General features: G+C 36.9%; 1 protein-coding gene across 4 annotated transcripts; it reads right to left on the bottom strand.

Moving 5' to 3' along the window:
- Positions 1–730: 730 nt before the first annotated feature.
- On the bottom strand, positions 731–383,667 carry LOC150080630 (nephrin-like). Of its 4 annotated transcripts, XM_090381105.1 has the most exons (24): positions 383,101–383,667; positions 265,135–265,269; positions 146,635–146,756; positions 126,133–126,190; positions 118,545–118,697; positions 115,067–115,228; positions 111,767–112,057; positions 106,205–106,416; positions 98,490–98,577; positions 89,507–89,643; positions 85,306–85,459; positions 77,141–77,199; positions 62,884–63,127; positions 59,632–59,931; positions 53,612–53,890; positions 53,165–53,473; positions 39,429–39,713; positions 32,762–32,941; positions 29,742–29,875; positions 23,607–23,694; positions 17,798–17,919; positions 9,476–9,608; positions 5,219–5,307; positions 731–932 (listed from the first exon to the last, which is right to left on the bottom strand). In XM_090381105.1, exons 1-23 carry the CDS (start codon positions 383,153–383,155, stop codon positions 5,243–5,245), a joined length of 3,765 nt encoding a protein of 1,254 aa, XP_090237231.1. In that variant the 5' UTR covers positions 383,156–383,667; the 3' UTR covers positions 731–932; positions 5,219–5,242. The 4 variants fall into 4 exon arrangements, with proteins under 4 accessions (XP_090237231.1, XP_090237232.1, XP_090237233.1 ...); XM_090381106.1 differs by lacking the exon at positions 39,429–39,713; XM_090381107.1 differs by lacking the exons at positions 731–932; positions 5,219–5,307; positions 17,798–17,919 and having other exon boundaries at positions 9,556–9,608.
- Positions 383,668–487,587: the final 103,920 nt, after the last annotated feature.

Below are 487,587 nucleotides of genomic sequence, written 5' to 3'. Positions count from 1 at the left end.
GTTCTACTTTGATGCGTTAGTTAATAATGGGTGTTATCACGTTGTCAGTTTTATAAAGCTGGTCATTTTATAGCTCAATGGCATCCAATGTCGCAAAGCATAACTCGTGGGAACTTGTATCGCGATAACACCGTGGACATCAACAGAACTCCGATCTTAACCTAAATAATATCTATAGGACGACTAGAATGTAAGATGCGGGTGTTCAAAATAATGCTCTCTGCATTTGTGAAATGGACTGCTACTTTCAAGGAAGAATGGAACCCCATGCTCCATTCGTCCTTGAAAGTTTTTTTTACCCATAAATTGGTAAAAGATCTTCCACAACCTATTCAAGCAGCCATGAAGACCTAATCATACATTAATTTCTCAATAAATGCATATTATGATCTAAACTACAGGTGTCCCATTACTTTTGATGTGGTAGAGTGTATATAATTAAAAACTATGAATCGCAGTGAATTTGGTCTGAGTGTGTTTGGTCTAAGGAATTCTTAATCCCCACCCCTGCTTACCGACCTGACTAAACATCCCTCAGATGGGAGCAAATCCAGTTCATGACAGCAGATCAGATTTTTGGTTTCTTTTTATTGTTTCATGTTCATAGTGCTCCTTCTTAATATCGACTGCTTCAAATAATCAACATTTATTTTCCTTGGAATTTCAAGTTTCTGAAAATGGTAGTGGTTTCGAGAAATTAAAAAAAAGAAAAAAAGTAAGAAAACAGTGAGCCAAGAAAGTAAAAATTTTTATGTACAATTATCTCAGATATAAAATATACATTAAAATATACTAGAATGTCTAGTAGTTGTATTTCTTTTTCTTCCACTCCTTTCTTCTTGCGCTTTTGTAAAAGTCAAAGCAATATATATACACATGACTCTTTTCGACTCTCCTTTTATCTTCGCGAGTAGGTCACAATGGGGACGGAACTGAAAAGGAAATTTCAAATATTATTCATATTTTTATGACGAAAATATTATACATTGGGATAAAATATATCATTTCATCTAAATGATGATAATTTTAATATAATTTAACTTGTAGTAAAAAAGATTAATTTAAGAAAAAGGATTAAGTCACTTTTATTGACATATCATATGAAAAATATACATTAAAAAGATTAAATAGTTCGGTTTAAAGGTTTCAACATAATTTTAGTGATATGAACTTTAATTATTTTATCGTTATTTCAGGTTTAAAGCTATTGACTGGAATTTTAATTATAACGAAAATTTAGTATTCGCAGGGACGAACTAAAATGTCGAAATTTCATTCAGAATAGTCCCATCATATCTATCACGCGAATTCAAGAGAGATGCAGCCATGTTCAAAGTAGTTTCCTTGAGCAACTCACTCCACATGACACCATTCTCTTCTGCTAACTGGAAGTATATCCGGTACCTCTTTATTAATATTGATTTTAGTGCCTGTGACGTACAAGTTGATCATTTAATTGAGGGAATGGACCCACCTTAAATTTTATCATCGTCGCTGAGGTCTGCCGGTGCTTTCTCCTTTTTTAAAGTAATCTTTTCGAAATGTATGTACTAGCGCCCTCGATGAACTCACTCGTAGAAACACCCACGGAAGCCAGTTTATGATAAATCTTTGAGAGTAATCGTTGTTGCCACAGATTTCAACCTTCTTTAAAGCGCTTGTGCCACTTGAGAATTGGAGATTTCTTCAAACAATCGATTCTATAAATCTCTAATACTTCTCTCAGTCTCTGTAGCAGCCATGCCACTTCGCACACAATTTTGAATAAAAAAAAAACGTTGCTTAGTCTCCAAATCTTCCAGATCAGCTCACTAAATGAATCATAACAGAAACTTAAGGTCACTAGGTAGCAAGCCGATATCAGAACTTGCAACTGTGCGTCAGCGTATCGCTGAATATACACTCTCCTGCCACCTACTGGCATTTCGCCTTTAGTAGTTGTACGGTGGCACTGCCCACCCAGCGAATTAGATGATCAGTTTGTGTAAATAGGGATATTCATTGCTGGACTTTCTTCGAAGATCCAAAATGTATCATTTTCAACAAATGTTTGACACCTTGGAATAGAAAGAAGTCAGATGAAACTTAATTGGAGTAACAGGGAGGATGTTCCATCGGAAGGATTGATTATCCGTAAGAAATTTTCTACTGAAAATGCAGTACGGGACGCATTGTTTGTGACTTCATTTGTTTGTATTAAACGATGCTGTTGTAGTAATAGAGTTTTTAGGAGCATCAGAGACTAAGGCCATATTGCTCCGTGCATATTGTCTGTAAGTTGTGTGTGTTCTGAGGTCGATTTTCTGTTTGCTGGATGAAAAACTCAAATTTCCGGGAGAAAAACCATGCTACTACTATTGCTTGAGACCTACTAACTCAGTCACTTTGTGAAAAATGCCGTTAAAAATTCTTCACGTCATAGACGTGACTCGGAATCTGGTCTTTTCCACCTGGTGTGGGGAGGACGGCGATTCTACCAACCCACGAGGGCTTGCTTTTTTTTTTTTTTTAATGCTCGTAATTGAATTTTCTCCTAAATATTAGTGTAATATGATCCATCGCTTTGTAGAAGGGTCTGCGCTGGTAGCATCGTGGTATCGTCACGGTCCTCCGTACACCGGGTAGAAAAGGCCCGGGTTTGAACCCGTCGATGACGCGAGGAACTTTTATGGGCCTTTTTCACTCCGTGGCTGAATTCGTCGATCTTAGGTGTAGATTAAAAAAAAAAAAAAAGGTAAACTCTATCCATTATCAACCCACTGCAGGATGGAAGCCTCCTCAACAATTAATGCTGAAAATGGACCATAATCTGCCACGCTGGTCCAGTGCGGGTTTGCAAATCGACTGTATTTAGCAGTCAGGGGCTTGAACCCCAGTCTACTCAAAGAGCGTGTGCTACTGTACTCCCGCTCCTGATCATTCGGTTACGGAGGCCTGAATAACAAGGTTTTTCCCCTGGAAAAACGGGGGGAAAACCTTGTTATTCAGGCCTTTTTCATCCAGCAAAGCAGTCAAATCGACCAGAGAACATATGCAATTTACAGACACAATACACATGGGTAGTTGAATTCTACGTGACCCTAATATAATATAATATTTTTAATATAATAAGCGCCTTGTAGAAGTAGAAAAAACAATTACAAATTTCGTATAAAATAAAAATAAAATGCACTGCTTCAGGACAAGGTTCTGCTGCATTATTTACAATAATTTTAAAAGAACTGGCACATGGTATGTAATGTGCTGTAAAACTGTGTTGCAGCTATATGATACCTCAGGGGATCACATCTGGTGAGTATGGGCTTGGAACACCCAGAGTCCTGAGTTGGATATCATAATTCTTCTCTTTCTTGGTGATTCTCTTCTACTTCTGACTCTTGTTTTCTCTCTTTCTCTCTCAGGGTAACTCAGAATTTTGTTTTTTTTTTGGCTGGCGCAGAAAAAGCCGCAGGCTTCCTTGCACCATAATAATAATAATAACATGTAATCCTCAATATTTTTGTGCCACGTTGGGTGCATTGTCGTAGCTTTGCCCTCTGCAGTTTTTAACATCACATCGATAGACCAATCATTTAATATGCTTAAAATTATTCTTTCTAAGTGTTATACATTGTGCTGTTTTATTAGTAGGAAACCAAAAAATCCTTTTTTAATATTGCCATTAGTTAAAACATACCTAATTATAAAAATTAATCGATCTGAGTGAATAATATAGAGCTTTGGCTTTCAGTGAACTGTTAGTAAAAAATAAAATTGCTTCCTTTATTTCTGATATTAAAATTTCTTTTGTTTTATTCACTATTAAATTTATAAAACCATCACAAAACTTGTAGGAAAGAAAATTTGTTCTACCAGCTCAACAATTAGCACCCATTTATAAATGATGCTTTAAAAATTCGTCAAATTAACTAAGATGTTCCAAGTAATTATCATTGCTATCTGTAAATGCTGAACCAAGCTTACTTAACAGTAGCAATGATTCTTTTCAAAAGATCTTGCCAGTAATTTTCTTTAGATTGAATTTGTTTCATTAATTCCGTATCAATATGCTTTTTAATCGAAAGCCTTTTCCTATATATACACATAGCTTGAATATGATTCTTGGAATGCTAATGGTCATTTCAAAGTCCTAGAGATATTTTTACAGTCACGAGTCATTTGTCAAATTATGCGTTAAATCTGAAAATAATTTACAAACAAAACACTACTGGTATCTGAAAAAGTTAACCATTCACGTTTTTCTTTAGTCCCAATAGTTTTCTTACAATAAAATGCAGATTCGTTAATATTTATGTAATATGTTCGATCACGTTCTGTATATGCTATTTTTAAATTTCATAAAATGTTTAGGTTTATTTATTAAAAAAAATATTCTATAAACTTTTCATTTATATTTATAGGCTACTTTGCAATGTCAGTGGTATACTTTTCAGGTGGTTCTTCATTTGTATACGACTGTGATGGATTACATTATATTTCTTGAAATTGGTTTTGTTCCGTTTGGTTTGCTTTTTCTCCGCTTTGATTCATAAAATATTTTTCTAATGTCATTTCTGGTTGTTATGCTTCATCAGTTTCTGTTTTTTCATCTTTAATTTCAGATGGTCGTAAAAAAAATAATAAAATGGAGTTCCTTTGAGTTTTCTGTTATTCTTTTTCTCTTCTTCCTGTTTTTCCGCTTAGCAGCTCCTGAATCATATCTTTGCATTACAGTATTTCAAAAGACATACAGTGCCATGTATACAATAAAATATTACCAATTGTATTATGAAATAAAAAATTTAAAAATTTTAAGCATATAACTTAAATATATAGTTCTATAACAACAACAATTTGTTATTTTTATGTTTCAGTTTAGAAAATGTTCTTTCCCCCACAGCAATTGATACCATAAGGCTAAAGTAAATGCCGAAAAGTATTAGGGTTTGGAAATGAACTTTCAAGGTTTCTTCAAACAAATATTTATAAATCTTGCACTAATCGGGTGCTTGCATTGTTTCTTCCTTCATAGTACATGGGATTTTTTTTTTTAAAGAAAATATGCAAGTTCTGTAGTTCTGCGGAAGACTCCAAGTCTGATTTTTAATTTTGCTGTAGTGCATCAACGGGTTGCTCAATTTATCGAAGGAATTTTCCAAAGCGCTCTCAGAACACCAAAAGAAGCATAAATTATAGTCATATATGACTATGAATTCCATTAGGATCTAATATGACTTACCGTATAAAATACTGCATACTGATGTCATGTATTGGAAATATTGATGAGCAATATAGACTGCGACTTCTTTGTGCTGCTGTATTCAACTGCTGAAAGTAACAGAGAAACAGAATTACATGAGTATATGAAGGAACTATAATATTTAGGAAAATTAAATAAATGCATCAGATAAATAATAGTCTGGCGTATAACAGTTATGATCATTCGAGTTTAGCTTTTTGTCAATAAGCATGCTTGCACCAAAATGAATAATTTTCTTCCATAAAAATATACGATCACTAACGATTTCAGTTGTCCGATTATAAGCAGATTCTTGGATTTTTTTTTTTTTTACTACTACCTGAAGTAGTAGTCGTAGAAGTAGTAGCAAAATGCAGTCACTTTATTTGCTAATGTTCATTTAATTTATAGCAAGAATAGCATTAGATATAAAATTTGTTCCGAGATCACACAAGAAATTCAGTTTCCTACATAGTGTTTCTTATGATTGCATCATGGAGCCGCTACCATTTCTGGTTTTATTAGTGGAAGTACTGATATCTATAGCATTCATTTTCTGCGGGTTTCGATCTTTATTTGCTGCCTATAAATAAAGAATAACTTAAAGGATGCCAAAAACTTTAAACTACTGGAAAACTTTGTCAGAGTTATGATCCTAGACATCGTAGAGTATAAAAGAGTCATTTAGTTCCGCCTTTGTTGGTTGCACATTTTTTAATTAAAGTGGTCCCAGCCAACCTATGGCAACCCCGCTGTCAGTTTTTTTTTATTTATTTTTATTAAAACCTCAAACACGAGAGATATTAGAATCTATAGTACTTCGTACCATGTTTGAGTTGGAGGTTGAGAAGACTAAAGAAGATATTTGTTGATATTAGACTTGAACACATAATTACATCAGTTACACATAATTTAGCAGTACTCTAATATACTCCCTCTCTTTGCCCAAGTACAGGGAGAGAAAAACCGCCATGACCAAAAAAGATAGATATGAAAAAACTGAGAATAATCAGATTACATAAAAAATAAATATATATAATTAAATTTCAGACACAGTCCAAACTTCAGCGCAAAGAGCTACATCTGTTCAGAGTCTGTTGGAAAGCTAGTAGCACAAGGAGCTGCCAAGAATAGAAAGAGGCATTTCATTTCTCAGCACAAGGAGCTGCTGAGAATAGAAATGCCAGCATAAGGAGCTGGAGTTGCAAATCCAAATGAGATGGAGTTGCAAATGAAAGCAAAGACTTTCAGAACGATTCCACGGAACTTTAGGTAATTCGGCACTATACCATACCGCATTGCCAATCCAAGGCTTCCAGATGCAGAAGAGTCTCCCGCCTAAGAAATAGTGCAGTTGCAAATGCTTGGAAAGTCAAGAAGTTCCCTTGTTTATCAACTAGAATCGTCTCGCAGCCTTCTGCTATAAGATTGAGATTACTCACCCGAGATACCAGTTCAATTCGTAGATCATTGTACTCCTCACAGATGTATATAATATGTTTCCACGATTCTCTTTCGTCACAATGGCAACTAGACCTTTTAGTGATTCCTAAATCGCGCAACTTTGCATTAATCGAACCATGACCAGTCAACAAGAACATAGCTTGTAAGTTTGGTGCAAACCATTTGAAATTTATCGAGGCTGCATTTCTTATATCTGGGTAAAATGTTTGTGTAGTCCGCCCTTTATAACAAACACTCCTGCCAGACTTTTACCAGAGCTCTCAGATTCTTGCCTTTTCCTTCCTGGGATCTGCCAAGATGTGATGTGTCAGCACAGTGACTATAGTCACCATTCTTCCCACACCGGGTGGAAAAGACCTGAGAATTCGAATTGCATCAATGACGCAAAAAATTTTTATGGGCATTTTTTCACAACGTGGCTGAATTAGTCAGTCTTAAGCAGGGGTTAGATGGTTTTTCTCCCGGAAACTCGGGTTTTTCGTCTAGCAAAAAGCAAATCGACCGCAGAACACGCAAAATTTATAGACATATTGTATATGACCCAATATGGCACAAGTTACTAATGCGCCGAAAACCCTACAACAACAACATTTGGTTCCTTCACTACAATAGCTTTATTCATATTCTTGAATCAGTTCAAAAACAAATAATAAAATAACTTTGGTTTAAACAAATTTCTACTCTCTTTCACTTTATCTGGATCAAGCTTTTGTGTTCCTTTACAGGAACTCTTATATTTTATATAAGAGTTTTATATTATATAAAATATATAATATTTTTTTATATTATATATTCTTCTTAAAATCATGACCTTAATATTTGATTGAACTGCATTGTTTTTAGAGGGTTCTATCCATTTTGCTGTTTGTGTCACTAGACAGAAAAAAATATTCAAGCTGAGAACAGCCCCGATAATGCTTTATCGTTACGTCATCAGTGCGCTAATCCGTTGTGCTAAGTGTGCTGAGGGGTAAAGGTCAAGAACTTTATTTAAGCTTTGTTACTATTAGCCATGTTTAGTCTCTAGAGCAAAGTTTCCGGCATCCCCTTCCCCCCATACTGCTCCTTAAACCCATTCACGGTACTAAGTACCATAGGTTTTGATACCTTTCGTGTTTGGGGTTTTCATAAAAAAAAAAAAAAAAAAAGTAGTAGTAGTGGTGCTTTTGTTCGTGTTATTTGTACTGTTGTGAATATTATAAACACGATATAACTTTTGTGTTTGCGATATTTTATCTTGTGATATTTCATCTCATAAAAGTGCTTTGAATAATGCCTGGAAAATGTTGTGTTCCTGGATGCCGTGGAAATTATAAAGGTGGTCCTAAAGTACACATCTTTGGCTTTCCGTTGAAGGATACTGTTTTAACGAACAAATGGTTGAAAGCTATACCAAAGGAAAGACTTTGTGCCATTTGAATATTCAAAGGTAAGTTTGCTAAAATAAGTTTGGATTTTCGGATACACTGAAGAAAAGTGCATACTTTGTTTAAGAATTTAGATGTTTAAGAAATCAAAAAATCTCAATACCAGTAAGATACGTAATGTCAGTTTTATATATTGAAACTTTGTGTAGATAAATACACGAAGTGTAATTAAATGCATTAATTAACTGGAACTTTCCATGAAGTTGAATAGTTTCAATCAGATTACTGACATCTTAGAACAGATAACAGTAATTACCAGCAGCATCGACGTTAATAATATTTTTGTTTTAAATGCTGCTTATAATTTACTGAATTCAATTGCGGGAGACATTAATAGCGAGAGAGCATCAGTGTTTAAATTCTTAAGCGAACAATTACGTTTGTAAGAATGTAAAAAGAATGCATACAGGTATTTCACTGAAGTATTAATATTTTCATCTTTGTTGTTTTCGATATCTCCATATGCCTACAAATTTCTGCAGCATTCTGCATTCCTACTTCTCCCTCATCCAAGTACTATTCGTCGGCTCTGCTCTTCTCTAAACGCAAAAATTCGGATGTATGCTAAACAGAAATTGGCCTTTTTAAATTCTCCAGAACGCAAAATTAGTTTAATGATCGAAGAAATTCATCTTAAACCTTATATTGGCAAAAATAGTCATTTTGGAGAAATAATTTTAAATTTGCTGATTAATACCATTATCAATGTTTTTCTCAACAATTTTTGTAAAAATAAAAATGATGTATTAAAAGCAACACATGAACTTAAACTTCAAACATTGAAAAATAATTTATGTTCAACTATAGTAATCAAATTATTAGATTTAATGAATAAATGTATACATTAGTTGGATTACAAATTATATGTAAAACATTTAAAATGTAATAAAATAGTTAACTATAAAATGTGTTGTCTTCATTTTTTCAGAAGGTTATGATTAAAAAAAAAATTATCACACTTAAAAGAAGAGGCCTACGAGCATATTTATAGTTGTGTCTGACAGGTGGTGCTTGGATGGGACGTGACCAACTATCAACCGAGGGGTGTTTGGATATTAATGGTAGGGCAGTGTATATCAAATATTAATAATAAAAACTTCTTATTAGTTATAATCTTCCCATTGTGCTCTGTTACATTTTCTGGTCTGACTCAGTGCTGCAGTACCTTTTAAAGAGGCATTAAGCGACCTTTCCATCTGAGTGACAAATCCACTATACTGAGAAGGTCGATCAAGGCATCTCGGTTAGAAACCACTGCGACGTAAATCAGTTTCTAGATACTGGAGTACCCCCCAAAATAGATCAAACCTTAGCACGTTAAATATTTGTATGAATTATGATTACTCTTTTGACGCTTACTGCTTACCATCTCCAAGACGTAACGACGTTCTTTCATGATAAACGCTACTGGGCGAATCCGAAGATACTGTAGAAGTTGAAAAGTATCTCGGACTTTCTGGTGTAGTTGATCTAGGCGTTGTCGATAAATCAGAAACATCCTGTGTGAAAGAAAAGACCAAATTTAATAATTTTATAAAGGTGAAACACTGCTACTTGTATATTATTTTAAAATCAGTTCAATTTATATTTTAAAAGGTGAAGCCATTTCAATTTAATATGAAGGGTGGTCAAAAAGTTATATATATGTATGTCAATGTCTTATGCAGTTTCCGAAATTTAATTTTTTATGTTGGTAGATGGTAGAAGAAGAAGAAGAAGAAGAATGAATATCCAGCAAATCGAGCATCGTTCAGTAATCAAGGCCAAAGAGGACAGAAATGCTAAAGAAATCAAAGAAAGAATGATTGGAGTGTTTCGGGAAGTATCGCCCAGTTATGCTACTGTTGTAAGATGGTCCGCACAGTTAAAAAGAGGACGGGAGTCAGTTGGGGATGATTCCAATCATCAAAAACAATTGTTTTTGATGGTCTGGTTGACCAACAGAAACACTCAGTTCTGAAACAGTTGGCATCGTTGAAGAAAAAATTTAGAAAACAGAAGAACTGGAGTGTCTGAACTTGGCAAAAGTACTTAACATTTCCTACGGAAGAATTTTAACAATCATACATGACCAATTGGGAATGTTCAAAGTTTATGTAAGATGGGTGCCCAGAAACCTTTCCATACATGAGTGCAGTCATCAAAAGAGAATTTAAAGTTAATTCCTGCTAGTCCACATCTATTTTTATCCAGTTTGATGACTGACTTTGATGAAACTTGACTACATTTTTTATGATCTGAATGCAATTAGATAGCGCAATGGAACACAAGAGGCTTTCAACCGGGAAAAAGTTTAAAAACAACCATCAGCTGGAAAACAGTTGGTTTCAATTTTCTGGGACAAAAGGATTATTGGTAATTGATTACCTTGCACCTAAAATCACAATAACAGAGGAACATTATTCCAGTAATTTGAGAAAAATACGAGGAAATTTCCTCTCTCTCTACTACATCTTATTTGTTCAGAAACCTCAAGTCTCATTTTCGTGGAATTCATTTTAAAAAGAATGAAGAGCTAAAAGCAGCTATGGAAGCCGGTTTAATGCCCAACCTGAAGGCCCTAGTGAGAGCACAAAAATCAAATCAAATTATTATATTAGGGCACCCATTATTTCTAATATATACCCATATATATACAGGGTGTTTCAGTTAAACGTTTCAGAACTTCTAAGAAGGGTAGGGTACATCCTGACAACTCGAAATCATATAGCAATGTGGGGTCGGAAATGCTTTCCTGAAGCGGTGTTGTACACAGAAGCACCATAAAGAAAAGAGACCGTAAGTGAGAAATCGTTTTAATAATACATGAAAAGAAGCAAAAGGTACATGGATTAAAGTAAGTGTTCGAAGTTTCTTCCACGGGCTACAATGCACGCCTCACATCTCCGACGCATGGACATCCGAACATTCTGGAATACTCCAGGCGAATTTCGAATTTCTTCGGCAACTACTGCGATTCTTGCAACCAGCTCCTCAGCATTGTCAACAGGGGTGTCATAAACTAGCGATTTCATATGACCCCAGAAATAAAAATCAAGACATGATAGGTCGGGTGACCGAGCAGGCCAACGCACGGGACCACCACGTCCCGTGCGTTGGCCTGCGAGATCACCTCATCGGACCTTACCTGTTACCGTGTCGTCTAACCGGACCTATCTACTTGATCTTTCTGCAGCAAGTATTGCCACAACTTTTGAGAGATGAACAGATTTCTGCATCGACGCAACAGACAATGTGGTTCCAACACGATGGAGCCCCTGCCCATTATAGCGGAGATGTTCGTAACTACCTGGATGTCACATTTGGTCAACAGTGGATCGGACGTGGTGGTCCCGTGCGTTGGCCTGCTCGGTCACCCGACCTATCATGTCTTGATTTTTATTTCTGGGGTCATATGAAATCGCTAGTTTATGACACCCCTGTTGACAATGCTGAGGAGCTGGTTGCAAGAATCGCAGTAGCTGCCGAAGAAATTCGAAATTCGCCTGGAGTATTCCAGAATGTTCGGATGTCCATGCGTCGGAGATGTGAGGCGTGCATTGAAGCCCGTGGAAGAAACTTCGAACACTTACTTTAATCCATGTACCTTTTGCTTCTTTTCATGTATTATTAAAACGATTTCTCACTTGCGGTCTCTTTTCTTTATGGTGCTTCTGTGTACAACACCGCTTCAGGAAAGCATTTCCGACCCCCACATTGCTATATGATTTCGAGTTGTCAGGATGTACCCTACCCCTCTTAGAAGTTCTGAAACGTTTAACTGAAACACCCTGTATATTTTGTTTGTAAGTTGTGTGTGTTCTCTGGTCGATTTGCCTGTTTTGCTGGACGAAAAAAACCCCAGTTTCTGGGGGGAAAACCTTTCTATCTACGCCTGAGACTGACTAACTGAGCCACGGAATGAAAAAAGCCCAATAAAGTTCTTCGCGTCATCGACGGGATTCGAACCCAGGCTTTTTCCACTCGGTGTGGGGAGGACGGTGACGATACTACTATGTTACACGCGCAGAGTGAGAAGCACAGTTGGTATAAGTACCGTCTTCCCCACAACAGGCGGAAGAGACTCGAGTTCGAATCTCGTGAAATGACACTAGGAATTTTCACGAGCCTTTTTCACATTGTGGCTGAGTTAGTCGGTCTCAGGCGACGGTAGCATTGTTTTTCTCCCGAAAACTCGGATTTTTCGCCTAGCAAACAGCAAATATGGACCACAGAAGAACACACTCACTTTACAAACATTTATATATATATACGGCACGATATGGCCTAAGTTCCTGATGCGTTTACAACCAAACCAGCATGCAGAATTTTTTTATTTTTTATTTTGAAGGGATAAAATCTTTGTAGATTAAATAATTTAAGTACCGTAGTGAAATAGGGGTGAATACATTGAAAAAGAAAAAAAAAAAAAAATTTGTGCCTGTCTTTGATAAAAATGTCAATCTTTTATAGAAATCCCATCTACTGCCACCCCTATGTAAGTGGAGTGGCATTAGATGGAATTCATTTTAGATAAGATGGGATTTCTAAAATATAGAAAAGGAGTACTTTTGTACCATTGCTAACTGTTGCATGTAATCTAGGGATCGGCGTACAGTGTGTAACATCACACTGTTAAGCCTGCCATCGCGGGGAAGGGGAATATGAGTCCGATGGTTAGTTTAGTATAGTTGGTAAAAAGTACGGGGGAGCACTCGAGAATCTCGATTTTACTTCTTTTATTTTAAACAGAGATTAAGAACTCGAACTCTTTATTCTGAAAGCGTATTTAAATTTTTATTATTTAAAACAGGCGCCTTCAGACATAGGTCATTTTATTGTGGGGATGGATTCAAAATTGAGCCGAAATTTTCGCTGTTTTTCTGTAAAAAAAGATGATGATTGGTATTGTTTTCTGTGCAATTATTTCATATTTCTCGCCGCATCACATTAGCCTACTTCTGCGCATGCTCATATTCATCCGTTAGCTGGCGTCCATAGAAGTTAGTAAGGAAATGGAGCACGATGTGGATTCAACTTTTTGATGAAAAAAAGCTCAAAACTGGCTGATGCTGACTGGGAGGGCCGGTCTTTAGGGAAGGAGTGGAGTTGGTGCAACACACCCGACCTCTCTTGAAAAAGTCCCCGAATTTCACCAAAGGTACTCAGCCGAAGCTAGGAGGACCAGGTTGGCTACAACATTAATTCTTGCATCCGGGCCCTGTGAGTTCTATGACCAGCCTGGCGACATGCAGTATAGAGAATGACGTGTAAAACTGTTTTGTTTGATAAAAAATTGTTTTGGAATATTTCCATATATTCGAGTGGTATGGTATTTTGGGGTCTAAAGGTAAAAAAAAAAAAAAGTAGTAGTGTTTATCATAAGGAATTGCATATTCTGAACGAAAAATAAAGTAATGAAAGAAATGTTTTAAATGGGAGGGGAATGTAACAGTATGGATTTGGGTATGAGCGATTAGTCTTGTCTTCATAGTTCGGCGTCCAGTATTAGAATGATTCATGACAGTCTATTTTGAAAGTGTGTGTGAGGTGGGGTGGTACATTCCAATATCTCAGAGAGTACCGTGAGTCCACATTTGAGAAAGAACGAATGCATCTTGGGTTTGCCGTATAGCTCGGTAATGTTTTTTTGTGGGAAAATAGAAAAGTGGGCTTTGGAATGAATAGAAGGCCATTCAGTATGTTACAATGATCAATTTATGCTCGAATGACCTAGATGAAAAAACAAAATATAGTTATAGTAGCAGTCTTGCATGACTAAGAAGATCCCCAATCTCTTGGTCAAGTAGTTTTTATTCTGATCCAAGCCCGTGATAGTTTCACCAGGAAAATTAAAGGATAACTCCGACGTCCAGATCGGCAATCACCAAACGGGGAAACTGTCCTCTGAAGTCATGCAAGTCCGGATCCAGAATTACAGCGGTGGTCACCGGTAAAGTCAGAAATGAGGGAATCGTCTTCGCTGAGAAACTGAGTAAGTTCTTTTGATTTTCACAGAAACACACTCTCTCACCGTAGGGGATAACAAAACCATGAGGGTGGGGGGGGTCAGTATTAAGGATGTCTCGAGATTGACTGAATAATAAGCCTATACTTTTGGAATTCTCTGAGAAATAACACATTAATTAGTTTTAGAATAACTAAAAGAAATTCTTAGTTTTCATTATCCCCTAATAATTTTGCATTTAAAATTTGCTCTAAGTAAGCTAAGCTACTTAAAGTAAGTTAGCGGTTAAGGTTTAATGCACTTGGGACTGAAGCAGAGATGGATGCTTATCGGAACATTAATCTTATTATTTTTATTTTTTTATTTTGAAATGGAGTAAAAAAAGTCTGTAAAAGAGAAGTTTGTGCTATAAGCAAAAAAGAATATCGAAATTAGAAACAAGCCTTCTGTTAGAAAAGGAACTCCCCATCCCAACACAAACACATACCTAAGATTTGGACAGAATGTATAATAGTCGCAAATTGCTGACTAGTATATTTATATTTCGTGAATATGTAATTTTTAAGTGATATTTGCTTTAATTATCTATTCTGGAAGGGCACTGATGTTGCCAAAGTATTGACAGGATTTTATGGTTATATAAATTGGCTTTGGAATATGGTTTGAGGTAAACTGGATGTGCAGTTTTAATTTAATTGACATGGTAGTTAAATGTTTCGTAAATCTGAAGGTTATAAGCAAATTTTCATTATTTTCTTATACCAAATATATATATATATATATATATATTTAATTTATTATCTGTGGGCGGTTTCAGAAAACTAATGGCAACTCTTCCGTGTAATATAAACAGAAAATTTATTGATATCGTTGTCAGTAACTATAGTCATTGAATTATTAAGTCTGTAGAGCTGTGGCTTCCACTAAGTTTTGTAACCTCACAGAAAGGAGGGGAAGGGATTTTTTGACCAGACCATGAAGTGGGATGAGACATGGATCGACAACTGAAATCCCAGATGTGCCTGAATTCGACTTTCTGGGACTCTGTGTAGATTTTTTGGAGTGCGGTGTAATAGTAAATTTCTAGTATTATTCTGGTCACCTGACAACGAAGATTAAGGTAGCGTTGAGAAAAAGGGTCCCGTAAAGGTCAACAAAGGTATTATCGTTCTTCAATGCTCGATCCCATAATGCTACCATCATAACGCTGTTGGATGGGAGATCCTTGACCCCCCCATAGTTTAAACACGTCTCCTACAGATTTCCATCCTTTTCGAACCGTTTAAACGAATTTTTGGGAGGACGAAAGTTTTTAACAGCAATGTTCTCCAGTGTTTACGCTCCCTCTCCCCTTGACGTCAAGAACCCTATGCTTCAGGGATTTTTTTTCCCACATATATGTGGGAGCTTGCATGAGTGTAGGAGAGAGTACGAGAAGACCGTAATATGAAACAGGTAAGATGATTTATTGAGACGCTATAATCAAAATTGTCAAATATGAACCCCTACTATTGTTTTATTTGACTTGGTGCGTTATAATAATATCGCTTGTTCTCTTAGGTGGCAAACATATACTGTAATACTTTGTTAATTCCGAAATTAATTAGTGCTTTTATTTAATTATCATGCTTTTTCTTATTAATTTGTAAACTAGCATTAAATTGAATCCCATTTTTACACACTTCTTCTTTAGAGATTTTTATATGCGCTGCTGGATTTATTCCATACTTAAGTAAAGAAATGGGGTTACATTTCAACTCAGTTATCGAAACACAGTTTTCCCATGTCAGATTTATAAAAAAATATAAAGAAATAGTTTTATAAAACTCGATGTGCTGCGTTTTAAAACTATATCTTACTGTCATGGGGAAGAAGAAAAAAAATAATTATATAAAAATCGATGTACTACATTATATTTTTCTGTCATGGGGAAGATATATTCCCTTCATTGAGATGGACAGACTTTGGGCTTTTTGCCCAGAGTCTGTCCATGGCTTGACTTTAGATATGACAATGTTTCCAAAATTATTCTTACTAATATCACCAAGGAGGTGAATCCATTATTCATTAAAAAGAAGTTAAGGCACCGCTATTACAGCTGTTTGAAATCCTTCTGGGCTCTCATCAGATTGTGGATAGCCTCAGTTAACAACTTTCTTTCGAAACTGTGAATGTGTGTGTCGAATTTAAACGAGCAGCAAAGTGGTGTTTGGGCAAAAAAAAAAAAAAAAACTTCCAACTGGAAACAACAAAAGTTATGTGAATACTAAAACTCCAGTTGTAGCTGGATAGGCCCATTGCAGTTTTTAAGTTAAGTTTTCAATCCGAAGTATTTCGCCAAACGCTTGGCTGCTCGTTTAGATTCGACGTTCATTCACTGTTTCGACAGAAAGTTGTTAATTGGAACTATCCACAATCTGATGAGGGTCCAGAGAGATTAGAAACAGTTGTAATAGTGGCGCTTTACATTTTTTTTAATGGATAACGGATAATGGATAATTTTAGGTTGACTGGTGGACAACGATGTCATATCTAAAGTCAAGCCAATGACAGACTGGGCAATAAGCGCAATGTACCAACTGGATTCTAAGCCGCAGTCTTTTGTGTATAATATCGTGTCCGGTAGATGAATGCACAGTGCGCGAATGACCCAATGAATGGATTTACCAAGGGTACGTTGAAAAGGGTCCCGGACCGCTTTAACTCGATCTGTGTTCACTGCCTGATTGTTGCTTCCTTTCTTCCTCAGCACAGAACTTGTTTCCAACAAGTTCTTTATGCCATTTCGCTATGCTATGACAGGTGGATTCTACCCCTGTTCCTGCCTGAATTTCTTCTGCACAATAACAGGAAACTTTAATTCAGCGAGCAAAAAGCAACATTGAACTTTCATTGCACGGTGAACGGCGCCATTTTGATACTTAGTCTCGCGCGTGCGCAACATAGTACGCATCATCAATTGTTCTTCTGGCTACGCAAATTTACTGGTTTTCTGTACCTAAAAAAAAAAAAAAAAGCCCTGTTATTATTGGTTTACCAAATACATATATATACAAGTTTTTTTTATCGATAGTAATTCTGCTGGACGGTCTCTCTGTTGCTAAACATAACATGGAATCTTCTTAATTTATCAGTATATATAGGCGTGTAATTTATTGATATACATAACATATATATATATGCAGTATATGATAAATGTGTTGGATGCATGACTTAATTGCAAATACACTGTTGCCAGAAATCGTTATTGAACAGTCGAAAAAAAATAATTTCCTTCAATAATTTCATTGATATTTTCATTGCTCAATTAGATTCCGTTGTGGAAGTTTATTATATATGGAAGTTGAATTGAATAGGTTTAAATTTTGTACCACGGCAACCAAGGTAATGATGCGTCAGTAATCGCGTCTATAAATTTCTTGTAGTCTTTTGATCGTTTTTTTTTTTCTTTTCTGGATGAAAAGCGGAGTTTCCGGCAGAGCAATTTTAACCACTGTGCTATATGTCACCTCTGAAAAAATGCAGTTGTCCAGTCATCTAAATGAGTTGTAAATATTTTATAATCTACAAACTATTTGTGTATCATTCTGATTATTAGTGATGGATCCACTGTACACTTCTGTTTGTATTAAAATAATAGAGAAACTAAACGAAATGACTTGCTATCTGTAATTATTAAAGAGAGAGAGAGAGAGATGCTCTGGCAACATATGGTTACCGAAAGAAAAAAAAAATACTTACTTTAGATTCCGGAAGGCACTGTCGATTCTCTTCCTTCCAGGTGTCTTGGCGCTCTATCTCTTCATATATCTTACACAGTTCAGGTGCTTCAATGTTGGCAGTTTCTTTTACGTGAATCTCTCCTGAAATATAGTAGACATGACATCTCTGTAGCCGCAAGCATAAAACCCTTTCTGCAAACTTCAGAAACTTTGAGAGAGAGAACATTTCCATAAAAATAAGAAAAAACACAGGGACAGACAAATATGTCTAAAGCTGAAACTTTACAAACTAAAGGAATACGGAGAACAGAAGGTCAGCTGTTTCCTCCTTCGTATTAGAGCATTTTTTTTTTTATTTTGCAAAATATGACAGCAAAATATACGTTTCAGTGACAGCCACAAAATGAAATTCTGTTCGTAACCAATTTTGTACATTCACAGATATCTTTCGAAAATAAGCCTGTATGCATATAATTTCTCCACGAGGAGAATGTTGATGCGTCGATAGTTCAATAACGAGCTTCAAGTTGGAGGATTTGTTAAAATATTTGAATTTATTATACGCGCAAGCTAGCTATTACATAGCCACACACCTCATAATGTGCACTGAAATGCTGTTATTTCCATATTCACTCTTTTCATGGTTGTTATTTTTGAATTTTATTAAACTAAGAAATTTTTAATTTGTTTGATATTTTTGCAGTTATCTATAAATTATTCTTAATACGATGCAATGCAAATGTGTTACCCCTTGTCAACTAGTGGAGTTTTATAAATATTTGCCAACTCTATTAACAGTAGTAATTTTATATGCAGAAGTATGAATATAAAATCGGAATTGATGAGTGTACATACAACTTGCAAATTAATGAAAAACATGGAAATCATGAAAAATATTATTACAAGGCAGTAATTGCTAGTTTTCATTATTTCAAAGTTATTCGTAAAAGCAGTGATTCTGTGATGTCAGCTGAAAATGGTAAATTACCGTTTCTACAAGTAGGTTTCTTCAATTAGGCTGAGGTGATGAAATAGATGGATGTGTCAAGGAAGGTGTTGACATTTTGGAAACAGTTCTCAGGAATGGGAACCATTGTCACAAGATCACAGGTCTCTGATAAGTCATCCCAAATTATTCTATCTATGCTTTGTGGATTATAAGAAAAACGTATTCACTAGAATGAAACACAAGAAGATAATGGAAACTATAATAACATTGAATTCTAAAAATTAAACGGTGTGTACAGTTTTCATTACCTACTGGTGCACAATTTACATTACAACTGTCTTTCAAACTATCAGGAGAACAAGAATGCGAAAGCTTAATGAACTGTACGTATACTAGCAGGTCAGCAGTCTTGTATTCTACTAACCTCCAAACACTACAACAGCTCTCAGTGAATGTTGTCTTTATATCAACTTTTAAGTGGCAATCTTCAGGTATTCACTATGTTCTCTTGCTAGATTCCAGCTGTTGTTTTTTTATATGATGTATGCTTATGATTTATTTACTCCTGACTATTGATTTTATATTCTTGATGACTACCAAGTACGAAGAAGAGTACTCTTGGTACTCTTCTTCGTAAGTTGTGGAGGCTTTCTGAATGTTCAGAGATAAAGACTTTCGGACATCTGATTTCTAGGATGTGTAAGCCATTTTTTAAGGACCCCATTTGTTTTTGAATAGCGACACTATTTTCCTGTGGATCTTAGCTGATCCACGAATAACTGCTAAAAACACGAACTGGTATTCTATGACCAAAGTAGTCAATTTGTCAACCAACCGAGTACTCAGAAATATTTAAAGAATGAAGTTTTTATTAATCACATTGAATATTCATGAGGTCTTTACGAGGCAAAAAGAAACCGGTCATTCACCTGCAAATTCTCTCTACGGATTGAAATTGTGGTTTGAAGAAACCAGATTTGTTGGCTTACCTCATTCGAACATCGGTCGTCAAAGTGAGACCTGCAGAGCTCAGAGGAGGCAATCATTGAAGGTATAATTTTTTTTTCTTGATGTAATTAACAAAATTATTGCGGTATCTGTCACCATAAATTGTACTTATATACAAATTTTCATTTGTGAATCTCTTAAAATATAAACGTTAGCCTGGTTTTTGCGATTGTTACCTTAATATTTTTCCATTTTTACAGTTTACTCAATATTATTTGAATAGAGTGGTTGACCAATAAGCTTATTAAGTGCAAGCGCAGAACACTTTTTTATATGGAAAAACGCAAGCTTGAACTTCCGTTCTACGTTACCACTGGGACTTGGCTGTGATAATAATTCGAAAAATGTGGTCGATACTGGAAGCCGCCCCTCTTTTTTCTTTTATGTTTTTGTCTGTTCTGCTAATTGAATTATCGCCTAAAATAAATTTTGCGACGTCGGATTTCTGCGAATTACGTGGAGCGCTTTAGGTTAAATTTAAACAGTGTTTAACCAGGAGCGAATAAATTTCCACAGCCTTTCGAACAACTGCTTGTGACCATCAAGGAGTATTAATTAGTGGGATTATGAAGCTATATGCTATTCTTTAAAGCACGACCATAAAAATCACGTTAGTAATTTTCAAAGAATTAAAACGCACATAAATGATAAGAAAAAACCTCTAAGGTAAATACTGTTCTAGAAGTCTTTGAACATTTCAAAGAAACAAGGAATTGGAATGTTAAAACCTAATTCTCAGATCCATTTAAAGTACGATAATTTATTTTTATATAAATGGAGTAACCATTTATATAAAAAGTTGTTCCATAACGAATGAAAATCTTTCTATAACAAAGAACTTGATTTTAAGAATATCTTTTTCACAGAAAATTTTAATATCTTGCGCAATTTATTCTAGAATTTTCTTCCTTCAGACTGATTATTATAGAAAAATTTCCATGGCGTTAACCATTTAAAAATGAGAAATCCCTCGTATATAATTACTGACCAATTAATCTTAGAGATCATCATAAAAAATTATGGAATAACTATGGTAAAACTTCTCTGCTTAAAGATATAGTATTTATATTCTAATAATCATAGTTCTGACCTGGGTCATTTGATCAGTGAATCGCAATTAAAAAGAGCTTCACAAAATATTAATGAAATCACAGAACCCGCTTGACCACAAAGAAGGAAAAGCAACAGAAATTCCAATTAAACATAGAAATACTAATAAATAAATAAAAGAATTCTCCAGACTTCTCAATAGTATAATGTACTGTATATAACACCGGTAAAATGGATGAGGAATTAATACCCCCATTATTGTGCCAATATCAAAGAAACCAGAAAATAGAAATTCCTGAAACATGCGATTCTAAGCCCATATAAATCATACAAAATATTAAAATATTGCATAAAAGAATGCATTAAAAGGTTAAAGGAGGAGTTCGAACTACTCTATTTGGATTTAGACCAGAAATTTCTAGTTAAGAAACCCTGTCTTGTTTGATTCACTTAACTAAAAAGGGCACTAAAATGGGTGAATTACAGAAAAATACTTTGACAGAATGAAACACGAGAAGGTAATGGAAACTGCATATATCTTCGTTTTTAATTCCAGTATGCATTTTTAATAGTTATGTCTTTTGAATTTTGATACAAAAGACAACTTTTAGGAATGCGTACTGGAATTAAAATAAGGTTGATAATCGATACAAATTCGGTGCAAATAAATAGGAGCAAGATAAAGAGGAGCTAGCGTTATGAGATAACATCTACAATATAACATCTTTTCTAAAGAAATAATTTAAGGAGGAGGAGGAATAAAGATTAATGAAGGGAAAATGAACAACCTAAGATACGGCAAGGACAAGGCAATCTGTTATTGACAAGGCAATAACAGATACATCAAGTAAATACTTACAGGAACTTGATAGTTGAAATAGAACGAAACATCGTGGGGTGATTGAATTCTCCATTAATGTTCACAATAACAAAAATGTACATAAGCAGCAGAAAAACAACATTGAATGCAAAAATGAACACATGCAATAAATGAAGAACTAGCTATCTTGGCAAGCATGCATTTTTATCCAAACAACAACCAAACCAAGGAAATAGAACCGCATTACAGCATGCCCATGTAAGATTTAATGAGATGAAAGGTATGTATATTACTTGAAAGAAAATCAAGCCTACAGCTCAGAATCTGACTACTGAAAAGCTACATATGGTCAATCCTAAATAAAAGGATGAAGGCGTAGTTCACTAGCAATGGAAAATTTGGAATCTCAGGGCCTTCCAAAGAAGAATAATTGTTCGTACGTGTTTATCAGGTGTTATAACAGACTAATTTGCTAAAGATTCTAACGACATCAATCATATGAATATGTCTCAAATGTTCAAAGAATAGTATCATTCAATAGTTTTTACCAAACAGAAAAAGTCGGAAAAAGATTCGTCGGACAAAAGCTACCCTCGTTCCGTCGCATTTCATTCGGCAACATTTGCGCATGCCACAGGTGACGGAATGAGGTGCTCTGTGTGGAGTCCGTTATCAAGTATAAATACGAAACGATGGAAGAATTAACGTTTTGCACTTATAATGTGGAAATATCATAACGTGTCAGTACCATGCGAAGAATTTTATGAAGAATGCGAGAAGTAGAAACCATATCACGGAAGCACTAATCTTGGACACCAACCGGAAATATGCTGTTTTGGTATCAGGAATGCAAAAGTTGTAAGCAGGAGGCAAATCATGTGGTGCAATGAGCCCGATTTAAGCTTTCCAACGTCAGCAGAACAGTGCACATACGGAGGAAATCACACGAGGTACGGGAGCCATCCTGTTGTGCACTGACAGTACGGTTTACCAAAGGAAATGGAATGGTGTGTAGCATATCTTCATGCTATACCCTTGGATCCCTGATCCCACCGGAGGGCACTATGAAAGCCAGAATATATCTATCCGAACATCAGGTATACTGGGTAACGTTACATGTTTACTCTTGTGGACAGAGGTACTTTCAAGATAGCAATGCAACTGTATCGCTCCAAATGCGAAAGACACAAAGCATCTACCCTGGTCAATCCTGTCTAGCATTCGTGCGATGAACAGCAAAAACCTCTGTCCATGTAACTCTAGAAACTGAGGACAGTTTTGTTACATGAATTGTCCAATATTCCTGGTATCCCTTTTCAACACCTTGTTGACTCCATGCCACGTCGTTTCGGAATAATGATTCATGGGTATAGAACACCTGTTAGGCCATAGTCCTAGTTCAGTGACCAAGTAGCGTATAACAAAGTAATCATAAAAAGTAATTAATCAATAAAAAGAACCCAACAACAGCGTATCTTATATATTCACTTCTCTTTTGATATATATATATCCACAGGAAATATTATAAGCACATCATAAGAGGAGAAAAATACAAAATACGCCGAATTGACCTTCGAGAATAAATTTAGTGACAAAAGACCTAGAGGAAGAAAAAGACACACATAGACGTGGATTAGAATAAGAAAATAAGACATCGTCCAGAAAATGCAGTTTTGTATTAAGTTAGAATATTATCAGTTAAATATATAGAACAAGAGCGAGTTATTTTCTTTCGTTTATATTTTTCTGGAAAGTGAAACCAGAACGGTGAGATAATTAAATTGATTAATATTATTAATATCTCACAAAGAAGAATAATCACGTAGATCCCTTCTTTCAATTAATTGGAAACTGGAACCGTTTTATGTAATTCTGATTAAAGCGACCAAGATAAATTTACTTCCCAAAGCATTTTTTAATCAACGGTTTTTTGAAATTAAGAAAAGGAATTTATATTTTCAAATAAGAAACGCAGTACAAAGGATGAGAATAAAGACTTACCTGAAGACGATTTTTTTGAATTTAGTTGTCGTGTTCTTCCATATTCATTTTCTTTTCTTTCTTCTAAATTTAGTTTTATTCGATCCAACTGTATGAAATATAGTGAAGCACTAAATATTTTCACCTTGAATTATGGTATGACATTTTGAAACTGTCGTTATTGTTTACATGAAAATAAATAAATAAACATCTTTTAGGAAACACACTTGGATCTACAAAATTCATCATCTGTTTTATTATTTGCAAAAAGGAACAAAAAATTAAGTCAATTGCGAAGAATATCTATAACTTACATAATAAGAAATTTTTATATAATCTTTAGCAGTTATTAAACAGTCCAAACTAGATTTCGACCAGGCTAAGAGTAGAAAACTTTTTTGTTGTCCAGTTGGTAGTCTAGCATTCTGGTCTTGCTCAAGTGATTGGATGCAACTTTTGCCCATCTGTTTTCCCACCTTTCTCTTATCTCTCAAAACTAGATGGTTCTATTGCCACTTCAGCTAATGATAAAGCTGACCTGCTAGCATCCGATTTTTCTCTTTTAATTCGTGTATTGATGATCTTGCTAAACCACCTCCTACCATTCCTAGTACACTCCATTCAGCGCCTCCTGTGGTCTTCCGTCAAAGGATGTTAGAAGGATTTTGAACAATCTTGATGCCAAGAAAGTGCCAGGTCCTTGATAGTATTTCTCCACTTGTTCTGAAAATCTGTGCTCCTGAACTTACTATTGTTCTGTGTCGCCTTTTTTCACTTTCTTATTCCAGTGGTATTTTCCCTTCTGCTTGGAAATTTTCTCATATCCAGCCATTTCCTAAAAAGGGTAACAAATCCCTCCCATCTAACATCCAATTATCGTCCAGTTGCACTTACTTTTAACTATTTCTAAAGTAATGGAGATAGAAACCGTTCACATTTCAAAGGCTTTTGAAATGCTTTTGAAATTTCAAGCAGTTACTCTTGACACTTCAAATGCTTTTGATCGTGTTTGGCATAAAGGTCTTCTAAACAAGCTTCCATATTATGGTTTGCCAACTTTTTTTTTTTTTTTTTTGTATTTTCTCTCTGACCGCTTACTGCTGGTAATGGTTGATGGCTCTCTGTCTTCTAACTTATTCTTCTTCACTAATGCATATATTCCCCAAGGTTCAGTTCTTTCTCCCACTCTTTTCCTTTTGTCCGTTAATTACCTTATTCCATTGACTGGAAATCCTATCCAAAGTTTTTCTGATGATAATACATTGCATTCCACCCTCCAGTTTGAGAAACCTCGCCCTGCACAAACTTCTCGAATATCCACTACCAATTCCTTAAATGCTGATCTCCAGGTAATTCTCCAGTGGGGCAAATATAATTTAGTTGATCTCAATCCTTCTAAAACTCAGTCCTGTCTTATATCTCGCAAAAGGGTATTTTTCTTCTTTTCTTATTTTCGACGACACTCAGATTTTTAGACAAGGTCACATATCTGTATTAGATACGAACCTGACTTCTGTCTCTTGGCATAAGCATATCACAAATATTACTTCTGCATCAAAAAACCCGGGTTTCTGTTTCGTTTTCGGCATTTCTTTTCTTCCAAAATTTTGTTCACTCTACGCAAATCTGCCCTACTATGGAGTATTGTTTCCACATCTGGGGCGGTGCTCCTAAAATCTCTCCCAGGCTTTTAGATTCCATTCAAAAGAGGGCAATTAGGTTAATTAATGACCCATCTCTAAGAAAGTCTCTCTACTCTGTTTCAGAGACGCTCTGTTTTTGCTACATGCCTTTTCTGTAGATACTTCCGTGGGCACTATTCTTCTGAATTGGCTTGTATAATTCCTCCTCTCTCTCTTCCAAACCAGTTCGAACACGTGTCGCACCCAATCAGCATTCTTTTACTGTCTAACTTCAAATTCACAAAACCAACTTTTCTTCTTTCTTGTTTATCTTCAACTTCCGTTTTCTGGAACAACTTCCCTTCATACATATTTCCTGAAAATACATCTGCAGAAGTTCAAATATCTTCTTTCATCATCCCAACCTTCAACCCCAAGCACGGTATTATAGGTTCTAATACTTTTCTTGCTTGGGGCTTTCATAAAAAAAAATAGTAATAAATAAAAAAAAATAAATGTACCTTCACTTCTGTTGTTGTAAATAGTGCCGTGTTACCTATCAAAATGACTTCAGGATTAATATTAATGCTACATTAATAATTTTTTCGGTGTTATGACTACCAAACCTGAAGGTTGGCACTGTGGATAAACCTCCTTTTCTTACCTGCCGTTAACGCTGGCCCCGTGTCCTGGTATGATGCTATAGTTATTCCTCACTCATGCGATTATTAATAGTATTTTAGTAACTATTTACTAAACAAATATAATAAAAAAATAAACATATTAATGGAGGAAACTGGACGCAAAAGATAATCATTTTCAGTGTATCGAATAATGTAAAAAGTACAACATCGCGATATCATATTGAATGCAATTTCTCGTGATCAACTTGCAGTATTACGTTGAATGTAACATCTCGTGTTTATCAATTCTTTCTATAGAAATTTCCAAAGGGATAATTTGAAAAGTAAATAATTTAAAAATCGTGGCAAGGAAACCTCAGTGTATTATGTGATTCGCATGTTTTACTGGATGAAAAACTTTTGCAGTAGTCGGAATAATCGCGGAACACTCGCTCACGACTAACTCAACTCGACTGCAAGAAAACGAGACAACCGAAATCAAGAAAACACCAGACTGTTCTAGGGTATGGAAAAGCAACTGTGGCAAACCTGCGTTATTTCAGGATGCGTGACTAAATACTAAAAGCCCCCAGAATTTAGTAGCTGCAACGTACAGAGTACTTCCTGACATATTCACAGAATAACATTTATTGTAATAATAAGAAAGTACTAATCAGTAATTGTTATTATTAGCATTATAATGAAAAACGATGCAATGAAATGGGCTCTTTTGTGCAGCTGAAAAAAAAAAGAAAAAAAAGGGAAAAATTCTCATTCACTCATGTCTTCCCCGTTGCGAAAAGTAATTATTCAATTCCGCTTTGAATTTTACCAATCTCTTTGCCTCAACCACAGGCAGTTTATTCCAATGGTGTTCAACATGCTGTCCGAAAGTAGTAATTTTTATGAAGGCTTCTTACCGTTATTCTCCAAAATTTTGCGTTTCCTGGTTCTACTCTCTCACCAGTGAAAATATACCTCACTCGTTCATTTTACTGATTACCTTCAGGGCATTACACAGGGTGATTCGCTACCAGTGCGACAAACTTGCAGGAGGTGTAGGGGGCACAAAGACGAATCGGAATCACATAGCATTGCAGGGTCCGAAATGCCTTCGTCAAGCGGTAGAGGACGTTGAACGGGAGGTCGCGTGAACAGCGATCCCGCTGGAAGTCAGCATTTGCGAACCGTTTCTGTTGAAGAAACCAAGTAGCAAAAGTCCTCCGGAGTGGATAATCAGCAGGCTCCAATGATTGGACGCGTTGCAGATGGTATGAACTCATTTGGTTTGTTGACAGTATCCTCCATACAGTGGATTGGGAAATACTCAATCGTTGGCCTATCGCTCGAGTACTCGTACTCGGATTGCCTTCTGCAAGACGAAGGACATTCTCCTCATTGTCTGGCGTCCTCTTCGTTCGCTCTCGATTCATGGTACTTCTCTAGAAACAACCAGTCTCACGTAACCTTCTGTGCACAAATAACATCCAGCCAATGGCGATCTTATGAGGGAAACATCTCATTGATACTAGAGGCCGACAGAAAGACTGCAGTAATCAAATTACAACCCAGTTCAATAGTGGTAGTCAAAGAGGCAAAATCGTATGATGAGGAGCACGCCTGTGCGGGAAACTTTCCTAGTACAAGCGCAGAGCGGCGCGCCCGTTGCAGTCCGCAGCTCCATACGCGAGGTGCATGTCGGCCAGTTCAACGTTTGAATACCCGTCCATCCTACTGCCTCGGGAACCGGTTCGCAAATGCCGACTTCCAGCGGGATCGCTGTTCACGCGACCACCCGTTCAACGTCCTCTACCGCATGACGAAGGCATTTCGGACCCTGCAATGCTATGTGATTCCGATTCGTCTTTGTGCCCCCTACACCTCCTGCAAGTTTGTCGCACTGGTAGTGAATCACCCTGTATACCATCAGTGCCCCAATACCCCTAAGATGTGTAGTTGTCAAACTTTGTGCCCTCGTGTATAGCACATTTGGTAGAATTGCGGTCCTCCCAACACCGGGTGAAAAAGATTTGAGTTCGAGTCCGTTGATGATGTGAGGATTTTTTATGGGTATTTTTCACGAAGTGGCTCAGTTAGTCGGTCTCAGGCAACTTGGCTTTTTTTCTAACCCGGAAACTTGGGTTTTTCATCCAGCAACAGAAAATCGACCAAAGAACACGCAATTTACAGACAGTATATATGGAGCAACATGGCCTTAGTCGCTGGTGTTCCTGAAACTCTACTACAATTATAACAACAACAACAACAACAACAACAACAGAGCCCTTATCAATTCACACATTTGACTATGGATCTCCAGTATGGGTCCTTCGGTCTCCAGCACTATGGGTTCTTGGAGTTATGCTGTTTTCGCCATATTATAATCCTCTTAGCAGCGTGAAACTGCAGAAACTGAGAGTTATCGGCTCCGGCAACATTTTTTGAATCCTTCACTGTCCAGTTTTGGTGTTTCCGAGTCCACCATAACTGTACCTTCTCGTTTTTTGCTGACAGGAGCGGAACCCGGTTCAGTCGTTGGCTGCGATACTCCATCCATGACAAGTTACGACGAGTTGTGTTTCCCGAAATGCCTCTTTGACTACCACTATTGAACTGGGTTGTAATTTGATTACTGCAGTCTTTCTGTCGGCCTCTAGTATCAATGAGATGTTTCCCTCATAAGATCGCCATTGGCTGGATGTTATTTGGTTATTGGAAATACCAATGCTTCTGGCACAGATTGCTATGTCATGTTCAAACTCACTGAATTGTACATATACGGTATTCCTGTTTATCTGCGCACCTAGTTTATATGAATGGTTCCGACAAGTAATGCAGTTATCGAAAGAGCGTTTCGTTCATGAAAAGTGCTTGGTGAGTGTAGTAAAGTGGCCGCTCAGCGTTTGTGTGTACTCATAACTGTATCATGGTGGTATCCTAGTACAGTACGTGCATGGTGTGAACAGAGTTGTAGTGCTTTGTGTTCATAGCAAAGGACTAAAGGAAATGCAGTGAAAAGAATGCACTGAAATTTTTTCCACAAGGAGTTTAATTTCGTTAATTAAATTCAGAATTAAAATTCGTATGAAATTGGTCAAAAGCACTAAACTCCATTCATACCATGCACGTGTAAGTATTTTATAGATCCTGTTATTACTTTCGACATGAGGTTTAGTTTGATATAACATCTGTGTCCTCCATTTCAAGATGGCTCCTCTCTGTTGGCAATCTAAGCAACACCATCACGTAAGTGATACTTACCGAAATATCTTTTAAAATACAGAAAGGACCATATGTCAGTTTACCGAGAAAAAATGTACAGTTTAAATCGTGAAGTCAATTTCATTCTCATATTAATTTTATTAATAATATAATATTATTTAAGTTTATTTCCTTTATCTACTATTGCAATAGAGAAATATATACGAGTATATATACACACACACGAACACATTTTTAAGTAAATTGTTCAACCTGTTTTCAGTAATTTACTTCTTGGTAATCTGAGATATGATCCACCCTAATATATCTACTGGCAAATAAATTTAACGATTCTCCGTGCTGCAGAAATCTGGGCCTCTGCTGCCTCATTCACTGTTCAGAGTCTGTAGGCTGACGAGCTGGATACTTAGTGGTCGATGTCACTAATTTAAAACATTCAGCTGATGGGTACTTTTTAATACCGTGTCTTCCAGTAATTCTCCTAAATGCTTTCGTTTTTTTTTTTTTTTTTTTTCATACTTATGGTGGTTTGATGACGCATAAGCTGCTTTATCTATAATGCAATTTCATACTTATCTTACAAACAAAATGTAAGATAAGTATGAACTTATACGTCTTTAACTTTAAAAATTTGAGAAATCCTAACTGAAAATTAACGATTTTTTAATAGAAATTAACTTATTAATTACCTGAAATTCTTGTAAGCTAATTTCTTCTCTATTTGGTAAAAACAAAGGCTTCATATCAGGACGGATGAATATTTTTCTTCCTAAACCATCTTCAGAAGCAGAAGGCATATCATGGTGTCTTCCTTCACCTGCACCTAATCGGAAATCAAAACATTTTTTAAATTTATGTTAATGTTATTACGAATAGCGTCTAACTGTATTAGCAATTTTCTACTGATAAATTTATTTATACAGCCAATGAAAGAAATTTTTGTGTAGATATTTATGCAAGAAAATTTTAGATTAAAGCCTCAAAATATTTATTGGTAAAGAAATAATTACTGCTGGCGAATTTGTTGGATTAACTTAGAGTTTCAGAAGCCCAATAATTTAAAAAAATTATAGAAGTGTATTTGTACACTTCTATAATTTTTTTAAAGTTTTTTTTTTAATATTTGTGGAACGTTAGAGGGAGCAACTAAGAACAACAAAAAAGGCACACCATTAGTAGTCACCAACCAGTTTCCCATTGCATATCTAAAATAAGACTTTTTTGTCAGGTTTTGTGGACAAGGCCTTTGGTTTCGGGCGAGGGTGGAATGTTTTTTTTTCCCTTTTTCATCCTGAAAAACAAGAAAAACAATGATCACAATTTACAGATGTGATGTAGTAGTAGTGGCATGTGATGCAAGAATGCAAGTGTATGAGCTTATGCAGCATCAGCCAAAAAAAAAAAAAAAAATCACACCATTCCCTCCAAATGCCTGTCCAGTTCCTCCTTAAATTTATTTAACCTATCAACTTCCACAACGACAGATGGAAGTTTGTTCCAGCAATTAACCACCCGCTGGCTAAAGGCAAATTTCCGCACATCTATTCTACATCTGTCCTTTCTTAATTTGAATTTATGCCCCCTTAGGTTCGTAATCTGAACAAGTGGAAGGATCCCATCAGAATTCAGCGTGCTCAACCCATTCAAGGCCTTATACACCTCAATCAGATCACCGCGCAGGTGCCTGGTCTCCAGCCACTGCAATTTGCAGAACTTAAGCCTCTCTTGGTAAGAGGATCCCTTCATTCCCCTCACCAATCTTGTTGCCCTTCTCTGTACACGCTCAAGCAAATCTACATCCTTCCTGAAATGAGGCCTCCAAACCTGTACACAGTACTCAAGGCGTGGCCTGACCATTGCCTTATACACAGGGACAATCACCTCCTTTTCCCTGCTAGCAAAATTCCTATATATCATTGACAAACCCCATGGCCTGCTCTGGCAGCCTGTCTGCGCTGCTCAGAAAATTTCATATCTGACTGCACAATTACTCCCAGGTCTTTTTCATTTTCTACTACCCTAAGTGTAATACCACACAGTTGGTATTTCTCTGGGGTTACTTCTACCCATATGCAGTACTTTGCATTTTTCAATGTTAAACTTCAGTTGCCACTTCTCAGCCCATCTGCCCAACTTTTCTAGATCCTGTTGCAGTAGCACATTGCCATTACTGTCATTAACAACCCTGCCAACCTTTGTATCATTTGAAAACTTCGACACTAAGCCTGATATACCTTCATCAATATCACTGATAAATATACAAAACAACAGTGGACTCAACACCGAACCCTGTTGGACTCCACTAATAACATTAGTCCACGAAGAGCAGCACCCATTGATTACCACCCTCTGTCTTCTCCCACTCAACCATCCTTTTATCCATTGTAATAAATAAATAAGATCTTTATTGTACAGTTCACCGGTACACGCAGGTACCACGACCATACAATACCCTTCACGGCACCATGCCAGAGGTTAACAAACGGCAGAGATAATAAAGAAATTGTAAAGATTAATTATAAGCAAATTATATAATAAAAAAAAAACAAAAAAAAACTTACCCTTAATACCATTCTGCTCCAATTTGTACAGTAGTCTTCCATGCGCGTGTGGCCATTTTGAAGTATAAAGAGAAAATTAACTTTCCAGCATGTATAGTTGTACGCTGCTGCCGAAATTCTTTAGTCTGTTCTGGAGATGACTAGATGGACTGATTCACTTGCTCCTCATCCTTATGTGCCCTGAACTTGCATTGGGGAGGAACTGGTTTACGTAGTCGAGGTGGTTTCTAATGTACCTTTCATAAGGAGAAAAACGTCATCTACATGTGGTTCCTGTGCATAGTTGAGTTGTAGAAATGCTAAGCCAGTAACCTTCAAGACATTGTTTCACTGTCATTGTGGCTTCGTACGCCTTTCCAGCATATGACCATCAGTGCAATCAGATACTCATTGAACACAGTTATACAGTTAGATTCCTGGCCAGTAGTTTCAAATACACTTATTCGTCACTTCATTCACTTTATCCGCTTACTCTCTTGTTCTGCAGCAATCATTCCCTATCTTAGTTATCGCCGGACCAGAACACTAGTGATAAAGGAAACAAGAAAATAACAAAATCCACACGAACGGGTATTTTTGCGTTGAACTACTTGGGTGCACTCGGAATGAGAAGAGAGAGAAATACTGACATCAGCTTTCATTTTAGAAACTTACACATGTGCATCAGCTTTGCAACAAAGGGAAGTTTATTCATGGGTAATATGATACGGTCAAAACCTGTCTGAAAGCCTATTTATGATTGCTAAAATTACATTGCCAATTAAGAACGCCCTCTGTGATAGTATAGTGGTTTTTCACTTGTCACTCCTTTGAAGGCGCCTCCGTAGCCAGGTGGGCAGGAGCAGCAGCGCGTAGCAGACGCTTCTTGATTAGACCGGGGTTCGAGCCCGTGCCCACCAAATACGGAGGATGCGGAAAGGTCAGGGAATGACCACCGCATATCTCCGGAGCAATATGGCCTTAGTTGCTAATGCTCCTAAAAACCAAAATAACAACAACAACACTCCTTTGAAGAGAGGTCTGGGTTCGATTCCTGCAAATGATAATACAGTGACTAGCAATACACCCCATAGCAAAATCCAGGTTGAGTTTTTTAAAATAAAAAAGCAGTCTACTTATGATAAAAAATTCAGGATATGGATATGTACCTTCAGGCGTTGTTCTATTCGATCTTCTTCGTACACAGAAGATGATGAAGAACAGATTGACAGTTACCAGTATGCATCCAACCACTGAAGCTGGAATCCACCAGATCTTTGACGCTAACTTTTTTGTGCCGCCGTCTTTCTCGACCAGATCTGTTGTTGGAGCATTTGGTAAAGTAACATCTGTAAAGAAACACCAAACAAATCATTTAGTTAGAGGTAACTTCATAAGTTTTGCAGTAGATTAAGGCATATTTTGAACGATAATTTCAAATAGTTTATTTCATCGCTATGTAGGTTTGGTTTGTATTGGGGTTTAGTGGCGCATGGACTACGTAGGTCATAATGCTCCACGATATGTAGGAAATATGGTTAGAAAGTACCAGCAGTGAATTTATAAGTAAGTTAAAATTGATCTTGCAGGTTGTTTGCTTTATTCTCATTCAAAGTAGTATGAGAACTGCTTAAGAGTTCTACATAAGGCCGCCGTAGCCTAGTGGTCAGGCGCGCGGGTGCATAAGTACACGTGCCTTGAGTGACCGGGGTTCAAGCCCGTGACTGCTGAATACGGTGCTGTTTCTTGTATTCTGTCTATCTTGTTAACTCCTCTGACTGTTTGGTCGTCCCGGAGTATAAACAGAAAATTTATTATTATAAAGCCATTCTCTTCGGCTATGAATGGAATCTTTTTGGCAATCGTTTCCTAATATCGATATTAGTTCCCTCGATGTATTAGACTTCCTCCAGCGGTAAAATTACCACTCCAGGAAGTCCAGTTTCAATATGAAATGGGAAAAGTGGTATACTGTATATTTTGTTTATCAGAATATTCTCCGGTAAATTACTTGAAAAGGGAAAGACCACACGCGTCCAAAGACCACTGGCGTCCAAAAGTTATATGCCAAGTTATTGCTTTGGGACTGGTGTCCAAAAACAGTAGCTTGACAAAAAAGGTACATTATGTTATGACGAACCAAAACTGAGTGAACTTATAGTAAAATACGCCTTTTCTGAGATACGTAAGTTAGCTCATGCATATCTGAAAATCAAAATGATTATCTAGCAAGGGGAGCTGGTGAGAGAATTTAAACTTATTCGAAGTTAGGCAACATTCAACTGACTTTCCTATTGTAAAATGAGAGCGTAGTATTAGGAGGTGGGATCTAGAGACTCAGGAGCCACTCCATTCGAAAAAAATGACATAAAGATATAGAGGAGAAAACCCGCTTTATTATAATATTTGAGCTGCTTTTGAAGGATAATTCTTTGATTCTGTTTTATTTCCTTTGTTAAAAATTCAAACTAAAAATTATTAAGCATGTTTTTTGGGTATTGTACCTGTATACTGAAAAATTAAATGCAAGAGTTGATCAAATATTATTATAAAGCAGTGTTTACAAAATATAAAAGGAATATTATCTCGTTCGCTATCGTAACGCATTGGTAATTGTCATGGAAGAATTACCAATTGGAGAGAAAACCACTTTACCCAAAGGAAAAGATTATTATTATGGTTATTCTAGGTTATTCTAATCGTTTTGATTGACTAGTTGTTGATAATACGACCAGAAACTATTTAAATTTTTTGATACGATACTCAGAATTTAAACGTTTATGATCTATTTTTCTTTTGGTTGGCATTCTTAGGAGTTTAAAATATTTGTAATCATTTCTATTTAAATACTTATTTTAGTATTAGTAATAGCCACATGGTGCAAGGAAGCCTATGGTTTATGCTGCACCAGCCAAAATAATAATAATAATAATAAATAAATAAATACCAATAATAATAAAATAACAAAAAAAATAAAATAAAATGATGGGAATAAAATAATAATAAGAAGAAAATAAATAATAATAAATAAGAGAAAAGGAAATGGACAACCTAAACGTTTCCCTTCTCCCGTAGGGAATTATCCAGCTGACCTTTGAATTTCCCCAAACTGCCAGTCTATACCACCCATGTACGTAACTAATTCCAGTAATTTATAACTCGCTGGTTAAAATAAAACTTCCTGCAATCCAGTCTAAACAACTCCCCCCGTAACTTGAAATTATGGCCCCTTGTTCTAGAGTCATTTATAACCGTGAAAATTTCGTCCTCATTCATTTTGCTTGTGCCTCTCAGAGCCTTAAACACCTCAATCAAGTCTCCTTTAAGGTGCCTAGTTTCCGAACTCTGCAACCCACATATTCGAAGTCTTTCCTCATATGGACGCCCTTTTGCCGATCTCACCAGGCGAGTTACCCGTCTTTGGACCCTTTCAAGGAGAACAATGTCTTTCTTTAGGTGCTGTCTCCATACCTGAACACAGCATTCCAAGTGTGGTATAACAATAGCCTTATCCAATGGGATTATGACATCCTTATCTGTACTAGCAATTGTTCGATACATCATCGATAGGACACCATGGTCCTTCCTTGCAACCTGTCTACAATGCTCAGAGAACTTAAAGTCTAACCGTATCGTAACACCCAAGTCCCTTTCCTCCACTACCTGCTTTAGTTCAACTCCGCCAAGCGAATAAGTTATTTTAGGGTTACTGTTCCCCAGGTGCAATACCTTACACTTTGCTGGATTAAAGCATAGCAGCCATTTTTCTGACCATCCCTGAAGTCTATCTACGTCATTCTGAAGAAGCTGCTTGGCGGCGATCATTAACAACTCTACCAATCTTTACATCATCTGCAAATTTAGACATCAAGCCCTCTATCCCTTCATCGATGTCATTTATGAAAATCAAAAACAACAGTGGTCCTAATACTGATCCTTGGGGAACCCCACTTCTTACATCAACCCAATCTGAGGAACAACAATTTATCACAACCCTCTGCCTCCTGCCCTGAAGCCATCCAGCTATCCATCTAAAGATTTTCCCTGCGATTCCAACCTGTTCCAGCTTATAAAGTAATCGCTCATGTGCGACTGAGTAAATTTTAAATTTTTTATGAATCTGTTTCTCTTTTGTAATCTGCTTGTGTTAGAATATCAAAGAGATATAAAGTTCTGCCGCATTTAGATCGAATTGTGGTGTTATAGCTGGCTTATATGACCTGCTAACAACAGGATAAAAATTTCATTTGTGGATTATGGAAACATTCCATTACAAAATGGAATTGTTATATTCCTATACAAAAATAGGAATAGCATATTAAAGACGCTGTCAGAGAAACACTGAAAATCTGAGTTGTAAATTATAGTTGATCATATAAAGCCTCTTAAATTATTATATGATAGTATAATAGTAAATACTAATTACCCATTTATTTTAATTGTTTTTTTTTTAAGGAAGCGAAAGAGAAACCTAATTTTCATTAAAATTTAAATAAAAAATTAAATTTAAACCAGTCTCTTGAAAAAGCAATTATAAAATCAACTATGCATTTAATTTTTGCAACTTAATAATATGAAGTTTATAGTTGCCGGAAACTGTCCATTGCATCAAGACTTAGCAAACGCCTGACTCCAAAACTTCTCAATCAGCACTCGGGTCTTTTCCGTCTGGTGTGGGGAGGATGGCGATTCTACCAACTATGCTACTCACAAAGGCGGTTACCAAGCTCATTGTCTTTTTTTAGATGAGACCTCCACACTTGGACACAGTATTCCAAGTAACATCTCCCCAACTGCCTTGAACAGTGGGATTATGACCTCCCTATCTCTACAGGATATTGTTCGATAAATCATCGATAGGACACAATGGCTTTCCTGGCTTGTTTACACTTCTCAGAAAACTTAATTTCTGCCCATATCGTAATTCCCAGATCTCTTTTTATCTCCACTTTTTTTAATTCGACCCCACCAAGTGTACAAGTTATTGTGGGGTTGCTATTTCCCAAGTGTAAGACCTTGAATTTTGCTGCGTTAAAACATAGCTGCCACTTTTCTGACCATTCTTGAAGCCTGTTCAAGTCATTTTGAAGGAGCGCTGCATTCTGCTAAACATTAACGACTATCACAAACTTTACGTCGTCTGCAAATTTTGACATCACGCCCTTTATCCCTTCGTCGATGTCGTTTATGAAAATCAGAAACAACAGTGGTCCAGGAACCGATCCGTGGGAAATCCCCACTTCTGACGTCGCACCAGTCTGAAGAATATCCATTAATCACAATTATCTGCCTTCTTCCTTGTAGCCATCCTGCGATCCATGTTAAAATCTTGCCAGTAATCCCAAAAGGTTCCTGCTTACGCAGTAACTTCTCATGGAGAACTGAGTCTGAGGGACTCTCGACTATGTCGAAATTTTTCGCGTACAAATAGAACGAGTACCAAATTTCTTGAGTTTTTTGTACCCGTTCTTTGTTGCATCATTGTTTCAAAAGACAAATAGGTTTCTTTAATTATGTAAAATTTTAAAAATAATTTTGTGCCATATCCTCTAAGATATTAAAGGGATTTATTGAATGTTGCTTAACACGAATAATACTATCTATAAGTGGAATATTATTTGTACAATTCCCAGGAAATTGTAATCCTCTTTTGTGTTGTTTTTATACAAATTCCATCTCAGAACAAAGTGGCCATTTTGTTATTTCTTGAAGAATGGGAAACTAAAACGGCTTAAAACTAACTAGTATCTTGATAAAATTGCCCAAATGGAAATTGCGATAGATAATTCCACTAACAGAAAAAGCATCGCGTTTCCATCGATTTTTTTTCCTACTACTCTGGAAACAGACAAATCATATTTATCCAATGATAGCAACTGACTTTTCTCGGTACTGTGGAGGGGAAGATTGAATCCTCGAAGTTCAATAAATTAATACAATTCCTGCTTCTAAATATTAGAAAAGAATGTAATATTTTGCTTTAAAAACAAATCTAGAAAAACTGCGATTAAAAGGCAATTTCAGTAGAGATATAGAATGTCTGCTGGTATTTCTTTTCATCATAAAAACATCCAAAATTTTAAATGGAATTTTGTTTTTTAAGTACTGAATTACTTGTTTTATAACTCTTGGTAGAATCAATTTTAGGGAACATTTTTCCATTTAAAGGTTATCGATAAATAAAGCAAGAATGGATTAAAATTCATCTGTAACTAGTTATTTAACTGATTTATTTTCCTATAAATAATGCAGGACACTCTGTAATGTACTTAATAAATTTTTATTTTTAAATACAGGATGCCCATAAAGTCCCAATCTGGAAAGGCTAACTTATAATTCTTTCAAAACTACAATAAGTGTAAATAGGCTATTTCTATCAATGTTAATATATATTAAGAATATAATTGACAGTGCATCAATCATCAGATGATTGCGTTCGAGTAAGAAAATTCAGCAGAACCAGAGAGATTTTTTATGATGATGTATTGCATGTAACTGTTAATAATCCACAAACCATTCTAACATTTAATTTCCTAGCTTCTAATAACAAGTTTATTCTAATAGTTAGGGAAACTAATTAGGCATTTGATGATCAATATAAGAAGACATTATTTGAAAAGAACCACAATATCATCCAGGTAAGAAATCAGTTATAACACCACCCACATAAGTTACTGCTCACGAAGTATACCAGCATCAAGAAAATGGTCAAAATAATCTATTTACATATTTCTATTGTATTCGCGCGTCATACACAGCTTGTGTTGTTGTTGTAAGAAATCACGAATAACATAATACGAGGGGGTATAAAAAGGTTCGTAGGAAGATGTCATCAGTAGGAAGATGCCGTTTTTAATATAAGTTGTCTACATATTCAATAACTAACATGTGAAATTTCATTCCTATAGGTGATTGTACACCAGAGGTGGATCCCTGAATCTGAGGAAGGACGCTATGGTTGACAAAGTGGAGTATCGAGCAGCGATCAAGTTCTTAAATTTTCAGGGCAAGAAAGCCCAGGAAATTGATGAAGAAATGAAAGCTGTGTATGGGCAGAATTGTCCCTCCTATGATACTGTAAAAAAGTGGAAACGGGAGTTCCAGTGCGGTCGTACAAGTGTCTTTGATGAGCCAAGAGAAGGAAGGCCATCAATATTCCCAGACAGTGAAACGGTTGCAAAGGTTGAGTAGCTGGTGCTGAGTTGACAGACGTATGACAATTAATTTCATTGAAAATGCAGTGGGAATTAGTTATGGGTCTGCCCACAGCATTTTACATGATCATCTGCACATGTCTAAGGTCTCCGCACAACGGGTTCCAAGATTGCTGACGCCTTTGCAGAAGCAATGTCGAATGCAATGTTCTCGCCAACTGTTGGATTTGTGTAATGCGGATGTTGAGAATTTTTTGATCCATTGGTGACTAATGACGAATGCTGGGTGTACCAGTATGATCTGGAGAGCAAAGACATGTCAAAGCAGTGGAAGCACACCTCCTCCCCACCATTCAATGAAGTGAAATCGTGGTTTCAGGAAAAAAGTGCGGAGTTCTATGATCAAGGCATTAAACAACTGATCCATAGATGCGAGAAATGTGTTACTATACATGGAGAGTACACAGAAAAGGATTAAAGTTCCTGTGAAGTTTCACCTTTCTAGGGCTATTATTTCTAGTAAGAGTACGAAAATTTTGATATCCCCTCGTATTAACTTACATTTTTTATAACAAATTAGAGGAATTATCATTCAAGAAACTATCACTTTAAAGGTTAGATTCTTCAAGAAATTAATTATTTCTCTATTGAAAATGCTTAAAAGCGAAATGAAGATAATTACCCTGTAGTTGAACATTCAGAACATTCGGACTGAAGCCACTCTCGCCTAAGACGTTTCTGGCAGATATGGAAAAAGCATATTCGGATGGCGTGTCAAGCCCAGACACGTTAAAAATGGCAGTGTTATTAGGGATGTTTATGTAGAAATAGTTTTCCGTTCCGGGCTTTTTGTAACGCAAAATAAATACCTGGGGGAATCCCCCATCGAAGGCAGGTATCCACGTTAGGAGAATACTATTGTGGGTGGTATTGAGCACCTTTAGACCATCAGGGATATCAGGAATACCTGGGAGAGAAAAAATGTGTTTCAATTAAAGTTATTTAATAATAGATACGAAGAGAAACTACCATTAAATAGTTGATTTTTCTTAAATTTTTGCCTCTGCGATCAGTGGTGGCTGGCTATAAAATGCCATTGAGCCGTTGCACTGGTACAGTAGCACCGAAAAATACAAGTAAATACCTTTTTAGTATTTATTACTGTTTATATTTAGTTTTTATTGTTGACTCGAATTTATTTTGTATTTATAAAGTTATAAATCGCCAAATGTTATATAGTTGTATTCATAAGTCAAGCACGAAGAGTCGTGCCACTTTATAATTGGCTCTCATTGCGGCTATGCAGCAAATAACCTAGGCTTGTGCATTGCAACGCTTTAGAGCGCTTCTATAGGGTCCGAAAGGTAGCAAAATTTGCTCCAGGTTTTTGTTTCGCTTGATTTACTAGTGTTCATTCGTTTTTTGAGTGTTTGTAAAAAAATATATACTTTCCGTCACTGTCATACAATAATAAACTTAATTTAAAGATTAGACAGACCTCTCTCGAATTGTGGAAAACATAGCAAATGTTCCAATAAGAAAAGAAATATCGTTACAGCCGAAATCACCAGCGGCTGCTGTAGGTCGCGACTAGACAGTGGTTACGATCGTTGTCTTTCCACACTAGTCAAAAGAGCGGAGTTCGACTCCTGTCTCAAAGAGTAAAACATTTATGGTTTTTCCCCCATGGACTTCCTCCACAAAAACTCCTAGACAAAACACATTGACTCCTAAATGACCTTATTTGTCTTGGCGCAAAATCAATCATCCAACCAACGTATATTTTTCAAACTTATTTTTGATACTGACAAAACTAGTAGAGTATATTTTGACATGGTTACATAAATTTTCAACGTTGTTACCAAGATTGTTCAGGCATTTTTACAAGGCGTTGTTGCCGTCTTTAGTAGCACAAATTTTCAAATTATTTTATTAGAGTCACCCAGAATTTCTTCTATATACCTATTTATGTAATGTGTTTGTAAATTGCTTGTATTCTCTGGTCGATTTGCCTGTTTTGCTGGACGAAAAATCTCAGTTTCTTGGGGGGGGGGACACCTCGTTGTCTACGCCTGAGACCGACTAACTCAGCCACGGAGTGAAAAAAAAAGTCCACTAAAGTTCCTAGCGTCATCGACGGGATTCGAACCCGTTCTTTTCCAGCCGGTGTGGGGAGGATGGTGACGATGCCATCGTGCTAACCCCGCACGTGAGTAGCACAGTTAGTATAATCACCGTACTTCCCTCACTGGGCAAGAAAAAACCTGAGTTCGAATTCCGTCGATGACAGGAGGAGTTTTTATGGCCCTTTTTCACAAAGTTAGTCGATCTTAGGCAAGGGTAGTATGTTTTTTCCCCTTCTGGAAACGCACGTTTTTCATCCAGCAAATCGCCCACAGAACATGCGCAATTTACCGACATATTATACAAATGTATATACGGCACAATATGGCCTAAGTTGCCGTTGCATTTAAATTCCTGTAACAACAATAACAACCCTGTATTGTTTTGAAATATTGGGATAAATGTCTGAACAATCTTTGGAGCTCAACATATACCAAGTGGTGAAGTTAAGCATCAAAGCAATTAAGGCTATAAAAGATAGAGATATCTTGTTCCTGTAATAGCGTGTATTCTTCATTTTGCCTGTTTGCAGAAGGAGGGATGAAAAACTGGGTCTCCTACTTCCACTCTTGGGTAAGACATTCCCTACCACGAAGCAGCTTTCAACAACTACATGCTGCATATCTAGAGAAATATCCACAATATACGCAAATATATACAGATGGATCGAAAACCGATACAAAAGTAGACGCGGCAGCAGTTTTCTCTGATACTACAATAACCCAAGTTCTCCCAACAGAATGTAGCATCTTCACAACTGAATTACAAGCAGTGAAGTTAGCAATAGACCAAATATGGCAGCAAAAGCTACCCTCATAGTCTGATATTCATAGATTCCCTCAGTGTAATGCAAGCAATACAATGCAACACAAGGAATTTCCATCCAAGTCTAAGACAAATCCCAGTCACCCAAAACAAACTCCTTAAAAGAAAACAAAATGTTACTTTTTGTTGAATTCCTGGACATGGGAATTAAAGGAACTGAACAAGCAGACTATGCAGCAAAAATGGCAATATTCACCCTTTCTTCAACCACCAAAGTACCATTACAGACTACAGATGTAGTATCAAAGTGAACAGCAAAGAATGAGCAAACTCATAATAAACTTTTTCAAATTAAACCAGTTTTAAAGCAGTGGAAATCCAGTAAAAGAGATATCCGAAAAGAAGAAGTAACCCCTGCCAGGTTACGGATAGGGCATACATACGTAACCAATTTCTATCTGCTTAAAGCAGAAGAACCACCTCAAATGCAGTCAGTGCCATATACAACAAATAGTTAAACATTTACTACTTAGATGGTCCAGCCTTTATAATCGAAAGAAAAATAGCTTTTAGGTCAGTAACTAAAATTCAAGATGCTCTAGCGTTGGAAAACATTTTAAGTGAAGAAAATAATATAAGCGAAGTTTTTCACTACCTAATATTAATAGGCTTCCTCTAGGCTTATATAATCAGATTTAAAACACAAAAATCACCGCAAGTCAATGAATTCATTTGAAAACCATCTCTTCATAAAGTCAGGTATTATTTAGATCTAAAATTTGAAAGAAACCAGACTAGGAAAGCAAAAGTAAGCGATGTGCATTATGGCCACAGAAGACGATGCGCCAACAACTAATAAATAACAACAACAACAATATACCATAATTTTGTTCAAAATTATGTGAAGTTCAAAACGAAATCTCTGGAAAAATATCCCAGTTCACCAGTACCAATTAACACTATTGTAACTACTCGATCACATAATCTGGTAGTGAAATGGTAGTTAAAGAATTAAAAATTTTAATTATTGATATTTGGTGGGTTGTGAAAATTTTGAATCGCCCTATATAAACTATAACAATATCCAGTTTGATTGACTTACTATAAACTCGATATCACAAACAGAATAAATGATCGGTGAAAATTTTGAAATTTATCAGAAATTATCTGCACCGTTGAGATTAATAAACTGACGGGAAGGCTTTCTTGAAGACAGAACAGCATTATGTTTATGACTAATACAAAACCCTTGCTTAATCCTTGGTACCTTTTGGACTACCAGGGAGCTACGCAAGGTGACCTGTACCACCGCATAATGATCGTAACCCCTGTACTACGGCAGTACAGGGGTTACGATCGCTCATGTTCCATGGAAAGGTTCGAGTTCAAGCGAGAAGAGTATAGTTTTTTTCTCTCACGGAAATCATAGTTTACTAATTCCGCAACAGGCAAAAATCACTCGTAGAATAATGCAATTTACAAGCACAGTATACCGAGGCTGCACGTCCTTAGTTGCCTTGGGAAGAACTGCAAAAAATCCAAAAAGTCCAACTAATGAAGATAAATTATTTTTAAGAAAGAAAAGCCATATTTATGGAATATAGTGATATGATCATTAGAGAGGTATTCTAAAAATTAAAATACGTATTATTTGTATGCAATGCAGACATTTCCTGATATCGTAATTCTCTCTGTCAAGGAAAATTTTGAATGAATAAACGCATAATGTAATTACCCTGGAATGTTCTTTGAAAGAAATCACACGAGTTACCCTTATTATAATTCATATTCAGGCATTATAAAGGGTGAGTGAAAACTTCCTGTGCACCTGTTGGAATAAGGCTATGGATTGGAGTGGAAGTAGTGAATGTACAGTTACAATAAGTATTGGTAATAGTCCCCACGGACGTGTAGACAAGCATCTACCCTTTTTGGCTTGTTGACGAAGACTCGTACCACTTCAGTGTAGGGGAAAACTTTATTAACCTTCTTGATTTTTTTCACTGAGAACATGAGGATTGTTTTGGTAGACTGGCGGGATTGCCCAAAGATGGCAGGGATTGCCAAATACAATAAATAAAAAAACAAAACAAAACCCAGCATCCTGTTGGATGTAGCCCCGGACAATTTCGCCCTCAGTTAAATGCGAAATGACGGATAAAGAGCGAATCATATCACGGTAACGCTCTGAGTTGGTAGCATCCTCAAAGAATATGGGACCGATTACTCTACTTTGTGGTATATATGCCCTCCTCCCCCACACCCCGATCTTTTGTTCATGCAGAGTGTTTCCTGAATGGCACACGGATTAACCATCTACCATACACTGCTGTTTTGAGGGTTATCGTACCCGGATAAATGGAACTACACCTCACTGCTTAAAGAGGCGATGTCCAGAATATCTTATCCATTAATTACAAGGAAATCCCGAAATAATCGGCAATATTGTACACTCTTCAAGTGGTCACGTTCTTGCAGTTGATGCACTGACGATATCTTGTATGGATGCAACTTCAAATGATTTTTTTTTTTTTTTTAGCTCTTTCCTTGTTGATTCGTATGAGACGCATGATTGTTGTGATGATTTGTGAACTAAATATTCTCTGACTTTTCATGATGAGAACCGAAATGTCCAGTACTTTGACTTCTGTTGAAACGATCGACCTGCCAGACTTCGGCGCGTCTGAACTGATCCGGTTTTCTTAAACTTGTTAATCAACAACCGCGCTATTGCAATGTGGAACATGAATTTCGGGATACATTTTCCCAACGTTCTGTTGTTTAATCTTCATTCATAGTTTAATGCCAATCTACAATATAATCTGAATCAGTACCTAACAACATTGTTTCTAATTTACTGAATATTTGTACTTATTTTAGTTAAGTGATACTAGTGAATATTGTATATTTATTTTAATTTTAATGATTTCAGTGAAAATCCATCATCGATTGTCAGAAGAATTTTTTATTTTTTTTCTCGACCATCATTCCGCTTGCTGAAATTGTCATAATGAAACACCCCCTCCCCAAACTGTAAAAAACAGGGCTCCCTTTTCTTTAGTGTTCCTGTCTCAATAGCTTGTTGGAAGATGTGCATATGAGGCGATTCTATCTTTGTGTGTAAAGTTGCTTCATATTCGTAGAATCGATAAACTGGCCTGTTGGTTGTGAACTGTTCTAACCTCTTACAGAGTCACTTGTGAGGAGCCTGTAACAAACTGAACTAATAATACGAACAACAGAACACAATATTTTGTTGTTAACTTAGATAATTCTATTAGAGCTTCAGATGTCACTTGAAAACACGATAAAAAATTATCTCTAACGGAGTTGAGGAAAGCTAATGACAAAAGAAAGTGTTATTTTATTTCTTTTTTTTAACTGCTGTTAAAGTTTAAAGGAACGAGAAGTTATTACTTTAGAACTTTCCTGGATATTTTTATAGCATGTGACCAGCGAAGTTGTGATAGCAGTACGTACAAATGTAATGGAAAATATGTTATGAAGGTTTTCTGTACTTGTTTCCAAAATTTAAGCAACAGTCACAAAACGGCGCAATATATCTTGGGAACCACCAGCGGAAATATTCGACCAAATAGATGGCATTTAATATATTGCATAGTTTGGTAAACAGAAAATAACAATTAATGGTAAAATGAAATAAATGCACATGCACACATCGAAGAGGACTTACTGGTGAAAAGTCAAGTCGTGGATGGAATGTCAGTATTTAATAGGGGATATGTTGTTCTCTGACTGCAACGTAGGACTGTCATTGATGTGCTGCATTCGTTAGTGCGCACCATTACCACTGTTGGTAATGATGCATACTAGTTCACGAACACTTATAAAACCTTGGGGCGATTATGGAAGTGGTTGGGGAGGACAGCAGTGCATATCTTAAGCATGTGATATGCGGATAATGGTGTTCATCTCCAGATAGTGATTATCCCAGTCTGGTACGATGCGTGTTTGGACACTATGATCCTGTAAGATGAAACCTTCCCCTCCCCGGTTGTATCTGCATGAGATCTGATATGCGGTCTAGGATGTCATCTCTATATCTGTACACTGCTTCTCTTCCTGTGCGCGCTCCTTTCAATGATGTTACGGGGGAAATTCTGTCTCCATAGCTCCCCCTTCAGATGACTACGTCTCGAAGCCCTCTAAAGAGAAAATATGGACACTGAAAAACATTGTACACTTTCTATTGGCCTCTCTCTCTATTGTGAAGTGGGGATGAAGGCAATATACACCATCAGTTGTCTTGAATTGTGGTCATCCTCGAGGAAACATCTTTCTTATGGTGCAGGCGGACGTATAAACGTCCCACTGGAAGCCATGAGGTCCGAATGTAGTCGAGATGGTATTGCTAACTTGCATTTTTGTGCCGACAGTCGAAGGTATCTATCTCCATTCAACAGTGTTTGCTCTAGGTCTGCTACCAATTCCTGATTCTTGAAAACTTCTTCGCAAGCAGATGCAACCATCTGCTTGCGACTAATGAGCCTGAAAGCCTTCCACTGGTGCTCTAGTCAACATTTCAGTCAGATGTAGTTGGTTCTTTGCTGATATTTTTAACCCACTGGAAACTCTGATGTGGTTGATTGGCATAGGAATAATTGTGCGGTTGCTTGATAGGTTATACTATACGTGCAGATTATGCTACAAAGTAGGTGTGTTGCTTAAGTTTTGGAAACCATACAGATTTTGAAATGTTTGTGAATTCCTGTATTATCGTAAATGATCAGTTAAGAATGATAATGTAGGGAGAAATTAAGAAATTTTAATGGAAGCCTACCTAAAACTTATTACAGCATTTTAAATATTATCGATTTATAAAAATAAATTAACTTTATGGAACTTTGGATTTTCAAATAACAGATGTGCAACATGGCTTCTACCACGGTATCATAAATCAATGATCCCTGTCATTCACGGGCTTTTGCCCATATCAGAACCTTGCATTGAAAGTGTAGAGCACGGTAGAAATGCAATTACATGCTAGCCATGAACGACTCGAAATCTTCCGGGTAATGCACCGCTTGAAAAATGGAGGAAATCTTATTGATATATTAAAAATGGGAGAGAATGTTTCTGTGAGAATTTAGGTGCGATTGCATTTGCAGGACAGATTTATCTTGTCCACAGTAATGTTTTTGAAGCCTTTTAAAGTTACTAATATTCCAGGATGTTCTTGGTACAATATTGAATCCTGATTTATGGCAAAGAGCAAAATCTAATCGTGAGAGGACGTCAAAATAACATAAAAGTCTATGCTAAAATTTATTACCAGTGTGTGCGACACTTACATGCTTTCCCAAATTTTTTTCACAATTTCCATGTCTGCTGTTTTGAATTAAGTTGATAAATTATTATTCTAAACAAATGTTAAACTAATTTCTTAATTTTGTAGCAATTAAAAAAAAGTTATGAAGTAGCAATTTTCCTTTTCACACCGAAAAAAATACAAAAAAAATTTTCTGTACAATTCAAATAAGGTTCATTAAATTCAGTTCAATCTCTTTAGTGAATTAGTGATACAAGTTTGTCTGCTTAATTATCCCATAAAACAAAAATGAACCTTTGTTGATCCCTCTCAACGAGGTTTTGGTATTGGCTTTAATGCAGTGCTTTATCAATGTGCTTTTTTTATATAATACGAGATAATATGTGATCTGTCTTGCTGTTGGGTAAATTGATTGGTTTAGAAGTTCATGAATCATTTTCTTGAACCAGTTGATACCGTACAAACAATAACGCTGGCTATGAAGATTATGAACGTGGGCATTTTTTCTAAAATAAATATCTAAAAGGATACCATTATCTTACAATTTTTTGCCTAGATTAATTAATCTAGGCAATTTTGTTTTCATAAACTCTATGTATTATATAATTAAGGACACTTTTTGACGTTTTTTGGATTCTTTTGAGACCAAATGGGGCTAGGTGAAGGGAGGAATCATTTAAGAAAGAATGATGGAAACCTTTATAATATAGGCAACATTAACCAACACAATGGTGCAATTTTGATACAGCATAGATAAATTACATCTGGCTATGTGGCACTAAAAGTTTTTTTTTTTTTTTTTAATACACATCACTCGTCTTTCCAGCTCTGTATTTCCCAACTACAAACGTATTGGTGCCCACACCATATTAGTTAAATCTATTTGCTCATTTAAAAAAACCTTTCGTAGCCACAAAAAACGAACTATTGTGTTAGTTAATGTGTAATATAGTATAAAAGTTTCCATTATTCTTATCTTAAATTAAGTTCACTTCTTCGCTTTGGTGGAGAACATGAATTATGAAGCTAATCTGAATCGTAAAATTATGCAGTGATGTAAATAATATAAAATATTTATGTTTAATATATACAAAATTATATTATTAAGTACCGCTTTCGTTATTAAATGATTCTCCCTTTCACCCATAATCCAATTTGGACTGAAGATAAGATTCGGTAAGAATCTTGAAACATCAAGTGAGGATATTGAGCTTGTAATAGATATAAGTATTAATAAAACATACTTTGTTTCTATTTCACGTGATAATAAGTGTCCTTAATTTTATATATATTTCTTATATATAATATGCATAGTTTAGTTTATCTTATGGATAGAAACCACGTAGCTCAATTCCCAAACTTATAAGATTTCTTCCATTCTGGCTTCACGATGCGGGACCGAACTGTGTCTTTTGATCTTAGCTAATCGATAAACTGTGTCAATAGTCCACATCGAATTCATTGTGACTAGTTCTTTAGAAAAAAAAATAGTTCTTGATGCATATAGCCCAATAGTTTGAATTATTTTTTAAGCGGAATTGATGAATATTGATGTTGTCAAATAATGGGAAAATAAATAGACAGAAAGTGTGTGTATACACAAAGCAACCCACAGATAACAATTTCACTCAAATCTATAAATGAAGAAGCTTTTCTTTGGTCGTAAACCTTATTTGAGGTCATAATTTTTGCATTGAAGTGTCAGTTTATTTAACTTTCTGTTCGGGCATTTCATTCGTTTTTCTGGCATAGATTCATGAGGCTTAATCGCTCAGCCATTCACTAAATGACAAATGCCTTTTCAAATATGTGATTTTATACCTCTTTGCTGCACCTGACAGCGCATTTGTATTCCAGTTACAAGAAATGAGATTTATCGAGACCAATGAAGAAAGATCTAATGTGGCAACCGTCGCGCTGAAAGATTTTATCCAATTATTTATATAATATGTATATTTAATATCTCGCAATTAGGTTAAAGTAACTAAAATAATTTAACTCTTAAATGTTTTTGAATATGATTTTAGGAAATATGTAAAACAATACTGAGATATATATATATATTTTTAAATTTGATTGATTTCCATGATAAGATGAAATCATATAAGAACCGAATATCACATTAATTTCACAAGATGAATGCATTTTCTCTTCTGTAATTTGTTTCATTTTTTTCTTCCAGTTTCTTACATCAGATAATTTTTCCTCATAAATGAACTGTCTGAGTGGTGATTTGAATGATTTTCCAATCACAAAAGTAATGTTTTGTTTGAGCTATTTATTAGGAATTTATTCTTATATTGAACGATGGCGTTGTAGCGGCCCTAATTTGCATATAGATTTGCTTTTAAAATGTATTTAATTTCTTATGGGTGAAAGTAAAAATTAATGAAGGTTTTTTAAAGTTGCGACCATCCTAGAAGAGAGAGAGAGAGCCCAAAAAGTCTAAGTGGGCTCATGAAACATTAGAGCATTGGTACACTTTAACAGTCCAAGAAAACATCACAAATCTATTCAAGTACAGCAAAGTAATGTATAGAGTTCGGTTTGTGAATTATATTGAAAAGAATCAAACCTTTACAAATGTATTTTGTCTTGGAAATTCATTGGAACGATGAAGATCTTTTACTGACACAAATTGCTTGGATTTGTATCCCTGGTACACAGTTATTCGAAATTTATGTTCAGCCTTATGTTTGGTATGGAAGTCTAGCCCCACCTCTCTGGCCATGAGTGAGATGAGACGAAAAATGTAAATATTCTCAAGTTACGGGAAGGAATCTGGATTGGTTTGGAGAAGCATATTATAAGATTAAACGACGAATTATAACATGGAATTGAGAATATGACTTGAACTTTCGGAGGATGCTGAGAAATTCTATCATCTTTCAAAGAATTATTTCAACGAATTTGTAATAAGTATCTTTTTATGCCCGTAGAATCCCCGTTAGTAGTACTGTGAATATAAGCACCATCCTCTTACATGGGATGGGAAACCCTTCTGAATTCTAATCAAGAGGAATTTTAAAGTGTTTTTTTTTTTTTTTTCTCACAACGTGGCTAAGTTAGTTGGCCTCAGTCGAGGGCCCCCCCCTTGGCTTTTACTCCCGAACACTAGTTTTTCGCCCAGCAAACCGACCGAAGAAGAACACACGCAATTACAGACATAATATACTGACACTTTATAGTTAATTGCTTGGTGCTTAACCCAACTTCACATGGGATCGTGTAATAATGACTCATCCACTTACAACTTCCTTCGCAAATGAAGGAAAAAGTAAAGATGCTTTATCCGGTTAAGGGAAAATGCCCTTAATCAATCAACTAAAAGCAAAGACATCAAACTTGTCCACTAATGATTAGAATTTCGAAATCGGATCGAAATTCATTTCGGGTGGAAACAAACATGTAGCTAGTCGGCATGACCTGTACTAGTGGAATGTATCGAAGAAAAACAGCTGAAAGAGCTGTAGTAATCCCCCCCCCCACCTTCTGTTCCAAACGTTAGTGCTTCGTGGCAGCTTAGGCGGTACGTACATTAGCGTTTGAAAAGGTTTGGATTCAATTTCCATCGACGACTGGAGGCATTTCTAAAGTCCTCTCAATCGATCAATCGAAGAGTAATTAGTCGATCTACACGTAGGGAATAAGGTTTTCCGTGAGAGTTTTCCGGTTTTTCAGCCCGCACAACATGCTAATCGGTTCGGAACACACACTTTTACCCACAAAATAACTAAGCGGATATGAGAGAGCAGCTCTGGTGTCTCTCATATCTCAAAGTAATGATTTTTCTTCTTTTTTTTTTATCCCAACGTTATGCATATAAATTTGTACAAGTAATTTTGTTAGGGCGAACTCCACTAATCATATCTGTTGCCTTTTACAAGGGGACACAGACCAAATAATCTTCCCAGAAATAAAGTTAGCATCCGTTACGTTTTGACATCGTAATGGGTGTTAGCTTTAATTCTTTGGATGTGGTCATCAGAATAAGAAACTAACCAATGAAAAGGTAAAAGGCCATTGTCGATCAATGAAATTCCATCGGAGTTCATCTCGATCAAGTCTCAGCTCAGATTTGAGCAAGTCGACCAAAGTAGCAAAGTGGAAGAGTTTGGATAGCTCAATGATTAATAATAACGACAACAAAAAAACTTACAATTGCAATATTCTGTAAATTTTAAATCGACGAATACGAACCGGATAGGGCATGCGTAGTAGGATAGACAGTAGTATTTGCAGTTGTTGTTTGGAGCATTAGGAACTAAGGCCATATTGCTCCGGCGATATGCGGTGGTCATTCCCTGACCTTTCCGCATCCTCCGTATTTGGTGGGCACGGGCTCGAACCCCGGTCTAATCAAGAAGCGTGTGCTACGCACTGCTGCTCCTGCCCACCTGGCTTCGGAGGCGCCATTTGCAGTTGTAAACAACGTAACGCCTGCTACTTTGTAATACCATATTTGAAGGGAACAAAGTATTTTATCGTCCCATTCTGTTCTTTGTGCCTGTTATTAAGCGTGCATTCCTTTTATATCACTCTTTTAACAAGTGTTGCAATCTACCTGTCATGTGACTTCTACAATTAATCAAGCTTTTCCATGAGATGAGGTGTCCGGATATACGTTGAAAGATAGTGTATATGTATACACAAACATTTTAAAAATTTGTACAAAATATTAATTCCATTCATAGGACAGTAAAAAGTTCTATTCAAAAGTATATGTACAGTGAGTGGCCAGTTTATTAGGTACACCGACCTACTCATGAGTCGCATCTTCTGTAGTCCTGAGAACAGCCTGAAGTTCGGGGCATGGGCTCCCCCCACACCAACATATTTCCTCCATCAGCTTGCACTCAGGGTAATGGAAAATAAAAAAGACCTGGGGTTAATTGTGCGGTGAAATATGAGGTTCTTTGCGCAGTGCAGACAGGCTGCCAGGACAGCTCATGTAATTTTGCTAGCAGGGATAATGAGGTGATTATTCCATTGTATAAGGCAGTGGTCAGGCCACATTGAGTACTGCATACAGGTCTGGAGGCCTCATTTTAGGCAGGATATAGAGCTGCTGGAGCTGATACGGAGGACAACAAGATTGGTGAAGGGAACAAAGGGTAGGGTGCACTTACGAAGAAAAGCTTCATTTCTGAAAATTGCGCAGAATATGGAGACTTGACACTTGCAAGTGATCTAATCGAGGTGTTTAAGGCCTGAATGTATGTTGATGCTGTATAAACTTGTTTTCATTTCCACTACTAATACTCTGTTCCTCGTCTTAGCTTTGAACAACTGCAACAATAATTCTCGGACCAAGCGACATTTTCCCTCAATATCCAGTGTATACTCACTATACCTGTAGCTGCTTGTTTTTAGCTGAAAGAGTGCGACTCAGTGAGATCATCTACAATTCTTCCCCATCCGTGACAGGATCTTGCGCATTGTGCTTTTCGATATATCCTCTCCCCTTTGTACATTACTGTTGCACTGCGCTGTCATTTGACGAATAGTCAAGGCGCCAGACCCTGTCGGTATCGAAGGCCAATATAGATGGGCTGAAAGTTGAATATAATCCTTACGGATGTTATAATATGAAGTTTAGTAGTGGCCTCTGTTAGATTGCACCATTCTTTTCACCTTCCATCAGCCTCTTAGATCAGTAAGATTTTTTCTCCGGCCAAAGGCCTGCTGTTGGCTGGATTTTTCTAGCCATTGGATCATCCTGGTACACTTGAACTGTTGTGCGTGGACATGCCATGACAGTGTTCTTCATACACGCACTGGACATCTGGCATCGACTATCACACTACGCTGAAAAGCCGTTTACGTGACCTCTTGGTGCATTCTCTCATTGAATTCCTTTCCATCTTCTTTGTTTTAAACGAATTGCAGCCGAAATATAGCAGGGTGGCAAAGTTGCATGCAGTTGCCCAACCCAACTGCAAATAGTTTTGACACACACACGCACACGCACGCTGTAATTTGTCGTGTGTCTAATTCAGCAGAATGATCTACATAAAGCGGATAGTCACTTATCCTTCCATGTGTGACTACTTGCTTTATGTATGTAGCCTGGTACGGACACGTGACAGAGGGGTGGATTCCGTTGATGATGAGGTGTTCCTAATAAGTGGCCGTACAGTGTACATTTTAAAAATTATGTATATATAAAAAATACATTGGTTATCAAAGATTAAGCTGATTTTGAAAAAAAAAAATCGATATAACCGAGAGTTCCTTACTTTTCTTGAGAAGGATCACGTCTCCATGGTCGACCCCAAAATAATTCTGTGCTGTGCAAGAATAACGACCGAAATCTTGATGTTCAACCTTTGTCAACGTGAGGAAACTTAGCCAGACCGTTCTGCTGTGACGACTGACGTTGACGTTATATTTGGGATCGTTAGCTTCTCCGACGATCATGGTATTGTTGAAAGTCCACGAGAAACTGACATTCCCTGTACCGTCCGCCCCACAGCTCAAGGTTATCGCATCTCCCAGTTCGGCTCCAGCTTTCTGTGGTGTTTTCTGCCGTAGTATGAATGGCCTGTCTAATACAAAGAGGATAGAAAGATGCTGTAAGATACGCCCTTTGTGTACCATGTCACATGTTCGATTATTTATTCGAAAAAAGAATAAAGAATAAAGGAAGGCATTTTTTATTTCAATATAGGTAGTTTTTGACTCACACATCACTCCTAGTTTTGCAGTGCCGACAGCAGCTTTTCCGATCCCGTTAAATGCTTCGCAGTGCAGGAGACCAGCGTCGTGTCTTGAAACGTTCCATAGTGTCAGAATCGACCGACCAAAGTCTGTGGAATCGTGGGTTTCACGCGCCACGGAGCTTTTCAACTTCCACGTTATCATGTTTTCCGCTAGCGGATTGGCATCAACAGTGCATTCAAAAGATGCGTTATCCCCTTCTTTCACAGCTACCGTACTGGTCAGATTAGCGATGCTGGCAGGATCTAGATGAAGAGAATAAATTTACCATTTTTAAATTAACTTAAAATGCCAAAAGACACAGCGGCTCTATGAATTTTCATGAAAGACTGAGTATACATATTAACAACTGCTTGAATTTAACATAATCTCCTCGTGATAATTTTCTAACTTGTCTTCTTTTAAACAAAAGTAGTTTGAAGACACTTCGAAGTACGTTAGTAAGCGGTAGTTTGAACATACTTCAAAGTTGTGGATGCATTTTAAGAAAACAAATACGAACTTGTTTTCGCTGGTCTAGATTTGCGATGGGCAAGTCTTAAAATTTAATTTTAAACGTTATTTAAAAATTGGGACACGATTTTTGAGTAACCTCATAGGCTTTTTAAACAAACCAACAGAATAAACGAAGAACAATAAAAAGAAATTAAACGAATATTTATTTTTAGCATATCATATAAGGTACGAAACAAATTTAAGAATCTGCAAAATAAATGGACAGAAAGAAATAGAGTACATTGACTTATACCTTTTGTGGAGGTCCTTATATAGTAACCAGTCCAATTAAATCAGAGTGAAAGAATACATGAATGATTTAAAATTTGGATTTTGAAAGATAAAAAAATTCAAAGATCTCCAAAATGCACTGATTGCCAAAAAATAGAAACTTTTTGCAGTTGACATCAACAGATAATTAAATATACGGTAATGCAAATGTGAGTAGTTACATGGTATGATCAAATAAATACTGTACGCTTTCTGGGGCTTCTCAGTCGATTTGGTCATGAGGCACAGGTGATCATTCAGATTTTCAGAATTGTTATTGTTGGAGCGCGTTTAGCAGGAGCCACAATTGAGAAAATGAAGGAAATCATTGGTATGTCGAAAGCAGCCATCTCAAAAGTATTTCATGACTGAAAAGACGAAAGGGGGAATGCGGCTCATAAAGGAAGAAGTGCAGGAGAAAGTCGGTACTCCAAGAATGAGACTTGAGGAATTTAAAGTTAATTGTGCGTCACAACAGAAGGTCCATTCATCAAAGATCCAGTGATAAGAAAAAGACAGAAGGTCGAGTGATACAAATTACTGAAAAATTCAATTCGGGTAAAAAATAGATCCATTTCCAACCAAAATGCGCGGCGTGAGTTGAGGAATTTGGGATTTAGTAATCTTGTGCCTATACGAAATAACTTCTTTCCGTATGAAATCGAAAGATTTGACTGAAATGGCGCCTCCAACTCCCAAGACTGGTTTGTGGAACAGTGGAAAAAGATCATGCGGTCTGAGAGTCTCGATTTACACTTTGTTTTGCACAAATAGTACGGTAAAAGTGTGGTCTGAATCTTGTGAAGCCGTACATCCAGGCTGTTTCGTGTTCACCAATCCAGCTGCTGGAGATGGCATCAAGGTGTGGGGTATGTTTTGTCGGTAGGAACTGGGTCCGTTCATACCGCCAGACGATCGTTTTACCTCCTATGAATATCTTTCTGTCGTATCGGACCAGCTTTGCCCTGCATTACTTCATTTTTACCCAGATTGCGATGAATTCTTTCAAGACGACAATGTAATTATTCACGGTGCAAAAATTGTCTGTGTAAATTGTTAGAGAAACATTCTCAAGACTTCCAACATTTACCCTGGCTGCCTAACTCTCTAGATCTGAATCCAATTGAGAATGTCTGGGACACGTCGGAAAAGCCAGTTCGTTATCGTGAGTCTCTGCCGATCGAAATACAGTAATTGACAAACCCTGATGGATTAATGGTTAAATCTGGAGCTAAACTCCCTCAGACACCTAGTCGAATCTTTGCCAAGACAGATGCTGGCTGTAATTCTGGTAAAAGGTGGCCCTACTATTTATTAAATAAATGTTAATAATTTTTTTTTGGCAAATGAGTGTATTTAGATAACAAATAATCATTATTTAAATCCTAAAACGCAGAGTTCTGTGTGCTATGATGAAGACAAAAAGAAGAATTAACTAAATATGGCTGTTTCACTAATGAATATAATGAACTGAAATTAAATATAAACAGGATTACAAATCGATCAGATGTGGTTTCATATTTTCAGATAAAAACCGACAAAACGTACTGACTATTTTTAAGATAAAATAGTCTTGCAGAGGCTACCCCTAAAAGAATAAAATAAACAACCCATATTATGCACAAAAAACATTATAATTCAATTATAATCTGATTTCATCGCCATTAAGAAAATTATGAAGTTCGAAAATCATACATTATACAAAGCGACCAAGAGAAAAGAATTGGTTTCCTAAAGAATACGGGGAAGATGGGGCCCTGAAAGGAAAGGAAAGGAAGATTAGTAGTCCCCTTAAACATCTCTTCACCTTACAAAGGAAGCTGGGAAAAATGTAAAAAAATTGCCAGTAATACAAATTGGTCTTATTAAGTTTCAAAATTGAAAACAAATTATTTAGAACAATTTGGACAAACAGGTGTTCTGCTTTTGTGGCACGTTTTCAACTCCTTGCATAGTTTGCAGCGTATAATTATTGAACGGAAAGTAAAAACCAAATAATTACAGCATTTTCAAGCAGAGAAATATGTAACTCTTGCAATTAAATTTGGTTGTAAAGGGGACAGACAGCACGCAGTTGTAAATAAGAGCTGGAAATGACAACGAGCGAATGTTATTCTAGTGGCAATGTCTCGAAACACTATTATTATGTAACAACCTACATTGCTGCCATTTTCCTTATTTTAAACGAATTACAGCCCGAAAGGAGGGTGGTAAAGTTACGTGCAGTTAAACCACACTGCAAATAAATAGTTTTGACATTGTATGCAAAATAAAGAAATAGCGCAAAATGTTAAATCGTTTGAAAATCATTAATATATTGTTTTATGTATTTATTTATGCATCTGAAACATTGGGCATTCGTAAGATATAATGTTTAGAATATTAAGGGATTAATTATTATTATTATTTAAAACTTTATTGAAGTATTTCACAAGCAACAATTATTATACATTAGGCTTGAAGGGTTATAATCAGCAATTCGTTGTAGAGCCAGTACGTTTGCTATTCATATTGTATTGCGTATTTTTTTATCGCTATGTTCAACACCTGTCAGTCTAATTATCTCTTGTTATTAAACATTTTGTTGAGGCAACGTGTTCAGTAAAGAAATCAAAACAGATCGATATTATGTTCGTACAGATTAATTGAAAACAAGAGCGCTTCTAAAGCATTCTAAGTAAAGTTTCTTCACTTTTCTGATACAAATACAAGGTACAAATTCAGATTTTAAATCTCTCTCACTCATAGAAAGATGTAGATTTTCGATCATGGATTGAAAATTAAGAATCTCTGGGTTCTTAATTTTCTTCACTTGATAGTTTAGCCCTTTCAAAAGCAAGCATAATAAGGCTTATCAGATATAAACTGCCAACTAATCAAGAGTTTTCTAGAATGTTTTCAAAAATGTTCATGAATAACATTCTCTTGGGGGTAAAGAAAACCCCTCCGCAATAATTAGACCAAGATAATTTTCGTAAGACAGAAAAGTATAGTTTGCAAATCAAAGCTATTTGAATAATGTAGAATGGGTTAATTAATTCTATGCATTTCTCGTCGAATATAAAGAACGTAAACTGCTCAGGAAGTACGCTAATTACAACTTTAGATTAGGAAATATAAGTGCAATGAAGCTCAATCTTTCCTACGTAAGTAATATTGTTAAATGTAAGAGAACGTCTCTTTATCTACAAAAAGGTATGAGAAGTTCTCTTATATTTAGCTAATTACAACGAACGCAGTATTAAAATTGCAGTGCTGACAAGACGCAATCTTGTACAAGAAACGTTGAAGCAATTACTACGTAATCAATCAGCGTTCACAGCGAATTACTTCTTTGCTTTCAATTAGGACCTTTCAATTTTATAACTGCTCACAGAGGGAACTATACAAAAGGATACAAAAATTGCAAACATTCAAGTCTCAGAACAGTGCGGAGGAGGTCTATTCCTGACATCGGAATCACTGGTTTGCAAAAGATTCATCGGCAGACTCGAGGGAACAATCGGGGATCTGGATGATGAGTTAATGAAAGATAAATACAAGGCAGAAAGTAGTTGAAAAGACACATGCACAATGACTTTATTCAGAAACGATACATTTTATTTCTTTACAAGAATTGTAAAGAAATAAAATGAAACCAACCACAGAGATTAATATTCTTGTCCTAGGAGGAATTTACTGACTTAAATTAACGACAGCCAGACAATTTAAACGAATTAAGTCAGAACTAAAATCATACAACTTAAATTAATCTTTATAAGCTAAATTTAGAGAAATAGTAAATAATTACTTTGAATTATTGGCGAGGAGGGTGGTGGAAAACGGAAGGAAAATGTCCATCTACTAGCGAGATTTTTTAAACGTGCAAGGTGAAAGGATCCTGTTATAAGCAGTTTTTTTAGAGTAGAAGTAAAAAACAAAAGATGATCTGTGCGTAGTACAAGGGATTAAAGATTCAGAAAGTAGCTGAGATAATTAATCCGATTAGGATAAGTTTATACAACATAAAAATGACAGAGTTGTCTGTCTTTCAAGTTGTAGAGGAATTTGTTATCTTGACAAAATGCGAGCTCCGATGACCTGGGTTTTACTTCTGCGAAACTCAAATTGGTTCCGGACTCGAATTAAAGCATGACTTATTATCTGTTTTAGCGGAATTTTAACTCTAGAAGACTGAAAAGGTATTTTTTACGCGTGACTACGTCCTCCTGTTTAGCCACCATAGGACTATTCGTTTACAGTTATTTAAGATCGAAATAACAGAAACAAAAGAAAAAATAATTAGATCAACAGGTGATAAGGAAGAACAGGCAATTAAAATTTCGAAGTCAGGTAGATTCTGGAATTTTTAGAACGGTCAACAAGACCTGTTAATCTTATTGAAAGAAAAAACGTATGTTTACTTACAGCTTTAATTCTTTGGCATAAGCATACGAGAAGTCGTTTCCTCTGTATCACAAGAGTTTTAAACACGCAATGATTTCATAATAGCTTTCTTGTGTTAAGATCACGGATATAAAAACAATCATCATCTGAGAATTCTAGTAACCTTCTTTAACATGTAGGCTATTGTAAATCTAGTTGGACTGGAATGCAAACAAGAAAATTATTGGGGATGAGGAGAACGAGAAGACACAGATATGGTGATCTCATAAGGCTACTTTCTATGGAAAATGATTTATATTTCCTTTAGCACCACTATTTTACGATAAGCAAAGATGGCCGAAACTTGTGGAGAAAACTTAATATGTTATTATTCTTACCATATTTAGCTTTTTCTTTCAGTTTTTACAATGATTTGATATTTTACATTCTATTTTATAATAATATAATATAAAATGTAGGTACATTGCTAATTATCAACTTGTTAATTCCATTTTCCTCTTATTAATGAACATATTGAAGTAATTGCAAGTGATATCTGTGTGGTCATAGATTGCAAAGGAGAATCTGATATTACATGTTCATAAAATCGAAAGATGAAACATTCCCTTCTGGGATATCACTCAGTAATCTTTGCATACGGACGATGCATTGATTTATTCGTTGCTGAATTTTAATGTACTTTGAAGCTGTGGTTAGCTTATTGGAGGTACGTGTTTAGCAAGGTCCGTGTGGAGATTCGATTCAATGCATTATGCTAAATAATACCAGGCATATATATATATTATATGGAGAATATTATATTTAGCCATTTGAGGATAAAATAAACATTCCTTACACAGAATGTTCAGATTGACGGTCGCATTCGAAATTCCTTCTTCATTTTCTGCATGGCAAGCGTACCATCCTGAATCCATTCGGGAGACGTTCTGGAGATGGAGGAGAGGGCCCGAACTAGTTACGGTAGTAGGAGGAGGAGAATTTGTCTGCTCTTTTGGCATGGAGATGAGATTGACGCCATCTTTGGACCACGTATACTGCTTTACTTCAGGGTAAGCTGTAGCAGACATGTTAATGATGTCATTTTCTCCCTCGGTGATATCAACCCGCATGTTGGTATTGAGAAATTCTGGCTTATCTGAAAAAGGAAAGAAAATGTGTGTGTGTGTGTATATATACATCAAACATATTACACTAGATAAATAATCAGATTTTTGAAGATAGCGTTGGAAATAAAGTTTATATTTAAATAAAATCAATCCAATGAGAATAAGTGAAAGTTGGAATGATTTTATTATTCCATATAAATATAGGATGGAGAACAACATGTAAAGCTATTTACACGACTTAATATCAAGAATTACGAGAAAAAAAGGGTTCAAAGAACTGTCGGGTTCGAATAAGCGCTAAGGCAACTCAACCAGGAATTGGTGCACTCATTTGATGTTTATTTAGAGTTTGCGAATAAAACTCTGGGAAGGGAGCCCATACCTCTGTCCGAAAGATTAACTTGGTCGCCACATGAAAAGAACTTAATAGAGTTCCAATGAGAAATACTTTACTTCGTTTAGCGGCGAGAATTGAATTCGATCCGGACTTTTCCACAAACAAAGTGGCGTAAATCAACTGTCACAGAGGATATGCTGTTTTGTGGAATGCAATTTTCCTTTTTTCTGAAATAATTTTTGATGAGATAGTTCCGACCGAGAGAACTTATTTAATTAAATAAGATATTTGGTGAATTATAACGGTGCATATTTTTTCTCTGACATATTCCAAGTGATAGTTTAATAGCTCTTTTAGGTATTATGCAAATATATAAAAATAAATGTTTCTCTTTTACAAAGAAGGGAGTATAACGCATTTTGATGCCATCTAAACCATCTCATAAGCAGAGAAATTTCTTTCGCTCTAATGGTACGTACTAGCTAAGGATAATTAACTTCAGATTAACAGCTGAAGTTAATTATCAGAATTCAGAGCTCTCCTTTATTATGATTTTAACAGAATCAGCAATAACTACTATCGCTGGCACAAGTCCACACAAACATATTCGTGAGCCTTAATTATTATTTCTCTTGCGCTAATTCCCTTATCAGTTACGTTGCAATACGTCTTTGTGTGGAATGTCTTCGTCAAATCATGTACTTTCACTTGATCTTTTAGTGATCAAGAAAGCAACAAAAATTGAAAGTTTATGGATAGTACTTCCGTCCAACAAGCTCGCCCCAATTTCTCGGAAGTTCAATAACGGTGAAAAGAAACAAGAAATTTTTGAAGTAAAAATGCCAACTTTCTGACATTGACAAAGGCATAGACAGTATCGAATGTAGTGGCCTCTGTTTCTTTTTCATTTCCTTCACGACGTAATAAGGTTGGATTGGTTCTTATTTTCTTCTTTTTCAATTTGATGTTATACTACACAGAGTTACTGATTTTCCTAGACCGTGCATGCAGACACACACACTCAGTGACTCTAATATTGAAGTCTGTTTTGTACTACTGATCTCTCTCTCTCTCTCTCTCTCTCTCTCACCTGAAGATGCCACTTCGACTTTGTCTATTGAATTTCAAGCCAACATTTTCTTCTTTTCGGCTTCAATCAACGCACAATATCTTCGGGTGGAGTTTATTTGCTCAAATCTATCATAATTCTATCTGCAAAAATTTTGTTTCCTTAAACTTATATAAAAAAGAGAAGTTAGTTTTATTTATCAGATTGTACCGCTGTTAAGAACAGACAAGCCTATCGTGATTAGGAAATACAATTGATTCTCTTTTTGGATATGGGCAAAAGAACCTTTATCTGCAGTACTCTGATTAGCAATACATAAAATTATTTCAAAGTGATTTATTTCAGAAACGTGGATATGCAGTATTTAATGTAATCACCTCCTGCTTTTACTTATCTATTCCAGCGATTAACATGCTTTTTGATCCTAAGATAAGAAAGTTCAGTAGCCAAGTACGCACGCCCTTGAAATTCAGTACTATCCTTGAACTTCTGCCCTTCACATACGTGTTTAAATAGTTCAAATATCTAAAAATCATAAGGGATAAGATCAGGACTGTTTAAGAGATATGATAAAATCTCAAATTTAAACTCCCAATTGTATTAAGTTTAAGGTTGGCAACTTGTGGGCGAGAATTGGTTTGCTGCAGGATAATTTACTTCTGCAGTACTCTTGGTTAATATTTGGCGGCTAATGTTCAATTTATTACAATTTTCATCCAAACTGATGAGTCGGTTTTCTGAATAAGCTCATCGACACTGGATTGTCTCAGATGTTGCTGCTTCAAACTATCAGAACAACGTTCATCGCTACACTTGAGTTGTACATATTTTTCGGTAATGGAAAAAAAGTCAGTCAATGTATCATTCACGCATTCTATAGCAATTGTACTTAGCTTAACTCTTCTAGATAGTAAAACTCGAATGACTGTTCACCGTTGGATGGCGGTGCAATCTGAAAGAGGAGCTGCCACTTTGAAAAGTGTGACTGTGAGAGTCAATATTGCTGAAACTGTAACTGTGCTAAGACAGTTTGTAAGGGTATCATTGGTTGTTAATTGACATCCTCCAGACACCGGGTTGAAAAGGTCAGGGTTCGAATCCCGTCATTGACGCGAGGAACTTTCATGGGCATTTGTCATCTGTGGCTGAGTTAGTCGGTCTCAGGCATAGATAGCAAGGTTCCCCACCAGAAATCTCTGGGGGGGGGGCTTGCTATTTGATATCGATATGCCAGCAAAACAGGCAAATTGGTCAGAGAACACGCAATTTATGGACATAATACATGGGTATTTGAGTTGGTTCTTGGGTGGCCCTAATATGAGAGTTTTTTTTTTTTTTTTTGTCATGCTAAGATATGCAGTAATAAGCATGTTCCAAAACTATTCATATTCATTTTAAAAATATGTTATATAACGGGCAAATCCAATTACTCTTTAAAGGCATGAAAATATAATTTATTTGTAGCATCCTGCATTCAGTCCCAGGGTTCTCTAGATGCCGTTGCAGAAAGAATGAGATTTTCAAAAAAAAAACAAAAGAAAACTCAGTTAATACGAAAATAAAAGTATAACTTACATCGCACCCTCAGTGTGATGTTACTCCTAGCGTAGGCCTGAAGCTCTTCATTCTTAGCCTGGCAGAGAAACAGCGATTTATCATCTGAGGAGGTCACGGGAAGTGACAACCGACTTCGTGTTGATATTCCTCCGTAAGTCGAACTAAGAGTTTCCTCTAAATGATCCCGAATGTATCCACCATTTTTCCACCATGTGATCCTCGAAAGAGGGTGGCTACTACCGCTTATACACACTAGCATAACCTGCAAGGCAAAAAGTCTGATGTTATCTAGCAACACCGAATTTTGAACAATTCTTTCATTCATGTAATTCTTGAGATAATCTAGAATTCATCACATAAGTTTCCCCCTCACTATCACAATAAATGAAGCTGGAATAAATTAATCTTTAAACGAATAAAAGAGGTGGAAAATCGGGTAGGTACTAGAAGACAGGGAATTGGCCGCCGATAACAGTAACATAATTTTAAGGGTACACTTCCTTTTTGTAATCAGTGGCATCATCAACGGAGACCGCAATTGGCAACAAGAGATCTCTAAATGACTGGTCATGTCATTGGAGAAAACCAATGACATGACCAATTCCAAGTTACTAAATAACCGCCATGTAGATCTGTCCATAAAATTACAGGAGTAGTTGTTAGTATATATTACCCAATGCAGAGCGTTCACCAGTGCTTTGCAATGATTCTTTAGAGAAGGTTTCATGGAATTCAGATAGTTTCTATAGAAAAATGCGTGTTGATTAATCTTTGGTTTTCTGATTTATAAAAGAATAACCATGAAAGAATAAACACTTAGAAAACGCTACCGTCCTCTGTTAATAATGGAATAGATGGTGTTATGGAAACCTTTGGATAGCACTTTGGGTAATTACTCTTCACAATTATCCACATATTTTTGGACTTCTAATAAACAGTAGCTTTTAATTACCTAAGTTGCGCTTTTTTAGTACCTAGACATTCATCGATTTCTCAACGGTCAAGCATTTATAATTAAATAAATGTACTTTATAAATGTCTCAGTATGTGTGGAAGCGAGCTTTATAGTGACTACGTATTTATCGATGGCTGAAATCCTGTATATATGTTTCATCTAAAATAAGGATTACACCAAACTTTTTATTACACACTCGGTATACTACCTGTGAAAGAAATTGTAGAGAATTATACATTTGTTTTGTAAAAAAATATTAGGCTTGTAGAATGCGAGCAGCTTATCTTTGAAAGAATGAAAGTTTTGGCATAAAGATATACAACTGGGATGAATTGAGCCATTTTCGCCGCTGTTTGAACGTCTATAGATTTTATTTCTTTTGTGAAAAAAAAGCAACATTAGTAAGTCACAGTTGGAACAAGATCTATATTTTCTGAAGACAGCAGTTAGCACTATTTGGAGTTCCAAAGAATCTTTATGTATTCACTAAAGATAGTCTTGATCTGGAATAAGAAATATACTCAATATTGCAGACAGCGATTCCAGCAATAAATTTGAGGAATGAAAGAATTTAGTGAGATTGCAAGTGGGAATGTTGTATCAAAGGCGAAAATATAAAATACTGTTTTTAATATAAAATGGAACAGGTGTAAAACATTGGAAAAATTAGAGAATGAACTTCAAGGAAAGTTTAAATTCTATAGTATAAAGCAAAGGACATTTGGTACAATACACGTTTAGGTATTCAGACCTAAACGTATTTGAGTAAAACGAGAAATTATATCGATTACAAATAATTTTCTTCTAAAGAACCGAACGATTTGTCCAGAAGAGAAGAATGAAGATTTGTGTTTGTCCACGCATCGAATAAGGAAAAGCCAAAAATTTGTTCAATAGGCCATGGAGAGTTAACATGGAGTTGAAGACGACGTGGGATTGAATCAGGTCTGTTATCGCAGCTCCAGTTTTGTTCAAATACCAACGAATATTGTTCTGAACTTTTCAGTACTAATGCAAAGTGATCGACACTTCATATATTCTTGTACAGAGGCTCCAGGCATACTGACCATTATTAATGTCATTTTAAACATAGACTGCAAAGATTGAGCCTACGTTTATTAGAGTTTATTGTAATTTTCAAGTAGTAATCAGTAGTAATGAGCACACAGCCAAATATCGCATTTGGTCCATGGAGTGATTGGATTGGCTCGCGACATTGCATAAAAATTTAAGATTCAGTATGAAATACGACAAAGGTTAAAAAACAAATAGAGCTAGTTGATTTGGGTCAGTGCCAAGATAATTCAGACCAAAACTCCCGGACTTTTACATACGGATGGTGTCAGTGCCAAGATAATTCAGACCAAAACTCCCGGACTTTTACATACGGATGGTGAGTGATAAATGCACTCAACTGTGAGGAGAAAAGGAAAAGAAAACACTAAATTAGGAAAAAAATGGAATTTAAATTTTGAATATAATGAATTTATTTACGTTCGAATTTTTTAAATTATATTCTCGAAACAAACAGAATGAATAACAAATGTTAGTATTATCACCATTTTTGTTTCAAACCTTGAAGAATAAGTGCGGAATTCTTTTAGGATTGGTTATTATTTTTATTATTTTTTAAGACATTACGCTGGAAATTCAACCAAATTATAAAGTCAATCTCTTTCTCTCTCTCTCTTTAGGAATATTTTATATCTTACGTTTACTTGAATGGACACATAATCCAAAACAGTTTAAAGAACAAATGGGCAGATAAAACTGAAATATTTTCCTTTTATACGGCCTAATTTTCGAAAGTATAATCATTTAGCAGTAATTTGTAGACGAAAAAAGTTTTAGTCAGAGGATTTCAGTGGAGAGTTTATGTCAAAGTCTCGATATATGTTACTATTTTGTACCAAAGCCCACCAGCAAGAGCAGGAGAGCTCACCAAAAATCTCTGAGGACATTGGGATTCTTCCCATTACGCCGACTAATGGTAAGTGCCGCAGCTGAGAGGCGGTAATTTGATACATCACCTTTGCTGAGAAAGAAGATCGGAAGCACAACGGCAATAGAACTCGCGCCTGGAAAGTTGCTGTATATCTGAGGAGGCTCTTTCTAAGTTGATCACGGGCCGTTAGTGCTTTATGTATCTTTGGCTACAATGATGCCATGCCGTATAATACAGACATCTATCTGGAATATCTGTAGGAGGGCGATGATACGATCTGCAGTGTCCCGTTGTCCAATTGATCAGCCCTTCATTCGAGATAAAAATGGAAGGACAATTTTGCAATGAATAACATCGATAAAACAAATGATGTCTGGTTTTATTCACTATATTTGAACAAATGTTTTAGTGTTTTTTAAATTTTAAAGCATGTGAAAAGATGGGTTGCATTTACAGAGAGAGAGGTATTATGTGCATAATATATATCCTATTTAATTTCATGAGTATCTTGGAGTGTCATTTCTTATTTATAGCTTTCGGTGAATCGTCAAATTAATTCTTAAGAATCGCATTAACGTTTTATTTGATTACAGAGCTCTCGTTACTATAAGATTCAAACATTTAATTCTTATTTAAAATATATTTTTCATACTTTGTTGCTTTCAAATTAGATTGTGTCTCTATTTGTCATTAACTTTATAATCATAAAAGGCTGACAGTTTTTAAACACACAATTTTTCTGTAATAATCATCCACGATTATGAAAACTTCGTTCTTTTCTGCAGTATTCATTCATTGACACGAAATAGAATTTAGCATTGTCTCTATAATGCATGATGTTTAAAGCGTAATACGTTATTTAGATTTTCAAGACCTGACTGAGTTGGAGTCCCGTCAATGACGTGAGGAATTTTGATGGGCCTTTTTCAACAACGTGGCTGAGTTAGTCGTTCTCAGGTGACGATAGTGGTTTTTTCTCCCGAAAACTTGGGTTTTTCGTCCAGCAAACAGAAAATCGACCACAGAACACACGCAATTTACAGACTGCATATACAGAGCAATATGGTCGTAGTCGCTAATGCTTCTAAAACCCAACTACAATAACAACATATTTAGATTTTCAAGGGTGTATTCAGTACTGAAGAGAGATTTTGAAAATATTATGCATTCACTAAATTTAAGAAAGCAATAGAGTTCAAGAGTGTGCCAAGTAATAATTCTCCTCTTTATTTATTATGATCGAAGAAATTTTATTTTAGAAGTAAACTGTGCTAATGCGTGCATCAATATTTCTTTTTTTTTTCCTGTTCGTGCATGGCAATTTCGAGAGCAGTTGCAGCACTTCCAGAAGATGGTAAGAAAGATGTGAAATTACTGGCTTAGTGCCATAAGTTAAGTGATGAGAATTTGTTTGCATTATAAAATAATGCTAATTGTCTAATAAGAATCCCAGAAGATTTTAAAATAAGGCAAATAGTAAAAACAATATATATTTTGACATTTTTTGCGTAATCATATTGTGCGTATCTGAAGAGAATTAAAGCAAATGCTTTAATTCTCTTCAAATAACTCTTTAACTCTTCAGATACGCACAATATGATAGGCTCTTGAAAATATGCCACAAAAACTCCTATAAAAATATATAGCCAGCATATTTACCTTAATTTTAAATATGTAATCAAATGAAATATTTTTTTCCACATTTTTACATACTGCTGTATTAGATTTAATTAGGGTTTTCATCCCGGAAACAGCAAACCGTCCACATAACACGAAATTTATCAATGCTGTAATAGTACATTGCTAATTTAACGTATTTTAATCTTTTTACACATTTGTTTTATAGTCTTAAATTCATGTTATAATTTCGTTAATAGCTACTATTGAATATATGTGAAAGAGAGTTTATATTTTGAGTCCTATAAAGTTGAATATGTCTGTGAACATATGTCTTGAAAAAAAACTGCATTTCCAAACATACGAGGGTTGTTCAATAAAGAATGATTTTTTTACAACATACATTTATTAATCATCTATATTTTAATGGTTCTTTTCAAAATATTTTCCATTTGGTGAAATGCACTTAATCCAACTTTTCTGTGGTTCTTCATAAACATGGTGGAAGCTATTTTTGACATGCGTTTGAGAATCGCCTCCGATGTTTTTACAACTTCTGACAACTGGAAAGGTTTTCCTCGCAGCTCCTTCTTTAACTTTAGAAATAAAAAAAAATCGCAGGGTGCAAGGTTAGGGCTGTAGGGTGGATGAGGAACACATTTGACATTAATGCTGGCTAAGTACTCAATGATAATATGAGCAATTTGAGGTCTCGTATTGTTGTGGTGAGTCATCACCCAACTGCACGCAGTTGGGTGATGACTCACCACATGGTGGGTTGATGACGTTGTGGTCGTTTGCGCCGAATGTGATCCGCAAAGTGTGCAGTACAATTCCGTGGTAAGGTTCTGTAACAGTCTTATGACGTGGCATAACATGCTGGTTAACCGTTCGACTATAACCTTTCCTGCAGAAACCACAACTTTTGCTTTTTTTTCGGTGTTGGCGATGATTTAGACTTCCATACAGAGCTTTGTTGCTTACTCTCTGGATCGAAATGATGAGGCCATGTCTCACCCACCGTAAGGCGTCTCCGTGGCCAGGTGGGAAGGAGCAGCAGTGCAGATTAGACCGGGGTTCGAGCCCGTCATCACCAAATACGGAGGATGCGGGAAGGTCAGGGAATGACCACCGCATATCCCGGAGTAATATGGCCTTAGTTGCTAATGCTCCTAAAAACAAAATAACAAACAAACAATCACCCACCGTTATCACCTTGTGCAGAGCCTCACCATCTTCAGTAACCAGCCTTTGAAGCTCCTGACAGACTTCCATGTGAGTAGTCTTAAAACCCAGTGTGCACAAAAAAGAGTCATATGCAAATGTCATGGAGAATACCGTGTGTGCTTCCTATTGATATTCTCAACATCTCTGCCAGTTGCCATGTTGTTATACGACGGTCTTCTCTCACGTTTACAGAAGCAATGTTTATGACTTCTGTGGTGACAGTAATGGCTGCAGCTCCAGGAGCCGCCGATTTTTTAATTGAATCACGTCCATCTTTAGACATTCTAAACCTGCAAGTTGTGCTATATGAAAGCGTAAATTAACCATAAGCCTCTTTTAATATTTCATATGCTTCAGCTGAAGTTTTCTTGGTTTTCTTGAGCTTTTAAATATTTATTTTTTGAAATAAATATTCAAAAGCGTATTCTGCAATAACAACAAGAAATAAATCCCGAGATATAGCAAGGTGCAATATCTCGGGACTTATTTCTTTAAGCTCATAATGAACAAATAAACTTGTGTCTGCAAAGGTATACTATCGTGTAAAATTTAAGTTTTAAAGGTTTGTGTTAAGCACATTAAAAGTGGACATATTCAAAAGAAAGATTAAACAAAATATTGTTTTCGGGTATTAAACTGAAGAGCAGGATATAAAACTTCACAGAACGAGAAAACCCTCTTTCATAAGTTACAAGATTTTATGAAACATAAAAACCTACGATCTATAAAAGTCATTGATAACTTATATCCGAAGTTTTAATATATTTCAACATTGGGACTGTAAATCCAGATGTTGGCGCCTAGTGAGAAGGTTCTTTTCCATTCAGAGAAATCTGTGAGAAAAGAAAATGTAGAACTGGCAAATGCCCAAAAATTGTTCTAAGAGTTTTCATTCGGAAGAAAAACAAAAATTGTAGTAAAACTGCCGATTTGAACTTGCTGGATACTTTCAAACTCCCGGCTTTCCAATTCTCTATTGTGCCTTATTTCATTTTTCTGCAGAGGCAAAAACGGCTCCAGTTACACACGTGATAAATAAAATATCTTACGAGTTGGCCAATATATTTTAATATAATGTCTTTCTTGAAGAAGACCATTCTAGAAGAAATGAAATTCAGGTGCTCTTGGTTTGTAGTTGTCAGTTACGTATAAATATCTGTCATTGCATGCAAATAAGAGACAGCAATCTAAACTACTTTGGACTATTAGTAGCGTAATAATTTCCTGAATACAATGGCAGAAGAAACAGCAGATGAAATTAAATAACCTGATGAGGAACGACTACTGGTGTAAAGATTAAAGCAAGCGTATCCAAAGAAGTAAGATAAAACTGAGAATAGCATGGTTAGAATACTATTCTAGTATCATATTATGGACGCCTAACAGACTGTCGTTTGCTTACATTACATGCAGGCTGATGAGCGCTGAAAATGCATTCATATGCATTTGGCATCCGTATAGGTATGAAATGAGCGATGTTATGAATGTGGACAAATATTGTGGAGTGAACTGTCGTTCGGTTTTTGCATGCTGCTATTCGTTGAAGGAGAGCAGGACTACCTTGAAAATGAGTGTTCTAGCTCCATGAAAATATTGAGACACGCATAGATATTTCAGTACAATCACCTCGGCCTTCAGCCTTTGCGACGAAAACTCCTGGATTTCTAATCCAATCGAAATGGAAGTAACTTTCATGGGTTTTTAATATTTTTTTTGTGCTGTGGCTGTTAGTCAGTTTCAGGCAAACTGACCAATATCTCGGTTGCATGGTTTTCCTCTCTCGTACAGTTGGTATTATAATCACCGTCCTTTTCACACTAGGTGGAAAAGACCCGTGTTCGAATCCCGTCAATGACGTAAGGAATTTTTATGGGCCTTTTTTACAACGTGTCTGAGGCGAGGTCTCAGGCGAGGGTAACATGGGTTTTTCGTCCATTAAACAACAAATCAACTATAGAACGCATGCAATTTACAGACAATATCTACGGCTCAATATGATCTAAGTTGTTGTTGTTGTTGTTCCTAAAATCCTACAACGGACCAGCATGGTTTTCCTCCCGGAAACTGTCTGTTCATCTAACAAACAGGCAAATCAGTCATGGAATAAATGTAATCTGTAGATATAATACATTGACACCTTATGGCCTTAGCTTGCCTAAGCAAAAAATAAAAATGACAGCAACTGCAGACATCGTTTTTAATATCTTTAAAATATTTTATATTTAAGATGAGTATTTTAGATTTTCAGTCTAGTTCGCTGTAATGGAACTCCAGTCTCTTTGGACCACTGAAACGACATCTGCCAGAACCAAAATTTTCAACAGTTAAAAATGGTTATAGGCAGCAGTGGTCGGGCTGCAGTTGCTTGACTGTAATTTTATTTATTTTTTTCAGCAGGTATCCATTCACTGGTTCACAATTTGAATAAGAACCAAAATGATGTCGATTATATAAACAAACAAAATAATGGTATGATGCTTCTATATCTGATTTTGTAGTTATTTCAAGTACCTCACGTGTTGTTTATACTTTTATATTCGTTTAAGGGTAGAAAAAAGAAACATTTCATCCATATCACATCCTTTAACGTCGTCGAGAGAGAGAGAGAGAGAGAGAATAAGTAAAGCTAGGTATTTCAATGGAGTCGCTTAAAATCTCATTACTTTCTCATCTATTATTAATCTATTAGACTCTAAGAAAAAAATGAATAAACAATACTTCCACCGATGAAATGAGATTTTCAATGATTAGGAAAGAAATCACGAAGGAAGTATTTGTGAAGTTTACGAAATTATAATTTTTCATCTTCTAAGAATTAAGGATTTGAATTTTTATGCATTCTGTGTAAGCAAAATTCTGAGAGGAAGTGAATCTGTTACGTTTCTGAATGATTAACTAAAGAGCCGCTTTTAATACAATTTGAAATTAAAGCGGATCAATACATGCGAATCTCAGCTAATGAATACTGTCTAACTTTAGAGAAATAAGTTAATGCTACTTCTGTGCACTTTAAGCTTATAATTTTCAACGTTACTGTATACAAATTTTACTGCCTTTGTATTTTTATTTACTTGTTATGTATATATTCAAAAAAATTATTGCAACAACAAACATAGACAGCGAATCACTCAGACCTCCTGGAACGGCCATCTTTATTGGATTTATAAATTGTAATGTTATACTTTTTTTTTAGACAAGACTGAAATCGGCAAAAAAAACAGAAAAAAAGGATTATTCAAAAAGAAGAAACACACCCAACGATATAACGGTTGATAATTGGTATAGATACCTTTTATTGCGTTGTTTTTGCTAATTTATATCAATGAATGAAAGTATTTGACTGTTTTATTTTACTGGAACGTAGAAAGTGAGAGTGGCAGTTTGCATACTTGAAGCCAGTTCTCAACCCGGTATTTATGATAACGTTGCAACAAAAAGAGAATGCAGCTGTGTAGCAAGGCTTTTTTAATAATAAATAATTATAAATTTGCTAAGGTCAATAGGAAATAGCATTGTTTTGAGAGAGTGAGTTTGGAACCGAAGCCATTCTTGTTTATTTGAACTACTTAGCACTCGTGGTAACAGCTACTATTACTCTCTCAGTCTGTTCTCTCTTGACTGGCACAGTGATTACAATCGATCTGTTCCACAAGTGGAAAAGACCTGAAACAAAATTACTTCATTTTCCCTCTTGGTATATACAGATTTTGAATAGATTTCCTGCCGAAAATTCTGGATTTTCATCCAGTAAAACAGACAAACTTGCCACAGAATAAACATGCAATTCACAGATTACATCTTTCTAATGCCTGTGAATTGTATGTTTCGCGACTTGCCTAGGCTGCATTGCTCAGCGAACAGTCCGGAATTTCAGCAGATTTAATGCTTCTTGATATACAGATTAAATGATACTTCTCTGTCTCTTCGCGCTTATACACAGTTAGTTTCACCCCTATTTTCAATCAGCTGAAAAAACAGAACCGGACGTTGATCATTGGTTCCGCTAAATGATATAATGCACACAAATCAGCATTTTCAGCCCGTTCATTCGCCTAACGTTTCCTGTAAGGTTTTAAGAGCATTAACAACTAAGGCCATATTGCTCCCTATACTGTCTGTAAATTACGTGTGATCTGTGATTGATTTTCTATTTGCTGGACGAAACACCCAAAACATTTCCGAGAGAAAAAATCATGCTACTCTCTCCTGACACCGACTAACTCAGCCACGTTATGAAAAGGTCCATAAAAATTCCTCATGTCATCGATTGGGAAGCCAACTCGGGTCTTTTCCACCCGGTGTGGGGAGGACGGCGATTCTACCAGGTGTGCTACTACGAGGACAACGTTTTCTCTAATGATAGAAACAAAATTACTCCATTTTCCCTCTTGATATATACAGATTTCTTTACTAGTAGGACGAAGCTTCTCTCTCTTAATATTAATGTTGTATAGTTTCCAGTTATGCGGAACAGCGTACAATTGCAAATAGATACAGTGCGTCTTTAATACGATAAATAGTGAAACATATATAGTCTATATAAACCAAAATTTATTGTCTAATTTCGTTAAATATTATATGAATTTCATCCTCTCTCGCGCTCTCTGTGGAGTTCGAAAACTCATCTATATATAGCCAAATTGCATAGAGGCAAAGGTTTTATTTAAATGTCTTCGTCATCTGCCTTTGGTGCCGCCTTGCGAACTGTGACAATTAAAATCTTCGATTTTCTTGCTTTTCAGAGGATAAGCGAAGTGTTAGAATCTTATTTGAATTCTGTGATTATTACTGAACATACGAAATTACACCAAAGGAATGTATCAGAATGGAATTTGGGTCTGCTCAGAGCATTAGATTTAAATACTGTAGTTTCAGTCAACTTAAATATTGAAGAAAATTTTTAGCATCAGTTGGACGAAATTCTTTACTCCATATAAAATTAGCGTAGCTGAGATAAACAAAAAAGTCCATTTACCTTAGAAGTTCAATGAGAATTCGAATACATTTAGTAGATTTACAATTCTTGAATTACACTTGATTAAAAGTACTAAGATTACTAAATGAAAAAGGGGGAATATTATTGAAGGAAATAAGATAAGGATAATCGTCTTATAATCAAAAACATATCAGAAAAACACAATTTCTAGAATCTTTATTCCAAAGGATAAGCGAACAAACAATTCATCACAGTTCTCATAGACACTCGTCACCATTTCGCTGAAGCCTCTGCGATAAGACAAAAAGCTGGAACAACGAACCAAATCTAATACCTTTGTTCAACGATATTCGGAAAGATGGATTTACTCAACCCAACAGGAAGAGGATAAAGTGCCATTACTTTCTTGCGATCCTTGTGTGAGATTACGTGGATGTGAGAGTCATTTAGGAAAAAAAAAGCCTGCAGCAATGATAAAATAGCGTCTTGACAAATCTATTTGTCGCAAAAAGGAACTATTTGAAGATAGGACCTTGTGCTCGTGACAATACGAAAATGTTGATAGCCATACAATGACTTTGCTATTTGATTGTGGAAACAGATGCTTAGAGGATATTTGTCTTTTTATATCATAAATGAATCATTAAACTTTTCACGTTGAACTGAATTATTTATATAAACTGCAATTTTAGATATAAAACAATGCGGTTATTTAGCTTATAAATTGCAGTGAATTTTTTAGCTAGGAACCGCAATAAAAAAGAAAAAAAATATATATATATACATGCAATGCACGTTGCTTATTGTGATCATGAATAATTATCATTTGTTTTAATGTTTTCACTTTAAGAAGCTCCGATAAGACGTATACTAATACATAGAAAAACAACGTTGGTTATAATCAGCGCTTCGGTTATTGTGGTTTACGCATGTGCAGTGGAAGTGATACGTAACGTCCCGATTTGCTCTTAAATTTCGACACGACCTTGCGTGCCTCACTTCTTTTGCTTCTTACAGTTCGTATGGTTGTCGGTGTCTTTACTATTTGAAATACAGCACCGCACCCCAGTACGAAACTTTACAGAAGTGACACCTGAGCTGCTTATAGGTTCGTAGGAGTTCAAATTTCAAAAATTCAGATCAATATTCAATATTATGGAACTTTTGAATTGAGTAGTGGATGCAGGAGACCAAACTATAGAATCGTAGAGGGCAACCGGAGATAGACCCTAGAATATATTGAGTTAAGAGGCTTGGACAATAAACTGGGGGTAAGTTATTTTTATACTCTCCAGAGGGTTGTAAAGTGGTGCGAAAAAATGAGTTATTCATCCCAGATGACTCTTAAATCTGACTGGTGGGTGACTCTGTTTAAAAGGAAGTTATTTCTAGGATGACTGTAATGTTGCGTTTTTCTCTTTGTTTGAAAAAGAGATTTAGGCCGACCTGCTAGAATTTAACTCTAAGTTTAAGGTGAGAAATCTGGCATGTGGCAGCTTGTGATATATGTAAAGCATCTTGGCTCTCTTTTGAGGCGACGACATCCCGAGGTCGTCTACATAAGAGATAAATTTCTTATGTAGCGACAAGGGCTGCCGTCAAAAGGGATGCAGAACACTTTCTTCGGGTACACCTTTTTGTGGTGTTGTTGACTAATGTGCTTGAGCTAGATTAAAAATAAGAGATCAATATCGTAACAGAATAGATTAGAGTTTTTGAAGCGCATTAGTCAACAACGTCTAAACAAAAAGACTGTTTTAAAATTAATATTATACAAAAGCAAGAAAATGCACTTTTCAATATTTTAGGGTGATATTTGTGGAAAGTCTGTAAGCTCAAGATTTATTCGCCTTTTCATCTGCCCTCGTGGGTAGCACTGTGATTATAATCATCAACTTCCCACACCGGCTGAAAAAGACCTAAGGAATTCGAATCTAGTCAATGACGCGAGAAATTTTTATAAGCTTTTTTCACAATGTGGCCGAATTAGCCGGTCTCAGTCGAGGGTTGCATGCCCTTACCCGGAAACTCAGTATTTTTTTTTTTCATCCAGAAATAGTAAACCGAATCGAAAATTACACGCAGTTACAGACACTGTATACTGACCCTTAGTTGCTATGGGGTATCATTATTTTGTGTCTGTTAGAGCTAAAGCTCAACAACTCCGTGTTGAATAATAATGAATTGAAACCGGGTCACTTTTTATGGTTTAAATGGTCCTTTGTGCTTGGCAGAGGAATTTATAATATATACATAATGTAAGAAACAAAAAAAATCAAGATTAAAATTAAGTTTTTGAGCTAAATAGCAGTTACTGTGCCTTTTTTTTGTCGAGGTAGAGATTAGTAATTTCGTAGTGCAATTTCTTTCTGTTACAAAGCTTCAAAGTATCTATATAAGATACATCTGATATGACTGAGATATGTATTCGTGGTGTTTTATAACATGTGGGCAGCACTTTCAGGATCGATTGAGGATCAGAAAACAATGAAAAGAGTTTAGATAAACGTGCATCTCATTCTGAACTGTTAGGGAGCTATGGCTGTTTGAATTAAAAAAAGTGGCTATAGAGTTTTCAACGGTAAAAAATAAATAAGAATAAGCAGACAGATAAAGTGTTTATTCATACTAGGTACATGTTTTATTATTCTTATTTATTTTTTACAACTAAAAGTGCCATAGTCATTTTATGACATTCAAACAGCATTGCTCTCTGTAACCATTCAGAATCAGATGTATGTTTATATAAACTTTCTTCGTTGCTTTCAGGTCTTGAATCGATCCCGAAAGTACGTTATTAAAAATGCGAAACTTTGTTAAGAAGAGCCGATGGTCCTGAAAATAATGGTTTGATTATCCACACAGCCATCTCTGCAAACAGTGGTCGAAATTTGACTTCGACAGGTGCAGGTAATATGTTTGCTGTTGTGTATATTTAGCTCTTCTGTGATAGAGCTGAATCTTAAAAGCCCAACACAACATTATCGAAGACTAAATGTCGTTTGTGGAAACTGTATGAAAAGTATCGCTCTGAGGAGACTGGTTGCACTTCACACTTTGGTCAGACAGTTAAGCTTGTGTTTAAAGAATTCTCGGAGAAGGGTACTTAACGAAGTGAATCGGGTTCTTGTTGTTTGGGACCATTAGTAGAATGCGTAGGGTTCTCATTGCGATGTATGAACTATCATTTTAGATAGTTCATTACTTGTACTGTGAAAATTCTATGGAAATGGATGCTGCAAATATAACCACAGGCTAGTAGGCTTGGGAAGAATGACGCTACAGATTATTTGGCAGAAAGGGTTGTGATCTGAGTCCCGAGGAATGCATTTGGGATGAGCTGGAATTGCAGAACGGAGCTGGGTCTTTTATAATTGATCAAAAATATTCCCAAGTATCATGGCTCCCAGTAACGTGACCCACACTACCATTCTCCTGAATTAGCGCGAGAATTCAATTAAAAAGGTGGGTGTTTTAAATAATTTTAAGAATTTAAAGTGCATTTCTATAATAAAAATCGGGAGACAGGGAAAGTAAAGGAGAAAATAAGAGAGTTTTATTTAAATTGCACTTGGTGCAAAAGTAGTTCACTTACCTCTTCTCCCGACTTCGGCTCACATGGTTGCACCGTAATTGTCACATTCACAGGGGGAACTGAAAGAAATGGTGTAATAAATATACTGTGGATGATATGATATTTAAATAGCGTATTACACTGATGAAAGCATTTAAACATGATTTACAGCAAATTACGATTGTGTATATGTTTAAAGAAATTCTTATAGCAAAGAATGACATGTATAAGAAAAATCTGCATAACAACGTGCAAATTAACTCTGCAGCGACGAATCACTCGTGTAATTTTTTGAAATAACACCCCATCTTTTCAATGCCTTTTCCAGGAGAATTCTAATTATGCATTAGCAGGACCGGCTTCATAAAGTTTATTGTTGATCCATTCTTCGTCAATGCAACTTTCCCAAATCTGTTGGTTGCAGAGCCTGTTGTAGCTCCGAAGGTGGAAAACGCAGTAGAATGTGGATGAAGTGCTTGGAGTACCAAAAACAGTACTTTCCTGAGTACATTCCAAAAAATGGGAAGAACCAGACAGCGAACGGCAGGCAACTAGAATGCGAATTTCTGTGATACAGGAAGACGCGTCATTTCAGATTATGAAATCGTCTTAGTCAAAAAGGGATTTATGCCCATCGGCAAATGCATTGCGTTCTATTAAAAGCACGTTAATATAGAATACGTTCCATACTCATTCGGAAATCATTCTTGTTCTAAATATTATGTTATAAAGCCTAAAAGTTTCGTTGTTTATATCTGTATTGTGTAGGCTAAAAAAACTGGAATAATTTGCGGGTAAAATCCTAATCCTACACAAAGATCGGCTAACAACAGCTGCCATTGAAGAGAAATTTAAATATTCTTCCAGTCATCGACGGGAATTGAAACCAGACATCTCCGAACGAGTAGTAGATGTGACACAAAACTTAAGTCTTTTTATGTCAACTTCTGTCTAAGGTGCAATAAGAAATAATTGCTGACAATGGCGCCACTCATGAAAGCGTCCATTGTTTGCAGTACATCTCATGTGGGACCTTGTGAAAGAACTGTAATTTTTCTTAACGACTTCAAAGCAATGCATAATAAAATGAGGCACGCGCCACCAATTATTCAAGAAGCATTCTTTTTCATTTAATAAAAGTAGAGGAGTTTTTCATTGAGGGAGCGCGCCGAATCTCGACTGGTTATTCGACATTTCATTTTATTATTTTTTTAAATAAAGAAAAAATGGCAGCCATAGCAATACTGTTCAAAGTTAACATTTTATATCATAAGCGTGTATCACATAACGCGATGAAAAAAAAGAATAGAGTTTGTGAATTATGAGGAACTTTTTTTTTGTGGGGAAGGGAGACGCCTTCAGCTTCTTTAAATATAGACTTGTTGCGAATTTTGTTCCACATGTCTACTCAGTATGTCATGTCATCATGGTTGATACAATCTTCCTTCTCTCCATGTGAACAATGATGTTTAAGTCATGTATAAAATATGAACAGTGGTAGGGTAGGCCCCGAGTTCCAAGCGATATTAGCGACCACAGCGCCTTTTCATAGTGATTAGCTAGTACGCTTAACTGTTAATACGTTTCTCCTGAGTTTTGCAAGTTCGATAACTCCTGAGTATTATAATTAAATAGATATATTCAAATACTATAACCCAGAAAGGAAAGCCACCTTTCTTTAATCCCACTTTTATTTTTAATTAATACTAACCCTCTTCTTCGCTTGGGTCACTAGGTGGTACCGCCTTGCCCCCACGTGGCGGGGCTGGTAACCTGGGAGAAAAAGACAATCTCCCATGGCCAAAAAAGAGTATATCATGAGTAAGTCAAACTCAGACTTGGCTGGGCTGCCAGACGCAACCCAAATATCTAAAAAGAAAGATGATTCCACAACAGGAACTGCAAATCGTCAAAAAACTTAGCCAGGGACCTACCCAATTCGAACTTTTTTGATCATCCACTCAACTGGTGAGAATGCAGTTGACAAACTTTCACCATTTAGAGTTCAAAAGGAATTGGAAAGTAGAGTTGGATCTCCGAAATCCGTAAAAAGATTCAGGTCAGGAGACATTCTCATTGAGACAGCTAATGCCAAATATTCTGAGCGACTTCTGAGAATTAATTTCTTTGCAGGACTACCAGTAACACCCCACATATCACTGAACACCTCTAAAGGAGTGATCTCAGACTGGGACTTACTAGATGTCTCTGAAGAGGAGATTCTAGAAGAACTCAAAGAACAAGGAGTTATTCATGTCAAGAGAATCTACACCAGAAAAGATGGCAATCTGATCCCTACCCGCAATCTGACCTTGACCTTTAATACACCGAATCGTCCATCATCCATTAAGGCCGGATATCTGTTATGCAATGTCAGACCATATATCCCAAACGGTGTTTCCGATGTCAGAAGTACGGACATTCCCAGAGAGCTTGCCGGGGGATACCTACTTGCGCAAAGTGTGGTTCAGTAGAAAACGATTGCGAGAACTGTAATGCTCCTCAACCAGTATGTCCGAACTGCAAAAAAGATCATCCCACTTATGCTAGAACGTGTGAGCGCTGGAAAAGTGAGAAACTTATTCAGAAATATAAAACCAACCTATCTTATCAAGAAGCAAAGAGAATCATCTCACCACCAAATCATGCAAACAAACCTACGTTTGCCCAAGCCACCAAACAATTTCAATCAACCTTATAGCAAACTGAACTAACAGAACCCCCAAAAGAGTCTTTCTCGAACGACGCAAAATCACTGTACAGTGCAACTCAAACCCAAGCATTCAATACGCCAATTTCCATACCACTCGAAAACCTCCACACCCCGGATCAAGGACGCAAAGGAAAACCTATCCTAACTTCTAGTCACCAACAAGATATGGACACTAAAGAAAAACCAGCAGATGACCCTGTCCTACAAATTTTTGTTGAAGAAGACATGGACACAGAAAGGCCTTCCTTCCCAAAAAAAGATAAAAACAAGAGTGAAAAACAAAAAACATCAGCAACACGAAAACGCTCGGAAAGTCTAACAAGAGATAAATAATGAACAGAATAATACAGTGCAATTGTCGTGGATTCCGTCTAATATCGATGACTTATACGATCTTATCTCTAAATATTCACCAATATGTCTGTGCCTTCAAGAGACGTATTTAAAACCCCAAAATACACCAAAACTGTTTCAGTATAATATTTTTAGAAAAGACACCCAATCAGAATATTGCACATGGTGGTGTAGCTGTTTTAACAAATCCACATATTCCTACCAAACAGGTCTTACTGAACTCTCCCCTCGAGGCAATAGCAGTCCGTGTTGCTGCTGACATCCATATAACAATCTGCTCCTTATGCATCCCACCAAGCTATACCTTCTAACAAAATGATCTAAATAATCCTATAGCTCAACTCGCCACACCTTTCCTCATTCTGGGAGACTTAAACGGTCATCACGCTTTATGGTGTAACAACAACAACATCAGTCAAAGAGGAAAACTAATTGAACAGTGCCTAGACAATAAAAACCTCCTTCTTCTAAATGACGGTTCACCCACATACGTTCACCTTCCTTCAGGAACAAGTACTGCAATAGACTTGTCTGTCTGTTCAGCAACCTTGTATCCTACTCTTAATTGGACGATAAACAATGATCTATTACATAGTGATCATTTCCCCATAACAATTGAATTACTAAATAAGCCCTCTCATCATCCTACTAAAATTCCATAGTGGCTCACTGATAAAGCAGATTGGCAGACCTATAAAAAATTAACTAAGCTTGACTCTGAAATAATCCAAAATTTCACAAGTGATGAAGCGGTTGACTATGTCACAAAAACGATATTACATGCAGCAGAAAAAAACATACCAAAATTCTCTTCAAAATTACCGATACACCCAAAAATATGGTGGAGTGATAAATGCCTTGTGGCTAAAAAAGAGCAAAGCTTGGAATATTTTTCGCCGGAGTTCAACTGCAGCCAATCTCATTCAAAATAAGCGCGCTAGAGCAAGAGCGAAATATGTTAGAAGCTGCAATAAAAAGGCTGCTTGGATCTGCTTCACTTCAACTATCAATCGCAACTCCTACACATAAAATTTGGAAGGCAATCAGAAAAACGAGTGGCAAATAACAAACGAAACCTCTGCCTATCACGGAATGGAGAGGGCAGAATGTAAATGATCTTGCTGGAATTGCCAATATACTAGGAGAAACCTTTTCCAAAACATCGGCAACAGAAAGTTATACACCGACCTTCAGAAGATTCAAAACAAGTTCAGAAAAAACAAAAGTTAAACTTTTCTTCAAAAGGAGATGAACAATACAACTTACCTTTTACCATCCACGAAATGCATAGAGCCTTGTCAACATCTAGACGCAGTGCTGTAGGACCAGATAATATTCATTATTCGATGATACTGGAACTAAGTACTGAATCATTAGTCACTTCATCTATTCAATATACTCTACCTGGAAGATAAATTCCCTAAACAATGGCATCATGCTACGGTCCTTATCTTCCCTAAACCGAGTAAAGACCTAACAAAGCTCACTTATTACAGATCTATCGCCTTGACCAGTTGAATTTGCAAAATACTTGAAAAGGTGGTGAACTGTCGACTGATCTGGTACCTTGAAATTTTCAATCTGCTACATTCTGCACAATTCAGTGTTCGATAAAACAGATCTACACTAGATATACTAGTAAGACTAGAGAATTCCATTCGGAATGCATTCCTCAGATCGGAACACCATGTATTGGTCTGCTTTGATAAGAGTAAGGCCTATGATTCCACGTGGAAGTATGAAATACTCCGTGAATTACATCGCCCTGGACTTCGGGGTGACCTCCGATTTTCATACAGAACTTCCTATACAAGCGTACATTCCAGGTTCGATTTAAAACCTCACTGTCCCAAGTATTCTCACAAGAAGAAGGAGTTCCTCAAGGCTCTGTACTTAGTGCTCCACTTTTTATAATTGCAATAAACACCATTGCTGAACAACTTCCAAACACGGTTGATAAGGCACTGTTTGTAAATGACCTTAGTATTTCTTGTCATGCGAAAAACGTGAACACTGTCGAGAGACAGTTACAAGGGGCAATAAATAAGATCAGTACATGGGAACAAACCAATGGTTTTCAACTTTGTCCTCAAAAAACGTTGTGCATCCATTTTTAACTTCACCAAATCCAGAACTACAACTGAATGGCCAACCAATAACAGTTCATCCCAGCATACGGTTCTTAGGAATCACTTTAGATCATAAACTCACCTTTCTAGAGCATATTAAAAGACTAAGAATATCCAGCCAACAAAAACTAAATATCATCCATATTCTCTCAGCAATAAAGTGGGGGGCGCCTCCGTAGACAGGTGGGTAGGAGCAACAGTGCGTAGTACATGCCTCTTGATTAGACCGGGGTTCGGGCCCGTGACCACCAAATACGGAGGATGCGGAAAGGTCAGGGAATGACCACCGCATATCCCGGAGCAATATGGCCTTAGTTGCTAATGCTCCTAAAAACCAAAAAATAAAAATAATATAAATAATAAAGTGGGGAGCTGATCGTCTTACCTTATTTTAGCTATACAGAGATCAAATAATAAGGTCAAAACTTGGATATGGATCACCAGTGTATAGCTCAGCAAAACCTAGTGTCCTTCGCTGGCTTGATCCTCTTCATCATGGCGCAATACGCATTGATCTAGGAGCATATCTCACGTCTCCAATACACAGTCTATATGCTGAAGTTCACGAACCCCTCTCTCTCTATCAGAAGGCATTATATTATGCTATGCATATAAAATTAGATCTATGCCTGAACAACCAAACTGGTAAATACTTTTCAACCCGCAACACAGCAGGTTATACCAAAACCGCCCTACTGCTAACCGACCGTTAGGTGTAAGAATAAGATATCTTTTAGAAGAACTTAATCTGACTTTTGATAATATTGCAAATACCCCTCTACTTCTCTTTGCTCCATTGAGCTTTACTCCACCTTCCTATGATTTGTTCCTTCATAAATGGGATAAATCTGCACTACATAAAGAAATTTCTTGCAATGTACCAAGCAATAGTGGAGCAGTTTCCAAAATTCGTTGTAGTTCATATAGATGGACAAAGAATGATGTCCACGTTGGAATCGCCGCAGTTTTTCCGAACACCACATTGGCCTATCGACTGTTACATGAGTTCAGTATATTTTCCGCCGAACTAATGGCAATTCAGGTTGCACTGAAGTATATTGAGTCCTCCAATACAACAGTATAATTTCCTCTGATTCTCTAAGTGCACTTCAAGCCCCGGAAAACAACATGAACATCAGCCACCCAGCCGTAAAAGAAATAACGAACTCTTTATATATCTTATCTGAGCTTGGAAGAATCATACATTTCTGTTGGGTCCCAGGACATATGGCAATTCCAGGAAATGAACTAGCGAACAATACCGCAAAAGCGGCTGACTTACCACCCGATGACAAGTGGACAGTTGCACATCAAGACTATAGACGAATAATCCAGAAAAAAAATGCATGTACCAGTGGCAGTTAATATGGCAAAACCAGCTTAAAAATAAGCTTCGAAGTATCAAGCCAAATCTTGAGCAATGGCCTTCAAGTTTCAGTCCAATTTGACAATAGGAGGTAATATTAGCTCGTCTGCGAATAGGTCACACTAATATTACCCCTGGTTATCTTTTAGGAGGGGAGATTCACCCTCAGTGTCATCACTGTAACACAGTGCTTCCTTGTGGACTGCACAAAATTCGCAACAGAATCTCTTCACTCCAGTAACAACAGAAGAACCTCTAACACTCACTTCACTTTTGGGCAATAAAACAAATGGCTCAAACATTTTTACCTTTCTCAAAGCGATCAATGTATACAACCTCCTTTAGCTAGTCAAAAACCAGTTTTCTGACTCGCGATCTGTAAAGAAATAGCATATATAGTACCATAGGTATTGCGCACTACGGCAATAGATGCCGATGAGCCAAAAACAATTTCCAAACAAACGCGTGCTAGGGTAAGTGAACATTTTATGATGTAAGATAAAGTGGCAAGTCTGATTTTATATATATAATGTATGGTAAAGTGTGCAGTCTGATTATTTATGTGTATATATGGCGGAAGTTGCAAAGAAACATTCTAAGGAACATATAAACAAGGTCATTCTTCGTATTGTTTGATTTGCTATTATAGCAAACTGAACATTGTGAAGAATTTTTTTGTGAAAACGTGTCTGTTTGTATCGTTTTTAAGTCTTCATTCTGCTATTATTGCTGAGTTCATTGATGATATTAAGATTTGAAACGGATCCCTAAAATGAATTTATTAGCTGCTTCACTGTTTGCTGTTAATTTAAAATCTAAAAAATCTCGGGAGACTCAGTGGTGAGTTTTAGGATAATTGTATCAATTTGGAAACGAAGAGTGATCGATTCACCTCCGACTGCTTTCTCTATGTGATCAATTGTACCATAAGAAGAGTTCATAAAAGTTGACCTAAATACACGCAAATCATTAGAGACGTAAAAGTGCCATACATCTACAGCCATAAACTGTTTGACAGACATTTCCGGTAGTTGTTTACGTTAAGTAACATGCAGTAATAACATGAAGTCATCATTCTTGATGAAGATATTGCTGGCCACCTTTGTGGTTGGGTTACCATGTGGGGAATGTCTTATTAGCAGACAAAGATATCTTTGCACCCACGCCCGAAGAGTCTAAATATCGTTGTTAACCGGGCATATTCTGTCATGGCAACTACTTTTAGCTGAATAATTACTGTCCTGGAAACAAACCTGTATAGGAGTGTTTTCAGAGTTTTTTTCTACTCTTTCTACTATCGTCTATTCTGCATGGTTGAAATAGTAAATGAATCTCACCGTCATCTAGTGAAATCCATGCTGAGGAGAACGATGGGTCAGAACTAAGTTATTATCTTTTTATCAAAATTGCTCAAGAACTATAGAAGAAGGTGCGAAACTCCTGAGTGATTTAACTTAGTTTTTAACATTTTTTAGCCATCGAGATCAATATTAATTACATTTTAACATGCTATTATGTTGACTCGTTGCTATTTCCAGCAATTAAAAATTTAATTATCCTCATATTTGTATTTTAAACTACTTAAAAGATAGAAACACAGAAGTTATGATGAATGGATACGTACAAAATACTGCAGTTCTAATGAATGCCACTAGAGGGGCCCACGTCGCGGAATTGTTAGCTTCGCAGCGATATACGGCTTTATTATCACTTGCTTCTACTCGTATAACTAATTCACTGGAAACCCCACTCCTGGTTGAAATTAAAGGCGTGCTGATCTGCAAGAAAAGCAAACAAAACAGTCTTAAGTAGTCCACACTTTTTGATTATTCTTCTGACATGGATAAAATATCTGAGAAATGAATTGACTCGTGTGTATCTACGAAGTAATTTGATGTTTATAACAAGTGGAATCAATAAAGAAATGGCGAAACTGTAGAGAAGGGTAATTGGATTCGCTTTTCTTTGGATAGCTGTTCAATTTGTTATTTAATAAGAATTGCATTTATGAGATTTCCTCTTTTTCCATCTCTATTTAAGGTGATTGAATATATTGTAGAAACCGAATGAAATTTAAAATATTCCAGGAAAGGCCACTTCTAAGGAAATTTAACTAGCATAACAGGACTATTTGAATTTATTCTCTTAGATTTAGCGGGATCATTCAGGAATTGTACCTTTGAGAATCCTCAGCTTACAGAAATTTTAAATTCAGTGGCATTCGATAATAAGCAATGATTTTTTTTCTTTGTAATGGCAAAAAAAAACTTAAAACGAATCTAATTTATTGAATCTTGAATCTCGAATTTCTAATTTAAAATATTTAAGTTCGATAGAAGCACCAAAACGATACAATATTAAGTGATCTTTTCAATATTAAGTGAGCTTAGAGGTTTCAAGGAAGCTCTAACTTACATTTCAAAGTACCTTTTTTAGTAAGATGACTATGCAGAATTACAGAGGAAGTCACATTACCCAATTGTGATTTGAACATTACATTAAAATTTCCTTTCTCTACAAGCAATTGGAATTTTGCCTTCCAAGAAGATTCTCTTTTGTTCTTGTGGATTGTTTTGGTTTTCTCTAGTCATTTAACTTGATGGAAACTTCAGTATATCATCTTGGTACTTTCTTCTTTTAGAAAGTTTTGGAAAAAACGTATGTGCGTGCTTCTGGACTAACATCATTATTGTTTCCTCTCATGTTTTTTTTAAAAACTATTTTTAGATTTGTAAGCTCCTTTTGAAAATCAGTACTGAAAAGAGTGGATTTTCCATTCCTCTTCTCACTAGTCCAACAAAATCAGTAGAAACGGTTTGTGATGAAACGTATATGACCTGTTTGTATAAATTTCAAATTTGTAGTTGACTTTTCGATCTTTATTTCTAGAGAAAATAACTTAGCAAAATGAGGCAGTTATGAAAGAAGGGTGATAGATAAAATGTCGCTGGAGATGATATAGTGGGAGAAACATTCTATAATTTTTACTAGGAACGGGTTTCAGGATATAATTAAAAGTCTTTGATAAAGCGCTAATGTGGGAAGAAGTCCATGAAACGCATCTAGATTTCTGTCGAAGAGGAGAGAGACAGTAGACAAAGCGTGAGCAGCTTTCAGTGATGGATTGTTGGAAATCCATAAGAGCAAAACAGTTCTCAGAAATAAAGAGATATGGGAAAAGAAAGCCAGTGTTAAGTTTACTTAGAGTGAATTTGTTGAGGAAGAGTATCTGATGTGAAATGACTACGGGCAACTGTTGGCCAGATACAATTATGTAATTTTTCATTTTATGGTGGGTTGAGATAGCTTTCAAAGTGCCACGCTTCATTTATATTTATATTGAATAGTATATTCATATTTAGAATTTTTAGAATATTCATATTTAGAATATTTATATTGAATAGTATAACTCTTAAATTCCATATAGGACCTTTGATTACCCTTAGAGAAGAAGCCAAGTCTCATGCATAACCATTTTCACGCAGAAATGTGGCGTGCTTTGTGGAAGACGGATTTTAGAAGCTGTGGCAACCATACTCTGACTAGTGATATTTCCATTGATTTTTCTATCGTCAGTAAAAAAAGTCTTGGCTCAATTTTCACATCAGTCGATGAAGGAAAAAAGTGAAATTTTCAGTAACCATTGTTATTTTTCATTTCTCATTTTTAAACTCAAAACGCTAAACATTAATGTTTTGTGTTTAAACTGCTAGTACTACTAGCAAGCCTGTTATGCAAATCTGCTGTTACTACTTTATTCAGTAATTATAGCGAAATAATAGAGACGTTTTAATCCTAGCATAGGATCTTCCTCAGTACCAGATATAAGTAATCAAGATAAAATGGACTTGGCTTTTCGAAGTTGAACGCTCCTTCTAATATTTTGGCCAAGTAGTATACATAGACAAGCCTCAGTATATTGTACGACCTCCATTTACCTGAATTGCAGCTTGAATTCGACTTTGCATGGATTCAACTGGTGGCCAACTTGTGTAATATAATTTCAGGCCATTAGTTAGTAATAATTCCTCTTGTTGCTTCAATGGTGTGGGTAAAGAAGTGTTTGCCCGTCTACTATGTTTTAAAGCTCCCCATAGAATTTAAAGTGGATTCAAGTCTGCAAGAGAGAAACAGATAAGTAATTACCTACTTTCATTGTCCCTCATTTTTTAGAATAGATCTAAAAGGATGAATAAGTTGTATTATCATTTTGAACGTAGCCATTTCCTTTATGATTTACGGGATTTTCATGGTTTGATAATTTTTTTTCAAATATGCAGCAGCCTTCTCTTGTCCTTTGACACACCACGGACTCAAGCCATGGTGTGTCAAAGGACACACCATGGACTCAAGCCATGTAATGAGAACAATCCAGGCATAATTATTCTCATCCCATAGTTTGTTTAGTAGGAACAACACATGACAGAACCATCACCGTATGCGATTGCCTCTATACTCAATCTTCCATCTGTACAAATGAGTGTAAATTTGGATTCATATGATCACAATACTTGTTTTTAATCCTCTATAGTCCAGTCGCGTCGATTCAAATACGTGAAGTTATTTTACGATTTTTTTTTATTGAAACGAGTGGTAGGGTTATTTATTTATTTATTCAAATAAACATATTACAGGTGGTACCCATTGAAATGTAAAATTTAACTACACATCTTAATACACCCATACATCTATCTTTATATGTCTATCAGAAGATCACCAGACTGGAGTTGTCTTATTGGTTTCGGTGAACCTGCAGCAGACAATGCATTTCTTCACAAGGAAAGATTTACATTTCATGAGTGAAAAAAATTTGTAGAGACTTTGGTCTACAATGGCAATCGAACCTTAGACCTTTTCCAAACTGGTGAAAGAGCAACATCAATTTACACCGTAACATAAGGTCACCATGCAACTACCAGATAACATATCAGAAGTTTCCACTGTGTCAACTCAAATTCTCCTCTAGATACTGGCAGTTTTCAAAACTTGAGTGGTTGTACGGTGGCGCTATTATTCCGCGAATTAAATGATCAATCTATGTACTTTAACCGGGCTTGGTTTACTACAAAAAAGGGTAAATCCACACATTTATAAGGAAATTACTTCTCACTTAGGACATATTTAGAATTTCACGGATTTAATTACTTTCTGGCACAGGTAATCAAAATCACCATATTTGAAAATTAATGTGTGCATAACGGTTCACACTTCAGCAAGTAATGTAACTGGTTATTGTTTTTTTTTTATTTAAATCCTGCATTTGTGTTTTATTGCTAACATTAAAAATTATTAATGACAATGCATTAGCTCAGAATCTTCGAATATTATGGATTAATTGTAATCGCCTGCCATTTTTAGGTATTTAATACTAAACATATCATAAAAGCGAACCCATACGTGCAATTTATTCGACTGTTATTTGATTATACGAAATCAGACCACAGGATTTGTAGTCATTATCGAATGCGGCGAATTAGAATATCTGTCGAATAAAACAAACGGTTCTCCAAATAACCAACCACCAACTCATTCATAATCAATATAAAATAATTAAATACCAATGTCAACTGGCGAAAGAATAATTCGCTTTAATACAGATGGAGTTTCTGATATATTTAAATACATTCAATTCACAAAATTTCAATTGACACAAATAAAAGCAACGTATCTAATGCTAAAACAATTGAGTTCGTAGATATATAACAAATAAAAAAAAGCTTTGGTCCAGATTAAGTTCTCTAAGCTGTAAACTTCGTAACTACACACTTATTTTGAAAGTCGTAAAGTGTAGCAAGATAGACAAATAAATCAGAAAATTCAATTACCTCTCTTTCATTCTTAAACCAGCGGAGTGTGGCTGGAGGATTTCCTCCGAGGGCGACACAATTAAACCGCTGAAGATCCCCTACTCTCAGCGGTGATCCTTCTTCGTAACCAATAATAGTGGGTAGATTGGGAGGATCTTTTGACAGAAACATTTGCAAGATAGAGTAACTGCTTGGAAACAATTTAAAATATAATCACTTTTTATTAAAAAAAAGTTCTAAAATGGAAACCGTGCAACACTATTAAAGCATGCAGTTATCTAGGAGAATGAACTTTGTGGTAGCTAAGTTCATTAAACATTCTTTAAACCATTAAAGCAGAAGATAATTTTGCCATCTAAAATAAAATACGGTGTGTGGAGGTTGGCACGACAAAGTAAGTCGATTTGGAAAGGAATCGAAAAGGAGAAACTGAATTAATGTTTCCTCTTTGCGATTTTACTGCATAATAAAGATTTCATCCAGTTTCCATTTAATGTCACAAGAAATAACCACTTTGTCTGTCATGGCATGCGCCTAAGGTCCACATCATTAAAGCGAACATCAAATATAGATGCGCAGTTCAATATTCTCCAATTACTTTTATTTTTAACTTTTCTGGAAGATCAAACGTTCTCGTCCTAGAAAATGAAGAAATTTGAAGAAAAGCACGAGCTGCAACTAGGCGCCATTAGGAGTCTAGTTGCTGGAAGCTAAAATGCTTGTGTAAAATGACTTTTAAGATCAATCCTTTTTTATATAAAATCAATTATTTCAAATATACATTATTTTAGAAAGCGAATTCCGAAATTGAAAGCTATTCATTTCACCATGTATGGTGTGGTTATTTTTTGTTAATAGAAACATTTCATTGTGCAGCATGTTTCGGACGTGGGCAGTTATTTCAGGAAGCAGAGGCTGGATTGCATCTGAAAATATGAAATCATTACGTAAACTAATTCGACTTTGGATTCTGAAAGGCAGAATACCTTTGTATATCATGCAACTGTAATTATGAGTAGCTGTATGGCAGCAGTGAACGATGATCACAGATCGTGCTAAGGATGATAATTTTCTTATTTTCAGAAAAGCTAATGGCCTTCACACACTGTGGACTCGTATTTGAAAAACAATTCCTTATTTATCACAACTGAAGCGAATGGGTTTCTTAAACAAACTCAAAGAAAAGAGTTATTATATTGTATAACTTGCTTATAGATAAATAAATAACAGTAAAATGTGAATTCTTGTATTAGTTTTGCGCATACCCGATTTATGTATGTATGTATGCGCAAAACCCTGTTTACTTCCAGTTGTCAAGACTACTGGATTAGGATTAAAATGGCAGACCCACTGCGATGAAGCATGGCGCACTATGGCCATAGATGCCGATGCGCCTAAAAAAATCCCAAAATTATTAAAAACTGGCAGTATAAACAGAAAGAAAGCTGTGTGTGTGTGTTCGAAACAGATCTCAGAACAGCATGGGGAAGGAAGGTACAAGAGTAAAGGAAAGTACCGCTACAGTATGTAGACACCTTTTCTCATCGGGATTAGTAGCACGTCGCCCAAGGAAAAAAACCACTTTGACGCAAAAAAATGAAAACCCAGCTTCTAAAGTGGGAAAAAGAGCATGCTAGTTGGTCTGAAGATCAGCAGAAATGTGTTTGTTATTTACTCTTATGAATCAAAATTCAGCTTGCGTGGTTCGGACTGCCAGCAGACTGTTAGACGAAGAAGAGGAGAAGAATTTCATCCTCACTGTATCGTCTCCACTGTGAAACATTTTGCATCTCAAATCATATGGAGCAGTAATTCACATTGAGGAGTTGGTCGTCTTGAATTTTTGAAGGGTACAGTGAGTGCCGAGGTTACAAGGACATTCTTGAAACAAAATTACTTCCTGCAATTCAGGAGTTGCCAATTGCATTTTTTTCAGGACGTCTCTGCTCCATGTCATAGAGCCAATAAAATTAACACTACTTCATAAAATTAGCAAACGTTTTATATTTATCAAACGTCACACTCTTGCTTATATAAAAATTTCTCAGTATTTACTGTATACAGGAGCAAAAATGGTTGAAGGATATTTCAATTCGCAAAATAACGTGGCCTGGGAACAGTCCAGACCTCAATCCAATTGGAAATTGTTGGAACAGAATGGGTGTTTCAGTAATGCAAAAGAAACCAAAAACACTTAGAGCTGCAAGAGACATTAATGCGTGTTTGGTACCACGAGATTTCCCAGGAATCCATTCAGAACTTTATCCAGTCGATGCCACGATGATGTGCAGCGGTCATCAAAGCAACGGGTGGGCCAACAAAATATTAGTGTGGTTTTTTGGTTATATAACTGCCTGCCGTCCTATTATGAGCAAAGTCATGGAAAAAAAAAAAAACACTGCTTTCTTAAATTTTTATAATTATATGAACCGTACGCAACATGATGTTATTTGGGAGAAAAAGTATTTATTTCATTGTTTATTTACCCACAAGGCATAAAAGTAAATTTTTCCAGTTACAGTAATAGTTTCATGTGTGTATTGTTAGCATTATACATTAGCAGTGGCAAAGGGTAAAAGAAAGCAGCATTAGCCAAAAAACATTCTCTCCAATAGTTTGTTTGTTCTTCCTTGAATTTATTTAAACTATCAACTTTCACAACAACAAGTGGAAGTTTGTTCCAGCAATCAACCACCAGCTGGCTAAAGGCAAACCTTCGCACATCTATTCTGTAAAAATCCTTCATCAATTTGAATTTGTGCCCTATCATATGTGTGATCTGGCCATGACGAAAAATTTCATCAGCATTGAGCTTTCCCATTCCAGTGAAAGCCTTAAACATCCCAATCAGATCACCTCACAGGTGCTTAGATTCCAAGCCTTTCTTGGAAAGAGCACCCCTTTTTTTTCCGATCACCAATCTTGCTGCCCTTCTACGTACTCGTTCCAACAGTTCTAAATCCCTCCTAAAATGAGGTCTCCAGACCTGTATGCAATACTCAAGGTGTGGTTTGATCATTGCCTTATATAAAGGGATAGTCACCTCCTTATTCCTGCTATTAAAATTCCTGTATATAATTGACAAGACCCCCATGATCTGCTGTGGCAGCCTGTCTGCATTGCTCATAAAACTTCATATCTGATTGTATAATTACTACCAGGTCATTTTCATTTTCTACCACCTTAAGTGCAGTACGTTACTCTGGGGTTACTGCCACCCATATGCAGTACTTCGCATTTATCAATGTTAAACTTCAATTGCCATTTCTCAGCTCATCTGCCTAACTTTTCTAGATCCTGTTGCAGTAGCATACTGTCACTACTGTTATTAACCACCCTCCCAACCTTTGTATCATCTGCAAACTTGGACATTAAGCCTGATATACCTTCATCAATACCATTGATAAATATAGAAAACAACAATGAACTCAGCACCGAACCCTGGGGGGGGGGATTCTACTAATAACATAAGTTTAGGAAGAACAATGTCCATTGATTACGACACTCTGTCTTCTCCAACTCAACTATCCCTTTATCCATAGCAGCAACTTGCCCTTAATGATACACTATCCCAATTTATACAGCAGTCGTCCATGTGCAACAGTATCAAAAGCTTTCTTGAAATCCAAGTATGTGATATCAAAATTATATTTTGCACCCAGTTTCTTTGTGATCACATCGTAGTATTCAGTCCAATTGATCGAACTTGATTTCTCCTTTACAAACCCATGTCGTGTCTGAAGTATAATTGCAACCTTGTTTAGATGATCCTGCATTACTTCTTTTATCATTGACTCTATTATTTTTCCTTGAACAGAAATTAAACTTACAGGTCTGTAATTACTTTTGTCACTCTTTGATCCCCCCCCACCCACTTTGTGAATTGGAGATAAACTTGCACATCTCCCGTCAGCGGTGGACTCTCCTGAATCCAAGGATGCTCTCATAATTATGGATAATGGCTGGTTTACTTCCTTCGCGGCCTCATTTAATATAATTGGGATAGATCCCATTCACCCGAGGTGTCTTTCTTATGTTTAACTTCAACAATTTCTCTTACACTTTTCTCTCAGTTATTACAAAATCTCACCTTCACTTCACTACAGAATTCCTCATGTGTGGATGTAGATGCAAAATAATCATTCAGTTTGTTAGCTACCTGGGTCGGGAACAATCGAACTATTGATATGAAATGGACCAATCTGATTGATCCCCTTCCTTCTAGAGTTTATATAGGCAAATAAATCTTTCTTGCTTTTCTGTGCATCCTTCGCCAAAGATTTCTCGTAATCTGCCTTCGCCTGACTAACCTCCTTTGTGACTTGATTACAGACTAGTCTGTATCGCCCGATAATTTATGTATCCCATTCACTTTTCTTCTCTGCCATGAGTTTCACCAGTTCATCTGGCATCCATTTAGGCCTATACCTTTATTTCCTAGTCGGTATGAAAAGTAATTCCATGAATGCTTCCCATTTAGAATTTGTTGATGTTAAAATCATCAGGTGGTCCCACTGTATAGAATTTGTAAATTGTTTGAGACCACTGTAACTACCTATTCGAAAGCAAGAACCCTCTCCTTTACCTTTGATGGTAGTTACTTCTTTAAGGCCTCCATAGCCGAGTGGTCAGGAGCGGGAGTGCAGTAGCACACGCTCTTTGAGTAGACCGGGGTTCAAGCCCCTGACTGCTGAATACAGTCGATCTGCCAACCCGCAATGGACCAGCGTGGCAGATTATGGTCCATTTCCCTCAGCATGAACTGTTGAGGAGGCTTCCATCCTGCAGTGGGTTGATAATGGCTGCACTTTACCTTTTTCCTTCTTTAAGTAAATCCCAAATCACGCTGTTTGTCTCGTTGTTTTTTGGTGCAAGGACTACCTAGGCCATATTGCACCTTTAAATCACGAAATTTACAGATAATATACACAGAGCAATATGGCCTTAGTCGCTGATGCTCCTAAACCCTGCTACAACAACAACAACAAGTTACTACGCGGAGTTTGGGGATACCCCGGTGCCGCTTGACACTGAACACTATGCCACTATGTCCAATCAGGACGTTGTAGGCACCACTGCAAACAGATTTTTCTGTTTTTCTCTGAAACAAGTAGCTTCCGAATGGGCAGGCGACTGCCAATGTCCAATTTTTACAATTCCCTGCCAATGGTGATGTTTGAAATAGAGCAGTTCTGGGCTTGGTTGAATTCAGGTGTTATTTGCTTCACATGGATGCCCAATTTTTCGTCCAGTCCATCTTTGAGTACGACGGCATCTCTTTTGAAGTATTATTTGTCTGCCACATTTACGCCTTTGAGATGGATCGAAGAATTTGAGATGCGCCGCGTTTCTTGAATCGTGGTTTCTGCTAAACGCGCACCCATGATAAGACCTTTTCCAAAGTCTGATATTTCAGACGTTTTTCACATTCTGGCTTCAGATTACTGTGGTCAAACAGCCTGTGCAATCTTTTATATTCAACAAGACAACACATCATCATCACCCCTCCTCATAGTTTTCTTTTCATCTATTTGCATTTCTTCTGTCTGTGACTGTCTTAATACAAGATTCGTATTTTTTGGCCAAATGTGTGTGTGTGTGTGTATGTCGAGTCATTATTGAATGAATTATTCGTAAACGAATGTAACGTTAATGTAACAAAAGTTACTATTCAAAGAATTACATAATTCGTAAAAATTAGTATAATTATTTTAAAGCTGTTATTTTAATGCTGGCCGCTAAAACGCTTAAAAAAAAATCTCGATTCCAGTAGCCTACAGTATATGCTGTATGTACAATGGTAGTGAGAGAGAGTTTTGTGGAATGACCTCAGTGTGGCATTACCGATAACAACAGATGCGTCTACGATGATACCTGATTACTTCGGTTTAAAAACACGCGGAGGGAGGGAGAGAGAGAGGGTTCTGTTATTGGTTTCTGAAAAGTAATCACGCAAGTAGGATTTAAGTTGTAAAGAAACTAATATATTTGATATCTTTCTACGGAAACGAATCAAAAGCAAGCTGAATCCTTAAAGCTGTACACCAATTTTCCATCAGCGATTTTTAAATAAATCAGAAATGAGTGATATTTTTAGATATTTTGTAAACATGTGGGCGACCTGAATCATCTTACATTAGGTACGGTTTGGATAATGTTACTGATCACTGTGCGGGATGAAAACATATTATAATATTCTTTGGGAAATGCAATAGATGGAAAAAAACCAGAAATCTTTCACAAAATTTTAAACAGCAAGGTTATTATTATTTTGAAAATATTAAAAATGAAAAAAATGAAAATATTATTGTTAGAAGAGGTTGTGTCACAAAGTCAGCTCTACGAAGGGGGAATCGCTGACCAAATGGAGGTCCAACTGCTAAATTAGATACAAAATATGCACGTTATGCAAATTAAAGCTGTTGCGAATCAAAGGGTATTTGAAGGGAAGAGCAAGATTGCAAGATTCCTTGTTGAGTTACTGCCAATGAGGCAGCGACTCAATTTCGTTTCAGCTGAACCAGTTTGGCTTCATTGTGATATGGAAGTCGTATACGAGTATGAAGGTTGTATTTTTGATGTATATTTATTCTTGTTATGCATTTCGGAAAAGCTTTAGTTGTAAGTCTAAGTGGAAGGTTATACTTAGGAATGTTTCGATAATGTTGTCCATTTAGCATTCATGGTCACTGTCTTTTTCAGTGGACTTAATTCTTTCACGTTGCAGTCTTGTTCATCTTTTCTTCACGCAGTGACTGTTAATCGGGCGACAGGAGGCCTTCATCCACAAATCTGTCAAATCGATCATAAAAATATATGTTCAATTTACAAATACGATAGGTGCCTCATTGACCTTAGTTTGCCTCAGCGGAAATCTTAAACAATCAAACCTCTTTGATCAGTTTCTTCGGTAATGTTCTACTTTCAAATTAACATCCTGTCTCAAAAAAGAGATCTTTCTACCTGGGCCCTAGAAAATTGTACTTTCTAGTAACTGTCAGAATTTTCCTATATAATCTAGGTTGGATTCGTTGGCAGCACAGTGCTTATAATCGTTGTTCTCCCCACACTCGCTGGGGGGAGGTGTGGGTTTGAATCTCGTCGACGACGCGAGGAATTTTTATTGACTTTTTTACTCCGTGGCTCAGTTAGTCGATCAGCAAGTACAGCAAGATTTTTATTCTCTCCCAGGAATTCAGCTTTTTCGTCCAACATAACATGAAAACCGACCAGAAAACATATGCAATTTATGGACATAACACATACGTGGGTAAGGTTGACCTCGAGTAACCCTAATACGACTCTTTTTCTTGTATAATATAGATTATTCATTCCGTGTAAAGTATGTCTTTCCTCCTATCAGCATGCTAAATGCTAAAATAGGCAGACACGATTCTAAGTTGAAGACAGTACTTGGAATTTCAATAATACTCTAGAAAGATTAAATAAAACTCAGTACAGGCTTGATTGCAAGTTTGATAAATAAGATCGATCGATTTATTCACGAACAGGGATAATTAGGTTACTAGAATTTACTTAAATTTTCCAAATATAATGTTTAATTGCCTTATTATTGCCATATTAGCATAGTAAATAGTGACTCGTGATATTATTATATTTAAACATAACTTATATGTCGAAATATTATATTTCGACATAAGTTATGTGCGAGATTTGTTCTTTATGTCTTTGTGATAGATATAAATGCCTTGCGATGCAAACAAACCACCCTTTGCGTTAGAGGCAGTTCTAGGCTGAACGTCTCTAGCCAATTCGAACCTAGGCTGGCTAAATATAGTTTGTTGAATGCTCAGTGAAGCATGTTTCCCTTTTATAAATTGCGTTTTCTTAAAAATTGTCGACATTTCATTATAGGAACGAGAAATCTCTCTTTGTGCTTAATATGTCTTTCCAAAATTTCAGAAAAACCTTTGGAGTAAGTGGTCCATATACGAGAGAAATTTCGAAAGGTTCCTGTATGGCATAGCCATTGTGATAATGGTTTGCGTGAGTGGCTTCCCGTTAGGTGTGTCACAGCTATCGATCGCACGTTGTATATAACTGGAAAGCACTCGAAGCCATTCTTTAATTGGTTGTGACACTCGCGGGGGAGATTTTCCTGACGAGTGGAACTTAATATGATTTTATTAGTCTGGACAGGATCAAGTCTCACGATCCATAGCTGAGAACTGAATGGACACATCTTTTCTCTACGCCTTTACAGTCGATATTAGCGTTGCAGCTAATGGGAGTTCGCTGGAATGAACAATATATAGTGACAGAATGGTATAGGAAATTCTGAAATTCCTCTCGTAGTATCCTTGAATATAAATCAAACAAAAAATAGCAGCCTAAGTGAACTAAAATAAAATATCTTATAATAATAAAACACATTATTCGAAACAGACCCGGAACGAACATGCTTGTTCAAGGATCTGTTCCGAATTAACAATCATTGCCGTAAGAGCTTCATCACACTGGGATACAGATCTCAAAATTGTTAAACATGTTCGAGCTTGTTTAGAAAGTTTAAAGAAAATATTTCTTTAAAGAGACTGATGGCAGGAATAGGCGTTTGGATTGGGGACTGGATTGGAAATATTACCTTAGGTGACATTTGCTGACAGGTCGTGATGATCGTAATATTTTGACAAAAAATAAACTTTTTGGGTTAAAAATTCTCTCCAGTAAACAGAATTAACAAAAAACCAGTATGATCATAAATTCGATAAGCGATAAAATAACACTACTTTAAACAACTGGAGTTCAGTACATCATAAATTTGTTGTTTTTCAGTTAAACCTTCAAAAGACTTTGGTGTATTCTAAATGACAGTTAACAACAGGCCATTTTCAATGCTTTTCACCCATCTGATCTCCCCTCTCCAACCAATATTTTTAATGGATATTGTACCGTTTAAGTTTTAAACATGCTGCATGCATGTGTTGGCACGGAGCATTCACTTTAAATCTATCTACGAGTTACTAAGTGGTTTACTTACAGACAACCCGTAAGGTATGTGTGTGTGATACTTTCCTCTGGACGGATGAATTCTCTGCAGAGCAGACAAAAGTCTTCAAGTCGGGCTCCTAGAAACAGCCAGAAGTCTGTAAATAGGATGAGCTCAAAGAACAGTACTGTTACAATAGCTATTGAAAATAAACACAAAGTCTATGTGAATACAGTATTTGAACATCCATAACAAGTAATACATTTCGATACATAACGCAAAATTTAAGTCTTTTATGATGAAACCAGAAATAAATACAATAATTTCATTTGATAATTTAGAAATAGTGAATAACAGAAACATATCTGTATGAATTAATTATTTGGGCCTACAACAGCCTTGGGTTAACGTGTGGGCACGAAGTTCACATCGGTTTGGAGACCGAACTTCTTCACAAATAGACTAACCTTACAGCTCGGCAATTAAAGTGTCGAAATAATTATTTGGTCTTTAGATGAAAAATATGATGGTAACTGGAATCTTTAGAAGCGCTTACAAAGTAATAACACCTATGAAAAGTTTAAATAAAAGTTCTATGATTCAAGTGGATTTAATCAGTTATTGGTATTGTCTCCAAGTATCTATGATAGGTAGCGAAAGCAGTGGTGTAACTATCAACAAGATCACTGTAATATTTGGAAATGGTATGTGGAGAAGAAATGCAAGATCATCTTTGGGAAAGAAGAATTAGAATAAATAAACATCGTGTTTTAGATTAATTTATAAATTTTATAAATTATTCCCGACTGGTAATTGGTCCTATAGAAAAACATTGCATTTTCATTGTTTTCACGAGAAATTCGCGTGACATCATCATTACAGAAATTTGTTACTTCATAGTTACTCATAATGGTCAATGTATTCTGAATAATACACGACCAATTTTAATAATATTCATTTCCAAACAACTTGAAAATAATCCATTCAACAAAAAATGTATTTTTGGTGATAGAAAATCTAGATATCTAGAAAATTATTAGCTATTTCATTTCACTCTTTTAGCAGGGTAATGGACACAGTTCTACAGTTCTCTGTTTCATTATTGTAATGCGATTTTATATCACGTTACGTATAAAAGTAAAATCCAACTTATGATGATTATCACTGTGCCTTCCAGTGATTCTATCTATGTACAATGGCCATTCTCTAAGGAGATTCTTTGACAGAGCCATAATCGATAACCAAGGGCTAAAAGCCATTATTATTATTTTTAAGATTTTACGCTTCTTTCTTTACGTTTAAGTAAAAGACGCAAGGAAAAGCATCTCAATTATCCAAACTGCTCGAGAGATTTCAAGTCAAATTGTTTAAGTATCTCCTTAAAATCAATGGGCATCTGTAATTTCACCGCTCGGATCATGAAGAGCAGTTAAGACATACTTTAATGCGACTGGGCAAACGAAGGATGTTATTTTGCCTTTAGTACTTACATAAGATATTAAACAGCAAAATAATTTTGTTATCATCTGTTAGCTTTTACGTTTCTCCAAAGATACTCTTCAATCCAAGACATTAAGTAGCAAATTGCATAGTCAAAACAACATTACTAAATATTTCACAAATAGAACTTGTAAGTAAACTGAAACTGGGCCTATTTATTGATGGATTATATATTATAATTAATAAATTCTTTGAAAACTGGCTTTTAATATAATTTAATAAAATAGACACGTGTCATACGCGGTATTGAATGTTTAATACACTTAAATAATGTGGCAACTCATTGTAAATAGATGGCAATCCATAATGACCATAAATTTATCAGAAAAACAGAGTATTTCTTAAGAGGGGGCGGTTAAAATATGAATAAATAAGACGAATATTTTTTTTATAAAATCTTATTGGCACTAAGGATCCTTGTTATAAACTCTGTAACTTCCCAAGATATTTTACCCCTCTATCTAAACATTTCTTCCGTCTTTCTGGCAATTTCCTAATGATTTCGAAGAAGTATGGATGTTGTTAGAACTGGAATTGCACGGTTTCTTTTATGGTCCGAACAATCGATAATCAGAAGGTATTAGTTTAAGGGGGTGGAGAAAGCACCATCCATTTTAGATCCCTCAGGGTGTTTATATCGCTGTATCTGTGCATAGCCAGGATATCGTTGGATTGTGACTTATTTTTGAAAATATTGTTCAATTTCCCTTATTCTTCAATAACTGCAACTGTAATCTACATTTATAGTCTTTTGCTCTGCAATAAAATCAATAAGGATGCACTTTTTGCTTCCTAGAAAACACTAACCTTTTGATCACGGAGTTCGTTTGTCATATTTTTAGGACTTTCATTGAAGGCTTTTCGCCACTTACGATTGCGATAAACATTCAGCGCCATACTGAGTTTTAAGTCTGATAAAGATTTAAACTGGTTCCACGTTTTCGTTCGACAAAAACATTAAAACAGTGCAACAGAAGCTGGCACTTCCTTTCCACAAATGGAGCTGAGTACTTATGAAACTAGTTCTGAGTACTTTTGAACCATCTTACTAAAACACAATAATCGCTTCCAGGGATATGTATAATCCATGGGACTAAATCTGACATTGTTCTTGAGAGATGCAGGCTAAAAACCAATGTCCATATTTAGGTAAAATTTTCTAGAACTGACAGGGATCGGATTACAGTAAGGCTAGCCAGAGCCATGAAAGAAGCAGAAGAAAGTGAATAGAAGTTGTACGCCAAGTTCCATGAATTAAGAAAAAAAACATTTTTTTCCACCTGCAGCATCCATATTCTGTTTTAGGCTGAGTAATCAGACCGAGTGATGATTTATGGACCCTAATAACTCCGTATACGGATCTCCATTTCTTCAAACACTACTGATTGTGGTGAAATTATTGAGTAGTGTTTGGAGGGATGTCTAGAATGAATCATGCCCCAGTGTTAGCATCTTCACCGTACGTACATTTTTCCACTACAGATCTGGGGCCTAGAGCGACTGACCTGTGTGCGTCTTCCCCCACCCCCGACGTCCCTGAATAATGAGATAAATACCTCGTATTAAGGTACAGCTTCCATTCTGCCTTTCAGTTTGATGAAGCGTTCGTCAATTTTCGCTTAACCTTATACACCATACAGATTACTCACGTTCATAGTTATAAGACTGATTGGCATAAAAATGCTTAAGATGTAACACTGTTTTCACTCGTATAGGTTAAGAGAAGTCAACAAGCAACGCATAACATAAATTTCTCATGAGGGACTATTTTCACACAGTGGTCGAGTCGATTGGTCGTGGTTGTATGCTTTTTTTCCTTCTTAAGGATATCTCGTCGGTTTTTCATCCTCCAAATGGGAACACCAACTAAATTACAGAATCATATACCAATGATTCGTGGTCTTAATTGTTTTTGTTGCAGTGCTTATTCTAAAAATGAAAAAAAGGTTCCTGAAGAGCAATTAATCCAACAACGATTTGATTAATAACACGATAGAGAAATTACTATATTTACAAGTAACAAGACCAAGACTCAATATAATAGCTTGTTTTCTTTTACAGAATTTTACTACAGATATTATTAAATAATTAAGGTTTTCACCAATATTTGAAAAGTCTGGATTTTTGCTGCAGTAGAACTGAAACGGTTACCAGAAGGATGACTGGTTTGGTTAGTTATTTCTAGTAGGGTGAAAATCCCATGTTGATGTGTGTCCTTCACTACATCGTGTTGACAAATTGCTTATTTTCAATGATGGTCAGTTTGTTTGTTTTCGGGAATCAACTGACTCTGCTGTGCTGTAAAAAAAAAAGAAAAAAAAAAAAGTTCTCGACCACCCTGGAGACTTGCAACCAGCGGGGCTCCAGAGTTGATAACTCTTTATTGAGAGAAAAACTCAAATTTGGGAGGTGAGAACAGATATTTTTATGGATGATATATACTACTCTGCCAAACATTCAGACATCATCAAGTTTAGAAAAACGCGTTTTAATGAAAAAAATTAATAAGGTTTTTGCCCTAATGATAGTATCAAACAGTCGTGAAGCGCTTTAGACCAGCTTTTGGTAATATGCAGCGGGAATATGCGTCTATTCCTTCAATGCAGTTTTAAGTTCAAGGGTAGAAGAAGATATTGATCGCGCTCTGATCCATTGTTCTAGTTTATCTGAAAGGTATTCGATCAGCTTCAGGCCTGGACTCTGGGCCAGGCTGATTCAAAACGTGCTTCGAGATGATATTACTGTTTTGCCATTATCGTTCTGGAACATGGGGAGACTCATTTACAAGAGCGTCCAGAGTTCTGTCATCACAGAATTCTCTATCTCATTGTACGTCCAAAGAGCTGCCAGAGTTTTCGCACCACAGAGTTTCCTGTCCCAATGTACGATTTGCCATTGGTGGTTTTAAACATCACTACCAACGGGTCGAGTCTAAATTATGAGACACCGCCTCCCAACTTCATGGTGGGCACAATGCATTGCGGTAGATGACGTTCCCCGGGGACGCTCGATCGTCTGATCTGAACACTGTGCACCTCGATTCATCGCTCCATAAGACCAGTTTCCGCTGTTCTACGGTCCCAGAACGATGGTCTGGGTACTGCTGCATGTGACGTCAGGAATTCATTGAAGTGATGAGCTTGAGAAAGCAGCTCTGCCATGAAAATCCATTCTGTGTACCAGTGGCGAAATTATAAATTCTGAGTTCTCCCGCAAGAATTTCGAAAGACCCATGATGTACAACAATCATACTTGATAAATCGTTCATACCCTTACTCTCCGACTTACACGATGATGAACATGGTGGTACGGCCGTTTCGCCACTGACATGTAGCTCCTTAAGGACGCATCTCTGAATATTCCTGTAGACATCTGAAGCTCCAATGTTAACATTTTCCATAGGTATCTCTCTCTCTCTCTCTGTTTGCTTTCACTCGTTTTTCAGAAATTGACGGTTCCTATCCATCAAACAATTGAATTGAGGCCTTCCTGATCTTTATGCACAACTACATTGCGTCATTTGTTTTTCACTCCATCAGCAACGGTTGACTTTGCGGCTGTTAGGCTGAACTTGTGGCTGTTAGGGCGCAGCGAAAAATTGCTGATATGGCATCCGATGATGAAGCCTGTTTGAAACAATGTAAACAGCTTTTCTCGACTCATTCTACTTGTTTCGATATCAATAAATGAAAAACAAAACATATCTGTGGTTTTAGCAGTACACATTTAAATCTGATTTTTCTTTGAAACATTTAATTGCCACTGTTCACATCATTGGAGGGCTGTTCTAACAGGATGATATTAAACTTCGAGAATAACACGTGGTTACGATCCTTACACGCAGTGTGAAAAACATTGTGTTCGAATCCCACCAAGACGGGAGGAATATATATGGTCTTTTGTGAATGTGGCTAAGTTAATCTGTCTTCGGGTGAGGTTTGCCATCTAACAAAATACGAATAACCAACCATAGAAAACACGGAGTTTACAGAGAGAATACACTGATTCCTCAAAGTCTTTGACGCAAAAACGAAACAATAACGGTTGCAGCAAACAGGATAGGTACTTTAAAATAAATAAATAATTTTAATTAAACGGAAGTGTTTTGTTTTATATTTCCGCTTTTGGCAAAATAATTCGCAAATCCTGGCAACTTCAATAGCGCGCAACGTTGAAAAGGTGCATCAAATTACGCAAGCGCCCTCTGATCCAACACAGAAATACACTGTATTTCTTAAATATTTAAAACCATTTTCTACTCTTGCCAGAATTCAGAATTATATTTATATTTCCTTATGATTTGAGAGTGTCTGTATCTAATTACACCATTTTCACTTTGTTATTCTTTTACATTTAAATTTCTCTGTCCACTTAATCCTTACAGTAGATTATTCCTCATTATTCGAGTAAAAACATGCCAGTGAATTTGAAATTTCTTCATTTTACTGGTACATAAGAGATGTTTTATTTATAACACGTTATAATATGTTATAAATAAAATAAAAATTCCATCATATCCTTTTCTAACACTGATGGACATTGTCCCTCAGTACTGGGATAAATGTGAGGAGGTTTGCCTTCAGTCAAGTTCCTTGAATAAATTCAAGGGATGGACTGTTGAGATGAGTAGTTTTTTTTCTTTATATGCTTGCTTTCTTGCATTATTTGTCATTATTCATATTAATGTGGTTGCAATCAGGAAGGGCATTTTTGGTGTAGTTCTACTGCTAAGATAACTTTAGACAGAGATATAAATATTAAAGAACTTAAGTTTCCGAGATGAGATTATATGCTATTTTAGAAATAATGGTAATGATATCTTAAAAGTATTTGGCACTGCTTTTACACATGCTCGTTGTACTAATACGTTTCTCTGGCTGCCATGACGTTGCAAATTGTTTACAGACTCCAATTTAAAGTTTCATTAAGTAGATATGCTGGAAGATTTGCTTCCTAAATTCTTTTATTTACGTCAATACTCTTGCACTGACCCATACAAGTATGGGTCAGTGCAAGAGTTCGAGACAGCAAGTCCTCAGTGGTCGTAGAAGACTTTGGTTGAGTTGCCTAATCGTATCTGTCTAATCGCCCACATAGCAGTAAATATCATGGTTTTGCAGAGGCGAAATGGCTTATAAAGGTTAGGCTTTCATCCCATGTCAGTTTAAGGTCAGTGTAGGGTGAAACTTTTTTTGAGAAGAATATCTCCTAGTCTACATCCTTAATTGTATTTTGGAAGTTTCAACGGCAATTTTTTTAGCGCAGAAAGGCTTCGAAAAAATTTCACCGGTCACAAAAAAGGAAACGAACTAAGATTTCCCTTTCTGAGCAAAGTAGGAATGCCCCTATTATGACATTCCGCTGGGCAAGGAATCTGTTATAATTTAATTTCCTGTGAGGAGATGTAAAGCGCAATAAGATATTACCTAATGTAAATTAGTGTTGATGTAAATCGGAAGTAAATATTTTTTTTTGTCACGTGATAACTACGAAGAGCAAAGAAATTTTTTTATGAAAAAAAAGCAAAGAAATATTACTTCTTTTGAGTCATCTATTAGGGGAAAAATACCAAAAAAAAATTGACACTATAACAAGGTTAGGTATGACTAAAGCGACTAAGGCTATGAGACATTAGTATATTGTATCTGTAATTGCGTGTATCCTTTGGTCAGTTTGCTGGACGAAAAGTCCGAGTTTCGGGGGGTGGGGAGGCTATGTAACGCTCGCTTGAAATCGATTGACTGAGCCAAGTTGAAAAGAGCGTCCATAAAAATTCATTGAGTTATTGACGAAATTTGCATTCACGTCTTTTCCACCCGGTATGGGAAGGACAGAGATTATACCAACTGTGCTACCCACAAGGGCTATTTTCAGCGTGCCGTTATATTGTGCTAAATTATTTAATTTAAATAGATCGGCAGGAAAAGAAAACATCGTATTTATGCACTAAATTTTATAAAAGTCTAATATTAATCCAATATTTACAGACAGGTCTGAAAATATCGGATTTATATTAGACGTTTATACGCTACATGAACAACGCTTTTCAAAATTCATGATATTTTTGAAATTATTGTCTTTTGAAGAATGATTGCATTTCACGTGAAGTAAAATTTTAGCGGCTCTTTTTGAGAATATATTTCACAGTTTGCTTTTTCGCTATCAGTTAGCTGTCAAGCTCGAAGTTTCGCAATGCGCATCCTACCGACATCACTGGAACACCTGTAGTAAGAAAAATAAAATAAATATATAAGTAAGTAAGTTACCTGCCTGGTGAGTGTGATGGTCAAGTTCGAGGAAGATATCCAGCCATCGGACATGGTGGTTGTTTTCTCCTCCTCTCCCGTCACAGGATTTCCATCGACCACCCACGTTAGCTGAGTTGCAGGATTACTAATATCGGCAGTGCATTGAAAGGTAACTGTCTCTCCTCTTCTGGCCTCCGTAGGTCCTAGAACTGTGACCCTGGAAGGAGCAACTGAAAAATAGATTGTCTGAGAAACTACTTTTTTACTGAAAGTTCATTGTAATATCTACTGGGATCTAGTTTCTTGATTACGAAGGAAGCGATATTTTGTATCATGCCCTTACTCCATATTACTTTCTAATTACGTATCCAATTTTTAACTATAAAATTATAATTACATACCCAAACTCTGAGCTCGTGTTGCAAATTTAAAATTAAAAACAAAGATCTCAATAAAAATAATTTGAAATCGCTCTGTAACACTAGAATATTCGCAGTAGTAGCTCTGCATAATTTGCATGGGTAAGCTCGTGATCGCGTATATAAAGTGGAGAGAAAACTGAGAAAGATCAGAGAATAGAACTGATTAAGATATAACTATAATTAAAAGCACTATTATCCCTCGATATTTACCTGTATGAAGTGCATCACGTTCCGAAACCTATATGGATCCCATCTCCTCAAGGGTTATGATGTCCAGGCAAGTAAGAAAAGGGAGAAGACGTCATAAGAGAATAATTGGTCAGTGAGTGAGAGACCACAAATGTTGAGACACATCCCTTTTTTTACTTGCCTAGCCATCCTAACCACCGGGAGGAGTTCAAATGTGATCAAAGGATCGGAATAGGTCCTGGAACGTGATGCCCTTCACACAGGCAAATATCGCAGAGTAACAGTGCTTTTTATTGTAGTTACATCTTAATAGAATTAACTCGTGTAAAGTCATGGTTAAGGGAAATACAATTGGTTCCTATGGACGATACTCCAGAAATATGAAGATTTACTCAATAAGGCAAGCAGAGTTCTCTAGCTCGTATACAAATCTCACACTAAATACGCATATAAACGGTTATCAGGATAGATGGCGTTCCCCATGGACTTGCATAGGTCAGTGCACCACTTGCATTCTCTATAGGATTTATTTTGGAGAATTTTCCAATTCATTTATCTTCTTGATTTCATTATCTTAAAAAAATAACCACTGAAGTGTGGCGCTGGCGACCATTTAAAGGATAATTGAATACAGAGACCGTGATCTACGCCTGTTATATCCTTGTATTGACAGATCTTCTGCGAAACGCTGGAGATTATTATGAATTACACCTGTCAAAACAGCAAGCCCTCACCTATAAATTGAATCCTTGTCTACTATCGGACAGTACAGCGGTCCATTGTCTGGTCCAGATGGTTAGGAGTCCATTGAATTTTTTACTTTCGTTTTGGTAGCATTAAATGGGATACACATGAGGCCCCTGGTAGGACGTGCTCATGAAATAGTCGAAGCACAGTAGAGTGTAGAGTGTGTTTAGTGTCAAACGGCACCAGGGGTTTCCCCCATCTCCGCGGGCTATACATTGTGGGTGTGAAACAGAACACTGTCAATGCCAGAGGTTTAAAAGTGTATGGATTTTGTACATGTGTAGTGTCGTGTACCGTTGTTTCTCTGGTCATTTAGCCGCTGGGCCCCTAATGGGACCCAACGTTGTCCACACTCTGCCTCGTGGAGGCAGACCAGGTACACCAGGTCCACACTCTGGCAGGTCCTGCCACCTAATTTCCTGAGATTTCAGTGGCAAGGACCTTAAAAAAAATAATAAAATAAATAATAAAAAAAATAAAAAAAATAAAAAATAAAAAAATAAATAAATAAAATAAAAATAATAATAATTAAAAAACAAAAAGTTATAGTTATGGGTCAGCCATAAGAAGTACTATTTATGCAAATAAATGTTAAGTTTTTGGGTGTAGGGCTCATGCAATTTAACAATGGTTCAGACACTAGTAATTATAATTAAAAGAGAGAGAGAGGGGTGGGAAGACTGGGGGAAAAGACAGAAATAAGGGGTCCATAGAGACGATGACCCCCAAATCAGTGGAGCAGGCCCATGCCCCACCAGAGGGAAGAGAGGGGCGGCGAGGGGAGGAGGAGGAGACCAGAAGTCACCTCCCCCTCCAGCCCGGGGAGTGGAGGCAAAGGGCCACGCAAGGGAGCGTGGCTTAAAAAAAAAAAAAAAAAAAAAGATTCTATAGAGTCCCAAAGGAAGGTCTTGTATCAGTCCAAGAATGGTTAGTTTAGTCGTGGTGCCTGTTCTTGATCCCTGTAGATAGCAATAAGTGTCCTCCTTCGGGTGAACAGTCCCTGGGCGAATTTTGTCAACTCCTTATACTCCTCTTGCGAGTCCAACAGGTTTGATTCCCTGTCGCGAGGGAAGTAAGTCAGCTTTGTCATCAGGAGGCCGCGGAGATCCTCATAATTTTCACAGTTGTATATTATGTGAGACCATGTCTCCACTTCCCCACAGACACAGCGGGGATCGTTTACTAATTTAAAACTGTTTAGTTTGGCATTCAGGGCCCCATGACCTGTTAAAAGATACGTAGTGTACAGTCCAGGGTGAAACCTAGATGGTGCTTTTGGGTATAATCTTCCGACATGAGGCAGAAATTTCCTCGTTATTTCCCCTTTTGTGGATTCTGACCACCTATCCTGCCAGACCTGCTGTAGGTGGGTGGCGAGTTTTGTTTTCTCTCTTTTTAGGTTTCCTGTAGGGTAAATGGAGTGGCCCAGGAAGGTGCAGGGAAGCCCTTTTGCGAGATGCTGCACCATGGCACAACGCACCACCTCGAGATCAAGGGGGAGTGCTCCCGCCAGAACCTGCAGAGCATGTGTACTCACAGTGCAGCAGGCCCGTGTAATAGAGAGGAGTATTGTCCGTTGGATGGAATCGAGTGTCCTTCTGTTAACTGCAGCAGTTGCTTTCTGGAACCAGATGGGTGACGCGTAAGTTATGGCTGGTATAAATGTTGTTTTGTAATACAGTCCCAAGGTGTGCCTCTTGAGTCCCCAATCCTCCCTTTTAGCTATTCTTGAGACGAGGGCAGAATATCTCCTTATTTTCTCTCGGATATGTTTCAAGTATGGGTTGAAAGATTGATTCTTGTTCAGTATGATTCCTAGATATTACATCTCACTCACTAGTTTGATAGTTGTATTTTCTACTTTAATATGCGGTGGTCTACAGAGATTTAATGTTCCTTTCAGTAGCATTGAGTAGGTTTTCCTCGGTGAGATCTTAAGAAAATGGACCTTCATCCAGTCTTGTAGAATTTGAATTGCTCGATTTGCCTGGGTTTCCAATTGAAGTCGATTGTCTGCGGCAACAGTCAGTATCAGGTCATCTGCAAATGCCTGTGAGTGGACTTCCCCCAAGTCGAAGGACAGAAACTCATCCAATACCATACTCCAGAGGAGTGGTCCCAGTACCGATCCCTGGGGGCTGCCCCCAGGGATCGGTACTGGGACCACTTCCCCCAAGTCGAAGGACAGAAACTCATCCAATACCACACTCCTCTGGAGTATGGTATTGGATGAGTTTCTGTCCTTCGACTTGGGGGAAGTCCACTCACAGGCATTTGCAGATGACCTGATACTGACTGTTGCCGCAGACAATCGACTTCAATTGGAAACCCAGGCAAATCGAGCAATTCAAATTCTACAAGACTGGATGAAGGTCCATTTTCTTAAGATCTCACCGAGGAAAACCTACTCAATGCTACTGAAAGGAACATTAAATCTCTGTAGACCACCGCATATTAAAGTAGAAAATACAACTATCAAACTAGTGAGTGAGATGTAATATCTAGGAATCATACTGGACAAGAATCAATCTTTCAACCCACACTTGAAACATATCCGAGAGAAAATAAGGAGATATTCTGCCCTCGTCTCAAGAATAGCTAAAAGGGATTGGGGACTCAAGAGGCACACCTTGGGACTGTATTACAAAACAACATTTATACCAGCCATAACTTAATGGGAGCAACACGTTCGTTTTTTTTTTCTTATGGTGAGTCTTGGTAAATTGAAGCATCTACATTAATGATTTATCATTGTGAACGGCTGTCTTCAATTGCACGATCTTTGATCTCCAGCATTTAATTGATTATGAACAAATTTTGAACACACACACACACACACCTGCTTTACGAGTAACACTGGCAACAAGAAAATAATTAAAAATTAATTTAAATGCGTCTCTGGCCATTGTCTGAGTCCTTATACGTTCGTTATTGCAATTACAAATGAAAAGATATATGTCAGACCAAAGTATTGATTTCTAGCTGGCTTCAAAAAGAGATATCTTGCACTATGAATTCTCAGTAGGTGTTTCTAATGAGAGATTTTATTAAGGACATATACTCGCATTTCAAGATGTTTTAATAATCATTCATTTAGAATAAAATTATACGTGTCGTTGAGGTTATATATTAGACTATAAGAGTAGCATTCTGATTTAAACTTCAGTTGGCGGAATGCACTCTCCTGACTTCTCAGAAGAAACAAATTTTCTGCATCTCAAAGTCGATTGTTCATGAGATGAAGTGTGCAGGAGGGGATCAGAGAGGTCCCGAAGCCGTTGTATCTGGACTCTCGATAGCCTAGTAAAGTACCCGATATGCTGTCTAAAATATATAGTGAAAAGTTTCTCCTCTTTCCTCCTTGTCTTCCAATGCCAGATGGACGGAGGGAAAAACAACACATCAGAGGAAACTTTCCAGGTTTCAATATATCAAACAATTTTCGAGTAATCTTTCAAGATAAATGGAACAGATAGTGCGAAATATGTTTGTAGATTTTAAAAGCTTGCTTCGTCTAAAAGAAAATCTTGATTATAATGGTAAACGAGAATTATAAATTTCTGTTTAGCGAATGATCAGGAACCATTTATTTTCCTGCTATTTCTACATTTAAACGTGTTTTTCCTTCTGAATTAATGCCATAATTCACTTATAGTATGGGACTCTTGTTAGCGCAAATCAATGTCACTTACTAATATATAATATTTATGAATTCTGCTCATTCCATTACTTCTTACCCACCCATAGAAGAGTGCATTAAATATCAATCTGACAGTATTATATCGTGCTTTATTTTTTAGTATTTATCAATAATTACCTCAACTATTACATTAATAATATATACCAATGGAAAACAAAGATTATGATTCCAAATATTAAATACCATAATTTAATCGAAGCTTCCCCCACATTAGTCAACAACGCTAAGTTTAAGTAAAAGAGATTAAGTCTGTAATATTTATTATAACCTGGAAAGAGTTTTATTTTTATAGTAAACAACTTTGCCTTTAATAATGACAGCTTTGTAGGAGAATTCATCAGACATCAAAAACATATCTGCACCATTCCAAACGCAGAAACACAGAAAACTTGCTTTATACGATAATTACGAGGGAGGTAAATTCCCAAATGTTATTTCACAAGCTCAAGCTCTGATCTTGACGATTATAATTCTTTATTTATCTAAAGGTTGAATTTATTTCATAATAAAGAGGATACTTACAGTATACTCGTAATTTAACCGTGGCCACCAGTGGTTCCCTAATCATAGAATTTAATGCTTCGCATCTGTAAAGGCCATTATTATCTGCAGCATCTACTATCACAGTGAGAGTATTGGTGGTCACATGACCTGTTACGGAATAAGTAGGATCGATCTGCACGTTTTTACGATACCAAATTACTTGCGGAGGTGGGTTGCCGCCTCTGGAAATACACCCTAGTGTTAAAGTGTCACCGGCAATAACAATATCCCCCTCATGATAGCCTTCAATCACAGGTGGGTCAGGAGGATCTGCAATAAGAGAACAAAAATAATCATTGCGAAACACACGGCGATCGTGATGGCGCAATTTATGTCTGCACGCCATTTGCGACCTGAAATTTGTTGCAACATCTAAAGAATTAAATACAGTACTCGTTTCATTTCCTTAATGTCAGATTTACGTGTGTTTCATCTCATTTCATTTTATTACCATTTAAAATAAATTTTACAAGTTTAAAAAATGAAAGAAACTATCCTTTTTTAAATGAAGGCAATAAACACGCATTTTGTAATTCTTTTAGCATTTCCTGAAAGTTTTCTGCCAGTACACTCCTTGAAGAAACTCTGCCCACCGAATTACTCTGTTGCTGGACAAACAAAGAGAGCATGAAGCACTTGGGTGTCAGCTATCATTGTGAATTCAACGATTCACCTATCATCGTGAATTCGAGAAAGAAGCGGTGCATTTGCGAACGACAGAAATGTAAAGTTATGTCAAGTAGCTTTGTTTCGTGCAGAGGTGAGTTCCGAGGGAACACAACGCCGTGATTTGAAATGCATTGTATCTCAACACAACGTTCTCAAAAGTACTCAATTTACATTCAGAAAGCATCTGATTGACCGTACTGTTTAGCCAGCATTCTGCATTCGAGTAGCAAGAATTCGTTGGCATTTTATTCGACCATTTGACCATACCAAGAGACAAAAACTTTCTTGTACATTATGAGAGTTTGTTAAACTGGAGAGAAAACGCGTACATAAGCTTCAACTCCCGTTAAGTGGATGCTCATTTCGTTATTAGTACAGACATGCTTCTTTTTAAATAAAATAGGAAGACGTAAAAATAAGAATTTGCACAGAAATAACCAAAATTTTCATTCTTTGTAGTAATCTGAAAGAGCAATGCTTTTACCGAAAGGACCATTGTCATTTCAGTAAAAGGACAAAATATGAACTGGCAGAAGGTCACTTCCAGTAAAGGAACTGAAAAGGTTCCTTCATCAGCGTATATTTAAAATGTACATACACGCAGTTTCAGCTGTTTTAAGCGTAGGTTGATAAAGGAAGGATTCATTTTAAGAGAAATTTCTCCTTTTGAATTTGTTTTTGGGTGAAGTTGGGATAATAGCTTTACTGGAATTTATTTATTTATTTCGGTAAAGTAATTTATTTATTATTGATCATAAGTTAGCTACGGCGAATGCAAGAGGAAGCGATCGGATGCTAAAATATAGATGCGGATCTAAAAATATGCACGTGGATCTGAGCCTCTACAGCGGACGGTAAAACGTACCAAGGTTGAAATGTTCCCTACTCTTTCTTGCATGTACAGGTATGGAATTTACAGCTCCAATAAAACAATCAATCGAAAAGCAGCATCCTGTAGAACGAGGCAGACTGTCTTACTGGTGGTATTGATGAGCACAATTGCGACTGTTGAGAAACCACTATGCGAAAGTGAAGCCACTATATGGGGCAACTTCCCAACGGACCTGATCATTGGACCATTTTGATTCAAAGTGAGAAGTGTGGTACAACTTATTTGCATCAGTTGGACGATAACTACCATGCACTGTGACCGTCGCATAGTACTGTACACTCTCCTTCAAAAAAGGAATCCTGACATACATGGGTTCTCACATCTGATGTTCCAGTTCATCCCATTGGTGTGTGTTCCATTAACTTCAAATGTGGACTCTGCGTTAGCCATTCCAATTTTTTTTCACATCCCACGACTCGAACAGCATCGACGGTATGTCATGGCGTTATGCGCTATCACTCTTCAATGAAAACCGAGGCTATGGAGTTTCGTACATATTGTATTCCACCTCAGCCGCTGTTTACGCCGTAAATGGTTGAAGTTTTGCAGAGATGTCCGGATGTCTTAGCTGATGAAATTGTCGTATTACCCTTTGGTCATGATCAGCGAGCTACCCTGATCTACCTGTGAGTTGCTCGACGGTGGTGGTGGTGCATTCACGTTTTCATTTTACGATAATCTAGACGATATTCAACCACGGATGTTGCAGGCTGTCAGCAATTGCACGAATCGACAAGCCGGCAGTGAGACATTCGACAATAACATCCCTCTAGAAATGGGGCAGCTCGATTGTATGTGCCATGACGAAAACAACTAACTTGTGTGGCTCACACACCTTTCTTCCGTATCTGTCTGGGTCATTTATTTATCCGGGAATGTCCAGTGGATTAGGAAAACAAAAGTTAGGACAAAATTTTAGAGGGTAGTGTACGTCCATCATTTATTCTTGAAGTACCATCACTACACAACTGGGACCATTGCATATCATAATCAATCTCTATGCAAATAATTTATGTACCTCATATATCGTAAATGAGGTGTCATTGGGGATATCTGAAAGTTTGTAGATGTTATGGAAATCCTTATACAATACCAGAGGCTCAAGATGGTATTCAATGGGAGGATTAGGACTGAAAAATGCTAAGAAAGTTTTAGCTTTATAAAATAAGTTTGTACTTAGTCTCTCTTTATAGTGATATCTTAAATTCGTTATTTTTATCTACTCTATCTTTTAGATATTATTGATGATTTAATAAAGTTAAAGCTTTCTTCTGAACTGTAAATTAATACTGAATGCGAGACTAAATCTTTAAAATCTACCAATAAAAAGATGAAAGCCAGCCCAGCTTTTCAAGGTGTACTGAATTATTTACTGGTATATCCAAGACGCAACAGGCTTTAAATAGCACGCCATCAAAAGGGAGTTTTCACAAAGGACGTTGTCCAGAGAGATATAATCTTGTATGTTCCGATTTTCATAAAATGAATCGCGCGTTTTTCGCAGTAATATATACATTTATTTTAAACCAAAATATAGTCATTATTTGGTTGTGCATACTTCGCAATTTTTATACGCACGTATTTAATTTCTCTCATATAAGTATTCACATAATTTCTTTGGACTATAAACAAACAAACATTGTACTAATATTAGAAACCGCCTGATCAGTAAATAACATTAATTTTACAGTGATTCCTCAAATTAAAAATATACTTACGAAGCACACTAAGGATGACAGTTGTCCTCCATCCTTTCTCCAGTGCTCGGTGTTGAGCTTCACAGGTGTATCGGGCCATATTATCATAAACAGTAGGATAAAGGATAAGGGTGCAGGAAGAAGTGTATTTCCAACCGTCAGCTACTGATTTTTGTAGAGGGGCTATTTTGAAAAAAAATAAAAATATATATTTTTTTTTTCAGTGGAGAAACGAAACGAAATACTATAGATAAAAAATTTACTCAATAAAGGATCACTATAATTTTATTTATTAGTACTTTTTACAGAGAAGCAATGAAAATGAGCATATTGACACAAGAGGTGTGTCAAAGGAAAATTGTGTGTAAGGGTAATGCAACTATATTGCCACCATATATCCATTCCTCCAATCAGCAACGGCAACAAACATAATATCCAATGATTCAGCTACAACGTACAGTATATGGACAACCTATGTAATATGTATGGAAAAAAAAATTGTCGAATTTCTATTGGCCCCATTTTTATGGAATTTGGAAGACTTCGACAAATCATTCTAAAAGATCCAGATATAAACTTTTATGAAGATTCATCCACTAGGACTCGAGTTATTGCATATGGACAGGCGGAAAAAGAAATGTTGTTGTTGGGTTTTAAGAACATCAGCAACTTAGGTTATATTGCGCCGTATATATCGTTTCTAAATTTATTATGTTCTGTGGTCTGCTTGCTGGACGAAATACTTGAGTTTCCGGGAGAAAAAAGCCATGCTACGCTCGCCTAATTCAGCCACGTTTTGAAATGACCAATTAAAATCCCTTCCGTCATTGACGTGACTCGAACCCTGGTCTTTTCCACACGGCATTGGGATGATGATGATTATACCAACTGTGCTAACAACTAGGGCGGAAAAAAAATAATAACTGCTGAATTCGTCTGAATTTAATGAAAGTTTTCATGGCCCGAAAAATCTTTCTAAAAGAGCCAAATATAAAATTATATGAACACACACACACCCCCCGGATTAATAAAATTGAAATGCATTTTGGGGAAACTTTTAGGCAAAATTTGATGGCTGCCATTTTTTCCGATATAAAAAAATGCGTGTTCACTTTTTTAAATTCATTTTTTATTTACCATATTTTCTTTGGATACTTAAGGAACAACAGAGCGAAGCACTTTCTCTCCCTCTTTTTCTCATTGCCGACACGTTTAAGAGTTAATTAAAAATTTTACAGCACATTTTCGAATTTAAAAGAAGTCTCTACTTAACCACCACCAGTACTTTTGCCTGAAGCACTCTCTTTAATCCTAGTTTCAATAGCTGATAGCCCAGCTTTTACTTCCTTTTATACTTCACTGTCATTGCTCATTATTAAAATCATGGTTGACAAGCTGATTTCTCTTAGTTTTTTTGAAAATTCAATTTCGTGACATAACTTTTGCTAGCTACACAAAGACGCAAGAAAGTGCTGATGAACTGAGTGGGACATTTCTGACTAAGCTGAAAAAAAGCCAGGATACAGGCTTAAAAAAGCCAGGCACATTTTGCCTTGGAGACCGTGTGTTTAAAACGCTCAAGTGCAAAATGCTGATCTATTGTTCAAAGTTTTACACGAGGCTCCTACAACATCTAATTATGCTGGAGCTCTTACTTCAGTACATGCGCAGAAAGTATTTTATTCTTTTAATTTGTAATGCACACGTATAAACGTAGGGACTTTTTTATTCGGCCATATTATTATGGAGTTTTCGGAGCAGTGGCTTTTTGCGTATAGGGCCCCCTAAATAATTAAAACGCTGTTGCATTGTGCGGATAACAACTTTGTCCATGTTCCTCTTTGTGAAATGGCTGCGATGTGATTTTTTGCGACTTTTATCTCAAATATCTTTTGTTTTTTAACAAAAAGTTTTACGTTTTCGTGAGACGTTGTTCATTTTTAATGATGATCCTTTGCTATTGTCAGGCTCAGCTCATTCAATGTCGTGTCCAAGAAAACATCCATTCTTCTTTGTCGCTTCGTTTTCAACCCTTTTATTTCCCTTCCAATTGCACTTTGTTCAGTGAAAGCATTCTTTTAGATGTCTTTTGTGTCTACTTTTATTTTTGCTGCTCATAAATCTCCATTTTTTTTCAGTTCTCATTCGTCTTATGTTTTACTTAGTAGAGGATAGAAAAATTCATTACTTTGACTTTTAATAATATCTGCAGAATAATTCCAATCGCCTTTTTTTAATTAATAAACAAAGGTGATTTAAGTGAAACCCTCACTTGGAGCTTTTCTACATCGTGCAATTATTAACACGCATTTCCATTCATTATGACGTCAAGAATTCATTCTTTTCAGATGGCGCTAGCTCATTTGCTGCAGCAAAGTTTCCGGTGAAGATTCTAATTTATTCTAAGTATATATAATTAAAGAAATAAATAATCAACATATTATAATCTTTCTCCTTATTTGATAAATTATTTTAATTAAAACTGACATTATCACATTGCAGCAGAGTTCGTTTACGAGGTGAAAAAATAACAAAACAAAAACGGGTTATTCATGGGTTACTATATGTAGATGAGTCGGTGACTCATCTAGACATAGTAACCTGTGAATAAACCGTTCATGCAGTTAGTCTTAAGTACCGCCTGTTGAATAGAAAGTGTTTTATGTTCATTCGCATTTTCAAACGAGTAATTGTACTAATCGGCAAATTTGCATCAAATTTTGCTTAAAAATTAGAGAAAAATGCAACTGAAGCATGCAAAAAAATAACTTTCGCAAGATGCCATGTGTTGTTGGAACACTTTTCGGTGGCCTCAAAGTTTAAAGACTGCTGGTTGTCTATCGAACTTGATCTCTCTCTCTCTGACTGCTCTTTAGCTTCAAAAACCAATGATTCAATCACTCATGTTAGTGATTTGGTCAGGAGTGACCGATGTTTAACTATCCTGAAGTTGCTAGTGAAATTAGTATTTCTTATTGGACTGCCAATCAATCTTAAGATTTGGAAATACAAAGTGTATTTGTGCTTGCATAATGACAAAGCCCTTGCATACCTTGAGCTTTCCATTCAAAAATTTCTTGCAAAGCATTCCTACACTGTGGTTCTCCTTCCTCCATACTCTCCGGATTTAGCTGCGTGTGATTTTTCCTCTGAAGCTTAACAACCCTTTGAACTGTCACAGATTTGCAATGACTGAGAAAACTTTTCAGAACGCGATACAGGAAGTATTAGTAACTCCAAATAAAGTTTATTTGAAATTCTTCTAGAAGTTGCAGAAGCGTTGGAGTTTGTGTTGGAATTCATCAAGGAGGAAGTAGAAGGAGAATCCTTCGAAGAGGTGGTAATGTTATCACTTCCCAAATATTAGTTAAATCCCAGAACTTTTTGAATCACACCTCGTATATCTGAATAAATCCGAGTTACACAGACATATAGCGCAACAAAGCCATTAAATATGGAGCTCGAAGATGAGATAAAAGGTTAGGAATTGTAACCTTACCTTGAATTAACTCAATGTCATTTCTGAGCCACTTGAGATGCGTCGCTGGTTTACTCCCAAAGGCCTTACAGTTAAGTAGCAACTTTTCTCCTTGCTTAATTTCGATGTCTCGGCCTGAAGGAAGGTCGTTAATTGCAAGCACTTGGGGTGGAACTGCAGGGATGGTAAGAGATAGGGAAGAGATTTAGCATTAATACAAAGACACATAATAGACAATATTGCTTTTATTTGTAGCTGAAAGTAAAGGTAAAGAATTAGACATGTTACCAAGTAAATCATTATATATATATATGCAAAAACTGTTTAGACTGCATCAGAAATATTCCAAAATACTAAATAAAGTATTGTAAGACTGGGAATATGCTGTAATATTGATTCAGAATTTCTTCCAATAATTTCTAAAGTATTTTGTAAAATACTACATATGAATTAAAACGCATGCGAATCGAATGTAAGTTACTGTTTTTACGTATAAGTTATAATCTTAAATAACGGACGTTATTTAAGACGTCACTGTTTACAAGGAATATAAACTTTATGTAAAGAAATATATATAATACAGGGATAGCAAGTTTCAGTTGAATATCCAACCATAGTGTATAAGTCACATCAGTGCATTATATTATAAGAAGATAACAAGCGGATCTTTGCAACGAATAGGAAACTAGAATATAAATATAAGAAAGATAAGCAAACAGGTAATTAAGCTTGAATTGGATCTTCTGTTTTAACAGCGGTGTCAAGGGATTCGTCTGGGCATTAATTTTGTAATCGCAGCACTCCATCTTTTAAAAATTCATTTTGTAAAAATGAATGCCTGTTATAACTCCCAAGGCGCGACTGATTGTATTCTTGTATTCCAACACCTATTGTTTTTCAATGACGTCACTGATGTTTATGGGTTATTATAAATTGTCCAATAAAATTTTGGAATTAAAAAAATCCTTCTTGAAGAGAAACATCAAGAGCAACCACTCTCGGAAAACTTTTAAGACGAATTACTTTTAAATGCAGTTTTAAAATCAGCGACAATCATGTGTAAGTGCTCCACGAGAGAGAGAGATTCAACTTAGTTCACAGAGGGATAAGCATCTAATGATATCGCACATAACTTGGTGATGCTTTCACTCCACTACTGATTATAGTAATTAGCGCTAATTTCTAAAAGCACTAATTAGGTTGCGATAAACTTATTTTTAAACTTGCTTGCATCAAGAAATGTCCTTTTTGAAAGTAGCAATATCAACGATTTTCATTTCTTCTCCAAAAGAAGCAACTTTTGGAGAAATAGTGGAACCCTTCTTCACAGCACTCCGACATCTTTTAAAAATTCATGCCTCCTCTGAGAGTAGGCAAAGAGATCCCCTTGCCACCTCCAAAAGGTTGCATGATACATTAAGATTATTGTGACTTGGGACTTAAGTCACCATGTAGGCATTAGAAATCTAAGTGCCTAGTTGCTTGTAATATGGAGTCACTTGAAAAATGAATGCAAAATCATGGATACGTAAAATAGCCAAAAATCATAATTTCAAGGAATATAGTTTTGCTCTTAAGTAGGATTTTTCTAGACCGATAAAAACATACAATATTATATATAAAACCACAAAAAAACTCCTAAAAACAATGATAACACAGTCCAAATTTAATTATGTAAAATAGATAGTGGGATTAAAACATTATTTTCCATATGACTGGATGTCATACCAGAGTTTTAAAAAAGTTACCATGTTTGCCCTTTCAGTTGCCCGTTTACAGAGAGATTTTAAGCAAGATATGAACGTCATGAAATATGACAGTACAGTTAAAAATAGCAAAAGCCAAACTCTGATTTCCTTTAAGGTATTATGTGACAAAAGGGCATTTTACATGCGAGATTTTGTCAACGATATAAACGTTTCTAGTAGAAAGATGAACTGTTGAATGAAAGTAAAAAGAAGGATATCGTACGAAAAATGCAATATAAAAACAATGCATTATGGTTAATTCTTCAATAATGGCTCTTAAATATTTAAAAATGATTACTATAACCGTGGTTAGAAGAATTATTATTATTGTAACTGGAGAATTATAAAAACGAGAACCAAACTTTTTTGTAAATTTGAAGCACTGTAAACCAAGAAACGTGCAATTTAAAATGACAGTAATAGTCAAAGATACTTCTTCATGCGGTAATTTAAGTTTTTATACTAGGTCATGAAGATAATTCTTATTTTTATTAATCTTTATTTAAAAAAAAACAACAAATATTACTTGTGAAACTGAAACATTTTTATGTAATGTAAAATCAATATTGAAGGATGTGGATGGAGTTTTTTTTTTATAAATATATAAAATTCGTTGAACATAATATTAATTCTTTACATACTATTTTCTTTTTTGGTCCGCGTGACATGCAAGTACACGGTATTTGCTAAGTTCTCTGAGTACAGGTTGAATTATTGGCTGCAACGTTTTAAAATATTGATGTTTTCAAACAGACTGTCAGTAAAGGTAACGCGTAATTTCTATTATTAATAACTTTTTTCCAACAAATCTCTTTATAATAAGAATCTGTAAAGGATGCACTCAATTGCCAAAATATTCGAAACCTTTAGCAGTTGGCTTCAACAGAAAATTAAATATACGTTATGTAAATATAAGTGGTCACATAGTACGATCACAAGTTCCTTGATATCATATAAATACTTAACGCATTCCTGGGACTTCTTATTTAATCCGGCCATGAGGAAGACAGGGATCTTTCCGATTTTCAAAAAGGTGTTATTGTCGGAGCATGTTTGAGAAAACAAAGAAATCACTGGTATGCCGAAAGCAGCCATCTTCAAAGTATAGAGTGAGTGAAAGACGAAAGGAGAGGAAGAAATGAGGCAAAAATTTGATACTCCAAGAGCTAAACTGCAGAAATTTAAAGAGAATTCTATGTCAGAATGGAAGGCCCAGAGTGCAACAAGTGACTAAAAAATTCTATTTAGACAAAAAAAAAGACCCAATTCCAACAGAATTATGCGGCGGAAGTTGATGAATCTGGGATCAATCTCGATCGCAGATCAATTTAGACTGTTTTGCCCCAGTGGTAGGTGAAAGCGTGATGTGAACATCATGAAGCAATGCATTCGACTGTCTCGTATCCACCACTCAATCGGCTGGAGGTGGTATGGGGGAATGGACTGGATCCGTTTGTACCGGTAAGAAGATCATTCTACCTCAATAAACATCTTTCTGTCGTATCGGATCAACTTCACCCTGCAATGCTTCATTTTTACCCGGATTGTAATTAATTCTTTCAAGACGGCAACGCAGCTATCCATCGTGAAAAAATTGTATCTGAATGGTTCGAGGAACATTTTCAAGATTACCTTGGACACCTAATTCTCCAGATCTGAACCCAAATGGGAATGACTGGGGTATGTTGGAAAGGGCATTTCGGTTTCCCAGTTCTCTGTTGATCACAATACAGTGGCTGACAAATATTCTGATGGAAGAATTGTAAAATCTGGAACTAGACTTCCTAGAGATACCTAATGGAACCTATGCTATGACGAGTACGGGCTGTAATTCTGGAAAAAAAGATGGCCCTACTAGATATTAAATAAAGGTTTCTAATTTTTGGCCAGTGAGTGTAAAATGATTTACATGTCTCCGCAGATTGGGTTAAAATGAATCAGAATTTTATCTGCATCAGTCACATTAAACTGATATACAAAATCAAAGGAAGAAAAATTTATTTGAATCACTCAAATTAAATTATAATTAAACTCATTTTTTTATATAAATAATCATAAAAATGAATACAGTTTTCTACCTTTGAAATTTTTGACTTTTATTGTACCAGCACGAATTTTTATGGGAACTGACGAAACAACCATGGCATTGAATTCAATCCTCTTTTCTAACCCATTCATAATTTGTTTGTCCTGTAGATGAAGTGGAGGTGCCAATAGATTGCAGCTCGATGCAGCTTTTTTTATCATTTTTGCTAGAATTCTGTTTTTGTGTTCTCTTTATAATGCTATTGTTAATGTTCTTGTTCTTGTTTACAAAAGTAAACAAGAACAATAACAACAAACAAAAACAAGAACAAAAATACTTTTGTTCTTGTTTTTGTTTACTATATGTGCTTATCTGCACGTTCATTGGTTATATACATTGCAGATGGTTGTAAATTTGTCATCTCAACGTCATCAGTGTTAGATCCTACATCTTGTGCCATGTGAACATTACTTTGACGCCACTGGACTTTACAGCTTGTAAGGTTCAATGGCTTCAAAGAGTGCAAACGTTTCATCTGAAATAATATAATTATGCAGTGGTCTGTTTCCAGCGCATTCAAAACCTCTAACACTGACTATTGAAATTTTGTACTGCATCAAATACTCCAAATCGAGATTTATCGAACGAGTAAGAGGACTGTTGTTTCACCCATGTGGAAGCTTCCTGATGCTAAAATGTTTTCGGTAGTTTAAACATTGAATGGTCAAGAGGTCGAGATCAGTTTAATTTTCTTGGCGGTATTTTATTCTGATAAAAAACCAAGTAATAGATATATAAATAAATAAATTTTCTGTTTATATTTCGAGACGACCAAAGGAGTTCACAAGAATATATGAAGCAACGTATTTAGTAGTTATGCGGGCTTCAACAACAGTCCATTCAGACACGAGTGCTTTATTTCACTCTCGTGCTAGACTATCATACACAATTCGGTGTATGAGACTATTCGCTGCATAACAATTTGAAAGATGAGGCATTTCGGTGAGTACGACAAAGCAAGACAGAAAATGCAAACTCTGCATTTCCATATTTTGCGATGACTTACAAAAATGTACCACGGACAGGTTGAATGTTGGGGAATCAGAAGAAACTTGTTCACACTTTAGGAAACACACCTGGAGGTACGTTTTTCTGGAGGCCAAAAGTAGAGATCATTAATGGGTGGTTAATGCTTCTCCTGATGTTCGTTTTGGAGTCTTGATCGCCTACAGAGGAAAGCATTTTTCTCAGGGCGTACGAAAAAACATTTTATACTACCTTCTTTATTTATTCAATTTGCGATTATATTACTCCTGGACAGCTAAATAATAGCAGGGCCAGACATTAAATGTTCTCATCTGATACAGATGCGGATGACCTGCATTATCTTACACGGTTTTTCATCCACGGTTCCATTTATATGAGTTTCTAAATGCATTAAATATGGAATATTTAATGCATTTAGGATTCAGTGTTCTATTCCTTCCTCGTTGAGCTAGCCACCATCTTTGAACAGCATTTAGCGACTGTCCATACTTTATACATGGCTACAATATTGATTATGTTGTCTATACTCATTTGTATTGACTTAAAACAAAAACTTTAGTTCAGAATTTAAATTCGTGCTAAATTCTCATAAAAACGTAACTTGAATAAATATTCAGCGTGATTTTGTGTTCCTACAGCAGCATTTTAAAAATAGGCAGTGATTCTCCAATCACCTTGTAGACTAGTAAAGCGGGGAGGGGACGGATGTCGAAATAATAAACGTGACTTCATTAAAAAACAAAAATAAATTTCTAAAAGCCGTCAAAGACTTCTAATTGAACAATCGCACTCCTATTTCCACCTACTTTAATCACTTTGTTTTTGTTTCCTCGAGGGGATGTTTCCAATGCGCAAAAACACATTTAAAACGAAGCATTAGATAAACTGGAAAAACACCAAACAAACGCAAGTCTCGCCAAGCTCTAGATTAGATTTTTTAAATTTACAACCAGAGCGATGTCTGTTACCTGGTTGGTTCTGGCTGCGCAAAACGAACTGGAAGCTGAGCTGAAAATGCAAACTTGAAAGCAATGCCATCCGAGAAATAAATATAAGGCAATTGTCAGCTACAATTTTCCACGTCTGGTCTGAAAGTAGTTCAGACGTGTAAGAGTGCAATCAATACTGTGCAGCATTTTACGACTTTTTTTTTAGAATTTAAAATTGGCAGTGCATGTATTTCTGTTGTAATTTTTTTGCACTTTATTGATCTGAATTCATTTTAAAAATATCCTGTATGCGTTGCAGTTTTTTGCTTCTCGCTAAACTATAAAGTACTTTAAAGCTATAATTGTAAATATAGGTAGAATATTTTGGCAGAACAAATAAACTGCAAATATAATTTAAAAGTATGTATTTCAGAAATTATTAGCAAATTTCTTAACGATATATTTGATCTTTAAATTATGCTTTATACGAGTGTTGTTTGAAGAGTAAGGTAATAGATACTTTTGGGGAGAAACGTCCCAATGGGGAAACGTCTCAAGAACAAGGGGCAGTTCTTGCTAAGCTCCTTTTTGACTGAACTGAAATAGCTACAATATTAAAACGTGAACAGTTTCTGCATGCTATATGTGGCAAGGACCCTATTCGGTGATGCTAATAACATTAAATTAATTGGTGTACTGGGACCTGATCGAATTTAAATTAATGCTTCTTAAGCGGGATCTCGTTGGTTAAACGGATATTACATTTCTCCAGGAAACCTATCACCAATCGTGGGATATTTTTGGTTTTATACTCAAAATTTATATTCATACTCAAAATTTAAATTTAAATTGCCACTATTGAAACTGCATATTGACGTTGAAAAGCATTTAGTGAATAAACAGACATCGTTATACCACGTAAAATTAATTTATGATATTTATCGAAATGTTTACGCCTCTAAATTTAAAATAAAATTCAATGTTGTAGTTCCGGTTAGCAGCGGTTGAAGCATACACTGAGATGGAAACATTTCAGTAAATATCTTAATTTCACGTGGTATAAGCGTGTATATTTTATTTTAATTGGTATCTGTTAGGATGAAAACCCACTTATCGTATCCTTTCCAGTTTAATACTTCCAAAATCACTAATGTATACGAAAGAGCCAATAGAAGCACGAATAGCCTAAATTTTCTATTTGATGTTCTCAAAGTTAGATAAATGAGATAGAAAAAAGCTTTAACATTTTTTAAAAATAAATCTTTGTGATGGAACCAATTTGTAGTAAAGTCTTTAGATCCCGTATCGTTATTTGTGCGTGAGAAAAATTTGAGTTTGCTGAAAACAGATAATCTATAACAAACTATAGTTAGTTTAGTTAATTTATTCTGTAAAATATTTGAAAAAGCAGCATTAAGAAAATTCTGGGAGATTATTTGCATGAACGGCCAACATCCACACAAATACAAAATACAAATAATACAAACTTTTCCTCCATCCAGTAAACAAAAACGAATGATCAGTCAGATTTATAAAACTACAGAAAATATTTACAGATTCCAATTTTCGATCAGGATTCGGTGACACCTTCCTGGTTATCATAAAGTTATAATTGTACCAGTTATACTACATAGTCTGTGAAGCGTAACAGTTTTCAATCAAATAGTCCCTTATATTACAACCATGAAAGAGACATCGTGCACTTTCTTCTTCAATATTATTTTCACAACCTGTCCTTTTACTAATAATTGCAAATACTAACAAATACTAATGACACTATAGATAACGATAGTCTAGGTATATTGAAGTGTACATTAACAAACACCACTGAATGGTAAAATAAATCAAATTATACTCACTGAGCAATATTAGTTGGGCAGCTGCACGAATGGGAGTTTGGTTGGGAGCAGGTCCAACCTAATAAAAGAGACGAGCTAAAATATCATTTATTTTACGAAAAAAATAAATAATTGCACTAAAATAAGCAAGCTCCAAATTACTTGCACATTAAAGGCGTAATGTTTCCAAAGCGAATATGTTCGTTTGAATTTTTTCATTTGAATTCATTCATACAAATGATGAAATAATAGACCACTGTGACTTAAAAAATGGAGCCATAAAGGAAGCGGACTGATTAGAAACTTCAGAAATGAAGAAGTAATTAGGAACCTTTCTTGTTTTCACAGAAATTAATTAACGCAGACATGTAGAAATTAATTTATTTAATTATGTTCCCCACTTTTGTAGTTATCTTGTAAAGATTAGAAAATTGCTGGCAGTTAATTTAATGAAACGAAAAAATAGTCTGACAACTTGATTAACCTGGTCTTAACTTGGCTACATACGATCTCAGCTAGTTAGACGCCAATATGGGTTTTGAATTTTATAACAGATTCTAAAAAATACTTGTGGAGAATGAAACAGAAAATAAATATTGCAGTGTATGCCTGGCTTAACGTTGGTCCTTGATTTTAATGAAGTTCCGTATCTAGATTCACTAGTTCAATTTAATGGTAGTTGCCTGATGTGTTGAAAGTCAAATCACATTTTTATCTCCAATTTGTTTATTAATTTTAAAATAGATATTCCATTTTATACTTTCAAAAGCGGTCCAGATTCGAATCCCATCGTTTTCAAAGGGAAAAAACATCTTCATATTAGTGTTACTAGGGAATGACCTCATATATCTATCCAGCTATCCATGTGGATCCTGTTCAAAAATTGGGTGTGTTTTCTGGTCGCCTTGCCTGTTTTGCTGGAAAAAAATCCCTAATTTTTTGGGGCGGGGGGAAACTTTGCTATCCTCTCCTGAAATCGACTGACTCTGCTATGGAGTGAAAAAAAGCTCATAACAATTTCTAGCATCTTGATTCGATTCGAACCTGGACCTTTTCCAACCGGTATGACCACTGTGTTACCTGCGAGGACATATTCCAAGGAAAATGAGCTCTTGCAAAATAATAAACCCACTTTAGAACATACCAAACACAGTGGTTCTTCAAGTTTCGAAATAATCCAACCCCAACGCTGATGATAAAATCTCCTTAAATAGCAATTGAATAGCATTCTTAAAGCAGAATAGAGTCACCGTCTTTAGTAAAACTTCTCCATTATGCATAATTGCCTTTTCATTTCTTTGGCATTATATTCTTTATTGTCCTTACAGCCCCAATTGTTAGTAGGCAAAATTATGCCCTAAACAGATTGAGTTAACTGAGGCATTAGCGCTTGAATGAAATATATTTATGCATCAAAGGAAAGTGCACTCAGAGTTTCCGAAAGAGTACAGACTAAAGGAATATACATTTGCATAATCAAATGTAAGGACAACACATTTTAAAATTCTTGACACAACTGAGTTTAAGTGGAATTATATTTACACATTAAAATGGAAACACAATTATGATATTTTATTCATGCAAGATAAAGTGCACCAATTTATACTTTCCCGGAAGTTTTAATGGAAAATATGTTATGTGCAAATATCTTCCTTCTATTTGTAGCCGTTTAGTCTCATTGTTAAAAGCATTTCATATTTTCACTGACCTGATGGCAATAAACATTTCACATTCCCTCATTTGTAAACGCAACAGTTTAATCACTATGTGGTGCTGGCTTTATTTTACATAAGTAATGCGACCTACTTTAGTTGTGTGCATTTGAGGCTGTGGGGACTGACTGAAGAGGGGACAGGATGGGTAGTAGTTTATCAACTTTATTAAATAATAATAGGACTTACTCGGCTATCTCACAAAACAATTTATTTTAGACCAAGTGTTTTGTTTTTAATATCATTGATCTTTCATACGTGACATGATTATCATAGGATTCTTTGACACCGCACTACGAATAAATTCCATTCCTTTGGAAAAGTATTATTGCCCTTTTTTAAGGTACCATATTACAAAAACAATATTTCTTGAAAACTGGTATTTATTCGTATTGCAATACATTGGTAACTCGAGAGGTATTATTCCTTTTTGTGATGCCGAGCTATAAAAGGACAATATTATTTCTTGAAAGAAAATGGCCCTTCCATTCGCCATAGTGGAGCAATGGTAATGTCTATATGAGACAGAGAGGTCGATGCCATTACGGAAAAACGTTTATTTTTCTAAAACAAGCTTCGTTTTATGAGGTCGAAGTATAAGAAAACTCCTACTGTTATTACAGTTGAAGTTTTTTTTATAGTTCTTTCATTTGTATGTTGAAAATTTCTTTATTTCAATGAAATCATGAATAGAGTGCAATTTAAAATATATCAGTATTATGACTTTTCCTTTCCAAAATATTTTATGACGATAAATTTCAGAACGTACGGATTTCGAAGGTTTTCGAACAATTTTGTAGGTTAGAAACGATGGGCAGGGAAGGAATTTCATTTTTGATGAAGAAATCTCTCGTGGGTGATGAAATCAAATGCGATATTGAAATGACACTGAGCAACACGTTATAAAATAGTTTATTGACCACTACGCTTTGCAGGTATTGCCATTCCTTAATTTGGACAGTTTATACAATAAACCAAGATAAGACTAGCAGAGTGAAAGAAAAAATATTGCTATTTAAATAACGAAATAAAACGAGTAATTTTTGTCCACACGACCTGATGTCATGCACGTATGCTCCTGCTCTTTCGCATCTGGACATCAGCCAACCTTCTAAGATAAATGTCATCACTTGTGTCAGTAGTTTCAACATGGAGTCTGGCCTTCACCTTGACCATGTGTCTGAGGACATTAAACCACATTACATCAAGTTTTGCGTTCTTGTTTGAAGTTCTTTTTGAAGTCGTGGATGAAATAGTCCTCTATCATATATTAATTAGTTTGTTATATTCAATGATTTCTGCAAATTTTAAATAACATTTCCGTCCAGTCTTTTTAATTGATTATGAATTTTGTTGCGTTACTGTTGAACTAGAATATGGTTGTGGAGTGGTAGCCAACGATCCAGTAATTTGTTTTGATTAAGCGGAATCAAAGAACTGATGTCAAATTTAATGAATGGTAGGTTTAACGAATTAGCAAAATTGATTAAAATTTCCAGTTCATCAAGGTGAGAATACAGTTTTCCTGAGTTTCCTTGAGGGTTTTTTAGCGAGTAACAAGGATATATGCTTGACACCAAACAATTAAGCTTGACTTATTAATTACATGACGAACTGTAGGTGGAATTCGTTTTAGTGAAGGTGATTCATAGCGAGGTGACAAACGCAATAACATTTTTGAATAAATGTAACTGATTAATATGTTGACAACTAACCTAATTAGGGACTGAAACTGAAAGGCACAGTAATAGCTTTGAAAAAGTCTTATTGATATTTCAAGCATTGACGATTGAAGGAAATATCTGACTCATGCATGATCTGGTGAGAGAAATTTGAAGGTAATTTTCTAAAATTCTTCATTTTAACTATAATGTCCAAGATTAATCTAAATAGTACACTGTCTAAGAAAATCAAATATTGCATTTAGTAATGTTCATTGAAATTCGTGATGTGGGTGAGAGGTTTCATGGTGTTTTGCTAACTTCTAGTTTAAATTATATTTATTATGTCAAGGAATATTATGATTTTATGCTCATCACGCTATGAGTTACAGTGCCACATCAATCTCTTCTATTGACAACACCAACATCTGTACACTTCCCCGAATTGTTTTAAATGTAATTTAAAGTGATATTTAAGTAGTATAAAGAATAATTTTTGCATTTTAACATAGACCAGAGAGAATTAGTTTTGTTTTCATGTGGAAAATTTCAGTTTGATTTAGCTGGAGGGATCCAAAGATTTAAGTGAAGCTCTGATTTATTTCATCTAGTAACTGTAACAACAAATGCTTCTGATCAAAGGTATACACTTTAATTATAACTGGAATCTCAGAAAAATATGCGCTGCAATGTTGGTCTCATAGTAATGGTAAGGGGTCTCTCTGTCTCTCTCTCTCAGTTAAAACAGTCAAAAGATAGTCTGATTTTTACAGGCTAATGTTAAAACTACTCACAAATTTTCTGTATGAGTTCATTTTTGCAAGTTTCTTTTGTTAGTACAAATTTCTAGTGTATGAAACAGAATTTTCTCTTTATAAATCAGCGTGCAGCGATGGAAATAATTTCATTCCATTTTCACTAGTTTGGACAATCTCGTGTTTTCTTTCCTTTTTTTTTTTTGACATTCATCGAGATTCAAGTAAGGTAATGGAACTAGTTTAAAAAAATAAAAACAATAGAATCCTTTGAAAAATTATGACAACAGCTCAGCATAGAGGAATGGGTAAATTTTTTTAAGGCTCATATTTTTCCCTTAAGCTTTCTGTTTTTCTATCTTCCGAAAGGAATGTCTTTGTGAACAGGAGGGTGGCCCATTTTCAGTAAAAAAAAAAATAAATAAATAAATAAACTGATCTGGAAAATTGCAGGTGGTTGAAATATATTTTGCATCGAATATACATTTCGATCATTCCTTCTGGAATGATCGGAAGAGCATGCAAATCAGCAGTCGGATGAGTTGCGCCGAGATATACAAATGATTAAAATACGGGCCCAATCGGGCCTCTTATTTTAACCATTTGATCCATGATCTTTTGAACTTCATGATCTCTGCTTTCGCAGCAAAAGCAGAAATCAGGGAGTTCAAAGCAACGTTTGTGTGGCTCAGTTAACAGGCTTTTGCTTCGCAAGAACTGTGCAAGGGTGCAAGGAGATTGTAGAGAATGCCGTGATGTTACTTTCAACACCAATATCAGCGCAACTCAGCGCCTTTGACAGAGGGCGGATTATCGGCCTTCGAGAGGTGGATGGCGCTTCCTTGTGTATTGGAACGTGTGGGCCGTGACAATGCCACAGTGCACATATTAGCAACAGTGATTGTGGGACGGTACGATTGCTCGTCGAATAGGTAGTGGAACACGAAGGAGGAATACATAACGGGATGATCATTATATCTATCGAGGTTTAGACCGCACCTGCAGCCACTCTGGCTACCATCCAACGAGCTGTAACATCAGCTGGCTCTAATCTCCATTACTCATCTAACCATTGCAAGCCGACTAGCAAAATGGAGCAACCGTGCATACCGGCCATTGCATCGATTATCCCAGCCCGCTGCCCGTCGTCAACAGTGTCTAGAACGGTGATGCGCACGGGGCCACCTTGGTTACAGAATGGCGTGGTCTTTACGATGAATCCCGCTTCTGCTTGGGGTCCGACGATCGCCACATACACGTGTAGCGACGGCGTGGTGGACGCAATGATCCTAGAGCTATTGTTGAATGCTATACTGCACGCCTTGTTGGCGTTATGGTACGGGAAAAAATCAGTTTTTATAGTCAGTCGTCGTTGGTGTTTGGAAATCTGACTGTCGCCGCTAGTTTATGGAATTTGTCGCTCTTCCCTTTTTACTTGGGTGTATAACGCCATTTTTCAGCAGGACAACGCCCGAACACGTACCGCAGGAATTATATCTCAGAGCTTACGTGATGTTGACATGCTATCTTGGCCAGCCAGGTCCTGGGATTTCTCTCCCATTGAGCACTTATGCGCCATCTACAGAACCTATCACAACTAGCACAAGCCACAGATGTTATCATTACTCCAAGTCTCTTTCTCTGCATTCCTGTTCCTTTGTGGTGCTACAGTTTCAATGCCACAGAGTGTATTTGCATTATGTTCCAACTTGGCATGTTTGCTTTTTCAGCTTCTTACTTAGGGCAACAAAGGAATACAATGGACTCAGAATAAATTTTATGTGACAGTAAAATGAACTTTAAGTAGATTTCGAACTATGAAAATAAAAAAAAAACTACAAAATTTCTTAATGGTATTTCTGCTGGATTGTTTTTTTATTAAATTCTCTGAACAGGCAAACAAAATAATTTAAAAAAAAGTTTTTACTTCTAAGTTTTTTTGCTTACTATTATAAAAATGGTTAATCCACTTAAGAAAAGTCTAATACTTCCCTCTTTCATTTCTTTAAAATTTAGCATTGAGCTTTGTGATTAAAAGTCCACAGCAGGTGCATATTAATTAAGATCTTCGATGCCTGAGATTAAAAGTTGTTATTTTTATGCTAGAAAAGTTAAAAAGTTATAGTTGCGAAATATGGTCTACTAATGTAGAACCGTTGTAGTTCAGGACATAAAAGTCTTTTATGTTAACGCGAAAATTCATTCCGAGTTACAAAAAAAGTTCAAGTAACAATTAATCGAATATTAGCTAAGTTTCACAGTTTTTCGAAATCATCGATTCTAATTTAGATTGAGAACAAAACAGTTAAGCTGTGCTTAACTGTTTTGTTCTCAATCTTATCTGTTAAACAAAAGATAAGATACGCGGCCCTCGTTGCTAGAATCACTCGCAGGTACTGGGGACTCAGCCGTACTACCCTGTCCCTCTACTACAAAGCTCTCTTCATCCCTGCCATCACATATGGCTCCCCTGTCTGGTACGTGAGGGTGGGACTAGAAGTGAATAAACGGATCCTCGAAACCATTCAGAGGACCATCCTCTTTACCATGTCGAGAGCAACTAGAAAGACTAGCACGGCTGTCCTCCAAGTCCTGACAGGGGTTCTCCCCCTGGACCTCGAGGCGCTACCCGCTGCGGTCTGCTCTACCATCTTGCCAGAAACACATCGGCTACAATGTAGGACCTCACCACTGACATCACTAATGACCGCAACTGTGAGAAGAGAAGAATCACCGACCACCTAGTCCAGATTTGGCAGAGGAGATGGAGCGACACAGAAAAAGGCGCAGTGATTAGAAGATTCCTCCTCACTGTCACCAAGCTGTACCCTAAGGCGCCAGCATGGTTTCACCCCGGTCGAAATACCACCTTCCTCTTTACAGGACACGGTCCGTTTAAAGCTAAGCTTCACCAACTTGGCATCATAGATAACGCGAACTATCCCTGTGGCAACCCGGAGTCCTGGAGACACTTAATGTTTGAGTGCGATCTGTATGATGACCTACGACTACGCCTAATAACGGCAATCCAATATATACCAGACAACCAAGAACCTAGACTGTTAGACACTCAAGAGGACTACAAGGCACTCAGTCAATATGCCCAGGATCTATTTTCTAGAAGGAAACAATCCAAAGGCAACCAGACTAGGACCGCAGAACTCAAACAAGTACGTGATATACAAAAAACTCACCATACCACAGAAAGACAAGACTTTAGGGTGATTTGGATGGCCTACTGGCGACTCAAAACTGCACTCCCTTGTGCGGCTTTGTTTTTTTTTTTTTCCCCTATTTCCCGGGGAGGGAGGGAGGAGAGTATTTGCTCTTCTCCCCTCCTTGTCTCCCCATATTTTCACTCTAGTGGAGCATGGGCATGCCCCACTGAAAATGGTGGGGTCACCTTCCTATCCAACCCCTCTTCTTCCTATTTCATCCCCCCAGTCTTCACGCTCCCCTCCCAACACTTTCTCCTGTACAGCGACTGCCCCACATGTCCAAATTTAAATCACATCAAATTTTGCCCGACCTTTTAGACTCTCTAGAAACAGTTCTTTTAGTGTAAAACCCCACGCAGCGCTTTTTAAATGCAGTTTTACTGAAACCAACAGCGATCCCTCCAACCTTTATTTTAGGTCCTAGTCACCGAAATCCCAGGAAAGTAAGTGGCAGGACCTGCCAGAGTATAATTAGTCTCTTGGTACACCCGGCTGCCGTCCCCGTCGCTAGGTATGGTAACGCCGGGTCCCACTAAGGGCCCGGCGGCCAACTGGCCGGATGAACAATGGGCACAACAAACTATATACCACATGACCCATACATTATTTTAAACCTCTGGCATAGACAGGGTACTGTCACTCGATACATAACACATACGCGGAGATGGAAGAAATCCCCGCAGCCGTCTGACCCTCAAAATACCTATACCTATCCACAGTTCAAGGTTCAGTGTTTTAGGAATTCCTGTGTGCTGAGAGTCATAAAACGATTTGCCTTTTCTTAGGGTTGCATTTAAATGCTTTTTAATTGCAAATGATTTCTGGCGGTTACTTCGAAAATAAGCCTCAGATCTATATCGTCTGTGACTCCACGCGAGATGAAGTGCACTTCTGCTTTAGCTGTACTCCTACCAACCGCAAACTAACTTCTAGAGGAGCTCATAATCTGTGGACGTATGGAAACGTCTTTTCCTCTCTAAATCTTTTGCTCATTTGTCTAATAATGATACTCCTTCGAAGGTCAGTTCCAGCAGAGTATAGTCGGTCATTTAGATGATCTGAAACTGTTTTTCTACAAACAAAATTTCCTCAGTGAACGCTGTGACGCTATCAATACTTCTAACAGAAAACATTTTCGTAACTTAGCTTTCAGGATCAATAATTTCATTTGAAATGTTATCTGTTCAGCTCAGTAACTTTATTATTCGGCCTTCTTGAACAACAAATTGATATAAGTAATTGCATTGGCACTAAAAAAATGTAGATCTCTGTGTCCTGGAATTTTGCATAAAACGGCCCGAATTCGAATCCTGTCCCGATGTGAAAAATTTTTGTTGGCTTTATTTTTTCTCACAACGTGGCCCAGTTAGTCCGTCTCTGGCGAGGATTGCATGATTTTTTTTTCCAGATAGTCGAATCGGACTTTCCTGGAAATAAAACCACGCACCCGTCGTCCCTCCAACAAGAAAACCGACAGAAGAACACATACGAACCCTGATTCTTTCATCTGTTTCAAAAGCTACTTTATTTCTCTGCACACAATGTCACTATATTCATCACCAGTTTCAAACTCATCGTCGGCTAATCTTCCCCGATCTTTTTCAACCTCTGATTAAAATTACTTCTCTGACCTCATCTGTTTCGGCTCACCTGAATCAAACTGAGTTCCTCTGCAAAATTATTTCAAAGGCTTCCAACCACGAATCAGTAATCAACACACAAATCATTCAAGCTTCGGCCTCCATTCTCTTCTTGTATTATAAACAGAATTTTAATAACATGTCACCAAAAAAAGTGGAAATACAGAAATAGAAACTTTTATTTAATCGGGTACAAAACTGCTAAAGCAATAATTAATTCAACCTGCTAGCAAAAATGTTTGAAAATACTTGTTGGGCTCGTAAATATTATAAATAATTATACAGGTTAAATTCATTCAAAATGATATTTTTCACCCTTTTTGAGTTAGTCTCGAGAATGGATAAGGATTTTTTATTTTTTTATTTTTTTTGTCCCTGAAACTCTGGATTTTTCGATCAGCAAAATAGGACAATTGACAAGGATAAATAATTCAAAGATAACATCTGAGTGTATGAGATGCCGTTCGGGAAATCCTTCACTTGAAAATGCTGATTTTTGTTTGTTTATGCTGGACTATAATAAAGATCAGGGTCCCGTGATGTAGGATCTCATCGCAAATGGTAAAAGGTAGTGCATCACAGATACAACCTATTATAAAACTCGTTCTAAGTCTAACTAATTCTGAATGGGATTAATTTCGCTAGGTATTATTTAAAATTTACACTCACTGGCCAAAAAATTAGAAATATTTATTTAGTATCCGATAGAGCCACCCTTTGCTCGAATTACAGCTAGTATACGTCTTGCCACAGAATCAACCAGGTGTCTGAGGAAGTCTACCTTCAGATTTCACCGTTCTTCCATCAGGTATTTTGTCATCTATTGTACTGTGGTGTCGCTGGAGAATTGCGAAGCCGAACATCCCAGACATTCTTAATTGGATTCTTACCTGGAGAATTAGGTGGCCAGGGTAGATGTTGGAAATATTGGGAACTTTCCTCGAACCACTCAGGTACAAATTTTGCTGGGTGAAATGTATGCATTGCAAGAGGAACTTGGTCCAATACAACAGAAAGATATTCATTGCAGGTAAAGCGACCTTCTAACGGTATGGCCGGTTCCAGTCCATAACCTAAAAAACGATGCAACCTCCAGCCGCTTGAGTGGTGGACACGAGAGAGTCCAATGCATCGCTTCATGAGGTTCACGCCACAATAGTACCTTACCATTTGGAGCAAAAAAGTGTAAATCGAGACTCGCCAGACTACATGATCTTTTTGCACTATTACACAGTCTTGGAGCTGGCGTACTACTTCAGTTTTTAAGAGAAAAAAGTGGCTTTCTTATTTTTTTTCCTGTACGCGGGATTTCCCTAGGCCTGTTCTTGGGTGAAACGGAGGATTGGCAAGATCTGTAAGATAAGGAAGTGGAACATTTTGAGGATAGTGTACTCTGGTCCAGCTCTTCGTGTCGGGGATGGTAACCAAATGGCTGACGTTCCTGCAACCATTTGGCTAGTCATACAACACGAACAACATACCACGGCACCACACTACAAGATACCAACAGTACACCGCTACACTGATTGGCCTTCATCGGTATGGTATCTACACATACTACATAGTTTGACTGGGACTAAGTACACAGGGTAAATAAATGATATAAATCAATCAATAAATAAATGAATAAAGCTTCTGCCCAGAGTTATTTTGGAAATGCATCCTTCTTTGCCCGAATTGAAAAATTTCTGTCATTTGCTGCACACTGGACGTTATATTCTGGTTTACAGTTCGTTTTGAATCCTGAGGTCTTGTTCTTGGAGTATCGACTTTGGGCCGCATTTTTTCCTTTTAGAGCTGCATTCTCCTTTCGTCTTCCACGCATTGTAATACTTTTGAAATGGTTGCTTTCGGCACACCAGTGATTTCATTTTTCTTTCAATTGTAGCTCCTACTAAACGTGCTGCAACAATAACACCTTTCTGAAAATCTGAAAGATCACCCGTCTTCCTAATGACTTAATCGGCTAAGAAGCCTTAGGAAAGCGTACAGCATTTACCTGATGGCAAGGAACTTCTGATCGTATTATGTGACAACTTACTGACAACATACTGATGTCAGTTGTCACATAGTACGATCGGTGTGTATGGTAAATTTAAATTTCTGTTGATGCCAATTGCTAAAGACTTCGAATATTTTGGGTAGTGAGTGTATGTGACAATACTGCTCGCACATAATCGCTATTGGCATGATTACATGTTGCGCAATTAATGCGCAACAAAATCTCATGATTTTGAGTTGAAATAAAATTACTGAAAACGCCAGGTTCCATAGCAATACTCACTTTTAGCACGCGCATTCCAAACTTACTGAATTAAAATGATAAAAATAAAAACTCCATCGGAAACACGTATTGTGGGACTTTTAGGAGGTTAATGTGTGACAACGTAACTTAATGATTTAGCTTAATTCCAGACAATGTTGTTTAAACATTCGATAATTAATTAAATATTTAAAGCGCCTTGTATGCAATCTAATTTAGCAAATAACACAATAACTCTCGCTTAATTATTAATCTATGAATTGTGCTTGAAATTTTCAGCACCTAAATTATTAAATATTGTTGACTAACAACAGGAGAATATCGTTTATAAAGCTTTGTTTATAAAGTTGTTTATTTAAGCAATTGGGATTTAATGGATGAAATGTCTTATAGCTTTGTCAACAGATAAAAATAATACTTCCTTTCAATCGCATCTACGTTTACTTTATTTGCAATAAACTAAATATTTCTTCTTGATTTATTCAGTCGCTTTAGTAGGCATTGCATCTACTCTTTCAATATGGCTCTATTTTCGCTGACTTCCTTTTATACCTGGAACCTCCCCTGTTGAATATCATTAGCATATTGATATATCTCCAAGAAAGAACAAACACCTTTCAGAGAGGAGTCTCTTATATATTGTGTAGAAACTCCACAATGCCCGCATTTCAGAAAGAACTTGGAAGAGAAAGACTTTCTTTAGCTCACTTCTGAAGTTTAATAGATGGAAGTATTCTTCTTTGATCAAACAACATCACTTTAAACAAGATGGAAAATTTTTATGCCTAAAAGTTGTTTGATTACTGACAAAGTTGGAGTCCACACGTTTAAGAACTGAGAAAATTTTGGAGAAATAAATAAATAATTTTTTTATTTTATACTCTAGGACAGCCACATAGGGTCAAAATAAAAAAAAAAAAGAGAAAGAGAGAAATTGTCATATTAGGACCACTCGAGAATGCATCTGCCTATATGTAATAAATTGCGTGTTCTCTGGTCGATTTATCTGCTTTTCTGTGCGAAAAAAAAACAGATTCCGGGAGAAAAAGCCTTGCTGTTCATGCCTGAGACCGATTAATTCAGCGAAGTGTGAAAAAAGTCCATAAAAATTCCTCATGTCATTGATAGCAGTCAAACCCGGGCTTTCTCACCAGGTGTGAGGAGGATGGTGATTATAACAATTGTGCTAATTATGCAGACATGTACAAATGTATCGTCGTGTTTGACCACTCGGCTGTGGCTTTTAAAAAAATAATTCAATCTGATTTTTTGGGATATGGTTCCGGATGAATTCCTAGACATGAATAATGTGGATGAAGTGCCACCATCGCTTATGCAGATGGCCTTGTGTTCCTTGTTCGGGGGTTACTCCTGCAAGGAGCTAGAACACAATGTAGCTGCCTCTCTGGATCAGTTACTTGGTCCACCCCATATAAGCTGCAGTTTACCACGCATGTCAGTGGCTATGCTGCTGAAGTGGCTGCTCAGTATTACGAAGCTACTCGTTGTTCATTCTGGGGATCTTGCTAAATACAGCCAGACAGACTATTTCTCGATGTGTGCCTAGATGAGGGTTTGAGTTTTATTGCTCATGCGCAATAAACCTACATTCGCGTTAGGCAGACTAACTCAGCCACGTTGTGAAAAAGGCCCATGAAAATTTCTCATGTCATTGACGGAACTCGAATTCAGATCTCTTCAACCGATCGATTCTACCCAATGTGCTACCCACGAGGGCACTGATCAGAATAATCACTGCTTCTGACTCTCAGTAAAATTTAATAGAAAGACAAAAAAAATCAACTAAATGAATAAAATGTTTGGTTTAATTTAATATTCTGTATTAAGATAAAAAAAAGTTTAGTTAAATCCATTTGCCTTAAGCGAAATGAATGATTACAGATCAGAGAGCACCTTTTAATCCAAATTCAAAATGTCGTTTCCTGCTGGAAAGCTGTTGTTAATTTTCTAAACATGTAATCAGTTTAACAGGAGTGGTTGGCAGTTGCAGCACTCGTCCATGAAGGTTAAACAGGAAGCTCAAAGTCAGGAGACGAAACACGATAATTTTAGATCACTGCCAATATCAGGAACCAAAATGTCGTTCAAACATTTATCTACAAATGATTTGCCAATAACTGGACGAAGTAAAGCAGTTTTCCGATATGCGCAAATAATAAATGGAGGAAAACACCACGCTTGAAAAAGCACATTTGCCTCCATGTGTGAAAAAGTACCAGCGACTTATACTTTTTACAGAGAAAGATTGCATCAATATTTGCAGCAACTCTAACGCTGTACGCCAGTGTTTGAGAACAGCATCGAGAGAAACTGGTTACGAATCTCAGGAGCTTAATTAGATTTCAGCGCCGGCCTTAAACTTTTATCGGATTGAATGGATTGAATTATTAAAGAGAAACAGAATTTTTATTCGGGAAATTGAGGTACTTACAACTAATATCAAAATTTCATTTAATTTAAAAAGTTTTGTTAAATTATATATCCCTTAATCTGTTTCTTTTCACTCCATTACTTCATTATATTAACCATAAACGTTGCCAACTTTTAAATATCATCACTGTTTTTCTGAAATTCTTAAAAATGCCTTTCTTTTATCTAAAAATCGCTGAGTAAGATTTTATGAAGAATTTTGCAAAGAATTTCTCAGTTGCTCGTTTCTACGATCCCTTGATCTAAATTGCACTCCCCCTAATTTCTTTAAAGTAAATTTGGATTAAATAATCCGGGACATAAATAGTGGAAGATAAGTTTTAATTTAAAAACAAAATTCAAACCAGAGTTCGATGTACGCTTCGTGCTTTATACACCCAAAATAAATCGATAGTCAATCCCACCACATTTTCGCTACCGCATCTCATTCAACTCGCAGCAGCTACACGGATGCTTTGCTTGAGGTTGTCTATTGTTGCTGGGATGAAAACTTGATCTTTCACATTGAAGAAAGAAAGGTATTGATGAGAGAAAAGTTAACTCGAACGCGGTCTTCGTATGCAGGTAGATTTTTGCTTTCCCCATACACACGCGATAAATCCGACTGGAAAGTGGCAAACTGTGGCAATTTAAGTTCGCAACAAAAGGATTTCTTAGGGTTGGGAATCAAAGCCTCCGGCATTGCCAACTGTTGTTTCACTACACTTGGAGACGGCAAGTAAAGTCACTATTAGCTGTATGAGAGAACCGATTTACATATCTGTAAGGGTATCTGATTTCAACTCGAAAGGCAGGTCTCATGCGAGTTTCAAAAAGTAAGCGTCCCTGAGATGTATAAGTAGTTTCTGATTTTAATGACTTATTGAACTAACATCGCTTGATTGATTAAATGTAAATTATAGAAACTTTTAGTAGATTCTTTAACTGTACAGCATGAGTTTTATCGCTGTGGAGTTGATCGTTTACCAATACTTGATGGTTGCTTTCGGCAGATGAAATTATCATTATGGTATTCGTAATCTCGGCTTTGATTCTCTGAACATTTCAAATAGAAACTCCGATTAACTCGCTCGCATGCCTTGCAGTCGTATTATCTGAAGTATTCAAATTTCTAGACTGTAATAGTGACTTTAGATGCTGTCTTGAAGTGCACACGCAATTTACAGACGTAATACATATACGTACGGGTATATGTAAGAAACTACGGGTTGGCCCTAATATAATAATTTGAATTTTTGAATTTGTCTCGAAGTGCAGGCTTTCCACGATCTTTTTTTTACTTTATAAACGCGACCGTTTTTTCTGTTAATAAATGGATTTGCTGTTTTCTGCTTCAGGCCTGCCAATTAAGTTCAGAGGAGTTTAGGCGCGATACAGATAATATAAGAAAATCATATTCGCGAGACTTAAATAGGTTCCATTAGCTACCATATTGAAAGAAGGTGATTTCAAGAATTGTACTTTCTATCGTACATTTCTTAAATGAACTTCTATATAGAAATCTTTTTAATTTTATTTCTCTCCTCGCTGGTGGACTGCAATGCTTTATGTAGATGGAAAGCCATTCGTTCACTCTGAGCTACTCTCGTTTCTCTAATGGGAGTTCATCTGTCTTTTACGGTTATGGTAGGGACAGAATTTTTTCGCAGCAACAACATTATTGTGACTGATGTCTAAACCAAACTCCTTCGCTATAAATGGCAGGTAATCTTCTTCGCCTCCTTATCGCATCGATAAGAAGTGCAAACCCCGCCAGCATACTTTTGTCACCGTGAGTGAGATATTGTATCCAACTTCGAAAATATAACAGCTTGTGGAGTTAACCGAACTATCTTCTGGACGTGGTATCTAAAAATTTAGGTAGTAACTACAGAAAATATAAAAGTAGTAATTAAATTTAAATAAATATTTAGAAAGTGATAGATACTTATTATTATCCTCAATCCCGGTTGATCGGCCTTCAATAAGTCCATCGCATCACAGCCTTCGCTGGTAGCATAATTGGTTGGATCGCTGTCTTCCCCCACCGGGTGGAAAAGACCGTAGTTCGAGTCCAGTCGATTACGTGAGGAATTTTTTGGGCCTTATTTCAAAATGTGGCTAAGTTAGTCTGTCTCAAGCGAGGGCAGCGTGGTTTTTTTCGTCCAGGAAACAGAAAATCGATCACAGAACACACGCAATTTACAGACAATATACACGAGGCAATATGGTCTTAGTCGCTGATGCTCCTAACACCCTACTACAAAAACAACAACAACAACCTTTGTGTCACCAGTGAGTTCCAAGAAAAAAAAAATAACAAACCAATAGCAATGACAGAGCCAATATACCTTTCAGCTGCTTTGGTGTAGCATTATATTTCATTGAAACGGTCTGAAGTAACAGAAACTGCCAAAGAACCAGAATAAGTTCGAGGATCACACCTTGGACTTAGTTCGAACATAGTCACTAGTTATGGCAGCAACTGATGTCTTTTTTACTACTAAGTAGCGGGTTTAGAGAATTTGATAAAGCGACAGGACACATGCGAATAATTGTTTTTGGTGATTATGTTGAAAATAAATGATACGTTAAAGTCCATTTTTTCCTTACTTTGTGACTTATTTACTGGTTTCATCGTCATAAATGTAACAAGTAATGATTGTAAAAGTGTGTATGCTCGAAATTTAAGAAGCAAATCAAATAAAATATAAGAGATGAGATTTTAGGAATTTCCTAAATCTCATCTGTTATCTTTGTCCATATCAACAGATTCGTACTCTGACTTTTAGCACTTTGTAAGCCAAAATCTAGAGAATCATTTTATTTCACTTTCTCTCACCTTTGAGGTGCACACTTTGAACCCCATAAGCAAATTTGAAACTCTTAAAGTGACACCGTTTTGACGAAGAGGGGAATAGGTGCAGACCATACGCAATCACAGGTGAAACCAATGCCTAATTGTGACTTATTTATGGTAGCAAGTGACATAGCCAATATACCGTCACAGTTGCTTTGGTGTGGTGGCATATTTCATTGAAACGAAGGTCTGAAGTAACAGAAACTGCCAAACGTGGTGAGAGGTTAAGGAGACATGCAGAAAAAAAAGTGTCATAAAGACTAGTCCAGTGCTCTCTCGTGGCAATCATTTAAACCTTCGAATCTCCAGAAAAATGTTTGCCACCAAGATGTTGTCCTCAAGTGGGCAAAGCAAATCTAAGTTACACCTCGCCATTACTCTTGATGCTCAGCCTGTAGGATGGATGATGAAGACAACAATCTCATCCCAAATCATTAATGGCCTCTTTGGTTGTACGCTCATACAATGCCGAAGTGTGCAATACGATACCAATGTTCACGATATTTCCCGGCGTTACCATTATATTTATGCATGTTCGGATTCTATTTAAAAGTGGTGGACCCACGATTCACCACGATCCACGATTGACGTTGACGGTACCAAGGTAGAAAGCGATGTAGATGACTGATTACGATAACAACGACGTCAATGGGTTTGTTGAATTTGACTTAGCGATGGCGTAAATTTATAATTTTTGTTTGTGTTTAACTTGAAAAATAAACCGATTTAAGACATTTTTATTCAGATGCTTTTCCTTTCTACACAAAGATGCAAAAGCATCATGTGCGCTCACCGGAATGTGATGTTTATGCATGCAAGGATCTATGCTTTTATCGGTCTTCTATGAAAATGATAGCTAAATGATTTTATGACAGTATTAGTGCATCCACTACGCATTAAACAAAACCAGAAAACAGAAACAAGAAAAAAAAACATTCACTACTGCTGTTAGAAAAATATCCGAGACAAAATGGAAAATGGCAAGCACATACAAACTGCTCATTTTTTAAATAAAGAATATAAAGGCAAAGCCGTGGTCCACTGACCAACACTCTCTTTTATAACTAAGTTTATAACACGGAAGAAAAGCATCGGAGGAAAGAAGTGTAGAACAGGGCGGGAGCTTGCTTTATCGATCTGTACAAATCAAGAAAAAATAAAACGCCTCACCTTTAATTTCCTTTAGAATTAAGTGCACTTGTCAAACTCTCCGAATGAACACAAAAGAAAAAAAGACTGCAGAGCGAGCAGAGGGAAAAAACTTCTCTGAAAATCTTATTTCCTGAAAGCAGATACGGATGAAGCTCATCAGATATAATGGACTCCATTATCTTACTAATTGAATACAACAGACTTGTTGGGTGGTAATTTTTGGCAACTGATTAATGCTTTTCTTACGTGTAGAAACAATTAGCTATTTTCCAATCACTAGGTAAGGGACGCAATCAATGAAGGTTAACACAACTGATACAAAGGAGGGTTATCTCAGACGCACAACGACTAAAGAACAATTTAATCAGGCCAGTGACACTGTTGAGAACAAGGGAAAGTAATTTCCTTCCAAGCAAACTACAGATTGAATGCACAAACAGGTGACAAACTTCATTTAGAAATGTAAATTGTGAATTGTAAGCGAAATATTTAAAACGGGAACAAAACGGTTCGAGTCTATGAAAGTGCTGTTTAGAAGTACTTTTGCCTGTTTTCATCAATTAAAATATCCAAGTCTTGCGGCACAACGCATTAATAAGCATAAACTCTGATCTCATTCTTATTGGAAGTCTTTAAGTATTATTTGATTCTTGAAGACTACTGAAGAACTCGAAGAGTTTAAGGTGGATAAACATGGATGCAGTTTTATTTATTAATATTTTTATCATGGTACCCAAATAATTGCCATAGTTTTTTAATAGATAATGAAAGAAATAATTTTCCATTCCGTGATCAAATACTCTGAAGAGACCATTAGAAATTGATCAATTTGCGATGGAACATAGAACTAAATCATTTTATATTTTCTGATGGCAATTAGCAGTAATTGCAGAGGCAAGTAATGTCAGAGAAGAACATCTCTGAGATTACTTGGATCGATAGATCCGGTGTTTGGATTCTCTACCAGGAACTATTGCAGATGCATGGAACGCAATCCTGGAAACATGGTATAACATGCGTCCTGCAACGTTCAAAGGCCTTGTAGAGTCCGTGCCTCGTCATGTGGGGGCGGTACTGGAGGCAAGAGGAGGATACACCACTATTAGGTAGGTGGTCATAATTTTTTGACGGAACAGTGCTACATTGGCCGTCGAATTAGCTGGATATGAATCCCAAAGAACATCTCTGGGATTACTTGGATCGATAGATCCGGCGTGTATTTGCCTGTGTTCTTCCAACTGAGAAAGGGTACATATCATAATACATGCATTATACGTCTGAACATATTTGCTCAGACACATAATATGTTACCCCCTAATACGGGCATACAAGTACATAAATTACACTGAAAAACATATAATAAATCATCAATTTATCCCTCTCAGGCGGAATATGATTTATATGTAAAAATCACTCATGACTCAAAATCATTTTATTAACACCCCCTGAAATTTGACTGTCGTTCCCCCCATTTCCTGTCCTTCATTTTTAATCTTGATCACTAACGGTTACCGATTAAAATGAAAGGTGGGAGAGAAAACTTGATTTTTGGAAGCAAAATTTGTAACCTAGCTGGGCGCCTCCGTAGCCAGGTGGGAAGGAGCAGCAGTGCGTAGCACACGCTTCTTGATTAGACCGGGGTTCGAGCCCGTCACCACCAAATACGGAGGATGTGGAAAGGTCAAGGAATGACCACCGCATATCCCGGAGCAATATGGCCTTAGCTGCTAATGCTCCTAAAATCCAAATAACAACAAAACGTAACCTAGCTATTTGTTCTTTCGGAAAAACTATCCTGCTGCTAGGATTATCCATTAATTCTGGTAACGAAATAGTTTCTGGAATTTGCACTGTCTGGAAATTTCTCATTTGTTTGAATAAATACTATACTGTTTTTTGAAATGAATATAATGAATCATCCGAAATTAAAATATTCAATTCGGTTAGTCTGGAGTGTGATCACTAGACAGCAGCTTCGAACTTCTTAATTTTGTTTCATGAAATTAGTTTAGCAGGCGAATGATCTGTACTGACTTCAGTACGGAAAAAACTATGAAGGTTTGCATGTATATTATAAAATAATAATATAAATCTTTAAAAATGAATTCACGAAACTTTTTATACACTGATTTATTATTTTAAAACAGCGTGGTAGGTGAATATTCTCTGTTTGGTTTACTGAAGTCAATTAAGATTGCAAATAAACTTCCATTTGCCATAAATAAATAATAATATGCATTTTTCATCACTTCCAAAATTTGCATGCAGACGACCTAACATTAAAATTCCATCTGACAACCAGCTGGAAACTGAATTTACTTCTGAGAATTAAAGTAACCCACAAATCAGATTGCTATATTTTATCTTGATGCTAAAACGTACTTCTTAACTACTTTACTGAAATTAGTTATGAATATTTTCAGTAATGAAGGTTTGGTAGAAATAGCCAACGTCTTTTTTGTTTTATTTCCCAGCACTAATTAAAATTTAAAACGCGCAGTTTGGGAGTCTGTGGTTCAGCAGCAATAAAAGTAGCTTTTCGTTTATTGCTGCTGAACTGCAGACTCGATAACATTAAGGGTACTTTTAATTCTCTTCTAATTAACCAAGTTCCTAATTTATTTTTTCCTTTTTTCCAGTCCTTTTCAACCCAATGATTATTATTTTTCAATTTATTACATAAAAAGCAAGATGATATCGCTTTAGGAAGTTCGTTCTCTAAAATTTCCAGAATCTATTTTAAATAAAATATGCGAACAATAAGAACACAGTTCTCTATGTGAATTGGAACTGTTAATACAGAATTCAGTTACACTGCTAAAGTGAACTTGCCTGACACTGGAACTCGCCTTCGTCTTGTAGTCGTACGTCTTCTATTCTTAAGTTATAAATACCCAAATCTTCATTTATCATCATAACGTATCGCGGATATCCAGGAACTTGCGGGTCGAAACCTAAATAAAAGAAAGAAATCGTCTATAGGAGATATTTGACGTATTCATTTAAATATAAATTCTGTTACTTAAATATAATTCTCAATCCATTTAAACAATATGGGGTTGATCTTTTCTCTCTCTCTCGAGGATCGAACAACAGAAATTTCTCTAGTGGAGGAATGCGTTCTCTATAAGAAAATTCATGATTATCAGCTTGGTTTACTAATAGTAATCAGTAATGGAATGACTCCAAAGAGTATGTGATATTCTAGAAAATACCATGATCTTCATAATCGTCTGTTTTTAATTTTTGCTGAAATAAGATTCATGGAAATACAAAATAAAGTGAGTATAGCAATAACAGTGAAATATTCAGTTGCTTTTTGCTATTCCAAACCCGCGAACATATTTTCGTCACGATTTTCTTTACTCTCTAAGGTGGAGTTGAAACAGCTGTCAGAGAGGACACAGGCTGTTAAATAAATTGCAATATACGTCTTTTATCATGGTTTTGGGTGAGATGCATGTGGTTTGTCAAGTTTAGAAAAGAATGGTACCACTGTTCTCAATGAATATATGCTATTCATGAAATCCGAAAACCAGGTTGCAAACTGATTTCAAAATTCCATAATTTACAGTTACAATATTATGACACCTCATGGATTTTGTTGCCTTGGATCAAATTATAATTATGCGGCATAAATCCAGGAAATGTATAATGAAAACACAAAGTAACCTGATTCTAGCAAAGATTCTTATCAATTTCTACAGGAACGATAATGTTTGCAAAAATAGACCTGCTATCTGAAAAGACGCCGTTTCCCTTATGGACCACATGTATATATTAGATTATCTTTATAAATACCTGCAGAAACAAATCACAAAGAAATTAAAAATTTCTTATTTTCGAAAGTACTCAGTGTGCGAGTATGCGTTAAAATTATCAAAATTTTAAAAGTAGAGCAGTATTTTGTGTATATGTTGTTATACTTGTAGGATGGAATTCGAATCCGACGGTGGAAGATTTTTGTATTTAAGTTCTTAGTTCTTTTGATAAAAAAATATGGCCACCCTCATCATTTAAAGGTGATTTCAACAAAAATGTATTTATTTATATAAATAAATAAAACAGTAGTGGAAATTAAAGGCAGACGTACGCAAGGTAATGCAATTTTCGTATGCCAGGAAGGCAGTTCAAATGGAAATAGCAAAAGTTAAATATGCAGAATTCATTTTTTTAATTCAAATATGTAGCAAGGGACCTCATTATTTTTCGACGTAGTTTCGACATTTTAAAGAGAAATTTTTATAATGCCTGTCTTCCGTTGTATGCCACTCGAGGTCCAAAGAGTGGTGTATGTCATCGAGTGGAAGCTCTTCCTCCTAAGGTTTCTTTGAGTTGTCAAAAATATGACAGTCACTTGGAACCAAATCAGTAAAATAAGGAGAGTGTGGCACTTCATAAAGCAAATCTCAATGGTATCAACAGTTGGACGAACTGTGAGGACACAGTCTGCATGAAAATAAACCCTTTTTGAGATCAACCGTAGATGTTTGATATGAATTGCAGTCTTCAGATGACTCGCTAGAATGTCAGTGTGTTTCACTTATTCCTCCGGTGCAGTAGCCATTGAAATTATTATTTATCTCATTAGAATCAATGCTGGAAGTGTACAGAAAAGGGAGTCGAAGTCCAAGCGAAAATAGAAATCTGTAGTCTATGGTCAGTCGGCTAATTGCGAGTTCCTTTCTTTATCAAGTAATGCGAATTTCGCTTTTAATTCATTAATCCTTCTTTTAAAAAGGAATGCGTCGGACAATTTTATATGAAAAGGTTCACGGTCGGTCTCTATTAAATAAATAAATAAATAATGCAGTAACTTATTTTCTATGCAGATGAAATACATACCGTACCGAATGATACCTGCCTGAAATAAAGTAAAAATAAATTTCATGAAGTGCTTTCAATGGTAGTATTCACATCACGGAATGTCGCTTCTAAGCTGCATAATAATGATTACTTTGGCAGTGGTGCTGAAACCCATCGTAAATAACTTGTTTCAAGAAGGTTGCGTTTAAATTATCTATCAATGTGTTGAATGAAATAAACAGTAGAGAATAAACTCTTTTCTGCAATAGTGAAATATAGTGCTTATGAGCTTGTTAACTATGTGGTTTTCGACACTAATAAAAGGATTTTTCATGGGCGTTGTCATAATTGATGGACCAATTACTAAAATAATGTGCGTAATGACCACAGATTCGAAAAGAATGAATCGAGTACAGAGTTTCGTAATTAAATGGATGAAATTACGCATTGCGTAATTCATTCAACTTGTATTGCTGATGATTGAAGTTGTCCTTTCTGTTTTTTTTTGACGTTTCAGCATAGGCATTAGTGTATCCATTAATTCTTTGGGGGTAGATTAGTTCTGAATTGTTGAGACAGTGATTAATATGTTTTCGAGGGATTAGTGCGTTTCAATGTACTTCTAGATGTATTCAATTAAAGGTTTGTACTGAATGTACACTACTATTAAAAAACAAAAATAATTACATTTTACAGATTACTCAAACAAGAATGTTTATTTTTGATACCTGTTAACTTTTCTTTGGATTTCGTATGGATGTATCATTTCAAAGAAAACAAAACTTGGTTTGACCGTTGTATTGATGGTCGTATAGAGTGGAAATGGTTCGGCAGTCTTGAATTCCTTGTTAGATTTATAAATGAAACCTGTACTTTAATATCTTGAAGTGATTTCAGGTGTGTAATCTTTGTAAATCTAAAGAATTTCTACATAAAATCGTCAAAAGTCCTGATTTCATCAATTTACCAAAATTGATGAATATCACCCAGAAAACTGAATGCAAATCAGTTTCGTTAATCGAAACGGAACAAGTTAATTGAATCCCATTATGATTAAATATAGTCCAAATGAGGTATGCAAAGCACATTCGTACAACCAAAGAGATGCAATGACTTGTTTTGAGTAAGCTTACCATTTATGTTTTACGTGTACGCCATAAACTTCTGTAGGTATTTCTAATGATGACTACAAGTGCACTGTTGTGGAATTTGTGCTGCTTTTTTAAAGGATTGTTTCTCAATGCTATGTGGTATAGACTAAGAATGTACAGTTTTTTTGTCTTCGTGTAAATTTCCAAATAGAATAAAAAAATTAGAAACTGAAAGTATGAACATCCGCAGTCCAATTATATGAAAAAGGAAAAGTTCATGTAGCAGACTGTTAAAGTGGCTATTGCCAAGATTATTGTACGAAAAAAACACTTTATGAATCCAATAAAGAGGAAATTGCCATTACGTTAAAGACTTGGAAACATTTCGTTCAAATGCGTTATCTCTTATTCCAAAATATTTTTATGTAAACACGAAATTAGGCTGCAAAGAAGAATTCTTTTTTTATGATTGCAATAATGATTACAGCCCACGCATTCTCTTGCGTATTACGTGTTAGATCTCAAACATTATCGCGGTGGAGAATTGTATGTGGTATAATTACGGCTATCAGTATAAGTATCTCCAGTTCAGTAACTGGAAAATACAACTGATATAATAGAATCAGTACTTCAGTTTCTAGCTGAAATGATTTATTTATTTTTTAAATTTCTGTTTAAACTAATTCTGTTTGTTGATATAATAAAATAAGGCAATAGTTCCATTACTTTTAATGTTGCTCTATTTATTTTGAAAAGAACTGTGTTACTCTTACTGTGGTTATCCTGGAAACAACTTTGATGTTTCCAGTCGTTTTTAGTAAACCGAAGCTATGCTGGCAACTATTAGATTATATGAAGATAAACTGATCCTCAGAATGATCTTTTTCGATTTCTAAAAATAAAAGCATTTGGCATGACGTTATTTTCAAATATATGCAATAGTCAGTGGTATCGAAGAATCTAAATTATTTTGATAAGCTCCCACGTAATTACATATAAGAATATTAAATAATGTTTTTGTTGTTGTTCTTATCAATGCAAGGAACACTACACAATGAACAACAGGGACAGAATTCCCATAATTCGACTCTCATTTTTAAATAATTTGCAAAGCCAAATAAGAAAATAATTTCGCCTACTTTATCAGATTAATTCAAATAATAACTGCTTTACTAATTGGAAACAAAAAGATAACGCAAATAATTTTTAAGTCCTAAAAATATATACTCAGCAGTTTCAGAAAATTGCTTTCACTCTGTAGCTAGCGCGTGCACGCTTTGCTACATCGTAAGTTTTTTTTTACTGTATTGTTTTTATTCTGCATAAGGCCATCTTCATTATGTTGATTTATTCATAGCATAAATTTGAAGGAAATTCACAGTTCACGTATTTCGTTACGTGTTTTTCATTATTATATGGAAGTGAAGCTATATATGCATATTAGTTCAGATAGAAAAGCTATAATTGGAGTGTGCTCTATGCAACCAAGCTTCGTGGTTTCATATATCATTGTGCAGAAAAACAATCTCTTTTTAAAGAGCTTTTATTTTGAATATGCTGTACTTTTCTCTCATGGTTTTATTTGTTTATAATTAAAACCTCGTATTATTATTTCAGACTGCACCTGTTAATATCTGTTAAGTTCATGCAAAACAATTCAATCGGGCAATTGCCTAATATGCAGCTGCCCATGAATCTGAAAAAAAAAAAAAAAAGGATTTTATTATGGATCGAATAAAAGGATCTTATCTAATCGGAAAAATCGATGTGTTATTTAATCGGAAAAATCAAGATCTTATATTCTGTGACCTGAATTTATAATGATCCTAGTTTTTGAATTTTTAGCAGTGGTATATGAATAGACAAGTTTTAAATCAAAATAAAGAAAATTGTAGTAAAATGTAAAAATATTTTAATACCATTAAACTAAAAATACACTTGTTGTTCCAATGTTTATTAGAAACAGATTCAGAAAACTTTAAAATACCAATCTAAAAGAAAATTTACCTCAAGACGTCCAGTTCCAGTCAAACTACTCTCAATTCAAAAGAAAAAAAGTTAAAAAAGAGAAAGTTAGCTTAGTTCTCATAATATTTTGAGAAAATCTGAGTCGCAATAAGTTCCGAAGTGTCTGAAGTACACTCCTGACTAAAAGTTGGGAAGCGCATTTCACTTTTCTTAAATTTTCAAGGTTTTTATTAAAATAGGACCAATTTGTTTACCAATTTTTATTAAAATATTTTGTATTATGTATAAAAAAATAATCATATTTAAGATATTTCTAGAATATGCGAGAATATTCCAGAAAGGCGTAGAAAACACCTGAATATGGCAGAGAATTGTAAAAGATTCCTGAATGTGGTAGAACGTTGTAGATGGTTTCTAAAATATTCTAGAAAGTGGGAATATTGTTTCAATATTATAGAGGATTGTAGATGGTTCTAGACTGTTTTGCAATAATATAAATTGAGGAGTAAGAACAACTTATAAAATCCTAAACCTAAACCCGTCATTCAGAAAGACGGCGCATTATAGCCCTAGTTGCTGATGCGTCATTAAAACCCAAAAAATCAATCAGAAAGAGCGATGTAAGTTTTGTATGTTTCGTGATAAACGTGGCAGGAAATAAGGAACTGAGTATTGAAAAAGGAAGTGCTATTATAACTCTGTATAAAGAAAGTTAATCCATGAGAAGTATTGGCAAAAAACGAGGTGTTTCGTTTAAAGGAGTACAAACTACCATTCGAAAATTCAAGGAGACTGGCAATTTAAAGGACATACCACAATCAGGACAACAAAAAGGAATTTAAAAAAAAATAAGGCTATAAAAACATTCTTGAACATAATGCGATATCCTCTACTTGGACTTTGTGGAAAAAATTTTATATTACAAGACCCGAAGCATAACTATAATCACCTGACTTAAATCCAATAGAAATTTTATGGTGTCATCTAGATCGTCAAGTCCGTGAAGTGTGCCCATCTTCACAGAATTTATGGGAAACATTGCAGATCTCTTGGAATAATGTTAGTCAAGACACAATTATAAAATTAATCGCCAGAATTCCACGTCTATCTAACGCAGTGATAAAATCGCTTGGAGCATATTTTGATGAAAAATCATTATAGTCGTTAATATTAAAAGCATTTAATTTTTTTGCTCTAAAATTTTCAATGATTAGAGAAATATTAAAATACTTTTTAAATTTAAACCTTTCATGTCATATCCACTTTAAAAAAATAACGAAAACTGTTGTCATACGTTGTGATTCCAAACGTTTAGGTTGGAGGGTTGTCTGTAAGAGCGTTTAGAAATAAAACAAACGTCTAACAAAGCAACAAAATGTAAATCTCTTTTTATGTCTGGCTTTGAAAGAAGTTTGGTCGAGCTGTACTTGTATTATTAATAAATGAGACAGTCGGACACGAAGTCCATTTGTTTAAGACAGCAGACTTTGAAATCGTTATTCATGTTAAAATGTGCCGAACATAGATCTCTATTAATGTAGATTTTTCTCTGTTTGGGTGTAGTGCGCTAACAATAACAAGATCTCTTCGCATTACAAACATCGTGTTGCCTCTCATAACCTTTGATATTTACCAAAAATAACTGTGTGCTTTAGAGTAGCAAGACAACGAGAATAGAGTCAAGTTTGTTCTTTATGCTATCTCACACGAAAAAAAACGGTGGAATTTTTATCAGAAGCATTTGAAATTGGTTTCCAAAGGTTAACTCGCTGTTGGAAACTTCATTCGCTGTAAGCGATTTTTGGATGATCCGTTTGCGTGATCAGTGCAACGAGCTTTATCAAGTTGCTGCGATACGAGACAATATTCATTACCCTAATGGAATATTCCAGAAATGTTTGGAATTTTTTTGAAAGCAGTTTCTGGAAATGTTTTAGAGTGACAATAGCGAGGAAAGAATTCATGTTTTTATTAATGATTTAAAAATCAAGTAAGTGAATGAAAATCATACTGCCCTTGACTGGACAATGATATTGTTTATCATATAAGAACCCTTTGGGTCCGAGGCTGGGCATACTTTTGTGGCATAGATTGATCGTTATAAGTAAATTGTAATATAAATAAATTTGGCCCTATCACAGTTGGCCCGGGGAGGCAGTATCTTCCAAGCCCCCTTAAATGGGTCCTGCTGTTCATCAAATTTTATCTCTTTAATCTCTGGTTTACCCTTGGGAAATTCTTTGTGAGCAAACGAGCAGCAGTCATAACTGAATAAATGTATGCATATTAGATTTTGTGTTGAGAGAATTATTGCAGAAATGAGTTCAGACTTCATATATTTTTAAAAACAATTTAGCCAGATTTTATTCTCTTATCAAACTTTTCTTAACTTAGAGAGGTAATCTGTGATAAGATTTCTGCCTGAAATTTTTTTCATTAATTTTTTAAATGAAAGGAAACCTATCACTCATACCGTCCTCTTCATTAAGAAGTGTCTATCCAGTTCCGCTTTGAATTTTACCAAACTCTCCGTCTCGATCGCTCTAGCAGAAATTCATTCCCAATGATTTAAAATACGCTGCCAGGATGTAAACTTCATGAGATCCAACCTTCTGTGACTCCTCAAAATGTTTGCATCCCGGTTCTTCCCTCTTCTGTCAGCAAAAATATATTTCCTTCGTTCATTTTGCTGATCAATTTCAGGTCGTCCCACTAAGATTTCTAGTTTCCAAGCTTTGCAGTCTGCACTTCCTAAGCCGTTCTTTGTATGAACATCGTACAGACCTTTTACTAATCTGGTTATCCTTCTTTTAACCATTTCTTCGTATATCATAGACTGAAGACAATATCCCGTCCTAAGGTGCTTGTTACTCAGCGTGGAAACTTCATGTCTGACTGAATAATAACTCCTAAGTGTTTTTCGTCCTGGACCACTTTTAACTCCTCTTCTTCTATCTGGTAAGTAACGCAAGGATTTCTCTTCCCTAATTGTAAAACCTCACATTTAGAAGCACAGATTTCAGTTTCAATTTTTTCAGGCTATTTGTGCAACCGATCTAAATCATTCTGAAACAAGACGGGCTGGCTCGGATGCTAATCATCAGCAAACTTTAATAACTTCCCCTCAACCTCTTGATCAATGTGATTAAAAAAAGATAAGAAAGAGCATGGCCCCAGCACTGATCCCTGAGGATCCACGTGCTACGCTGGCCCAAGCTGAAGTATATACATCTATGACTACTCTTTGTTTTCTTTCTTTTAGCTAGCCCTTGAGCCAAAGAAAAATCTTACCAGTAACCCCAGTTTACTCCTGTTTACATAACAACCTTTCATGGACTTCGTATCAACCGTATTAGTAAAACGATGCAAGAACGTAAAGCTCCCTCCTCATCTGCAAGTTGCATCGTATCTAAGTATTTATCCAATTCCTCTAGAAATTTACGAAAAACAAATGTTCCAGTTCCACAGAATTAGCTCCAAGATTGTTTCTTTCGTTACTTACTTTTTTGAGTAAAATATTTTTATTTATCTGTTTTCGCCAAGTTATCCTCTCGATGTTTAAAACAATGTTCGCTAGTTCGTTTCGCATGAGAAAGCAAAAAGATATTCATTGTATTTCATTTGCTCAACTGGGAATAATAGACTTACATAAGTACCGTTGCAGGCTCGAATATACCAGTCTTATTTTGAATTTTTAAATAGGATTACTTAGGAAAGATTTTTGTCATTTTTTCGCAACGTATCATGAAAAGGCGCCCTGTTTGGGCCCTTAAAATTCCAGCATTACAAAGAGTGGTTAATTTTTCAATCATAAAAGTTCTTCTTCGGTTAAACTTGAGCACTCGAAAAACAACGAACCTCCCCTCACTGAATCATTGAAAAAACAAACAGTAGACTCTGTATCTTAAGTTAATCTCAGAGTATACCTCCAAAGTATACATCATATATTTATCTTACCTTCCTTATTTGTTTAATGATTTCGTATTCAAAAGAGAGAAGAACCCAGAGGTCCATCGGAAATCTCAGTTGTTCCTCTTTGTGCTTTCTGCTGCTACTTAGCTTAGTAGTATCAGAAAATTTCAAACGTTTATTCTGAACAAGACGTTTACCATAAGAAAGAAACAAATGACTCTGAATTCGTCACTATTATCTTCGGAGGTAAATTCTGCTGGTAAGAATTTCCGATTTTAATCAGAAATATAGATTGTAATGAATGCATTACGGGCTTACAATAACTATAATATCATTTGGAATGTACTCTGCAGCTATCTAACATTTCAACTGCTGTCGAACACTTTCAATTTGTGAAAGAGCTGAGCCGGTAAATGTGGTTTGCATGGATTCCATTTGAGCAATTGGATTGGCGAATAACTGCGCTAATAGGAAATAACTTTGTAATTGGCAATTTCAAACCGCACGAACACGCTAACTACAGTATTGTTAGCAAGTTTAAATGATTTATATGCAACACGCTTACTACGCGACCCAGTGTTTTGTATAGACGAATTCGCGAATACACTTACACGAATTGAATAACGATGGATTAAGGAGAACACCTCACAAATACAAACGTTGCACGAATTTACACTAACACAGCAACGTTAACAAAGTTCAAACTAACATGCCTAAAGCAAATATACAGCAGACAACAGCGAAAACCGATTTCATCTTCCCAGCACTGCCATCTATTTCTAAATTCTGCCCGAAAACAAAGAAGACAATAAGGAAGACCATTATAGAAAAGTAATAAGTAATATAATGAAGTGAGGGGTGGAATGTATAATTAGACAGCGCGAAATCTGATCTCAGTGTGGACTAATAAGAACTACAAGAAAATTAGAGTGACCAGGAAGAAGAAAATGGAATGAGGTTTTCATCGGGAACCAAATTTTCGTTAAGGTGTGACAGTTTGTTCACAGAAGAAAGAAGAAGATATGGACGGATAAGGAGGCAGTTAATTACAAGTGAAGAAGGTGTGGATTACAAAGGAAGAGTCAGAGTGGAAAAATGAATGCCCAATAGCGAGATAAAACAAGAGAGAAAGAGGGATAGCTGAGTGAACTACAAGGAATGTAAAAATAATCAAAATATCAACGAGAAAGGCAAAGATAAAAAATACAAAGAAATAGTTTCTGAATTGAGGGATAAAGAGGAGGAAATGCATTCTTAAAACGGGCAACAGAAAGAACAGAAAAAAAAAAAAAGATATCGTGTGAGGTGATAAAAATGAAGATGGAACCATAATATTGGGTGGGAAAATGTGTGTGTGGAATTTATATTATTTCTTAAGACCTTAAGCAGCTGTTTTCATTTTTTTGTAAACATGAAAAAAATGCCATCTCACTGTTGACAGGAGGAAAATATCGAACTCTGTCCACTGCTGATTGACAGCGAACTCATTCACGTGTGAGTCTACCCACTGATCGATTTTTAGTCATCAAGAAACCCCAAATAAGTGTGGGAGCTTGTGGTCTTTTTATATTGGTGGAATTTCGTTTTTTGTTTTAAATTTCAAATGTATTTACTTGTACGTAGGTTTCCTCATCTGTTGTTATCTTGTCGATACAAGGTCTTGCTGTTGCGTAAGGTTCCTTTTTAATACAAGTATTCTGCCACTTTTTATTATGGTGATTTGTTAAATTTAAAATAATGTTAGGTAAGTTTACTTAAAATAATTATAAGATCCTGGTTGCTTGGAAATTATAGTCGATAATAATATCATTTACTTTTTCTATAGATTTTTCCAAGTTTAGTTTTGCCGATTTTAGCGAGTTTAAAATTCTGTTATAAATTGTTTATTAGTGATGCCTGTGTGTCTACTAATATAGTTTTATTGATTTGTAATTTGGATCTTCTTCTTCTTTCCATAATGTGTGTGGCTGATTCTGAGATGTTTGACTTTATTTTCTAGTTTATGTCCAAATATGTCTCTTTTTTGTATTTCATGAAACGAAAAACTTGTTGTGCGCTGCATCTCTAATGACCTGCGTGATTTCACGCAGACAATTATACACTCCAACTTGGTAAGATCGATAGCCATAAATAGAAATGGTTTCATTTCAGTATTCGATTTGAATACTGAGCTTTATACTCGGGCTTTTAAAATAGGGAATGGACATTTCGTTAAGGCGATCCACAATTTAATCAATCGATACTGTTTCGGATAACTACAGTTTTTTGGGAGATTATTATACATATTCTGTATATAATATAAGATAAACTCCCTGCATATTAAGTCCAAGGAGTTTAGGAGGTTCTTGTAGGATTTATCAACTAGCAATTGATCTTTATTTGAATGTCGTATTTATTATATGCAAAGTTTGCCTCGCATTAATGTCATAATGCATATGATTCATCCAACCATAATTTTAGTTGATCTATATTATGCCATAACTATATGATGGTATCCATTACCATTCTCCTTGGTGCACAGTCCTGCTGCCTCTTGTAATACTTTAACAGAGTAACATTTCCCCCCCCCCTCTATGCACAAAAAATACTATTTGCGTATCTAAGCGAATAGGACAGAGCTATGTTCCTTTTTAGAAAGATCAAGGTAGCCTAATGCATCAAACTGGATTAAGGGCCACCGTACAAAAATAGGATATAACCCAACTAGATTTCATTTGAAAAATAAAAAACACGAAGACTTTCGGAATATATCTGAATATCTGTTGAATATGCAAAATCAAAAAGATGCACACTATGCGCAGAATTCCTTTTGCCCCAAGTCGGATTTAGAAAGAAGAAATAGAAGAGGCCATCAAGAGTTATGAAAAATGGAAAGACGGCTAAGACATCAGCAGTGGTGACTGAGATGATAAAAGCAACTTCGTCAGGAGGGAACAGAGCGAGCGAGTGAGTGAGTGAGTGCGGAAGGTATTCAGAAAAATATGGAAAGAAGTGACAGCAAGAGATAACTTGCGAAGAAGTATCATGGTACCATCCTATAAACAAAATGGAAAAACTATAGATGTCTCAGACTAATGGCACTTATTGAAAACTACGGGAAAATAGTGGATAAGAAACTGACGTATACTGTAATATTGATAACAGTCAGTGGAGTTGATGGAAATAAAATAGAGCCAGTCGAAAGCATTTATATTGCGAAGTACGAAAAAAGTGTTCCCAATAGGTCATCCAGGCTAAATGAACAAGTTCTAAGGCATCGAAAATTCTGAAGTTTCTTTCTGCAGTGTGAAGCGTAACCAAACCAAAACATTGTTCGGTCTAACAGATTGTGTTTCTTTATTAATTTCACCGATTGCATAATGGATTCCTTCTTTGAGATGATCTGACAAAAATAAATCGAAACATTCTTTGAAATTAGTCCTTTCTTTAGCAATAAATAAATACATATATATATCTTGTCACTTGGCTTCTTGCTCCACCTTGTTTAAATCAAATGTAGTGGATAAAAATATTTTTCGACAAGTTGGATAAGAGATAGACCTGATCCAATATGTTTTGGTAACGCTCTGCACATCCACTGTTCTCTTAAAAGTAAAAATAAATAAATTAAGCTTTTAAAAATAATAAAATAGAGAGTGAATAAATAAAACAAGATAATAATCATCGATGATGCAATTGACAGGCACACAAAAACAAGGACAGGTTTGCTTCTCTGAATAATCTGGAGGTTTCTTCACCCCGTACATGGCCATTCTATTTGACCTGGTCATTCAAAGCGAAAAGAGCCGTGTCTGACATTTGACACGAAGAGCCTATGCGATGGACATTTTTTATATAAAAGAAGAATGAATTCTGTTTTTTTTTCTTCTCATTTCTGTTGCATTGATTTGTGCTTTGTTTTGAGATTCTCTCTGGATTTGCTTTTCATCCCAAGTAAGCACTGGTGAAAGAAACTTCTCACAATTTACTTCAAACCTTTTTCCCTCGGAATTTAACGAAAGATTCTATATTCTGTTTGATTTTCCTTCAGCAAAACATTTATCTCGGCATATAAACGAGAAAATTGCCTTAGAAATACTCCACTTGTTTATCAAAATTTGATATTCCAATCGACGTTGAAAATTCGATAAATCTATTTTAAGTGCACAGTGAGTTTTAGAAATAATGGGTGATCTCCATACGTGTTTAAGCATGCAAAGAAATGACGTAGCAAGTTCTTTAACTCTGTTTTCACTCCTTCATATTCAGTTAAATATAACTTTTCCAGCATTCGTTTCATAAATCTGCCATCACAGCTGCTGGGACATAGAAAAGGTGCGTTTCATTCCTAGAAACTGTTGGGCCTCAGTCAAAAGGGAAAGGAAATATATGCGAAATGTGAACGGGCTTTATGTAAGGAGAGATTTAAACTAAGCCTGGCCATTACCGAAACAAATATAATGTTGCTGTGCTTGGTTAGTTCCCATTAGTACGTAATAACTTAATATACAGTCCTGTGTTGAACATAAACTGCTTGTGTTTGGAGAGTTTGGTCGTGGTCACGGTACCTAAACGAACACCTGTGTCCAGAGGTAAGACTATTTACTATTTTAACAGCTTCCTTCAGAGTATACACTGATTATCCGTCTGCTCATTTAATCAGATAGAAAAGGAGTGAGAAGTGTGGTACGAGTGGAGCTGTAATTACGTCTGCAATCAGCCGCACATTAACGTGCACTTAGTGTACACCTGTGGGCGCCAGATAAGAGCGCATTTTATAAATTAAGAGAAACGACTCGCTAATGGTTGATCGAGATGTACAAGATCGCTTCCAAATGACAAACACCGTTCTTCTACTGCTCTCCAGAGGTCGTTGCTCAGATAATTTGATGAAGTACATGCGGCACTAAAGAAGTGGGTCGGAACGTGACCACTAGAGCACGTGAGTTCGCAACAACAGTTGCAGGCTGCTTCTGATATCTGATGGACGTTCCAATATTAGGTTTCTTCGGTTGTTCAAGGTTTAGAAACTTTTGGAACTCGTATTGATTATTGCACCACGCAGAGATTTTTTGCCACGAAGAAGAAAATCGTTTGTCTTCAATTACAAGTCAAGAACCCATGTAATAGTATTTTATTTTTTAAAAAAATATCTTTCAATGTCCCTTATATGCTATCAGTGTAATTGAAATTAGCCTTGGTGTTACCAAATTACGGTATTTTGCTATTTCAGGTATGTAAAAACTTATCATGTGGGAAATGATAGGTTAGTGCATGTTAGGCACCAAAGCAACTAAGGCAGAAGCATCAGTGCCGTTTGCTGGACGAAAAACTCGAGTTCCTGGGACAAAGCCATTCAACCATCGCCTGAGATCGAATAACTGAACCACACTGAGGGGAAAAAACCTCATAAAATGAAAATTCCTCGCGTCATTGACAAGATTCCAGGGTATTTTGAACCCGGGGCTTTTCCACTCGATGTTAGGGGGGAAAGCACTAGATTCGAATCGGTTATAACCACTCTACTACTTTAGAGAGCACGTGGAACAGTGTATTTTTTTAAAAGTAATTTAGTAGTATCACCTTGTAATGTCCTCAAAATAAAATAAGAAGACATATTTTTCCATTTTTTAATAAACTTGGTGGAAGATTGTCTTCACTTCTGTTATATAGCTAAAGCTCTGAGGGCAGAAAGTAAAATAAATGAAGGTGAAGTTTTGACTGTTATAAATGATTATAGAGCTAGGGACCATAAATTAAGATTAGGAAGAAGGGGTTTAGACTGGATTTCAAGAAGTTTTTTCATAGCCAGCGAGTTGTTAATTACTGAAATAAGTTTCCTCCGTTGGTGGTTGAAGCTGACAGCTTAGAAGAATTCGGTGGTCAGCTATATAGACACCTAATAAGGAATGATGGTACTGGATGGTCCGCATCAACTGGATAGGAACGAAAACCGGTGGAGTGTATATTCTTGCCACACTGGGTTAGGAGACCCATCATTTAACACGAGCAATATAGCTCAATACTATACTATGCAGACACACGGTCACTGATTAGGCTTTGCTGGGTACAGTACCCTCACAAACACACTGTGGGTTTACCTAATCTTTCAAAAATACGCTAGGATGGAGTCAAATATGTAAAGCTTTCTGAGATGAAAGCATACTACTTTTGTTCGAGAGTGACCAACTAGATGTTCATATGGTTCAGAAAAACAGTTCTACTTAAAGAGTACTGAAGGAATTCCATTTCATACCTTTCTAAATGGAAGACACATAACAACTGTTTAACATCGTGCAAATAAAACACCTCATGAAACGACTTGTTATTACAACCAGAGGGAACACCGAAACCATATAACTATACACGACATTAATAAACGGAAGTTAAACAGATTAAATCTGTTGCGAAGCACCTATTATTGTTCTTTTATTTTTAATAACCTTGTGCCTTTTATTATTCTTAATAGAATAATTTAAACTCTATTCGAAGACAGTAAATACGCAGTTTTTTGAATATTTTTTAAGGAATACAGGACAAATTGCAAAACTTGTTGTGCAATGCTGCTTCTTGTATTCATTGATACCAAAAGCATTGCAAGTATCTCACTACGCGTTTCTTATCGAGCTGTGAAACGTAATGTGCTAAGCCATTGCTGGAAAGCTAATCCCTCCATTTTCGTTGATACAGTGACTAGATGAAAAATCAATGCGAGCATCTACGAAAGCATCCCTTTGCTAAACAAGAGGATGAGAAAAAATAAATGAAAATGTCTGAATACCAACTGCCATTTACGAAATGGTTTCAAGTGTTGTATTACAGACTTCGAGTTGAGATCGGAGTCAGCAAGAACAGTTTAGGAATGAGGAAATTCGAGATGAGAGAATAGATAAGGATGCATTTAATATATGTGTGAAAGAAGAAGGAAGTTTAGTGTTTAAATTCATTCCAACTACGGCTAGGAGTATACGAAATTTTCAACGTAACTGGAGTATCAATGGAGCAAATTAAACAAATTACAATTGTGGGTGGCATTGATCGGCGATGTTAAATGTAAAGATGGGAGAGGGCAGCAAGAAGTGTGGTCATTAGTTTAATAATAATTCATTAATAATAATTCGTTTAGTAATGCATGTTTTCTGGTTTCTCTAGGAAGACGTTAATGCTTTATGTTATTATTTATTCAGTTTATTGCTTTTTACAATCATCCTCCGTACAGCATGCAAGCTAGAGGGGTTCAAAAAGGACAGTTACATAGGTTATTTGTATAGTTACAATAATATATACAGTTTATAGTACCGATTTACAGAAAACATTTACAATTTTTAATTTATATTCACATAAATGCAATGAGTTAAAATGCAAAAACAGAATTGGATAGTTGAGACTTTAGAAAGGAGTTTTCTAGAAATCTGGTAATTTGAAGATGGGTTACTAAGTACAGTTCTGTACCATACAGTTATATTGGGTTAAGTGAGATTTTATAGTTGGCTCTTTATTGCTAGGTATTCTCAAGTGTTTGACTCAAGCAAGGCTGCGATACAGGTTCTCCTGGATTTTTTTTGTATGCCTTATTTTCAGTTAGTTTGTAAGGATCAAATTGAAGTTCGCTGAAATATTTTGTGGTGTTACCTGGAAGTATACTATTCAGGCAGGCAAGGTTGTTAACTTTCATTCTGAAGGGAATGAGAAGATTCTGTGTGCTCCTGTGTGAGAGTACCATTTATGATAGGAACATAATAGTTCATGGCCTTTGAGAGACTGTATTCACTTCAGATAGAAATTTGGTGGTTACTGATTTTTGTTGATCTTTGGAAAGCCTGGTCAGCCCAATTTCTAAAGAGCTGTTCTTCCGTTTCAAACATCCCGCCTCATCGCACAAATATTTTTCTTGACTGCTTAGTCCCGGAAATGATAAGATGGTGGTGCGCTGCTTTCTTTAATTTGAAGAAGTAAACGTGGTCCCTTTTGTAGGTTTCATGGTTGGCTAATTTACTTGCCTTCATCCACCTTCTGTATGATTTTTGCTTTCTTGCGAAAGTCATCTTGATGTCTTTATTGACACCAGCTTGATGGTCTGAGCAGATATTCTTACTTCTTTTTAGAGAGACTATGGTTGCTTCATCAATATTCATATTTTTTAGGCTGGTCCAGTCGTAGGTAGTGAGGTGAGACATTACAAGTTGTGGCTTAAGAAATTTAAGGGTACAGATTAGCTTAGGTTGTAAAGATGTTGTTTGGATACTACGTGGGTTGTTTGTTCACTTCATGCGTTAATTAAAATTAATTTCATTTGATTCATTCATTAAAATTTCATTTTGTACTAAAGTCGCTTTGCTTAACAAATCGTCGTTTGTAAATTTTGTGAATGCATAATTTTCTCTGTAAATTGCGTGCGTTCTGTGGTCAGCGGTTTGTCACTTTGTTCGAAAAAAACCGAAGTGAAACGTGCAACCCTCACCTTAGTTGTTGTGTGGAAAAGCCCATAAATTGCTTCTGTTTTGATAGAAACAGTGAGGTTTTAATAAAGAGGTAGCGCCACACATATACTTAGTGGTTGCAGATATGTTGTGGCTACCGTCGGAATGAATCAAACCTTAACATGAGTTTATTAAGATGTTGTAGATTAGGAAACCCATTAAATAGTTTCACTCAGCTCATTCGGACCGTTTCTTTGCTTCATTTCTCCAATTCATACGTTTCTTGGGAGGCTGCTCATGTCGTTGGCGATTCTTTCATGTAGTTCTTTGAAGTCAGCATTTTTCGTAAAGTGACTCCTTGCTTAGGCTCACAGTGCCAGGAGTTACCTAGCGTAAGATCTGCTGAGTGAGCGGTCATTTCCAGATTTCTCATCTACTAATCCACCTTCTCCGTAACACTTCGGTGGTGTAATCTGCGACGATCACAAATGCGTGAATGATTTCCATCGTGTTGGAAATCATTCAAGAAGCATTCGCTTTATAAAGTCCATTTCTGAAACATTATTAAGTGATAATTGCTGTTTAGAACTTTGTTTCTGAAAAATGAGCGCTTGTATTACACACTATCAGATGATACAATATAGATTTCACTTCCAATGAAATGTTACATTTGTATTCGCGGTATCACAGTTGATAGAATCTCCGTTCTCTAGTTTTTCTCTAGTCTAGAGACTCTAGTTTTTTCGAATCTGTCGATGATGAGGGAAATTTTATGCGCCTTTTTCACAACGTGGCTGGGTTAATTGGTCTCAAACGAGCGTAGCATGGTTTTTTCTCCCGAAACTTGGGTTTTTTTTACCAGTAGACAGAAAATCGACCATAGAACACACGCAATTTACAGACAATATATATATATATACGGCTCAATATCGCCTAAGGCGCCTAAAATTCTACGAAAACCAAGCATACATGTCGATTTTCTGGATTCTCTGTGGTCATAATATTTGATGTAGCCTACATCAATCGATTCGCCCATTTCAATTAGACTAGCATAAGTTTATCTAATCGCTACTTATTGTTACTATGATGAATTCAATGTTATTTCTATCATATTCATGCCATAGTTTTCAAAGCGATGATTTCAATAATATTTTTGGAATGTTGGCTTCTTTCGGAAGAACCAATTAGAGTTAGTTACCACCGGCGTTTATACGATTGTTTACAGTTCTTCAATTGTATCAATAACAGAGAGCGACGATTTAGAAGGCTCGCAAGGTGTTATGGAAATTGTAATGTGCATTTGGGAATAACCTGCCGTATTGTTTCAGTCAGGCTGACAAGTGCATTCAACCATTCAGCCATTATACTGTGCCAATTGTTAAAAGAAAGCGATGGATTCAATACAGTACTGGGCTGTACATGTTGAGAGGGCCAGGGTCTGCTCTTGCTCTATACTGTCTGTCATATTAAGACCACCTGAGGGCTAATTCATCTGTCCATATGTAATATGTTCATAAATAGCATGTTCCCCCTATTTATGGACATATTTATAGTCGATTTTCCTGTTTTTTTTTTTCAAAACTAAAAATCCGAATTTCCGAGAGAAAAATCCTTGCTTGTCCACGCCCGAGACCAACTGAGCCAATTAATGAAAAAGGCTCATCAAAGTTCCTCGCATCATTGACGAGATTTGAACCAGGGCCTTTTCCACCCAGTGTGGGGAGGACGGTGATTATAACCATTATGCTACCCGCGCTGACCACTCATACTCTATACTGGCAAACGTATGTAAAGGTGATTTATAGAACACAACGTCTGACACCTCAATAATCAGTCCAGAATCCAAAATTCAGCCCAATTGAGCCCAAGAGCCACTCTGCGATGTTTTGTAGCTCGAGTATAACGACTATGGAATCTTCTAGAGTTTGATATTTTGAAAGAAAGTGGAAACTATGAGCTGTTCGAGAAGGAAGGACACAGGAATTATTGGCTAGTGTTTGCTAAAGGATTCAGATTGCCCCTACCAAAGGAGATCCATCTTAGTAGAGGTAATGTTGTTGCTGTATATGTATATAAAGGGTGGGGGTATACTTTTGAAGTCTGACCTCCATATCGTTGGTAGGCGCAATATGGCCCTAGTAGCCCTTGTGCCAGAAATAACAATACCAATACCAATACTTTTGAAATACTGTATATTTCGAAACCAAATTTTTCACAATATGTCTCTCAAATTTATTCACTAATTATTGTTCCAAATATTTATCAGTTACTGTACTACGGAAAAAATAATTATTATTGGAGTATTTTTTGCGTGTTTCTCGTTAAGTGGAATTAAAAGAGGACCTCTGCAAAGAGGCCAAACTATACGAGCTTATTGTACTACCTCCCTCATGGGTAGTACAGTTAGTAGAATCGGCGTTCTCCCCACACCAGGTAAAAAAGACCCGAGTTCGAATCCTGTCAATGATGCGAGGAATTTTTTATGGGCCTCTTTTTCACAGTATGGCTGAGTTAGTCGGTCTCAGGCGACTGCTGAGTTAGTCGGTCTCAGGCGACTGCTGAGTTAGTCGCCTGAGACCGACTAACTCAAAACCATGTTAGATGGTTTGAGTTAGTCGGTCTCTAAAAACCATGTTAGATGGTTTGACAGAAAACCATCTAACATGGTTTTTTTGTCAAAACAGAAAAGGTACGTTTCATTCCTACTGACATCCTACGTTTCATTACCACTGACATCTGCAATTTCTAGTATTTCCATCTAATTAATAGTTCCCGATATACAAGAATCGGTGTTCCACACGTAAATTATATTGAGTCTACGCAACCTCTAAACACATATCCAGTATAGAGATGCCACGTTCCTCAAAAAAGAAGCCAAGCATTGTTCATGCCATGTTGTTCAGCATTGTTCATTCCTTCAAAAAAGAAGCCAAGCATTGTTCATGTCATTCCTTCAAAAAAGAAACTAAGCGTTGAACAAGCCAAGCATTGTTCATGCCATGTTGTCTACGAGTATCCCTCTGTGGATTGATATTCGATACCAAACTGTTCTCTCCAAATCATTTGTACGTATTTTATAAGAGTGAATTTCTTCCATTCTTGCCTTAAAAAAACGCAACTAATTAATAATAACACATAAATTATCAGGGCGCCATACTACGAAATCGAATGATTTTTAAATACACAGTAAAGAAATTTCAGAGAAATTGCGAAAGATCTCTTCCACTCATCTAATTATATAAAAAATAGTTCTTGCTTCAGACCTGGACTCTGGAAGATCGCTACTTGCATGTAAATGATTTGTTTGCGTCTACAAATATTTTTTAAAATGAATAATTATTACTTATTATTGTGCTGAATAGTACATCAGGCGGCGTTACGATGTCCCTGTTATGTTGAGGGATAATTTAACTTTGAACTTGCATAGAATCTATAGCTGGGGAAATATCAGTTGAGAATCGTTTCTGTTTGTTTTTATTGGGTTTCAAGCTCAGGGACTTAGGCTCTCTCCGGGACTCAGGGACTCTTGGCTCAGGCCAACTAACTCAGCCATGTTGTGAACAAGGCCCTTAAAAATTCCTGACGTCATTGATGGTATTCGAACTCGGGGCTTTTTCACCCCGTGCGAGGAGGACAGTGAGCATACCAGTTGTGCTACCGGCGAGGGCAGAATCGTTTCCCTAGTCAAATAAAGAGAGAGAGAGAGGAAATTCCAAAGAAAATATTTGTAATCCTTTTGAATGTCGTTCTGCTTTATTTATCTATTTGATTTAATTTTTCTTCTTTATCGAAAGATCTTTCAGAATCAAAGAAATGTAATCTCAGATGATAAGGTTTCCACACGCTTCTGACAATCGAATTTCTTTGCAAAATAGCCAGAGCGGGTGTAGTGCCAACACTTAAATTATCTCATACGAAGGAAATCCAAACGGAATATCGAGTCCATTTTCGAGAAAAAAAGCTTTCTTGCTGTTCTTATTTGAAAAGATGGTTGGCCCGGTACTGTACCAAATATGTATGCTCCTTAGTTAGTAATTCACCGTGGAAAATGCAATTCATCTTTACTTCAATATCGATTTTTCAGAATAAACTACTGCAGATGAATCCTTGCTGCGATACGGAAGATTAATTTGATTTCATAAAATTTTTAATGCAGTTACTGCTAATTAAATATACGCTGCTGTAACCAAACAAGTATACGAATTGTCTTGGATATAGAATAAGAAAATTATTATTGAAATTGAAACCACAACGTAACTTTAAAGCTGCTGGTTTTCTTTTACAGATAGCTATAACTTAAAAGTAAACTTTCGCGGAGTACTTAATACTGATTATGAAAGGGGTGTTGGACACGAATTACTGATTTACTCACTCACGGATTCTTAACGGATCTCGCGTTGAACAAGCTATGGCAGTGTGCAAGACAACAGTTCATTAATTTTTAAAATTAGGAGGAAATTTTATATTTCGTGGCCGCCAATGACAATGCAACGAATTTATTTGGAGACAAAGTTGTTGCAATGTCCACGATACAGCAACAGTTCCAATATTCTTACAGTTGATTACTGTCCAGTTTTGAGGTGCTTAGTTTTAAGTACAGGAACGGATTTGGACAATGAACTCTCCCTATTGGAACTACATACTGTTGTACAACTCCAACTCTGGTCGTATGCTGACGCTGTTTACTGAAAGTGCCGCGCGTGCGGTAGAAGGGCCACTGTATCGTTAACAAGATAAGCTTTTAATTATATTGTTCAGTTTGAGCGAGGTTCATATCAGCAAAGACTGCGATTTAATGAGTCAACAGACTGTTTCTGACATGGGTCATATACAGTAGTACATCTTTGAAGTTTATCGGGGATGGGGGTGGACACATCAGGGATGATATTGTTCACGTTTATATCAAATGCGCATCGAAATATCAGCTCCAGTTGTTCCTGTTACCAATTGGGCACAGTTGCGGCAAACTTGTTTTTAATATCATTGATACAAGTTTAATCGGATCTGTTTATACAGAAAAGTAATTTAAACAAGGAATGCAGACCTTGAGAGTTTCGCTCACCCCACTAAGCAACGGCACTAGTATAAATCCGATTTATTTTCGTGGACATTTTCCAAAAAGAGTTGTTAATGCCGGATTATTAGACATGCAATGATACTTAGCTGCTGCCTGAAGGGAGTGAATTAGATGTTTATTGCAGATCAGCTATAAAAATTTATCCAATTATAAACTGTGAAATTATGAAAGTATTCCGTGGAGTTGGATATTCTGAAAACCAGAAATTATCTGAATTAAACTGAATAAACCGAGCGTCGTTTCACTATTATTGCTTATGATGCAATTGTGGACCAAAATCAATTTTAAGAAAAAAGATTTTGTGGGTTTTCAAACACGTTATTCACTTCGGGCTATTTTGAATATCTGTCCATGTATTAAATGCAATACACTGAGTGGCCACTTTATGGTACATCTACCTAACAGCGAGTAATTTCCCCTTCTTCAGCACAGAACAGCCTGGATTCGTCGTGACATGCATTCAAAGAGGTGCCAAAAGCTTGTTGAGGAATGTTCATCCATAAGGACTCAATTGATTCCCACAGTTGTTGCAAACTGGACAGTTGTGGATTTTCACTAACCGCTCCATCTCATCCACAGGTATTCGATTAGATCGAGATCAGGTGACTGCAGCGGCCACCGCAGTAGACTGAATTTACCTTCATGTCCCTGGAACCACGTATGTACAAATCTAACCTTGTGATGACACTATTCTGTTGGAAGAACCCATTTAGTCTGGGCGGGTAGCATAGTGGTATCGTCACCGTCCTCCTCACACCGGGCGAAAAAGGTCCGGGTTCGAATCCCGTCGATAACGCGAGGAACTTTAATGAGTTTTTTTCACTCGGTGGCTGAGTTAGTCGGTCTCAGGCGTAGATAGCAAGTTTTTTTTCCCCCAGAAACTGGGGTTTTAGGCCAGCAAACAGACAAACGGACCATAGAAGACATGCAATTAACAAACATAAGACACAGCACGGCAGATGAATTTAATTATTCGGGTGGCCTAAATATAATAGTTTTTTTTTTTTTTTGGTATACCCTGGAGGTAGCACAGTAGTTATAATCAACTGTACTTTTACACTGGGTAGAAAGGCCTGAGTTCGAATCTCAATGGCGTGACGAATTTTATGGACCTTTTTTCGCAAGGTGGTTGAATTAGTTGGTCTCAGGCGAGGATTGCATGTTTTTTTGTTGTTTTTTCGGCAACTCGGGTTTTTCGTCTACCAAAGTAAATCGACCAAAGAATACAAGAAATTACAATTATAATATACTGGCGCCTCATAGCTTTAGTGTTTTTAACGTTTAACACACATACATCACCTGAAATTAAAACACCACACTAACTGTTGCTTGACTGGTATCAAGGTACCTATGCACCATGAAACCACTTCTTACACCATTACATCGCAACTACCAGTCTGCATTGTTGGAACGGTACGTGGATTGATGGCAGGAACGGTACATGGATTGATGCTGTATTCGTCATATTCACCAGATTAAGTAACATTTTCCATTCCTTCACGATCCGGTGTTGGTGTTCCTGAATCCACGGGTTTTTTGTCTGATAGAAATGGAACCTGGTTATGGTAAAATGATAATCAATCAGGAATCTCAGAGCGTACAACTTGCCTTACTTGTTGTTGTTGTTGTAGGGTTTTAGACGCATCAGCAGCGTAGGCCGTATTGAGTCGTTTATAATATGTCTGTAAAAAACTGTGTGTGTGTGTTCTGTGGTCGATTTGTTGTTTGATTGACAAAAAAACTTGACTTTCTTGGAGAAAAAACCATGATACCCTCGCCTAGGACTTATTAACTCAGCCACTTTGTGAAAAAGACCCATAAAATTCCTCGCGTTATTACAGGATTCGAGCTCAGGTCTTTTCCAAGCGGCGTGGGGAGGACGGTGATTATATCTGCTGTGCTACTCACGGGGGCGCACGTTGTCGTATCTTGCCACAAATGAGTTATCGCAGCTGACAATGGAGCCAGGTTCCACTCCTAACAGCAAAAAATAGAGAGGTCAGGAACATCAGCATTGGATCGAGATCCAATATTGATCGTCTGAGCTGATGTTCCGACTGTTGTATTCGGTTATTCTTTGACTGACTGTAGCCTTTCTGTTATTCTGCATGAGCCATGTCAGTCTTAGCATCAGCGTCTCGCATCAACGAGCAATTTCCGATCACAGGATTGCCATTGACTGCCTAATATTTGGTTATTGGACCAACTTCCATACTCCCGAGACACATCATCATATCAATAATTCACTCATCGCTCCTGAAAACTGCAACAGCAATGCAATTTCCAGATGCTCATGCGAATCCGTCTAGCGCCGACTACCATACCATGTTCAAAGCGACTTAGGTCATTCATCTTGTTCCATTTCATGCAAAGTGTAGGTGTACCTAATAAAATGGACAATCAGAGTACATTTTACCCATTAGTTTAATTATTCATATTTAATGACATCCTGAAACAGTTATACTTGGTGAAGAAGTGCTGGTTATTCACCAAGTAATGACTTAGCCTGCTGTGCATCTGGTGAACATTCAGTGTTATTGTTAGGTAAAGAACATCTATGGTGTGTACGTTATATCTTAATAAACTACTTTGTTATCTGGGTTCCTATTAAACGTCTGAATTATGCAGGGCAAGCTCTTAGTTTTCACTTTCGAATCATAATCAAAAGATTATGAATACGATTCATGAAAACAGAGCAATATTTATTTTAAAAGTCAACATAATAATTCTTTTCAGACAAGATTTGATAGAATTCCATCAAGTACATATATTTCTTAATATCTGAGATTTATAGTTTTAAGGTAACTTTTGGATACTGGTGTACTTAACGAAGTTTATCTCGCTAATTAAGTTTGATTTATGTATTCTATTCAATATCTGGTATGCACAAAGGTATGCACAATTCTTCAAGAGGGTTGCAATAGAGACCATCAGTTATATCTAACGATGGATATTTTCCAGAATATTTGGAGAATATTCTACTTTTGGAAATGTGCACGATTTAAATAGAGATTTCAGAATATTACAAACCTGTCTTTGCTTAAATGAATTGTGTAGTTTCTAGCAGAGAAACAAATATAGCAGCCGAAACCATGACAAGATTGGTATAGTATCCATAAGCAGTATTATAGAGTTTTCCCAAGGATTCGAAGGCTTAGTAGCAGTAGATATACCGAAGTTCATGTGGGATTGGGAGTAATCTTCTGTTAGAGTAAATGTTTATCTGAATATTGATAAAAGCTTTTCGGACTAGAAGCTTTCGGATAATTCCATCCTACACTATCCATTAAGCACCTACAGTAGCAACATGCAGTGTTATTATAGTGACATGGTCGAACACATTTTAAGCCAGAACATAGGGAAAATTAAGTTTACTACACGATTGGACACTGGATTATCGTTGTGAGTCAGAGTTAGGTGAATTATATATTTAAAACACACGACTTCTAGCAGTTCCCATCTAAAATGAGAGGTTTCTGAATAACAACAGCTGCCAATTTGAAGTAGAGTAGAATCTTTATAAATCAAAATGCTCGTATTCGATAGAAACTTTCCATGATTAGGAACGGTTCCTGGAATTCTCAGTATGAGTAAGGGCTTACACTCATTTTCCTTTGGTCTTCAAGCAGTGTTACTGTAGTTTCTGAACATGGCACAACGATAAATATTGAATGCCACCGGAAAACTTGGGAGTATCAGAAGAAAGCATGTGGAGGATTATTATCGTGTGTTAACATTCTGGAATTCGGGTGTTTGTCCAATAAAACAGCAGAAGGATACACGCAATTACAAAGAAAAGTATATACATAGCCTTAGTTGCGTTGAAACCTTACACTCACTTTTCCGGAAATGAAACTGTACAACCTGAGGCCGAATAACACGGCCACAGCGTGAATAAAAAGCCTACAAATATTCTACCTGTCTTGATGGGATTCGAAATGAGACCTTTTCTGTACGGTGTGAAATTATGACGATCGTATTCATGAGCTAGTCGCAGTGGTCCATGAAACCATATCAACATCAGTAAAATAAATTTTGAAATCATAACACGTTAGCCGGCTACAGTAAACGAATTAAACGCAAAATAATAGCTTTAAATATAAATAATTGTATAAATTACGATATAAATCGAATACATTTATTTAATTAATTTCGTCTGTTATGTCTAGATTCCTAGAACCACGTTTAATTACTTTATTAAATGTGACCTCTGGAATGAACCAGAATTAATGGTTTATTCCAGAGGTCACATTTAGAAGTCGTCATACATGTCATAACAATAGTAGTCGGCAGCTGAGAGCCATAAGACAAAGGATTCTTTATGGAATACTAGATCGTGAGATAGTTGAACTGGACCTGTGGCCTCCGACGTATCATCTCAAAACTTCTTGAAAACTCGATTTCCAGCACTAGATGCATATGGTAACAGCAAAAAATATATTAAAACTCTCAAAACTTCTATCTGGAAAGTTGGATTACAGAAGGGTAGCGTAACCCTTCATCACAATTCAGGAAAATCACCATTAATGATTTAAAGATCATGCCGACTGCTGACAAAAATGGTGAGAAGAAATCGCAAGGACTCTTTAATAAGCTGACTAGACAGAAAGTTGACAAAACTAGGATAAGTGTTGGCTCAACAGCCACCAGAAAAACACTCCAGAGAATGAGTTACTATGGGCGTGCAGTGGCCCATAAGCCAACGCTGGGCGACAGCTTTGGCTTAGCGATTTCACGCAGATTCAATTGCACCAACAATGAAGTTTAGTGGTGGTGATAGCAGTAGTAATGGAGTGTGATACGTGCCTCTTTTACTTGATTTGAACTTAGTTCACTGGTTGTCAATGATAAAAATTGTGAATTCAGCTGTTTTAAAATAACATTCTATGAACATTTTTGTCTTACGTGTGTTACGGCAATTCTTTGGAGTCTGGCTATATTTGCATCAGCATTACATCCGTGTCATTCAGCAAGGCCAATGCAATAGCGGTTTCAGGAGAGTGATGTGGTGAACCTGTCATTTCCAGCCTGGAGATCAGATCTGAACTGAGCACATTTGGGCTGTTTTCCAATAACACTTCAAAGCAGGAACCAAATGTTCTAGTTCAGAAAAGAACTAGCTGCATCCTTAAGAGAGAAGTGGTGTAAGATTGAAGTTCCCCTTCTCAAAAGGACTCGTGATCTCATTAAAGCATATGGAAGGTTATACTTGATATTACTTTTTTTTTCTCACCACATACACAGTACTTTCAAAGTTTGGAATCATGGTGTGTGACAAGAGGTTTTGTTATTTTTTTAGAAATTAGCTATGATAATCTAAAGTTTAATTTTAAACAAATAACACACCAAAAATTGTTTTAAAATATTTTTTTATTAAACATTCAACATTTACAGCAAATATATTGAAATAATAAATATTAATAACTATACTGAGTTTTTCATCAAAATATCTTCCTCGAGATTTTATCATTACATTACACAGACGTGGCATTCTGAAGATTAATTTTATAGTAATATCTTAACTAACATTATTCCAACGATCTGCAAGGTTTCCCATAAATTTTATGAAGGTGGGTGGAATTCATGGACTTAACGTACTAGATAATCATCCCATAAAAAGCTCTGTGGGGTTTAAATCAGACGATTGGGTGGCAGCATCATAATTTGGATGTTTAGGTGTTAGAAAGTCCTTGCACAGCTTATAGCCATGCTTTGGGTCATTGTCTTGTAATATAAATTTCTTCTACAAAGTCGAGGTAGAGGATTTTGCATTATGTTCAAGTATGTTTTTATATTAAAATTCCTTCAAATCTGGCAATGTCACCACTCCAGAAAAACAGAAGCAACCCAGAATCCATGCTGGAACCACTACTTTCCTTGTCTGTAGACACTAAACAGTGTGGTACCATTTTTTTTTTCAGTGTTGGATCAAAACTGTGAAAAAGAATGGTGCCACATTATTTAGTGCCTACAGTCAAGACCGTTGATCGTCTCACAAACTCTACGCTTTGATCCAAAAATTTGAATATTTGATTTATCCGTCCACAGTTTTCCTTCTCTTTAACAGTCTAATGTTGATGGCTCTTAGTTCTTAGCCCAAGAACTAAGAGCCGTTTATTTTTTCGATTTGCAAGTTTTAATGAGGGTTTTCGGACCGCTACATGACCACGAAATCTTGATTATGTTATACGAAGTTTTGCATTGGATGTAGACACGGGAGTTTCTCTGTTCCTGAACTCAGCTCGGATTTTAGATGCATTAAATCGTGGATTGAGTTTAGAAATCAGTGTTACGGTCATATATTATGCTTTCTTGTTACGTGCAGGCGTTCTAATCCTGATTTGTCTTTTAACACCATCCTCCTCACACCGGATGGAAAAAGCCCGAGTTCAAATCCCGTCAATTTGCGAGAGGAGCTTTTATGGGCTTTTTTTTCACTCCGTGGCGGAATTATTCGGTCTGAGGCCTAGATAGCAACTCCCCTTCCCTCCCGGAAACGGGAAAATTTTGACCAGGCAGATCGATCAGAGAACACACGCAATTCATGAACATAATACACTTGCTCAGATGAAAGTATATTCTGGGTTTTTTTCCCTTTAATCTCCAGTCTTCTTGAATCGTCGATTGGTAGCTGGTACTCCTTTAAACGAAACACCTAGTTTTTTTTTTGCTAGTACTTCTCATTCAATAATAGCACTTCTTTCTTCAACAGTCAGTTCCATATTTCTTGCTATGTTTATCACGAAACATACAAAACTTACAGCATTTCCTCCATCTGAATGACGGGTGTTCGATATTATAAGTTGGAGCCCTTACTGCTCAGTTTATCTTATTGCGAAACACTCTAGAATCATCTACAAAGTTCTACCACACCACACTCAGGAATCTTCTGAAATGTTCTACAACATTCAGGAGTCTTCTACACCTTTCTGGAATATTCTCGAATACTGTAGAAATTTCTTAAATATTTCTCAAATATTATTTAAGTTTTTTGATTTTTATAGATGATTGAAAATATTTTAATAAAAATTGGTAAAAAAAGTTGGTCCTGTTTTAATAACAACTTTGAAAATTAAGAAAAATTAAACGTGATTCCAAACTTTTAGGCGAAAAATAAATATGAATATCGATGTGCATTAAGAGTTTGTTTATATTTGTTCACGTAATTTTATTTGACAAGCAATCTTGGTACATCGGTGGTTAGGAAGAACAATGAAAGTGGTTAATAACACTGCATTTGTTTTAATATTTTTGTCTTTATTACATTACTATGCATTTTCATGAAGATAATGACACTAGTTCGTGCATTTTTTTCTAACTTTTAGGATCGTTTGTATTAAAAATGAATTAGTGAGAATTCGGGATTCTCTTGTACAAAATTACCAGCACGATGTTTATGTACATTAGAGCTGTTCTTCTGTACCATTTCAGTGCTTATCGTGCACGGAGATCTGCTCTCCCAACCCGAACCGTGCTTTGCATTCAGCTACAAACTGTAGCTGGCATTGCTCACAATCCCTAGCGAAATGGGAAAATGTAATTATAACGATTTCTCATGGCTGTCGTCTTGGAAACGATCTTACAAAAAGCTGTGTTTTACATAAGAAAGGCTTTGATGTACTTTCTTAGATGTACTCAAAGTGTCCGCCTTCCGCTTTATTTCTTACTGGGATTGCCAGTGCCCCGTTACTGAGGAAGATCATTATTATAACTCTCTCTCTTTAAAACTTTCATCGTATGAACTAACTATCAAACACTACATCCACGAGCATCTTTATGGTGTTTTTCCCTCGAAGTTGTTAATCCTATTCCTATAATATTACTTAACTACGCCGCAAGTTACATGGTTAAGTATTTACTATTAAAAATAACACACAATGAGCAGCAAAATCTGAACTCTTTTGTATGAAATTCAATAAAACTCTGGAACCACATTTGGGTTGAGAGAAAATCTACGAAGCGTAAATCTAAGAAAAGAAAGAATCAAATTGGGAAAATACCACCGCCCAACCAATTATGAAGTCAAGAAGTTAAATTGAGTAGTAAACCCTTAAGAGATTGAAAATAATGGAGCTCTAAATTCAGAATGAAATAGAGCAATAAGTCCATCCTCCACGACCTACGCAGCGATGGTAAACTGTACAGTGTGGAAGTATATACGAGTTACCCGGATCAGATTCATCACTAGTAAGCAACGCTAAAGCAAAGGATTGAGCACAAAGAGGTTCACGAAGGGTAGATAAACATTAATCCCTCTTCTGCAATTTAGATAAGAAATGCCATGGATACACTGGTTAAACTGAGAATGGATAGAGCGATTCTCGGTTGGCTTAGCGCTGCAGGCAGTTGTGGAGAGTGAACTGAAAGTACCGATCAATGTTCTTAAGGGCCAATTAGAGTGATTAGAATTAAGCCCTTGTTTAGGATGATTGGTAAACAACATGAAAAGATTCTATGATGGAAATTTCTTCAGTTTTATAGCACTGCTGCCAATATCTAAATCGCTAGTTAAGAAATTCCTATAGGTTCTCGGTTTCTTACCGAGACCTTTCTAGATCTTTCTTATTACCATGAATTCGCCATGAATTCTTATTAAATATAATAAGTCATGGTGTAAAATATATGTTCCCCAGTTTTATATTGTGTGTGGACACCATTTTTAACATCCTTCACGGGATGTCATGCGATTCATATGCAACTAGATAGATGTTATTTGATTCTACAAGTAGTATTACCCAAATAAACCTTTCTTTGGACAGTGTAGCTAACTGAGGAAGTTGAAATCCTTCTGGTGTAATCCAATATACTGTGATTCTTACGGAACCTTGTTAAAATCAAAAGGCAGCGACGTGGAGCTTGAAACATTTATTCCTGAATAAAGGTGTAACTTTTAAAATTTTCTGTTGAAATATAAGATTACGTGGCACCTCGAGGTGAAATGTGACGTCTCCTGTCAGAAAGAGAAACTCCAGTTACCACTGAAAACATTCCTTAGATAACTGAAAATTCTTAAACACCTTTAGAGGACCAAGTTAAGCGGAAACGATGAAATTTGATTAAACGTTGAAGAAGGAGCTGTTTAATATTTTCATTTGTGTTCGCATGAAGTTGGAGGAAGAGAAAACCAATAGGTGAAGAGGATTTCAAATCGTTCCTGAAATCAGAGCAAGCAAGAAATGAAACAGTTTTTTGGCATCTTTTTTTTTCCAAATTTCCAACCACAAAACCATCGCCTTTTCCTAAATATAAAAAGAGCAGTTCGCATACGGAGAAAGGGTGGCAGGTTTGTGCTGCCGATACATGGAAACTTTTAATGAAATTCTGAAGTGTTTAAACCTCGCAGTCGAGTTTGACTGAATCGGAAATTATGCCGAGCGTAAAATAAATGAAGGAAAATATAAAACTCCGTGTGAGCAACAGATCTTATCTGTATGAAATATTGCCAACAGGAGAGAAGTTTAAAGGCTTTAGTACTGAGGAGAAAAAAAAGGTTCACTCTGCATGGAGCACTATTGAGAAAGAAATCATTACAGACAGGAAGCAGAGACTGAGTTAGGATTATGCTGGTCTGGCTGTTGCTTCTATCTGGAGTCTTGCAGCCAACTACAGACGTTTTCTTAAATTATTTAGAAAAGATCCCTAATGTTATCCCTTTCTCTCTCTCTTTCTCCAGTCCATTAGGATAACTGCGTGTTAGGGAAAACTGGTACATGTATAAAACGTATCATGTTTTTCAACTCTTATTTTCCTTATATCTTTTTTTTTAATTCAAAAGAAAGGGTTTTGATTAAAATAATTACAATTATTGCAGTAAAAGCTTCCAATTTTATGTTTTTTAAACATGAAATATGTAGAATCATATTTTATCCTTAGTGGAAAGTATCTTGCGTACAGGGTGACTTTTTTATTCGTTATATCACTTCATTTATATGAAGAATATAAAAGATTGCTTATACTTGACCTGTATTTATCAATGTTAGGCAATTTACGCCACAAGATGTTGAATATGTCCTCCATGTTTATCAATGAAGTTGTGAACATTCTCAGAATGTTCACAACTTCATCTTCACAACTTCATCTTCAATCGCTTTCTTCCGCGCAGAAATGTTTCGAGGATTCTTCTGAAACACAATGTCTTTGAGATAACCCTAGATGTAAAATCAACATGGGTTAAAATCACGTGACATTGGAGGCCACGTTATACCTATCCCGTACACCCCAGGACAGTGATTAGAAATCAGGCTATTATCAAAATCTCATCCAGGAACAGAATGAAATCAGCTGGAGAGTATTCATCGCGTTGCCAACAAAATCTCCAAACCATTCTGTACATAGCGATGCTCTTGTCGGTACGAAAAATTCGAAGCTTAAAATTGCAAAGACGATAAATAGTATGATGAATAAAAACCACCCTGTACAATTTATCGAATGTGTCATATAGCATATTATTAAAGTGTATTTTTTTGTATTATCGTAGTACGCTGTCTGGAAAGTAAACTCTTTGGTTTCCAGATAATGAAGGCAACTGATCTGATGGTTAAGGCACTGGTGATAAAATGCAATAGTTTGAAAAATATTTGACACAATTCAATGAAATTTGGTAGGAAGTACATTGTGTTTTGATACAAGAGCTTCGTTTATGAAATTGTGGGTAAGGATATCCATTTCTGGTATAAAAATCACCTCATGCATAGCGTATCCGAAATGAATATAAGAAGGAGATTGTAGATCTTTATCTCACTAGACGCTAGTGACGTGAATGGCAGTTCAAGAGTGGCAAGGGTGGCATTAAAATTCATTCTTCTAGGAGAGCAGTTCGTAGTACGCCACCTCCTCCTCCTCCTCCCCTTCTGAGAAGTGGAGGTGCTGAATGACCAGAATTTTTCTCTCTAGAGGATTCCATACATGTTCAATGGGATTATGATAAAGAGACCTCAGGGCCAACTCTGTTTAGGAAATTTTCTTATTCAGAAGAAAGTTATGTACAGTTTGTTTCAATGGAAACAGCATTATTAGTCCTAAAATGAACTGGGGACAGCGGAATCCTTATAAAGGTTCAAGAACTTAGTCCCTCTGTATCTCAAAGCAATCTCAGTTCCTTTCTCGAAGATTTGGGGTTCCATGTACACCTTGGACGTTATGTATTCTCGGACCGTCAGAAAATAAGGACACTAATTTCCAAACTGATTGCAGTATTGATTCTCCTGACCTCATAACAGTCATCACCTAGGTCAATCCAAGAAGCAACCATTTCGCTACATCCATATTAATCAAGCAATGCCAAACAGATAACCTATTTCTCAATTATAAACTGACTAATCATCATGATATGATAAGAATTATATATATCCTAATCGTAATGTTAAACAACTAACTAGTATATAAATAGATCATACTTGTATAATCATTAATAAGATTTAAAGGATTTATGACGTTCATCAGTCTGTTTAGAATGTATTCCTTCGGCATATAAAAGGTTCCAGTTATAGCTTATAGTTAAAGGTTATCTTTAATATGGTTAATTAGAAGTGCGTATAAATTACAGTTTTATATGCCTTTGTAATGATTTGTATTATTATTTATGATTTCAATGTTCTTCCTTTTATATATTATCACTAGATCTTTTGTAGTTCTTTGAATATCTTAATTTGGATTATGTTGTTATGTACATTTATATAAATATGCTGAGTATACCTAATAGCTTGCTGGGCCATCTTTTCACTGCTCGCAAAATTAACAGAACACCAGAAAACTTGTTGTAACTCGTGCACCTTGAGATGAAGCGGGACAAAATTTGGTATGGTGGTGTACCATAGAATAACGATGAAATTAGGAGACAGAGAGACATTTCAGACAGGTATAAGGGACATTTATAGGGGTTGTATTAGAATTACCAAAAAAGTCACATTACAAGAAGACGATACAAGATGGTCCAAAATATGGTCACATGATATCAGTACGGTGTATGATCCCTTCCAATGGTTAAACAGGCAGGACTGATAGCAACGAACCGTGCTCGATATAACAGTGTCTATAAGATTTTTTATTTATTTAATTCAGATAAAGTAAAAGTTACATTCGCACATATGGTTCGAGGATCTGTTCTCGGTACATGAAGAGGGATACTGCCGTTGATCATTATTCCGCCATACGCGAGAACACCACCTCCACTGTAAGTGTCCCTTTTCTGATGTTAGAGGGGTGGTACCGCATTTCTCCTTGTCTCCAGATGAAATTACGTCTAGAATCTGTTTGTACGCTAAAACAGGACTCAACAGAAAACAGAACTGTATCCCATTTGTTAGGGCTCCAAGTCACACATTCATAGCACCAGTTTCGAAGAGCTCCACGGTGGTTTGGGGTTAATGGAATCAAATATTAATCGTATTTAGTAGTCACGGGCTTGAACCCAGGTCCACTCAAAGAGCGTGTGCTACTGCACTCGCGCTGCTGACCACTCGGCTACGTCAGGCCGGGGTTAATGGAATAGAAACCACTGGCTTCCTTCCGTTTGAATTGAGCCTTCTTAACACAGTCCGTTCGGAAATGTTTTCACCTGTGCCAGCAGTAACTTCAAGAGACATTGATATTTATTAGTTAAAGCTCTGCAAAACCTCAAGAGACAGTTGATGACAGGACAGCGTAAGGTTCCATCCGTTAGAGCGAGATAGCGGTCTGTTCTGGTTGACGTAGTCCTCTGGCGACCTTGGCCAACTCTTCTTCTAATGGTTTCTACTCCTGAGACTGCTTCCATAGTGCCGATACGACACTGCGTTACATATTAAGCCAACGTGCCACTTCAGTCTGCGATTGCCCGGCTAAACGACGATGACTTTCTATACTGAGTACTGGAGATGTGGCTGTCCCAGTGAGCAAACAAAAAAAAAAAAAAAAATGGTAACGAAATTATGTGGTTGTAACCCGTGTTTTTATAAGCATGAATCGTTTGCATGATGTGCGGCTCTGTAAGGTGGTAAATCGATTTCTATTTGAATTTGCATGTCAGGATGCCTATTATATCAACTATTCGCCTTCGTTGACACTGTTCACACACAATAAAATATTCTTGAAAAATATTTTGTACTGTTAATTTTGTCGAGCAGTGTATAATGCAATCCGTATACGTTTTGGAACTGGCTCTGTAGGTGTTTGTGGGAAGCGTTTGGATGCAGGGTATCGTGTGGTAGTACGACCAATACGTTGCACGACGTGTCCAGTAGTGTCCGCACATTGTCAGGTGAATGGTCGTAGCATCGAGTGACCTTTTCCGCAAAGTCCCAAATGCTCAATTGGGTTGAAATCGGGCGAGTTGGGTCGCATAGGAGGAAAGGGAGAATTCATTTTTATATTCCTGAAAATAGCAAATCATGCCGGCTGTTGTCGAGATACTGGGACCTGCATGTCTTGACCCAGATTCATTCCACATTCGAAATTGGAAAGATCTTGGTCCCGATTCCTTCTTATTCGCAGACACTGAAAAGCTGATCGCCAGCTGTGCGAACTACAGCTGGCGATCTTGCATCAGCTTCCTGACTTTGATCCCTCACTAGCGACACAAATAAGTCCATTCCTGTGCAAGGGTGTGTTGCTAATGGAAAGCCAACTAAGTTTAAACATCATTTTACATTTAGTTGGATTTAAAAAGCCACTGGTGCCGCATTAGTAGGACACGCACACATAATGTAGAAACAGGCAATTTATGAGAAAACACCTAATAAGCCAGTTCACATATAAAAAAAAAACATATTCTTCTCTCCGTCCCTGAATTTGAAGGCAAAAGGTTTACTCCTCTTTACTTTGTAGGTATAAATATTACTTCGCAGCTTGTGAGGTATTTATTCCCTTGTGGGTAGTCTAGTTTTTATATTCTGGAGACCGAGTAGGATTTTATCCTCTGGGCAGAGAAAATGTGGTGACAAGATTGCAGACTTCAGCCTCTAAACCAGCTTACTCATTATGGAAGGAAAAACAAAGTTCTCTTAGCCCTCTAATAGCTTTTGGGCAGGAATGCTAAGGAGGGTATAAAAGAAAAGAAGATTTCTGAGGTACATAATGCTAGCAGCTGTCAAGCAGAACCCATAGGGGAATAATAATGTGTATATTGATGAAATATCAATGAACATTATTATTCATACATAGCGCAGCATTAACAGATACTCAAGACTATTTTTAGACAGTTCCTCCTCACATCATGCACTCTAAAAAAAAAAAAACAACATGAAGAATTTTAAAGCAAAATGTAAATTCGGGGTTTCCTTTATTAAAATAATTGTTGAAGCTAAACAGCACTAAACCTATTAGGGCCGAGAACAGTGTTTATACTAATTGCACATTTTTAACTATTTATTCTATTTTCATATTTAATTATAAAGCATATTGATGTACAATTATCCGGGATGCAATTTGTTCCCAGTGTAATGTCCATATCGCAATGCAATATGGGCATTACATTGAGAACGAGTTGACTCTGTACGAGGAAATCTTAGCAGTAAAAAATCAATCACAACGCTTCCCCCATTGAATGTGGTAATGATGTTGGAGAAGGAAAAGGAGTTGAGGGATCGATATTGCATTGAAGGCTGTTTGAATATTCAGATAGGCCACAACAAGCGCCTCCCTCTTCCAGGATAGTGAGGAACGTGGTGAGATTAGTGATGGCTGGTTTTCTTGATGCAGCCAGTCTCTCTCTCTCTCTCTCTCCCTCCCCCCCCCCCCCTGATGAAGAGAGAGAGACTGGCAGGATTTAATGCGAGGTTGTCGGGAGCAGTGACTTTTCTATGGTCTCCTGAAGGCAGAGGCGATAGGTCTAAATTGATCAACATTGGTAGCAGAGTTTGCTTTCAGGAAAGTTTGGACTTTATACTTATTACACGGAGGAAGAAGAAGTGGTGCTCTACACGTTTATTGCAAATGGTCAGCAGCGGCTCGATGAGGCAGACACGGAGGCATATGATCATAAACTGGGAGATTATGTCATCTCCAGAGTGATTTTAGTGATTTTTCCCTTGTTTTAGAGAGTCGAAGAGTTGCTACAAATGTTTGGGGGACTGTGGGGCATTAGAGAAGCTGCTGGTTTGCGAAGCGAGAGATGTGAATGATCCATTTCTCCAGAACCAAGTGTTTAATAGGAGCCTTTGTGTTACGGATTTCCAACTCTTAATCTGAAGGCGAGATGATTTTTGCTGGTACCTGCATTTACCCTGCTCTCATTGAGTAGAAGGAAATCTGTCGATTGCTTTTCTGAAGTTTCCAGATGATAAGCAGGCGTTTCTTTTCTTTAAAAAGGTGAGATAATTCAGTGGACCACATACTCTAGATTGTGAAGTTATGCTTATTGTATTTATATTCGGATATCTAAGTTGTAATTTAAAAAAAATGTTGGATACATAATGCGAGATAAAAAGAGAAACAAAGAAAGATTAGTTGAACTTAAAATGAGAGAAACAACGAAAGCCTGATATACATCAATAGTTTAAAAAAACAAGAAAGTGACAAAGTTCATGTGTATATGGAGTTATACAAGGTAATAACGTATGAAAAAAAACAGCATTTAAAATGGAAAGGAATATGACAATAAAATAAAATACAAAGTTTTTAGAGATATATTATTATAATAGCTGAAATTCGTGTCGTTCATTCTCAGCACGGCAAGCAAAGATGTTGAAGCTATTCGCTTTGGTATTGCACAAATTAGCTGACAACGAATGACCCGGCTGCTCGATTAGAGGTAAAAACAAAAATCAATTGTGAAATACGCCAGACTGTTTATTAATTTGAACATAAAAATGATATCCACACGATGACCTCTGCTTTGAGAGAAAGGATGCTGATAGCACGCAGCCTGTCATGATTAGGTAAAGAACGAACGCCAGCAGCTAGTCGGGAGTTGCATGACGAAGGAGTTCAAGCAGGTCGATATCCATTAGAAGGATGGGGTCGTGTCATAGAAGTGTGGAGGCAAGGAATTAGCTTTCTAGGGGGGGCACTCCACTTTTACCAGTTAACATCAGCATAACTTGATGAATTTCATCTGGTAATAGAATAAACTCATCTTGAGTTAGAAGTGATTGGGGACAAACGATATAGATTTTGAGGTTGTCGGAATAAGGCGAAACAGACTCTCGACAATCTCAAACGCACTGCTTCAGATTTTTATGTTTTTCGTATATAAAAACAAAACCTTTTTCCATGAGCTTAAGCTTACATACCCATTATACTGTAGATGTAAGAGAGTTTGTTCTTTGGTCGATGTCTGTTTTGTGACTCGAAAAACCAGGATGAAAACTCTCCCGAATCCCACTAACTCGGCCATAGTTAGTTGGACTCGATCGGTTAATTGTGAAAGGACAGTGATCCTAATCACTGTGCCCCCAGCGACGGAGACTTGAATGTATACTAGATCTTTATGGAGTTGAATTATTAGAGGATTTTTTTTCGAGTCACGCATCTCCCATTGTGAGTTGAGTGCTTGATTCATATATTTGATTCATATATAGTTGATGTAAATGTACAGGAAGCCTCAGAAGTATATTATATATGTGGTTACGCTATTTTATTTTATTTAATAGATAACAGAGCACCAAAGGTTCAATACGTTCTAAGTTATAAATAACTTAGTTTAGAAATGAAAGAATTACCTATATGGTGTCTTGTAGAACACTTCAGTGCTGATACTATACAAATAGATTACATGTATTCCACTCCCTCGTAGACAAAATCAATGATCCAATGCACCATGGAATCGGAGACCCGCGGACCCCAAGCCCGATCTCAAAATACATCGAATCACCAACCCTAATCTTTGAGCGAGATTATATTGTACTATTGTATTCTCTCTCTCGAATATTAGATTGGTGATTCGATGTATTTTGAGGTCGGGCTTGGGGTCCGCGGGTCTCTGATTCCTGGTGCATTGCATGATTGATTTTGTCTACGAGGGAGTGGAATTCATGTAATCTCTTTGTATAGTTATTCAACTATGGAGAGTATCAGCATCAGCACTGAAGTGTTCTACGACACATCATATAGGTAATTCTTCCATTTCTAAATTAAGTTATTTTATATAATACTTATATTAAGGATATAATCTATTTTTTATGCTATGCTGAATAAGAAATATAGTTAAAACCACCCTTTCTTACCATCGTACAATCAGTAATTAATTTTTATAAGAAATAATAACAAAATACTCTTAAAGATAAACACAACCATACTATGAGTTGATCACATTTCCACTGGGAGTTACGGCTTAAAAATCAACCTCCACTAAATATATATAAAATAAATCAGTGAATACTAAAATATGTTGATCATGATAATACGAAGTTTCCTTTAAGTTTAAGTTTGTCGTTCTCTGAGTTCTTCGGGAGCGTAACCTGCTGTACGTCATTAAAAAGAAGTGTCCAGATTGAAGCCAATGTTCAGGTGCCCCATTCATAAGAACTACTGATTTTCGCAGAGTAACGCCTGTTAGTTAGACAGCAGCGAAGACAATTAATGGTGACACTAAGTCCAGGCCATGACCATCTCACTTATGAAGAAGGTGTGCACGAGACACCGTGTCAAAAACCTTACACGTATCGATGTAAATTAAATCGACCGCAAGATCTTAGCCACCTTACTGAGTTAGTAGTTATGGCATGTAAGTTTGTTGTACGTGACATGTTAGGCAGAAATCCGTGTTGAGCCTTATTAAAGAACTTAATTGAGTTGGAGTGTGAAGTGATATACTCGGCTAATAGTCTCTTCAGAAGAGAAAGGGAAACGAAGACCTTTAAGGAATTGCTTCACGAAATAAATTAGGAGAACAAAATAATGGATGCCGCAGTTTCATCGTAACTAAGGATTCACATGATCTAGGCGATTTATTTTCAGTGATTTTACAAAGTGAATTGTGGGCTAGTAGTTATTGGTGTTCTGGAACTATAATATATAAAAGGTGTATTATAACATTTGATTCTAAGCGTCCTTAGAATCAAATGTTATGCTGGAAACAAAACCATACCGAAATATACACTGAGCGATCACTGAATTATGACGACCCCTATGAAAACTGAATGCGACCCGTTGACTACGTGAAGTACGAGAGTGCGGAGTTAGTCGACCTACGTAGCGTAAATAAGGTGTCAGTGGTTCAGCAGGTAGTAAAATTGCGAGCGTGATGGGTAAAAGGAAGGATTAATGGGACTTTGATAAAAGACAGATTGTGGGTTCTCGACGAGCTCGTGCCTCGATTTCCCAAATGGCTGAACTGGTGGGGTGTTCGACAGCCGCAGTTGTTAGAGTGTAACAGGACTGAAGTCAAAATGGTCAAACAACGACCCGACGGCAAAACTGCAAATGTCAGCGAAAGGTTGATGTTAGAGGTGACCGCCGGGTCCAACGACTCGTACAGGCGAAAAGGCGCAGCAGTGTTGAAGAGTTGACTACCCAATACAACATGGGCCAACCCGGAACAATATCTGGCATGACCATTCGTCGCACGCTCGCATGTATGGGTTATACCAGCAGACGACCCCTACGCATCCTCTCGTAACCAAGGTTCATCGACGTAAATTCGTGCATGGATCAAAACTGCAGGCCGGTGGAGACGGTTATATGGTGTGGGGCATGTTTCATAGGCAGAAACGTGGACCCCTGGTGCATATGGAACAACGTATCAGTGATCTCCGCTATCATCAACTGCTTGTTGACTGTGTACACCCCGCTATGTTATACATTTTCCCGAATGGCGATGGTGTCTTCCAAGATGACAATGCACCGAGCTATCGGGAATGGAACTTTCCGAAACACAGTGCTGACTTCCAGCATATCGATTGGCCTCCGAATTTCACCGATACCAATTCCATAGAGAACTTGTGGGATACTATGGAAAGGCATATCAGGCGTCTGGATACACCAATCACCTCCATACCTGCATTGCTGACTGCATTACACAAACAACTTGGTTGGCCATGCCTTCCGAACGCTTTCGACATCTTGTTGAATCAATGCCACGTCGGATAGTTGCTGTAATGTGGGCTAAAGGAGGACCTACGAAGTATTGGGTAGGTGATCATAATTCAGTGATCACTCAGTGTATATGCTACGAACACGACAGCAATACTTATAAGAAAATAAGTAGCTCTATATGCTTTTTGCCAATTTATGGAAATACAGTAATACATTTGGGCATATAACTTCAGTCTTGAATAGCTCCATTGTGATAGTTTTTAATATTTAATTCAGCCAAAGAAGGTTTTGCCCATTAATCTGTAACCCGCGTGAGTAGCACAATTGGTAGAATCGCCGTCCTCCCTAAACAGGGTCGAAAAGACCTGGGTTCGAGTCCCAGAGGAATTTTTATGGGCCTTTTCCACAACGTGGCTCAGTGTGTCGATCTCAGGCGAGGGTATCATGGTTTTTCCTCCCGGAAACTCTGATTTTTCGTCCAGCAAACAGAAAATCTACCACAGAACACGCAATTTACAGGCAGTATATACACGGAGCCATATGGCGTTAGTCGCTGATGCTCCTAAAACTCAATAACAACAAACAACAACAATCTCTAAAAGTCTCGAAAGTCATAAGTGAGCTATCGTAAAGAAGCTACTCTTTTCAGCCGGGGTTTGTACATTTCTGGCTACTGTGAAGGATGCAGCTGTCCCCAAGGTTCCCCATTATTTTAAAACTAAATCCCCATTAACTCCAAGAAATTAAATCAATTTAAACTTATATGATAATTTTAAAATAGGCACTATAACATATTTCTATTAAGATATTCATTATTATCCGCACTCGACAAAATATTCCTTATTAGTCGAATTTTAATTGAATTCATCTGTTGCGTTAAATTCAATGCATGAACGTTGATATTCTTCCTCATTAATTCATATTTAATACATAAAAATGTAATTTCCTCCTGCTAGTCCGTAAGATTGGCTTTATTTTAATACTCTTAGTATTATTAAAAATAGAAAATATTTTTATATTATTATATGAAAAAAAGCAAAGCAAAGCAAAAATATGGACAAAGCAAAGCAAAGAGTTTTTGAATCCATCTAGGAGGAAAAGAAAAACATGCATGAAATAAACTCCTTGACGCGATTTAAAGATCCAGGAATTTCTGGAAAGCTACCAGAATTTGAACTTTCAAGAGATCAGCATTTTGTGTAACATTAGAAGATGAAGCTCCAAAGTCATTATCAATTCCAATAAAGACACTCCTAAATAAGAAAGCTTTCTTCTTAAAGAAAAGATTTCTTAGTGCTGAAATGAGAAAGGATATGAGTTCTCCCACTTGTTTCAGTGATTAATATTCATTCAAACAGAAACGCTTTTAGCGAGAAAGAATAGGACAGAACAGGAATAAAGGCAACAACAAAAGATTAATTCAACGAATTTTATAATTATAGTGGGAGTACATAAAGGATTCTCAGGAGACGTCAACAGGTAAATCCGACTGGACTCAAGTTGCATGAGAATTACTGACACATTTCATTTGACACTTATAAAACTTCCAGCGTGGCATGATAACGTACGTTCGTAGAATCTTAGTCGGCAGTTAACTGTGCTAGTTGGTGTCAGGTGGCAATTTGTTTTTGGACAAAGAGAGCGAATGTTTTGAACTTTCAGAAAGTGTTATCAGTTCTTGGAGCTGGAATAAGCGGAATTTCGAAGTGTGTACCTGAAATGGTTAAGAAGACGCAAGCAAATTCACTAACTCGCAGGACGTGACGCTTTCACAAATTGGGAACTATATTTACTCATTTAAAAACAGGTCGTAAAGTAGTAACAACACTATAATTTCTGCTTGTCCTTTTCCTGAAACTTCAGATCTTTGAATTTTGAAGAGTTGCACAGCCTCGATAATTATGATAAAGAAGAAAACTGCTTCTCTGGTGGCAACGGTCCCAAAACACGAAATTTAATAATGATGACCTTTGCATGATTTTTTTGCAATGTATTTGGATGTAGTGAAATGCACTGGAATTTGGGGATGTTCCAACTAGCCACACCTATTTTTGATCGGTTTCACTAGAAAAGCAAATTATTCTAGTCAGCTATTTCATTGTTGTATAAAGGCGAAAACAGTGAAGGGCTCCAGTTGAATTTCAAGTACACATCGATTTAACTTTCATCTTTATTCTTTAATTATGATACAGCAAGTGAAAATTTATTCCTGCGTACAAATTATTAAAGAGAATTATCTTTAATAATTTTATTTATTAGAATTGCCTCTTCTACAATAACTGGATTATTGTCCTTATAATCTCAACATAATAAATATGAAGCTGACGGTATATGCTCAAGGGATAATAAAGACAGCAATCCAGTCACTGAAAAAAGTGGTGCAGGAAATGCTAAGAAATGTTTGACAAATATTTGTAATTTTGCTTTAATAATTAAAGGCAGATTCTATGCAAGTTGAAGTGCTTAAATTTTCAATTTCCTTCATTTCAATTTATATGTTTATCCTACCACTTAAAGAATAACTTTAGTTCTTTAAGTGGTCTTCATTCATTCTTTATAGACAATGAATATAGATCAAATTTAATTTCAGAAGTGATTGCATAGAATCTGCCTTTATATTCAGTTTTATTAGGGATAAACGATGTGAATATCTTAAACCAATATTTCTCCACCTGTAGGCCACGAACTAGCGATGGGCAGCAGAAAAATCTCGGTGAGTTGAGAAATTTTTTAAAAACATTTCGCGACCTACCGTCTCATTGTAAGACAATTGGAATCTAAATATCTTAGGGCATAAAGAAATCAGCGTGTATATAGAGGTACATGGTGACATCAAGGGTCTGGAAGAATCGCTAGAATGACTTTAGTAGTGAGCAACCGTCAAAAATGATTCTTCTTCTGTATGCACGATCTTTGATGAAGGCGTGCAGGTTTGCACTCCCTGTAACATCTGAGCACGGAGGAATCTCTCTGGTTGGGTGAGGTCGTTGCTTGGTGGATTGCAAGGTGGGAGTCGCACTGAAAGGTTCATGAAAAACTCTTATTTGCAGAGCTTTCAGCCTTTCCGAGGATTTATTTCGAAGATTAGCATTTTTACTTTGACAGTTGCTAAATCGATCCTTGAATTTAATTATAGGCCATGTACTTACTAATTTGGATATGAGAATTTGGAGGCAGCCGATTTTTATACCTCACCAAATTTAGGGGCCAGTATTCATAGCATCCGTTGCAGTGATCTGGTTGCTGGCAGGTAATGCAGAGGCCAGATTTCTTCTGCATGGATGATGACTGGTTGAATAGGAAGAAGTGGATACATTTTCTAATTGTTTTAATGTTAGTTAGTGGCAAAGGTTTTGCTTTTCCTGCAGTCTTAGACCAAACATCGCGGCATGAAGTTGATCGCAATGTATTTGGATGTAGTGAAATGCATGTAGTGAATGTAAGGTCGTAAACAACTTTGGATGTAATGAATTTAAGGTCGTAAACAACTCCAAAATCAGCATGACCTCGGACCACTGATACACCTTAAAACATTGGTTAAATTTGAGGATTTAATGAAAGAGAGAAAGTGATGAGCTACTTGGAAAGAGACTGCAGTTTCAAGTTGAGATTATTAGTAATGTGGATATGAGGAATGGGTGTAGAACAGCAATGGAAAAGATAGGTGAGAGGACTTCTCCTTGTGGAATATCTGCAGGAATATGACGATAAGTTGCCTTGACTTAACCAGCGTATGATACTGCCTCCTTTCCGGAGTTAGTGTCATATGTTACTACCCAAAGCAAAAGCCTGTCATTGAATGTGATAATTTTGGTAGACGTGGTGAAGGGTACCTTTTTATGTTAACTTAATCAAAAGACGACTTTATGCCATCTCAACCTTATCTGCGAGAGCTGCAAGGATTTTCTTTATGACTGACGGTAGGTCATGCACCAAACGAACGAGTGTTTTGGGGAAAGTTTTCCTGAGCCACATATTAAAAAATTGATTTTATTATGCGATTGAGCTATTAGAATAAACACCAGAACTTATTTATTCTTGTTTCTGTTTTGTGAAGAAACTAGTTTCATCGTAATAATAAGACTTGAGGTCATTCTTAAGAATTTTGTTATTTCCTTAAATTTTTTCTTATTGGTGTTTCTGTGCAAAATTATTCTATATATTAGAATTCGCCTCAAAAGTGAAAATAATTAAATGTTCATTTAGAGCGATTCATACCAAAAATATTTGATTTCTGTGTTTATTTTCAGCTTTATTTTCTAAAAAAATAAATTATTTTAAAAGTGTTAATCATAAAAACAGTCCAAATTACCACAGTGATTTTATTTTGCATCTTTCTTTGATTTTCTCTAATATATACCAGAACTCTTATGAATCTTCTTAACATATCCTAAGAAAGTGAAGGCAAATACCGGCTCCTGCCATAAGGGTGTGCCCAACTTTAGGTATGCACTGGACAGTGCTGATGGATAAAAGAAACACCGTGCTCTTTGGATTACGATTGAGTTCAATGTCTTCGAAGTTAATTGTAATTTATGTTACACACTTTCTACTAATTGAAAGAGCCAGGCAAAGAATTTAGAAGCGTCTTCATGTGGTAGTTTTAATTATGATCAATAAATATTATTTTAACTGGGAAAATGCTAGGTTAAATAATTAGAGTGTAATTCATGATCGTGATATTTCTTGTTTCAAATCCTCATTTGAGTACGATGTTCTGATAGCTTATCTAGTTCGTATTAGATTTTTAATTGTACAAAAAGGTTTTTCCCAGAGGTACAGAATTAAATTTTAGATAACTATCGATTATCTGGTAGCTGCGAGAGTATGAGAAATCATTACTTCAGATAACTGCGCATCAATAGCAGACTTCCCATAGGATATTACTCTCTGAATATTCGTTGTTATAAGAATCCAAACAGATTGAAAATATCTAACTAAAATGAATTATCTATAATCTTGCGCTAAAAAAGAACATTTTAACAAGATTAGTTTCATTTTGTATTTGTAGATGTGCGTGAAGTTTATAGATTTTTTAAAACGTTTGAACGTTTTAAAGAAATATGGGCGACTCATGATATTGGAAGGTGTGGTTTGAAACCCGCGTTACAACAATCTGTAAATTGGGAAAGAGATATGACATGTCTGTGCATCAGAAAAAAAAGGGAATGCATGGATTCTTACTCGAAATTACCAAAATCAACTATTTGTAATAGGCAATATGCCAAATTGTGCTTTTTATTATATTTAGTGAATAAAGTCAATGTATTATGCAAAAGCTCGTAATCTCGTAAGATTAAAATACTCACATTCTTTCTTTCGTCTCCAATAGTCTTCTTTGAAGTTTATTTCCAAAAGAGAATAAATTATATAAGCGAAATTTGATCAACAGCGAAACACAGTCATTGCTATCCTGCTGAAAAAAATCACCTTTCATATTTTCTACGAATATGTCCCGAATCTTAGTAACTTTGCCAGAGTTTTGCGGTATTTCTGATTATCAAGATTCCTCGATGTAACCGAAGAGACACTGTTCATCACCAAGAACAACTAAGCTAGGATCATGGAACTAGCAGAGAAGAGTCTATTAGAGAAAATTTGTTTTGACAGTATACTTCGATATGAAGCACTAGTTTCACATAGCATTCTCTCTTTTGATAAGAAAGGCTATTTCGGAAAGAGCGGTAATTTTTCTCCCCTAAGACTATGCCTTTCTTTCCCTCATTCTAAAATGCCACCATTAGTCAACCGTTCGATACGTCCACCATTATCCCAGTTTGTGTTTACTTAATTTTCTGCTGCTCTCCGTGTATTAAAATTGTCGGCATACATTTTCCACCTGTTTTTGGGCTGTGATCGATCATATAAAACCTTTTCTGACATCTCTTCTTGCTCCGGTAACTACGATATTTCCCTTTTCTTACGCTGTTCTCCAAATGAATCTATCCATTTCTTTGCTCTTTTTCCTCTCTTCTTGAGGCATCGTTCAACTTTTATGTAATGTCTAGTTTGCTTCTACTAATAGATCGGTGACGCAAAGATATTAACCATCGATTTTCACTATTCATCAGTCCTATTTTTCGTTTAGATATGAAGAAAATAAAAACCAAGGTTTGAACCGTTGACAAATTGAAAGTCCTGGAGAGGGAAAATTAATAAAATAAATTCTAGAAATTGTTCTTAATGTGGTTCGCAGGATTACAGTTTTCTACCATTATCGCTAATAACTCATAAATGATATTATTATTCAATGATCCAGTTCATTGACTCGTCAACTTCGAATACCCACAACTCCATAGCTATTGAGATCCACAAAGGCTGAATGAAGTCATATTCAGCATTTACAATATTATCGCGCCTTATCCTTCAGGTAATAATAAACTCCATAACTATTGAGAAATGGACCTGTTGGAAATGAAAATGTTTAGAGGATATTTTCTACTAGAAATGACCTCGGGGCTCCTGAAGTTCAGGCATAAAGTCACGAATCACCCTTATATTTCTCCGAAGCAAATTCAGTAATCTAAATAAATCTTATTTTTATTATTCTTCAGAAAAAGTAAAGATTTCTACAGGCAATTTTCGAATCAAGAAAGGTGGAGAAAATAAATTACTGACAACATTGCTTTTTTGATTAAAAAACTCTGTTTAGAAATAACACAATAATCGAGAACATAAAAGGATATATACGCCAAGGAAAGAAGGAAGGATTGATATTCCAGACCACTGCACTTATTCGCCTCGCTTCTTTATGTGGTCAAATAGAAAGATCTAATCGATTTGAAGAAGTGCGAAAAATAGTATCCATTCAGTGGAACAGTTCCGTTCTCCTTTCCTTCTGGTACTGATTGTTAGACGTGTATAAAAATGACGTTATCAATATTTAAATGGAATATGCCTCGGGAACTCAATTATTTTACAAAAAAGAATATGGATGCTAAGATGTAAGATAACTGAATACACTACAATTGTATATCCGAGACGGAATAGCATTTCTGTTTCATAACGGTCATGATTACAACGAGTTAATTTCAAAGATACACCGCGAGCTATCTCCAATATAGAAATGAAATGAAAGGCATTGAACTCTTCCCATGCATCAAATACTCCTTTTTTGTGCTTAAATTGAAGAATTATGTACAAGTATGTATGAAGTGAATGGAAAGAAATATGAACGGATTTCTTGCATAAGTAATAGATCAAAAGGTTAGGGGACTTTTTAGAACAATATCCGCAGAAATTGGTGTCTTTGTGCGTCCAGGGACATGTACAGAAATATGTAACTATCATTAGTTTGAGTATGTGCATTCAGTCGATTTGTGGAGGCCGGAAAGGTGGACACAAAACTAAAAGTATCTTTACAAAATTATTTCATTTAATTTTATAGCGTGGTGAGTTTCTAGGATCCATTTCAACTTCGGTTGTTTTAGTAGTAGAATTTCGACTCAAAAAGGTGGAGAGAATAAATTACTGACAATATTGCTTTTTGACGACCCAATTTTTGGCGACGTCCGGCCGGTCTGTGGCAGCCAAATCCTCTGCTTGCACCTTCACGATAGTGGGACTGTTCACAGTCCCTTACATTAGTTCACACCACGCAGGTGTGAACTAATGTAAGCAGGGGTCGAGGTGTGGCGCCCACACCACACAGAGGAATCCGCCCCTCTGTGTCACCAGGCGATACTAGGCGGAAATGACTCTCATCAACCGGTGCAATACCATCACTTTGCTTATTGGAAGCCTGAAGTGGTGGAACCCAAGTTTAGTCTCCAGAGCTCAGTTACAGTCAACCCTTCCCCATCTCTTCCATCATGCAGTAGGACTGATGTCTTTTAAGGTTGTGATGGACATCATGGCGAGATCCAGTCTTCCTTACATTCGAGGGTACAGCTCTAAAACGGTGTTCGCAGACTGGCCGCTAGTTAGTACACTGGACCGAACCTATTGGTAACTCTGTAGGAGGCTTCCGGATCAGCTAGTGTATAATCTTGCTACCTCTACTCTGCCAGATAATGACTGGTGGGAGTCTGAGTAATGTGTATGCGGGGGGGGGGCATTGTCGAGGCTACGTTATGTCAAGGATCTGGGTATATTCTTACCATGTGTACGCCATATCCAAAAATTTAATTACTTCATACAGCATGCCTCCCCCACTTTCTTACTATTCAATATACCATAAATTGTCAAACTAATAGAGCAAGCTTATCTGTGAAAAAGATCTAAACCTCTCAAACACTTCCTAGTTCATTTCACAAAGATACGTGGTCTCAATTCTAATCTCAACGATGTCCATTTCCACTTGCAGTCTGCGAAACCCCATATACTTTTTCTGACAGAATCTGTTATCGGTTGATTCAACTACTGCTCATCTAAGTTGCCCAAATTATTCGCTGTATGATTCCTTTCGCTTCACAAGTGGTAATTGTGCATATGTCCGCTCCGATATTCCCTGTCAGAGACTTGGTAATTTGGAATCTCCTCTATTCGATCTTTTCTGGCTTAAAATCTCTCTACCTCATTGCATCAAATTCACTTGTTGTCTCTACCGTTCTCTCAACTCCACTAATCACTTGGAACTCTATGAATTCCTCTCTTTGCAACTTGGCTTTCTCCACTCCAACCTTCCTAACAGTGAGGCAATTTTCCTTGGTGATTTTAATTTCAGAACGCCAACTGGATTCCATTCTCTAGTCACACATTCCCAGCTGGTCGAGATGCTGAGGCTTTTGCAATTACTAATGACCTCGCACCGATTGTTCATTTACCTGCCAGAATACCGGACAGTCCTAACCATACAGCCAACATGCTTGGTCTTTTTCTCACAAACAACCCTTCTAAGTACACGGTCGAAGTCAGTGGTGCTTTAGGCACCTCAGATCACAACTTGGTGATTGTCTCTTCTCCAAAGGAGCCATTATATCAAGGCTATTCTCAACCGCGTGTTGTTTGGCATTACAAGAATGTAAAATGCGGTGATCTGCGAGATTTCAAATTCTTCTTTTTCTTTGTCGGACTACTGTTTCAAAACTTCTGATGTCAACGTTTGCTTAGATCACGTCAGTGAAATTGTTCTTATAGGAATGGAATCCTTTATTCCACCCTCCACATTAAAATCTCGTTCTTTACCTAAACCTTGGTTTTCAAATAAATGTGCTAAGGCCGTTCAAGAGAAGAATGTTGCATATCGTAATTGGCTTGTTTCCAATTCTTCAGTTTCATTTTCTGCCTACACCAAAACTCGCAACAATTGTAAAGCAGTTATTAATCAGTCCAAACTAGAGTTTGAACAAGCTAAGAGTAGAAAACTTGCTTCTTGCCCTAATGGTAGCCGAGCATTCTGGTCTCTTGCCAAAGCTATTGGCCGCAACTTTTGCCCATCTCTGCTCCCACCCCTGTCAAAACCAGATGGTTCTATTGTCACTTCAGCCAACGATAAAGCTAACCTGCTAGCATCCCATTTTTCTTCCAACTCATGTATTAATGATCTTGGTAAAACACCTCCCACCATTCCCAACATGCTCCACTGAATGCCTGCTGTGGTTTTCCATCAAAAGGATATCAGAAGGATTTTGACGAATCTTGATGCTAAGAAAGCTCCAGGTCCTGATGGTATTTCTCCACTTCTTCTCAAAACCTGTGCTCCTGAACTTACTTCTGTTCCTTGCTGCCTTTTTTCACTTTCTTATTCCAAAGGTGTTTTTCCTTCTGCTTGGAAATTTGCTCATATCCAGCCAATTCCTAAAAAGGGTGACAAATCCCTCCCATCCAATGATCGTCAATGGGACGGTCTACTGTTTCTAAAGTGATGGAGAAATCAATTAACCGCCAACTCTTAAACTACCTAGAAACTTTGCATCTGATCAACGATCGCCAGTATGGATTCCTTCAGTGTCGATCCACTGGTGATATTCTGGCTTATTTTACCCATTTATGGACAAATTCAATGGAAAAGTGAAACACAAGCAGTTGCTCTTGACATCCCAAAGGCGTTCGATCGTGTTTAACATAAAGGTCTTCTAAACAAGCTTCCATATTATGGTTTTCCAACTGTTTTTTGTAATTGGTTATCCAGTTTTCTCTCTCTGGCCGCTCACTGAGGGTGATGGTAGATGGCTCTCTGTCTTCTAACGTCTCCTCTAATGCTGGTGTCCCCCAAGGTTCAGTTCTTTTCCCCACTCTTTTCCTCTTGTATATTAATGATCTGCTTCCATTGACCGGAAATCCTATCCATAGTTTTGCCGATGATAGCACATTGCATTCCACTTTCCATTTTGAGAAACATTGCCCTGCTCAACCAGCTTCAACTTCTGGAATACGCGTTACCAAATCCTTAACTTCCGTTCTCCAGGTAATTCTCCAGTGGGGCAAAGAAAACTTAGTTGATTTTAATCCTTCTAAAACGCTGTCCTGTCTTATATCTCGCAAAAAGGATTCTTCTGCTCCTATGCTTATCTTTGGTGACACTCCGATTTTTAGGCAAGTTGATATATCTCTTTTGGGGATTACCCTGACTTCTAATCTCTCTTGGCACAAGCACATTACAAATATTGCTTCCTCTGCATCTAAAAAAACTTGGTTTTCTCTTTCGCTCTCGGCGTTACTTCCAAACAGTTGCTCACTCTGTATAAATCGCAAATCCGCCCTACCATGGAATATTGTTCCCACATCTTGACGGTGCCGGAAGCGTACGTATACCAAATAATCAGTACGCACTGCTGGTTATTTGGTGTATTATGATCGATTATAGTGTGTCAGAACACGATACGCCAGTTGCAGTGGCTTATTTCTTTTATGTCTATGCAAGTTATGCGCGCGTGTTCAAGGAACGATTTATATTTAGTGCAGTTGAAAAAACTAAATAACTCATGAGAAAAACAAAAATATCTCCATCTGATATCAGCTCTCCAGAGTCCCACTAAGAATTCCACTACTTTTCGACAGGATTTCAATCTGCCCTCTTTATATTAGTGGTACGAGATGGTAAGCTGTGAACCCTCGTATACTGTCATTGAGGACATAGCTTGTTGAAAGAGTTGTTACATGAAGATTTAAGTTTTTTTTCGAATAGGTCTAGAGAGTCCTTGTATGTATGGTCTTACACATGAATGGCAGATCATAATAATCTTATTGAAACTGGCTGAACTAGCCAGTTTCGGGCAATGGTGGATTTTTTCCTTCCAGAAACTCGGGTCTTTCATCTTTCAAGATAGGTAAACCGACCACAGAATATATTAAATTTACATACAGGATGCAGCAAGACCACAGTGGTCTCGATGGATCCTGTATGTGCATAATCTGACCGCTCACTCTTCTTTCCACATAAATATTCAATCTGAATCAATTCCTGAGTGGAATCGATTCAGATTGAATGTTTTTTGTGACATACAAAGTAAACTTTGATAGAAAAAGAATTTAGTTTTTTTTCTTGTCTGAACACATTGAGATGGTGATGTTCTGGTTTCTAATTTCGGTGGAATATTAAAACGACTGCGAAGATAATGTTGTTTAAAGCATGGTAACTCTCAAACAACAATAATGAGAGTTTGTTGTTCGCAAAATTTCTGGGGCATTACGCCGTTGTAAACGAAGAGAAGATACCTGAGCCTTGGGGCCAATGCTTCTTTCCTTTCAACTTAGGCACCTTGCTTTTATTGATTTTTAATAACATCGCCCGCTGAAAAACTCAAAGCGCTTCGGCGCTACACCCCATCTAAAATTCGATAATTCTCATTGCCATAAAATACAACAAAACTTCTTAAAATTCGCTGCACTTTAACAATTGAAACAGGGAGGAGAAGATTAATAATTTGGGGAATATTTTAGATAGTAAACATACCCAGAATTAAAAGCATTGTTTTTCCGGCTACTGTTTCTAGCAGTTTCTACTTGTGTATTATGAAACCAGCTGCTCTATTCTCATAGAGGCATCTTTTCTTATAAAATATACAACACTTTCATCAATATTTCCAAGCCCATACATCCCGAGAATGGAGAGATCCAGGAATGAGTAAAAAGCGAAGCCACTGAGGGTCGAATGTGTGAGCAGTAATATGAGACGCGCCAGGAATGCGAGAATATATTGCAGAGACATTTTAGAAGAAGAGTGCTTTTACTGAGTGATATTCACATACATCATGGTACTTCATGTGTTGCTTCATCACCTTAAACTGAGGGTTATTTTGTTTTGGAAGAGCAGGCTGAGCTTTGAAAGAAACGTCTGAGAATAAACGGTAATTCGTAAGCAGTGTGAGACATTTCATTCATTCTGTAAAAACTGCTGTTTATCTTGGGACAAAGTTTTGAAGCTCAGTTCATCTAATCTTCAAATCTACTTTAAAATTCAAAATTGAGTGCGAAAAGGGGCTAAAGAATATTTTGAACTGGAAGAGCAAATTATCCGATCATTCTGTGGTTTATAAAAAGAAGAGCCTGTCAGAACACGAGATTTATTTTATCATATTCAGAGCCACACAGTGAGAAGGGATGAATTCACTGGGCTTTAATCCGAAGGATAAATAAGATTACGACATTTAAATTTCATGAAAATCGCTGACAGATTTAGCTGTTTCTTTTGAACCAAAGTAACCAAGGCTACGGAGGCGTCAGTGAAAGGCAAAACGACCATCTTTGTAAATGGTCGTTTTGCCTTTGGCTGAATGAGAAAATACGGGAGAAAGAATTGTGGAACCTGGCTCAAGACCCACAAACTCGGCCACGGCGTGAAAGACACTCACAAATTCCTTTCGTTTTGAAGGGATTCGAACTCATGGTATGGAAAGACAGCAATTGTCTGTTTGCCTGTTTGAGGATTTGTAATTCCTCAAAAACAGGCAAACACGACCATTAAACATAAGCAATGTCGAATCAAGATATTCGCTCCTCGCGGAGGCCGGATTTACCAATGTGTACTGAAATCAGGACCCCATAGTCGCGGCGGACTCAGGAAATGTAAGGCCCAGAACCCCGCGACCTTATTTGCACAGGCTCTAAAAATATATATACAAGGGATCTAGACTACCTAAACCTGGTAGAAGTCTGCGTGAGTAGCACAGTGGTATCGTCACCGTCCTCCCCACACCGGGTGGAAAAGGCCCGGGTTCGAATCCCGTCGATTGACGCGAGGAACTTTAGTGGGCTGTTTTCTCTCCCTGGCTGAGTTAGTCGGTCTCAGGCGTAGATAGCAAGGTTTTTTCCCTCAGAAACTGAGGTTTTTTCGTCCAGCAAAACACGCAAATCGACCATAGAACACACGCAATTTACAGACACGAATACGGGTTAATGTAATCATTTACGAGTAATATAGTAATTTAATAATAAACCGGGCAGAAGGCCAAAAGGACGAGTACTCAGAATCATCTGTCCAGGTGACTGATGCTTCTGGGTAGCCAAGAGGCCAGAACAGAACAACAGAACACACGCATAATACACACAAACCGACGTTACACACATCTGGCCCGTTTGTAGTGGTACTGATCTTCACAGAGATACGAGGCGGAGATGAACTCACGTTCTAGGAGCCGCCCTTTACAAAAACACATGTCTACATAAACCTGGCAGAGCCCCTGCCTAAACAACCAAATCAATTCAATCCTAATCTAAATCTTCTCTGATTTTAGCCAAAAGGCCAAGAAGCGATAATCCTAATCTAAATACCGAAATTTTCCGGCATCTAAATCGAATACTGATATTGAGAGATTAGAAATATGGATTTCAGTCGGAGTCGCACAATTTGGATCACCCGGTTCCCCTAAAAATTTAGCCCCTGGGGTACAGTTGTTGCGATCTCTGTGCTTCCGCATCGTGTGAAAAGGACCTGGGTTCGAGTCCTGTTTAAGTAGGAAGAACATTTATGGGCTGTTTCGCACTATGCGAAAACATTCAATAGGATTCACACTGACTGTGGAACATTCACTCAATTTACAGGTTCTTGTTTTTATTAGGGTTTTAGGAGCATCAGCGGCTAAGGCCATATTGTTCCTTATGAACTGTTTAGAAATTGAGTGTTCTGTGGTCGATTTTCTGTTTTGCTGGATGAAAAACCAGAGATTCCTGAAGGAAAAAAATGACGCTAAATGACTCTGTTTACATTTCACCTGAGACCGACTAAATCGGTCACGTTTTGAGAAAAGCCCATAAAAATTCTTCACATCATCGATGGGATTCGAACTCAAGTCTTTTCTACCCAGTGTGGGGAGGATGGTGTTTCTACCAACTGTGCTATTTGTTGGTAGAAGAAAAAATCTGAGCTTTCCTCCGTTAAAATCAGATTTTTCGTCCAGCATACAGGCAAATCGACCACAGAAGACATACAATTTGCAAACACATAGCGCAATATGATCTAAGTCACTGACACGCTTAAAACCCTAGTAAAACAACATACCAGTGCTTCATGGACTAATCTGCCTGAACACTAATTTTAATCAACTAACGCTAATAATTTGATAAGCTGATTTATCGCGAAATTTATTGAATTAAATTACTAGATAAAGAGCTAAATAGAATGACTTTCAAAAGCCGATAGAATTTACTACATATTCGGATAGTCTGAATGTAGGAAGGGGAGAAAAGATTTTTGCTGTAAATTTATAAGAGAAATAAAAAAATAAATCGGAAGCAGTTTGTCGTGATGTGTAAGCAGAAAAGTAACAAGACAGCTTTAGTAAATTATACGACCGCTAATTAATATTTCTAAATTTATAAACACCTTTATCCAGGTTGTTGAGAACCCGGAAGAAGATTAAATGAGTGGTGCAGGCAATGAACTTCGTGTCACTAGCAATTAGGGCTTTCTTGTTGCTTCTCTTTTCGACTCTGTTTACATTAATGTTCGTTAGAATTTTTTAATGTTCGCCATATTTGTTCGATGTGTGACACCCGTCGACGTGGCTTGTTGTGATAATATTCATGAAGTCCAAACTGTCATTTATTTGGGGGAATATGCGTTTATAAAATTAGTTTTCTCGCACGACAATTGTTTGCTGAAGTAATCACTGTCATCTGCTGTATATATTAATTAAATGAATTTTGCTGAACTTAACGACGGGTACTACTTCGTTCCCCAACCCCTTTTCCTTTTTCTTACACGAATACCAACAAGTACGCTGAATATTAATTCCTCGTGTTGAAAAGCTGGCTGTGTTTCATTGCAGTTCAAGATGTTACCGCGTCATTTAAAATGAAATATCGAGACTTCCATAAGGGCTTTTGAAGGGGAGATTTTTACAAGAGTTAAATAAGGAACCAAAAGTTTAATACGTTTACAGTTGTATGAGAACGAAGCTGGCAACCAAAAGCTATAAAAAAGAAAGCGAAGTAAATATGTAAGGAAACTTTTCTTACATTCTTGTTCCCAAGGAAAATTACCTTGCAAATAAAATAGGTTTGCTCATTGCTACGTACAGAAAGAGACTATATCTTACTTACAACGATGTTTAATAACTCTTGGAGCATGAGGCCCTTGCCCTAAATTTACATGAGTTTATTTAACCTGCTGCAGAACTTTGAATCTCACATATTGGGGATATTTCTAATCAGTGTGTAGGTTTTTACAATGCCTACTTACTCACTGATGAGACTCCAAACAGAGTCGAAATCAGGAATGAGTAAAGCTGTCAAGGCAATCGTTCGTTAATTTTCTCTCGGGGGTAGCATAGTGGATATACAATGAGTTGGTTTTGCATTAGCAATACCAACCTAATACTTCATGTGGCCCCCTTTTGACCATAATACAATCCGTACATGTCTTGGTATGAACTCCACAAAGTGTTACAGGGTATCATCTGATAGTACGCCCCATACGTTGCATAAAATGTCCAGTAATTCCAGAAAACTGTCAGGTGGATCGTATAATCGAATATCCTTTCCCAGTAGGTTCCAAACATGCTAAATTGACTTCAGATCGGATCAGCTGAATTAGGCAGTTATAAGAGGACGGAGAATTCATTTTTCAACCAGTTTCCTGAACCAGGTAGCAGTCTATGGAGCGTTGTCTTGTTGATAGACGCCGGAGTTGTCTGGATGCACTCTCATCATGACGGGGTGTGCTTTGTCGGAGAAGACAGAAAATTAGGCATTCACATCGAGCCGTTGATTAACGGCCATCAGAGGATCCAGAGTATGCCACGAAATATGCATAACCATAACACCCAGTCTTGTATCCTGCCAAACACCAAGCGTACATACAGGTGCCGTTGCCTCGTGTTGATTTCTCCAGATGAGGATACGGCCATCATCATGACATGATTGAGTTAAAAACGAAACGGGATTCATCAGACCAAGTAGCAGATTTCCATATGCTAGTGGTCCAGTGTTGGTGCTGACGTGCCCATGCAAGGCGCAGTTTCTTGTGTTTCGTAGTGAGGATGGGTACCCATGACTGTCGACTGCCATAGTCTATATGAGCTAGAATCCAGCGCCTTCTCCGTGCGGATATTGGTCTTGCTATTCCTACTTTGTACTGGGTTAGCCGGGCCACTGTGATGCGTGGTGGTTCTGACCACATTCGACCAAACATAATGTTTACTAAACTGTTTTTTTTTAGATAATTCTCGTATTTCCATCAGAAAATGAGAGGGATCATTTAGTCAAATCAGAGATCTCGAGGAAGGATTTGATAATCGAAATGACACATTTAATATACAGGTGATTTTTAGTTACATATGATCGATATCTCTTTCTACAGATGCCATTATTTTAAGCTATTAATGTTCCAACAGCACTTAGCGGCCCCCGGCGCTGAATGTACGAAATCTTGTTATGTATTTACAGTTAAATTTGGTCCTTCGTATTCATTTAATATTCAAAGATTGGTTTTGATGAAATATGGCACACCTTTTTCTAAATCTCGTCATTCTCGTGCCTTAAAAACCATTCGCCAGCCACAATGAAATCCAAACTCTGAGAGAAAAAGTTGGTCATACTTTGAGCTTTATTGATGTTGATTGTTATCCTCCACACGGGGATTTAATCCCTGCCAACGACAATAATCTTTAGTTTCAGAATGATGTAGTTTCAAATGATGATTGCGTTCTGGTTTACGTCATCTTAAACCATCAAATTACGGTGACAGCCAAATGCGGCGAATCAGTAGGAAACACGAGACAAATGAAAATGACATGTCCGCACACTTTAAAGCGGGCCCCCTCTCTTCCAACGAAATTAAATATGTACTCGGCGCGCACATATTTTCTTTGCCATAATCTAAAAGTACATTTTATTCCTTTAATACGTTTATTTGCTCAAAGAATGTTTTTTTTCCCCTCTCAGAATGTCTGGTTTTACATTTTAATGGCGGTATCGTCGTTACACACCGGAAACTTTCCAAAATGAGTCTCTTTGTTGGTGTTTCAGCTGTTTTGTTTCTCTCGCCTTCCCCTTATTCCCAAATGGTTTTTAACTTTCTTTCACTGGAGACGATTTTTGCATGTTATAGTCTGTTTTTTGTGTACGCCTCTGTCGACAGCAGAAAAACATATTCCGAACGAAATTGCTCTCACACTTTCTTTATACATCGTAATAAATGCATTCCCTAAGTAATTCACAGGGAGCGTTGTACTTTCGGCTTCTTTCTTTCCTTCTTTTTTTTCCCTTTCTCTCTCTCTCTCTCTCTCTCTCTCGCGTTCTTTGCATAAAACTGTACTGTTTTATATTTTACTCAACAAAAGAAAGCTTAGTAAGCCTTAAGCATTTTTTCTTTATTTCTAGGGAAAAGAGTTTACATACCTCTTCAGCGAATATGCGTGTGCGTAGAAGTAAAGTTTGAAGCTACCCATTACTGCAGTACATTCTTTACTTATGCTGCAACGATATCTCTTCTATTGTTTGTCATCTTCGCTGAAGTTTGCTGTCCAAATGAACCGCACGCTAAACAATAAAATCTTCTCAATTTTTTTTCCCTTAACTGATATGTATCCTTTTCTTTGTTCTGTGGTATTGCACCGGGCTGCTAATTAAAGCCAGGCAAGTTACGATTTAATAACAAACAGTAATGACGAAACTTTATCAGATTCAAATGGATGGTGATAAAACAAACGAAACATGGACACTCTTTGAAAGACAGTAGCGTCCTTCATCTGATTATCTATTGAAATTTAGCAAAATTGTTGTAGTAGTAGGGTTTTAGGAGCATCAGCAATAAGGCCATGTTTCTCCGTGTATGTTATCTGTAAATTGCGTGTATTCTGAGGTCGATTTTCTGTTTACTGGATGAAAAATCCGAGTTTCTGGGAGAAAAAACCATGCTAACTCAGCCACGTTGTAAAAAAAAGGTCCGTAAAAATTCCTCCCGTCATAGACGGGACTTGAACCCATGTCTTTTCCAAGAAACCGGACGAATTATTCACGGTAACCCTCTATACACTTGCAAAAGTACGACTGACTAAATTGAAACTGCAATTAAGATATCGCTTACTTCCTATCGTACAAGATTAATAAGGGAATCATCATACAGGCATCTATAATTGTAGTAAACGTTTTAAAATCTGGAACCCTTGGGGAATGAGAGTTCAGAGCTTAGAGTGGTACATCTAGAAGAGTGAGCAGATTGGAGAAGCACATTCAATGAATATTAAAGATCTGACAAATGAACTTATGGGATTAAATCTATCGTTTGTGAGCCTCACTAAGTGGCAGCTTTATGGAAGATATTATCCCTAGATTTAATGAAGCATTCATTTTTACAGCTGTACCCATTCTGTACATTTTATTTCTTTCTTTGTTCTCAGCTCAGCTAAAGTGATATCAAACTGCTCGCCAACCCTCACAAGCGCTGTATGACCAGCCACACAACTGTGGCTGGTCATACAGCGCTTGTGCGAGTTGGCGACACGAAGTGCGAAGTGTGAAGGTACACGAAGTGCGAAGTTACGAAGTTTACTGAATAAAAGATAGTACTGAAAGAGAGAAATTCAAAGTCATATAGCTAAAGCTACATGGTCACTTAGAAATTTTAAGTTTTGTGCAGAACTACCTTGTCTTTCCATCTGTTTTTGCTGCCATCAGGTTTAAACTTTGTAAGGAGTTGCCCTAGTATTGCACTACATTTAAACGGATGGTCTCGCCAAGAGGTTAATTGGCCATTTGTTTAAAAGATGAGACTGCTGTGACAAACTTCTTGAAGATTATCCGGTCCTTCATGAGAGCGTTTGTGGTCTCCAGTGATAACACTTAAGACCAAATAGATAACTATATTAGAACTTTGAAACGGATTTCGTATACCGTATGGTAGCTCACCTCAAACAACTTTGCAACTGTTTTGTTTGCCTGATGCCACTAGAGATCACTTTATATCTAATGAGAGGCCAGTTAGTCCTGAAACTGCCTGTCTTAAGTCTTATCTTTTAAAGAAATGGCTGACTAACCTTTTGGCGAGGCTATCTATTTAAAGGTAGTGCAATACCAGGGCAATTCATTGCAAGGTAAGTTTATTATATTTCGAAAATTAAGACCATTGAATTATCTATACAATTTCAATATTGCTGGTTAGGACTTGATTCTTAAAAGAAATATGCGATCATTGATATCAGTGCCAGACTTCTTTCTTAATATTTCTCTTGCTTTAAAATATTGATTTTATTTGTGAAATGGGTCGGATTTTAAAGAATTCCATATCTGTGTGTATTTGATTTTTTTAGGGGTGGGGGGTTGAGGGAATTTTTTGAGACATCGAATAACATTTTGGTCGTGGGCCCAACAGATAATGATTTATCTTTTAGGTATAAGAGCGTATGCGTTTACTTGTCGATTTACACGTTGTGCTGGATGAAAAACTTGAATCTGTCGTTCCTCCCTGAGACCCGATAACCACAGCAGCAACTGAAGAGACTAAGAATTCCTCCAATCTGCGAAAGGGATGATTCGAACCCAGACCTCTTCAAACGAGTAACAGTAAATGAATAATCGTTGGAGTACACACACAAATAATAATAATCGGAAATACAACATCACTTGGAAAGAGTTTAAATGTACGGGTACAATTTGGCCATAATGAATTAAATCTTACACATCTAAAAGAAACTAATCCTTAATGTTGATTTAAAGTAAATCAGATTACAGTAGCGTTAAGGTTTATTTTATATGCAAATATCGCGCTGAATATGGTTAGCAGTTTTATTGTCACTCCTGTATTTATTAAAGAATGCACAAGTCAATCTCCACAAACATATTTCGAATCACAGAAGTGCAAAGAAGAAAAGAAATGCAGCGAAAGAAAGATTATGCAACTTTTCCGGACGCAGAATTTACAAACTGCATTATCGCTACAGGATACTATGTTCATGCACGTGCAACTATTTATTCCGATGCTGAAACAATTTCTTCTTCTATCGAAAGAATCGCTGGGAAGTGGATATAACATCCACACGTTTTTAATCTTCGCTAACAATCCAGTCGAAACAGAATAAGATGAGAAAGATAATACAGTTCTTCTGACGATATTGCTTTTAGAAATTTTTTTTACGTGCAATAAGAAGAAAAAATTAATGTATTCTAAGATCTTGGAATTCTTTTCTTTAAGTAGTCTGAATGCATTACTAGTTTGATGCCCAAGAAACGATGGTAACATTTTTAACAAATTCCAGCTTCGTTGTGATTTTTATTTAAACCTTTCTTTATTGTTTTTCGAGGTTTGAGTTGAAGCAGATGTTTCTGTATGTATGCTAAGTTACCATTTGTCAAAATGTAAAGAAGCTCTAACATGCAGTGAAGACATCGATGCCATCGTGATAAAAACATTCCTGCAATTGGGAGCGAAATAATTAACTGGGAGCTAGGCTACGCTTTCGATGGAGTATAAAACCATCCATTTGATCACAAACAATAAAATAATAAATATGTTCTTCAAAAAGCATACAGGGAGGATCATTGACGACAGTCTTTACATGCAGATGGAATGGACACGCAATCGTCAGTTAGAAGATGAAGAAAGATGTTGGAGTAGTTAGAGGTAAAGGCACGGGTTTTAACTTCAGAAGAGGGGCTTTGACAGTTTAATGGCATCTGTGAATTGGGCGAGTTGCTGAGGGATGACGAATACATTTGAATTACGAAATATTTTTAAAGAAAAAAATCACAGAAGCCATGAACGCATACATACCTTTAAGAAAATATTGCAGGAGGAGGATGCACAAATGAATGACTGCGGAGCTGACCGGTCAAATAGAACAGAAAATGATAGCATGGGACAGTTACAAAGCGGTGAAAAGTACTGAAGCCTACACAGGTACAAGTTGATCTGTAACAGTACCACGAATAAGGTCAAGGAGGCCAAGGCTGCGTATGAGAAAACATTGGCCAAGAGAGCAATGGGGACAAGGAATTTTTCATGTACGTGAATACAACGAAAAACAAAGCTAATCAGATCGGACCCTTGTGCACTGGCTGTGGGAAAGTCTTAGGTAACCCAGCTGATGTTGCGGATGAATTGAATAAGTACTTTGCATCGGCCTTTACTTACGAAAAACCCTTCATGCTGAGAAGAGGCTGTGCGAGTGAGACCGAGCCATATTAAATTAGTGATATCGTAATCACAGATGATTGTTTATTAGAAAAACTTTTGAGCATAAAGGCAAGTAAGACTTCTGGAGTTGATGACATATAATCTGTAGTTTTGAGGAATATCCACAATATTCCTCAAAACTACAGGTTATATTGAGCCATTCAGGTTAATTATGAGGGCATCTTTGGATTGGCGAAGTGCCAGTGTATTGCCAATACATAAAAGCGATTCTAAGAGTGGTAACTACAGACCAGTTAGTCTGACTTCAGTGTTAGGAAAAATCTTAGAGGCAATGATTAAGAGTGCAATCCAAGGACATTTAGATAGATATGGCATTCTGAAGGACATCTACCATGGCTTTGTTAAGGGAAAACCATGTTTAACTGACTTAGTAAGTTATTTTGACAGAGTTATTCATGAGCTGCATTTATGGAACATTTTTTGACAGTTTATTTGGATTTTAGCAAAGCATTTGACTCTGTCCCTCATGAATGGCTAATCTATAAGCTTGAACAGGTTGAGATTACTGGTAAGATTCTAATATTAATCGCTGGGTGGCCGAATGGCAGAAGGCAGAGGGTTGTGATTAGCGAATATTCTTCAGATTGGTGTAACGTCAGGAGTGGGGTTCCATCAAGGATCGGTTCTTGGACCATTGTTGTTTCTCATTTTCATAAATGACGTCGACGAAGGGATAAAATGCATGATGTCAAATGCAGATGACGTCAAGATGGGCAGAGTTGTTAATGGTCAGTGTCAAGAAGCCCTCCTTCAGGCACCTCAGAGGTGACCTGATTAAGGATAAGGCTCTGAGTGGGATTAATAAAATGAATGGAGGTGGAATTCTCACTGTTATAAAGAATTCCAGAAGTAGAGGCCATAAATTCAAATTACAGGGGTTGAAGTTTAGATTAGATTGTAGGACGTTTTCTTTTAACCAGGGAGTCGTTGATTGTTGGAACAAGTTTCCTTCGCAGGTAGTTGAGGCTAACGGTTTGAATAAATTCAAAGTTCAACTGTATAGTTATCTGTGTGAGGAGGGAAGCATATAATTTTCTTATCTACTTGTTTTTTTTTTTTTTTTTGTTTCTTCATGTGTAAACAACTTTAGTGACACCTGCTGAATTTTGGATGGTAATAAAATCAATTTCTCATGATTTTTCGGTCTCCTATCCCGACTCCATTTTTCTTTGCCATGAAACGGAAATGACATCAAATGACATCTTTCCGTTTCATAACAAAGAAAAGTGGAGTCGGAAAAGGAGAACGCACAAGGAATCATGGGAGGTGATCTTGGATTGCTCACAGCTGGTATAAACCAGCTGGTTGTGGAAAAACGTTTATGATTCGGAGCATACCACTTAGGTGGCTTTGGGCTGACAATTGCCATCCGTGGCAGAAACCTTTTGGTAAACAGAGAAATGAATATCTTGAATATCTTGAAGTGATCTTGGATGTGCTCAGAGCTGGCATAAACCATCTCTGAGCACATCCAAGATCATTACATTACAAACGCTTCAGCCTTACCAGTTGAAGGGCATGTAATGTAGGCGTTACAGTACCCGTCTGTATTACTGAAGCGGTTCTATATTTCCATCAAGAGGCGAATCATAAACGTTTTTCTGCGACCAACTGGGCCAGTCAAGAATATTTGAATCGGTTCGCGATTGGGAGATAACAGACTCCAAATTGCATGTACGAGTAGAATCTTTTTCTTGTCATTGGCCCTTCTCATTAAGTTGCAGAAGTCCTCGTTGGTCATCAACTTTTCGCGTTTCTTTGCAATTGCGCTGAGTCGGTTAAGCGTGGCGAGCTTTAGATCCTCATTCATCTCGCTGTTTGGATGGTTGTAAAGGTTTCGAAAGGGGTCTTCTCGCAGCCGCGTTACAAGGGTATGCAGGTCATTACCGCATGCTTCGTCAGGGTAGCCGTCGTCGTTGTCTTGACACATCGTGTTATATTTCAATTGTTTTACGAATGTCCGATTCATAAAATTTACGATCTAGTATGAGCTCTTCATTGTCTTGATACATTTTTACATATTTCATCTCTGACAGTACCTCTGTTTCCTCATTGCGAAATGGAATGTGCAACGTTACCATCTCGCGCTTGTACTCGTTGAGATCGTGAGCCAAGTCATAGTTTTGATAGCTCTGCGTGTGTAATATGCGACAAAGCAGGATAGAGTAACGTGATCCAACGTGATAGTATGATTGCAGCACTACAAATACTTGTATTGCTGCAATCATACTATTAAGCAAATGGCTACAGTCAAATGGGTAATTAGGCTATTAGCCTAACCTCTTCCAAACATTGATTCGGTAGAGTAAGCAGCGGCCTTTGTATCCTATTTATCACTAACATTGATTCGGTTGAGTAAGTAGCGGGCGTATGCATAAATTACATCGTTCGTGATCTCGGTTCTAGCCGTTTGAAATTTAGTAGATGTCAAAGATGTTTACGCATAAAACATCTTTCGTGCGTACAGGGTACACAAGCGATTTTTTTGTCCATGCAGCAAAAGCCTGTGACTTATTAGCACTGTATGGTGAATATTATTATTGTGGACGATGCTCCTTTCCTTATGCGAAACTTGCTGAATATACATTACCCAGCCATTGATATCCGGACACCCCTCCATGGGTGGCGAAACAGGTCCTATGCATGAAACACGTCACAGAACCTGCTATAAATATGCACACTGGGCTCCGAATAGACAATTGCAAAAGTGGGCATGCAAGATGACACGTTCAACAGAATTAAGACTTCCTACATGGAATTATAGTAGGATGCCACATAAGCAAGCGTTCTGTACGAGACATCGCAGTCACTCTGGGGATCCCTAAGTCAATGGTTAGTGACGTCATATGCAAATGGAAAAGGAATGGGACTGAATCTGCCAAAAAAAAAAAAAAACCGGCCTGATAAACTCGGAAAACTAACAACGGGGCAAGAGAATTCTGCGAAGAACTGTGCGCCCAATCGTAATTTTCCATTGTCACAAGTCACACAAACCCTCTGGGAGAGTATTGATACTAATGTCAGCAGTAATACAATACGAAGGACACTCCATGATATGGATTACAATGGTCGTGCAGCTGTTCACAAGTCATTGATTACCTCAACAAATGTAGAGCAGTGGAAAACAGTTCTATGGACAGACGAGTCGAGGTTGGCACTCTACCAGTCTGATGGCCGTTCCTGGGTGAGGCGAATGCCTTGACGACAGTTTCTTCCTGATTGTGTCTTCTCTCAACAATGAAGTTTGGTGGAGGCAGTGTCATGGTTATGGGGCTGCTTTTCATGGTTTGACTTGGGCCCATTAGTCGTTATCGATAAAACCATGAATGCTGTGCGATACCAGGACAGCCTCGACAATTATGCACTTCCAACGTTATGGCAATATTTCGGGGAAGGCCCATGGCTGTATCAGCAAGACGACGCACCATGCCATACTGCTCGGTTCGTAACAGAGTGATTGGAGTACATGGGTGTGGAAAAATTAGATTGGCCAGCCCAGAGTCTGAACTGAACCCTATCGAGCATCTTTGGGATGCATTGGATCGTCGGGTACGTGCACGTCGAGATCACCCAAATAAGAAGGCCGAGTGGAGGAACATATCACCTGACATTTATAAAGAGCTGGTTGAGAGTATGCCGCAAAGATTGAAGGCCGTCATAAAAGCAAAAGGGTTCAGCACAAAATATTAAATGACATAATAAAAGCTCTTTTTTTGTATAAAGACAGGTGTCGGGTTATTAATGGTAGGGCAGTGTACATCCATATACTCAGTCTTGCCGTATATATTGAGAGTAATCGAAGTAATACAGAGAAGTACAAAAGACTGGCGAGGGGAAAAAAGGGGTGTTCTTACGAAGACTTGATTTCTACAACTGGCAGCGTCTGGAGACTAGGCACCTACGAGGTGATCTAAATTTTATTCTTTTTTTTTTATGAAACCCCCAAACAGGAGAGGTATTAGAAGCTATATTACTTAGTACCGTGCATGGGCTGAAGGTTGAGAAGATGAAGGAAGATACTTGTTAGTATTGAGCTTGAATTTCTGTAGATTGTAATTTTCAGGAAATACGTATGAAGGAAGGCTGTTCCATAAAATGGAAGTTGAATGAATAAAGGAGGAAGAAGAAAAGTTGGTTCTTTGAGTTTCAAGTTGGACAGTAAAAGGATGTTGACTGGTTGTGGCATGTACTGCTTTGGAACTCAAAGCAGTCAGAGCGGGAATTATAGAAGCCAATTCAGAAGAACTGTCCCCGTGGAAGAATCTATAGAATAGGCATGCTGCAGAAACAGAACGCCTATGAGACAGAGAGTGGAGAGACGCTTTTAGAAATGAGTAATTAAGTAACCTAACTGCCTTCTTTTCAATAGAATCTAGAAGCAGTTTGGAGGCACCATCCCAGATGTGCAACAAAATTCCATAAGGCGGTTTGCTATTTGTACGGAGTGAACAACTGTTTGGATGAAAAGTAACGCTGAGAGTGAAAGAGAAAATCCAGTTTTTTTAAATGCAGTGGAAGCAATATTTGTAATGTACTTATGATAAGAGAGATTAGAAGTCAGGCTAATCCCCAATAGAGATAATCTTGCCTACAAATCAGTGTAATCGAAGATAAGCAGAGGAGCAGAACAATCCTGTTTGTGAGATATAAGATAGGACTGTTTTAGTAGGATTGAAATCAACTAATTATCTTTGCCGTACTAGAGATCAGCATTTAAGAAATTGCTAGTGGATATTCGAGTAGTTGCTGAACAAGCTGTTTGTGCAATGCGAGATTTCTAAAACTGGAAGGTGGAATGCAATATGCTATCATCAGCAAAACTATGGATAGGATTTCGGTGATTGGAAGAAGGTCACTGATATAGAAGAGGAAAAGAGTGGGAGAAAGAAGTCCTTGGGGAACACCAGCATTAGAGGAGAAGATAGAAGACAGAGAGCCATCTAACATCACCCGCAGTGAGCGGTCAGAGAGAAAACTGGATAATCAATTACAAAAAACAGTTGGAAAATCATAAGATGAAAACTAATTTAGAATACCTTTATGCCAAACACGATCAAAAGCCTTTGAAATGTAAAGATCAACTGTTTGAGTTTCACCAAACTTTTCCATTGAATTTCGATCAAATTCAAATTGAGGAAGGACAGTTGCGGAATAGAAGTGCGGAAGTTTGCCTTTTGCCTGCTGGTGGGTGATTGCTGGAACAAACTTCCGTCTGATGTTGTGGAAGTGGATAGCCTGAATAAGTTCAACGAAGAATAGATAAACTGTTGGACGGGATAGATAGGTGAAATGGGAAGGGTGTATATATACGCTGTGCTGCCATTTTATTAGGTACACCCCTTCTGTGCACACAAATGGTTTGTCCCACAACGTTGCAAGTCGCATAACCACAGTTTGGATATAAATGCATCAGAACAACCTTCTTTCTAGTATCAGTTAAGCGTACAAACCGTAGCAAGAATGCGGAAAGGAGTGATCTAACGAACTTCGAACGTGGCATGGTAGTAGATGCAAGACCTGCTGGACAAAGCATCTCTGAAACTGCAGTTCACTTGAACGTTTCACGCACCACAGTTTCAAGGGTGTGTCGAGAATGGTGCAAGAATAGAAAACATCCTCTCAACGGCACTCCTGTGGAAGAAAATAGCCTGTTGATGTGAGAGGTCAGAGGAGGATGGCTAGAATTGTGCAAGCAGACAGATGGACCACAATGTCGCACATCTCGTCAGAATACAACCTTGGTGCGCAGAAAAAAATATCACAACGGACCACTAGTCGCACTTTGTCGCAAATGGGCTACAACAGCCAACGGCCACACAGCGTACCTTTGTTATCAATGAAGAAAAAAAGAGAGCACGCCTCCTGTGGGCACAGCAACACCAGCACTGGACTATCGAGGATTGGAAAACAGTTGCTTGGTCTGACGAGTCAAAGTTCCTGGTGCATCATGTTGATGGAAGGCTCAGAATTTGGTGAAAACAACATGATCCATGGACCCGTCATGTCTGACTATTGTGCAAGGTGGTGGGGGCAGTGTTATGGTGTGGGGAATGTTTTCGTGGAACACGTTGGGTCCATTGATACCCATAGATTCACGTCTGAATGCCGTATCGTACCTAAACATCGTTGCTGACCAAGTGCATCCGTTCATGTTGACAGTTTATCCTCAGTCAGATGGTTAATTCCAGCAGGATAATGCACCGGTGCAGAGCCCGAAGCACTATGGAATGGTTCCAGGAACATGACAATGATTTTTCTTTGCTGCAGTGGCCCGCTCAGCCCCTGGATCTCAATCCTATTGAATATCTTTGGGATGAGCTGGAAAGGGCTGCAGGCCTACACCTCTGTCGAATCTGAAGGAACTGCGTGACACACTTATGTCTGCACGGTACTCCATTTCTGCACAACGTTTTCAGCATCTTGTTCAATCCATGCCTAGACGAATTCAGGCTGTTTTGAAGGCTAAAGGAGGCTCAACACGCTACTAGGTAGGTGTACCTAATAAAGTGGCAGCACAGTGTATATATATATATTTATTTATTTATTTTATTTTTGGCTGATGCTCTATAAGTTTCTTTTCTTGCATCATTTGCCACTACTAATCCTAATATATATATATATATATATCTGATAATTAAAATAAATATGATATTTAAAATAAAAAGCATCAGCCAGTAGTACGGCAAAAATGCAGAGCGAAACAAAACGCAAAATAATAAAAATAAACAAACAGGGAAGGGAAAGTAGAGATAAGACAAAGAGGTAGTCGATAATCCCCTGTATAATTTAGTCATTAAACCCAATTAATAAAAACGATGTAAATTTAAAATAATGCCAATTATATATAATTTAGCGGTACCCCCCTTGAAGGTACCAGTTCCAAAAGACGTGAAATATCACCAAAAAAGGGGTTAAAGAAAGTACAAAAACTAACATATCAAAATAATAGACTGACCATCATGCCCCATATCGACAGAGGACCACGAGGCCAATAATGGTCATGGAGTCGCTGCATTTCAATCGTCATACAAATCATCGCAAAGGCGGAAATATCGAAGAACCAAACCACCCTTCCATTCTCATATATAGATCAACCAATGCAGAGGATTTGCATGGCGGTGGTCCTTATGCAGCGAGAAATAATCTATAGAACAGACAGCACTCTTGATCAGAGCCACACCACTGACATAATGCAAGCTTAACCAGCTTATATAATAGAAAGGAAAAGTCTTATCTCTTATCTCTTAAGAAAGTAGAGATAAGGCAAAGAGTCTTATCTCTTTGTCTTATCTCTACTTTCCCTTCCCTGTTTGTTTATTTTTATTATTTTGCGTTTTGTTTCGCTCTGCATTTTTGCCGTACTACTGGCTGATATTTTTTATTTTAAATATCATATTTATTTTAATTATCAGATATAATTAGGCTTCATGTGGAGGATGTGCATTTGCTGCCTCTAATGATAGCTTCATATTTATTTATTTTTATTACCTTTTCCCTAACTTTTACATCACATTATATATATTAGGATTATAATCCTAATACTTATAGCAATATTAATACAAATTCTTTCAGATATTGCGGCATGACTAAGTATTATAATTAACCATAACTTCTTTGGCACCTCGCAAAGGATGTGTACCAGAGGTGGTGGTGGTGGTAACTATAGGCCAGTGAATTTGAGTTGTGTGTTGGACAACACCATGAAAATTTGTGGTTAAAGATTCATATTTATCACAGAACTATCTCGATATGAACGAAATCCAATAGGGATCATAACATGAAAGGAAGGACTGTTGCATCTCGCTGATTACTGTGATGTAGTCACAGAACAGTTCGATGCAAGAAACAACTATGACATTATGTGTCTAAATTTTAGTAAAGCTTTTCATACGGTTCCCCAAAAGAGGGTATTGTGCATATTGTAAAGACGTAGGATTACAGGCCAGGGCCTTTGGTAGTTCCGGAATTTGATGAAGGACAAGAGACAGAGGGTAATCATAAATGGACATACTTCAGAGGGTATACATAATCTTCCTTAATGACATCGACAATGGTGTGCAGAGGAAGTTTCCAAGGTGTATATGACTTGACAGCTTCCGCTGTCAGCAATAGGGTAAGGCTATGCTACTTTAAAATGATTTGGACTCGTTGCATGCTTTTGTCTGCAAAACGGTAACTGATGTTGCTAAATGCAAAGCCATGCACAATAAGTAACCTATAGCTTAAGTGACAATCGTCAAAAGTGGTTCAGGAAGAGAAAGATTTTAGAGTTACTATACAAACAGATAAGAAGTTTTCCCTGCAGTATAAACCGGTGGCAACGAAGCCATGACATCCATTCAGTGTTTTATCGAAATTTTGAAACTAGGAAGAAGGATGCCATTATTTTCTATATACACTGAAAGGACAGAATTTATGGGATATCTGATTCCGGGGAAATGCGACACTGTCACCCCTCTCGCTAGTGGACGAACCCACCGCTTGCAGCTATATAGGTACACTGCATCACTACATTCACGTAGAAGATAATTCGATGTCATATGGATAAACGTTAAACGTCGTGAGTTAACCGCCTTTGAAAGAGGGATGATAGTGGTTGCCCGACGCATGGGTCACTCTATCGTGGAGGTGGTACAGAAATTGCACTATCCCCGTTCGACAGTATCCAGGGTGTATGAGATGTTATTCCCATTTCGGGAATAACATCTCATCGTGGACAGCGCTGTGGGCGGAGAAAAAATGGTGAATGAACGTAGCGTCGATGCCTGTCTCGCATTAACCGGAGAGTGACAGTGGCACAAATCACCGCCGACTTCAACGAGGGATGTGCCAGAAATGTCTCCACCAAGACGAACAGGCGTCGTTAGTCGCAATAGGTTATGGGAGCCGCCGACCCACCAGAGTCCCATTGCTAACACCACGACACAGGGAATCTTTGCCTCAACTGGGCGAAAGAACGTAGGCACTGAACCTTGGATGATTGGAGACGGGTCTCCTGGTCCGATGAGTCCCATTTCCAGTTATTTGGAGCGGACGGGAGGGTGCGTATCTGGCGGAAACCGCAAGAAGCTATGCACCCGTCAACAAGGAACTGTTCAGGAAGGTGGACGGTCGGTAATGGTTTGGGGCGTGTTCAACTGGCATACGTTGGGACCTGCGGTTAGGCGCATCTCTGAACGGTCCAGGTTATGTGTTCATCCTTGCAGACTATTTGCATCCCTTCATGGTCATCGTGCACCCACAGGGCAATGGATTGTTCCAGCAGGCAATGCGCCCCCCTACAGAGCCGTGGTGACTAGAACATGGTTCGAAGAGCATTCCGCAGATTTTACCACCATGGAACAGCACCCCCATTCATCGGACATGAACCGTGTGGAGCATCTTTGGAACGCCTGTGGAAAGGTCTGTTCGAGCTTTGGATCCTCCTCCCAGGAATGCGAGGGAATTATGGCCAGCGGTGCAACAAGCAGGGATGGAAATACCTGTGGAACGTTTTCGTGAACTCAATGCCTCGACATGTGACTGCCCTTGTATTCCATGATTTATGTTCACTCAGTGTACGAAGATCGTGAAATCGCATTTTGTATATTGTTTTGAGGCTTGGAGGCCAAAAAGACATAATTTATAGTGAGAGGTTCAAGAAGGGCAACTAAGCTGGTGAGGGCGCTAAACATTGTCAGTACGAGGAGCAGCTTAGAAAGGTGTGGTGTGCAGTAGATGGAAACTTTATATTTAAGTGAGAATCTGATTAAAAATAATCTTATATCAATCAAAATCTACGACTAATTGGGCATCTTTTTCCGAAGAACTACTGTCAGGGAACTATACTCCCGTTAGAGGGATTGTCATGAAAATTTAAATTTGATTCTTTTAGGGAGATTTGTCGAGGTTCTCCAAATTTAATTAAAATGGGACTAACAGAAATCCGACAATTGAACATTTTTATTTGAATACAGCACCGTAGGTTACCCGTATACTCTTTGCTATTTGTTTGTGTGGTCTAATTGGGACAAGAAGAAAAGTTAATTAACTATTTACTTTTATTCCATATTAATTAGAAAAAAATGGAAAAATTAATTTAATTGTATCAAAAAATCAACGCACATGAAATATAACCCAATGCGTACATTAACTAACTTATTATAGACATATGGGATTTTGTTTCTTACATAATTCATACAATGTTCAAACATCATTTCAAAACTCTCGTGGTATTTTTACACAGCCATTCACACAAGGAAATCGCCCATCAGTGACAGGTTCCCCCCCTACTTCCAAACCGAGATTAAACAAGCACTCGACTGTTTAGCAGCGCTCACGTAAATCTCTATGGATAACGTAAAACAGCTAATTTGTATGTGGAATTGCATGTGTGGCGATTGCTGATTGGCTGTTTTTCTGAACATACGGTAGGACTTACCTTTAAATGTGACCTACAAGGCATTAGTCGGGTTTTTTTTTTTTTTTTTTTTGTTTTTGTTTGTTGTTGTCAATCGGTGTTTCGTTTCTGTTGACTTTCTATCAGAAAGGACAGAGTCTCGTTTTAATGTGCTTTGCTAGCAGTATTTTATTAACGATTGTACCCAATCAGGGTGAATCTGATTGCCCTTGCAATTAAGTAACTTTTGTTCTCTAGCGTGTGGTCTGTATAATGCACCTTATACACAGAATGTCTAGAGTTAGTTTCATGACTTCGCTGAGATGCAAGAGAATAAGTTATAGAAGAAGAAATGGTAGTCATGGCCACTTCGAATGAAGATTATTTCGGCGGCTTTATTGAGAGGTACTGGAAGGTCACGTAGCTGTAAAAAATGTGGATTTTGCTACAGCCTTCGTTGGTCTATGGAACATTTTCTCGCATGGTTTAAACTAAATTGGAGTAAAATACTTCTGATCATCCAATCAGTGAGGTCATCATTCCTGAGCAATACAGAAATTGGCGCTCGAACGTTTGGTGGTTTTCAACAGCAAGAGACATTGTTGTTATTAATTGAGAAGTGGAATACAATCCTGAAATGTAGGGGTGGAAGATCTTTGTAGAAACACTGGTGAATTCTCCTTGGGCGGTGATGTCTTACTTATTGAAGTTTGTGTATCCAACATCAAGACCTGTGAGTAGAAATTTGAATTTTTTTGCTTTAATATTTTAGTTTGATTAGATATTCGCTTGAATATCCGACTTGAATCTGATTTGGCAAAGTAAGATTAATTATATTGTACACTCTTGCTACACAAAAGGGAAAATTTAATTTATTGGTAGTGCTTTGGAGATATATTTACCATACACTAACTTTTCTACTGAAAGTTAGTGTAGCTACGATTTCCATTCTGTTTTAAAAGGTGATACCGGTGTACATGTTAAGATTAAAAAAAAAAAAAAATTCTGTTCCAGAAATGCGGGGAAGAAGAGTTAAAAGCCGAATATATGTATGTCTTTAAGATAAATAATATATAGGAAAATCACACCAAAAAGGAATAAATCTGCATATGAAGCCTGAAAGCAGAACCACTACATGGGCAGACATTAACGACGTGCATAATTTCCAACTGTAAGGAAAGACCTCCCCGCACGAGGGAATTTTCATTCGAAATTCATGAGATGCACCAGCAACTGACTTATACATTTAAAAGTTAACGCCAACTGGAAAAGATTGAGCTATTTTTTTCCTTAAAATATTGCTACTCTGAACCGAAGTCCAGGAAGATGTCTTGCTGAACTTTACCATACATAAGACGGACTTCCCTCATAATTATCTTTTTCCTGCAAAGTAAGAATGGATAAATAACACCGATAATAACAGACAACAGCGTTATTAGGTTTGTTTGCACCACCTCTCATTTCACCTTATACCCCAGAAACAAAACACAAAAGAACTTAAAGAACAATGAGTAGCGCACCTTTAGGGAGGTTAGGAATAGTCATACGAACAGTTCTTTCGTTGCTTATGGCTCCTTGACCTTGCAGCGATATTCTTTAAAAGAAGTTAAACAAAATAACATTGACATCGATTTTGTCACGCTGTTGTTAAGCTTGGTCTGTTATGAAAGGTGACCTTCGTCTCAACCTTGAGGTTCTCTAAGTGATGTTGTTTAACTTGAGAAAAACTGAGTATAGTTAATATAATATCTAATAACGTTAGAAATATTCTTTACCATACAATGAATACATTAAAGATTAGGTTTGAAAAGCTCAATATTTTCGTATTGAAATGCTTTTATACTTTATTGTAATGAAATTCAAAGGGGTGTTGAACCTGTAGTGCACGAGGCGTAGGTTCGGCAGAGAAATATGAAATTTGTTGCATTTAATTCGAATATTTCTGATTTTCATAGATGGAAATAGAAGCACGAATTGACGAAGGAAAACAGACTGGGAGTTGGGTCATTTAGAATAAGTGCAGAGTCAGATAGACATTGGTCAGTACATCGTGCTGGTAAGTTGCATGCAGTCAGATTTTCGGATTTTTTTGGGAAAGCAAACGGGCAAAGCGGACTTTCTTCTCAAGTTTTTGGCAAGGACAATATAATTCTAAATTTTTCCACAGCAAGTGGAGAAATTTAATATCAAATATGGGCATTGAATCCACAACTGGTGCCTCCGTTGTATATAAAGCTGAGCTTATCGCATGTTATGAAACAATTGCATGATAGTTTCAAAAGAACATAACCCCATTCAGTCATAGTAGAGAGAATTGGGCCAAGGTCATTCATCAGATATCCCACAACGCATTCACATTACAATTCCACTCCTCATCAACATTCTTTCTCTAAGAAACGCATTGTTTACTCAAACAGTCGGTACCGCGAATTATACGGATGAAAGGTTAATGGAATGAAAGAGAGAAATATGACCTTCAACTGCGTATAATTTTCTCTCCACTGTAGTTGCACAGAAGTCTTTTCAACCATGGAAGAACGGTTGAGGACTTAAATAATTCGGTTGCCGATTCTCTTAAAATACACTTTTTACATTCTCATCAGAATTTTCCTCCACTAAGAGGGTGCTGTTAGCGATTAACCAGGTGGGATCCAGCCATGATGGGCGACTATTGTCTGTTTTTGCAAAGAGGTGCATTTAAGAGGAAGAAACGATATTATTTTATTGAATTTTAGCCACTTTTCTTGTAATATTTCTACGCAATGTAAGGCTGATGCTTTATTAATAAATTAAGCTTATTCTCTTCCACGTAACCTTGTCATTTAAACATTCAAAATAAACATAAACGAGCATGAAAACTGCGCGTCTTTTTGCTTGTCAGTTCAATTTCATGACCAACGTTGCAGTTTCAAACGAAAATAACTAATTTTATGCATGTCACCAAATTAAAATTTGTGTTAATGGAAGCGGAACTTTAGACATCTTTTCCAAAAATAATAGCGTTTTAATCGCTATAGTAATAAAAGGAAAATGCAGTTCCTGTTCATAAAAAATTCAATTAGCTTGTAATGTTAATTACATTTTCTCAAACAACTTAATGTGGTACATATGTGTAATTACGTTATACAACTTAATGATAGTTGGATAAAAATAAGAAATTATTATCTTTAATTAACTAAATGTTGCTTCAAGAAATTTATACCAAACATTGAGAACAGCAATTAATTCTAATGGACGTTCTTTTCAGCAAAAAATGAGTTATATCGGCCATCAAGAGACTGTTTGTACCACTTCAGCAGATTGGTGTTGATGGCAGTTTGTTCGTTGTAGTTATTAGGCTGCAATCAAAGGGCTGAAAGAAATAGAAGAACGAAGCAAGCGTGGCCAACTCTGAAATCTGAGTTTGGCACCCACGACCGTCTCGCACTTGGAAGAAAGCAAAAATAGCAACTTTACACGGCCAATGAACTTCTTATGGCGTACTTCCACTTACTCGGTAGGCTTCCGGCCAAGTTCGACGATACAACTACTGCATATGATCTAATGAACCATCTTTCTAGGTCTCGCAACAATCTGCTGAGGGGGAGGGGGCAGAGAGACTCGGTGTACAGTACCATTGAAGTACGAGTACTGCTAAAGAATTTCTGTTATTAATATCCATTGGAACCACACGCCCCCCAAACCAATTAACCATATAAACTTACAGTATATGACCAAAAATATTCCTATGGTCTTCTACGAATATTGTGTACTGTGCCATATTCCTCCACACATGAGTATTGGCTCAGTGATATCAATATAAATGCTGTGGGTCGGTCTGGGCAGAAGTAGTAGACTAGTGGTCCGAATTAGTTAAAATATGAAAGATTTTTATGTTTAAAACAGAACGAATAATACGATTTTTTTAAATAATAAACTTTAATTATTAAACATTGTAATTTAATCGACCCATCTTGAATCGCATTCTTTTTGAGTAGCGTTCTGTTGCATTTGCCATTTCTTTTCTTTTAAAGCCTAAATATATCCTTCATTTCTTTTAAAGTGTAAACGTAGTTTTCGAATTGAATATCTGGAGTATCGGGACAAATTCTGCTGTCGTGTAATTTAAATTTTTATTTTATTTTTTACTTTTATCTACACCCTTTTCCACCCTCGGGATGACTCTTCCATCTTCTACCCACGTTTTTAGATCTCCCAAATTATCCTTTTAAAGTGCTACTGTTGTGCAATTTTTTAACACCGTCTTTGGTTCTATATAAATAAATAAAAATGTCATCGTTTAATAATTTTTCACATGCATTTAATATTGTTCATTGCTTTACTGTATTCCCAACTTGCAGCTCAATTGTAAATATCCCTTTTTATGCTATAATTTTAAGTGTTTAATATTCATCGCTGTCTCCTGATCTCTCCGTTGTATGAGGGTTTTGTTACTGGGAGGTTCATCGGAAGGATGCGAAAGCGCATTATCTAACGATAAAGATGTCTTAATGTTTTCATTTGCATTTAATTTTTATTTTAATCATTTTACTTCTTTTACAGTGATTCTGAAAAACGTTCGGAATCACTGTAAAAGGCTCAAAGCAGAATCACTGTTGAAGCCGATTCGAAACTTGAATTTTTAAAATTCTAATCCATAGTACAAAATTCAATGGATCAAAAATATTTTAGATCCATTTCCAATTAATCAAAAGTGCAAGGATTTGATTTTCATACCCTCCACTCTCTTGTCCAAACGAGTTTCATGAGGGAAAAATTTGGTCTCAACTAAAATCATAGCACTGTCATCATGAGGAATGCATTCCTCATGATGGCATGCATTGTCATCCAGAGGAAACATTAGCTAAAATCCTAGACAGAAGCTTAACCTAATTTGTCTATTTCGAACCGAATCTGAAAATAATGAAGTCTCTAAAATGAATTCATGAATCATCACTCACGTTTGTTTATCCTATAGTTTATTTTGAAAGAACAAAGTTTTAAACAGTTTCATCTGATTTGTTCTTTTCCAATCTAATGGTGTTGTCACTTTTAGTCAGCACGCGCGGATGCATTAGCACACATACAGTTTCATCTAATGAAGGATACTCATCTGACCTTTGATCGCAACGCTAATGGTAAACCTTTGTCATCTTCATTACTGGCATAAAAGCCGCTAATAAGAACGCGAGGTTCAAGTTTAGAATATCAATTTAAGGAGAGCTACTAATCCATTAAACAGTTCATTCCTCAGATAAACTTTAAACCTTGAATGCGTTCAGATAGATGGCGTAATCGCATTTTCATGCAATACCCATAACACATGTTTATATCTATCAGGCGAAAGTCCCGATTTAAAGGAAAAATTCATTTTGTATAGAATAAAGAGAGAGAATGCTTCTTTGATGTCATCGATAATCTTGTTAATAAAAACTTTATCCTACAAAGTTACGTTTATGGATAAGATTACGTCGTGGAGGCTAATGTGTCAAATTTTGGATTCTTGCAATGTGGTTGCTATACATTATTGAACAGCACCCATATCTGCAGGAAAAAGGTTCTTAATTAAAACACAAACTCTTCAAAGAGCAAATATTTTAGATGTTTAGAAGTACCAGTGTTGGAAGGAAATTATTACAGCTATAGTAGGGAACGATAACGTATTTTACTGTGGTCATATTTTATACCTTGTTCTATGGGATATCGTTGTAGAAAATTCGTCAGATAATGCAGGATGAGTTAAACATAGCAGTTCCATCCAATAGTGCTTATAATGCCTCTAAAAGCGTTTACATCAATCGGGCTTCAGTTAGCGATCAAATTTTCGAAAGCACATTGCTTTTCACTGAAGCACCATCGCTGTACTGAGAAATGTACTCCAAACATTGGTGTGGGAAGAAAAATTTATTTTATTACGTCCATCTATTTTTGAACTTTATCAAACGATCTGGTTTTTAGGTTTTACTTTGTGGCAATGTGTTGAGGTGAAAGTTTCTTTTTAAGAGGCATCTGTAAGGATTTTGAGTGCTTACTGAAGAAAAAGCACACTTTAATCTGTGGCAGATCGGGTTATTGTTTAATGTGGAATTTGTTCTTCATGAATTTCTCCAGTCGCTAATGTCAAAATTATTTTCTCCTTATGCATGCGTAGAAATACAACTGATGGCTGAATTAGAAACGTCTTTCCTTTATATATACTCCTTGTCTTGTATGGTAATACGCAGGAAAATACTAGTCCAGGTGCAACATAGGAGTTTTAGCTGTTATCATGGACGACCAGATTTTGTTGTAACTGAAAGCGATATTATTAAAATCCAAAGGGTTTTCTCAAAGTAAGTGAGCGGATTTAAATGTAAAGGAATAATCTGTTCCATTTATACATGGTTTCAGAAACTAAGGGTCCAAAGGAAGAAGATTCATGTACCTTACGCTTGAACAACTTTGTGATTGTACCATCGAGGAAAATGTACAGCTCAATGGAAATGAAATTAGGAGGACCAAAAATCACTCACGAATGTGTGATTCTGCGTTACACTTGTCCGAATTTCTTAGTGACAGAGTTATCTCAAGGTCTCACTAAGCGCTTCGGCTCCAGCTAGAGAACTTTAATTCAAGGAAACAGTTTCTCATTTAGCAAAAAAGAGCCCAACCAGCCCTTATAATATTTGCACAGATACAAATTATGAAACCAATAGAAAATCCCAGTATTGGCGGAAAAGGATCAAGCCGAATAAAGCTTTGAACGAAATAAATTATATTCATTTGTCTTCAACCATTCACGCTCTGTACTCGCAGTTCCAACTGTAAACAGTTTCAAATATTAGCAGAATCATTTTATTTTCAAATTTATTATCCCACTCTTCATTGCATTTGGCCATGAGGATTATATCACGGATTCTAAAATTCGCTAATTTTTCCTATTCACTGCAGATGTATGAAACCAAAACCATACAGGGAAATCTCTGACAATAGGGTTGTTCTTATTAAACTGCTATATTATTTGTTGTACGGCAAATAATGGACATATTTTTCACTAAAAATATCAGTTTCCTAGCATTTCTCTTCTCCTCAGTAGCTTCCCAAATTACAAAAGAATTGAACCATAAACTCAACGATTTATCTCATTTCCGAAAACTTCGAATCGAGAAATCTTTAAGAAATTTTTCTATACGGCACATGTCGTTCTGGAGTTCTAAATATGGCCGAAATGGAAAACTTAATGTTCGCATTTTCTCAAAGTCCCACGCTTCTTTGGTGGTGGTTACAAAATTTCAGTGGCAGATACATTTATATCTTTGGATTTTTATTTTATTTTTTAACTGGTCCAGTAGATAAGCGTCAGCTTACGTCGATGTTTGAAAGCCGCTTGACAAGGGGCGATTAACTTGATTGATGTTATACCCTTCTATAACAGAAATCCCTAAAACATGGCTAATATAATTTTAATAGCTCACTTACTAATGCAACTTTCATAGCCTAGAAAACTAAAGTTAAGACTTCATATTTAGTAAGTGCTGTAGCAATGTTCTTTGCGTTCACAAGTTCGAAGACATTTAGCAGTTGAGTAACAGATATTGCATAATGTTCCTGAGCCGAAGAATGAAAAAACCCGATTGGAATGACAACAGAATTTTGTGAACATTCATATATTGTATCATGGTCACATACACAACCACAAGCTTCTGTTGTTTAGTTGATAATGGAGAACCAAATTCATATTTATAATAGAATATTTATTGAATATCTTCTAGCTAAATGCGATGAACTCGAATTGGAGGACAAATGTCGTTATTATCTTGGCCATGGAAGGAATTTAAATTTTTTCTCTCGGAGATTGGTGTTGAGAGAATAAGATAGAAAACATCAAAGCCTGTAAGATGACTGAATGTTTATCGGTTTAAATTGAAAACTTTAAGTAAAGAGTTGGAGATTATACTTATGTGCGTTACTGTCAAAATAAAATTAAGCCTTTATTTGCAACAAGAAAAGAGGATCGGGACTTCACATCCCACCGCGTCTCGCAAATATCTTAAGTACTCCCATCGAATGCTTTCCATTTCATATGACACAGTTAGGTCCTGGGATAAAGCAGACTTTGTCATGCAAGAAAGCAAATCGTTCTCTGTGGTCACAAGAGGAAGAAAAGCCCCATTGTATGCGCGGTAGCACGAACTTCAATTCTGGACAAGATTTTACAGCGAGACAAGATAAAACAGGGGATGATATAATATAAACATTTAGATGAGTAGGTTGGAATGATAAAGTAAAGGACTTGGAATTTTGAGCTAATCTTAAGCGAAAACGGTGAATTCAGAATTGATTTCAGTATACCTGAAAAGAAGTAACTTAAGAATATGAGCTTTGGAGAAGTTTCCTTGCAATTTCGTGAAATATTTGATTTCATTTAAACCGCCGAAAACTTCAGAGCAAAAATATAAACCCTAGAGTGCAAAGAGACTTTCCTGTTTTTGAAAGCTTTATCTAATCCTTCGATTCTCTATCTTATTTAATAGGCTAAGACGATGAAAACAAATCGCCATACACAATCTTAATTCACTTTGAAATATTTTCTGGAAAACACTTATCTGCTTTGTGGTTCAGTCTATCGGATAACACAACGATTAGGTTAATCTGTTGAACTAGACATTGCTGCGATCATTTTTTGATAGTCTAAGCGCGAGGCGCTGTCATCGATTGAAAAAAAAGATAACCCAGAGTAATGCTGCTTTAAAAAATTATAAAAACATATTTTTAATATAACTTGCTTTGAAATAACACCCCATTTCTTAACTTTACGTTAGCTGAAGTATTTTTACCTCTAAAATATGTAACACAATATTCTACGTATCAAAAAATAAAAATCATGACAAATACGAGGCTGATCCAAATAGCACACCAAAATATACTTCAAGACTTATCCTTTCTCTGTCTGAATCTTAACTACTCATTGTCTGGCCTTTCGGTATTTGTAGATATGCACGTTAAAATATGTTTTCTTGTTTTATATTTGCGTTGTGCTGTGCCAAATATTTTTACATTCAGAATACGTCATCCTCAAATGACTTTCAGATTTTGATCTACAAGGAATTGTTATTTTGAAAGATTTTGCTCATTCAAAATAACAAATCAATCTGCTCGTTATCCAGAAACTTTAAAGAATTAGTATTCTTTCGAGGTTTTTAGATATATTTCAATAGTAATTAATATCAAACCAATATTCAGAAACCTGCATCCATTTTCTTCAACTGGTAGTTAAGAGCAATACAATCGTTCCATTAAAAGACAGTTATCATTAATAAATAAAAGTGAATGGAGAATTCTGTTTTGTTCTTTTCTACTATGGTTTATGAACTTTAAAATTATGAAGGAGCTAGTTGTTTAACTGCGCGATGAAGGCATTTCGCTCGAGTCCCGGTTAAAGAAGTGAGCCTTCTTAACCCATAGATACACGAGAGAAAGTGGTATGTGTGAAATTTACGATGTACCAAAATAAAAACACTAATTACGAAACACGAATTACGTCCACAATGTGACTCTGGAGAGCAGAAAGCAAATGGTGATTATATTTTATGGAATGCGTAAAGTTGGTTGTTTATACCCTAAAGGCCAGAGCCACTAAATCAAAAGAAGTGAGAGAAATGGTAGTAAAAGAATAAAGAAAAGTACGGTTTGAGTCAAACATTTAGAATACTACTGAGAAAGTCTATAAATTTATATCAATATTACTACGAAATTCATTTTTATATACGTGGGTTTGTTTTTTGCATGCTGTGACATAAGTGACGTTTATGTCATGAAAAACCATTAGCACTTATCACAAGCTGCAATTGATATAGTTTGCATTATAGAAATGGAATCGTGTTGAATCCATCCAAATTGCATATGTACTCCTCGACAGTATAGTGGATTCACCATTTTATGCTCATTTGGAGGGCTTTTCGTGTTCGTCGATAACTGGAGGAATTTCTGAAGTCCTTCAGTTGAGACTGCACTTTGCAGATCTGAGGCGGAGGGAGAAAGATTCTCTAGTGAGCTAAGTTTTTCAGGCCGCACAACATGCAAATCCGCACTTGTACAAACATCATACCAACGGAACAATATGGCCTAAGTCGCTGAGTCTTCTCAAAACCAACAACCAATTCGCAACACTTGGGCCAGTTGTGATTTAGCGATAAGTATCCCTACTAGATCAGTGTTAAGCTGAAAGTTGGTTGAAGTCAACAGTATGGCACAGAAATTCCCTTCTACGCGTGAGCTGATGACCATGTTATTAAGAGTGACCGGTCAACCCAACAATTCGGACGCCGTAGACATCTCTCGGGACTCCTTCTTGACAGGCAGTGGATATTACTATCTGATTGCTTTCCCTCTTGTCAGTGGCTCCAAATTAACGACGTCAAAACCGGAGCCTTTGGGATTTATAACGACATTTAGCTCTTACGTTGTCCAAAGCAGCTTTCAGGTGAAAAACAACAACCAAGAATTCAGCCAGCAGTATAGTAATAAGAAATAAGTTTCTCAAAGAAAAATGTGCACTTTTTCAAATAAAGCTAAAAATTTCTTGCAATATTCTGCTTTAAATTTATTCTCTTAATAACACAACATCTTATTAACCGATAAGCCTGTAATGATAACGGGAATTTCTGTTGAATACCCAGAACTTAATGAATCAATAGACAAGTAAATGCTTAGTAAAAGAATAAAGAAAAGTATGGTTTGAGTCAAACATTCAGAATACAACTGAGAATACTGCATTACATAATTACACAGGGTAACTTCAAAAAAGTATTGATTTACCCGAACTTCTTGGTGTTTCTTTATGAAGTGGGTAAGCTGTTTCTGATTATGACCTAATTTTTTACATAGCATCAGTACTTTGTCTAGAAATGAAAGATGTATTAGCTAAAAAAATCAAAATAAAAAATAGAAATCCTCCTCAGATTAATCAGTTTCCTTAACGTTGTAAATATCGACGTCTTTGTGGTGTGTGATCATCCCGCACCAAAAACCACATAATTGCTCAGCATAGCTTCATCTTACCTTAGTACCTCTTCTCCATTGACTGTATGTCCTGGTGAAACCTCTTTCCATGCTTACTAACACTTTTTCACCAAACTGCAAAAATAAAATCCAAGCTGGCAAGTGTCTGTTCGACTACATCTGAGGTCCGACGGTAAAAGAGAAGCTGAACCATAATACTCTAATTTTCAAGTAGAAAAATGCGATTTACTTTATTGAAAACTTGGAACTGACTGGAAATGGAATCAACAGATTTTTGGTTTAGATGTAATCTAATGAATCAATAAAAATATCAGGGTTTGAGGTTGCAGGTTATAGCTATAAGCTTATCAGTATTTAAAGGAGGTTTTTCTTGAAATGGTTAATGCCGAGAGTGGACAACTTAGGAAGGTAATAAGTATGCTACTTGGATAATCTTGAATCTCGAGGCATGTAAAATTTCTTACGCATGGTTCAGTTTTACTCGAGAAACTATATCCTTACTTCCACTGATGGAATAACTGAATACATTTACTAAATTTACAAGATCTAAAATATCCAAAATTTAATTATACAACTTTTCTGGAAACTGTGGTACCTTGTAGGAAAGGAGAGGTAAGACGATTGCATTCTCTTATCGTTTGCTTATATATAGAAATGTTTACTTTGTTAGAAAATGCAGTGCTCCTTACAGAGAATGGTTACTAAGCATGGCAAAATTTTAAATCAGTAGGAAGTGTATCATTATCACTGGATACAATAGAATCTGTAAAATTTACAAGTGAAACAACTCGGGACATATCTGCTTCGAAAGAAGAGGAAGATTTCTAAATGAGATCTTTAATATGAAACAAAATTTTAGAGGATTTAATAAGTAATAAATATATATGGTATTTAATAAGGGAAAACTAAGGAATTACCATGTGGTAAAATCATAACGAAAATGGAAAGTTGATTGTTTTTGTTTGGAGTTTGAATGCGTAAGACATCTATATATAAAGATAGCAAGTTTGGTAATAACTTTTTAAAAAAAAAAAATTTCCTTTTCGAGGATGTATTTAATTGAGAAACATCTAGTTGGTCGAATTGGAGAAACGATTATTTTAAAATAATTGCACTTGGGAATTCAAACCGTATCTATCTTATGTCAAAACTTGCTTTTAGAATAATCTAATTCTAATCCAATTAGTTCAAATTTATCTTTCCACTTCAACGTTTAAAACTGAAGTTAATTCTGTAAACGCGACTTCTCTGCATCACATTAATTTGAGCAGAGAAGGGGGATTTAGTACACATGAAACCAACTCGGTAGTAACTGAAGGGCGCAAATGTGAGTTCTGATTTGAATAGGCCAGCATGCTCTGTCTTGCCGTGCATCAATATAAGCAGGGCCGACCCGATCTACCTCCGAACTGGGCGATGAAGCTTTGGAGGCTCATGGTAGAGGGCGCATATGCTTCGTGGAAGGGGGAAAACGAAAGTTTGGGTGAAGATGTGGAGGCCCTTTATCTATAGCGCAGTAAACAGTCGAAAATACATCAGCCACGTGGCATGTGTCCGATGTAAAGGCACTCCGCCTTTCAAAGATTTTAGCGAAAATGGATAGAGAACTCGGGAATACAGAGTAACCGAAAATTTTCTCTCGCACCCCTCAGAGATGGACTGAGTTTGCGAAACAAGGGTAGCTCCCTTGAAAGGAGCGCTTTTATTGTCTTCTTGCAGGCTACAATCCTATCTGCATCCCATTTCTTTCACACGAGTATTTTGATAAATTTCTTCTAGTATTTTGATAAATGTCCTTATAAAAAAAATTGACTCTCTTGTAAAATTTTTATTGTTAATATTTTAATATGGGAATTAACGCATAAATATTCTGGTTGGTTGTCTTTTTTTTGTGTTTACATTTGTATTTTTAACTTTTCTCTAAGAAAAATAAAAATATTAACTCAATAAAAACACATTTTTAATTTTTTTTCTATCTGGAAGGGCTCAGGAATGCCTCCCCGCCCGGGGCACCAATATACCTCGGGTCGGCACTGCATATAATCCTGGTCATCCTCCAATACACTCAGCTTTCAATTTCCTCGTTTTGGCAAACACATTTTGGATTAATCATATTATTTTACAATATATTTGTATGAGTATTACGTCAATGAACTTAATGCCATATAGTTACCATTGGAACAATAATGGCATTAGTTCTTCCGCAAATAATTTAGATCTATTCAGTTCAGGTCGCATGTCCATTTCACCATCGTAATTTTGCAATAAACGATTACAGAGATGTCTGCTGTGAGCCTCCATACTGCTGGAAACATGAAATCGAACATCTAGAGATGTTCGATTTCGTGGGGCAGGAAAAACAATTTTCCTAATAAATTCCTAAACGTGATTTGTAATTTGATAAATAATGGTATAAAATTAGGCAGTTAAGAAATAATCTTTTCCTATACAAATGAATTTTATAGAAGTAAACTGCACTTCTTGACTCCCATCAAAGAGTCATATAATTGTACATATTTATAGTGCTTCAGTAATGCGAAAAGTAATTGCAGAACTTCACATTCGACTTTCATTCTTTTCTATGAAAAAGGTAATACAAAAGTCAAGAAACCAAAGTTTTACTTATTCATGAAAATAAGAAATCTAATTTAACTAGATTTTCTTATTTTCACTAAAAAAATTAAAGGATGTTCAAACATACTGAAAGATAATTATTGTAAGATTTTAGGCCCATCAGGATTCATACCATATTGCGCAGCGTGTAATTTATTTGTACACGTGTGCTCATGGGCCGATTTGCATGTTGTTCTGGCCGAAATGGGATCGAACCCAGACCATTCCAAAAGAGTGACCAGTGGCGAAACAACTATACTATCATGGAGGGACCTGTTGAAGAAAGGCAAGTTAATGTGTGGAATACGTCGGCACACTGAACGCCTGTGTTCTTCAAAGAATACGAATTGTTTTCAAAAGCATGCATCTTGACAGTATTCCAGAGAATAACACGATGAACTCAGATCGGGAAATCATAGAAGGCACATATAACGCACCGAATTTAAATCTCTCAAGGCACCTCGTATATATGTGCCTCTACCTGTAAGCATAAACGCAAATGCTATTTACTTTGTCAAGGGGAAACATAAGAATATCTACGAACAAGGATAAATTCCAACATTTATTTCCGCATCCACAGGAAGTGAAACAACCATCAGCTTGTAACTCGCCTCTTTGTTTGTTTACAAAATAAATGACTTTGAGCATGCACAATATTAAATTCATACGAATATTTTCTTTCATTTGCGAATTTATTTTGCGGATTGGAAAGCACTGACAGGAAATTCTTACCTTAATGTGTATACAGAACGCACAGCATTTATCGTTTCAAAACAAATGTTACGTACACAGGTTGTGTGGTCTAAGATTATACCATCCATTATCTGCCTCCAGGCAGACAAAGTTCGTATAGTTCTCAGGATGCATTGATCGCAGAAAAAATCTGCGATGAACGCTCAGACAGAGAAGAGATCTACTTGGATGCTGTTTTCGTCTACTTAGATTGAAAAAAAGCTTATTCTAGACAAGCACATGTTTCTAAAGGTAGACTACTCACAATTTTATTGTAATATACAATGCAAGTTTTGCTAACATCCAACGATTTTGCTTTGCAATCTATATACACATAACGTGATAACCACGAGATTTCAGATGGTTGAAATAAATCTAATAAAATTCTTTAACCGTAGTTATTCTTTCCTGTATGACAATTTTATTGTAAGTAACTGCATTGCTTTTAATGTATATCCAAGATTCATTTTTCTTCGTGCTCATTAAACAAGATCCAAGACCCAAGGAGAAAAACAAGATCAGAGATCCATGGAGAGAAAAAATCGCAATTTATATTTTGTTCTGTTCCTTCCACTCCCTGTATTCTACGATCTTTCCACAACTAATTTCATTTCCATCATTAAAACCAAAAATATTTTAATTACATTTTAAAAAATAATTAAAATAAACTACCCATCTAATTCCCTCAAGTAGGCCACATAGTTAATAGAAAGGAAACTCAGATCATGAAGCTGCATATGTCTAAAACCTGCGTTATAAGGACTTTTGCGGGATGAAAAGAAATTTGGACAAGCTCAACAACTCTTTGGTTTCGAATGCAAACCTTTACAAACCATGATTCCAGAAGTTTGATAATATTTTAAAAAAATAAGGCAGAGAATTACCATCAACAGTTTCATGAAACACTTAACAACATTGAGAAAACTTTTTTGCTGTATAATTCAGTCTTAAAGATATCCAAGAAAAAGATCGTTGAGAAGCACGATAAATTAGTTTCAAAGTCGACGATTCCAGAGTAATAAAAATCTTTGCAATCAATCTTATCAAGTTTCTCCATTAAGCCAACAAATTCTAATTTCAATAATAACATCACAGCGGAAGAAAAAGAAATCCTTAAAGTAAACAGGCTGCAAAATTACTTCCTAAAACTAAGATTTAGGAATGCATTTCCAGAAGCACAACTTATTCCATTCTAATTACTTGTTCAATCATTTGCTAGGCAGAACACCAGCGATTTACCGGCAGAAAGTGTTAAACTCATCACAGCCTGTCATCACAAATTACACGTGCCGTGAAGACTAATTTATGGATTATATGAACTGTGGTGTACACTTCTTAGCCGAAATCACGAGCCCAATCCACTGGCGGACGATTAGAAACTTTGTTGTCAAATTTACTTAATACCCGTGCGTCCCTTGGAGACAGAACACGAAGGGTTGGCGGACTCCTCTATTTCCGGCAAGCCGCTGTCTAGAGAAATTCACTGATTAACGGCATTAGCTTAATGCCATGATTAGGTTTCACACCAAACACACGGTACGTTTAATAACCCCATGTGACCCTCAATGTATGAGGCATAATTTCACGGAATTATTTGCGGGATATGCCATTAATATCACCCGCTAACGACACCACCTCTAAGTTTATAGTTACAAAGAGTCTTCGAAGTGGACATTGGGAAATATCTAAGAAAAGGAGCTTAACCGATTCGCGCTGGATGCGTGTTCAAATCAGCCATGCGTCTCAAATGGAGTTAAGTCGGTCTATATTAATTTCCATTTACATAAATACATTACGCTGTCCAAACAGTGTCACGTAGGAGTTAGCGAGTAATTAACGATACGGCTAATTGAAATCCAGATTGATATATAGTTACACGTCACCTTTCACGAAACGTATGGCAGGTAGCAGGAAGGTAGCCTTCCTCTTGAGTTCCCGTGGAGTGGAAGATCGAAAGCATTCGCAAAGGAAAACAGTATTTTGTGTTATCTGTGCGATTGGGTTACTTTAATTAGAACCCTAATCGCGGATGTTTGCTTTTCAAAACGAGTTTTATGTATAAGTTAATGATTTGTTTGCGTTTTATGTAATGGATGTGGATCGCTGTTAATGTAATACATCGGGCTATCAGATGAAGCTTGTTTTTTGAAGTTTTATCACTAAAGGAGTTTACTGTTACAGAGATAGCAACTTCACCCAGACAGAATGGTATTTCTCGGTTTCATTTATCAAATATTAAAGGTGACGCTCCTGGTTGTCTAGAACAGATTTTTTAGTAAGTTTCATCGCTTTGGAATGCATAGCTATCCGAATTCTTACTTATTAGTCTCATTTTTGGAAAGGGTAGCTGGAGTTTCGTATTTTTATTTGCAATATTTCACAAACAGTAAGTTATTGAAAGCAAGAACAAAATTTAATCCTTGAAAGTCTAAAAATTCCAGAACAGTGACCCTTTGGACGATTACACCCCATCGTATAACTATAGTGGAAGATTGTAGATTGTATCCAAAGCGTGCAATCTTTGCTTTTAACAAGTATGATTGTGGTTTAATTATGATTGAAAATATTGTTTCAAATTAATCGTAAGTTCAGTTCACTTTCTTAATATCAGTTATTATGAATTGAAGTTTATTATTCAGATGCTATTTAATTTCTAAGATGGAACCATAAGAACCACCTGAGTGAATCGCCACTCAGGCAATGAAGATCTATTATATTGTTTGTGGACTGGTTTACATATAAATGGAAAGAAAAAACTGCTTGAAGAAAAGCCTTCACTTCGCTTCAGACTGGCTAAATAATCCCTAGTGATAATATATTTATAAACTACTCGTCTGAAAGCGAATCGAACTTATGACCTTTCCAAATAGTGAAGATTTCCAGGACGACGGACTGTTGCTCAAGGGCATGGTTGAATATTGATAACGTGGTTATATTTGACAGCTTGGGTGTAATACCAAACTGAATTTTAGAAAACTTCAGGGAATTTCTGGTATTCATTGTTTCAGATGCACTGAAGACTGGAGAGAATTTTTCCCTGAATGTTTCGTTATTGCAAGTGCCGACAGTGTAGGTTGGTGATGCATCCAAGTTGTAAATTCTAGTCGTACGTTAATGATAAATGGATGTGGAAAGCTTGGAAATAGACTAGAACTGGATCATTCGGAGCTATCTGAAAAGTTCTTCGTTAAAGTTCATATGGATGTTAAACGAATGGTATGCCTAAGAAGGTTTCGGTTTCTTTATTAAATATTAAAAGAAATGTAACAAAATAATTTTCCAATTGTTTTTCTTTATTACGTCGGTTCTGTTATCATAATATTTTTTATTACAAGTAATTATTGCATATCCTTTTTTTGTGTTTGGTTTGCTTCGCTTCGCTTGAGCTGTGGTAGAGGAATTTCGTTCTTTGATAATGAGGATGCAGTTTCAATGGCATGATTGGCGCGTTTGATATGTTTCAGGAATGACACGTAAAAATGAATGGAAAGTGGACTTCGAGATCACCACGTATTCCTCCCTAATGACTTTTGTTTAAATTCCCAACGGAAATTTATTTTACAGAATGGGGAGTTCAAAAATATCCTCAAGAGTTTTTTTTATTCGGATTTACCATATTAAAAGAAGGTGGACTCCATAAGAATTTACCTGCTTAGAATGCGTATGCATATAGTACGATCCACACAAACTGCGATTTATTCAGTTACTTGTAAGCAGTCCTAGATCATTCTGGTGGTGGTATTTTTAATAATTTTCATTTGAATCAAGACGAAAATAGCTCACGTTATTTACAGTGTCGAAAGAATTCAAGTATGCGCTCTTAGATCTACTGAAAACCGTTTTCAGTGTTCTGATCCCTCGGAATCAGCGCACTTGTATGCTAACGCACCTATCGGTAGTTTTACGCTTGCATAGAATACTAATGAATGATTTACAAACCTTATGCATGCAGCTTGATGAACCCTGGTTCCAAGTTTACTATCTCTGTAATAAGATGTTCCCTACTTGTAAAAGTTTAAAATAAGCAGTTCCTTTTTGTCTCCTACGAATTGACTCGGGGTACACTATGAATCATCTGGCTTTTAGCTTTGCAGTATAAGAGCTGTCCATTGCATTATAAAAGCTGCGGTTTATCGAAACTCTTCGTTGCGATTGATTAATATTGAACTCTGTAATAACTGTCATTTGATCAAATATCATCCAGCAACGTGCAGACCGATCACACTTTCGAATATTGTACAACGGGCTGAATCGTGGTCCAAGTGTAGCTCCTGCCGGCGATTCCTCCGTCCTTAGACTGCGCGTCATTCTTTTTGTCTATAACTTAGTTTTATTAGATAATATTATCAATTTTTTTCAGACTGTTAAAAGGCGACAGTCATTTTAAAATCTCCATGTACAAAGTTCAGACTCGCACTAGGATTAGAGCAATTTCATTTGTAAGTGGGTAGTCAACATTTGTGGTGCTTCTTATAATAAAATTATCTGCACTCGCTCTGTTATGCTGTATATGTTACCCTCCAAAAAGTACGAATCAAGACACGTCGATTTCCCATTTCCATCACTGCCACTCACTTCAATGATCTGATACTTTCTCCATTGGCAGCTAAGATACACACCACCCACCTAGAAAGGATGTATCATAGTTGCAATAGCCGGGCAGGCTCCTATCAACGATGATAGACTGGGGAGTATAGTTAGGCAGAGCAATGCCTAGCTGCGCGACAGCTAGATTTGTTTGTCCAGCACTCCCTAAATATTCCCATTTCGTCTCACAGGTTTTCCACATGATTAAAACCGGAGTCTGTGCCGGCCACCTCCTTACATTCAAGTCAATAAACCAGTAAAAGAGTAGTATGACATGGGGAATGTCCTATTTCAACAAACAAGAGTTTGCCAAAGAATTTTACATCATAGGGGGGGGGGCATAGAATCGTCCATAATGTTATGATAGGCATCAGTGTTAATGGTTTCTTGCACAACCAACCACCAAAGGTCCTAGGACTTGAGAAACAGCACCACGCCATAATTCCACCTCCCCCAAACTTCAATGTTGGCACAGTGCAATCCGGTAGCAAAGGTTCTCTAGCCATTCTCTCTCACAAAGGCGCCCACCCATCTGGTCAGAATGGGGGGAGGGGTAGAAAGCGATTTTCCACTCTACAGAGCTGATTCCCACTGCTCTCTATACCTGATTACTGCTTTCATTACACCATTAAATTCATTGGCGAGTCTGCTCAATGCAATTGTTGATGTTTGGCTTATGAAAACCGAGGCTGTGGAGCTAATGGTGCATTCCTACAGACTTAAGCTCCCGATTGATGATGCATGACATGATTGTACTCATTCGGGTATCCTTAGTTCATGTGGGGTGAGCTTCCGTGGATTTCCTGTGAGTTACTGGACTGTGGGATTACTCTCATTCTTCCATTTCAATGCAGCGTCAAAGGTGGTCTACTTAGATTGGCTTGGCTGTACGTGACATGAGGCACCACCGGTATTGCACTATCTCCGGTGGGTGCAGGATTTGTGCACAAGGTACTAAGATGATAGTAGACCCAGGCTCGGCTCCTTGTGCCCGGGGACGGACAGCGGCTGCCTAGGTGTTGGCTGCTCCCTGGTGGCGAGGTGGACTGACACAAGCAATACACCATACACCAATACATAAAGCTTTGCAGAGTTTCTGCACCAACACAGACGTGCAAAGTGGAGATGGGCTTAGGCCTAGGAGCCACCCTTGATACAGGTAAAAACACACACACACGCGTGTTAATATATAATATAGTATCTTATATATGTATAATGAGAAAGATAATTTGTAAATAATTGTGTGTACAAATAAATGGAAATGGAAAATGTACGTGCCATGATCCAGAACAATTATGTAACTTGTGTGGTTCATACTCACCGGTTTTTTATATCGTTCCGCGTAACTCGTTTATTCGGAATGGTCCAGTGGAGGGTAATATATATATATATATATATATATATATATATATATATATATATATATATATATTGAACTTTGTAGACAAAGCACTACTTGCAGTTGGGTTGGTTTATTGGTTGTTTTATGGGTTTTGGCTCATCTGCAACTTTGACCATATTGCGCCGTATATATTATGTTTGTAAGTTGCGTGTGTTCTGTGGTCGATTTCTGTTTTACGGATGAAAAACCCGAGTTTCTGGGAGAAAAAACTGTTACCATCGCTTGAGATCGACTTAATTGCGTTGTCCAAAAGATTCATAAAAATTCCATCGCGTCAGGACTTTTCCAAAGTTGTGAGTTCGTTGATCTCAGAAGAGGTAAGGTAACAGTTTTTCGTCCAGCAAACAAGCAAATCGACCACAAAACGCACGCAATTTAGAGAAATAATATATAGGACCCAAATATGATGGCTTAAGTCGTTGATGCGCCTAAAACTCTACAGCAACAACGACAGATCTTTCCCATTTAGCTTAGGAAGGATGGTGATTATACCAACTATGCTATCCACGATGGCCTGGCTGAAGTTACGCAAAGTGTGGTATCCTAGAAAAAAAATACAGCCATGAATAAATTTCGGATTTAATGACTTAAAACGAACTGGAAAAGACATTTATTGTGAAAGTGCTTTCTTGCAGGTTAATGTGGATTATGAAAGAAAAAGCATTGTTAGTTGGAATGGAATATTTTACTAGTCCAAATATTTCAATCTCGTGAACACAGAACGTCGACTGCGCAGTATATAATTAGAGATTACAAAGTTAACTTTAAATAGTGCACGTTTGTCAAAATTACATAATGTGGCGTAAGATCACTGTTGTCATCGGTATAACTGCTGCGTAATTAGAGATACTGAAACTTAAGACACAGGAACCATAAATATTAAATGGTAATCGTGTAGTATTGATAAACTGACAAAATCATTCTGCCATCCTAATGAGTCGATATTTTACTGAAACGGATAATTCTAAGTAATTAAGCGAAAGGGCAATTCACTCGCGATATTTATGCAAAAGAATACTGGAAACATTACAAATATTTGCTAACCACAGCTAAACGTCAAAAAAGCATCATTAAATGCTATGATGCTACCATAGCTTTTAATGAGCTTTTAACTCATAGCATTTAACTCTAAAAAACATTGATACTGATGTTTTTGTGCTTGGTGTTACTACTGGAATTACCAATTTCTCAATAAGAAACAGTTGGCTTCAGATGTCAACAGAAATGCACTAACAATCCAATTCTTCTTCGGCAGATTAATGGTTTCAATTATTGAACAAGAAGATTTCTAACCAATACTCTAATGAGGAAAAACACAAAACTGGAGAAGAAATATTTACTGATGTCTCTAATAAAAATCTCAAACACTCACAAAATAAGTTGAATGTACAACTGGATGTGTTCGGAACATATTCATTGAATTCGTACCTTATTCTTTTCTTTTGCAAATTAAAATATACAATAACTGAAGTTGCCACTAGAATTAATCCTAGTCCGCTATTGCCAGAACTCGGATTCAGCCTCTGGGCATTGCTTAATATGTCATACAGGAATATATAACATAATTAATATACTGTCGTGAAGGTTTAATTAAAAGTAAACTGATCGAATTGAAATTTGAAGTAATTTCAAGGTTAATATTCCCTCTTGACATGCTACAAAAGTAGCAGCATGCTGGATCAGCTATATGAAATAATTTCGATGTTAAATGAAGAATTCTTGTCACATACAAATCTATTACTACTAAAGAATGGTTCTGCTAATGATGTTGAGCAGCAGCTGGATATGGTGGCGCTTTTCTTCCAGGAAAAGCAAGACCACGCGATCCATCCAGCATATAATGATTTTCTCAAGAGAAATGTGTTGCAACAGATGCGAATGATTCATGATTTTTGAAACGGAATCGTCAAAGAAAGAGTTTAAATTTTGTTATTTATTTTTTTAACTTTATATATTTTCTACTAAAGTTGTATGTGGATATGTATGCATGCATGTTTTGATTTAGTTGTTTCATTCTGCAGTATAACTTGCACCATCTATCCGTCTGTTCTTTCATTTATCAAACTTGTTTAATTAGTCAAATAATTTGAATTATGAATGAATAATTCATACAAATAATATTCAGAGTACAGTATCAGGTTATTGGTTAGACTAATATCTCCCTTGCTCCGTCCCTTCTCTCCACCATGACTGATTAAAGATTAATTTAAATTAACTCATTAAAACGGAAACTGGGCACTATTGGGGAATGCTTGATTAGTTCAGTAGAGATTTAAAGTTAATGTCAATTTTAATTTTTAATATTCCTTAACTCTAATAATAATAACTTTTATTTAGCACGCATATTTATAAGCAATATCCTAATGAAGCCAACAGGTCACATTGTACGTTATTATTTACATTTTATTTTCTTCTAGCAGTCTGATGAAAAATTAAACGTTAAATACTGCAAAAAATCAAAAATTAAATAAATATCCAACACTATGAATAAATAACGAATTTCTTCTATAAGGATATGTGGTATTGACATTTGAGCATACTATTTGAATTATTAATGGCTGCAGAATGGAAAAGTATTAAAAATAGATATGAAATAGTCAAACATAAAAAGAAAATAATTGGTATCGAAGGAATGGTAAATTTGATAGATATCTCTCTTCTATGATCTCAGAAAAAAGGAGAATTAATTTAAGTAATATCAAATCGGATTTCTTACTCCAAAAAAATCCAACTCTAACTTTCATTCCGTACAATGCAGACAAAGGCTGGTTATAAAAAGTCTAGTTACAAATTATCTATAGTGACCCTTGGAATGCTAAGTAGAAGAGTTCAAGGGTTCATTCTTTCCTTCCGAGAAAGATATTGCAGAATCAGTCATTATGGGCATTAGCAAATAAAACAGCAGATAGTGTAACGCTATTTGGTTATCTCGGAGTTAATTGAAGTTCACCAGGTTCCTCAGTGAAAACCGGGGGCTTAGTATTACAATGGAATAAAATGGGTTTGTTGCATGAAGCAAAGCTGGAAAATTTATAATCGTATTTATGAAAATATTCACTTGGTGGCAACTTTCAGCTTAGTAGTTCTGCGTGCTTTATTACTAGAATTTTGGGGGGAAAACAGCGCTATCGATGATGATGATGATGATTTTAAATAGGCTGTGGCAGTGGAAAACTTTCTTATCCATATTACAAGGTCAATTTTTACAAGGTAGAGAGATTATGATATAAGTCGTGTGGATCGAACTACGGTCAACTCAAACGCACATAAGACTACCTCAAAGAGGGCTTAAAAGTTACAATGCATATATTCAGATAAACAGTAGTTAGAGCACCATTGCAATATGTAAGTTTTACAGATTAATCTGACACTATTATCACCAGGATAACATTTATTTATTTGCAATTATAAATTTAGCTAGGATTACATACAGGTTTGCAGAACGTTTATATGTCATTTTCAGTAACACGCTTTTCTGAAAGCGTAATGGAAGCTTCATTGTCCTTGCAGACTACCAGCGATGAAGAGCTGACTCTCACAATTAAGTGGAACCCGCTCTCATTAGAGAGAACTAGTAGGTATATTCCTGAGTGCATGATTCCCGTAGCATCGCAAAATTTGAAGGGATTTATGTCGAGAGCATAATAGAGACCAATTGGGTTAGATGGGAATATGTTCTTGGGAGACACTAAATTGTTGATGGAAGACCGCAGTGAAGATCCCCGTCTCCAAGTTAAGGTAGCTGATGATATTTTAAATCGATGAGGCATATGGCTACCCTGCTACAAGTTTTCCCAGTAGCGCTGGATATTTGCGGTTGCGACTGTATTTTCCTTGGGGTTAGCCAAGGAAAAGTTCATGATCTCAAGATTGGTCCTCTTACCAAGGAGGACCAATCTTGAAATCGTGAACGGTTGTCCAGCTAACCGGTTAACCCACCTCAGGATCTAATATTCAAGCTTATAGAATCTGCTGAGCTGTGAACCAAATAACAGAAGCAAAGATGGGAAGCATCTTTTGATGTATTGTCATTAGGGTAGACTCCCTTAAACCACATTAGCTCCTGCCTAATCGCTCACATAACTGCGTATGTCTTGATCTTCACAGTCAAAGTGCGACCCAAAAGAGAAACCTTGACTAGGATTCACCTATTTGGATATCACTGTTGTTTTTCTTTCTTTTTTTTAGTTACTACTAGTTGGGCTGATTTGATTGGGTTAAGCTCAAGATCTAATGACGTTTAGTAATTTTGAAGAAGCATCTGTGTTTTGTGATTTTTCCCTTTCCTTTGCTCAGCATCTTTTGAGGTTATGAAGAATTTCATATCGTCTGCGTAAAAAGAGAACTTTGGACATATTACCAAGAAAGCCCGAAGGTGACTAAGAGGTGCCTAGTCCTAATGATTTGAACGAAATATACTTTCAGTGATATGAACAAAAATTTTTAATAAAATAACAACTGAACAGATTAATGCAGTTAAAAATTTCTTATTAGAGATGAAGTATGCTTCGAATGCTGTAAGAAATAAAACTAGATCCGTAAAAAAAAAATCGCGACTTAACTGAACAGCACGAAATGTGAGAAATTCTACAGGTTTATTCATTTATCGCTCGACCCACTAGACAACGATGCGCATAAAGGTAGCTATGGCAACAGAACAGATATGGAGTGAGTTATTTTTAGACAGTTGGGGGGGAAAAAGTAGTTTCATTGTTGACAGCATCGTTGACGTGGTATTTGAGGATAACTGGAGTATTAGTTGTTAGTGGGATGTCTAAAATGGGTTTTTCCTCTAAGAATAACGTATTTATTGTGGAGCATTATCTTGCATTACTTTTGCAGTGCCAAAGACATGCAGGAATAAATTATCCAAATGAACAATAATGCAGACCTGTACCAAACAAGACGAAAAAGGTGAATGCACGAACCAGGTGAACACTTTATAGCCGTTTCTTTTGTTATATGGTTTCTTTAAACTGCTGAAATTGTAAATTGAAACTGTCATACATTTGGTTTATTATAATAATTGTGAAAATATGATAATAATGTGTTCAGTAGCCTGGGACTTCGATGTTTGGGCACCCTCCAACTTAGCATATTGATTCGGGCACACTTACGTGTTAATCGATTGAAGAAAGAAGTGGACAATAAGTATGGCGTAATTTTCAAATGTTCCCGCTGTTTAAATATTTCTTTTTTTATTTGTCTGTTAATATCATCTAACTTTATAGCATAATCATTAAAAAATTGATTTATTTTCAGCGAGAAGGGAACGAAATATTTCACTGAATATAAGAGAAAATTTATACGAGAGAGAATCTTTATAAATGTTCTCTGGTGTCTGCTTCTACTGTTGAAAATCTTTCAAGCACACACGCGCAGCTTGACCGCCTATTTCTGAAAGTTGGAATTCTGGAGCCCTCAGGAAACATGTACACTCCAAGTAAATGAAATTTCTTTCAGTGCTTCTTCTTGAGCCAAGTGAGAGAACAGAACAATTTCAGTAGAAGAGAAACGTAGAATTTCAATATACTAGAGTGTTGTTTCAGCTTTAAAGGTTTAGAGTGGAACCTAAGGAATCTAAAATGTTAATTTCCTTCTTCTATAAGTAGGGTCATGCTTCAGGAACTCCTCCTGGATCACGTAGAAGACGATACTGCAAATAATCTTCCAATGTACATTCGGGAGAGGAAACAATTGTTTCGATCTTAAACTGCTAGAACGAAATTTAAGAAACAGAAAAAGATAACTTGCGTTATTTTCGTTGACCATCAATTAATAAAACCTCTCAGTTCCAGAAACTCTGGTTTACTTTACAAAAATGACTTAGAGGAATGCTATTCGAAATTGCCTCAAATTCCATAATTTTCATATAATTCATAAACAGAAACATATACAATGTATAATCAGTTTAAGGCCCGGATTTGCAAAGTTATCTTTCGTAATGTGCAGAAGGGAGCTGATTGATCAAAAATCAAATTCATTTAATTGTTTCATGTGCGCATTAAGATAACTTTATTTTATATCACTTCATTTGCATTAATAAATTGCACAATATGGTCAATGATCAGCTAAATACTTGTTCATTCATGGCATGGATATTTCCAATATTAAAAATAATAATTTAAATTTAAGAAACTTTAAATAAATCAGTTGCTTAATTTTAAAAATCCGCTTTCTAAATTTCTAATTAGAAAACCATACTTTAAATATGGATGTCGCGTACCAATGAAAGTTAAACTAAACTGATTTTCGAAATACTTGAGTTCTGACGATTCATTCAGTCTTTACATTCCTGTCAAGGGTAGGAACCTCAGCCTCAGAGGGAATGGACGATCAACCAGTGAACGTTAAACTTTTATTCAGTTTGGGTAATGGTGCACAACTTGCGCAAACGTACCATGATTGAGTTCATCTCGTTAATGTATATTTGGGTATGTTGATCTTTTTCTGGAAAGGATTCTGTTTAAGATGATCTCGGGTCAGCCGATCTTCCTCATTGCAGTTAAATGCTTATCTGATCGTGAAAGTTTTCGGAGCTACATAATATTCCGAGTGTCAGAATGTTTATCTTGTCTTAATTTTTCTTCTTCTTAAAATGTTGCCAGTTACCACCGAGTTAAATAGTAATACTCCTAATAATATCCAACTAAAAGGTAATATTTGTTGTCGATTTAGTAATGGGCTTTTGTTATTGTTAATATAAAGTGTAAATGGTTATATCACATTGGAGAAATTGATCTTTACACTACCATAAAAATCATTTATTCTTCTCCAATTAAAGCATCTTTGCTGGAACCTTAATCACATACAAACTGGTTTTATCGATTTGCAAGTGATCAAGGCTCTGGTAAAGACACTAACGTAATGGTGAATAATAATTATTTTATCGTCGTGTAAAGTATTCAAGCAATTATCAATCTTCATGGATAAAGCCCATGAAGAAAAAGTCTCGTTCAAAGTCTTCATTTAGAAAAATTAGAAATTTTCCATTAGATGTTTGGACATTTGAATTTTGGATTATATGAGAAAAGCCTAGTCATATGTGAGCAAGGAAATTGGACTAATCTATTTATAATTAATTTTCCACGATGATGTCTGAACCTATATCGATGCTCAGATGTCATGGTTGCGGAGTTCATAGCGAACCATGGCTCTTTCGAAGAAATTTACGATTTTTGGCAAAGAAATTGAAACCCCCCCCCACAAGAAAGGGATGCCCAAACAATCTTCTCTAATCTGCACTGGACTTGCGTGTGTTACAATATGCAGTCCTTATGGAATTAGCCTCACATTTCTAAGGAGGAGTTCATGACCATAATAAAATATGAATTTAGTCCTTTCAAGTTCCCTCACGGGTAGCAAAGTACAGTATCGCTATTCTATCATATCGATTGGAAATAGCTGGGATTCAATTCCGGTCGAAGTTCAGAGAGAAGAGGAGCAGTCAATTCTTTTTTTATTTTATACTCTGTATATTCATCAAGCAGGAATAGTTTACAATTTCATTGAATCTCCGTAGAAAATACCCAAAGGCTAAATCCAGCCTATGGCTTATTTCTACTCGTGACATGATAGTCAGTCTGGGGCGAAAAACCGTTTTTTACAAAAGGGTTATTGCATAATAACCTCACTATAGCTTGAGTATAAAATCCGCCAACTTGGACAGCAATCAAACAACCAATTCTTTCAACAAAAATTAGCGGAAAAATCTCGAGATGGAAAGAATTATTTTCTTATAATGCAAAAAGTTACAGCGATGTGTAAACTTAACGTCTCAGTAAATTCGGGTCTAATTTTAAAGACAGATCACGTCAATCCATAACGAACAAAAAAAACTATTTCTTTACACTATTTTAGAGTAGAAGGAATTTATTTTAGAAATATAGAATTTATCGAAGGTCAATAACCATTCATAACTATAATGTACGAAATGGCAGTAGCTGGAAGGAACACATTTTCTCCCCCTCTCCACAGAGCAGATGTACACACAATTTTAATTCCTTACACACACGGAGAAAGCGATCTTTGCTGTAAAGTTGCGTGCTCCATTCTCTCTGAAATATTCTTACTAAGTAAGCACGCCGCTGCAGGTAAATATCGGCAAGATGCACTTTAATCTCTCCTAGAAAGGTCAAGCTAGGCTACATAACGCAGCTGCATGGTTACAGTTTGTTGTTGCAGCTTTCTTATTTCATTTATAAGTAGCTCTTTCACTTTCAAGTTTTATATAAGGCTGTTCCTATGAAATATTGCCGCTGGAGTAATTTTCCATTGCCTTTTCATACGCTTCCATCTAAGAAATGCATCTAGAGAGAATCCAGACGCCCGAAGACTTTCAGAACTAACGATATTACAGAAGCTTTTATGTTACAAATATCTCTTTCATATAACTTTTGCATTTCCATTGTCCATTATATTTCTAACTCTGGTTTTCTAATGTGGTTTTTATTACACCCTCTGCTTATAAGTAACTCGGGAAGATCACGAACATTTGGGCTGAACAAAAACACTCAGAAAAGAATCGCGGGCCATAAAGTATTTTAAAGCTTTTATCCTTGAAAGATGTACACCGGCTAACCCTGACACATAACAGAAGGAGCGAGAGACTTTATATCAAGTTCAGTTGCCCGTATACAAGCTACAAACCCGGGCTATTTCACCAATTATGTGATTCCTGAAGTACCATATGTGCCATTTAATAACAATTTTGTACTGGCTTTATACTTTGATTTACGCATCTGTTAAATGAAACGTTTTCAACCAGAATGATTTTATGTATGATCCTCGTACATCTAGAATTCGAAGTGCTATGTTTTATTGAAATAGCTATCGATGTCTTCCAGTATAAACACTGATCAAGCAGAATATTCCTTAAGTTGTCACACCATAACTAATGAGAGTAACATTGTGAGCTTGTCGAGTATCGACTTATTATAATGAAGTTACGGGTAAATTGTCAGGTCATTTAGTTAACTCTTGACACTAAAGCAATTTATTTGAACAAAGGCTGTGCAGAATATTCTTGAAGGTTGGAGTGTGACATTTGAAAAACCTCCATGAACCATTAATTCTAAATATTGTAACGCAGTAATTTCTGTATATTAAATCGCTAAATATAATTCAACAAACATTGTTTATTAAATATTAAGAACTTAATTGACACGAGCTATTAAAATTAAGAAAATAAATTCGTATATTCATAAATAATTATGAAAAACAAACATTACCAAGTACAATACAAGATAAGAAAGCAAGAATAACATGCTTGATATTAAAAACCACCTTGATATGAATTATGAATGAATGCCACCGTATTAATTAAAGCGCAGAGGGAATGTCTCATCGATAAGATAATCGCCAATCATGTGTGACTTAAGAAAAAGGATTTTCTAAGACAATGTTTTAAAACTTTGGGTGTTCCAAAAAGAAATAATGAAAAGGGATCATCTCGTATTGTATTTCCCCCTCATTATATGTGGCGAACATATATTAAGCCATCCATTTTGTCTAAGCCTTAGTTTTTATGAATGTTCTCTAAGCCCGAAAACTTAATACAGAAAAAAATGATTCAATAAAATCGTCCTTCTTTCTTCCTCCATACAACTGAGCAATGCGGCTTTCTCAAGGCAATGAATCATCCCATCTGACACATTTTCGTTGAATTCGCTACAAACCGAAAAAAAAAAATAAAACTGACACTCTTTGAAGCGCAGTAACAATCCCATTAAAGTGACATAGAAATAATCAAAATAATCAATTTTCCACGATGGCAGGAAACAAAATTGCTGAAGGTTATAAAATAACGGAACTTTATTTTCTGTAAAAATCTGAAACCGATCTTCAAAGATTGTTTGATATCTTTCTGAACTCAAAACAAGATTACAATCGTTTCAGTTTTTTAACTGATAGATGCATCAAAATATTTTAAATTGTTTTATACGCCTGTATTTTTAAATATTTGCGAACTTGACTTATAAAACGATTTCGCATAGCAATTGTGGCAGTGGCCGTTGTAAAATGTATTTAAACTTTTATTATTTCAACAATTGTTTGGAAATTTTGTTATTCTTCTATTTATAGAAGAATAATAACGGAAATAAAGTAATCCATATTCTGAAGTAAGCTTTTTATTTATACTAAAATATTTAATGAAAGAATGTGTAATATAAAGTATTGTTAATTAGTTTTTCTATTAAGCCCAAATAAAAGTGAGATATCCTATTTAAAAAGAAAGAAAACATGATATCCTTATCTATACATGCTATCGAAAACTAATTAAAAGCCATCTTGTCAAAACCATATCACGGTAACTCAAAATCGTTACCATTGATTAATTAATTAAACTCATTCTGTAGACTTAAAAACAGACCGTTTTTTTTCTCATTATAAAAGTAACCAACAAAACGAAATGCACTGAAAGGAATTTTACGTCTAGGACATGGGCAAAAACGGATCAATGGTTTAGCAAAGGCAAAGAATCGTTCTATGTGCAGTGTGGGGAAAGAAGGGGCAAATACTACAATTAGGGAACGGTTCTTTAGTTATGGTGCTGAGCCATACTTGACTCATCGTAGAAGTTAGAATATCTGCATATTGAGAAGAATTAATCGTAATTAGTTATGCTAATTAGTAGGCGTTTTATTGTCAATTTTTTACTCTGAATAACTCTTCTTCTGGGAAAGTTTCATGATTCTGTTGTTTCTTCTGGTTTGGTTACTGATTTAATCCATCAGGTTCGAATAATTTCTCTGATCGCAAGCAAGGCTGAATCCATTATCATAGGAGTGAAATTCTTTATTCTTCTTATTTCACTTTAAATTTAGTCCATTGTCGAAATTTTGATGTTCGAACTATCAGACACAAGAATAAAGTACAGCATATAAAACCTTCTTTTCCAAACTCTTCTAAAGCTAACAACAGTTGCGAATAAGCTATTTTTAATCTAAATTTTATATTGGATTAAAATTTTCTTCGCTTCATCTTGATGCTTACGTTGCGCTTTTGTCCAAAAGTATAACTGACCTACTAGCATCTTCCTGGCTCGTTCTCAGGGAAAGAAATTAAAAGAATTTCAAAAAACCTTGATGCCGGCAAGTCTCCAAATCCTTCTTTGGGGTGAACTGCTTTTGTTAATGTTTTGAGTCCCTCTATTTGATCAATGTTTACCAATTCGTAGATTCTGTCAATATCGAAAAATTCCACAGAAAATTGCAAAAGTGTACTTCAACATTTAAACTGATTTAATGTTGAACTACATTGACAAGTACACGGTTAACTACATATTACATCATACATGAACTTGAATGATTTTTAGGTGATTTTAATTTAATAAATTATTACCATTATTATGATATTACACATGATGTAAAAACATACATCTTACTTTATAAAATCTACGTCTTTTTTATAGGTTTAATGTTATAATCAATCTCTCTTGGTGGGATTTACAAATTTATGATCTTCACTGGATTCTGTAAAATGATAGTTATAAAATAATTCTAGAAAAATTTAAGAAATAACTATTAAAATAGTGATCTGGTTCACTTGTGTGTGAAGTAGTATCAGATAGGATGGAGTGAAATCCATCTGTAGATTTTAAAGTACTTTATCTCACAAAGGGTCTGCTTGCAAGAGAAAGTTATACATCTGTCAAGAGACACCTTTAGAAATACCTTGGTTCTCCGTACACTGAAAATTTCTCAAATCTTCGGAATGTAGGACGGAAATGAAGAGACTTTTTAAAGTAAGCTCTCTGTTTTCCATCCCACATATAACCAAACTAGAATATACACTTTCAGACACCTCATGGTCTTATTTGCCTTCGCAATTACCTTAACCTGCTCAGTCCCACAAATATGAAAATAGAAAATTGCTCCTGCGATATTACTTTCGCCGCTGCAAGAGCAAAATGTTCATTTATTCCTCTGTGGCCTGGTTGCTTCCATCGATGTGTCGCTGGCCGTCTGCTCGTGACTTATTACAAGTGCACTGTGCATCCTCAATTTGTTCTAATCTTGTTATGCACAGCCACGTGAATCAGTCATGCGCATATAGTGTACTCTGCGCAGAACTTCCTGAGAACCGCTTCTGCATCTTCCTGTGAAAATATTCGCTGCTTTATGTGGCTGCACCTTTGTCAGTTTCATGTTGGCTAAATAGGCGTACTGCGATTGACAGACCCACAGATCCATTTATACTCGTGGTCGCATCGGAAATAGCACGATATGGAAATCTGCGCAGTAAGCTAGGGAATCAGTATAACCCAAGAAGGAAACCAGAGGAATTTCTTTTCTGAAGGGGACTTCAGCTGTTGTTTTGTTGTGTTCTTTCAACATGTAGTACTGTCAGCGAAGATGAAGTGCATAGATAAGAGCTGGTTCTACCTTTTTGTTTTTATTATGTCCAAGGAATTTTTACTGCTAAACTGAACAAAAAAGATTTGGCTGTTGTAGATGGATGAACTTAACATTTTATTCTGTTTTAGATTTTTGAATTTGGTTTTTTGGTGCCCCGCTCTCTTGTAACGATTAAAATTTAAGGCGAAAAACTAGGCATTAATATTCAAGTTCAACTGCAATCTATAATTAAAAATTCAGCTTTTAAAGCTGTTATAATTCAACTGAACATTGTAATTTTTGAAATAGAAGCGCAAGAAACAGAATACACACAATCCAAAAAGATAAAAGTGAGAATAATCGGAACTAAATGCCTCCCGAACCCCTTTAATGATGAAATTTATGAAAACTAAACATTCTGCTTCAACCTCAGCCACAGAAACTGAGATATTCAACAATAATAGTTGTGCCAGCTTCGTGTGTCCCTTAAATTACAAAAGTTGAAATTTAAGACTTTTCTGTCATTGAGAAAACCTTCAGATGCTGAGGTTTATCTCAAGGACTCGCAACTATCCGAAGAGTCTTCACAGAAAGGCATCAGTAAATCCTAAGAATTTAGGAAACAATATTCATCACTGCCTTACAAACAAGCTTATTATGAACAGTGTTGCGATAACCTTTCAAAAATTAAAACAGAAAATTTCAACACTTTCTTCTAAGTGTTGACGTTTTTCTAGCAGTCCACTTCTTTTACTTTAAATCATTATTTCTGTTGATATCCAGCGGAACTAGTGTATGTGTATGGTGACTTACTATTGGATTTCGGCTTGGCTGAAGAGGACCCATTCGTAAGGTAAATTTCCAACGTTGAAGAAAGGGTTTTCTTTTTTGAATATACAATAAGTAATCTTTTTGCGTGTCGAGATAAATCTCTCTCTCTCTCTCTCTCTCTCGCTTTTCTATTCAAAGTTATATAGTATTTCGCTTCATTTTCCAGTATACGTTCTTTTTTTACATCGTTCGCGAGTGCAGCGCCATTTTCCAATAGATGAAAGTGCACCAACGTCGGGGGTAGAGCGAAGAAGTAGCTTTTGTGTTGTCGCTTTGAACTTAGCGAAAAGGTGACACCTATTCAGAAGTCGCCTTTTAGTCACACGCAGAAGGAAGGAAAAAAAGGGAATCGAAAGGATATTCGGTATCGAAGAAAGAGATTAAATAATTTCATTCAAATGTAAATCACGAGGAGTTCGAAAAATATGGAAAAAAATCAATTTCCACCATGGAGTAAAATAGTGTTACTGTTATCAACGCCAAATGATGCAATGGAGACGAATTATTAATTTTTTTTCTGCTTCGGTAAAAATAAAATAAAATGAAATAGATATACTATTCCAGTTCCAAAAGGTAACCTTTAAGTTCTGCTCTGAAAGCAAGATAGAATCTCTGGGGAATGTTATGGAGTCCGACTGACGTTAAAGGAGTGATATAATGATCTCAGGGAAGCGTGTCTTAGAAAAGCTACTGAAGTTAGAGCAAAGCTCTAAGGGAAGATGGAATATATTCAATTATAATTAAAAAGCTGCATGTGAGTGTATCAGACCATTGAGAATGACTAATGAGTGTGTAATTAGACTCAGAAGATCCTGTTAGACTGGAAGAGTGCTAATGTATCCTCAGTACAAAAGAGTGGTGTTAACAATGGCCTATCTTTGCAACAGATGCTTCTGATTTTAGGGAGAAGCCATTATATCACAAACTTATGATTATCGAAGGTAAACCGAACCAAAGTATCTTTAATAACTGAACAGTGTTTGTTTTTCGCCAAAGCAACCAAGGCTTTGAGGGTTCTATGGTTTGCTTCTGCGGAAACTTCATTTTTTTTTAATTTCACGAAACAGACAGACCAATAATGGAATATGCGATTTGCTGACATGATATGCTAAGCTTCATGGCTTACTTGAGCAAATTTTGCACAAAAATGGGCTCTAATTTTATAACCCAAACTGAACGGGAATGTAATAGGCAGGCAAAGAAGAATTGTTCATAATGGCTCAGCAAACAGTCTTTGAAGTTGAATAACAACAGCATGTGCGGTGTATAACCATTTTTTTTTATCAAGAATTGTCCAAACCCATCTTATCAAAATGAAATAAAATAAACCATAATTAGTTCAATTATTGAACCAGTTTTGTTCTATTTGTTCAATAGAACCAATTTCGGGCCATGACAAACTCCAACAAGAATGGTAAATTCTCTTTGGTAACTTCCCCATTAGTGATCTACCATCGCTATAAAGGACGAGTAGATCACTAGTAGTCCACGCATACTGCGCAATCGAATACCTGTTGTTACAGAAATGCACACCCCTTTGTTAAATGTGCCACAGGTACTTCGGCTGCCATTATGATTATAATGCAGTTGTAAACTGTAACTGTTTTGCTGTACCCAAATAAGTGCTTCCGTTGACTTATCCTACGTTGGGACATATCCTATACAAACCTTCGTGGGCCAAAACATGGGATATATATAATTCCATGTAAGATTTTAGGCGCATTAGTGAATTAAAGACCATCATGCGAGGTCTGAGAACTGCGTGTGTTATACATGGTCGATTTGCCTGTTTGGTGTACGAAAAGTACGATTTCTGGGAGAAGAAATCATGCTACCCACGCCTGAGACGGACTAACTTGACTAACTGAGACGGACTAACTTTCACAACCTGAGACGGACTAACTTGACCAGGTTGTGAAAAAAGCTCAAATTCCTCGCGTCACTGAAGGGATTCTAACTTGGATCTTTTCCACCCCGTATGGGCAGGATGATGATTATATCATGAGATACCTGGTTCCTAGGCAACGCAAGGCTGTCACCCCTCTCGCTAGTGGACGAACCCACCGCTTGGCAGGTATATAGGTACATTGCATCACTGCATTCACGTAGACGGTAATTCGATGTCAGTATGGATAAACGTCGTGAGTTAACAGACTTTGAAAGAGGAATGATAGTGGGTGCCCGACGCATGGGTACCCTATCCCCGTTCGACAGTATCAAGAGTGTATCGAGAATATTCCATTTCGGGAATAACATCTCATCGTGGACAGCGCTGTGAGCGGAGAAAGGTAGTGGATGAATATGGCCGTCTGTCTCGCATTGTTTCAGCCAACCGGAGACCGGCAGTAAGGTGTAAGGTATATTGATGTCATGCGGCAGCAGGGGTTTCCCCCATCTCCGCGTTGCTTTCATTGTGGGTGTACCAGTTTGCTGGGAATGCCAGAGATTTAAAGGTGTGTGGGTATTGTACATGTGTAATGTCGTGTACCGTTGTTCATCTGGTCATTTAGCCGCTGGGCCCCTGCTGGAGCCCAACGTTGCCCCACCTTCGCCCCGTGGAGGCAGACCAGGAACCCAGTAGACTTAGTTACTCTGGCAGGTCCTGCCGCTTAGTTTCCTGAGATTTCGGCGGCTAGGACCTTAAAAAAAAAAAAAAATCATAATATGTATGTATATGCACATGTATATACTCATTTCACTTGTCTGCATACACCATATGTTGTATGCCTATACACACCGCTGGGGGGTTTGATATTACATAGATGGATAGGCCGAGACTGGGCGAAGATTATTTTGAGTGTTGTTAAATTTAGTGTGTGGGGCATTTGCATTGTATATAGATAGAGTAGGAGGGGAGACAGAAGACTGGGGGATAAAGATAGAAATATGGGAGCGATAGAGAAGATGCCCCCAGTTGGTCAGTGAGGCATGCCCATGCCTCACCAGAGAGGAAAGGAGGAAGGGGGTTCGGCGAGGGGAGACAAGGAGTCTCTGCCCCGCCGTGGTAGGGTTGGAAAGGAATCGAGTCAGGTGCTCGATTCTGGTCCCCAACGAGTCTTGATGGCAGTGAAGCTGCATGGTTCAGGTCCATGTGGCCCTTTCGCAGATTCAGGGTTCAGTCAGTCGCGGAGTTGTAGGCCATGTCCTTTTATTCTTATTGGAGGTATGGAATTTGTTTTGGGAATAGTAGCTTGTCCCATTTAGTTTCCAGTTGTGTTGTTATTTGCTTGTTGGGCCAGTGTGGCTCGGCGTCTGTTAAACAGTTTCTGTGCAAATTCGGTGAATGCCATGTATGGTCCTTTATCATCCAGAATGAATTGCTCCTGATCCTTGGGTGAATGTTGTAGTCTTGTCACCAGCTGGCAACGGATGTCGTCGCATTGGTGGCAGTCATACATTAGGTGCGACCAAGTTTCTGGAACGCCACAAGTGCAATTTGGGTTTTCAATTATTCCCAGAGTTGTTAGTTTGGCGTTTAAGGCACCATGTCCTGTGAGTAGGTACGTCACAAACAGACCAGGTGCGTACCAGGTTGGTAATTTAGGTTGGAAGGAGACCGGCAGTGGCATAAATTACCGCTGACTTCGAGGGAGGTACCAGAAGCGTCTCCACCAACACCATCAGGCGATCGTTAGCATTATGGGAGCCGCCGACCCATCAGAGTCCCATTATTTACACCACAACACAGGACTCTTCGCCTCAACTGGGCGAAAGAACATCGGCACTGGACCTTGGATGATTGGAGACGGGTTTCCTGGTCCGATGAGTTCCCTTTCCCGTAATTTGGAGCGGACGAGAGGGTGCGTATCTGGCGGAAACCGCACGAAGTTATGTACTCGTCATGTCAACAAGGAACTGTTCAGTCTGGTAGACGGTCTGCAATGATCTGGAGGGTGTACAACTGGCACGCGTTGGGACCTCTGGTACGTCTAGACGCATCTCTGAACGGTCTAGGTTGCGTGTCCATCCTTGCAGGCCATCTGCATCCCTTCATGATCATCGTGCACCCGCAGAACAATGGACTCTTCCAGCAGCACAATGCGCCTATCCAGAGCCGTGGTGACAAGAACATGGTTCGAGGAGCATTCCTCAGATTTTACCACCATGGAATAGCCTCCCCGTTCACCGGACATGAACCGTGTGAAGCATCTTTGGGATGCTGTGGAAGGGTCCATTTGAGATTTGGAATACGATGGAATTATGGACAGCGATGCAGCAAGCTTGGATGCAAATGCCTGTGGAAAGCTTTCGTGAACTAGTGCACTCAATGCCTCGCCATGTGACTGCCCTTATTTGGGTGAAAAGTGGGCCTACCGTTACTAGGTATGTATCCCATGATTTCTATCCACTCAGTATAAACATTAAAACACTGAGTGTTTTATGCTTATACAAATGCTTATACTGAGTGAATAGAAATCATGGGCCGACTAGCATTTTGTGCAGGCTGATGAACCCCGATGTAAGATGCCACTAAGAATACCTTCAGTTTCCGACGGGGTTCAAGCTCAGGCTTATCCAAAGAGTAAAAAGTGGCGGAACCATCGTTAAGGAAGGAGAAATTTTTCTGAATCTTAAGACAATGTTGCACTCAATATAAATGGCGTCCATAATTTATAAAAACTACTATATGAGATGAGAGTTATCCTAGTACTTAGAATGGTGTTTATCGCAAAACCTATTTGCGATAAACGTTGATTTTTGTTTTTGCTTAGTGACAAGTTATTAAAAAGTCCAATGAGAAATGTTCCTTTAGAAATAAAGACATTACAGAAAGTACTTAAGCTGTATGAAGACAAGACTAACTACATTGCTTGGCGTAACGAGTGAACTGCTTGCCGAAGTTTGAATACATCAGGAAATCGAAAGTCCTTTCGCACGTTTAGCAATAGCTATAGAAATTCACATAAAGGAACCAATTTATACAGACAAATGCGGCGAGGACATTTGGAAGCTAAATTTGGAAACTGGAGATCTTTCTGCATAACCCATCGTGTCGAATAGTTTGTACTGTCTCTAGACAATAGCATTCCTTCAACCAGTGTGTAATCAAGACTTCTCTTTGGTCACCAATCTCACAGCGAGGTTTTATCATTAATCTAAACTCGGTTCGTGTGACTGCCCTCGCCGGAATTACAGAAACTGGAATGATGTTTCAAGACAGCCACTGGAGGATGACAAACTGCAACTTATATATTTCACTATGATAATGAGATGGAAGTCGTATGAGGGTGTAAGGAAAGAATGGCATTGAAGTTGGGCAAGTTAAGAGTCTTATTTACTGTCGGGCAACAATAACTTAGTGCACGGGTAAATACTTAAACATTTAGAAGAAATACAGTACTTTGCCATTAGCATTAAATTTTGTATCTTTCTAGGTTGAACGTTAAGCATTAGTTATATATTTTAACTACAACCATCTTACTCTTAATGAGTTCTACAATAATGCTGAAATTTCAAGTAATAGGTTGACTGAAGATTTAGGATTTGTACTGTTTCAATGATTTGCAAATCCAAGTAGTAAACCAGAATATTGTAAACATCTCAGCTTCTTATTTTATCTAACCATAAACTGAAAGAATTTTGCTTTGTCGATTGCCGAATATCATCTCTATTAATGGTGATAAAGCAATGCAAATCGATTTGTAGTCTAGAGCGATGTAGATCTCAGGATAACGCAAATGCAATTATACAATCATCGAAAATGTTTTTCTTTCAACACTTAATTTATATGTAGGTGGTCTGCTACATTCAATTTTTGTAGATAATTATTGCCCAATTAATTAGACAATGTCTGCGAAGTCTTGTACCGCTTGCAAACGAATGATTCAGTTTGTAAAAATGTCGTTTATTTTTATTTTTTGTCAGCTGAAAAGAAGCAAAGTGTGTTCTCCTAATGTTAGATTATCGGACAGTTAGACGAAGATTAGGGAGTAATTGGGTTACCGACCTCAAAATAGAGCATCTTCAATAAATAAATTGTGCCAGGTTGGTTGTACCAGCGTCATACGTTTTTTCTCTATTTGGAAACTAATCGACGAACTGGAAGAACAATTCTCATTTCTACAACATTTCAATTAGCTCCCTGTATATAACACGGGATTAATAAGGGTCCATATAGACATCTAACGTATTGAGATGTCCACAGTTCATTGTTTTACCAGAAAGGAATCCCACAGCGCTGTAAATAAGTACATTGTTACCTCAAGGGTCTAGGTTTCACCCTATTTTATAACCACTGGACAAATGAGAGAAGTAACGAAATCAGAATGAATTTGCACGATTATGGACCAAAAATCTAATTTGGGGAAGAAATTTATTAGTGTTTGGAGACGGTTAATAGCAAAAAACCTTTCAGTTCTATTTCAACATTTGCGAGTATTTATTTTATGTCTTGTTCTGCAACAAAAATTTTATAGAGGGGCAATAAGGAAATAAAGATTGCCCATTCTGGGACTAGCTTGCAGTGTCTTAAGATGTAGTCTATGTCGAAGCAACACAAAAATAGCCTATTGTAAGTCCTCACTTGGATTTACGATGTGCCTAAACGCTACCAGATCAGGATGAGAAGTTGAAGTATTAATTTATGAATACTCCCTCACTGAGCTATCGAAATCCCCTAACGTCGTAATTTGTGGGATTATTCCAGGCGTTCGAGGCGGGCATGAAGTCACTGCAGTAAAATTTGTAGCGAACCCAACAGAAGTATGAGACGTGCAGTAGAAACCAGTTGATATCCAATGAAAGAAAACCTGTCACCACTTCGTTAACTCTTTATTTATTTGGTTTCAGTTGTTTTCTCCTTAAAGTTAACTTTAAGATTTTATTGGAGCATTGCAAATAATTTATGCGTCATCCGAAGTGGCCATAAGAGGCTTTAGTGGAGTCCGTGGTAAAGCGTAAGACGATTGATACTGTTTGCTTTACACACAGCTTATCAGAGTAAGGCTGAAAAGCTGTGTACTGAAAGCAGACTGAAGAATTTAAGTTGGTTGTATTTAAAAATGCTTTTTATATTGCGATTGAAGGTAGCTAGAAAAGTGTCATTGCTGTGTTGTAGGATAGTGAATGGTGTTTGGTAGTGAATATAGAAGAATTATGGTTAATGGGAGGAGCTTTTTTTTTTTAGGGTAGGGACTCGATTTTGCTCCATGCGTGTTGGGTACCATAACCAGCCTCATCTATCCTACTTAAATTAAATAGATCAATTATTTTATTTGTATATAATCACGCCTAGCTCATAGACATAAGGACAACTAACTTTGAGATGCCTGGACATGTATTGAAATAAAACAAATTTAGGAACTCTCTGGTTTAAGTTTATTCTAGCTAATGCCTGGAGCTAAAGGCGATTAGCAGATTACTTAACTTCCTTTTAGGTTCTTTTTAACACATTTGCTAACCTTGTAGTTTCGTAACAACCTTCCTAAGTCCATGAAAGCGGTTCTGATTCATAGGGAAGATCATGGAGTCTATGGTTAAGGATGCGATTTAGGACCACTTCGACAAGAATGGAATCTTGAATACAAACCATGAATTCGTTAAGAGGAGGTCATACTTGAAGAAGAACGTCATTAGCTCTTTGCAAGGCGATGGTTGGATGGCGACGCACATATGAAGAATGGCTTAAAAGATGTGATCAGCAAATCTTAACAACTAAACATCTAAGGGGTGATCAAGATTGAGGTGTATACAGCATTAAGGGATTGAGTAAAATGAATGAGGAAGGTGTGTTCTCCCTTGTAGGTTCATATCTCACCCAGAAGAACACATATACAACCCCAGCTAAGAACAGAAGATCAGATTTCATGAAATATGGGCAACGGGTTGTCGAACATTGGAATAAATTGCCTCTACAGCGGATCTGACTAAGTTTTAAAGCGGAATTGGATGATTATCTTGTGGGAATGGTATTACTGTTCTGTGTTATTTTAATATTTATTGTTATGCGAATTGTTTATTTTTGGCTAATGCAGAAAAAGGTCGCTTTTCCATCATTTGGTATTACTAATACCGTTTCGTAATGGCGGAATTATAAGGGGGGGTGGTCTTCGTGTGAATTTACCACACGGTGAGATTCGCAACGATTTTCTGTTTCTACTGCATCGAACGCAATCGGTTGTTTAGTTTAATAATACATTAACCTACACATACGCACGAGTTACGTACAGCAGTGGGGAAAGAGAAGAGACGGTGGTTATTACATGGGAGAGGAAGACACCATGCTCCCGAGCAATATCTCGTGATTTGTCAGATGCCATTTAATTGTCACCATTTGTCAATATAAAGTTGCCGCTACGGAATTACAACCAGGAGCTGTAATTACAGTTTGAATCAGTTCATAATGGTGCATAAATCCACAGGAGGAATAGTAACGCCGAAGGGTTTCGTCTTTAATAATAGGCAGAGGTAAGATATATATAATTATTGAAACTAGGTAAGTGCAGTTTCTCTCTCTTTGTTTTTTGTGGAAAGTTTATATCAAACGTCGAATCGTACTCGGTTTTTCTTTATAAAAGAAGAATGATGCGATACTAATTATTATTTATTAGAAGCAGAGAGAGACTCCTAGAAAAAAAATTGAAACAGTGAATAGACAGTTTACACTGCCTATTTATTTAATTTATTTTTATTTAATTTAATAACTGTATAGTTGTTGGTTGTTTTAAGATAATTGTTGTTCACTTTACGTCTCTTACTTACTACAAATCACCAATGTCTATCATTTCACTTTTATATCAAATCACTTACTATTTTCATCACTCACTTCAGTTAGTACTCACTGCAAAGAATCACTTTTTTCTATCAACACATCAAATCAATTAGTATTTTTCATCACCTTACATCAGTAATACTTACTCAAAATCTACCCCAGAATTATTTCTACCCCAGTTACTACTTTAGTTAGCATCGTAGTTATTCCCGTGTTCTGGTACTGGTCAGGTTCCCCTTTTCTCTCAAGGTTTCTCAATAAAATTTAAATTTTTATTTTCTTTACACATACCTAGAATCTTATCTGTTATATTATCATCTGTTAACACATTGTCTAGAATAATAATATCGGTTACCACATTCTCATCCTACTATGCCTATGAGTTCTATTATCAATTCCCTTTATTTTTTTCTTTCTTCTTTACCTATTTAGTTCCCTTATATCATTTCATGGTCATTACCTTTATCTATAATCTAACCCAACGTAATAACTCAATTGTACATTACCAAAAACTTCTTTTGAAGGAAACTATTAAACAGTTTCTCAGAGTTTAGCTTATGAATCTGAGTTCGGGGTTCAATAAAAACTGGAACAGACTTGCGTTCCAAAATGGGCAGCTACTTTCAGTTCTTTTGCACTCTGGTTTTCCTTTGTGGCAGAGAGGCTTCTCACATCCGATTCAAATCTTTCAGACGGTCTATCACTTCTTCGGAGATTCTTGAACTGGATTCGCTCCTTCCACGTAGATTCTTGACTTGCATATCTGCACCCCCTGGCTCATTCTCGACGGGCTGGACCCCTAGACGCACTTGTAAATTCCTACATGAAATTTCTTCCGAAATACATCATGCGATTGCATTTATATTGCACGCCAATCACCCGACTGATGGCCAACTCTACGTCTACTTTATACTTTAGAATACATGTTTCCTACTTGTCCGCACTTCCCCATCCGAAAATTAACAACTCTACACATTCTTTCCATAACTCTCGTTTCTTTTCTTTTTCTCATATCTCACTATTTCCGAACTTTAGCTCAGAAAAAAATTCTCCATATCTTCACCTCCTCTACGCCTCAATACCTCCATTTTATTCTCATCTTTCTTCTCTTTTCGAAATCCAACAATTACTCTCAACTCTAACAACTGAACTGAACTCAACTCACGACTCTCTCGACTCACATCCGAACTTTTTTTTTTCCCCTCATCAGTTCTGGAACGCCGCCTCCCCAAAGACTCTCAATCAACCCCAATACTCTTAATTTCTCACGTTTTCCTATTAAAAAAATTACTGCAACTCTCTCGTGAACAAGCTAAACCCTTACCTTGTAATTCTCTTGTTTATTTCACACTCCAATTATAACCCTTTCATGTATGCCGATCGCCCCCCACAATACCTATTTTCGTGTTTTCAGTTTGCGAAATTGTTACCAACTTACCTAAAAATCCTTCACACTGACGCTGCCTTTCCGACACAAACTGCAGACTGTCTGGACTTATGTCCAGATGCCGTATACATCAAACATTTCTTATTTACCTGTATTCTCGCGGTTCCATTTTTTTATGCTCCTAGTAACCCCTTTCTCGCCTGTTCGCATATGGCGGGTCATTAGTCTGTTTACTCTGTTAGCCCCTTTTTGTATTACTTGTTATTCTTGTCTACATTTAATTGCTGTTCAATTCACACTATTTGTAACCTCCCTATTTCTAATCCTTAATATTTACATATTCAAACCTTAATATTTACCATATTCAAACCTTAATATTCAACTTTGATAATAATTCTCACTTTTCCATCGCCCTACATGAATTTATTTCAGATAAATAAATATTTCCATTATATTTGTTAGAGTGTACTCTTACAACATCAACCTTAATAGTGAATAACACGTTTAGCTCTCAGAAGAGCCTCAATTCATCGGGTATGGGTTACAAGTGGTCCTGAAAGCGTTCCAAACGATGCCAGTCCATGCAGACTCGATCGCATCGAGCAGTTTTCTTAGACGGAAAGGTTGCGGATCCTTGCTGTGAATGACTCGTTCCACCTCATCCCCTAAATTTCTCAATATGGTCGAGATCGGGTGACTGAGTAAGCAATGAAGTATGTCAAGTCATGTTCACGTTTCTGGAACTACATTTATATACCCAAACGATGTGCATTGTAAGGGCGTGTGATCCGAAAGTAACCGTTGATAGATAAACTCAGAGTGAGAGATGTATTTGGTTCAATAATGTTCAACCAGATTGAGGTTCAGACGTTGATTCTTTGATATCAGGGGAACAATGTATGCTTTGAAATCTGGACACCTGGTCATGCTATCAGCGTAGTATAACTGGAACTGAGGTTCTTCGAATGATGTGCCATTTTTCCACTCCCTCCTCAAATTTCCAATGTCGGCGTTCCTGTGCTCACTGGTGTGTATTTTTAGGTGAGAAGAGGGAACCGGGTGAGGTCGCTCGGTATTCTATCCATGGCATTGTTGCCATTTATATAGCATATTAGCAGCATCTAATGCATATTCTGATTTGCATGTTGTGAAGGCTGAAAAACCAGGAATAACTCAACAGGGAAACCCTACTCAATCCTCCTGAGATTGGCTGACTTCAGCCCCGACTGAAGAAAAGCCTAGGGATTTCTTCAGTCTCCAACTGGATTTGAATCCCAACTTCTCCAAACGAGTGACAGGTTGCGAAACTGCTATTCACATAGGGCAGTCATGACAACGTAGTGAAATTTCACCATTTGGTAGATTGGAATCACCTGAATGTTGTTATTGGCATTTTTGATATTTAAAATAAATGTAATCCACATGTAACTTATTTTACCTTCCGAAATTTTACCTACTAAATACATGCTTAAAATGGAACAAATAAAAATAAAAACACTATACAAACAGGCTGTAATAAATATTAAACAGTAGAGAAATAGAATGTTCCTACCTGTAAACTCAGGTAATTTGCGTAACTGATATTGGAGGCAAATCAATACATCAAAATTAATATAAAATAGTATGAAATTCATATGTCCTTTTATTTCAACTTACCAAGAAGAAAACCATCTTTACTCCACTGCACTGCCCCTCCACGATTACCTACGTGACATTGAAATTCCACCGTTTCTCCTTCTCTAGCTTCCAAGTTCTTTGGTCGCACACGAAAAAACTGTTGATTTGGGGAAACTGCAAAGAAAAAGAAACGCATTTGCATTATTCTCCAAAGGAAAACAACATCTGTTATCAAATATTTTAAGTTTAAGAAATTAATGAAAATAAAGAAATTAACGTTGTCATAGACAGCCGTGTTTAACACGAGTGAATAAAACTACTTTCTGGTTACCTGATGATATATGTAGTTTGTGTTACTTTACTTGAGAGAAGGATATTCCTTTTTGTAGAGGTTTCATCAAGTTTCTTGGCACATACACGCCTAAAAGTTTGGAATGAAGTTTCATTTTTCTTAAAACTTAAACTTACTGTGTGGACGGATGAATCCAGATTTGTAATTTTTGGATCCAATGCCTACGGCCAAGCACGGTGTTCCATCACGATTTGGAGTTCTGTTTTTCAGGAGTGGGTGACATTTTCAGAATTGAAGGAATTTTAAGAAAAGAAATCTATAAAAACATTCTTAAACATAATGCAATATCCTCTGGACTTAGGAAGAAATTTTATATTGCAAGACAATGACCCGAAGAACAGCTCAAAGCTGGGCAGAGTCTTTCTAGCAACTAAACAGGAAGGGGTAATGCAAGTTATGGTGTCCACCCCAATCGCTTGACTTAAACCCCGTAGAGCTTTTATGGGATCATCTATCTAGACTGTCAGTTCCGCGAAGTCTGCTCATCTCAAAATTTATGGGAGACCTTGAAGATCTTTTGGAATAATATTAGCCAAGACAATATTATAAAATTAATCGCCAGAGTTCCACATCTGTTTAAGGCAGTATCAGTATAGTTTTTAATATTAATCATAGTTGTCGCAATTGTAGGGGGCTCTGTTAGGTTTTCGATGGCAACATAAAATAAAACAACGTGGCTTCAATAATAATAGATACGTTTTAAAGTTTTGTCAGGCTGAACGTTTTATTCGAAACACTTTGAAATATTTTTAGCGATACTGTATCTCAATGTTGAAAGTAATTTTACAGGTACGCTATACGGTTAAATTATTTTCAGCATTGATATACTATAGTATAATATTCACATTTTCACTCTAATGATATTCAATTTACTGGAAATAAAAGTTATCTGAATTATATAATTTTATTGAAATTTGCGTTAAATAAATAGTTCAGTGAAATAAGTTCAAACAGAAGTAAAAGTACTGAGCAAAGACAGTTCTCTGAGATTTGAGAACTGTCTTTGCTCAGTATTTGATAAAATGATTGTAATTTATACGTAAGAATCATTTGGAGTACTGCGTGCCCATTTTTACACTGCTAGCTGATTTTAAACTGAATTCAATATTGCAATGGTCTTATAATTACGATTCACGAGGTTTACTATGAATCCGATTTGGATTAGATGGACAAACTTCTGTGCCCATAATTTGCGAGAGATGTAATGTTTGTTCTTCTAAAAGTTAGATTAACTGTTACTTATATCACTTCTCAATGAATATAATATTTTTCTTCATTACCTTTCACTCTATTTACTGCTCTGTTTTTAATTAAGGACTGAAAATATCATGACGTATTTCAAACTCTTTATCAAATGTTACATTAACCCATTTAAATTAAATATAATTAAATTGAATTTTTTCTCCTAATACATTACATTCGTAAAACTAAATCAACAACCTTTCCATTGGCCGAATCTGTTGAAGTACAGTTCCTGTTTCAGAAAGAGATACGGTATAAAGATAAAATAAATATCAGCCTATTATGATACAAATTCTCAGTGAGACAAAGCGTATAAAAACTGTAAAATGACAAGAGCATGTAGATCAGCTTGATAGACACTCTCCAGAACAGCACAAGTCGTAGAGAACTCGTCAGAAAGTGAAAAGACTAGCGTAGAAGGTTGAGAGGAGTTGGTAAACGTATAAGGAATTTACATCATAAAATAATCGCCAGGTGTGCGTGATATTTCATTTTACCAGCGGTGGTACGCGAATTCTTCCTGGCTTCTCTGAAGTCGATCGAGGGCTACAAGCAGTGATGTCCCAAGAGAGAGAGAGAGAGAGAGAGAGAGAGAGAGAGCTGGCTGACTGCTCAGGACTCCAGAATCTTGATGGTGCCTTCCCAACTATTTATTGTTATCTGTAAATTATTATGATCTGTATATTGTTTCTGCACAAATTTTTGGTGAACGATGTTGTAAGGATTAAACCCATTTGTTGAAGTTGATCAATTGAAAATTATTACGCTCTAAATGCGGATTTGACAGAAATCAACTTTTTTCGTGATTTTAAAATCCCGAAAAAGATAACTTTAAAATAACTTTGGAAAAGTTACTCTTTGGTTTAGTTTTCATTCAAATGTGATTTTTGTTATAAGCTCACCAAAAGAAATATCCCTAGGTTTATATAAGTTAATTTGTACGTTATTATTTGTACATAATATATATAATGTACGATATTGTACACTATATTATAATATAGTGTACTTAAAAACCAGCATTGATAACTTGTAGTATGATATAACTTGTAGTATCGATGTTAGAGACAAATATGGATTTCCCGTAGTCTGAGGCTTTCAGCCATAAACCTCTTTTTAGTTAAATACATGTCTTTACGAAAGCGCTGTTTATTAGAATGAAGTGGGGACTTATGAAAGTTTTTATGTATAACCACAAAACAAAGAATCAACTGTTTTCTCTTAGGCAAAACTTTACACGTATTAAACTTTTATGCTTAACTGTTTTAACCAAACAAACCACTGCAGTCCATCAAGGTTCTATGTAAAAATACACCAACAAAAATGAGCCATCACCAGGGATAGTTTTGGTTTGAAAAAATTGAAATGGCTTTAACCTAACGATGGATTTCTGGTTTTGGGGTCTTTGATTATATCGCTAAAACGTTAAGAACGTTTGTTCTAATTTAATATAATGCAAACAACCAGCATGAAGCTGTGGGTAGCTAAACTAATAGTCTTTCCATATAGCGCCTCTACCAAATAAGTCTCCATGATCTACAACTAGAGTACTCCTAACATACTGAATAACGTTTTAGAAATCGGGATCATCATTTTACAATTTTAATAAGGCTCCAAATAAAGCCGACCTCTTTCTAGGTGGTGGCTATCTTCAGTTAGCCATGAATCTACAATAGTTTTTTAACGACTGAAAATTATTTGAGGTTCATTCAATTTCCTTTGAGGATATAAATAGCCAAATAACTCAATTGTGGAACAGTAACCTTACGGTTTGATTTCTGCACTCATATCGTAAAGCAATAATTCTTTATTGCTTTACGACCTATATTATATCAGGTTGTAATTATAGGTCAGCAGCTAGCTTGAGGCTGTCAAACAGTCCTATTTAAGTTTGAAAGGGTGGTTGTTGCTATAGGAAAGTATCATGAATGAAATTACAATAGTCATAAAGAACGTATTCTTTTAGTTGTATAATGTTTATTCAGAATGTATATCGAAATAGCATTTACAAGCAGAATTAATTTTTTTTAATGATTTTCCATTTGGGCTTCGACTCTTTAACATCCCATTAATTTAAGAATAACAAAATGTTCTTGCAACCGCACCTCATGATTCAAGTGATGCCTTTACTCGTATTTTCTTAAGGCTGAACCAATAATCCAACTGTTCTGTTTGCATTTTGCTCATTTTGTGGAATTGTTTATAAGTTGACCTAAATAAAAATAGATCCAACTTTTATTAGAACCATCGAGACTACAAGAAAAAAAGTAAACTGACCTCAGTGTTGATAGATAATTCTCCAGAATAATTTGTTGTAGAGAACGCATCAAAAAGCGATAAAACAATAAGCGATCCTTATAATTACCACAAGGGCCATGCGCAGGCCCTGAGTTTCCTCTGCTTAATGAATTATATACTGACTTCGACACCTCTCCTCGCTTGTTGACGTCTGAGTTCGAATACCGTCGGAAAATCTTAAGTATCAATTGAGGGTGTAGTTAGTAGAGATCAGGTGGGGAACAAGGTTTTTTCCTTGATTTATTCCAACATTTTCAACCCGCTCAAAATACAAATCGTGCTGTGGACAGATCACTCGTACAAGTAAAATACACTGAAACAACATGGCCGAGTTTCTAATGCCTGTAAGACCACCAGTAACAACAAGCCGCGTGTTCAGTGTGGGAATTATTGAGTTGAATTATTTCATTAAGAGCAAACGCTTCGCTCGAATTGGCGGTGTTATATTTGAAAGAGAGAAAATGTTTTAAATGGCAAATAGGTAAATGAATGCAATGAAGCATTAAACGGATAATTGGGTAAAGCCAAAAAAATAATTTCATCAAAATTGCCATAGAACTCTGATAATGAGAAATCCTTTAAATATCGTTTTTTTGCAAAGACAGAAGAGTTACTGAGTTGAAAATGAAATTAGAATTTACAGAGTTTGCAACAACAAAACTAAAAGAAAAAAAAACATGAAACAGCAAAAGTAACTTATGATAATGTTTCATAAACATTGGAGGATGCAATTAACTCATACAATTAGAAACAAGTTCACAGACTTGGTACAAAGTTGAACTGTTTCTGCTAAACGCTATAAAGACAAAAATAATTGATCAACCTTTAGGAGTTTGTAATAAAGCGGACTAAACCATAAAATACGGGGGCAGAGAGAGAGAGAGAGAGAATGAGAGAGTTGTACATATCCCTGCTCAAGCAAAGCACATGGCATTGTAAGCGAAAATTCATCAAATTTCTATCTCGTGTAATTTTGCACAGTTATCAAACCAAGTGATATAAGCATTATCAGTACATTTTTAGATTTATTATGGTAGAAATCTTTTTGACTTCAACAAAAAGTTTATGCACTGGAATCATCCCAAAACCCATCACTCAAGTGTAGAGAGATAAAAGCAGCCAGGTTTAGAAATAATGGCCACTTCTCGATCAAACAATTAGATTGGATTGATGGGTGGAAAATATTTTGTGACTGATAAGACTCAAGTATTTATTTATATAACTACTGTTACGTCACTGAATTAAATTTCAGTAGCGCACATATTAATATAAACTATTTATTGAAAAGCCTTAGTTCGTATTTCGGTTATATTTTATGTTAAGCCCCTCTATGCGCATATAGAAAGTCTAAACTGTACTATCTTATCTTTCACTAGTAAAACTAGCTGTTATTTATCTTCTACCCTGAATGAAGAAAGAGTAATCAATATCTTTTTAAATAACATTTCAATAAAGTCGAGCGAACTTTCTCTGAATGTCCCCTGAGATCTTTCTTGATTAGTTTTCAGTAAAACAAAAACATGCATTAGTTCGGAAATTTAAACTGATCAATAAAGATTACAGCAAATGAGAACCAGTTTCTTTTAAGTCGTTAGAAAACAATTTTGATACATACGGGTGGATGACGATGGTCCATTAATATTGGTGGATGCACAAAGCTGCGATACAATTCTGTGTTTTTATCCGCGATTTCGAATTATTTAAAATTGGTGCGCTATTTTGCACTCTGGAGTTGACTCCAATTTAATTCAAAATGTAAGAAATGGACGGTTATATAAACGGAAGCAAAATACTTTTTAAGATGTATTATTATCAGCGAAAGAATAATTGTTCAATTATGCGCACTTTGATCTTGGCCAAAGAGATCGAGAGTTTGAAATCAGGTTATTCAGTGGAATGACATTTTATTGCTTAAAATCGCCTAAAAAAATGAATAGGTGACTTTTTCTCGTGGAAAATGGTGAATGTTGACATAGATTAATTCTTTAATTTAGTTTAGTTATTAGGATTAGTGTCAGAATCTGAAATAGTCTTAATGACTGTTTTTAAATGGCTTCACTGAATTATTTTGAGGTTCATTTAATTTCCTTTATTAATTTTGGGAAATAATGTCATCATTTTGGATTTCTAACTCTGTCTCGTTCGTGGCCCTGTTGCTTTTTCTTTTACAACTCTTCTTTCCCTAGGGTTCGAGTGTTAAACCTGCGATTAACATATATTAGTTCAACTTAAGCAATCCTTCTAAAGAAATTTTTACCAAGAGTAAAACTTGGAAATTATATTAAGAAAAATATATTTGCTTCAAAATCAATACAGAGTCGACTGTGCCGCATGAAATATTTAACACCTGATTCCAAATGCAAGACTTAGGGCAGCGTTGCTTTGGAAGTAAATAAATTTCTTTTCCTGGAAAGATATAAATGCTAAACTGAATTTGCATGTTTAATGGATTTGCATGCATTGAATGTAAAAGACTGCGTTAACCAGGTATGAAATACAGATGTGAAAAATTGCTTGTTTTAAGCGTTATTCTTTTGCAGGTGAGGAACAGGGATTTTTACAATTCTAGAAACTCCTGTTTAAATGCTAATAGAGACAAATGCTTACTAGCCTAATTCAATACAACCTCTGGCAGATCATCATTAATTCAACAGTTGACTGATCGATGTAAGGTACACAATTCTGTATGTATTCACTGTAACCTGCTTTTATGAACATTGTATCGTAAATATTTATGCACACCTGTTGTTTGCCTTTTTAAACTACAGAAAATAAAATGAAATGCTTTATAAACCTCTTAAAACAATTTTATATTGTTTAAAAAGTAGACTCTGCATTACTAAAATGTGGGAGTTTTGATTTTGTTCTATACAGCTAAAATATGCGGGTTTCATAAAGTGCCAAACCAAAATATTAGAGAATATATTAAATAGTTGGCCTTTTTTTTAGTGTGAATGATAAGCAATCTTCTTTGGCATAGACTCTAGAAGGTATGTATTGCTGTTCTTTATTTTCCATGTTTGGTTTTTCCACAAGGGATATTGGGAGTTCTCAGAGAATGGGGAAGAGGACGGTGTGTGTTCCACGTATAATCGGAGTCTTTTATAGCTATCTCTGAATTATCCTTTCTCTGAATAAGAACAACTTGGGGACATTGGAAAGTTGACAGAGCCCTCGAGGATAATAAGACCGATATATTGTCACGAAAAATTGTCCCCACCACCACCACCTGGACATAAGGCATGGTGCACTCTGCATTCATTGTGTTGTATCGCTTTTTCTATACAACTAATTTTTAGTGGCAGGATTAGACTGGCTGTTTACATGAGAACGTCGCTTAAAAGTTCAAGAACGCTAAAAGGCGAAACCTTCTTGAACTGAATAGATCTCCAATATTCAGGTTTTGTGGTCCGATTATTGTGTTATATCGGACTCACAAGGTGTTGAACATTGTATCGCTAGACGATATCGTGGCAAACATGGTAGGTTTGTCAATGTGTTATTTAGCATTAATGAATATTTATGGCTTGTGCTAATGGGAAGTGCAATCGTTCGATTCACACCGCCTGATTGATATCGAAATGATGACACTTCTGTGTCAAATGTTCCAGTAGGAATAATAGATCGATAGTTATGCCACTTCAGTGCCACGTTGTTATTCACATGCTTTTATATTCGATTGTGGTTGAATTTATACAATATTTTTCTGCTGTTTGCTTATTGGTTATCAGTCACAGAGTGAAAGCTATTTATGACTGAGAAGTTTCATTTTTAAATTGAAATTCTACTGTCATATGCCCTGGTATTAGTTAATCACCAGTAAAAGAAGTGAGTAACGTATGACAAATTATATACAGAAATCTAGCTGGAAGATTCTCCTATATGTATGCGTATTCTTCTTTCCTACTTATTATTGTTATTACATTTTTTTGTCTTTTTAAGGTCTCTAGAACTATTTGTTCTATTTTTACTAAAACAAATTACTGTAATAAAAAGGTTATTGTTTATCTCAGATTAAAATCATTCAAATGTGGACATGTGTTTTTGTAAAGAGCGGCTCCTAGAACGTCTGTTCAACTCTGCCTCGTATCTCTGTGAAGAACAGTATCACTACAAATGGGACGTGACGCAGGTTTGTGTGTATTATGTGCGTGTTCTGTTCTGGCCTCTTGGCTACCCAGAAGCATCAGCCACCTGGACAGATGATTCTGGGTACTCGTCCACATCACGGGAAGGTGGGCCAGTCCCAGTAAAACACGTACCGTCTCAAAAGAGACTCTGACTCACCTGTTGTTGTCAAATCATTCAAATAAGTTTACAACACGTAAGTATTTTCAATATTCACGTACCAAAAGAGGAAGTGACATTCGAGGTTTGTTCAATAAGCACTAAGGACGCCAAGGAATTCAATTTTTCTTTGTGTGCGAAATGACTTGAAATTGAGTAATCGACGATGGCGAGAAATTTCAAGAGCAAACTGAGAGCTTTGAATCCCACCTCGCAAATCAACTAGGGTAAAAACATTGTCAAGGTGCTCATGTGACGAGAACATAGGTTCATAATATCCAACAAAACTCGCACCCGGATTACAGGGAGTTTCAGGTATCATTAAAATCTGAGAATTTTGAACTATCTAAACCAAAATCACATTTTTATTGTGTACCATCAACACTATATGCGACATAAGGAGAATGGCACGATAATTATTTTATTGTAACTGTTAAAAGTAAAATGATATAAAAGTTGGGAGTTTGGGCATCTAAATCACAGAACTCTTTGCTCAAGATTCATTCAAATGCCGAAAGCCACAAGAAATAAATTCATTTATAATTTAACATTGAGAACTTAGTTTTTCTTTCTCCCTTCTTTAGAAAAAAATTCTTCCCTCTCTCTGGAGTAAAATCCATCTTATCCAAAGACAGTGCAGCTGAACTTAGAAGGAAAACGTACAATAGCTGCATTTTCTAGAAATGGAACTACCGTGAAAGGTATACAACAACAATAGCCGGGTTGCCACAAATAATCTAAGACACGCTGTTGTTTCGGGACACTAATTGCTGTAATGGACAGGGAGGCCTCATCTCATAACGGAAAAAAATAGTAATAAACGTAACCAAGATGTATACACAACGCAATGCTTGTTACGGACAAGGAATTATTGTCACATACAAAAGTAAAAATCTCAGAAAAGTCGAAGTGATTTCCATCGCACAAAAAGGAGCCAGGCAAAGGAAACTGCAGTACGGCTGATTCGGGATGTAAGAAGTCATTCCAGAACAAGACCACGAAAGAAAACGGAAATAAACAATTTACATTTTTTTTTCTTTTATGGCTATGGTTCTGATTCTGGCTCATGTTTTTAAAATAAATTCGGAAAATGGAATAATTAGGAATAACCTAATTTATTTAAAGATAGCCCACATGTGAAACTGATTAAAAGGTTGATTAAACATAAGAAAATAATCTTAAAATATTTTCGCGCGTATTCAGTTTAGATTGTCAAATTTATTTTATTTTTTTATTTATTGATATTTATTCTGAATGTTCATATCTGGATACAATTTTCAAATTGAATTTGTATTCGAAAGTTCAGTCCAAGGATAGTCATTAAATTATTATTTAATGAACTTGAACGAGGCTTTATGATCTTAAAGATCAATAAAATAAAAGTTCTTAGAGCACGTGATGAAGATTATGTATTAAAAAAAATGTTTAAAGACACTACTATTTTGTCATCAGCCTGAAAAAAATTAGCATAAGTAACAACAAATGATGAATGGAAGCAAGTTCATACAGCATCAGTGAATATCCACATCTGTTCATTCCCTCTAATAATTTGCATAAAATTAAGTTTATTCAAACTATCGACTTCTATAACTCCATATGGAAGTTTGTACCTTCAAGAAATTATTCTCTAGCTGAGAAAATTTTCATCCATCTGTTCAGCAACCATCTCTTTTTCAATCAATTTCCGCGTCATACGTAACATTCGAAAAGAGAGAGGATTCCATCGGCATTAAGTTTTCAATCCAGTTAAAGTTTTAACACTTCAACAAAGTCTCCTTGGTTTCCAGGCGGTGCAATTTGCAGAACTAATGTCTTGTTTGAAAAAGTTGTCCCAGAATAACCTTGTTGCTTTTCACTGTACTCGTTCCAACAGGTACAAATGAAGCCTGAAATGAAGCTTTCAGGCCTGTACTAAAGATGAGACCTAGCAAGATATAATCACCTTTTCCAATGATATAAGGAATTTTGTTGACAAATTCCTGTATATCACTAACAGAACCTCCACGAGTTGCCCTAGAAGCATGTCTGCATTGCATAGAAAACAATGTTGGAAATAATCATCTCTACAATCACTTCTAGATCTTTATATCATGTCCCGCTACAGATAATTCGCAAACATGCAGCAAGTAGTGCATATCATAAATCCCAAATACGTAGAACTGCCCTTAGCAGTTCTTTCCCAAGTCAAAGCATTCCCACTATTATGAGTTCTTCGATTTGCTGCTTTGATCTTGAGGTATGTTTAGCCTAAATTTAAATTAGAGATACATAATAAGAGATACTTGAGTTCAATAATAGCGCTAAACTATTCCCAGGTTATGCCACAGTGGTACGCATTATGCTATGAATTACGTTTTACAGTTGCGTTATAAAATCATGTTCGTATTGTTATAAACTTAATTTATAGGATTAATTAAACTCTTCTTATATTAATTATGCTTCTACAAAAGTACATAAAATATTACATAGTATTTATATCATTCCTATATCAATGGTACTGAATATTAGAGGCAAAATTCTCTCCTAATTCGATTCTCGTTTTTAAGTAATTTGTGAGGTCAAGCAAGAAACAATTTTGCTAACTTTAATAGATAAATAATAATTGCACTACTAATTTTAAGATGACACAAACCAATAATTAAAGTCTACTCAGCAGCGTCCGAAAATGGCCCACTCCTTTGGGAGCATATGCGTTTGCTTCGAATAAGTAAATTAACCAAAAAAAATTATTGGAAAACTAGAGATGCTAGATCGTAGGTTAAAGGAAATATACAGCTTAACCACAAAAAATGAGATAAATAAACCGATTCTTAAAGTTGAGATAACAAATGACATTAATTATTTAGGTTACGTTTTTTAAAGGAATTGACAAATTACTTATCTGAAAAATATAGACGCTACGGACGTACAAAAATAAAAACATGTTAATTTGAGAGGGTCAATCATCGTTCAATCAGCTTCTAAATGACAGCGATTGAGTGCAAAATGTTGACTTGTTAGAGTAGAGAATGGAAACTCCAGTTAGAGGTTTATATTTTGATTTTTACATAGAGTAACCGCTAATATAAGGTGAGGAGAAGCTCTTCTGGACCAAGGGCGAATTTAGTCTTCTAGAAATCGATCTTTGCACACGAAGTATACAATATAAGTAAGCTACATTAATTTCAAAATATATAACATCATAATTATCCATGCCAAGAGGCATTTTGTCTAATACAAAGCGCAATGCTTGAATTATGGTAACAGTACTTGGCCACTGTACTTCCATGCTATCAACACCACTGAAACAAATCATAAAAAAGTCACCATGTCATCCTAACGTCATATTAACCAGTCTCAATATGGTCTAAGTAGCTTTTACGCAAGGAAGTACCATAACAACAACATGATATGAAGCCTAGTGCATTATTTCTTCGTGTTACCTAATCAGTCATATCCAGAGGCGTCCAGTTGTGTCCAAACAAAATCTACGCTCAATTTCTCTGTCTGCTTTTTCTGTTATCAACTAAAATTTAAAGATGAAGAAACTGATTTCGTCTATATATTTCAGTTATTCTTATTTATTTTTAAATAAACGAATCTATATTTTCTGGTTACCAAAAGCATCAGTTCATTCGAACTTATTTTGGTAATGGGAAAGAATTAATTACGCATCTACAGAATGGCGTAATAGCCAAAAAGAACCATTTCTGCTTTAAATAAGATTCGTGGCCCGATTATTTACAGTATCCTAAAAGATCGTTTCTAGATCTTTTCTCTTATCACAAGGATAAAGCTTTCACAGCCTCATGGGGGACTTTCAAGTTTCACAAAGAGGAAATTAAGTCGTGCAATGTCTCAAGAGAATTAGCGAATGAATTCCTCCGCAAAGAGGTCTAGAAAGCCTATTAATGCAAAATTGAAAATTTAATAGTTTACCTGAGCATTTGAAGTCTACGCTTAGGATCCAATTTCACGTGATCACAGATGAACACTACATAATTAATTTTGGCTACTGAGCGTCAAGCAGAAGCACTTCATCAGCATATTTAGAATACGATGATTTCGTCGATTCTCGAAAGACGATCAAAAGTACTGAATTATAAATATCACATGTAATTAAATACAAAAAGCCAAGAGGAGTTATAAAACTTCATTTTCCTATTACTGCAGTAGATTTTCAACGGTGGTTTAAAAAAGATTCAAATAAACTTGTTTGAAGATCAAATTAAAGCTTTCATTTGCTAAATTTGGTTTATTTGATTTAAATATAATATTGTCAATTGTAATATAAGATGCAATTTTAAGCCAGAGATTTTTGGCTTAATTATATTATATTAAAATGATGGTTTGCATATTGCTTGCCCATATCAGCATGAAATATGCAATATGTTATAATAATCCAAATCTTTGTTATGATTTTTTATTTATTATTGGATAAACTGTCTCTTAATGCTAATAGTTTTTATTGAAAAATAAAGTGATCGTATTTTTGCAATTCATTTTTAATGTTTAAGGAAAAGTCTCCTACTTTTAAGGTTGGCTGGAAGTTAATGTTAAAATCGGAACTTTATGCTGAACAGAAAAGTCACAGATCTTGAAAGTTTTAAACTACTGACCAGAGCGAAAGAAACTCAAACAAACCCAGTGCCCCTATCAGATAAAATATTTATGCACTACTGAGTAACTCGGTAATTTTTTAGCAATGATAGCATTATTCGTCATAATATTCACGATTGAGCCCGTTATGGACACCTTCAATTTATGGTAATCGTATTATCATTTTTTTTATCTTATTTCTTTTTACGGTTTTATATTGCGCCACTTAGATATATTTTAATTGAATTTTTTTCAGTATTTTAATTACTAAACATTTAGTCATAATCCATTTCAATAAATGATTGAGAATTGCGCCTAAAATAAATAACGATCTTAGTGTGATTTGCTAAAAGTAAAATGTGGAAATAATATTTCTACAAAGGTCTTATTATTATTGAACACTCACCCGTTCCCACAATCTGAACTGGAAAATATTTTACAGTTCAGAACGGTGCGTTTTATTAGCTGAAGCAAAGAACTGCCTTTATTATGATGGTCCTTTTGTTGTAGTTCATTCACTGTATATTATGAAGCAACTCGATATTCAAGGTCTGCTAGTAATAATAGCTCTTCACCACTGATTTCTCTTCTGCTCAAACTTAAATCAGAAGAAAAAATTGGAACCATGTCCCTTGGACACTGAAAAATGCTCTGGACTCTGCGTGAACAGAGGAGTCAGATGTTTTAAACACGTTCAGTGCTATCAAGACCTGAAGGTTTTTCACTTTTTACGTGATTCACAAAGTAACGAGTCTTGATTTTTCTGCACACATGGCATGTAACAAACACATGAGGATTTAAGAGGCCATTTCCAAATGGTTGTCATATGCACACGCTCGCAGAGTATTTTAATATCGGGATATGAAATACGAGGGAAAATAAGTAGATGCAAAAGCAATAAACGAAAAGAATAATAATTAGAGAATGGAATACAATCAAAATATCAAAACAAATTAGAGTAATTGGGTCTGAGATCTTGCGACTTTGGGATCATGGTCCTTAAATCCTTTCTCTAATGCTACATTTCCTGGAGCCCTTTGCAGTATTAGTTTATAGAGCAAAATGTGAACAGACTTGAAATTGTACCTGCCTGCTCAAAGAAAACCTCTTCTCTATAAGGAGTAACTTCGTTCAGAGTTCAAGGCTCATGGTTCTTTCAGTGTTCAAGGCTTATGGTGTACTATTTGTCTCTTTAACATCTCATACTTCTCGATTTGGTGCCACTCGAGAAATAAGTTTGTTGTTTACGGTAATTTTCCTGGCGCCAACTGTATTTCAATGAAGTTCCAGCTACAGTTCGATAGCAAAAGAAAGGCCAATTTTTCCACTTGTCCATATCCCCACCTACCTTTTCACTACTAAGAGAGAATGAATCCTTTCATTCTCTCTTAGTAGTACAGTTCTTTACAAGTAATATGACAATAAGAAAGGCGAGCTCTGCCCACGGTACAATGTGAAACGAACTATTCAAATACGCAACTCTCGAAGTCGTATGACTTCGCACAGAAGTGGCCTAGACGGTTCCTTTACAGATTCTTGACATTTAGGCGTAGGTAAGAATTCTCGGAGTGCTTGCTCACGGAGCCTATGAGGGGCATCCTCCTTCAGTAATGAAAAACTTAATATAGGGAAGATTTATTTATTGCATTTCTTGCGCTAAGAGAAGAACGAAGCAGTTTTGAAATTATCGATTAAAGGAGTAGTCGACGCCCTGCGCTATCTTCAGACTAACCCAGTAGCGGTGTTCCTTGTCGTTCGAGTAATATTCAGGTTTCTTGTATTTTTATCCAATTTTTTTTTGTCAGTTTTCAGAAAGCTCACGCCAGCTTCAGCTTTAAAACAAACACGGAGCCATTGTGGAACAGAATACTACGTCCGGTGTAGTTAATATCCAGTTGAACTTCCAGTAGACTTCGCTGGTATATTACTCAAAATACGACCAATAGATTATTCTTTTATAGCTTGTTTCAAAGAAAAGCTTTTAGAAATAAACCTTAAAGTTTTGTAGGTCATAAATGTTCTGACTTTGCAAACAACTCTGGTAGGAAATGATTTTGCTTTTATATCTTTGGAAAATAAAGTTGTATATTCGTTATGGAGCTCTTAAAGTTCTATCTCTTGAAATTTCTGTTCGCTGAAACATTTCAATGGAGCAATGATAAGAGTTCATTGTTAACGGTCTTCCCATCTTTGTTCTCTGTACGTTTAAACTACCATCAGTTTAATGATGGCCTCCTTTTTTATATTCTCGTAAAAGATCTATTTAGCAATATACTGAATGAATTTCAGGGCCGGCTAAAAGCTTTTATACATTGGAGAGTCCCTTTATTATTTTAGAGAATGACAGTAAACTGCTCATGAGGGATAATCTCATAATTATCCCTATTTTATAATATTATAATACGTCATTGAGCTCATCTGATAATGTGATTTACTGCAAGTAATGCGTCCACTAAGTTTCTCGTGGACTAACTTCAGCCATATACAAAGAACTTACGAAGTTGGCATATTAAACGATAATTTAAAAGAAAACTTTGTATTTAAAGTTTTTCTGGAAGCTTTTATTGTGATGCTTGAGTTGTATGATTTGAGTAATCTGGACGCAATTTATTTTTGTGAGCAATCAAGGGAGTTTTACTGCAACTTATTTTATAGATATTTAATTTTGCTTATAAAATTAAACTAATTTTATACGGAAATAACCCTTAATTTTGCATATTTGTTTATAAATATCAGGCTCCAATTGCACTAAAGTAGAACGAAATCTTTCAAATTTACTCTGCGCTGAGGGTGAAGTGAATTTTCAAGTGCATCGTAAATTTAAATTTTTTTTTTCCTTATTTCGTGGGACATTCTTCTGTAGAATGAGAAGATACTGGAGAAGTCTCTCTGACCTGGAATAATGAGAAAATATATTGATCGATCCTGTGCCATCTTGGTATTTCAAACCAAAGTTTAAAACAACTTTTTGGACAAACCAGAAATTTGAATTCTTTACTATTACGAAGGTTTTATTCTAAACGACTTTCAGTCTTATTTGAATAATTTTGTATTTGAAGTCGTTGGCAATTTCTAAACCAGGCCGTTTATGCAACAGACGAGGAATAGAGCGGAATTTGAATTCCTATTAACATAAACACTCTAGGAATATTATGAACAGTGAATGCAACATTTTTTCCCCACACAAAACCGAACCGATTTTTCACATAATGCAATTTCTAATCCATTGGATCAATATAACCACACCTTCTGCTGTATCTTCCATTCGAACACTACTGGATGAAAAGTTTTTTAATAAAAAACACGAAGATTTAAAGGCTTACGTACTGCAAATGGTGAAGTACAATTAGTTTCTTGAGTGAAAAGAATTCTATAGCATCCAATGCTTTACGTTAAGTTTAATAGTTTGTCTATGGTAAATTAGTGAAGGTTGATCGAATCAATATAACATAATACTTCGATATCCAATACGTAAAAAAGTGCAGAGTTCGATCCCATTGGGATAGAAGTTTTTGGCTTTTTTCATAAAGTAATAGGCAGTGTCTCAAAAGTACGACATGTGCCATCGACTGAAACCGAGGTTTTTCATCCCATTAAGAACAGAAACTTACCAATAACACAACTTACAAACACGACTTGCTGATTCCTTATTGCCTCAGCGCAAATTCTAAGAAATCGAACAGTGCGCGTGGACATTGTAAAAACATCCTTGGATGTTTTTATAGTGTCCAGTGCTTGCGTTAAGTTATTCTTTTTTTCATAAAGTGATAGGCAGTCGGTCTTGAAGAGCGCGATGTGACTTTCAACTCAAAAACTAAGGTTTTTCTGTGCCTAATTAATAACCGGCTCCCCTTTTAAAAAATGTTCAGACTAACGACAATTGTTTTTGGAAAATAAAAACAAAATATAGAAGCTCATCAAACAGTTTCCAACAACAAATTTCTGACGGTGGACTTTGCTTCAAACGTCGGTGTATGATAAATTTATGCAGCAACAGCTCATAATTTTATCTTTCTGAAGACCAATTAACTACACGGTTCCTTCTTTTGGAAAATAAAGAAAAAATTGATAAAGGTCGAACCAATTCCTTCCAAAAAAAACATTACTGCTTGATATTTCGTTAAGAAATAAATTAACATTACTTCTGGACGCATGATTTCGTGGTAATCGTTCATGGATTTTTGATGCGTGCAGAGGAAGTAGTAGGGCTGCACTGAAGAATACATAGACAGTAATAATTCTTAGTCAGCGGCGATATGATTGAAAGAAAAATAATGCGTCCCTGTTCGGAAGTGCTATGCAGTATAAATAAGAGATTAATCGATAAATCAAAAAGCCCTTGAACGAATTTACAGTAAAAGATAAACTGCCGGATAACGTCACTGCCAAAAGCTCACAGGCAAGTGGAGATATGAAGTGCTTTATGGGAATGTCACAAATGACAAATATATGACAGTTGCTTCAAGAACTGATACCAGGTTCTGGTCCATATCCTTTTATGGAAAATATTCTGTATTATCTGTGTCTGCACAAAATCTATAAATAATACTCCGACAAATTTATGAAAATATTTCGTTTATCTGCATTTCTTGGTGCTTCTTTGGGTGTGCAGATTCGGAACGTGACTTAGGTTTTGCGTAATATCAATGGTGTTTCCAGAAATGAAAGAAAAGCAAATATATAATAATACTATATTATGTTTATTAACAATGTTTAATTTCTTTATAGAATCGAGTATTGATCTTTGTTACAAGTAAACAAGTTAAAAAAAAAACCCACAAATTAGAAGTATGTACCCTTCTTGAGTTAATCAGAAAATTTCTTTAAAAAGTATATTTGAACGTCTTTGTCTTTTGTAGTCAGTGTGGTGAGCTCGAACAAAGAATCAGATAAGTTCGCCCATCAAAGCTTCATCCCATTTTCCTTGGCATTTCCTTTTCCATTGACTATGTCCTGGTGGAATCTTTCTTCACTAACATCGCTCATTTTTAATCTAAAAAATCCAGGTGAGAACTCAATGCAGCTGGATTGACAATTTGCACCCAATTTGTTATTTTCAATCCAGGTTGTGAATTAGTTTAATTTTCATTCTTGCTGATACCAAGATAGCCATTCATTACAAGGCGAAAAGACTGCCAGGCATTTCACTCATAACGTTTGGTATTCTTATAATTTATGAGATAGACATAATTTCATTATGATTTTCAAATCAGGTGGTTAACATATGTGATTAGTCTTAGGAATACCATTTTTACCTTCGGCCAATGAACTCTGCAATGGAGCGAAATATAGCAAATAAATTCAGTAGAAAATGGATTCAGATCTGGTTTTCGCAGGGTGGAAAAGATAGCGATTATAACTACTAGGATGTCTGGGAGAGATACGTAATAGAATTTAAGACTCGATGTAACACCATCCAATTTTATACTATTTATGGACTTGATGCTTTCTTGGTGAGGGAGCATCCTGCCCATCAATAAATTTTCCAAGTTTTTCTTTGGTATCTTCTTTGAAGCTTTTTTATAAGACACATCAATAGAAATAATGTATACTGCTGAATTATACAGTACTCTTTTGTTCATGTTCATCCAAAAAACATGATTTTTACAGCAAATTGTAGATTTTTTTTGGGAGTAGCCTCAGTTTTAAAAAATTGAGTCCACACCCAAACTACTCATAATTCATTGAGTTAAAGGAATTCCTCATTTTCTGAGGAAATAAAAAACAATCTTTTAGAAACCTGAGGATAATCCATAATTACAAGATAATACACAAAAGTAGCAAAGCATGATAATAGCTTAATACAGAATCTCTTATCCCCATAACAAATATACAAAAACTTAGAAATCGAACTATATAAGTAGTTCGATAATATTTATTAACGATAATTATTATTAATTATTGGATGTGTCAGTATGAAACGTTAACGTAAAATATGAGGTAGACGTTTTAGTTACAACCTAAAGAAAATATCTGTAACTAAACAAGATGTAGAAACAAGAGGGTGGAGGAAACAATAGCACGTAGCAAAAGTAAAAATATAAAAAGCAAAGTGTAGGTCAGACACTGGAGAGAAAATTGAGATAGGCGGGACAATGTAGCTGCGTCAAGAGAAAAGACATACGCGTGTCAGATAATGACAGGTATACTTAAGAAGAGAAGATCAGTGGGGAGGCGATCGCAATATCGAATGGAAAAAAGACCTGGAACAAATTGAACTGGGTGGAAGTTAGTTTTGACAGGAAATAGACCCAGTTCGAATAGTTGTCATTGGTAGTCAACAGTTGCTTGACAGCGGACTAAATAAATGACAGTGAATGAGAGTTATGCAATAAACAAACTGAAGCATTCAGCGAGATGCTCTTCACCGTCTTGAAACGCGAACCTGGACCTTTCCAATGAGTGAAGAGTAGCAAGAGCTGTTGTCCTGTCACTGAGACTTTGAAGGTCCAGGCATTTGTGTTTAGTTCGTTATTCATGGAATTTTGAATGGATTTTTTGTGGAATTCAGAAGAGGGAGACATCTTTTAGACATTTCTTCCAGAGGGAAGCTAATCATAAAGATTCATTTAAGTGAATCGTTTCAATACAATGATAACCAAGTATATTTCTGCAAAATTTATTTTCTGGTTGGTCTTAAATATTACTTACAGAGAATCTAAGGTGAGGTTGTTTATTATAAGAACTTATAGGGGAACAAGCATCCTCCTTTCTTCAATAAACATGCAAGAGGCTCGCTGGTATAAGACCTAACACCCTTACTATTTTTGAGCACGTTCTCATATATAGTCTCCATCTAATGTGTATTATAGCGAAACATAACACCATAATTCGGTTATATTACGTTTTTCTCTCCATATTTCCAAACACAGATGCGTATTCTAACAATTGTATGATTAAATGAACTGTATAACCACTCTGAAGTCGTTTTATATTGGTTATGATTGCCTTTGTAGAATACTGTAACTGTTTTCCACGATTATAACAGGGGGATGTTTCTTTCGCCGGTAAAGCAAATTCCATTTCTTAAATTGAAATTCACCTTTCTGTTGCAACACACCCGCTTCTTTGAGTTGCGAAGTCTAAATTATAAAAAGAATTTCCAGCTAAGGTCTGGAGTGAAACCATCAATAAGGTCTAGAGAGAAATCAACGGAGAAAATGTCCTTTTGATAAATTTCAAGATTTATAAAAAGTCTCTTCAAATACTTTTCTCGGAATGAACCTCGTAATGGAAGAGAAGGGAGGTTACGGAGGAATAAACACTTGGGAGAAGTATTTACTAGGTTCGGAAACATAACGAAACGGAAAAAGGTTAGCTTAATACATTATTAATCCACCAACTGAATTGTGATGCTGAGACAGTCTCGCTTGCTTTTACAACGGGAACTCGCGCATACTTGGGTTCAAAGGGATGCTGTTGCTATGCAACGAATTACCCTGTGCTGTGTTCATCAAATTTTCATTCGTTAATCATTAACCTGAGTTTGATTTCTTTATGAATTAGTTAATATAATATTCGCTTTTGGAAATAATAAAATATTAAATGCGCAAGAAATGTTTTGCAAAAAGATTATTAGGAGCCTAATATGAAAATTGTTAAATAAAGAAGTTATTTTTTCGGCTTTAAATTTTAATAAAGTACGGATCAGACTTGTCAGTCATTGCATTAACTTTGAAAAATCTAATATTTGCAGATAGTATTTTCTGCCCTTCCACATCTATTTAATATTATATATAATAGACTTTTAGCAAAACCTCACTAAGAGAAGTTAACTGAAAAAAAACATTGATTTATTCAGTTGCACTGGGGTTAAAATAGTTTCCAGTTATCTTTGAAACTACATCTTAAAAAAAGTGCTTAAATAAATGTTTAGCACGTCTTAATATTAAGATAGTAAAATATCTGATCAGTTAACTTAAAGGAAACGAAACTTGATTCAAAAAAAGTTTCGATTCTTTTTTTTTATTGTATCAAATATCAAGATTTATATTTCTGACACAGATCAGACTGTACTCAGAGTCAGAACACAAGTTCAGATGGACGGTTTAGTTTGTGTAGTGCAATGTAATGTATTTTACTGGAATGATGGGTAGCCAAATGTGATTGCTTCATCATAGGCGACTGGAACCTCTCTCTTATAGATTGCTAATCGTGGAATGGTAATAAACCATGGGGGGAGACCATTTTTGGGTCATCTAAATGATTTTTATTTATTACAGTGTGCCAGAAAATATAAAAATCTCTAATATTCTCGACTTTGGTTCTTACCATGGACTGCATCCAAAGGTTGACAGTACAGGAACCAATAGCCAGTGGTGGCCATAATATCATAAAATGGGTGATGTTCAAAGATATTTCTGTGGTTCAAAGGTATTTCAGGCAAAGGGACTTTGATTTTAAGGAGCATTATATTGAAGCTCCTATAACATTTTCTTGAATGATCCTTGCTGCATGAGTTGATCCTCCGGGTAAATCATACTGAAATTGTAATTCCAAGGAATCGAGCTGATAATTTCTAATTACAATCGAGCTGATAATTTCTCACTCTCCTGGGCTGGTCTGATTCAAAATTGAGTGTAGAATCTTAGGTTCTTTCCAGTGTTTAGGATCATCTCAGTGCCGTCCTTGAAATACCCTGTATACGATGCAATCCCCGTGGGATACATTTCTAGTTTGGGGAGTAGTGTCTGAAGGTTGAAGTAACTAAGAATCTCGCTGCTTAGAAACGGGGACTACTCAGTGAATCGAAATGAGTTATCTATCCTCTGCTGCGGTGTTGTCTTGTACCTCTCAGATAAGAAACCTCGTGCATATTGATTTATTACAGACTGTTCTTTGTGCCAGGTACAAGATGGAACTATTCAAAGACTCGATTGTCACTCACGAGACCCCGCAGATGCAAATATCAACTTCAATAACATAACATAGTGACTTAGATTGCCAGTTGCTGTCATAAGCCTGTGGTGTAATAATAATAATCTTGTGTTGTGATCAAATTCTTGTCTAAGCGACTGCTTGCTTTTCTGTATTGGAACGTACACCCTCCCAGCTTATGGATTGTGTAGAGGTTCACACGAAAAAATGGCTAATAAACATCTTCAGAGGACTGTTTCGTTTTACATCCAGTTATCTATGAGGATGGGCAGGTGACCTTCACTAGATACGCCGGTGTGACATAAAACACAATTTATTGAGTCAGAAAGCGAGAGCGGCACACTAAAAAAAAGTGTGTGTAAAGTAGAGACTCGAAGAATGGCTTTTCTCTGAGAAATAACCGTGCTCTGGTAGGGTGTGGACCAAAACTTTTAGAAATGAAAGTCCCTCATGGAAGCACAATAAAATTGAATGAGAAAGTGGAAACACAAGAAGTATCAACTGTGGACATCTTTCAGGAATAAATGTTAAGCAGAATGTTTGACACCAGCAACTTAAAGTTAATGACGCTGTACAGCAGAGGTCAGCGTTATGTGGAAAAACAATGCGTGTTGCAATACTTCCTAAATCAGTATTAAAAATTAAAGTTTACTGAAAAATTAGAATTAAATTGAATATTAGAATAAGATTAAATTCAGAATTCATCCTTGTAACGCCAAGGAAAGACGAATGAAACCGAAATTTCATAAAGAAAATTGGAATTAAAAGAAATGTGCTACAGTTAATTACAGGAGACTGTAAAATTCTGCTCTTCCCAGTCCGGAATTCTTTAAAAAATCATCATTTTACAATCGGCACTCGGCATCTTTTTGGTGTATAAAAAAAATAATAATTGAAGGATTCTATTAGTCCTATTTTAACGAAAAATGGAACAGCTCCACGAATCGTTCTAAAAGAGACAATTTCATGAAACTTTTCCACTAGAAATTGTGGAAATTTCTAGTTTTCACTGCGTACATATTTCGAGGACAGAAATATGTACGCAGTGAAAACTAGTGGCGTTTTGGGCACCTAAAGAATAACAAAAAATCGGTGGCATTTCTTTCTCTTTTAGTGCTATTACTTATTCATCAAACTTTGTAAATTAGTGCAAAATGCTCTAGCAAATGACAGCTGTGTGGTTAGTCATACAACGCTTGTGTGAGCCGGCTTTCATTTTTACGTCCCTTTAGAACAGCTGAGAGACTAAAAACGCCTGGTTCGGGTACATCAGTAAAAATCTGTGCTTCATCAGATCTTTAAAACGTCATGTATAAATTGATAAACATAATTCGTTATAATTATCCTTTAAAAAGTAATTTTATTTATCCTCAAATGCGAAAATATTTTTTTCTGAGCCATATTTATTGATATTCTCCGCGTGATAAGCACATCGAGTATTTGTGTTATTTGGATGGCGTTTGTTAAGAATACTATGAATGATTATTTTGGATTTTTTTTTCGATGATTCGAAGTATATTGCCTCTTTACGTTTAAAGTTAAAAAGAATGAAATTGCAATTCACTGTGTGAATCATACAAATAATTGAAGTACCAACGTCGCAAGCAGTCTGTGACAGGATTTTATAAAGGAATCATAATCATTGTGTTTATGGCAGCAATGAAACAAATCGCTTAATGAGAAACACTATTTCGAAAGTTAAGTTTCCGTTGTGAATTTGTCGTTTTCTGAACGAATTAGAAGTCCTGGGAGGAAAGCTAAGTACTATGACCTAACCTTTCTAAGTATTATCAAATTTCAGAAATTTCACCATTCTTTATTCTTCCTTCGGAAATTATGATATGCAGCAGATGCAAAACTAATTGTAAATACGAAAGCACAAAGCGAAACTGTATTCGGCGTCTCCTGCTTTGTTCTGGATAGGGCTCCCCGTCCATTTTTAATAACTATACCAAATAAGATATTTTTCACACTGAAAAATGTCTAGGCAAGATGAACTGACGTTCAGGTGCAGTCGTCCATAAGATATTATGCATCTCTAGTACTATACTAGTTCAAGTACCATCTAAACAGCTGGAACATTTATCTACTTTTTTACACCGTGTTGGAGTTGGTCAGTCTTGGTGTAAAATTTGTTTCCTGGAGAAAACCCTCGTCAGATAACCCTGGCCAGCATGTTCTACTAAGAGGATGGGTGGGTGGAATTAGCACAGAGTGAGGGAGCCATAAGTCTTCTTACTTATTGAAATCGACTTCAGGCGTTTTACGCGACTTCCAAGATAGGAAAACGGATTCAAATGAGAATGGATCAATTTTGTATAATTAGTGATAATTGTACTAGTATTTGTGATGCGAAGAATCTTGTTTCATAAACCAGTAAGCTCCGAATTTATTAGTAAATATGAAGTCCGAAATTAAAATCATAATAAATTCAGAGTCCTTTATGGGTTATTACATTAACATCCATTGTTATCTAACTGGATGTTGGTATTGGACGGGGAAGGGCAATCAAGATTTGAAAGTGTTCAGATTTTTGAGAGTAGATTTATTCGAATTCAGAAATTACGTAGGATTTACGAGATAACTTATTTACAATCCGAGTCACCAAGAGTATAGCAGCGACTATTTTCCTGGTGATTAAGATTACTTTGGAAGTGAATGGTATTGTCTTGTTCTTAATATTACACCGATTGTCCACAATTAATCCATTTTAGTTTAAGGGAAAATATCTGGTTTGCTTTCCTTCAGTGTTGACCCTTTTATTAAGATTATCAAGTGAAGGTATGATCTAAAGTTGATAAATGGTATCGTATCCTGATCCGTTCTACCTAGACTTAGTTTTTTCTCTATCATTTTAATACCAAATTGCTATATTTCTTTTAGAACGGTCGTCAAAGGATAATATGCAAAATATATACGCAGCGATAAGTTTTTGTTTACTATCTTTTGTGTATATATAACATACTTCACCTTTGCGTTCTCCACAGATTAATCTTTTATATTAATCTTCCTAATAAACTAATACATATATTTAACAAAATGTGTTATTCGTAATGGACTCTACCTCAGCCTACAGTAGAAAAAGTCGAAATAAGCGAAGGATACAGCGCGTTTTACTGGCTCAACATCGCAATACAATAGTGGATATAGTGTGTATCTGTCAGCGGTGCCAGTGGTCCCCCACAAAACCGCGTAAATGTGCCACCGTGAAGAAACCAAAGGGAATGCAAGAACAATATCCCAAATGACGATGCGCCGCACATTCAGACATATGAATGCATTATAGCCAAAGCAGATAATGCGCCATCCCCCATAAAAACAACAACTTAGACGTATGAAACCCTTACGTCCGATTGTGTGGACGATCTAAGATACACCATCTCCTCACCTCTAATTGTCGTAGACGGCGAATGCTGTAGCGTCAACAACTCGTTTCCAGTCCTCCACTGTCATTAACACTAGTTGGACAGTGAAGGACTGGAAACGAGTATGCTGGTCAGATGAGTCCAAATCCCAGAGTTTGTTGGTGGTGCAACATGCCGACGAACTCCGTGTGTGGCGCAAGCAACCCATCGTACACAGTGCCCACTCTCCAGGCAGGTGGCGGTGGTTGCTTAATATGGGGCATGGTTTCTGGCAAGAACGAAGACCCCTGGTGCGTATCGGCCAACGTTTCACTTGCTAGGTCTACAGGAGCTGTTAGGAGACCATGTGCACCCTGCTGTGTTGCATTTTTCCACGACAGAAATGGAAACCGTGTTATCGGGCCCGTTGCTCATGAGTGGTTCGAGGAACAGGAGTGGTTGTGAAGATATCACCCATTTTGAATGGCGTCCCAATTCTCCTGAACTCAAACGAATTGAACTCCTGTGAAATGTTTTGGATCATCTATCATCTATTCCAATTAGAAAGCCTTGCAGGCAGCATGGCTGTAGATTCCTATGGCCGTCTTCAGATATCTAGTAGACTCAATGTCTAGGAGAATAGCGGCTGTTATCCGTGCGAACTGCGCCCCAACACTGTACTAGGTAGGTGGTCATAATTCAGTGACCACTCCGTGTATATGAGCCAAACTGAAGCAATAACTATTAAAATAATGTTTGAAAGGCATGTTATTTTGATTAAAATTTTGAAATGAAACCAGTGTAAAGTTCAGAATCTATTTCAAATATTCTAACCACAATGCAGCCGCTGCCATCATCTCTAATTTCTGTAGTGGATACGATCGTAGCTGTCTGACACTTCCTGTTTAAAGCCCCGGGTTCAATTTTCAGTAACTTGAAGTCAAGGTTACTTATTTCCCGTTGGGCACTTTTATGAACCATTTTCATCAGCATAGTCGAATTAATTGTTTCCCATGATCAATGATTGTTTCTTCTCCCTGATACTCCGAGTTTTCATCCAGCCCACTGATCAAATGCTATTCCAAATACAATACGTGCGTATGAGTGATACCGGATAATTAAGAACGGATGTGGATACTATGAACCTAATTCAGAAATGCTTAGCATTCAGGAGATTTTATCTCAACCATTTCTTTATATTCATCCAAAGGCTATGCTCTAAAGGTTACGTTTGGGTAAAAAAACTTAACTTTTTAGATCCCTTTAAAATTAGATTTTAAGACCTCTCTTATCTAACTTGGTTTTAATCTAAGAGATTTTAATTTTATTGGGAATCGAAATATAAAATGTCAGATGCAGTTCACACATGAAACAGATTAGGAGAATACACCAATCCTGTTTCTAGCGGAGAGTTAAAATCTGATCTAAATGGTCTTTGGAATTATACGAGATCCAAAGACCATTTAGATCAGATTTTTGTGGGATACGGATATGAATAAATCAACCTAACAAGCTTACATTCAGTTTATTCAACCAGAACTATAAAAGTTGAAATTTTACTTTGGAAACGAATTTTATTTCAGGCTAACGATGGTAGTTGCTTCTTATTTCTTATCATTTATCAAAGAACCAAGACGCGGCTTAGTATTGCTTTGTGCTAAGGGTTTTGGATGCTACTGTAAGGATTTAACTAATATGGAATCTAATTATATTCTTAATTTCGTGCGCAGCTCATTAATCACACAGGTCCTAAATTGTCTCAGGAATTAATACAACACATCCTCGTATGGTGCTATTTGAAGTGTTTACCAACTAACATTTGAATGGGATGAATAAACATGGCCAATATACAGAATGAATGGCCCATAATTAGAGAATATACGACCGAAATTTCTCCACTTCAAGCCGAATGGTTTGGCATTCATTTGAGATCACGCGTAGTTTTCTCGTTGCATTCCCTACGCCTTCCACTGCATTAACGTTATAGCAGTTGGCTATGTATGTTCCTGAGAACCGCTGCAACACATCTCAGGATACCGGTGAAGTCATCTCTAGTATGCTATTCGGACGATAGCATCCAGCAAGCGGAAAGAACAATTGAAGCTGGAGAACAATCTCCTTTCTCCCTCCCAAAGGAGACTTCCCAACCAAGAGCAGCTACCTCGCTAGTAGTGACTGCAAATCAGGAATAATCATTACTGAAGAAATGTTTCAATCAAGGCTTAACTCTATGAAACATGAGATTTATTCAAAGTACCAAACTGCGTTTAAACAAAGATAAAAATTCTTTAACAACGTTCCTTTTCCAAGTTGAGAAAAATATCGGAATTACAAGTGGTGCATGGAAGAATTGCCGGAAAATATTATCCGCATAATAATATGATTAAATTAAGCTTCTTTATCTTGACGTATATTTAGAGATCTATTAAGGTTTTTCCTTAAATATATTAGAATTCCTGTACTTCATATTTTGAAGAGAGAAGATTCAGCTTATGCGCCCTTTGATGGAACGCTGATATGCAAATTAAGTAATGAAATAATTATTTCCACCGCTCATCATTTGTATCAACTTAATGTTCTTTAATGGTTTTCTTCCTGTGGTTGGTTTTATAAACTATACACCAATTCATTATTTTTTTTCATGTTTTAAGTTACACAATCTATGCTAATCTTTTTGATTCCAAGTGAAGTCTACAGCAGGTAACTTTTTTTTCTCTCTCTTTTATCATTCTGTCCGAAGGGTCGACTATTTTATATTTTGATATATTTCATATTATTTGACATGGGCTTTTACCAGTTTATGATAATTCGTCGATATCCCTTTTAGCCGACTTTTCCTCAAATCAATTTTAGAATTATTGTTGGTAACTGACAAACATTCAATGAAAATTAATTTGATCGAGCCATTGCATTGAAGATTCTATGATGGTATCTCATGTTCACTGGGTTGAAAATAAGTACAAAACAGTCTGTATGATATATTATCGCTCAACCCGAATCCAATCAGTACAGGTATTTAAGTTTCAAGGATCCTGAAGAAATAAGATCTGAGATTCGTCTAGGACAAAACCGATAATATAAAATGAGTATATCGAAATGAAAAAGGATAATTAACTCAAGGATAATAAGAAGGAAGTAACGCCCTTTAGTTCTTGGTTCTTGACTTACATATAAGAAGCCATTCTTAATTTGGGTTCATCTTTAATAATAATATTCACCGAAACCAAGAACTTCTAATTAAGGATCCTTAAATAGAAGTTCTGACCAATCGGTAAATCCTTAATTCAAGAAATCATTGTATTTAAGGATTTATCGATTGGCCAGATGATTAATTTCAGTTCTCGCTATCAAACTACCCTACATATCATAAGTTTTGGATAAATATTTTGTGGTAATCAATTATTGTCTTTGCCCTCTGCAGAAACCATTACCCTTTGTTCGCTGCTGTCTCTTGCAAGGATATAAATACACAACGGAAGATTTAATCCAGGACATTTTTACTTACTAAGTCTAATTTTCCATTTAATTAGCGGACCAGTTACACGCAGACCTTCAGCACTCATCAAGCTTGAGGGGAGAATTAAAAAATCTCTCGTTATCTCTAGGTTAGTGACGATAACAGCAAAAATGTTATTAAAACGCCAGTCGTAATCAGCTTTTCTTCATGTTTCAGTCCATTTATAATCCCTCGAGATAGCAATATGTTTTGATAGTAATTAGATAGCGCGAGATCAGACGGAGTTAATATTTCCGTCCATGTTGTTTTGTAAGCGTTCCTTGTTTTCTTCTAATTATGGCGAGATGGCTGGCTGACGCACTGAGATAACATTTCCTGGATGTAGGCTTCAACTACTGGGATTACTCTTTTTAATATTTATTTTAACGATGACTAGAAAATTACTAAAGATATTCAACTTTCGAGTGGGTAATCTTCTTTATCATCGTCTTCATCTCCATTAGAAAATTCGGCGGAAGTAATCAGATTTTGGCGGTTACTGAGTTTATCGTGGCCCTGCTTGTGGCTGACCTAACATCCTGAAACATATATCCAGGAGTGTGTAGCGTTAGAAGTGTTCGTAAAGCGGAAATATTCGTGGTTATGAATTGCTGAGATACAATGCTTATACACTGGATCTTTATGAATTTTATCTCAACTTTTATTTTACCTGGAACATATTACACATTCAGAGTCATATATTATGTAGCGTAAGCCATTACATGCGAAGATAATTGTCTGGTAATTGCGTGATGCAATGTTTTTGCTGTTGTTTGTGACCGGATTTCTTATGATAAAACGAATGACAGAGAGAGCCAGCTCATTTGTTGGATAAAAAAGTTTTTTTGAGAGAGATGCAGTGAACATCAACCAAAGAGGCCTCAACACAGAAGAGACCTTTCCTCTTGTTTATTTCGATTCATTTTCGGTCTTACAGTTTGGTTTGTTCATCTAACTGCAAGCGATGTGAGGCTTGCGGTTAGATGTGAGGATTAAAAATCGCATACTGATGGTTTGTTCAGAAAGGAGTGGCAATACATTTATTTGAAGATTCAGTTATTTAGCTGACATTACATTTGGCGACAGTTCACTGTTTCGAATGATATTTGAAAGGTAGTTTAATTATTTTAAATTCACTTTGGGCCAAAATGAAATTAAGGAGAAATTTTATAACGATTGATCAAGATAATGATAATTATTCAACGGAAAATGGACGAGACCTCGCCCCTTTTTTCGTTTTTTACTAAAGAGACACGGAGCTATGGTAAAATCCTCAGAGTATGAAATTATCTTATTTATAAGCGCGCTAAGAGTAATATTTATTTTGCTAAATGTACGAAATGCTTTCGCTCTTCAGGACATTGAGGCGAATGCCATTGGGATAATTATGATTCCCACCTCGACCAGCACGTCCACCGCACTGATTCAAGTTGAATATCAATGGAACTACAGTATTTTAAAGGTTTCATCCACTATTTAAAAGTAAGTTTTCTCATATTTTCCTTAGTAAAAAACAGTGACTCATGTGATTGACGTCATTTTGCAGAAGGGAAAAAAAGTTCAATCCATCAACTGTCTTTTTCAGGTCGTCTGCGATATTTACATTTCTTATACTAGATGCATTTATTGGTGGTTTTTTTAATCTCTCTGAATAGCTTGTCGTTGAATCAACTTCGACAGCATACAAGGAAGGAAATTGATTGCAATTCATCTTTAATTATCTCAGTTGGTTTTTATCTTGAAGTTTTGCTGAGATCTTTAACCGATTACGTGACTCTCACCGATGCTTTAGTGCATCGCTCTAAAGAAAACGTTGAAAAGGTTTACACGGATAAATCTTAATTGTAACGTAATCGACCCGCAAAAATGTCCTTTTCTAAAGTACAGGGATTTTAGGAGTTTAATATTTATATGAAGTTGGTTATGATAAGCTATAATTATTTGCTTAGATATTAAACTATATCCTTGATTATTACATCTTATTGAAAATTTGCATTATACGAAAGATAAAACACAACATAAAATAAAAATATAAATAAAACATAGATAATAGGCAGATGTAGCGAGCAGATTCAGTTCTGATGGTAGAGAATGCAGGTGACGCATCTTCCTTTTCCAAAGTCACTACAGATCTGCTGTTGCAGCCATATCACGGCATTACGATCGCATATTACCATTTGATGCACAGCTTGGTCTGTCATCACTATGGATCAAGTTCGACAAGTGCTAAACCGCTTGAAGACCAATGTTGGAATTTTATTGTCTCTTGAAGGGATTTTCGATCCACTAGGGGCTCATCTAGCCTTTACAACTTGATCAAGCACCTATAGTTTCTTTAAGAACTTGATTATATTTCTGGGATTGACAATAGCTTCTGTATCGAGAGGAACCGGAGAGAGAGAGTCTTATGGGACATTAAGCCACCCTATATGCATATTTTATCCCCATTTGCAGCATCCCACATTGGCAAATGAAATCATTCCACTTAGTATCTTGATGGTGAGAACAAATCATATAAACAAATCAAATCAAATTCTTACAATGAATTTTGTCGTTTACGTACCAACAATATTAAATGTACAAAAATGCTAAAATATTTTAAACATTTCAGTTTAATCAGTGATTGTAATTTTACGTTTTTCCGTGGAGGATAAACAACCACAAAGATTTACCTTTTTTAAGACCATTTCCTTTGAGTTTCTTGTTGTGACTAGAGTTGATAAAAGTATCATACTAAAAGGACTATTGATTTTGATCGATTATAGACTCGTGGAAGACTCAGTTTATAAATGAAATGAATTGTTTTTTTATTTAACTTTAATAAACATAAAAATAAACTGTCATTTGAAAATTCGCAGTCGTGATCAATTTGTTTAGACTGATAAGTCCATCTTAATGAGGACATTACAAAAATGTACTCCACCTTCTGTATGGGAAGTATGGCGTACACGGATGTTTCCATTTGCAAAGGGAGATGATAAATCCAAGACGTCTTCATTTTTAAGTAACCATGCATTTACTTAAGATGTGTTTACTTAGGCCAGAATTTACTCAAAACATCTAGCTACGAATGCCTGAAAACTATGATGCGTGAGTAAAATAAGAAGTATCGAATGACATCGGTGAAAATGGGAAAATGCACGTGTTGCAAATAGCTCAGAGGACATACTAAAAAGATGCCGAAACGGTATGCTCTTCGGTAACATCTTTACGACAGAACTTCTTGAAATCTAATATGCAGATCTTCAGTCCTGTTTCTTTTGAAATCTATCACGGTGTAATATCACGAACAGCTAAGCTTCACGTATTTCGATAAACAGGATTTGCTTCCTTCATTTCAGTTCCTTTTTCACCATAATCATAGAGGACTCTACTGACAAGTTACCGATAAAGTTGTATGTTATCATATTACTCGTTTGCAGGTAACCGATATCAGGAATATTTTTAGCAGAGATGAGGGAGATATAAAATGGATTTTGGTATCACCAGCAGAGCAGGAAAAATATGTGAACGGGATATGTCATCTTGAAGGTTATATGAATTGGAGCAAAAGTAATTGACTACGAGCGTAGTTATTGCGTCTGCTGTGACAAAATAACAGGGAAAATGTGTATTTCTAGATTATCTATTCATTCCTTGAATTTTTTCTAGTTCTTTGTGACGTGAATGTGCTCACCACTTCTCACTCGTTTGGAGATGTCTGGGTTCAAATCCTGTCAAACTGGAGAAATTCTTAAAGGCCTATTCAGTCGGAGTTGTTTATCAATCGTAGGGAGGATTCCCTCCGATTGATATAAACCTGAGTTATTCCATGTTTTCAGCTCGCGCAACATGTGGTCTTTTGTCTGTAGACCAGAACACGTCTACAGTCAAAAGACCGCAGGAGCTGGTTCGCTGTGGCCAAAGTAATTGATGTTCCAAAAAGCTCCAAAATAATATTTTCTTTAAGATGAAAGATATAAGCAAAAGACTTCTATTAAATGCTATTTGTACTCACGATATATGTGTTGGAACATAAAATTCGCTATATCCTAGAAGTACCTGTTCTAAATAGACCTTGGTTTTCCCATCACTTTGTGTGAGGAACGTCTTCCATATTCCTGAATTGTCTTAATAACCAACCGCTGTTTTTTTTGCTTAAAAAATTGAGGCAGAGTGCATGCGAATTTCTTTAAATATTTAAATATATCTACAGTGATGTTTACTTCACATCTTAAGATGATCCAGTACTAAGACCCTTTAAATGGATTTAAAATGTCTGAAGTTGGGTGTAATTTTTTGTATTAGGCTGTAGAATACATTAAAGAACTTTGATGTCTAATGGATTCAGGGAAAGGGGGATAATCAATGCTCTTTTCATTAAAACCACTTCTTTGAGGATTTGGTTTTTTCTCCGAAGTTATGAGGGTTTGGTAAGGTATACAGTATTTCAAATAAAATGCGACCGTTGCAATTCTTTTTATTATGGAAACAAATTCTATAAGTTCGTACTAATTAAAGAAATTCATCTTTGTTTTGTTTGCTGTCATTTAAAGTCTTTATACCGAACTAAACTTAAGAAACCGCTTTCAAAATATTGGCAGACAGAAAAAGGTAAACTTTTTTTTTTATAGTTTTTCAATTAAGATATTTAGACTTGATATGTAGCAAGGCAATCAACTTTTACTTTCTAAATTTTGTATGAAAGAAGATATTTAATTAGGAAGTCGGCATGAAATATATTAATGCAATTGCCATCCAGAAGAATGGGTATTTGGTAGGAGAGTTCTCGAGAGGATTGTTGATTAAATGCTTGATTAAACCATTCGGGAAATCGACTGAAATGCTATTTAACTGAAATTAAGATCGAAATAATAGCTAATATATGAAATGATTTGAATATAATAAGGTTACTCGTGCAAATTTGCTGAACGTTGTTTTTATGGCTTTCTATATCACTTGTATTCATAACCATTTCAAATTTAAATTGGTCTATTGAAATATCTAACAGACGTTAAATATTTCAAATTTTAATATGCGTTTTTTGATGATACGATGGATTAGTTTTTGTTATAACCTTGGTTCACGATGAATACGTCAATAGTACATTTTTGTAGGTGCTTGTCGATTTTTCAAACCAAGAACCAAAAGTTTCATGGAAATTACTAAATAAAGTTACTGCACTCTGGAGATGAGGAACCATCTTTCCAATTACCGGAGGTGATTCAAAGGCGGAAAGAGCAACTGTGGACCTGCAATTTGACTTCAGTGTTAGAAGATTATGGAGTTTGCTTAGCTTAGGTGTGTGCTAAGCAACTAAGGCTTTGAGGCATCAGTACATTGCGTATGTAATTGCATGTTACTCGGTTTGCTATTATCTGGACGAAAAACTTTAAAAAAAAGCACGTCCCCTGAGAATGACTAACTCAGCCACATGCAAAAGAATTCCATAACATTTCTCGGGTCATTGATGGGATTAGAGCTCAAGTTTTTTTTATATTCGGTGTGGGAAGACGATTACAACCACTGTACCACAAGTGCATGGAGCTCTCAATTAAGGGTATAATCCAGGATTATCTGGAGAGGAATGCAATTATAAGGGTATTACAGCCTGGCTGGCTTTGTTAAAAAGATTGTCTGAGCAATCTCATTAGAATAGACATTAAATTTGAACATAGTGGCAAGAAAGGTAATGTCAGGAGTTAGGTACCTTGTTGTTTTTAATATTTATTAATAACACTGATGTAGGTATCTATGATTTAATCTTTTTACTGATGATACGAAGGTGGATAATACTGATCAAATTTTACAGTATAAGCCATGGTGTGCTACGTGGCATTAATTTCCAATCCAAGTTTTCTTTACACTTTTTTAAATTAGTTGCCAAATTTTACAGGAATTCGGCAATTCATATTTGATTTTTTCTTTTCAAAAAGTCTTCATTTTAAAATAATTGAGCTTGCGAAATTTCCATTGTGCGAGAAAATATATTCAACAGTTATTTTTCTAAGCGAACTTCTTCATATTCAGCGATCAATAAATTAATTTATTGAGCAATAAATATGAACAATAATAAGTTAAAATTATAAGTATAAAAAGCATTAAATAATTTATAAAAAAGCCCAGTTTATTTCACAGCGAGAAAATACTCCACCGAATTACAACGACGTTTATGATATTCTTTCTTTATTCCGTTCAGTGAAATATTCTGTAGACGGCGCATATCGCGTGACTCATGGTTTCGCTGTCTAAACATTCAACATTCCGATGTAAGAAAGAAAAACATTTGAAAACTTTGTCACAGTAGTAGCGCTGAAGATTTGTTTATTTCTAGTGCCGTTTTGTGCCACTGCTTGCAGTGATTAAATTTTCTAATTTTCGGCAATTGTAACCATCTGTAAGTTAATAAATTCACGTTAAGAAGATGGGATGCAGCAAAGATCTGTTAAGATTTTCCCCGGAAAAGTGTTTGGCGTTGATACCAGAGGCGCCACTGTCACACCGCAGTTGTCTCGAGCACAGGAATAGTATTGATCTTGACTACGATCGTTTTCTTTTTGTTTGTACGTTTCTTTATGGCTTTGTGCTCTTCTGATGGGGTCATCTTCGTCGTGTTCCCTTCCTTTCTCTTAGGTCACTACCCTCTACAATAGTCAAAGAAACAAACATACGCTTTCATTCTGAGATATTCGTACATATCTTAGAGACACATCACCAACAAGGAAACAGAAGTATCCTGCCTTTTTTCTGCTGCAGACCAAACATTGGTCACAGCGTATTTGGTTATTCTGTACTTATTCGATTGCTTAGTTCATTGTATGGCATTAACTATGGACCAAATTTTACCATAATTTGCTAAGAATTTCTGCTAAAATCTAAAATTTTGAAACATAGACCAAAGTTTGGAGTTTTAACTTAATTTATATTTAAAATTCGTGTAAAATGGAGCCCTCCTTCAGTAAGTATTCTTCCGTGAGATTAAAGCAGGTGGGCAGATACGGTAGGATGCTATATGTGTGCAATTCAGTGCGAGATTGGAAAGGACGAAAGATTTAAGTGACTCTGAATGAGACATGGGGGTTGGCGCCAGACGCGCCAGTATGAGATTATCTTGGAAATTGCAACCGTGCTGGGGTTTCCACGACTGTCTTGGGTGTATAACATGTTTAATATTATATTACAGTACCGGTACAATGCGATCAAATGCATCATACCCATCTGTTCATGAATAAATACTCGGTTTTCATAAGACCTTAAATTTTAACAACATTTATTTAGAAAACTTAGAACTCGTAGTTCTGTTTATATTCTTCAAAGCTGGTAACAACGCTAAATGGTTTTATCTAACAGATAAACAAAGCATGATTGAAAACATTTTATAGTATTTTGACTTAAACATAAAGTCTTAAATAGTTGTAAGGAGATGTACCTCTCTTATGAGGAAAACAAACAAAAATTCTTTTTTGAAACACGAGAAAACCCTTATTGAATCTTAATATCACAAAATTTTCTGACATTAAAATTTATGAAATTCCTTCCTCAATTTTCTGTTCAAAATGCACTAGTGCCAAACTATTGAGCCTCATTGTCTCATAACAGTTCTAGTCTTTGAGTCCTTGATTTTCAACTGCAATTGCATACCGCATTTGCAATTTGCCTTTAAGAAACAAAATGATATTTCGAAAGAAAAATGCCATTATCTAGGTACTTTTAGATTCTCTTCAGTATTCTACATTTGATTCATATCGACCCGAGTTATAAGAAGTTATTAATTATTGGCGTGTACATAACCTTGATCTTATATTCCACCAAGACGCACAGGATTCCTGACAAGTAAATTCACTTGGAGATTTTCATGTTGTTGCGGGCTGTAAAACTATAATAATTCACAGAGAAACCCTAATCCAGCTGCCTGAGATCGATTAAATAGCCCTAGTTGAAGAGAGCTCGAGAAATTCTCCAAGCCACCGACGGGGGAAACTAACGCAGACCTCTCCAAACGAGTGACAAGTGGCGAACCCATTGCAGACAGCAATGGTGATTTCAGAGACAGCTGCTTTTGAAAATAGACAAAATCATTAAGCATCTTTTATTGATTCGCAGTGTCCTGTCTTTTTCGTATCATTGGGGTCCAAATCTAAAGCTTTTTACTCATGAGTTACTCCATAAATAATTTCCCAGTAATTTGTCTTGTTGCTTTATCATTATTATTATGTGGGGGGGGGGGAGGGGTTGGACCCAGCATAGTTCTATTTTATGATAGTTAGATAATCTGGGGTCCTCTCCGCGCGCACATTTTTTACAGGCTCTTAAAATAAGGTCTTTGGAAACTCTGAACCAATAGCAAATGCATTGGCCGGAGATTCTCTGGAGCCTTGGACAACTGCGCCCTGTAAATTCAGCTTGATTACTATCCTCATCATTAATTATTGTATAGATTTGCTAATGTATTTGAAGTTAAATATTCATTTTCAGAGACATATTCATGCTGAATAGGGATAATGCAGTAAATTCCTGCAAACTTAATTCACTTGAAGATATTGAACCGGGTGGAGAGAAATTTTTCATATTTTATGTTATTTGAAATAGTTTCTGTAGATCTAAAATAAACCGGTTTGTAGAAAACATTTTATAATTCGACAGGTACCACTTGGTTCTGCGGTACCATGCAGAACTGAATTGCAGTATTGCAGAAACTGATTAAAAACTATCCAGAGTCAATGCACAGTTCAACTTTGTAACAAGCAGCCTGGTAAGGCTTCACCGTTGCACATTTTAGCGGTATTGATCATTTCCTGATGAAGTACTTGAGATACTGGGGTTAGGTTAGAGGGTAAAAATCAAATATTAATGCTACTGATTGCTTTACAGTATGATGATTTGTTCAGATTTCTGTCTGGAGAAGTATATCCTTGTTGTTGTTTTCTTGCTTCATCGGCTTCTTTGCACATTTCACTCGTTCTTCGAAAATTGTAGAGGTCATCCATGCTTACTGTTGTGACGCCAAAGGACTGGTCGATCTTTTGCTTTTATACCATTCTTTTTGACGAGTAGAGGACAAGCAGCTTTGCTGATTACCAAAGGCTTTCATTTTTATTCCTGTGGCATGCGACAATACAGCACGCTAAGTTTCTTTCAGACATTTTTCTTCCTTTGCTAGTTTCTTTTCTCCTAACTGATTTCGTGAGCAACTATGGAGCCGAAAAAAAAGTTTCGTGAGAATTAAATGTGGTCTTCTGGTTAGAAACCTTCCAAAACATCTTTCATTGTTAACTTCCCATTTTCACACAAGATGTACTACGAAGAATAGAAAATGCAGTACCATGTTTTTCTAACTTTCTTTCCCCCAGAAAGGAAAAAAAAAAAAAAACGGTTAGTGGCAGAAATAAACTACGCATTTAGTACAAGCAAAACAAACGGGTCGCAGTTTTTTTTTCTGCCTCTGCTTTCTCTCCAATGGGCAAGATTCCCTCTCACATCGACTGAAGAAGATTTCTGTCCTCTTCCCCCTACAGCATTGTCTCGATTTCTCTAAATACTCTCTTATAACTATATTCGGACGGCTTGGAAGAAAGTGGTGGAATTATAGTTGCTTATTTTTATGAACATCAGCATCTGAACGCTGTGTCTATCGAGTGAATAAAGCTGGTTCCCTCCTAGATGCAGATCAAATATTTCCATAGTAGGACGACTGAGAGAGCAGGCTTTGAAAAAAGCCCGTACTATTCATGCCAACTATTTCGTTTCTTATCAAAACAGGTACAAATATCACTTGTCCCACCAACCTACTTGTTGCAGTTTTTAGAATTTGAGCATTAACTTCTAAGATCCTTCAACAGAACCTCCTGATATTCCCTTATTTTCTCTCTCTCTGGTTATCCTCTACTTTCTGCATGGAGTGACCGCGTGGATACAAATCATCACCACCGCTAGAAACATAATTACCTTCTATAAACCTATGTCGAGTAACTCGATGCTCCAAAAGTCTATAACATCGTATCATTAAATATAATACGATTACGGTCAAGGGTTCGACTTGTTCTACCAAATTATCTTTCTTAGTCAAATGTTCCAGAAACAGGAGTGGATTTTTCAACGAGTTTAGAATCAGCCCATGCTGATTTGTGAGGACAGGGCCTACAAAGTAATACTTTACGAAGAAACTAACTATATTGGAATTTTAAACTTTCACATCCGCCTTGTCATCTGTGCTGGAGAAGCCTTTTTGTTGCTTTAATACGTTTTCGATAGCATTGATTACCTCTCTGGTATTTCCCCATAACCTTCTTGGAGATGCTAAATATATTTAAGAGCATTTGTATTGATACCGTATATGTGATTAGGGCCAATTGTAATTAGTTTTTATAGACTTCTGTACACTTTTATATTAGCTGATATATATACTAAGTTTTAGTTCCATTTTGATGGATACTACACGTTGGTGCACTACTTCTCCAACTAAAAAAGAGTTGCCCATAGCGTTGGTTTCTCCCACCCATTGGCTGAATTCCAGTTGGCTTATGTAGGTATAAATGTTATTACAATCTTCAATTTAATTTTTTGAATACTTAACATAACACTCCATATGTTTTAATTCCCCTCTCCATTATTAATGGAAGGTAAGGTAATCTGTAAATGAATGGTCCCCTTATTAAACATTCTCCATAGATTGCGTCTCCATAGCAGGTTGGTGTATTGACTATCTTAGTGAGTGCGCCAATTCCTATCGTATTATGTGAGATATATGAATGAATAATCTATAGAACTCAACTTATTCTAACACCATAAATACAGAAAATATAAAAAGCAAATTCTCTTTACTTAAGAGATGAATGTATATGAATGATTTATATTTACATACACAGTACATGGCTTCGCTATAGATAAAGACAACTACCATAAAGATTATGGTAAAAATCTTTACTAATGGAAAATATCTTACGAAATTATACAAGATGGAATGCAGGATGTTAAAAATAAATGCCAGTACAGCCTTCATACTCCAAGATCTCCCTTCCAAGCATCGCTTTACCATTGCCAGTTACATATCTGACTTAAATCAGACATTTCACAATACATACATAAATCTGACTTTCTTCTTTATGGCAAACAAAGCTCGTTATTTAGAAATGAGGAGGGCTGACAACATATTTAAAGAAAAACTGAGAATAAAGTTATTTGCACGAGAGAATTCCATTGAGACGCAAAGGTTTATTTAAATGCGTCTTAAATAATGGAACGTAATCGGTCTCCATCTGCGTGAGATCAACGCTCTCTTGATATATATTTCTTTTTAAAAGATTCAACTTATTTTCTCAACACCAGCCGATGACGAATGCGCTGAGAACATTGGTAATGTTTCTAATACTTCTTTTTTTAAATTACTTAACACTTATGAATTTAAAAATATGCTCGGTTACTTGGGGATATTAATTTTGTTTTAATGCATTTCATTTTTCATTTCTTCTTATCATATTTTAAAAAGTCAAGAGGCGAGTTTCCTCGTCTAATAAAAGCTTTTCATATCATAATGCTAATTTCGGAATATAAATATAGTCCTGAGTTAATGTTACTTATTATTCATGGCACGAACTTAATGCGAATTTGTCAGCGATATTATCTTTCAACACAAAATGTGTAGTTTTTTGCTGAAAAAAGATAGCCATGGTGTCGAAGACTTCCAAGTTTTTATTTTTATATTTTATCTTATGCATACGAAGTTGTTTACAAATTTTTTTATTTGATAAATTGTTTATTTTATGTATTATTTTATATTAAAGGTTTTAATGAGCTTAGCCGGAATTTATTATGAAAAATTAAAGGTCTGTGTATCCTATTTTTCTTTACAGTATTGATCGTAATAAAATTTAAAATATATGTGAGGGAATACCAAGGCTATCCTCACGGGATATTTTCAATTCTATCTGCGCTCTCAAAACAAGACTGCTATCATTCGAATTATAGCCAAATACCCCTTCAAGACACATGCGAGAGTATCCTGGTGGGGTGGGGAGAAATTTATTTCCTGTGGTATTCAATGTCTTTTAGACAAAGAAAGACATTTACTTTTTGAAATGCACTGAGACTGATCTGGACAAATGAAATCGCTAATGAATTAAACTTTGTATTGGACTCCTTTTTAAGATTATTTTGATATCAATTTTGTTAATTAACCCAGTCAGAAATTTGCATTGCTTGGAAGTTACTTTAGCTGGAAAACAATGTGTACACAATCAATTTACTTGAAATGTCGAGAGCACAATGGCGCCCAATCACGAACAGATCAAATTGAAAAAATACTGTATTATAAACAAATGGAAGAATCCAGCTGATGCGCCTTCTTAAAATTATTCTTTGTGAATCCCAAGTTTATTAATACCAATAAACTGTAACAGCCTAAGAACACAACTCATCGTAATCGTTGAAGATTATGGAAAATTAAAAATGTACTAAAAAGATACAATTAGATGAGCGAGATTTTTTACTTTAACTATCCTTATAATGTTTTTATAACCGTAAAAATTAATATAAAAATAGTGGTCCTAAAAATATACATCCTACATCCTTCCTAAAATGAGGCCTCCAGACCTGAGTACTGCGTACAGGTCTGGAGGCCTCATTTTAGGAAGGATGTAGATTTGCTTGAGCGTGTACAGAGAAGAGCAACACGATTGGTGAGGGGAATGAAGGGATTCTCTTACCAAGAGAGGCTTAAGTTCTGCAAATTGCAGTGGCTGGAGACTAGGCACCTGCGCGGTGATCTGATTGAGGTCTATAAGGCCTTGAATGGGTTGAACACGCTGAATTCTGATGGGATCCTTCCACTTGTTCAGATTACCAACCTACGGGGACATAAGTTCAAATTAAGAAAGGACAGATGTAGAATAGATGTGCGGAAATTTGCCTTTAGCCAGCGGGTGGTTAATTGCTGGAACAAACTTCCATCTGTCGTTGTGGAAGTTGATAGGTTAAATAAATTTAAGGAGGAACTGGACAGGCAATTGGAGGGAATGGTGTGATTTTTTTTTTTTTTTTTTGGCTGATGCTGCATAAGCTCCTACACTTGCTTTCTTGCATCATGTGCCACTACTACTATACAAAATGCATAAATATGAAAAATAGTAAGAAATACTTTAGAAAAATAGTATAAAAATAGGGGTGAAATTTACTCTAATTTAAACCTCACTCCAGTCTCAAATCGAATCTAGAAATTAAAACACTGGATTAGAAATACTTGTGATCTCTAAGTGTTCTTAAGGGGTCTAAACTGTCTATACTTATATGAAAAAAGTGATTAAAAGTGATATATTAATATAACTATACTTCTCATATTAACGAAACATTTTGAAAGTATTCTTGACAATAATTCTTCGGATAAATATTGGAATTCTGTTTATTAGAATTAAGATAAAGGAGCCAGTAGTTGACATTTTGGCACCAGTATAAACAAAACGCAGTTTGTATCATTGATCTGATTTTCTTTTCATTTAATCATCTACTTCAGTAGAATTTTCCGTCAAATTTCATATCTTCGGATTCAGTTCCATCGGAATGGAAGTTTTTTTTTTTAATTCTGAAAAATCTTTATTACAATACTTGAATGAAATATTCCAACTTTACTGTTATTAAATACTTGCTAAATATTTAATATAAAGAAGGGAATGATAATAAAACAAATTTGCCTTCTATAATTAATAGATGCCCTTCTGCATCTACTAAATATCTGTTTAATATTTAATTAATGTAATATAGTATCTGTAAATCTGTTTCTTTACTAGATTTCTCCCTTGTCGTTACAGTTATATTATTCAGATTGTAGCAGGAAAAATCAAAATAGTTCTCTCCTGTACAGTTTGTTACAGCTTTCTGTCCTTTAATTAACCCGGATGATAAAGTACTATGGAATTCAAAAGGTTGCCAGTTTAGTAGTTATATTATACGAGAATTTAGTTTATTTATTGTAAACCGTAATACTTTGTACACAACATAATTAATTTGTAGCTTGATAATCGTTCAAGTGATTTCGTAATTAAACCACATTATTCAATTTCGTTTTAATATGTCACCTTAATCATTAAAGAAAAGTCAGTCCTTTAAACAATTTTTCCGATTTCTTTTTTAGAAAAAAGAAAATTCTAAATTCCAGGCCAGCTTGTAGTTGCTTTTCACCTGTTATCTAGACAAATTTATTGGCTTCATTCTCTAAAGATAATTTATTATTAGTCTAGCATTTGTATTCGATGAACAAGTCCACATTTTATTCTTTCTTTCAAAACTTCTTTTAATAATGGTGAGAAATCTCTTCTCTTAAATTAGCCACTTTTCTTTTTCAGCCATCTTTTAACGAACGAAACAATTCTGTGACATTTGGGAAAAATTCAATAAACAGTGTGCCATCAATTTCATAGAATTTGACGAGAATGATAAATTGATTTTTTCCTTGCATTAACGAAGGCTCAAACACTAGTAAAGAATTCTAAAAGCAGTACACATACTGCATACACTTCCACACCCATCCAATTCCCCATATAGAAAGCCAAATATAACGTATATTGTTGTCATGCCAACTCAATATTGATCTCATATTAAATAATACTTGATTATGTCACAAAACATTGAAACTGCATCAATCGTAAATCATTATTCAGTATTCTTCAAATGGTTCCAAGGTTGAAAACTAAATGACACCAATCACTAAAATATGGATAAAAGTATTTAAAATTACATTAAAGTTTATTTAATCCTAACCTGCGCATGTCAAGTACTGGTAACTTTAGCATATTTGGTCAATATTCCAGGGAAATATTTTTTTAACAATTAACTGTTCGTGTTATTGGATTGAAACAATCTGGAAATTCGTATTTTATGTTTGGAAGTTAGAAAAACCACATTACGCTGTAAACTGGATATTCTCTGATCGGTTTTATCGTTTTGCTGGATGAAAACCTGGGTTTTAGAACCAGTAGATAAAACGTTCTCTTTATCTAAAGAGAAACAGCATAAAACAAACTACTTTAAAACGTATATCGATACTTCACTAAACTTCTAAAAATCCGAAATGGGGCTACAAAGAACATCAATTCTCCTTATGTTAAAAAGAGTACAATGTACAGTGAGCACTTGCAAGTGACGTCCACGGGCACATTGCGGTAGAGAGGAAAGTTTGGATGTTGTGCGTCTCTGCTCACCGTAATATTGCTACGTAAATATACATAAACGCCAGTCACAGAGAGTGACGTCTATTGCGCCTACTTAATGCCGCACTTCACAACTCTCTCTCTACCTTTTCCCTTTCTTTAAGTCGAGGTGAGATATGATAAGAAGATGATGAATCACTCACGGTATCAAGAAACCGTCGAAGTTTGTCGTAACGGTAAATATGCCTCCCACAGTGACACGACGATGTCGGTGGATGCCGTGCCGCAGAACTTAAATAAACGAAGCATTTCTTATTGGAACTTCCGCATATATTCGAAAACCCTGCGGTCAGTATTGAACATTTTCATAAAAACGATGTTTGAAATCATATCACGTACACGAGATGCTATGACTTGTTCTGGAATACCGAAAGAGTCCTCTGCTCTAAAATATAACAGTGGTTTGGAGGGAGGGACATCAAAAGAAGGAAGTGTTATTACTCCCTAGCGTCTTTGACCTAGTTGACCATAATCGGACGCAGCAATCTCCTGCATTCGCTTTAGAATATCACACTCCAACTGACCCCATTTAGTACGACTGTTTCATTGACTGCAAATAAGAAATATAAAGTGTGGCATCTTGAAAGCTTACCACCATTTGCGTTATTCTGCAAATTCTTTTGATTTGGAAATGTTAAAGTTTTGTTTTCTCGAAAGTTTGTTTTCCCTTCACATTTCTGGACCTTGATTAACGCGAAACACACACACGCACAAGGAAAGCAGCCAATGAACAGTCTGGCTAATACAGTTTGTAAACACGGTAATACGAAAGGAAATCGCTGCTGTGGAAGTGCACGTGCCAGTCTGGATAAGCGCAATATTCGTCCTTTGGGGAAAGTGTGGAGGATTATAGGCGGAGCCGCTTCACCTCATCGGTATATGAACAAGGTGGCGGGGGAGGGATATAAAGCACTCGCTGTACTGTTCATGCAAGCTCTCCAGTGGTGAACAGAGCTAGTGATGTTCAGCGCCGAGAGTAGACAGCTCTCTTGGGAAACCCTGCTATATGAATTGAGAAAGTGCAACATAGTATTGCAAGTGAACCGCAACGACATCAGAACACGTAACTGCCCCCTCTCTCTCCTTAGAAGGGCAGACCTAATTCTGCAAGTGGTTCGAAGCTTTGAATGTAGACCTTTAATGCAAAAGACGAATCTTATCTTTGTGTTGTTTGTGGAAAGTCTGCCCGCAGGTGCAACTTTACACACGGCCTCCGTTATCTGATTGATCTCCGCTAGGAGCAACTATTCCTGTCTTTGCCGCTTGACCTAAACAACCGCAGTATTAGTGTAGACATATTGAGCAAATGCAACGAAATGGAAGGTGGTCGTCAAACTGGATATCAGTACATCGCCGTGCGAAAAGTGATGCAAAGTTTATAAAAAGACAGACACTCGCTGTTTTTCCTTAAGAGACATTATTTCATTTAACAGTGGTTTAACGAACATACAAATGCCACTGTAGATCATGCAGATTCACCAGTGGGCATTGCAACTATGTTGTTGGGGTTTCTACTGATGTGAAATCAGATGGCATCTTTCACAGAAAGATGCCATCTGATTTCACATCAGTGCCATTATTTTTTGGAGGACCTGTTGGGGTAAGGTGAAAGTAGATAGTTCTTGATGTCACCGATTCGGACTTGCACCAGCCCACAATGAGTGGAGAGCGTGTATAGTAGAATAACCTTTCCGTTGTAGGAAATACGTTAGATCCAAAGGCAGCTATCTGTACAAATAATAGAAAAAAGTTTGACAAGCTTTATAAAGATAATATAAATACTTTTATTCAACAAAGACAAGTTAATCATAAATGATGAGTAAAAATATCTTTGCATTATATGAAGTAGTAAAGACGATTTAAATAAACCGGGGAATATTTAAGCGAGGCATTGCGTGCATGCAGAACGTTTCCTGCGTTTTGTTTTAACTGTCTTCACGTTACAGAATATAAAAACAAGTTATAACATGTCAAAAACAATACACGAATAATGAGATCTGACAGTAAACAATGGCACATGTATCTGTACATGCAGAGATGGGCAAGTACATTTCTGTTCTAATTATCTTAGGATACTGTGCGAAGTTTGGTTTTATTCAATATTAAGAGATATCGCTACTGATTTTGTTATGTGGTAACTTTTCTAAATAACCTCATACGCGCAATTTCAGTAAACATTGCATTATACAAGGTTCCATATGTACACAATGCCAGATAGTCCAACTTGGATTTGGAGAATGTCCAGAGAACGCTACCTCCTGCCGTGCGTCGTCCCAACAACGAAGTCCATGACCAAGCATTTTAATTGGGGAAGGTGAATAACAGCTGCTTCTCGAGGTTCAGACAGACTGCCAGTCATAGTGCTCAGACTCTCCGGATTGGTGAAACAATTCCTTTTCATGCGGAAACACACTAATGCTCCATGCAAGCCTGGTTTGAGGAAAGTTTATGGTGTGTGTGTGTATTATGCGCCAAAGAAATTGTATTATTCGGTTTGTTTGCTGGATGAGAAACCCATTTTTAAAGATATAACCATGTGCCCCCTCTCCCTGGAAATTAACTTGGCCACGTTGTGAAAAAAGTAGATAGACGTTCCTCCTTTAGATGTATTCAAACTCAAGAGGATTGTAACCACTGTGCTAATTATGAGCATTTCGGTAACACCAAGTTCGATAACGTGAGCGTGCGGCGTGTTGAAACTAAGTCAGAAAGCCAATGCGATCTGCTTAAAAACAGTTTCTACGAAAGCAACTACATTGAAGGAGAAACGGCACTAAATTCCAGCTGGTTTTCATCGCAAACTGGTCGAAAACTAAATAAAAGATGAATTCTGTCATTCAGACCAAAGGGTGAGCTCACATGTTTTCGTTTGAGAAAAATTTCATTAAAACTAGAGCTCCTGTTTTGATGACCTTGTAAAATTGAATTTATGAAAGCCAACAAGGAACAATAACAATACGGTTATTATAAACTGAAAGGAGTATGTAGTTTCATTTCCACGAATTTTGAAAACGTAGGCCTACTTTTTCAAAAAACAACAGTAATGGTATACATTTTCATAAAAGTGGAATTATTTATTTTTCGATGTCCAAGTATTTCACTTATTTCGCGACACCATAACACCAAATAATTTACTGAAAGAGAACATTTTCAAAAGAAAAAAGAAAGTGGCAAGCTCAGAAGCCTGCCTTGGAAATGCCAGAAACATTAAATATCGTCCAGGGATAAAATCCTTGTCGAGTTCAACTAAACGTGCAATTCGCAAAGGTTTTACAGCATTTTGTGCTAGGGATTAAAATAAAATACATTATTTTAATTCCTAGACGGACAGCTTCAGTTAGAATAAGAGGTGATATACGGTACCGATTTGCAGCGACCAAAACGGCGCTCACTGATGATTACATATTAGATTGCATATTTTCTGCATCGTGCAAATTCGAACACGCCAGGAGTGGAACGCCCTACCTGCAGTGATCACTCCACTCCTGTCCTCTCCAAACTGCTTGAAAGGCTTCTAAACACTCGGATGGAAAGACACTATACAGAATCAAACATGGCATCCTCCCTCCAGTTCGGATTCAAACACGGGACTGGTACGGAGGATGCTCTTCAGTACCTCATCGCTTCGACGAAAAATAGTACTGTGAAATACTCCCTTGCCATCACAGTGGATTTTGCTGGTGCGTTTGATCGCCTGTGGTAGCCAAACATCCTTAGGAGGCTTAGACATGCCAAAACTCCTATCAACCTTTACAGATGCATTTCCTCATACCGCAACTAGCGGAAGATCATGCTGACCTCCAAGTACCAGCAAGTCTCCAGGATGGTCACCCGGAGTTGTCCTCAGGGCTCGGTCCTTGGACCATTCTTCTGGTCCATTATCTTGGACGAGTTCCTGGAGATGGACCTTGAGTGTGCTGTGTATTTGGCCTTTGCAGACGACCTAGTTTTGGTTATCTATGCTTGTTCTCGAGCCCAGTTGGAAGTCAATGCCAATCTGGCCCTCGAAGCTCCAGAGCTGGGCCTTCACACACCGGCTCTCTGTTTCTGGTGAGAAACCAATTCTATCTTGCTGAAGGGATCGCTTCAACTAACAAGACCACCAGCCATAAAAATTAATGGTGCACCGATAAATTTGTTCCCTGAAATAAAGTACTTAGGCATCATCCTCGATATGAAATTTACATTTTACCCGCATCTCGTTCATGTCACAACCAAAATGAGGAAATACACGGCACTGATTGCCAGAATTAGTAGAGCAGACTAGGGCCTTAAAAGAAGGGCACATATATGAAACCATTTTCTTGCCAGTTGTGTGCTGGGGTGCGGTAGTGTGGTGTACCAGAATCAACATCCAGCGAAATAAAGCTAAGTTTATTTAATTCAGAGAGTTATGCTCCTCAGAGTTACTAGAGCCTGTAGCACTGTTAGTACGCCGACCCTTCAAGTCCTCGCACAATATCTACCCCTGTATCTTGAGGTGATCAAGAGAGGCCTATTTCAAAGACTAAAGAGAGGTATTCCCTCTGAGATCCTTGATCTGGCTAACGATCCCAAAAGAGAGAGAAAACGTATTGCAAACAAACTCGAAATTTGGCAAGACCCAAGGTCTTGCCAAATTTCCAAAGGGTCCCAAACAAACAAACACAAGCTATTACCAAACTTTTCCTACCTTCTGTTGCCAAAACATACTCAAAGTTTCCCCCCTGGTTTTCACCCGACCTCCAAATAACTTTCTTATTTACTGGACACGGACCCTTCAGGAAAAAATTAACAGATTTGGGCATCGAACAAAACCCACTTTGCACATGCGGACAACCTGAAATGTGGGAGTTTGTAATGTACTGCTGTCCTTATTATGAGGATTACAGGACAAGACTGATCAAAAAAACATACGGAAACCTACACCGTCAGGAACATCTATTTCTGCAAGATGAGCTCTACTATCGTGCCCTTACCTTACAACTCAGACGTACTAATCAGAAAACAATCTCCTAGGCAACAGTTCGACAGTAGTACAAAGGGAATCCACCTAAACGCACTGCAAACTCCATCCGGGGTAGGATTAACTTCAAACCCTGCTGACACCTTTGTGTGTTGGATGACTTTGCACCTGTATACTGGAAGGTGGGTCAGGTGCTACAAACGCCTTCGGGTGTTAAATGCCATATGGCATCTCTTTACAGGGTAACTGTTACCCTGCAATCTTTTTTCTTTCCTTGGCCCTGGGTGGGTGGGTGGGTGGGCTCCCCAGGCGAGGGTTTCCAACCTTCATTCTCTCCCTACTTCCGTCATCTGGAGGAAGCCCTCTTTCCACGTCCTTTCTTCCCACTTCAACTTCTCCCTCTTTAGCTCTCTCCCTCGTTTTCTTCCATTTTTTTTTTTAAACTTGGTCTCTGTCAGGAAGCTCAGGCGACCTTGGCAGAGACCAGCCAGAGTATTATGGGCAGCCTGGCTCACCACTATTTCAACGGGCAACGTGGGATCCCATTAGGGGTCCTGCGGCCAAGAAGCCAGTGACATAACAACAGAACATAGCAATACTCTGACACAAACCAGACATTACACTTTTTCTGACTTTTACAGAAATTCTGTACTTCTTCACAAAGTACCATGGCGCAGATATGGGAAAGATCCAGGTGGCGCTTTCCACAAAACACTATACCACTATGACCACTCGAACACAACTGGCAGCGTCCAAATTTTGCTCTTAATTTAGAATCAGTAAATCCAGGGTTGCATATTATTTTGTGATAGGCAATTTTTCTTTATTAAGAGATAGATTTAAGAATTATTTAACCCATTAATTACTTTCAACTCAACGGACAGTTCCTGAATTTCACATTAGTGGCGGAATAGAAGAAACTATAGAAGCTGTCAGTAACACTGAGAAAACTCCAGCAAAATTACTAAAGCTCAACCCAATTAGATGTTGTGGTGGTGTGCGATTTCACTATCTTTAATGACTCTTAATTAGAATAAAGGAAGAGAAATTTATATTAAATTTTCAGCGTGAAAATTGAAAAGTAAATTTTATCGCACGTCACTGTTTGCATTTCAATATGGAAAATCCTATGCAGTATAAAACAATCTAGCTTATGATTAAGACAGTTTGGCAGAGATGAACTGACGTTCAGTAGACGTCCTACATAAGATACTATACATGTCTTATGATTAAGACAAACGGACAACTAATTATTTAACTAACTAATTGCTTCCAACTCAACAGACAGTTTCATCTTTATTATAGGAATTACAAAAAAGAGAATTTACTGAAAATTAGCATTAAGCCATATTAATAGGTATTTTTAATGGTCTGACAAACAGCTAACTTCAAGATCTACATTACATTAGTGACTTGATCTGGATGGTGGATCATTATGCCGCCTAAGCGACCTCAGGAACTGATCCTGAATGGTGGCTCACTGTACTACATAGTGACATTCCAGATGGTGGTCCATCACGCTACGTAGTGACACATTCCAGATGGTGACCCTGTCTTTACTTCGACCTCAGTGACTGATCCCAATTAGTTGAATCCAAATGATAGCTCATTGTGCTGGCCAGTGAATAAACTCTGTTGCCTTAGTATATGATCTGAACAGCAGGGGTGTCAAACATTGTCTGGCACCATTTTACCACAATAAACGTAAATGTACCATAGCGTAGCAAGGACCAAAAATACGGATTTGTGACTAGTGTATGAAAAGAGTACCATTGAGCAGTTAAAAAAAAAAAAACTTGGTTGTACCAGTGTACAATCTGTTAACGGTACAAGCATTATCTTATGGATAACTTTCCCATTTATTTTTAAAACCATTATGTACAGCGTATTCGCTGAAATTAATTTTCATCAAAGAGATTTGGACTTTTTCCCACGCATCCAGTTCCACGTCTTACAGTTTAAAAATCGGTTTTATGCATGCCAAATCTGTGTTTGGGATAATTGAAATACCAACGCCTGTACACCTATTATTCTGGATTTTAATTCCTGCTTTTTGGTACTATCACAGCGCACGTTTGGTTTAAATTTTTTGTTATGCAGTTACAAACAGCAAATGGTATACTACGATCTATATATAGGATAATACTAATATTTAATTAATTTATCTTTACCTGTATGATACAAAATATGCGATAAAGATCCAAATACCCGTCAAATATATCAAACATCAGTCTCTTGTCGGATCAAAGTCCTCATTTTGAATTTAAACCAAATAAAAATAGAATACATTTTTTATAATCATTATCGAATATGTGCATTGTGCATACTGTTCGAATTTGGCATCATTTTCAAATTTATTCAGGCAGACTTCGAGATTAAGGAGAGAATGGATCATTGATAGCTCTTTAAATATAGAATCCCATTGCAAAATTAAATTCATTTCAGACATGCGCAGCGTGTTTCTGATCATTAAAAAGACAATCGAATAACTTTTAGAGTTATTGAATAAGTAACAGAAGAGGTCATTAGAGCTTAGAGGTGCTGGATACTGCCTGGAGGCCCCATTTAGCGATATTACATTATGGTTTAATGTTTCAGAATAATTAACCAGAATACTTATAAGGCGTCAAATCTTCCGCTATCACTTTTGCGCTGGCTTCGTACGAGTACTTTGACTTTCAAAGTCGAACTTGATTCCGTGTGTGATAATGAGATTCTGGCACTGGCACTTTTTTCCCCTCGGAAGGTCGTTAACTCAACGTCACATCAGTCAGGTCCGAAATGACAATAGAAGTAAAGTGGAGATGGTACTTCAAACTCCTTCCATAAAGAGATACCGTAGGTTCACAGCCACGCTGTCATTTTATTAGTTTTCCTTATCATGACTGAAATATTAGAAGCGCACATAAATACTTAATGCTTGTGGTGAGTTTTATCTAAACTCTGCTCCAAAAGCCACTTAATCAGAGCGTAGTCCCACGCAGTCACCTTTTCTGTCATCTGATTCAGAGCATAAAGCACGCGAGCTCACGGTCCAGTGAGAAACACCTGAATATGATATGAGAAGCGGTAAATATTGCATGAGCTACGACGGAGGTTATTCTGTATAGTAAATATTAATCATTGACTGGCAGTTCTTGTGTAGGATCACTGCCAGTGCAGCCACTGTTTGTAGCCTTATTGATTCAGATACAGAACATGCGTCTTAGACAGTGAAGGGAGAGTCGGGTTGACTCAGTCATCTGCCACATGTGAAACGGAATAAAACACAGCACGGTCCATGGCGTTGTGTCAACGAGACTGCGTGTCCCGAAGACTTCGATACATTTATTCAGACTTATCTTGACGTGATGTCGCATAAGCACTGGCTTGCACAATTGAAAATGGTTTTATGTAATTATGTGAATTCGTCTTCTAGTCCTTTCAATTTCTGTGTTGGTATTAGATGAGGTACTTGCTGTACAGGGAAGTAGAGAGGGATTACACACAAACAGAATCGAAACGAAGTTGAAAAACACAAATGAGGTGATCACATTTCTCAGCCTAAATGGCATTCTTTTCTGTTTCTCTCTGGATGAAAATTCCAATGATTCGCGATCAGTTCTAAATCCTTCTGAGTCGCTGCGTTTCTCCTTTAGCGCGTACTTGTACACTTAAAGATCTTTAATGAAGGCAGGCTTATTGTCTACTGCAAGCTCAGGGGGACCGCTAAGCTCTCTTCGTTTCTTTAACATCTCGTTTCGAAAGAATTGAAGAAAGGAGATTATGGATGCTTTCCTTTCAGTAGGTTGTTTATATCTAAGAAAAAGAATTACGGAGACGAACGTCATTCTTCTTGTGATGCCTTTGCGGAGAGGAAAAAAAAAACCAAGAGTTTGTTACTCTTAAGACTTCATCCAGTGCTTTCATGGCTTTAATGTGTTGCTGCTACTCGGCTGCCTTGGTAAGAGGATACGCGTAATTACGAATGTATCTGGAGTGATGGAATAAGGACCTCAACTACTCGCAGCAAACATTTCATTACTCACGAGAATATTGTTTTATAGTTAATCAAATATTTAAGGATATTGTTTAGAGAATTTTATGACCTTTTAAGAATTCTGGAGGCTCTCTATTATTTAAGCACTTATTGGATTTTATAGAGGAAGAAGTCTTTATGAATAATGAATATCAGACACGCGTTTTACCGTTGTTATAAAGGAAAATGCAGTTATGGATTTTATACATATCTAATTTAGGAATTCAAACGTGCAAGCGACATGTATGCCGATTCAATAAAACCCATTATCGACGCCGATAATGGCTTTCCAAAGATGGTCTTAATTTCGCTCTTTTAAAGTCAAATTACCTTTATTGTTGCTGGGCGGTTTTCTCCTATCATATGATTGGTTGGGAAGAATGAAATATTTGTCTTTTATTCTATGGAATAAATGAGTCTCTCAGCATCCTGCCACCTGCCGGATTTCATCGCAACGTCAAGGAGGAGGGCTGAGAGAACCAAGAGCGTCAAAAGGAATTTACCTAGCCCATAACGGCCGACTTTACATCGCAAATTAGGGTTCATCCCTTTCGGACTGCCTTTAGTCCGAACCACCGCAGCAGCGTAGCCAACCTGAAATATGGAGCTACTCAAGACACGTGTGTAAGTGCGCATTATATCTCAAAATACTTTATATTTTGGTAGTCTTTTGTAGCCTTTTACCATGGGCGGCCGATAAAAAGATAATTTTATATATTTATTTATATCACATTTCAGAAGTACACCGATTGACCACGTTATTAGATACACCAGCTAATAGAGACTAGCTGTTTAGCCATCAGAACAGCATGGATTCTTCGTAACATGAACAGAATGAGGTGTAGAAAGCGTGTTACAGAGATGCTGGTCCACAATGACTTAATTTTTTCCCACAATTTGTTGCAAATTACATGATTGGGGATCTTTCTACTTCGAAGAGCTCTTTTCATCCTGTCACACAGATGCTCAATGGAATTTAGATCTAATGATTAGGAAGGCCATTGGGTTGAATTTACTCGTGTTCCTGGAACCATTTCAGTACAATTCTGGCGGTGTGACTTGGTGCATTTTTCGGTTGGAAGAAGCCAATTTCAAATAGATATATTGCAGCCATGATGGAAATCCACTTGGTTAGAAATAAAATAACCCGTGGCATCCAAATGTTTCTTCACTGGCATAAAGGTGGCCTAATTTACACCATAAAAATACCTCTGACCACTAGCCTGCATGTTTGACACTGGGCAGGATGGGTGCGTTGACTCAGGGTATCTTCATGGACTCGGCGTGGATCGTCAGGAACCGGTATTTTTCAGACTAGGCAAAGTTTTTCCAGTCCTGCTCTGTTGGCCTGCTCGAGTGTACTGTAACCCGGTTTAGTCGTGATAATACATCACTGTGCGTGTTCTGAAATATCTTCTTGATTAGCACCTAGGTTATTATTTGACTGAAGTATGCTTTCTTTTACCCTGCACGAGTTTTGCAGGGTAACAAAAAGATACTCACTCAAATGAATGATTTAAAGGAAATCAAAGCTCTACGTCTCATTAAAAATAAAGGCATCATTGCGGAAGCCAATTCTAAGGAAGGCGTCCAAACTAAACATCTCCTTTCACTGGCAGATTTATCTTCTGAACCGGAAAGGGAACTACACCCTACAGTTCTGGTCTATGACCATAACGAACTGAGAAGGAAGATATTATAGATGATTTATTTATATCATATTTTGGTAGTATACCGTCTAGCCACTTTATAAGGTATACATTTCTAATAGCCAGTAACTACCGTTTTAGCCTGTAAGAAATTGTTTCTGATAATTTCTTCCAGGCTGTTCTTATTCCAGTTGTCTCTTTCATATCTGAAAACGTTGGCTATTCGCATGAAGAAGAGAATTCTAGATAAAATACAAATGGAAAGCCGCCTCAAATTGGTTCATCGAACATTTTCCACACATCTACAAACAGCACCTACATCAGAGAGAATTTTTATAGGACTCACCTATCACAATTTATACCATTTGCCAATTAACGAAGTGCTTTTTCTGCCTTGTGTACGGGCACACATCTCGCACCTGTAAGCAAGAAATTTCAACTTGGGGGTATTATGCCAGTTCCGGACATATCATCAAAGATTGTCTCAACAGAGGAGAGCCTGCAGTATGCGCAAATTGCAACAGAAAAAGGGGGGGGGGATGCGAAGCATTCAGTAGCCGCTTTGCACGGAATATCTGAGAGCACTAGACACACTAAGGCAACATACCATTCCAGCTCAATGTAGATAAAAATAAAAACCTATTCCTTCAGATAATCTGCAGCTCGTTTACAATTTAAAAATTGTTCAACTGAATGCTCAATTATCCAGGAAGTTTGTCAACGAAATTCGTTGCTTAAAAGATACAATAATTAGTGTTAATATAAGCTCTCTTATCTTAATACTGATTATCCAGAAACCATTCTTAACAGAAAGAGAAACGTGACCTCACAATCAATATAAGAACCAGTTTAACATAATAAAGAGAGCGGTATGATCTCCTCGTCCTTTTTATCTCACTTCACCTCCCTCAAGCGAAGAATTCCTGGTCACCATCTGCACCCCTTCGGATGTTATAAGAAATATTCAAATAAAAACTAATTTCTATTGAGAAAGCAAGCAGCCCCTCACAGTTCTCACAAACGTTATTCATATTTCCTTACAAGGTCAACACAACAGGAAACGATATCCTATGCCCGGTTCCATATCTGACGATTTTGAGAAGAATATCCTTATCAATAATAAATGATAAACCTTTAAAATCAGTGGAAAGTCATTGTTCAATCTTCTCCTTTCGTTTATATGGGCTAAATATATATTTAAATTTTAAGGTACGTCACTCTGACAGACACCTCTTTCATTGCACGTGCTTCACCATTTCAAACCATAGGAGTATATTTGTTGCATAATGAATTCTAAATTAAATATGCGACGATCTAGTCTATTTAATGATACAACGAATACATGAGTGATACCGCTTGGTGAAGGAAGGAATTACGGGGAACCATGCGAAGTATGCCCCACAGAGGGTTCGCGTGAGAATAATGTTTAGAGTTTTGATTAGCGGTACGGAACACCACTAGGATTATGCAAAGGTAGGGTCTCGGTAATCTTGTTTGAATTGTCGGACGTTGTCTGTGCTCATGAATCACGCTTGGGCGTCTATCAGGAGAATGGGGAATACAACGGCTTGTTGATTGTGCTCTAAGGCCAGCCTCACCTAAATCATTGCGCCTATTTGCCGCCTAACTCCAGTGATGTACTGCTCTCTTTATTAGATATCAAGTATGCTTGGAACTCGACGGAATTAATTCCCAAGAATATTACGTTCCCGCTGATTTATAATAAACCAGTTGAGATATTTACGTTAATTGTATGCGAATGCTTGTGAAAACTCACCGAGGAGAGATTATCGCCAAATGTGTATGCTGACATTTTCTGTTGTTGAACATGCAGGTGGTTAAGTGCGTACGTTTATACATGATCTACCTTAACTAATCACACGCATGAAAAAGAACCTTCTCTACATCCACATTTCATCTTAAAGGTGTTAATTGGAATAATTGGAAAATAAGTAAAATACATTATGAACTTGGTTTTTTTTCTACCGAAATTACGGTTTTTCATCCAGGCATAAAAATACCTCCTTTTTATGATAGAAGTGGATACAGATTTTTTTTGGGACTGGATTATGAGACAAATATGGTGTTTTAGTAACTGTTTATAGTAAATATTTTTTGTAATCGCGTTTATACAGCGGTAGTTTTTCGTTTAAAGTTTAAAATATTATCTTATTTACAAAATTAAATATTAAATTTAATATGTTAAATATCCTGACAATCTAATCGAATTCCGACTAGATTACAGTCATCAAGTAAGATTTATTAGACAGGTCAGTTGGGCTTCAAAGTAATTCTTTTGTAGGGAATAAAAATACTGAAATATGACATTTTTTATACCCTAAAATGTCTTAAAAGATTTTACCATGCGGAATATTTAATTCGTTTATAAATACAGTTCAAAGTAGGTAATAAAAATAAGTAAAACTTGCCAGTTTCAGATTTCTCTTTTGAAATTCTCTCTTGTTTGGATTTAATTTAGAAGATGACTAGATCATGGGTCTTCTAAACCCAAAATCCAGATCCAAGCCAGATATCAACCAAGTTTATTTTTTGAGCCTTTTAGGATCACATTGCGTCAATTTGTCCTTTCATAACAATTAACTAATTAAATATTTCAAGCGGTGAAGTGTTCGTCGTATATTATTACTGAGATTTTGGAGCAAGAAATTCAAAAGTTTTTGATTTTTTTGAAAAATAATTTTCTCAAATTCGTCATCGACTTTTTTTTTTATTTATTTGCACCATAAGGTGCACAATTTGTATGGGGGAAAAGGGCCTATAATTGCCCTTGCATCTTGTAATAATAATATTCTCCTCTACTTATCAAAATTCGTATTATTAATACAATAAAGCTTAAAGCTTTTTGGTTTGCTGTAGTATGCAATCAGGAACAGAAATTAAATTTTCCAAACTATCTTTGGTAGTCCAAAGATAGTTTATTGATACTATATTGTTTTTTTATTAGTTTTGTTTAATTCTAAAGTTAGCACTCTTAACTAACTTATTTTAATTGGCTTTAATTTCACTCGTTTATTTTGATTGGGTTTTAGCAGCGAAACTTGAGGGCTCTTCACAATCCAATCAGTTGTTCTCTTTGGATCTGAAATATAAATATTATGCCATCCTAAGAAAGTAATTAATATTACTTTCTTAAGATGGCATATTATGGTATGTAGAATGCGCGGAAGATTCCTTTCAAAAATAAACCGATATGCTTTCGATGTCAAAGTGAATATTCTACTTTAAGCTTTATGAATGTTAGTTCAAAAAATAATGGTTTTACTTTCTTCTTCTATACTTTTCGATGTAGGTATAGACTCATCTATAGGTATTCACATTAAAATGAAATCTCAGTAGATTCTTATCCAGATATAAGGCGGTTACAAGAGCAGCGCAGAATCCATTACAAGAATGTTCTGCCTTTATAATGGATGAAAAGCTGAAATTTCGGCGTAAAAACACTTAATGATAAGAAAGTTTACTTGGGTTAACAATGGAAAAAGAAAGCACATGTCAACTGCTCGAGAGAGATCTGAAAGAAGGCCAAAAATTCGCGTTCTCGTGCCAAATTTGTTTGGAATTTGTCGGAACTGATAAAAGTGCCAGTCTTGTCTTCTGAGAGCAACTCTAGATGATATCCAACTTATTTGGAAAGTTTTTTGACGAAACGGAATTTCAGATTACGGGATATGTTAGTAATTACTGATAGAATTTCTCTTAACACAAATATGAAAGAATTAATATTTTATTAAAATCATCAAAATGATTTTAAGAATATAAAACGTTTACTAAAACAGGAGCTTACTCGATCCTGGAATCAAAAACAATTTTAAAAAAATGTTTATCCCGGAAATCTTTATCAAAGAGTTTTGCCTATTTAAGTGCATCAAAAAGGTACATCCCCTATTTCCACATGTCGGTGGTCCAGTGTTGGTGCTGACATGCACAGCACAAGGGGCACCACTGACGGCCCTCGACTGAAATAGCTTATATAAAGTAATGTCTGCCGCTTAGTTCATGTGGATTCGCGGAGTTGGGGGATACAACCCCCCCGTGACGCTTGACTTGTAACAAATTTTTATGTGGATATTGGTCTTGCTTTTCCGACGTTGTATTGGATGGTTAGTTGGGCCACTGATGCTCTGTTAAGAGACGAGACACAGGATGCTCACCACTCTCAACTACACGTCGCTGCTGACTGTTGCGACTTTGGACTGGTTGTCGACCGCTGTTGAGCCAGTCAGGGCAGATCCATGATATCTCAGAATGGAAGCACTTGACTATATTAGGTGTTGTCGAGACATTGGTACCTGCACAGCTTGCTCCCACAAGCATTCCAGGTTCGAAGTCGGAAAGATCTCGACGCAGATCATTCTCCACGCACTCACTGAAACTGGTCACCATTGTGCGAACTACAATCTTATATCAGTCGTTCCTGACTTTAAGTCTTCGCCAGGGCCATAGACCAATCCATTCGTAAACAAAGAGTGGGGGATGTTTCTAATGCAAAGCGAGCTCAGTGGATGTCCCTTACAGTTGAGAAACCTTCACTACATATAATTGTAGATTCAAGTGAAACTCTTTAAATTGATCTTTTCTGCGCACCTCCACGCACAACAGCATTTTTCTCGAAGGCAAATTTGGTAAAAGATCTGTTCCTGATAGATGCATGCCATCAAGGGGGCTGCACATATCTCGTGTCACCTATTAAACTTTTAACAATTTTAAAACGAATCCTGTGTCATGATAAGATCTCCGAAGAATCTGGAACCTGCCTCATCGCTCTCGGCTGCTGATCTTCGTTTCAAGAATTTTTTCTCACCTAATTATAGTCTCTCTCTCTCTCTCACTCACAGTATAAGAGATGTATGTATACTCATCAAAAGTCGATGGTAGAATCGACTAGAAAAGATCCTGGCAATGACGCGAGGAAGTTTTATGGATCTTTCACAACGTTTCTGATGAGTTATTCGGTTTTAGGTAAGGGTAGTATTGTTTCTCCCCCCCCGGAAACTCGTGTTTTTTGTCCAGAAAACAGCAAATTAACTACAGAACACATGTAATTTACAGACATATATGGAGCAATATGACCTAAAATACAACAAACGAGCCAACCGACTAATAAAATACAGCTATTCCTAGCTCCATAAGAATATCAATATTGTGATCATGGAATATTACATCTCATTTTTACTTTTATGTGATATAATTTCATACAATATAATAATAAATAGTACACTGAGTGGCCATTTTATTGTAGTAGGCAGGCTCCTAATAGCGAGTTCAACTTTATTAGGTTTGTAATAATAATTCTTAGTAATAACAATTCAGCAAGTTCTAAGCTCAACGAGGTGTCAAGCATCCTACAGGGATGCTGGTTCAATTTGATTCAATTATTTACCACAATTCTTGCAAATTGGATATTTGCGAATCTGTATTCCGAAGACCTCGCTTCACCTCATCCCGTAGATATTCAATTATATTGAGGTCTGGCGATTGGGAGGCTACTGCGGTAAGCTGATTTTACTGATATTCTCGCTCAAGTTCTGCAGTTCCGGTCTTGTCACATATCTCATTATCCTGTGGGAAAAATACGATCGTAGATGGATGTACCTGTTTGGAACAATTTTCAGATAACCTGTGCCATCCAAATGTTCATTAGCATCAAAGACCAATGTGCACCAAGAACACCCTATCCGCACTATGACACCAGCATTCACCAATAAATCGTTCAATATCCAACGTTATTGTTCAGTCGTCGACTACGATACTTTATCCGTGACGATTTAGACAAGTTTTGTGTTCTGAAATACCTCTTTGGTTACCACTCTCGTACTAGGTTGTTATTTGACTGTTCCGATCAGTCTTTGTTGGCTGGATGCTGTTTGTCTATTAAACCACTCGGGACGCAGTGGTACGCGAAAATCCTAGCACAGTTGAAGTTTCCATGATACTTATATCGGCGTGCCTGGCTCCGACTGCCATGTTGGAGAAGCCAGGCATGCCATTCAAAGTCATTTAAATCTTTCCTTGCCTATTTTCGCACTGCATTTTACACACAGCATCCCTACGTATTTACATTTCTCGCTTACTTTATATCGCATGGCATGAACACGCGATTGCTTTACTGAAGCAGTGCTCCATTTGTGCAAGCGGCACAATAAAGTGCCCACTCAGTGTATAATAATATTTAATAGCAGTAAAATTTATTTAGCTGTAAATAACTGACATAGATATACAGGGTGAATAGTCTTTCCCCGACTAAGAAAAATTATCACTTAAATAACGAAGGCCAATGCTTAGTTTTTTTGCACTGTACAGTTGCACAATCGGTGGACGATGTAGGTTGCGCTACAATGGATACAGCGCAATCGATACATCGCCAGTATCAAAATGGCGTCGATGAAGGAGAAAGCTCAGTGTGTTTTCATGAAACAAAATCGCCAGTTACAGTTCAGCAAAACTTTAGAAGAGAGTATGGGCGAGATCCGCCAGATGTTAAAAACATCAGAGGTTGGTATGCAAAGTTTAAAGAGACTGGCAGTGTTGGGGGACCTTAAAAGAACTGGTAGACCTAGTTTGGGTGAAGAGACTGATGCTGTGCGTGATGCTTTTGAACGCAGCCCTCGGAAGTCAACTCGTCATGCATCAAGGGAACTTGGCATACCTCAGAGGACAGCGGTAAAAATTCTGCACTAACGGCTTCGTTTGTATGCATATAAAGTGCAACTTGTTCAAGCCTTGGAGCAAGACGATCGTCCTACAGAGATTGTGCAACGAGTTGATGAAAACAATGATTACCTTAAGCGTGTTTGTTTTTCTGATGAGGCTACCTTCCACACCTCGGGGAAGGTAAATCGACACAATGTCAATATTTGGGAGGTCAGAGAACCCACGTGTTTGTTTTTGAGAAAGGGAGGGACAGCCCTAAAGTGAACGTTTGGTGCAGTCTAATGCGCAACAAGGTTATTGGACCATTTTTTTTTTGCTGAGCCCGCCCACCATTTCAGCGAACGATTACTTGGACATGTTGGAGCAATACGTTGCACCTCAGAAGAGTTTCAGCCATGGGTAATTTTCCAACAAGATAGTGCACCGCCACACTGGAGTTTAGTTGTTCCTGGATGCTACGTTTCCTAATTGGTAGGGATGGTCCAACACCATGGCCAGCCCGTTCACCGGACATTAGCCCTCTTGACTTTCTTATGGGGGTATATTAAGGCAAAGTGCATTCTACTCCAGTTCGTGATACTGTAATTTTAAAGGCGAGGATAACGGATGCTTTCGTGACGGTTACTAAAGAGATGTTGGAGAAAACATGGAGAGAAATCGAGTATCGACTAGACGTTCCTCAGGCAACAAACGGAGCACATGTAGAAGTGTACTGAAGAAGTAAAAAAAAACTTTGAGTTGAGGTAAAATTTGCAAAAAGCTGTATGTTTGTACCCAGCATAGTTCTTTTGTAATGTTTGAAATCAGGGAAAGACTTTATGCTCACCCTGTAGAATTTGCTAACTATGCGAACGGTATTAAATTTATAAAATGTCATTGCGATGTACGCTCGCTAGTCATTGTTGCTCTGCTCTACAAGATTTAATTCAAAGAAGTAAATATTTAATGAAATTAATCAATATTTATAAATAATTTATTTATTTAAAGAAATCAATGACTTTATTTATTTAAATTTAAATAAATAATCGGCACGGCATTGCTGTACCTTCTAGGGTAACATCGCACAACAGCATTTTAAGCAACAGCATTCCTGACTTTAAGTCTTCGCCAGGGCCATAGACCAATCCATTCGTAAACAAAGAGTGGGGGATGTTTCTAATGCAAAGCGAGCTCTTCTGAGTCTCAGAACAGCAGTCCCATATCGTATCCTTTTGATGAATCCAATCGGAAACTATCAGAGCAGGCTCATTTCGCGCAGTTTACACAAGGAAACCATAATTAATTTGCCATTTCTATCCACTTTATCACGCACACAATATCAAAGTCACCATTAACCACCAATAGTAGATCGTCTAGTACATCTTCACAAAGATCAGCACTGCTTTCATTCTCATCGGATGACCCTTGAAAGGTAATCTGTCTCTGACAGATTTTTTCTGGGATTGACTGGCCTTCTCAGTTGCTTTCTCTTTTCTGTGGTCATTTTTATTTGTTTCCGTGATTGCTTTAGGGCTTTCCCTTCTTTATATTCTTCCCACTCTTTCACATTTCCTTCAAATGAACATTCTGAGGAATGACAGGATTTTGGGATATTACCCTCTCCTTTCCCTTACTAACCTCACAGTTTATAGCTCTTTAAAAATCAAAACACTTAACCAAACTTTCCATTTAACCAGATGAAGAGTAACTCTGTTAGATCACCTATCTCAGATCGACTAACTCTTCCACTTTGGGGAGAACAGTGGATAAATGTTCCTCCCTTCCTGATGGGAATCAAACGCAGTCCTTTTTTTAAACCCTACTCGAATCAAAACTATCGTAGTCACTTGTGTAAACCGCATGAATACAAAATATGGTGTATTAAAATTAAAAAAAAAAATGCATAACTCCAAGTTTAATTTTATATAATTTGAAATAAATCCAAATTTGTTTCGAGGACACCTGTTACCTGCTCAGCTTTGTCTTCATAACAGATCCTAAAATTGGATTCGAAATGTCTAGAAGAATGCGATATTATTTAGTACATATATCTGGCTTGTCTTTTGGAAACGGTTTGTCTTTTGTTGTTGCTGGGTTTTAGGAGCATCAGCGACTAAGGCTATAAGTTGAGTTTGTGTATAGTTGTACACACGCAAGTTACTCCGTGTATCGCGTGTTCTGTGATCTATATTCTGTTTTTTGGATGAAAAACCCGAGTTTCGGGGAGAAAAACCATGCTACCCTCTCTTGAGACCGACTAACTCAGCTACATTGTGAAAAAGACCCATAAAAATTCTTCGTGTGATCGACATAATTCTAACGCGCTTCTTTTCCACCCGGTTTGGGGAGGACAGTGATTATACCAAACGTTGCTACCCAAGAGGGCTAAGTGTTTTATCTTTCAGTACTTAAACCTGCACGCAGTTTAAACGCACTCTCTATGGACACTCATGACCTTTAACTTTAAAGCAACGTATTCAGACAAACAAATTCTCTTTCGCCTAAAATAAAGCTCAAATTCGTCTAATGGATCCGTTACAGATTTTTATCGAAGACAAAACAGAGCTTTTGGAAGTTCTAATTTTTGTAAATTAGGTAAGTTCTGCTGGAGCCTATTTTGAAAGAATGCCACACACGTATATTGGTTTGTTAATTACTGTGATTAGCTGCAAGGCATTGGCACTTTGCCACGAACAGTATTTGCTGAAGTTAACGATCTTAATAATGCCACAGGTTGTGGTGGATATATAATCAATGCATGTCACTCTTGAACATAAATCTAATTACTTAATGGAGGTGTAGTTTTCACTCGATTTTAACTAAGATAAACTATACTGTTCCAGCAGTGACGCATAATTTATACGCCGTTTAAAACTTCGTAACAGAAAGGTGGTTTTAAGTTCCCAACACGTGCTCATTGGAATTCAAGAATGATGCTGAAATGTTTAGGTAAACCAAACAAACATTCCCATATAATGATGATGGCTATAAGTTGCATTCATTAAGTTCGCGAAGTAATCGACTGCTTAATTTCTAAGTTGTGCGAGTAAACTGCAGCCAGCAATTTAGTAATTGATACGTATTTATTCATTTGATGAACTTAATGGATATTTGCAAAGTGACTAGAATCTCCAGGTTGCGCTGTTAATATGATACCCAAGTTGGAACTGAAGGCTTTGATGTATAGTCGAAAACGTCAATGAAAATTTGAGGGTATTTTTTTGCAGAAAATAAACGTTAAAGATAAAACACTTTCTATAGACGTAATTGTATTTAAAAGCTGCAATGATTGTATTTTCAAACTTAAAACCATTTAATATTGATAATGAGACCAATTTAAAGCCTTCAAGGCTTTAAATTGGTCTCATTATCTTCTCCTTATTGGATCACAAGCATCATTAGATCTTAATGAATAATTTTATGGTTAATGTTAACGATTCACCCATATTAATGGGGGTTAATGATTATAATCGTTCTGGATTATATTCCTCTTACGATCCCCTACAGCGTATGTAATTTCATTGTTCATAGAAGTTCGGTTGGAATATTTATAACCACATATGCACGCTACAGGTAATATTTAATGTTTATATAATTACTTTTGTAATTAAATTAATTAACCACAAGAGGAGAAAATTAGTTACGTTTTCCATATACTGAATATTGTAGTTAACAATTTCCGGCTGAGCGCTGTCAAGCTATTAATCAGCAGTGAAGAGAATTCTTTAAGGAATGGTGTGATTTTGTGTAAGAAATCCGCTAATGAATTCTACACATTTTTATTTTAAGTAATTGGTTTTCGTAAGTGCATGGTATACTTGATACTTTTGCTATCCTAGTTCCATTCTTTGCTATACATGGCAAGGTTATTAAAGAGCACTTTCTTTCTGTACACTTTCTTTTCACTGAAATATGATTCCCGAGTTCCGATCAATGGTCTTAACACAACGAAACACCTGAACACTCCACGTGCTTGCAAAACATTCTTTAAATGTGGTGCTGTCGATGAACAACGATCCACAGTTGAGACGGCCTTGACTTCATCGCGTAATTGTTCTATTAAGTTAAGATAAAAGCTGGTGGACGGTGGGTGAGTGGGGTCTTCAAAAGCGTATTTTATTTCTTTAAGGAGTGACGCAGGAAAGTGTTCTAATAACTGAGTCGCAGAAAAGCAATAGCTAGTGCAACGGATCGGCAACGAGGTTACGTAGTTCAAAGGACTTATGAATTGTCGTACAAGTACCTTTGACCCAGGGATTTCTCCTCCCAAATTCTTCCAGACTGCCATACCGTTAACACAAGATTTTATTTTATTAGAACTTGCATATGATGCAAGGAAGCAATGTTTATAAAGATTCCGCCAAAAAAAAACAAAAAAAAAAAAAAAAAAAACAACCCACATCACCTGTCCTGTCCATCCTTCAATATTTTGTCTAGTTGTTCCTTTAATTTTTTCAAAGTGCTCACTTCCACAACAACAAATGGAAGTTTATTTCAAGAATCGACCACCCGATGGTTGACGGTAAACCTCTGCACATCTATCCTGAAACCGCCCTTTCTCAATTTGAATTTATTTCCCTCACGTGTGCAGTCTGAACAAGAGGAAGAATGTCATCAGCATTGAGTTTGCTCAATCCATTCAAAGCCTTCAACACTTCACCTCAATCAGATCACCTCACAGATGCCCAGTCTGTAGACGCAGAAATTTGCAGAACTAAAGCCTTTGGTTTTTTAGACCACATTTTCGTTCCTTTCACCAATCTCGCATTGCCCTTCTCTGGACCCCTTCCAGCATATCTACATCCTTCCAAAAACGCCTCCAGACTTGGATGCAGTACTCAAGATGCGGTCTAACCATTCCCTTGTACAATGGGATATTTACTTCCTTATCTCTGCTAGCAAAATTGCTGGTCTAACATTAACAAAACCCCATAAGCTGACCTGGCAATCTGTCTGCATTGCTCAGGGAACTTCACATCTGGCTGCACAATTATCCCCCAGGTTGCTTTCATTTCCCACTATCCTGAGATGTAATACCGTACAGTTGTTATTAATCTGAGATTACTGCTACCCATATGCGTTTAACTTGCGTTTGTCAATGTTAAATTTCAATTGCCATTTCTCTGCTCATCTCCCTAATTTTTTTTTTAATTTTGTTGCACGAGCTTACCCTGATTACTGTCATTAACCACACTGCCAACTTTTGTGTCATCTGTAAACTTAGGCATTAAGCCTGATATACCTTCATCAATATCATTATTAAAGAACAGTGGGTCCCTTACTGAAAGCTGGTAGTCTCTACTAATAACATTAGTCCACCAAATGAAGCGCCCATTGATAACCACTCTAACCTATCCTTAATATCACATTGCTTAAATCTGTACAACACTTATGTGCAACAGTATTAAAAGCCTTCTTGAAACCCACGTATATGATATCATAAGTATTTTTGCATCCAGTTCCTTTGCTATTGCATCGTAGTATCCAATCAGATTGGTCATACAAGGTCGTCCTTTAAGAAATTCATGCTTAACTGAAGTATGATTGCATTACTGTTTAAGATGGTCCTGCATTACTTCTTTAACCAGAGACGCCATTGTTTGCTCCCACTGTGCACTAAGAGTTGATTTGTGTTATTTCCACCGCCCATAAGCTTTGTACCGCCGTGTGAGTGGTGTAGAAGGCAATGCAATTCAGCGGCTGGGAAAACGTTTTGGCAATCTTTGGACCACCTACGATATTTTGATGTGGAAGGGCTTCTCTAATATCTCGATTAAAAGTGGATCTTCAAGCAAACAACCTTCATGCATAATGGCGATCCACTGCAATCAGGTAAAGGCAAGCTTTCACAAATAATTCCGTGTTAAGATCATTTCTTGTCCTTTCATTGGGGCCACTCTGTTCATAACATTTAATGAGGATAGCTGAAGTTAGAAATCTCTCGTGAGCAAGTTCATCCATGGGTACTACCGATCTCCATTAAATTGGCCATCATCAGAGAGATGGAAGCATTTCAGCCAAGATACAAGCAGGCAAATGCTATTTTGTGTAATCGGCATTATGCAATGGGTTTGCTCGTTCGAGGTGCGCATATGGAAACTATAGTACCATATGTACTAATTAATCGTTAATAGCAGCGCTACATGATATTAGTGAGAAGATACCCTGGGTAGCGTCTGGGCAACCATCACCTCATTCTAACTAGTAACAAGTGGTGATCCAAGTTTCAAATTGTCACATGTGCGTCCCTAATTTTACGTATCCCGTACACGTACGTCTATTATCGTCTGTTTGCATGTATTTTAAAGTACCTGACACGCACCCAAATATCCATTTTTAACTACGATAGACAGTTCTGAATCCTTTATTCACGATTTTATTATCTACCGTATACGTATGCTAGATTGTTTATACAGGCTTCATGAATTATGTGTGAATTCATATCACCTGTTTGCATTGGTAGAGGTTTGTATTATGTTTGCGTGCATTTTGTATTAAGCTTGACTAGAAACAATCCTGTTGACTTCTGCGTTATGAATAAATTTATCTTTTCATTATTAACACGATTTGTCGATATACAAGTTCCTAATGCACACATCTAGTGCCATTTAATTGAACTTTGGACCTGTATGCAAATTTTAATCATAGGAAATCTCAAATGTATATACACTGGAGAACTTTTATAATCACCTGATTATATATATTTTAACTAAGATATACACTGAGTGGACAGAAATCATGGGATACCTACCAATAACGGGTAGGTCTACCTTTCGTCCGATTAAGGGCAGTCACGCGGCGAGGTTTTGAGTCCACTAGTTCACGAAAAAGTTCCAAAGGTATTTCCATCCATATGACTGCTATACCGCTGTCCATAATTCCGTTGCATTCCTGGGTGGAGAATCCAAAGCTTGAACGGAGTTTTCCACAGCATCCACCAGGGTTCATGTCCGGTGAACTGGGAGGCTATTCCATAGTGGTAAAATCTGCGGAATGCTATTCCAACCATGTTCTTGTCACCACGGCTCTGTGGGGAGGCACATTGTTCTGCTGAAGGAGTCCATTGCCCTGTGGGTGCACGATGACCATGAAGGGATACAGATGGTCTGCAAGGATGGACACGTAACCTGGACTGTTCAGAGATGCATCTAGACATCCCAGATGCCCCAACGTGTGCCAACTGAATACGGTCCAGACCATTACCGACCATCCACCTGCCTGAACAGTTTCTTGTTGACATGACGGGTACATAGCTTCGTATGGTTCCCACCAGATACGCACCCTCCCGTCCGCTCGAATTAACTGGAAACCGGACTCATCAAACCAGGAGACCCGTTTCCAATCATCCAAGGTCCAGTGCCGATGTTCTTTCGTCCAGTTGAGGTGTATAGTCCTGTGTCGTGGTGTTAGTAATGGGAATATGGGTCAATGGCTCCCATAACCTATTGCGGCTAATGATCGCCTGATGCCTTGGATGAAACAATGCGAGACAGACGTCGACGATCACGAACATCTACCACCTTTCTCCGCCCACAGCGCTGTCTACGATGAAATGTTATTCCCGGAAATGGCGTATTCCAGATACACTCTTGATACTGTCGAACGGGGATAGTGCAATTTCTGTGCCACCTCAGTGATAGAGTAACCCCATGCGTCGGGGACCAACTATCATCCCTCTTTCAAAGTCTCGGTTAACTCACGTCTATTATCCATACTGACTTCGAAACGCAGTGTACCTACAGTGGCAGACAAAAAAAACTGCATCACTTGTGAATTTTGCAAATAATGTGTTTTGCGCTGCATTGTGGATTGCAGAAATGTTCGAAATGCATTTGTTAGATGGGATATATATCTCTGTGAATGAAATCCAATAAAAAGTCTCTACCTAATATACCTAATTGCCATAAATATCTTCCCAAAGGGTAAAATGCGTAATTAATGGAAATATGAGAAATCATGCAAATGGCAATCATCACAACCAAACGTACATTTTATTGCATTTACGTGTACAAACTGAAATGACAAGTTAATGTAATAGTATTATGTACTGTAAATCAACAAATTAAGTCAATATTTTGTTGTTCCTCCTCGAGCTGCAATTACAACGATATGGCATAGAGTTAATCAACTTCTGTATATACGGTTGCCGAATTTCGTGGTACCACACCCTTACAATACTCTCCTGCAGCTGAATCTTACTTTTTGGCTTCTTCTGAGAAATTTTAGACGACATTATGTACCAGCTATTTTCAATATGGTTGAAATCTGCACTGTTCCCGGCCGGGCCAGTCCAACACTGTAATGCCAACATTTCTGAGGTATGACTGCACCTTAAGGGAGAAAAACGAGGGAAAACATTTGTGCATGTTTTAAGCCTTGCGAGACAAGAAGACAAACTCGTTATTAAATCTAGATAGCATAAAACTTACCCATTTTTCTGTGTGGCAAGGCGCTGAGTCCTGTTGGAAAATGCAATTTGGACCTCTGTGTGGTGATCCCTAAGAACGGGTTTCAGACACTCTTCCAAGATAGCAGTGTAGGTTTCTGCATTCACCGTCCCCTTAACAAACTTAATTGCCCCTTTCCTTGTTATGCATCCCAAGACCATCTACAATCGGTATTATGCAGTCAGGATGGCATGCTTCCGAATTTCGTCTTCTGACATATCGCTTCCCATCCGAGCCATACAGGTTGAATTTCGATTCGTCAGAAAAGGTGACGGTGTCTCATTGCTCTTTTGTCCATGAAACATGCGTTTTAGCCCAAGCAAGTCGCTTTTTCCTCATTTGTTGGGTAAACAAAGGCTTCTTGGGCCGATAAGCGTGCAGATCACATTCCGGAAGCAGTCTTTGGATAGTTCGTGCACTTGTTTCAACACCGGAGGCCATCTCAAAGTCCAGTTTTAGGACTTTGAGATGGCCTCCGGTGTTGTTTCAGGAGAACTGGCATGGCGATTACGAAGGCATAGTCGTTTCAAATATCGATCTTGGGAAGGCGTAGTCCGTCTCTTACGGCTGATCCAGGGGTCTTCTCTTTACATCACCCGTTTCACGCTTTAATTTTAGCGCCCAGATTACTGTTGACTGGTGGCAACCTATTTTATCAGCGATAGCACGCGTAGAAAGCCCTTCCTCGGACAGAGCAACAGATACACTTTTTTTTTACTTGGTATCAACTGTGAACATATGGAGCCATGCGTACACCTCCGCAAAACAGGATACTAATGAGCGTGTATACCCTTCCAACGCCATATTTATAGAAACGGCTGACGCAATACCTTGCAATCACTGTCTGCTGCGATAGAAGCGTTATCTGACGCAATACCTTTGCTTTGCGACAAACAAAATGACTAATCAAACAATATCTTACACATTTCGCTACAAATGTTACTTTTCTTAAGGTGATGCATTTTTTGTCCGCCTCGGTATGTACCTGCCAAGTGGTAGGTTCGTCCACTAGCGAGAGGGGTGACAGCTTCGCGTTGCCCACGAACCAGGTATCCCTTGAATTCTGTCCTTTCAATGTACAGTATCATGGATTTGAAAGATTCTTAATACTCTTCATGGTTCCTGATCTTCTCACCTATATTTCATCACTTCATTTTCTCTTTATCGATATACTCTTAACATCAAACAAGCGAACTGTAAGCTTCCCCACCATCACAGCAGAATTAACCAAGCTTTGGATGAATAAAAGCTTAGGGAAAACTAACAAATTTTTATTTTAACCCTAGCCTCAGATACTCAGCAGTTTAGAAAATTCACCTGAATAAGCAAACATTCTTGCACCCTGTATACCCTTCTTTTTCATTCAAAGTTCAACCATCGATGCAGAAAATTTGCATTCTGATCTAGTGTAGCGATTTTTCCGTTTTGTTTCTTATCGCTCATGATTTAAAAATATTAAAAGCATTTTTTGTGAATAATTTTAAACCTATAGTGTATACCGAATAGGGTATGCGTCATTCTATTGATAAGAATGCATTTTTGAAATGCGCTTTTAAAACGCACGTTTAATAAGATTCAGAACAATAATATTTATAATATAATAGAGTATAGTATATTCACTCTGTTTTGTTTACTACCTTGGCGTGGAAAAGCCTTAGGTTCGAGTTCCGTTTCAAAGGAAGGAAATTTATTGGGCTATTTTTACACACTGACGGTTTTTTTTCACCCCTAACCTCTGGTTTTTCATCCCGAAAACAAACCGATTATAGAATACTCGCAATTTAAAGACCAAAAATCACTATATTGTATATTTCTTGGGCATCCCTTGGTCTAATGGAGTTTACACCTCAATGGCCTCTTAGATTTTATACCTCTTGACGCAAAATGAAAGTAGCAACTATTTTTGCAAGGGGTTCCAGGATAAGCTGCTAGTCACGACGTTTGAAACATTACAATAACATTAAGGGAAATTAGATGTATAGGTCAATAAAATTTGATACTAAGATAAATATGAAGTTGCGTTAATTAAGAAAAGGATAAGGAGTTAGACAAGGACGTGTCCTTTCTCCGAACCTCTTTAATATTTTCAGCGAAATTTTGATGAGGACGATAGAACAAGACTTAGGGATTAATATCAATGGCATTTGGTATAACAATCTTATATACGCCGATGATACAGTTTTATTGGCTAGCAACAAAAACGACGTAGTTAGCCTATAATGTTTGCTAATTGAGGAAGGCAGATACTACGGCCTTGAACTAAACGCAGAGAAGAAAAAAATATCTGAAAGTTAAGAAAGTCAGTAAAACTGAACCGGACATTGATCAATAACAGAATAAAATATTTAGGTACCTATTTTACTGACACTGGAAATCAGGAAGAGAAATAAAAATAAGAACAGCCATGGCCAAAGATGCCTTTGGAGAAATAACGACCTCTTGAGGTGTACTGTGGGAATTGAAACGAAGAAAAGAATGATTAGAACATTGGTTTGGCCAATTTTTACACATGAAAGTGAATTTTGGACCTATAAGAAAAGAGCGCGACAAGATTGAAGCATTCGAGATGTGGTACTTCAGATTAAGAATTTCATGGACAAAGCACATGTCATACATTGATGTGCTACATAGAATGAGAACACAAAGATCTTTACTACTGGAAATGATTCAAAGAAATGAGACTGGCAGGACACATGCTAAGAGGATCAACTGGACAAAGAACACTGACAGTTCTCGAGGGAAAGATCGTGGGAAAAACTGGACCAGGTCACAAAACTGTGCTGAGACCAAGAGGAAAGCTTGTGATAGAGGGAACTGTAGAGAACATGGTGCTGCACCCTCACATTAAGGAGGAGGGATGGATTTTATATCTTATTCTGAGTCGTATTTAAAATATTACTGACTTTTATAAGATAATATTGTTTTTAATTTCAAATACAGTAAATTTAATAAACTTTTGCTTTTCTTCGGTGTATATTGAATTAAGACAATGCTTATTTCTTCCTAAACTGCGCAGTTTTTACTAAAAAGGAAAAAGCAAAGAATCGTAAACGTTATAGTGAGCTGTATTTCCCATTTGGTTTCGGCCGTATAATAATACATCTGTTGTTTTTATCTCCTGACCTAACGATGCATGGAACTTTATTTTTTGAAAACTACTTTCCTCGTTAAACTAAGCCGCATCCTTAGAGCGAACATAACCTTACATTTGGAAGCCGTCACCAGAAACTCATACTTGTTCTTAGAAAGAACGAAAGACATCTTGAAAAAGCTGATTAACGTTGATGAATGAGAACTATTGTGAAATTTCTCGAGCATTTATTGATTTTTTTGAGATGACAAAGGTGGAAACGTAAGTAAACAAACTCCTTCTGGGAAATATGCAAACGTAGAGTGTAATCAAAACATTCACTGGCTCATTTGTAAAATGGTGAGCACAGAAGAGACATTAATCTTTGAAAAATGAATAAATGTAAGAGTCGCATTACCCAATGGCAGCAATTAGCGTCAGACGTTGAAGAAATCCGTGCCCTGAGGTTTAATGCTTAAGAAATAGTCCACCAGGAGAAAATGGGGCAACAGAATGGTTGAATGATGATTATTAACAATGGACGTAGACCTTTGTATGCACATATACTGGAAATGCCATAAACTGTACCACGACGAAATCAGTATCTATTAATTGTGTGGTAGAGTACGTTACTTGTTAATAATTGCTCACTCTATCCTTTTAAATGCGATAAATTTCAGTAGAGATTAGATCTATATAACCTTTTAAATATTTGAATGAATTTTAATTCTGCTCATTGGTGGTTCTAAAAACTGATGGGCTTAATGAGTTCTTTTACTCGAATCACAGATCATCTTATTGGAACTGTTTGACAAAGTGTATTTCTGGCGTCTCCAGGATAAGATTTTCTGGAGAAATGCCAAAGATGAACCAACAGTTAGCAGTTTTCTTGATATCACTGTCAAGTTAAGAATGATTTATAAATTAGCATTATATGGCATTCATTGAGGGCAAAAGATTCTTTGAAGACTCACCAGTTAATTTTATAAATTTCTGAATAAAATGCAAAACTAGCTTGCAGGCAGTCCAAGCGATGTTAAATGTGTGCATAATTTGTCATCCTTACAGATTGAGTAGTTTTCATTTGTATTTTAGTAGCCCAAGGCCAGTGGTGAATATTTTGGGCTTGCCAGTAATGCGATGTTAAGCCAACGAAATTTTAATAACTTATAATTAAACATTTTTCCTTTTTAATGTATTTTGAAATGCTAACCTCGTGCCTTATTGTATTCTGCTGTGTGGAAGCAGAATACAGTAGGCACGAGGTTTGAGTCGTGTCTATAACACGACTCAAACCCAGATCTAGATCTCTCCAAACGAGTGAAATTGGTTAAACCACTATACTGTACTCTCACAGACCAGGGGTGGCGAGTTGATAAGCAAAGGAAATTTAGAATGAAGGTGGGCATATTTGATTCCTGCTGAATGTGAATTCATTGTAGATCTTAAGTGAGTTTCAGTATTATCAGGTTTGAATAGAGCGAGTTGGTTATGTGGTTTTGGGACGTTACACACCGAAAACAATAAGAGCTGCGATTTTAAAGAAATGGAAAAGAAAGTGCAGTTGTGGAAGGAACAGTAGACAAGTCGAATGTGACCAAATTGTTTCGAAGCCCGAGGAACAATATTACAATCATGGGAGTTATCAAGTCAAATCCAAGGATTTGACTTTATAACAGTACCCGGTCTTGAGACTGACTAATTGAAGATACTGAGGAGGAAATCTAAGACTACCGACACTGGTTCCGAACCCCGCACAATCCACTCCGTACAGCTTAGCGTTCTTGCTAATATGGCTACCGGGGCCAGCATAATTGATGTATTTGAGGTTATGATTGAAATCTGGGAGAGATCCAACCTTCCTTACATTTCGAGGGTACAGCTCTAAAACGTTGTTTGCAAGCCGGCCTCTAGTTAGTCCTCCGGACCGAAACTATTGGTAACTCTCTAGAAAGCTTCCGGATTAGCTAGTGTATAATCTCGCTGCCTCTACTCTTCCAGATAGCGACTGGAGGGAGTCCGAGTAGTGTGTATGCGAGGGGCATTGTCGATGCCAATTTATGTCAAGGAGTTGGGTACGTTCTTGCCGTGCGTACACCATATCTAACACGAGGCCACACTCATAAAAGATTTATTTCTCAACTTCGACATGCAAGAATCCAATTCCATATGGTGTAAGAGAGGAAAGACATAATCTACTGATTCACTGGTTGGGCTCGGATAGAAAGCAGATTAGCAGATGATAAAACAACTATGAAAGGCTCCATAAAATATATTAATTTATAACAAGTACAGATTACCACAGTTGCACTCATCGATTTTTTTCTTCAGCAAAATAAGGAACTATTAAGATAATTTATCAGAAATAAAATCTAGTCGGCTTAAAAAATCATTATTTTGAAACCTAAAAAGAATGGTCTAAATTTAAACAAGAAACGTGAACGAAATGGATTAAATTTTTGGAAATATTCCGCATTATATTATGTTTTCTGAAAACAAAATTCAGTCGCTAGATAATCAATGTTTTCAGTATTTACACAACGATATCTGTACCATGCTTTAGTTCTTCCAGTTAATGGAAAAGGTCTGCAAGTAATATCGCTTAGATTAATTTGCTCGGGGTCCTAGTATTTAATCTATTGCTTCGGTATGTTGCTTTATAACAATAGCACACATTCCGGTATATATCCATCGAAAACAGCTTGGATGACAAATTGATAGCAGCTGTCAGAAAATGTTATCAATATTAGCGCCACAGTTCCAATTGCGGCTCTGTGTGACGTATTGTAGTTCTCTTCTTTTGTGTGGCACAAACATTATTCCTAATCGGAAATATAATAACATAGTATACATCTGTGCTAGAGTTTTCCTGTTCGAAATGCAAGATTTCTATATCTTTATTAACTACCTCGGATGACTAATATGGTGCTGCTAAAGTGGTCTTCTGGATTATCTTCGTTTGTTATTGCGCTGTTTAATTTAGAATTAATTAATGATTTTGATATATAGTATTATGTGGTCGTCTAGAAGTAAGATACAGAATTTTCCTTATGTGAATAAAATATACTATATTACCAAAAGTATTGGAAAACCAGGAAAATAAAATAAGGGTTAATGACTTGGATATTAATGAGGTGGAGAACTGCTTATGGTCTGTACTGCATCGCGCAGTCTTTGGAGGATCAATTTTCAGCAGTTTGAGCTGTTGATGGAACTGTTCTCGGTTCCTCCAGACAAGAATTTTGATCTTAATGAGCAATTAATATTAATCGTATGAAGAAGGCCTCAATTTTTTTCCTATTCTGAAAAAATTGAGGCCCAGAAGGGCCTATTCAATGGAAAAAAGAGCTATCCAGGGTGTCTTAAAAATATTGGTACAAGCGTTTAGGGAAGGTAGGTAACATCTAAAGGAATGTGAATCGCATAGGAACCCATAACCTAAAACGTCACCGTAAGTCGGTAGACGGCGCTGTTCATCAGTTCGCGAGAGGGAAAATTTCTGGTTTACTCATTCAAGCAGTAGTCGCCGCACGAAGAGCATGCATCAATATACGAACTGTGAGCTGGCAGACATGCACCTGGTGTATGGATTAGCAGAGAGCCCACACGGTGTGCGCCCCCATGCGGCACAACATTGCTTCGCAATAAATGTGTGGGCAGGTATGGTCGGTGACTGCTTAGTCGGCCCATGCCTGTTATGATAGAAATAATAACAGGTATGGCCCTACCAGCATGAACTCCGCTAAATATAAGATCTTTCTTGAACAAGTTCTACCAGGGTTACTTAACGATGTTCCAGCAAATGTGAGACACAACATTTGGTTTCAACATAACGTGGCGCCTGCCCATTATGGAAGGTGTGTTCGTGACCATTTGAACAGGCGTTTTGGGCGTCGATGGATTGGCCGTGGTGGACCCGTTGCCTGGCCCCCACGCTCACCTGATTTATCGAGCCTTGATTTCTTTCTGTGGGGGCCCTCAAATCTATCGTGTATGAATCGCCTGTGGAGATGGAAATGGATCTCGTGGCGAGAGACAGTACGTGTTTTTCAGAGACTGGCCCACCTTCCGTGGTGTGGACGAGTATCCAGAATCATCTGTCCAGGTGACTGATGCTTCTGGGTAGCCAGAACATCACAGAATACATACATATACGCCACACGCATATCTGGTCCATTTTTAGTGATACTGTTCTTCACAGAGATACGAGGCGGAGTTGAACAAACATTCTAGGTGCCGCCCTTACATATACACATGTGCGCTAACCACTCGGCTCCAATATGTGTATGTATCAATGTAAATAGTTGTGCATTGAAAATGGCTTAATCGGTACAGGTTATGTATCCTTTAATTTTTGTGTTGAATATTATATCCATGAGCTCTCCTGAATAATGCTGAAACTATATTTAGTAGAGTGTTGTATTGAGATGATTTTGAAGCGTATCTAAAGTTTAAACTGTACTTATGCTAATACAAATAACAATTATGTAATTGAGTACGGACGTCAGTCCAGAAAGAACTCTATGGTATGGTTAAACAATGGAAAAAAAATCTCCCGAGTATAAAATGCATCTGTATTGTCTTTTCTGTGACTTTTGTGGAAGGGACTTATTTTATTTCATGGCCCAAACTTTCTTGAAGCTTTCTTCCATTGTGTGAAATTTGTTGGATGGTGATAAATCTTAAATATATTTTATGAATTTCAAATCTTCAGTTTTATCAGTTCGTTGAAAATATTTAAAAATGAAGTCAATTTTAAAGGCCCATTTGTTTTATCGTGAAAATGAACAATTTGTATACGCAATTTTTAAACAAATAAAATTGGGGGAAAAAGAGGCGCTTCAAATGATTCAGATTGAGGATTTCACTAAAGATTATGCTAATTAGCTTAAAACAACTGAGTCAAAAGACAACTTCCACAAAAATTTGTCTTTCTCTAACTCAAAGGGACACTTCCGGATGAATTCTAAAATCTTTAACCTGATTTAATAATTCATTACTCGCGCTAGTTAGAATTTAAGCCAGCGCAATTTCCCCATTTGATGAAATTCACCAAAATGAAAGCGAATAAATTTTGAATAGTTACCCATTCGTTATACTGCTTGTTATTGGTGTGCAAACAAGCAATGCCTCCTTGAACGTTGTTTCTCATGTTTGTCACGAAGATAAATCAAGAGGAGGCAGCCTTCTTTCTGTCACAAGATTCTTCAAGGTGCAGTGAAAAGAAGGTACCAGTTGTGCTCTTTTATGTATCTGAAGAAAGGGCATCACCTAATCATCCGAAAAGAAAAACTTCACGATAAAGAAACTGATTTTTATCCTAGAAACCTGTAGGATAAAGAGACATTTCGAAGCACTCGTCTCCTGGCAGAGGAAAACATACCAGTGCACTAGCAATAAACTACTGTAGTTGTGATTTGAATTTAGGCTGATCCGCATTCGTAGAATTGAACTTGAATAAAAAATTTATCGATATTTTTATTGAATTCAAAATTCAAACTAAAGCCTGCGACAGTTTGATACATCACAAAAATGTATTGCATGTGTGTATAGGCTTCGCAGTATAGTGTGAGGAAATTGATGGCGATTATTTTAGTGGCCCGTTTATAAAATGGCAAATTCTTTAAAGGATTGAATGCAAATTGAATTCTTCTTGAATTCTTTAAAGGACTGGTACGCATTCAAGAATCGGAGAACACTTTACGATTTTTCTCTAATTTTGTTGAGCTTTAAATTCTTAACAAGATTGTTGAGGCCACTGAAAAGGCAGGCTTTAATCGCCATCTAACTAATCTATTCCAGTTTTGGATAACTAAATCATTTTAAATATTAACTGTGGATTCGTTTGTTTAAGGTAAAGCACCGAGGTGATTAAGGACATTAAGTGTAAGAGTACATCTGATAATTGTGATATTGGTTAGAATTAGTAGAGCTAGAATTATTTATTTTATTTTTTGTTTCTCACTGCAGTTGTGTGATTATAAAGTACCTTGTTACAAAGCCTTTTTTTTTGGATCGTCGAATATACAATATTCATTTCTCTTAGAAGCAACAGCCATTTTTAAAGTTTTAAATACCTTGTTGAATATTAATGAAGCCACGGACTTAACCAAGCGTCTTTCATGTAGTAGAGATTATTTTAAATTGCGATGATAACTTGAGCTGAATAATTCTTTTGAGTGACAGTATGGTACTCCAATATAACAGAGGATCAGATATAATAAGCGAAAACCATTGCGGTGTAAAAGGCTTCATTATATTCCATTTTTTTCCCTTCTAAATCATCTCAAAGCACTTTTAATAATGCATTGATTAGATGCCTCTTATCTTGTGGAAAAGAAAGAAGAAAATACTGTACTTTTTGGCAGCCTGATAAAATAGGATTTTATAAATTAACAATCAACGCAATAAAACTTGCACTGTTTAATAAATTACTAATAATTACTGTGAATAATGCATTCATTTTAGACGAAATGTATATGGCAATTAGGGCAGGCTGTATTTAATTGAAATCATCAAAACTGCCATGAATTGAACGAATTAAACTGAGGGTATAATAATACATCGGTATTATTGAACAACCCTTACATTTTACTGTTTCTTAATGGAAATAGCCTTAATACTTTCTTAATTTCTAAATGGCTTTTTGTTTTCAATATTTTGAGTTAAAGAAATTCTATAATTAGTTTTTCATGATCGTTATACAAGGTGCTTTTAAAGCTGTTGAACTCATAATTGCATATTTCCAGTTATACTTACGAAAACCACATATAATTTGGTTGACGTGTAGATCTGTTGTATAAGGTCACGTTTTATCATAACAGATATTGGAAGTAACCACCATTCTGTGCTAAACATCCTCCAACTCTCAAAATTCAGAATTTTTCCTAATTATTTAGAGATGAAATAATTCTCAACGAAATGTACAAATTAGCCGTAGTATTAAACTATTTGACTTTTGAGAGGGTTACCCTTAAAACTTTCTTGAAGTGGCTCACTTTCTACTACCTATATTTTCTACAAATATTTCCATTGACTTTGGTTCGAATTAGCATCACCCCCTCCTTTTTTTCCCACGGAACACGAGATTGGCAAACGTACATTCACAGTTCAACTCGAGATTCATTGAATGTTTTCTTCGTTCATTTCTCTACTTCTTTTCATTGAAACAGTCTTGTTTTTTGCCTATTTGTTCTAAACCTCGAGGAATTCAGAATTTCAATACGAACATCGAACAATTTCTTTAGACTTTCTAACCCTCAGCCCAGCCACAGAAATTGCCATTAAAATCTTGGTAAATCCAGAAAAACTCACAAAATCGTTGATGGGTTTCCTGATCATTTATTTGTCCAAGTTTTTTTTTTTTTTTTTTTTTTTGTGTAACAGACCATTCTGGTTCCCACTCGTATATGAATCCAATAATGACATAATAATGTAAACACATACACGGATTCTCATCGCGGGCCTTCTGTAATGTGCCATCACTATGAGTATTGGAAGCACCAAATAGCATCGTTCGCCTTAATGGTTTCTTCAGCAACCCAAATGTCTGGGAATGTGGAACAGTTAAGTTCTTCAGCTCACTCACTCTATCCGATAAGACGTTACATCACGTAACCATTTCGGATATGTCCCTGAGAGAATAATGGTTTTAAACAGACAACACTACAAAGAAATGCGACGGTATTTTGTTCATTTCCAAAGATCTACTCCTTTTGAATTTATCAGTTTATTATTAGTATATGAAACTTGATTAATTGCCTTGCATAAGCAATATTTTACATTTGTTTTCTTATTTCAGCGATAAGCATTCTATTTTATTAAACTAATATTTTTAGTCGTTTTTCAACTTGCAGCGATATTTTAATTACAATTTGTTAATTGCTAATGGACATTTGTACCAAATTACTGCGGCCATCTTGTTTATTGGCAGAAGTAGTGTAAAATTGTTTTTAAGCAACTGCTTTGTTCTGAAACATTTGGCTAAATTCCAGTTTAATGATTCTGATAATATTTGTCTTCTGTTCGTGGAGGATGGGAAAGAAATATCAGAAGAGTTGCAATATTTTAAGACGATACTGAAATCACCAAAGGCGAAAGGGACTCTGTAAAATGAGGCGAAGTTATTCAATTGCAGACAGAAGTGTAGGATTTCTCTGGGGCAGATAAACTGGTCCTAAAACGCGTACTCACTTTACAGAGAGAGAGAGAGATACTAACGTCTCATAGCCTGAGATGACTAACGCTGATCCAAACAAATCAAATCCAACCTAGGAGCTGATTTCTTCTATCTCCAATTTCTTTTAAAATAGGAAAAAAATTGGAAAATGGTTGATAATTTTTTCTGGTAGAAACTACAACATAATGGTTGTATTAAGCATTTCAGCAAAGCACATGAGGTTGAACAAACCGAAGAAATGGATAATAATACGCTGTCAAAATCATTAAGCTCCCATTTACTTGCAGCCCTTTTTGAATGATGTAGAAAAACGGCGAGAAGGTATTTGGAGGAAGAGATGGTTTTTATTTTTATACTCTTGAACATCTGCAAGCACCATTTAATTACATCGGCATTAAAAATTAGAAGTTTAATAATTTTTTGCGTGATTTGTTGGAAGCATCGCGTGAAGCGTGCATATTTCGTAAAGGAATTTAAACGCAGTTTAGGAAACTGCAAACACTTTCTAATCTAAATAATTTAATGAGGCGTACTTTTAAGTGTTTCATTAGGTTTTTAAATTCGGTAAAAACAAAAAAAGAAAGATGCCAGCGAGTTTGCAGATTATTACAATGGGTAAATGAAGTGTAGCTGAACACCGTTTAAATGACATTCAATCGAAGAAAAGGAAAAAAAAAAGCCCAAATGTTGAACGATCGAAGAAGGAAGGAATCGGTTTGTTTTCACGCTTAAAGAGCTGAAGAAAGTAAATTCCTTAAAATGCTATCGAAAGTTTTGCGTGAATTTTGCAACAGTTTGAAATAAGCGGCTAAAAACAAAGTACAATTCGCGCAAAAGTTTAACGATCGTCCAAAATTCGTTCAAAATCTGGAAGTGATTTCAGACATCAGAGAAAGTTGGTACAGCTTTGTGGAATGAAAGAACTTTTACATAATCATAAATTATTTCAGAATCGGAATCCAATAATATAGTTAAGCTTGGGGAAAAAAAAGTACTTTTAGTAATTGATCAATGTTGACAAAATTTATATCCTCAAGTCCATGAGCTGAAATACTCCACGTGTTTTTCCTCTCCTTTTAATTTAGGAGAGAGAGCCAAAGAGCCGAGCAACAAAAGCTGGGAGATAATTAATGTGGTGTATTACCGGGGCGTAGAGCTCATAAAGCAATATTTCTAAGCTAAGATCTTCCAGTGGCACGTACAATAGAATGTTAAACAAAGTGGGGTATAGTCTGTACTTGAGATATTTTACTTGTCCAAGTAAAGAAATATTTTATTTGCACTTCCTTGAAAAGTGGCTAGATGTCACGAACGCTTCGGCAGTAAGAAATCTTTGCTTTTCTTATTTATTTGAACTACGAGGCTTAGGCATTTTCCACGGCCCAAAAAGCTCTATTTATATGTTTATGGTTTTGTGTTCTTTGATTCATTCATTTTTGATTTAAAAAATGGACTATTTATACTATTACGTATTTCTTTAAATATTTAAAATGTGGTAATATATTTTAATAGTTTTTTGTTTATTTTTAGCTTTTTCGATATTTTACGTATTTGATTTCATTTTTACTGGATGTATAGGCATTATTATCCATGCGTATATCGGCATTCAAGGCGTTATTGTTGAAATGATTGACAGTACACATCTCAAACCCTTCGTATTAAATTTCATTAATTAAGTACATCGCAAAGATGGGGGAAAATATGACCTACGAAGGTATTTGCTTCCCATTAATAGAGACGGAGAGCAGATATAGATACGTGAATAGAATGGATTTAATTTTATCTTCTTACGAGGTGCCTGGAGAGTTATAGATATCGGCATCAGTAAGGGTCACAGTATGGAACTTAAGGAGTTTCAAAAGCCGTTCGGTTGCCGAAAACCTTATCCTTCATTCGTCGTTGAATTTGTCTGTTAATTTGAACTTACCAAAGTTGGTGGCAACTGACGATGTCGAAAGATGGAAAAGGGGGAGATACAACAGTTAAGAAATGATCCGGCGAGATAAGAACAAGTAGGAAGAGTGATTTTCGGTCCCTGGAGAGGATGATGATTTCGCCATCCTGACAGAAATTTACAGCTCGCCCTGTAAATTACAGCTCGGCATTTCCAAAAGAAATGCCGCTCCGCTTTGATGATTCCATCTACAAATACAGCCTACTGTTTTCAAGGGCAAGGGTTGAATGAAAATCAAAGCAGTGAACAGCGCTACCTTTCATTGCTTTTATTATGAGATTCCTCTGTTTCGCTGTTTTTAATTGCTATTTATCTCGAAGCTGTCTTTGAAGAATGTGCTTAAAATTCTGCGTTGTTGTATTTATCGTCACGATTGCAAACTTTGCATATTCGTTCGCAATTTCTTCAGAGAAAGTGAGAAAAAAATCCAGGTTACAAACGACGTTCTCTCTACAGGATTTAAAATTTTTGTCAGGATAGAAAGGGACAGTTTTTAACAAATTTTACGAGCTATAAATAGCAAATTAAGGCAGAAATGAAGATGTCATTGTTCCACCAAGGCCGAATTGCTTCCACCACCTAGAGATACTGAAAATAGATCCTTATTGAATCAATTCCAGTCTTATGAGCACACAACAGGACCGGAACTGTATCATGTTACATCAGCCTGAAATATGACCCGTTCTCTGTGTGAAAAATCTTATGAATCTGAATAATAATCCGACCTGATTTATTTAGCCATTGTAGTTATCTGCTTGGAAGCCTAGCATGTTTACGGTAACTGAAAAAGATGGATGAGGTGGAGGGAGTATCTCTTGGTAATTTTGCTACTTATTACTGAACTAATTTTCTTTTATTTGGCAAGGGTAGTTCAAGTATATATCGAAGCGGACTTGAATTTTCACGTGAGCAGACAGCATTCTTTAAAAACATGAAATTTTAATGGACATTTGTCACCAGACACGCAAAATAAGCTTTTCAGAAATAAAGGATGTTTTTGGTTCTTGCTAGCACATTAAATTCCTTCCGTTTAATTTCTTGAATATACAAACAAAACATTGCGAGATGTGGTAAAACTTATACATAAACAATTAAATGAGATGGATGTTCATTTACTCACGGGAGTTGGGTTCTTAGTTAAAGTAATTGCTAAGATCAAATAAAATCTTCCGCTTGGCATGTTTCTTTCTTATTTAGGACGATATTCAAGCGAATTACTAAAATCAAAGTGCGAATTTCTTTCTTTCGAAATGTGAAAGTTGTACTGATTTTAATTACAATATGTAGGTGCTGACGCAAGTAATGAAATAGAAGGGGTGATAGTCACTGAAAATTGCTGTTGTATTTTGCAACATTCTTTAGCAAAGAATATATGTTGATACCAGAGCAGGGAGGAATCGAAATCTAAGCTTCAATAAAACTAATTCTTTATTAAATTTAATTAATTTGAACTCACTTTTCAGGAACAACTTACAACTGAATGGAAATTGGAGGGTACATTTAAATTACGCCGAAGCAGAGGTTGTAACCTTAGAAAACTTTGAGCCCACCTTTGTTTTTTGTCGAACTTCAGATGACACTTTATTGAGGTGTATAATGTTTTAAATGGATTGAGTAAACTAATAGAACCCTCTTTTTCGGGCAAGGTACATAAATTTAAATTGAAAAAGGATGGCTGCAAGATAGATTTGAGGAAATTTGTCTTCAGCCAGAGTATTTTTTTTGGAATAAACATCCACCATAGTTGCGGAAGTGGATAGTTTGAATAAAGTCAAATGGTTGGAAATGCTTTAGAGATATCAAAGAGGCTTGTATATCACGAATTAAAGTATGCCGCACTATCTACCATTAAGATAAAACATGAGCTTTGTATAAATTAGGAATTATTTATTTAAAAATATTTCAGTAATGTAAGGGGGGATGCCTTAATGAGCTCTTTCTGCAAGAGCTGAAGAAGCTGCGAACTCCTTCCACATATAATATACAGGCTATATCTATAAATATGTATATTCATTACTTCCCCTTCCCCACATAGACGCAGTGGCTATTCGGGGATAACGCTAAGTCCCTTGTTCAGATGTATAATTATGTTAGATCAAATGAAGGCGTATTTCGTTATCCATGTTTCAAGTCATTTTGACGCCTGACAGGATTGCAAAGATTTCGTATTCATTTCATAATAAGCAGGGGATCAGTGGGCGAAAGAATTTTTGCACGCCTTCTAAGGGCAGTTTTAAGCCTGATTTCTAACGAGTTCTGCTATCATGGATCTCTATTTTCATATGATTACTGTAATGAGGTTAGTTCTGCGAACAGAATCCGTCTTGCAGTAAACACTCACTGCTAGCAAACATAATCACACTTAATCCTAAGCGTGAGAACTGTAATGAGTTTATGCTTCCCGAGTGTGTCGAGAATTACAAAGAATACCCCAACAAAGCGAATTCTTCAGATAAACTTAAGACTGTCACAGCTTGTCTTCGCTGCTTGACATTTCCGAGAGCTGAGAGCGCAGGCGGTATTAAGTACTGCCAGTGGCAGAAATATCAAAACTTCGACTGCGTAAAATAATTCTAATTAAGAACGGGAAAAAGACGGTGACATCGCAGACGGCAGGTCAAGAAAGCTGAAACTTAAAAATTATTTCTGTATCGAGAAACGAAGTTATTAATCGAAACGTAACCGATATATTAACGGATCCCTCATTGCCATTAGGACGCTACCTCGCTAGAAATGTCCCGTGCTTTGGATAAATTACTGGCAGCCAGATGTCAGAGCTCACTTTTTATAGAAGTTTATTTTCAATATCTTTAAATTTATTTTTTTTCCTAATAACTTTCGTATTTTGCAAATTTATTCCTTCTCAGATTTTATAGTGTATTCAGGACGGAATGATTGCTGTTCATAAGAACACTTTGTATTTCAGATATTTATTTTTGTACATATTTATACTTTTCAAGTAGACAGATTAGGGTTTTTCTTGGAGGCTGGGATAAACTCTCATTCATAGTGTGGGCTACGTAATCAAAAAGAGATGTATTGATGGGTATCTTATGAGCTGTACATGAGGATAATTCAAGACCACACACAACCCAAGAGACGTTAAATGAACATCCCAACTGTAACTTCAAGATCTGAGTGATTTGTTAGTAAGATGTGAAAGGTTCGGTTAATATTGGTGCTACATTCACTTGAGTTCAGACATTCCAACATCAGTTTTGACGCTAAAAACGTCAAAACTGATGTTGGAACGCCAGTAAAAATACTGGCGTTATTCCAAATATGTTGTAACGAAAAACCGTCATGCGAAAATTCTGTAACACAGGAATCTTCAGCTACCGCCAGAAGCGAATTATTGTAACTTGTATTGTTGTAATCTTAACTTGTACGCTGGCAACAATTTTTCTTCTACTGGACCAAATTTAATGAAATTTTGCACGGAGCTTCATCTTAGCTCTATATTAGAGGAAAATCTTTCTAACCTCTTAAAATTGCAGTAGTTTTTCCAGGATAGTTCAAAATATGAATACGTGATGAAGGAAATTTTTTCACCTAATAAACAGGATAATGTGGACGTATAGCATATCAGTGGAAAGCTAAGCAATTTAGAAACAGAAATATTAAGATTTTAAGATACAAAAAACCTTTCGAAAACTGAAAAATGCGTTAATTCGAAAACGCATCTAGTTTCAAGTCACCCGGTGTTTTTTTTTTTTTCCTTTACAATTAAACTCAGAGGCTGGAAAAGAGTTCTGCACATTTATGAAAATTATTCTTCAACTTTACTGCCACGCTATATTATAGTTTTCCACTCCTCGTGATGTTAATTAATGAGCTAAATTATACCTATGTTTTGTATTCAATAAATGAATTCTGCCTTACAATTAAATAAATATCGAATAAGATTAAAAAAAGGCAAACTGCTTTAATAGAAAAATGCAACTCAAAACAGCTTCCTGAATGTGAAACAGCTCAGAGGATTTTATTATCGATTAGTCTTACTGTGTACTAAGTTTTAAGCATTCATGGGGTATGTTACGTGCTGGCAAGGAAATGAGCAATTATGTTTCCTTTACGCTTTCTTTCGTGATTTTTCTCCTTAGTATTGGGCAGCTAAGGATGCGTTTTGAACTCACGCTGGTCAGAATACTCTGAAAGGTAAGTTTTAGCCAGTGGAAACGTTACACAACGTTAAAGCTATTCTGGTAAGATGTTTCTCTTCTAAAGAAACGAGGTTTAGCATATTTAGAGTAAACAGCATGTTTCGAAGTGAATCACGTAGGCGAGAAGTCTGTCGTTGATGGGCAGTGTCGAAGCGTGATATCCCATCCAGATCTCATGTTGGCGAATACAAACAAGCACTGATGACTCAAAAAGGCGGAAATTACCAAGACCACTCCTCCGTAATCGCAGATCATGCACCTCTCGTTGTACGAACTCGGCACTTGAGCAAAAGCTCACGAACAGAAGAACCAGTAATTGGGTGTGGGCAAGAAAGCAAATATGAATTTCCTGCCGTCTATAAGAGGCAAAGGCATTCTTTTAAAACTATATATTTTTGAAACTGATTAAAATTTTCTTTGAAGTCGGCGAGTTTTTCCCTTTTTTTATCCCAAAATTTAGTTAAGACTATTGACCTAGAAGCCTATCGAATTTTACCACTTTAAGAATCTGTTCTACTACTTTTTTAAGTTTAAAATTCAATATCAAAATCAGCATTTATACCCTACACTTAATTCTGATTCAGTTGTTATCTCTCATAATATTGCCTTATTTTCTTCTGTTGCATCTTACTAATTTGCAAAGCTTATTTTCGCGACGGTTAATACTACATAAATCATTCTAAATATTTTATCTGTAATGATTTAGAGAGATCAAGAAATTAATGATGAGAACTGTCCAAACATATCTTGTTTTGCTTTTGTTCTCTGCAATCACTTTATTTCCGCTTTTGTCCAGTGTACTGCCTTTTTAGAATGTCTGGTGCAGTTAAACCTCTCAAATCCGGCAACTTCGAGACGTGATCCGTGCTGCCAGTTCTTGGATTTCTCCGAATTTTGGATGTCAATGTTATATTCATAAGAGAGAAAAATACTACATTTCTATACTGCAATTTATTGTGCATACAAATGTTGCTTTTTTTCGAAAGGAAGGGAATGTACAGTACACAGAAAAGTATATTTTGGAAAGGTAAATACCTGTAGCTTTTTGTTGGTAGTAATGATGTAATATGATTTCTTTTTTGACAACTACACCTTTCCCAAAATAGATATTGAGCTGTGTACGTGTCCATTTATGACACAATCATTTGGACTACTTATCTATTTATTATTATTTTTTTGTGCGTATTTAAGAGCAAATAAAAATTGATGAAAATTTGTCTGTTGATGATAAACTAAAAATACTTAATCTACAGTAAATGTGGTTAGTGAATGGTTGCTACTTCCTGTAATAATCATGGACTTCATAAACTGCAAGGTATTCTTCTCATCGGGTCAAAGCAATTTTGACTTTTCTCAAGACAAGGTCGTTTAGAAGTCGTCTACTTAGTCTTTCCCATTATTTGCTACGGAATTCCACCCGATAGATGAACCTTGAGACGACCACAACGCTGCTTATAGGCAATCTATCGCTTGCGATTTGACTCGCCAATCGCTGAGAATTCAGGTGCAAAGTGAGATGCAGTTACGAGGAAGAAAGTGAATGATTCTTCTTCTAACATGAAATAAGTGGAAGTGATAAAGTCTCCGTGTTTGTTAGAGACGGTAGGACATTGCCTATTCTAACTAACTGGAGATTGACCTCTTGGTGAATGAGCAATTCAATAAACTGCTCATTATTATTGAATTTATTTTAAATACTTCCAATTTCACCATGAAATTGGCCTTTTTTTCCACCATCTTCTGGAAAACTAGTAAGAAGTGCGAGGATGTTAATAGTCAGTTTATTCAGCATTGAGGGTTCAGAAATGATTTATATATGTTGGTGATTTTTATAATTTATATATTTAAATAGATAATAATAGGTTATTAATCTTTTTTTCTTTTATTTGCGAAGGACTTTTTCATTATAAAAGAAAATAATTCATTTAAATCGAATAATTCCTCGAAACCAGCTGAGGCGGTTATCAGCATCCCTTTATGTATTCAGCTGAGAACGTCAACTATTTTCTTAATAATATCTCTTAAAGCGAGACGTAAGAGCAATGATACTTTCGCCACACAAAGTACACACAATGTGATCACCTTTGTCGGACAAATACATTTGTGACTGAGAGTGTGTTCCTTCTGCAGAATCACGCATTTCTGCCACAACACACCGCTTTCACACACACACACACTGGAGAGGAAATTGATAAGTTTCGTCAAGAGTGGTTTGTTTGTGAGTGAAGTAAAGAACATTTGGACACAATTGGTAGAAAGGATTAGATTCCGTAAACAGGATTGTACACAATTCTGCGATGATCCCTCGAGAGATTGATAAAATTAATCTGAAGCTTGGTAAATATCACCAACTCACCAGATTTCGAACAGCCACTGCAGTTTATAGCTTAATGATACGTATACTACAGACCGGTGCATTCAATGCATTGGATTTCATAACAAATTTCGAAGGTTTTTTACTCAAAAAATAGGCTGACTATACCCTAAGACACCTTTTGGTTGTAAGTGGAGGTCACGAAGACTAAGTCAGGAAATTATTTGGACTACATTTCTTTGATTAAATAATTACAGTATGATATTATTACGAATTAAAGAAAATTAATGAAAGAAGGCAAGTAAAATAAATAAAACTGGCTTTCACACTCTTTAACCTAATTTAACCAGACATTAAACTTGCTCTTACGAAGCAAAATAATCGAACTTGGGAGAAAACTCTTTACTCTATAAGTAACATAAAAATTAAATCAATAAAAGCATCGTACAACTGATGTCTTGAAAAAGAAGGAAATTAGTTGCTGGAAATTCATTACTGGTCACAGGGGTGTGTGCACAAGTATTCCCAGCATTTTAATCGCTTATTGCTTCCGTACTCTCCACTAAACAGATTCTATTAAAATTTCACTTCATCCCTTTGATGACCGAATTAATTTGAAAGCAGCATGTTTTAATACCTACGGGAAAGTTTACAGTACCCCTCGTGCCTACTTACTGGTTAAAGCAAGACTTATATTGGTTATGTGCTGGAAAAAAAATCCGGTTTTATATCAGTATTGAAGCCCAGGACCTAATGGTTCCAGCTTTTACATTTGTAAGAAAACTAGCGTTTTCCACTTTTATAAGCTACTCCTTCAAGCAGACCATCGTCTCCAAACACCATTCGTCAGGGAAATTCATGCATCAGACCAACCAGTAGGTAATGAATCATTTGTCTTGATCCTGCAACCAGGATAATACAAAATTCAACGGGTATGTCCTAGCACCAGAGAGGTAATACGTATATTATTTCGGAAAATATACGTATCAGCATGTTTATACATGCACAGAGAATTAAAATAAATTAATAAACATAAAATTTGCGAACTTTGTGTTTTAATAATACATTACAATTATTGTTTACTCTGATTTTAATTCAGGTTCGGTTAAGACTAACAAACCAAACAATATTTAACGATATTTGCTAAATGATAACTGCAAAAGTTATTTAGCATATTGCGAAGGATGAAATCACCTAATTTCCGTGCTACTCTATATGAAAAACGTTGCCAATTACGAATACTTCTTTTTTTTACTGCATTCCCCTGAAACTTCATAATAAAGAAACACGTTAAAAACAAAGCTATTTTATGGATTCTTTCACGGTTCCTTTCAGACATTTTACAATATCGCATATTTTGCTTCACTGCTAAATTTATACACGAAAACATGGGAAGGGGGGCAGAGAGAGAGAGAGAGAGAGAGAGAGAGAGAGAGAGAGAGAGAGAGAGAGAGAGAGAGAGAGAGAGGGCTAGTAGAGCCGCAGGATATCTGAGATATTTTAATGCAACCTGTCGATCGATATCAATTACCTTGTTCACTATTAGAACTGTGATTTCAAAAATTGATTACTTACTACAAAAAAATGTGCGAAATCGTTGTTTATTTAATTTAGGAGGAAACTTTCTGGATTAACGCTTTAGGCGGTACTGACAGATTATCCAATGATAATGCACTCCTTGCATGCAGTAACTTTAGTCCTAAAATCGCCAAATAGAAATTGTCTCGAGTTGTTTGTTTTGTGCAGAACCAAAACGGAAGTAGTCTTGTGTTCCATATCATACTCGAAAAACAAAATTGTTAAATAAATGCAGAAAATAAAGTAAAAAATAGAATTTTATTTGTACTTATTTTCGTTGAATACCTGTGATAAAAAGTTGGTTATTTTAATAACAATGAATTTTCCCAAATGGCTTAATGAGCACGCTGACCTATTTCTGTGTTGATCTTACTGCGCAGAATCACTATAACGTTGTTTTAATCATGTGATTAAAACAACGTATTATTAACATACTATTAAACATAAATTAACATAAATAACATAAAACATAAATTAACATAACATAAAACATAAATTAACATAAATAAGCTTCAACATAAATTAACATAAATAAGCTTCAACATAAATTAATATAGCATTAACATAAATACGATAAAACATAAATTAACATAAATACGATTAAACAGTTAACTTACAGACAACTTATTCACTTTATTCATATTTTTAGGAATGTAAGGACATTCTTATAGTTTGTTTGCTCTCTCCACCTCCAGAATTTCCAAGGTTTTTTATCTTATTTATAAGATTAGCATTTCTATTATCACTCTCAGCACTTTTAATGGCTTTGCTCTCAAGGAATTCCTTTAATCCACATTGTTTCTTGGCACGGATTGTTTCTATAATACCATTGCGTGGTACCTCAAAAATAAGATTTTCCTCCCAACACTTAACGTTTCTTTTTTCTCTCTCTTACCACTCCCGCTATAAATTATCTGCTTTAGTTAATGACAAGTCCTTCATGTGCTGCCACTCGGAAAAAAAAAAGCAGCGATTTTTTCTTCTCTTATATGAAACCTTGTATTCTCATTTACGTTGCTCGAAACGGCATGGTAATTAAGAAAACGAACCCTGTTCGTTTGTATTCGCAACGCCAGGGTTCTGCGTAGTTTATTTAAATATTTATGCTTCTTTGATTTTTAAGTTTTACCGGCGAACTTTCTCGTACATAATTTTTTTTACTCGATACCTCAAACTGAACAAGAGTGAACTCGATCACTGATGGAGTACTTGCATTGGATTATTAGAAGCAGCAAAGTTATCGCTCCTACCCATAGATATTTTATCCTATAGAGAAATACAGACGACATCAACAGCATTCCTATCCAAAGTTTACAAAAAACACAAAGAAATAAAACATTACACAATTGCGGGTGGTCCATTTCAGATGGCAAAGAAAGATCATTAGGGAAAATCATTAAAACCGTCTTACAGAGACTTAACCTTATCATTTTTCACTCGCTATGCATGAAAGTGAGGCATTTTTCATTGTACTTTGATTCTAACTACCCTACGGACATCCGCAGAAACTCGACAATGACACGACACCCGATAAGATGACATGACAGATTAAAGAAAATAATTGCGTTTATACCAGGCTTTGAAAAAGGATCTTAAGAATGGTGCTGATCTGGTTGGAGAAAGTTTATAAATTGTGCTGAAATGTGTCAAAAAGTCCCTCTGTTAAAAAAAAAAAAAAAAAAAGGTTTCCAAAATTCACCCAGTGTGTGTGTGAGGAAGTGCTTTTTTGGAATACCAGGGCGAATTGGATGCACGCTTGCGAAGTTTTAAAATCAGCGTGAAGGATGAGATGCAATGTTGGTTTTTGTAGCGATAAAAATACAAGACGCGGCTCAATTTCATTCACGGATGAAGAAATATTTAATTGCAACTATTCCTATAAAGTTAGTAAACCAAGAGTTCATCATAGTTCGCATTTCCTTACATTCGCCTCTTTCTCTCGGGATGTGCATGAACAGCGGAAGGTCGCCGTCCCTTTCTGCTGCTGCTTTAGTAGCCGCGTGAACGGATTTCTATAGATGACGGATGATAAGATGATGCCAGGCGCACGCTGAGTCTCGTCATGGATTTGATGAATGGCTGTGTGGCCGGACATCGGTCCAACGAAGATAGTGTATAATGATTGCAGTGCATTCAGTCTGAAAGGTGAAATGCTTGGTGTTTTCACCAAGGATGCAATTAATCAGTGTTAAATTGTCCGACAGATTTCTATTTCCTGGCCAGCGAAATAAATTAATAAAATAATGGAATCCGAATTTGTAATGGAATTCTTTCGAAGATGGATTGATTGTCGCGATCCTATAGTACGAGGTGCTCTCGTACTATAGTTTTTGTCTAAGCTATAAATGATTTTGATATACAAAAAGTTTTCAGCTGATACGAAAGCATTGAATAGAAGTTGTTGTTGGATAGCATCAGCAGCTTAGAACATATTGCGCATTATGTATAATATTTGTAAAAGTGTGTATTTAATAGCCGAACTGCATGCTTTAAAAACCCAGAAACCTGGGAGGGGGTCTACTTCCTTGGCCTGATTAAATAGAAGTGAAGACATCTCTATCTTAACTATGAAATGAATCGTGAAATCTCTCGTCTTTTCTCTCAGGCGCCAAATCCATGAACAAAATTCAAAATAGAAAGAGAAATTTATCAAATTTGGTTGCTCACGAATATCGTGTTTCTTGGAGAGAGTATAAGCAGCCAGTTATACTGATTAAACGATGCAATGTGACTCCAGAGGTTCATTGAAGAAATGTAGGTCATTGAACTCAGTAAAAAAAAAATCTATAAAGAAGTGTATATGACTTAATTTATTTCCAGTATTTATTTTATGAACTGTGTACTATGGTTACAATAGACAACTTGTCTGGACTTGTCACTTGCTGTAAAACTCGAAACCCGTCCACAGGCTCACATTAAGAAAATACCAGGTGCATTCTATCGATGTGAACAGGCGTTAATGTAGGATTTAAAAATTTGATTTCATACATTTCTTGTCATATTGTGACAGCATTACAGCCTTATTTGTGGATAATATGATTAATTGACACAAATTAGTCTGTCTAGTAGGAAATACATAACTTACAGAGGAAGAAATACCTAGCTATGATAACACGATGAAAATTCTCATGACACTCAAGAGTGTTACAATGAAGCCACAATATAATTCAGTACATTAATTAGTTGTTAGAAGCTGTTGTGAACAAGAAAATGTTTATTCGTTTAGAGAACTTACATAGATGCGAAATTGGATCATTCATTATTTATATTACTCAATAAGCAGTCTAGATAGCTTTCTTTTAACAAAGCAGAAGCTGTTATGAGCCAGGCGTGTGGCAGGTTACCTTAGGTGCGCGTTTAGTGCCAAGCAACTAATGTTATGGCCTTAGTATATTGTATATGTATTTGCGTATATTCTTGGGATTGGTTTTCTGGACAAAACAAAAAACTAGTTTCGAGAAAGACATAAAACCATGCGATTTTTGCGTGATATCGATGAACTCAACCATGCTGTTAAAAAGACCACAGAAATTCCTTGCTTCATTTTCGGCAGTTGAACTCAAGTCGTTTCCACCCAGTGGAAACGACTTGAGTTCAGGGAGGACGGTGATTGTAAACACTGTTATCCATGAGGGCCAGGTCAGATAGGATTTCATTGACTTCCAAAAAGCGCCCCTCGAAGTGGGCACCTGTACGTGGTCAGGGGACCTCCCAGTGACGCTGCTGGACTTCCAGACTAACATCACTGGGATCCAACGCCCACAGCCTAGGTTCCGGGCTTACATCAATGGAATCCGGCGTGTTTGCCGTGCGCTGCGACCCGTGGAAATTCGGAAAGGGGGATCCTGGTGGTTGAGGGGCCCAGCTTCAATACACGACTTTGGCCCCTGCTTCGACAAGACGGGTGGTCCTGGAAGTCCCGGCTAGGATCAATCGGCTAGTAGGCTCGCCTGCGAGGATCAACCGTGTCAATGCCACGCCCCTACCCTCATGGTCCGAGGGACAGGATTCAGGCTGGCGGCGGTGCGGGTATAGTGTCTGGGTAGCCCTGGCGTCCCACTCCCGAGCGCATTTATTGCATGCCGGGTAGTGGGCGTCCCTTTGGGCTCCGTGGTGGGTGGGGAGCCCGGGCACTGAACCATTTAAAAACTCCCATGAATCCTGATAAACATATTCCTTCAGGGGCCCCAACCCGGTCCCTATCTGCAAACAACGACGAAGACCCAGATAGTACTATTAGTACAAAGAGGCAGCGAACAGAAGTAGCATCAGGGCCTGTTCCAAGGTTCCTGATTATGCACTCAACCGGTGAAAAACCGATTGGTAAAATGTCGCCCTTTTTTGTTCAAAAAGGGTTAGACGGGTTAGCAGGTTCTCCCAAATCAGTTAAGAGGCTCCGTTCTGGAGACCTCTTAATTGAAACAAAAAATGACAGGCAATCCGAACATCTACTCCGAACAACATCAATCGGAGGAATACCTATAACAGTGACACCACACAGAACACTCAATTCATCGAGAGGTGTCATTTCGGAGTGGGACCTTCTCGACGTAACCGAGGAGGAAATCTGCTCCGAACTAAAACCCCAGGGAGTTATTGCCGTCAAGAGAATTACTGCGCGAAGGGATGGAAAAATAGTTAAAACCAGGAGCGTTATCCTGACTTTTAACTCTCCTAAACCTCCTGACGAGATAAAAGCTGGATACATCAACTGTTCAGTGCGTCCATACGTTCCGAACCCTTTGCGGTGTTTTAAATGCCAGAAGTATGGACATTCTCAAATGGCCTGCCGTGGAGTCCTTGCATGCGCTCGATGCGGTGCAAAGGACCACGAAACAGCAGCATGTTCAGCCACAAAACCCACCTGTATTAACTGTGAGGGCGAACACCCGGCCTACTCACGAGCATGCCAGAGGTGGAAAGAAGAAAGAGAAATTCAACGGCTGAAGGCAGAGCTAAATATATCATACCAGGAGGCACGGAAATCGGTCAAACCCCTGAATATCAACAAGCCTACCTACGCCCAGAAGGTAGCAGGGAGATGTCCCGTCGGAACTCAGACGGACATGACCATTCCTCCAAAGGAGTCTTTCACTCCCATCGCGCGGTATCTCTTAACATCTCAAAAACCTGCACAAAAGGACCAATCAGCTGCCACTCCTATATCGGTACCTCCTAATGCTCCACAAGTTCCAAAGGTAACTATGAAAGAAAAGAATAAAAAAGGGGAAGTCCCCCCTAGTACCCAAGAAAAGATGGATGTCGAGCAGAAGGAGGCACCCGACGATTCAGTCTTGGAACTCTTTGCGGAGGAAGAAATGGACACGGGACAGCGTCCATTCTTCCCCAAAAAAGACAAATCCAAGACTGATAAAGGTAAGCCCTCAGCACCTCGGAAGCCGCCTGATGGACCCACCAAGCCAAAATAATGGCTAAATTCCTACAATGGAATTGTCGTGGATTCCGGCGAAATATCGATGACATCAAGGCCCTCCTGCTAAGGCACGAGCCAGTTTGCTTTTGCTTGCAGGAGACATATCTAAAGGCAAATGACGATCCCACGATGCATAACACCACAATTTTTCGTAAGGATAGAATTGCGGATGGCTCTGTACATGGGGGAGTGGCTATCCTTGTGGGTAACCAGACCCCAGTGCAACCTTTGCTAATTACAACTAGCTTAGAAGCTGTTGCAATTCGCCTTACGGTGGGATTTTTATTAACCGTCTGCTCTATTTATTTGCCACCTGGGACTGACATCTCCCAGGAAGACCTTGATGATCTTCTAATGCAGTTGCCTCCCCCTTTCTTACTTCTCGGGGATATGAATGGACATAACACCCTGTGGGGTAGTGCCAACATCAACGGAAGGGGACGAGTCATAGAGCGTATGCTCAATGACAATGACCTTTCCCTTCTGAATACTGGAACAAACACCTTCTTCCACATGCCTACCCGTACCTTTTCTGCCATTGATCTCTCTATCTGCTCCCCTTCTCTACTCCCTTCACTCACTTGGGAAGTGGAGGAGAATCCGTACGGAAGCGATCACTTCCCTGTGATAACCTTGTTACACAGTGGGAGACCATGTCTTCCTTTTAGGTTACCACGGTGGAAGATTGATCAGGCTGACTGGACTGCCTTCCAACAACAGGCAAATTTCGATCTTAGCACAGTCAGTCAAGAGCCGATCAATGACACAGTAAGGTACATCACAGAAATCATCGTCCAAGCAGCTGCTAACGCTGTCCCAAAAACATCAGCCCGGTTTCCACCATTTCCCAAACCTTGGTGGAATTCACAATGCACAGCAGCAAAAAAGGCTCAAAACAAAGCGTGGGGGATATTCCGCCGATATCCTACCACGACCAACCTTATAGCCTTTAAACGTGCACGAGCCAAGGCACGTTACATCCGTCGTCAGAGTCAAAAGGAATCGTGGATCCGTTTTACATCATCTATTACCCAGTCTACCAACTCTAAGGTAGTCTGGGATAAAATCCGGAAAATGAAGGGAAAATATACATCCCACCCTTCTTCAATCCTAGATTATAATGGATGCGCTATTGCAGATCCAACTGCAATAGCCAATGCTCTTGGGGAAACATTCTCTAACATCTCCGCAACATCCTCGTACTCCCCAGAGTTCCTGGTCCTGAAATATAAAATCGAAAAACAGGCACTTAACTTTAAATGTAAGAGTATTTATCCCTACAACGGGGATTTCACTATTCAAGAACTGGAAAGAGCCCTCGCTCTTTCCAAAGCAAGTGCCGTTGGACCAGATGGCATCCATTATGAAATGATTAAAAATCTTCCACCAAAATCTATGGATTGTCTGCTCCTTCTGTATAACAGAATCTTTACTGAAGGGCAGTTTCCGGACTCCTGGCGAAAGGCAATCGTTCTTGCCTTCGCTAAGCCAGGAAAGGATCCAAAAGTCACCACCAATTATCGTCCTATTGCTCTGACTAGCTGTTTGTGCAAAATCCTGGAGAGAATGGTCAATTCTCGTTTAATATGGTATTTAGAATCGAATGACCTTCTCTCCAACATCCAGTGCGGCTTCCGACGGAACCGGTCCACTTTGGACCATCTTATTAGATTGGAAGCATCCATCCGGGATGCTTTCCTAAAACGCGAACACTTGGTGTCGGTGTTCTTCGACATGGAAAAAGCGTATGACACAACTTGGAGATTTGGCATTTTAAAAGATTTACATAACCTTGGCCTTAGAGGGCATCTCCCCCTTTTTATTCAAACGTTTTTAGCCAATCGATCTTTCCAAGTTCGTGTGGGATCCTCACTCTCTCGCTCCTTTAGCCAAGAGGAGGGAGTACCACAAGGATCAGTATTAAGTGTCACGCTTTTTGCCATCAAAATAAATTCCATCACAGAACAACTTCCTCCAACTGTAAACAGTGCCCTCTATGTTGATGACTTTAGCATTTTTTGCCAGTCGTGCAACATGAGGGTTATTGAAAGACAACTGCAGAAAGCCATTGATAATCTGAATATCTGGGCACTTGCTAATGGCTTCAGGTTCTCGCCGGAGAAGACCGTTTGCGTACACTTTTGTCGCAAGCGTAATCTTCATCCTGAACCTGAATTAAGGCTCGGACAAAATGTTATTCCAGTAGTGTCAGACACAAAATTCCTGGGACTTGTGTTTGATAAAAAGTTGACTTTTCTCAAACATATTCGTCAACTTCGTACAAAATGCACGAGGGGACTCAATATCCTCCGCTCTCTCTCCTCAACGCGTTGGGGAGCAGATCGATGCACCCTACTACGGCTTTACCGTGCACTTGTACGACCCAAATTGGACTACGGGTCACAGGTATACTCTTCAGCTAGAGATAGTGTCCTCCGATGGCTAGACCCTGTCCACCATCAGGCTATCCGTATCGCTACTGGAGCTTTTCGAACATCTCCTGTCCAGAGCTTATACGTCGAAGCAAACGAACCATCGTTATCCCTTCGACGTAAGCAGCTGTCTTTAAACTATGCTTTAAAGTTGAAATCCCTGCCAGACCATCCTACGTGGACATCCGTTTTTGAGTCACGTTGGGAAAACTTGTACAATACCCGTCAGACTGCCAACCGACCTTTTGGTATTCGTGTCCAAGAGCTAATCAGAGAGTTTAACATCATGGTAGACAAGGTGGCACAAACACCAAAAGAAACTCCTCCACCCTGGCATGCTCATCCCCCACCGTGCGACTTTTCCCTTAAGAAATGGGTAAAGTCTGAGACCTCATCATCTGTCTACCAGCAGCTCTACTCTGCACACCAAGCTGAGTACTCAGACTTCCTGCCCGTTTACACAGACGGCTCGAAGTTTGAATCGTGCGTAGGATCTGCTGCTGTCTTTCCGGACACTATAATATCTCAGCAGATTCCTCCCGAATCCAGCATATACACTGCAGAGCTGTATGCTATAGAGCTAGCCTTGGATCACATTCGAACTTGTCAATTCCAAAGGTCAATAATATATTCCGATTCTTTGAGTGTATTACAGGCTTTATTATCTACGAGACATAATTCTCATCCGGTTCTTTGTCGGGTTCAGCAGAAGAGACATTCTCTTCATGAATGCAAGTTTGATATCCGCTTCTGCTGGATTCCTAGCCACATTGGGATAAAGGGAAATGATTTGGCTGACGCTGCAGCTAAATCAGCAACACCCACTCATAATCGTTGCCTGTCAGTCCCCTATACAGACTACAGGCAAATAATACTCAAAAAGATATATTCCCAATGGCAAGAACTGTGGCACAGACAGAGAACAAATAAATTATATCAAATAAAGCCTGTAATACAAACTTGGCAGTCTGGTCTGCGCAGGAATCGGAGCGAGGAAGTTGTTCTTGCCCGACTCCGCATAGGTCACAGTCATCTGACACATTCTTTTCTGCTGAGGGCGGATGACCCTCCTATGTGCGAGTCTTGCGACACCGTTTTAACTGTACAGCATATTTTAATAGATTGCGTTCATTTTACCCATGTTCGCAATATACATTTTACCGCTTTTACTCATCCGACTGAGCCTTATACACTCAGTCGGATTTTATCAGACAACGACCACGTGTCGGCAGTTTTTAAATTTTTAAAAGCGATTAATATATACCCACATATATAAATAACAATTTGACGAGGTAACCTTTTTAAAGGTTACCAGAATTTATTTTTATTGTTATTTTAATCGTTTCTTGGCGCAGGATAACCTTAGTTGTTTTTGCGCCAATAAACTCAAACTCAAACTCCAAAAAGCTATAATTGTCGGTGCCCGATGAGCAGGTGTTAAAAAATGGGACAGGATACTTGTTGAGTGTTTAAAGACTAGCGTCATTCGATTTTTTATCGAAGAGAAAATCGCCCGAATACATTCTTGATTGGATGCAGCTGCGACCGAAAATGGAAGGTAATGGACTGAGTTGCTTGCTGTCTAGAGTAGATTATCAGGTGTTACCATACAACCAAACAATTAACCTCTCCATTTAATGCGGATTATCATAAGGCATTAATACCCATACCATGCGAAGCAGAAAACAGCAAAATACTTCTGCATTGGTGCCAAGAACAGAAGGATGAACGCAGGACTGGAGAAAATCATGTTCATTGAGTCCAGATTTATGTGGTAGCACCGAGTGAAGAGTGTATATGAGGAGGAAAGTACACAAGGCACTTTTACCTATTGTATACCTACAATACAGTCTGCTAAAGGTGCAATGGTATGGTATATTTTAATAGCATATCCTTGGTTCTCTAATCCTACTGGAGGACGTCATGAATGTCAAAGCATATCAGAAAACATTGCGAATAATGTACACCCGGAAAAGATCCATGTTTACTCTTATGGAGAGAGCTACTTTTAAGATTACAATGTAACTATTCACCCCCCATATTTATGAAAGAATGGTTTCAGGAACACGAGAAAGATTAAGATCTCTCCTGGTCAGCCCAATTCACCTTTTCGATCTCACTGAAGGAACGGGAAAGGCATATTCGTCAGCAGAATTCTCTAGTTATCTCTTCAGGAATTGAGAATACTTTTGTTACATGAATGATCCAATATTTTTCATGTCTCTTTCAACACCTTGGTGACACTCCACGTCCCACGAACACTCTATAGGTTCTATAATAAAGTAGCCATGATTTTACGGTTTATATAATTAAGCCTGAAAGAGCATAGTCATTTTAGGACTTAAATATACACACCGGAATATATTATCAGAAAATATATCCCTCCAGTCAAGGAGGAACATTTTATCTCATCTCTAAAAATGTTGCATGTAATGCAATATATCACCTTCTACAAAATCTCATCTTTCCTATAGGGAATGCGCTGCAGGCTTTACCTATACTTATATTTCTCCTGATGATCCTGGGGCCCATAGTCAGCACGCTTTGAGGTCGGGTAATCTTGGAGGCAATTCCTGAGGGAAATTTCTCCTCAGAATTCTCTCTAGACCGGAAGCTTCATGTAAACAAATTTTTTCCCTTTTATAGGCCGAACAGCATCTGACGCAGTTCCATCATGCATAAAGGTAATGGTGTCCGCATAATTTACTTGTTGCAATTCAGGGAAGAGCAAGCTATCCGTTTTTCTTAAGACGTATATTGTTTTTGCCATAACAGAAGACGTAAACGAACATTTCGGAGCTTGCTATCACTATAATGTATCTTTACCACTGCAATCGGTTTTCTTTGCTCTCCAAAGTTTGTCCTGTGATCGAAATTCTTGCGATTTTGCTGACACGTTTTTCATAGCGAAAAGTATAGTATTCGCCTGCCACAGAAGATTACAATTAATACAAATAAAATAGTCTAGCGAGCATAGCAATTTGAAACTTATCTTTATTGGGAAACATCAGTGGATAATATTGATGGATTTCAGTGAAAATTATTTTCTTCTCATTTTGTCAGTCTGCGCGCCACAGTGGTATCGTCACCGTCCTCTCCACGCTGGTGGAAAAAGCCGAGTTCGAATCCCGTCGATGAGGCGAAGAACTTTTATGGGCTTTTTTCACTCCATGCCTTAGTTAGTCGGTCTCATAGATAGCAAGGTTGTTTTCCCCAAAAACTGGGATTTTTTTGTCCAGCAAAACAGGCAAATCGACCAGAGAACACACGCAATTTACAGACATAATACACATGGGTAGATGTAATAACTTACAACGTGACCCTAATATAATAATTTGGTTTCTCATTTTATAAAATATCATTTTTATGATATGGAAATGAAAACTTATATTTTGAATGTCATGTTATTGAATGAGTTAATAAATAAAACAGCTTATTTACCTTTGAGGAGAAGGGACAATTTAAATCTCTTTTACAAAGAGAGTGTTCATGTATTATGAGACTTTGATCCGGCGATGAAATAGCCATCCAGCTTCTTAAATTGGTGAGGGCTGAAAGGCACTGAGTTACTTCGCAGATTAGCAGTTGAGATCCTTCAACCAACTACTGGAGACGAATAACCTTCCACTAGTGAAATAACGGAACACGAATTGAGTCCTTTAAGCGGTAAACAAAAGTTCATTCTTCGTTGAGTAGCCCATGAACGAACTACTGAACCAAGGAATCCAAACTTTTCAAAGAGTTTCACAACCAAATCGGAAGCAGCAGAACACTAGAAACTCCCGACACTTCAAACAAAGTCTGTATTCAACAAGTAAAGCGCAAGTCCTAAATGCGGTGAGATGTAACGAAGTAAATTTTCAATAACCGGAGGGCCTGAAAAACTAAGAAATACAAAGTGCGATTGGAAGTTCAGAAACTAAGAAACTTCAGTTACAGGACCTGGAAAAAGTGGACCATCATTTATCCTCATCATGAAAGTCGATGAACCAAATAAAAACAATACTTCGTTTTAGATGAATTAAACTGAAGAGCAAAAATTAGATCGACAAAAACGCGCGAATTAAAGCCGCGACAGAAAGAGAAGCAAGTTAAGTTATATTGCTATGGATCAGAGTCAGTTCAAAGCATGAATTATCGGTGTATCTGTAAAAGTGCATACCTGGTGAAGGGGAAAAAAAAAAACAAATCCTACGCCTCCATCCAAAAGCGGGCTAACTCGTCTTCGTTCGTAAAGGTGAAAAATCCAGAGAGTTACGTAGGTTCCATTGAAATGGAAGTGTGGAGGGGGCTTATCCCTCGTCGGTCTATGTCCTCCTATTGACAACCGATTAGTGACTTTAGGATCGTGGTTCTGACCCAGGCCGAACACAAAACGACATAACCCTACATCACATTTAGCAAGCATATTCACCATTACACTGATCAGCTCTGCTGGATGCAATATTTTCAAAAACATAGGGAGGGGATCGATCATAGTCTCCTTGGAGGATGCCCTCACACGCAAAAAAAAAAAAAACATCTTCACGATATTGTTTACATGTTATACCTCATTTCCTGTATGATAGTGGATGGCGGTGTTCGGTTGCTCTACTCGTTGCTGTTATGGAAAACGGGTATCTGGATATGCCTCCTGATTATCTCCAACGACGTGACTTCTGACTACAACCCCCTGACTAACCTACATCACAATGACTGCTGGTTAATTCATTCTATCAGTTACCATATTCCACTTATTTTGTACGTTAAATATTCCTCACTGTCCTTTTTTTGTATTTTTATTTTTTAAAGCTATATTCGACATTAATTTATTTTTTCCCCCTTTTATTTTATTTCATTTTATTATTATTTCTTTAAGCTGGTACCACTGATTTGGGCTCTCAGTTGTACAGAATCTGTTGGTATCCACTGGAACTGGCGTTTCCTGCAGTTAATACGGGATTCTTGCATTACCACTTTCTTTTGACAGTACAGGTATTGTTACTGCCCATCTCCTCCTGGCCTGATGAAAGAGGTGGGCAATAACTATAATTATGATCGCTGCTCCTTAGCATCTAAGTGGCCTGAAAGAAGAAAACAACACAGCAATACGCAAACTTCGCAGGTATAACACCATACTAATTTCTTGCCATCTTACTGAGTTCTGTATTTCATCACAGTGTACCATGGTGGAGTTGAACTAACGTTTAAGTGCCGCCGAAAGGCTTACGTTCCATTATTCATTGTCAGATCGGAGAAAAGTATTTCTCTTCGGGAAGATTGAAACTCTTAATATGCTCTTTTCATGTCATTTAGTTGGTCTTGGGCCGAAGTCAATATTTTTATTTATTATTATTTTTTTGGTATCTCTGGTTTTTCATTCAGGAAACTTACAGATGACTCCCTAACGTACAACTTCCAGATATGGCGTACTGTAACCGCATGGTCTTATTGACCTCAGCGCTTACATTTCGATTTAACCCAACACTTGCATCATTTCCTGCTGTCTTCTCGACACAATATCAATAACGGAATGAAACAAAACATCTGTGTCAGGATTTTTTAGTCAAATAAAACCGCTGAAGTTTTATTTCACTAAAAATATTAAGGGGATTAGTAAAATTGGTGAGGGAGGAATATTCTCACTGGTGAGTGAGAGGAGAACTAGAGGGCTCAACTACGAAATCTTAGGGATCAAAAGACGGTACCTTGTGAAATTTATCTTCAGGAAATGTGTTGCTGAGCATTGGAACAAGTTGCTTGAAAGAGGTGGCCTTGGCAGAGGATTTAGCAATATTCAAGAAAGAATAGGGCAGGCAATTTGACGATGGCAATAATGTGAGAGGGTTTTATTCTCTGCAGAGTAAGTAAACTTCATCGCACCATATGCCATTTTAATACTAATAGAGAAAGCCCGTGGTGTCTCCAAATGTCTTCTCACGTTTTGAATTACGTATCCGTTGGAAACGTTTTATATTTTAATATCTAGATTAAAAGTGATCTTTTTCTTGGCTCATGGATAGTGGTTAACAGAACAGACAAAAAGATTCTATCTTCCGTTATGCTAACATTCATTAAGAAATGTATTCTTTCTTAAAAAGAATAAACGAAATCTCATTTGAAGGAAGAAGTTTAATGGCTTAAGTTTTTCTTAAAGGAACGGTAGAAATCTGTTTATATTCCTGTTCTTTAAAAGCAGTGGCGAGACATCATTGATGTATCTTGCCACGAAATAAGAGGAAAAAATTGAAAAATAAAAGTATACGTCTTGGGCTTTTTCTGTAACTGAAAGTTGCCTCGAGAGTAATTGAAACAAAGTTTTGTTGCTGTTAAATCATAGAAATCTCCGTCTGTCTGAATTTATCCCACTTCATATGCAGTCATTTATTAATTTACTATTCGATTATTCTCGGTGTCTTGCAGAGGATCAGAACTTTTCGTTTTGTCACAGACTTCTCGGAGCAAAAGAAAAGTGCAGAATATTTTCAGATAACAGAAACACTCCACATTAAACGTCGTGTTCCTCAGCGGCCTCAACTTCCGAGATTCCCTTTTCGATCAATATCAAGTCGGCGAGCACAGGAGACTGAGGCGTGAACACGAAGTGCCATTCCTGAATGATTACTTCCACTCTTTCCACCCTGGATGTCAGAGGACCATCGGGGCCGTAATGATGCATTATAGGGTGAATGTGATTATCCGTAATGTTTGGCTAATGGTTAAGCAGGAGAAGGGTCCACCAGCATATCGGTCAGGCAGATCTGTAAATATAAGTCATAAACGCTCGAGAACAGAACTCTTTGGGAAAAGTCATAAAAGAGTTCCTTCTAATAGTATTAACTTACATTCCGATTAGTTGGTCTGCAGAGCTCTCGGAAGTAAGTTAATTAAGGAGAAAATGTGTACAATCTGTTACTTTTCCATGCCTTAATCAATACTTCTAGAGTTCATGTTTTATATTTAGAATTCCTTCTATTATGCTGCTGCTGCTGGTGTTATTCCAAGGTTAATTGGTTTGGTTATCAGCATTAGCATCTTTGCCCAAAAAGGTTTTTATTCCTGGAATTGCAATACGGGAAGTTTTTTCGGTGATTTGCTAAGAAAACTGATAACCAGGTTGATAAAATAAGGTACAGAAAAGTTAATGATACAATTTTAATGAACTGTGCTAATTGACTGAAGAGGAATGAACATTATCAGTAGGCGCGCAACTTTAGATTCTTTAATTGGTGCTCCGCTCACCATTAGTGGTGTCTATCTAGTCCAAAGTAAGCATTTCGAATTATGTCTGGTAATTTATCTTCAAAGTTAATTTTTTGTATATGTTAATGAGCCTCATGTTGTAATTATTTAAACTCTTTTTCCAGCCTAGTAATATTCCCCTTCCGTCTAATATTAATTTCTAATTAGATAATTTGCAGGATTCTAAGGGTTCATTACCAACAGTTGCTCTCGGGTGATTGTCGAATTATTCCATCCTGACACCATCTTCCTTCCTTCCTCTCCAGTTTTTTGTTGGTCTTCTGTTTATCATCGGGTGATTTCATCTGGGGCTGCTTTATTATGTGATGCCTACCCTGGAAAGTTCCCGGTGAGACAGATGCCGTACAGGTTTCTCCAATTTATCTGTATGAAAGGCGCCTATTTGCGACTCATCTTATATGCAAATTACAATGCTGTGCAATAAAAAGAGCGGTTGTCACTTAGATGCCCATTTACAGTAAATTATAGAGCAGAAGATAAAATCTAAACGCAGACGAACATCTGCTCAGTGTTGGTGAGCTTTCAGTTTTTCTGTTGCATTTCAGTCTTTTGGAATTCTAAAAGACAGAGATTTGCACCAAAAACGTAAGCAAAACGCAAGTTCTTTTAGTTTGTATAATGCAATTAAAATTAAATCTGGCGAAACTGTTAAATTTTAAAATAATGACATCCATCAAACGAATCTAATTCCAGATATTTTTGGAGACTTGTTTAAGGGTTTTAAAATCCCACGAAGCCTTATTACTGTCTTACGTGTGGTCCATTATTTCATTAAAGCAAAGATTCGTAACCTTTCTTCATAAGAACACAATGCACTGTTCTCACTTGCGTGACACATCGTATAATACGCCCTCGTGGTAGTACTTTTATTAGAATTGCCGTCCTCCCCACACCGGGTGGAAAAGACCTGAGTTCGATTCCCGTCGATGACGCGAAGAATTTTTATGGACCTTTTTCACAGCATGGCTGAGTTAGTCGGTCTGAGGCGAGAATACCATGGTTTTGTTCTTCCAGAAACTTGGGTTTTGCGCCCAGCAAACAGAAAATCTGACCACAGGACACACGCAATTTAGACAATAAGCACGGAACAATATGGCCTTAGTCGCTGATGCTCCTAAAATTCAACATCCTTATAACACAATCTGCTAAACTTAAAATTGAAGTATTTTCGCTTCACTGCACATACCTCCCAATGCAATGTTCACTCCACGTTTTGTAATACTTTTTCGGGCTTGCGGGATTTAAAAAAATTAAACAATCCGACTATGCAGTCAACACTTTCGTAATGCAGTTGCTTATTTTTCATTGGATTTTAATAACAATTAAAATATAACAAGTATCTAATAAGATTTCCGCTGTGGTTAAGTCAACATTTCAGTTTTGTCTTAATATAAGGTAATAAACAGACACAAAACCTAATTAATGTTGATTGAAGTTCCTCAACAAACATTAAAAGACATATCCAGGTTTTATGTTTTCATTTATAATATAATAATTATTATATTATAAACGAAACGACTTCAGCCCAAAGCAATGAATTTGATATCAATCTCAATAAATAGAGAACGTACAATAAGGGGCAATTTCGCTGTTTAATCGATTCTTGTTCTTCGTCTTTAAATAAGCGCTGTTGAGAGTAACTATTTACAACGATGCTAACCGGAAGCCTCATACCATGATGGACGCAACGTGAAGTATCGCCGGGACTGATATAATTGCTCTGTGGGTCGGATCAGGCCTGCAGGCAGCCAGTTTGCCCTCATTGCTATAGAACATATGTGGGAAGATGCCCTAGTGAGACGAGATGTGGTCCTTCTCTCCGTTCACGAATCACCCAGAAACTTAGGAGCTGCTCACCTAATAAAATTCGCTTATTGGCAATATGCCAAGATGCTCTGAAGATTGCATTGTATCCTAGAGTGCCTACAGCCCTAAGCCTACTTTGCCTTACGTTTCGGCGAATCTCCTTTAAATCGTTTTTAATTTCTCTTATATGTATTACAACTGTAAATTATCATTTATTTTGAACATCTTTGTGTTTCTATTTTGATGGTTTTATACGTTAAAGAGCGATTTCTTTCCCCGATGCGCCTTTCGATCTACGAACGTTTAAGCATTTCTTCCTTTTATTTTTGGAAGCTAGTGTACTAGCATGCGTGCGCACGTGTGCTGGTACACTAGCACACGTGCGCACTTTTCCAAAGAGTTAGCAGTTATTATTAGCTGTAATTAAATAAATAAGCGTTATTTGCTTTTCACAGAATGTGCTCTAAACGACATTCTGATTTCTAATTCAAACCCGGTCTTTAAATCAATTAATATTTAATTGCGAAAATTACTGAAATGGTTTTATAATTTATTATTTACTGCCCGTCACTTTTGCTGACTTTTCTTTAACGGTTGCTCATGAATAATGCATATAGACGGGAAGGAAGAGGAGGAGCAGATGAAGAAATCGTTTATATTAAGTGCGCAGAGAGCTTGAATTAGAATAAGGAAAGTATCATTTACAAATATTCCACTTTGGTAGTTCGCTTCCTTTCCAATAGAATCGAACTGACTGAGTGAAGGTAAGAGACAGACGTCCTCACCATCTACAGTTGAATATGATTTCCAAGTTAAAATGACAGAAGTGCGGCAGCTTCTTCTTTACGATTCAATCATGGCCGCTGATGAAACCTGTGGCAGAGGAAGGTGAAGGGTGTTGTTACCTTATACCTGTTATCGATCACGGACTAAAAGCAAATCTGTAGAATCTTCCATTTTGGAGAAAACTAATACAGAAGAAAACTGAATTCCTACACCTTTAAGCCGTGATCTTTCCCTTTGCTTCAAAATCACATTACCTTCCTGGAAATTCCTCCACATTTAAATATAATCTCTGTACTTTGCGAAATGACTTATTCACCACAGGGACAGTCTTCGCCTTTCTATTTCTACAGTTCGCTGCAAAATGTAATAAAACGTAAAATATAGCATTTCTATATTTTTCGCTGTAGGTTTACCCAAAAAGATAAACATATTTTCCGATGTACTCGTGACCACAATTTCCCTTTCAGACCTACTATGACCAGGGGACTTCCGCTCCTTGTGATTGCAAAAGGTGCGAAATAGGAAATTGAAGTTTTTGAATCGAAAAAATATAGAACTGGAACTCTTTCTTCAATTCGAAGTGATTTGTGAATGTTTTTCACTACTCCACTATGAATATTTGCAATACATGTTATTAAATATATTCATACATTTATTATGAACAGTTACAGGACTTTATATAGCTAATAATTTGTTATTATTAGCGATTTATACAATCAGTAAAATCCTATACTACATTCTGGTTATAGTATGAGAAATAAAGGAAAATAAGGAATTTCGATCGAGCATTGTGATGGATAGATCCTCTTTAATAACAGAACATACAGAATACACAATCCGTCTAAAAATTGTAAAACTCCATCTTTTCAACCATATGTTTACTTAACTGCCAATGGACTAATTTGGACAGTGGAACGATATATAAAGAATGGCATTCTCTCTATTTTCGTTGAGGTATCCACTTCCTGGGATAATGAACTACTTATTGGGCTCGCAACACGCAGGAGATGGACGGAACTTTTCCTTAATTCGCTAGCCTGCATGTTCATAAGATCTTCGCCCAATTGAGCTTTTGTGGAAAAGATCAAAGGATTCATCAAAGCTACTGTGCAACTGTAGTCCAGCATCGCTGGGTTCTAAGGCAAATTGAAGTCTTACACAGTACTAGAGTTCTCATTAACTTTCTCATTGAGTGTATACTCGGTGAAAAAGTTATTGAGAACAAACAAACAAAAAAAACTGCACAGTATTTGGTGTAGGGCCCCACCTTAATCAGTCATTCCTAGTAAACGGAGAAGTGACACAAGCTAAGAAATATGAAAGACTTCTGAAATGGGATGTTTAGTACGTGAGTTGAGATTAATACACAGATAGAAATACATGGAAGCAGCCTCCCTCTTGTTCTTCAGTAGGTTGTAAATTACAAGTTCCGTGCTGTCATATGGGAGCGTGCAGGTGTAACGAGCCACGTACGACTGAATTATTCCGTCACAGTAACCACAGTAATATCAGTGGCGCGCCCCGCAGGTAACCATTAACAGAATATCCTGACTCGCCTTTGCCCGTAATTTATGCTCAACTTTAAAGGGGTTTTTTGACCTGTTGTTCCTATATTACAGATGGTTTCGGTGTCGCCAAGCATTTCTTTCCTAGGAAATGGTAGTCGTTAAAAACAAACAGGAAATTTAATGTTTATACTTATTCGTTGAAATATTGGAAGAGAAAGAGTGGACATATCGGGCACAGCTTATAGGATTTCGTGTCCTTACACATACTTTGCGCAGAATTTATTGGATTGTGGCGGCATGAAAAGAGAAAAAGGTGGAATGAAAAGATAGTAAAACTGAGAATGAATGCGAGGGAATTAATTCGAAGTGCATCGCTAGAGGAGAAAGAAAAAGGAACCAAACTGCAACCGAGCGATTTAGCAGTTATTAACTAACCGCTCTCTTGTACCAATGGCTTAAAGTACCTTATTTCCATGTAAGTAAACTAATGGAAGAGAAGATTAATATTAAAACAAAACAACGCATTTATTTTTCTAAAGATCTGAAGTATTTCGTTCTCTTTTGCCAAAACGTAACAATGCAGATCTTTTTGTTTATCAATCGGACTCTTTAAGTTGCCCATTTTTATAATCCCTATTTTTTTTCTTGGAATTAAAATTGTAAACGACTCAAGTATTTTGAATTACTTCGGAAACGTTGGAAATACGCAGTTTTTATTCTGGCGACCTACACTATTGCTATGTTTTGTTTTTATTATGAAAGACGAAGAGATTATTACAAAAAAAAAGAAATTGTTGTTTTCTTAGATTCAGTTAAAGATTGAGGAAGGCCCTCGAGAGTGGGGAGTGGTTATAATCGCCATCTTCCCATATCGTGTGTGAAATGGCCTGGGTTCGAATCCCGTCTATGGCGCCAGGAGGCTTTTTAGGCGCGTTCGCATATGTGTGCAGAATGTGCCGATTGTCTTCATGTCTCTCTTTGTCTGTCCGTCTGCATGGAATAACTCGGCTCCTGTTAAATGGAATTTTATGAAAATTTATGTTTGAAACTTTTAGAAATTTGTTGAGCCTGCCCAAATTTCATTAAAATTGGGCCAATGGAAATGGAAACAAATATCGTAACACGGAATAGATATTGTTTGCCATGCACTGTTTGGAGGAATGGATGGAAAGTGTGGCGGATACAGAGAAATGAAAGTTTTGCCGTTTGCCCATAGAAGTCGTTGCTTTTTGCTCGTTTTTTTCCTTCTTATGACTCATGAATTATTACTGTTTCTTAACGAGCCTGAAATGTAACGCACTACGTGCATTAACCAACCTGTTTCACAAATGTGCCAGATTTAGACGAGTTCCAAGGTTTATTCTCCCAGACACTTTTTTAACAACAATTTTGCACAAAATTGTATAAGGTTTGAAGGTAAACTTGTAAGGATATGCTGTTAAGTCAGAACAGTACTTTCTCTCATTGTCTACAGCTAACATTGATATTTTTTCAGTGACACTCAAGTCTTTCTTAATATAACTCAATATTGTGTGGTTCCATTAACTATGTCAAACGTGCATATGGATAGGCACTACATAGTTCCATGAATAAATAAATAAATCGACTGGCAGGTTTTCCTTCTTTGAATAAGCTTTCTTAATGATTTCCCAATCCTTGATTGGTGCATTATGCTCTTTAGGTTTTCTTGTGCCCCTCTATTAATGTAAATATAAAACAAGAACAAATTTTGTAAACATGCATATCCACCAATTGATTAAAGTGCTTTCCATATCCTTAATGTGCCAATGACAGAGAACTGTTCTAAAATAAATGCTTTTAAGGGGATTATTATTTTAGTTAGATTCTATCGCATATGCCAAGGAAGAAAAGTAACGCACGACACATTTACTCAACAGGGTTCGCTACAATACCCTTATCCAGATCTAACGCTCCACGATAACGAAGAGGACGAATGTGCAACTTGGAAATAAAATGTAATGCAATTACATAATTTTTTAAATAATTTTTCTGATTAGCATAACCTATTTCCTTTTGGGACATTTACGTAGTATATGATACGTCTTTACAGATGAAAAACTCGAGGGTAAGGTCGTGGACAAACTTATTATTAATTAATGGTGTCTGAATTAAAAAAAAAACAAACTCGTATATCAGATATAAAAAGATACATGGTATACGCACACCCATTTAACTTTCCATAATTATGCACATCTTCAGATGAGAAATATGAAAGTAACCACATGAAATATAATCCCATATTTATAAGCTTCCCTCCAACGTATTAACAAATTATTTTGATTTATCATAGTATTTTCAATGTCTGCACCATTACTGATCTTACTCTATTTGTCCATCCATTTACATTATAGTTTTGTCCACTGCTGTATCAACTGGTAAATGTCTCTCAAGATATCACAATAGCATTAAATCGTGAAAGTAAGAACACCGAAATAGCTACAGAGATTATTAGATGTTTTGGATTTCCTTGGTCATAAGCAGCCAGCTCGTATAGTATACTATCGATCACGAACCTCTTTGTATGCTGTCCGGGCTTAAAATCCTGGAATAATTCACTTTGTTTCCCTCTTCTTCCGCCTGATGCCGGCTACCAACTCCTGTGGAAGAGGAAGATGGCCGACTTGGATCTATCTCACCAAATGAGAGACATCTGGTGAACTCAACTATCATTCATTTGGTGAGATTATTCATCCTGCACAACCGGAGATGAATTACATACACTGACTGCGAAAATTGTACAATAAATAAGGGTACATAAAATATTGGAGAATTCCCCATTTTGGAGAATCTCCAAATTACTCCTTCCTCGTATACCACTTTATTACCTTGACAAGAAATTCTTTGCAACTTCTGCATCGTTACTGTGCAGCATTTGGCAATGAACCGCAAGAGTCCCGCATTCACCTTGCGCAACTTATTCTGCAATTATCCCTGAATATATTTCTAGCTAAAAGTACGCTAAGAACTGGTCTCCACGTTCAATAGCTGTTAAAATATTTCACTCAGTAATAAGAATTGCACTTCTGTGCAATTCTTTTATCTAGTGGTAAATTGTTGTGACATCCTTTGAATCACAAAGATTTAAACCTAAATATTTGTACATTTCGCGTTTTGGTGAAGTCCAATTTTAAAAGAGCGAAATGTTTTTCCTTCATTTGTAGAACTTTGCATAATTTGGCACTTAAGAACTGTGCCCAAGTGATCAATACTGGTAACATATTTCTTTGTCTCGGTACAAGGAATTTAATTAAGTATCGCCGCTGCTCTAAAGTCTCGAAGAGACACCGCTGAAGAAAGTATTCGTGTGGTAATTTTAATTTGAGCATAGCGTACGCACACTTATTGAAGGAAAGAAAAAAAACCTTGAGTAATGTTCAATGCCAGATACATGGCTCCCCCATTAAAATAAATGATTCAATCCAGGCAGCATCTGGCTCTGTACCAGATCTATTAGAGAATGTACAATGCTTTATGTGAAAACTGTTGTGGAAAAAGATTGGAACTCGGTTATAATAAATTCAGTATATGTCTTTAAAAAGGGCATGTATTCTATCGTCGGTTTCCTTGAGCTCTGGTGGAACAATGAGACAATATTCAAATATAAAGAAGCATGATTTATCCGAAAATTCATATCTTTACCATGAATTTAAATATGGTCTCGTCTCCTCATATATATATGAAACATTTAAGTTCACGGTCTCAATGAGAACATTTGGTGTCAATTGTTCTCACATCGACATCAACACACAGATTTAAAAAGACAGACAAGGATTCACAAGAAATTTCCTGCCTTAACTTTAATCTTATATATGGAAAACATAAGCGGCTTCCATCTGCGCATTTCATAAAGAAAGCTTTGCTTTTCAGCAATATCTATGACGACTGCGTTGTTGATATTCTTAGAATCAAGCCACTTAGAATGCTGTATAAAATGGTGGGAGAGTTGCTTTAGTTCTCCTAGAAAAAGAAGCGTAGTCTGACACAACATCCAATCGGAGCACTTCTTGTATTACAGAAACCTTTCCTGGGAAGCTAAATGCTACAGCACACACACACGTTTCTCTCCTCTGAAGTACTCGGTCACGATTTCCCTGTTTTTATCGGATTCTAAGAACAAAGAAGATGAAGGTATCAAAATTTCCTGCAACAACATCTCCGACATGGAGGGATCCTATGTTATCGCGCACGACACATCCACCACGAGACCGAAACAGGAAATGAACTCCATCAGGGAATATCCGGAAATTGTCAACTTCTTGGCAGTCTCTCCTGCCATAATGCACATAGGGATATCGAGGAAAGAGAGAGAGTTGGACACTACAAGAAACTCAAACAGTTTCTGCAAGGATTCTCCTTTTTATCTAAATGAAAAAATCTTTGTCTTGTGATTTTGGAATTTCTTTTTTTCTGCTTTTTTGTGTTTATACTTTTCATTAGCAGCTAATATTTTCGGAGGAATGTAACTTCCACTCCTCCCCTGCCGTATTCGCAGACGTACCTTGGATCGATTTCTTTTTTTTTTTTCATTTATTTTAGACAAAACAGTGAACTTTTTGAACTCCGCGTTTTTCACAGTGGCTTCACACGAATTGCATCGTAAACAGGTCACGGTAGAGAGCGTGCAAATGTTCATTCTAAAGGAGGAATCGAAATGGGAGAATAAGGTGTAGAAGCTACACGCAGGTTCTTCGTGAACTGGCAGCTATATTTCTCCCTAACTTTTGTTCAGACGGTTGTAACGGCCTATTATTGGTGCAATGGAGGATTTCCAGTTTCTGTAGACTTAAAGGAAGAACTTTCTGAATGGGAGTGTGCGACTTACTTGAGAAGATAGATAAATACGCAGAGGTTGCGCAAATAGAAAACTAGAAAATCTTTTCTAAAGAGCGTAGTAATACATGTAAATGAATTGTTCACCATCGTAGATAATAATGCTAGTTAAGTCCATGTATTTAAACTTGTTTATTGACATTTATATTTTACAAGGCGTTAGTAGTTAGTTATCTAGCTGATAATAAATCCATTACGAAAGAACTTACCGATATAATAGACCCGGGAGAATCCTTGATCAATAAATTAGTTCATGGTAAACCTGTTCATTTTGTATTAACAAAATTAATTCTTCCAATCTTAGGTACGTTATTGAAGTAGTTTCTACACTGAATGCAAATGGAAAGTTTTCCTCATTTACATAATGATTGTGCATCTTATTTACGAAGCCAAAGTTCCCTTGGAGATCCATTACTTTAATAAACCCCTAGGCTTTTATAAGTTATCACACGATAATTGAAATCAGGAATGGAATTCTAATAGAGTGACGAATTCAACATAAAAGTAAAGAATTTGTCAGAATTTATTAATTTTATTAGTGATAATAAAAGCTTCACTCTAGGAGATACAGCGAAGCCATCTGGTAGTACCGGTGAAATTGAAACATTTCGGTGTAGAGGAGGAGGAAGATAAAAGGAGATCTGAAGACGGTAGCTTGACCAGTGATTTCAGAAATTTAAGGCAAGCACCACCGGATGGCGTTATGGTCTGATTCATGGCAGCAATGCTAAGTAGATGGATTCGTGAAAGCTTAGGGAATTTCTGTCCAGTATACTGTAATTACAAGAAATTCTAGGCAATAAAAATCAACCTTTTTTGATAATCGGGCAAACCCTCCAGTTCGCTAATACTTTTCCTTCAAGAGCATCGTCTAAATTTTATGGTTTTTGCTTAATTTACCTCCTTTATGTAGAAAAGCATATAAAGAAGGTGAACAGTGGATAAGAAAATAGAGAAAATTCTCAATTTTCTGATACTCCGATTATTCTTCGGTTGTTCTGCTAAAACCAAAGATCTATCGATTTGTATGATTGCATTCACTCTTCAGCAGGGTGTATGAAATCGTGCGGTGATTTCAATTCGTTCGCAATATTTGAAGACGAAGTTTTATGGTAGGTTTTAGTTTTTGGAGAATAAGTTTTAAGAAATGATTTGATATACTTTGTGTGATATTACCGCACTCAAAATACGATTTTTTTTAAAAAATAACACACGTGTGCATTAAGGGGAAGGAAACTTCAAGTTGGATAAATAGCAAGAACCAGGATCAGACAACTTATTAAGCACATGAAAAAGCCAACGAACAGAATTTAAGTTTATATGATATACAAACTTATAAAAAAGAAACAAAAGTGATTACTGAGGCGATCATTAAAGAAATTGAACATTAATCATAACCAGCGTTGGTGTTTTTATCCTGATTTTTAGTTCATAAGAGAATATAACGTAAGAAATCGTGATGTTTGAATGATGAAATATGTACGCATAAGACCTGAAAATAACTTTGCACTTTGCCATGGGAAAATGAAACTTCTGGACAAGTAAAATTTGAAAATATATAATGTAAAATATTCTACAAAAATCAAATAAAAATGTGTTTGCAAGAGTGCATTAGTTCAGCTAAATCCATTGTTATAAATAACATCTACGCACTCTTAATATTTGTTTTTCTGAATTTCCATCTTTCATCATTACTCTACTAAAGAAATTTATTGCAGTTTATTAAGGGAAACATCATTTAATATCTCTCAAATGGGGGAATGTTTTCGCTAGAATAGCAATTTGCAGTTGCCGGTTAAACTAAGGAAAATATTTAATTTTGCATTAAATAGATAATGAAAGAAGGTTCCGATTAAAAATAAAACACCATCCGGTTTTCTTATTTTGAATTTGCGCAGTAGATTCCTGCGCATACACACAAATCACACGAAGCTTAATTTCCTTCAAAATATCTTAGATGCAGACATATCTTCGTCCTCGAGATTAGATTTAATAAAAGAACCTGATCTGCAGTCAGTTAATGTTGCTCACAAAGAGGCCAAAGGAATTCTCGATTCACAAGAATGCGATGTGCGCAGTTTTCCTTCAGAATTCCTCTTCAAAGAGCATGTGGAAAATTTCACAATGAGCACGATGTATGCACTTTTCATAATAAAACTGCATGCAGAAATTCATGCGCATAACCATAAATGCCCAGAGAGTTTTCTGTTTCATTGGTGACATTGTTTTATTGATCCGTATAGGAAATTTAATGTTTATATTGGAGCAGAATACTTAATGTCGGATGCTACACTGTTTCACTCATTATTTTTGAGAATTGTAATTCAGGGACGGCTTCGCAGCACTTACCATGAACCACATAAAAAAGATACGTCACCAGCTAACATTGTATACAACAACTTTAAATTATACGTTTGCAGTAAACATCTAGAATCTTCTCTGCCTAGAATACAAATTAACTAATGAATCAGTCTGAAAATGTATTTATTTATCGATTACCTCAATTTAACAGTTCTTTTTTCCCCTGGAGGCGGTTTTCAAATGATTTCTTGCTTTTTGGAAAACATGAATTGATTTGTAAACCAATATAATAACCCACATACAGGGATGACCATGTTCTTGGTTTGGTATTTTATATTAAATCACATTTAACAGTAATATTTTTAATTTTATTTCATTTTAATGTTTCATATAATTTGTTTTCAAAAAACGTAAAAACAATATAAAATATTAGACGATGGTTTGTGTTGATTCTAATTTAAAATCATAATCTAACAGACGATAAACAAATATTTAAATATTCATTAAGAAGATATTTCAATCATATAAAAAAATATTTCCCTGATAATATTAATAAAGGCAAGCTTGCTTTTAATGCATCTTATTTTATAACCTCCAGATAATCAGAATCAAATTCCATCGAATATTCATAGGTAGTCGATTGAACGCAGATTGTCTAATTTCTTACAATTATTTGCGTTTAAAGAAGTCACCTTAATCCACGAGGAGGTTTGGTTGAAAAACAAAATGTGTTACTCCACATTAATCAATTTATTTAACATTCGACAGCAATTCATGGCATGAATTTTAAAAATAACCAGCTGATAACATTTTAAAATATCGTTAACCCCCCTGATACAAAGTATCGCTGGTGCTTACAGCACATCATTTGTCTCCAGCCTCTCTAGTAACGCGTACACAGAGAGAGAGAGAGAGAGAGAGAGAGAGAGAGAGAGAGACTGTCTGCCATTGCATTTATCCTAATTTCATCCTTAGTAACCTCTGATCTTCCATTACACTAAGTCTACAAACGGAAACCAGCAAATCTTACCTTGTGGGGCCAAGGCAGTTGTGACAACAGTGGAAAGTATAAGACCAATGAACATTCTGCTGATACCTCCGGTGGAAACAGCGAAGTGAGGATGCGACAGTTGACCTTTCTCTTTAAGGCGGCACGTTCACTGTGTCTATGTTAAAGTTTCGGAAACATCCTAGCGGAGACAAGTTCGTCACCACAGAAACGCGGCAGTGTGCGGATGGATTTGTCGATACTGTAGCAGGAACAGAGACGTCCGGCCGTTACCCGTGCGGAGAGACACTTCTGCAAGTATTCCATTCACTCTACTAACAGGTAAGAGATCTGCTCATTGCCGGCAGTCTTGTCTTAGCAAGGAGCTGGTTCTGGAAGCGTACACCAAACCAGGCCGTAGGAATGCGTAGTCATGGCGTTGAATGGAGTAAAAACTTCTGCGGTCTTCTGCAAGGGTCCGCCAGGCGGCAGGCGGTGGCCACACTTAATAAACCCGAATCAAACATCACCTCGAAAACGGAAAAAAAAGGAAAAAAAGGAAAGAGTGCCGAAAGAAGATGCCTCTTTCGCCAGCCGGAGATTCCTTCGTCCAGGCCGAAGAACGGTGCAGAGACGAGTGAGGGCACACCAGAGACCAAACCGGCAAACATTGCGCTGCTCGATCGATCACGTGGTATTTCAGTGCGCAGAAGCTTCACAACTGTACCAATCGGCGTCTCTAAGTCTCCGTATCATGAATGCTGGTGCACTTTCAACAGGAGCATCGAATACAAACGACAATTCATTAAGCACTGCCAATTACCGCCATCTAGACTGGATAATTCACGCTATGGAAAAGGTCTTCCTCGAGTTTATTACACACTGCGACATTGGACCACATTCCTTGTTTATCCGGCCTTATCGGCACTTCGCGGTGGCTCTTGGTGTTCCGTAAGTTATAAATAAACACGGTGACACATAGTGCTTCCATGGACAGCCCATCTGTACGTTTCTGAAAGCGACTCCATTAATGTTCGTCGTTTGCAATGCCAACGGTGGTGTAGGTTTAAAGATGCCCGTTTGCTTTCCGAGAATAGCACGGAAAGGACTGAATTGCAAATGCAAACGGCGAATAAAATCAGTAGAGAGCTGGAAGATGCCTTTTGTTTGTTAATGTAGCAGATGTGTGCTTTGAAATGTTGATTAAATGTACCATGTTTGTTTAGTACCTAATGATGAAGAGTGGAACTCGATAGAATCATTTAAGTTAGCTTCTCCCGTATGATAGTGAGACATGAAGAGGCCATGCACCTTATATTGCTTCACGTTGAATGCAGAGCTGTCCACTATCGAAAGTGGTGACTTTGTGATGGCGATTTTCATCAGTCATATTTATGAGAAAGCTTAAGACTTATGAATGCAGAAACCTTTGCATGTTTTTACCCTTTTCAGTGGCACAATTGTTCAATGGTTTTCTGGAATGTTGGACTATTTAAACACAAGTAAACATTCTATAATATTAAAGTTGGAGAATATATAGATCTAGATAAAAACAAAGATCAACACGATGTGGGCATTCCGGTGAAGAAACTGCTCTATCATAGATGTAACTGTCACCAAAAAACAGCGAATTTGCATTTTATTTTATTTTTAGACTCGTAGTGTAATTATGTCCTTTGGATTGTCATTTCCACCATTATTTTTCATAGGGTAGGGGCAGCACATTTCAGGGGACGTAATACATCTTGAAGGTAGGCTTCTTGACGTATCCGTAACCCCAATTGAAGAGGGGCTTAAGAATTACTCCAATCTTGATGGGATTTGAACTTGAATCTCTCTAAACGAGTGACAAATGGCAAACCCTCTATGCTGCCATAGGGGATATTTCACGAACGGACATATGAGTATAGCAACTCTTTTTCGCGTCTGCAGTCCCTAAGGTCTACGGCATCCTTTACTAGATGGTCATTTTTCTGTTATATATGAGCTAATTTACCCACAAGTTCACACTATTTCGCCATAATAATATTAATCATAACATATAAGTCCTATGAGTTGATGATTTTCACCAAACCATTGTGCCTATACCGCTTATGCTTTAATTTTTGTCGACTAGTCTATATCCTTGATGATATATCTTACATTCATTCCGCACTGGACTTTTTTTTAAGAAATATAGAAGCCAATTCAGAAGAAGTGTCCATGGAAATATCTTTAGAAAAGGCATGCAGCAGAAACAGTACACCTATGAGATAGAATGAGACAGAGTAATGAAATCTAGGAGAGAGGTGTTAGGGGCACCGCCCCAGATCTGGGAACAATATTTCTACAGCGGATTTGCGATTTGTTCAGAGCAAACATTTGGAAGAAAAGTAAAGACGAGAGCAAAAGAGAAAACCCAGAAACCCAGTTTTTTAGATGCAGAGGAAGCAATATTTGCAATGGGCTTATGCCAAGAGAGATTAGAAGATAGGGTAATCCCCAAAAGAGATATGTGACCTTGCCTATAAATTAGAGTGGTTTCTTTGAAGATAAGCAAAGGAGCAGAAGAATCTTTTTTTGCGAGATAAGACAGTACTGAGTTTTAGAAGGAGGATTTAAATCAACTAAGTTATCTTTGCCCCACTGGAGAATTACCTGGAGATCGGCATTTAAGGAATTGGTAGGAATTTTAAGGAATTTTGTGCTGTCATCACAAAACTATGGATAGCATTTACGGATTTATGACCTTTCATTTCCAGCAATGGAAGAAGGTCATTAACGTACAAGAAAAAAAAAAGAAAGTGAGAGAAAAAACTGAACCTTGGGGAACACCAGAATTAGTGGAGAAGTTAGAAGACATCCGCACATCCGCCTACCATAAGCGCAATGAGCAGTCAGAGAGAAAATTTGAGAAAATTGCCAACTGTTCTTTTTAATTGGATAACCAATTACAAAGAACAGTTGGCAAACCATAAGATGGAAGCTTATTTAAAAGAACTTTATGCCAAACACAATCAAAAGCTTTTGAAATGTCAAGGGTAACTGCTTCAGTTTCACCAAACTTTTCCACTGAGTTGAAACCAAAAACTTTTCCATGGACATGCTCTGCAACTCTCGAATGTGCATTTTTCTGTGCGCATTTTATGTTTAGCTTTTAGGAGCCTTCTAATATGGTAAAGCACCTGTTGTCTTTACCATGTCTGTCTTTCCGTCCGTCCGACTACCCTCATGCAGAAACGCAATTCCCAGTGGACAGATTTTCATGAAATTTTATATTTCGCTCTTTATTAAAAAAAAAAAAAACAAAAACAAATTGGTTATCTTCTATATAAATGAAGATGCTTTTCGGATGTTTGTTTATTACTCGATAAGGAAAAGTCAGATCGATACACTAGCTTACGTTCTTTTAGTGTCTAGGAAGATTTCAAGATCAATTCCGACTGCCCACCACACAGAAATCTAATATTGATTCGAATATTACTCGAAAGAAAATTTGGATCAACAACAAATTTTCACTTGTTTGTTCACTGTAAATCTTAAAACTTTTACAGAAACTAACTGTGATTCCATAGCCAATTCCGATTTTGCTTTCCTGTTTACAAGAGGAATCAGCACACGTGTAGCCTTCTATCATAATATAGTAGAGTAGGACGACTTGTTTAGAGAAGTCTGGGTTCAAATCCTGTTGATAAATGGAGGAATTTCTAAAAGCAGGCTGTAGGTAGCCATTTTCAGGTGGAGGAAGTAGAGATTTCCTAGTGAGTCATTTTTTAGCTCTCACAACTTGCAAATTGGCCAGTGTACACACACACACCCTTTGCTGAAATATTGTCTAATTTGCTGTTGTGCGTAACGACAACAGCATATATACAAATGAAAAGATATTTCAAGCATTATTCGAGAAAAAGTCGGATGTCGGATGTACACCAAATTTTCGGAAGCTTTGAGTCCAGTTTTGATTCCATAGCTCTAGTTCCTTCCCCGAGAAACGTTACTATAAATCGAACTGTAGCTTCCGATCCATTTCAAAATTTCAGGACTTTGTTTAGAATGTTCTTCTGGATATTAAGACCAAATTTCATATCTGTAGGTTAATCGATCTCTCCATGCATCCCTTCACTCAAAGACACCACTGCACATCCCTCCTCACAGCTACTCATCACGTGAAGGTTACGTGATGAGGTTTTGGTGAAGACTTGCCGAGTAAAGTTATATACGCTTTTAACCCTTGAGGTATGTTATTTGATAATCTGAAGTCGAAGTTTCTGAAATGCAAAGCAATTCAAACATTAACTTGTTTTATTCATTGAAGGAAATCACTAGTTTTCTAGAGGGTAGGGGACCATTCTATCTCTCTACCTGGAACTAACTGACTAGCTTGCCCAAGGAGTGCAATTTGCCCATCCCTTTCCAACCTGGAGGGTCTCCATTCCAGGATGTATATAAAAATAACCTATATATACATTCGTAGTGTATGTATAAAACGACATTATAAATATATAATCTACGAATATATGTAACATCGTGTCATATTATAACACCTTTCATAAGAGTGATAGTATGGAGTTAAATGAAAAGCATGAGGAAAATTAAAAATTGGTTTTAGGTGGATGGAAATGTCTCTGTGAAAAGAGCTCTGTAAGTCCTCCACTGCTAAAAAAAAAGCAATTCAACAATTGTTGGAGATACAGAAACAAACAAATTCTCCTGTGTGTGTGTATAGGTATTTCTGTTGAAGAGAAGAGTCCATAGGTATGAGGACAAAACTGCGCACTGTGATCGTATCACGAGAACTTATGGCATTCACTTTCTGTCCGAACTGAACTGAAGGAACGCGACTGTAAATAATGAATGTAAATCTCAGATGCGATCTAAACAACATCACGTATGGATTGTAACTAGTGAATAATGGAGATACTCTCCTCTACATGCGAGATGTTTATTATAGCAGTGGGAGAGTGATACCGACAGAGCGGTACTATCCACGCATAGGTGCCTTGGCAATAAATATACTGAAAGAAATAATTACCACATCTGATATTTTGTGGATTCTGATTCTTTATTTCCCAACGAGTAACGTCGGGAAATAACCAATTTTTAGATCTGTCGATGTTTCTTTTGTCAACTTTCGATGTATTCCCCCATGCCAGCATATGAAGAATGTTTGCAATACAGATCGGTCATTTAGAGTCCATCAGCCACTGGATTTACTTACTTATCGGTCCTGGAATATAATGGACGCACTATTGCAGACTCATCTACAATAGCCAGTGCTCTTGGGGAAACATATTCTAACATTTGAACATCACCTTACTTCCTCGAGTTTCTGGTCTTTAAACGCAAAACTGAGAAAGAGGCTGTTATTTTATATCAAATCGTTTTTACCCATATAATTGTCCATTTACCATTCACGAACTGAAAACAGTTCTCAAAATCCATGGACCACCAGCTCTTTTCTATACAACAGAATCTTCCTTGAAGAGCAGTTTCCGGACACCTGGCGCAAGGAAACTATTCTTGCTTTTGCTAAGTCAAGCAAGGTCCTAAATTTCTAACAAATTACCGCCTATTGTTCTGATTAGCTGCTTGTGCGATGATGGGGTTGCCATTGGTTGGCTGGGACCGCTTTAACTAATAAATATCAATGTGCGATGATGGGCAGCCTGGCTCACCTCCCAGTGGCGGCGGCGGACAACCTAGGGTCCCATTAGGGGCTCCTGCGGCCAAGAAACCAGAGAAACAAACAGAACCCAACATTATTATACACATACGACATGCCACGAACATTTTTGGCATTTACAGAATCCTATATACTTCACAAGAGTACAGATGGGATGGCGCAGTGGTGGGAGACCACAGGTGGCGCCTTACCCTAAACACTACACCACTATGTGCAATTTATTGAAGGAATGGTCAACGTTCGTATTTTATGGTAAGTAGAATCAAATGACCTCTCCCGCATACAGTTCGGCTTCTGAAGGAACAGATCTACTTTGGACTATTTAATTAGAATGGAAACATCTATTCGAGATGATTTCCTTAAAAGAGAGCATCTGGTGTCCATTTTCTTTGACATGAAAAAAAAAAAAAAAAACATCACACAACTTGGAGATTTGGGATTTTAAAAGAACTTTAAAACCTCGGTCTAAGAGATCACCTTCCGGTTTTTATATAAAAACATTTTATTCTTTAGTCTTTTCCAATTTCGAGTAGAATCCACCCTCTCTCGGCCCTTTTGCCAAGAGGAGGGAGTATTTTAAGGATCTCTTTAAGTGTTACACTTTTTGTCATGAAACTCCATTACCGGAAAACTCCCTCCAACCGTAAAAAAAAGTGCACTCTATGTAGATAGCCCTCGTGGGTAGCACAGTTGATAGAATCGCCGTCCTCCTCACACCGGGTGGAAAAGACCTGAGCTCTAGTTCCCCGATGACGAGAGAAATTTTATGGGTATTTTTCACAACGTGGCTGAGTTGATCGTCTCAGGCGAGCGTCACGGAGCAATATGGCCTCAGTTGCTGTTGCTCCTGAAACCCAACAACAACTATGTCGATAACTTCTGCATATTTTCCCATTCACGAAACATGAGGATTATCGAACGACAACTGTAACTAGCCATTGATCGCCTTAAACCCTGGGCAATGGTTTCAGGTTATCACCAGTGAAGATCGTCTCCATTCATATTTGTCGAAAGAGTAACCTTTACCCCGAAGTCGGACTGAGACTTGGACAAACTACCATCACTGTAGTATCAGGGACTCATATTTGACAATAAGTTGACATTTCTCCAAGACATTCGTCAGTGCGCATTCTCTCTTCTATTTCTTACAATGCAGACTGCACTTTACTCCTTTTGTATCGATCGCACACTTGTGCAATCACAATTAGATCATGGGTCTCAGTTATAAGCGTCCGGCGGAAATAGCGTCCTTTGGTGGATTGACTTCACTCACCATCAGGCTATTCTTATTGCTACTTGTGCATTTAGAACGAAACAGGCCCGTTGCTCCGACAAAAACAGTTGTCTCTACAGTACGCTTTTAAGCTCAACACCCTGCCAGACAACTGAACACGGACATCTGTTTTTGAGCCACGATGAGAAAATCTTTAACTCTTGTAGGATTGCCAACCGTCCATTTGATATCATGTCCATGAGCTACTCAGAGAGCTTAACATCACGGTAGCCAATGCAGCCCCTTTCACTCTGGTATGTTCAAATACCAGCATGTGATGCCACCCTTAAGAACTGGATAAAAATCTTATAATCCGTCGTCCGTCTAGCTTCAGCTCTACTCAGAACATTCGTGCAGAACATTTTGACTTCTTGCCAGTTGACATAGACGAAGTCGGAAATCTGTGTGGGATCATCTGCTGTTTTTAAGATCTTACGAAATCTGAGAAGATTCCCCCTGAATGCAGCATATACACTGCAGAGTTACATGCTGTGCAGTTAGCCTTAGATCACATCAGAACTCGTCAATACTACCGGTTCGTTATATGCATCGATTCTTTGAGGGCACTACAGCACACCACTCATCCAACGCTGTCTCAAATTCAGCAGATGATATGCAATCTCTATGAAAGTGAATTCGGTATCCATTTCTGCAGGACTTCAGCCACATCGGGATTAGAGGAAAAATGTGGCTGATACTGCAGCCAAATCGACACACCTCTGATGAATAATATTAACTTGTCAGTTCCCTACCGACACTACAGGCAAGCAATTCGTAATAAGTTCTGGTATCGAAATACAACTTATTACGATACCACGAATCTTCGCAGTGTCAAGATTCCTGGTATCGACAAGTAACAAACAATCAGATTACACCTATGACCAAAATGTGGCAGCCAAGTCTGCCCAGCCAGGAATCGTAAAAAGGAAGTTGTTCTTCCTCTTTACGATTCCTCTGACTTTTTCATCTGACTCATTCTTTTCTGCTGACAGCTTGCTATATTCGAGTAATGCGACACTGTTTTGTCTATTAAGCATCAGCGACTTTGAGCATATTACACTGTATGTAACTAGAAGCGCTAGAAAAATCCCTGTATATTTATTCCAGATCTTAGGTAAGAAGCATTTTGTCCTGTGTTTATTAAAATATTCAAATTAGGAATTAAAAATTAAGACACTGCAGTGTGGCAAGCAAGATACGGGGAAAAAACAAGTAACAAGAACCAGTAACATAGCAAGGTCATCAGTTCTCAGCAGAAAGAAATGAGTCGGATGAATAGAGGGGGAAGGAGAAATAAGTTAAGAATAAGGGTGTTGTATAAATAATTCATTCTTAAAATAATGTAGGACGCATGCCTATATACACTGAGTGATCACTGAATTATGACCACCTACCTAATACTTCGTAGGTCGTCCTTTTGCCCTCAGTACAGCAGCTATCCGATGTGGCATTGATTCAACAAGATTGACTCCATACCTGCGGCCAGCAATCAGGCATGGAGGTTATTGGTGTATCCAGACGCCTGATATGCTTTTCCATAGTGTCCCACAAGTGCTCTATGGGACTGATATCGGCGGAGTTCGGAGGCCAATCGATATGCTGGAAGTCAGAACTGTGTTCCTGAAACCATTCTTGCACAAGTGGCCGATGGCTCCGCGCATAGTTCTGAGGGGTGGAGACCACTGAGACGTTGTTCCACATGCACCAGGGGTCAAGTTCCTGCCAGTGAAACAAGCCCCACACAATACAACCACCTCCACCGGCCTGCACTTTTGATATCATGCATGATGGATCAAGAGCTTCACGTTGTTGACGCGTACACGACCATTCACGGTGTGGAGTAAATAACGTGACTCATCCGACCAGCACACCTTCTTCCAGTCTTCTAACGTCCAACTTGCATGCTCTTTGCACCAGGTGAGTCTTTTACACCGATAAACCTTGGTTACGAGAGAATGTCGTTAGGGTCGTCTGCTGGTATAGCTCATACGTGCGAGCGTGCGACGCATGGTCATGACAGATATTGTTCTGGGTTGGCCCATGTTGTATTGGGTAGTGAACTCTTCAACAGTGCTGCGCCTATTCGTCCATCCGAGTCGTCGAACTCGGCCCTCACCTCTAACACCAACCTTTCGCTGACCTTTGCAGTTTGCCGTCAGGTCGTTGTTTGACAATTTTGACTCCAGTCCTGGTACACTTTAACTACGGCGGCTCTCGAATGCCCCACCACTTCAGCCGTTTGGGAAATCGAGGCACCAGCTCTTCAAGCACCCACAATCTGTCCTTTATCAAAGTCCGATAAATCCTTTTTTTAACCATCACGCTCGGAATTTTACTACCTACTGAACCACTGACACATTATCTATGCTACGTAGGTTGACTAACTGCGCACTCTCGTACCTCAGTGGGTCACATTCAGTTTTCATAGGGGTGGTCATAATTCAGTGATCACTCAGTGTATATATCTTATATAACTGATATTAAATGTAAATCAAAATTAATGCCAGTAGCATGGAAAAACTTTTGAGCGAAAAAAAATAAACATTTATTATATATATATATATATATATATATATATATATATAGTCCCGCCTAAAAGTGAAATCACAGCGTATAAATAAAGTTTTCGTTATTTTTTTTTTTTCAAATTAGCTATAACAATGTAAGGTTTAATATTAAAAAAAAACACGGTACAAAATATTTTAAGATTTTGTATTAAACATTGAAAAATTTACAGCAAAAATATTTAAATGATTAATATTATCAACTATACTGATTTTTCATCAAAATATCCTCCGTGAGATTTTATCACCGCCTGACACAAACGTGGCAATCTGGCGATTAATTTTATAAGTGTCTTGACTAAGTGTCCAATAATGTCTTAATTAACATTATTCCAATAGATCTGCAAGGTTTCCCATAAATTGTGAAGATGGGCAGATTTCATGGACTTGGCAGCCTAGATGATCCCATAAAAGCTCTACTGGGTTTAAGTCAGGTGACTGGGGTGGCCACACCATAATTTGTAATACCCTTCCTGTTGTTTTAGTTGCTAGAAAGTCCTTGCACAGCTTAGAGATGTGTTTCAGGTCTTTGTCTTGTTGTACAATTTATTTTTATAAAGTCGAAGTGCAGAGGTAATTCAGTTATATTTAAGAATGCTTTTATAGTCTTTTTTTTTTTTTTTTAAATTCTTTCAATATTGACGATGTTATCCATTCTGGTAAAACAGAAGCAACCGTAGATCATGATGGAAACACCACCGTGCTTGAATGTAGACACTAAACAATGTGGTACAATTTTTTTTTTTTTTTCAGTTGATCATCTCATGAACTAGGATCCAAAACTTTCAAATTAGGATCCATCTGTCCACAGTACGTTTTACAATTCTTCAATTGTGCAATATTGATGGCTGTTAGCCAAACCATTTTCGTGTTTTAATAATGGTTTTTGCACCATTACATGACCATGGAGTCGTCCTGTTTCTTTAAGACCAAGTTTTATTTTGGCGTAGACACGAGAGTTTCTCTGTTCCTATTGACCTCAGCTCTGATTTCAGGTGCAGTAAGTCATCAATTGGGTTTAGAAATCGGTGTTATGGTCTTATCTTGTGCTTCCTTCCGTTGTTATGCATGGTCATTCTGATCGTGGTTTGTCATTTCAACTGCCCGTCTCCTTGAACCTTCGAATGGTAGTTTGTACTCCTTTAAATGAAATACCTAGTTTTTTCTACAGTGTTTTACCACATTCAGAAGTCTGCTATGCCTTTTTGGAATATTCTTGATTATTCTAGATATTTCTTAAATATTATTTAATTTCTTTGATTTATATATATATATATATATATAACAAAAAGTATTTTAATTAACGTTGGTCCTATTTTAATAAAAACTTTGAAGACGTTTTTATTAAAACTCAAGTTTTAATAAAAAGTCATAATAAAGATCAAGTTTTTGAAACAAATAACATTGAACCAAATGTTGTTTCAATTATCAAGTTCAAAAAATAGAGCAAAGACATAAATGAAGAATGATAATTTGCAGAGTAATTTACTCTGGCACGTAGCAATCAGAAACTGATAACTTTTGCTGTTTACTATTTGGATGTATTGAATGGTGCTCCCTTGACAACGTACCATTAAATGTATCCTTCAATGATAATTAGTTATAATAATTTTAGCAATATTTGCTATTTTATTATTATTTATTTTTTTGAGGCTTCTCTTTTGTTTATAGCTTAAGGTACACATTTTCTTTCGTCATTAAGTAATCTGTTTTCCATTTTTTTTAATCATTCGATGACTTCTCGTTAATAATTTCAAAAACGCAGGACCTCTGGAACTCTGTCCCAATATGATTAAGTGAGATTTTATACAATCGATTGGGTACTTTGGAATAATTGAAATAAGTTGTACAAACCAGTGGCCCACCAAGAATTTAGATTACATAATTTCAAAAATTAAAATCTGTATGTTTATCCTGCACTTGTTTTACCAACTACTTCAAGTACAATTGGTTGAATGGCCACATCGTTCTACAGTATAACATTGCTGTGTCAAATATGTTGCTGTAACGTGATCCGATTTTATAACATAGCGCGAATATTTCTCAGAATTAGCCCCTATAGTATTTTGTTTGAGATGATTCATACTACTTTATCATGTTTTTTCCATTTTACCACGCGGCGTGAAATAATGTTTCACGCCGCGTGGTAAAATAAATCAATTTTATCCTTAAAAGTAAATAAAACGAATAAGCGTTTGAGCATCATACAGGAAGATTATGAAACAGGCCGCAATTTTCTCCGGGTGAGGTCCACGTAAGCCTTTTATCGTGGCTACATAATCCTTCTGACCCATGGGAACTTGAGGCTATTTACTGAAGTCAAACAATTTATCTCCGTTCTGTGAACAGCGATTCTTAAGACGGAAAGCCAGGCCTCGAGGATTATCCAGTTTGAATCTGTGCTTGGTTGAAGGCTTCACACAGCAGCCACCTTTTCTGTGAGTTTCAGGTAAGACGAATAACAGTTTTATTCGTTATTCGGAGACTCTGAAGACCTCTTGTCATAAGGGTTTTGGTGATGTATGGCCTTCTCTCAGCTGGTGTGCACTTTCTGGAAAACAACTTCCGAATGGTAAATCATAACGCAATTTTAGGTATCGAGACTTTACCAAACTGAATTCCACTTTTCAGCTTTCAAAAAATGGCATACAAAAATGAATAATAAGAAAAAAAAAACGTGAAGACGGGAAAGCAACAGAAAGTTGCACAATACCAAACATTTCCGATTCAACGTTAACTTTTACACAATCTTTGACGTCACCGGGACCACAATCGGATTAAAGTATTTAGCATTAAAAATATTAGTATTATTTCACATTAAAATACGAAATAATAATTTTACATAATTGGTGGTTCTAAATATACTCTACCTATCATTTCTTTCAATTAACGCAACGAGCACCCATTTGAATATGGCGAATTAATCTTGTTTCGGGATTGAGAATCGAAATAAAAACATCCGTTCATGATGACGGATCATTTCCAAAGAAGTCAGTCGTGTTCGGCTATCACACGACTGATTTCCAAGTATATGGTAACTGTCTTCTCGGATGGTAATTGACTTCCAAGTACTTGATTAAGTACGCCCGTTGTTGGTAGGTCGTAACAGATAGGTAATTTTTGGTAGTCATAAGAGATGGGTAATTTTTAGGATTCAAAGTGTTCTGCGGGGGGGGGCTACGAGGGATCCAAGAGGTTTCCGATAAACATCTCCATCACCAAAACACTGCCACTACCTGCCTGTTTCTACTCGACCAGGAGATCGGAATGATTCTCCCCCCCTGCAGTTTGTGGCCGTACCCTAATTTAATCGCTATAAGGAATAGCAAGGAAGGTGATGCGTTGGAAAAGGCAGTTTTTTTGCAGTCATTAATAGACTGCAAAGAAGTTGTTTAATTGCACCGTTCAGGTGAAAATTATAGGCATCGTTAGCCATAGGTTGCCTTAAGCATGGATACCTAGACCGGACGGGTACCTTTCCTTTTGTGAAATACAGAATAAAGTTCGTTGGAAACACCTCTGGTTATAGTCCGTGGTCAGCCATTCCACCGTTTTCCATCCCCAGCTATCACAAGGTAGGAGAGCCTATGTTCACCACGACTATTGATGAGGCATGGGCGCCTGCCATTGACCTGGCACCTTATACTCTCTCCACTATCCGTCCACCCTTGGAACACCTTAACTACAGCATTCCGCAAACAGCCCACAAGATTCGCATTTTCAGTAATGCTGCCACGTTCAACCGGTACTGGACAATTATCTTTTTTTAGAAGTCCGGCAGGTCATATCCCTTGGCCATGTTGATCAGGAACTTCGTAGGGACCGCATGCCACGAATCTGCAGTGTCGCGTTTATCGGTTCCACTAAGCAGAGAGGAACGGCCTCTTGCTGAAATGCCCGAGGGGAGGGGCATAATGTTTTGAGTGGACAGTAACTCTTTGATAACCTTTTTAGAAAGTAGTGGGACAGAAAAAGTAACGTATAAGAATAACATTAACCGTTGAGTCGGTATAATCTGATATAATGAGCAAATACATAGTTTTATTTGAATAACTACACCATTTTAACTAGTTTGTTCTTTCTTTGAGAGAAAAAAAAAAAAGTAACAACGTTTCTGCGATACAGTTCAGGTGTTTTTCAAAATCGGGTACTAAGCATAACTTGAAGGGGGAAAAAATCCTTCTTAGATCATCTCAAAAATTCATCACCAACGTGCAAAGAGTGTAGCGTAATGACGCTAATATTCCCACACGGACACAGTGAGCGGGCAGAAAAAAAAGTATGAAAAAGAAGTTACAGCCATTATTTCAGTTTGGTATAAAGTACAAAATAATGGGATAATTTGTTCGAATAGAAAGCTGAAAAATGAGATTTTATAGAGAAGGAGTGTCAGCATGGACAGGCCATCTTCGATTATGAATAAAAACAATTATGCGCACGTACAGCTAATATGCAGTGTAGATAACAGTGCGGTTGATGTCAAATGGGAAAATAAAATGTGGCCCGATGCTGATGGTAAAAAATTAGTGCGAGTCTGGGAATCCGCAATAAGAAGCATTTTATTTCTTTGCAGGTTTGCATTTTTTTGCTGAATCCTACTTACGTTTGAAAAATAATCAAAATGTTCTCAGGGGCTTTTACTCAAATCTCAAATATTACTTCAACGGTTAAGATTATGCACTCCATTAGCGACCTCCGATGAGAAAGCCCCCAACACTGTCAATGATATTGAGTTTTGTTTTCTTTCTGCGGTATTTTATCCCCCATGACTTTGATTCACGATTCGGTTAATGTCTTACCGATATGTAGTTTTTTTACGCGAGGTGTAGCTCTTCCTTGGGGAATTATTCTTCTGATCTCCAGGACTTATGGTCGTTATAACTGAGTCTAAACGTTTAATGCATTTTCTTATAGATGGTGGAAAGATAAGAAAATACACTGATACCGTTTGAACTTCGCTACCACCCGATGGAAAAATGTCCATGATCTGTGTCGCTTAGAAACACATCTTCAGTATTTTCTTCAGGCTGGCAACTGAGGCAAAACTAATCAACATTTCTTTTATGCTTGCCAGAAGCGACAACGCTAATTCTCTGACAAACGGTTATACTCCTTTTTTTATCTTCTCCTTTATATATTTTTTTAAATTAGTGTTGTCTCTTCTGGCATCGACATCAGGATGAGTTTCAAAGAAGAATATTTTTCTGCGTTGTAGAAATTTCCAAGGATCCGCGAAGATAAATACATAAACACAAATTTAATTCTTTCTCTGTAGTACTCTAGAGCTTATTTAAAACTTGTGTTACTAAAGTAAAACCATGAAAAATCATGGTATTTATCGACGAGAGGGCAATAACATGTGAAACGATCTTCCGAATGATGGCAATCATTCAAAATAAATATCATTATACGAGTACTTCTTGGAGATGTAATTAACAATGAGAACTAGAATTTGTAATGATTGATTCCAGTCACAAAGATGAATCTCCTAAAATTAACAAATCTTGATCGTTATCTCTAATGGATAATATTAAAGATAACGACACCAATAACGAACGTTCACGATATAAGGTGAAGTAGGATTTGAACAACCTTCCCGAAGAATATTCAACTCAAATCCAACCTTTTTATCTTTTGAATATCTTCTGAACACATTCCTTGGGCAGACCATTCAGTTGAGGATTAACTTCCGATTTTTGCTTGGTACCACATGATTCGAAGTGTATTTAAGCTTCAAATCATGAAATTAATACATCTAAGTATTCTACATGTTTAGTTAATTAGAAGTATTTATTTGCTCCGTATATGGTGATTGAACATTATATTAATTAATGTGCTAAAGTCCTGTTTGGCACCTAATGTTCTTGGTAATAAGATGAGGCCCAGTATCAATGTATTATGGTTATTGTCACAGGGGGATTACGATTACTATTAGAGTTTCTAATTATATCATTAATTAGATCAAGTCACATCGATTGCAATTAAATCCCAGGTATTTATCAATAGAATTTCAAGATCATTAACTTTTCACTTTATGTATATTTAGTATTATTGGTCTTAAAGCTTAGTTTACAATCTGAATTCATAAAATTACATTTTAGATCCGAGATCGTAATAATCTGGAGTAGAATCTGACTGCCCCCTTTTGTTTGGTATTAGAATCCGGTATGTTGAAGGTAGCTTATTTTTATTTTTTTTTTACGAGACAAGAAAAATGACCGCCACCGGAAATCTTTCTCAGAAGGGTCGAGTTAACTGATGAAAACGGACCAGGAACCATCCAAGTGAGTATTGATTTCACGGGTTACAGTTTTATTCGTTGTACAAAGTAGTTCGATGTTGCGCCATTCTACCTTAGAAATGTCGATTCCAGACACAAAACTGATGATAGTTTTAAGACCATTTTATTTTTTCTTTACCCAAGTATCAAGAAGTCTTCCTGTGAAGGCACCGTAAAACTAGGCATGGAGCAGGTCGGCCTTATTTTGGAGAATGTTAGAAAAGTAATTTCTTCCTATATCAAATAATCATATTTTATGCTCAGTATTACGCTTGACTTTTACTCTCTCAGGTTACTTCTTGGAATATATTGCGCGCGGAACTTTTCTTAGCTAAAAGGTACATCAGAAAATATCCATTTCGTAAAAAAATATATTTTTTTACTTCTCTTTTCATGAGGAAATACATTTTTACTGATGCAATATTCTTCAGTTTTTCAATGTAGGTTAAACAAATATGTTTGTCTTTGGAGTAATGGTGTTAATAGAAATGTGACTAAGTTGAAATTCTGTGCTAGTGGAAATCTATTTATTTACTGGATCAATTTTATTTGTATGAACTGTTACACCAGGGAGGTGTAACTGCATCTGTTTGTCTTTACCGAAGTTGTTTGGGGTTTGATGACGTTGTATATTTGGAGACCGTAGGTTGGGAGAAAAGTCTCATCAGACCAGCCTTGTTGTTTAGTCTGGCTCGAAGATGTTTCCATCCATCATCTCATTCCTCTATCATGCCTTGATTGATAAAGCATCTGATGAAGATCAGGTACATTCATCTGTTGGATGATTAATTGAGAGAGTTGTTAGGTTATTCTCAACGACTCCGCGGGGTCATTTCTAGATCTCAGTATGTATAGATTTTGAGAGGCCAAGGGTTTGTCTGATCCCGATTGATGAGGTACCGCCTTATTGAATATTCCATACTTACATTTCTTAATGCGGGATCTGATGACCAGAGGACCTTATGATTTCAGCATATAGAGGTATGAGGAACCAGACAACCGTTGAAGTATTTAATCAGACGCTTCTGATTATTAATACTAAGAAACGCTTGGCTAATGGCCCACGTGGCAGAAAACGTCTTGGCCCTGATATTGGCAAAATGATGTGAAAGAAAGCCTTCCATCCCATTTATCAACCTTTCTAATGTGCATTTTTTCCAAATGTATGACTGAACTATATGCAAGTGATTGTGATACTATTTTAATTATATAATATGAACCATTCTGGCCTTATGCTTCCAGGTTATATTGAAGTAGTATAAACTTTAACCTTATAATAAAAAGATATTTATTTATTGTTTGCTTAGAACAGATTAATGCAGCCAATACGTTTAATTTAATTTCTGTACGCGAGGCTCCAGAGGTAGAAATGTTGATAAAAGAGCACTTTCATTGAGATAAGTACTCCACTCGCTATGTTTTCTATTCTGAAGAATGACCCTACTATTACCTATCTTAAGGTTGCCCCTTATTCGCCTAAATATCTTCCCTGTAATTCCAGTTTTCCCCAGTTTATGAAGCCATGTGACATCTTTATCAAAAGCGTTACTAAAACCTAGATATATAATGTTAGTTTATTGCACTCAAATGTTTTATCTTGTCATGGTAATTAACGTGATTGTTCAGACAAGAGTTTCTTTCAGTAATCCATTTAGGATTCATTTCTTATGGAAGTGGTACTGTGTTGTGCCCTTAACCATAAACTCCATAATCCTGCCGATTGAAAGTCAAATTCACCGGCATATAGTTTACAGTCGCGTCTTTAGATCCTCCCTTATAGATTGGACTTCTCCAGTCAAAGGCAACCATCCCGGAGTTTGATGATGATCTCGTTTACATTACTAACTCTTTTACACACTTACATTTTGCCTTTTCAGTCTAACGGAATGTACACTTTTCGCCTCTGGGACCTTAACCTACCACTCTTCAGATTCAGTAACTTTCCAATGTACGCTTCTCAGAGCGTTTTTGATATTCGAAAAAGCCATCTTAAATTTATTAGAAAACTTTGAACTTCGTCTTTTTGACAGACGTCTTTCCATAATGGAAAACTGGCGTTGAGCTCTTCACACAAAAGAATCAAATCTTGTACCAGAAAAAAACCTTTGTATTACGACAGTCACAGACAGAAGAAATGCGAGTACCTTTGCAAAGAAAACTAAACTGTTACTTGGGGTGATGTGTTGCCTCGTTTCAATGTAAAGACTGCACAGGCTGTCTTTATATTTAACATTTATTAAATGTTTCGACTGCAGTTATCTGGAACCAGAATTGGGAAAACACATGATCTATCAGACTTTGAGAAAGGTCTTATCGTGGCTGCAGGTTTAGCAGGAACCACGATTCAATAAACTAAACACATAACTGGTTTCAAATGTATACATAACTTTGAGTTGGAAGCTTTCTCAAAATCTATCTCAGAGGTTTTTAATGACTAGAAAGTAAGCGGTTCTTCCACATCTTAAAAGCATAAATGTGGCAGAAAAACAATACTTAAAGACCGAAGCAGCTGTTCTACTCTAAGGAAGACTGTACGGAAAAATAGGACACATCCAGCGTGCAGTAAATAGCACCTAAATTCAACAAAGCTCAGAACTGCCCTATTTCAACTCGTACCATGCACAGGAATTAAATAAATTGGGCATTGACAGTTGCGTATCAATTCGGAAGTCACTTTTTTTCAGAGGAAAACAGAAATATCCTCTTGCAGTGGTACCGACAACATCCTGATTGAACAATGGAAGAAAGTCGTGTGGTCAGACGAATCACGATACACTTTGTTTTGCAGTGATGGTAGGCAGAGAGTGTGGTGAGAACCTCACGAAGCGATGAATCCTGCTTGCCTTGTTAAGAACATCCAAGCAATCTGGAGGGGGGGGATATCATGGTATGAGGTATGTTTTGTTGGTTCGGTGGAAGGTCGGATGTTATCCAGGGAGTACCTGAATTTTGTATTAGATCTACTACACTCTGCAATGTTACACTTTTATCCCGAGGGTGATGCCACGTTATGGATAACAAAGTAACGGCGCATCGCGCCAGAATCGGGCAAGAATGGTTCGGAGAACATGACACGGATTTTCTCCATCTTCCCTGCTACATTCTTCTGATCTCGGTTCTATTGAGAACGTGTCATATGCTGGGAAAAGCTATTTGGCAACGAAGTTCTCTTCCTTGAACTTTGTCGCAGCTACGCGATATTTTACTGGAAGAATGGTTACAACTGGACCAAACCCCACTAAAAGACCCTACAGAATCCATGTTGCGCCGCTTACTTGCTGTTATTTTAAACAAAGGCCGCCCGATTCCATACTGGTTCGCATCGTATTTTTTTTTCCAGTGGGTGCATTATATGAGAACATTAAGCAGAAACAGTTGTTTTTCTCCCATTTATTTACTCTGTTATGTTAACCTTAGAAATGAGTGCGATGTCCCACTCTTATAAGGAAGCTAATTTTAGACTATCAGGAATTAAAAGTTAATGTGGGATTTAAAAATCATGAAAATACGTAGAAAACTGCTATTACAAGGGACTAAAGTTCCATATTTAATACAAATAATTAATGCTAGAGAAGAGAATTAGAAAACCGCTCTTTATTATTCCAAGTAGCTAATAATTTAAATGTAAATAAACCAAGAAGTAGCTAAATAACCAGAAATTACAAAAGAAAATAGAAAAGGGAAAAAAATCTTAGCAAATTGCTGCAAGAAATTGCCCTACAATCAGACTGGAGAGATTATTCTTTAATCTCCCGTTTTGTTAAGTGATGTGGTAAGTAGGTAGGGATTAAGAAAGAAGAGTATATAATGCTACCTTTTTTTTTTTTAGTGGACCGAAATCCTATTAAAATCTGAGGAGTTTTGTAGCTTTGCTTTCTCTTGTTGTAGTTCCGGTTATACTCACTGAATTCCTCTAACTGGGTAGATTAAGAATAATCTTAGTCATTGAAGATGAGACGCTTGTTGCTTTATTAGTCAGTTCCAGACTGAGTTATTAGAAAGATAGCTGCAGATTTAAATCCACAAAATTTAGATATTCAAAATGGTGACGATTTAGTGTTCATTGACTCTTTGAAATAGATGGAAATAAAAACATTCCAATCAAGCACAAAAAAAAACTAAGCTTCACTTGAATTTCAGTTACTAGCCAAGTTGTTAATCTTTGTATTACCATTACAATTATTTTATTTATTTACTACGAATTAATGAAGACACCTAATAATTGCCCCAGTTATATGGGCTCTCAACTGAGTGGGATCCCTATTCAGTTGAGAACACATAATGCTATCAGTTGAGTGGCTTGGTAGACCAGTGTTCAAGTACGAAAATACGGTGGGAAACGCGCTTGAGTTGACTGTAATTCTAACCCACTTGAATGCCAAATACGATGCTGTTCTTTTATTTCCTCTATTTTGTGGAAACCTTTCTCTTCCTTTGTGATTGTCCAGGAGTATAAACAGAAAATTTCATTATTTATTTATTAGGAACTGCGATCTGGGTAGCGTGTTAAATATAAAACAAACGTTGGGAAAGAGGCAACATATAGTGAAAAATCAATGCAGTTATCAAATTATTTTACCAAACTGGCTCTTCGCAAAACACATCTAATGAACTAGCGACAAAGGTCGTAAGTTTTGGATAAAAAGTGCGGGGTACGTACTCTTCCTTCATTCATTCTTGTTATTAGTTTCATTATTATAGTGATCCCTCGAGTGCCGTTGCCTAGAAAATTCTCCCCTCGATCGAATCTTCCTTTATATAGTGCTAACATGGTGGATTATAGTAGAATTGTCCTGTAAGAGTCTATTCATATTATTGCCGTCCTTAAACTATAACGGATCCTCTGTTTTATATAAATCGTCGGGCCATGAGACAGAGATTTCACAGTATATATACCGAAGAGTTAAAGAAAAGCAATCCTACTCTGAAGAAAAGGTAGAGGAAACATCATCCCACAGATATCGTGTCTGTTGTACTTGGAACCAACCGAGATGACACGAGAGCATATTTCTGGACTCCACTCTGTGCATCTTTCATCCCAACGGAAAGAACGGTTCCCCTTCTGTGTCAATAACTAAATCGATAAATCCTTTATGGTCGGAGGAAAACGTTTAGATTGAATTCTGGCAAGTCAATTACGAATAGTTCGGATACTTCCTTCACTTTAGTAACTTCCAGCACACGTGTCTGTCGGAACTAAAAAAGGCTGTCTGACAATTCACGATCATTAAAATTGGGGCTCTTCAGGAGCAGATGATTCTTTAGACCTCTTCTATTCTCCCTCCCATCGCAATCCGAATATATTGGTTTCTATAAATATTTCTTAATTCCTAAGAATTTTTACACGATACAGAAATCACATCTTGTCTTTTAGATGTTGTTGTCGTTGTTTGGTTTTTAGGAGCATTAGCAACTAAGACCATATTGCTCCGGGGATATGTGGTGGTCATTCCCTGACCTTTCCGAATCCTCCGTATTTGGTGGTCACGGGCTCGAACCCCGGTGTAATTAAGAAGCGTGTGCTATGCACTGCTGCTCCTGCCCACTCTTGTCTTTTAGAATGTGTGTTGATCAAGTCCACCTGCTAGTAAGCCTGAATACTTTTGTATAACTTCACGCACACCCCATTCTGGTGTATTCAGTTTTCCAAACGTCCTCTATAAGTCCATTTAACTTATCCAAACTACTAAGTTAATTGAAGTCGTTTTATTCATTGAATTCCTATAAAAAACGATTTTTTTCTAAATAAAAATATAAAGGAAAAAATTAAAGTGTATAAAAATTAATGGTTATATATAAAAGAGAAGATCGTGGAATTTTTTTTTTTTCTCACTCGGTTAAGCGCTTAACGCTTTTGTGCAAAAAGCATCAATTATTCATGTTGCCAACCGTATATGCTAAAGAGCCACATTTAGTGGCTTGGAAATTACATATTTTAACTCAGAAGAGGTTTGGCTTACTTAAATAAGGTTTTGAAGAACATCACTGTTATTGTTGTTCAAAAATGAATGGCTGAATATTTTATATACCTATCGGAGCAAATAGACAAAAGGAGTTGCTAATCATGATTTACCATCATCTCTTTCTGTATATCTTTGAGTCAGAAGGAAGCTTACAGTATGCGAATAATGTTTAAAATCGCTCATATTGTCAATCAGAATGAGGAGGATGTGATCATGCTGGCTGAATTGGTAGGAGCATAAAATAGAATGACAATACACCTCCAGTTACTCTCGATGTCTCTTTCAATAGTTAAGGGGAATAAGAGCAGAACTCAACAAGCTGAAATTCTTATTTTAAAGGACAGTTGCTCTGCAGGGGGTGTCGATCACCACAGTCCAACTGTATCTGGGAGGATTGATTCTTCTTAAGTCAACAGGCAAAGCGCAGATCCTTAGAAAAAAGAAGCACTGGAAGCGTTTCGCTTCTACATCCTGACGGGAACTGATGTCTGTGTTAAATGGCACCATCTGTCTCGCGCCTTCTCTTTTTTTTTTTTCCGTCTTTTGCCCCCAGTGTCACGAAGGCAACGGCAGCAGCTGCTGTATAATGTCGCCTCATTCTTATGCACGCTTCTTACTTATTTTCACCCTCCATTCTTCTCGACACCAACAGCTTCGAGCGAGGTGTAAGTTTAAAAAAAAATAGTGCGAAGTAGTTCGGAAGAAAATACAGCTTTTTACTCCACCTGTGTATTGGGAGAGCAAATCATCGGATGCGCAACCAAAAGCCTTAATCGGCCCTAGTAATAGTTGAAAGTTTTGACGCGAATCGCGCTCTACCTTGAAACAGGGTGTACACGTGTATGTCATTAGTAGAAATCTGCTGGGATTGAGGGGATTTGGTCTGAAGTCGGCGAACTTTAGCAAGTATTGAATAAATTTTAAATTAAGGACAAACGAGTTTCTCCGGCGAAGATGACTTTTCGGATGTTTTGTCAGATAACAATGGCGTCAGAATAGGGTTTATTGAACGGGAGGGTAGTGGAGAATTTTATCCATATAAAATATCTCCAGCACTGCATACGCAATGCTGGAGCATTTTTAAACTCCTAATCCAGGAATTATACTGAAACAGTCTAGGGAGGAACGTGACGTGCATGTTAGGTACTCAGCTGGGGGTTAACAGTTTTATTCACGTGCATATAAGTTGATCAGCTTTAATAAGCTACTGCTTACAAGGGACTTGAGTTCCTTTGAGCCGCAGGCCATTATTGAGTTAATAATATGGTCTCATATATTTCTTTTGTCCTCGGGAACTCAAAACAAAAGGTTTAGGAAATATGGAAATTAAATTTTTAGGCTGGATCTGAATAATGAAACTAATCAACTGCTGTGTGTGGAAATTATGAAATATTCCGTTTTACAAATAAAGAACATCATTAAGCAGTACTTAGACGTTTACTTATATCTGTATATTGTTTTGTTTTAGATAAATTCAAACCACGGATATTATGCTAAAATAAAGAGCCGTTACTGAATTCTTGTCCATGAAGGGATAGGTTATTGAGTGACTATTAGTAGTGTCCTATGATGCAAGAAAGCAAACTTATAACGCATCAACCAAAAAAAGAGAATTTTAACATCGCTGGTCTATCCCCATCAATAATTTGTCTAGTTCTTCTTCTTTGAATTTATTCAAACTACCCACTTCCACAAGAACAGATGGAAGTTTGCTCCAACAATCAACTACTGGCTGAAGACAAACTTCCACACATCTATCCTGCAACCATCCTTGCTCAGTTTGTTATGCCCCCTCACGTGCATAGTCTGAGCAAGAGGGAGAATGCATTCAGTATTGACACTCAATCCATTCAAAGGCTTAAATAATCAGATCACATCGCAGGTGCCTACTCTATAGATGCTGCAATTTTAAGAAATGAAGCCCTTCTTGATGAGACCATTGGATGGCAAAACAGTTGATATCAGCAACCCGAAGATGGATGAAGAAACTAAAGAAGAGAAAAAACGTTCATCCAGGACAGACAAAGAAGGCTTTCCAGATTATCCTGTCTTGAGGACAACGAACAACACGAAAAGTCTTCTACTGTAATAACAGAAGAAAGCAAAACATTTTTGCAGATAGATGAATCAGTTGAAGGAGATTGCTCAACAGAAATAACGCGAAAACGATGCGATAGAAACCTCATAATTTAGATTTAGAGATTGAATGTTTGACGAATGGTTAGTGTACGTTAAATGTATTGCTAATTTGGATTTTAGCATGGATTAGTAATAAAAGCAGAAATGATGCAAGGACCCAAGCTTTATACAGTACCAGATCCCTCCTCATCTGTCCATCTCCTATAATAATTTGTCTAATCCTTATTTAAATTTATTCAAACTTATCCAAAACAGCAGATGGAAGGTTGTTCCAGCAACTAATTACTCTCTTGCTGAAACAAAATTTTCTCAACTGTCCTACAGCCGTCCTTTTTGAATTTAAATTTATGTCCCCTTATGTGTATTGTCCATGAATAAGTAAAGATGCCACAGTATTTATTTTATTGAATTTATTTAAAGCCTTAAACACTTTCCAGACGCAACAGTTTGCAGACCAGGAAATATTCTTGGTAAAAGTACCCTTTTACGTGCTGTTGATGAACAGATGTATTCAGAAAAGCCAGTACTTTTTGAAGATTATAATTTGTAAACAAGTGATTGTTATAAAAAATTTCCGGAAATTGAGCTGTGTGATTTATATTTTAAAAGCTACAGACCAATATACAGTACTTTCCATATAACCAAATACAACTGAGTGAAGCACATCGGACCTTGCTAAATTACATTCTGCTTTCCTGATAATTAGGAGGAGTGAAAGCATTTTGCATATTGAACTTACGAATTATTAACCTCAGTTTGTATCAGTTGTATCTCACTTATTATGAATCCTCGATGATTACTCAATCATTCTCTTACATTACCAATTTTTATCACTTACATCAGCAAAACTCATTTCAATCCTTATTACTCTTTTTGTATATTTCTTTCTAACACATTAAGCGTATTACAACTGGTATCCTCTTACCTCAATAATGTTCACTATAAATCCCTCGTTCTACCTTAATTACTCTAGTTACCATCTTAGTCATCCCTCTTTGCTCATGAGGTTTCTCTATTAATAAAATTCTTTCTCTTTACACCTCATCTGGTGTGTTATCTTGTGTTGGCACCCGGCCTAAATTAATGATACAGGTTAACATATCCTTACAGTACTAGCCCTATAAATATAATTTATTTACTAATTCCTTTATGCTATATCACTTTCCCTTTATTTTTCCCTGTGCCACACATTTCATAATCATTAACATTCATAACAAATTATCTCAACCTTAGTAAATAACTTGCCTAATACAACGGGGATGTTCCTTTTTTAAAATGTCTATTACTCAATTCCTTACAGAGCTAGATTTTCAGTTCAGAATTAAAAAAAAAAAAACGGGAACAGACTTATGTCCGGAATGGCCGCTACTTCCAATTTCCATGCGTACAGGCTTTCCTCCATTTCTTGGGCACACTGCCTTCCAATGCCGGACCAGGCTTTCTTTCTTGCACGTTTACCTTAAACTTTACCACTGCTTTCACTGCCCTCCTCTGCCGGACCAGGCTTTCTTTCTCTTCTTGCGGGTTTACCTTAATCTAAAACCTTACCACTGCCTTCCGATGGTGGACCAGACTTTCTCTTCTTGGCTCACTTATCTGCACAACTTTCGACACACATGTTCCCACTCCTCCATACCTCTAAAAAACCATCACTTTCAATCCGAAGTTACTCGAGTCCTCTACCCCCTCACTACCCATTTCTCTCACGTTCTTTCTTTTTCTTCATCTTGCTACTCCCACTTCAACCCGCAAACTCATGACTTTCTCTTGTCGACCACACAAAAGTCAGATACAGAATGGACACTTGCTCAAATTACTCCCCTCGAACTTTACTCATTCCCTCAAGTTTTGAACGCCTCCCCCAAGGACTCCAACCAACCCCCATACTCTGCTTAATTTTTCATTCCTTCCTATTTGCTAAAACAACTCACCCCAGCTGTCTCCCTAGCGCACAAACCAACCCTTCTCTAGATTTTTTTTTTTTTTCACGTGGCAGTATGGCCCTTCCATGTTTGCCGGTAATTTTCGTTTTGACACTTTCTCTGCTAAATATGGCCAGCCTGACGCCGTTTCTGTTTTATGCGAACACTGGACGTCCACTAATTTCCTGTTTAACTCCTAACGGTGGCTTAGATAAAAAAAGACGATTCGTAATCCCATTTTACGGTCCTATTGTTCTTGCCCTCAGCAACCCTTTTCTCGCCTGTTCACAAAATGGCACCCCTTCTCTAGTCATTGCGCTGTCTCTGTTTATTCTCATGTATTATTTAAATTATTTGTTTACATTTAGCCGCTATTTTAATTCCCACGCCTAAAACTGTCCATTCCTAAATCCAGTGTTTCTTCAAACTTTCACCTTATTTACATTCAAACTAAATGTCCAATCTTAACACTTACTATCTCTTACTTAATACACAGGCATTAATGCTAATTCTCACTTTCCAATTAACCTTCCTGGATTTATTTTAGCAAAACAAATATTTCTATTTTAATTTGTAAGTCTACATCTTATGCTGGGTTCAGATGGCATCGTCGACATGTGTCATCTGTTACTCCGGGGTCCTAGGCGATTATTTCCTGTAGTTCCTGATGTTGATTATCTGGTCTTGAATGGAAAACATGAATCCTTAGGTCTCGGGGAATAGCTTTACATTCGTGAGACAAGCGTTGTAAGCTATCTTAATCATGTAGTCCTGATGGAAGTCATGGTAATGTCTGCCATGGAGTACCTTCTTCGTCCATCTTTCTGTCTATGTGAATCTGATCCCTTAGTTGAGGCTCTTTGATGAGTGCCATTCATATGTCTTTCTTATGGCTTGGTAGATTGGTGCTGTGCTTTCGTAGAAGTAATCCCTCAGGTTCTTAAGCGCCTTTTTCTCTTGTTCAATGTGGTCAGTCAATCCCCTCCCGTCCACCCTCCTTCTTTAAGGGCTATAGTCAGCCTCTCAATGGCTGAATTCGGGTTGTGTTAGTTCCTCTTGGTCATCGTTATTCCGTTTGATCTCATAATCTCCTCCAGCTAGGTGTTGGTCCAATCTGTGATCCCGAAGGAGTACTGGAATTGCATAAGCGTTTATGGAGGTGGCCATGTTCCCGCTATTCAGCTTTGATTTTAGTAGGCTTTTCAGTCTCTGATGGCATTTCTCAGTGACGCAGACCTTGATCTCATTGTGTTCTAACTGGTGGGCCTGCATCATCCCCAGATATTTCTGTGTCTCCCTCTATCATGGCTTCAATCTCTTCATTGGTCTTCATCTGGTTGGTTTGTCCCACTAGATGTCCTTGATGCAATCCATGGGTCTTTGCATTTGTCTAGGCCAAGTTTCATCCTGATGTCAGTGCTGGACTTTTCAGTGATTCGTAATAGCTGTTGGAGTTGATTCTCTGTTACGGCGTACAGTTTGTCATCCGTATACATAAGATGAGAGAGGGTGTACAGGTCCTACCTCCCTTCTTTTAGGGTATATCCGTACTTGTTGTTCTTGAGCATGGTCTACGCGGTAGCACAGTGGTATTGTCACCGTCCTCCCCACAACGGGTGGAAAATGCCCGGGTTCGAATCCCGTCGATGACGCGAGAAACTTCAATGGGCTTTTTTCACTCCGTGGCTGAGTTATTCGGTTTCAGGCGTAGATAGCAAGGTTTTACCCCCAGAAACTCGGGTTTTTTCGTCCAGCAAAACAGGTAACTCGACCAGAGGACACACGCAATTTACAATCATAATACACATATGGGTATATGTAGGAGATTACGGGTGACCCTAATATAATAATTTGAAATTAAAATTTTTGTTCTTGAGCATGGTGGACAGTGGGTTGAGTGTTAAACAGAACCATTGTAGGCTTAGGACATCTCCCTTTAAGGTTCCTCTTCTGAGGGATACTGGTCTGTTTGTGACGTTCTCGATCATAATGGTAGTCTTTCATTTTGCCCTGGTTGCTTCTAGGAGGAGTATCAGTGTCGGATTGACTTGATGGATCTTCAGTGTCTATCAGCCAACTGTGGGGCACGGAGTCGAAAGTCTTGCCGTTCTGTTTCTTCTTATTTTGGTGTTTCACAACTCGGAAAGAACTAAAATGTGAATCACAAATGATTTAAGCAAAAAATATCAATATTTGGCTTTATATTTTGAAGTCTTAATACATTTTAATTTTTACTTTAAATCAGGAAGTATACAATGAATCTGAACATAAGTTAAACCTTCAGCATGATATCATAATCAATTTTGTTTAGAATAAATATAGGCAACTATAATTCTTATTACGAAGGTTGCTCCGAAACTAATGCCTCAATTTTTCTCTCTGATACCACTGCAGGTATGTCAATTTAACACGGCTGGAATCCTCCTGTTGTAAAAGTTGTCTCCTCCATAAACTTTTACTCAATCTCGATCAGTCTATTTAAAAAAAAACATCGTCTAAAAGTCCTCTCTGGAACCTTACAACAAAATGAATTAACCTTGGCTATAAATAGCAACCTTAATACTTCTCAGAGTATTAATCAATTTCTTTCAATGTACAAAGGAAGCGCACACTATATTAATTGCGAAACCTTCATTGATTTAATTTGAATTCGATTCTAATTCGAATTGATTCAGTTAAATTGCGCTGCACCGATCCGAAGCACTGGCACAATGCTTTCAGAGATTGTATTTCCGTTTGCGTTATTTTAGCTTAATTAAATTCAGACTTAGAGAAGCTTTTATTATTGACTTCCAAAGTCTTGGTGACGTCATGGAGTACTTCGGAAAGCAGGGATTGTTATCTGTTTAATGTTGGTTGTTTTACGCCTACGTGCATCGTTGAACTCCAACTATCGATCCGGATATTATCCACATATTCAAGTGAATGCACCGGAAGTCGCCGATTTGAAAGGCTGAGAAAATGGTTGGGGGGATGAAAGTGATAAAATTGAGCGTTCTGGAATCCACGGCTCGAAAACGAATTACGCATTGAAGTAAACATCACTTCCTCCTCTTAGAGAAACCTGCTTTAAAAGCTATTAGCTTCCAAATTACTTTCCAGCAAATATAAGTAAAAACAGACAGAAATCCAGTCTGTATTGTCTGCTATTTGGAACGTGGGATTTTTAGCAGTTTGGAGGACCTAGAGAGCTGTTTTTGACCTATTAGAAATTTCTAAAGAGAGAAAAGAAATCTGATTTAAGAATTTATGATACACTCCAGTTATTATCAACTCATCTTTCTTTAAAGCATTCAGCTTCTTGGAGTAATACAATGTTCAGTTTCTGTCTTTTAAAGAGAAGTATTTTAGTACTCTTAAGGCTGTTTAATCCTATCAACAAACGGCGTGTTTATTAAGACATTTCATATTCCCTTATGAATAAGTCTTTCCTAAAAGACCATTTATTTACAAAAATCTGGGTCCGAACTCTTTGGACTGTTTCAATGAATAAATTCAATTAAAACTTTTGAGCCGCTTTAGGAAAATTGAAAACCACTAGACTGCGTTTTTGAATAGCGTTTACAAATTCTACATCTTGCTTTAAATGCTTCCTGTTTTGTGTAACGCTCTAATCAGTATACCATGATCTGATTATCACTATTAATAATCTTCTCTTCCTTAAATCAATGGACACAGTGAAGCGAGTCGATGGAGGTAGTCAGCTTTTCAAGTTCCCTCATCAATTATTAGAAACAGATGTAACAATAGCATAAGAGTATAATACTTAAATAATAGAATAAATATTAATATCGCAGCACTATAGCTAATAACAATAACCAGAAGAGAGAGAATCAGTCTCATAGTCTTTTCTTGGCACACCAACCATGCGGACCATAGTAACTTCGTTGAGAAAACAATAAGATTAACGTTTGGTATAATTCTCAACAGGTTATGTATGGATAGGTCCACGGTTTATTGATTTTGTACAGGACAGTAGGCAACATGATAGATTACCTCTGGGAGCTAGATGGGTACCTAAAGATAATATATTAGGTGTTACACGAGGAAAATGTCGTTTTCATTGAATTGCTCATAAGCCGAAATCCATTTCATTGATTTATTAATGTTACCAGGTTCGACATTGATATACGTCGAAATGATGGAGTTGAGATTCGTGGGCTTTGAAGGTTTTTCAAATTTAACACCCGAGACTGCCACTATTGCTGCACCAATTGTCAGAAGAGCGTTCAAATAAGATTTTGAGATAACCCACGATGCTGCTGGTCTAAGATCTCAAACTTTATATTCTTTTTTTTTTTTCTAGGCATACCTAATGACGAAAACTGAACTCCACCTGCAAAGCAAGCCATTCATAAAAGAAAGGACTTTGAAAAACTGATGAAATCGCACTATACGAAAGAAAATTATAAGAGAAAATATATAATTTTTGATTTGGTCAGCTTTCGCGATGGTTCCCGAGTTGAATTTGAAATATATTTCTGAATGTTTTATAAATGTATCTTTCTCAGTTATCATAAATATCTGAAATAGCATTTCTCCTAATTCGAAAGCAAAGTCCAACAATAATAGTATATATTGTAACTAGGAACTTACGAATATTCGTACTTTACTATATTTACTTTCGTTTTAAATATTGAAATGAAATGTCTTAATCTAAACAAGACACATAGAAAACAAATAGCATCGGTCGATTTTTAGTTTTTCCATGGTAAATGCGAAATCTGTCCATCCAACAGCAACCCATAGTTTGCTGTTAGAATTTTAGATGAACACGAGGATATTAATAAACAACGTATGTGAAATTGAATTTATTTATAGTTTCTACATTAAATAAAATTGATTACTGAGAGATGGAAATCGTGCAAAAGATTTCTTGCAGTAATGGAACTGTTTTCAACGCAAAGAGAGCTTTAAATTCAATGAATTAAAATAATACGAATTTTAGCAAAAGTATCTGCATAAATATTCCCTTTAATATATTAAAATCGTTTCAGAGTTAAAATTGCTTTCAGTACAAGGTGCTGACCAAATCTATGAGGAATGGTAACTTAACAACGCTAATGATAATAGTATCAAATCTTTCATTTAAGTGGTTATAGATTATACATGCGCGCTGATCACGAATCTAAAGCTGTTGAGTCAAGACGAATACAACGTGCTCTGATGTCTATTTTTTAAATCAGCGATTCAAAGGAAAGATTTGCATAAAATTTGGTTTCTGGCTTGGTAAAGTATTTTTGAACAACGCTGTTACGAATAGACTTTGGGGAAATTAATGCTTTTATCAGAAGAATAAAGGTTGAAATTTTATTAAAGCAATACTTCTCTGTCTAACATTTTGTTTTTGGCAAATAAACAAATTATTATTATTTTTGTTTTATTCTACCTGAACAGCCCTTGAGCTAGAAGGCCAATTTTAATAATAGCAGCTATTTGTGTTACATTTCTATAGTATTGAGGTTAATACAAATATAATATAATATCTATTGTAAGCACACGAGGTTACATAGCATTGCTGTTAATACGTGACTTAAATTAAAATAAATATTTCTAGATGAATGCGATTGAAAATACCATACTTAGCTATTTAAGGCACTAGATGTCGTCCTTTTACCAGAAGGAGTATACCTTTATTTTTACAGTTAATCAGAGAACCTTTTTCTGTTAAAGGCATTGTTAAATTAAAGAACACTTTCTGGAAAAATTATCCAGAAGGTTAATTACCAAGATTAGTCGTTCTTTTATTGACAGCTGTGGGGAGGTGAGCAGAGGCCTATGGTAAAAGCGATGGTTGGAAATAGTAGAATACAGCAGTTTATAAAAACATTTTAAGAAAGTGCAGCTTATTGTTTTGGGTCTAAATCTGTGTGGGACTGGGTTTGCAGTACATTGCTTTCAGATTGTTTGTTTGAATAAGCCCAGCATGGGATTTTCGGGAAATATCAAGCATGTGATCAACAATTAATCTGCTACAGATTTTTTTTTCATAAAGGAGGGAAATTGATCTTGACCGACGAACGATTTGAAAGATATTTTATTACTTATGATAATCAGTGTCTCTAGAGATATCAATGAAGAACAATGCTGAACCATGCATTACAGGATTTTTTGGTAATTCGAAAGTAGTTTTAATAACTAAATATGCTATCCTAACATTTTTCTTGTATTCTTTTAATAAGTTCCTCGGGGAACTTATTAAAAGTGGTCTTAGCGCATCGATGAAGGACGTCTTCATTAGCTACTGTGTTGTTTCGCTGACTTTTTCGAATCTTTCTTGCTGGCGTGAGTCTGGCATCAAAAGATGTAAGCTGATTTGTTAGAGCAGAGGTTGCTTGCTCAATATTAAGCATGCTATTTCAGTCAACTGGGGAGACGATTAAGTATGAAATCCCTATTTATGAATTTTGATGAAAATTAAGCTTCTTACTTTCTTTATTTTTGCGGAAAGGTTTTATTGAGGGTATTTGGAAGTCACAGCTAATTGAGCTGTGGTCGTATATGAATTTGCATATTTGCGGAACAGGTCGAGTGTTCGAAATGCTGTGGAATAAAAGATCCAAGTTGCTGTTAGATTCTGGTGGGAGACATTGATTCATTTCTCAGATCGAATTGCCGTATCCAATTTTGATTTTGCTTCATAATATTTTGGTAGTAGCATATTAAAATCATCAGCAAGTAATGTTGACATGGAGTGCTTCAGGTGAAAACAATTCTAACTTTGGAGCACTGTTTGATAACATTCATTATGATTAGGAGGAAGACCCAATACAAATCTGGATAGGCGTATCACCTTTCATGAATGTCACACACTGCTTCAAAGTTATTATTTGTGCTATAGACGTATTGCTAACAAACCGGCTCCTTCCTCAAAGGAAGTCGCAGGCAAGGAGGTCGTAAGTTTACTCTTCTGATTTTGCTCCCTGACTCTTCTTGATTCCAATGACGACACTGAAACTCAACAGATTCATCTATGTCTTTGAGGTCCAAAACAACAAATCACAGAAGACACTTCAGAGTATTACAAAAGAATTTTAGGACTGCTTCCAACGATATCAGAATTGCTGGGCTCGGTTTAGAGATCCAAGGGGGTACTTGAATGGAGACACGACGCTCAAATCAGGTAACTTAAAATAATCTTTGTTCTTAAATATACTGTCCTAACTTTTTTCTTGTATTCTCTTAAACGAGGAACTCCATTGCTGTGAAATTAATGCTTTGCTTTCCCAACCATTTGAAAAATGAATTGAACTAGTTTAATTGGTGGTTTTTTAGGAAAAACCACCAATCTAGAAAGATTTTAATGAGATTCCAATTATTCGGACTAAAACACATTCAGTTTGTAGATGTTATACATTGATCACTCATGGCCTCAGCTACGTCGCCGTTTACCTTAAATAGAATGTGGGTTTATCTACCAAGAAAACGTTAACAAGAAAATGTGACATAATCACAGAGCACAGTCGTTTATCATAATAGTTGCATTTTACAGAGAAAATCGATGGCATATGTTCAAATAATAACAAACCCGTTCCTGTGCAATCAAGGTTTCCGGTATTTCACTGCTATACTCAGTCATCTTCCGAATCATAAGGAAGATGACTGAGTATAACAGTGAAATGACGATCAGAAAATAACAATTCTCAGTTCTGTGTAGAAGGAGGAAGTGCGATCCAACGAAGTAAAACACTGATGTCTGCAAAACTGAAAAGTCTTATGGAAGAGAGAAATTTGTGATTGGTTCTTTACTGGGCGTAAGTGTTGATACAGGAAATCCTCGATTTAATAGACTATATATGGATGAGTCCAGCCTGCTAAATCTGGCTGGCCTTTAAAGCTGAAACGAAGAAGAATTAAACTAAGATCCGTTAATTCGAAGGTCTATTTGTAATAGACCTCTTAAGTAGAATCGTCACTGCACTCTTTTTCACTGTACGCAGATGTCAGAGGACTTTGGCTCTCTGCCATGGAAACCCTAACACCATTCTGTTTTATATCTCTCTTGAGTCTGACAATAATTTGTTACAATTCCTATTGAGTTGCTTGTTTCGAGGGAGAATACATACAGGTAATTTAAGTGCTTTAATGGAAACTCTGTGTTCTGCGTTGGTTGACTCAAAAAGATAAACGTCTGAGTTGTTAATACCATTTGTAAAATATCTTCTCTAAGAGAAGTTGAATGTTTAATTATTTTAAATTAGCAGCTTCCCCCAAATTCTGTGCTAATTAAAATATCATTTGTGGAAGCCAAAAACTAAGAATGAATTAAAAACAAATGGAAGAAACATTATGCCTCACTAACCGTCCTCACGGTTGTTGTGTTCTTGTAAGTGTTTAAGGCGCATCAGCCACTTGGGCCATATTGCACCGTATACAACTCCGTAAATTGTTTGTGTTCTGTGGTCGATCTGCTGTTTTGCTGGACGGAAAACCAGAGTTTCCGGGAGAAAATATAAAACTTACCTTCGCCTAAGGCCGAATAACTCAGCCACGTTGAAAAAAAGACCATTAAAATTCTTCGCGTCTTTAATGGGATTCGAACTCAGATATTTTCCACCCGGAGTCTGGAAGACGGCCATTATACTAACTGTGCTACTCACGAAGTCAAAATGTTCTCTACAACTATTTAAAATTATTATGTAATTTTAAATTTCGCGCGTTCTGAAGGGTGCCAAAATTTGAAATAAATTGAAGACGAAGAACTAATAGTATCGAATATATTTAATGCGTGTTTTTATTTATTTTTAATAATATTTACACCTGAGTATGTGCGGATGCACATGTCCGAAATATTGCTCCCTTAACGGTCTTTTAAATTTAAAAATAGAAGACTACGAGATTAATGCTTCTATTTTATATTTAAAAAGGTTTTAAAATTTTACACAGAATTAATATTTTTTTGCGTTTTTTTTCACTTGTTTGTGAATCACTAATAACTTTAATTTCTTCGAGATTTAGAAACATTTTATATTCTATTCTGGTCTACAATTCCTCAAGTAGTGTGAGGAATTAATATGCAGTCTCTAGATGAAACCTCATTAATGTCTGAAATGAACCCAGTAGGCTAATCTGTTCACACGATGGTACAATTGACAGACAGCTTTAACGCTCTCAATCTTGGAAGTTCAGCACGAAATAAATTTAATATAAAAACAAACTGCAATCCTATTTTTTAATATAGGAAGAACCGGACAATTTTATGTAAATTTTAGTGTGAGATAACCTGAGAAACTGAAACGGGATGAAAATGGAAAATATTTCTTATTCTTTCGAATAAAACGAATGTTTCTTTTATTTGAGTTAACTGTTCTGTCCATGGACTTCCAGATCCCAGAAATTGCTGGATGAAAATACCATGAAACAATGCAAGGAAATCCTATTAAATAAATAAAAGATCTATATATGTATATATATATATATATATATATATATATAGAGAGAGAGAGAGAGAGAGACACATACACATGCATACTGTTTATGTGCTTTTGGACTCAGACACTTTTAAGAGGTGCGAATGAATGACTGGATAAGATCGGAATGAAGTAAAAAATATTCCGAAGTGGGTTTGCTAAAATCGCCAGTATTTTAGCAGCCAAGTCCATAAAGTTCGACGCCCAGCTCGGGCAGGTAGATGACTTACAGTTGTGGAGCTCCATAATAAATATTTCTCGTTACGATCCACGCCGTACTGATCGAGCCTCGCTCTCCAGAGTTGTGCATGCAAACGGCTGCGTCGGTTCCTTCCAATCCCTAGCGCTGGCAGGAGGTTCGATTTATCACCACAAATATTTTCCCTGCCAATGAGTCCTCGGCCGCATTCTTTTCGCACATCTGCAGACGGTCTGTCTTCTTTCACGGAGCGGATCAATGGCTCCGAAACACTGGCACTCGCAGTACACACCATCCGTTCGTATTGTCGAATTCAGCGGAATGGTCTTCTTGCAGCAGATCTGTTTTGTTTCTCGAATACATCAGATAGCAGTGTGCCGCGTGCACACAGCTGTGTAAATGTGATGTACTTCTTTCTGATAATGCCACCGCTTTCTGGTTGCCGCTTTAAACGGGCGACATGCGCATCGGCGAGCGGAGGTCGACGGAGTGAATGATTTCTGTTTTTGTGCGTCTCAGTGAGAATTTGGTTTTTTTATAATTCAACCATCTAACATCGCGTTCTTTGTCTCTGTGTCTTTATTTACTTTCTAATTATTATGTTTATACGTGTTTGTTGGTTTTTTTTTTAAATCATTTATGCGTTTTAGCGTGTTCCTTTCACCTACATTCTCCTGACTGCCATTTCCATATGTACTCGTATCCCTAGTGAGACTGAACGCATTTCCTGCGAGTAACTGCTCTTGTTATCGGATATCAATAACTGCCAGACATCGCGAGATATATCACAGTTGACACAGTGTCACAGACACTATGATTCTGTCGTATTGCGTTGTTTAAGCAGCATCGCTAAGTCGAGAGGACAATTCGCTAGGTTATCTATCCACAGAAATGCGTTTCCCTTGTGTCAATGGGCACGATGGTTCATTTCAAAACAGCTGCAGTGGTTGCAAAGCTCGCAATTAAAGTACCATCCAGGAACTTTGTCTACTGAGTCGGTTTATTTAAGATTGGTTACAGATATCGTTTATGGTAGTTAATCAGATCTTTGGGATAAATGTTTCTCACTATTCGGTGACACGCAGTTACTATGAAATTGCTTATTTTTATGGCGACATTGAGTGAGTCAAATAACTCGTAAAACTGTGTATAAAAGTGTTTATATTGCTTTACTTTATAGTGCCTAATTCTGGTATCTGTAATTTTTACCATACCAATTTTATTGGGTATTAAATTTCACTAATTAAACAACTGTGCCTAAGAATTTAGGAATAAATTATGGATTTGGATTTAAAATATCCATATAATAGCACTTTGTCGTCATGGTCACGTTACCGGTGAACATAGAATTGTCTTAAACGTAAACAAATCCTATATGAGATCAGAAAATCATCGTGTATTACCCTTTTCTCGACTCTGATTAATTTTTAAATATCATCCTGTAGCTACAAGGTGTTTCCGAGACTGAAACTACCCAATAGAATAGATCCAGAGCCCAGGCGCGTGCCTGATTCTAGAAAACTTTGGTACCTATAATAACAAAGCGTCTGGTACGTTATCATTTGAAATTCTTTAGACATCGACAACAGACCAACTGTTAGAAATATGATTACCACAATAAACAATATTTTGAATCCATTTGAGGTCAGTGCAGAGTTGGCAGTTGCTTATCTAAATTTCATAATCTGCAGTGTAATGCAAAGGTCGCTTTCTCACTCTCATTCGTCAGTGTATTCCAACAGAATAGCCTACATTCTGAGATTACGCTCTCCATTAGATGTACACCAAAATGGGAGTCAGCCCCTTGACTCAAATTTTTGATATCACCAACACCATTTTGAAAGTTTCCGACAGAAGATGCATGGCTTGCGATGGCTAATAAGACACGGCTTGCTTCACTCATGTATGGACAGAAATTGGCGCACCAGTTGGCATAACTCAAGTATTCATATTCGAACTATGAGTACTGAATCCTTCGGTATGTAGCAGACAAACATCATTAGGATGCCTCACGCAATATCGTCACACTTCTTCACATAAAGGCTCCTTGACAAGTTGCATAAGCTTGGACTCTTCATTATTAAAGTTTTTGTAAAAATAACCCCCATAACTGATATCAGCAGCGACTTATGGGCATGGAAAGTCCCTCAAGAGTCAGTATGCATTGATCTATCCTTTTGAATATTCTGGTGAAATCAATCGATGCCACGCTATTTTGCTATGCTGAAAACAGTGTAAAATTTTTATTGTAACTCGCTGCATTTGTACTATGCGGTTTCTCTGAATATAATCGAAAGCTTTATTTTATTTCAACAAAACTGCCCCTCCATTTGTTTTTGTGAAGGCTAACAAACGGAGGGAAGTTTTTATTTTTATCTTATTAGATATTAATGATGTTTACAGATAAGTTAATTAGTTAAATAGCCTGTAAGAGTAGAGAACCCCTGAAGGGATTTGCCAATAACTCTGCAGCATTTATTAAGATCATTAGTGTTTCTTTGTTACCGGTTGAAGATGTAAATTTGGATCTACCCATGAGCAGACACTTGTAGTTAAGTTTTACGTCTTAGTTTCCATTGCATATTGCTTTTGGTCGAAGTCCATTGCTCTTGGTCGAAGTTTTGTTGAGGAAATTCATTATATATTTACATTTTCATTTATGAATATTTTATATACAACAAAGTCTACATGATATTGCGTATATATCTTATGTTTTGTTGGTCATTGGTATTTCATTAAATTCTGATTGAAATGCAGTGCGAAAATTCAAAACACTGCATGCACGGAAATCGCGAATTGTACCCATGGAAGAGTCGAAAATTTATCAAAATCCCTCAATTAACGGCAAACTACTACGGTGCAAAGAAAAACGTTTACTGAGCACACCATCCAGCAGTGGACGCCTTGCCAATTGACCTAAGGAGTAGGAGACCTGTTCATGTGCCAATCATCAACAGCTCCGCCTGCAGTTTATCCCAGAAGCACCGTTCTTGGACATTAAACGACTAGAAAAGAGTCACCTCGTCGGATGAATCAAGGTTCTAGCTCCATCATGCCTATGGACGGGTGCGTATTCGACAGCGAGCAGGGGGAAGAGCTGCAACCAGACTGGCGGTGGTATCATAGTTTTGGGAGATGTTTTTTTGGGCATCACTGAGCCCACCCTCACTGCCAGATCCTACCTTGGCATTGTTTCTCATAAAGTTTTGTCCTACATGGTGACCGTGTATCCACATAGTACTGAATTCTTTAACAAGACACTGCCCCGTGTCACTAGGCCCGCATTGTGCAGGATTAGACAGAGGATCATGTATAAGCATTTCATGTGCTCCCCCCCCCTCCACCCCGGCTGCCAAATGCTGCAGAAACATCAATCCCATTGAACATTTGTGAGATGCTGTGGAAAGCAGCATTCGCTAGTCCACGTGGCAGTTCTCAGTTACCTAATTTCGGAAGTCCTTCTGTCCAGCCGATCCAGGATACCTGAGGACACCTTCCGCGGTCGTCTGGCGGAGTCGATGCCATGCCAAATGCAAACAGTTAACACGGCTAAAGCCATACAATGTTTTGACTCAGGGTGAATCCATTATTAAACTGAACTACTTATGCGAACATGTTTTTCATTTATCTCTCCAATGGTTAACTCTAAAAAAGACAGCTTCTATAAATATCGTGTTTGCGGCGAGGGCCCTAGAACACGCGCGTGGTAAATTAGGCCATAAAAAAGAAACTCATTTTCTCACATTAGTTCGCTTATTTCTGTACACATGCTAACTAGTGTTTTGATCATAAAGAAATTCGCTTCAGGGTTGAATAACAATTACGAAAGATACTCTTAAGGTTTCTAATTTCATCTAACTTCAGGTGACAGCTGCCGAATTTGTTGTCATGGATACAGTTATCAATTTGAGCGCTTATTAAGCAGGTAAGCATTCCAGATAACAGCAAATACAAAGAAATCAAATTATGCATTCGCCATGATTGCATCTAGCCTTCCTAGCAATCACGGCTCTGCGATAATCTAATTGTTCATATAATATATTCATAACAGAAACACTTTTAACGTACGCTGGAAACTTCTCATTGAATCTAAAATCAGCACCAGAATCAAAGACCTAAATTAATTGAGCGCCAAAGATATTTTATGGCTTACGTAACTGAATCAACAAGGTTTGTTTACACTAAGTTAGCTTCATATTAGCAAATCCAACCTAACAGCTCGGAGAGTCACCTTTGCATGGACTAAACAAAGCATATTTTACGGTCTTGTGGTGGTGCTCCCTATGCATTGCACAATGAGTCCAGTAATTCCCGACATTGAAAGTGGATAGTCGTAGCAAGCACGGAATGTCCTTTTCCAATAGATCCCAAACAAGCTCAATTCGGATGAGTGGAGAGACCCTAGGAGGACGGGAGATTCATTGTAACGTTCCTGAAACCGGGCCTCGGGGCATGGCACCTTGTCTTGTTGATAAATGTCGGAGTCCGGATATACTGCCATCATGAAGGGGGGTGTACTTGCTGGCGTCTATAGACAGGTAGACCTCCCATTCAATTGTTGATTAATGGTTATCAGAGGTGTTCGTTTTTCTTAACATTTAAGAAGACTATCGATATTATGCCTGTGCAGGACTGCACTGAGGGATGATATTACTTCTAGTTTCACTGGCTAATATCAGTGGAGTGATATTTGTGCCATTCTTCGTAGTAAAAAGGGCATAAATATCACTAAAATTAGCACAAACTAGCATTAGAGAAGTCCCCAGTGTTTGGATGAATGAAAATATTCGCAGCCTTTCAGTATTTGCAGTTCAAAACTCTCGTTTGTGAGTCTGAGATTTAACTTCTCTGTAGTCTTTCTTCCTCGCTTCAAGCGAGGAAGAAAGACTACAGAAACCTGGGAAAATAAAGACATATTCGCTAAATTTCTATTATATAGATGCTAATTTTCTATTTATGTATAATTTCGTGCAGTTTTAACTTAAGTTTCTCGAACATTTTTAAACTCTTTAGCTGAAGAATCAGATACCAGTAATGGAGACTACAACGTATGAAAAATGATAAAGGAAAACATCAACACGTAATGGTCACTGTTTCAAAAGTTGTTGACGTTGAATCCGCTATGATGTATGAAATTTACTTTACCCCGCATTCAAAATGGTTCTCTTCTGCTGTCATACATTTATACAAGGGTAAATACCATTGCCGAAACGGGTCTTACCATGCGACTTCCCTTACTGCCTCCGTCTGAGCACACTCTGTACAGACCGGACCCTGTGCCCATAGAGAAGTTCGATTTGGAGAAGAGGGATCTCACTTCGTAAACACGAAACGAACAAAACTCAGTCTAATGAAAAACCACCTCTTTCAGCTTCAACTGAGTGCAGATATCCCAATCGATCGCGATGTGCTGATGTCCATGCATTAAATAATGGGGAAATATGCAAAAACATTGCATTGTTTTTCTGTGGCTGTTATAAAAATGTTTACCTTTTGGTCTCTACTATTTATATATTCTAGTATCACTTCAGCTACTAACATATTTGACTTCACTAAAGCCCTCGTGGGTGGCACAGTTGGTAGGTTCACCGTCTTCCCCACATCGGGTGAAAAAGACCTAAGGTTCGAATCTCATCAATGACCCGAGTAATTTTTATGGGCCTTTTTCACAGCGTAGCTGAGTTTCTCGGGTGAGGGCAGCATGATTGTTTCTGGTGGAGATTTTCGTACAGTAAACAGCAAATGTACCATAGAACACACGCAATTTACAGACATATTATATACGGTTCAATATGGCTTAAGTTGCTGATGCACCTAAAATTCTATGACAACAACAACTTCAGTAAATGACCTTATTATTAACTACGTTTAAAGGTGCAGAAAATCTGATAGAATGATGAAGGAATGCCAAAATGACGTGAAATACTGCGACCCGATTATTAAGCCTTCAAAGAGACTTGAGCTGTTTGCTACGTGCAATTTCTTTTTCAGGATATCCAACATTCTCTGCACTCGGAAGAATAACTGTAGCTTCAACTACAAAAAGAGCTCTCCGAGAAAGTAAGATGTTTCATGACAAGCGCAAATGCATTTTCTTATCTGAGAAGCTTCGACAAAGGAAAGATCCAATAACTACGCAAACATCCATTAAGGCAGTAGAAACAAAATGCCATTATTTTGTATTAATGATAAGTAATTAAAAGGAGCCAATAGTCCCCAAGTAGTGCTGACTTCATTTTTCATTACTTAAAATCCGCACCTGCATTTAACATCTTATTCTGTAAATTCCCATATCGGTCTGATCTGATTAGTGCAATTTCAACAAACGAAGGAATACCGCTGCTTTCTATTAAAAGCTATGAAGTCTAAATGGAAATGCTCAAAACAACAAAAATCCACGTACTTCCTGCTCCGTTGCTATTTTATTACAGAATGAAAACACAAATTACCTTTCATAGCAGGGTTATTTTTTAAATAAAACTTTTTTTAGTCGTTTAAAAGGCCAAAGTGATTTCTTATGTGGTCTGTTTAGGGCCCGAATGGTTGGCTCGTTCTTCTTTTCGGAGCAGAACCAGTACAGCGAGGTTTGAAGCCACGTGTCTTTATAGAAATGCCAACGTATCTAAGGCTATGAAACATCAGTATATTGTGTTAGTAATAGCACACTATCGAACATTTTGCCTATTTTATGGACCAAAATAGCAAATTTCCGAGAGATAAAAATTTCAATCTGTCTCCCGAGACCGATTAACTTGGCCAAATTATGAAAAAAATCTGATAAAAGTTCTCTTTGGATTTTAATCGAGTTCTTTTCTACTTGGTATGAGTGAAGGGTGATTAAACCACTGCGCTGGGTCCATATTATTTCACCTGACCACAACTGCCCGAGTCGGATCCGATGGTCCGAAACCTTTGGCCATTACATTTGCTGGGCATTGGGCAATCAGGCTTCTTTTTATGGGTACGTGATGCTACAATGTCGATAGGAACCACATAATTGACTGCTAGTTAGAAGTGTTAACACTCAACTCAGGGCGAACATAACTTTACCCCTGGCTTTATGGCCGTGAAGGGCAATAAAGATTCTCTCTCTCTCTCTCTCTCTCTGAATGTTTGTGTCCAGCATGTGTAAGGTAATTTCCGGATTTCCCTGAAATACAAATAATTTTAATTCAGTTAGCAATGGAATGTTTCATATATAATTTTTAAAGTGTATTCATTTAATTAATTTTGTGCAAGATTATTTCTGTGTAAGATTTCGCTTCTGGGCACCAAATTAAACGGAAATATTTCCTATTTTTTTCTGGTCAAGTGACGTGCTCTCTCATTATCGGATTATTCAATGTCATAAATTATATAGCCGAAAAACAAACACAGAAGACCATTATGCATTATTCAAATTAATAGCGAAAACCCAAGTCTAAACGAATTTCTCTTTAAACAAATTTGTAGTTAGAAGTATTTCAATGCCCAGAATTGTAGCGCGTTCTGAAGCCAATTAACAGAACTTGCTATCGAAGGTTCATATCAAAATGTGGTTCATGAATATAGATAGGGCTGCTACAAAGAAGTGGAAACTAACTAGAAATTTTAAACTTTATTAACCTTTATGGATTACTCTATTTTACCATGTCAGGAGACTTGTATTTCTTAACTTCAGGTTCGGTTTCTTGTTCTCTTTTGTGATCCTCGCAGTTCAGATACTTGCATTGATGATATTCATTGTTCTGTTTCCATAAATGCATTAATATTTCGCGCTGAAAACTTGGGAATTCAGCATTTTCGCCTCTTTTCTCTAGCGGCCATTAACCTTCCTCAGATCTCAGTGCTCTGTGGGAAAAATACCAAGTGGCACGTTTCGGTGCATTACAATCTTTTACACAAGTTAGGAATTGTATCGAATTGAGAGATAAAAGCCTTTCGTCATGCAATCATAGACAGCAACAACAAATAATACTTTATGTAAGCCCATGTAACCTTTTCGGGCTAACATTTCGCATGTATCTGAAAGCAGAAATATTTATATGCGCATATTTCGTAGCAGTTACAGATTCCGTTATTTGCATCGCTTTGAAATTTGAATTAGCGCATTAGGCGCTTTCAGAAATCCCTAAACGGAAATTGCCGGTGGCCATTGTGAATAATCAGGACTCGCTGGTATCACCCTGCGTTCTATATTACTTAAAGGGACGCACTGATTTTCACAGAGCTGCTTTTGGAGAAATTGGCATAAGCAGGATATCACAGAAAAGGCAAAGTTAAGCAACTAGATTTATTCACAAACTGTAATAAACCCCTTCTTTTAGTCAATATAAAAATATAAAGCATCTGTCCATTAATCATTTGGGTTAACTTCAGGCCGCATAAAAGGAAAAACAAAATGTAATTCTCGAAGCGTGTATGTAAAAGGGAAAGTGATTGAAATACAGATATTTAAATTCCCTTTGTCAAAAGGTACCTTCCGACTAAGGGACATTTTAGGTTTCCATGAAGTTGAGAGAAAAGTTGAGTTGATAATTTAAAAATAAACTCGATAACTACGTGCATGAGAAGATGTTCAGTTTATTGATGATTATTTGAGAAGTCACACGGATACCGATCATAGAGTACAAATTATGATATATATATATATATATATATATATATGCATTTTATGAGTTCATTTACTTTGGTGAAAGAACGTATATTAATGCATTCATATTCGCGCCACTAAACCAAGTTCACAGTGCAATACCGTGGTCGAGTTAGCGGGGATTCATCTAGATTTTCTCCCGGAAACTTGGATATTTCATCAAGCAAAACCAGCTGTGGAATGCATATAGATCATTTCTAGATAAGACATATTTGTCGTGATGTTAGCTCTAAATAACACTTAATCCAAATTAAGTTAACTATCTTATCATTGAGTCCACCTCAAATTTTTCTTGCGTGTATTTGAGACCGATTTTGTCTGTGTACCGTGCAGCATAGATACATCATTAAAAGGCAAAATTCTGCGTCGAATTATTACGCCGATTATCAGAATGTAGCTGGTCACATGATACCCGGCATTCGTTACAGTGAAAACGGAATGAGGTATTTCGAAACCGCTTTGCACTTTATCACTACACCCACCGCAGGAGATCAATGGTCTATCGAGATTGTCTACGAACTCTCTCAATTACCGTAATGTACCAACTTCGCTGACATCATTTCGACTTCCTACGTACTGCTGCACTCTCTCATCAAGCTGTCCCTCGTGAACTAGGCTACTTCGGGCCACTCGCTCTTGTTCGTATGTTTGCTACTGGTGTCTTTTGAGCGGGCCTGTTTTACGCCCGCTGGGTGAGAAAGAATCTTGTGATTTCGGCAGACTGATTACCTTGCTAATGAGAGAGACAGAGAGAGAAAGGAAAAAAAAGCATACAATCAACAGTTAAGTAGAAGAACAGTTGGATCATATACATGTTCATACAAGTATATAAATTCATATTTCACATTGAGCAATCTGTATACGATTCAGCTTTATACAATTTCCGTCTTTCTAAAAAGAAATTCCTGTTATTTTAGATCACAAACCTTTCTTGAAGTCTTTATTTGCAAGAGAACTAGTTTTAAATGTTTTCATATTCTGATCTTATGAGTAAAATGAATTCAAGTGTAATTCCGCTCCACCAAAGGACTGGAATCGAGGTAGTTGAAGGATTTTCTACTCTGAGCTGTCTCTAAACAGCCAAATTGTGTCGGCAAATTAATTTGAAGTAATGGAAGATTGATTTCTGTTGTTTCAGTTTGAACACCTTCTCTCCAACGGCTCAGCATGAATTACAGAAAGCAGACGTTTGCTACTGAAAAGACATCTTCAGCAAGGCACTAATTTCTCATCACCAAACTAAAATTCTTATTATAATTACTCAGCTTTAATTCGGTGATAAATTATTTTTGAAAATTTAACTTTACTAAAAGCTGTTTGAGAGTGCATGCAGAAGTAAACGTTAGGAGTTATTACTGTAGTTCGGTATAGTATTCTGTTTTTATTTTTAAAATTTCATATTCAGCTTTAAATCGTGGCCTGGTTAGGTCAACTTTTACTTAATACTGATGAAGGGTTATTGGTCAACAGGCAAATCTTCGGCTCTCTTGACAATCCTTTAAATACTACTGTGACTTCCATTATTACTCAAATTTTGCTTCCACCGTACCAGTGATAATCTTCCTGAATAACGACTCAAGCGTAATTAAGTGCAAATAATCTCATTATGCAGAAAGCCCTTGATTCCCAAAAGCACAAGCCGAAGTTGTGTACCAAGATATAACGTCCCTCTAGAACTCAGTAAATTTAAACACTTATTTCAATATTTTACATCCTGTTTACACGGTGAAATCCTGGAATTATTATTAGCAAACACTTTACTATAATAGATTATTTCGCGCAATATTGATGCCGAGATTCCAAAGGGAGAATTCTCTGAACAGTTTTAATTTAAGACATCCTAGAACTCATTTTGTATTCAATGAACAATTCTTAAACTCGTGATCGATGTTAAAAAACATAAATTATAAATAAACATTCATAAATCGGAAAACACCTACAGAGAACGCTGCCTTGGTAAATTAGCAACTATTCTTACACCCTTTAGTATAAACCATTAAATTTTCAAGCTCTAAGTGTCGGTAATTTACGTTACGCTTTAAGAAAGAGTTCAAGAAATTTAGCTGTCGTTCGCTGTTCAGTACAAAGTTTGTTTATAGAATCCGATGCAACTAGATGAATAGCAGACACTGGGATTTGTGGAAGGGAAAGTGTGCTTCTCAGTAATCTAGAGATCCCAAGAAGTATTATTAATTTTTAAGTGATTTTTGGGTCGTTTTAGACCCTTTTACTGAGTTTGTTTGATTCAACGTACTCCCATTGCCAAATTTTGTTTTTTATCTTTCTTCCTTTATTCCCTAGTCCAAAATTTGAGAACTGAAAAGTATTACGCATTTGCATATTATATGGATCAGTATATTTCGTGCCATTTATTCATTCGTAGTACATCAGAAAAAATAAAAGGCAAAATCCTACTTTTTCCGTTGTTTTTCTGACCAGCCACAAAAGGTTTCTTTTTTTTCGAAACAGCTATCATAAATTTTAAAAATTCCCAACCGGAGAGTTTAATTCTTCAGTTTTACAAGCTGCACACAGGCGACAATCTTTAAGATTAAACACTTCCTTCAAATGTACACTGGTCAATAACTTGAGAATATATCACTTCGGGCTTCTTACGAGTCTCGTTATTACTTGAAATATGAGCGCACTTAATTCTCATTTCACAAATGGCTCGCTGGAGATCGTTTGTTCAAATATCAGTGAGCAAATATATACTCTCATCATCCAGAGGGCATAGACAAATATGAGGTATCTGCAGGACGATTTCGCTTTGGCTTTTTGTCCATTTATATTGGATTACAATTATTTTGGAGTGCGGGAACAGATATTCATCAAACTACGGATCATTTTTCATGTCCCACCATTCCAATATCTGAAAAATAGATCCGGTGAAGATCTACTATTTAAAAGATATCCTTTGAATCATTTCCTTTGTGCGTGTTTATAGGAAATGCGCAAGCATTCTGCGAATGGATTTGAATCTAACAATGTTTGGGAATTTCGGTAGAAGATATATACGTGGACCTTTCCCCGATATGACAGATTACAAGGAAGGCGACAGATTTGAATTATGCTTTCACAACAATAACTGCTATTCTTCCAGAATCACGATAAACCTATCTGCTCACCCAATTTGCTATTGTCTGTAACAGTGTCTCTCCAATAATAATACGCGATAAAGAACCATTAGTTACTTATTTCTCTTGTCTAAGCGTAGGTGAATAGAAGTTATCCAATAAGGGCCGGTGGTTGTCTTATCGGGCTCTGCTCCATTTATCATCGAGAACCCTCCTGAATACAAAATTGTTTCAAGTTACTGTTCACTGCTGTTCAGAACTCTCCCGCTTGAAAAGCTTCGGCAGACATTCTCTGTTAAACACAAAAGATGTGAAAAGTTAGAAGTAGATTTATTTTTTTAAAATTTTTTTTGTCTAATCGGCAGATGGCGTGGCATTTAGAGTGATCCGTTTTTCATCCAGAACAATGCCAGAAACTGTGGTAATGTATTGCAGAAGTCTAATATTAGAACATATTAGAAATTTTATCGACAATTCGAAGTGTACCGTGGATGAAAGGTAATTGACCATAACTTTGAATCTCCAGAATTATAATTTTTCGACTTTTAAAGATTTTATATATGGTCTGAAAACATTTTTCAGACCGTATGCTATAAAAGATGTTCTTTTCGAATTCATAAATGCAGGACTTCTGTTTCTTCCTTTATATCTTTTTCTGTTGTTTCCAAAGACTCAAAGAACTGTTTGGAATGCCAATAAACTCCAACTTCAAGACAAAACTTTCTCCTACAATTAAATAACAGTGACTTGTAAGTGCACGGTAAAATTTCCAAGCTTTTCATTGGACATCTCCAAGAAGGAATCATTCCAGCGACTTTTTTGTTGATAGAGAACCGAAGGCATTAACAATCGTCCACAGAAAACATGTTTAGTAAAAGAAAAACCGGTTTAGAAAATTAAAACTCCAGTTCCACCGCTTTATGACGGTTGCCATGGGAACCCTCGTGTATTTAAGATTCTAGTTTTTCGTCGGCTACTTGAAAACTTGGAAGAAGCCTCTGATTGAGGCACTCAAGCGAAGTTTGCTATCGGTAAGCAACTAAAAGTAATCACCTGTATTCTCTTTCTACTTTTATTTTGTTTTCTTATTTTTTTTTTTGTCTTTTTGTCTCAAGACAGCAAGGCAACTGGATGAAGTCTTCGTTTAAAGGACAGAAGAAATTCTTGATTCTTCTTTTTTTTTTTAACTTTTCAAACTAACCATTTTATGGATAACGTGATTTAAACCAAGTTTGAAGGTTTCGAATGAACTCCAGCTTTTACATTTGGCTCATTCCGTTTGAACAGCGGGCAAGACTTTAAGCAGATCAAGGAAATGAGATGAAAAGCAGGCGTTCTATTACTGCTGTCACTCTTCATTTACTCCAGCGAACACTAGAAGTGCGTTTGAAATTATGTAGATAGCAATGGGAAAATGTCATCTTTGGGATTCATGAAATATATATTGCTTCAGAAGGAAGCACTTCGTTTTTTTTTTTGTTATTTTTGACTGAGCAGATGGGTAAATGTCGTGGACAAAATATATCTTACGATGGCGTGTTTACAATAATCGTCAAGGGAACACACAAATACACACGACAGCCTTCTAAGTGTGGATCTTTTATATGCCAGGCAAACAATGTTCTTGACAGGCTATAAAATATAGGCCACTCGTATATTTTCGATAGAGGAAAAACAAATGGGCGATGTCAAGCATTTCAAGAATTTATAGGACAATTCAACCACATGTATATTTTACAGAGGGCGAGAGAAAGAAAATTCGAGCAAGAGGCACCGGTGACGGACATGCACCACATGATTTATATACACACAAACACAAATATTTATATATGTCTATTTATTTATTTATTCCCCTTAAACTCTCAAAGTGAAAGGTATTTTATGAACCATTTCGTGAGTTTTAGAGATTTCGTATAGAGGAGATTTGAGTGAGGAGCTAACTTCAAATAGTGTAAACACAATTTGGATTGAGATGCTTATTTTCTCTGCTTTTTCTTAGATGGTCCCAATCTGTTGAAGGTTATTCGTGCTATCAAAACATCAGATGCGCATAGTTGAATCCTTTTCAAAGAATTAAACAAACAAGAGGCTAGTACGGTTGTACCATGACTAATCTACAATTAATCCAAAGATGGGATAGAAATTATTTGGATATGGGAAATTATTTATGTGTATGGCGGTTTTGTGCCAATAGTTAAAGGCATAAAATATATCCTAATTTACAGAAAATGGAGAGGGAGACGGATTATGACAGGCAGTTCGCCCCTCTTGCCTGTGGGAGAATAGAGGATGAAGTGTATGAAAGTTATGAGAATTATACAACTGAGAATAACTACACAACAATATTCATGTGCAGTTATTATAACTGAGTAATTAAGACGTTAGAGTTTCATCCAAAAACAAAAACGTAAGCTGCAGTTCTTATACGCTATAAATCCTATGCAGTGAGATGTTGAAGCGTGTTCATGGAAGGTTACTCGGTCTCTATGTATGCAGAAGTTCTGAAAATTGCTTTCTGTGTCGTTTGTCCATGAAAAAACTTATTCAGTCAACAGATGGGGAGAGGGGCATTAGGCTTCCCGGATTCGGAAGCCCTAGAAATGGAATTCAACTTCTTCACGGAGAAGGTGAGCTGGCCCAGTTTGGCGGTTTCCCAGAGCCCATGCTGATTGTCGACACCCTTAGATGGAGATATACCAACTGCACATTCCAGATATCGGGAGAAAATGGTTATCAATTTAAAGCGAAATCCTATGCATAAGAATTTAGAAATTTTAAATTTATGCAGGTACGCGTGAGTGAGTTACTGTTCTATTTGAAGTGGCTTAGGCTCTGAAAACTGATCCTGCTTCGTTTACTGTTTCTTATCACCGTATCAATTTCAAACTGAGTATCGAGCATTTTACCCAAGGATAACAATTATTCGTTGTTGAGCATTTTTTTTTTCAAGTTTCGGTCTTACAAGAAATGTTCTGTGCATTTTAAGAATCCTTTCTAAACAAGGACTCCTAGCAAGTCCACCATTCATCATTTGATAAGTTGTTTTTTCCGCGAGACTGACAGTTTTATCGCAAAAACGCCTCCTAACCCAGTGTTACTGTAGAGAGAATTTCTAGAGGCAGTCCAGGTCATTTACTAGCTATTCAATGACTCATTCACGCTATAATTCCATTCCTTTTCATTAACAAACTGCTGGTCTAAGGAACGCACTGCTCACATAAACAGGTAGTACGACGAATTGTGGGTGAAAAGTACACAGGGTTGAAAGAGAGAAGGCAGCTAACGAATGATCTTCAACCACCTATAGAATTTCTCTCCGCTATAACAGAAGTAAAATTAACTGAAGTTTAGGTTGACCTTCAGAATTGTACGAGGAAATCAATGAATAATAAATTTGCAACAGCAGTGATCCATGAACTGAAAGGTGCAACGGCGCGATACTGCAAATGGCTGCGTAATTTCACACGTAATGAAATAAGTAGTTTAGACTGTATGTGTGGTTTTATATTTTCGGTTAACTAAACAGTTAAAATCAGTCGGAGTTCTGCAAATCCAAACGCCATTTTTGAAGAAATCTTGCACTCAGTTAAAATCGAATTGCAGTGTGCTGTCACGAAAGAGTATTAGCCAGTGTTCAACAAAACAAATGCTGAACGACACCAAGAGACTGCTCAAAATTTGTTGCTTTTTTGGAGGAAGATGATGAAAGGCATGGCTGGTTTTCCAACAAGTTGATTCCATCTACCATACGACCGATTCGACTATGAATCGACTGTAAGAATTTCAAAAGGGTCATGGCCTCTGTGATCGTTTGGATTAATTTTAACCGGAAATTTAAAAGAAAAACTAATTTCAGCAATGATCCAAAATGGTTGGAGGAACTTAAACAGTACATAAAATCCGTATATAAAACATGAACCTTGTGGTATTTCAGTGAGTGGCGCATTGTGATAAACAGGGTGGACACTTGTTTAGGTGCACGAGGTGGATATTTCCAAAACTTATCGTGATTATTGCATACCGTAAAAGATATCAAGAAATATCTATTTCAGATTTTCAAATTTTGCATTATCTCTCTCATATATGTGGTTTCATTTTAGGTAGATAACCCTGTAGAAACAAAAGTTCGAAAATTATTTCCCTTCATTGCTCAAAATACCTAAAATATAAGGCAGTTTTTGGACCTTAAAATACGTTGCAGAATTTTATGCATTTAATTTTGAAACACTCTGCTTTATAGCACTACATTAAACGTATAATGTAGTATTTCAGGAGACCACAAAAGAACAATCGCAGATAATAGAATTTCCTACATAGCAGAACCTCAACAGCTGAATATAACTTGAAAGAATTGTTTATCAGTTAACTGTTAATCTCTGATATTAATAAGCGTATTTCACTGACAGCCATATTATGGATTAAATAACAAAAGAGAACAATGTATATACAACAGCGCAATCATATGAAACTCCTGGAACCTTTGTGCTTTAGTCCGTGTACCATCACTCATTCACCTAGATAAATATTCCTTCTGGCTATTCTTCTGAGCGATGAAAGGTGTTATAATTGCTGGTTTCGTTTCAGCGTAGGCGGTAAGCCGTGAAAAAATCCTTCGCCTTTATCCTTCTTAAAATTGCCGTTGGCAGAACTTCATCATCAAAGGCTTAAGCCCGAAATGAAGTGTTGTTCTGCATTTCCTTTCGTTGCCGAGAATAAGACAGCGTGGCCGACTATACAAATACAGTACTTTCGTTTTAACAGAAGTAGAAAAATGTTTCCTTCATAGACCTCATTCAACTTTCGCGATGCGCTTTTATTTTTTGTACTGAAGCTCTGTATTTCAAATGAATCTCGCCGACCATCTTTATTTCCTTCTTTTTTCGCTAGCGTTTTGGCAATGACAGAATTCTAATGATTGGCATCTGATCTTCCAGTTTATTCACAGTATCTGTAATTAAAATAATAGCCGAAAGAATATATTTGATTTCTTTCTTGGTTTGAAAACGTTAAGTACCAATCCACATATTTCAGATACTTAGGTGTTATGAGTCTAATTGAAATAAAAATATTTTTAACAGATAAAAAACTGCCAAGCTGGATTGTTTTTTGAAGGAGTAACTCAGCAAATTAAGATGGTTGGAATACAACGTGCGTGTGGACTTCTAATAAAACTTCATTCCTTTCTAAAAAGATGGTGGGTTGAGTTTTCGATGCTGTGAAAAACAGGGAGTTATTTGTTCATATGGATTTTCCAGGATTTCTCTTTATTGCTACTTAATGATGTTCTTAAAACGTGGGAGTTTAACATGTGTCCAATATTTCGTCCAGTATTCATAAAATTTCTATGCTATTCTACTTTCTAATGTGTCATTTTCTTCTTTATACAGATCAGATCGATATCAGTAGAAATGATGTTATGGTTGTTTCCCAGAAGAGTGTTTCAGCAATCACCGGTTTTTGGTATCAAGTTACTAGTGATTCTGGTAGTTGTATTTATTACTTGCTTTATGTTCACCCATTTACCTTCTTCCATTACAGCGTAGTGAATTCTTAATTAGTTAATTCCATCGAATGCTGGAAATAGTTTTATTTTCGAATTATTCTGGGTTTTTCAGCCAGTACAACACACAAATCGGTCCGTGTGTGTGCGTGTTTAAGAGCTAAAGCAACTAAGGCTATGAGGTGACAGTATATTTCGGTAAATTGCGTATATTCTATGCTCGATTTGACTGTTTTCTATACGAAAAACTCGGATTTTCGGGAGAAAAAACACATGAATCAAGCCCATAAAAATTCTGCGTCATTGGCAGGTTATCGAATGTGCTATTCGCGTTTGGAAAGATCCAAAAAATGGAGAACCATATGAATTGCAATACTATGACCAAGTAGCTGATATGCTACTTGGTCATAGTGAGGCGTATTCCTTGTCTTCTTGTTACTTAATTGAGCAGTTAAGGTTTAATATTATGGTAGTTGATGTCTTCTGTTGCACCATGTGTTCCAGGTATGCATTGCATTATTGCTTGGATATTCTATAAATTGAAGTCTGTAGCTTCTAATTTTCTCTCTTAATCTGAATGTCAAGGAATGGACAATGCTGATTTCGTTATGCTGCGAAGTGCTTATGAGGATTGAAGCAGATGATTGTGATGCCAAGAGATAAGCGTGAAAATATTTCAGTTTAATTTTTCTCTTCCACCCTTTGTACAGTTATCCTAGTTTGTTTACTGTGGTTATCGCTGTGAATGAACAACTCCACCCCTCAACGGAAGTATTTTAGTTACTCTAAAGGAAACGTACTTTTTGTTTGAATTCAGGAAGACAAATTTTTAAATTCTGGGTTAAATTGAAACATCGGAAACAACTGCACTAATGTATGGTACAATAGAAAATCTGGAAGACACCAAAAGGAATGAAACTGGAATAGTAAATTATTCATTCTTACTTCCACAGTGGTGGACCAAGATACAGAATATCACAATTGATAATCTTCTTACCGGCTGTAGTTTCTAAGTAGAATCACCAAATACAAACTATAAGGATTCGTGTAAAAATCTAAACGAAACATTCCACTATTAAATGAGGCTAATAGAAGATCGTCAAAAATCTTTGGGGTTCAGTGAAACTCTTCGATGGGTAATTTAAAAAAATAAGGGAGATAATATGCTTCTTTTTATGCTGAGGAAAGGTACGAACAACATAATTTTCGACCTTAACTTATAAGGAACGTTTGAAAGAGCAAACAATGGCATCTAATGTTTTCGTGGAATGATAATTTTATAAATGACTTCTCTCTCTTTTTGTTTTTCATTTTTGGCAGTGAGTTGTTCCTGCGTAAATTATTCCGTTAATGCTGAATATTGTAGCTCACATTATCATAGTAAATGTAATTAGTGGAAAATTGGCTGTTACTTATTGCTCAAAATTGCATAAAAACACCTGAGGCTTGAAAGGTTCTGATGACGCAGAATGCTTTTAATGTCGCCTGCGGAGGTCGACTAATTTCTTTTTCGCCTCTTAACACTTACTTCAAAAGTTCTTCGATAAGTCTGTTAACATCTTCTCTTCACTTTTCTCATTATAGTTAATAATTTACAAAAGTAAGAGCTTTTGTTTCCCATTCGATCCCAAAACCTTCTTGGGATAATTAACGCGTTAAATATCGACCAAATAATCTCAATTCGAATTATGCGCTGGTAATAACACTTAATTAATACTTATTTCTTTATCTTACTCGAAATAATTCTAAAATTAAGCTACGAAAATTAGATTAACAAGATCTACTTAGAAATACTCCAATTGTACTGTACTTTTTTCCTTTTGCAGTCCATCTAGAAGTAATAGTTGTTAAAATTGGACTAAAGGACACTTTTTAAAGTAGGCGATTCTTAAACTGATAAGAAAACATTAAGAAACAAACGGATATTGGGTGTTTATCAAAACTATTACACCTTTGGGTGCACTGTGTTCGTGCTAGTGCGCTGATAAGGTGTGCAGGACACGGTCTTTACTTATAAGATAAAAGTTTGATAGTTAGAAAGACCCTATTGCACTTCCATTGCGATTATCTTTCGATGTCATGCATTTGTCAACAAAAAAAACCTTGGTTGACAGTAAAATCGCCTTCAAAATTCTGCTATTAATGCTTTTGATAGTTTACTGCTGATAGATGGACTTCATATAGATATGGACTCGTGAAGCTTGAATATTAACTTGCAATAGTTATTAGCAAGAAGAATTTGAAACGGTTGGGCACGTTTTTCTTGCTTCCTGTTAAATTTCTTCAAGACATTCACTGTCTCAGTTGCACGAACACTAAACTTAACACATTGCTCAAGAGACATAAATTTTCTTTCTTTTAAAACACATAAATTTTGATAAATGTAACTATGCAAGATGGGTTTGGCTAATTGCGAAGAGCTCCCCTTTTTATCGTTGCTCTCAGACAAACAGCTGCTGCTATTTTTCATTTCAGAAAAATACATAAAAATAATTGCATTATATCTGTTTTTTTTCGGAAAATATTCTTCCTGCTTTCATTATCCCAAGAGGTGCTCATGAATATCTTTATTTATGCACTCATAAACAAAAATACGTGGTTCCAAGAGATGTTTTGTTTAATAAACTGGTTTTCCAGATAAGTGCTCGTGAAAAACGTCTGCTATTACCAAAATGGCCATTGATTATCCGTTTAATTTTGTTTTTATAAAATATGATAGACATCGAGAACCTGTGTGGTAATCTGGATCAATGCATCCGTGATAGACCTCAGAAACGAACGAATATGGCCAATCTGAAGATCATTCTCTAATATCTTGGCGTGGCAATGTATTACAGAAAATCTATGCGGATATTTCAAGATGTTATCTTTTCTATTGTTTGTGATATATGATAAATTGGTGGATCTACTTCTAGTCTTACAATTCTCAGTTTATACTGTAAGTTACCATGTGGATATTAAATAAATTAATGCCAGGCTATTTTCTAGATAAGTTACCCCTTAAAATATAACAAACGTACAGTAATGAGGAAAATGGCATCCATTATGAAGTACTTCTTTACAATCACTTAAGGTATCCGCCCTAATTCATCGTGCGATTCACTCTTGACTTCTGTAACCCGAAATTATCTTTTCAAAATGGCGCCTCCATCTTTCCAAGCTAATACTTGTAATATAAACCGGTAACAAACAGTTATTCACGGAAGTGGAACGTTATTGTTCCGCTGTTTGTCCGTTAGCAGATTTTAGTTTCATCGCTTCCGCTAAGCCAAGCGATTATATGATGTCCGCATCACCACGCGTTCATTTACGAACCAATGCGATGAGAGAGAGAGAGAGAGAGAGAGAGAGAGAGAGAGAGAGAGAGAGAGATTCTTCTCCGTTTGTTTTGAAAGGTGGGATTATATTTTCATGGAATTCGCTCTTAATCACGCAGTAACTTGGGATTTACATTCTGTTTTGATTTCTGAATAAATTTCATTTTTGATAGTTAATAGAAGAAACTACAGCTGTGCCCTCGTGGGTGGCGTTGTGATAATAAGCTTAACTGAGATATGACACCATTCAGAGATAAGGAATGGAGAATTTCATTATGGGTATGGCTTCTTTGGGTGGGGGAGGGAAGCCTTTCTTCTTATTAGAAAGGCATCAGACAATGCCCAGCGTCAGATCAAGTTCAGATGGACGTTGAATCTGTGTGACAAGATGACTTGTGGTAAAAGAATGTGATAGTCGGGGTATTTTACGTACCAAACGATTCTGATGACCACGACAAAAATATTTACAGGCAACTTGAATGTACAGCCAAGTGTGATTGACTAATTATGGGCGACTTAACTTTTGAGCCATCTGGATGACTTTTTTTTTTATCTAGTATCCTGGAAATGGTTTTCGCAGAAGATTCTGGCTCACTATGGCATAGTCGGCAGTGATGGGAGAAACACCTGGTACCTTTTCACCCTCAACACACTATGGCCATAGCTGCCGATGTGCCTAATAAATCCCTAAACCAACAACAACGCAAAGGATTCGAACTGCATTTTGGATTCAACCACAGAAACAAAGGGCTGGTAGTCATCACGATATCATCAAATGGGTAGTATCCAAAGAGGTTTCTGTGGTCAGAGGAAAACGTGAGAGCATCAGTTTCAAGACAGAAGTGCTATAGTGGAGTAAAATATTTCTTTGGCTCTAAGTGGAGAGACAACTATACGCTTTTGGATACCACTTCATTATGGGAAGTATTCAAGGAATTTATTCTAGGAGCTATAAATGCAATTGTTCTTGTAGGCAAGTTCCTACAAGAACAATTAAATTGGAATTAAAAAGCAATATGATACCTGAAATACAGATAGAAAAACAATATAGGCAGTGGAGTAGAAGATTTAAATTTTGTCCACTTATGAAATTACCAAGTCGTTTTCATTTGTAACCTAATGGTACCGGTGCTCGTTTATCCACAGTTCTCAGAAATTCGACTATCACTTCATAATTGATTTCTGTTTCTAATTCTTTGAGGGCTACAAAAAAGAACTTCTCGTGTGACTCGAAGAGGAGAATGCCAACACCTGTTACTCCAGACATCGATACCCGTATTGTATTTGTCTGCGCACTGTAATATTTATCTTTCATCAAGTTCTGCTGAAAATAGCTTATTTTAAAGCAGTAAACAGCATGGTTCTCTCTCCACTCGTCGCCCACGTTTGTGTAAGATGTGACAAGTATCGAGGAAATGTGTGTGCAGAAATGTTTATTCGCGGTAATTACTCATCATTCCAACCTCAGCCATTTGGGCTTCGCGTCTCCCTTTTAGTTCGAATCGATCATTTTCCCCCATCACAGTGAGACATTCTCCACGTCTTATCTTCGGAATAAATACCAATCTTTCCTTCCCCTCCGCTCCTTATTCTGTCAAAGGGAAAGTAAGATGCATGGACTCGCGATCACTTAAATATCGCGAACTGTCATCCCTGTCACGGTCCTACTCCCTGAATAAATCTGGCCTCGTAATATTTAGTGACATCCCATCACGTGTGGCGGTTCTGTAACTCAGCTTATTTTATGGTAACTTTGCTAATATTCTGCCTTCGTATTCTGTAATTTAGAATATGCTCGGTGAACGGGCTTAAAAGAATAATAAATTCTTTGAAAGACTGCGACCCATCATCGGAATCTCCACGTCAAGCTGGTGAACTTAAATATTGTTGATGCGCATCAGATGCCAACGCTCACCTAACGTCAAATATGCAGGATATCCCCCTTACCATAAGTGCCTGGAGATGTTATTGCTTCTCTGTCAACAGCCAGTAGGGCTTATCTGATGTTAGACTAGCTTAAGAAGAGAGAGAAGCAATATGCTGATTTGGAGACACCGATGTCAGCCTTTCGTTAGGATTCGTTAAAATAAATCTAGACTCTTTGAGTAACCAGATTTAAGCGAGTTATTTCCTCTTTTCTATTCAGTTTTTGAATTAATTTATATATATATATTTATCAATAATTTTCTACGCATCTAGTTCCATTCAAATGATTTCAAAGAAATCGACAAACAAATATTTAAGAAACTATTTGGAAGCCCTCTATAACTACGGGCCCGTCCCACACAATGCGGCATCTAAGGGGATTTCCGCTATTGGTTATCCCCCTTGTGAAAAATTTACTAATTGGAATTAATGAACTCCTGGTTTCGATGATGAATTTTCAATAGGTCTTTATGCCTCAACTTTACCTTCCCTTTCATAGTCCATTTGTCTATTTCGGATGAACAAATGACTCAGATCTGCATAAAAGAAAGACAAGTCACACAATTTATGGCACCGAATCGAGTTAACTGATTTCGAGCAGGGTGTTATTGTCGGATGTCACATTACTGTCTTATCGGTTCGTGCAATTTCTGACAACCTACACCATCCCAATTCGGTCGTCGGTGATTTTAATATGAAATGGAAGCGTGATGGTACGGCCACTGTCCAGCGACGCGCAGGAAGATCATGGAATCTCACTCCATGTGACCAGAAGGCACTCTGAAGGGTAATACAAAACTCTCGTCAGATATTTCTGAAAAGCCAAAGGCATTTAAGCACAACCAGTGATTAAATGCCTTTTGGCTTTTCCCAACCGCAACTAGTGGTCTCGCTTTGCCTGGTGTGTACTGAATGCCGTAATTGGCCCATAGCAGCTATTACATCGTTCTAGTCGATAATGTGGGGAATTTTTATGGGATTTTTTACAACATGGCTGAGTTAGTCGGTCTCAGGCAAGGGTAGCATGGTTTTCGCTCCGGGAAACTCTGGAATTTCGTCCAGAAAACAGTAAATCGACCACAGAACACGCGCAATTTACAAAACAGTATGTATGGAGCAATATGGGATCCTAAAACCCCAATACTACAACGACAACAACCTCCTATACCATATTCCGGTCAGGTGGGTCGGTTTGGAAGATACATGAAGAATGTCTACCTCCTGAGTGTATTGTGATAACAATGAAGTTCGGAGGTGGGATTAGAACAGGGACTAGTTGTATTCCACTTCATCCCGTCGGTGTTCCATTGGGTTCAAGTCGGAACTCAGCATCGGCCATTTGTACATTTCGTTCACGAACCATAGGTATGAATCTACAAGGTCCGACTAGACAATAAAGCTAAAAATAATCTCTGCAAGCCATCTTACAGTTGTGAGATAGCTTGTAGAGACGTTGGATACATTTTTAAATGCCTTTGAACAACGTGAAATACGTACATTCAGTGTGAAATTGGCTTTGGGGGAACGAATAGTCTGGGAGAGATAAATTAGGGAAAATAAATGATTTAGAAATGCTGTTGTTGTAGACTTTTAGGCAATATTGCGCAGTTGTGTATTATTCTTGTACATGTGTGTTCAAGGGCAAGTTTTCATGTTTTGCGGAATAAAAAACACCGTATAACTCGCAGGAAAAAAACTATACTCTTCTGTCTGGGATCTCATAACTACAGCCACGATTGCAGAGACTTTTTTTTTTAGAAATTCCTACAGTCATGAACGGGAATTGAACCCACACTTCTTCAAAGGAGTGGGAAGTAGCTGACCCATTATACTAAAACGTAGGATGTTATAAGGGATGGTGATGGTTTAGTTCCCCATGCTTTGCTATAATATCCTTGATAATTAATCGAAACAGCTTCCTGTTTTCTCGAAAGCGAGGCTTTACTTGGTGAATTATTTTAACCAAACTTGTGCATAACCCTTCTTATTTATTGTCTTACCGAGTCTAACAAATTCCTTCTGAATAACTTCCCTTCCTATTAACGATTAACATCATTTTGAGAGGAGGAAATGGAAGGGATCGTCATCACTTGCCTGAATGAGCTTTTTGCACGCTTCGAGTCTGAACTTTCTTCCTCGGTCAAACAGTGCACAACGAATCCTGTGCAGATCCCCTGGTTTGCTCAAATCTTCTGTGAGAATTGCGTCAACTGTTATTAGCCCAAGGATCAGAATTAAAGTACCGTGCATTGAAGTAAATTGGAGTGTGGCAAATTAGTTTGGTAGGAGTCTTCACGAAACAGAGTCAATTGTCTAAAGAAGAGAAGTGTGGGCAACCTTTATATCAAAAACCAATTGAACGATTGGCAGACCAACGATTCCAGACAAAGCAAGAGTAGTTTGTGCTTGTCACATCTTTCCTCCCCTTCCTGACGATTGTTATTAACTGTTGGTTCATTCATATTTAACAGTCGGTGTTCGTGCGAAATGATTTGCGTGATGTTTCCGTTGTCTGGCGCTTCCATGAGGAGTGAATTGTCTCTGTAGGCCATTGCATTGCGTGGGCTGATCGCCGTGAACCGATTAACGCGTCATGGTTAGTTCGACCTTCTTGAGCGCTAAGATAAATGGAAACGTGCGGAACTGATTAATTAATTCGTTCACAAACAATAGCTTTACACAACGTCGAACAACAAGCGTTCCTGCTCGATATTGAGCACGTGCACCGGGGCAGATTTAACCGAAAGTCAGAAACCGGGATATCGAGAGATGATAAAACCTCGACAAAGGACTTTCTCGCAGTTAGAGAAAGTATTTCGTTTTCCGATTTCTTTAAACGCCCACTGGTTAAAAAGAAAAGAATAAATACAAGTAAAACTTGAAAAATACGCGTATTAACCCCTGGCAACTTGCGGCGCGCTGAGAATAAAGATTTATTTATTTGTATTGCAAGTTTTCTCCATAATGAAGAAACGCGAGTACAGTTGAGAATCTTCCTAAGTTCCTTCGAGTAATTTCTTTGTTAAGGTGGAAACGGTAAGGGCACTACCCGCTCTTTGCCCAAGACCGAATGCTGAGAGTTACCCACCACACAACTTCTGATAGCAGTTTAATTAAATTAGCACTTTCTGTTGTTTGTTCACTTTAGATCCGAATGATCTTTTTTCTTCTGCAAATTCAGTTCCCAACTCAGTATTGTTAAATCTTGTGGCCAAGTCGAGAAATCTGCAATGGAAACTTAGAAAGAGCAAACATCGCGTGTTTGCTTTAATCAGTCACGATGGCAATGAGTGTTAGCTCAAGGGCTAATGACGATTCATCATTTTCTGGATTACTGCGTTCTGCACCTTAGGGATTATTTAACTGTACACGGATTGAGATAGCTGTCCATAGGCACGTATTGACCAATTAGTTTTACGCATTCATTCTCTTATTGTGACTAACTGGTTGGGTTATTTATGTGATATTAACACGCAAAATATAAAAGAAATGGATATTAAGCTGCATATTTTACTGGTGCATAGCTTCAGGCGAAAGGACAAGAAAAGTTATCCATGGAATCGTTATTGGGAATGATGGATTTTGAGAATGGATACCTGGAAACTCAAACTGTTAATGTGTCAGAGTTGGGTATCTGTAACAAAATTGTGCGACTTCTAAATGTTCCTGACATTCTATCTGTTGTTGAATTTCTCTTGATACGATTTTAATTAAATTTGGGAAAACTCGACAAGTCGTTCTAAAAGATCGAAATAAAAAAATTTCTTAAATTCATCCACTGGGAATTGAGTTAAATTACGATTTTTGATTGAGAAATTTTGATTTGATTTCATTAGGATTGTTGATTTTTTTCTGATTTTAATCCTTCAGCAGTCGCGTGACCTTTCTTGACACCTTTGTGGATGACTATTGTCCTTCAGTTTAAAATTCCTTTTTAAGCTTATGGGTTTTTTTTTTGTCCCTTTTGTAATTTCATGATAAGTGTTCTTAATGATCTATTCTGAGACATTATAAACTGGTTTTGAGTTTCTGGAAGAATAGGACAGCCATAAATAATCTCTAATTATTCAACATCGACAGAATATTTGTATCGAGCATCGATGGTGATAGAAATATTGAATATTTGTATCGATTGTGATTATTCTATCAATCAGCAGATTATTATTTATAGAAGGTTCATCATGGAATCAGCTGATGGTCAATACTAATAAAGAAAAGATATATTGGCTTCCATGACATGTGTAGTATATATTTCGAAGAAACATTTCTTCTGAGAAACAATATTTTATTAAACTTAATATACATAATATTTACTGTACTGTTTATATACACTCATTTATCAACTGTACCCAATTGTGCTTCACTCTCAACACTAAAATCACCTACTCTAATTCTTTTAGAACACGACCTTTAATTCACACAGAAACGATAAATTGTTTCTCTGTGAATTTTCTGTTTTTCTATGTAGATTATTCGCGTGAATTACTTTCTTTTTAAAATGCCAAAATATAAAATATCATGAAAATCCATCCACAAGCCAAGTTATTACATGCGCACCGACGGACGGACGTGAAGAAACAATATTTTCCCAGTCCCAGAAAGAGCTGTGTTTTATGCAATGGTGTGAATCAGCGAATAGGTGAAAATTTTACACTTTAAATAAGATTCTAAGTTCCATCCTTAAACAAAAGATTATACATAACGTTTACAAAGACAAGATCTTTAAGTTCTCGTTGTGAGAATTATATATAGTGTTACTTCTTCTTGTTTATCTTGGTTGTAAATAATCTACATTTCCTTGTGAATGAAACTGATTAACATGTTTGCTAGCATCGGTTTAAAGAGGCACTGCACTTGGGAATATGACAGTATTTTGATGCAGAAACAAAGGTATGGAAGCGTAGAATTTATTCTGTCTAAACAGAACACAGCATCACACGTCAGAAGATAACGCTCTTCTGTTGTCAAGTTGACTGAAGTGAACTAAGACGTAGGAAAATCGGGATGTAGCGCTGGCGATGACTGAACACTTTCATCACGAGCGCTATTTGAAGTCGATTTGCTCCAGCTCGGATAACGCGGGCACATCATTATGGCAGATACGTTCCTCTAAATAACTTCGCACGAAAACACCCGGTTGTCTAGATCGGATGGAAGAGAAGAACAAGGATTCGAGAAAAGTTTGACTTATGACATGGCCATCGTTAAACTTCTCCACAAGGAAGTTCTTGACGGTTGGGTGATGTCAGGTTGAGTGCTGGTTGATTGGCACTGACTGAACGGCAATTTATGCTGCTCGGATAGCTATAAAGCCAGGCACTAGACGCCTTCCCTTCCCCCCCCTCCGGGTCAGATTCCACCATCTTATATTTAGAATTGCTGACCAGGAGTAATATCGGGGTGTAGCCTCCTCCATTTATCAGACAGATTGGTCTTCTGCAACAGGTAGTACCGAGGCACACTAGTGTGCCTCTATGAGATTCCAGGTGCCGTAAAATTCTTTACTGGATGGGTGAATGTCTTTCTAGTTGCAGTAATGAGAAGAGTGCCGCTATATACTCATTAATTGTTCATTATTAGCGCGGTATATATCCTAAACTGCATATTGTTTTCACCATGGATGGATTTTCATAAATGTAGAAAAATTTGTCGATCCATCCTAAATTTCATTAAATTCATACAACATAAATCTTTTAACTATTATTATTTTTCTTTTTCCGTTCGTCCGTCCGCATGTAATAACTCGACTCTCATGGAGGGATTTTTATGAAATTTTATACTTTTCTCTTTTAGAATGATTTTTCGAGTCTTCCCATATTTTATTGGAATCGGGAAATTATTATTCCGATTTATATTTGCTAAAGCGCCTGAACTAACTTGTTAGCATCTGATCCAGTACACATGTCTCCTAGAGATAGATCTACAAATAATCATTACATCTAAATTCTTTTCTAAGTTCAGTCAACCTTTCCCTGCTATTTACTCTCTTCCCCTCCACTTTTCGCCTTATTCCCAGCACATTTGGTCTACCGCTAGTTTCAAAAGGCTGCTGGACGTTGGAAAACGCTTGTGTTTATAATCCGAATAGGACTGTAGATGAGGCCAGGACTGAGTTACCAAGAAGCCATCATGGCTGCCTCAAAGGTGAACTGCTTTTAGGCACTGTGGATAAAGGGGATATGCTCTAGACAAAGATGTTTTTTAAATCGAAGGATAACTTTTAATGAAGAAATGTTCTCATGCCACAAACCTACTCTTCAGCATACGCTGATGTAACTTTCAGTTTTCTGATTATTCAAGTTTTCACGAAGCAGAGCAGCTCACTATAGTTCTCTTAAGAGGCGCCAGTTTCCCTAAAGCTCTTCTATCTCTTACATTTATAATCAAGTCTGAAAAAAACAGTCCACTAATGTTGCTGCCATTGGACATTCACTTTTATTACAAATACTCCGAAGCTGTATCCATCCCTTCAGCCACCTCTTGATGTCAATGATAGCTTCTACAGTTAACTTCAGAAAGTATTCTCTCTCACTTAGTAGCGCAGCAGGATTTAGAGCGATAGGGTTTCAAAGTGCATTTGGTCGGTGGGAGATGAAAGATGTCATTTTAGGCCAACTTAATATTAAATAAATCACTTATAAAACCATCTAAAGTACACAAGCACCACTGAGTTGCTTGAATATTTTAGTAGCTTACTAATGTATTTAGAAATGCACGCTTTAGAGGACTTTGAAACCACAATCCCCTCTTCTATGGCTGTGCTAGTAATTTTCGCAGTTTGTTTCTTCGAGCCTGAAGTTGGTCTTCAGAACATCCAAGAGCTGTTCGCTGGATTAGGATCATCTAATACGCAGAGGAAATTTACAGTATGACTCTTAAAATACAGCTTCACAGAACTGCGAGAACGATCTGGAAATGTCCAGCCCCAGTGTGTTCAATGCCTACAAGTACTCGCAACCGAATCGATGAAAGAAAATAAATTGAAACGTCATTTGTCTTTGGTTCGTCCTAATCTCTTTGATAAGCCACTGAGCTATTGGAAAAGTAAAGAATAAGTAAAAAAAAAGTCGGATCGCTACCCCATCGAGTTCAGCCTTTTATTTGGAGAAAACTTCTTTCGAATCCCTTGAAGTGGCTTGGCATATTGCTAGATGTAAAAAGTCTCAGCATTGTAGAGGAGTTGTTGAAGCCAGCGGCAATATCAATGGTGAAAAATTCTTATGGGGCAGATAGAGCCAAAACACTAGAAGTAGTACCACTGTCCAATGATACTATTAAATGATGAGTTGATCTCATAACAGAGGAAATTTTGGCTCAACTAGTTGTGGCTCTGAAAAAAGATGGAAAATATTCGTTGCAGAGCGATGAAGCTGTTGACGTTGCAAAAGATCCTCAACTCATAGTTTTCGTGAGGTACAAAGGAGAGGGTGTCTTTGTGGAGGAATTATCTTCTGCGTGGCCATGTTTACGACCACCACTGGAGAAGACATTTTTAATATGGTGTATGATTTTCTCATGAAGCATTGCGTTGACTGGTTGAGCTATATGGCTGTATGAACTAATGGAATTCCGCCTATGATGGGGAATCATATAGGATTTGCAATTAGATATAAGGTAGGAAATCCTGACGTTATTATAATCCACTGTTTTTTATATTGGGAAAATCTGGCCTCCCAAAGGTTGTAGCTAGAGCTACGCATGGTTTCTTAATGATGCTAACCAAATTGTGGATTTTATAAAGGCCAGCGCTTTGAACTCGCGCATTTTCCATCAAATGTACGAAGAAATGGGATGAACATCACTAGTAGGATTTGTTGTTTCACCTTGAAGTCCGTTGGCTTTCTTGAGGCAAGTTCCTGAAACGAGTTCCTGAATTGAGAACTGAAGTAGAAGTTTTCCTAGTGAAGAGTATCCCTTCTCAGAAAAGTTCAAGCATGCTGCTTGGATGACAAAGTTAGCATACGTAACTAACATCTTCATTCACTTGAATGAACTGAATTTAGAGATGCAGGGCCGAAATAAAACCATGGTGACTGGGTGAAATGAATACTTCTAAAATAACCAAAGGAAAAATAGACGCGAGTTGAGTTTGCATTCAAATGGACTTTTCCTTTTGCTGTATTCCTTTTTATCACTCATTATTCCCAGAATTAAGTGTGATGCTGGAAAATTCATCATAGATATCACTTCATGACTTTCAGTTCTGCTTTTGAGAGTGATTTTAAGAATCTTCAGGAAGATATGAACATATATATTGAAAGGCTCTCTGTTTCCTTTTGAAAGGCTCTCGGTTTCCCGATTTTGGGCACAGCTCAAGGATAAGCCCGTTCTATCTCAGGAAGCTGAAAAGGCTCTTCTGTCTTTTCCAACGACATACTTTTGTGAACAAGGATTTTCAAGTCTTATTGCAATTAAGAAACCGTATGGATCCCCAGCATAATTTTCGATGTGCCCTGTATATCAACTTCAAACCAAAACTTCAAGAGCTCATAAGCAAAATGAAACAGCATGAATAAAAACATGAGATCGCCAGCAAAAAAGTTTGGGAACCACTGCTCTAAATCAAAATATTTATATCGTCTTTTCGATCAAATACCAGATAGGATCCAACGAATATATTCCCATTCACACTCGCTGAGTTTTTGGCTACTTTTTGTTTCTTAATAGGGTGATCTGTCATGCATCATATCTTTTATACATCCATTAACATCTAGATTTAAATCCAAATTCTGCATAAGTATACATCTTTTTGGCCACGTAGTATACATACGAATTCTGTTCCTGATGGCGAATGTAGCAACAAGAGTCCTATATTTTTCGATAAAATTTCCTTTTTACTTCATTCGGGGAGGGGGGGGGGTCTTACTGTAGCAAGCATCTAGCTAATTACGTGCAGGAAATCTTTTCGCGAATCCGGAAGAAACATAAGATGTATATCTTAGATGAAAAAAGGAAAATGTCGTAGAGGCGCAGGCTCATCTCTAGTTCCCTGTTCCGGTGTTACCCGTGGAGATGAGGAAGTTCATTAGACTCTCATAGCTTTCCTTTCATTGCTCTTCCGAATAAGGTATTTTTAAAGATATGGAAACATTTTTATTGGCAGAGAACCAAATGGAAAGATGTTATTTTTTCCTAAAGGGTTTTATCTCTGCACCCTATTAGCGATCTTTTTTGGACTGCTTTATCTGCTCATATCAAACAGCATTATTAAAATGCAAATGCATCCTGCAACGGTCTTACTCCTGAAGGCTTTACATATCGAAGAAAAGGTTCCTTCAGATATAAGCCCTAGAGGAACCATAAATAACTGAGAGTATCAGAGTAGTGACGAATTTATTATATTCTAATGAAAGATATGTATTTTTCTTATCAGTCAAACATTATAAATAAGAACGAATTAGCGTCTGAAAAGCATCCAGTGAATATGTTCGTGGTACCTTGACAAACAGAAGACTGCGTAGTAAAATATGTTTTGTTTATGAATGTTATTACTGCATTTTCAGATTGAAAAATACTACTCAACTGAAAACTAAACGAATATCAACACGTTGAGAAGTTGCAATTACCTTTAAAGAACTGGACTCCTCAAAATGAGGTATGTAACTTAGTTGAGGGTTTCATCAATAACCAAGTTATTCGATTGTGTAGACTGTTGAGAATACGGATGAGTATTGGTTATAAGTTTACAAATTCTCTAATTTGAGTCCATTTTGGGATCTTTAAGAGGACTTCAAAACATATATTTAGCGACAGAAATATGAGACTCATTTCTTATTAGGCAGTTTTCACGATCAGTAACCCAAATCAGCTGTAGATGAGACAAAGTTTGATTATTTCCTTCGAAAAAAGGGTTGCTGTATAAGAACTGGATATTTATTATTTATATAGTTTCTAGTTGTTCTGAGATATAAAAAAATTATGATTTATTATCTCGAAGATCGGATTTTATCAAAACAAAATAAGTACAATATTATTATTGCAAACAGCGTTTTATTTTAATGAAGCCTCTGGTAATTTTTCGCAATAATTGGATTCTTTTCGGTCATTAACGAACGGGATTATGGATTCGTATTGCTTTTGATTACAGTAGCTTGCTTTGTTTAAATCAGATATTTCTATAGATAGTTTCAGAAAAAAAATTCATGACATCATCCACTTCGCAAGGAATTGAGTTCAATTTCTTCCTGTTTAGTTACTGGATTATGTTCTTGTATTCTGTCTTGTAAACTCCGCTGACCCTATGTGGTCGTCCTGGACTATACTCAGAAGATTTATTTATTTATATTTTATGTACAACCTCTGCTGATTAGCACAGTGCTTAAGCTCACAGGTGTTGTTTTACATCGTGTGCAAAAATGTGTGAAGTCCAGTTGGAAAAGAACAACTTGTATGCGTTTTTTTCTCGGACCCTGGATAGATTGAAATTAACTGGATAAATTTATTGAAATTTATTTATTTATCAGTTTAATACAGGATTTTCACTCCTGGACAGCAATTTTTCTAGAAGGGTGTTCACTCTCTAACTAGTTTTCAGTTATCCAAGATATCATTTAAATAATGTCCAAAATAGCACATTCATCATCATCATCATCAGCCATTTTCAATCCACTGCAGGATGAAGGCCTCTCCAGCAACTCTCCAATTCCTTCTGTTTTGTGCAATGGGCATCCATTTACTACCCAAGGACTCGTGAATTTAATCTGTCCATCTCCGTCGTTGTCTTCCAGGTTTTCTTCTAGCTCCTCTTGGGTACCATTCTGTTGCTATTCTCTTAATCCATGTCATCATGTCTTCGAGCTATGTGTTCTGCCCAAGACCATTTTAGTTCTTTAGTTTTGATAAGAAGGTCCTTTACTTGAGTTTGCTGTATAGCTGAGTATAGCATATTATCAATATACATATGCAATTTATATCCAGGTTGTTTAGAAATTGACAGTTCACAGGAGATAATCTGGAGACAATGAGAGAGGAAGTTTATTTGATCAAACATGCTCTTCGAACCCGTGTTCTGGAAATAATCAACAACAAGCTTATAAGGAAGTCATAATCCTACTGCATAAGGCAAGTGTAAGACGCATTTGGAATACTGTGTCCAAGTATGGAGATCTCACTTGAAAAAGACATCTCCCTTCTTGAAAGGATCCAGAGATGAGCAACTTGCACGGCGAGATCGGAAAAGGGCAACCATACGAGGAAAGACTTCGATTATAGGGGCAACAGAAATTGGCAACCAGTCACCTTACAAAATTCCTGATTGAGGTTTATTAGGCTATTGAGAGAGGTTAGTAAAAATGAATGAAGGCGAAATTTTCACTGTTTTAAGAATTCCAGAATTAGAAGCCAAAAATTTAAATTACAGGGGTTGAGGTTTAGACTAGATTGCAGGAAGTTTTCTTTTAGCCAGAGAGTCGTTAACTACTGGAACAAGTTGCCATCGCAAGTAGTTGAGGCTGAGTTTGAAGAAATTCAAACCAACTGGACAGTTATCTCTTTGAGGAGGGAAGCGCATACTTTATATTTTCTTACCTACTTTTTTTTTCGCCAGTACAGAAGAGGTCTTTGGCTTCCTTGCCTATGACTAATACAAATACTTTCAGACAAATTGACTCTTACAGGTCCACTACTAAAATAAGGATGTAGTTATACGTGTAACTTTTATTTTTAATCTCATCTCTGATCACAGTAAAGCAAAAGTTTTTCGATTTGTAGCCAGCAAAGAAAAGAATAGAGTTACCGCTTACAGTTAACTTCAAACACTTTCCATACAGGTTCGAAGAACCCACTAAGAACATGACTGTACGCCCACAGATTCAATAAAGTTCGTTACTCGATATTGGCGGTAAGAAACTGCTGATGAATTATTGGAATTTGTACATTGAGTTCTCCTGTTAGGTAGGGTGCACCATGAACTAATTTCGTTATAAGAGTCACTGGTATTGGAATTTTCGCGTTGAATAAACAAAAGCTGTTTGCACGCTTACTAAACGAAGTAATTCTCTAGTTAATTTAATTCAACTGCCGCAGTATTATACTAAAATCTTTGCCCGTGTAAGTGGTTGTGTGGTGAATGAACATACATGTTCTTGTCCTGTAGAATCGATGGATAATTTGAATTTATACTGGGGGAAGGACAAATAGCTTACCGCTTCAGATGGGGAGAAATCGCCTATGTAATAGACTCCTGCAGCCATCACGCACATCTTTGACTTTTTAAGAGGTCATTGATGTGCGTGTCAATCTTGACGCATCACTTCTTTTGCTCTTTGTCATCAGGATAATCCGAAGATTAAAAGCATTCCCAATAATAAGTTCACCTGTTTTTACTTTTAATTATTTTTATTTTTTTTCTTCCTTCTAGCCCTTAATTTATTAATTTCTATTCAGCCACTGTGAGAAAGGATACAATTAGATTTCAGAAGATGATAATTTAGCTAAGTTATGAGTCCTGGAGAATTGCAGGGTTGACATTTAAAGAGTCTCCTGGAATATTCATTCCTCAGTGGCGAATGTTCGAGTAGTTTTGCTTGTTTGTTTAGTACAAATGCGTTAGCAGAAAAGAATATACACTGGCGTGCAAAACTTAAGGACCAATATTATTTCTAAAGGTTACAACCACAAAATCTTTACTTAAGATGCTCTTTACTGATGACAGTAGATTCAGTCTCAGCAGCGATTCTGGACGTCAGCTAATCTGGCGAGAGGTCGGCACACGGTATCGCCCCGCAAACATCACTGAAAGGGATCGATAGGGCGGTCGAAGCGTTCTCGTCTGGGGAGGCGTTATCTTGGATAGACCTACACAACTCCAGATACTGGAAGGCGGTACTGTAACCGGTGCACGCTACTGTACTGAGGTAATCTTTCTCCATGTGCGTTTGTTCCGAGGTGCCATTGGCCCCGAGTTCGTGTTTATGGATGATAACGCCACACCCTATCGCACTGCAGCAGTTGATATGCTTTTGGAAAGCGAGGGCATTGTTCGTATGGATTGGCCTGCCCGTTTGCATCGATCTAAATCCCATCGAGCACATATGGGACGCTCTGGGGAGACGCCTAGCGGCACGTCCACACCCACCAGAAAACGTTCACCAGCTGAAGATGGCGCTGACAGAGGAATGGACAATATTACCGCAAGAACTTATCAACAACATTGTTCTAAGTATGAATAGGCGGTGCAAAGCCTGCATCGACATTAGGGGGGGTGACGGCCATATCTCCTACTGAGGACCACCTCTTCCCTTTGTTCCATCGTTGGTAGTGATGCATCTACATCATGGTAGTCAGTGCTATGTTGCCATTTTTGAATCAAGTCCTTCTGTACCGTTTTGTTTCCATTGTTTCCTTCATCATTTCTGTACCTCACGAAGTTCCTTTGGTATGCTTTTCCCATATCCTGGCCACTCCTATGAGATGCTACAGGTGAGAACCTGACTGGTCCTTAAGTTTTGCACACCAGTGTATGATAATAGTACATCGTTGACCATAATGTTGGAATATCTTGAGCATAGCCGTATAAGAAAAAAAAATCATGCGGCATCACGTTGGCCACGAAGTTACAGAAGACAGAATAAAAGAGACCGTTCAAATACAATATTAAAAAAAAAAAAAAAACTGTTGTGATATTAAAAGAAAATAGAAAGTGCCTATAATTCATTCATCTGATTATGTGAACACACAGGTCTTTCTAGTTCGGACTAGTCCTATTAGACATCGCTGGAAGCTCTGAACCATGCTGCCACATGGTGAGCTACGGAGATCGACAAAATTAACAGAACAAAATGTTTTTCGTCAATATTTTATTGTGAACAGTGTTGCCGAAGGCGAATATTTGATATAATAGGCATCCTGGCATGCAAATTCCGAATATCCAATATAAATCGATCTACCACTTTTCAGAACCGCGCATTATGTAATGGTCATGTTGCCCTTGCACCGTAAAGCTCCCAAATAAACATCATGAAAATTATTCATGCCTATAAAGCCATTGGTTGCGACCACTTCACTTCATTTCCGTTTTTTTTTTTTTTGGCTTACTCAGTGGTAGAGCCACATCACCAGTACTCAGGATGGTAAGTTATCATCGTTTAGATGATTCTTTGAGACGACTTAAAGCCGGGTAGTCTCAGGCGTAGGTGTCACGCTGGGTCTTGGCACTATGGAAGCAGTTTCGAGAGACAGGAACCATTACAAGAATTGCTGGCCAAGGTCGCCCGAGGCTACGTCAATCAGAACAGAGCGCTGTCTGCTCTAACAGCAAGGCAGAAACTTACGATATCCTCTCATCAACTATTTCTTGTCTTGTTGCTGCGGCCACAGGTGAAAACATTTCTAACCGGACGGTGTTAAGAAGGCTTAATTCAAGTGGACATTAAGCAAGGAAGCCAGTCGTATCCCATTAACCAGTTGTATCCCATTAACACCAAACTACCGCAGAGCGCGTCGAAAATTGGTGCCATGAACATGTGACTTGGAGCCTTTACAAATGGGGTACTGTTCTGTTCTCTGATGAAGCCTATAACAGATTTTAGACAATATTTCTTCTTGAGATAACGAGGAATACGGCGGTACCATCCTTCCAACATCAGAGAAAGGGAGTCTTACGGTGGAAGCTCTTTTTTCGTGTCAGGCGGAAAAATGATCAACCACTGCACCTCTCCATGTTTTTGATAGGGGTACTGTTACTGCGCAGAGGTTACCGAGTAAAGATCCTCTAACAGTATGTGCCACTTTTTAGGGGCGCGGTTGGCCCAGATTTTCTTTTCATTCACGAGAAAGCCACTGAACAGAGCTCAAGTGGTGGAGGAATAGCGAATGCCGTGCAGAAGGATCACCAGACTTAAATCTGATGGAATATGTGTGAACGCCCTTGGGTATTGCATTGCATTGCATTGCATTGCACGCGGACAGCTAAGTCCTCAGTCACTTGGTGAGCTAAGGTCTGGGTTTGTGGAAGAATGGAATTTATTGCCACAGTATCTTATAGACACTCTTTTATCAAGCATGGTTCACCGCTGTGTCGTTGGAGGGGATCGTACGCCGTACTGATGTCATGTGACCATATTTTCAAGCATCTTGTATGGACTCCGTAATGTGACCTTTTTGATATTTTTATACAACCCCTATAAATGTCCCTTATATCTCTCCGAAGTTTCTCGTTGTCTCTTCATTTAATCGTTATTCTGTGGTACGCAACCATACTATATTTTGTCCAGCTTCTTCGCAAGTTGCACGAGTTACACTGCGTTTTCTACTTGTTCTGTTAATTTTGCTGAGCAGTATACTTGGCAAGCGCTATTGTCTTGTCGAAAATCTGGTGCCGTGAGGCGGTTGAAGAAGGTCATTATTGAGATTTTCATAATACCGTCTTCCTTCTGCAAGGCAACACCACAAAAACTGCCAAGGTCATACCACAGAAGACTGACAATACTGCGATTAAAAACGTTGACAATTTATATTTAACTTCTTCTGTCTGATGAAAACAGGCTGTGTTTGAGATTCACAAATCCAAATGATATTGGACAAACTTTCGTGAGCAGTAATTTATTCACAAAATTCTTCTTGATGTAACACTCTGCGTATTTTGTTCGTGATGTTGTCGTTGGGTTTAGGCGTATCAGCAACATAGAACATATTGCAGGGCCCTCCCTGGCAAGCTCAGTTGATGTTCAGGGTTCGCCTCCACCAGAGTACATATACATCTACTTATCTACTTCCGTGACCCACCTCCCCGGGTGTGATGTGCAACGGGAAATGCCTTAGTTTTCCAAGCGCCCCACGACTAAGAGGCCAGATGAATATAACAACAAAACCGAACGCTACACTGCACAAACCCTTCACCTACACATATACAATCTGGCCTTTACAGTGAACTGGAATTACAGAGATTCTACGCAGAGTTGAGGGTGACCCCGGTGCCTTCAGACAATTAACAATGTCGTTATGTCCTTCCTACTGTTCATGGGGCAATCTAAATTGCTTTATTTGGGGTTGTCTGAGCGAATTAACTGCTTTTGTAAGTTAGAGGAGACTTTGAAACATATTGTATCAATGACAAGAGTATCAGGACCTCAGGTTGGATTTGATATCGAAAATCGCAGGACTAAATAACCTGAATGATGGTCAGGTATCGGTTGAATCTCGAGAGAACTTGGTCTTACAAGATTTTGCAATATCGGTATTTAAGGGGCACAGGACGTTGCTATGTTATGAACTCATCTCTAGTCGATACAGATATAATATCTGGTTGAAGCAGAATGACGCTAAACTAGAACAGAGGTTTGTTTTTTAAGAATAATTCCACATCATGAAATATTTTTCGATTGTTTAGAGTGAAACTGGAGAATTGGATTTTGACAAATTCGCATGTGTTGAGAATTGTAAGTCACATTGTTTATAGATTAAAGGTTTGTGCCGAGGATAAGATGCATGTCGCAACCTTGTTGGAACAGATTCTGTTCTTGAGTAAGTTTGGGTCTCATATGGTGGTTAGGATACTGTGGCGAATCTTGATCTATTCTTTGTGCTCTGTGGTTCTGTAATCGCAAGCCTCGTGCTGCTTTACATTTGATAGCGTGTTCAACGATATGAGCTTATAGAGACGCTGTTCATGACGAAGATTGTGTTCTTAACTTGTTTTATAGTATGCTACGACATAATGACAATGTTCTATGGGTGGTGTTGTGTGACAGTATGTAAAACAAACGTTACCTCCTTGAGATATAAAAGTGACTATATCCTCGAAGCAGCTTGAGGAGTTGCTTGAATTTTATTGGACTCCATGATCTGGGCATACATTATTGATCAGGCACTGTCTATCGTTTATAATTGGACTCTATTTGAATGATTTTTGTGCATGCAGCGACTGGGTTGCACAGGTTGGCAGGGACCAAAAATAAAGTCCATATTCGAATTCATCGAATCCATTTCGTGTGTTACGTTGATTGTAGATGTGTTACTGCTCCCTTATCAGAATTTACAAAAGTTCAGTATTTAGAGAGGGCTTCAGGAACTAATGATTAACGATTGTAATAAGTGAGCAATTGCTTCTTTGATTTACGCTATGCGCAGTTTTATTCGAGACTTAAAGCTTCTGCTATTAAGATACTTAATTTAATTATCCCCATTCTCAGTTAAAAGACAGATTCGCTTTTTGGGCATTATTAAACCATGAAAAGTTTGTTAAAACTAATTCATAAATCAGTTTAATGTTTTATTTTTAGTATTACCTTTTGTAGATGTAATGTCCTGCAATTAGAGGTATTTATTGTATAATAATGAAAAATTGGGGAATGCCACCATCGGTTTGTTATTTCAATAAATTCAATACCACTATTAGAAACACGTTATGTTAAGAATGCGCTTTTTTGTGTACTCATGCTACAGTTGAAGTGTCACAATTTCTATAAGGGGTCGCCATTTGCCTCGATGGAGACCCCTACAGATTTTGTTCACAACCAAGCAAATAATGTTCTCATGTGTCAGAGAATAATGGTTTCTCCATAAAGTATACTATTAAGGTTACAGGTCATGTTTAAAGCATCTAAATCACTAAATATTACACGCAGAACTTTCTAGCGTATGATGATGATAAAGTTAAAATGATGCAGCATCCACAGCGCACAATGCTTTCAGAAACAACAATACCAGAGGATAATCTATTACCTACATTATGGCTTCGTTATTAAGTCTTAATTATTTAACTTCGCAAATTGCAAATATAATGGTACACACAGCGCATTATGAGGGGCATAAGCACTGATGAATATAGGTATTAGATCAACTGCCGTGCACTAAATTTTCTAGCCGCCTGGTTGCCTCACAATAGATAACCACGGCTTTAACTGATCGTGTTCTAATGAGAAATATTTCTGAACTAGCACGAACAGTATGCGGCTGAACTTACCAGATTCTGTTGGACTCTTAAAAAAAAAAAGTTTTATTTATACCGATACTACTAAATCAGTGGAATTTACCATCATTTAGGAAAATAAATACAATCATTAAACGTATTTAGCAGTCACGCAAGCTGGAACCATGGTCCACTGTTTAAATTGGTCAGTCTATCTGGTTTCTATGTCCATCAAAGCGTTTTAACGCTTAACTTTCTTTGATTTTGTATTCAGTCGCGCATCATCATGCGTCCTCGCGAGTTATTATGATAACCGTCCATCCGCAGTGTCCTCATACGGAGCATAGTTGGTATAATCGCCGTCTTCCCCACACCAGGTGGAAAAGACTTGAGTTGAATCCCGTCCGAGGAATTTATATGCACCTTCATAAGTTCTTAAAACCCTTGGGCAGTTCTAGTTAATTCCAAAGACCACATGACAGAACAGATGGCAGCGCCAATTAGAAGTAGATTATAAAATGTAGTTAAACTTAATACAGGCAGATGGAACAGAACGGGACGAGAAAAGGACTCAGATCCTTAACAACAGGTGAGACTAGACTGTCACAGACGGGCATGCCTTAGCAAAAAGAGTGGGATACTCAATTTTGGACCTGTTGGAAACAGTCCTCTAATGAAAGAGAGAAGGTTACACAACCATTCAGTTCAAGCAGGTGGGCCTAGACCTTGTTGAAAGTTTAAAAGGACAGTGAGAGAAAATCGAAAATATATTCAATAAATGAATTGATTTAGGGAACAGTTGACAGAACCGGAAGAAGTGCAGGGCCTCATAAGCATAAAAAAATTAGAGTGATTTTTTATTACAGAAATATCTCTCACTTCATCGTCTATCTTGTTGCACAGAACGGAAGGATTGTACATTATAGCAGTGGCTGATGTGGGGTGTAACAAACCAGACTACACAGTACAGGATTCAGTTAGATGCACCTGGATGTGGCGTATGCATCAATACAAGATCCATTTAAGTAGCAGTTGCCCAGCGAAATGCTCCTGCCCATATAGAGAATTCATTGCATTTTTTTCTACAACTATAAAGATTAGCTCTTATCCACACAGATAAAAACAAGAAATAACTACCAAAAATTGAGTCAACTATCAGGATATACAGGGGGTAGACAAAACAATGTAAACAATTGTGATAAGAGTTAAGTGTGTGTTAACATGGTGCTGGGCCACCATTTGCTCTTGTATTCTGTGTATTCTAAACAGCTTGTATTCTATGTGGAATAGACTCAAATAAATCTTCGACTGTCTTAAGAGGAACATTAGACCATTTTTAATGGAGGAACGTTTCAAGCACCTTGAGTGATGAAGATGGAGGAAATCTGCTACTCGCTCTCCTCTACAAATATGCCCACAATGGCTCAATAACATTTAAGTTTCATGCTTCTCAAACCAAGACTGGACACAACCGGATGTCTGTATTTGAGCATTATTATCTTGAAATATGGCATCTTTTGGGAGAAACAATGTTTGTACCATGGTATGAATCTGGTCACTCAGAATATAAAGGTAATCAGTGGCAGTACTTCGCCCATTCAGGTGAGGATAGGACCTAAAGAATATCAAGATACAGCTTTGCAAACCATTGTTGATCCTCCTCCATGTTTGCCGGTTAGCGTAAGACAGAATAATTCCTTTGGAATTCTCCATTGTGTCCAGCTTTTATGTTCCTTACACCACTGCATCGTCTTTCTAGCAATGCCATCAGTAACGGGTGACTTTGCGTGATCTGCCTTAAATTTCAGCTTTATGAAGTTCTTGCTGAACTGTTTTGCTAGAAACTGAATTGCTGCGTCTAACATTAAGCCTTGCATTTATTTCTGAGGCAGTGGTTTTATGTTTTCGGGCTACAATCCTATTCAATATCCGGCGGTCTCTTGATTTTCATTCAGCTTCGATCTTCTGCCACAACGCATCCTACTAGATTTTGTTTTTCCATACTAATTGAACCCAGACTTCACTTTCGATAGTTAAACTTCTTTCTTTCCTTCACAGTACTACTGCTTTCCCGTACAGCGAATACAAACATACTAATACGTCTTACAGCGAATACAAAACCGGGTGTTTCCATTATTTTGTCATGTAAATGTAATTTTCAGCGCTTTTGCATTTTTCGTCGGTGGAACTTTACATTGATTTTCAGTAGAACGATGCTAATGTTTACTCCGTCCCCTTTGACATTTATGCATTGGTCCCACACGCTTTTCTTCCCTTAAATTCGTATCAGGCGTGCACCATTTACGCCTTTCTTAATGCAAAATAGCGGATCTCAAATACTTTCTTCATTAAGCGCATTGAAAGTAACTTATGCAGCGTGTTTAGAACATGTCCAAACAAAGGTTTAACTCGTTATTTTCATATCAGAGGTAAAGATAAACTATTTTGAAATCCGTCTTCAATTTATCTCACTTATATAAATAACAAGGCTTGTATAAATTTAACTGCTCGCACTTCTTTGTAAAAATATTGTATTTCGTACAAGAAAGATTGCATATCTTAACTAATAAGCATTTTTCATTCCTTTTTCTTATAGTTCATGCGCTGTTTTATCACACTGATCACTAGGGGATATCACCTCACGAGAAATCAGTAGCCAAATACTTCTACGAGTATTATTTTGTAAGAATAAATAGTTTAAAAGCGGGGATCACTCGGTTATTTTCTTATCTTCTTCAAAAGGACGATGACTGAAATGACGCATACATTAGTAAGAAAAAATGAATATATCAGACCATGCAAGATGGACGCTAAATCCCAAGTAGTAAGTAATGAAGGCCAGTCTACAAAGATATAAAAATATCTGTCGACACAATAAATTGCAAATCCATATTAAACATTTTTCGTGAGAAACTTGGGAAAGTTCAACAACTGAAGAAAACGTGTACTTATCAGTTAAACAGTTGCGCAAAAGTGTTCCTTTGAGGGAAAGAAAATCACGGGCTTTTTATTTCAATTAATTCTTGGCTATTTGTTCTTTGATTTCAGCTAAAGATTTTATACAATTCCACATAAACGATTGTTGAATAAATTGGAGAAATGTGGCATTAGCTATTACGATGAATAAAGGGACCCCTCCTCGTGGGGTGCCGCATGGTTTGGCGTTCAATCCCTTATTGTTTTTAGGTGGATTAGCATATATGCGTAAAGCGCCTATGGTCTTCACCATCTCTGGCCATCCATCTGTTCGTCCGGCTGCTTGAAGGAACTCTACTCCTAATAGGTTGATTTTCATAAAATTTTATATTTCGCTCTTTTAGAACGATTTGCGGAGCCTTCATAAATTATAGTAAAATCTGACCAATCGAAATCCAGAAATTACTACTTTTTTTTCGTACATATTACATAGGCTATCCATATTCTGCGTATTGTAGGTTGAAGTACTTGATATAGATTACCGAAGTGCGCTGATTGGAGGAGGAATGGGCAATGTAGGGAATGTGTATAAACGATATGATTTTATATTAAGTTAAAAGTCGTTTCCTTTTGCTCGTTTTCGTTTCCTAAATCTAGTTTATTAAATACAATCTTGAATTAATATATTTAATGACAGCAGAAACGATAAAACCAATCCTAACACGTGCCTCAATCACTCCGTATCCTTTTACTGTCCTACTTAAAACTCAAAGAACCAACTTTTTTTCTTCCTCATTTATCCCCTCATCTTCTGTTTCCTGGAAAAACCTTCCTTTACGTATTTCCTGAAAATTACAATCTGCAGAAATTCAAATCTAATGTCAACAAGTATCTTCTTTCATCTGCGAAACCATCGACCCACGCATGGTACTAAGTACTGTAGCTTCTAATATCTTTCCTGTTTCAGGTTTTCATAAAAAAAAACTAAGATTATTTATTGTGGTAAATTACATATCCTGAAATATGTGTTGAATACAAAGTATTACAATACATAATACTGTGTAATATTCATGGCTCCATACATGCTGTTACTTGAGAGGACACCAACGCTACCAATCTTGCACTGCTCTCTTAGCACAGGTCATAAATTGCAAATAGATAATATATGGTTTGTATTCGGTAATGATGATAACAAAGTGATTTACATCATCTGCCCTATTTTTTTTTATCTCTTCGCACAACAGCCTGAGCGTTCTTCGGGCATGGCCCTGAGAAAAGGTGAAGACACTGTCATATCGGCTACGAGAACCTAATCTGACAATAAGGTGTTCTCTGACATTCTTGAAGATAATAGCATCCGCCGTATCTGTCATTCGATCTGTTGTGTGTATCAAATGTCGAGGGGAGGATTACATTCGTATTGGAAAGGATTGTCATGACAACGCTGGTTATCAGAACGATAAACATAATCCCAGTGATGACAGTTGGAGGTTGATGATTGCAAAAGATACCACTGTTTATTATTGAGTCCGCTCTTCCAATTAAGTTAATGTTGTTGGCTGCTCCGAATGATTTCGGGTTATTTTGAAACACGCCTCAGTGCGGCATTTGTCTTTTGTATCTGGAAGTCGGGAAGCTCTTTATCAGAAACCTTTTACTTCAGATATTGTCTCAAAATGACCAGCACTGGGACCAATTAACGAAAGTGTCGTTCCATATTATGTACTTCAGTCAGAAGAATGGCCTGGCCTTGGATTTATGTATTTTAGTCTTGGGTTGCTTTACCCGATGTGTTTAGGGGATCATTCCAGAGACTTCAGTTCTAATTGCAGTGTTTATTTCTTTCAGTCCCACTCTGTAAATAAATGTACAGATGACAATGTCAGCAGAGGTTTTAATAACCAATAACAAAGCATCAATAGAAAAGTTCGAATATTATTACAATTCTCGTGATTCATGAATTGCGAATTTGCTGCTACTTTCTTTCAATCCCCTGTATATATATTAGCTGTATGGGGCTGTTATAATCAAAACTACGAGGGATGTATTTCAAAATTACTGTTGTTCAGTAATTGGTGAATTAATCTAGTGATCGCTCACCGAAATGAATCCACGAAGGAATTATTGTTTGAGTTGAGAATTCCGATATTTTGTCAACTCGATCCCACCTTCGCAATGTTTAGATTTAATACGCTATATATTCAGGAACAGAACAGGAAGGGGACAGAAATTATAAGTTATATCATCTAAAAATATTTCTAGTCAATTATTTAGAATTTATTAGAAATTAACTGAGGCTTCTCAACCAATTCTAGGTTTCGAGTTGAAGGTTTAAGTTTTCCTGGGGAATATTTTTCATAAATTCAATGAGAAAATGAAGAAAAAATTTCGAAATTTTATAAAAGAAGAAAAGCTTAATGAAAGTTTAAATACTGAGTATTTCATTTCCTTTTAGTTTCAGCATTTCAAATCTCTTTATCACCTAACAAGCATTTACCACCAGGTCAGGAAATGTTATACAACATTTTCTTATTCCTAATAAATTTATTTTTCGATATGACGATTTTATAGATAATTAGTGGAAATAATATGTACGGTATTACAACGAAATATGATGGGCTCATTATGTTCAAAGATGCTCGAGAATATTTACTGCAAAACGGTGTTTTTAAGTTCACAACAAAAGAAAAGAACCAGATGGAAGTTGAAACACTGCAGAGCGTAGAAAGAAATGTAAATACAAAAGGTGAGTGAAGACATCACATCAACTCAGAATATGAAACTTAGCAGATAAGAAACTGATGCTTTTGAGAGGAAATGTAAAGGGAACGAAGTAACATTTACATCTTAAAGATAGGGAAGTGAGAGTGGAAATCGTCTAGCAGAGAGAGAGAGATAAAAAAACATTCGGCGCTGGTACTTTTGAACCATATTAGAATTTCAAGTTTGCAGAATTTTTTTAGTGAACGAAGGTAGAGTAGAATTGCACGTGAATGAAAGAAACATCAAGTAAGGACAATAACGTTGAACTCTAACGGGCAATGAATACATTATACAATCACGATGAAAATGTACACAGGAAGGAAATTTACTTTATGAACCAAGTTTGTGCAAAGGCAGTAATATCTTGTGCATATCATGTATAGAGCTAGTTGCTTATAGCGGTTTCGTGGCATATTTCTACCTTCATCGCAGTCCTTTACAGCGTTAATGCAACGGGTTTCGAACTAGTGCATTAACTCTGAGATTTTAAGTTAACTTTCCTATCTTGTATGGACCGTGACCGTTTCAGTCTGGGATTTAAATGCAACTAAGTAGACGTCACGCTTTACATGCAGCGCCTTTCAGCGATTATAAAATCGACTATATTATTGTGGTATCGAGTACATTTTGAGCACAGGAGTTCCATAAATAAGCCGGCATTAGTTTTGGAACTTTTAAGGGTTCTTTTATTCACACCGAGTTGAACACTCTCAGAAAAGGTTTATATGGTTTCGCCTCTTGGAAACTACGGTTTTTCATCCCCGAAAAGGAAAATAGACCATAGAATAAACACAATTTAGGAAGACGATATGTCATCTCAGGTCTTAGCTGCATCAGCATTTTAAAAGCCCATAACTGCATTGCATTATTTTGGATCCTTAATTGTTAATGCCTTTTTGTTCATTTTAAAGCTGTTAATTGTGATAATTAATAAGAATTGGGATGGCTGGCAGTTGGAATAGAATCCATTGTTTCAAGGACGGAAGCTACTCAAATAAAATACTCAATTGAAGAATATCAAATAACGGTTATTTTTATTCCATTTTACTAGGTGGTTATCCTCCCAAGGAAAGATGAAAACCCCTCGTGAAAAGTTAGATTACAATTTGATCCGTAAAACATTTTTCATATCGATAAACATAGCAGGCCTTTCTAGGCAGCTAATAGGCCTCATTATCAGGAAGATTACTGAGAAATTGAGTGCTCTGAACCTTAAAGATTCCTATACAAATGATCTTCGAGATACTAAGCAGAAAAAGAAACCGAGCTGAATAAAAGTTTAAGCTGAAGCGAGAAGAAAAACCGATTTAAATGCCTAAATAGTTTAATTATTAATCAGATACATATTTGTTTTTTCATTAAGAATATTTTAAGGCCGTTGTAATGAGATGTTTCATTGTTCATTTTTCTTAGTTCCAATAAACAAAATCATTTTTACTGAAAGAATGCTCTGCTTTAGTTCTCTATTATCTAAATTGCTTTCGAAAACCTAATCGCTGTTTTCGAAAGGTAAAAGAAGAAGAAAGTAAAAATCTTTAATTATAAACTAAAGATCCATTCAGGGTTTTGTTTATGAGCCTAAAAATACTGATTATAGAAGAGTGCTTACTTGCTCTTAATGCGAATATTTTCGTTAAAAGATTATCTAGATTGTTTGTTAGGTCTTAGTAAAGTATTGCGTGGCATTTGCTATTATCTGTAGCGAACTAAGCGCATTTCCTTGTTGAGAGAGGATTTTAGGCTTGATTCTTTTTGTCTTGATGGGTATTTTCCCGTGAAACGCTTTCTGTTTGCTGATTCCGTGGATTGCAGGACTACTAAATTGGTAGGGATGCTTTTTGGTCTTGTCTCAAAATCAGTTCAGACAACAGTTATAATGCATGTACTGTTTTACACACGAATACAACGAAATGAAATCATTGTTGTATGGGAAAAAAAGGAATTACGAGTATTGTTGCATGTGAAAAGAGATAATTATTGTTGCACTCAAAAAAAAGAATCATTGTTGCACGCGAATAAAAAAGGAAATGATTGTTGCACGCGAATAAAAAAGGAAATGATTGTTGCACGCAAAAAACAAAAAAAAAACAAATTAGTATGTTAATCAAGCAGGGACAGGATGAGCACGAGGTAGTTACTAATTTTAATTCATTTCTGTCATTTTTATTGCGTTGTAATAATCGGATTATTTTTCATATTTATCCCTATCTAATAATTTCTGCAAACAGAATTGAGCACATTAACGTTGTTTTATTAGGGGGACGGAGCGCGGGGGGGGGGATGTGGAAATGCTTTCAAGAACTTCTGCGTGTGAACTTTTGACTGTGCATGGCTGAAACCAATCTGAAATTGGTCTCATTTTAAAAGTGCCGAAGTTAATGCTAACTTGCCCTTTTCTTAAAATTCAAGAATAAATCTTAGTTCGTTATCTTTTCCTAAACTTGATACTTCCGATGCGAAGCAGTGCACTGTAATATGCGAGGAGAGTCTCCGTGAAGTTTTGCTAATCCCCTGTTCGTTTAATATCGCAATAAACAAAGCACTTTAAACACTAAAACTACAGCTGCTTATCCTTCTCACCGCTACTTGTTCGTTGCCCAATTTCGGTGAAGAGAACCATTTCTCGGTGCTTCCTGACGTCTCAGGTAGTGTAGACGCCTCACCTCGTCCTCCACTCCATTAGAGTAGAATGCTTCGATGGTGTTCTCGGGATAGAAGCTTTAATTTGATTTATCGAGTTAGTTTGGTACATCGGTTTTGTTTTAAAAACTTTGAAGAGAGCCTGTAAGAGAAAGTGGTAGACAGAAATCAGCCATTACAGCTGAGGCAGAAGCTCCCGTCGATGAAGTCATTTACGTGACTTGCACATGGTTGACATGCTGAACGAACCGGTAAATGCGGCGGAAGGAGTCAGTTATGATAATATCGCGACAAACAAGAGGGACAGCACGGAAAACATGGCGGATCGCAAACTCGTAGACAACCCAGGAATTTCCGGCACAGTTTGAAATTATTGTTCCTCTTGACCGCTGATTGAAAACCTTAAATTTGTCTCCCCTTGAATAAGAAAACTATGAATTAGTTAATAAAAAACAATTAAAACTGTTAGAAATAAAGAATTTATCCAGATGCAAATTCTTTGAATAAAATCTATTGTTTCCTAGTAGACTTGATAAATCACTTTAATATTGGTCTTCACGATAATAACTGAAATGGTAGATATTTATTATTACTAGTCAGAATTTCAATTACTTTGGACAGATTCAAACGAATAATGATATATATATCCAATTCCAGCAGTGTGCATCCAGCTGCACATTATTAAAATAATTCAAACCTCCAACGTTGTACATTTAAATTGCTTAGTAGTTTAACAGGTATGAAAGCTGTATTTTATGTGTTCAAACATAGTAGCCAAGCGATCAACAGCAAGGGTACAAAATGCACGCGCTTTGGGTGACCGTGGTTCCAGCCCGCATAACTACTAAATACGGTATAATTCATGTACTCCCTCTATCTTGTGAACTTTTCCCACTTATATGGTCATCCTAAAGTATAAACAGAAAGGTTATTTGTTATTATTTATACAGAAACTCAAACTCGTCTGTATGAGTAACTGTTGGAAATTAAAATCAAAATGAGGAAATGTAGCTAGTAAATTAACGATGTAAATCACATGTGCATACTATCTTCTCAAAATGGATGAAAAACCTCATATAACCCTCTAAGGTCGACTGATCTCGTCCATTGGTCTAAAGACTTTTATAAATTCCTTCTGTAATCGACAGAATTAAACCAGTCCTTTCTGTTGGCAGAAATCTCTTTTGAAAACGGGTGGAGGGGATGACTTAGTTATTATACTGACCAATAATTTTCTAGAATATTTGCCATTTCTAGCGCACTGCAGATAATGAGGCATCGGTCCCGGCACCGATCCTTGAGGGACCGGTGCCGGGACCACTCTTGTTTTGATTTCTTTATATGATGTTGGGGAAAGGGGTACAGTGCATGATATCAACATTTGCAGATGGTATCGTGAATATAGTTAATAAACAGTGCCAAACACGTTTCTTCGGAACAAATTGAATACGCTTCAGAGATGGTCAGAAAACTGGTAGCCATGTTTTAATCAAAACAAAATGCAAGGTCTTGCAATTGTGGAATAGCAACCCCAAATAGTTTATACACTTGGCGGGGTTGAATTAAAAAAACAGGAAGTAAGGTATTTGGCTGTGATAAGGGTGGACACGATGTTCTCTATGCGATGTAGACAGGCAAAAAGGAGTGTCTTTTTGTCCTATCGATGAACAGCTTGGAATAGCGTTTCCAAGTACTGTATTTCAAAGCTTTAAAGAGCGTATTCTCAGGAATACCTAGGACTTCTTGGCATCATACAGTTGATACTTATACTACTACTACTTATGCATTTTTGAGGAGTTTATCTTTTTCTACGTTTGCCTCAACGTACAGAAAGAATTCAATATCAGGAACGCCTTAAGTATCCTTGCTAAACCTCATTTGCAGGTATCACTGGTCAGCGTTATCTGCATACAAATGCAAGACTCATTTCCCAATAGGATCGCACATTTATTAATCTGGAGACTGCATTGTCTGTTGGTTCTTTATGCAGATGCGATTCTTATAAATAAACTGCTAAACTTTAAGTGAAGTTGCGATTTTTCTTTGAAAGAAAGGACGCCAAATTAATAAGCTGGCGCCATTCTTTACTTTAAAATAAATAGCGGCTTGTCTGCGAGATCAATTTATACTTGAAATAGGTGACACCAGTATTCGTCACGTGTTCCATCCTTAAAAAAGTCTTGTCTCTTCCAGAATCTGCGATTCTTTTTTTTGTCACCGTGAAAGGGTGGAATCCGAAGAGTCGCTTTACGCGAATGCCTAGAATTCTTCCCGAAACTATGACAGATGAGAAGAGTTCCTATTGGAACTCTCTGTCTTTCTGCTAGCCTTTCTTTCTCTCCTTTTCTTTTCCACAAGTCGGAGAAATATGTGCGCATTTTGATAATCACATCCTGCTCTGTGTGCGGGCACCACTTTGTTCGAGATTGCTATTGCGCATGTCACTGGTAACTTACGATATACGGCACCTGCCGTTAAAATTCTTACAACGCTGAAACCAATATATTATCGTTCACGCTTATATAAATATTTCTTTCGAAATAAAAAATGAATTTCAAATATTCGTTGTCAGTAGCAACCAACTTTACTAAACTCCACTTTTCTGAAAGTTTGAGAACTGTGGTAAATGGACGCATTAGGCAGATTTTGCTTCGATGATTAAAACACAAAACACAGATTTGATACTGTGTGGGTAGTAGCTCTATTGCTCGTGCCGCGTTGAGCGAATCTTTGGCGAGTTCTTTCTTTACTTGTATCACAGCCAACAAGTAAGAAAGAAATCTTTTTTGTTCGGTGCCCGAGTTTTATTCAAATACGGAATTTATTTACACATTTCGTGTGATTCTACCCAAGTTTCTTTATCTCCCAGGTATTATAACTGTAACAATAGAGTTACACTTCATGGGGTGTGACTCTATTGGTCTCTCTGCACAGTCAACATACTCGTACATATTCAGTAGTGAATCGATTTTACAATGGCTTTTGGCTATTTATATTTTTTTTTTTTTTTTTTTTTTGATTTGGTAGTTGTTGGCGCATCGGCTTCTGTGGCCATATTGCACCTCCCAAGGTTTTTGCAGTACTTTGATCCAAGCCCGAGGCGGGAATCGAACCCGCGACCTTTGGGTTGCCGGGCAGGTACTTTACCCACTCGGCTAGCCCGGTCGGCGCTATTTATATTCAAAATGCATTCGCTGTGAACTGCACACACACAAAAACGTCACAACCACACTTGTCCGTCGGTCGTTCTTTACTTCGGTGAGAAGGTTCATTCAAATAGGTTGAAATATAAATATGCAAAGCCGGATCAGACGTCACTAATCATAAATTTAAACTGTGAATGTTGGACATCAGGCTAGTTCCTCTGAATAGCTTTTCGTCTAATTTAAATGGTTATTTTTTAATGATCTACGATAGATGATTATTATAATGCTCAAGTTTTAATAGTCGTTAACAGTTTTAAAGCGTATGGATTTTTATTTTCTCTCCAATCATAGTCGAGGCTTATCAACTGGATCACGATGCAATAAATCCCATACGTTTCTTCCGAGACCAGAACCGCTGGACTAATAGCGTTGGACCCTTGAACCCCTTCTCTTCCATATCTCAGCGTTAGTGTTTCATGATATATACTAGGGTTGCTAACCCGATTTGAGCAAGAAGTCCTGATTTGTGAATGCAAATCCCCCTTCAACTTTTCATTGATTGATACGTCATCGGCTAATTCGATTAAATTAATAAATTCACACTATTCATACTTCAAACACCATGACAGAGATATTTATTGTGTATAATATGTATCAAAAGTAAATATTTATAAAATATAGTAAAATGTTTGGTATTTTCAATCTTTTTGGAGGGTATTGGATTACAAAGTTTCTCCCAATTTGTCATTGACACATTGGTATCGTACAACGTTCATTCCTGGCGTACGCGTGACAAACATTGCATGTAACGTCATTTCCTTGACGTCACCTTTTGAAAAATCTTTAGAGTTTCGCTGTTTGTGTCCCGATTTCAAGATTGTGCCTTACGCCTTTTTTCGCCCATTAGAGAAATCGATTTCACAACGCTAAATGCGCAAATCGCTTCAAATCACAATCAGTGTGAGCTTCAGTACGATATGAATCTCTCACTTAATGGTCGCATAAAGAGTTGTTCTTCATAAATAGCAAAACCAATGCCTAAAGCGCCGTCATATATATGGAAATGTCTAGACTCGATTCCTGTCTCCAGATTGAAATAGAGTGCTTTCCATCGGGATGGTAGGTACCTCAAATGATGCCTTTTTACATACAGACCGTATCAATCATTCTCTTGGAATCTGGCGGAACTGTAGTTTTTTTTTTTTTCTTCTGGAAACTTAGTTTTCTTGCCTCAGAGAATCAAACCTCCAGACAGCTTACAGACGATAAACTAAAGACACTGCCTTAGCTGTTGAATATGTTGGAAATCATATGAGAGGGTTCCATATAATTCCTTAATATGTTCTCCGTCATGAATGAATTAATTTGAAGTTCGCATCCACAAGTAAAGAAGTCACCATGTGAACGGGAAAATACAAAATAATTATAAATAAATAAAAGGCATAAGTCATCGGTATAACCTTTCTTTAAACTACATATATTCGACGATCTGTTTTACGGGATGAAAATTCGTCGAGGAGTTTGGAGAAAAAAACAATGCAACCGTCATCCGGGAAAGACCAACTCGAACACCATATGAAAAATGTTGATGGCTTCCTTCCGTCGCGAAGGAAAATATTTAACTTCCGCCAGAAACGGGACTCGAATCCGAAACTTTTCTATACCGTGTGAGAACAGCAAACCTACCCTTTGAGTTATTTGTAGAGGCTTTCCGATAGGGCTTCGATGTTCAACAGAGAAGAAAATTAATAGAAAATAGACACACTACCACTGGACGCCATTATGCTGATGTTGTTGAAATAAGTAAATGTTATGTTTATACTCCGGGATGATCATGCGGTCAGGGGAGTTCGCAAGATTGAGAGAATACAAGAAACAGCAACGTATTTAGTAGTCACTCAAAACACATGTGCTTCTCATGACTGATGTGCATCAAAGCCAATCTGTTAACGTGAAGAAAACGTGGGGAACGCTGCAATTACGATCATTTTCTTACACTTACAGGATGAACCACGCATCAAGCAATGTTTCTTGCTCGCAATTTCACAGGAGAAATGGACATTGCAAATAGTTCAAAGTTTAAATATCGCAAAAAAGAAACGGACAAAAAGTATGTTCAAGTTCAATGCTCACCACATTGTGCAAAGTTCAGTATTCAATTCAGGGGTATATCGTAGGATATATACCCCGACCAAACTCTCTGGGTGTCATTAATGCCTTCTAATAAAAATAGTTGGAGTTTTCAATTTGCACCGATGGAGCTAAGGCTTATGCCAATTGCGTTTCTATGATTGGTTTGTGTAATTTTCTGGATGAAAGACACTGTATAAGAAAAATGCACTTTTTAAATCCTAGGATAATTATAAAATTCTCCAACAGCCGGAAGGTTAACAAAACATTGATTGCTGGTTACTTCTGTGAATCTATTAATCTCAATGGGTGTAGAATAGATTAGGTTATGTGCGTCTTAAACGCAAAAGTACTGAAGATTACGAGGCTTCGGTATATTGGGTCTATAAATTGCCTAGAAAAAATTCTAGTCTCTGGGCCAAAAAAAAAAACAAAATTCAAAATGGATCTTCCTCGCGTGAGACTGACTAACACAGCAATGCACTGTAGACAAATGGAGAATTTTGTTTATCGAAAAAATTGAACAGACTCTTTTAAACAAACTCTTTCTTGGTTATAGCAGCAGCGTTTCCTTGCCAGTGCTTGAGAAAGGTCTCAAGTTCTGTTCCAGATGTACAGCAAGAATTCTTTATAAAAATCCTTTGTATTCAATTGGAACAAAGTTGTTAACCAATCTCAAGAAAGGGTGTAGTTTCTTTATAGCAAAAATCGGAGTTTTACAACTGGTCTGAAGCTCAGTTTACTGACAAAATATCGAGCCTTCTTGGACTTATTCGCTTATCTTTACCATAAACAGCTAAAATAAACTCAATTGAACAAATAATACTTTACATAATTTATATAAAGATTCCTTTAGCCATTGCCAAAGAAGTCGGAATTCTGTTGTAGACCATATAAACTTTAATAGGATTTTTTTCCGCGATCCGCGGTGGACCTTTTCAATGCACCAAACAAAATAATTCACTTAAGGGCATAATGTCTAAGATAAATAACTCAGTCCTTCAGCAGTTGTAGTCCTTTCATTTCTAATGAAACACTCGTGATTTGACAGATATATTTTGCCACGTGCGTAGTGTCCAATACATTGTACAAAATGATACCATTTCTGCGGAGTATTTGATTTGGAGAGTGCTCGGTGTCTTAAGGTAAATATAGAATGAGAAAGCAGTTCCTTTGTTGCACGAGTCACTTACAGAATCTATTGTTGCTAATGAGTCGACAGCAGCCTTATTGCCTTTCTGATTAATCTTCTAAATGAACAAAGTTGTTCTACACTGCTAAATTAGTTCGGTGGTATTCTACCTTGTTAAATTAGTCTTCTGGGCAACTGAATGGTTTTACTGTGTGATTTTGTAATGTTCTCTGTTTGGTTTGTTATGATGAATTGGATAATTTTAGTTTAATGTGAATGAAAATGAACCGAACCACAGAGGAATACTGTAATTTGTAATGTGTGACTGCTATCCTAGTTTTTAAATTTTACTTTTTATTCTAACTTTAAATACTGAATATACGCACTATCTTGCCAAATGTCATAAGACACTTTACTCAAGTTTTTTTGGGATAGTCGTAAGATATTTGTCCCTAGAGTCCCATCCCATGAATATTGATAGGATAGTTATGCGGATCAATGTATTTTTAAAGCTTCAAAAGCGTTAAATATCAATTTTAAAATAAACTCCCTCTGACGGTTCCAATAAACTTCAATAAATTTTCCGAAAAATTTCCTCACGGGTCCCTCTTCCTTGTCAATGTAATTTCTTTGATGGACGATAAATAAATTCATATTATTTCTGAAAAAATCAGAACGAGATGAAATTAAATGCTGCTCTGAATTAGTCAGTTCATTCTGCTTGAAAATTTCGTACTCAGAACATAAAGGTGTTAAAGGAAAAATTCAAAGTTTATCTTATTGTGCTGTACTTTTCATTTCTTATTAAGTATAATATTGTCTTAATTTAGCCATTATTCAACTGTTGTCGTATTTGACCTAGTTCCCATTGAGTTATGAGGAACAGAGGCAAGTGCTTTGGTAGCGCCCTCATGGGTAGCACAGTTGGTAGGATCGCTGTCCTTCTCACACTGGGTGGAAAAGACCTGATTTCGATTCCCATCGATGACGGGCGAAATTTTTATGGGTCTTTTTCATAACGTGACTGAGTTAATTGGTCTCAAGCAAGGGTAGTTTTTTTTTCTCCCCGGTTTATCGTCCAGGAAACAGAAAATCGACCTCGGAACACATACAATTTACAGACAATATACACAGAGCACCATGGCCTCAGTCGCCAATGCTCTTAAAACCCAACCAACAATAACAGCTTTGGCAGCAAAAAATAAAATGTTTTAGTTGATGAAAAGATGCGTGTTTGAGATCTGTGATAATGGACTGTGACTGGAAGGGCCTGAAACATTTTGAAGAGTCTGAAGTCCTACGGCTAAGTGCACAAATGTACTTATGTAACAGGTGTACTTGTATAATTCCAGCAGGTCTGTCACACTTCGATGGTATTTCTTGTTAAATTCACTATAATTCATTGCACTGCCTTTTGTTGATCACATTTTAATTGCAAACACAGAAATGTCCAAGGTCTTAAGTTGAAAACATGAAAATGAGAGCAACAGTGACCAGAATAATTCATTACATAAATATTGCAATGTACAGCGGAAATAATACCTACAAATATATAGTCCTATATACCTACAAATATATTGTCAAACTAATAGAGCAAGCTTATCTGAGAAAAGATCTAAACCTCCCAAACACTTCCTAATTAATTTCACAAATATACATGGTCTCAGTTCTAATCTCAACGATGTCCATTTCCACTTGCAGTATGCGAAACCCCATGTACTGTACGTTTTCTGACAGAATCTCAGTTATCTGTTGATTCAACTACTGCTCATTCGCTGTATAAGGCCTTTCGCCTCAAAGGTGGTACTTGTGCATATGTTCGTTCTGATATTCCCTGTCAGAGACTTGGTAATTTGGAATCTCCTCTCTTCGATCTTCTCTGGCTTAAAATCTCTCTACCTCATTGTGTCAAATTCATCTGTTGACTCTACCGTTCTCCCAACTCCACTAATCACTTGGAGCTCTTTGACTGCCTCTCTTTGAAACTTGACTTTCTCCAGTCCAAATTTCCTAACAGTGAGGTAACTTTCCTTGGTGATTTTAATGTTCACAACTCCAGCTGGCTTCTGTTTTCTAGTCGCACCGACTCAGCTGGTTGAGATGCTGAAGCTTTTGCAATTACTATAGACCTTGCACAGATTGTTCATTTACCTACAAGAATACCGGACAATCCTAATCATATAGCCAACAGGCTTCATCTTTTTCTCACAAACAACCCCTTCTAAGTACACGGTCCAAGTGAGAGGTTCTTTAGGCACTTCAGATCACAACTTGGTGATTCTCTTCTCCAATGGAGCTTTTATCTTACGGCTATTCCCAACCTCGTGTTGTTTGGCATTACAAGAATGCAAAATGGGATGACCTGCGAGATTTCTTTTCTTCTTTTCCTTGGTCCCATTACGGTTTCAAAACTTGTGATGTCAACGTTTGTTAAGATCGTGTCAGTGAAATTATTTTTGCAGGAATGGAGTCGTTTATCCCACACTCCACTTTAAAATCTCGTCTTTTATCTAAACCTTGCTTTTCCAATAAATGTGCTAAGGCTGTTCAAGAGAAGAACATTGCATATCGTAATTGGCTTGTTTCTAATTCTTCAGTTCCATTTTCTGCCTACGCCAAAGCTCGCAACAATTGTAAGGCAGTTATCAGTCCGAACTAGAGTTTTAACAGGCTAAAAGTAGAAAACTTGCTTCTTGCCCTAATGGAGCCGAGCATTCTGGTCTCTTGCCAAAGCTATTGGCCACAACTTTTGCCCATCTCTGCTCCCACCTCTGGCCAAACCAGATGGTTCTGTTGTCACTTCAGCCAAGGATAAAGCTGACCTGCTAGCATCCCATTTTTCTTCCAATTCGTATTAATGATCTTGATAAAACACCTCCCACCATTCCCTACACGCTCCATTCAATGCTTCCTGTGGTCTTCCGTCAAAAGGACGTCAGAAGGATTTTGACGAATCTTGATGCTAAGAAAGGTCCAGGTCCCGATGGTATTTCTCCACTTGTCCTCAAAATCTGTGCTCCTGAACTTACTCCTGTTCTTTGCCGTCTTTTTTTTCACTTTCTTATTCCAAATGTTTTTCCTTCTGCTTGGAAATTTGCTCATATCCAGCCAGTTCCTAAAAAGGGTGACAAATCCCTCCCATCCAATTATCGTCCCATTGCAATTATTCTACTCTTTCTAAAGTAATGGAGAAATCAATTAACCGCCAACTCTTAAACTACCTAGAAACCTTTCGTCTGATCAACGATCGCCAGTATGGATTTCGTCAGTGTCGATCAACTGGTGATATTATGGCTTACGTTACCCATTTATGGACTAATTCAATGGAAAGGTTCGGTGAAACACAAGTAGTTGCTCTTGACATCTCAAAGGCTTTCGATCGTGTTTGGCATAAAGGTCTCCTAAACAAGCTTCCATCTTATGGTTTGCCAACTGTTTTTAGTAATTGGTTATCCAGTTTTCTCTGTGATCGCTCACTGAGGGTGATGGTAGATGGCTCTCTGTCTTTAACTTCTCCACTAATGCCGGTGTCCCCCAAGGTTCAGTTCTTTCCCCCACTCTTTTCCTCTTGTATATTAATGACCTTCTTCCATTGACTGGAAACCCTATCCATAGTTTTGCCGATGATAGCACATTGCATTCCACTTTCCATTTTGAGAAACCTTGTCCTGCTCAATCAGCTTTAACATCTCAAAAATCTGCTACCAATTCCTTAAATGCCGACCTTCAGGTAATTCTCCAGTGGGGCAAAGACAACTTAGTTGATTTCAACCCTTCTAAAAGTCAGTCTTGTCGTATATCTCGCAAAAAGGATTCTTCTGCTCCTATGCTTATCTTTAGTGACACTCCGATTTCTAGGCAAAATGATATCTCTTTTGGGGATTAACATGACTTCTAATCTCCCTTGGCAGAAGCACATTACAAATATTGCTTCCTCTGCATCTAAAAAACTTGGTTTTCTCTTTCGCTCTCGGCGTTACTTTTCTTCCAAACAGCTGCTCACTCTGTATAAATCGCAAATCCGCCCTGCCATGGAATATTGTTCCCACATCTGGGGTGGTGCCCCCAAAACCTCTCTCAGGCTTCTTGATTCCATTCAGAAGAGGGCTGTTAGGTTAATAATGACTCATCTCTAACAGAGTCTCTCCACTCGCTGTCTCATAGACGTACTGTTTCTGCTGCATGCCTCTTCTACAGATACTTCCATGGGCACTGTTCTTCTGAATTGGCTTTTATAATTCCCGCTCTCTCTTTCAAAACAGTCCGAACATGTGCAGCCACCAGCCAACATCTATATACTGTCCAACTTCAAACCCATAGAACCAAATTTTCATCAACCTCCAACCCAAGCACGGTACTAAGTACTATAGGTTCTAATAACTCTCGTGTTTGGGGTTTACATAAAAAAAAAAAATATATATATATATATATATATATATATATATATATATAGACCGTTGATTTTTCAATGTGGTTTGAAACCGGTATTCTTTTAATAATTTATTACGTGTCTAAGATGAGTGATCTGTTCCCGAAGTAAGAAACTTGCAATTTCGATTATCTTCTTGCTTGGGAAGAAAAGGCAGTTGTTACTCCTCTATCGAGCAGCAGTTGTCCCTACCACTTTCGAGTGTTGAACTTCCCTATTTGCTCGCACCAGCTTATCTTCTGCCAATTTATTTCCGAGGAGGGCTTCTGAACTGGAGACTTGCCAAACCGGATATTACTGTTTAGATAAAACAAACGGTTATACGATAAACATAACTTACATTCAGACTTCAGACAGCGGCTATTTAACTCAACATTTTTATTTTACGTTTTTATCAGTGTCATAAGAAGTGTAACTACTTTACGGTACTTTTATTATCCTATTACCCTGCCCCCTTTGTCTTCGAGTTGTTGAAAATTATCTCGTTTAACAGTATAATGTTAACACGTACGTAGGAATGCCCATTTATTTCGATTTTCTGGTCCCGCATGACAGAGTAGCGCACTCCAGCCCATTACAAATCAATTTGGTGTTATTTTTCGGTTTTGAAAAGTGTCAGATGCAACGCAATTTATCAGGATGATGCCCGTATAAATGACACAAGTTTCTACCACTGTATCAAGTCCCCGGTGGTTCGTGTACGCTCGCAGCCATTAGTACATATATATTCATTACACGGGTGATAACAAAGCCCATTGCTAACATCTGTGCAAAAGGAGATGACAGCAGCAGACTGCTCCTTTGTCATCTCAACCAGATTTAAGGTCTCATTGTCCCACTTCAGACTTCATTAATTCCGTGTCTTTTGCCGTTATCTTTTTTCTGTTATTCGTTGCTTCTCCAATTGATCGCAGCTCCGCTTAATTTCTCTTTTCTTTTGGGCACCAAATGCATGTTGGGATATGTGAATGATGGTAACGTACTTATGCGTCGTTAAGCCCCCAAATTAACTATTTGCCATCAATGTACGCTCACCTACAAGTTTAAGTATGGTATTTCCACAACTACCGCTGTATTTGCATAATGGTATTTTCATAATGCGCTGGTGCAGTTAGAAACGAAAGGGAAAAGGGACGAAAGTATCAACATTTTGCTAGCGGAACTCGTAGAACCATCTACGTTTGCGTTGTGCGACTCCTTTGCATAATGTCCTCCGATTTTCCAACTTTCATTAACTCATTAAACATATGGAGTTACATCTGCGATTTCCTTATAGCATGTTTACGAAACTTTCTTCAAAATATACCAGCTGTTAGGAGTAATAATGTTTCAATTTTTCGGTCTGTTAATCTAACGTTAACTCGAATGTTTAGTGTTGAAAGGAACCTCACCATGGTTGCATACAGCGAGTAATTGAAATCCACGAAGCTTGCATTGCTCAGCTTGTAGAGACATTTTTATGTAAGCAAATATTGTTTTAATTTTCTGTTTAACTACACCAGCGAGGTGTAACATTTATGGCCGTGAGTACTCTGTGCAAATTCGAAATTATGTAAAAGCAGAGTATGTGCTAATATCAGTTTAAATAAAGGTTTAATTTACCAATTGCCTGTTAGTTCTGCGGATAGAAAACAGTAAACACTTTAGTACACAGTCGAGATGTGATATTGCAGTAAAATTATTCATACATGAAACAGTTACAGGATGTTTGGTAAGTTACAATGGCTGTTTGGACATTCATATCGTTTCAATCAGGAGTACAGAAAGAAGAATACAGATATTTGGTGCAATACGACATAGCCGTTCCAAAAAGGACACTTAGGTTACTCGGTTGATCCCTACTCACCAATTCATTGCGCTCCCTATCACAGAAGGGTTCAGTTTTTGCTGCATTACCATCTTTACAGGTAAGGAAACTAAATTCATTTTTCTTCGATTACCTTTCTTAACCTCCCTTTTTGAGCAGCAGAATACCTTCTGCTTTTGAAAAGGTTAAGATGTGATCTTCTGAAAGATTATACTGACGACGAAATTGAAACTGCTAAGTCATTTTTACATTTTTTTCATTTGTAACAGCCCATGTACTTAATTTTGTTTTTTCATTAAAACAACTGAAGCTATTAGAGAGGCAGTATGTTCTTTTTGTAAACTGCGTGTAAACAGCTGGATGAAAAATCAGTTTCTTGGGCAAAAGTAGGCGCGACTCTAGTCAGAAATATCTATGGAGTGAGGAGTTTGAAGATTTGTATCCTTATTTTAATCTCTAGTTAAGAACGTGTAGAATAAAAGACTGCCGAATAGTCTGTAGAGTGCTATTTTTTACAGAATCGTATAAAGATGAGGCAAAAACGAAAAATATGGAACCAAGCAATCCTATGGCATCATCAAAGAAATAAGATGGCGCTATTTTACAGTGGTGGTCATTGCATTCCACAAGTGGTAAGGTTATTATCCTTTGTCTTCCAAGGCAAAGGACAGTGATCTTACCGAGGCCGAAAATGAGCCCAAGCACGCATTCTCGCGAGGTCTCAAATATAGATTTATTTTTTTTTAGTATTGTGATTTTTAATGATTTTAAATCAATAATTTTAAAATATTTAACCGCAAGGATAAAATGAAATTATCAACGAGGAGACCAATTCTCCAAACTAAGGCCTTACTCTGTGAATTCCTCTAATTAAACGAACCAGAATTTTTGCATAGCATTCCGTATTCACTGCCTTACCTGATGCAACAAATTATTTGTGAATGATACTCACGCTATCAGTGAGCTATTGCATGCTTCAGTCTGAGCAGATTTTGTATATCGGTTAAACAGTGCTGATCGAACCTAGCGTAGATCTGTTTTCCAATATCTGTCAGGATGCACGAGGTGTTTCTCTATTCACGTGAAGTTGTTCCATCGTTCGACGATCACAGGATACACATTGGACAAAATAATTGGCAACATTGAATATCGGACCCTCCGGTTGCTGAACAAATTTTTCCATCGCTAACCTGCAAGCCATTCCCTTGGAAACAACTTATTGCTAGTTACCTCATTGTCTCAGCTCACGACATGCAATATAAACGCCCCTGGATATCTTCCGAGTCTTGACAGACTCTCAGGAGAAAGGATAGCTCAACTTTATTCGCGTTCCAACTCAACTTGAAACACGAACTCAACGTTAAACCCAAGACAGCTCCATATCCAATCTTGACTACCTGAAACACGACTTCTCGGCTCACACTGTTCCCGTGTGCAACATTCTCGGCTCACTCTGTTCCCGTGTGCAACATTCTCTGTTTTGGAGTTATCGAGATGTGCAACATTCCCTGCTTCAGGGCCGACGGAACACGGTAAGTCTGGTAAGCAGGGTAAAGGGTCGCCAACGTGTAGGGGGCAAAATTTAAAATTATTATAATAATATTTAATAAAAGTATCTCAAGGATACCAAATACATTTCTGCCTCTGACCGCGCCTGCTCTGCCTTGAAACTCGCAAGATGTGCAACAAGTCAAACAGACCACAAAATTATCGCAAACATTTTCACATGACCATTGATGTTTTCTATAAGTATGCTGTTATTTCATTCGATGTCTTTTAGCTGGTAAACGTTCAGATATTAATTTTTAAAAGAAAGTTACACCGATGAGACAAAACATTGACTAGCTAGTGGTTATGCAAATCGAAGCAACTGCAGGTGAATTACGGTACTTGCGCGGGTCGGGACACGGTATAAAAAAACACCTGATACTGAGCCCCATTAATCAGTGTTACTCTTGTTCTTCAGACGGGAAAGGCAGCGGACTTCAGCGATATTTGACAAAGGCCAAATTGTAATGGCCAGACGACTGGGTCAGAGCATATCCGAAACGGCACAGCTGCTGGTGGGATGCTCACGGTCAGCTGTGGTTAGTGCCTACCGAAAGTGGTCAGGGGAACCCACGAACTGCTGGCGAGGTGTTGGACGACCACGGTTCCTCGATGCTCGAGGTGAGCAAAGGCTTTTCCAGATGGTACGTGGCAACAGAAGGGAGACTGTGGCGCAACTCGCCGGTAATTGGAATGCTGGTGACGAGAGTAATGTCACAACAAACAGTACATCAAACCCTGCTGAAAATGGGGCTGCATAGCTGCAGGTAGCTCTGAGTGCCCATTCCAACCATGGTCACCGGCGACAGCGCCTACAATGGGCACGCGAGCATTGAAACTGTACCTTGAGTGATTGGAAGAAGGTCGTCTGATCCCATGAATCACGATTTCTGTTGCACCATTTTGACGGCCAGGTACGTGTGCGTCGTTTACCTGGGGAAGTGATGGGGCCTGGATGTACCGTGATACGAAAACAAGCAGGTGGCGGTAATGTCATGCTTTGGGCGATGTTCTGCTGGAATACCCTGGTCCCAGTCATCCATGTGCCAGGCACTCTGACGTCTACCGCCTACCGGATGAACAAGGGCACAACATGCTACCTACCACATGACCCATATATTTTTAAATCCCTGGCTTGTCCGATACACTGTACATACGCGCAGATGGGAGAAATCCTAGGTGGCGTTAGACCCAAATATACCTATATCTAAGCATCATTGCTGACCAAGTACACCCTTTCATGGCAACGGTCTTCCCCTCTGGCGGTGCCGCCTTTCAGCAGGATAATGCGCCATGCCATACTGCCCCGATTGTTCGAGACTGGTTCGCGCAACATGAGGAAGACTTCCAGGTCCTCAAAATTCCCCAGACATCAATCCCATCGAGCATCTGTGGTTTGTGTTGGAACAGCAACTCCGATCTGCGGCGTCTCAACCATGGACCTTGCAGGAGTTAAAGGATCTGCTGGTTACGTGTTGGTACTAGATACCAGAAGACACATTTAGAAATCTTGTAGCGTCCATGCCTCTCCGGGTACGAGCTGTTTTGACTGCACGTGGAGGACCAACATCATATCAGATAGGTGGTCATAATGTTTTGGCTCATCGGTGTATACTCCTTTCAATAGAAGAATGAAACGTCTAGTAACCCTAAATGATTCGATATTTTACTTTTAAATTATATTCTTGTATAAATGTCTTATATTAATTGGTCTTACTGGCTGCCCTCCTTCTGATCAGCTGTTCTAAATTAAGAAAGGGAAAACCTGTTTGACTCGCAATCTTAACTTTTGGGACTTTAAGCAGCGTAATGTGTGGAAAAACCAACCAAAATTACTTTTATTAAATAAACCAGAACAAAAATGAAACTTAAAGGCATACTTTCTGCCATTTTAAAGTTTCCATCGTTTTAATTTGTTAGATGTTCTCTTCGTACCATTTGTTTCAATTACACGGTAATCCAAGTGATAAAAAATCATACCTAAGTGATTATACAAAAGGAATTCAACGAAGATGTTGGTACGACACTGATTTTTCTTTTTATTTTAACGATGAATGGAGATTGCTTTACCGTGTTTGCCTAACCATTTGAAGTATTAAAAAAAATAAAAGAAAGTGACACACCAGAAGCGCCTTATACAACCATGACAGGCCGAGTAATCGATCTTAGTCGAACAATTAAATCAAGCACATTGGCCACTACTACTAATGCAATATACTGGTTTATTTGAAAATCTCCGCCCGAAACACGAGTAAAGGATTATGTAGCTCTACAAAACAGCGTCCTCATGAAATGTAGATTCATCCTCTTAGTTGCTTGCTACCGATACTGCGCTTCCCGGGTGGAATGAAAACAAATGACTTCTGAATATCGTTAATCTTTGAACACAGTCGCAGAAACATCGAATCCTAGAATTTGATGCTACAACCCAAGTGGGAACTGAACTTAAGAGACACTAAATAAAAACAAATCTCTGTTGATATGGATTCTTTCAAAATTTATACCAGGAAAGACTTTGATAGTCAATAGGAGCTTTTCCCCAAAATATTGTAATCTTTTGGACACAGCAACATACAGGCATAATTCATCAGAAATGTTCTCAAATTATTGAGTGCTGAGTCTCCAGCCGACACTTCGAGACGAGCTTCTTACTTAATGCTTTATTCTTTAAGAATCCATACAAAATGTAATAGCGTGAAATCCAAAGGACGCGGTGCCCATTCAACGGAACCCCGCCTTGTGATTCATCGAACTGGGACATTTTCGTTTAACAGTTCGCAGATTTTTGGCCAGTGAGCTGGTAGTCCATCCTGCATTAAAAGCAATGCTGAAAATTGATTTTGGACTGCAGTAGTGGAATCATTTTGAGTTTTAGCAGTTTAAAGTAGCTTTCTTTTTTTCATGGCTCCCTTAAATAAAAAAAAAAAGGTCTGAGAACACTTTCTGTCCAAATTTCAGCCCACATTGTCAAGCCAAGTGCGTTTAAAGCCTTGTTCTAGGATAAATTAGATTATTAAGTGAATAATAAATATAGTTACGGCCATTAGCAATTCCACTTAGTTTAAATGTAGCTTCATCAGTCCACAAAACATTGTCAACAATATCTGGGTTTGTGACATTCGTGGACAAAAACCGTTCGGTAAATTCCAGTCTTCTATCTGGGTTATCCTCGTTAACAGCACTGCGGGATGATAAACCTTGTATTTAATTTCCTTATGATGATATTTAAACTTGTTTTAGATATTTTAAGGTTCCAAACTTTGCTCACTCTAAGACCTTTTCGGACTTTTTTCGATATCCTCTCTTACGAGTTCCAAATTGCCAGATGTTACTTTGAGATACAATATCTACCAGATTTTGACAGATTTTTCACGGTTCCCACTCATCAAATTTCTTTACAATTTACTTTATGGTCATTATTGCTTGTGGTTTTTGTCCCCAAAACTTCTTTAACTGGTGTACACTTTGAGCAGCATTTTTATATTTTGGATGCCACTTTACAATTTCAGTCCGGTCCTTCATTTTAAGGTTCATGGTACTTTCCCTATGTTCAAATTACTCTGAAGTAATAAAAATTATAAATAATTTTTCAAATTACTTATATTTTCATCATCAGTTATTCAAAATAGTTTCTCTACTTAGGGACCACACTGTAGACTGGAATATGTGAACCGGAAATACAATACGAGCATATGGTAATAGTTTTTTTTTTTGAACAAATTGGATGAACAAGGGATTCTTAAAATCCTAGATATGGATCTCACCAAGGAGCCTAACCGTATCAAAAACTTGAACAATGGGAACCAACAGTGAGTAGTAAACATAGTACCATAAATTGGGTTGTATCTAACGAAACTTATTTTTCAGTGATAAAGGCGATGGTTTCAATTTTAAAACACGCGACTATAACGTAATGATATTTTTTGTGCTGGATAACTGAAAAGAAAGATTTATCCTCAAAGCCACAAATGTACCACTGGTCAAGTTCCATAAACGTAAGATGCCAGAATGAATCACTGGTGAAGTTTAGATTTTAATTTTTTGGAATAAACAAGCATGGGACAGTTACAATCATGGGATTACGATTTGAGTGAGCACTATAATAGAATATGTAACAAAGTCGCTGAAGAGGTAAGGCAGGAAGCAGCAGATTATCAGAAAGCACTTACAAAGCAAGCTACCGAGATTAAATAGGGCAACTTCCAAGGGTTGAACGGTATATATTCAATTTTAATTTAAAAACTTGCATATAATAATTGGGAATACTAATGAAAGTGTCATTAGACTCCGGGAAGGTCCCCTTGGACTTGAGAAGTTCTAATATTTCCCAATACATAAAAGGGATGCTAAATCTGGATAACAATCCACATTAACTTTAAAGTCTGTGGTAAGGAATATCGTGGAGTCTATGGTTAAGGATGTGATTCATGACAAATTCGACAAGAATAGTATAATAGATCTTAGCATGATGAGTTCGTTAAGGAGAGATCAGGCCTTACCACTCTGGTAAATTACAACATTATATTATTAAACAGGTGATTGCAAATAAGAATTTTGATATTATATATCTAAACTCGCAAAGCTTTTGATACTTTCCATCATAAAATACTGGTATATAAATTTCAATAAACTAGGGTTATTGGTAAGGTCCTACGCTAGATCGCAGGCTGGCTAAACGATAGAGGGTTGTCATAAATGATTAGTCTCCAGAGTGGAGTAGTGTAACAAGTGGATCCCTCAGGACTGTGAGTTTGTCTCGCTCTTATTTTTAATTTTCGTATATGATATTTACGAGGGTATATAAGGGAAACTCTCAAAGTTTTATGGTGATTTGAAGGAGGAGAAGGGTGATTAACTAACCGAGTCAGGCCTTAAATAAATGGTCATAAAAGTTGTATATACGTACATGGTCCCAAAAGTTGTAACTTGAAGTTTAATGCTTCTAAATATAAGGTTTATGCATCTGGGGAACAGAAATCTTGCAGTCACGTATAAGCTAGGGAAGGAGGAACTGAAATTGGCTCAAGATGAAACAGGGTTACATGTTCCGGTTCAACCGGACATACATTTTTTATTCAGTCTAAACTGCACGAAATTTTTCAGATAGCATTATTAATGCTATCCGAAATCTATAAAATTGCCTTCAACCACTGAATTCTAGATAACTTTCCTTTCGTATAAATAAAGCTTGGAACAGTTCCCTTTCGAAATTACACTTTTAATAAACATTTGAATAATGCTGAAAAATCTATCCTTGGTAAAATCGCAGGCAGTCATACATGGTGTATTTGTTTCACGAAATTAATATATCCATTCAAAATTCATCTTAATGATGCATTACGATACTTAATCAAGATCCCGATTGATGTTTAATTTATTCATGCACAGCCATTGCACAGTTACTAGAAATAATTTTAAAAGAATACTTGAAATAAGTGTTTATTCTTGTTTTTGCTGTTCTTGTGATATGTTTTAAAAACGAATATAAAACAGGACATTACAAAAGAGGCTAAAAGAAGCTTCGTTTACCTAAAATCGATCTAAAACACACCAGTTGGCGATTATCGATAAAAATGACAAATATAGAATCAGTGGAGTGAAAATTATGCACATTCGTTGCGATTCCTTCTTGACATGTGCTTTTTTTTTTATACTCTCAGTTGATATATTTGTACGGTGTATTTATTTGGATTTCTGCTGGCGCTCTCAAAGTGGTTTTTTCTCCCCTTATCGAAATGGATCTCCTTTTTAGGTAAACGAAGAACAGTAGACTTTATGGAAGCGAAACATTTTATTGGCAAATGACAGAAACAACTACTTCGGTTTTTTTCTTAGAAATATCGAAAAAGGGGGAAAAAATCGTACTCAGTCGAGATTGGCTTGTTATTTTGCTTGGTGGCGTTTCATGCGGGAAGTTTTACGTACAGATGGAACTCAAGTACTGAAAAAGGATATAAGAATTCCTGTATATCGACCACCTGCATCTAGATTCGCTTGTCTTTTATACAAAGAGAAATATCTCGCAGTTAGAAACGTAGAGAATCACTGCAAAGTTTTTTCCCAACTTTTTCATATATGCCCTTTATGAGACTGTGCAACCATCGGCAGATTCACTTACTTCAAACAAATTCTTTGCGATGAAATGCTGCATTTCTTTACGTGATACGACGTGCGAAAAACGTTGCCACTCGAATATCTGAGATTTTTCTGCAATGCCAGAACCACAGTGTAACTGTGCTGAAAGCTGCATTTTTAACCTGAACAGGATTATATTGATATATTCATATTGTAGATAGTGTCTTCGCA

The sequence above is a fragment of the Mastigoproctus giganteus genome, chromosome 9 (genome assembly GCF_048544385.1).
Source record: "Mastigoproctus giganteus isolate SK-2022 chromosome 9, ASM4854438v1, whole genome shotgun sequence".
In the NCBI taxonomy this organism is placed as follows: domain Eukaryota; kingdom Metazoa; phylum Arthropoda; class Arachnida; order Uropygi; family Thelyphonidae; genus Mastigoproctus; species Mastigoproctus giganteus.
The sequence above is the reverse complement of the archived record's forward strand: the minus strand, read 5'-3'. Positions and strand labels throughout refer to the sequence as shown.

Coding starts and splice junctions, on each gene's coding strand:
- LOC150080630 (XM_090381105.1), bottom strand. CDS start 383,155: ATGTTCATTGGTCTTATACTTTCCACTGTTGTCACAACTGCCTTGGCC. Junction 39,714..53,164: donor CGTGATCCTTCTCAAGAAAA/GTAAGGAACTCT, acceptor TTTCTCTCCCAG/GTATTCCTGATATCCCTGAT. Junction 32,942..39,428: donor TCTGAATGTTCAACTACAGG/GTAATTATCTTC, acceptor GTTTCTTTACAG/ATGTTACTTTACCAAATGCT.